Raw genomic sequence first — 443900 nt, 5'->3', positions numbered from 1 at the left:
CCTAAGGCCCAGGGGCTGGATGCGGCCCAATTGCCTTCTAAATCTGGCCCACGGACGGTCCAGGAATCAGCGTGTTTTTACATGAGTAGAATGCGTGCTTTTATTTAAAATGCATCTCTGCGTTATTTGTCGGGCATAGGAATTGGTTCATTCCCCCCCCCCCCAAAAAAAATATTGTCCGGCCCCCCACAAGGTCTGAGGCACAGTGGACTGGCTCACAGCTGAAAAAGGTCACTGGCCCCTGTCTTAGGATAACCTAGACACAGAGCTGAATACAGCACTCAAAAATGGTGCCTGCTTCTCTTCCCAAAATGCCCAGGCCAACAGAGGAACAAGACCTTTAAGTATACAGTGGTACCTCAGGTTAAGAACTTAATTCGTTCCGGAGGTCTGTTCTTAACCTGAAACTGTTCTTAACCTGAAGCACCACTTTAGCTAATGGGGCCTCCTGCTGCTGCCGCGCCACCAGAGCACAATTTCTGTTCTCATCCTGAAGCAAAGTTCTTAACCTGAAGCAATATTTCTGGGTTAGCGGCGTCTGTAACCTGAAGCGTCTGTAACCCGAGGTACCACTGTACAAGAATTTACTAAGGAATTCTAACAGCTTACCAAGAAGTCAACAGCCAAATGGGACAAAAATTTCTGAAACCTTTTGAGTAGGGGTGGCCTCTATCTGGTTTTCAACATTACAGTATATCACTAAGCTATATCACAAGTATATCACAATATCTGAAATAAGGATGGAGCTATGTAGAGGCATTGGCTGGTTTTACGGTTTTTGCCACATGGTGATTTGCATGCGAGTGCATCCACTCACATACCATGATTCACAATATATTGCCAGGTCAAAAATTATGAAAAGGATATCACAATATGGACTTCAAACCAGTTTTGGATCATATATTGCCTATCCCTACTTTCAAGGGCCAGTGTGGTGCAGTGGTTAAGAGCGGTGGATTCGTAATCTGGGGAACCAGGTTCGCGTCTCCGCTCCTCCACATGCAGCTGCTGGGTGACATTGGGCTGTTCACACTTCTCTGAAGTCTCTCAGCCCCACTCACCTCACAGAGTGTTTGTTGTGGGGGAGGAAGGGAAAGGAGAATGTTAGCTGCTTTGAGACTCCTTCGGGTAGTGATCAAGCGGGATATCAAATCCAAACTCTCCAAATTCCTTTTAAGTAGCAAATAGTTACTTGAAACACTAAAATAGAAAATATATTGCTACAATTGCTATTTATGCTACAGACTGGGACAGTATTAGATTAAAGCCTTGAAATGGTAGTGGGAATTTTTGACATAGCATGTGCACAGGGTTGTTCCCGAGTCACAAGATAAAACACTTGCTCCAGACGTAGTGATCAATTTTGCATGTTACGTGTAGAAAGGGGATATAATGTGGCACCTGTGAAGCATACATGAACTGTCAATGGTCAACCAGTGCTTGTTTTGCAAAACCTGTCACCTGAAACCCTGAAGCATCATCAAGAACTGAAACTAGTGGTCATCAAACTGGCGGAAAAATAAATCATTTACACCCCTTTAAATTGATGATCCAAAAAAGTGGCACACTGCATCAAATTTAAAGGAGCTACCTGAAAGTTGTAAGTTGAACAACAAAGACGGAGATCAGGAGGAAGAATGATTGGCGCACTGTGGACCCAGAGGTCACCTAACATTTTAGACCAGTGGAGAGCGCTCTGGGCACCACTCACAAAATGGCTGCCATGGGGCATGGGTGGTAGGCAGGAAATATTTGGGAATGCCTTGGTGGCTGAAATGAGGCAGAAATTACAGCCTCTGAGACTTAAAAGGAGACTGAGGAGGGTGAGGAGGATTTTAAATCTGATTTAACTGATAGCCTCCTTCTAGTGAAATTTAAATATGCCAAAGTTAAGGAAAAGAATGGGAAACACTTATTGTATATGTGTAAAATAATGTAAATAAATAGCACACTTGCAATCAGCAAAAAGTTGGATAACAGTAGAAGAAGAATTGATGAAGTATGTGTATGGAAATGCAGAAGGAGGAACCAGAAGAGGGAATGGAAGGAAGTCATGAGGTTTAAAGAACCTCAAAGATAAGGTTTTGAAATGTTTTTGTGAATGGGGATGGGGGTTGTTTTTTGTAAATTGTGGAAATTGTGGAAAAACCAATAAAAATTTAATTACATAAAAAAAAGATGATTCCCCCCTTCACTTCTCACTTTTCTCTGTAGCCCCCTAGCCGCATTCTGTGCCCCCCCATTTATGTGGTTTTTCACCTGGGGGCCCCTTGGAATATCCTGGGGGGCACCATGGGACCCCCGATTGGGAAACACTGATTTACTTGGTCACTAAGAACCTTCTGCATTCTGGGTGTAATCGATCAACATCTTCCAGGCACAACACACACAACCCTCAGAAACCTTACACGCCTGAGCAATAGGCCTAGCATCCATGAGGCTCTCCACCCACACAAGACAGATTTTTCTAAAGACTTTTAAAAAGTTTTTTTAACCAAGCATCTGGCTCTCCCTTCCATGCACTTGAACTGTTGTGTACCATGGAAGGCACTGGATGACTTGCTGCTATTAGCATTATCAATGTTCTCATCCTATTCTTTAGCCAAGACAGACTCCTACAGCAACTTACAAATAAATATTGACCTCTTAATCAATGTTACACAAAAGAATTTATTGCTATGTAAATTTGTGTAAGATTGCTGCTGAAGGACAGCCTTTTTGTGATGGCACACCAACACGTCATCAAAATCCCAAGCCCACCCATGTGTCCAAAGATAAGGAACCCTTGCAAAATCCCACCAGTGGGCCTTTTCCCCCTTTGGTCCTGTACCCACTGCAAAGGTTTGTTACCCACCACGCTGCTTGGTGTATATGTGCAGAAGGCAGAAGTTGGCCCAGAAAGAGGATGTGGAGAATCTAAAGAGTTGATTGAAAATATGTTCACATCAAGGCACTGATAGTTTCAAGTTGTTACTTTTTGAAAGTAATTAAACTAAGCACAACTATCAGTTGGTGAAAACTTTTAACTGACAGTTGGAAGCCAGTTGGACAAATTGATTTGGTTTTAAAGCACTGTTATCTTCTGGAAATAGGAACAATATCTGGAACAAAGATTCTAAGGACAAACAACTAATTGCTATTTAATGTAATATTTTATAGTGCACACTCTACTTTGCACTTTTTGACATTTAAAATAAAGTTTAGAGCGGTAGAAAAGATGTCACCCCTCTGATTTTCTTCTTTACCCCTTTGCAAGTAAGGGAGATTGCAGCATGATGGCGTTTCAGTACCTCCAGCCTTTCATTCAGCATTTCAGCAGCAGTTACCTTATCTTCAAAGTCCCTTAACAGCAGTGTATTCCCAAGTAAGCCGCACTTCTGGTAAAGCCTCTGATTGTCCATTCGCAATTTGTCCCTAGCCTGTTTAGTCTTTGTTAGAATCTCTCTCCTTTGGGCCACTAAAGCCTCAACTGCCATTAGTTGAGACCTTTGGCCATGATTCTCTGCTTCCACAAACTGCAGTTTTTCCTTCACTTGAGTAAGAACTTGCACTGTGTTGGTTATCTTTTTCCGGAGCTTCATAAGCTCCTCATTGCGCTCTTCAATCTTTTCATTGTAGGTTTGGTTCTCTATTTTCAGTTGCTCAAAATCTATTAAGTGCAGACCTTCTGCTAACTCTTCCATGGCTTTTAAACTTGCATCAAGCTTTTGGATCCTGTGTTTCAGCTTTATATTTTCCAGTCGAACCTAGCATGATAAAAACTGAAGTGAGTCTACAGATATCCTACCCAAGGGTGGTATTCAACTAAACAGTTGTGCAAATGCAAGGATCACCTCTACCACACGACTTCCCCCACCCCTGTCTCCTCCACATACAGCTCTCATTTTCCCCAAATCTGTTCCAGGGAATTTAAGGAAACCCCAGAGCAGGTAGGAGAGGCATGGTGGAAAGTTAAAATGTTAAAAATGGAAATTACAACATGCACAAATATACATTTCCTACAAAAAGAGAGAAAACCCTTGCTGGGATGGAACCATAGACTTAGTGCTACTTAGAGTACAACCCAAAGGATTTAACTCGAAGCAGATTTGAAGAACTCGAGGAATGGAATAGAAGCAGCCACAACTGTATGTGGAACAGTTGACTTGGGATGAAACTCTTCCAGGTGAGAAACTATTATGGGAGGTGATTGGGGTTGGAATAGGAACTGTCGGGAGCTTATGTGAACTCTGGATCAGTCTTTACCAGCCGTAACACCTATGAATAAACCTCAATAAAATTGACTTTTAAAATAGTTCAGACTACAAGATGCTCAGGAAGTTGCCTCTTACTTTTTTTATCACCATAAGTTTCTATCTATAATAAGCCTAAGCACATGTGATGGAAATAACTACATAGGCTTTCCTTGTTTACCCGTGGTCCTATTATTGACTACAATGGTACCTCGGTTTACGAACTTAATCTCTTCATGAAGTCCGTTCTTAAACCAAATCCATTCTTAAACCGAGGCGCGCTTTCCCTAATGAGGCCTCCTGCCGCCGGTGCCCTGCTACCGTTCGGCTTCTGTTTGTAGACCGAGGTAAAGTTTGCAAGCCGGAACACTACTTCTTGTTTTGCGGAGTTTGTAAACCAAATAGTTCATTAAAGGGCTGTTCATAAACCGAGGTACCACTGTACTATTACTATCAGGGTTTACAACTTGGTTTTGGTATTGTTGCTCTAACATGGGTAGCCAATGTTGTGCCGTCCACATGTTTGATGGACTACGAGTCCCATCAGCCCAAACCGTTGGTTATGCTGTCTGAGGCTGCTCAGAAGACACCATATTGCCTTATCCCTCCTCCACTGGAACAGGAATGCAGAAGCAGTTGTAAAGCATGGAATGGGAGAGCAAATATTAACTGTGCATCACACCTGAAATAATAAACTGCCTAAGCTGGTAAGACTGTAACTTCCAGGGGAGAATTAACTAGCTGCACCACAGTCTCCTGCCAGTGAGATGGCTGGAGGGGGCCGATGAGTTTGTTTGGGTGAGGGGGAGAAGCAGGTCTAATCCATCGCTGGACTGTCTGGGCAGACGTCTCCGGTCAGGTCTCACCTCCGTCATCTCCCTTTCCTTGCTCTGCTCCCTGGCCTGGATCTGGCCCACTCTGTCGATCGCGGCTTGCTTGCTCCCCAGCCGGCGCCCCACCGTGTACACGGCCACCTCCATCTTGAGCGCCTGGTGGGCCTTCCAGGCGCTCTCGACCTTGGCCAGCTTCTGGCTGCAGGAGAGGCGGGCGTCGTCGATCTGCTTCTGGAACCAGGCGGCCTCGTCGGCCTGCTGGCTGCGCAGCTCCTCCAGCATGGCCAGGTAGCGGCTGTAGCGCTGCTCCTTGTCCGAGATGTGCTGCTCCAGCTCCTGCCGGACGCGCTCCTTGCTCTTGGCCTTGTTCAGCAGCTCGCTCAGCTTGCTCTGCAGCTTGGCGTTGTAGTGCTGCAGGCGCGCCCGCTCCACCAGCAGCTGCCGGTACTGCTCGGCCAGCTCCTGCCGCCGGAGCTGCTCCTCGGCCTGCCGCTGCTCGCGCTGCTCCTCCGTCTCCGTCTCCGCCGCCGCCGCCGCCTCCTCGGCCTCCGAGCTCCCGGCGCTGCTGCTGCCCACCTCCAGCGACAGCCCGCTGGGGCGCCGCAGCTCCAGGTCCCGCAGGCTCAGGCTGATGCGGCGCCCCAGATCCACGCCCGTCTGCAGCGGAGGCGGCTCCAGCAGCTCTCCCGCCGCGAAGGTGGCCTCGCTGGGCAGCGCCGCCGGCACCGAGGGCGCCTGGCGCGGCTCCACGGCCTCCTCCATCTCCGGCGGGGGGGACCCTTCCTCCGCCGCCTCCGCCTCCTTCTCCCCCTCCAGCCCGCCTTCCACGGAGCCCGCCGCCTCGCTCGCTTCCTCCGGGCCGGGCGCCTCTTCGGAGACCGGCTCCTGCGGCTCTCCTTCGCCCGCCGGCTCAGCCTCCGCCGCCTCCTCAGCGCCCGGCTCGGCCTCGGCCTCGGCCCTGTCCGCCGGCGCAGGCTCCTCGGGGCCCCCGGAGGCGGGCGCTTCCTCCGGGCCCTCGGCCTCCGCGGGTTCAGGGGGCGCCTCCCCCGGGGGCTCCGGCGGGGGAAGCGGGGCTTCGGCAGCCGCCTCCCCGCCCGCCGCCTCCATGTTCTCCGTCTCCTCCATGGCTTCCCCGGCTCCGCGCAGCGGCGTCTCCGCGTCTCCACAGTAACCGCTCTGTGGGCGGGCACGGCGGTTGCCAGGGGAAACTCGATTCGCCGCTCTGGCCTGGGCCACGCCCACGGGCCTCTCGGAGCTGCTGATAGGCGAAGGGGAGAGCCGCTCAACCCGGCGGTGCGAGACGAAGCGCGACGCCGAGCCTCGAAGCTCGATTGGCCGCGCCGTCCTTGGGCGCCGATAGGCCAAGGGGGCCAGGCGGGGGCGGGGCCCGCCGAGCCTCTTCCCCGGCGCAGTCTCTCTCGCGTCATCTGTGCGCCGGTCTCCCTCCCCCCTCTCTATTTTCCTGAGGGCGGGGGGAAGCAAGATGGCGGAGCTGGGCAAGAAGTACTGCGTGTATTGCCTGGCCGAAGTCAGCTCCCTGCGCTTCCGCTGCACCGAGTGCGCCGACATCGAGCTGTGCCCGGAGTGCTTCTCGGCGGGCGCGGAGATCGGGCCTCACCGGCGCTGGCACGGCTACCAGCTGGTGGACGGCGGGCGCTTCACGCTCTGGGGCGCCGAGGCCGAGGGCGGCTGGAGCAGCCGCGAAGAGCAGCTCCTGCTGGACGCCATCGAGCAGTTCGGCTTCGGCAACTGGGTGAGGAGGGAGAGGGGGCTCCCCGCCTCGGGGCTTCGGGGCTCTGGCCCGCCCCACGCGGCGCGGGAGGGGCTCTTCTCGCCTTCCCTCATTCGCCTCCCGGGCTTTCTGGATGAACTGTGGCCAAGAATTAAAAAATTTCCAAAGATGGGTTAAATATCATTAGAAAATGCCATTACTTGTCATCTGTCACTATGTTATGACTGGTGGGCTGAGTAATTTTCAGCCATCTCAAGAGGGTCCTGGCGGCAGTTTGAGAACCCAAGAAAAAAGGCACCATTGGATACATTTAATACTGTTCTTTTTAGAGAGCTTCAGTTTAATGTGCATGTATCAAGATGTGAATTTGTGGGGAAAGGAGTGGATATAACAGCTCCAGTTAGGGACTACTTGATCTTTGTGTGTGCATTTAACAAACTATCATTGCTGTTTGGGGTAAATCCTTGGTATGAACAAGCCCTAGCATTCATTAACACTATTTATAAGTATTATAATGTGAAATATTACTCTCTAGTTTTATGAAGGAATGCCACTGCTCTTATCTAGAAATTGACATTTATTACATACTGTATAGGGATGTGGGTGGCACTGTGGGTTAAACCACAGAGCCTAGGACTTGCCGATCAGAAGGTCGGCGGTTCGAATCCCTGCAATGACGGGGTGAGCTCCCGCTGCTCCCTGCTCCTGCCAACCTAGCCGTTCGAAAGCACGTCAAAGTGCAAGTAGATCAATAGGTACCGCTCCGGCGGGAAGGCAAACAGCATTTCCATGCGCTGCTCTGGTTCGCCAGAAGCGGCTTAGTTCTGCTGGCCGCATGACCTGGAAGCTGTACGCCAGCTCCCTCGGCCAATAAAGCGAGATGAGCGTCGCAACCCCAGAGTTGGTCACGACTGGACCTAATGGTCAGGGGTCCCTTTACCTTTACCTTACATATTGTATATGGGATAATCTTATAATTTTAAAGGTCTTCATATATTTAATTTTAATTTTATTCTAGGAAGATATGGCTGCTCATGTTGGAGCATCACGAACGCCTCAGGAAGTGATGGAACACTATGTAAGCATGTATATACATGGTAACCTTGGGAAGGCCTGCATCCCTGATGTTATTCCCAACAGAGTGACTGATCACACCTGCCCAACTGGAGGCCCACTTTCACCTAGCCTGACCATGCCTCTGCCACCTCTAGATATATCAGTGGCTGAACAACAGCAGCTGGGATATATGCCACTTCGAGATGATTATGAGATTGAATATGACCAAGATGCAGAGACTCTAATCAGTGGCCTTTCAGTAAACTATGATGATGATGATGTCGAAATAGAATTAAAAAGAGCTCATGTGGACATGTATGTAAGAAAACTGAAGGAGAGACAGAGACGAAAGAACATTGCCCGTGACTACAACTTGGTCCCTGCTTTTTTAGGCAAAGACAGAAGAGATAAAGAAAAACCTTCAAAACGCAAAATCACAAAAGAAGAAAAAGAGCTGCGGTTAAAATTAAGGTCTCTCTATCAGTTTATGTCTTGCAAGGAGTTTGATGATTTCTTTGAAAACTTGCACAAAGAGAAAGTACTTCGAACCAAGATTAGGGAACTACAACGATATCGGCGGAATGGTATAACAAAAATGGAAGAATCTGCAGAATATGAAGCAGCTAGACACAAACGAGAGAAAAGGAAGGAAAATAAGAATATTGGTACTTCAAAGAGGGGGAAAGAAGATGGTAAAGATGGGGAATTTGCAGCAATTGAAAACTTACCTGGCTTTGAACTGTTATCTGACCGAGAGAAAGTGCTTTGTAGCTCTATTAATCTGAGTCCAGCACGTTACGTGACTGTTAAAACTATTATCATTAAGGATCATCTCCAAAAAAGGCAGGGCATTCCATCAAAAAGTCGCCTTCCTAGTTACCTGGATAAGGTACTAAAGAAAAGGATTTTGAACTTCTTAACTGAAAGTGGTTGGATATCCAGGGATGCCTCTTGAATCTTGTTCTTTCTCCCTTGAAATAGTATGAACTAATAGTCACTTCACTTGCTTATCCTTTTCTTAAAGCCTAGGATTCTCTTGTAAAAGCTTAAAATCCTAAACTGAACTGGATTCTTCTGTATTGAATCATGCAAATGCTAGATCGTACTTTGCGACCCAGACAGCTTCCTTGAGAGGAGGAAATTGCTTTTAAAATAATTGTGGGATATGTGACTCACTTATCTTTGACTAGTATAGCAAATGTGGCAGTAGTTACTGAGATCCACCTCTGCTGTAGAAGCTATTTGTGTGGAGAGGGGGAGACCTTCAGCTTCTTACGGACATAGTGCAGAGTGAAGCTGCAGTCCTCTGTACACTTACTTGGGGAGTAAATCTGACTGAATTCAGAGGAACTTGTTGTTGAGTAAACTTGAATAGGATTGGGGTGCATGTGTCTTTTACTAAATCTTGGGTACTAAACTTCAAAAGCACAGAGAAATTAAGATTTTTAGTGAAGATCCTTAGCTATAAGCTATGGTTCATTGCCAAAACAATATATTTTGCTGCAACAGTAGAAGAGCATAATGAACGCAATTCAAGAGGACATTAAAGGGTATCTGCTCACTTGCTTGAGTGTACACATGGCAATTTTAAGAGTAGACTGGCTCCACCAGCTAGCTGAATATAAACCCATGACTTGTCTTTGGCAAGTAACTGGCATTGTGAGTCTGAATGTAGTGGTTAGCCAGCAGCTCTACATGACTATTTCTGTGACTAAAGACACAGAGTGAAGAATCTTTGCATGCACAAAGGTTTTCTCTGGATTCATGTAGAAATCTCATACACACACATCTGTTACATGGCGGTAGGCACTACCTGGCTCAGTAGAATCCATTGTCACAATATGTGCTTATGGGAAGTTTGCACCACTTGAAACTATGACAGGTAGGTGGGATCTTAACAGGTTCCTTGGTTTTTCAGTCTTGGGCAAGAAGCAAAAATATTGAGGCTTTCTAAGCTGCTGCCTGGATTACAAATTATGCAGGCAGGCCTGATTTAGGCCAAATTGCCTCTTAATGCAGCAGGTAGCATAGTTATCAAAAGAGTAAGCTTGAAAAGGGTTGTGTCAAATGCAAATGCTCATTTATCAGCTGTTGGGACAAAGTATAACTTTGCTGTTACCACAATCCAGTCTGGGATAGCTCAGTCTGGAGAGCATGAAACTCTTCATTTGCCTCATGTTGGGCAAAAGATTCCTGCACTGCAGGGGGTTGAACTAGATGGACCTTCATGGTCTCTCTCAGTTCTCCAATTCTAGGGCAGTTGACTGTGTGCTCAGGGGCCTTGTCCTTTATACAAACTTATGAAGTGGGGCTGTGGCTAAAGAAGAGCTTCCTGTTTGGTGTAGATGGGAAAAGTTTTTTTAAAAGCGCTTCTGCAAGCTCTCCTGTCCACATCAAAGGCTTCATTGGCTTGTGGTGATAATGCATAGGGCTAAAGGGATGCTTCTGGCCTGCTAAACCGTCTCTGGGCCTTGAAAACACTGGTCTTCATGTGCAGCTCTACCATAAGTAGGTTTCACTACCAGCTTCCTTGATGACAGTTACAGAATCTTAACTATTCAGGATTACAGATTATTCCTCAAACTCCTGTGAATTCAGAGTTGATATACACCTTACACAAAATTCTGAATTCTCCCACTTTATAAACTACACCAGCTGGTGGATTCAATTTTAAATGTGTCACCTCCCCCTAGTGCAATGAATAACACATCAGAGGGAGGCATAGCACAAACCTGTCACTGATACGTGGCTCCTTACACATCCAGTGTTCAGAAAGGACATGGCATTTGCCATCTCATTCTACTGCACCTATAGATCCATTTATCTGCTGTTGCATGTGCTGGTGTTTAACCCCTACTCTTTTTCAGCTGTATACATGGGTAGCTCAGCAGCTCTTGCACATTCTACTTTCCGGCCACTAATGGACTAGAAAATAGCACAAAGGTCCCTGAGGAAACAATAGTGTTCTTTTTCAGTTTGTGTTCTCTTCTGATTGACAAAGCAAAGGTTTTCTCTCATTTTATATGTGACTTTAATTATGATACTTTGTTTTTGACAATAAGTCTACTCTGGTCAGAAACTATGCAGTGTTTTATGGTCAATGCACTGTTCCATCCAGAGGTCAGTCCAATAGGACTGAAGCACAACTAACCCTAAGTAATGACAGACATGTTTTGTTATTCCTGCCCTTCAAAAAACTGGTAAACTTTGTTAACATGAGTGCCACTATCTAAATGTATTTATTTAGCTCTAGTGCCATAACTGTAGTTTCCTGAATGTTAATCAATACATCTGCTAGACAAGGTTGATGTAAGCCTTATATTTCATTGGCAGCCCTTTTAATGTTGCTTAAGAGGAGCAACTGGTGCTAAATATAACTTATTTGATAATCTGAACAATTTTTAAATGTGTTAATATTTATTACACTTCTGCAAAGGTCTTTACAGTGTGGCATTTTCACATTCATGCAAAGCCTCTTAGCAAAACTATAGTGAATAAATACTTTAATATAACTAATGTTTCATTAAAATTATTTAAGGGTGACTGAAATCTAATAGAGAAATATGGGCATGTAAGGAACCACAGTGGCGCTGTGGTCTAAAACACAGAACCTAGGGCTTGCCAATCAGAAGGTTGGTGGTTTGAATCCCCGCGACAGAGTGAGCTCCCGTTGTTCGGTCCCAGCTCCTGCCCACCTAGTAGTTTGAAAGCACGTCGAAGTGCAAGTAGATAAATAGGTACCACTCTGGCAGGAAGGTAAACAGTGTTTCGGTGCGCTGCTCTGGTATGCCAGAAGCGGCTTAGTCATGCTGGCCACATGTCTGCGAACAAACACCGGCTCCCTCGGCCTATAGAACAAGATGAGCGTGCAACCCCAAAGTCAGGGGTACCTTTAAGGAACACATAATTATTTATTAGCTTTTAACAGTTAAAAGAAACATTGAGATTTTAATGCTTATTGTGGGTGGAAACCTCAGCTGCAGGGGCCAAATGCAACTCCAGACCTTCACATTCAGGTCTCAAGACTGCCCAGGCTACACCTCACCAAAATTATACTGCACACCCTTGTTCTTTTTTTCCTAGGTGGAATGTGTTTTTGAACTGGGAGGATGCCTCTTGCAAGCCAGAAGAGGTGGATGCTATATTCAGCAAAGTTATCCCATTAGCACAAGGACTTCCACCTATCCAATGAGATTTCCTTTCCCCATGGGCCTCCGAATCTGCTGAGGAGAGGAAGGAGTCCTATTCTGCAGACACAAGCCTTTAACTAATGGTACAACTTTGCAGGATAAAATCCCTGACCTTTTCATGGCTTAGAATGCAGCCTATAATACAAAGGCTGTTCTAATCATTTCTACCTCAGACTATACCTACATTTTGGCTCTGGATGTACCTACTATTTAGCATGTGCTTCCCTGAATATCACCCACAAGGGAATGGAACCCATGGAAAAAGTGCTCTGACAGAAATAGTTCAGGAAAGACATCAGACATACGTTTCACAGGCATGTGTCAAGTTAACACTCTTAGGCCAGTTCACAATTTGAAGGGAAAGGATGTTAAAATTGTCAATTCATTTCTTGCCGCTCTCTTTTCTAATCGGATGTAGCATAAAGTATCCATGCACATGAGAGGCAAATCATTTTAAAGCAATATATACTACTACACAGGTGCTATTACTCTATACTATATATTTCCTTTTCCATACATGATGTTGGCAGGACTCCATAATTTCATTCACCATGGGAACTGCTGAGCCAGTTTCTAGAGAGCACAATTCCCAGGCTTCTGACCAATGCAGGAGAAATGGTAATCTTCATGCTCCATATAGTTGAGAAGAAGCCTATATTCTGGCTGTGCAGTTGTGACTTGTGGGAAGGAGGGAGGTATGTCTACTTGTTTTTGCACTTGCTAGGAACTCCAAGCAGCTGGAAAAGCTAGAAGTCCATGCACATCTCCCTTCCTATATCATCATTTGGGGCTGTATGTTTTCATGTTTAAAAGTAGAGGCTATGCTCCATTATAGTTGCGGGTGATCTATCACATATTACAGCTAGCCCTACATGGGCATTGCCATTCATATACAAAGACACATTCAGTCTTTGTGATCATCAAAATGTGCAAAAGTTATAAAGAACAAGTAGCATATAATAATAGTGAGCAGCTTCAAGAGGGTTTCACAACAGTTTCAAGCATGGATTTGTATGCCTGGAGTTCAGCAGAACTTTGGAAACCACAGTTGGCTGTGAGGAGGAATTTTTGCAGGTGCATCTGGGAGTAGAGTATGACACGAGTGTCAACTAAAGGACAAATTAAAAGCATGGCAATATCTAATCTGACATTTAAAAGGCCTGTCTATGCACAAATCTGAGTTCCGTTTTTTTTTTAAAAAAAAAAAAAACAGCAGCTAATTAAGACAAGAGCCCTGCTGAGTCAGACCAAAGGCCCATCTAATTCAGCATGCTGTTTTCAGCAAGTCATACATTTTCCCGACTTTGTGGTTCCCAGCATACCAGTATAGAAGCATACCACGCCCAACGATGATCATACATAGCCATCAAGGCTAGTAGCAATTGATAGCTCCATCCTCCATGGATTTGTCTAGTCCTGTTTTAAAGCCATCCAAGTTGGTGACCATCACTATACAGTGGTGCCTCGCAAGACAAAAATAATCCGTTCCGCGAGTCTCTTCGTCTTGCGGTTTTTTCGTCTTGCAAAGCAACCCTATTAGCGGCTTAGAAAAAGGGAGAAAAAAGGCGAAAAAAATCGCAAGACTCGCAAGACGTTTTCGTCTTGCGAAGCAAGCCCATAGGGAAATTCGTCTTGCGAAGCGCCTCGAAAAACGGAAAACCCTTTCGTCTAGCGGGTTTTTCGTCTTGCGAGGCATTCGTCTTGCGGGGCACCACTGTATCTTGTGGCAGCAAACTGCAAATAACTAAGCTGTTGTGAAGAAGTACTTTTGTCTGCCCTGAATCTCTGATGTGTATGTCAGGTAAGCTTGACTTGGCTTTTAGTTTTGGCTAACTGTTTCAGCTTCATTATATGACCCTGGATCTAGAAAAAGGAAGAAAATCCTCTCCTGATCCACTTTCTCTGGGTGATGCACAATTTCACACACCTCTGTCATGCCCTCACCCTTACTTGCCTTTTCTTACTAAACAGCCTCAGATGTCATAACATTTCCTCAAAGGATGGGCAGTTGATCATTTTGGTTGCCCTTTTCTAGCTCTGCACTGTCCTTTTTTAGGTGAGGCAGTAAGAATTGCACACAGTACTCTAAATGTGGTCACCTCATAAATTATTATATTGGCACTCCCTTTCCTAAAGATGCCCAAGACTGAATTCAATTCACAGCTGCCATGAATTGAGTTCAATGAGCTATCTATTGCAACCCCTAGATCTCTTTCCTAGTTAGTCACTGCCAGTTCAGACCTCAACCTCATATATGCAAAATTAGGATTTTATTTTTGCCCCACTGTGCATCACTTTAAACTTGCTTACATTTAACTGGATTTGCCATATACCATAACTGTCTTTCACCTGGTTTCAGAGCTCCTCACAATCTCTTGTTGTTTTAGCCCTCTTGAACAATTCAGTATCATTAGTAAATTTGGCTTCCGCACTGCTCATCCCAACCTCCAGATCACATATGAACAAGTTAAAAAGCAAATGTCTCAACACTGATCTTTGGGGGCGGGGAGATTCCACTTTCTACATTCCTCCACTGGAAGAACTACCCACTGATTCCTAGCATGCTTCCTGTTTCTTAACTAGTTACTGAACCATAAAATAACCTTTCCTATTCCATGACTGCTAAACTTACTCAGGAATCCTTGGTGGGGAACTTTGGCAAAAGCTTTTAAAAGTCCGAAGTACACAATGTGAACTAGATCACCTGGTGATTTGTTTTTATTTTTCATTTGTTAATAAGGCTTAAAACGTAAGCATCTTGTAATCATTGTTTTCCTCAGTTTGTCTGCCCTACATCTCTCTGAAAACCGATGCAAATATTTCATTCAGCTTCTCTGTAGTCTCTTTTTTCTCCTTCAGCACACATTTTACTCTCTTGTTATCCAAAGGTCTAAACACCTCCCTAGCTGGTTTCTTGCTTCTGATGCATTTTTTAAAAGCTGTGGTTAGTTTTGCAAGTTTTTAGCAATATGATTACAGTGGTACCTCGGGTTACATATGCTTCAGGTTAGACTCTGCTAAGCCAGAAATAGTACCTCGGGTTAAGAACTTTGCTTCAGGATGAGAGCAGAAATCATGCTCCGGAGGCGCAGCAGCAGCGGGAGGCCCCATTAGTGGTGCTTCAGGTTAAGAACAGTTTCAGGTTAAGAACGGACCTCCGGAACAAATTAAGTACAAAAAAATGCACGCAGATAAGGGATGCAAAAAAGAATTCAATACAGTGGTGCCTCGGGTTGAATTCTTTTTTGCATCCCTTATCTGCGTGCATTTTTTTGGCCAAAGTTTGTGTTCCCTCTTGTTCCTTTTTGGACTAGACGTCCACTTTCTGAAGGAAACCGCCTTACTTCTAACAGTTTCCTTGACATCGCTCATTAATTACACTACATTTCTCTTAGCCCGGATAGTACCTTTCCTGATAAGCAGTATGCATTGTCACACTTGTGACACACTGGCTATCCCCCCACAACCCTGCTGGCTCTCCACTTGAATATCCGTTGCTGTTGTTTACTGAGGTAGTTTACTTGGGAGCTCGGGTTTTGTTAGGTCACTAAGGAGAGTGACAGAGCGATCTGTCATGACCTTTTCACTGTGTCAACCTCACACTGCTGCTTAACTTGCTTTGTTACTACAGTGGTACTTCAGGTTAAGTACTTAATTCGTTCCAGAGGTCCGTACTTAACCTGAAACTGTTCTTAACCTGAAGCACCACTTTAGCTAATGGGGCCTCCTGCTGCTGCCGCGCCGCCAGAGCACAATTTCTGTTTTCATCCTGAAGCAAAGTTCTTAACCTGAAGCAATATTTCTGGGTTAGCGGAGTCTGCATCCTGAAGCGTATGTAACCTGAAGCGAATGTAACCTGAGGTACCACTGTATAACTTGATGTTTCATCACTAGAGCTCCCTCTCACTTTTGGAGCACACTCCCTCATTAGATTGTTCCAAATTTATTGCCCTGGCTAAGCTTCCCCAGCTGTTGATGCAGCCAATTAGGTAAAGTAGACCTTACAGTGGTGCCTCGCAAGACGAAATTAATTCGTTCCACAAGTTTTTTCTTCTTGCGAGTTTTTCGTCTTGCGAAGCACGGTTTCCCATAGGAATGCATTGAAAATCAATCAATGCGTTCCTATGGAGACCGTCCGGGGACAGAGGGGAAGGCGTGCGCCTTCCCCTCTTTCCCCGGACCCCTTTTGAACCAAGGGGCGGCAACGGGGAGAAGCGATCTTCTCCCCGTTGCCGCCCCTTGCTTGAAAAGAGGTCCGGGGACAGCGGGGAAGACGCGCTGCGCTTCCCCGCTATCCCCGGAGCTTGCGGGGCAAGCTTTGTTTTGCGAAGCAAGCCCATAGGGAGATGCGTCTTGCAAAGCGGCTAAGAAAATGAAAAACTCCTTCGTCTAGCGAGTTTTTCGTCTTCCGAGGCGTTCGTCTTGCGGGGCACCACTGTATTTGGAAAAAAGCACAATAGAGAAAGAAATGTAGCTCAACTCGTGGGCTTAATCAATTCCAGTTAACAGGAAGAGATGAAACTAGATTATCTACAGACTTTCCATCCCTAGGATTAAGCTCCTATTAGTTTAAGATACTTGAATTAGTTTAAGATACTTGAATTAAACAAGTATGTGGTGGTACTTACCCTCTAGTTGCTTCATTGCTTAACTCACTTGTTTCCTTGGTTTGATACTTCAGCACTTCGGCTTGCTCACTCAAGAAGTGAACGATTAAAAAGGCCTGTCACCGTAAATCACCACCCAGTACTTACTAGTGACATTTTTCCTTTGCAAGTTTATCCACTACCCAAATCAAATTCATTAACTGGAAAACTACTCCCCTCCCCCAAAAAAGTATAGTTCAGGAGACTGATACAAGTCATCAACCTAAGTTAATAAAAAAGTTTTGTCACTAAAAACAGATAATAGGTCTTACCCATTTACCAAATCTGCAGCTTAAAAAAGTAAAACCAAAACAGGAATAAAAAATTGAGCGTGTTGTTCTCAGTGCTTTTTTTTAAGGGGGAGAGGTGCCAGTGCTGCCTACCCTTTAGTATCGCCAGAAAAAAGCAATGGTTGTTCTGGACGGTTTGTTTATAGGCAAGACCCCAAAAATGCAGAAGTAAAACTTTTAGGAAGCTTCTTTTCACCTGCTTGTTGAACATGGCCTGCAGGGATGGGGAGAGACAGCCTGTTGGGGCAAAATGTTCCCTATGCCTAGTCTAGGAGCAGGTGGTGCTACAAGGCTCAGGCCCAAAGACAAGCAAGCCTGGATGTAACCTGCCTACGTCAGATTATTTAAACATTTTTAAAAATAAGTTTGCCATTTTGTTTGCAAAGCCACAAAGCTTGCACCTTCCCAATTATCTGTTGATCAGTGTAAAAATATTTGTACATTACTCCTTGTTGGGATCAATCATCATCCCAATATTGGGATCAAATATTGCAACACTGATGACTTTGCATCTGGTGGAAATCAATGCAAATACAGAAAAGAAAACATTGTAAGAAATTAAGCATGAAGGAAGTGGAAATGTGATCATTGTATCATTTGCAGTATCTGTAACACTGGCACCAACTTTGATGGATTTAAAAGGATGGTTAGACCAATTCATGCACAATTAAGTACCAGTCACAATAGCTGTATGCAGGGGTAGGGAAGCCACAGACCACAGGCCTAATTAAGGCCACCAGTTTTCCTCATTTTGCCAGTGAGGTCACTTTGGCCACAATATGCCCACCTGCTCTACACCAGACATGCCTGATGTCAGGTACAGAACAAGTGCTGATGATCAGCTGGTCAGAAGCACTTTGCAGACTGTTTTGTCTGCAGTATCATTTAAAATCATGTGGGCAGAAACCGGACATTTGATGTCAGGTAACTGACAAGTGGGCAGCCCCACCTGTCAAACTCGGTCCACCAGCTGGATCCAGTTCTCCACCTCTGGGTATATGCTACTTCAAGGCTCAGAAGCACCAAATACCAGCCATTGGGGAACAACTGGAGTAGGAGACTGTCCTCACATCCCACTTCCTATAAGCATCTGGTATGCAACTTTGGGAAACAGGATGCTCAACTACATAGGCCTTGGGTTTGATCCAGTAGGGATCATTTGGCATTCTTAAAGTTAACTGGCAGGATTCAAAAAACAAAATCCCTAACAAGCTGTTCCCAATGTATCATAGAGAATTCAGAAGATGAAGTGCTCATATTTTATGTTGGTCAACTGCCTCAGACCTCCCATGCACTCTTCTATGTGCCAGAGGACTTCGATGAACCAGGCAGGGAATGGCAGGTATTAAAAAATCCTGGTTTCAATGAAAACTAGGCTGATGTCTGTGAACTCTTAAAACACTTAATTTGGTTGTGTGTCTGCAAGCAGTTACTAAATGAGCTTCCTATTCTTTTCTTTGTAATGGTCTCAATACATCTCTAGATCAATTGTCATTTCAAGGTCGTGCAATGTGATTCAATACTAAACTAAATATAGAAAAGACTAACAGCACTTATACCAAATACTTGTGTTATGTGAGATACAATTTGATGCTTTCCATGGGAACAGAAGCTATTTAAGTTAGTACTAGACTGGTGTCCAACTCTGTATTCATAAAAGAATAAGCAAAAATGCTAATTTGTACACAGAACACGACAATGAAAAGATCAGATTTTCATTCTGAACAATCTACATTGCATTATTGTTACTAAATTGCCTAATTACAATGCAGAATACCTTTCATTAATCACCATAATATTATTCACGGGACACAGATGACTCATGCTTGCAATTCATACCACTCACTTTGCATTCCCCCCATTATTGGTATTCATTTAAAAACACATTTCAACATTGCTTCATTGGTATTAAAGCTTCTTCCACCATTTAGTTTAGCCTCCCACTCTGTTTAGTGAGTCTTTATCTGGGCATCTATTGGTTCTGTGGCACTCTAAGATTAGACTGCTAAGGTTCCTTTACAACACCTACTAGAGCAGGCCTCAAAGTACGGCCATGCAACTTATAGCCCACCTTGGATACTAAGGCCACAGTGCCAGGTTCTTTCCCTTCCATGGGAACGTGGAATAATGCTTCGTGCTCATAGGGATCAAACTTGGCTCCAAGAGGATTCAGTTTCATCAAGCCATGTTTGGTGAACACTTTCTGTATTTGAACCTCAGTCATGACAAGACCTTCGTAAAGGTTTTTGAGATGTGGATTTTCATCCTTGAGTTCTTCTCTGGGAACACTCTCAGTTGCTTTTTCCAGAACATCAGCAACTTCCAGCAAATCTTTGCAGAAACTCTGAATTCCTAAAACAGGAAAAGCAAATAAAATTTCAGATAATCCTTAAAGATGCATCAACATTTCATCAGACAATGAAAGAAACCATTAATTTTATATTTTCTTCCAGGATTCAAAGCTTGGGCATGTATATGGTTAAAGATACATTATCAAGTAATACCAATACCAAAAATGACGTGTGACTGAATCTCCATTAAATTCAGATTTACCCTTATGTTAATGAAAATATATTTGGATACATTTGTAGAATTGGGGGCATAAAACTTATAGCTAGAAAATTATAAGTAACTTAACTCTTTTCACAACCACCCTCAAGCCTAAGTTTTAATAAGGTGCCAGTGTATATGATAAACATGTGCATTTTTTCTGCTCTGTACAATGACCCAATGTCATCTCTTGAAAATTTAACTAAAAGGGGTATTTGGCAAAGCAGTAAGCAATTCAAGCTGCAAAAATATCCACCTTGTGGAATTCTTTTTTCTATAGTTAAGATCAGTCGTGAATTTCCAGCCTGGCATCCCTATTATGGCTCAGCGGAGGTCCTAATTTTGCATCTGAGGCCAGCTTCCCCAAGTCACACACACCTGACATATATGACTTTGGAGTAGTGTGGGAGAAGTGAAACTGCAGTTTACCTGTGTGCTGTGAAGTATGACTTCAAATCACCCGGGCAATGGAAGCAGGGTTTCCAGGTGCCACCAATCAAATGATCATCAGCATTTGCAAACCCAAGCCTTTGCCTGCACTGTTTTTGACTTCAGACCACATGTGCAAAGGGAAATGCTTTACCTGGTGTCATGATGATGTCACATTGATCACAAAAACAGCCCACAGAGGTTTTTGCTCTCACTTGTATATTTTCTCTCATGCTTACTAACCAAACAAGAATCATGTTCACTGATTCAAAGTACCAGCTGAAAAAGTATGTATCTAGATCTCTTGAAGCAGCACAGCATATGAGCTGAGTGGAAGTACCATTTTGGAATTTCCAAGCTTAAGTTTTTATTTATGTTTAATGTGGTGTTCTAGTGCTAGTAACAACAAATACAGCCTATACCTACCATATAACTTTGCTTCTTCTACCAATTTCTGAGTTCTTTGTCGTAGATTTTCTGCATCTGCCAGGGCACGTTTATACTTGTCCTGGACAAGGGGGAAAGTAAACAGTGGAAATGTAAAACCAACTGCCTATGTAAAAAACTCCCAGGAAATGGAGACACAGAATGAATGAGTCCACCAAACACACCATCCTAACTGTGCTCCTGGATCAAAAGAGCTGTCTTTTCCTCCAAATGATACATTGATTTTGTGATGTGTCAGGTTTTTAACAGAACTTTATAAATGTTGTGACCCACAAGTGAGGGGATAATGGTTAAAAGCAAGACAGAAATATAAAGGGAGAGATATTACTTCAGCCATTTGCTATGCTGTTAAATCCTACAATTATCTGGCAATATTAAGAGCAACATCAGCAAACCATGAGACACTCCTATTTTTGTGGCACCAGGGCCCATTTAAGTAAACAAGATAAAAGTCCTATTCCTCTTTTTTATTAACTAGATATATGGTAAAAACCTAACCATTCCCTTTTTAGACCAAGATGAAATCCAACTTTAGTTCACCAGTGGGGGGAAATTAATGACATATACAGAGCTCAGGTAGTCTCAAGACATTTCAGTTATATATACATTCTCGCTTTTCTGATGCTAGCACTTTCAAGACCCAATTGCTAAAGGAAACTACTGAAAAGTAATATGTATATCCTATCTATCTGCTGTTTGAGGGCCATACAAATATATAAACCAAAAGGAGTCTTACAGTGATTTCTTTTAATTGTTCTTCTAGTTTGGCCTTTTCCTCTATTAACATCTTTTCAGCAGAGCCAGTAACAGATTTTTGTTCATGTTGAGTCTGGTTTGGCTCTTCTTCCAAGTTTGGTCCAGTGCCTTTCTCCTGTGTCACTATGCAAAGCAGCTGAGAAGTCCTGAAACAATACCAGGGTCAGTAAAACTCAAAGCAACTTTTTAAGACTGAGTACAAGAGGCCACCAGCACATTGCCACCTCTTATCCCTGTCTTCTCTGAAAATTTATTATATTTATATACCACCCTTCATCCAAAGATCTCAGGGCGGTTCACAAGATAAAAATAGAAGATAAAATACAGGATGAGAGACTTATACTGTCCCTCCTTTATGTTTCACCTGGGGTTGGTGAGCTCTGCTCTAAAGTAGCAGCATATTTAAGTGAACCAATACCCTCTATTGCCCACGTTGGTTTCAAAAACGTCCCGTTGGCACGTGCAAGGCAGACAATCCCTGCTCAAAAGGAATCAAGTCATTTGCTATTAAGGTGGATCGGGTATTGAAAAGCTTTTTAATACTGCCCCAAGCACCGGCCAAAGGAGAATCTGAAAGGATTCAACTGCCTAAAGAGAAAGAGAGAAAAGGGGGGGGGGCGGTAAATAGCAGAGAAACCCCGTCCGCGCAGAGAAACTAAACCGGGAAAGATACCTCCTCCTCCCGGAGTAAGACAGGCTGCGTGGCGTAATGGACTAGGGTCTGAGCGAGACCGCGGTTCAAATTCCGCCACTGGGCTGGTGAAGCTCCCTGGGGGGGGGACCTTGGGGGCCAGGAACTGCCTCCCTCTGCCCAGCCTGCCTCACAGGGGGGGGGGGGCGGGGAGAACTACCTTAAGCCCCTTGGAGGGAAACCAGGGATTAAATGCGACGAAGGGAAAATATGTAAAATAAATAGATTCCGGGACGGGGGGGGGATACGGGGGGGGACCGTGGGGCTGTGGGCCCGGCTTCCCGCCTCCCGCTGCTGCTGCCTCTTCGCCTCAGGCACGCGGAGCCCTCCCGGCCTTTCCCCCAGGGCGGCGGAGGGGGGGCGAAGTCCCGCCGCCTTACCGCTGCGGGCGCTGTGGAACGAGAAAGGCGCCTCGGCCCGGCAGCGCAGGCAGCCCCGCCAGCCGCCACACGGACCGCACGGCTCTCGCCGCCGCCGCCGCCATCTTGCCGCTCGGACTCCTCCCCTCCCCCACCCCAAACGCACCAACGGAAACCGCCTCCGCCCAATCAGCAGGCAGGTCGAGCGGGCCGACTGGGCCATGTAACCAATCAGCGATGACCTCAGCAACAGCCTCTGCCCAATCATCAGGCAGGTCGACCGGAGTGCTCCTCTTCCCTGACCAGGCAGCCAATCAGCCACGCCCTCGGAACCACGTGCGTGAGAGGGCGGGAATAAAAGGGTATGTCGACATCCGGGGCCTGCAGTTCGCCTTTTGAAAGCGAGCTAATTGCGAGTCAGGCGAGAGCCGAGCAAAGGCAGCTCTAGATCTAATAATTAGACTCACGCTGGCATTTAACTTCTGGGTTCAGTCAGACCCGTGCTTGCTCTCCCAACGCAGAAGCGTTAGGCAACAATTGAGAAATCTACGAATTTATTGCTAATTTTTTTTAGCGCACTGGCGCTTAGACGCCTCCAGATGCCTGCATTCCAAAATAAAGTGAAGTCGTAGAAAGAGTTTCTGTTCTTTCCCACTCAGGTCTTATTCGGGTTTTATTTTTTTCCAGCATTTTTAAATAGTGCCAGTGCAGTCCATTATCCCCAGATGTGGGTGGGGCATTATCGCTCTCACAATGTTAAATGTAGAAGTCAAATTAACCGAAAAGTAGACGGGGGTGCTTCTCAACATGCCGTCCCCTTCCAATTGGAAACCATTCTGGAAACCATACTAGGTTTGCAAATCTGCTAGCAGTTTTATTGCTGCACCTGTGAACTCCATGTGGCTGACACACGCAACTGTTTTTGCAGCGTTCACAGAATGACCACGGTCACATCAAAACACCATCTCATCCCACCACCTGCTTTAAAAACGGATTTACCGTTTTCAGCAAGCTCTCTCTCTGTGTGTGTGTGTGTTACTGGATTTTCTGTGGTAAATCCAGATTAAATTGTAAATAATATGTGATAGCATTCTGATTAAGACAATGTCATATGTGGGCACTGAACAAAATTTAGAATGGTAAAGTTGCAAGGGGTCCTAAGGATGCAATGCAGGAATCACAACCAAATCATGCCTGCCAGATGGCCACCCAACCTCTGCTTAAAAACCTCAAAGGAGAGTCCACCACCTTTCAAGGGACTCCAACAGGTCTTACCGACAGAAAGTTTTTACAGATGTTTAGTTGGAATCCATTGGTTTGGGTCCTACCCTCCAGAGCAGGAGAAAACAAGCTTGCTCCATCTTCAGTATCTCCTCTCAGTCTCCTCTTTACCAGGCAAAACACACCCAACTCCCTCAACCATTCTTCATAAGGCTTGTATGTATGAACAGCAAGTCCAGAAGAAACTACTGCCTAGAAGCACCATGTGCCATCATGGCTTGAAAGCTGAGTTTTCTCTGCACAAAGAGACACACTATGCACGCCATAGGCTTCAGAAAGCATAGCTCAGAAACACAGGCGTAGTCAGGCTTGGGTGTGTGTGGGCAAAACAGAGATATCTGCAACACGATTGGTCAGTTAGTGAAGTATTTTTATTCCTCCCTATAGAACACCCTCCCATTGGATGTTAAGGAGATAAAGAACTCTACAAGTTTTAGAAGACATCTGAAAAGAGCCCTGTATCAGGAAGTTTTTAATGTTCAACATTTTATTATGCTTTTATACTGTATGTGCTGGAAGTCGGCCAGGGTGGCTGGGGCAACCCAGTCAGATGGGCGGGGGTATAAATAAAATAAATAACAACAATAATATTGACGCCGTTTGGGCAGGGGCACACCATTTTCATGTATTGTTTACACAGTACATTTATTACTGGGACTGATACTTCTTGACTCAATTATATGTAACACTCAGGCCCAGATGAGACAATTTATCTACCGGTATATATATATTTCTTTTGTGACAGTGTGAATCATGTGACCTATATACAGTGGGGGGAGGTTCTTTTTCTGAAACATGAAGTAAACTCTGAGCATTTTCTTTTCTTTCATGTTTGATGCTGTTAGATTAAATATTTGCGATGGGGTGGACTGGATGACCTTTGGGGATCCCTTCCAAGTCTGTAAATCATATGATTCTATGGTTTTATGATGCAGGGTGGGAATCTTGATGTATATTTTGCTTTAGGAGTCTTAGTTTGGTCAAAATCGAGCATACACTTCCAGAGTTAATGCTAAATACATTACTGTACTTCTGGTAAATGAGCCACCATAGCCACTAGAGGGCTGTGAAACGTTGTGTCCGGGGCTTTTTAGACTTTTTAGACGCAGGTGGCACTGTGGTCTAAACCACAGAGCCTAGGGCCTGCCGATCAGAAGGTCAGTGGTTTGAAACCCCGCAATGGGGTGAGCTCCCGTTGCTCGGTCCCTGCTCCTGCCCACCTAGCAGTTCAAAAGCACACAAAATGTGCAAGTAGATAAATACCGTAGGTACCACTCCGGCAGGAAGGTAAATGGTGTTTCCATGCACTGCTCTGGTTCGCCAGAAGTGGCTTAGTCATGCTGGCCACATGACCCAGAAGCTGTATGCCGGCTCCCTCAGCCAGTAAAGCGAGATGAGTGCCGCAACCCCAGAGTCGTCAGCGACTGGACCTAAAGGACAGGGGTCCCTTTACCTTTACCCATCTGCAACCAAAGGGGAACATTGGTTGCCAGATGTGATTTTTTAAAAAGCTCCCACACCCCGCTACAGAGGCCATCCCAGTTTCTGATTTGATCCTGGAATGTCCCACTTTTCCTTAGGACATCCCAATTTTCTTCAGAGAAAAGTTGGAGGGTATGGAGTTATGCAATCCCCGAGACAAGGAGATAAGTAAGTATACAACCTTTAGAAGACATCTAAAGGCAGCCCTGTATAGGGAAGTTTTTTTAAATGTTTAATGTTTTATTATGTTTTTATATATGTGGTAAGCTGCCAACCCAGTCATATGGGTGGGGTATAAAGAATAAAGTTATTATTACGGAATAGGATGTCCCTATTTTCATCAGAGAAATGTTAGAGGGAATTACCAATGCATGGACCACTGTGGTCAGTAATGGTTGCAGCTGGTATACCAGCCCAAGTTGATAGAAGGCACTCCTTGTCCCAGAGGTCAACTGGGACTGTAGTGACAAAGATGGATCAAGGAGTTTCCCCAAGTTGCAGACTTTCTCCTTGAGGTCAGAACAGGCAACTGACCTATTTCCCGGAAAAGGCCGTTATCTTTCTAGAATGGAAGCTCAGTTTGCTGACCCTCATCCTTCTACAGACTAGATTCAGCTTCTGGTATGTTAGTGCAACCTGCTCAGCATTTGAAACTCCCATTGTTCTAGGCGCATTTTACGAGTGGGAATTTCATTCGCACAAGCATTTCTGAGCTCTGGGCGCAGGACTGCGCCTAAGATTTCACATTAAAACTGCCACTGCTGGCACTGAGGACTTCCAAGAGATTGCTGCAGCGTCAGGCAAGCTGACAGGTTCTACCTCTCAGCTGGCCTTACAGAAAAGCAGTGTTTTGAGGGACCCTCATAAGAATATTAGGGGGGCGGGCAGGGGAAGCATGGCTTCGTTTTCTGCAGTCTTCAGATGAAGGCTAGACCATGTGAAAAATGAACATAAGATTTTAGCTGCAGTTCATTCATTTTCAGCTTTGTATTATTCTTATAAAAAAGTGCACCTAGACATTCTGTTGTGGTGCCCATAAGCTACATAGGTTTAAGGTGCCATTTAGCTCCTAGCTTTCATATCTTAGTATCTAACACTGAACCCACTCTAAATGAGGATTAGTGGCAGTGATGTGCAAAAACCCAGTCTGGCATGTGGCAGCAGGATTCAGCAGTGTGTTCAACAAGTGATTGGTAGAAATGGATGGAAATCAGCTTGAGCTGCTGTTTTCTCATGGCCACCACACACAGACATTGTTGTGAGAAATGGCCCTAAGAGGATCAAATATAATATGTGCCAACATATATGGGGGTTGGGGTGGATAATGCACACAGCAGACATGTGGAAATAGTCTATTGTGTGGCATCCTCCTCCCTCCCTCCCTCCCTTCCTCCCTTCCTTCCTTTCTTCCCATGTAAAAAGTAAGATCCATCTAAATGACCAGAGGAATCAACTGAAAGATACTGAAACCCTACTAATTTAAAAACAAACATACACACTAGGCCTCAATAGACATAAAGTTACCCCTGAAAAGAACATAGTGTACGGCACCTTGGAGCTTATTTGTGGCAGTTCTTCCAGAATTCATTGTCAATAAGGATAATTTTTCACATAAGCCTTCTCATTGATTTCTCTCACATGGCATTTTACTCAGCGCCTGCCATTGATTTTCTTCTCAGAACCCATCATTCTCCTATCTGACTCTTTTGACAGCCTGCAACCCCACGGGAACTTCACTCATGAGCCCTGTGGGCATCATTATCACCTTGTGTTTGCTTCTGATCAGCCTAGAGGCCCTTGCTTATGAAGCCAAAAGGGTGTCCTGGCTCCCGTCCCAAAACACAACAGCAGATGGTCTTACTTGTAAGCAGGGATAGGATCCTCAAATCTGCAGATGACACCAAACTGGGAGGGGTGGCTAACACCACAGAGGACAGGATCACACTTCAAAACGACCTTGACAGATTAGAGAACTGAGCCAAAACAAACAAGATGAATTTTAACAGGGAGAAATGTAAAGTATTGCACTTGGGCAAAAAAAAGGAGAGGCACAAATACAAGATGGGTGACACCTGGCTTGAGAGCAGTACATGTGAAAAGGATCTAGGAGTCTTGGTTGACCACAAACTTGACATGAGCCAACAGTGTGACGCGGCAGCTAAAAAAGCCAATGCAATTCTGGGCTGCATCAATAGGAGTATAGCATCTAGATCAAGGGAAGTAATAGTGCCACTGTATTCTGCTCTGGTCAGACCTCACCTGGAGTACTGTGTCCAGTTCTGGGCACCACAGTTCAAGAAGGACACTGACAAACTGGAACGTGTCCAGAGGAGGGCAACCAAAATGGTCAAAGGCCTGGAAACGATGCCTTATGAGGAGCGGCTAAGGGAGCTGGGCATGTTTAGCCTGGAGAAGAGGAGGTTAAGGGGTGATATGATAGCCATGTTCAAATATATAAAAGGATGTCACATAGAGGAGGGAGAAATGTTGTTTTCTGCTGCTCCAGAGAAGCGGACACGGAGCAATGGTTCCAAACTACAAGAAAAAAGATTCCACCTAAACATTAGGAAGAACTTCCTGACAGTAAGAGCCGTTCGACAGTGGAATTTGCTGCCAAGGTGTGTGGTGGAGTCTCCTTCTTTGGAGGTCTTTAAGCAGAGGCTTGACAGCCATATGTCAGGAGTGCTCTGATGGTGTTTCCTGCTTGGCAGGGGGTTGGACTCAATGGCCCTTGTGGTCTCTTCCAACTCTACGATTCTACGATCTTTATTAAGACAGAGCAGCAGTACATTGTTGTGAGGTGGAAGGGTATGTCATGGGTATGTGAGCAAAATAGGTTCTCACCCTCATATTCCCATGGACTTAAGGGAGAGATGAAAAAAGCTAACCATCCTGGGGCATTTTAAACATTAGCCTATACAACATGGGGACTACGTCAACAGAGGTGCTCTCCATACATCCAAGGGGTGAACATGTACAGGCATGTACAGTGGTACCTTGCTTTAAGAACAGCTTAGTTTATGAACAACTTGGATTAAGAACGCTGCAAACGCGGAAGTAGGTGTTTTGGTTTGTGAACTTTGCCTTGGAAGCAGAACATGTTCTGCTTCCTATTGAGTGTGTTCCATTTGTAAATTGAGTCCCCTGCTGCTATGGGAAAGCACGCCTTGGTTTAAGAACGCTTTGGTTTAAGAATGGACTTCCGGAACGGATTAAGTTTGTAAACCAATTATTTGACTGGTGGCAAAGGCATTGGTTGTTTGGGTCTTCTGCGGGTTCTGCTGTTGGCACTCTGGCATCCTGAAGAAGGGGACCCTGCCAGATATCTGCCACAGCATCCAGCAAGGCAGCTGATAGAATGCTTCTTGGCATCCTTGTGTGCAAAAGAGGGGGGAATTATAATAAACACCATGGTTGCTCACACAATCACAGCAGGGCGGGCCCAGTCCTAATCCCCTTCAGGGAGCCCCCAGTGTGCTAGTTGGGGCCACCACAGTCACAAGGAGCAGACACAGCTGCCTCCAAGACACAAGGTGAGCAAGTGATCCCCTCAAGCTGGTCAGGCAGCTTCCACAGATGCTCCAGTGGCACAGAACCATCACCTCCGTTCTCTGTGCAAACCTCTGCTACCTCAGCCACAGGTAGGTCCCTGGCTCTGTTTTGGCTACTGCACACATCCTCCACAGGAGCTGAGAGTTCTGGCCTTGGGGAGAGAGGGGGAAAGGGTGGAGAATGGTTCAGACCACTTGCTTCAGCATCCACACCCACAGACCTATCACAACTGTAAAGTTATGTCCCATTGTGCATAACAAACTGTTTCACAGGGCACAATTGCTGCAAAGATCTTCTCTAAGGTTCTGTCTGGAGTTTCCTTGAAGCCCATGCTTGAATGGACAAGGTCCCAGCCTCACTTTCTGATGGTGGAGCCCCCTCACTTTCCATAGCACACAAACACTGTGGCTGCATACACCATATGTTCCAACATTTCTCTGATGAAAATGGACCTCCTATTCAATAATTAATAGTAGTAGTATTTATACCCCACCCATGTGACTGGGTTGCCCCAGCCATTCTGGGTGGCTTCCAACATAAATAAAAACATAATAAAACATTAAACATTTCAAAACTTCCCTATACAGGGCTGCCTTCAGATGTCTTCTAAAAGTTGTATTCTTACTTATCGCCTTGGTTTGGGGGTTTGCATAATGCCAAAAAGAAATACAATATGAAGATCCAAGCAGTACAGTGATCAAAGGAAAGGAACAAAGGTTTTTGGGGGAAATGGGGTGCCAGGTGCTTTGGCCATTTCCTCCACTCTTTTCCACCACTCCAACTCCCAGCACTTTCTTTGCTAGGTTCTTCTGTCTGCTAACACACAAAAATGGAAGGGCGGGGGGGGGGGCTTTCCCTGACATTACATGAGAGATGTGTATTTAACTTACATTCAATAATTTTGTTTAGAGGTACCCCAGGTGATTTGGATCATCTCCACACCAGCTCTCCAAATGCCCATTGGCCTTAGACAAAGAACTGAGAGAGCTCTCTCTTTCTTATCCTTAAATTTTTTTAAAAAAATTCCTTCCAGTAGCACCTTAAAGACCAACTAAGTTAGTTCTTGGTATGAGCTTTCGTGTGCATGCACACTTCTTCAGATACCTGAAGAAGTATCTGAAGAAGTGTGTATGCACACGAAAGCTCATACCAAGAACTAACTTAGTTGGTCTTTAAGGTGCTACTGGAAGGAATTCTTTTTTATTTTTTTTTTATTTTATTATTATTATTATTATTATTGACTATGGCAGACCAACACGGCTACCTATCTGTAACTTTCTTATCCTAGTTCGATCTAATATTGCAAAATGGAGTCCACTTAATTGCAATCAATGGCTAATGCACGAGGGTGGGCTGGGGATCCTGGCATTGAGCCACGCAGAGTATACGAGAAACCCAGAAAGCGGGGGGAGGAGGAGACGGGGAGGCAGAGAGAGAGAGAGAGACCCCCTCACGGAGTCTTTCCTCTAAGGAGCAGCCTTGGATTTGCCGGTGGATGAGCCCAATACCAATATTCACCTTGCAGGTGCACCACAGAATTAGGAAAAGGTTGAGAGTGATCCTTGCATGCATATATCCTGGCTCAGCTTGCAAAGCAAGTCTTTGTACAGAGAGCTGGGCATATCTATAGAGAAAGGAAAAAGGACAGAGTGATACTCTCATGCACACTTTCTGGCTCCGTTTCCAAAAACTCGGGCATTTTGGCAAATTCAAAAAATGCACCCGGACTAAAATCCCCTGAAGCAGAGGACTTGTATGGGAGATACCACGTCTGGCAACTTCCAGCGTGGAAGCCAAGTGCATTGTTAGTTGCATTCACATACCACTTTCTTCTGTGCTCCTTGACCAGGCTCCAGCCACAACCACAAAGGATCATCTCATGACCACCCACAACTAGCTGATATACAAAGGCCTTCTCAGCATGCCAAATCAACTCACGCTTGCGTCTGTCTGGAGGGGCCCTTTCCACCTGCCACCAACCATTCCACCAGGCTCCCTCAGTGGGAGAGATGGGAAGCAGGGCTCCTTCCACCAGCTCTGCTAAAAGGCCAGCTGCATCAGGGACCTTATGGCCCTGAGCTGGTTATACTCTAGGTGCTCATTATCAGAACCACTATCTAAGAACTGGTGCCTGTGTTTGCGATTTCCTTTGCCCTCCTTGCCCCTTTCCCCTTGCGTGTTGTTTTTGTAAGATGGTAAGCTTGTGGGCAGAGACTCTGCAAGTCTTTTTGGAAGATGATTAGGGTATAAATGCTCAAAATAAATTTTAAAGATGCAGTGTGTGGACATATTATTTTATTCTGAAATGCAAGATGCACTAGGCTGAAACCTATTTTTCAAGTTTGTTAGTACAGTGATACCTCAGGTTAAGTACTTAATTTGTTCGGAGGTCCGTTCTTAACCTGAAACTGTTCTTAACCTGAAGCACCACTTTACCTAATCGGGCCTCCTGCTGCCACTGCGCTGCCAGAGCACAATTTCTGTTCTCATCCTGAAGCAAAGTTCTTAACCCGAGGTACTATTTCTGGGTTAGCGGAGTCTGTAACCTGAAGTGTATGTAACCTGAAGCGCATGTAACCCGAGGTACCACTGTATAGCAGTCTGGTAGTATTTAAAAATAAAAATACAAGAGACAGCTATCCCTCCTTTTACAACTTTCTCCAGGGGACTTTGTACTGTACAATGAAATAATCTGTCTGCCAATCTCTCATACAAGGTATGAAAAACCCTGGGCTCTGCAGATGTCGATCTGCAACTCTGTGAACCGCCCCGAGACCTGCGGTTATAGGGTGGTATACAAATATAATAAATAATTATAGTAAAATAACTCCCATCAACCCCAGTAAGCATGGCCAGGGATTATGGGAGTTGTAGTTCAGCAACATCGAGAGAGAGAGAGAGAGAGAGAGAGAGCGCCAAATGTTTCCCACACCTGAATTACACCAATGATCTCTCCATTTTGGCATATAAGGGGTATATAAATTAAGAAAGATTCATGTGCCTGGCCTTTTCAATATGTCCTACTGGTGAGCAGGTCACCCACGGTCCACAGCTAAAGTACCTTCAGTTTTGGGGCAAAGGAGTTACCAATAAACATATGGACGTTATTCTGCTAGATGATGACAATGAGGGGTGCTTCTGGATGAGAGCAGCATAACTGAAAAATGAGACACCTTGATCAAGTGGAGCTATTTATTTCACTATTTCTTCACAAACATTTTCTAGTACTTTAACTGAATTTTACATTATCATCACTATGCTACAAATGGGGGCTTGAGGCTCTATTAAAACAATTTTCTTTAATGTAACCGCACACCTGAAGATATAAGATTCAAAGCAACTGAACAAGTTCATGCATCTATTCATAAAGGAAAAAGTATCTAGGCTCCATTTTCCCAAAGAGAAGCATTTTAGATTTTTTAAACTTTGTAGACAGTTATCCCTAATGGGATGAATGGAAAATGTGATTTATTTGCCTATTTGTAATGAGGTTTATTTGATGTAACATCTACTTTCACATACTTAATTACAAACACATGTAGAAAAGTGGCTGGTTCTTTAAAATGCTTTATTGATTGTCTTATTCACAGAGCAGCTGTTAAGGCTGGCATAAATTAATTTAGTTTGAAGTTGCAATCATTCTTTCCTCCAGTTAATATTGTGAAAAGCAGGTGATATAAAGGAAAAAGATTGAGTTGGGTTGGTCATTGCTGAAATCTGTTTAGCACTCAGATGGTAAGTGCTAATGGATTATAGTTATGTTGTAGCTTGATATTAAATGGAAATAATGCATTATAGGAATTATTTTTTGGAGATGGAAGTTGTAGCAGGAGGAATTACATTAGTTAAATGCAACTTGTGGACTTGGAAAATATATTGTACTGAACTGGAACTCTGTTGTTCAGGACTATTTCACACTTCTTTGCAATATCTATTAAGTGAGTTGTATATTTTATATGACATTAGTCTATCTTACTGTAACAACTGTACCGTATATGCTTATCATGTTTGAGAGTACAGCACCACAGAATATGTATTAGAGTCCTGTTTGTGTTGGGTTTGTTTGATCATAGATCTGACCTTGTTGTGGGCATCACACATGCCAACCCTTGCTGCTTTTGGTATAACCTACCTGGGAGGGCTGTTATGGTTAAAAACAGGTGGGACACGTATGCCGCTTTGAGCTCCATGATGGAAGGGTGGACAACAAATGAGATGTCTTCAGGCCCTGAATCTTTTAAAGATCTAGCAACACTCTTGTACTGTCTCTCAATGACAGAATAGGAAGTGCCTGGCTGCCAGATCGGCGGAAGTCCCAACTAGTACAGCACCGCATACAAACCAGATGCCTATGGAAAGTTTGCAGTGGATTAGAAGAACTAGCTGCATTCTGAACCGAGCAGGCGGTAACTAGTTTTAGAATCAGTCCGTCTGCTGACAGCCACTTCAATGGGGACCAGCGCTGGATTTAGCGGGGTGCAGGTGGTTCCTTTTGGGGACGTGTGTGGCGCTGTGGGTTAAACCACAGAGCCTAGGGCTTGCTGATCAGAAGGTTGGTGGCTCAAATCCCCGTGATGGGGTGAGCTCCTGTTGCTCGGTCCCTGCTCCTGCCAACCTAGCAGTTCGAAAGCACGTCAAAGTGCAAGTAGATAAATAGGTAACGCTCCGGCGGGAAGGCAAATGGCGTTTCCGTGCGCTGCTCTGGTTTGCCAGAAGCGGCTTAGTCATGCTGGCCACATGACCCGGAAGCTGTACGCTGGCTCCCTTGGCCAGTAAAGAGAGATGAGCACTGCAACCCCAGAGTCGACCATGACTGGACCTAATGGTCAGGGGTCCCTTTACCTTTACCTTAGGTGGCTCCTTGGGACAGGGTGCCAAGCCAAGGGGTCACAAAATTAAGAAAATCCATAATTGAGAATATTCATTTGAAGAAACCAAATTTTGGCCTCACACAGAGTGCCATATTATGACACATAGGAGATAACTCCTAGGGGCCGAGGTCCCTTTGCTCCCCCTAAAATATTTGAGCAGGCTGAGCCCCCTGAAGTTGATGGGCTTTGGCATTTAAATGGGGTCTGTGTGGCGTGTGATAAATTATGTGAGGTTCAAGCTGGTCTTTGACAGTAATAAATGATGATGATGATGATGTGAGGTGGGGCCTACCTGCCTCCACTCAATATTTTATTCAGGCTGACGCCCCTGTTAGGAAAGATTACTAAAGTCTGCCTCTGTGGTGATGTATCATAACACTCTGCAGCTCCAGTCTGAGGGCCAGAGTGCGATGGCACCTTTGCCCGACTGGGTCTTGTGGGCTTGCCTGCGCCTTCTCTTCCTTCTCCACCTGTTGCTGCCTCCTCCCTGTGCCCGGCGCTGGTGGGGGGCGGGGGGAGATGTGCTGGTTGCACCCCTGTTTCTGACGGGGGCCAATGCTGCTTGTTCCTCCCTCTGCTTTTCAGCATTGCAGTATATCACTACCGTATCACAACATCACTATCACAATGTTGAAAAGTTGGTATCACCCAGCGCTATGGGACGTCTGCTTTTAGGGGTTGAGGGGCTTACTCAGTAGGGACAGGGGCACTCCTAGGAATTTATTGGATTTCAAATCCCATTGAGGTGGGGGCAGGGACGGACTTGGGTAATATGGCCCCCACCCTGAGTGAGGACAAAATAGAATAAAGAGGCATCGTTATCATCATTTTGTGCTTCCTTGGCTCGGGACGGGTGAGGCGCCCGCACGGCTCCAGATCCGGTGCTGGTGGAGGGAGCGAATTTCCCCGACGGGCCGAGCTGCCCCTGTGGATCTTGCTGCCTGAGGCAGCCGCCTGCCCTTGTCCCGGGGCTCCCGTCCACTTGCCAGCCGCCGTCGGGGAAGGCGGGCGGCTGGGCTCCGGGTCTCGGTGGGGCGGGCCGGCCGGCAGAGGGCGGCGCTGCGCCTGGCCTGGGCGTGGAAGCCCCGCTGGCACGTTGTTTCCCACGCCGCGCGTCCGCGCCGCGCTCCCGCCTCCACCTCGGCTCGCTCCCTGCCGTCCTCCGCCTCCGCGCCAGACTCGCATCCCTGCCCGGCGGCGGCGGCGGCGGCGGCGGCGCAGCGGAGGCCGAGCATGGCGCCAGCAGCGGCGCGCGGAGGAGCGTCCGGCCGGGCAGCCCCGCTCCGCTGGCTGCTGCTGCTGCTCGCGCTGGGCGCCTCCTGGGCGGCGCGCCCGCCGGACCGGAGCGGGGGGCGCCAGAGACGCGGCAGCCCGCGGGACGAGGCGGGCGGGCGGCGGGGGGGCGCCGGCGGGGGAGCTCCGGAGGCGGCCTCGCTGCTCACCACCTCCTTCGTGCTGAAAGGCGACGCGGCGCACAACCAGGCGATGGTGCACTGGACGGGCCAGAACAGCAGCGTAAGTGCGGCTCCCCCGGCCGGGCGGCTCCCTCGCCCCGCAAAAGAAAAGAATTGGGGGGGGGGTTGTAGTCACGTGTCAGACTGGGGAGGCGGCAGGGGGGAACCCGACCCCGGGGCACGTCCCGGGCATGTCTCGGTGCGCGGCTCTGGGAGCGGAAGAGTTAACCCGAGGGCGACGGGTTGCCGATTCAGGCTTCTTCCGAGACTCCCCCCCCCCCCGCGCCGCCGCCAGCTGGGCGAGTGAGGAGCCCCCTTCGTCCATCGGACGGGGCGGAAAGGGCTTCACCTCCCAGGCTCCGCGCCGCCTCTCGCCTTCCGACGCCTGGTTGGCGAGGCGCGCGCGCCTTGGCTTCGGGATTGGACGGGGATTCCTGGGGATCCCGCGCGGCGGCGCCGGCTGGAAACACCGGGAGACCCAGAATAGGTTGCGGCGAAACAATGGGAGACGCCCCCGCTCTCTTCTCCCACTCAGTATTTTGGTGCTGTCAAACTCGCCTCTCGCGGAAATGTATTGTCTGTCTAAATGTCCCTGGCAACTAATCTAATCGTGTTTTACCGTTTTTCAGATTTTTTTTTGTTAACTTTGCTGCATTCAATGCACATTCTGTGGCAGACCTCCTTTGCAATGTCTTATTTTGAAATGTATAATATTTTAGTTTCCTGTTAATTTTTATGTATACTTTATATCTGACTTTCTTTGGTATTGCTTTATTTTGGATTGTTTTAATTGGTGTTTTAATGTAGGCTGTAAGCTACATTGAGGTTTTTTCCTTAACAATATAAGGCAGTATAGAAATTAGATTACTGGTGATTAGATTACTGGTGAGCCTTCCACATGGTCATAGAAAAATGATGCATGATCTGCCAAAGAGCTTCATGCTTGCCACAACACCTGTCCTCTACATCTTCTTAAGAATGCCATTTCCTTTCCCCGGTGCCTTGGGAGTTGTTTCAGAGGCATAGGACCACGTTGTCACACACATGGGAAAAGTGTCTTGCTGGTCACACACAAAGTTGCCCTGGGCAGGGAGACCACTGGGTCTTTGAGGGAAGCTAGTGTTTTTCTGTGGTTATTGGGAGCGAGTGAAGTTGACGTGTGCAGCTGCAAGATGCTTGAGTGGTAGATGTGCTTGGGTCCCTCTTGGGCCCAGTGAATGGTCTGGAGAACACATTGCTGGATCACGACTGAATTACTTGGGCATGTAATCCCCATGTAAGCTGGATGGTGGATATTTAAATTAAAACACACCCCAGACAATTTGCTTCCTTTGGCAGAGCAGCAAATGGCTCCTTCTCCCAGCCGAGACCAGCTGATTTGGGGTTTCATGAAAAGGCTGCAAATTGCCAGTTGTTTAATTCCTTATTGCATTTTTGTTCCCAGGGAGAAGTACTTGTAAGATTTTCTGCCTCATGTGCCAAAATAATTTGGGTTACCTTGACTTGGTTTGTTGGGGATGGAGCAAAGGGGTATCATTTTTTGTTCTGTATTAGCAAAAGTGAAGCTCTGCTTCCAGCCAAGAAAAGGGGCTTAGTCACAAAGTTATTTTTGTACCTGAGTAGGAAATCCCATCCCATGAAAACCCCTGTTTTTTTCTTCGCTGGCTGTAAAAATGACAATAGTTTGCTGTCTTTTTGGGACAGCCAAAGCCACCTGCCCAAGGTGGATGCACCTCTCTGCCTAATGCTATGGCTAGCTCTGACACACATGTGCACTTACATGCATCCTTAGAAATACAACATCCATTGCCTTTTTGAAAGCCATTTCTTACACTCTGAGGTAGCAAGAATACTTAATGTACTACAAATCTAATAAATAGTTTATGTATGCAAATGCTGTGGCCCCCTCACCACCTCCTGTGGTTCCCACTGAGTCCTGTGACTTCTCAAAGGGTTCTGGATGTTTCTGATAGTTGATTGGAGGACTGTCAACACATCTCAGTGCATATGGAAGGAGAATGGTGGAGCAGAGCGCTTGCAAGTTTCAAGGTTTCCACAAGTTCTTGGTGGTGGGAGGAACACATTGAGTTTCCCAGTGATTACAGTATATGATAGTATTATTAGCTAACCCACAACCTCTCTGGCAATTCTGGAGGACAACTCATTTCTGTGGAGGTTGAGGATTTGATGATGGTAGAAAACTCACTTAAGATACTCCTTAAAACTGTATTTCCTCTCCCTTTCTATGTCCAACTGAGTGGCAACGTATTTCTAAAGGGATGGTCTAGTGGTGGGGCTCAAGGAAACATAGCAATCCCAAGTGCTTTGAGGTAGGTCAACTGCAATTCTATAACTATTGGAAAGAAGAACATTTGTAGATCTTGAAACCAAGGCCAACATTGTCCATTTGGATCTATTAAGTGTATTCATTCATCTCTACATGGTTCTATCCTTATTTCAGACATCGTGATGTATCGATATATCGCCCAGCCCTATTCTACTTGACTGTTTGGTGCCACCCTTTTTCATAATCTTCCACCATAGAAGATATAAGTTCAGAAGTGATTGGAGCGTCAGATCTCCTTAACCAGTTTTCTGCTGGTGTGGACAGAAAGCAGTGAAAGGGAGGTCATACACACACAATGCTCTTTTCTGAAGAGCACTAGCATTGCATTTGGGGAGTGCGCTCTCAATGAGGGATTCTTCAGGAGTTACTTGAAGATTCCTCGTATGCCCACATGGGGGATTGGTGGTTCTTGGAGACTAAGAACATATTTGAACCATTGCCTCATGCTTGCCTTTTGATTGTTCCTCTTCGTTTCCATACTGTTCATTTTAAATCACCAAGGAAATGATGATTTTTAACTAAATTAATTTTCCCGTTTTGTAAACCATGTATTTCCTTCGCAGATCTGCACACTGATAATCACACATCAATTAAAACATAGTTGTTGTGAATAAATAAATAAAGTCTTTGTACTACCTAGGTCATGCAGCCAACAAGCCATTTGCCCTCTCACAGAATGATATCTGCTTACAGACAATAAGGACAAATCATGGAATTGCCGGATTTTTCTTTGGCATTATCTGAACATATGGAAGAACACTAAGGACAAGCTAGTGTCTTTAAATCCAGACTTAACCCAATCACAGGGCTAGGGCTGTGTAGGTGAAGATGAAGAATCACCATTCCTACCACACATGCCCCTGTTGTACTTCAAATTACACCCCCTCTTCCTGCTTTATTTGTGATTGGGGAAATTCAACATTTACTGTCACAAGTAGTTTGACCCTAAGCAAGATTATACCAGGTGTTTCTCATATATCCTTGTGCAGGGCCGGATTTGGGTTTGATGAGGCCCTAAGCTACTGAGGGTGATGGGGCCCTTTATATGTCTAGCTGTCCTTTGTCAACAACAAATTGTCGCTGTTTTTTGTGTTGAATATATGCTATATGGTAATTTATCGACCTAATAGGTATCTAAAGCCTGTTGCTGTATGTAGATTTTATTTTGTTTGTTTTTTATGTTATATTTTGGAAATGTACATCCAGGTTTCTCCCTTTAAATTTTTTTGGGGCCCCCAAGAGAGTGGGGCCCTAAGCTATATACGTTTAACTTATACGTAAATTCGGCACTGTCCTAGGGCATTCCTTGGGAAAACAACAGATGCATCCTCAATGATTATCCTTGCCTCCTTTTCCTAAAATCCCAGGTTGTGTTTTTTCTTTTATTTTCAAAATTCAGACATTTTGTTGTGAGCCATCCCCACCCCAATGTAGCCAGCTTACAAAAATGCTCTGGGAATATCCTTTGGTGGTATCCAGTCTTACAAGCAATTTAAGGAGCTGAAATGATGTTATACATCTGTGCCAGCAGCTTGTTCATTACCTTCAGTTTCTGCTTCGTCTTTGTGTGATGGAAGATTCAAAGGGATAGAAGTGGTGGTGCAATAAAATATTTATCTGACACATAGGCACATATGCATTAACCTTTCCACTCCTGTTAGTGCTTGCTGGCAATATGCTGTGAAACCGCAGAATTTGCTGATGGCAGAGAAGTGGTAGAACCACCAGCACCGATTTCAGGCAAGATCACACCAAAGTCAGCACCGATGGCAGACTGGGACATTGCCAAGCATGAACTCCAGGTGCTGCTTAGAATGACAGAATCATATAGTTTAAAATACAAAATAGAAATCTAAAATGAAATGTTGTTGTTGTTTAGTCATTTAGTCGTGTCCAATTCTTTGTGACCCCATGGACCAGAGCACGCCAGGCACTCCTGTCTTCCACTGCCTCCTGCAGTTTGGTCAAACTCATGCTGGTAGCTTCAAGAACACTGTCCAACCATCTCTTCCTCTGTCGTCCCCTTCTCCTTCTGCCCTCCATCTTTCCCTACATCAGGGTCTTGTCCAGGGAGTCTTCTCTTCTCATGAGGTGGCCAAAGTATTGGAGCCTCAGCTTCACGATCTGTCCTTCCAGTGAGCACTCAGGGCTGATTTCCTTCAGAATGGATACGTTTGATCTTCTTGCAGTCCATGGGACTCTCAAGAGTCTCCTCCAGCACCATAATTCAAAAGCATCAATTCTTTGGCGATCAGCCTTCTTTATGGTCCAGCTCTCACTTCCATACATCACTACTGGGAAAACCATGGCTTTAACTATACGGACCTTTGTTGGCAAGAGGATGTCTCTGCTTTTTAAGATGCTGTCTAGGTTTGTCATTGCTTTTCTCTCAAGAAGCAGGCGTCTTTTAATTTTGTGGCTGCTGTCACCATCTGCAGTGATCATGGAGCCCAAGAAAATAAAAACTCTCACTGCGTCCATTTCTTGCCCTTCTATTTGCCAGGAGGTGATGGGACCAGTGGCCATGATCTTGTTCCCCCCTCCCCCCAAAAAAACCTAAGATCAAAAAATGAATAGAACCATCGAATCTTAGAGCTGGAAGGTGTCCAAGTGTCATCTAGTCCAATCCCCCACAATGCAAGCATCTAGGCTAAAGCTTCCACAACAGACGGCCATCCAACCTCTGCTTCAAAACAAATCTCCAAGGAAGGAGAGTCCACCTCCTCTTGTGGGAATCTTCACCTGCCAGACAAGGAAGGAGCCAGTCTGCAGGGAGGGGGTTCCAAAATGAGGCACAGTAGAGACTATGGTGGTTTTTTAAATGATACTTGGTTTATTTACACATCTATACAACCTGAACCTAGATGGAGGGATTGCAGATTATTCACATCCTATTGGGGTCTGGCTTCCCCCCTCAGGGTAGCATTGCATTCAAAGGACAGCAAGAAGCCATCCTCTGTGTCTCTTTGTTCCAGCTAGTCCTGCCCAGCTCACTTGGACTTCTGTCCCATCTTCTCATTTTCTCTGCCAGCCAACTCCAAGGACCTCCCCAAGCCTACGGCATTCGAAGCTGAAACCCTAAACCTTGCAGTTTCCTCTTTCAACTAGCACCCAGCCATTCCCCTATGCTCTCCCGTGGTTTCCTGGATGGCCACCCCTGGCTTTTGTCCCCTGCTAATGGCCCAGCCAGCCAGCTCTACCTGGGCACCGTGACTCTTTAGCATAACTCAGCGGTCGGCAACGTGCGGCCCATGGGCCAGATGCAGCCCACAAAGACTGTTTTACCGGCCCATGAGCCGACTGCGCAGATACCGGAAATCGCATCTGTGCATGTCCAGACACTGAAAATTGCTTCTGTGCAGGCATGATTTTGGGTGTCTGGGTATGTGCAGAAGCGATTTCCGGTGCCACGGACATGTGCAGACGCAATTTCCAGCGTCACGCTGCACCAGTCTTGGCCACAGGCAACCTCCGTGGGAGTGATCCGGCCCATGGCAGGTAAACCTTGCCGACCCCTGGCATAACTAAATCCAGAGGGTTTCCCTGTCTGGCAAAGTTTAATCAAACCTTGATTAATTCTAACTTTTACTAAATCCAGGAGCTGTGGGGAGGAGTTGGCACATAGGAATTTAGGGGAATGAGGCCCCCTCCACAAACTCATAACAATATATATGTTAAGTAACTCTTAGGGGGATACCCCCCCCCCAAATGCCCAGTCTAGTGAGCATGCTTTGTTGCCATGGAACAAGGACTGACTGCTTAGGAAGGGAAAATGGAAGAGGAAATAGAATGAAGTGCCTGGAACCCTGAACAGAAGCACTTCGCCGCAACATTTTGTTGCAGGTGACACATGTATTCTTTAATCCTGTGATTTGTTAAACTAGAGGCTGATACTGGGTGTGCCCCCCTTCGTTTCAGAGATCAGGAAGCAGTTTGCAACAGGGATTGTTGTTTAACAATCCCGTTGTTAGACTAAAAAGAGGTGTTAAGGTTTCTGAACGTTTTCTTCTTTTTCCAGAAAATGCCGATGGTAAAGAGAGGAGACCATTTTTAAATCCACATAATAGACATTTCCTTTTGTTTATTACATTGCTGATGGTTTCTGTTTTCAACTTTTATTCTGTACCACCCCCATCCCATTTTCACAACTGGTAAAAACTAAGATAGGAGCCGTTGGATGAAGCAGCTCTGCCTAGTATGTGCTGTTATCATTTCAATAAAATGAAGACCATTTTACTCCTTTAGTCTATCATATAGTATGCTTTTATGTGCAAAGTTATACACAATGTTGTTTATGTTCTTAATGTCGTAAAGTAAGTTTGCATCTCATATGCAGTTACAGTGGTACCTCAGGTTAAATACGCTTCAGGTTACAGACGCTTCAGGTTACACACTCCGCTAACCCAGAAATAGTGCTGCAGGTTAAGAACTTTGCTTCAGGATGAGAACAGAAATCGTGCTCCGGTGGCGTGGCGGCAGTGGGAGGCCCATTAGCTAAAGTGGTGCTTCAGGTTAAGAACAGTTTCAGGTTAAGAACGGACCTCCGGAACAAATTAAGTACTTAACCCGAGGGACCACTGTATTTGTTTCTTATGTTTCAGTCTCTTCCAACATTTCCATTTTTTGTGCCTTCAACATTTCTGAAAATCTTACATCTGTGGCCAAGGAAGAGAAAGGATTTTCCTGTGCTGGAAATCCTTTTCCTTCCAACCTCTCTTCACCACCATTAACCTTTTTGCTCCCAGGTCCCCATTCTTTACCTGTGTTGACACTGGGAGGAGATCTAGATTGTGCCTTGAATCTTTAAAAATTTAATAAAAATAAAAATAGTTCCATGTTACAACTTCATAGTTTATGTTTGGTTTGATGCTTATTTGAATTTCTCTATCTATAATAAACATGTAATAAACATATTCCATATAGTCGTTGCTAATAAACACTGGGATTACCTAGTGCTCTACTTTATGAAGGTTTGATACAGAGTGAGCTCCACTTTTAAAAACCAGTCCCTTCTTTCATCTGTCTTCACAATAATTATCAGTTGTGAGTATTTTGGACATTGTTTCCATTTCTACAGAAGCAAATTCTGAGTACAACCGTTTCTGAAGACGGTTGTCCTACTTTTCATTTTTGCCAAGGGATGACGGAGGCATTGAGAGAAAGGTTTCAGAGTTAAAATTCTAAAGTGGTAGCTTTGTTATAGTGCAGTGCGAAGGAGGGGTTTTGGTGCTCTTCCTTTGGGGCGAGTGTAGGGTTGGGGAGAAAGCAATTATTGTCTCTTGCCCATGAGCCCATTGAAAAACCAACCTAGATTAGGTGTCTTTTAAAAAGATTCAACATCATCCCCTGTGGATTATACTATGTCTATCACTGTACCAGATTCCAAATGAAAAATTAATAACTTGGCCCTGCCTGCAGGCTTACAACTGAGAAAACTCAACACATGAGGGAAAAGGAAATGGGATAATGTGTCAAAAGTTAATTAGGAAAAACAGAGACTGCTGGCAGTGAAGGGGAGACTGATTCTTTACACCAGAGCTTTCCAAACTGTGTGACACATTAGTGTGTTGGCGTGTCACACGAATGCTCCCCGCTCTCCTCCCAGGGCTGAAAGGGGTACGTTTACCTCTGGTTTGCTAGTAAAACTGAATTACTGTGTCACGAAATGATGCATGTCTAAAAAGTTTGTCAACAACATGAAAAGTTTGGAAAGCTCTGGTCTAGATGGACCAAAGGTCTGATTTGATGTGGGGAGGCTTCTTATGTTCTCAGCTGGATATTCACAGTTTGAATTCTACACAGGAAAGGACAAAGGGACAGTGAAGCTTATTTTGATGCTGGGGAATTGTTATTTTTGTTTCTATATATTTATTAAATTTGCTAGTCACTTTATCCTGCCCAGGGCAGCCCAAAGCAACTTACAACCAACCAACCAACCAACCAACCAACCAACCAACCAACGAAACCAACAATAAATCCCACATAAATGCATTAAACTAAGAGGGCAGAGAAATACATTAGAAACACCCCACCCTCTTCTAAAAGGCCAAATGCCTGATTATAGGGGAAAGTTTTTGTAACGAAGGTGCCAGGCAAGCCTCCCTAGGAAGAGCATCCTACAGGCGAGGATCCACCCCAGAAAAGGCCTGTTCTCGTGTTGTCAACCTCCGAAACTCTCAAGGAGGGGGCACATGAAGAAGGAGCTCAGAAGATGATCACAGGACGCGGGTTCGTATGGGGAGAGATGGTCCTTGAGGTATTTTGGTTCTGAGCCATTTAAGGCTTTATAGATCAAAACCAGCATTTGAATTGGGCCCAAAAATTACGTAATTGGCAGCCAGTGCATAGTTCAGTTTAGGAAGCTCTAATGTAGTATTTCAGCACATAAAGAAAAAATGTGTGATAAAAATAGTATAAAATACTAAATATTAATGCAGCTCATTGAATAACCACTGCTACAGAGAAAGAACTTAGACTAAAGGTTATTGGTGACAGTGAATACCAAAAATGTACATTATCAGTATTTAGGATGTTTGATATAGGGAAGATTTAGGAAACTGAAACAAATAAATTGTATGTTCCCTCTTTAAACTGAGCTCCATGCCAAGTGTCAAGGAAAATTTAAATTGATTACTGGTATGGCTGCAGAAGGAAACTGTATCTATTGTATTTTATGCTTATAAATTGATAAGCTGGTAGCCTGTGGCTTTTCAATGCCCCTTGCCAAAACACAGCCATGAACGCAGGTGGTCTGCTACATAGATACCTGAGGTTTACAAAGGACTGTATATCTATGAACTCTGTATCAGCAGTTTTTCAGGTTTTACCACTCTTCTTGGTCGCAGGATTTCTACCTTCATGTCAATGGAGTCATTCCTTTGAGCACTAATATGATAGAAGCATTGTGAACTTAATTTTGGAGCATTTTGTTACCATTAGCATTTACTTTCATAATAATTTGCCAAACATGGCATATGACAGATATTTTTAAAAATTCTGGTGGGAGGTATTGGGGCAGAGGGCAAGAGCACGGGGGGTATTCAGAGGTGGAGAAGATTGCATTCGTTTTCTTGATTATAATGCTAGCACTTCTGTCCTGTTTTCTAATGATTCTTTCACACTGCAGTACCTGTTTGTACTTTTGTGGCTGTTTGTAAATTTGTGGCTTTTTAACCAATATACCGGCATGACATGTTGAATTTCATTCACACCCATGGCCATGGTGTGACACAACAATGAACAACCTTGGACAGTTTTCTATTCCCCCAGCCTTCTTCACACGCATGCTTCTGTTGCCCCCATGTCCCCCTCCCCCATGAAAACAGCAGGAAAGAACACTATGCTGACATACTGCCCAAAATTTCGTAACTTTGCCCCCCTTTATTTTTTTGGGTTAAGGGGATCAAATAACACAGAAATGAGTGCTAAACATGCACTATATCGCATTAGTTTTACAGAAGTGGGTTTTACGTCATATGAAAGCTATAATATGTTGCAGCAATTAAGGAATCCCCAGGGTAATTGAATAAACTGCAGTGTGAATGCAGCCTAGGTTGGGTTTCAGAGGTACCTCGGGTTAAATACGCTTCAGGTTACATACGCTTCAGGTTACAGACTCCGCTAACCCAGAAATAGTGCTTCAGGTTAAGAACTTTGCTTCAGGATGAGAACAGAAATCTTGCTCCGGCAGCGTGGCTGCAGCAGGAAGTCCCATTAGCTAAAGTGGTGCTTCAGGTTAAGAACAGTTTCAGGTTAAGTACGGACCTCCGGAACGAATTGAGTACTTAACCTGAGGTACCACTGTAATTTCTCCTGTTTCTGTCTCTCACGTGAGATCTGACCATTCTCAGGTCTAGTGAGGGGCTCTCTGTTCACAGATCACTCCTTCCAGAAGCTAAAGAAGCTCTTACATTAGAGGGAAATCTCCTGACACCAGCTACTGGTCTTGTCCAGGGCCTGTCACATATGGACTCTGTTGTACCTTCCTCTAAATTCTGGAGGGGGAGGAAATCCAGCTATCCCTGTTGTCTCTCCTGGTGATTACTTTTGGGGGGAACACAGATAGATCCACAGGAGGCAGTGTGTTTGTGGGTCCCTGGATTGAGTGGTGATTTCTTTTATTTTGACTGTTTGAAGCTGATGGCCGTCTTAACAAGAATTATTTAAAAGCAGCTTGCATTCCCAGTGGAATGCGTGTAGCCAGACAACTGATCACCCAGTTGCCAGCAGCCTGAGGAATAAGGTAGGATGAAAGCGGAGGCGGCACAGCTGCAGCGGCCTAATGAGGACTGGTGGCGGCAGCGAGTGTTGAGGCATGAGTATGACACCCAGAGCTGTGCTACGTGTCAGAGGAGATGGAAGCAGCTCCAGTTGGATTTTATTATTCTATGTAAGTTACCTTGAAGCAGAGCCAGCCCAAGGCATTTTGGCACCTGAGGCTATCCACAAGATGCGCACATACACACTGCCAGGGAAGAAGGGATGAGGGAAGATGTACATCAGAAACAAGGGTGGGAGGAGACCAGAAGCACCTTCTATTCACCATGAGGCTGCTGCAGAGGTGGCATTGTGGAGGCTGCCAGGAGGCAGCAGATCTGGCCTCCAAGGACTGTGTGGCAACTGTTGCTGCCACAGTGACAGCAGCAGGTGATGCATTTGGTGGGGGCTGAATCTGCTGTCCCCGCCAATCCTGTCACCTAAGGTGGTTGTCTCACCCTGTCCTGCCTTGAAGGTCCTTCTGGATTGAAAGGTGAAGAGAAACAACTAACTAAAATAGGCAGATGGTGGTGGCTGCTCTAATGGAGAGCTTCTGTGGTGTAGTGCGATGAAAGTGCCAGACTAGGACTGGAGAGACCTGAGTTCAAATCTTCAGTCAGCCATTAGCTCACTGAGTTACCTAGGGCCAGTCAGCCCTAAGCTCATGGAAAACATTGCGTTACACAGTTCCCTTTACTTTCTTTAACCTAGATATCCACTAGACTGCAGCATTAAACCCCAATCTAACCATATTTGCTGCTGAAAACCTGTGTTTGTCAACTGTGTTTTTAAACTGCTCAAGCCTGTTATTCTCTGTGTCAAGCAAGAGTCACTTTTGCTTAATTTGTTAATCATTGTATTAAATCAGAAAATGATTTATCTAGATAGGGCATTTGAATATGTGCATGTTGTTCTAGTCCTACACAATTCCTCTACTCGGTTCATTGTTCTGGTGAGGTTTTAGGGTGGAGGTTTCTGGCTTCAGCTTCCAGGCATAAGGGCAGTTAAAGAATCCATTTAGCCAAACAGATTAGGCATATTTTCCATAGTTGCCACTGGTATCTAATTCAAAGCTTCAAACTGTAACTCTTTATTAAGTGATTCTTGAGTTTTCCAGATACAGTGGTACCTCGGGTTACATATGCTTCAGGTTACAGACTCCGCTAACCCAGAAATAGTACCTCGGGTTAAGAACTTTGCTTCAGGATGAGAACAGAAATCGTGCTGTGGCAGTGCGGCGGCAGCGGGAGGCCCCATTAGCTAAAGTGGTGCTTCAGGTTAAGAACAGTTTCAGGTTAAGAATGGACCTCTGGAACGAATTAAGTTCTTAAACCGAGGTACCACTGTATTGCTAATAACAATTAATAGTCTCTTGTGTTGACTAGTGCCTGGCTGGAATATTTTCTGGGACTCTTTTATAAGCCGCTCTGAGGTTCTCACACCATACATTTGCAGTGCTTTTGTGTCACTTTAATAGTCACGTTTTCCTCCTAAGAATTCTGGGAACTATAGTTTGTTAAGGGCACTGAGAACTGTCAAGAGCTACAACTAATCCCTCTTCACAGGAAACTGGGGAAGTGTAGCTCTGTGAGGGGAATATGGGTCTCTCAATAGCTCTTGGCACCCTTAACAAACTACAGTTCCCAGGATTCTTTGGGGGAAGCCACTGTTAAAGTGATATAGTAATGCTTGGTGCAGATGTGGTCTTAATTGCTCCATAACTGCTTAAATGAAAAACCTTCCACTCAAAAGCTTTCATTATCAGTAAATAATACAGCTACTTTAAAAACAATGGTTTTCCCCCATAATACTGATTATCCTGTGGATGTTAGTACCTAATAAATGCAAATGAGGTCCAGCGCCGAGGGCCTTCTGGCGGTTCCCTCATTGCGAGAAGCAAAGCTACAGGGAACCAGGCAGAGGGCCTTCTCGGTAGTGGCGCCCGCCCTGTGGAATGCCCTTCCAGCAGATGTCAAAGTGATAAACAACTACCTGACATTCAGAAGACATCTTAAGGCAGCCCTGTTCAGGGAAGTTTTTAACGTGTGATATTTTACTGTATTTTTGGTTTTTATGTAAGCCGCCCAGAGTGGCTGGGGAGGCCCAGCCAGATGGGCAGGGTATAAATAATAAATTATTATTATTATTATTATTACTGGCGGAGGAACAGACACACGTTGCCACCATCCTGCACACCGGGCGCCATGCCCCCACAGGCATGCATCACACTCCCAGAACCCGTGCCATGCCCCTGGGATGCACGCCACGCCCCCGGGGGGCACCAGCCACACCCTGTCTGCTCTCCGCCCCTGGTAGCGAAGCATGCAGCTTCACCACTGAATATATGGCGCACATTTGATGGTGATAGTAAGTGAGAGCCCACTTGCCAAAATGGATTGTAAGGTTTTAAAATTCTAGTTTTGTAATATTATTGAATAGTATGAAGTAACCAATAAATTCATCTTTTCTTTCTTTGAGCATTATGCATTTCTGACCTTATTTCAATAATATAATTTATTTATTTATTGTAGACTCCCACAGAAGTTCAATTTAGCAGAGAAATAATTTATAATATTCAAAACAAAAATTGTGGAGTAGTGTGTTGCTTTTAGGCTGAAATCTGACACACACACACACACACACACACACACACACACACACACACACATATACTGACATGGGAGTACCTTCCATTAATTCTTATATATGTTAGCTATGTAAATATAAGGGGACGCGGGTGGTGCTGTGGGTTAAACCACAGAGCCTAGGGCTTGCCAATCAGAAGGTCGTGCCAACCTAGCAGTTCGAAAGCACCCTTAAGTGCAAGTAGATAAATAGGTACCGCTCTGGCGGGAAGGTAAACGGCGTTTCCATGCGCTGCTCTGGTTCCCCAGAAGCGGCTTAGTCATGCTGGCCACATGACCCAGAAAAACTGTCTGCGGACAAACGTCGGTTCCCTCGGCCAGTAAAGCGAGATGAGCACTGCAACCCCAGAGTTGTCTGTGACTGGACTTAACGGTCAGGGGTCACTTTCCCTTTACCTTTTTATGTAAATATAAGCTCGGAAATTAGTTCAATTGTAGCATGTGCATAGTTCTTGTGTTTGCTTGCGGTTTTATTCATTATTATTAAAAAAACACTTTTACCACCCAATCCTGATTTCAGTGGGACAGTCTTAGATGAGGGTAAACATAAAATAACTCTTAAGAACTCAAAGTCTTGACATTTATTTATTTAATTGCATGCTGCTGTTTATTATTTTTGTTGTCTGACATAAATACCTTAGTTCTCTTATTCATTTGTTTTCCTTTAGGTGATTCTGATCCTTACCAAGTATTACCACAGCGATATGGGCAAAGTATTGGAGAGCTCTTTGTGGAGGTATGTTACTGTCTCATGCACTCAGTATGTGGTCAGATAGAGTCACATCTTGCTGTTTATTTCTTTTGTTCTCTTCAAAGAGCAGCTTGAAAAACTTGGAAAGACATTTGAAGATTTGGAGCAATAGATACTGCTCTGATGTTACAATTTTAATAATAACTTGAGATTATAGGAGAGTATTTCTTTTTCAAGAGTGGAACCTATTTGTAAACTTCCAGAGCCTTAATTTTGTTCAGATCTCTTCTAGCCTTATTTTATCTTATTTATTTTAGTTGTGTAAATAAATGGGCAAGTAAATTAGCTCAGGATGTGGTATGTTCAATGTTGGGTGCGCTAGTTTGCTTTATAAACATTTTTACATGTGCAGTTATGCACATGTTTACTCAAAAGTAAACCATACAGAACTCAATACTTTTTAACAGTGTTAAACACTGCAACCTTAATGATGATTAACCTTTAAAACCTTGATTAAATGCATATATGCACACGCACACCCCACCTAATGCTTTTAGCTGTTCTTAAAGGATGTGATGAATTTCTTACTATATTCATGCACTTTTGTTAGTCTATATTTAAATCATCCACTGATTTTAATGGGGGGAAAGCTGCAAGAGATGACTGCAAGTTACTTAAGATTCCATTTACTTCAGTGTGATTCATACTGAGCGGCAGAGCATGCCTTCATGGCGCCCGGAGGGGGGTGCATTTGTTTGTGCACTGGGGGAAGTACACCATCTCAGGGCCCATTTATTTTATTTTGCTTTTTTCTAACTCTTATTTATTGGTTTTTCACACAGAAAGAAAAAACTTTACAAATTTTAAGATGTACTGTAAATTACTTTATCCTTTGACTTCCCATTCTCCCCTTCCATGGTTTCCATATTTACTCTTGAATGCTGCATATTTCACATATACTATTCAGTATATCAATTTTAACCTATTTATCTTAATAATTAATGCTGTTGCTTGCTCATATTTCAAGTCCTGCATGTGTTTTCATCTTGCTATAGTAGTTCTTTAAATACTCAATAAAAGGTCTCTAGACCTCAAGGAGTTTTTCGTCTTGATCTTTCGTTTTGATCTTTAATTTTTGCTGTTAATCTTGCCTGTTCCACATATTCTTCCTTTATTGGAACTTCTTTCCATCTTTGGGCATACAGTGTTGTGTATTGAGTCAAAGGATTTTATATCTGTATTATTATTGTCTATAATTGCATTAGGGTAAAGTAACTGCTTTTTGGTTCCAGAGGGTACAGCTACTATTGGTTCATTTAAGCTGCTGTATTTGGATCCTCTGTCTTATTGGTTTCCTCCAAAAGGCAGGACTGTGATTGCCTGATATTGTTCCCTCCAAAATGTATCCTTTCTAGCTAGTTCCCTGTCCCTATAAATGTAGCTCTCCCCTCCTCAAGTCTTAGTCTTGTTGCTTTAATAAAGAAGTGTTACTAGAGAGCTGTCTCCAGCATATTATGTCAAGAGAGCTGAAATCACAAACCCCACGTCACAACAACTGGCGACGAAGGTGGGATCCGGAATGCTGAGGAGCGGTTAAACGCAGCCCTGCCTCAGAGTCCGGATTGTAGCCAAGAACAAGACTCACTGGCCAGCTGAGAAGACGACCCTGCCCACAGGACAATGGAGAGTCCAAGGGTATTGGAGCCCTTCCAGCCATCAGAGCCCCACACGTGGGAAGACTACGTCGAACGCTTCAGGTTCTTCGCAGTGGCTCAAAAGAAGGGCCACATTCCTGAGCTACTGTGGGCCTGAGACCTTCAAGCTGGCCAAGGCATTGCTTGCCCCAGCGAAGCTAAGTGAGACATCTCTCAAAGATATTCTTGCCTGCCTAACAAGCCATTTAGAGCCTACTGAGACCAAGATGGCCCGGCGGATGGAGTTTCATAAGAGGCAGCAGCGTGCTGGGGAGTCTGTATCTGCATTTCTAGCTGAACTGTGGAAGCTCGCTCAGCACTGCGACTTCCAAGATCTGGAAGAGACTCTCCTGGATCGCTTTGTCGGTGGTCTGAGCAGCAAGAAAGCCAGAAGACGCATCGTGGCTAAATAAGAGGTTACCCTTGCTTCAGCCTTGAAGGAGGCCACCGCCACAGAGAATTATGAAAGAGAGGAGCTTGATGCCAGTCGCAGGGCCCCTAAGCCACAGATAGAAGTTGTGCATGCCATGGACGAGCTAGAGGCTACTCTGAGCCAGAGCCCAGTCCGTGGGGTCGAGTCAGTGCGTCAGGCCTGCACAGTGCACAAAGATCACCGAGGCAGGTGCCCTGGTTGTGGCGGAAACCATGAGCGGAAGAGTTATCGTTTCCGGGATGCTATGTGCCGGATGTGCGGAAAGACAGGTCACATCGCCAGGGTCTGTAGATCGGCGGCATTGGGAGCGACAGGAGCACCTAGACTGGAGCATCGCAGATCACCCACAGCAAACCATGTTCTAAAGGACTGCCACTACGTAACGGAGATCAACGGGAGGGTCGTGCAGTTTCCAGTGCAAGGCAAGGCACACGTCAAGGTGAAGATTGAGGGTCAGCTGTGTGACATGGAGGTGGACTCCGGATCTGGATTCACTATCGTGTCGGACCAGACCGCGAGGACATTCTTCCCCAGGGGTAAGTTGCCCCCTCTGGAGCCCTTCCCGGCAACTTTGCAGTCATACTCAGCGGCCCGCATCCATGTCATGGGAATGTGTGCCGTGAGAGTACAGTTCCGGGACAAACAGGCGGTACTCAAACTGGTGATTGCGAAGGGCAGTCGCCCCAGTCTCCTGGGCACTGACTGGTTCCCTGCCCTGGGACTGAGTATATCAGGGCTTAATTCAATCCAAACCTGCCCTGAGATGAGCGAGGCATTATGCAAAGAATTTGCTGGTCTCTTTAATGGAAAACTGGGTTGTTATAAAGGGCCCCCAGTTGACTTCGAATTGGACCCTGGGGTGGCCCCAATCTGACTCAAACCAAGGCGAGTGCCATTTGCACTGCAACCCAAGATCGAAGCAGAGCTGGATAAATTGGTCAAGCAGGGAGTTCTCTCACCCGTGGACTCCGCTAAGTGGGAGACTCCAATCGTCACGCCCCTTAAAGCAAATGGGGAAGTCAGGATCTGTGCTGATTACAAATGTACTATCAATAAGGCACTCAGGGGAAACTCATACCCCATTCCAGTCGTATCACATCTGTTGGCTAAACTGGCTGGGGGCAAGGTGTTTGCCAAACTTGACCTGGCACAAGCTTACCAACAGCTGCCAGTAACCCCACAATCAGCGGAAGCACAGACTATTGTCACACATAAAGGGGCGTTCAGAGTTAACAGATTACAATTTGGAGTTTGTGTGGCCCCAGGGATTTTTCAAGGGCTCATGGAACGCCTGTTAAGAGGTCTGCCGGGGGTCTTGCCATTTTTTGATGACGTTTTGATTGCTGGAAAAGACCCACAGGAACTGGTTGCATGTGTCCGTGCAGTGTTGCTCAAGCTCAAGGAGGCGGGGTTGCAACTCAAAAAGGAAAAATGCAGTTTTGGGGTGCCAACTGTGGAATTCTTGGGGTTTAAAATTGATGCATCAGGCATCCACCCCACAGATGCTAAGGTTAAGGCCATCATCGAGGCACCACGACCACAGAACAAGACGGAGTTGCAGTCATTCCTGGGACTTATTAACTTTTATCATTCGTTCTTACCCCAGAAAGCTTCGGTAGCTGAACCATTACATAGACTGTTGCAGAAAAAGAATGTGTGGCGATGGGGGCAGGAGCAGCAGAAGGCTTTTGACTCCTTGTGAGGAATGCTGAGCAGCAAGAGCGTCCTTGCTCATTATGATGAATCGAAGCCGCTGGTCCTGGCATGTGATGCCTCTCAATACGGCCTGGGGGCGGTGCTGAGTCATAGGGAACCGGATGGGTCAGAAAAGCCCATCTCTTTCTATTCCCGTACGTTGTCGCCCACGGAGTGCAACTATGCTCAAATTGACAAAGAGGCGCTTGCAATTGTGGCAGGAATCAAAAAGTTCCATGATTATGTGTACGGTCGTCATTTCTCCATTGAAACGGACCACAAACCACTGTTGGGGTTGTTCAACCCGAACAAACAAACGCCACAAATTCTCTCCCCCAGAATGTTGTGTTGGTCTATATTCCTGAACGGGTTCCAGTACACCTTGACCCATGTGCCGGGAAAACGGTTGTGCCACGCTGACGCGCTGAGTCGATTGCCCCTTCCTGGCGGGAGCAATGAGGATCTGATCCCAACCCTTGCTGTGAACTGAACTGCCTGATCCCAACCCTTGCTGTGCTCGCCCTACCCAGGCTGAAAGGCTGGAGGAAAAAAGAGGGGCTTAGATGTGTCATGTGGGCACATCTAATCCCCACCCCAAAAACATGGCCCTGTATGCCCTTTGTCCCCTCCTATCACACTTGGAGTACTTATGGCTCCGCTGGGCACTGGTGGCTTCCACAGTGGCAACAGATCTCTGCTCTGTCTGCAGATCTCCCTTTCCTCTCCTTCCCTCACCTGTGAGAGGGACAGCAGCAAGCTCCTGTGGCTCTCTTCCAAGGCCATAGGTGTACACCCTTAAGGATTTTGATGGGATTGCTGTTACTGTGCTGCAAATTTATTTTGTGATCTCATGGTTTTGTGCGTGCTGTTAGCATGCTATCAGAGCATTCTGCTACTGTTATTGGGGAGTGTTGTTTTGTGTACAAGAGTGCCAACTTGAATGAAATATTGTGGGGGCCCAGATAAATGCTGCCCTGCATAATCAATCACATAACACAGTGCACACACACCATTTGAGTGAGAATGCCCATCAACTTTGTGGGGACCCGGTCCCCTCAAATATTTTATTGTGGTGGCCAAAGCCCCCACCGTCCCTAGGAGTTGGGTCCTATGTTTGTGTATATGTCTCAGTGTATTTTTTAAAAATAATGTATGTGTTTTTGTGTAGTATTACAATGCATTTTTTTCTTGGGCTTAGGTTTTAAAATCTGCTGTAAGTCGGTCAGAGACATTTGTGCAATAAGCAACTAATAAATAATAACAATAATCTTAATGTTTTAATATCCTGTCTGGCTGCTGCAGTTTAATTGTTTTGTGACCGTGTGTTATTGGTTATAATTATAATGTTTCTATGTAGCTGCACATTTGTTTTGTGTATATGTTGCTGCCTAATTTAGAATATGATTTGTAAGCTGATTTTATTGTAAGAAAGTTTTCCTAAAAGGCAAGATACAAATTCATGAAGTCGATCAAATAATGGGCTTAGTCCAGAAACACTGGAGAAAATAAAAACATACTGTACTTCTTTTGGAACATGTGCTAAATGCTTATGCATCACTCACTGTCTCTGCTTTAGGCTTAACCCAGAACAGGTTAAATCAAACCTCCTAGTGCAGATGAGCCTCTTACCAACACTGCCTCTGTCTTACCTGGGCTGAGCATCAGTTGGTTGGCTCCCATCCAGTCTATTATGGATTACTGATTATCATGCATGAGCAACGCAGAAGTAACAAGATTTGCGGCAAAATACAACCTATGCTTCTGAAGGCATTTGCAGCATCTCTCTTAATTCTGTAATTTTATCAACATGGAAACACTGAGATTATGGTTGCTTGTTTTTAAAACCCCTGTGATTAAATTTTATAGGTATTATCAAAATGCCAGGCATGCTGAGAGGTTGTGGTTGAGGTTGGTGGAGTGTGTGGTGGGAGCCCATGAAGGGGTGCAAAGAGTCTTTCTGTGTGCTGTGGACAGAGGCCCAGTTCTACCACTGCAGGGTCCTTCTCCACAGAGGCCATGTCCAGTGTCAAGGGCATTTTGGACAAGCACTGCCACATGTGCCACACACCTTTTTTTGGACATACAAGTAAATGAACGCCATCCACCTACATGGTAGAAAGTAAAGGAATTGTTGGTGGGGGGACTTAATCACTGAACTGTGCTTCTTCTAACAGCTAGTCTACTTGCCCTTAGAATTCAGTGGGAACCATAAACTCATATTAAGAAAATAATGCACTTAGGACACAGTTGGAGTGGAGTCCCTGGGACCCAGTGAATTTGGCTGGAATTTAACCTCGTGCTAAGGAGCTAATTCTGTAATTTCATCTAATGGGATGATCTCCCCTTCCCCACGTGTGCTGTTCTGGGGGTTCTCATTGCTGTGGAAGGTGGGATGATTAAAATATCCCCTCACACCCAGTTTAATATTCCACCATTCTTCAGCAGAGTTTCTTTCTTTCAGCAAAGTAAGTGGCTCACGTTTATGTCAAGCAAAGCTTTAATAATAAATAAAATTGTAACACAATAACATACTATCTGAGGGAAACTAAAACGGCATCATAAGGCAGGAATGAGACAAGAATGAAGAATGATAGTTTGTCTCTCTTTAACTGAACTTAACTGAGCACACAAAAGGAGGGGCCAATTCTGGAGCAGAACACCAAAGCCACACCCACCAGATGCCAGACATTCTACTATTCGAATTAGGCCCCAGTGTTTTTCTAACACTCATGACCTTCCAGAGCAGATTTGGGGAGGCCTGGGGGTGGCACGAGGCAAGGAGAGAGAAAAGCCCCATTATGGGAGTCCTTGTGCTGGCTTTCACTAAAGGTACGAGGTAGTTGAATCCAGACCTTAATGTCGGAAAAGGGAGGCTGATTTGCTATTGCTTCAGGGTGTCTGTTATTAGGGCCCCAAGGGTCACATTACAGGGAGTTGTACAGGCATAAGACAATTGAATCCTTTTGTCTTTGTGTAGATGGCAATGACCTTTTCTGTGGCACTCCAGAGTTGTGCCTTGGCAGGGGCTTACACAAGAAAAAGATGTGGGGCGGGAGCTGGGACAGGAAAAATATTGCAGGGGAGGATGTGGTTTTGCCACTCCAGCCCCAAGGAAAGTCTGCTGGAAGGTAAGGCAAAGAGCTGCCCTATTTACTTCCACCATGGCTGGTGAGGGCTGGCAGACCTGGCTTCTCTAGTGGTGCCTCCTGCCTCTTTCCCTTCCTTATTTTTCCTCCTGCCAGCTGCTCCCCTCTGTTCCCCCCCCTATCCTGCCTGCAAGAGGGTTTTGTTCTTGAAGCTGCAGACTGGCTCTCCTTCTTTGATGAGTCGTCCTCCCAGCTGCCATCAGCTGCTCCTTGCCGCTTCATAATTGCAGTGCTGTGCAGCCGCCATGGGAGAAGCTCATTTTGTTTGCCAGCAAGGGTGCTGGCTTAAATACAACTTTCACCCTGTGTTCCTTGTTGCTGGGATGGAGCAGGCAGTGATATGTGACTGGAGCTGGCTGCGGTGTCCCTGAGATCAGGGCTCTCATTCTCCCCACCATCTTAAGTGAATGGATGCCATTCACCTTATTGGAGGGCAGGGGAATGAATGGCCACTGCCAGTGCTTTTTTTTTTTCTAAAAAAATGTTTAGGGGTACTCTCATTTTGGCTGCTCCCCCTCCCCCTCCCTCCCCCCAACCCCTGGATGAGGGACTCGAGGTGGCGGTGGTGCTGAGAGGACGGGAAGGCCCCTGGTGGCGGCAGCTTGAGCGAGGAGAGGCCAGTGCACGCTGGCTTACTCTAGCCCGGCAAGAGGAGGAGGAGGAGGAGCAGTGGTGGCGCCATTGTCTTCACCGTGGCTGCCCCAGACTCCCCTCTTTGGGCACAGGCGGGGAGAATGATGGAGCTCCAGTCTGCGCTGCTACTGTGGAGACAGCTGGCGTGTCAATCCGTCCGTTGGTTGGTCGGTTGGGGCAACACAAAATGTTTAGGGGTATGCATACCCCTGCGTCCTCCCAGAAAAAAAAGCACTGGTCACTGCCAAACATATCTTTTGGGGACTTAGCTATACAGCTGAAAGATAACATTTTAAGTGCACTTTAAGTGCATTATACAAATGTGACACTAGGTGGTGCAGGTGAGCTTATGGGCAATTCCATATATATTTAAAAATGTTTTTTTTAAAAAAAGCATTTTCATAGCTTTTTTATTTATGTGTAGATTCAGCCTTTGTGTATATTAAAACTGACCATGAAGGTGGCAGCTTCAGGAGCAGTGGGCAGGTTCTGCTCCCACCCTCGTGGCACTCCTGTGGTTTTACTTTCTCTCTATGGCAGGAAGTTGCAGGCTGCATGAGGCAGAAGCCTTGCCCTCTAGCTCTCCTGTGAGTGTGTGTGTGGGGGGATATCTCTCCCTTCCTTGCTCCTTTCCACACCTCATCCACAAGAGCAATTCTCAGGCAGTGGATGCTGCTGCCGCTGCTGGAGAGAGAGGCCAGGCAAGAAGACTTGGACTCACCAGGGAGTTGCTTCCTGCTTCCTCACCTCAGCCACGGCAACAGCCCTCCGACTGGGCTGCCCTCACTCCGTATTGTGGAGGGAGGCTGGTTGTGGGCAGCTTTGAGAAAGCAGCAGCGCATCTGGAAAACCTGCTCCCTCCCTTGCATTGTTCTGGTCTCAGTGGTTGATTTGCCTAAGGAAGAAAAAGAAGAAGCAACTTTTAACACATAATGCCTTCTGCTGACCTGTAACAGCATATAACAGGGTCCCGTAAGCAGATAGACTTTGTATTTGTGGGCAACCACAGGTGGAGAGTGTCCAACATTATTTATTACATTGCCCACTATACACAGAACCTAGGAGGCACTTTTCAAATCCCTTGTTTGTCCAGGAAAGCTGCCTCTCCCTGGTGGAGAGGGTTCTCTGGCTGCTCAGTGATGCTGATGCTCCAGTAACTTATAATCTGGCCCTCTTTGCACTGGCGGCAAGGAAGATCAAGAAGAAGACCTGGACAAAATTGCAGTAAACTGTAAGGGAGATTCAGAACTCAAAATAGGAAAACACTGTATGCTGTGTGGAGTCCCCATTCTATGTGTGAATCTTCATTTTATGATTTTGATTATTCAGGCAGTGGCTCTGCTTTTTATATACAGTTATATAGATATTTCTTTTCCTGAAAGTGTTTGTATGGTTTTGTCGTGACCTTTGGCTAGTGCAATAAAGCTTATTTACCCTAACTAGAAAAAATTAATCAAGAAAACTTTTAACACACAAAGTTTCCTTTTTAATATATTTGGTGGTTGGGAGACTCTCCTGGCCCTGCAATAATTATTGCTTTTTATTTTAGAAAAGTAGGGAAGACTTTAAAGGTTTGGGTTTCATTGCATCCTCCAAAATTCAAGGGTTCTTGGTTTATACAAGAATTTCCATGGTAGTTTCTAAAGTGCCAACAGATTTAAAAAGAAAGTGTTCTCAGGCTCTCAGTAGATGGCAGAATTGATATCAGGCCTATTCAGGGAGGTGCCATGGTGATAAACTGGTGTTGGAAGCTGAGAGGAAACAAAATGCCAGTGTTCTGTTAAGCTTCTGCAGATTTAGCCAGCTGCAACTAAGTGCTGTGGTGACAAACAAATTAAGAATGCCACAGATTAAAAACAAAGCATTGTCTATGTAAGGACCAAGGCCTGGTTAAATTGCTAAGGATGGTGCTCACTCCATTCATGTGTATGTGGTTTTTGAAAGCAACAGTAACCTAAAATGATATTTTCCTAGTAAGGTGCCCACCAATGTCCATCAGAATATGGCCACAATAGCTGAATGGGTAAACGAGTGGTCACCTCAGTGACCATTCCCTGTTGTTTTAACCGCCTCCTGCCTTGGCCTTGGCCTTGCTTATTGGAAGGGACAAGGTTCTACTCCTCTGACCTAAAGGATCATGTTTGCTGTCTGGGGACCCAGATAGATGTCACTGAAGGCCCAGAGACAGTTGTGACACAATGTGCCTTCCACCAACGGAGGCTGAAGTGCCAGCTGCTCCTCCTCCTAAGCGGAGGTAGCTCAGCCACAGTGATCCACACTTGGGTGTCTTCAGATTAATGACCGCCAATGCTAGTCGCCAAAGAGCACCTTAAACCTAGGTTACGGTCACCTCAAAGGAATGTCTGTTTTCAGGGGGTTGGACTGGATGACTTTTGGTACCACCCAGCACTACAATTCTATCATTCTATGATCTCAACTACATTGCTTGACTGGAGCTTACACTTACAACAATTCACTTGTCCTGGTATGCAAGAATGAGAAACACACACAGTAGAAATGGAAATGGTATTACGATTCACAGAGAGACTATGCTGCTGTGGACAGAGTCATAGAATCATAGAATTGTAAAGTCCGAAGGGACCCCTGGGGTCATCTAGTCCAACCCTCTGCAAGGCAGGAATCTCAGCTAAAGCATCCCTGACCGATGGCCATCCAAAATTTGCTTAAAGACCTCCAATGGAGAGTCCACCACCTCCTGAAGGAGACCATTCCACAGTCAAGCAGCTCTTACTGTACTGTCAGAAAGTTTTTTTCTGATGTTTAGTTGGAATCTACTGTCTTGTAACTTGAAGCCATTTGTTCAAGTCCCAGGAGCAGGAGAAAACAAGCTTGTTCCCTCTTCCATGTGACAGCCCTTGAGACATTTGAAGATTCATATAGAATCAGTTGTGCATGTTCTTTTGCACTGCCGCTTGTATCAGTCTAGCTCATTAATCATTTGGTTGTTAGCAGGGAATGGCAGTCAGATGTATGCAAGGTGACCTTCCTAATGTTTACTCAGGATGGGGATAAGATGGAGATGGTAGCCAGGTTGCTGCAAAACACAACAGTATTTTACTTGTTAGATGCAGATTCTGCTAATTGGTTTTATTGTACCGAACCTTTCAGAATCTTTTTTTTTTATACATATTTATTAAAGTTTTTGAATACAAATGCATAAATAATAAACAACATTACTTTTATCATAACATAATTTCGTCACTTCTTTGGACTCCCTCACGTCTCCCGCTCCCACTTACATCGTTACAAAAAAAATTTCCCAGCAAATTACCCACTTGTTTGCAATCTTATCTCCGCTCATTTAAATAAAATCTAACAATTCTCCAAAAAAATTATATTTTCCTTAATCTCACTTATCGTCAAATTCAGATCTAATTCAGTGGTAGGCAATTATTTATGATCTAGCATCCTTCTTAACATTCAACCAAATTACAATATTTTTGTAAATAAATCTTGAATTTCTTCCAGTCTTCTTCAACCCTCTCTTCTCCCAGGTCTCGGATTCTACCAGTCATCTCGGCCAGTTGCATATAGTCCATCAGCTGCATCTGCCACTCTTCCAGTGTGGGTAGATCTTGAGTTTTCCAGCTCTTAGCGATGAGTATCCTTGCTGCCGTTGTTGCATACATAAAAAATGTTCGGTCCTTCTTTAGCACCTTCTGGCCGACAATACCCAGAAGGAAGGCCTCTGGTTTCTTAGTGAAGGTATACTTAAATACCTTTTTCAACTCATTATATATCATTTCCCAGAAGGCCTTCACTTTAGGACAGGTCCACCAGAGGTGAAAGAATGTTCCTTCATGTTCTTTACATTTCCAACATTTATTATCAGACAAATGGTATTTTTTGGCAAGTTTAACTGGGGTCATGTACCATCTATATATCATTTTCATTACATTTTCCTTCAGAGCATTACATGCAGTGAAGTTCAGCCCAGTGGTCCACAACCTTTCCCAGTCCTCAAACATAATATTATGCCCAATATCCTGAGCCCACTTTATCATAACCGATTTGACCATTTCGTCTTGTGTATTCCATTTTAACAGCAGGTTATACATTCTTGATAATACCTTAGTCTTTGGTTCTAACAATTCTGTTTCCAACTTCGATTTCTCCACCTGGAACCCTACCTTTTTATCAATTTTGAAAACTTCTTTAATCTGAGCGTAATGTAACCAGTCTCGCACTTTATCCTTCATTTTCTCCAAACTCTGCAATTTCCAATTGTCTCCATCTTTTTCTAATATTTCCCAATATTTTGGCCATTTGGCCTCCATATTGGGTCTTTTTCGGGCCTTAGCTTCCAGAGGTGAAAGCCACCTCGGGGTTTTGTTTTCCAATAAGTCTTTGTATTTTGTCCAGACATTAAACACTGCTTTTCTGACAATATGGTTCTTAAAGGCCTTATTGATCTTAACCTTGTCATACCATAAATATGCATGCCAACCAAAAGCGTTGTTAAAACCTTCCAGGTCCAGTACATCAGTGTCTTCGAGAAGTAGCCAGTCTTTTAACCAGCAGAAAGCTGCGGCTTCATAGTACAGCTTTAAGTCTGGCAGGGCGAAGCCCCCTCTTTCTTTCGCATCAGTTAGTATCTTAAACTTAATTCTGGGCTTTTTGCCCTGCCAGACAAATTTAGATATATCTCTCTGCCACTTCCGGAAGCACTCCGTCTTGTCCACAATCTGCAATGTTTGGAACAGAAACAACATCTTTGGCAATACATTCATCTTAACAGCAGCAATTCGGCCTAACAAAGAAAGCTTCAATTTTGTCCAACTATCCAAGTCTCTCTTAATTTCAGACCAACATTTTTCATAATTATCCTTAAATAGACTCAGATTCTTTGCTGTTATATTTACCCCTAGGTACTTTACTTTTTTAACCACAGTTAGCTCTGTTTCTCTCTGAAACCATTCCGACTCTGTATCTGTCAGATTTTTTCCCAGCACCTTAGTTTTCTGTTTATTTAGTTTGAATCCCGCCACCCGACCAAAATCTTGAATCAATTGTAATACTCTTATTGTACTAGATTCTGGCTCCTGCAGGGTCAGAACTAGGTCATCTGCAAAAGCTTTAAGTTTATATTGTTTCGCTCCGACCTGAATCCCTTCCACCAACCGGTCCCCTCTAATCATATTCAAGAGCACCTCCAGAACCGATATAAATAGCAAAGGGGAAATCGGGCAGCCTTGTCGTGTTCCTTTTTCAATTTTAAACTCTTCTGTAACCACATTGTTTACTATCAATTTAGCCTTTTGTTCTGAATATATTGCATCAATCCCATTCTCAAAACCCCGACCCACTCCCATTTCTTTTAAATTTCCCTTCATAAATTTCCAAGAGATATTATCAAAGGCCTTCTCTGCATCTATGAAAATTAGCACTGCTTTTGTATTTATGTCTGTTTGCAAAAGTTCCAAGATGTCAATAATGTTCCTTGTATTAGCAAACATGTGTCTACCTGGGAGAAAGCCTGCCTGGTCTTTGTGAATTACTTCATTTAAAACTTTTTTAAGTCTACTTGCCAGAACATCTGCAAATATTTTGTAATCCACATTTAAAAGGGAGATGGGACGGTAGTTCTTGAGTTGTGTCTTTTCAGAATCCGATTTAGGTATCAATGTGATGAATGCTTCCTTCCACGAATCCGGCGCCTTCCTCCCCTCCATAATTTCATTGCTAACCTCCATCAATGGTTGTATCAAGTAGTCTTTTAATGTCTTATAATACTTGGAGGTTAGCCCATCTGGCCCTGGAGATTTGCCCAATTTCATGTTCTGAATGGCATTTTCAATCTCTTGGCGTGTTATTTTACTGTTCAGGAGTGATCTATTTTCTTGTGACAGTTTTTTAAGTCCATTTTTCTCCAAAAATTGTTTAATCTCAACCTCGTCCTGCGGCCCTTGAGTATATAATTTTTTGAAATATTTCTGGAAACACTTTCTGATCTCCGTGGGGTTCTGAATGTTTCTTCCTTCAATTTCCAAATTTGTAACTGTATTTAATTTTTGTCTCTTCTTCAACTGCCAAGCTAGCAGTTTCCCACATTTATTTGCCGATTCAAAAGTTTTTTGTTTCATTAATTTAATCTTCCACTCTATTTCCTGATTTATCAGTTTGGAATATTGTGCTTGATGGACGAACCTTTCAGAATCTTGTCCATATGCCAAAAAAGGTTTGAGATTGATTAAGATTGATTGATCGAAATGGTATTAACTATGGGCTAAGGCAGAAGTTCCATTTGGGAGGCCGGTGGAAAGGCAGAGTGAAATTTATCTGAACTCAGCTCCGCACTTACTTTCCTTGATATGATGATGGAGGACAGAATTATTAAAAGGTTAGCAAGGCCCTAGACCAGGCCTCATGATTCTCATAATGCATTGGATGATGATGGGGAAAGTGTTTTATTTTTCACATCCCTGTACGAGATAGGATTTTCATCACTTGTCACCCTCAAATCCAAATACAGAAATGGGAGGACTGCTGAGCCCAACCCAAGGCTAAAGCTGAAACAGATTACACCTGACGTTTGCTCACAAAAACCTCTGAGCTGCATGACCAAGGAAGTGCCACCACACTTGACGAAATGCTTCCCACCGGTTCCATCTGGTGCCAGGTGTGGATTGGGGCACAGGGCCACATGTGCAAAGTTGGGAGGAGGGGCACTCCTCGCCTTTCATTCTCTGAGAGGGAGAGGCGCTACCACTGTGCGCCCACCTCTCTGCCACCACCATGCAGCCTCTTCCCAGGCCCTGCCCACCCCCCACTGATGAGGTCCTGGGTTCAGACTCGGTCCTCCTGGCAGTGCCTCTGCGTGCCCTCGTGGCTCCTGCTTGCCTCTTCACCTAGTTTTTGGAACTCTTTGTTTTTCACTGCCTTAAAAAATTGGGGCCACCTCACTTTTCACCCTAAAAGCCAGTTCACTTATGAACCACTTTCAAGGCACCTGTAGAACCCTGGGGAGATTCTACTTCTTTATTCCATTGTGAGAACCATCCATATATTTCTACTCTTTGCATCCAGTTCTAATTAAACCAGCTACTAATCCATAAGTGGACCTTCCCTTTTATCGTATGATAAAGTGCAGTTTAGGAGCCTTCAATGAGGATTTTATCAAAAGCTTTTTAAAGGTCCAAGTACTCTGCCTGCTGAATCACCCCTCTCCACATTCTGTTTGATATTTTCAAAGAACTCTGAAAGGTTAGTCAGAAGCCACACTGAGTCTCCTTTAGCAAGGTTTGTTCTTTTATATCTGCCATTCTCCAAGCTGGGACCTTCCAGATATTTCTAGACTACCACTACACTGACCATTAGTTGGTTCAGGAGAACAATATATAGAAAGGAGAATACCTAAAAGCCAAGATCCAAGTTTGGGGCAAGTGCCCTTTGGTAAGAGAACCCTAGCAGAGATTTAAAATCACAAAATATGCAGCAAAGTAAAGCATAGAAACATAGGCATTTAAACCTTTAAAATATGTGCCCTTTAAAGTGAGTTCCAAAATGTCCCCTTAAAAAGGTCCCCCCCCCCCAAGTCTCCCTCTTCCCCCAGCATAGGAAAAGACATTTGGTAATTTTAAAAATATGTTACTTACAAGCTTTCCAAAGGACAGATTCATGTGCTTCAGAAAAGGTTGCACAGGCAGTAAAACTTCACTTAGTTACAAAGTTGTAGAAGTTCCTAAATTATTGATATAGGAACTCAAGAATGGCTGGTGAGAGCCATATAGCTGAGCTGGAACAACCATCTCTAACATCTTCAAACGTTGAGTTTCTCAGGTAGACTGGAGGTGAACAATAGACTTGATTACCTATTTCCTCCCAAGGTGAGGGAAAGTGACCTAGATTAAGCCTGGCAAGGTAGCTTACTCTATGGCAGGGGTGGCCAACTTGCAAGAGACTGCATTCTATACACAGATTCAGCTCAAAGTTGTTGAGCTTTTTTAGGTAGGTGGAAAGCCCCCAATTTTTGAGAATTTGAGCCTAAGATCAAGGGAGAAAGGGGAACAGCCACTCATCAACAGATCTGGGAAACAAACAGCCTCACTGAGTAAACTCCATCTTCCGTTCTGCAGATCCTGCATGCAACAATGGAGGGCGGGAGGAGGGGGCAGGGGCGGGTTCTGTTTTACCAATGCTAAGGCAAGGGACCCAGCGATCGACCGTGATCTACCAAAACCTCACTGGGTCTACCAGTGATCCCTCGTGATCAACCTGTTGGACATCCCTGCTCTATGGTATTAACCACATCATGCATTAATTCGACTTAAGCATGTTGGGATGCAGGTGGCGCTGTAGTCTAAACCACTGAGCCTAGGGCTTGCCGATCAGAAGGTTGGCGGTTCGAATCCCCACGACGGGGTGAGCTCCTGTTGCTCGGTCCCAGCTTCTGCCAACCTAGCAGTTCGAAAGCACGTCAAAAGTGCAAGTAGATAAATAGGTACCGCTCCGGCAGGAAGGTAAACGGCATTTCCATGCTCTGCTCTGGTTTCACCAGAAGTGGCTTAGTCATGCTGGCCACATGACCCAGAAAAACTGTCTGCGGACAAATGTCGGCTCCTTCAGCCAGTAAAGCGAGATGAGCGCCGCAACCCCAGAGTCGTTCGCGACTGGACTTAACTGTCAGGGGTCCTTTACCCTTACCTTTTTGTGTTGGTTTTAAGAGACTGGTTATCCAACACCATTGGCCATGTGGGCTGAAGTAGGGCTGATAGGAGTTGTAGTCCAAACATCTAGAAAGGCTGGAGAAGGCTGTTCTGTATGATTGCTAACTTTATATTTAACCATGCTTTCCTCCAATTTACAAGGATCAGAAGTTATGCTTATGGTCCTAGATCTTTCTTTTAAAATTGGTGGTATATGCACTACTTTGCAATCGTCTGGTATGGACAATTTAGGGACAGCTTACATATTTTTGTTACAAGATCAGCAATTTCTCAGCTTACCCAGGGAGTCTCACTTGGCATCTGTCATTACGTCTTTTTAGCACCATGCAACAAGATCTCTTAAAAGCCCAAGTGAATTGGTTTTATTCTTCCGCTACAATTTTATTTTTGCTTTTTCTAGTCTGCTGTTTTTATTGTTTGTATTTGTTTTTATTGTTTTTATCAGTTTTATCTGATTCATTAGTTGTCTTGGGAGTGATAATACTGAAAGGCAGTTTTCAAAACACCTGATAAATAATAAATAGCATTGACACCATCACCCCACAGGCTTCGATTTCCTGCAAGGAACTGTAAAGTGTGAGTTCGAGGGAGTGGGGGGCATAAGTGCTGGGGAAGACCACTATCAGCTGCAGTACCAATTGGGACAGAATTACTAACCTTTCCTGCCACAGCTCTATGCATCAGCATTGTGGTATGTAGCTGTTGGTGCATTTTTCCAGCCATCTATATATGAGAATATCTGTGAGTACATTAGAGCAAGGCTTTCATGCACATTTCTTTGACACAAATGTGGTTTGTTTTTGTTTGTTTGTTTATTTTAAATGCATTATGATATACAAAAAAGGGTGTACGATGGAAGGAAACTTTATTTAAGATGTGCAGTATACATCCTTTAACAGCTGTATACATGAAATAAGGCCTGGGGTCCAGAATTCCTGTGCTCATGTTCTGCATGGCCCCATTTACAGTAAATGCCCCCCCCCCCCGCATGTCCAAATGGTATGTATGGAATGTGTACCCCTTTCTCTTTTGCCTCATTGCCATAGAAATACCACGTTTCCTGTTTTTGGAATAGACAGATAAACACAGAGAATAAAGTGGTATTAATTGTGTGGAAAAGGATTGTGATATGTTTGATGGGATTATTTTCCATGATGATTTTAGTATATTGGAAGTTCCAGAGGAAATACGATACATGCTGGCTGGTTGTTTGCCTTTCCTATTTCTCTGCTTCAAGCTGGTAACTTGAAGCTTTTACAAATCAATTTTCATACTTGTGGAACAGCTTCCTGGTTGCCAGTTTCTCATCAAACATTTCTCTTGTTGGATGCTGACATATGTGGCCTGACCGTCCTATGAACTTTGTAAGAATTCAGTCATAATTATTCTGCTTCATTCAATGTCTACAGCAACAATTTGCCACAGTATAGTATGCTTGATGTCAGAAGTGCTCACAGATTTTCATTTTCTATTCACCTTTTTATTATATTTTTTTACAAAGCAAGTGCCATAAAGCAAGCACTGTCTCCTCAGTATTAGACATTTGAAATAGGGTTCTTGTTTAATAGCCAAGTGGGTAGCTTGCTGATTTGTGGCACCCCTGCTGTGGAACTCCCACCCAAGGAGGCCTTTGTTTTATTGTCTTTTAGGTGTCAAATGAAGAAGACATCTCATTCTCTTAGGCATTTTAATTGGTTTGATGTTGGATAGTATTGGGAAGTTGCTATATTTTAAAACACAAATTATTTGCATTTTTTAATAGATATTTTAAATGTATATCATGCTAATTCTGTTGTTTGTTTATTGCCTCTAAATAATTTACTGTATTTTATTATTGTCCTACTGTAGATTACACTGTAAAGCAATTTTGTACCATGGCGTAGAAATGCTCTTAAACAAACAAGGAAGCAAATGTGAACTCCCAGAAGGGAGGTTTGTGCTCAGAGGCCATCACCATGTGGGGCATTCCAGGGGCACACTGGGGGAGAACTTTGGACCCACCAGAACTGGAGCCCCCTCTTCCCCTGACACTCTCGGGCTGAAAAATGTATGCTTGCCTTGGAGCTGGTGCAGTTGTTTTCTTTCCCATTAGAGTCTATAAGGGGAGAATTTTCTTAGAGGGCTAACTGGTGGAGGGGGACACCTGGAAAATCCACCCCTGCCCCTCCCTTCCTAGCTGGTGTGAGTGGGCAGGGCCTAGGGAGTGGCAGTTTATCTTCCACATAATTCCAGCACCACCACCACTGCTGTAGGATTGCTCTGTCCATAAATAATTGTGAAGATAAAATATGTATCTGAGTGAAGAAAGGAGGCAGTTAAGGCACCATAGATGAAGAATTAAGACCTCAGTTAGCAATAACTTTCCACTCATTTCTGGCTTATCATAAATATAAAACCCAGTTTCATTTCTTGGCAACTTTGGACTTTCAGGGTGGCTAATAGAACAAAGTTGTAACACCTCCTTTTGTGGCATCTTTGAGTAGCTTCTCCAAGAGAAATTATACAGGACCATTCTCTACATGTTCTCTGTTAGTGATCTCAACAAAGCTTACAGCTTTCAACATTGGACATACACTTAATACCTAGCTCTTAAGCCCTGCCTCATAACTTTCTCCCTCTTCACCTGCCTGCTTGCTATTTCTTACAGGATCTAAAGGTGTGAACACATCCAGAGGTTACATTTGCTCTGCTTATTTCTGTATGGCATTGCTGAGCCGGAGTTAAGTGATCAGCCAATATGCCTAGAATATTTTTCTCTGTTGAACCCCTAGCCAGCAACAAAAAATGTGCTATTTTCTTTGTGTACATCTTATATTACTGAATTATTTAGTATTATTCCACAAATTTGAGATCAACCAATTCATCCTGTGCAATTTCCTAATAATCTGTATTAACAATGATTTGGGCTTGCTGTCATCTAACGGTTAGATTCTAACCAAAACATTTCTCCTCACCCCCAGGCTTCTGTAAAATATGCAAATATTTAATAAAGTGGGCCCCGTCACTGATTACATCCACTGCTTTCTTTTCTTCAACTGTACTGTTTGCTTTTAAGCAAAACCCTAACTAGTCCCTTTAATACACATTAGACATGCCTCTTTTAAAGCAGAAATAATAGCTTCTTACATCATATGTAACCAAATGTTCTGTGAAATTTTAAACTGATTCAATCTGCTGAATTTAATTTTATCTGGAAAACCATCTACCTTCTAAAAAAAGGATATCAGATTAGCTTTAGTAGCCCCTATAATGCCTTGCAGCTGTTTTCCTTCGCTTTCTCTGGCCCTAATTCAGAATTGCTAACAAGTAAAAGAATGAAATCCAGCCTCAGCAACATAAGAGGGTAGGATCTGATGTACTGTAAGCAGGGATCCACTCCTGCAGCAGGACTTCTCATTCCTCTTCCCCCCACAGCAAATCTGGATGGGGACCCTATGGATCAGATTTTGGGGCTGCATGAAAGGGTGGAGAAATGCAACCAGACTCACTATTTCTCCAGTGTCTACAGGTGGTTCCAGTCATTCCTGCATTGATGGATGGAGGGGATGTCTTCCTTTGTCTGAGTGGCAGCAGGGGAGTTGGGCATCTTCCACACAATCTCCTGGATCTGACTTTCACTATGCACTACCAGCAAACTTTATGGGATGAGGAAATACTTTGTTTTTGGCCTATCTCCCTTCTCAGTCAAATCTAACATGGGTTGGCATAGTGCATATGCATATACCTTATGTACTAAAATGATTAAAACTGTTGAGCATTTAAAGTACATCCACAGGTTCTTTCATCTTCACCTGGCCTTTTGAATGCATTCACCCCATTTGATCTCTTTCTTTCTGTTTCTGCTACATGACCCTTAAGTGGCTTTACTCAGTCAGGGTGTTATGCTAATGCAACAACTACATTGGCCAGAATAGTAATTTTGTATCACAAATATTTCTCTCCTGATTTTTTTTTTTTTTTTTTTGATATTAAGCAGCAAAGAGAAACCCCATGGATAAATACACTGAAAGATTATTACTTATCCAATTTGGTATGGGACCTGTGCTTCCTATGCAAATTGCTTATAATTATTGCACTGTTGATTGAAAGAAGTTCCACATGTTTTTCTGTATATACAGTATCACCTACCTCTATAATTGTTTTAGTTTCTCAACTTTGGTCCTGTTGAAATCAAATACCGTATTTTTCGCCCTATAGGACGCACTTTTCCCCCTCCAAAAATGAAGGGGAAATGTGTGTGCATCCTATGGGGTGAATGCAGGCTTTCACTGAAGCCTGGAGAGCGAGAGGGGTCAGTGCGCACCGACCCCTCTTGCTCTCCAGGCTTCGCGCAGCTCTCCGCAAGCTGTGGGAGCCCGGCGCTGGGCTCCCACGGCTTGCGGAGAGCTGCCGGTTCTGGGGGCTGGGGTCGGGGGAAGCTCGGGCTTCCCCCGCCCCTGCCCCGTGCCTGGGGGGGGGGAAATAATTCCCCCCTTTATTTCCCCCCAAAAAACTAGCTGCACCTTATGGGCCGGTGCGTCCTATGGGGCGAAAAATACTCTTCTAATTCCAGCCACCTACCCACCTAAATTTTGCTAGAAAATAGCGATATCCCTCTCTTACATTTTTAGAATATAATTGAAACTGTGCTGTTAAGAACAATTTGATTCCTCACTAGTGTTCCAATCTGGGTTGGGAGAGGAGCAAAGTTGCTCCGTTAACTCTCCCTCCTGATCACCCTTTTTACTACTACTACTACTACTAATGTATTATTTATTGTTTATACCCTACCTATCTGGCTGATATACAGTGGTACCTCGGGATGCGAATGGGATCTGTTCCGGAGCCCCGTTCGCATCCTGAATGGAACGTAAGATGCGACGGCGCGTTTGCATGTTTGCGGGTCACATTTCGCCACTTCTGCGCATGCACGTGATGTCATTTTGAGCGTCTGCGCATGTGCAGGTGGTGAAACCTGGAAGTAACGTGCTCCATTACTTCCGGGTTGCCGCAGAGCGCAACCCGAAAGCTCTCAACCTGAAGCACATTCAGCCCGAGGTATGACTGTATTGGTAGCACCATGTATACAGAACCAAACACCATCCATGGCATTCAGTTATATACATTTGAACATATATATGTGAATCTGAATTGAGTAAAGCAGGGCTAGGAACAGCCTGCAGTTACTTGGATTATTAATATCAATCCAAGGCACTGCTACATCTTTTCAGACGCAGGAATAACCTGTGGGAGTCATCCAGTAGCTCTGCAATTTAATAAGAGAAGCAGCCCATAGATTATCACTATTTTGGGGCTGTCAAAAGACGACATTGTCTTATCCCCCTCCCACTCTCTCTAGCTGTGGAAAGCTGAGGGCAGCGTTCTTGCATTTATTTTATTACCTAATAGAGGATGTAGATCTTCAGACACAAGACAGCTGTGGTGTTGTGCTTAATTTGTCTGGGAAAAATTTATGTTGAAGCTGAGGAACTGAGAGTTAACCACGCTGTTTCCCGCCCCGCCCCCCTAGGCCTGGCCTGGTGGTGGAGTTGTTGCAGCCAGGCACAAGGCGCACCGTGGCTGAGGAGGGTGCATGGCAGCATTGCCACCCATTCTCCTGACCCGAGGGCAGAGCTGCTGCTGCAGCCAGGCGCAAGCACCACAGCCAAAGCACAGCTCCTTCTTGTGTGGAGCCAGGCTCCAATGAAGGTGCCTGCTGTGGAGGTGCCTGTTTCTGCCCCCTCCCAAAATTGCGCCCTGGGACATGGCCCCCATGTGCCCCCCCCCACTAAGCCTCTGATGCCTTGCCCATCAGATCATTTTTTTATTAAAGGGCAGGTGAATGTTGAACAATGTTGCTCTCAGTTTTTCAATCAGTGGGGATGTCTTTTGAAGATTGTTCAGAAACAGCACTGGATTCAGAATATAACAATTGTTAACTGGAACTGACCTTTGAAGACACATAATGCCTGTTTTCAAAGAACGCTGGCTGTTAGTTTTTTGGGCCAAGTTCAAAGTTTTTGAGTTTGAACATCCACAGTGACTTGGATCAGGGCGCCTTACAGATCTGCTCTTGGATATACTGCCATGTGTATTACGGTGGTCCCATGTGTAGGAGGCAGTACTGCTGTCTTCTGAAAGTGAGCTGAGAACCCGTTGCCTCTTGGTGCTTGCCCCCTTATTGTGGAATTCATGCCTTAAAGAGCTGCTCTCAATATGTGGTTGCTTAGGTAGACATTTGCATCTGTATATGCTTCTAGATGTTGACTTTGATTTCTAAGAATTTTAGCTGGCTCCGAGTTTTCTTTTTATTTCAGTGTTCCTTTTAAAATTATTTTAAGACCACCTTGAGCATTTCTAGTTACTAAGTGAGATAAAAGTATTCAAATAAATACAAAAATAAATTCAGAAATGTTCCAGATTTTACTTTTTCTATGCCTGTAGCTTCAGGTGCACCACAATTTTGCTTTCAAATCATTCAGCTATTCATTAGTTGCTTGTCCGTTCCCCCTGCACCCACCCCCAAAAGTGGCCTGTTGGTTTGCAGGCAGGCTTTTCAAATGCCTTCACTGTTTTCAGTATCCAAGAATAAAGCTCAAGGTTGCACAACAGGAAGGGCAAAGGAGGAAGACTTGATGTGATTCAAACTGTGCGGGAAGAAATTAAAGCTCAACTGCTTTGAAAGATGGAAGCCTCTCAGTAGGAACTGAAAGAGGGATTACATGTAAGAACAGAAAATTGAGGTGGGTTGCTAGGAAACTGATAAATGAACTGGAAGATAGGTTGAGAGGAAAAATAGAACAACAGATGGAACCTGTCTTTAGTGTCACATAGACTGACAGTCATTCCCATGTAGTGAAGGAGTATGAAATGTCGCAACTAAGCAATGTGATAGTGAATTACCTCCTTCCCTACTGCTCTACATGCTGTCTAATTATATAATACATTGTCATTATTGCTGTTTATAAATAAACAAAAATAGAAAATGAAGCTATTGCCATTTCCGACTGAATTAGGGTAGCAAGACATAATTAGATCCCTTAATCTAGAATCCAAAGTCTCCAAGTTTAGAGCAGTCAGCAAGACTGCTTTGATGACAGATGACACTGTTCTACTCTCACTCTGCAATGCTGGAGAGGGTGCTTGGGGTGACTGTGTCAAAAACCCAATGATCCCCACTGTTACATAATGGAAAGGGCTTCAACAGGGTCCTCTGCCCTATGTGCTGGAAAGCCCCCAAGAGCATTCAGGAATCCATTGGATTCCATTAGTCTCTGAAAGTGACCCATCTGGATTGGTGGTGGTGCTTGGCCACTGAGATTTTTCTTACAGCTTTGACATTTTTTTTAAAATATTAAGTGGTTTATAAATGCTTTTATGAAGAAATAAGGAACCAGGAGAAACCAGGAGGGGGAAAAGTTCACATGCAAATGCATGTGCTTTAAATGTATGTCTGTGCAGCTTATTAAAGGACTCAGATGGGAGCAAATTTTTCTGTTGGAACAGGGACTTGTACCTCCACTGGACTCCGAGTTGTAACTGTGTGTCCTGTATCTTCTATTAGGCTCCTGTATCCTGTATCCTCTATTAGGCTCAGGGTGCCAGTGGGTATGACTAATTTCTTTGGTTCACTAGAACCCTCCTTAAGTGGTTTTATGACACTTGCTAGTATCTCTCAGGCTGCTGGAAAAGCCTGCTGTCTCTTATCCAACACTGTAATCAGAAGCAGGCAAACTTACTTGTCAGTAATTAATTTTATTGCTCAGCAACCAGGGAGTCAGCATACATCACATCCATCAGATAAGCAGGTCAGTTGCAGAAGCTAAAGTTCTGTCCTCTCTCTCCCTTATTTATACCTCCCTCCTTGCATTTTTTGCTGTGACTCAGCTTTTCTTAATTGTTCTAGCCTTTTCACAACACTTCATTCCTGCGCTGAAAGAGGGAGGAGAAGAAGCTGAATTGGGACTGTATTGCGAAACAGGAGACCCAGCTCCTTCTCCATCTCTCTCAGCGTCTGTGGCCACCTCAATTTTCTCCCCTTCCCCCTCACTCTCTGATGGTGATTCCTCCCTGTCCCACCACCCTGAAGCTGGTTCAAAGTCCCCTTCCCCCTTAGGTGTCTCCAGAACCACTAGCTGCCACCACTCTTCCTCATCCAGCCAGTCCCTGACAGTGTGTCTCTCCAGTCATAAAAAAATCTGGAAAAAGAAACCATAGTTAAAGGGCTGAAGTAGTAATGGTTACACAGAGGAGGAATCATGTTAATGCCTTCATGGGGGGGGGAGATTATGTTCTTCTTGATACAAACGTATCTAGAGGTCAGTCTCCTAAAAAATCAGAGGCAGAGAGCAATTTTGATGTTCTCAAACATCATCTCTTATACAGTGGTACCTTGGGTTACAAACACTTTGGGTTATAGATTCCGCTAACCCAGAAGTAGTACCTCGGGTTGAGAACTTTGCCCCAGAAATCGCGCCGCAGCGGGAGGCCCCATTAGCGAAAGCGCGCCTCAGGTTAAGAACGGTTTCAGATTAAGAACGGATCTCCGGAACGAATTCAGTTCGTAATCAGAGGTACCACTGTACAGTACACTGCTAATCTATTCATGTGAGTACAAAAGAACCAATCAAATAGTTACCACAATTGCAGCAATCTTCCCTATGACAGTTACACAATTGCAACACACTGTCATCATTCTTAAATCACTTGGAGATACTTGGATTCTTCTGACTAGCCAACCCTAACCGTCTCATAATGTGTGGATACATGTAACCATCTTTCAGTGTCTGCTTTCATTGTCTTCTATTAGTGGTGTGCCACCATCTGCTTTCAGTTACCTATGTTAATATTTTTGTTCTCTTCTCGACCTAGGACTTAGTGTAACTTCTATGCTTGACTGATCTTCTAGCGTTTAGTACACCATCATCATATTGTAGCTGTTTACATTCCATTCCTTCAGTCTTCTTTCGCTGTTATCAGTAGACAAGCTATGCACAGCTTCTACCTTTTCTGTTAGGCCAGGGGTGGGCAACCTAACACCCACTAGTGGGTGTTTCAGGATTCTAGGTGGGTGGTAGGAGTTCTACGGCAGCCTCCAAGGATTATGAGACACGTGTTTGTTGAGGAGCATGTGCCACCATCTCAAGATGCAGAGGCACCCTGGATGTAGCTTCATTGTAATACTGTACACATTCACATCCTGATACAGACAATACGGAGGCAATTACTCAGCTACCTGTGTTGCCATTATGATATGGTGTGGCATGTGTGCTTGAATTAGCAGAGCTCCTCAGTGTGCTAAAGTGTCTGGAGGCCGCGCGCACACAAATCAATTCCAAAAAAATATCTACAAAAGCCGCCTTGCAACAAAGTAGGAATATGAGCACCTGGAAACTTCTAGGATTGCTTTAAACATCCACTTCTATTAAAAAGGCAACACAAACAAATAGTATGCTGGTGTGCAACCTAAATGAAAAGCAACTGAAGATGATTTGCAATAAATGATTTCCACAAGAAGATATGCTTCGATAGTCTGAGGAAATGAAATGGAAACGGCAAGAATCATTTTGGCTCAGTCCTATTGCCCATCAGCACTGGACCGACTTTCTCTCTGTGCTGGCAGATCTGAGCCTCTCCACTGAGCACAGAGCCATCTGCTAGGGGCTGTGGGGGCTTTGGCCCCCACAACAAAATATTTTAGGCAGCTGGAACCTCACAAAGTTGATGGGCATTTCCATTCAAATTGTGTGTGTGCACTGCATCGTGTAATTGATTATGCAGGGTGGCGCTTACCTGGGCCCCCACAATATTTTATTCAAGTTTGCACCCCTGCCACTAAGCAGTATTTTATGGGCATTGTACCATTAACGGTCTGATACTTTTCCTGTTCCATGCTCTGAGGCCTAAAAAAACCCCAATAAGTGTGCAGGCAGACAAGTGAACTGACTAATTATACCAATTAGGTTGCCCCTTGGTTTCTTTTGGTTACATGTGACTGAGGAGAACAGCAATCAGTGTCATTTTGACTTAGTGTTTGGGAATATATAAGGAATCTGAAGGTGTTTTGAGAAGCTGTTGTAAAATGTACGTTAGGCATGCTGTCATGTCCAATTTTCCTTCACAAGTTCTAGTTTCTGTGCTGTTGAAAAATTGCTTAAAATTCTGTTATTGAATTCATTTATTTTTCAAACCCTTTAACCACTAAGGAGAGCCAAGTGAGAAGCAATTGAATGGTTAAAAAACCAAAACAATCTAGTTTCCTCTTGCATGTCAAGGGCTGTGAAATGAACAGATTATGCAGAATTTCAAATCTTCACAATCATAGATATTATAGATATTTCAGATGTTGATGTTAATGCATAATTATTTTTACAAGATTATTATTTCCATGGTGACTTTGCCGTCTTCCCCTGTGATCCTATTTATGAGATTTCTTACCTGCCCTTAACTGTAAGGTCCCAGGATGGGTTACACAAATGTAATATACAATCATAAAACCAGATAAACCAGCTATAATTATAAAAAAGTAAAACTTTTATAGTCAGAACAGAACAGTATAAATTCAGCAAAATAGGTAAGTCCCACAAAATAAAATATTTTAACTGACAGAAACCAAGGTAAAGAGAGATGTTTTGACATTTGGTGAAAGCTCAATGTACCACTGTGGGGAGGGGGGTTGCCAGAGAGAAAGCTTACAATACTGAGGGTGGCAGAACTAGCATGAGACCCCCCCTCAGTCTTAGCACCCAAGAGGGTCAGTAAGAATGGAGATTTATTTCAGATATTAAAATGCATTGAAACTTAGCATGGTTTGTGCATGTTTTGGTGCGCCTCACCTAGTGTCTTGTTCTTTGATCATGTAGATCATGTTCTCTCTTGTCCTTTCCCTTGAAGGGCCCCATTGAGGGCAGAACTCACCATTATTTGTACATCCACTATTGTTTCTATAAAAAGCATGTCAGAGTGCAAGTAGATAAATAGGTACCGCTCCAGTGGGAAGGTAAACAGCATTTCCGTGCACTGCTCTGGTTCGCCAGAAGTGGCTTAGTCATTCTGGCCACATGACACAGAAAAACTGTCTACGGACGTTTCCGCAACCCCAGAGTCGTTCATGACTGGACTTAACTGTCAAGGGTCCTTTACCATTTATTAATTTCTAGGGTTTAGCCCCCCATCTATAACAATATGTTGTATTTGAGCAGGGCCTTCAGAATTGGGCAGTTACTTTACCAAAATTTTTTGTTTATGACAGTTTTCAAATGTATAATATGTGAGCTATATATCAGCTCTATTTTGAAATGTAAAAATACTGGTTAATTACCACCATGCATTTAAAGTTCTGTTTTCCACCATACCAGGTCCTCAGATTTTGGAACATTATATACCAAGTTGAATCTACAGCCTGGAATTGCTACAGTCATTGAAAATTTCTACATCTGCCCCACTAACAAAAAAAAGGTAAGGGGGTACTCTTTACTATACAGCTCAATAGGTCAGTGCAGGAAATGGCTGTCTTTACCTTCTATTTGGCCGAATTTAGCTCCTGCTGGATTATGCCATCCATGTTTAGCTCATAAAGGAGCAGCTGTAAAATAGGGATTAATGGAATGCTGTAGAACTCTGTATCAACACCTAAATATCATGTTTGAAGGATGCTAGCAATAAATAGTTTTAGTATTAACAATAGTTTGGTTTATTTAACCTTACTCTTTGAGATATTCATGTACCTAGCAAGTGACATAAAGGGTGGGAAGAAAGAACAATAACATGCATGAAAAGGTAAAAATAGATAACCTTGCCTGCAGGATCATAAGGAAAGCTGGAAATGTGTGCTGACATGAGCAGGAAGTAGCTATAATTTATCTGAAAACATTGTATGGAACAATTGAAGAAATCTCATCTTTGTTGCCTGAAATGTTGTGTGACCTTTTGTGGATGCACACACAAACTTCCCATCTTTGCTCTTGGAACTCTGGAACAAGAGGCAATGCTAAATGTGAGTTTTAAATAACATAGCTGTGACTTCAAATGAACGTTATGAGAAGGTAACAGTTTTAAGAGCACTCAGGGTACATTCAGACGTGGAGATAATTGCATTAGAGTTCCTGGTCACTTCTGTTCTGGTGTCTGATGTTCCTTTTACACTGCATTCCCAGTTGAATTATGCATGGAATTGTGGCTTTTTGAGTGACACCTGAGTGAGACACCTGTGGGTCAGTTGCGACACAACAGCAGGCCTCATTAAACATGTTGCCACCACTCCCCACCCTTTATGTAAATGTGTGCTTCTGTTCCCCCATGATTCACCCATGAAAGCAGTGGGAAATAACTGTATGCTGGGCATAGGAGCAAACTCCTAGGGGCTGAGGGGTTTTCAGGCCCCCACTAAAATATTTGAGAGGCCTGCCCCCCAAAGGTTGATGGGCAATGCCATTCAAATGGTGTCTGCGCACCATGTCATGTGATCATTTATGCAGGGCAAGGCTTACTCCCCCCCCCCAATATTTTATTCCATTTGGCACCCCAAATGCTGGGATTCCGCTCCCAATTTTTTCATCCCACAGCTTTTCAGGTCAACAGAAATGAGTGCTAACCTTCTGCTAGATTCCACTATTATTTCCAGAAGTAGCTTTTACATTGTGTGGAAGATCACACAAAATGTGAAAATGATTAAGTAAGGAAATTTTGGGGAATTGAAATAATGCAGCTGTCTGAATGCAGCTTCAGAACTGAATAATTCTAAGGAGTGTGGCATGTACAAGAGAAGGGGCTTTAAAAAAGAGGAACAGACAAATAGAATTTGTATTGTCATCCACACTAAGAGCTGTTCTCCAGTTGTTGCTTCTAATATCCCAGGATTTGATGGATGCTCTGTAGGAAAGATCTTCAAGTGGGAGAGGTTGTGGCCATCAGAATTAAAGGGTTGTGAAACAGTATTTTAATTGTTTTGGTTAAGATGACTGATTTATGGTCTCTAAATCATATACAAAGCTGTTTTTTCAGTGTCCTGGATATGGTGTTCATGGTGTTTGTGTTCAGTAATGTATGTAACATTAGATTTTCAGGTGATTTTCAAATCTAACATTAGATTTTAACATTAGATTTTCAGGTTCTGCTTTATGAAATGGGCTTTATCAGTTGTCCTGCTTTAAAGGTAACCATTTTCCTATGGGAGGTCCAAGTGATACAACAACTCAATTTATCATGATATGACCCAGAATCGTTGATTGGTGGTTTTATTTCAGCACTCAGCTGTAAATTTAATAGATTTTGAGGTTGGCAGAAAGCAATTATGGAGGCTTGCTGCTTGCTTTTGCATGGTGTTGTGAATTGGCTGCTAATCGGGTTGGAGGAATATAGTAAATGCCCAGTTTTTGTTGATGTTCAGGGTATATCCACAGTGTACAAGGTGGGCATCTGTGGCCTATATTTTCCAGTGCATGTGGAATGGAGTAGACCTGAGTTTTCTGGTTCACACATTGAATTCCCCTAGGAAGACCCCTGGATTTATTCCAGCCTGTGACATTTTGTATTTCCATTCTTTTGATACTAATGAGCTGTAAAAACACCAAGTTCTCTCAGTTTAGTTAGCTTTGAAGCTGACAAAACCCCTGAAATCTTCACTTCTTGCTCTGAGCTTTTTAAAAAGTCTAGTTCCCATTTCCTCTTTTTAGCACACTGGTTGCTTTGTTAGGAGTGGAGTTGGGCATTTGTAAGATTGGAGGACTTCCTGGCTTTCTGTGTGTCACCCTTGTTTTAGTGCCCAAGACAGACAAGAATTGGTCTTGTTAGGATGGGGCCATCAGGCATGCTTGAAGGACTGGGATAAATTACAGGCTGCTGTTAAATGAGGTGACCCGAGCTGGAAGCATATTGATAATGCCTGGTAATTTGGCTTATTTGTCAATCACTTGCTTCAAAATGATGTTTGAAGGCCTGATCTCTGTTTTTCTGGAGCCAAAGATGTATAAAGCTGGAGTCTGGAATGTAATGAATACTGCTTAGTTCACATGACAGATGTCATTAATTATGGGTTGCCTTGGGACAAAAGAATTGTGCGTGCCTTTGTGGTTTGTTCATTGGTTGTAATGCTTTGTTACAGAAATATAATGAAAGCAATTATCATAATAGTCAAGACATGAGATGATAAGGATTTGATTATTCAAAGACTTGTCCAGTCATCAGTTGACATATTCGAGGGACATCACTGCAATTTTTGTGGGCCCCAATGGTGTCCCACGGGTGTTTTCTGTCACATGTGTGGAAGCAAAATATGTGCTTATATGCATCTTCTTTTAAAAAAACCATGTCTGATAAAAATGGGACAATTTATCTTTCCTGGATGTATGAACATGAGAGTGTAAAGACACATGGTTTTACACAAGTTGCACACCCATTGTGTACTGCTGCCCTTTGACAAATTACAAAGATACAGGTCTTGTTGACTGAGCTGGTTTGAAGATAAAAGAAAGGCAGGGATAAGACATGACTTTGAGCAGGAGAAGGATGGGCCACCAAATCAATACTAGTAAGAGAGTCTGGGAGAAACAGCCAATGAATTCTATTGATCTTGAAGGGGGCACTGGCATATCCAGAAAGAAATGGCAGAGAAAGACAGAGATACAAGGAAGACAGAGCTATTGATCAGTGCAGAGTCAGTCCAGATTAAATGACGCTATATGATCACACACAGAGAGAATTGTACTCAAAAGATGCCTTAATGAAAGAAGCTTGAGGAGATAAAGTGGGGAATATTCTTATGGGGAATCTTGAAACAGTGCACAAAAAGTATGATATCTAAGCACCAAGGACCAAGCCACATATGATGCGGGAGCTCTGTCACTGAGACTGTAATGCTCTGTATGTTTACCTGGGAGTAAGTCCTGTTGAAATCATTGGGATTTATTTATAAACATGATATGATTGCTACTTGAATCTCCCAGGTACAATACAAAGAAGTCATGGGGTTTGGGGCATCAGTGCTGGAGAAAGGAACGTAAAGGAACGTAAGAACAAAGATGACATCTTGACCTTTAACTCCAACAGACCATTTGACATGTTTTGTAAGGGAGGCCTTAGCAGAATAGTTTGAAAAGAAACCAGATTGCAGGGATTCAATAAGAGAAACAGGGAGTGGAGGGAGATTAAGACTGTAGGAATAGACTATAAGTAATAATAATTTATATGGAAAATATAGCAAAGCAGGAGCTTGGGTAAAAGTATAAAGATAAAAGGTATTTGCAAAGAGGAAGACTGTAGCCAGCTTGAAAGGTACTCATCATGAGTATCATAGTGGGGAGCGTGGGAAAATGACAAAGAGCCAGAGTTTCGGGCAACATGAGCACCAGAATCAGCTTGGGAGAGCCAAGTTTGACCATGAGCCAATATGTGGAGATGTTCCAACAAGAAGAGTTGCCGACAATTACAAATTTGTTAAACACTGAGCAGCAATTAAGAAGGCCACAGAAAAAGAGAAGCAAAGAAATAGGAACTTGTCAGTTTAAGACCGATCAGATATGAAGAAAGGAAACAGTGGCTGCCAAGGGATAAAGAATGAGAGAAGAGAAAAATCAGGACAGTGCATGCAGCAAGGTAGGAAGGCGAAAGCAAAGCACAGAGGCATACAAAGCTAAGCTAGTTCAAGGGCTTGTGAAGGCCAAATGCATCTGCAGGGTGGTCTGGTCCCATGCTGCTCTTGTAAGAACATGTGAGCAGGTGGATGGTGAGCTTACTTCCTATACCATTCTTGCTTATCAGGGCCAGAAGTACTAATGTAGAAGGTAGCCACGCCATCCTGCCCACAAAGATGGTAGCATGTTGCTGGAGCTGCATAGATTGGAAGGTGCAGCAACCACGCTCACACTGCCAATGTATCTTTTGAATTAGCCTTAGAAACAGCAGTTCACTGAATATATGGGTTGCACAAACAAGACTGGAGAGTGCAGATAAATTGTGTGTCATATTGTAACATCCAGATATCCACAAGACCTCATACTTTTCATTTTTTTGGAAACTGACAAACATTTCCTTAAATGGACCCACAAGAACACCTATTCTAAACATGCTGCAAAATCAGTGCCGTCTTTTTATGCATTTAACCAGTAGTGGCCAGTGGGGGGGGGGGCAACTCCAGAGCTGGCCGCCTAATCCTGGCATCGCTGCAGCTCCCATGGCAGAGCCAGCCTGGTGCTCCTGACCTCAACACCACTCTGTGATGCCAAGCTGAAGCAACATCAAGTGTTGGGAAGGAGGTCCCACAGCTCAGCCATGCCACACTGGCTGCTGCCACATTTCAGTAAAAAAGTTTGGTGGCTGTTTCCCGGCATGTGGCTGCTTTCACATGCTGACAGCTTCTAGAAGCCACAGGTGAGAGCTGAGTGCAGAAGTGGGGGAGCAAAGGTGGACAAACTACCCCAGAAGGAGCATGATGTGTCCCTCACCAGAGGTACTACCCCTCCTCTAAGACCCGAGACACCCCAAAAGATTGCAAAGATTGTTGTTGTTTAGTCATTTAGTCATGTCCGATTCTTCGTGACCCCATGGACCAGAGCATGCCAGGCACTGCTTCCCGCAGTTTGGTCAAACTCATGCTGGTAGCTTTGAGAACACTGTCCAACCATCCCGTCCTCTGTCGTCCCCTTCTCCTTGTGCCCTCAATCTTTCCCAACATCAGAGTCTTTTCCAGGGAGTCTTCTCTTCTCATGAGGTGGCCAAAATATTGGAGCCTCAGCTCCAGGATCTGTCCTTCCAGTGAGCACTCAGGGCTGATTTCCTTCAGAATGGAGAGGTTTGATCTTCTTGCAGTCCATGGGACTCTCAAGAGTCTCCTCCAGCACCATAATTCAAAAGCATCCATTCTTCGGCGATCAGCCTTCTTTATGGTCCAGCTCTCACTTCCATACATCACTACTGGGAAAACCATAGCTTTAACTATGGTTTTAACTTTAGGCTCTCAGTGGGTATGTTTTCTTTCAGCCTCAGATATTGTCTATGCCTTTGCCAGGAGAGCAGGAGGAACCAACACACAGCCAATAGGCAGAGAGGACCCTAGCTCCTCAGCTTGCACTGGCAGGGAAGAGTTTTGCCTCTGTACATTCCAAGAGGTGATGAGGCAGAGTGAACCATCACCTGACTCACTCCGCAGGTCCCCCTGCCAGTTCTCTTAGCCTGGTTGTCTGAGTTGAAGATCAGTGAAGACTAGCAGAGGTGAAATAAGCAGCTTCCATTCCCCTTGCTTCTTAACTCTTTCTTTCTGTGGTGATTAAACAATCCATAGTATGCAAATGTCTATCTTTCGATACTTATCAGAATCCAAAATGGATGGTAGCTGTGAAGCTGGATAAAGCTATGCAGCTAAAAAGGGGTGAATAGTTGCCACAAGGGAGAATTGTTTGACATCACAAAGGTCTTGCGTCTCTCCAGCTATTATACAGACAGTAATTTGCAGAAGTAAACAGCAGTTGCACATGTCTAATGTGTTTGCGCAGTAAACAGCTTTTGGTGACTCATGTGATGGAAACCAAGCCCCCCCCCCCCCCGTGATACATGAGTGCCATCATTTTTGCTGCCTCCCCTCACACAGTCGCCAGTGCAAAGGCATAAATGCAATATGTCTCCTCAATGCACTACATCACATACACACCTCAAAAACCCAAACAGATTCCCAAAAACCTAAGTAGATTTCTTTAATAAAGGCTCACACCTGTGAGGTCTTTAAAATTTTAAGTGTCAAATGGTCAAAACTTCTGCTGTCAAAGTTGTTGCACCACAGCGCCCCTAGTGGCCACTCCGTGGTAGAAGCAGGCAATGCCACAGGTTTCAATGAATGAAACACCCCACTGTGCAATTGTAGCAAGCAGCACCACGGGATAGGGGCCACTCTATCTATTTAAACTGAAGCAATTAATCAAGCTTGTTTTGCTAGGGAAAGCTTGTATATACGAATGTTTTGTAAATGATTTATTCTATATCATAAACCTCCAAAATTACCCCCCCCACACACACTTGTATTCTGGGAAACCTCTGCTGCCATAATCCCCTAAGTGTAAGATTCCCAGTACATTTCCAAGCACAATTCAAAGTGTTGGTGCCTACCTTTAAAGCCCTAAACAGCATCGACCCAGCAAACCTGAAGGACCATCTCCACCCCCATCATTCAGCCCAGACACTGAGTTCCACCTCCGAGGGTTTTCTGGTGGTTCCCTCACTGCAAGAAGGGAACCAGGCAGAGGGCCTTCTTGGCAGTGGCACCCTCCCTGTGGAAGACCCTTCCATCAGATGTCAAGGAGATAAAGAGCTACACAACTTTTAGAAGACCTTTGAAGACAGCCCTATATAGAGAAATTTTTAACATTTAATTTTTTTTAATGTTTTCATATGTACTGAAAGCTGCCCAGAGTGGCTGGGGAAACCCAGCCAGATGGGCGGGGTATCAATTGTTGTTGTTGTTTGTTGTTGTTGTTGTCATGTAGGCTGCAGCTTGTCAGGGGAAGGATCTGGGCGGGTTTCTCCAGCACAATGGTTCCTGACGGAGATGATTGAGGAGGTATATGGCAACGATTGCCCAGACTTTCCAATGAATAGGATGTACCAATCCTGTTGATTGCTCATGTTGTTATTTGAATGTAACTGTTTGAATGTTTCATGCAAATTCTGTCTGGAAAGGTGTAAGACTTATAATTCACAAAATGTTTGGTTTGACACATTGTGATATTGACCTGTCTGACCTGCTGTAACCCCTTCTAATTTTGTGATGCACCTTTGACGTTTTCTGTGCCACAGATGCTTTGCTTATTGTTTTGTGGGAAATGTAAACCTTCAAAAGGCAGAACACCCTTTGGGTTTTCCTTTCTTTGCTTTTAGAGAGGTTGAATCTTTGTCACGACTAATAAACGATCAAAGGCTTAGCAGCTCACTTTGCTTATGGATTTTTGCCTGGTTGTCTTTTCTGTTAGTCTTCTGCTCTGACCAGGGAGCCTAGCTTCTAGCAAAAACCTCAGAATAGCGAGCCCCAATTTCGTGTTGCAACAGAAAGCAAATTGATAGCACTCACAATGGCAATGCTAACTTTCATCATTATTTCTGACTGAGTTTACAGTAGATTGCTAAGAGCCAGGGACTCACTCGTTCATAAGATCCAGCCTGGCTCCACATGAAGCATCTCAGTTGTCCCCAGGGATGTCAGTTGAATTTGCAATATAATGGGCAACGTGGCTCTTCCATGACTGTAGCTCAAGCAGTGAATATATACAGATTGGGGGGTGGGGGTGGGAGAGAGCCCAGCAGTCTTAGCTGTTACTCAAGTGGACCAACTGAAATGAATGAATGTGACTAAGTTATGTCCATCAATTTCAATGGGTCTACTCTGAGTACAACTTAGCTGACTGCCATCCATTTCTAGGTGACTAGAAGTCACAGGTTTGGAGAAAGGCTGATCCACACATTGCATTTTCCATGTGTGACCACAGATAGCTTTGGACAGGTTGCATGGTGCAAATTTTGAATGTCTGAATAAGCACTTAGACATTTTCTGATCTCAGCAAGGTAAGAAAACATTGCTGAGAAGTTACCAAAAAGCATGTCTTACATATTTGAATACCAAATAGGTTGCAGTTCTCTTTGTGCATTGTTGCTGGAGATGTGATAGCTTTCTTTCAAGTTCTTTCTCCATATAGCTCTGGTACCAATGGGGGAGAAATTGGGTTCCATTTGCTTTTTAGTGTAAACTGTCTTATTTTCATTTTTCAAACCAATATATGAATATGAAATGCAACCACCTTTCAAAATCTAATTTCCTAGGTTTCATTAATTTTAAAATTTGGTAAAATTGAACACTACCGTGATGTCAGACGTGCCTGTGATTTTAGCCACATCTTGCCAGGCATGTGTGACACCATGAGAGTTTTCAGTTTTACCAAATTTTCCAAACTAGTGAAAAATTGGATATGAACTTGCTTCCAACTAAAATGTTGGAAAGTCGGTGTTGTTGAAAGGTCACTAGGCAGCACTGAAATCGGTAGCTAGACATGCTCCTTTTCTGTTGCCAGTGGTTTGCCCATCTATTGTATTTTTTTTATAGAAGTGAGACACTGTTCTTTTCCAGGGGGTTTGTGAGAAATGTGCTACTCCTGTGGGTTCAGCCTGTCAGCTGTGGTCATTCTCCCCCAAGCACATTTTCTGATTATTAAAAATGCATGATGTGCTAAGGCCCGCAGTTCCTTTTTTTTCTGCACCTAAAAGATCTGCTTCCCCAAAGTATTGAAAAATTTAACACTTTACTGGCAGAATGTGTTCAGAAGATCAGTTGGTGAGTCTGTGTTAGCACTTTCAGAGGTTTTGTGCCGTGAATATACTTAGTACAAAAGTCTTGTAGAGAAGGTTTCTGATCCTGATGCTTGTTATGCACTGTCTTTCTCAAAGCTGCACACCTGCAGTGCTGTGACTAGTAAGTTTCCTGGACAGACGTTGTCGGCTATACAACAGGTCATCTCTTGCTGTAAAAAGAAATATAAACCCCCAAATGTATCCTGTGCATTGCACTCTCTCATCTTGACCACAATGCTCTCTTCTCTGTTCACCTTTTTGTGTGTTGCCCTCCGTTTTCTTCCATGCCAAATTCACAGTATATTCTCATTTTTGTGTGAAGGAGAAAAGAATATGATTTCTCAAAAGGCAAATAATTATAGCAAATTGGACTCTGCTGCCTGTCAAGCCTATAATAGCTGGAGAGATGTAAGACTCTGCCAAGCAAAGGTGATGATCTGATTTACATTCCCAAATTCAATTCAGATCAATCCCCAAAGGCAATTTTGACTTAAGCAATACTTTAGAGGGATAAAGGGGGAGTTCCAATCCTACAACAAAGAGTATTGAGAGCTATGATATGCCACTTAGGATTTCAAAATGCTTATAATCCAGGGGAAGGAAACCTTAACATTTCCAAAATAGTATCATGGAACATGATATGGGTGACTTAATACAATTGTAGATGGAAAGCAAGTAGAACATTTAACTGAATTCCATATTATACTTCTCTGGAAGACAAGGATTTTATAGCCAAATTGGGATTTCTCCTCAGGGGTATGTACGGTAACTTTTAAAACCTCAGCTCTTGCATCAGTCAGGAAATTAATATGAACATAAAGCAATCCTCCAGCTCCCATAGTTTTGTCACTATAAACACACAAAGTTGGTATAAACAACCACATTTTGGGAGGGTGTGTGTGGAATCTATAAGGTCTCTCTCTCTCTCTCTCTCTCTCTCTCTCTCTCTCTCTCTCTCTCTCTTCCAAAATTCTCAAAGTAATCATCTGCCAAAGATTTATTACTTTGATAATATTTACTATATGCCGTATGCTGCTGGGGAACTAGTTGTCTCCAGCAAGGAAAGGGTTTAGCTGGGGAGAAAACTAGCTGAGGAATCCATTATTCAGAATGCTTGCCTGTGTTTAAGAATGAGTTGGCTGAACTGGAAATTGGTGGGTGGTGGTGGTTAAGTAGGTCATACGGTTCAAAATGGTTCAATGGATCAATTTGAAACTTGGCAGTATAGAAGAGGTAAGTTTGAGGATGCCAGATTTCAAGCAGAAAGGATGACAAAATTGGTTATTTTAAGAGATTAAGTTATTTACATGGTTTACATTGAGGGAAAGTAATTTCTGTCTGCCCAAGAGCCCCACTCTCCCCCAGTGCCAATTCTATCATGTAAAGAACTCAAGTTGGAGTAAAAACAAGAAAACATTTGGGCAATTTGATGATATGTTTTAAAATATATTAAAAACAAAAACCTGTAACAGGGTAAACATTTTCTGGTCTGGAAATACTATCGTGGGGACTGTAATGCTTAAGAGATATGGAAAAAAGGTCTAGAAATAAGTAAAAACTAATGGTGAGGATTTGCTGAACTAACAATTTGAATTGGAATACAAGAAAGGGAGGTATGAGGAGGTCTGGAAAATAGGTTAAAAGAAAATAAGTAATGGAAATTCTATGTGTTTTTAATTGTTTTTATTTTTGTATTTTTGCTATTTTTTATTTTTATTTTACATTGTATTATTTTTTGAAAACTTTAATAAATATTCTATTAGAAAAAAGGAAATACTATCGTGGGGAAAGCATCACGCTGATACTCTGTTTGTCAGACCTCTTGTTGCCTTTGATTTATTTTTGCATCCTTCACCTCCATTACAAAATGGCACAAATATCCACATAACAACATATATGCAAGTTTCATGCAAATTAGTGTGTTTTGTGAATGCAGCAGAAATCCCAGTTCACATAGGCACACAAAATCCTGATGGCACTCCTGTTCAAAAGTATATTGTAAAGTTGTTGCAAGTGCTTCATTTCGTATGGAAGGAAACCATCTGTTTCTTGTAAAACTAAACAACCGGTGGTGCAACTGCAGTGGAGTAAAGGGCAAAGACATTGGATATGTGCATTTGCCAAAGTGATTTTGGAAGCTGGGTATGTTTCGCCTGGAAAAGACAAGATTGAAAAGAGATACAATAGCCATATGGAAATATCTCAAGGGGCATCACATGGAAGAGGGAACAAGCTTGTTTTCTCCTGCTCTGGAGGGTAGGACTCAAACCAATGGCTTCAAATTACAAGAAAGGAGATTCCAACTAAATACTAGGGAAAACTTTATGACAGTAAGAGCTGCTTGACAGTGTAACGGTCTCCCTCAGGAACCTGTGGATTCTCCTTCCTTGGAGGTTTGTTTTGAAGCAGAGGTTGGATGGCCAATTGTCATGGACCGGGGAGGGGAGACGGAGGAAAGAAATTGGGAATTTAAAGTGTATATAAGGAATTTAAAAAAAAATAATTAATGAGAAATGGAAAAATCGTGGAATGAAATTTTTATGACCCTAGGGGAAATGTCTTAAGAGATTAAGTTCAATATATTAGTTTTAATGAGAAATAAGATTAAATAAAGTAAAAATGGATGATTAATTGGTGAAAGAAGAGAATGTTAAACTACAGTATATTAAAATAAATTATTAGGATAAAAACAAGGATGAAGGATTTGCTGGAATATCTAACTGAATCAGAATACAAAGAGGGGAGGTGTGAGGAGGTCAAGGAAATAAGTTAAAGAAGGAAAGTTATGTAAAGGTTTGATTTGTTCTTTTCTTTTTTTTCTTTTTCTTTTGATTCTATGTATTTTTTTGCTTGTTTTTTGTCTGTTTTCCATTTTTTATCTTTTTATTTTGATGTGACTTGTTTTTATGTATTGCTTTCTTTTTTGGTTTAATTGGGTGTTTTTGTTGTTGTTACTTATGTAACCTTTAAAATTTTAATAAAAATCTTTAAAAAAAAATTGTCATGGATGCTTTAGTTGAGATTCCCGCATTGTGTGGGGTTGGACTAGATGACCCTTGGGTACCTTCCAGCTCTAAGATTCTATGATTCTGTTAGGATCCCTTTTATAAAATACAGAATTTTAATGGCACTTGTGGGTGGTCCCAGGCATGCGAGAACAGAATCCCTGTGCTAGGAAACTGAACCCTGCAACATTCCTCAGCTGAAAATAGGAACTTTTCTCACTCAGCCCAACTCACCCAAATGATAAGCGTCGGCTCATCCTCAGCTTGGCAGCAGCAGCAGCAGCACCACTAACAGGGGAAATAGGGACATTCTGGGATCAATTCAGAGACCAGGATGGCTTTTGTAATTCCAGGACTGGCCCTGGAAAATCAGGACAAAAGATTCCAGACTTTGGGGTAATATAGGTCCAGTGTGGAATGGATCTTCAGTACATGATTTGTTCAGGCATTATGCCTTTCCAGTATATGAGCCATACCACTAAAAATGGTGAATTCGTACCAATTGGTGCTGGATAAAGTTGAATGTGTGTGGTTTTTTGTTATTGTTTTTTGCAAGATTTATACCTCAGTAGTTGGACGATAGGTGGTAATCTTGCAGTTTTCACTGTCTTACATATTTTCAGTGATGCTAAAGTTGGTGCCCAGTTCCTTATGAGACAAAGAGCCAAACTAATAGCCTCAATAGTTTATTTGATCCTACACCCGAAAATATGAATGATAATACCCCATATCGTACTTTGCAATCACTTCTCCCCTTCAAGATGCATTATTGTTTGCTGGGATAAAGATTGTTGTTCTTGAGCACTTCAGTGCTTGATGACCTCAGCCTGCTGCTTTGAATTAGAGAACTGTAGCTTTGCACCCCAAAAGAAGCACCAGGTCACCCCCAAACGATACTTCCACGGCACCAGGGGATTGTCTCCTATGACATTCCATAGAGTTTTATCTCACCCACTGCTTCCTTTTTCTGCAAGGCATAGTCATTGCCCAAGTCAGCCCAAGACATTTTGGCACCTAAGGTGAACCGCAAAATGGTGGCGCCACACCCACAAACACCCAATTGGCTTTGGAGGGTGCTGCTGAGGAGGAGGCAGATCTGGCCTCCAAGGAGTGCGCCACAGCCATCAGTGCTACTGCAGCAGCTGCAGCAGGCAATGCATTCCTTGGAGGTCCCTGTGATCCTGCTGCCTGAGGCGGTTGCCTCACTTTGCCTCATGGGTGGGCCAATCCTGGTCACTGCCCTCCATGACAGTAATGGCCACAGCTGCCACAAATGTTCAAGGGAACTGTAGCTTTGCTCCTCCAAATAAGCATGGGGCCACTTCCCAAAGACAGCCCTACATAGTGTGCATGTTTGCAAGGGAGCCCTGCAAGTGGAGAAACATCTGGCATGGGGGATTTGAAGCTGAGGAGCAGTGCAGTTCCCTGCAATTCCCTGTTCAAAATCCCATTCTCCAGTAGCCAGTTTTCTTGTCACAGCATTGTTGCACACTTGAGTGCTCCTGTGCCACCGAAAGGTCAGTTCCCCTTACTCTCAGTTGCCACAATGTACAGTTCATTCATTTCCACTGTGTAAATGCAAATAGGACCAACAATGTTTATTGTACTACTGCATTATAGGACTCAAAAAGTTGATTGCATTCTACCTAATATGGAAATTTTCATTTACTTCTAATAGGGCTCCCTCATTAACTATTCTTCTAAAATGTCAACCTGGCAGCCTTTCAAGTGGGAAATTGATTTCTTTTGTTTTCTGTTTTTTAAAATAGCAAAAGGCTGATCTTCAGGTTGGGCTATTTATCTGGAAGATGCTCCAGAGGTGAAAACTAGACTGTCACATTTATCTCACAGTTTCAGCAATACTCAGTTATTGCTACAGTCAGTTCCCTGGGCGTATATGTCTGAGAGTTAAAAACAAAAAACTGGAAAAGAGAATGAGAATGTTTCCTCTAATTTCCCTTTCCGTGCCTAAATAAAAAACACTATTTTTGTGTATAACACTCAGTCACTTGAAGTCACCCTAATATAGATAAGCACATTTATCCTTGCCCTTATAATAGAACCTGTTATTAAATTGATGGCAGCAGATGGCCGTATTGTTGCAACGTGAAGATGTTCCCATATGCTGTTATGATAAAATGGTGGTTTGTTGTTGTATCTCCACAAGCCATAATTCTTCCAGGGCTTATGGAAGAGTGGCAGTACTGTATTTCTCAAGCCTAGTGAAACACAGAAACCTTCTTTGTACCAAGACAGACTATTCCAGCTGAGTTTTGTCTACAGTGATGGGCAGGTGTCAGACTTGTAGGATCTACTTTGTTTTCTTCCCTAGAACCTTGAGGATCTATGCCCCACAAATAACCCAGAGATGCATTTTAAATAAAAGCACACAATCTACTCATGTAAAAACATGCTGAATTCCGGACCATCCGTGGGCCGGATTGAGAAGGCGATTGGGCCACATCCGGGTCCCCAGGCCTTAGGTTGCCTACCCCTGGTTTAAGCCTTTAAAGGCTGAAAGCAGCACTTTGCATTGGGCCCATTTTGTAAGCAGGGTTTCAGCATAATTTTTGAAGATGCTCTTTTATTAAGCTTATTTGTGATACTTCTTCTTTTTTCCAATATAAATAAGCTTGCTTCTTACTCTTCTATTAACTACAGTGGTACCTCTGGTTACGAACTTAATTCGTTCCAGAGGTCCGTTCTTAACCTGAAACCATTCTTAACCTGAGCTACCACTTTAGCTAATGGGGTCTCCCGCTGCCACCGCACAATTTCTGTTCTCATCCTGAGGTAAAGTTCTTAACCTGAGGTACTACTTCCGGGTTACCGGAGTCTGTAACCTGAAGTGTCTGTAACACAAGGTGTTTGTAACCCGAGGTACAACTGCATAAAGATTTTTCTAGCATCCATCTCTGTGTATTTTGTATGAAAAGGAAGCTACCAAATGTGACAATGTAACACACATTCTTTTTCTTACCTTCTGAATTTTTGCATTATTGTTTTCACTGACTGCTTTCTATGAACAAATGAACGAACAATTGATGTGAGTTGTCATGACATGATGGGCCTGGGGCACTTTGATCAGTCGTAATTTTGTAGACCAGCCGTGACCTTCCTACCCTGTTGTCATCTTCTTCTCCTTACAGAAATGATGTTCGATGCCACAGTGGCACATGCACCCGGGGCTATTACTTAGAGGCTGCCATAAGCATTGCTAATTACAGTGATTACTTTGGCCACAATCCAGCCAAAGTTAAGCACTTTTAAGTCCCATTGATTTCAAATCGAAACTAAGTGCCAACATTTAAATCAATGAGTTTGAATGTGATGTTTTCACACACAAAGTAACACCCGGAAGTGTCTAATCGAATCTGTCTGAGGTTACATGAAGGCAAGCAAATTACTCTATAAATGTTAGATTTACCTAGACTGTATGGAAATAACTTTTATAAAAAGACCAGGACAGCACAGAGAAACTACTGAAGTGACAGATGTGACTGGGGCACTTGATCTCCCGTATTTGGGCAGAAAACCAAATATTTAGACTCTGTTATACTGTATATACTATACGGCGTTTCCGTGCGCTGCTCTGGTTTCACCAGAAGCAGCTTAGTCTTGCTGGCCACATGACCTGGAAGCTGTACGCCGGCTCCCTTGGCCAATCAAGCAAGATGAGCACCGCAACCCCAGAGTCGGCCGTGACTGGACCCTAATGATCAGGGGTCCCTTTACCTTTACCTTATACTGCTCATTAGATTTTGGCTGTGTGGCTTTGTTTGAGACAGAAATATGTTACTATGTGGGGAAATGATTTTTTTCTCTTTTGTCTAGAACTTTTTAAATTTCCTAATCAGTAAAGAAGCTGTACTTTGCTGCTTTTAAACATATGTATAGGAGCGTGAACAGTGGGGGATCAGATAAAACATAGTTGATATAGCCAAGAATAATGCCATGTTACTTTTTTTTTTAATCATTTTGGGTGTATTCCGGAAGCACCCATTGCCTCATTCATTTCTGACATCTCTATGTACAAAAGTACATTACATCCACATCGTTCCCCAGCTTGTTCTACCAAGTTTGTAACTCTTATCAAAAAGAGACATGAGATTCATCTGGCATGGCTTGTTTGGGGAACTATAAAATAAGTAATTGCTTCCTCCTAACATTTTCTTGTCCCTGTTGCTTGCATTCTTCTAAAACGCAGACCTCACAATGGATTCTTTGTTCTGGTTCCATTCAGCTCCCCCTCCCCATAAGGCATGTCTGGTCCTTGAATAGTGCATTGTGCAAGGGAGGGGGCCCTTGATTTGCGATGTCCATGGTGAGGGGATGCGGAGGCCAGTCCCATTTGGTGGAGCAGGTGGGGATGGCGACTCTTTGCATTGCTCTCTTCTGCCCCCTTCCTTCTCACATCTGGCTTTCCTACTCCCACACCCACTAATGGTATGAGGCAAACAGACAAAACTTTTAGTCATTTTGGTATAGATCAGGCATGTCCAACAGGTAGATCTACTGGTACATCGTGTGGTGTTACTGGTAGATTCTGGTTGACCTCTGGCTCCTCAGCCTTACAAAATCTCCTTACAAAAAAGCAAAAAAAATCCCACCAACTTTGGCTTCCTAAAAAAAGCTCAAGCTCCACAACTTTGGCTTCCTAAAAAAAGCTCCACAACTTTGGGTAGATTGCTGCCAGTTTTTTTATACTGTGAGTAGATCGCAGTCTCTCGGGAGTTGGATGTCCCTGGTATAGATGAATACTGTTCACATGGAATCATACCTGCAGCATCTTATCCAAGGAGGCACACAAAATTAATATGCACGCAATGTGAATTTTCCAGTAGCCAAAAACTAGAAGGTGTAAATTCTGTTGCATTATGTTTTATGGTTTTTTATATTAAAAGACATTTCTACATACCACCTGCTACATAGAACATATGCTGACAGTGTACAAAAATAAGCTCATAATTTGGTAACGCTCCCAAATGAACAGCAGTTGCACGATATTTCTTTCACGTAGTAATTAAAAACCACAGCAGAGTACTTCTGGAATGTGAAATTGCATAATAGTATGGGATAGAGGCTAGAACAATACAGAGGGAAATTTAATGCTGCCATCTCCAGGTAGCACATAGAATAGCATATGTCAACTGAGATCAATTTACCTAAATTCATGTTTTTAATGAGTAATGGAATGAACAGACTCCTCCATACGATTATACACGGGTGCACTGCCATGTAGAGAGACTAGTGTACACTGGATGTGTATGCAGGAAGTCAACAGCCATTTCTGTGATTACAATGGCTGAGGTGAGTGTGGCAGGGATGAGGGCTGCATGTACAGACTCATCCCACCTCCGTTTTGCCTGCTGCTTTCCCCTGGGGAAACTCATGGTTTAGTGCTGAATCAGAACAAATGGCAACCAGGTTTGTCTCAGATTGCTGTTTGTTCCAATTTAGCACTAAAGAACAGGTTATCCAGGGGAAAGCGATAGGGCAAAGACAAAATCACAAGACAAGCGGAAGTGTGAATGAACTCTGACTCACCCTAGACTTTCTCCATGTACCTGTGACCTACTTACACAATCACATGGAGAAATCTGAAAGAAAAAACTGGCTACTAACATATGAAGAGCAGAATGCCACTGTATATTGGTACATTTCTTATCCCAGAAACCTGGTTAGCAGGAGAATTTTATATTATTACAAATCTGACAAGTTACTCCTCTTTCTGTTGTATTACAAATGTCCTTGGCAGTTTGTTGTATAGGTGCAAGCAAGGTTGGAATGTTTTTGGTGTGTCAAAAGGTTGTGGACAGGAATCTCTAAACATTATGGATTTCCTTCTTCATGTTTTGATATGCCGCATTTTCATTTCATGCACATTTCTTTTGGTGGTACATGGACATTTCATTGGAAAGCATCAAAGAACTGCTCTGGCTTTGCCGCCAGACTAAAGACTGTCAATGAGGCTCTGGAAATTTATCTGTGATTGGTTTTTCCAGGAGCAGTGGCCCACATGTCAGAATAGTTAGGAGCTGCTTGGTTGCAGGGGTGCCAACTTGAATAATAGGCCCAGGTAAGCCCTGCCCTGCATAATCAATCACATGATGTGGCATACACACACTATTTGAATGGCAATGCCCATCAACTTTTTTTTTTGGGGGGGTGGCCCCCTCAATTTTTTTTTGCGGTGGGCTGAAGACTACTCAGCCCCTAGGAGTTGGCTCCTGTGCTTGGTTGCCAGTTCCTCTTTTGTATAGCTTCTAAATGTACAGGGTGAGTCTTTTAAAAGAGGCCCCGTGGAACATGTATACTCTGTATCCACAGAGCCTCTTTTAAAGGACTCACCTTGTAGCATAGCTTCTTCTTTGCAGGGCTCGGTCCACTTCCACATGGAGTAGAGCACTGGAATGCATGCAGTCTGAATACCACCAGGCAGTGCTTATAGTCTTTCTATTTAAGCCTGTGTTGAGCAGACATGGGGTATAATTTAATTTCTGCATGATTTGCTTGTTAATTGAGTATTCTGCTTTCATTATATTTCCCTCCTAAACTGTTGTTACTAGGCTGCAGCTCTTGGGAATTGGTGGGATAGAAAATGAACTCAGTGAATAACTACAGTGGAACCTTGGTTCTTGAATGGCCTAGTTGACGGACAAATTGGCTCCCAAACGCGAAAACCCGGAAGTAAGAGTTCTGGTTTTTGAATGTTTTTTGGAAGCTGAATGTCCGATGCGGCTTATGCTTGAGTGCAGGAAACTCCTGCAGCCAATCGGAAGCCGTGCCTTGGTTTTGGAACATTTTGGAATTCAAATGGACTTCCGGAACAGATTATGATCGAGAACCAAGGTACCACTGTAATTGTCTTCTAGAGTGAGCCCAGTTTACTCTGTTCTTTGCTGCTACTGGAAATCTTTTCTCCCACTATCAGAGGCTGATGGAAGCACGCAAACTGAGGATCCCTCTGTGCAGCACATGAATTTGGAACAGAACACCACAGTTGTGTTGTTATGAATCGTGTTGGATCATGTGTAATTTGCACAGTGTTTTACAATCTTAATCTTACTGATTACTGCAACATTAGAGATAATGCAATATTCTAATTTTACAAATAATGAAAGGAAATTGAGAAATGGCAAATTGCCAGATAGTGAGCTCGTTATGGTAATTCATATTAGGATTCCACCCCCTCCCAAGTTGATCTCCTATTTAAGTCCAAAATCAATTTTAGTCTTTTCCTCTTAATATTGTAGTTCAGGCTCAAGGTAAGCCCTGATAATGAACACTAGGTATTTTCAGAGTATCCATTGCAGGTACCCTGAAGTTGTAGCACTAGCCGACTCTGGCCTGATTTCATTGTTGCTCTTATTGCTGCAGCATGAAGGGCAGCAAAACGCTTCTTTGCCATGCTCTTGGCCCCTTGCCGTATGTAGCGCTTAACATTCATAACATCTGACCGAAAAGGCATGATGTTGAATGTGTGAACGCATTTAACATGCCTGATTTTTTCTTATAACAATAGCAGCTCTCTCTTCCTGCAGCCCCAAGAGGGATTGGAACCTCAGCTTTGTGGTAATGGAGTTAACTCTTACCTCCCTCTGCAGTCCTGCCAAAAACCCTTTCTCCGGAAGCTTCTATTAGCTCAGGGGTCAGCAAGGTTTACCTCGCCTGGGCTGGTTCACTCCAGCAGAGATCCCTCCGTGCAGTGGCGTAGCGTGGGGGGTGCAGGGGGGGCCGGCCGCACCGGGCGCAACATCTGGGGGTTAGGGTTAGGGATAGGGTTAGGGGGCGCAAATCCACGGGTTAGGGGGCGCAAATTACTTGCCTTGCCCCGGGTGCTGACAACCCACGCTATGCCACTGCCTCCGTGGGCTGCATTGCGTGTGCACACACCCGCAATTTCCGGTGTCTGCATCTGCGCAGATGCAATTTCTAGCGCCGCAGAAGCGAGTCCCCATGCCACACAGGTTTAGTGCAGCATGTGGGGATTCGCCAAGCGGACGGCTCGGTTTGGGGACAGCTTGTGGGCCGGTTAAACGACCCCCATGGGCTGTTTGTGGCCCATGGGCCTTAGGTTGCCTACTCCTGTATTAGCTCCAGGAGGCAAGCATGTTGGGACTGTTGCGTGCGTGAAATGGTTAACCTGTCCCCCCTCTCTGTGTGCTGCAGTCCCGATCCTGATTGAATGTCCCTGCAGCTTGCTATTGCTAAAATAAACAACAGCCGCTGTGTGCATCTGCATGCTTACATCACACCTGTTTGGACCCACAGTCCACATGCCAGAGAACCACTTGGGGCATCTCTAAGCTCGTGCATTCAGTCATATGGGTTGCAGCCCTGGCTCCCTCCCCTCAAACAAGTATGGTTATTTTGCTCCATATGTTGCCATTTTGCTCCATATGTGCCAGTTGTGATATGATCACTGATAAAGCACAAGAATAATTCTGGTTCTAGGCTGCAACCCCACTAGGGAATAAGCACCGTAGAACAAAATGGAACTTTCTTTTGAGTTAACATTTATACGATTGTGCTATAAAAGTCCCTTCTCATCTTCAGGGGATCCTGGGAATTGTAGTTTTATGGAGAGTTAGCATAGGGGATCCTAAATACAGAATTCCTACATGATCATCCTACAAATCCTAGGTTGTTTTTTTTAGGAAAAGCCATGGGAGTTGAAGTGGCATAAAACCAATGGTTATAATTGTAGCTTATATGACCTGTCCTAAAGGGATTAGCATTAAATGGCTGATATAGTTCCTCTTTTGGTTTCTGGACCAGTTGGAAGGAAGATTGAGCTGAATCAGCTCAGTACATCTGTACCTATTTTCTGCTCCTACATTTCTTTGCCTTTTAATAAGATGAAAAAGATTCCTGTAGGTAGTACAAGAGTCTGGCTAATCTGCTGTTCTTTTCTTTTGTAGATAATTCTTGTAAGTTCTTCCCATAATGACCTGGATCAGAGTCTTTTTATTAGCACAGATGAAGGAGCAACTTTTCAAAAGCAGCCTATTAATTTCTTTGTGGAAACCCTGATTTTTCATCCAAAGCAGGAGGATAAAGTGCTTGCCTACACCAAGGAGGGGCAGGTAAGAAGGGTCAAGCGGTATTTTGACATTTCTGAAATGTTATACCAAAATAAGTTCTAACCAATTTAGAAGAATAGTATTCAGATAAGGTTGACATTATTTAGCAATGGAAAATTATTATTCAGGTCATTCCGTGTAGGCTGTACCCTACACACATCCATATCATACTATTCTTCAACAGTTAGTGTTTCACAGCTGAATAACTGAGCAGAGTCTATTGAACAGCATTGGGTTTGAGATGACACCAGCCAGTAAGGAAGTGATATTAGGTTTATGAAAGTCATGACGATGAATGTACATGTGTGAACCATTCTGTTATGCTATGATTATTTATATGAATCTGAATGTTGCTTCCTTTTTGGTCATGTTTTGTTGATATTTAAACAAATTGAAATGAACTAAGGGATGGCAGCCAGTAATTTGATCACCTGGACAGCTCACTCGCATATTACTTCCAGCCTTGAAAATTCATTTGCCTGTGCTTATTGTACTTTGTAAGAAGGATTAAATAAAAACTGTACTAACATGTTCTGCTTTTGTTATATTTTAAGCTTTATGCATCTCTTGACTTGGGGACAAAATGGACACTCCTGCAGGATCACGTGTCAAAAGACCATATATTTTGGTAAGAAACATAATGTTGGTCTCTCCAGAAATTAGAGTTAAGGCAGATCTTTTGTTGGTTTGTTAGTGTGGTTTGATGAAAATTATCCTTGGATGAAGGAATACACTACTCCAGGGCCGGGGAATCCTTGGCCCTCCATAGATTATTGGACTCCAGCTCCCATTAGCCCCAGCCAGCATGACCAGTTTTCAAGGATTCAGGGAACTGGCAGTCCAGCAACTTCTTGAGTGACCTGTGGTTTCTGTAGACATGGTAGAACAAACAGATACAACTAGTCCTGCTTCTTCAGTGGCCCACTCTTCAGTGGTGTCACCCTCATCCACTGATTTGGTAGCAGCATGTGAGCTCTGATTTAGACAAAGAACTTGCATATTCCAAAGGCTTTCCAATTCATTGCAACAAAGCGGAAAATTTTGCGCCTGCAGATCTGAGCCCTGTGTCAAAGGTAACTGAGAAACTTCCTCAGCTCCACTAAACACTAGATAATGGATAATTTACTTATATTTTATATATTTGATTCCACAATCTGATCCAGTTATTTCAGTATAATTCCTTGAATCACTACTTTTAAGTTTTATGTGACAAAACCCAATCAAACTACCATTCTTGTAAGGAGGATTCATATAGAAAATTAATTGATGAAAAATGAATGTGAGAAGTATAGAACACACAAAAACATATATCAGGGCACAGGTCACTTGGGGAAAATAATATTGTGTGCAAAGTTGGAGGTGACCACTGCTGGCTTTGTAAAAAAAAAAAAAAAGTGAGACTTCTATCACATGTGCCCTAAGGCAAAAGCTTTTGGTATATGGCAGAAGTGGGGATGCTCAGGCCCAATAACCCTCTTGACTTCTCTGTTTGGCCCTTGAGACTCTCCCCATGCCCCATCATGGGCCCTTCTTTCCACCCTGAGTGGTTTTGCCTGGCTGGAACAAACTCTGATGATGCTTCTTGCTTGCCAGGATGTAGGATGGAGAGCAGTGTATTAGTGTGTGTAGAAACTAACTGGTTTCCACTTCTGCCTCAACTGATGATGACGGATCGTTCCTGTCCTCCAGGGCTGAAGAGAGGCTTGGACAAAAAGGAGGAGGGTAAGGAGGCCATAAAGCCCCCTGAACCTCCTCAATAGGAATTGGGGAGACTAAGATACCTGCAGGTGCCTGTGGTGCCCAGGTTTGTCCCTGCGGGGGCAGGCAGGGGGAAGTGCTGGGTGAGAGCTTCTCCATTGTCTGCCTCAGTGCGTGGTAGAGCTCCTCTTTGAATTTTGGCTAACTTGAATAGAAGTTTAAACGGCGCTCTATGGGCAACATATTGAAGGGATTCCACAAGCAAATCAGCTGCCGGCTCAGAGGATTGGGACTATGAAGGTATTTATTTGAAATTTCAATGACTTGAAAGGACAACTCCTGCTGTTAACTGGAATTAGAGGCAGTGGGGCAGATTTTTTTGATGTTTTACTTGGAAATTGCCAAGGCTTTACTTTACTGCCCCCCCCCCCACAAAATGAGGATTAAAAAGTGAGGAAAGTGCTTGGAATGTGAAAGCAAAGCAAATAACAATGGCATATAATTTATCCATTAGAGAAATGGAGGAGAAGAGATCGCCTGTGTTGTGCTTGGTGACTTTGAGACTTGTTGAATTTGCAGTGGATCATCTTGACAAAAGACCTCAGAACAAAATTTGAATTTATGTTGGAAAGACTGGAACTGATCACTATGATCAAGGAATAGCCATGAGGGATTAAAGTAAATAGTAAGTCGGCCTGAAGAAGTGAATATATTGGTGTAGTGGTTCATTTGGAACTATAAGGGGCAAGATACATTTGCCCTCAGACAAAAAGGTGGCCAAGTCTTTTATGGTTGGAATTCTCCAGGAAATATGGTAATACTGTATGGCACATCTCCTTCCTAACGCAAAGGGTTGGTGGTAAAAGCTTTATCTCCAAAGGAATGTAACTGATGGCCTTGAAAGGTTGGAGCAAAGACTGAACATTAAAAGGAAAGAGTCTGGTTTAAGGATGAGTCTCCATTGGAAGGATCTGTGCAGAGATTGGAAGAAAATGAAACTACATGCAAGTTGGAAACATGAGAGATTTAAACTACTATAACCTCACTTGTTGTTATTTGATATAGTTTTGTTTTGTTTTTATGCAGGAGTTGGTAAAGGTACAGCTGAGGGATGAGGAATTTGCTTTAAAAATGGATGTTAATTGGTGATAAATTTGTAAAATAAGCAGCATGTAAAAGGGATGAATTAGAATACACTATATGTGAAAGAGTGGGAAACCAGTTTTGAAAAAACAGTATTAAATTTATTTTAATTTGGTTTTGATGTGTTATAAATTTGAATAGGAATAAAAATTAATTTGCAGAAAAAACCCTAGCTGACTACATTTGTTGCTCCACCCATTTTTGCTTCCATATGGGTCTCAGAAGGTTGTTGAGAAGGGAGTGTGGCCCTGGGCCGGAAAATGCCCCCCCCCCCTTATCAGGGCTGTCAGGCAGGCAGGATCATCTACAGGGCGGGTGCCTCCAGCCAGTCCCTGACACCCCTGGTGTATGATCACTGAGGTAGAGTAACTACTCTTGCAAATCCAAATGTCAATTAGCTCATTATGTAAAGTTCAATATATGTTAAATGTGGGAGAACAACAACAAAACCCACTGCTGAAATAGAACTCATTAGAAAACTTGGTGATAAATAGTAATTGGCAAGCTTGAAATTATTAGCTGTGAGGATATATTATCATCATCATCATCATCATCATACCCACCACTCTGGGTGGCTTATAGCATATATAAAAACACAATAAAACATCAAACACTGAAAACCTCCCAATACAGGGCTGCCTTCAGATGTCTTCTAAAAGTTGTGTAGTTTGTGTAGTTTTTTTTATCTCCTTGACATCTGAAGGGAGAACATTCCACAGGGAGGGCACCACTATGGAGAAGGCCCTCTGCCTGGTTCCCTGTAACTTCTCTTCTCGCAGTGAGGGAACCTGCAGAAGACCGAGGAGGACCTCAGTTGACCGGGCTGAGCGTGGGGGGTGGAGACGGTCCTTCAGGTATACTGGGCTGAGGCCATTTAGGGCTTTAAAGGTCAGCACCAACACTTCGAATTGTGCTCGGAAATGTACTGGGACCAGTGAAGATCCTTTAGGACCAATGTTATGTGGTCCTGGCAGCCACTCCCAGTCACCAGTCTAGCTGCCACATTCTGGATTAATTGCAGTTTCCGGGTCACCTTCAAAGCTAGCCCCACGTAGAGCACATTGTAGTAGTCTAAGCAGGAGATAACCAGGGCATGCACGACTCTGCCAAGACAGTCCACGGGCAGGTAGGGTCTCAGCCTGCATACCAGATGGAGCTGGTAGACAGCTGCCCTGGACACAGAATTGACCTGTGTGGACAGCTGTGAGTCCAAAATGACTCCAAGGCTGCAGACCTGATTCTTCAGGGTCACAGTTACCTGTTCAGGACCAGGGAGTCCCCCACACCCAACCACCCCCTTTCCCCCAAAAACAGTATTTATGTCTTTTCAGGATTGAACCTCAGTCTGTTAGCCACCATCAATCCTTCAACTGCCTCCAGACACTCACACAGGACATTCACTGCCTTCTGATTTAAAAGAGAGGTAGAGCTGGGTGTCATCCAAGTACTGCTGAACACCCAGCCCAAACCCCCTGATTATCTCTCTCAGCAACTTCACATAGATGTTGAAGAGCATCAGGGAGAAGACAGAGCCCTGAGGCACCCCACAAGTGAGAGCCCAGGGGTCTGAACACTCATCCCCCAACACCACTTTCTGGACACGGTCCAGGAGGAAGGAGCAGAACCATCTTCCATAGATGGTCGAGAAGGATACCATGGTCAGTGGTATCAAAAGCCACTAGGAGATTCAGCAGAACCACGAAACAGCTTCCCCCTTTGTCCCTAACCCACCAGAGATCATTGACCAGTGTGACCAAGACAGTTTCAGTCCCATGATGAGGTCTGAATCCTGATTGGAAGGGATCCAAATGGTTCACATCCTCCAGGCGTGCCTGGAGTTGTTCACCTGCTCAATTACCTTGCCCAAGAATGGAAGATTTGAGACTGGGCGATAGCTGGCCATATTGGCCGGGTCCAAAGATGTTTTTTAAAGAAGCGGTTTAATAACCACCTCTTTCAGCAGGTCTGAGAAGGCTCCCTCACAGAGGGAAACATTCACCACCCCGCAGAGCCCATAGCCCAGCCCTTCCCGGCTCGCTTTTATGAGCCAGGATGGACAAGGATCAAGGAGACAGGTGGTTGGTTTCACTTGTCCAAGCAGCCTGTCCACATCCTTGGAGGTAACAGATTGGAATTGAATTCTACATGTTTTTTTAGATATATTAAAATATTTGTTGTTGTAGTAAATTGTATTATTTTACCACTTTGGTGTTTGCTGCCCTGGAAGGGTAGGGGTAACATTGTAATAATTAAATGATAAAACCAACCGTGATACTAAAATGTTGAAGTATCAGGAAGCACTGATTGGTTGGAAGCCTGTGGCTACCTACATTAAGTGGCAATAAAGAATTATAGGAATAGAGTTTGATTTCATGATTCTATGAAAATATTAATGATATATATCTGAAAGAAAATTAGGCTGGAAGTCTTCAAATGATTAACTTTTTTGAAATGTAGTCTTTTAAATTACTCCACCTTTGTATTGACTTTGTATGTTCTTTGATGTACAGCTTTCAGTCTTTAATATTATTCAAAACATTGTACATCTGTATAGCTTTCTATTCTGCTTATACCTCATTTGCCTTTGTTCTTCTGTGTTCTTTATAGAGATAAATAATTAAAATAAAAGTAAAGAAAATGCACAGTGTGGAATGCAGGACAGAAATGTCATAAGCAAGCCTATTTAGTAAAAAAAACCCAGAGCCCATAAATTAAACATACACTGTTGTGAAGATCAAGTTATTTTCTTTCTCTTCAAGTAACTCAAAGTGCCAGAAGACATTAGCCTTTCATGCTAATTAGAGCAGACTGTTTATTCGGTACACTTTTTTTATATATAAAAATAATCCCCAGTAGAGCAGTATGTAGCAGCAGCAACAACATCTATTGAGCTAGTTGTTTTATTGTACTTATGAATAATGCTGTTTTGACTGGATGATCGAGCGGTGGTTTACTTGTCAATCAACACTGCGAATAATAAATCTTGACTCGGTTTATGTGTTTGGGTAAGCTCAACGTTAGCTTGGTGCAGAAGGACAAATGGGAGAAAATTCTCTAGGGCCATCTGTGATGTTAGTGAGGGTTTTAGGTTGTTATTCAAAGGATGACATTTCTGAAATCTCTTGGATCAGATACATAAGAGTGAATGCCCCGTGGGAGGGGGGTAATTAGAAAGTAATAATTACACAGATATGACAGATTCTGTCTGGTTAGAAAGCTTCATTTGTGCAGTTTAGAAGAGTTTACAAGAACTAAATCTGCGCAAGAACTGAATTTGCTCACACTGCTAGGAATCAAGTATTGACTAGAGGCAGGAAAAAGTTGGCCAGAATCTCTTAAGGGTTGTTTTGGGTATAATACAGCCTTGGTGGCTAAATGTGGGTTTTGGAGGCAACCCAATTATCCAACAAAGCCTGCTGCATGAAATGGGAACAAATGGTCCCGCCACAAAAGTGGTATTTTAGATTTTTCTTGACACATTATTCTCTGTGTTAGGAGTTAGTACTGAACCATAGAGTTGCAAATTTAACACCCTTAATTTCCTCAAGACTTTAGGGAGGATTGTATGTACACCTATTAATTTGATATGCTGTTGAGTTTGTTTGTTTCTTTATTAAAATTAGTTAACTTCCCATTAGAAATACCCACAATGGTATGCAAGAGTGAAAAAATAGGTATACAAAGAAATAAGAAAAGAGACAACCTACGAACACCCAGACAGGAATAACAAAAACAGAGCATCATAACTAAATGCAGGCTCACCATGTTCAAATAAGAACTCAAAAAATTGTAGAATAGAAACAATTGGTTTGTTTCCAATGCTGCCATTCTGCTCATGCACCAGTGCTTCCCCCTACTCTTCTTTCCCCCATAATGTCCTCAAAATCTGCTCCAGATGTTTTGCGAGGGAGGGGGAGCAGAGGAGAGAAAGGGCAAATCCTGTTGTAGAACTGAAATGCTTCTCATGAAGCACTGGATGCAACCTGCTGCCTGGCAGGCTTCTCTAGGAAAACTTCCTTGCTGCAGATCTACCCTGACAAAGAGAGCAGAAGCTTCCCAGACAATTCTCCATAAGGTGGACTGAGCCAAGGGCATTAAGAGCTTTAGACATCGCATTCAGCACATTGATTTGAATTTTGTAATGGTTACACTTTCTGAAAATAATCAGACATGACTATTAGAAATAACTATTAGAAATTTATTTCCTGCTTTTGTTATTTTGAAAACAAATACAATTACTTTTTAGAAAAGGAAGGATTATGTAGAAAGGAAAGGATAAGTGTCATGAAGGGAAGGCCACACACAGGCTGCATCAACAAGCTTTATTTCAGAGCCTATTTCTTTTCTGCTGTGGTTCAGCTTCCACTAACACCTACGTTGTTTGTCTTGCTATCTGCTATGATTGAAACCAACAGTTAATTATGTCATAGTGAAGGGATGGGGCTTGACTGCCCTGAACTGCCTGTGTATTATATGGGAATGCATATTTTTGCATGTGTGCACAATGGGAATGTATGTGTTGCTTGCATGTAACCTACAATGGAGTTTTAGGGATAATCTGGACTCCTATTTTTGTGTTTTTCACCTTTTACATTTTTGGAGATACAGTGGTACCTCGGGTTACATATGCTTCAGGTTACATACGCTTCAGGTTACACACTCCGCTAACCCAGAAATAGTGCTTCAGGTTAAGAACTTTGCTTCAGGATGAGAACAGAAATCGTGCTCCGGTGGCATGGTGGCAGCAGGAGGCCCCATGAGCTAAAGTGGTGCTTCAGGTTAAGAACAGTTTCAGGTTAAGAATGGACCTCCAGAACGAATTAAGTACTTAACCTGAGGTACCACTGTATTATACTTAAAAATCAGGAGGCAGAAAAAATGGTGTTTTGCTTCATGTTGTGAGCAGTTGCATATAAATCCTTCTGTTTACCTGCTGCCCTGAGCTCCTTGGGGAGGAAGGGCAGGGCATAAATATAAGTAAGTAAGTAAGTAAGTACCCAAGGTCTATAGCTGTCCTGCGATAAGTTTTGGTTTCATTATGCTCCCAGGGCAGTTGATGGAGTTGATGAAGACCCTAATTTGGTTCACATGGAAGTCCAAGATCCCAGAGGAGGTAGGCATTGGGGAGGTGATCCCCATTTCCTGCTTTGTTTTATTTAGAAACACACTTTTCATATATCATAAATTTGTTTTACTTATATGTATTCAGCAGGACTATTTTATCTCTGTTGCCTTGCTACTGCAATGGCTGGATGACCTGTCATTGTCATTGTGAACCTGTGTTGATGATTGTGGCTTTTCAGATGAGATAAGTCAAATCCTTGGCTGCAGACGTACTAGCTCACATGGCAAATATATATATATATATAGTGTGAGGCACAGAGTTCACAGTGCAGGCCTGCTTTGTACACAATTACAAGTGAGGATACGCAAATAAGAATTAGGTGGATGGAGGTTTCCACCAAGCAGTCCAGCCCAGGAAAGCTGAGCTCCGTTAAGTATGCTAACGTTGCCAGGCAACCAAGAGGTGTGTAAGACCTCTGTGTTAGGAAAGTTTCTACATTACTGTAATGTAGAACTATAGGATGAATTGGAAGTTCTTTTTGAGTTAAAGTCAAGCCACCATACTCTGCTTCATTGAAAGGGCTATAAAGATGGTGATCTGTTCTTGCTTTTTAATAATGAACATGTAATCCTAATTTTTAGGGACGCAGGTGGCGCTGTGGGTTAAAGCCTCAGCGCCTAGGACTTGCCGATCGAAAGGTCGGCGGTTCGAATCCCTGCGGCGGGGTGCGCTCCCGCTGCTCGGTCCCAGCGCCTGCCAACCTAGCAGTTCGAAAGCACCTCCGGGTGCAAGTAGATAAATAGGGACCGCTTACCAGCGGGAAGGTAAACGGCGTTTCCGTGTGCGGCTCTGGCTCGCCAGAGCAGCGATGTCACGCTGGCCACGTGACCCGGAAGTGTCTCCGGACAGCGCTGGCCCCTGGCCTCTTAAGTGAGATGGGCGCACAACCCCAGAGTCTGTCAAGACTGGCCCGTACGGGCAGGGGTACCTTTACCTTTACCTAATCCTAATTTTGATTGAATCCTGAGCTAAGGTCAAGTTCATGTGCTGAAATAATATGTGGATAGTGTCCTTCTTGGGCTATTTGGAGACCTGAGAAAGAGTTGCTTCCTTCTACCAGTGCTTAGAACAACGAGTTCAAGCAGAATATGCTTCAGGAGCTGACTGTCCCCTCACCCATTGCTCCAAGAAAGGAAGAGTGGCCTTCCACTGCTGCTACTCAGTACCAACCACCTCCAGAAGATGTAGGCCATACTACACATAATGCTAATCCAGGCTCAATACTACAACTGGGGAGGTAATTTTAACCTTTCTGGAGCTGCTGTGATCAGCAAAAATCCCCTGGCCACCAGGCTGCTATTTGCATTGTGAGGGAAGTCTTCATTGGTGGGAGATTCCCACCCTATGCAAATAGCAGCCATGGGGGTGTGTGGTTTCTCTAGTCTGCACAGCAGGGAAAGGGTTTAAGTCTACTGACCCTTTTAGTCCTGAGGACACACCACAGCTTCTACTTGCATTTGTAAAAAAGATCCACCCAGCTTAAAGTTATGTGATTCAGTGTCATGGGTAGTTTGCCTCACAACTGGCAAACTGCTTTAAAAGGAGAAAAGCAGCTGTCAAAGAAGTCAGGCACAGGGCAGCAAAGCAGTTCTAATGGGCTCCCATCCATCCCCCAGAATCCCTGACTTCTGAAGGAGGACCCCCGCCCACATTTATATATCATTAGCTACTGGGTGATAGATTTGTTGGGCAAACCTTTTGTGGCATGTGCATTTTCACAATAGGTCAACTTAAACTGCTTCAGGAAAAGAATGTTAGTAGTTTAAAATAGCGCATCTGTTATTTATTTGCATGGTACCTAAATGTTTCCTGCCCTCTCTAGGCTTTCGCTACATGGCTTGCCAAATTCAGAACTGTTCAGATAAAACACCGAGAGCCCTCTTCATTGATAGCATTGACAAAAACTCATTGACAGTGCAGGATGACTACATATTCCTTCAGGTAATGCCACTCATGGAAGGTAAGTTGCAAAAGTTTTAATGCAACCCTTAGCATATTTGCTCCCATAGCGTGGGGCTTACTGGCCAGAAAGTTTTGGTTTGTAGCCTACGTGACATAAGGACCATCAGAACCAAAACGGAAATTTATTACAAGGAACATCTTTTAAATGGCCACATAACCCATTATGTTTCTTTGAAGATCTATGACAGGCAAAAGTGCTAATACCTCAACATGCAGCTTCTTTTGCCCCTTTTATAAGGTCTTCAGTCAAGGGTCACTTGCAGTTGATGAGAGGTCCCTGCATTGCCTGTTGCGCCGCCCTCCAAAGGGTGGAAGACATGGGGGGGGGGACACACACACACGAGAGTAGCAGTTTGAGTCAGGCCAAGCTGGGATGGGGTTTGAACCAAGTTGACCTGGTGTCAGGGTTGGTTCAGATGCAGGTCAGCGCTCAAGATGCAGAGACAAGCAGAAGTGTTAGCTCTTTATTCAAGAAAACAGCATACCAGGCAGCAATGCCCACAAACAAGATTGGCCCCCATGAAACAGTTGCCAGGACTGTTGCCTTCTACTTCTCACTAAGTTTCCCCACCAGCTCATGTCTCCCAAACAGCCTTAACCTATGTCAGGGAAGGGCCACCTGTGCTCGTTGTTATGCAAACGCAAAGCTCTCCTTGACCTTGGAGATGGGGGGGACGGGAGCTTACTACAGTAGGAAAGACAAGCTCTGTGGATGTGACTGCAGCCTCTGGCCTCTCCTCCTCTGCTCCGTGTCCTGAGTCTGCATTGCTTTCTTTGCTCTCACTCAGGCCTGTTGCTTCTGCATCCTCCAACCCTTCTGCTCCGCTTCATCCTCTGACTTGTCCACCCTCTGGGTTCTAAGCCTTCCTTCTCAGATCCCTAGTGGGCCTCCCTAGTGGGCTCCCCAGCTGGTGCCTCCCACCATGCCTCTTCATCCAGCTATTCCCTGATATTTGAGGCCTCCTTCAAGTGGAGCAATTCACATTTCAAGTCCCCACTTTTGAAAAGTCACTGCCTCTCAGCAGGTCAAATTTCATATGGAAAGGAGAATTTGTCTTCAGGGAGTGAGAGTCTCTTTTGAGGCCACCAAATGAATTCATGGTGGAAGCAAGATTTGAACTGAGAGCTTCTTGATTTGTACCTCTACACTATACCAGCATTATGTTGAGATACTATATAGTGACATTGAAATTTCTAGTTTTAATCATCAGTAATGAGCTTTGTTTCTTTAATAATTAGAAACTGATGATACCCACTATAAAACGGTACCAACCTTTTCTCTTTCACAGACATCATCAGTAAATCAAACAAACTATTATGTGTCTCACCTTCGGAATGAATTTGTACAGATGAAATTGCCAAAGTATGCATTACCTAAGGTAATTATCCACAAAATTCCTGTTCCTTTTCTTAGCCCAAAGTAGACTTGTTCTGTGCTTTGCTAGATTTTCCCACTAATTATTCTGTGCAAATGTTTAAATACAAGTAGATAGCTCCCTGGTTGCATGCGTTCGGCACATGTGCGATCATTGACATGTGCTTTGTTTTCATCTCTGGAAGGGGGCAGAATGGGGCAGGGCGGGCTTGTACACACACACCCTTCTAAAAAATGTCCATTTTAGAGCCAGTTACCTGTCAAATCTCTGGCCAGCCTCATTAAGATTCTCTTTTACTGAGCTGCCTGGTTGGACGATACAACAGAGTGAAGACACTCTGTATATGTGGACAACCACAGGTGGAGGACATCTCACACTATTTACTATACTGCCCACCATACACTGGACCCTGGAGGCAGTTTCTCACACTACCACCCATACAGGAAAGATGTCTCTCCCCGGCAAAGAAGATCCTATGACTTCTTAGCAATGTAAACATTTCAATGACTCACAAAGTAGCCGTTTTTGCTCTAGCGGCCAAAAGAGATCAGAAAGACGACCCTGGACAAAATAGCATTGAACTGTAAGGGAAACACAGAGATCTAAATAGACACTATTATTTGTGGTGCAGCATCCCTTTACATATATTTATTTTTTATTCAGATTTGTCATGGCCAATGGCTGGTACAAAAGTTATTTACTTACACACCCCATCGAAGCACTCAGTGTATCAGAACACAACCACCACGCAAACAGGGAGTTACTTGTAGTTTACTTGCCCCAAACTGATAGTTGTTCCACTTCACCCACAGCCCAACACTGAAATACCCTTATATGAAATTGTGGGAAGTGTATCCCCACATTCTGCCTGTGTGTAATAGTCCCCTCAGAGCTTGAGGTCTAGATATCTGGAGGATCACCTACTTCAGTATCAGCATGTTGTCCATGCTTTGGGATCTTCTTTGGAAGCCCTTCTCCATGGGCCCCCACTTCCTGAGATGAAGTGGATATAATCTGCAAAGGGGGCCTCCTCAGGTTGCTGCCAGATAGCCTGTTTATCAAACATTCACCCTGCAGGGACATTTGACAACATTGACTATACATTGAGCATCCATTATTATTTGTATGTGGATGTGTCAGACAATGTTGTGTCAAGCGAGAGTGAGTGATGTTGATACCTGATAGGTTCCAGAGAGGATGCACTGAACTCAGGAACCTATCATGATCAACAGTGACCATGGGCTTAGCTAAGTCTGCCTTTCTCAGTCCTCAGAATTAGATATCATCAACCATGGCTACAAATTCCGTCTCAGTCCCATACACAAGTTTAGACCTCAGACTGGGCATCTGATGTGTGTGGCAACCATCTATTCTACCACTTCAACCCAAAAGAAGTAGATAGAGGACAGGCAGTTGTTGTTTGGAGCATAATTTCTTGGTGCTTGTTTCCTGATGAGAGGGGGTTACTACAGTTTAGGGAACCAGCCTTTCAGAGTATTCACTGCCTATGTTAACTGGTACAAGATTAAACTTCTCATTCATCAACGTGGATTGCCAGGGGCCCAACCTACTTCTGATTCCCTGCAGCTTCACAAGCACTTCTGCATCATTGATTGATGCATATGATCTTTCTGACAAGTCATACCCCCATTCAGTATCCAACATGGGTAACTTGCTGTATAATCACACAAGCAATCCCAGCTCCCCCTTTACAGAGGCTATCATTTCCGTTCTCCTCAGTCCATGTATCTTCCTCAGAGATGTTGTATCTTGTAATCATATGGAAACAACAGAGTCTTATCTATTTTGTATAGCAGATAATGTGCTAGCAGATAAAGCTACATATTCTTTACCCTTCAGTTTTTCTGTTCCAAATAATACATGTGAGATTGGTCTGCGGGGTGAGAATTATAATAGTTTTTTTTTTCCTGGCATCTGGCAAGCGTGAGTTGGTTGTAAATGCTGTCCTGTCTGGTACACATTTTATTTTGTATTGATCTTTTCCCCTTCAGGATTTACAAATTATCAGCACTGACGAGAGCCACGTGTTTGTGGCTATCCAGGAATGGTATCAGACAGATACTTACAACCTTTACCAGTCTGACCCACAGGGCGTCTCCTATTCCATTGTGCTAGAGAATGTCAGGAGCACCAAGCAGCCTGAGGAGAATGTGCTAATAGATATTCTGGAGGTAAAACGCTCTTCATTTATTAGGCCCTCGTTTTGCTGACTCTTCTTGTTCCTTGATCCTTCTCCTTTGACTACTTTTGAATCAGAACGATTGTTCCTCTTTTTGCTATAATGGAGCAGTCATGTTAGTATAAATACACCTTACCCCTTTTGTGAGGGTGCTGGTTGAACTTGTTGTCTCTGGCCGTGTGTGTGTGTGTGTGTGTGTGTGTGTGAGAGAGAGAGAGAGAGAGAGAGAGAGAGAGAGAGAGAGAGCACCTTTGGGGGTTCATGGAGCTCCTCCAACCTGTAGAGGGAGGATTGTTCAGTGTGCAGCCTCTATTTGCATTGGCCTCATACACGGAGTGCCAGACCTGTTAGTGTCTTTCTGCATGGTCTTTTCTAGACATCTGAAATCTTATATGTCTGTAACCCAAAGAATCTTATTTATTTAAAAAATTGGGCATTTGTACTACCCCCCCTTTCAAAATAAGGGACGTGACAAATGCCCCCAAATAGATAAGGGGCCTCCAGGAGGTCAGAATTTGGTATATAACTAGTCTGCTCTTGATTACTAGAACTGCATATTTCTGAGCTGCATATTTGACTCTCTCAGAATAAGAGGTAAGAATTGCCTCCCAAAGTATTTAAGGTATTTGCACATTATCTAAACAGCTAAAATTTAGTGCCCAATATATCCTGAGCACTGTTTAGCCATAGACAGAAGTCGGATCTCTAGACCTATCCTTTGTCCCTATGCTTAGCGGAATATTCAGTCTTAGGCATGTGAAATACTTATTCTGCATCTAGTACAGTTACCACATGCCCAGATTGGTCCTTGGATTGGATTACATTATTTAATCTAAAGAACTTTCAGTGATATAAAAATAAATGGTTATGCAGATAAGCAACTGGCATACTTACTTTTTTGTTATTCAGTAGCAAAAACTGCCATTAAATATATGTTAGAGAAGGCTATGAATACTGCTTATTAACCTTTCTACATTTTGTGTTTGTAATGTAGATTAGGGGAGTCAAAGGAGTGTTTTTGGCTAATCAAAAAATAGATGGAAAAGTTACCACTCTTATAACATTCAACAAAGGCCGTAACTGGGACTATCTTACACCTCCAGCTGTTGATATGAATGGTAAACCAGTTGACTGCAAACCGGTAAGCATCTCCACCCCTAATTTGTAATGGCAAAAATAGTTATAATATATTACAGGTGTTGGGGTTTTTCCCCACCCTAAAATGTTTGTTCAGATTTTAAGGAATTAATCTAAACATTCAGCATAACAATCCAATTTTCCTAGTACCTTTTCAAGCTCCAGATGAAGAATTTCACAGTTTAATGTTCCTCCATGAGACAATTCCCTGCTAGCAGTCCGTGAGAAGGCCAGCCTTGAACTCTTCTCCTGGACGTGCAACTTTTCTAGGCACAGATACATTCCTCAGCCCCCAGGGATGCCGTCTGAAAGGAATCCAGTACAGTAGGAGCTGCATGTTGTGGTTCTGCTGGATGTTCAGACTGAGTCTCCTGCTCTGGAATTTACCTGGATTTGGAACAAGTTTTGATTGATCAAATATACAAATCTGATTAGAATGAGAGAGAAAATAATATTCACTATCTTTCAAGCAAAACAGTATTTGTTCTTGCATAGTATGACCAGGAAATTTGAATATGAAATTTGGATGTGTCTTTCTTCTATAATCTCAGCGTCCCTTGAGACTATGCAGTTTTTCTTATTCTATTGCTGTTTCATAGAATTGATGAAAATAAATAAAATAAAAAACCGGATCCATGCTGTAACATAAAGCAGCAAAAGTTTAAGCTCAACAACCCCATTAATTTTGTTTAAATGGCCAGTCACATACAAATTTTCAGGTCCATTGAGAGCTGTGTTAAAATATTATATTAACTTAGATTTCTGAAAAGTAGCAGTCTCAAATAAAAGAAATCAAGATTTATGTGTTCTGCATCAATAATAATAATAATAATCATAATTTTATTATCTATACCCCTCCCATCTGGCTGGGTTTCCCAGCCACTCTGGGCAGCTCACCATTAGTTTTTCCCATTAGGCCAGACTAATTACTATACTATATGGGATTGAATTGTTTCTACTTCCTAATTTTCATTTAAAACAAAACAAAACTCCAAAGGGCATTGTCAGAGCTGCCTCTAGGTCCCAGCTCACAGAGGACCAACGCTAGGCTGTCGTAATGTACAAAAGTCTTTATTGAAGTTCAATTTCCATTTCAAAGCCGCAGCGCGCAGCCCTACGTCTTAAACCCTAGATCGGCGAAGTCCCGTCTGAATCTCCTCCCCTCTGACACCAGTTTAAGATCCTAGCCCTGCTCCACCTTTTCCGCTGCTCTCTCCTCCTCTGGGTCCTCCTGCCCGCTGGGGCATTGCCCTTTCTGGACTCTTCCGACGCTGAGTCGCTTAGCTCCTCCCCCTCCCTCCGGCGGGCTTTAGGACCCGGTTTCCAAATCCTCATTCTCTGCTGTCCCATGCTCCTGCACATTTGAACTTGCCTCTCGCGCCAACCCAGTGACCTTCCTCCTGACCGTTACACTACTTCTGTCACTGCTTCCCTCTTCCGGGATACTGGCCAGATCTGACCTCCCCTCCGTTGCCTGACTCTCCGATGGAGGCGTGGTCAGCCCTGACTCCTCTCCTCTCCCTGCTGGGGGAGACGCTACTCCCGACACCTGTGACTCTTCCCCCCCCACTATGCTCTGGTGGGGAAGCTGGTCCTGATTTCCAACTGCTGCTCTGGGAGTCCCCGCTGGCCCCTTGCTTCTGGGGTGTCCCCCTTGGGACCCCCCTTGCCCTGGCCACCGGCGCCCCCTTCTGTGAATCTTCCGATTCGCTGGAGAGGCTCATGGAATCTCTCGGTCCACTGCCATCTTCTCCTACGCTGCCCTCAGATTCTTCCCCTTCACTCTCCATCTCCCCTCTTCCCTGTGCTTCTGCTCCTGAACCCCTGACAGGCATGATTTGGTATTTGGGACAAAAGGCGGAACTTGATCACTAAACAGGAGGAAGTGGGGGCTGTAGTGACATGGGCTTCAACACCAGCCTCTCTTGTATAAGAAATGTATTGTAATGATTTTAGAATCATAGGATCATAGAACTGCAGAGTTGGAAGGAACCCAAGGGTCATCTAGTCCACCCCACTGCAGTGCAGGAATATCAGCTAAAGCATCCATGACAGAGAGCCATCCAACCTCTTGACAGTAGTCCATCCAACTTTCCTCCATCCTTTCATCTTCCCACAGGTCCTCTCCTCGCTTATATCACAGAATGCACGAGGAGGACTTTTTTTGCTTTATTTCCCACACTTTCCCCCCTATATGAGGATTGATTACTGTGTTTTTCTAAACTGTTCTGCATTAAGGGATTGTGTGTGTTTTGTGCTGAAGAGATGTCATGGAATACTATAAGTATTTTATCTATGGAGTCAGCTGTAGAATGTTTCCATCAGTCTGAGTTGATGCAAAACACCAGTTTGTTTGAAAAACAGGTTCACACAGACCTTAGAGCAGGGTTGGAGAACCTGAACTGCAGCTGCTATCATGCCTGATCTTATGGGGCTGTTAGGGCAGTCTCCCCTTCTTTTTTTCCTTTCGGATTTTTTGTACTTGTGTGTACCTTGGGATTATCCTAAATCTGCCACTCTTGGTGCAATTTAGCTACATAAATATAAGCACAGGAATTATTAGTACAGTCGTACCTCTGCTTATGTATCCCTCTGGATATGTAAACTTTGGGGTGCAAACATGGCAAACCCAGAAGTGTATACTTCCAGGTTTTGCCACATGCGCCTGCGCAGAAGCACGCCTCCGGTTACAGACTTTTCGGGATACGGCCAGGCCTCCGGAACGGATCCTGTCCGTAACCAGAGGTACCACTGTATATAGATAGAGTTATAATGTTGCAACACTATAGTGCAATATCATTATAACTTAATGTTATAGCACTATAATTTTTAAAAACAATTAGAATGATAGGATTATAGTGCTATAACACTCTTTCACATTAAGTAAGAAGTATAGCTAGAGAAGCATTTTAGCTCTGATTAAAATATTGATTAAGGTAGGCAAATAAAGGGACAATAAAATGCCAGTCACTGCATATATTATAATGAAGGTGTGCTGAACTGTGATGTGTTCACCTGCCCCAGACTGAACTGCCTATTTCAAACCTCACGCTTTAAAAAAAAAAGACAGTGTAGTGCTAAGGGCATGTACGTCAATGAGAATTGCACTGTTCTTCCATTCTTCAAAAAAAAGGTGGACTTCCTATGGTCTGAGAAAAGGCAGAAGAACCACAGGAAAGATACTGGGTGCCAGTGATTGGATGATACTGTTGTGTGGATGTCCCATAAAAAGTGAGTGACTGAAGCATGGCAATTCCACAGTTAATGTCTAGTGTGGAAGCACCCAAGAACAGGGGTAGCTGTGTGGAGGACATAGAATTGGGAAACCTGAGGAGATGGTTAACCAGGAGAAAGAGAAACTTGGAGTTAGGGAACCGAGATGGGACTGCTGGAGGACAAGGGGAGAGAGTAGTGAAGTAAAAGCAAGAATCATAAGGGAAGGAAGGAAGGAAGAGAGGGCAAAAGCGTTGGGAAGAAAAGAGGCAGGTTGCTGAGGAGAGATGGGGCCAAGGGTAAGAGCAGGAGGGAAATTTATCCTGTCCTTAGGGCAAGGCAGGCTGTATTGCCATTGACAGTAGAGGTGGTGGGGGCTGGGGGTCTAAGTGCTGAACAGGCAGGTGAGTCATGCTAAAATGCTTAAGGACCTTAGAACACAGAGAGGCAATGCATATGAAGAAGTAGGAACTTGTGGAAATGAAGGGTAGGGGCAGCATAGGAGCGAAGAAAGAGTGGCAAAAGAGGAAGTTGTTTGAAACTCAGCCTCAAGAGAGCCCAGGTCCAGGAGAGGCTGTGAGCGGCTTGAGAGGAAGTGGAAGCTGTTTTGTGGATTAGGGAGCCAAAAGGGGGTGAAGTACCCTAAAGCAACTTCTCAGAGTGTTGACTTTGGCAGGGGTGACCTGGGACGTTTTGCTACTGTAGGCAGAACACCCTGTCACACCCATCAGTGACCTCTGACACTCCTCCCCCAATTCCAGGCCCCTTCCCTGCTCCTGCCATTGTGCTCACGCTGCCACCAGCCCAGCACCACAACTGCCCCCTTGCCTGCAGCTGCACTCATTCTGCCACCACAATGCAATGGCGAGGGGACAACATTAGTGGTGGTGGCAAGAGGGTTGTGGCAGCAGTAGTGGTGACATGGGCAAAGCCATGGCAGGGCTGGCAGCAGAGCATGGGCAGGGCAGGGCAGAATCCGGCTCCTGGAGCAAATGGCTTTGCCTTCCCTCATGGAAGCTTGACCTTCAGGGTGGTGATTTGTTTCCTTTTGGTGCAGCCTTCTAAAATAATGATTAGAAGTGCTTGGGTCCTCCTGAGATCTGGTGTGAAACTGAATTTCATAAATTCATCTGAACTAAGCACGACAGAGAAAGACAAGAGAGACTGTCCCTCTACAGGCAGCCATTTCTAGTGAGAATTGAGAAACTGGAATAATGGGCAGCATTAGTAGCAGTGGGCTTCTCTTTGCTTCCTGCCTTCCTACCACATTGATGGTGCCCAGGAAACTTTGCCTTTAGCACTCCTGCGCCAGCCAAGGGTAAGTTGAAGAGAATCCCATGTCTGGCTCAAGCCCCACCCACTTGCTTCAAGCATATAGTCCAGAGGCTGGCAGATACTGGGGGCTGAGACTTCCATCATGTCAGCATTGTACCATTTTACTTCACCATTGCTTATTGTTGCTATCCCCCCCCGATAGTGTCCTAGACCAGGACACTACCAACTCCGATGATGCCAGAGCGACCCCCACTGACTGGAGGGGGGGCTGTGCAGGGGGAAGGCTGGCTGGCTGATGCCCCTTGCCTGGGGGCAACAGTACAGGACAAATCTGTGAGTTAGTTTAGCTCCTGGCCAAGGATGCAGCGGGTTGAGTGCTAAGGAACTGGCTCTGCACACACTTTAGGCACCTGTGGTCTTTCTGAGGGCAGGGGGAAAGAACCCAACATCATACTCTCTTTCTGGATCCCCAGTTGAGGCACAACACCCACCCTGGGCTTCCAAGTTAAGATACTGAAAGGTGCTGTGACTCATCTCCAGAGTCATTGGCATTTAGAGCCAGTATTTTGGAATCATGCCAGAGTACTCACAATGAGTTTAAAACTGGGCCTGAGGGTTGCACCCCCTCAAAATTGTGCACGCGGGGCCATAACCCCCTGACCCCCCCACTTAATTAGCACATTCTGAAACAATCCATTGAAATGCAGTCATCCTTTGAAATGCACGCTTTTGCAATTGATATTTTGCAATGCCATTCTACAGCCAAGTGGTATGTACAAAAATGCATTTACTGGGGGTAAAGTGTGCATATAAATGCATATATTAGTGAAAATAATGTATGCACTGTGTAGGGAGAAATTGCATACAGATATGTGTCTGTTAGGAGAGATTCTCTGATAAATTTTAATGGGAGCCTTTTTTAAAAAAAAGAGTTGTGAAAATCACAATATCTGGGCTCATCCACACTTCCTTTTGTCCAATTGCTTCCCCCCAGGGAAAACCAATCTTTAGTTCTCAGCTGGAACAAACTACAGGTTTTCTCCGGATTGATGTTTGCTCTGATTTAGAGTGGGGTTTCCCTTGGGAAAGGAGCAGGGCAAGGGGAAAGCTGCTGGGACCCAAACTTTCTAGACACAGGACAATCAGAAGTGTAGATGACCCCTCCCTTAATACATTTGTGAAGTCCCAGATCTAAGCTTGAAGTGACTCCAGCGAATGACTGAGAGGGTGATTCTTTGTTGGAAAAAAATGCAGAAAATATTTTTTTCGTCAGATCCTCTAATCATCAACTGTGGATCTTTCTTTTGGAAATGTAATGTTTCTATTACAGATTTTGATTATTATTGTTTTTTATTTCTATTGATGCACTCTTAGGGTGAAGAGCAGGATAGAAATATCAATGATAAATAAATTGTGAATAAGAATAAGCATAGTTTACAACTGATGACCACACATTATCATCTTTGGAAAAATGTGGTTGGTTAACCCTTGGTTTTTATTTTTATTTTTATGGAAGCAGAAGGGTGTGAGTAACAGGGATATTACTTTTGATTTTGCAATGAATCTTCTTTATTTACTTGTAATAATCGCAATCACTTCCAAACCTGGAGGAAGAAATTAGATACAGTAGAAAACCACGGGGTTGTCAGATATATATGGGAGATATGTCTTATCCCAGTGCAGAAAGAAGTATAAATGGAATTACCCTGAACTAGGAGAATTCTCTTTAAAATATATTTCTCAAAGTCACTATGGTGACTATGTAAAACATCCCTGTGACAACACATTTTTGCTGGTTAGTTAGTTGATTATGTCTTGATGTTTTTTCCTGCTACAATTTCAGTCTGATTAAGCAAAGGATGGGTGACTTTTTTAAAGACCACCAAAATCTAAGAGTGTAGAGATACAATAGGGTACTATCTCAGTACAGGGTCTGCTTCACTGTGCTGTTGGCATTAATGCACATTACATCAGCACAGGAGCAGTAGTCAAAGCAGAAATAGTAGCTGTACTAATAGTGTGTCTTCATGAAATAATTACCCTTGTCTCTAGAGAGAGCTGTCATTACATACCATTTACCCATAGTGTGTGGCTGTTTCAAAAATTAGAGGCATTCCTGCCATTCTGCTAAAAACAAAGACTTTTCTTTGTTATCTTTATAGCCTGATTGCCACCTTCACCTCCATCTCCGCTGGCCAGACAATCCATATGTGTCAGGAATGGTTCATACCAAGGATACAGCACCAGGACTCATAATGGGGGCAGGTAAAAAAAGAGAGTGCACTTTGTGTTTGGTGTTCATTGATCAAAAAGTTACATAATATTATATGACATTTAACCAATTCTCCATTGCATATTATCTATCCATATAAAGCAGTTAACTTACTTCACGTGTGCATATTATTTTCATTGTGCTTGAAGGATTAAGCAGCACAGAAATGACCAAGGATGGGGCTCTCTCCTCTGTCTTGCTTTTACCTTGCTGTACCTGTTGATGCCATCACCACAGATGCCACACCCTAGGTGGAGAGGAAAAGGCAGTGTATCTAATTCTTTTTATTCCTGACAAGGAAAAGAAGAGGTAGTGGCAGCAGCAAGCACTTAGTGGGAGGAAAGTGGGAGCCACTGGGTGCTGTGTGGAGTATTGTGTCCCCCTCTTTCTCCAGGCAAGTTGAGCACCAAGTGCACTGCACCCAGAGGGGGGGAGAGAGCCCAGGGGGAAGCCACATGACGCTGTGCAGTTCACAGACTCACAGCCCTTGCACTCTTGCCCTGAGTGCAGAACATCCAGTGGGAGCAAGAGAAACAACCCATGAGCAGAAGGGGAGATGGGACAGTGGGGTGGGAGCAGGGGTGGGAGGCAGAAGCTGGGGGTGAAGGACTGAATCTGTCTGTTCCTCCTCTTCACTACTGTAGTTCACGTATGAATTAACTGAAGTTTGAAGACAGACTGAGATATTGTGGAACATAATTAACCAAGTTCATGCAAATGCTTTTTGCCATAATAAATTTATCCATGATAAATTTCTGCTGCCCTAGCTTGGTGTAAGGCGATTCAGCTCCGTCTGAACAAACAACCTGGCTCTTTCCCTTAGTGCTCCACACCTGGAGTAACTGATTGCAGACACTTTCCCAAGGCCCTACCACTGTAGTGTTGCTTGCAGGGGGTGAACCAAAAGTGCCATTGATACAACATCAGAGCCACTGGGAAAAAATATTTGCCTATTCAGTGCACTACCTTTTTCTTGCCCTCTCTCTCAGTTGACTTCATTTCCCTTCAGTGATAGCACTTTGCCAAATATTATTGGCTATGTACTGTAGTGTAGTGATGTCAACCTGCTCCTGCTTAGCTTGGATCACACATGTGACTAAACCAGGAAAGAGACTGTAGCAACCACCTGGAGAAAAACAGGGAACACCAGCAACGCCAAACAGGATTAAAAATTACATTCTCACGATGGAAGTGTTTTTCACATAATTTTTCCAATCCTCCCTTCCTCTCAGTCAAAAAATTTAAATGAATGGATATTGAATGCAAATCTGTTCATTATTAATTACTTTGAAAGTGACTGAAGTTGCACTAGCACTGTATGAATTAAAAGGAAAAGGAAAAAAGAAACAAGTTAGCCTACAATTTAAAAACAAGACACAAAAGGCAAAGCCCTTTAGAGGTCACAGGGAACCCTGGACTTATCTACACTTCCTCTTCTCCTGCCGCTTTCCCCTAGGGAAAACCACTCTTTAGTGTTCAGTTGGAGCAAACGGCACTTCAGGTTTCCCCTGGATTGCCATTTGTTCAGATCTTTTGCTAAAGAGCAGGTATTCCTTTGGAAAGGAGCAGGGCAAGGGGAAAACCACTGGGACCCTTGCTTTCTAGGCACGGGTCAAACAGAAGCGTGGATGAGCTCTTTCCCTGATGATGATGATGATGATAATGATAATTTTATTTTATTTTATATTTTATATAACCACCCATCTGACTGGGTTCCCCAGCCTCTCTGAGCACTGCCTTCAGATGTCTTCTAAAAGTCAGGTAGTTGTTTATTTCCTTGACATCTGATAGGAGGGTGTTCCACAGAGCATCACATATAGCATTTTAGTGCAGAATGTGTATAATCACTTTATGCAGCAGGTGAGAGTAATAATCTTTTTGAATGCTCCCTGGACCCAAAATTAATTACTTTTTTTTTAAGTAGGTGTATCAAAAGCTAGCATATCAGAAGGCATAGCCCTCTCTTTAATATGCCTGAGTTTGTTCTGTTGGAGCATTCAAAGCAGTCTGGAGCAGTATAGTGCAGAATTCTAGCACCTCATTCTCTCCTCAGATTTTGCACAAAATAATTCTGAGAACCAGTTGAGGCCTTACTTCCACCCTCACTTCTGTGTGCAGGGAGATTGGGAACAGACCTTTGGCTCAAGCCCCCCCCCCCTCACCTGACCTCATGGCACATAGAAGGGAGGTCCTGCAACTGGAGAATCTTGCATGCATTTGTACCCTGGATCTTTCTTTACTTTGCTTCTTGGACTGGCTTTCAGTGTTTTTTTATGTTCCTGGTCTTACAAACTTAGAGGCATGTGCGTGATCAAGGCCAGAACACAATAAGTGTAGGACCACTGTCGAAGTGTAGGATGAAGATGCAAGCTCAGCAACTGATCAGAAAACACCAACTTTTGTGTTGATGCTTGTAGTAAATTGTGCAGCCCAGCAAGAGACAACTAGTGGCTTCCTGTTAGTCATATGTGTTGTTTTATACCAGTTCGAGGAGCAAACTAGAATTTAAAATGTGGTTCTTACTACTGAAGTGAAATGGGGTGTCTTTCATATCTGGAAAGTTACTCTTGAAGGCGTCGAGAGAGAGGCAGCAGCCTCTGCAAAAAGCCTTCTGTTCTCTGGTAGTCAGAAGAGGCAGCCAGAGGCTGTGCAATTAAAGTTCTGGGTTTGACCAATAGGAAGTCACTTTGGAGGAGACAGTCAACATAGGCATCAAGACAGAAGATGAAACAGCAAAAAAATATATTGAATTGTATTTCAGAAAGTGGATTTTTACAAGCACTGAAAGAAAGTAAATCCCTGTGGAATGAAGTGCTTCATTTTTGAAGTGTGATACCAGCGACACACACTAGTGAGGGGAAAGAATGGCAGAAAACTAAACTGGCCGCATAGGGACCTTCATAATTATATGAAAACTTACTGTTTGTTTGTATAGACTTACTGTCTATAGAATAAATTTCAAGGAAGTAGACACTGATGTAGCACAAGCTTGCCAGAACAGAATCGGAAAGTAAAGGCAGAGGATGGGTTGTTAGAAACAGGCGGAAGCCAACGCGATACAGTGGGACCATTGTTCAGCTCAGAAGAAGAGACTCGGGGCAAGCCTGAATTACTGAGACTGCTCAATTTCTGACTTCACAAAGAAGGAAAGTTGCGACATGATACTTAGCCACTTTGATCCAAACAATGATGAGGCCAACCAATGATGAGGCTCATGTATACATTGTTAATCCCAAATTAATTCAGATGAGCAGGACCTAGTAAGTGTCCAGGCCGGGTGAGTTTCCCTAGTTTCTTTTCTGTCATGGCAGAACTCCTGGGAAACCAGTTTCCTCCTAGAAGCCTGGAGAAAAACTAATTTTGTCCTTGATCTTAATAAGCCTGGGCATTCTTTTCAGAATGAATTAACAGTTAAATCAAATGGGATTCATTCAGTTCAATTTTAATTTGTTGAAACAGAATACACAGAGTATCAAAAGAATGTGAATGAAAATTGTTCTTGTTTCTCACATTTGTATCTATTTGTTCTTAATTGGTACCATTCAGAGTTGGGGGCTTACCTTCAGGAGTGGCAGTAGTGGTCGTGAGCTAACCTCAGAGACCCATCCTCATAGCTGTTATTCTCCCTCACCCTTAAGAAATGCTCTGAATTTTACATTGTCTTGGGGCATTCCAGTGAAAAAATGTTGTCTGCTATTTTAAATAACACAGCATCTCTGGGGGGGGGGGGGAGAGATGCGGGAATGGTAACCTCTAGAAGGACCAAAGTAAAACTCTCTTGCCATCTGAAAACTAAAATTAAGGGAAATAATGAAATGAAAGTTAAGGGTTTTTTTTTAAAAAAAAGGGCACCTCTGTAAGAAATGCACATCACTTGCATTAGTTGCAAATAGAAAAAGGATGACTAAGGAAATTTCTATTCCTGGAAAGGTCCCAGAGGAAATAACAAAAAAGCTCATTAGACTAGATTAAATATAGCAATTAATAGTGGTGAGTGTGGTTTTATACAAAGTTGCCATACAGCCCAGTCCTAGGCAAGTTTACTCAGTTTAATCAGAATTGCATCCTGCTATGTTCCATAAAAAATTGGGGTGAATTTGTAGAGTGCATTCCAGGATTGGGGTGCTGTGTTTGGGAGGGGCTTAGCATATTTGATAACTAATTATGGCAGCCCTTCGTCTTCCATACTGAGCCTGAACACTGTGGCCCTATTTGCATTATACAGTTATTCTATTTAACAAAATGTTGATTGAAATGAAACCTCTAAACGATTTACAAGAAATATTTTAAAAGTATCAGTAAAAAAAACAACAACAAAGTGATGAAGGGGGTGGAGCAACTCCCCTATGGAGAAAGGTTCCAGTGCTTGGGGCTTTTTAGTTTAGAGAAAAGGCAAGTAAGAGATGACATGGTAAAGTAAAGGTAAAGGTACCCCTGCCCGTACGGGCCAGTCTTGACAGACTCTGGGGTTGTGCACCCATCTCACTTAAGAGGCCAGGGGCCAGGGCTGTCCGGAGACACTTCCGGGTCACGTGGCCAGCGTGACATCGCTGCTCTGGCGAGCCAGAGCCGCACATGGAAACGCCGTTTACCTTCCCGCTGGTAAGCAGTCCCTATTTATCTACTTGCACCCGGAGGTGCTTTCGAACTGCTAGGTTGGCAGGCGCTGGGACCGAGCAGCGGGAGCGCACCCCGCCGCAGGGATTCGAACCGCCGACCTTTCGATCGGCAAGTCCTAGGCGCTGAGGCTTTAACCCACAGCGCCACCTGCGTCCCGAACTTAGATGGCTTTAAAAGAGAATTAGACTGTGGTGGTCCTGTGCTTCCAGCCATGGCAGAGCTTAGTCGGGGGAGAAGCCAGCCAACCAGCCAAGTCTCAGTGGGGTCCTTGCCCAAAGGCAGAGTCTGTATACAAGGTCCAGTCCCGTCCTAAGGTCAGGAGTATCACATAGTCAGATGGTCTGGGAGTCAAGAAAGCCGAGGGTCCAAGGTCACGAGAAGTAAGAAGCAGCAAGGTCTGGTCAGGAACGATGAATGTCCCCAGCCTCCCCAGTAGAGACACAGTCCCTCTCTGTGTTTCCGTTCCTTCAGGCTGCTGCTCAGCAGGTGAAGCAGACTCTTGGCCCATGACAGCCAAATTCAAGGAGGAGGGGGCTGTCAATGGCTACTGGCTAGGATGGCTATCCACAGTTAACAGTGGGTGGAAACCACTGGAGGAGAGAGGCTAATCCAGCAGGCTATTTTTATGTTCTTACGTTCTCATAAAGTACTTCTCTACATCAGCCAGTGTATGGGGTGTAACAGTGAGGAATATGCATATATGTGGAACCAGGCATGCTTAATCAACATAAATGATTAAAATGACTTTTTATGTGTTGGAAGCCGCCCAGTGTATGGGGAAACCCAGCCAGATGGGCAGGGTATAAATATTATTATTGCTATTGCTACTGCTATTAAAATGACATATGCAAATTTTTAAGAGGCTCTCATACAAGGAGAGGGAATAGTTAATGCAACTTAGCACTGAGACTATGCCAAGAAGGGATTACTTTAACATGAGAGAGAGAGAATAAGGGCAGCTCTCTGCAGCCAAAGTTGAGCAAGCCCCTGGCAGAGGAAATAAGATATTCTGCTTTGAGACAGAACTTGGACCACTAGTCATTCCATTTCAGTCATGCAGTTAAATGGTCTGGTAATTGTAAAGTCTTTAAATGTAATTCTTCAGAACTGCCTGACTCATTATTGGGTGTTGGGGTTGCTGTTGGGAACCTGGAAGACATAGGCAGCCTTTCACAGCTTTTGTGAGGCTAATTCTCATCATAAGATGAAAGCCCCTTGCTTATGGGGTTGGTGGGTTCTTGTGCTTATGGGGTAGGTGGGTTCTTGTGCTTCAGAACAAATAACCATGAGTAACCTTTGCCTATTTGGCCTTTGTTCCCAGGCAATCTGGGTGCCCAGCTTGTTGAATATAAAGAAGAAATGTATATAACATCTGACTGTGGCAAAACCTGGAGACAAGTAAGGAAAATGAATCTGTTATGTTGTGTTCGTGTGTAGATTGCTGTCTCCCTTTCCTTACTGGCGCAGGCGTCTCTTCTCATATTATTGCTGTAGAGCTCCCCTAGTCAGACTAACACTGCTATCCCTACCACTCTTCCTTGGGGGATTGCTTCTGGTAAAGTTGGAATATAAAGTGACCAGTGCAAACATTTGCCTCATGCAATTCACCCTACCGCAATCTGCTCTGAAAGATTGGGAGAGCCTCACATAGCTGCGAGCTGGGGGAGGATAGGGGAGATTGTTCCGAATAGAATGCTTGCTGTGATGGAATAAGCACCATAGACACAGAATTCCACCCCATATATTCAAACATTTCTTATGTATTTAAACAAGTCTAGCACAATATACAGTCAGTTCAAGGAAATGTGTAACCATTTCAGTGTTTTAAGGACTGGTCAACACATTTCATTAATAATTAAATATATAGCATGGGATACTTAGTAATACATTCCCCACCCCAGCCCAAAGCATGGTCATTTATTGGGTTTCCCCCCTGCTTTCTAGGTCTTTGAAGAGGAGCATCACATCTTGTATCTGGATCATGGTGGAGTGATTGTGGCCATCAAAGACACCTCTATTCCACTGAAAATACTCAAGTAATTCTACAGTAAACTTCCATTGCCGCATTTTCAGGAACAAGTCTATTCCATTGGTTGATATGAGTTTTTCCCTCCAGGAATTTACTAATCTAATATTTGCTCTGCAAAGATGATGGTTTGGTTATATTGATGCAGTAATAAACACTGGACCTCTCTGAATGATACAAAGATCATTCATAGATGAGGCAGGCTTTTTGTTGAGCATCCTTCCTCTGGGTTATCAGAGTCTGTTGCAGACAGAGGCAGGATGCTGAATGGGCAGTGCTTTGATCCCACTGAAACCTCCTTTAGGTAAGATATGAACTCTACTCACTAAGATGATCATCACACTTTTTGTAGGATACCCAGGCACATGTACAAAGCATACATGCATGCTGCACAGACCGTATTGTGAAGTTGAGTAGCTGAGGGGTGGAACATCACTACCATCCTACTCCCCTTCTATAAATATTCATTGTAGGCATGAGGATCACCTGAATAGTGTTACAGTGGGTAGGGGTTAAGCCTGTGAAGGACTGCCCCCCAGGTTAAAGCAGCTGAGTCATGTTTCTGTGCAGTGCTTGCTTTGTTTTCTTGCGTTGCTGGCAATATTTCCTTGAGTCATTCAAATTTTTAAAAATTAATTATTCCTTGAGTTATATGAGAAAATTTGTTTCAAGCTGGACTGGATAGCCTGGGTCACCCTGCATAGGGCTGGCACTTGGGGGACCTTGGAATAGGCTGCAGGTTTGGATGGGAACTAGAGACTCCTTTGCAGCCCTGTGCTTCTGTATTTAGTGTAGAGCCCTACACCAAGCTTTTGAGTTAGGCAGGATTCCAGAATGTACTAATTCTTCATGAATTCTGTTTTTTAAAGGTGGGGATGAAAGAGAAGCTACTGATAGATACTAGAGAATGCGAGGTCTGAGTACACACTTGGAGCCAAAAGAGACATTGCACTAAATCACTTGCTGCTGCATCTTTCAAAAAAACAATAACAGGTGCACAGTGTGATTTTCATCAGAACTGTATCACAATGAAAATCTCTCTCCCCTGTAGCAGTTGTTAGCTCCATGAGGAAAATGGAGCTCCCTTTCGCCTTAATAGAAGTTTCTCTCTCTGAACTTATCAGCAGTTGTGGAGAGTGGTATGTGAGATCGTACAGTTTCTGTCTACACTGTTCAGTTGGCCCCTCTCCCCAAGCCACAATCCCAATGAAAACGGCTCCCACACCTGCCCTTAATTGAAGTTTTTTAAACAACATACCGTCTAGTTTAGTGTCCTGTCTAGCAAGGCCCTTAAACTGTGGGTGGGGGGGGGAACCTCCTGCAGCTTCGGCCAGTGCATAAACCTGGGATTCTCCAGAATACTATAGGACTTGGAAAAATATAGAGCTTATCCACACTTACCTTTCCTCTGCTCTCTCCAGGCACAGTCCATGTGAAAATCTGCTCTTTAAAGCTCAATCAGAGCAAACAGCAGTCTGCAGAAAACCCGAATTGATGTTTGCTCTGGTTAAGCACTAAAGTGTGGGTTTTTGTGGGGAAAGCTTAGAGGCAAGAAAAAATCACATTTGAACATGGAGCTTTTAAATGCGGACCTGTGCCTGGAAAGAACAGAGCAAAAGGTAAGTGTGGATAAGCACATATATGAGAAAATTTGCAGACTCTGGACTAATATAAAACCCACCATGTTGATTTACTGGAGGAGAGGTGCTAACACCAACTTTTAAATTGCAGCTTACAGTGTAATGCTTCCATCTGTCTAGAGCAGCCTGTATCTTTGTTGTTGACCTCCATGCCTGGCACTCTGAATGGTGTCATAGATGTAAGGTAAATTAACAAATGCTAGGGTTTGGGTTATTTGTGATATGAAAGGAGAATACAAGTTGCAAAGGAATTCCTTGGTTGGCTTATGCAAACCAGCCTGGCTGGCTTAGTGAAGAACAAACCTAACATGGCAAAAAGTGTTGATGGGCCATTGAGGAGAGGAATCCTTTAGCCTGCGGGGGTGAGAGGTTGATGGGGTGCATGTTTGAGGGGACAGGAAAATGAAGTTTTCAAGCAAGGGGTTGCTGGGAGAGAGAAGGAGGAAGGATTGTGAAAATCCATCTTGGAGAGGGAGACGAAAGGTTGCCTGCACTGCTGTGGGCCATGCTGTAAGATCTGGACTTCCTCCATGCAGACTGAAGGTGTAAATAGGTGGGGAAAAAATATTTCGTAAAGCACAACAGTCTCCGCCATGTCTTCTACTTTCCAAAGGAACACAGAGAGAGGGGCAGGCACCTGACTTTTGTAACAATATGGACATCTTCATCATATGTGAAGCTGAACTTCCACAGCAGGTCACCAGAGTAGATGTTATAATGCTGGAAGAAATATTTACATGTATGTCTAAGAATCAAGACAGAAGTAAATCACAAACACTTTATTCTAAAACAAGTAGTGACATCCATAGCACAACTGAACACATATTCTTAGGTCTCACTATTCCCTATAGTTGAGTCTCATCTCTTTTTATAGGCTGAATCCCTTCAGCTGTTGTGACTCAGAGAGAAACCACCATAATTTGTCTATGCATGGCAAATTCTGTGTTCTTTCCTCTGGGGTGCTTATCAGTCATTGATTTACTGGTGCAGTGTGCAAGACATGCTATTCTACAATGGAATGTGAAGATTTCAAGTTTCTAATTTGGAGAACTGATATGGTTGTTTGAGGGAAATGTACTGGTGGAGAGATTTAGTTGACTGGGATAACAACCAAAATAGGCATCCACACATTGTGACCTTCTCCCTTCATTGCTGTCTTCCTCCTCCATGGCGGATGGATTCAGTACATTCAGTCTCAAACCTTTATTGGCATATAGACAAAACTCCAAAAGGTTCAGTACAATAAAATCACTCAGCAAAATCTGCACCTAAGAATTAAAATACATGCATCCTCCTTGCGTACATTCACAACTCACCTACTATGGGCTTTTAAAGTCCTATGGCTTAATTAATTATTTCTAATGGTGGTGATGATCAGTACCTATTTTCAAACCATTCTGTATAAATGACACCTGCAATAAATAAGAAACAATATGTTTTTCATTTACAGGTTTAGTGTCGATGAAGGCCAAACATGGAGCACTCATAACTTCACCAGTATCTCCGTTTTTGTTGATGGCCTACTCAGTGAGCCTGGAGATGAGACTTTAGTCATGACGTAAGTAGAATCTACTGCACCAGTACACAAACTGCATGGGGAAAGTTGGAAGTTGCCTTTAGAAGACATTCCTTGTTTGTGTGTGCGCGTGTGCGCATGCACACACCTGGGTATACATACATGTTACAAGAATCACATCAGCCTCCACAGGCAACACAGATTCTCACTTCTGAAAATTCTGAAGGTCCCCTAGAGATGGGCAGAGAAGGCTGTTGAGGATGACAAGGATACAGGCAGGGAAGGAGGAGACACTGGCCACCACTTGCCCCTGTATATCTTTCCTAGTGACAAGGACTCTCTGCCCAGAATGCATGAGTAAGAGCAGTTTCCCAAAACCCTGATTGCTGTTTGTTCTGATTCAGAGCTAAACCATGGAGACATCAGTGGGGCAAATGGAAGCGTGGATGAGCCCTGATTCTGCTCAGGCACTGTGAAGGGAGGGATAGGGACACAATTTGTCACTAATATGTAGAATTGTACACAAAATACTGTGACCACTAAAAGAGTCTGAAAATGCAACGTACGTTTTTACACCCAACAGCCAAAATAGAACTTATTGATTGGTGTTACTCTCCTGCATTTTATCCCCTGTTTAACTGAAATCTAATTCTGAAGCTTTTGATCTTTCTCTTAGAATCTTTGGACACATTAGTTTCCGCTCAGATTGGGAGTTAGTGAAGGTAGATTTCCGCCCTTCTTTTCCTCGAGAATGCACCGATGACGACTATGAATCATGGGACCTGACAAATCTACAGGTATAAAATAGTCGCTGCCACAACTGGTGACACTGGTCTGATTCAGTGTTACATGTACAAACCAGGGTGAACCCTCTCCTGCCTCCCACTTTGGTTTCTAAAGGGTGGATATGTAAAGCTTCCATTCATGGTCTAGATATAACAAGCTGCAGTTGCCTGTTTCATATAATTACAGAAAACTGTGGTGGTTTGCACAAACCATAGTTATTTAATAAGTCATGGTGTCATCCTGGTTTAATATCTTGGTTTCTTAACTAACTATGATCTGTAAAAACTACAGTTTTCTAATTTCAGACAAACTAAGAAACTGCAGTTTGTTATAAACATCAATTGAAAACTTTTTAATTTCCTCCTCTTGTAGAGGAAGGGAAGTAGGGAACATTTGATTCCAAGGCTCAAAGCAGCTTATGTATTTAACACTAAGGCGGCAGTCCTACCCTGCAGTTTAAGGAGTAAGTACCATTAAACTCAGCCTTTACTTCTGAGTAGACATGCCTCGGATTCAATAGGAAGTTTTTTCATGCCTAATTGTGTTGTGGGGAAATTTTCCACAGGGGTCACAGCACACATTAACCATTTCCTCCCTATCTGTGCCCCCCTCAAACAAAGCCAGCTTGCCACAGTAATTAGACAGACTCCTAGAGTAATTAGACTTTAAAAGCCACTTGTTGGTTCCAGTAAGATACTTTTTCTGAAGCCTCATTACTGTACTGTGGGGAGGGGAGGTTGCAGTCCAGATGGGGAAGCCTCATAAGCCACACCCAGCCTGTGGGCAGAATTTTCCCTACCTTTGGATGTTATTTGGGTTTCTAAATCTGTGTCTTGTTTATTCCCAGAAATTGTCAGGGACTGGGCAGAGGAGGAATGGTGGAGACGGCCTCCCCATCCCGACCCTCCCAGGGAGGAGGAAGAGAAGGACAGTTTAGATTTACAACAAGGGTTTAAGGGAGGTCACAGCTCAGAGGCAATGAGGGCGAAAGTTGGGAAATAATGGGAGAAGAGGAGGAGGAAGAGGAAGCATCTGGGGGGGGGGGACGGGACACAACTGATGGACACAGTGTCTTTAGAAAACATTCCAGACACTCCATCTCCCAGAATCCGGCAAGACTTGAAAGTAGAAGAGCAAAGAGCTCAAAGACAGAAGGCACTTGGAGAGATGATGCAAATGACGAATGAGAAAGTGGGGGAGGCGGGGTGGAGATTCACTTGGGACAGAGCCATTATCCAAGAGGCTGGCTTCTATAACCCCTCTCTGTAAATACTGAAGGCAAACCGTAAGAAACATTTCCGTGTCTTTGTACATTCCTGGGCAACCAGCCAGGGGCCACTGGAAGCAGCCTGACAGAAATTCAGGTTGGTAGCTGGCCATTAAGGAGTCACCAGCATTGATTAGTATAAATCAAATATTACCTCTACTAATGTCAACCATTTAAAAATCTATTTTTTTAAGTGCTAAAGAGAATTGGCTAGCTGTTAGCTAAGGTGAGAGAGTCTGCATTATTAAAAGCCATGTAGGCCAATTCAGATTGCTGGTTTTGACCTATAAAGCCTGAAATCCAGAAGGTGGTAATGTGAGAGCGGGCCTTTTCTGTGGTGGCTCCCCGCTTGTGGAATGCTCTCCTCAGGGAACCTTCTTTAGGCACCAGGCCTTCAGTTAAGTAAACAATCCTTTTAAACTGAATGTGTGTGGGTGTTTTCATGGTTTTCTTTGTTATTATGCTATGTATTTTAGTTTTTTATACTGTAAACCTTTCTGTGATCCTTGGATGAAGGGCGGTAGGTAAATAACAAACAAACAAACAACCTTTGTACGTTTAATCCTATCTGGTAGTTATGAGAGTTCACATTCTAATGTTCAGGGCGACCCCTGCATCATGGGTCAGCGGAGAAGTTTTCGGAAGAGGAAGAGTTCCTCGTGGTGCATTAAAGGAAGAAGCTTCACATCAGCACTCACTTCCACAGCTTGTGAGTGTAGCCCTTCTGATTTCTCATGGTGAGCTTTTCTATAGGTCTTTGTGATGGCTTAACTACATATTCTGTATTAATCTTATTGAAAACCCTAATATTTAACAGAAGTGGTAGTTATGCACTGGTTAGAAAGAGAAAATTATTTCTAGCTTTCCTTTGAGGATGTGGTGGTGGTAGAATCATAGAATCATAGAGTTGGAAGAGAGCACAAGGGCCATCGAGTCCAACCCCCTGCCAAGCAGGAAACACCATCAGAGCACTCCTGACATATGGTTGTCAAGCCTCTGCTTAAAGACCTCCAAAGAAGGAGACTCCACCACACTCCTTGGCAGCAAATTCCACTGTCAAACAGCTCTTACTGTCAGGAAGTTCTTCCTAATGTTTAGGTGGAATCTTCTTTCTTGTAGTTTGGAGGCATTGCTCCGTGTCCGCTTCTCTGGAGCTTCTCTGGTAATAGTAGTAGTAATAGTCAACACTTCATATCTCCAGCTGTTCTACCCCACCTATGCATTTGTCAGAGTTACCAGAGTTCATACCCCACCTTTCAGTTCTAAAGGACCCCCATGGTACCTTACAGATTTTGAAAACAATATAGGGCATTTGAAAATAAAGTATAAATACCGTATTTTGCGCCCCATAGGACGCACCGGCCCATAGGACGCACCTAGTTTTTTTGGGGGGAAATAAAGAAAAAAAATTTTTATTTCCCCCCCCAGGTGCGGAGCTGGAAGAACCAGGTCAGGGAACAGCGGGAAGGCGCGCTCCACCTCCCCGCTGTCCCCCGAGCTTGTGGGGCTGGCGATGGGGAGAAGTGTGCTGAGCCGGGGACTGCAGGCAGCTCTGCGCGGCCATCGGGAGCCGAGCAGGACTTCGCGCCCGGCTCCCGATGGCCGCGCAGAGCTGCGCTGAGCCCGGGACTGCAGGCAGCTCTGCGCAACCCTTGGAGCCAGTCTCCTGAGGGTTGCGCAGAGCTTCCTGAAGCCTGGAGAGCTAGAGGTGTCGGTGCGCACTGACCCCTCTTGCTCTCCAGGCTTCAGCGAAAGCCTGCATTGTTTTCTGCTGCTCCAGAGAAGCGGACACGGAGCAATGGTTCCAAACTACAAGAAAGAAGATTCCACCTAAACATTAGGAAGAACTTCCTGACAGTAAGAGCTGTTCGACAGTGGAATTTGCTGCCAAGGAGTGTGGTGGAGTCTCCTTCTTTGGAGGTCTTTAAGCAGAGGCTTGACAACCATATGTCAGGAGTGCTCTGATGGTGTTTCCTGCTTGGCAGGGGGTTGGACTCGATGGCCCTTGTGGTCTCTTCCAACTCTATGATTCTATGATTCTATGATTCCTTATAACAGCATTTCGTAACTGTGAGGACTTGACGGAAAAGGCAGTGTCTCAGTCACAACCCCAAGCAATTTCTGGTGCCCCCCCCCAGCCTCCCCCAGTTGGGCTGTTGTGTTTGTTTGTTTGATTGATTCAATTTATGAATTTCACAGTGATTCCACAGCAAACAATTGGAAACAAATTCCATATGTAAGAACAGTTAAAACCCAATACAGATACAGGCCAGGATAAAGAACAACACTTAAAAGGCTTGTTGAAAAGGATTGTGTTGTGTTTGGCTCCTAGCTGCTCTGGTCCTGTGTCAGTCAGAAAATGGACTGAGTAAGGACAGGAAGTAGCTAAATACTCAGCTCTGAACATTTCCTGCCTTGGATGCAGGGTGGCTATTGCAGCTCATGTGATGGCCTGAAACTCACTAAATCCATCTTTCAGCTGAGACCAATGGTCCTTTTACAAGCACAAATGATCAAGCTGGTGGCACCTGCATTTCGTCCACAAAAACTAGGGAGAAACCCAGGACACTGTGGCTTAGCCATGACCAGAATCCTATTGCCCAGGTCTGGACCAGCCCTTATATAAAGGTTGTTCCTGCGTGGAGTGTTGAAGGGCCAGCCCACGCTAATGGAAAGAGGCATTGCACACATTCTTTCCAGAGCCTTTTTACTCACCACACTGCCTGCTTGGGTTTGGGAAGGAGCTTGCAGGTGATAGGCAGTTTGTTTGCATTGAGTCCTCTGGGCCCTGTGGCTGCATTCCGGTTGCAGGGCTCAGTAGACTCCTGCCATACAAGAGACCCTGGGGTGGGGGCTGGCTGACCCTCACACACTTAGAATCATAGAATCATAGAGTTGGAAGAGACCACAAGGGCCATCGAGTCCAACTCCCTGCCAAGCAGGAAACACCATCAGAGCACTCCTGACATATGGTTGTCAAGCCTCTGCTTAAAGACCTCCAAAGAAGGAGACTCCACCACACACCTTGGCAGCAAATTCCACTGTCAAACAGCTCTTACTGTCAGGAAGTTCTTCCTAATGTTTAGGTGGAATCTTCTTTCTTGTAGTTTGGAACCATTGCTCCGTGTCCGCTTCTCTTGGCATGAGATGTCCTCCCAATGGCTACAAAAGATGCCAGTTGTGTACTTGTACTCTCCAGGCCATGTACACTACAAATAACACTTCACAAATTAATAGTAAAGACAAGTCAACTTCATGATTAATGCTTGTTTGTTGTTCTGTAGTGATTATGGGTTTGAGCGTTCAGCACTGCAAAAATCTGAGCCAAACACGTGCTTTGCTGACTTTTGGTTCAACCCTGAAACTCCTCCTGAAGACTGTGTCTTGGGGCAAGCCTACAGAAGCAGCACAGGGTAAGTACTTGGCGTGTGTTCTGCTGTGGAAAGCAGCCCCATAGCTTCCTTGCTTTCTTCAGTTAATCCATTGCCTTTCTAAATGGATATTGAAAGGTTGCTGTTAGCCATTCCCAGTTTGGTTTAACAGACAAACCTTTTTCTCAGGGAACTCTGAGAGTTGTGGCTTTGGGAAGAGAATAGGGGTCTCCTAAGACTCTCAGCACCCTTAACAAACTACAGTTCCCAGGATTCTTTGGGTGAAGCCATGACAGTTTGAAGGGGTATCTTATTGCTTTGAATGCATGTTGTGGATGTGGCTTTATGTGGAAGCCAGTCCCATTGACCTTGGTGGGACTAACATCCAAATAGAGCTATAGCCCAGTGCTTTGCCTGCAAAACGTCCCAGGTTCAATCCCTGGAATCTCCAGATAGGGGTCAAAATGCCCCCTGTCTGAAACCCTGGAGAGCCACTTCTGGTTAGTCTGAACAAAACTGAGCTAGATGGACCAACAGTCTGGCTCAGTATAACACAGCTTCCTGTGTTTCTGGATTGTGCTGTTGGTTACCTTGGTCTGGTTCTTTTTCTGTTTTCCTCCTGCCTCATCCATGGGGAGAGATCAGATCCCTCCAAGTTATGATGCATGCTGTGTTTGATGTACAGTACCATTGTGCACTTAGATATGCTCTCTATTTCCATTTTTTCTACAGGTATCGCAAAGTTATATCTAATATATGTGAGGGTGGTGTGGATTTGCAGCAAAATGTATCTCAGCATCTGTGCCCTCTGACTGCTCCCAGAGGACTGCAGATAAGCATCAAAGGGGAGAGCCTTGCAGTTAAGCCCGGAGAAGATGTCACCTTCATTGTCAAACAAGAACAGGTAACTGTAATTTCCTGCCTCTGTAGATATTTGTCTCCCATCTGCTTAGTGAATGGATAGAAGCTGGGAAATGGCTTGAGGCCCTCATATTTGTTAACCACAGAAGAAAAGGCATATTAATTCAGGTGCTGACGGTTCCAATAAAGGTAAAGGTAAAGGTACCCCTGCCCGTACGGGCCAGTCTTGACAGACTCTGGGGTTGTGCACCCATCTCACTTAAGAGGCCAGGGGCCAGCGCTGTCCGGAGACACTTCCGGGTCACGTGGCCAGCGTGACATCGCTGCTCTGGCCAGAGCCAGAGCCAGAGCCAGAGCCGCACACGGAAACGCCGTTTACCTTCCCGCTGGTAAGCGGTCCCTATTTATCTACTTGCACCCGGATGTGCTTTCGAACTGCTAGGTTGGCAGGCGCTGGGACCGAGCAGCGGGAGCGCACCCCGCCGCAGGGATTCGAACCGCCGACCTTTCGATCGGCAAGCCCTAGGCGCCGAGGCTTTAACCCACAGCGCCACCTGCTCAATTAAGGTTACTCAATGCCTAAACTGCTGAAGTTGTGATGATTGCTACGAGGCAGGCAAAACCTCCAAGTCATAGCCAGTTCTCCTACCCAGCCATGAAAATACAACAGCTACCGCAGCCATAGGAAGGTCAATTCAATGAGTAAATGCAAAATTACTAGAGTGGGTGGTGGTCTGATCCAACGAAGAAGAGCTGGGTGTCGGGGGCAGGCGTGGGCTGCTTTAAATCCCCAGGGAGCGGTCCTGAGGGTAGCCTGATTGTTCTCTCTAGCCCGCTCCTGGAGAGCCCAGCTCTGTGTGCCAGTCTGCCATTGGCCAATTTGGCAGGCTGACGCAGAGCAGGATTTCAAGCTGGGAGCACGAACCGAAGCTCACGCTTCAGCAGGGACCAGACCCTTCATTGTCAGTGTGGTGGAGGTGCTGGCCGTCCTGCAAAGCCACCGCACCCCTACCTAAAAGGGGGTAAGCGGACTTGCCCATGATCCTTGCAGCTGGGATCAACTTTCATTTGGAAGCAGGACATGTGTTTTAGTCTTTCAGGATAGAGTTTCCACTTGGGTGGGGGGTGGGAACCTTGGCCAATTCTTTCTGGGGAAAGATTCCTTTCAAACTCCTTGTCCTCCCAGATCCAGCCCTGCCAGTTAATGTGGAAGGAAGTTTGCTGCAGAGCTTTTCTTTGCTATTAATCCCCTCTGCTGTCTTCACATAACTTCTTCTTAACATGTTTTAGGAAGAAAATGTCTCTTTGTTTGGATTATCCAAATATCACTTCTTCCAGAAAGTACTCCCGGTTTATTTTTCTTCCCCCACGATGTTTCCCCCCTCAAGGCCATGCTGTTATGAACACTGCAGAGTCACTTCTCTTGAGATGGAGCAGGAGTGGCAAGCTACAGGCAGCCCTACTCTCTGTCCTCTCCTGATATCAAGGCTGGACAAGGGTTGCAAGACAACCCTAGCATTAATTAAAATGATGCAGCTGCCTCAGGTTGGGGAATGTTGGTGAGGGGGCAGGGAGGAGTAGCAGCAGACCCCTATAGCTACTCCTTCTGAGTCCTTCACCCATTCTCCTCTCTGTGTCTGTCCTGTCCTCTCCTGGGTTAGCCTGCTGCCCTCAGATGCAGTGGAGTCTGCTGTCTTGTGGCCAGTGTTGAAGTAAGAGCCAACTGCTAGTTGCCTTCTGTGTAAGGAATGTGGCGGTGGGGACATGCCTGTGTGAGATTGCATACCTTGCCCCGGAGTGAAATAAGCTAGGGAAAGTCAAAGATAGGGTGTGTAATCTAGGAACATCCTCATCCAGAAGACATCTGACCCTATATAAACCTCTGGGGAGATAGGGCAAACCCCAAATTCCTGGGCTTATATTTGTTGTGGAGCTTGTAACAAAGCTTTACAGAGTGCGTAAACTTGGGAAAGGGAACCCACATATTCACCAGTTCTGATCCAGTTCCCCATGCAGGGGAAGAGCTGCTAAAACCACTCCAGTTCCAAGTGGAGGGTGCGGGACTGCAGTTGTGCTTCCTCAGCCACTATTCTGGTACCAGAGTCTCATGATGCCTGCCCATTGCCATGTTGGTTGGGGCCAATGGGAGGTGGGATCCAACAACATCTGGAGTTCCACAGGGTTTCCCATCCCTGATCTAGAGCAATGCTGAATCACCCTCTGAAAAGAAACAGAAGGGGCTTCTTCCAAGGAACAAAAAGAAAAGAAATATTCCCTCCATAGGCAGTATTCTTTGATGGATCATTCCTCATCAAGATCCAGTATTTTAGTGGAATCAACACACAGTGGGAATGGTGAATTTCCATAGGAAGAGGAGGATTATGTATTTATTTATTGATTGATGGTGTACATCAAAAAGGGGTTAAATCTATGTTTTGAGAGAGTGACTGGGCTTGTTTCCCCTGGTGTAATGGGAGAGAGGGCCTTCTTGCTTCTGAGAGAATCTCTTTCTAGTGTTGTGCCCAGCTTATCAGATACCTTATCTGGGCTGCTGCATAATATTTTAGCGATCAGGAGCAGCTGAGCCACCCCCACCCCCCATGTGGGCTTTGTAGTTTGGAGGCTTTATTGGCTTAGATGTAGGTGTTTCAAAATATGACAGGTTGGTAGAGTTTGGAATAAGACTAGGATATATTGCCAGATATTCATTCTCACCATTGAAATTCATGTAACTCGGAATAAACTTTTCACTGTCCAGTTTTTTAGACCCTCAGGTTGGTTGGGGAACATTCCAAAGTGTCCTGAGCTGGGGACAACAATCAGAAAAATCTGAATCTGAGGGAGAGCCTTGGATGATTAATTTACTTCTGTTGTTCTGCATGACACTGTCCCAAACAGTGTCCCAAACTGAGCATGAAGAGGAAGTTTGAGGGTTGGAAGACTTGATTCCCATTTTGAGGAGGGTCCTCACTGACATTTGAATCCAAGCCAAGCATGGATAAATTCATAGGAACTCCCACATTCTGAATGCTGAACAGGCATTATTCCAGGGAATATTCTCACACATTTCATCTGGTTTATTTAATAATCTTCCAAATGTCTATGTATTAAAAGAGATGAAAGCAATCATCTTTTGCCCTATGAAAGAATTGGCAGTATTAATCCTCCTGATGACTAACTCTGTTTGTTTCCCAGTGTCAGTTTTTATGATGGAGCTGAATGCAAATGTGTGTGTGGCTTTGTTTTGGTTTTACCTGTCTCTTATTTTTGCTGTTCTTGGCTTTTCATAGGGAGATATTTTAAACACCAAGTATCAGCTGAACCTTGGCGATGGTGTTAAGGCCATCTATGTGAATCTCACATTGACAGGTGAACCCATACAACACCGCTATGCAAACCCTGGGATTTACCGAGTCTCAGTGATAGCTGAGAATGCTGCAGGCCGAGACGAAGCAGTTGTGTTTATTCAGGTTCAGTGTAAGTCTTGACCTCTTTTTCTTAATTCTTCTCTAGTCTTTTGTCATCAACATCCTTAGTAGCAGTAGAAGTAGTCATAGCCATACTACTATTGCCATAGTTCAGTCTTGGCAACCTGTGAAATGAATTCTTTTGTCACTTCAGAAAGAAGCAGGGACTCAGCTAAATTTGACCAGCTAAGTGCTCTTTTTGTTTATGAACCCAAGGTGTGTTGGTGTGTCAGGGACTGCCAGAAGTCCATCGTATGTGATCTCTGACACATTTATTCAGTACGCTGGATCCCTGAAAGCTGTTCAGCACCGAAGCCCACCTGCTAGAAATCAATGGAAGCATACACAGGTGGCGCATGAGCTCTGCTTTGCACAAATCCCTGTGCTACAACATTAGGTAAAGGGGAAAGGGACCCCTGACCATTAGGTCATACCATTAGGTGCTACAACATTACTATTTGTCAATGTTGTACCTCTTGTGCAGTCTGTTTTGTGGTGATATGCAAAACAGATAGTGTGGAAAGTCTTTCAGTAACACAAGTCCATCAGATGCTCTTGCTATTGAATCTTCGAACCAGTCTCTGTTTTGTTGCCCTAGCATCAAACTGGTGTGGGAACAGAGATTGTCTAGTCGGTCACCATGACTTAAGCTTTTAAAAGAGGAGGTGGATAAGGAAGCTAGTGGTAGGCAAATGATGGAGAGATATCACACCCTCACCCACTTAGCAGAGCTGCACCAAAGCAGTCTTCTTATACTTCCCCCCCCCCCTTTGCTCTCTTTATTAACCATATAAAGCACCCCCTGAAAGTTGGTCTATTTTTCATCCAAGTCTTGGACACAGAAGGATCTTTGCAAAAACCTCCTGAAAGCTGATTTTTCAGCCAGGGAACTGTGACGCTTCCTAGACTTGGCAGAAATTCAGATGTGCAATTCCTGAGGTTGTCTAGCCAAGATGGAGAAACTTTCCCCATCCCACTAAGCTGAAGCTGAAGCAAAATCTCTTTGTATACTCTCTGGTCCCACAGGGTGTTGAAAGTGACTCTGCCAATATTTTGGCTCAGTCTGGTTAGGGAGTTGCACTATAACTTGGTCTGTCAATTTTGGGGGTTGCACAGCTCCTTTTCTCGAAGCAGAAGGCTAAGCTACTTCATAGAGTCTCCATTCTCTGAAGCCTTAAAGGCCTTTCAAAGTTGGTGTGTTCAGTGCTGCTTAAACATGGATATGAGGGGCTTTGGAAATCTGCTTCCTACTTGTAAGCATAATAAAATCCACTTCTCTTTTTCTTGATGAAAATTTCAATGTGTCACAAATATTTCTTGGGTCCCTTAACGCTATGAGTGGACATGCTGAACTTTCAAGCAAGAGCACCTCAAATTTAATTCTGTATGAAAGTTAATTCAGTGACCATTTTCTTATATATTCTAGCATGCAAGAGAAAGTGCTGCCGGAAAGTGATTAACCACTTGGCTTTGGCCATTTACCTCAACTTGTTGGCAATGTGGGATTTGCTTGAAATGCATTGCTTATGTCTCTCAGCGCTTCAGTATGATATTGCTGATGAATTGTTTAAAGATTTCAGAACCTGAAGTGCTTGATAAATTAATAGTTTCTTAATTAATGATAGGGACTTTTTTTAGCTCCACTGCAGGCATTACAGCTAGAAGTAGTTCCTGTTACTGGCAAAAATCAGAAGGTGAACCTGACAGCCATCATCTTTCCCAGAAACGCTAACTTTACACTGTTTTATTGGTGGATTGGAAACAACATTCAGGTATCGACTAGTAATTAATTCTGACTTCTCCAATATTTAAAACAGGAGTTCCTAACCTGTGGCTCTCAAGATGTTGCTGGACCCCAACTCTCATTAGCCCCAGCCATCACTGCTAATAGGCAGATATAATGGGACTTGTAATCCAGCAACTTTTAGAGGTTTACCACCCTGTTTTAAAACTTTGCTTCTTATTCTTGTAGCACATATGAGAAACATCACAATCTTATGAGATACCATTCTGTTACACAAAAGTTTGTCTCCAGTATCCTTTGTACCTCCAGTACCTGAGCACTGCAACTCCTTTTTTTTCAAGAGTAATCACAATTATAAAGACCTTTTGGGTCTTTAGGATTTTAAACTATTATCATTTTCCAGAACTAAAGTTAGCATTAACCTTGGATAAGTGTCAACTAAGGAATTTGCTCTTCTGGATAGAATCTAGAAGGGACCTACAACTAATTAGAAACACCAATTTCCCCCTTGATATCCATTCCTGAGAACAGAGCATTTTAGAACTAGTTACCTGAACAAATTCTCACCAGTTTCCTTAAGAAATGCCTCTATTGAGCTGCATTTCCAAGTGATGCCCTGCAGTCTTGGATGGTCACTACAATAAGGTCCCATATGCAGACAGACCTCAGGTGGAAGACATCACTCGTGATCTGCCAGCCGGCCCCTTATGTAGAGACCCAAGAGATCATTTTCTGAAGCCTTTGTTCACACAAGCAAGCTAGCACACCCCAGCAGAAAATGTGATGTTTCTTTGGAGTGACAATAATAGTTTTGTAACACAGACAGTGGCCCTCTATACACGGGCTGAAAAAATCAGGGAAAGGGAGTTAGATAAAATTGCTATAAAATGTTGTGGAAATTCAGAGGTTTGATCTCAAATCAAATTGGATTTGAGTTTGTTGTGTCTGGTAACTTCTCTCTCTTAACATCATGGATGTTGGCTTATATTATGGATGTATGACCTGTATTATTTTAGTAATACTATTGCTACAAGTTTGTCATGGCCTTTGGCTAGAACAATAAATTTAGGAACAAACAAAGTATAGCAGTACGGAAGAGTGATAATCCTTTTATAAAGAGTAAATAATATTTTTATTAGGAATTCAGTGTATGAGAGGGTAAGAGGACACCTTAGATGCTCTGATAGAAATTGGCTTAATTTCTTACTTTGGCCAACTTAACCTGTCCAGCTTCTTAAAACTATGCCCATTCTCAAGCAACCTGTTTGATGTGGGTGTTCAATTTCCCGTGTACAAATCACAGAAGGGAGAATCGTTGTCACTTACGCACATACAGACAGACCTCATTTACATTAAGGTCACCTCCAGGAGTGGCGTGGTCCCGTTTCTCCACTGGAGATGAACAGGAAGTGCTGCTTTGCCCTGCTTTCATGGCTCCTGCCATCACTGACCTGCTCCCGCAGCTGCCACGCAACCTGCCCCATCTACCACTGGTGAAGGGCTGACACCATCAATGCCAATTTTGGGCACGTCAATTTTTGGTGAAATCTCACCCAAAATCACTGTGATATTGTCCCAAATCAGCCCTGAAGCACCTTGGGGCAGCAGCCTCACCTGCCTCATGGCTGCACCCGCTCTGGTCACATCCGCACCATCTTCTTGGCTTTGTCCAAAGAATCCTGGGAACTGTAATTTTTTGAGGTTGCTGGAAATTGTAGCTCTGTGGAGGGTAAACCACGGTTATCAGGATTCATTGGAGAAAGCTGTGTGCTTTAAATATGTTTTAAATGTATGATGTTGATGTGACCTAGGTTTCAAAAGCTTATTTGCCTACTTTTCTTAAGTTGGCTAGTTTTTTAGTCCTTTCCCTCATTGGCTAATGTTCTGTCTGCTCATTTCAATTGGGTAAGATTTTGAAACAACTGAAAGAATTTAGGAACCATATTTACTCGAGTCTAATGCACCACCAAAATTAATGCACATCTCAATTTTCAGAACGTTAAAACCAAAAAAATTGTTTGCTGGTAAATGTAAATGTGCCATTGAATCTAATGCACACCTTAATTTTCGCAACGTGATTTGGCCAAAAAAGGAGCACATTAGATTTGAGTAAATACGGTAATTCAAACAGCAATCTCTTGGCAGATCCAAAACTGGAACTGGTTTTGGCCATGATGTCAGCTGTCTGCTTTTGCTTGCATCTTTGTACTGGTGTTACATTTGCTTGGGAGCTCTGGAAACCAGCCCCATGTGCACTGTCACCCCCCCCCCCAAAAAAAAAAACCCCACTGGAAATGGCTGAAATCACAACGACTCATGAAACCAAGTGGAGTTGGGGGCCCTGCCCAGATACAACATCATGCCAGACAGTGAGGAAAGGCTTTTTTGTCTAAGGAAACTGGTATTTTGTAAGTTTTTATGCTTTTTTGCCAGCTCTAAAGTGTTCGTCTTCCTTCTTTATTCCGTTCAAATATACATTCTGATTTCCTTCATAATATAGTTAATATTTTTGCATTTTCCTTAAAATTTAGTGTCTCACATCTTTCATACTTCTACTCATGCTTGTTCTGGATAACATGCACCCGATGATTCATAGATAATTTTGATGTGTATGTATGTATGTAAAAAAAAAAATTAAAATTAAAAGCAGCACCAGGAGGCTGCAATTTTGAGGAAAGTAGCAGCAGGGGACGAGGGTAAGCTGCTTTATTTACTTTTTTCTGCTCAGAAGGGCCCCTCCCAAACTGCTTCCCCCGCCATGTGCTCTAGATGCATGTTTGCAGAATAAACATGTTCAGAATTGGAAAAGTCACCACAGGAGGATTTGGAGCCAGTTGAGAAAGGATTAAGCGCCTTTCATCCTCTGCTGTCCTTCCACTCAAAATTGCAGGTTCCTGAAGCTCTTCTTTTTTTCAAAAACTGATGGGGTTTTGTTATGCACATTTGCATGCAGCATCTAGCTTCCCATATGAATTTCTAAAAAAGAAGAAACAAGGATATGTAACGCATGCGCCTCTGAAAATAATTGTTGCCTGACCTTGGATCTTCTGCTGCTAATCCCTGATGCCTTGGAGCAGTCTGCTGCTACCCAGAGAATACCCAGGAGCGCTTTCCAGGGTTGAGCCTTGGCAGCAAATACAAGTTCCAGGGTAATGCCCTGGTGAATCCTCACACAAACAAACCCTGCTTAGACCAAATCAAACAGTTTGTTACCGTATGAAATATTTATGCTTCCACAGTTGCAATGTTGTCAGCATTTTTCTTCACCCTTCATTTATTCCTCACCCTCTGCTCTAGGACTGAAAGAAAATGGCCCCTATTCCACGTGCCATTTGCAGGCTTTTGTGAATTGGTGCTAGCAATGGCAGTCTTCTTTTTGGTTTTTTAAGACCTTTTTTGGTGCCCTTGCTCATAGGCATTGGAGCTGCTCTTGGCGGCTGCCACCTGTTGGCTTCTGTTTTTGTTTCATAATGTCCTGGAATGACGCTGCGTCCGAGACATTGCAGGGAACAAAAATGGCATCTGCCAGCTGGTAGTGATCAAGGGAAGCTCCTCTGCTGACAAATGTGGCGTGGACACACTTTTTTAATAAAAGGGTTAAAAGTGGGGAGAAAGATTAGCACCATCGCTGCCGCCAATGGGAAGTTCCCTCAGATGTTTCAAATAATTTTGCTTCCCCTGAAAATTGTCCCCAGGTTTGTTCCCCCCTTCAATTTGAAGATGAAAGCTCTTAGTTGAACATTTGGGCTTTGCTTATTTTTTCCTCTTTCTTTCTTTCTTTTTAGCCACTTCTGTCACTGGAGAATTTTTTGGTAACCAGTTTTGCAGAGGTGGGGGAAGTCAGAGTTACAGTTCAGGCTTCCTGTGGGAACTCCATGCTTCAGGATTCCAAGATTGTCCGGGTTTTGGGTGAGACACTTAACTTTCAAATATATATTTTAAACTATGCAAATTCTTTCACCTCCATCCTATTGTAGCTGAGACAGCTTGGGTTAAAGTTTGGGCTTTTCTGAATATTTACAAGTCTATGGATGCTTCAGTTGTGAACATGACAAATCCTGGCACACAATCAGCTTTGGGGAATTAATTCTACTCTTCCCGTGATTGTCATGGTTTTGTTACTCATGTGTGTTCATGTACTATGTAGTTCTGCCCTTATTTGCTTGTTTTCTGTTGTGGAAATTTTCAGATAAAGACTGTGGTTATAGAATATTTCTTTTGCATAATAGCTTTGTGCAGAGAAACTTTTGTGCAAATCCAGAATTGCTTTTTTATGTATACAAAATTTGTTTTTATCTGTTTCCAGATAATTTTCAAGTACTTCCTCTAAGGTTTTCTGAACACCTGGACTTATACAACCCAAACATACCTGCCTGGCGGGAAGATGTTGGCCGTGTTGTAACACAACAGATTGCAAAGGTGCTCTGATGGTTTGCAAATTTGTTTAGCGGAGATGGAACAGAGGGAATGTGGAGCCTTTGGATAAGCTTGTATATAGAGTTAGTGCAGCAGGATGACATAACTGGGTTTTGGTTTTACTTCTTGTTCCCTTTGTGTCTTTAAATGAAGTAGAGACATTTTTCAGGGAGAATGTGGTTTTACGTTATTTATTTATCAAGTTATCAAGGTTTTAAGAGTGATTGTAAATAAATGCTCTTGAATTACTTTTGTAGATACCGTATTTACTCAAATCTAATGCTCACCATTTTTGGCCAAATTGCGGTACAAAAATTTGATTCAATGGCACATTTACAATCACCAGCAAATACTTTTTTTGGTTTCAAGGTTCTGAAATTTGAGGTGCGCATTAGATTTGAAATTATGGCACATAATTTAGGGCTCAAGCAACAAAGAAAGGAAGTGAAAACAATGCTTTGATATACTGTACATCAGCGAGGATCCATAACAAGCACAAATTGACTTCTCTTGAGAGGAATATGATCAACTCATTATTCGGGAGTAATTTTCTTAAAATACTTGTCACTGGCTTGAGAGGATTGCCTATCGTAAAAATAATAGTGGAATACTTATAACCCAATAGAGGTTTGGGTTAATAACATCTGGAGCATTGCTCTATCAAAACGCCTCACATACCATCAGCGATTGGTATGTGATACATTTGACACGATCTGGTCTCCCTTTTTCTCTTTTATTGAAGAAGAACAGGATATTTTAATGTCATCATCATCATAGAGGGGATATATCGATTAAAAATGTCTAGCCAGATTGTTGGTTGGGTTCAAGCCAAAATGACAGTGATGTGGGACTGAGGATTAGAATGATCATTCTATGATACTATGGCAATGGACAAAGCTGTATTGCAACTTTTGAATAAATGTTTTAATTTTTTTTAAAAAAGAATATATACATATTTCACCACCTCCCGCCTCCAGTTTTGATGTAACTATGCAATGGGGTTTTGTTGGTTGTTCAGTTGGAAGTTGCCTTGAGCAAGATAAAATGACTAACTAAATAAATAAATAGATCTCCCACTTTGCCCTGCAAGGTGCACACAGACACACATATTGCTTACCATGTTAGAAGATGGAACTGCAATCTTTTGCATACTTAGCTAGGAAAGAGACTCACTGAATACGATGGGACTTAACATAGTGTAAATGCATAAGATCAGACCATAGCTGTCAACTTTTCCCTTTTCTTGCGAGGAATCCTATTCAGAATAAGGGAATTTCCCTTTAAAAAAGGGGGAAATTGACAGCTATGGGTCAGACTGCATAACCATCTGTTAAAATTGGGGTGGAAAAAAGGGAATCTTTGCCAACTTGAGTCCCATCAGGGGGAAAGGTGGGGTATAAATAATTAGATGATGATGATGATACAGCACGCAGCACTAAATCTGTCATTAGTGCAAGCAATAAGGCACTGGTGAAACTACAAGGCACTTGAACTTAATAAGTATTTTCCACTTTTTAAAACAAATTGCCTAAATCTTCCTATTATTATTTATTCTTTATTACATCCATTTTGTTGTTTGTTCTTCTCCAGTAGTTATTCCAAACCTTGACTACTTCATGTGAGGCAAGAAACAAATCAAATCAAATCACTTTAAAGGAGCTATAGTAGAGCAGTTTATTACAAAGGTAGCCATGCAGTCCAAGTCCATTTCTGAATGGTTTCTCTCCCCTCAGGAAACAGGTGTGCCTGAAGAAAGTCTTGTTACAGTAGTAAAACCTGGACTGCCCACAACTGCAGATTTACATGTGCTTCTATCCATGAACCACACCAAAAGCAAAATAAGTATGTCTAGCAATAAGGTAAGAAGACAGATGAAAATTAATTTAGAGCACAATACAGATTGACTGTCTCACTCCTTATTAAACTAAGAGCACTGTGTAATTTTGCAACACGTCTAGCAAAGCAGAGAATCACTCTTTGAAGGGCCTAAAAGTATTTAAGGAGGGAACTGTCACATGTTTCCTCTAACAGCTGATGCATCAGTATGACTACATCTCTTCTATGTGACTGGAGCCCCCAGGACACAGGTCATGTATGCACACTCCTAATATCTGGGGATGTGCAGCACTGGTATAGGAAGCAACCATCCAATTAGGCTGCAATAGTAAGGTATGAATTGGCCCTAGATTCACATTCCAATTTTCTTATTTCTCTTGGGTGCTCATCAATGGTTTTCTTGGGTGCTCATCAATGGTTCCTCTTCATCCTGGAGAAGAGTGACTAGTGGGGTGCCACAGGGTTCTGTCTTGGGCCCGGTCTTATTCAACATCTTTATCACGACTTGGATGATGGACTCAAGGGCATCCTGATCAAATCTGCAGATGACACCAAACTGGGAGGGGTGGCTAACACCCCAGAGGACAGGATCACACTTCAAAACGACCTTGACAGATTAGAGAACTGGGCCAAAACAAACAAGATGAATTTTAACAGGGAGAAATGTAAAGTATTGCACCTGGGCAAAAAAAATGAGAGGCACAAATACAAGATGGGTGACACCTGGCTTGAGAGCAGTACATGTGAAAAGGATCTAGGAGTCTTGGTTGACCACAAACTTGACATGAGCCAACAGTGTGACGCGGCAGCTAAAAAAGCCAATGCAATTCTGGGCTGCATCAATAGGAGTATAGCATCTAGATCAAGGGAAGTAATAGTGCCACTGTATTCTGCTCTGGTCAGACCTCATCTGGAGTACTGTGTCCAGTTCTGGGCACCACAGTTCAAGAAGGACACTGACAAACTGGAACGTGTCCAGAGGAGGGCAACCAAAATGGTCAAGGGCCTGGAAACGATGCCTTATGAGGAAGGGCTAAGGGAGCTGGGCATGTTTAGCCTGAAGAAGAGGAGGTTAAGGGGTGATATGATAGCCATGTTCAAATATATAAAAGGATGTCACCTAGAGGAGGGAGAAAGGTTGTTTTCTGCTGCTCCAGAGAAGCGGACACGGAGCAATGGTTCCAAACTACAAGAAAGAAGATTCCACCTAAACATTAGGAAGAACTTCCTGACAGTAAGAGCTGTTTGACAGTGGAATTTGCTGCCAAGGAGTGTGGTGGAGTCTCCTTCTTTGGAGGTCTTTAAGCAGAGGCTTGACAACCATATGTCAGGAGTGCTCTGATGGTGTTTCCTGCTTGGCAGGGGGTTGGACTCGATGGCCCTTGTGGTCTCTTCCAACTCTATGATTCTATGATTCTATGATTCTATGATTCTCCTCCTCCTCCTTGGAAAGAGTGCAAGGTATTAGCCTTGGAGAGGGTATCATGTTACATGAAAAAAAAACCTGTGCCCCAAATACTGTACATGCTGAATTAAGACAGATATCAGCCTGACAAACACTGATCAGTCTTGTCTTATCGTTTCTTTTTTTAATATGGGCAGTTACTGGATGCATAATCATGCCTCAGTGCTCTTGCAGCTGAAGCATGAAGTGAAAAGTCCTTGTGACTACCACGGAACAAAATCAATATTTCAGAAGTCACAGGGCCCCTATAGTATTAAAATATTCATCTTTTGCCATCAGCTTTAATAGCAATTATTTCAGATTCTGCAGCATCAGAATTCACTGCCATCTCATAGATGAATGTTTTACCTCAAAATTTGCTGTGGGTAACCCAGATTTGAGTACAGTGGTATCTTGGGTTACATACGCTTCAGGTTACAGACTCCGCTAACCCAGAAATAGTGCTTCATGTTAAGAACTTTATTTCATGATGAGAAAGAAATCGTGCAGCGCCGGCACAGCGGCAGCAGGAGGCGCCATTAGCTAAAGTGGTGCTTCAGGTTAAGAACAGTTTCAGGTTAAGTACGGACCTCCGGAATGAATTAAGTACTTAACCCGAGGTACCACTGTATAAGAAACCCCTACTTCATTTTGAATTTTACTTTTGGCTGAATTTTCATAGCAACTCAACAGTGAATAACTCCACACAAGCAATGACTTCCTTTTGGCGGTTGTGGAAGGTAGGACCTGCCTAATACAGTTTTTCTTATGTTTCCAGAGAATAGCTGCTATTAAGCAATCTTTGAATGCCCATAACATCAGTTTCTTCATGAGAGGAGGACACTGGGTCTTTGTGACCTTAGTTAGCTCTGATTCAGGTAAAATTTGTATCCTTTTTTGACAGTTAGTTGATGTTCCTCTCCTGTTTAAGTTAAAATAATATTGAAGCTCCATATTGGTTTGGAATTCATACACACACACACACACACACACCAGTCAGCCTATCATTACAATTAAAACAATCACTTTGAATAAAATTTAAATCTTGCTCTTAAATGTTATATGGAAAAAAATCTTATTGAAGTGAAGATTCCCTGCTTCCAGAAATGAGGTTAGGCCTGGGGAGTTAGATCTTTTCCACACCATACATAAAGCATATGGCCTCCCCAAAGAGTCCTGGGACTTCGTGAAGGGTGCTGGGAATTGCAGGTAAGTCAAGGGCTATACCGTTCCCAGGACCTTAGTCCCATTGTCTTTACTGCATTGTGGACAAGATGAGTGGATACAGTTTAGGGTCACTTTTTTAAAAAAGTATCTGCACTAATGCTAAATACAGAGGATGGTTGATTGTTTTCAGGATTGAATTTAACTGTGTGTGCCTTTGGTTTCAGATTCTCAGAGTATTGGAGGAGGAGGGTACTGGGCGATAATGGCCCTTTTTGTCATCTCTCTGGTGGCTGTAGGTGCTATCGTCCTCTACAAGTTTAAAAGGCAAGTGATTTTATATCTGGCATCATATGCAGAATAGGTTTATAAAGCAGAAGTTGTCTGGAAATCATAGGAAAAGCTTTTCTTTTTTAAAAAAAAATCTTCACCTTTTTTTCAACATCTTTTCGCTAACCCTATTATTATAAACTTCTCATGGTATGTTAATAGCTTCCAAAACAGATATAAAACAGATATAATAATAATAATTCTCCTTTTTAGGAAACAAAATATTATTCACAGTAGGGACAGATTTTTTAAAAATTAAACTGAAAGTAACTTTGCCTGTACAAAACGTTGTGAGTAAAGGCTGTGGGAAAATGATTTTTCCAGGATGTGTAGCAGCTTCAGAACCCCTGTGCCAGCAGGGCAGAAAAGTGCCCGTGGCTTTGCGTTCTGTTCCCTGCCCCCACCCACCCAGGCTGTGCTTGGCTCCTGCCCCACGTCCCAGGTGGAAGCCTTTTGGTTCAGAAATTAAAAAGTAAAAAATACCCCCTTGCCTAATCAAGTATTTGGGGGGCGAGTCCTGAATGACACTGTATGACTAGACTTCAAAATGGTTTGCAGTGGTTGATGTGACTGTTATTCACTCTGCTGCAACATGAGAAAAGTAACAGTATCTGGTGAGTTGGTGTCATTCCTCTCTACCAAAACTCAGCAGAGCAGAACCTGGTGCTTTCAAGCATCTTTCAGGGTTGCCTGGTGCTCAGCTTCCTAAGATCAGCATTGTAGAGTTAGGACAGTAGCATTCATTTCACTTTAATTATAGTCACAAGCATAATATACATAGAAATAACAACATAAAATGGGGGTGGGGAGATAAAAGTGGATGTCGTCCTGGGGGAATACTTTGAGAAAATGAGGATAACAAAAGTAACGGGGGATTTAAAACATCGAGTGACAGAGAATACAAAAACACGTTCGATTGTGCGGCATATCGACTACATCTGTGGTGTTAAAGAAGGAGTTGGTGCCGCTTTCCTCTTCATCACACTAAGCAGGAAATTAGCTGTCATCTCGGTAATCCAACAGTCAGAATCCTGCAGAAGAAGGGACACTATCCAGGGCTGGATTGGGAGATGCTAATGCAATAAAATCGATTGATTGATAGTCACAAGCTGTACCAATCTGAGTTACTAAAGATCTGTTGTTCATAATAATGAATAAGCAGGAAACGAGCAATCTGTTGTTCCAAGGTCAAAATTCAATTCCTTTAAGTGAGCAATGAGCAATCATAACACTGGAAATACAAATGAGAAGAGTACTTCGGGGCTAAACAAATAATTTTAATAGTCAGCTTATGTCACAAACACTAGGTTAGATCTGGGGATGCTTGAAGAATTCAATTTCTGATGCAAAACAACCTGATCTACACTTGCCAAATGGAAGGAGGAACATAACTGTCCTTCAAAAGTAGTTCTCAACTCAAGTAAAATACACAAAAATGTGTTAAACTTTTAAAAATAACATATTTTTATAAATGTGCACATTGAAATAATAATGAACAATCACAAATAAATGCAGAAATGGAATGGACCTATCAATGAAGACCTGAAAAATTGACACAGAATGGAAATAGACTGATCTATCCAGCCCTAGTTGGATACAAGAGTTCTGTGGAACTGAGGGTTGGGACGCTGAACTCTTCCTATTCTTTGGCTATACTGACACATAACAATCAACCATTGTTTCTGGTTTGTTGTGCACAATCAACACGCAGGTGCAGCCTGATGCTTTGCTTCTCCCCTGATGCAAATAGAGAAACAAACCTGGGAAAAACGAAACATGACTATGGGTTCAGATGTAACAGGAAGCCAAGCTTAATTGACAATCCCTGGTTTGTATCTCTGCTTGCGTCAGGGAGGAAGCAGAACATCAAGTCGTACCTGCATGTTGATTGTGCACAACCAAGTCATATAGAACTGTGTCAGGTGACGCAGAATGCCAGTGGTGTGCCCCATGTGCAGACTTCCCACAGGCATCTTGTGGCCACTGTGAGAACAAGATGCTGAACCGTGGCCCTGATCCAGCAGGCCTCTTTTTATGTTCGTAACCAGGGATTTGCCTCAATGCACCTTTTAAACATTCCTTTTGGAGGTAAAGATTTAGGCCAGGGGTCGGCAACCTTTTTTGAGGCTGGGGCGGCAGACCTCTCGATGGGCCGGAGTGTGTGCGCCCATGCGTGTGCTCAAGCTATTTCCGGCACTCTTCTGAGATGGAGGAGCGCCTGTGCGCATGCACACACGCTATTTCCGGCGCTCTTCTGACCTGGAAGTCAGTTCCCGTGGCGAGAAAAAAAATGGTGCCCCCCCCAAAGCACGGAATCCGCACGCCGATCCATGGAATGGACGTGGGCTGGTTCCAAGAAGCTCATGGGCCAGAACCAGTCCATGGGCCTTAGGTTGCCAACATCTGATTCAGGTCCTAGTCTGGCTATAGTAGCATGCAAAAAATAGGTGGTTCTAGGTTGGCAAGTACATTCCCATCAGCATGAAAAGGTGCTTCTAGCCAATTCAATTGAGTCTTAATGAGCTGGTACCATCCACACCCATTTGTGGATCAGGGCAGCACTGTACAACATTGCATTACAATCCTGTCTTGTACTCTTAAGGAAATTACCAGGCAGAAATGTCTATGCACAGATGCAAAATGAAAAAGAACAAGAGATGACCAACCCTGTAAACCGTAGAGAGGACACCCAAAATATCATCCAGGGGGAGGAGTTTATTGATGATGATCTTGATTGTCAAACACTGGGAAATGCAAGAGGTAAGTACACCTTCTCTTTCTTTACTGGCAAATTTCTGCTCGGCTCTCAAAAGGGTTCTCATAATCGATAATATTAACTGCTATATTATTGCAGCATCCAAAAAAATATGTTGTACACATGTCAGTCCATGGGAACAAATATTTATTTAGGACCCAAGTGCTGAATGAATAAAATAGGGGAAATTATAATGGCAGTGGTGGTGGGGGTAAATCACTGCTAACTGTATGCTTGACAAGCACTATACGGCAGCGACTCACTTTTTCTTTTTTAATTACATTGATTATGGAAGTATTTATTTGATTCAGTTCCATAACCGTTTGGAAATGCATTTCCAATGTACCAGCAACCTGAGTGGCGTTCTTCATTATATTGTGGTCATTGTGGACCACAGCAGCTGTATTATTCATATCTGAATTCTGATTTTCCAAAGGTCACATCCACACCATACTTCCTTCAGAGAATCCTCTGGACTGCAGTTTGTTAAAGGTGCTGGGAATTGTAACTGTGTGAGGGGTAAATTTTAGTTTCCAGGATTCTTTGGGGAAAGCCATGACTGTTAAAGTGCTATACAGTGGAACCTCAGGTTGCGGATGTAATCTGTGATGGAGGCACATCCGCAACCTGCAGTGTTCGCATCCTGAAGCGCCGCATCTGCGCCGGCATGATTCGGCGCTTATGCGCATGTGCGAGTGGCGAAACCTGGAAATAACCTGTTCCAGTACTTCCGGGTTTCCTGCAGTCCGTAACCCAAAAACACGTAACCTGAAGCGTCCATAACATGATGTATGACTGTAAATGTGCTTTAAAGGCAAGGTGTGGATGTGGCATTAAACATACATTCTGGATTCTTCAATCTATATATTTTATTAATTAATGGAAACATTTATTTTAAAAAGTATATGCTGAAGTAATCCAACATTTAATACTTTATAAAATATGTCAATTATGTTGACATTTATTAGTTCTTGTAAAAAGTGACTACAGCTAAATCTGTTAGCTTGACTGGGGTTACTTCCTATTCTAGTTACTCACTGCTGAGGGAAATTAAAATGAAATTAAAAGACGTCTGCTTCTTGGGAGAAGGGCAATGACAGGCCTAGACAGCATCTTGAGAAGTAGAGACATCACCTTGCCAACAAAGGTCCGTATAGTTAAAGCTATGGTTTTCCCAGTAGTGATGTATGGAAGTGAGAGCTGGACCATAAAGAAGGCTGATCGCCGAAGAATTGATGCTTTTGAATTATGGTGCTGGAGGAGACTCTTGAGAGTCCCATGGACTGCAAGAAGATCAAACCTCTCCATTCTGAAGGAAATCAGCCCTGAGTGCTCACTGGAAGGACAGATTGTGAAGCTGAGGCTCCAGTACTTTGGCCACCTCATGAGAAGAGAAGACTCCCTGGAGAAGACCCTGATGTTGGGAAAGATGGAGGGCACAAGGAGAAGGGGGCGACAGAGGACGAGATGGTTGGATAGTGTTTTCGAGGTTACCAGCATGAGTCTGACCAAGCTGCGGGGGGCAGTGGAGGACAGGAGTGCCTGGCGTTCTCTGGTCCATGGGGTCACGAAGAGTCGGACACGACTAAACGACTAAACAACAACAACAACTGCTGAGGGAGAGGTGAATCTGAAGGCCTAAGGACTAGAAAGTGAGCACCGTGGCACCAATTTTAAAAAGGGGATTGGGGCTACAGGGAGTGGCAAGAGAGCCTGGAAATTCCGGGCCAATTAGCTTAATGTTTGTCCTGGTAGAAATACTAGTTGCAGATAAAACAAGCAAGCATATAGAACAAGCCCCGCTGAAGCAAAATCAGCATGGCTTCTGCAAGGATACATCCCATCTCACTCCTTTTTAGAGTGTCAATACCATATAGATAGTGGTGATCCAGCTGAGAAACTACTTCACCAAAGACTCCTGAGTAAGCTTAGCAGTCATGGAATAAGAGGCAGGCTCCTCTTTTGTATCAGGTATTGTTTAAGTAAGAATAGATGGACAGATCTATCAACAGAAGGATGTAGAAAGTGGAGTCCCCCAAAAATCAGTATTAGGACCTATACTTTTTAACTTATTCTGAAATGATTTAAAGCTAGGGGTGAGCAGTGGGGTGGCCATGATTGCTAATGATGCAAAGTGGTTAAAACAAAAAGAGGTAGTGAAGAGCTCCAAAAAAGATGAGTGGTGAAATGGCGAATAGAATTCAATGTAAACAAGTGTAAAGTGGTGCATGTGAAGAGAAAAAAAACCCAATTTCACATATACCCTAATGAGGTCTGAACCATCTCTGACTGACCAGGAATGATACCTTGGGGTCATAGTGGATAGGTCAACAAAGATGTTGAGCTGTGAAAAAGGCAAATTTCCTGCTAGGGATAATTAGGAAAGGAAAATAAAACTTCTGATATAATGCCATTACACAAATCAATGGTTCAACTGCATTTGTAATACTGTGTGCAGTTCTAGTTGCCTCGTCTCAAAAGGAATATTGCAGAGTTGAAAAAGGGAAAGAGCAACCAGAATGATTGAGGAACTCCTTATGAGGAAAGGTAGCAGCATTTGGGGTGTTCAAGTTCAGAGAGTAGGCAAGTAAGAGGCAACATAATAGAAGTGTATGAAATGACGCCTGCCATTGAGAAAGTGGACAGAGAGGTATTTCCCCCCTTGCTCATAACACTAGAACTCAACGACATCCAATGAGACTCAATGAATTCCACAAATTCAGGACAGATAGATGAAAGCTCTTCCTCATGCAGTGCATAGTTAAAACTCACTCCTACACGAGGCAGGGATGGCTAGCAACTTGGATGGCTTAAAAGAGAATGACTGTATAGTTGTACCTCGGGTTACAGACGCTTCAGGTTACATATGCTTACAGACTCCACTAACCCAGAAATATTACCTCAGATTAAGAATTTTGCTTCAGGATGAGAACAGAAATTGTGCGGCGGCAGCAGGAGGCGCCATTAGCTAAAGTGGTGCTTCAGGTTAAGAACAGTTTCAGGTTAAGAACGGACCTCCAGAACAAATTAAGTACTTAACCTGAGGTACCACTGTATACAGATTCATGGAAGGAAAGACTAGCAATGGCTACTAGTCACAAGGGCTTTGTTCTGCCTCCACTGTCTCTTCCACTGTGAAGACGAACACAAAGAATTCATTCAACTTTTCTACAGTCTCCTTTTCTTCTTTTAGCCCACTTTTGACCTTGTCATTCTAGGGTCCCACCACTTCTCTAGCTAGCCTCCTGCCTCTGATGTATTTAAATAATTCATTGTTATTGTTTATGTTTTTTAGCAATTTGCGCCTCAAATTCATTTTAAGCACCTGCTATTGTCTGCTTGCATTTCTTTTCTCTTTTGTTCTCTTCATTTGGACCAAACTTCCATTTTCAAAAGGAAACCTTCTGCTTTAACCACAGAGGTTGTGGTGGTATATTTCTTGATCTGTGTTATATATTTTAGCTGAACTTCCCAAGCACATGGGTGTCTGCAGAAATAATTTCAGGGGCAGGGGCAAAGTAGATTTGTAAAAAGATTTTTAATTATAGGTTGTTGTTGATGATTTGCAGTCTTCATAGAACGTAATTCCACAAACCATTGCATTGTGCTAAAGAGAAGCAACGAGAAATCGTAGTGGATTGTGCCTGTTGGAAATTTACTGCATTTTATGGGATTATACATATCAGAACTAACTTCTTACAAATTCCTTTATTTGTCCATTTACCAATAACAGAGAAAACCATACAGCTTGAGTTTGTCCATTGAACATCAATACTTGGAATTCTAAACCAAATTAAAACCCCTAAGGCTGAATTTCCCCTACTTTTACACATATGTTTTATTCATTGTGGTGAATGCCAAACCCAAGGTCTGAAACCAGTCAGATTTTTTTGTTAATGCTTTTAAAATTATTATTAAATTTCTATACCAAGGGACGCGGGTGGCGCTGTGCTCTAAACCACAGAGCCTAGGGCTTGCCGATCAGAAGGTTGGCGGTTCGAATCCCCATGACGGGGTGAGCTCCCGTCGTTCAGTCCCAGCTCCTGCCAACCTAGCAGTTCGAAAGCATGTCAGAGTGCAAGTAGATAAATACCGTATTTTTTGCTCCATAACACTCACTTTTTTCCTCCTAGAAAGTAAGGGGAAATGTCTGTGCGTGTTATGGAGCGAATGCCAATGGATGGCGGGGGGATCTGCTGCAGTCGTGAGCAGAGGATCCATGGTTCCCCTTCCTTCCCTCCTCTGTGACTCGCTTTGCTCGCTTTGAAACAGCAAAGCGGGAGAAGAGCCACTGAGTGGGGAGAAGAGAGGGACAGAGAGCCTGGTTACAAAGCACAAATCCACATGGATCCTCAGGATTTTTGCACTGGGTCACCCCAAATTCACCATCAGATCACATAGCATGTCCATGGCTACAGCTTGCACCAAAAAAATCACGCACCCACTGTTGCCTGGGGCCGCAGTGGTGCAAAAACGTGGTTACAAAGCATGGATCCACATGGATCCTCAGGATTTTTGCATTGGGCTACCCCAAACTCACCGTCAGATCACATGTCTGTGGCCACAGCATGAACCACAAAAATCATACATCCACTGTTTCGTTTAGAATATTTTTTTTCTTGTTTTCCTCCTCTAAAAACTATGTGCGTGTTATGGTCGGGTGCGTGTTATGGAGCGAAAAATACAGTAGGTACCACTCCGGCAGGAAGGTAAACGGCGTTTCCGAGCGCTGCTCTTGTTCGCCAGAAGCGGCTTAGTCATGTTGGCCACATGACCCGGAAGCTGTACGCCGGCTCCCTCGGCCAATAAAGCGAGATAAGCGCCGCAACCCCAGAGTCAGTCATGACTGGACCTAATGGTCAGGGTTCCCTTTACCTTTAAATTTCTATACCACCCTTCGTCTGAGGATCACAGGGCAGTTTATAATATAAAAACACAAAAATATATAACATAGTAACAAACAAACAAATAACCGTCCCACCCCCCAGTTTTAAAAGCCATAGATTGTTTAATTACCTGGTGGCCTGGGATAAAAGGAATGGTTTTGCCTGGTATCTAAAGATATATAATGATGGTGCCAGGTGACCCTCCCTGGGGAGAGCATTCCACAAATGGGGAGCCACCACAGAAAAGGCCCATTCTTGTTTTGCTACCTTCAAGATATTTTGTGGGCCTCAGATGAGGGTTGCCGGGTCAGGGTTCGCTGATATGGGAAGAGGGTTGTCCGTCCTTGACACTAAAGAAAATACAGTACTAGGTGGATCATGCTGTAAACAAAAAGTGAAGTTGTCAACGGTCTTTTCTTTTATGAATTTATCCTTGGGATAGCTCTTCCATTTTTCTCTATGGACACTCAACAAACACAAGCCTGACTCATTGTCGATTTTAGCCCTGCCTTCACCCTCCACAATGTGCCAAAGGATTGTTTAGTTGTGCATTTTGTAACTAGGAGGGAAAGTGCTATGAGAATGACCATTTTAATAGCAGAACACATTTTGTTGTTGTCCAGTAGTTCAGTAAGGCTCATGTTAGAAACATCACCCAGTGACAGGTAGACTCACAGCTTGTGTGAGGGCAATGTTCCCAGGGTGTGGGGGGGGGGAGGGAGGGGTACGCATAAAACTGAAATCACATTTAGTCAGAAAACCCTTGGCACCAACAAGTTGTGTTTAATTTGTGCAATGTCAGCTGGTCAGCTGCAAAGCAGGTAAAACTGTGATCACACAAGTTAAATGTGCGCAAGTTGTGAGTCTTTTTGCCAACAATTCATACCATTTCCCCAAAGTTTTCAAATTTGTAAAGTTCTTGAATGGGATGAAAGTTTCTTCAATGAAAGAGGACATCAGTGAGATAATTAGCGAATCCAAAGACAAACAATGCAAGTTGTTGTCTATGATGCACACAACTGGAACAAAATGTATTCTCTTGGTTTTGCCTGGTCCTGCTAATTGCTTGAGTTGCATGATAATAAGGGGTAATTTTCTACAAACACACAGATACTCTTTCATTGTATTGGTGCTTTCCCATAGCGTTGGTATGTTGGGAATTAGTCTTTGGATGCTCTTAGGGAAATTTTTTATGATGCCTTTAATTGTGCCAACTGTGGGATTAGCAGTAGACAATGGTGGTCTAATATATTGCCCTGATTTGTGCTTGAACCCTATAGTTGAGCAACCCTTGTATACTTGTACAACTAACTTATGGAGATTCAGTCCAAAATCAGAACAGGCAGATGAGATGGCATTGACAATACCTACTGCAGTTTGGTCTGAGACTGAAATGAACCCAGTGAATTCTCACGTTCAGATGCATTCACATCACTTTCTGCCAGGCTGGAATAGTTTTACATGTTTTATCACTGCTTTCATGATATGTTGTAACCTGCCCTGTGCCCTTATGGTGAAATGCAGGTAAGAAAACTTATAAACAAACATAGGGCAGCCTTCCACCCAACCCCCATGGAAAATGCATGGAAAGTCAGCAGAAACAAGAGCTGCCATATTTCAAGAAGTGAAAATCCAAAAACACACAAATTGTGCCCCCCCCCTTTTTTAGAAAAACTATTTTTTGGTTATGTTGTAAAAAATCCAGAACGAACTGCCGCTTTTTGGAAATCCCCCCCCCAACGTCACTTCCACCATTGAAATCCGGGAAATTCTCCCCAGATGTATGGCAACCCTAGCACAAACAATGTTGTTTCCTTGTGTCCCACACCAGGGACATTTAGCCTCATAGTAATAACATCCCTACCCTATCTGAAACTGCATTTTTCTGGTGAATGGTCCATTCCAGAATTTTTATTTTTTTATTTTTGTTTCTATAGCCTCCATTTTGCTAATTAGCCGTAATAGTGGTTTGATGCACATTCCCTTTTTCGAGATCTAGTGACATGCTGTTCTTTTGAGAGAGATTCCTGTGATATACTCTGATTCAGCACAAGGACCTATAAACATGAGTGCAGCATCCCTAGGTGGATGAGGAACAGCTGCCAGGCTTGGTTCCCAGCACCCTCGTGGCATCTTGAGATGCAGGGCCAACCCTCCCACGAGGCAAGGGGAGGTGGCTGCCTCAGACGGCAGGATCCACAGGGGGCGCAGATTCGGCCTCCTTCTGCTGCCATGGTAGCAGCAAGAGCTGTGGCACACACCTTGGAGGCCTCCTCAGCAGTCGTCCCCCCACCCTACATGCTGCCTCTACCGCAGCATCTTGGCGAATAGGAGGCATTGCTGGTCTCCTCCCACCCTTGTTCCTGATGTAGATCTTCATTCATCCCTTCTTCCCTGACTGGGTGCAGGGACATTTTGTGGTTCGACTCAGGTGCCGAAGCGCCTTAGGCCAGCCCTGCTTAGATGATAGACCAGAACTACTATTCTACAGGGGGAAGCAGGATTTGGATTAAGCCTTCCCTGCCCCACCTCCCACTCCCAGCCAGGTGATTGGTACTCTTGTTGTTGATTGACTAGGGCTGCCTGCATGCCCCGCCCCCCCCCCCCCCCCCCCCCCGGTTTAGTGCAAATGTATCATCAGGTCAGGGCCATGGTGTAAGGAAACTTTTCAATTATTCCATTCATTCTTTTTGTTGTAGAATTTTCTTAGCTTAACTGCAGGGGATGCTTCCTCCGATTAGGATTTGAAATACATGTGACAAATGTTAGATTTGCCATGGGGATTCCCTTCTCATCTTTGAGACAGTTTGAACAGACCCTTCTCTGTTTTACAGCGTAGTGTGACTAAACAAATCCTAGCTTTCTGTTCTCTCTTCTCATAATTTTGGAATTTTTACAGTGGCATATTTCTAGACTCACCCATCCACTTCTTTTGTTTTTATATATTTTATGTTGCCTACTTTATCGCCACCCCCACCTTGGGACTTCTCCACACCATTACCTTGCAGTGACTCCTTCTGGGAGAGGTGGAAACTTGAACAGCTACAGAGTTCCCTTACTGCTGATGGCAGTCAGTGTCCAGTCCCAGGTCAGTGTCATCTTAAAAGGAAGCCTATGGTTCCATTCTTCTCCCTTGCCTCCTCCCCCAAAACCACTTTATGATGTCACTTGGCTCAACACTATAGGGATTCCCAATAGTTCATCGAAAGCCAACATTTTTAGCAACACAAAACTGCTGCACCACTCTCACCTGATGTGATTTTGATAAAACCCACCATCCCATTTGGTGGAATTGTTCCTGGAATAGATGGGGGTGGGGTTCCTGTCAAAATCCTGTAATTTGCTAATCAATGTGCTTTGTTTTTCTGTTCCATAGGCAATCTCTCAGGCATGGTTCTGAGCACTAATTCCAGGGAGAAGCACAGTTACCTGATTAGCTGATACTCACAAATGAACACATAGACTCTTCTGTTGGGTCCCTCCTTCTCCCTCTGAAGATATAACTACTGGTGGGATGGAGAAGTTGTCTTGAAGATAGGCACAGATGTGTAATACTTGGAGAGAAAGATAATATAATTTGTTTCCATGGCTGTGGACTTTTTTTACACCTCAAACTAAGATAGCAGATCTGTAGCCCTAGGCACACTTGCAACCACCTTTTCTGTCTCCCGTGTCTCTAGTTCTCAATGTTCATTTAATTGAATGCATACAGCACTTAGCTCACTGTGGCAGTATCAAGTAGGAGGCTGCAGTTCTTGAGCCATGAAGACTGGTTTTAAAAGCTGTTGGCTAGTTGAAGCAGAAATCTGGTGGAATGTTGGGAATAGTTTCCTTTTACAAGGAAGTGACTCCTGGGTCTGATGTGGCACAACCGAAGAATTCAGAGAGATACTGTCAAGAGACACGTTGATGACTCACTAGCATCCCTCTTCAGGCCCCGTGCAAGTCCTTCAGGCTACAGCAGCTGTGTGAAAACATCGTATAGGGTGATGCTGAAGTGGGAAGTCTCACAGCTTCTTGTACATCACCACTAAGAAACTCTCTGCTTTGTTTTGTTCCCAGACCAGGTTTCCTCCTTTTCAGACACCACCCACCCTTCCGTAAGTGGATACCACTAGACTGACTGGTAGTTTGCAACCTACATAATTATATAGTATACAGCTTGGGCTGCCTTACTGTCTTTTGGTCCCCATAACAGCAAGTGTAATTACTTTTTTTATTTCTGTAACCCTTTTTTGTATCTTTTTAAACTTTCTATTTTTATAGCTATACAAGCATTCCTGTCTCAGGATAGTACTGTCAAAGCAGCATACTTGGAACTTGCTATTTTAGTCTTTTTCCTTTTTCTACTGTGGGGCGGAACAAACTGGAAAAAAACACACTGCCTTGGATGTGTCTGACAATCTGGTGAATTAAATTTGAGAATTAATTCCATTGAAACGATTGCACTTTCTCAATCTTACCCCTAGGTGTCATGCTTCATTTCTGAGACCTGCGTTGAGCTTGACCTTATTTCTGTGCGCAGGACAATAACAGTCTCCTGTGATGGTTACTCTTGTTTTGAAGGTGTGCAAGTTAAATGCTGTGTTTGCTTATTCTACCCCAAGTAGCTTCATGGAGCAGGAACTGCAAGGCTGCAGCCAAACCTGCATCTAATTGTATTTGCTCTGAGAGTCTTGTGTAGGAAATGAACCACAACACTGCTTGGAACTAGGCACTGAGCATCTTTCTAATTGTCTCACTTTTTACAAAGAAGTAGCAGAGTTACCTTAGGTTTGCTGAATAGCAGTGGATAACCAAGCATAAATAAGAATGAGTTATGTCACACTTACTGGTATTGTATGTATTAGATTATTATGTCTCCAAGGTGCCAATGTTTATTTTTGCTGAAAGCACATTCCATTTTGTCATGTTCTATTTTGTCCTCTTGTGAGCACTAAATCCTGCAGAACTGTTAAGCACAATGCATTCAGGAACTGACTATCCAAATGGATGATAACATTGCTGTGAATGAATTGTGTCTTTTTGCCACTTGCTCAGGATCTCAGTCTGTCTTTGTTGATGCCGCAAGACCTACTAATGCCCCAGACATTTGCTTCTGAAGGAGCCATGCAGACTGCCGCTTTGCCTGCACAGTGCTTAACATGGGCATGAGGAGTCCCAAGGACTTTATTGCACTGTTCATAGTACTGCTGGCACTGTAAACAGCAAAACCTCTCCAGGTAGGATATAGGGTAGAATTCCTGTCCACCAGGCTGGACAACACTTTCCCGAAATCTTAGAAACCCTATGAGGAAGGCAAATCACCACAGGTCTATGGGGTACACCCAGATGGGTGTTTATGCTTCACATGTGTGCAAATTTTTCACAGCATTTCCATGACGATTGGTATCAAATGCCAACTCTTATTTCAAGGATAATCAGGATTTACCCTTTCTGGAAAAATCCAATAAATTATATATTTAAAAAACCTGTTTACAATATTAAGCCCCTGTTTAAAAGAACACAAGGTCCCTCCCATACCCACAGATCAATAACGGATTACTAAAAATGGGGGGGGGGGGAACTGGTCTGTGTTATGACTCCAGCAAAATTAAATCTTATGGCATTCAATAGTTTCTTGGAACACTTTCTGGAGAAGTGGATTATTAGAACAACTGTATTTAAAGTGCTAATAAGTCAGTTGATGTCCAGTGCTAACTCTTAATTCTAGATTTTTAGTATTGCCTCATGAAAAATATTGCTTCTCGTCCTTGGAATGGAAAATCTCCACCTTGAATCTACACACAGGAAATTCCAGTTCTGCTCCTCCCCTAATAATAATAATAATAATAATAATAATAATATATTATTTATACCCCGCCCATCTGGCTGAGTTTCCCCAGCCACTCTGGGCGGCTTCCAATCAAGTGTTAAAAACAATACAATATTAAATATTAAAAACTTCCCTAAACAGGGAATAGAAAGAAGATAAATGGTGTGTTTGTTTTGAGATGTTTTGGTTGTTGTGCTTTTGATTTGTTACTTGAGCACTATTTAACATTAGCATGCATTTACTGTAAACGCACACTTGTTTTCTCTACCTGCCTTAATGTTTTTATAAGGTGTACTGTTCATGCTGGGTATGAGTTACAGTCCATTATTCCAACCTATAGTTCCATGGGCATTGTTGCACAGACATGGAACTCCTGCTTCTTATATTCTTTAGTGAAGAGAGAAGCCTTGCACATACGAAAGAACATGTGCAAATATGCAATCCCCTTTACTGAAGTGGCTGAGCTTTCATTTCCATCACCTTCTATCTTTTCTTGCATGTGTGAAAAAACCTTGACTTTGGCTGATAAAGTGCAATGCAGAGTTAACATTTTTCTAACTTTGCTGTAAGTGCTCCTCCTTCCAAACATGGAGGGAGATTTTTTGGGAGGCGGAGGGACAAATTAAAAGGGTTGGACTCTTATTGCAAGAAAGTTCAGATTCTGACAATTTGAAGTCACATAATATTGATATAGCTTTTGCTGTGCTTTTTAATATATATATTTGCATAGCAGTCACAGCGAGATGTTTTCTCCATTGCCAGATAAACTGCTGGGAACTGTGGGTGAGTTTCTGCTTGAATGCCAGCAGGGAAATCTTGACACAATAGGGGTTTTCACATTGCATTCAAAGAGTGTACAATCTGTGTACCTGTGTACACAAATAGTTGAGCTGTACACTTGTACAGCTACTCACATGTAGCGTCCTAGGAGTGTGTAATCTGTGTGCACAATAGTTGAGGTGTACCAATCAATATGTGTACACTCTTTCACAGAAACGCTTGTACATATGTAAAGACAGCTTGTACCTATGTACAGTGTAACATGTGAGCAAGCTTTGTATCTTCTCCCTATATGAGAGTGGAGTGGAGCAGTACTGATTGCAAGGTTTTTTTCCCTGTGTAATAAAAAGTTTGGAATCTTTTAGCAGTTCTTTTATTGACAGATAAGGCTGCAATCCTAACGCCACTGCCTCCAAAGTAAGTCACATTTACTTCTGTGTAAGATGAGTGTGTTTGCAAAAAGAGGATGCCTGTTGCCCTTGCCTCCTTCCTCCATGTTGTGGGATGGGCTGAATAGATTTTTAAAGTCCCATCCTTAGCAGCAAAATTGAAGCACAGGAATTAGGCTGTATAGCCGCCTTTTGAGCAAATCCAGCTAACTAAGTAGGCAGGCTTTCCCCTTTCTTCCTTAACAAACAATCAGGCAACAACTTGGGAAGTAAGTTTAAAAATATAATTTACTTCCTTATAATCTTGCATTGGTTCAACAGCCAAACCTTTTCAGGCAAAATATTTATATTTACAGTATAGCCAGCTTCAGGCTGCAGCAAACAGAGACATGTCTGCATGCAAGACTGGTCAAAAAAAGCAAGAAAGAAAAGAAGGAAAATGTTTTTCAAAGGTCTGACTTTCTGCCTCTAAACAATACAGTTCTGTGGTATTAGCCCCTTCGAACTGGCAAGAATAGGCATTTGTTAGATTTGGCAGCTAGTCTCCCGCACGTGTCTAATATTAGATTGTAAACTCCTTGGTGCAGCAGTTTGTTTGTTTTTTACTCTGCAAAAGCATAATGCACACTGATGACATAATATAAATCCTAAGAAGATGCTACATGATCTGTTGCCTGGTGCAAAGCCCCACAGTGAGGGTGGCCGGAAGAAGCAAGGGTAGGGATACTAGCAATGTGAAAGCATGGCTCAGGCATAGATGCTTTGAGCAGTGGTGACCTGTCCTGGGCCAGCTGGGCATAAGACTCACGGAGGAATGACGAGAAGGGGGCAGCTCAGGTCCCAGCCCTTTCGAAAGGGTTGATGATTCCACTCATCAGTTGATAATCGGGACTCAATGTCCAGACTTTTAAGAGAAGGCATAAGGAAATTTTGAAGTCGCCTAGCAGGGAGCACCTCTTTTCATAAAGCAAGGTGGAGGCTTAAAAAAAAATAAACAGAAGAAGCACTGTCTCATTGGTTTTGTGGTGACCTGCAACTTTCACCTCTCCTAAGGTATGTACTGCAGTTTCATGTCTTTCATTTTGCATCCTGTTTCTCATAGCATTTGCATGCACACACCCCACTGTCTGCAGCTGCCAAAAGGCTTGTTAAGCTCTGAGATGCCTGGTTTGAATTCATGAACCACTTAAAATGGGAGCAGTATAAAGCAGAGACAGGTGACCAGTAGACACCAGTAGACCAGTGACAGCAAATGCAAAACTCAGCTACCTCAACTTCTGTCATCTTGTTTGTAGGTTGTAGGTGACAGCTCATGGTATTTGCTCCATGGATTAAATTGAGACAAAGGAAGTGGCTGACACCACCCACATCTCTCTTCACTGCCAGAATCATCTAAAAACACTGCCATCCCTATAACCATTCACTTTATCTCTGGGTGATGCTGTGGTGGAAGAAAATTTTCAGGAGAGCTGACACATTTTAGAGTTTGACAATATATCCAATATATATATATCCAAGAATTTCTTCTGATTTAAAGAGATGACTCAGGCATCTTGGGAGAGTTCATAATCTTTCTGTTCATAATTATGATGAAAATTGACATTTTGAAAGGGGAAACGAATCCATCTTAAATTAACTGACTGAAAAGCTTGTGGGAAGGCAATTAAGTACAATCAAATTAATATAATTGATCAAATTACTAATTGGTGCAAATTCAGTTGAAATTAATTATTTTAAAGTTCCACTGATTTCAGTGGGAGATATTAGCATATTAGTTCAGTCTTCTTTATGGAAAGCAATGGGAGTTAGAGATGCTTTGACTGGAATGTACCTTCTCTGATGACTAAGAGAAAATGGGTGGTTATTGCAGCAAGAATGAACTACACCTGGAGATTCTTTCCAGAACACTACCAATACAGAGAAAACATTATTGAAAGGGAGAAAGGGGGCATGTGTGTTGCCATGTGTCATGTATTTTGTACATTAAAATACATAACAAGAAGACAGGCTTTCAGATCACCCCCACTAGAAAACATATATATTTCCTGATAGTTTTGATTTTTATGGACAGGTGGACTTGGATGTCTGTGTTTCTATCAAGTTTCGTAGCCCTTTCTAAATCCTTCAGAGCAAGAACCAAGCTAAGTATTTATCCATCAACATGCTTTTGAAAAAAGCTGTGCACCAACAAACAAGACAGCCGTTGCTGCTTCAAAACATCTCTAAAATCTGCAAAACATCACCTGTGTGGTGTTCACTGCCTATTTCACCGATGTATCTACCGTACCTTCCAACATTCTTCAGCTCCAGATAGTGACATTTCTCACTCCACCCCCCCCAACCAACGGACCCTCCTTGACCCCCATTTTGTGCTCCCACCCACAGAGCATTTCCTATCAGAAGGGGACACAGCACACAAGCCCTCCACCATTCTGAGAAACCCTCTTAATCCCTATTTTATTTTATTCTTTGGTATGCTTACAAAAAGAAAAACGCACATCAATAAATACATTTGAGAAAGATTAGATGTGGATGCACAAAGCATTAAAAAAATAAAAAAAAAGCAAGACTCCATGCACTTTGCTCCTCTCCCTTTCCTGCTGTCCTGCGCGACCCTGCTCTCAGATGGGCCAGGCAGGCTGGGCCCCAGGGGCAGCCGCTCCTCCTCCTCTCCCACTTTCCTGCAGCCTCTACAAGCTGCCCAGGGAGGAGACTGGCAACAGCGGCCCTGGAGAGGCAACGGGATGCTCCCTCGCAGCTGCTGCTCAGGACAAGTGCCAGCTCCTCCTCTCCTTCAGCTTAGTGGTAGCAGTGCTGGGGGCGGGGAGATAGGGGCATTCCAGGATCAAATCAGAAGCGGGGATGGCTTTCGGAATGCCAGGACTGTCCCTGGAAAATTGGGACACTTGGAGGGTATGATCTACTCCTATTTGATATGTGATATCATATGTGTCAGGGCTGCCCGAGGTCCCAGCTCACAAAGGACCAACGCCAGTCCGTTGTTATATACAAAAGTCTTTATTGAAACGCAGTTTCGATTTCAAAGCCGCGGCGTGCAGCCCTACGTCTTAAACCCTAGACCGCTGAAGCTCCGTCTGAATCTCCACCCCCCAGACACCAGTTTAAGACTCTAGCCTTGCTCCACCTCCTCCTCTGCTCTTTCCTCCTCTGGGTCCGCCTGTCCGCTGGGGTGTTGCCCTTTCTGGACTCTTCTGATGCTGAGTCCCCGGATTCTTCCCCCTGCCTCCGGCGTGCTTTAGGACCTGGCCCCCAATCCGTGCTTCCTGCTGTCCCGCGCGCCTGTACATTTGAACTTGGCGCGCGCGCCCAGCCAGCAACCTTTCTCCTGACCGTTACACTGCTCCTGTCACTGCTTCCCCCCTCGGGGGGGCTAGCTGGACCTGACTTCCCCTCCGTTCCCTCACTCTGCGATGGAGGCGTGGCCAGCTCTGACTCATCTTCTCTCCCTACTGGAGGAGACGCTGGCCCTGATTCATGGGACTCTTCCCCCCCACTCCGCTCTGGTGGGGGAACTGGTCCTGATCTCCCGCTGCTGCTTTGGGAGTCCCCGCTGGCCCCTTGCTTCTGGTGTGTCCCCCCTGGGACCCCCCTTGCCCTGGCCATCGGCGCCCCCCTCTGGGAATCTTCTGAATCGCTGGAGAAGCTCATGGAATCTCTTGGGCCACTGTCATACTCCCCTACGCTGCCCTCAGATTCTTCCCCTTCGCTCTCCATTTCCTCTCTCCCCTGTGTCTCTGCTCCTGAACCCCTGACAATATGCATTTTTTGTTTTTGAAAAGTCTTCTGGGATAGCTCAGTCGGGAGAGCATAAGACTCTTTAAGGGTTGTGGATTCAAGCTCCATGTTTTACAAAAGGTTCCTGCATTGGATGATTCTCGTGGTCCCTTTCAACTCTACAGTTCTATGATTCTGTGAAATATAAGAGACACCCAGGAAGCCCCTGGCCTGAAGAGCGGGGCTATTAAATTATCAAAATTAAATGACCAAACCCATTAATTTGTGAACTGAGGTGCAAGTAAGACTGCTTAGGATTTGCCTCCTGCTACTTTTCTAGCCCAGTTTCAATTCTTATTACAAAAGAATTTCAGAAACAGACTTGAAAGAGAAGTTGCTGAATTACAACTTATCACTAAACTGAAAACTATGGCAAGACCTGGTCTTGATAGAGAGATTGGATTCCTGTCTCATTATATATGCTAATCATCTGCATACTATCCCTTGCTTTTTCCTTTAGGACTAATTGCAGTTGTTAACAGTTGTCAACAGGTTTACCATACCCATTGAGTCAATCACCCATCTCCTACTACCCTCCTGAGAAAAACCCCACCCCACCCTCCCACTATATATAAGGGTCTGGTGACTTCTGTTTCGGTGTATCTGAAGAAGTGTGCAGGCACACGAAAGCTTATACCAAGAACAAACTTAGTTGGTCTCTAAGGTGCTACTGGACAATTTTTTTATTTTTATATATATACTGACTGCATCAGACCAACACGGCTACCTACCTGAATCTAGCCGTTTCAATCATCGTTCACATGCAATGTGCAGCATGTACTTTGAGGGATGAGGGCCAACAGTGCATGTTATGGCTCCACATTCACTTGTAGTTGATGGCTTACTGTTAACTCACAGAAGGCTCAGACATCCCTCCTCCCCTCTCGGCCTATGATTGCAACACAAGGTGATTAGCATCACATCCAAACCATAGGTTGTGGTTCATTCTTGGCTTGCGAATTGTGGTTTTGCTCAGTCTGCATTTCAGACCCAACACTGAACTAGGGAGGGGTGTGCTTGGTTGCTCCCACTCAAACTAGGTGGTGAGTGAAAGAGCAGAGATCTCTCCATTCATTGTAAACCATTATGGTTTAACATGCTATGTAAACTGGCTCATTCAATCATTGTCAGTTAGTAACCTCCAATCTTTGAGCATGTAGGCACCAGGAACCTGGATTAAGGGGGTCACTCCTGTTAGCACCCTGTGAGTTTTCTTTCAGCCCTGCGTTACAACAATCTAGAGTGTATATTTTCAGTAGTTTGTGAGGTCCTGGTGATGTGCGTGTGGAACCTGGGTCCCAGAACTGCTATAAACAGTTGTAGTTCATTATTGGCAGGGAAGCAAAGGGTGGGTTTCTCCCCCAGGACTCCTGCCTCCCCATTTTAGTCTGCAATAACCCAAGATAAGGCGGGGGAGGGAAGGAGAGAGATTTGTCTTTCCCCTCACATACTAATGCTGGCCAAAAGCCTACACAGGGCCTCTTTAATGATCACACTCTTCATTCTTGCTGTGCTATTGTCTTTTCTCAAGAGGCATTTCTGTAAGAGATTCCATCTGTGCACTACCTACAAACATCAAGGAAAGAAAGAGAGGCAATAGCTGCTTCATGTTTATGGAATTTCCTACCCCAACCCCTGAAGGCTTGTCAGAAATCTGCCCTGAGAACATTTTTGGAACTGTGAAGCAATCCTGCCAAAGTAAGGTGTGGCTAAAGTGGAGATTTAACTGTCTTGTGTTTTCATTCTGATGGTTCCAATGGGACTGAGGCACACCTAGTGTACTCTGGATTTCATCCACTGTGTGTGTACACTTTGGGCTTTGGCAAGAGAGATGTGTGCATTGCAGTTGGCTTTATTTCGTTAATTCTTGCTGCCCACTGTCTTAGTTATAACTACAAGTGAGGAATTAATTTGATTTCTCCAAAATTATATGTATAAAACGATGAGCAGTCAGAATGGCTTGGCACCAGCCAATTTGCCTGCCCTGGCTGATATTCTAAATAGTTTTTCGTATGAGCATCTAACTACAAAACTCCATGGAACAAGCTTCTTCCATGACTTGCTCTTCACACCAGTATGAACAATGCCTCAGATAAGGGAATCTTCAATCTAAGTGCTGCAACTTTCCGTATAGTATTGCATCTATTATTAGGCTTTAGCATTTATGCCCTGTTAGAATTATTGCCCAGCTCATTCTGAATGCAGAACAATCCCATTAAGACAATCTTGCAATGCATCCAAAAAGTGCTGAGGCTTGGACTTCTGGGAGTCTTCAGGTAGGAGCTGCGGATCTGGGAGAAGGGTCAGCTACTAAGAAAAAGAAGTGAGAATGCTTTTCTAGACAGTTTGACCCTGGTGTTTCTCTCAAAGATCACAAGCCTTGAATTTGGATCCAGAAGGTAATGAGTACACATTGCGGAAGACTCTAAATGTTCTGGGGACTGATGCAATGCATTCTGCACTAGTTGACATGCCTGAATCTTCCCTGAAGGCAAACCGGTAAGTCTCTTTTAGTCCATTGATGTACGCTTGCTAGGTTCCTGATAAACGGAAGTGCCGCTCTTATTGGATAGCATTGGAGGAAGGTGGTCTTGGCCACTGTTACCGTCTGGGCACTTCTAAGACTACAGTCCTGAGTGATGAGAATATGACATCCTGCCCCTCAAATATGTGTTGAGAGCTCATGCATGACCATTTTATCAGTCTGGTCAAATTCAGTTTTCAGTCGCCCTCTTATCACAGCACCCTCACAGCAAGCCGCTATGCTTATAGTAACCATGACATTTGTTTATTAATGTGAACTAGACTTTAGGCTCATGAGAAATGCTTGCGGCTCTTTATATGGAAATACAGTAACACTAAAGGCTTTCAGCTCCTGCATGTAGATTTGAGTCAACTGTGATGCTTATTTATACAGGCCATGAAGGTGTAAGTTACCTTCCAAACGTCCAGGAGCATGAGGAATAATGTATAAATAGTGATTTGTACTCAGATTTCAGAAATATGTTTAATATGTTTATATGCTTTTATTTAGCATCACAAGTTTTCCGAACTTTTACTTCTGCCTCACCTAATTTTGATGTGATAATACCAGACACACTTTCCTATTACTATTTTAGATAACATTAGCCAGGTCTCTTGAGACATAAGGGGTGGGAAGAAAGAGGAGTCTTGATTGCCAGACTGGCTAGAGGGTGGGTAGGATGGAGAAGCCAGTATATTTTTGTATATTTGTAGTGGCAATTTTGTAGTGATGTGTTCTGGTTTTGAGCAGCAGCAACTAAAACATTTGAAGAGACTTTATGTTAACACTTAACTATGGTTCAATTGCACAATAAATAGTTCAATCTAAGTAGCTGAAGACTCTGAATGAGGAGCAGCCACTGATTTGATAAATAAGTATATAAGGTGCACAATGCAGCTTTATGCACATCTACATCAAAATATCTAAGCAGGTCATTGCTGTATCCCACAGCAAATTTGCATTTGTTCTGAGAAACTGTACCCCAAAATTTCCTTTATTAAAAGTTGTTTGACACCCTTGATTTTGTCTTTATTTTTGAGGGGGTAAAGTTAAGGCTCTGAGTCAGAGTACATGCAGAGGCCAGATGGGCAGGGTATAAATAATAAATTATTATAAATTTATTATTTATATTTTATTATTTATAAATTATTAAATCATTATTTATTTATAAATTATTAAATTATTATTTATTTATAAATTATTAAATAAATTATTATATAATTATTATAAATTATTAGAATCATAGAATCATAGAGTTGGAAGAGACCACAAGGGCCATCGAGTCCAACCCCCTGCCAAGCAGGAAACACCATCAGAGCACTCCTGACATATGGTTGTCAAGCCTCTGCTTAAAGACCTCCAAAGAAGGAGACTCCACCACACTCCTTGGCAGCAAATTCCACTGTCAAACAGCTCTTACTGTCAGGAAGTTCTTGACAACCATATGTCAGGAGTGCTCTGGTGGTGTTTCCTGCTTGGCAGGGGGTTGGACTCGATGGCCCTTGTGGTCTCTTCCAACTCTATGATTCTATGATTCTATGAAAGCAAGAAGAGTTGGAAGAAACACCTGGTTGGGCGCTTGTCATCTCTTTGGGTCAGCAAGATTTTTCTCCTATCTTTTGATTCTATAAAGGCATCTTTCAACGCCGCTTCTCCAAAAAGCTGACCTCCTGAAAAGGGTTCAGTGGAAAGGTTTAGCGGCAGCACCAGCATTCCAGGACTTCAGCCACAGAGTGCATCTACAGCTACCTGGATGTCATTGCTCTAGCTGCAAACTGCATGAAGTCTATGGAAGCATTTGCCATACTTGAGCTTTAAGGAGTTTGGCAAGAATCTGCTGCTGTTGAGCTGGATAGTGAGGAGGAGATTGCAACAGATCCTCAAACCAAGCAATATATGCTCGAGCACATGAGGATGCTATGCAGGCAGCTCTCATAGAGAGGGCCACTGCATCATGGGTCTTAGTAAGGCATATTCAATTCTCCTATCAGTAGTGTCCCAAAGTTGAGCATTTCCTTCTGGGAACCAGATGTTGCAAGGACAGATTTAAAACTGGTCTGTCTATAGAAGGAGAAGACTATATGCCATGAATTCAGGATTCAAGTCATACAGTTTGCTAGCTAAGGCAGAATTTTTTTTAGAGTGCATCAAGCTCAGATTTAACTACTGCCTTAAGCACTGAGGGAACCAACATGAAGCTGGATGGGATATGGCTATTAGTTAACAAATACACATCACTCTCTGGTTCAGTGACTGATTTGTCAGGTTGAGCAGTTAATTATTTTACGTTTCAGGGTGAGGGCACTAGCCTCCTGAAACAGCCTCATGGAAAAAGGTTCATCCTGCATAAATTCTTCCCTCCTATCATCATCCACCTCCTATTCCTGAAAAACGGTTGGGAAGGAAGGCAAGGGGAAATCCTCATTCTTATCATCACTTATGGAGATGAATGGGTTAGGGGCTCCATAATAGTCAGAGAAGCACAACACAGACAGAAAGACTAGAGAGCCACAGCCCTTGATTGCAAATTATAAGCTTTCAACTTCATTTGCTACACTGTGGACCAGGAGGAGGAATAGGCATAGTCCACCAGCTGCCTCAGTTACACGCAAGCAGCCATCTGGGGGATAAAATTAGAAATGTAGAGGCCCCACTCCATCTGCCATACCATGGACCAGGAGGGCAGAGTTGCCAATCAATGTAGAAAGGGCTAGCTAGTGGCTGTGGTGGCAGAAGGAAGGAGGAAACCATGGGGAAAGGGCTCCTCCCTTATCGCTTTTGTGATCTGAGGAAAAAAGGCGCACAGGCTTTCAGGGCCATTGTGCACCAAAGCAACACAGAAAGCAAAAAAGAAACAAACTGCCAGAAGTGAAAACAACCCCCTTAAATCCAAGCACTAAATAGGAAAAAAAGGACAAGAAGAAACCAAGGAGAAGAAAACAGTTTGGTGGCAAAAGCCACCAAAGCACTGCAGCAGTAAAGAGTGGTGCTGAGGTGCTGGTGAGAGAGGCTAGAAAAAGAAAGAAAAAGACGTTCACAGGAACTCTGGATTACCTAAAAACAGGGTAAAAGATAATAATGCAGCAAATGGAAGAAATGGGTTTTAGGGAGAGTTGGGGGGTTTTGGTTTTGGTTTCTAAAGACAGGAATCTAGAGAAAATGACAAGGAAGGAAATTAAACTGAAAATGAGAAGAAACGAAATAGACTTATCTGGTGAAAAAGGAGAGCCAGGAGGAATGAGCTGCTGCGCCAGGCAGGAGGAAAAAACTGGGGAAGCCTAGCCCACTTCACACAATTCTTTGCTCCTGCCTAGTGTCCCGTGAGGAGGACAAAGCCATCCCACTGGCTCCAGCATCCCACCAGGTGCCGGTCCTGCACACCCTTGAACACGCCAAGAAAAAAAGCTGCGTAGAATTGCCATTGGAGCACTGCCATCACATCCTGCGCCCCACCCTCTGCGGCCACAAGGAACATAGAGCAGGGTGGGGCATGGAAACTCGAGGGGGGGGGGTCCAGAGGTAATTACTTCTATGCCAAAGATGGTGAAAGCAAAACACACTCTTGACACTGAAGGTTTTCCACTCTTATCACCGGAACCCAACTTAACCTTGTAGGTGAAATGTGAGCTTCTGAACATATTTCTGCTTCTGCTTTCATTTCCCCAAGTGGCACCTGCCTTGGAGGTGGCCCAGATCAAACCAAAGTGTGATCTGGATGGCAGCTGCATGCTAGAGGTATGTTCCAGTAGTAGAGGAAGGCTATTGTGTTTCCCCCCACTATTCTAAACCAATCTAATGTTGGCAGTGTAACCCAGAGACAGAAATAACTTCCCAGCACCTTCAAGACATCACCAAAAAGCTGTCATGCAACAGATCAGAAAAGCAAACAGTTAAGATACAAAGGCTGAGTTTTCACAGGGTATTTTTATTAATAATGTCAATTAATGTGTTACACCAATTAGGTGCCTGTCATATTATTTTCTGGGAAAGAAAGGTAAAAAACTAAAACAAGTAAGGCCTGCATTTCGTGTGGCCCTTTTCTCCTTCCAATTTGGGCTTCTACAAACTTCTATTGTCTTTCTCAGAAGATAGTGATTGCTCTTGACCCAGCATTTGATAACTAACAGCAGCCACACCAACACTGAGAAATGAAATGTAAAAGACAATGAAATAAAACATAGGAGATATGAAAAAATAATAACAGCTCACAAAAAATCCCCTTGCTTTAGTGTTCCTTCTTCATGGAAAACTTTAAATACGATTTTGTCTTTGAAAATACAATCATAAAAATAATTACATTCTTAATACAAGAGTTTTCTTTTAAGTCAAACAACTCAGATCCATTGGTAGGTTTGGTAATAATGGAAGACTGATACAGAATTATTAATACATTAAAAAATTATTTTTTGCAAAGTCTTGCTCCCCAAATCATAACCTGATATTTAAAAAGTAGACCCACATCCCCTTCCAACGACATAAATTACAACTTCCATAACAAAAATAAAAAACAGTTCCTGATTCATACTTTATTTTGGAATACTAGATCAGTAAAATGTCCTCACAAACAGAAATGCAGTGTACAAAACCACTTTCTTAAAGCAATTCTTGATCATTAGTAAAACCTTTGCTAAAGGCCTGTGTGAAATGCATGATGGGAATGGGGGGGGGAGCAGGTGAGGAGTAGATCTCTCTCCAATCTGCAGATTTATCCTGGATTATGTTTTTCTAAATCGCAGCAGAGCATGACAGAATGCTTGTAGCTGGTTTATCTAGAAGGTTGCACAGGAACCCTTCTACCCAGGCTAAAAATCAATGAAACTGCTCACCTGGAAGCACATCCAGAGGCCTTTCTGGCCATTCAGAGCTCTGCCACAGCACTATACTGTGCATGCGCACACACAAACATACACACTGAGAAAGGGGTGGAGTATATTTCACAGCATTTAATATGGTCTATTTAGAGGTTCTTTCTGTTTTGGTTTGTTTCTGCTTTTTTATCTGTATAAATCCATACTGTACATTATTTGTATATACCTGGCACTTCCAAGACAAAAACCAAATAACAGCAGGGACATCAGAAGGAATCCCACTGGGCTGTGGGGAGGCATCACAATCCTTTTACAATGCCTTGTTTTTGAAAAGTACTAACTCTCGTGGAGAAGAAGTTCAATAATACAGTTACGAAAATGGTTCCTGCAAAGTCAGCATACCAAACAAACCCCCACCTTCTGCATTAAGGGCAATACACACAAACCCTCACTCTGCTGAAAGGTTTTCCTCAAATGGTGTAACTACACAGGGACTCATTTCCCTCTCAGGCCCAAGACGCCTCCATCTCTTCCTGTCCTCCCATTCACACCCTGCTATTTGGGAAGGCTTTTGTGTTTTCTTAAAAAGTCCTCTGCACGTCTTAAGAATTTTTAGATATGCATTCTTATGCCTTCTTAAAAATGCACCAATACATATATATTATTATTTTAACCAAAAAAAAAAAAAAGGGGGGGGGGACACCTGCTTTTTGATGGCCACACTAACCAGTCAATTAGTATTCTGCTAATTCAGATGAGGAGGTAACTTTGTGCTTGTCAAAAGGGTTAGCCAATCAGAACTCCATTGAGCCTACTTTTACTGGGAACAGGAGGTATACCTGATGTTCCTTCATTTCATTCATTCACTTATGCACCTGTCCTTAAAAGGCTGCAGAGGCAGAGCAGGCTCCCTCCTCAAGCTATGCACGTCTGTCTTGGGCCTGAGTTTAGTGAAATTTACCAACCAGGGGGGCGGATACGAAGATGCAGCAACTGAAATTTAGAATACACACTCTGCTCAAAGTAAGTTTCACAAGGGAAAAATAAAATTGCACATATCTGGTAATTTATTCTAGTTATTGTGCTCTGTGATCTGTTTAAAAGGGACAGCAACAGAAGCTGCTTCCTTATTAAACGTGCTGATCTAAGGTCTAGGATATATCATAAATATGTACATCTATAAATTAAACATTTAATGAAATATACAAATAAATTAGTTTAAAATAATTTGCCTAAATAAAATAAATTTTGTATACGCTTCCTTGCACGGGACATTTGTGGGATATAGATGACCTTTCTGCACACCACAGTCTGTAAAGCCCTGCCAAACCACCATACAGGCCAGAGAACTAAAGGAAAAAAGAACATGGAATGAGAGAGGTGGGCAGTGCTTGCCACAATTAACCTCTTCAGGGAGCATTTTATCCTCCCTACACGCTTCAGAAATTAACAAAAAGGTTATTATGTGACCAATTTGCAACAAGTGATGCATCTACAGGGTTTACTCAACTCCGTCCATGGGCTGCCCCATTCAGGACACCAGTGGAGGCTGACCTTATACAAATTCCTTTGCATGGGCAGAGCTGCCCTCATCACTTCCTCAATATGAAAGCAAAGCATGGGCTTTCTGGGGATATTTTGTTTGCTCCCCCTCCACAGGCAGACAATCCAAGCCAGCTGGTCAGTAGGGCACCAATGGACTATGACAGTAGATTGCCTTTCCAGTCCCAAATGCAGGAAACAAAGCCCTCTAATTCTTTGTATGCACAGTGGTACCCATTGGCACCAGCGGCAGATTCAATATACATGTAGCAAAACAAATGGTCCTGTACTCAAATCTGGCTCTAATCATTTTGAACAAAGACAGTGCCTCAAAGCTTCACAGTGTGGTCAGTGTGAATGATTAGATTAGGAACACAGGAGCACGAGGAACATGTTGGGAGTTTTCATGGGAATTTTAAACCTTCCTCTGGTGGAAATCATGCAGATGGAGGGCAGAACTGTGTAAAAGAGCCGCCTTTCATCACACCAGCCTGTCCAAGTTGAGGCCCTCCTCCATAAGCCCCGGCCAATTAAAGTTAGGCAGGTGGTGGCCAGCGGGGGGGGGGGAGATGACCCTTTAATTCATAGCACCCCATTTGTGGATTGTCGTCTCCAACTATGATGTCATTTTAGCACCAGAGGAAGGTCTGAGCATTTCAGCATATAATGTGAGCTGGTCTTGATTACAATTTTACACATTCTGCTGGATTGTATGAGTTTGCTTTAATTCCTGCTTCTACTATGCAATATATACCACATCTCAAGGCTTGGGTGGGGAAAACAAAGTCAGTTTATCCACCTTCTTCCATGTTCTGGAGGGATCCTGCCAACAGGGAGGGTGAAAGTAAGGGTGTCCCATCCCCCACCTCTGGCCTTGATTTTTAAACACAATTTCCCTCCCATTGGAAATTAAATGGAGTGAACTGATGGGCTGACGTAATTTTAATCCCTGGTTTGGGGACATCAGGGGAGCCGGGAGGCTGTGGATCCTTTGGCTACTGAAGTTGTCATGACAGCACAGAGGAGAACTCCAACGTCAGATCCCCCTTAGGATCAAAGATCTCTCTTTCCACCAACCAGGAGGATCTCGGGCATCCTATGGCCCATGGGGTGCCTTCATTGGATTTGTAAAGCACAGGAAATAAAACAGCATAAAACCAAACATAAAAATGTTCTGTAACACAGCACTCATCCAGAAGGTGCCATTTGCCTACGACCTGACCTTCCCTATCCTCAGTTTCTGGTGGTGGCTGAAACTTTCACTTTGGGCCTGATATTCCTTTCTGGAAAGTCCCTGGTGGGCCTACCTGATCTTATGTGGAAGAATACTGCTGGGACAGAAGACTCAAAAGAGGATTGCTGCAACCTCTCTTGAGTAGTTCCCCCTCCCCTACTTATCTTATTAAAATAAAATGCATACATACATAAAATTAAAACTCTGTTGCTTGTGTTCTGAACTGAGCTTTGTCTCCTCCTTGACATGGTGATGGGGTGCCCTGGACCCCTTGAGTTGCAGGGGAGGGCAGGATGGAAAACTTGTCATTTGGGGAGGGATTGTTCCTGCTCTGGCTCTTAGCTGAGCACCCCCAAAGTGGCAGGTAGGTCGGAAGAGCAGCCTGCTCAGTGTTGCAGCAGGGCGGGAGAGTGTCCTGCCTATCTTGTAGCTTGACTTGAACTCAGCTCCACAGAAGGGATAAAGAGACGCTCTCCCTGGAAGGCCTGCCTGCTTACAGAAAGAGGCAAAAAAGAATTCAGAGACACATCCCTTCTAACTAAGGCTGCAACCCTAACCCCACTTACTTGGGAGTAAGCCTACTGAATTCAATAGGGCTTACTTCTGAGTCAACATGGTTAGGATCACACCGTAAACCTCCCTATCGTGGTCTCTTCCGTCTGTTCTCAGGAAAGAAACAGAAGGAGCCAGAAGCACCTGCCAGTGGATGCTGCCTCCTAGCTGCCTTACACAATATGCCTGAAGAGGGAAAGTCGTTGGAGCAGCCCATACGCACAGCAGCTGTGTGCTTTCCTAAGATCACACAAAACTCTGGACTGAGGCAACAGATATACTAAGCAGTACCAGAGAAAATTTTTGTTACACTTATGAGACATTTCTTTGGGAGGTGCAGAATAATAAATGATCATTTATATCCCACTTTTCAAGCGTTTGAAGCATTTCACATACATTATTTGCCACAACCCTGCAAGATAGGCCAGTATCATTATCATTAATGATGATGATGATGATTATTACTACTATCCCCATATTGCAGATTGGGTGGTGAGGCAAAGCCCTTGGCCACCTAGCAAGTTCACAGCTGAAGTGGGTTTTCAGCTGCAAACTTCTTGGCTTACAACTCATGCTTTTAGCAGGAAAAAGAAACGTCATATAAACTTAGAAAAATAAACATTAAATTGTTTTCTTTAAAAAATACAGGGACACATACCATCTTCTAAGCAGAGATCACTGAAGAGAAGAGGTGCTTAAGGATAACAATTACAAATTGGTTTATTCTAAGCATTCATTGGAGGTTGAAAGAATTTTACCTTTTAGCATTGAGAGAAAAGTGGCATTATTTTAAAAAGGGGGGTGTAACATTTTTTAAAAATCAGATTTTTTTTTCCTTGGAATGTTTCTGAATGCAATGATACATTAATTGTTCTTTAGATTGTTCCTTATTTTCTTCCTATCTATCCTCCTCAAAACAACTTTAACTCTGGAGGGGAATTTGAAGTAGAGAGTTATTGATCCTGTTTACTTTGTGTGAAGTGGTATCCATTTCTATTGGCTTTTTGTGGGAGTGGGGAATCCATCTAAAACATTTGAAGAAAATAAAAACATCTTCAAAAATAACATTTAAAAACGATGGAAGCTCTTTCTAGTACAGCTGGGAGAAGCAGTTCTACACTAGTACCAAGGTAATATTTCAGTTGTGTTATCCTTCTTGGTCTCTCATCACCATGGAAAACAGCAGGTGCAGGACTTCCACAGCGGCTACAGTTTTTCAGTCTTCTGCTTTAAAAACCTTGTAAGAACTGAATGAATGCCACAGAGTTGAGAATCCCCACATTTATCCAGCAACTTCTACAGAGAGCCAACATCTGATTTTGTACCAAATGATTAAAGCTATCTAAAACTATTTCAAATGAGTACTGAAACATGCCAATCTCAAATTCCATCCAACACAATTGCTAGTTTAACCTGATCCATCTACGTAACCATTTAAAATGTTCCTTTTATATTATGTTATTTCCGGAAGAAGTGTCACAGTAACAAAAATGACACATTCAAGATGGCCCTCCTCTTGGCTGTATTAAACCTATATTGACCACTAACTGAACAGGATTGACAAACCCTTTACATCATGGTGCAGGTAAATCTTCAGTCCATCCTAAGCCATACGAAACAGGGCACTAGTGACGATCTTACTTCTTTATGTTCCATTTTTCATCTCCCATTCCTAGAGGGGGAGACATTATATCAAAGTCATGTAATACTTGACTCAAGTACATCTAAAATGCAAGAGCTGTTCAGTGGACTTTACTGTATTCCAGGCTGCCACAACCTATGCAGAAAAGGGGCCGAATTGCAATTTATGCAAGTTAAAATAATCTTTGTCAAATCTGTATTTACTTCACAGGAACTAGAACATGAGGTTAATACACAAAAGAGACATGCTGCCATTCCATTATCTGCAGCTTACTGGAAGGGAAGAAATCAGGCAAGTCCAGAAAGAAATTCTGGAACCTAAAATTCTTACTGACTTGAAAAAATAATTGTACTATTTAACATCCTGTGATTCTTTGTATATCCGACCCTGCTCACTGCTGGAATAAGGCCCCAAAGGCTTTCCACTGTGGTAATGTGGCCATACAATTTCAAGAAGTTACTGCAACTAAGGGCCTGTTGGAGGAGTATGTGTGAACTTCATAGAGCAGGACTGTAGTGGTGGAATCCAGCCCAGCTCCCTTCCTACCTCTGGGGTAGGAGACTGGGGCTCGGGACCTTTCAAAGCTTGGCTTCCAGCCAGAAGAATGGAAGTAACTGGACTGGATAGGACCAGATCACAAATGAGACTGCTAAAGCCTGCCCCGTCTCCTTAAGGAAGGGTGCAGCCTAAGGTGTAAGCAAAATTCCCCCCTTTTAAATCAAAACTGTGTATGGCTTTTATCTCATATATTAGGCTTGGTCCAAGACGTCCATTTCTCACATGACAGCATGCCATGCCTTCTACATGAAGATCTGCTTGCTTGAAAACACCCTGAAGTGAAAACTACACACCCTGATAAAACCACAGAAAAAGGCCTTCCCTCTGAGGCAGCATGTGGGACAAAATCCTCAGGCTTTTAAACCAGCAACTCCCCACAAGAAAAGTGTCCTAAGAAGACTGCATCATCTCTGCGACTGAGATAATGCCCCGCTTGTGTCTCCTGCACCCACCGCCAGCTACTGGGCAAAGCATTTCTTTGTAACAAAAATGTGAATCACAGCATCAGAAAAAAGATATACTGGAAACTGGACTGCAGTGCAGTACAAAACAGGCAACCAATGAAAAATGAGGCAGTCGGTTGTTATCCAGGCACAAGTCTTGATGTGAAGTTTGTTTCGGGGGGGGGTGGGGGAACCTACAACTGAAATTATCTGAGGCTGTTAAAAATGAGGAAAAGTGTGTTTGCCTCCTGTGAATAGTGGCAAGAATACAGACAGAGGAAGCAAAAACAGAACTCTGAGAATGGGACTGTTCCACTTGCTAGTGGTACAAGAGTTGGTAGAGATGATTGCTGCTAATTTTAAGTGCTAAATTTCTTTAAATCATGTTTAAAGTGAAGATGCATTTAACATATTTATTATGTAATTTGATTTTTTTAAATGGAAGTTTAATGGAAGTTTTTGCATGGTTAAAAGTGCCCTTTTTAAGTTATTTCCTTGCCAGTGTAAATTCCTTTTTTAAAAAACATAAACCCCTGGCTCGGGAAGTGAATTCTATACAATACCAAGCACAAGAGTCCAGTAAGAAAAATGCAGACCTTTGACAGGAACGAATGCTAATCCCAATTGTATAAAACCAAAGTAGAGCCAATTCTCAGTTTTGTTTCAGTTGAGTAATTTGACCTCATGTATATCAACATTAAAATAGTGAGGTCACAACACAGATAGATAAAATTTAGAAAGTACTTTTTTCACATCATCAAGGAAATGAAAAATATCTTAGAATAAACAGGGAAATGTATGCAATCAGTGACTGAGAACAACAAAGCATGTATGAGTAAGTATTTCAAAAACTTAGGGCTCATCAGCCCTTCTGCTTGGCCCAAGCCTAGAAAGCATGGGTTTGTGTGGATTTCTGCTTGTCCCACACCTCCTAAGCACAGGGCTGAGTTTTGCCCTTGCCCCGCTGCTTTCACCAGAAAAACCCACTCTGTAGCAATATATAGGAACAGACACCAATCTGTAGAAAACCAAACTGAAATTTGCTCCAATTCAGTAGCAAAGATCAGGTCTCCCTGGGGAAAGGGGCAGAGCAAGAGCAAGTCTGGATGAGTCCTCATTCTTGTAAGCCATGGGAAATACAATAATTTAACAAAGTTTCAGCTCTTAAAGCAAAATACAAGGAGTGTATAATAGGAAACTGAGGAGTCACTGAAAATGTTCAACTATTCTTCCTTTCAGTGTGACCTAAAAGAGCAATCACAGCCTTGTAAGACAAGATAGCCATTAACTTTTTCTTTTCTGAACAGTGGCAACCCTTTCAGAACCAAAGTGAGACAGAAAACTGGCTCCTCTAGTATGGGCAAAAAGCAAATAAGCCAAGCCTGTAAATATTGGCAGAGTATCTCACCTTTGCCTTCTGAAGCACATGGCCTCTGCAGGGAGAGGTGCTTGAGGAGGAGTGTCTTTTCAGGACTACAGCACTGTTCACAGGCACAGAACATTCAGTATCACTTGTATCACAGCTGGAGATAGGTGAATTCTCCAGAGTCTGATGCTTTAGAACTGGAGACTGTAAGAATACAAAACCATTTGAAATCATGACAGCTATCAAAACCTGCTCCTTGGTCTCAGGAACCATCGTGCAAATTTAGGATGCAATAGCTTAAGAGGTGTGCAAGTGGACCATGAGCAAACGACTTTCCAAAGCGTATAGATGGGACTACAGAGTGTGACTGATCTGAGATGGTTTACTAATTGCCTTTATCTGGTAACAAGATCAGTACTTTAATGCAGTGGTTCTCAATTAGCTAATTACTGAGGGGCCCTTATTTTTCAAAAGTCAAGCACTGACCCCCTACTTTCAAATTATTTGATACTGCAAAGCAATTTTTTGAACAAAATGTTGGCTAATAAGCAAAGAATTTTAGGTATGCTAAAAAACAAGACTAGGGCTAAGCGATATCTGGTTTTCAACATCGTGATACATCAGCAGCTAAACATCACAATATTCCGATATATAATAACGTCTGAAATTGGAGATCAGGCGTGGGGATGAGTGAAGGAGCAGCCATGGAGATCAGTTGGAGGTGGGAGGCGAGGAAGGGGAGGAAGGGGAGTCACTTCCACTGCATGGTTTGAGTGGGAGGAGATAGGGATGGGGGGCGCATCAAGTCACGATCAGCGGGGCAGCCAGGGAAGATGCACGTCCACCGTGGCTGCTGCTGCTTTCCTGCTGACTGAGAAAAGCCGCTCTGCCTCAGTGCCAGGGGAAGGTACTGCCACAGTGCCTTGAAGTGAGGGTGATCAGATGCCCTGTTCTCCATCAGCGTGAGGGAAGGCAGCTCAGATCAGCTCAGCAGTGTTATCGGCTGAGATCATCATGTGATATTGACAACACCTTGAAATTGGCTGCTCTGCTCTCTCTCACATGAGCAGCGTTTATATTGCTGTGTATTGCCGGGTCAAAATTGTTATTGCGGTGTGATTTCAAAACAGGTTTGGGCCAATACATTGAAAAAATGCACAGTGCTAGAACAGACCATAAAATTTGTGCTATTACCATGCAAAAATGCCAAAAATTCACTTGGAGGAGGCAAGGGATGGGGCCACGGACATCCTGGGTGTGTTCCACTGACCCCCAGGGGTCCCCGGATCCCTAACTGGGAACAACTGCTTTAATGGAAGTACCTGTGCAGTTGAGGTTCCTGATTTAGGCTCAATCGCCAGTCCCAATGTGATGCCACCAGCCAAAGCTTTCTTCAGGTTCTCTTTCACCTCTGTCAGCTCTAGTTCCAGAGTAACACGTTCAGACTCTTTCAACTTGCACTCCTCTTCCAACTTCTTTAGTTTATCTTCAAGGATAATTAGTGTTTTCCTACCTGAAATTCAGAGGCAAGGTAAGTGATATCTGAGGCAGGGGAAGATTTGTACATTCCCAGTTACTCAATGAGGCCACAACCCTGCAAGCAACTTCAAGACGAAGGCATAAGACTTATTGCAATTTGACTAGGTACAATCTTGGTTTCTTCCTCCTTTGTAATATTTGGTTGAGTTTACATCTCTGTCCTGGTGTCATTACCCCTATGACTTCTTTAATGATTATTTAGTAGTAGTAATAGGAAGAACCAATGATAATATTTCTGATTATGTTTAATGTGTTTTATGCATTTTTTCCCTATTTTATTTCCGCATATTGCTTTGGGGCATTCTGTTGTGGGAAAAGACTAACTAACTAGTCATATACCTTCTCCTGCTACTGGAAGTATCTTTCCTGAGATTCTGGTCATACAATGATCTAAGAAGATCAAACACCCAGCATACCAGCATTTGCTTCCAGGGCTGCCCTAAGGTCTTTTCTTTCCTTTCGAAGCTGAGCCAGGCGATTCCTCAGAGTTTCTCTTCTCCTCAACAGCTCCTCCTCTTTGGTCTGTAACCTCTTTGCATCTGCTTCAACACGGTTCTTTCCATATTTGTACTGTTCAGCACCTACACATAAAGGTTAACTATTAGACACCTGAGAGCAGGAATGCTATTAATCTTACCTTCTTATATGGCTCAGTGGTTAAGTATCTGCTTTGCATGTGGGAAAGCTAAGGGTCACTCCCCGGCACCTCCAGCTTATGCTGGGTTTCTCAAACTTGGGGTCTTCAGCTGCTGTTGAACTACAACGCCCATCAATCCTGACAACTGCTACTGCTGGGTAGGGATGGCAAGAGTTGCAGTCCAACAACAGCTGAAGGCCCAAGTTCGGGAAACACTGCCCTCGAGAGCCACTGCCACGTAGACAATACTGAGCTAAATGGATGAAGGGTCTTGACTCAGCATAAGGCAACTCCTCAGGTTCTTATTAATCAAAAAGCTAAGTCCCAACACAGACATTCTAACAGCCATCCAGCAGATGTGGCTGTTTTCCGAGGCATACAAATCCTTTCTCAAATGTAACCACCAAATCTCTGAACCGTATTCCAAGATTTCTGCTTGTGACATCTCTTTCCCAGTGTGGTTGCTGTACCCATGCCCACTGTGGTCCAGGGGTGTAAACCTTTCAGCACATTTGTTTTAGCTTCCCGGCATGTTTATGAACCACACATGACACCTGTAGCCTTGGGATGTCTGTCACTTGTGTGGTTTGTAAAACACACCAGGAATCAAACCCATGTGGGTTTAAATACTTGGACCAAAGCAAGAGCAGTCAGGAAGGCTGTGGCAAACATGCCAGTGAAGTTACATGTAAAGGAAATCCAGAATGGTTCCAAAATTCTTAAGTAATGAACAGGAAGACTGAGAAAAGAAGATGAGTGTTTAATTAAGTTCCCTAGTTGTTCAGTGATTAACTAGTAATTGGAAATCACCAAATTCATTACCAAATGCTAACTGGTAGGACTGTAACTTTCAGATGACCTGAGAGTTAAGAAGGGCATGTGTAAGAAATGGAAGAAAGGAAATCACAAAGGAGGAGTAGCCAACAGTTGCAGCAGGAAAGTCAGGCTGGCGAAAGCTCAGAATGAGCTCGGGCTCCCAAGAGAGGGTAAAAAAGATAAAAAAGGTTTCTTTGGCTATGTCCGAAGTAAGAGGAAAAACAAGCAAGTGGCAGGTCCTATGTGTGGGGAAGAAGAACTACTCAACACCTGCTTTGCCTCTGTCTTCACCAAAAGGAAAGCGATGCTCAACATTGTGATAACAGAATAAATGATGTAAGGAAGGAGCTGCAGCCCAAGATAGGAAAAGAGAAGGGAACAAGAAAGAAGATTCCACCTAAACATTAGGAAGAACTTCCTGACAGTAAGAGCCGTTCGACAGTGGAATTTGCTGCCAAGGAGTGTGGTGGAGTCTCCTTCTTTGGAGGTCTTTAAGCAGAGGCTTGACAACCATATGTCAGGAGTGCTCTGATGGTGTTTCCTGCTTGGCAGGGGGTTGGACTCGATGGCCCTTGTGGTCTCTTCCAACTCTATGATTCTATTCTATGAACACCTAGCTACTTTAAATGAATTCAGATCTCCAGGGCCTGATGAGCGACATCCAAGGGTAATAAAGGAGCTTGCGGATGTAATTTCAGAGCCTTTGTCTATTATATTTTAGAATTCTTGGAGAACAGATGAGGTCCCCACAGACTGGAGGCAGGGTAATGTCCCCATCTTCAAAAAGGGGAAAAAGGAAGACCCGGGTAACTACCAACCGCTGAGCTTAACATTGATATCAGGGAAGGTCCTAGAACAGAAAATTCAAGCCTCTGTCTGTGAGCATTTAGAAAAGAAAGCTGTGATTACTAAGACCCAGCACGGGATTCTCAAAATAAGTCATGCCAGACCCATCTGATTTCTTTTTTTGATCAAATTACAAACTTGGTGGATTAGGGAAATGCTGTGGACATAGCGTATCATGATTTCAGTAAGGCTTGTGACAAAGTCCCCCATGATATTCTCGCGATGAAAGTGGTAAAGTGTGGGTTGAACAAGGCAGCTGTCAGATGGATTTGTAGCTGGTCGACAGACCACACCCAAAGAGTACTCATTAATGGTTCCTCATCATCCTGGAAAAAAGTGACAAGTGGGGTGGCACAGGGTTCTGTCCTGGGCCCATTGTTCTTCAACGTCTTCATAAACGACTTGGATGAAAGAATTGACGGGATGCTCATCAAATTTGCAGATGACACCAAACTGGGAGGGGTAGCTAATGTCGCAGATGACAGAATCAGAATTCAACATGACCCTATCAGATTGGAGAACTGGGCACAAGCTAACAAAATGAATTTCAATAGGGACAAATGTAAGGTTCTGCACTTAGGCAGATGCATAAATATAAGCTGGGGGACATCTGGTTTACTAGCAGTAGATGTGAAAAGGATCTAGGGGTCTTGGTGGACCACAAGCTTAACATGAGTCAACAGTGTGATGCAGCAGCAAAAACACCATTTCAGGCTTCATCAAGAGAAGTCTAGTGTCCAGATCAAGGGAAGTAATAGAACCTCTCTATTCAGCCTTGGTCAGACCACACCTGGAATACTGTGTCCAATTCTGAGCACCACAATTTAAGCTGGATGTTGACAAGCCGGAATGTGTGCAGAGGAGGGCAACCAAGATGATCCAGGGTCTGGAAACTAAGCCTTATGAGGACCACTTGAAGGAGCTGGGTATGTTTAGTCTGGAAAAGAGGAGACTGAGAGGAGATACGATAGCCATCTTCAAATATCTTAAGGGCTGTCACATGGAGGAGGGAGCATGCTTGTTTTCTTCTGCTCTGGAGGGTAGGACGCGAACCAATGGCTTCAAGTTGCAAGACAGGAGATTCCGACTAAACATTTGGGAATAACTTTCAGACAGTAAGAGCTGTTTGGCAGTGGAACAGACTCCCACGAGAGGTGGTGGACTCTCCTTCCTTGGAGGTTTTTAAGCAGAGGTTGGATGGCCATCTGTCACGGATGCTTGAGCTGAGATTCCGGCATTAGCAGGGGGTGGGACTAGATGACCCTTGGGGTCCCTTCCAACTCTTAAGATTCTACAATTCTATGTAGCTGATTAATCAGTTAACTGATTAAAAATATTTTAACTGACTGAAAAAGTGGATTTTTCTTTCCTTAAATAGGAAGCACTCACTAGAATTGCTGCGTTTTACATTTGAAGCAGATTCTGATTTCTTTTGTGGGTTGTTTAATGTTCTTCCTTTCCCCATTATTCCATTTGTAGCAGCAGAAGCCTTCTTTCCTTTAAACTGATAGAAAAAAATATGTGTTTAGTAATTAAATATATATTCAGCAGTAATTATTCAATGACAGGGTTTACACTTTTCCTAGATCAAAGCTTCAAAACTGTCCCAAGCTGCCCAATTGAAAGGCAGGTTACAAGTTTAAAAAACTAGGTCAGCTGGGAAGGATGCGTCTTCCAAAGCAGCAAAGATAAAACAAAAAGCACCTGCAGTTTCTTACTGAGCAGCACACAACAGTGAGGCTGCACAAAGTCACAGGCTACAGGTGACTATTCAAAATTTTGAGGAACCATTCAGAATGTGCCACATGGTTTTGCAAGGATCTATGTTGCTAATTAATCGCAGTGCATGCTGCTCAAAAGACCACATTTTGTCCCTCTCTTCAGGAACCTGGGAAGGAAACAAACCACAAGTGCTGGCTTACTGTTTTGTATAAAGCAGCATTGGCTTACCATCATGGTTTGTTGGAAGAGAAACAAACAATGAGTGCTGGTTTACTCCCCAGCACATTGGAGAAAGAAGTCAGGGGAGGGAAGTTGGGGGGGGGGGTACGCTTGAGCAGACTTGCTTGCCCCCTTTTGCTATGGTTTGAAGTGAAGCATGAATCAGGTGAGTGTGAAACTTTACCCCCCCCCCAAAAAAAAGGAAGTCAATTTCAAATTTGCATACAAAAAGCAGAATTTCAACACTGACTTCAAAAGTAACTATACTGCCAGATTTTGACTTTTCTATCTCAAAGCTGTTTTACATATAACAATTTCAAACTTGGGGAACATGTACAGTTGCAATCAAAATTATTCAACCCCTATTGCAAATCAGGTTTACTATCAAAATTTACAGGCTTTCAGCTGTTTGCAATGAGCATTATTATTATTATTATTATTATTATTATTATTATTATTAATTGAATTTATATACCACCCTATACCCAGGGGTCAAAAACAAAGGCAATTGAAGTAGCTCAGGAAACACCTTGGGGTGGATTCATATGAGCAGCTTAGTTGATAAGCTACCAAAGCATTTTTTAAAAAAAAAAGATGCTCCACAGTTCAAATATATTCCAAGATAAAGTGGTGACCTTGCCACTAGGTTGTTACCAGCTTGCCAACAACAACATCCTGCCCAACTGCTTGTGAAGGTTTTCACCAGCTCATTTTTTAATCTGAAAATGCCCACCATGCACGGGGTTCACAGGCTGTTTTGAGCTTCTGAAAGAATAACACCCCAGAACGAATTTGAAAAGAGAATAGAGCATAGAATTGAGCACACATACAGATTCAAAATGTAACTTTTGTATTCAAGATTAGTGGATGTTTTCTTGTGGAACTGAAGGGTGCCTCCTATACAACAGAGTGGAAAGGCTCAGACAGTATGAATTACATGTGGTTTCTGCACTCTTAACTGTCAGTACAGTACTGCCAACACCTGTGTGTGAATGTGAATGTGTGTGTGCGTGTGCATGCTCTACTTTTAAAATCTAGCCCAGGCGTGAACAACCTATGGCCCTTCAGATCTTGTTAGATTCCAAATTCCCATCACCCCATGCCAGCGTGGTTAGTGGGACTTGTAGAACAAGGACACCTGGAGGGTCAGTGGTTGGTAGCTCTGACCTAGACTAACCCAATGAAGAGAATCCCCTGGGAGCATAGCATGGGTTGATGGGCTTGTGTTTTATTTCACTGATTCTTCCACCCTCCAAAAAATATTACGCATTTCTGTGACTATTAACAACACAATGGGCAATGCAGCATGCCGCCTTGTTTAAATTTCAAGCGTTTGGTGCCAGTGCATTATCTCAGAGATACACAAAAGAAAGTTGGATTAAGAGAAATAAGCAGCGCAGTACCTGTGACACAGATCCCCTCCCCACAGCAGAGGTATTAGTGACAGATTGAGCAGAAGACAGATTGGATGAGACAGGATATTTATAGTGGTTAGAGGATAGTTTGTCAGTAGATAACCTATTGGTTTTTCGGTCTGCTGGTGGGTAGCGTGCAAAGATTTTCGGAGACGGCAAGTTATCGTACAGGCCCATATTATCATAAAGCCCATCTTCTCTCATGTTTCTGCCACGAGAAGCAGGAAAGCCATCTTCCGGTTCCCACTGAAACACACATACTTAGTAAATTAACACAAACATCATGCATTGGGGGGAAAACCATGAAACCATTAGAGAGTTATCTCGGAGATCTTCTCAGCATGCATTGCCTCCATAAGGATCTGCTCTAATTTTAATTACCATAATTCTCTCAGTTCTTGAGTTACTTTTGGAGGCTGTAGTAAGGTTCATCAAGGCTCTACTGAAAGGGATATCATGGGGTTGCCATCTTGGGTCTATTCCCCACACGGCCATAATATGGGAGGAATTCAGCATCATGCTGTTAGGATTGTTCAGTCAGCACAAGTATTTTTGCTTGCCAGGTGGAATGATCTCCCCTCTTGTCCCCCGTGAACTGTTCTGGGGGATTCTCCTGACCCCCCCCCCAGAGCCAATTTGCGGGGGGGGGGGGAGAAAAAACGTTCTGCTGTGCTAATGGGACTCACTGCACTTGCTCCTGCCACCACAGCTATTTAGTTCAATTCAGCCCTGTGATTCCAGATGCAGCATTTATGCTATCTGTCCTTATTGAACCTTACAACACAAGTGCCAGTGACATAATAAAGATAATAAAGAAGTTGGCTGGTGGGTCAAAACCACAAGGAAAATGAGATAGCAAGCATCTGGCTATACCATACTAGGATGTGGCCTGGTTCATATGTAGAGAAGATGCTTAAGAAACCAGTTTGTTTTGGCAGAGACAACCTCAAACCAGTTTCCATGATGTCCAAAGCAGTTTAAGAGCTTCCCAGAAACCAGACTCACATCCTGGTTTGAACACAGAGCTTAAACCACAGTTTCCTAGTTTGAATATAATGGGGAAATGGTTTAACAAGTCAAGAAGTCTCCTTTGCAGCCAGTAGAAGAGAAAGGGGATGAAGGAGACAGCATCAGCAGCATCATTCTCATTTCATTCTTAGTTTGTGAGGTTCAGATCTGATCAAATCTTAACTTTAAACTTTTCTCTGGGAGTTGCATTAATGCTTTGGCTAATAGACGACTATTGAACTGTATATATTTATGCTAACTAACGTGGGCATGCAGAATTAAAACTATATGCCCTACTTTCAAAGAATCTGTACTTGAGACCTAGCAGTATGTTCGGACCATGCCCAGTGAAATTCTGACAAGTGACTTTGGGGGCTCAACACACGTAAATGATTTGACCTACACAAAAATCAATTCTTACTGATCCATTTATGCAAGGAACATCGTCATAATGAAGGGCCATCCCGCTGGGACACGCGTAGCCATTGGCAGCATTTCCTCGATAAGGATTAGTAGACAGAACCCGTCTGTTCATAAAACTAAAACAAAAGCAAAAACAGAACAGAGTTTATGCTGAAAGCACACACAGGGAGTAAGCATGATTCACCCTTCATCTCCCCTCCCCCCCCCTCAAATTCTTCCTTGCATTTCTCCCTGCCTACCAAAGGTTTTTTTCATTACAAACACACCCAAGTATGGTATCACAGGCTGAAGTGTAAGCCAGGAATCTATCATTTAGCAATGCACTGTGTGGGTGGCGGTGGGAGAGCAGTTCCTGTACACATTAATTGATTTTAAGGAAATAGAGCTATGTACTCCCCATAGCAATGGAAAGAAGGATTGTGAAGAAAAGGGCCAAAGATGACTACAAGATTTTAGGAACAAGGCTGAAGTTTTAAGAAATGAAATGATACTCTTAAATTTTCCTAGTGGTAGGATGTTTCTCAGGAAGGAGAACGTATTTTCTGGAAATGAAAGCATGTTGTTGCAAGTGGTGTCAGCAAATGGCTTCAGCTTTTTTCATCACAACTTATAGCTCCAAAATGACAAATAATGGGAAGAGATGGACTTCACACCTCACTAGAAAGAATCATTATAAACATGCTCTTGATTATACAAAGGTGGCTTTTTCCCTAGGGCCTGTCTGTAGCCAGATGATGATTGCTGCATCCCAATGCTGTTTTGGGCAAGTCTGGGGCCTAATGGATATACTGCATATACAAGTTGCTTTGATTAAATTAGTAACTTGAGACATCATTAGAAAAATGCCAATTATGAATTACTAATAAAAACTTGGTCCTAAGAGAAATGCAGGGTGGGTCCTTCCTCCCCAAACCATGTATTTTCTCTTTCAAGTATCTGGCAGTGGTTCAAGATTTCCAAAGCTTTCTCTGTTTTTGCAGGTTGGTCCTCCACATGGTAATACTGATAACACTTGAAAACTGCCATGGGGGACTGCTATCATCTATAATTATAGGTATGTTAGCCAACAGGGAAGAAGTACTTCATTTGATATTTAAAGGGGGTTTGAGTTGACAGCAGGTCTTCAACATCTAATTAATTGATTAGATTAATCTATTTCAACACTTTTAATTTACTTTAAACGATGTTAAAAAATCATGCAGAATATTTTAAAAATAATACACATACATTTATTAACAGTGCTTATAAAACTGCAGTTGGCAAGCACCATCTGAAAAAAAAACTTCCTCCTTTGCTTCTTGCTTCAGAAATACTGCTTTTAACCTTATGCAAATTTACTGGTTATTCAACATTATTAATCAATTAGAATTTATTTGATTGGGCTGCTGCCCTAATTCACAGCAGGTTTTTTGTGAAGCATTTTGAGTGAACACGAGTGTTTAACAATAACTTCACAATGCTGTGATACTTCATTCAGAAGTAAATCTCACTGGCTTCAATTGAATTTACTTTTTGGCAGATGTGTTTCGGACTGTAGCTTAAGTTGATTGATGGATTAGAAATGGATACCTTCAGCTTCTACTCACAACTTCAAGCTATCACAGACAAATCTGGTACCACTGGTCTAAATTAAGCCAGACTATGGCTGGCTGCGCGGCCTGTTCCTAGCAGAGGGAAAACAAGTCTTTAACCATTCTTTTTGCCAGTTGGTTGCCAGGTTGCATGACTGGGGAGGGGGCTAAGGAGCCTTCATCTCTGCTCCTGCCCCCCACACCCCTTTTTAAGGGTTTACATCAGCTTATTTTAGCCATCTGGGATGGAGGAAATACAGAGGTGCATCTCTGGCTGAGCAGAGGATGAGGGAGTTAAGCCGACACAGCCCAGTTCCGCGAGGAACTCCTTAAGGCCAGCCGGAGATCCACCGAACCCGAACCCACGCATCCAGGAGGATCTTCCTATGGGATTGCTCCTTACATCTTTTTGAGCATAGAGTCAAAACAATGAAGAACCTAGAGTTCCTGAAAATGTTCTTAACTGGTTTAGCTCCTCCTACCAGAAGGTCTGTTTTGCGGCTTGAATGACACTTGCCGTCACATCCACATCTATGTAGTCATAGTGCAGAGTGCCAGGATCTGCAGAGGAGCCACTTTCAGCCAGCAAAATACCAATCCACCTGCCCATGTCTTCTGAAGATGAAGCCTACACAAAGATGGGGAAATTTCAGGCAAACATGCACTCTCGTCACTTGAAAGGCATCGTTTTTCATTCAAGTGTACTTTTTTTTCTTTATCAAAAACAATGCATTCGAGTGAACTCATGCCTCGCTCTTCAACAGAAAAACATTTTCAGGACAGCTCACCAAAATCAAGCTAAAAACAAGAAGAAGAATGTACAAAAACAACAAGTAAGCAGGATCAAAGCAGCAATTAATACAATTACACAAACTTAAAAGCCTAAAGAAAGTGTAATTGGCAACAGAGGCACCTCTGTAGAGAAGAGCATTTCGTAAGTGGGACACCACAAAAGAGAGGTCTCTCTTCAGTTGCCACCTCCCTCACATCGGATGAATGGCACCCCCCCCCAGGTGACATGGGAGGTGGGAAGCCGCCAGTTAGCTCTATTGGTTAGAACTGTGTTTCCCAATTGGGGGCCATATGGCCCCCTGGGGCCGCTCAGGATATTCCATGGGGGGCAAGGTGAAAATCATGTAAATGGGAGGCCACAACATGAGGCTAGGGGGCCACGGAGGGAAGTGAGAAGTGAAGATTTTTATTCTTCTAATCCTGATTGGCTAATTATTATTAAATTATTATCCGCTTGGCTCCTTTCTGCCAACTGCATTTTCCTGGAGCAGTCCTGATTTGTTTCTGGCAGAAGAGGGTGATTGCTCAGGCTCCCATTTTGCCCAGTAGAGTCCGCGATCCAGACCCCCAGGTCAGGTAAGTGGGGTGGCAATGGGCAGGGCTGGGCGAGACTGAGCTGCTTGTTGCTGCCGGCAGGGCTGGACCCGTGGCATCATAGGCGCAGGGTGCAATCCACCCCAGTGCCTAGTGGATCGGAGCCACTGGATGTTGTCAAGGGGTGCAGGGCCCATCGGCAGAGTCAGTCTGGCTCTGCAAGGTGGGGGGGGGTTAAATCCACCCCAAAGTGTCTACTCAGAAGAAAGCAGGACTGAGTTCAGTGCACCTTACTCCCAGGTAAGGGTGTGTGAGTTTTATCTAGGTGGCCAGGGCTCCTCCGGATAACAACATCTTTTTGCATCAGGTCAGTGAGGATCACTTGCTTTTAAAAATTCTCCCACATATACAGAACTCCCTGTACACCTCGGTGTCAATTAACTTGGGTCAAATAAGTGTTGTTTACTTTTTGTAACACATGGGAGGTGGATCTCCCTCGGGAGGTTCTGGACTCTCCTTCCTTGGAGGTTTCTAAGCAGAGCTTGGGTGGTCGTCTGTCCTGGATGCTTTAGCTGAGATTCTACATTGCAAGGGAGTTTCACTAGAAAGAACCCTTGGGGTCTCTTCCAGCTCCATGATTCTATGTTTTTTCTGCTTCAACAATATTTCATTATGTTCCTATCATTTTATGCAATTATATTTTGTATAAAAATTGCAAAAATAAAAAATGTTCTATTTACAAACAAACAAAACATTTAAATAGCTATCTTTCTACCTGTAGGATGGGGGGGATGGGCGTAGCCAGTATTTTTGCTGGGGGGGGCAGACTTTCGTTAGGGTGGGAGAATATCCTATTTGTATTGATTTTTACTTATTTTGGGGGGCAGCTACCCCACCCCCCTTGGCTATGTCTGGGGAGGGGCACAGGAAGGAAACAAGGTCGTAAGGGGGCCGTGGTCTGAAAAAGGCTGGGAAACACTGGGTTAGAGCATGGTGTTGATAATGCCAAGGTCGCAGGTTAGATTCCCACTCAGGCCACCTGCATATTCCTGCACTGCAGGGGGTTGGACTAGATGACCCTTGGGTTTAACTCTACAAGTCTATGATTCTATGTTATAGTATAGCATAGGCAATAATGGCAGTATTGCCATTATACAATCATACAGAGAGGTTAATGAGAGAAGCACTACATTCAAATGTAAATATTATTTTGTTTTCCGATTATCTTCTCCTCAGGGACTTAGTGAGAAGTGGAAACTAAGAACTGAAGAGAGAATCCATCTAAGCCACTTTCTGGCCTGATATTATAGTTCAATAGTATAGTACACTGCCTTGCAACTTAGGGTAATCTTGAGACTGATGTGCCCTACAGATAAGATTTGGAAGAGAGATCAATTTCCCCCAAAATAGAAGCAATTATTAGACACTTTAAATATTGGAAGCACTATAATAAAGAAGTTTCAAAAGCTGTAAATTGATCCAACCATGAAAAGTGTGGGGCAAGAGTGGGAACAAAGGAAATCCTGCTTCCAACATATAATTGGAGACTTTCCTAGGTATGGCATACATTGTTTGGTCAGAGAATGGGATTTTGTTTATGTCACTATTGGCAAAGGATAAGCACACTAAACAACTTAACCTCTAATACGGCAACCTCTTGTGCATTTCGAAGCAGGCGGAATGTCAAGGGGTGTTTGGAGTCCAATCCTGGAATAACTTCACAGCCACGGAGAGGAATAGAGACAATATGGGTCTTTAGATCTGTTCTGTCTTTGTGGAAAATTAGCTTATTATCTTTCACTCTGCACCAGCGCTCACGCCACCGGTTATTTGACAGCACATTAAGATATCCTGCAAAACACAAAGACAGGCACTTTCCACTAAAAAAAAAAAAGTTCATTCAACCGGACCCACCACAAAGACCCCAAAATCAATGGCAAACTTGTGGTCGTACAAATGCCCTTCTCTCTCTGCAGTGGCAAAGGAGTGCCTGTGGTTGTGTCACCACAACACCATGGGCTCCTTTGAAATGATATATGCCCACAAGGCTGTATTACTGGTCAGCCTGTGTAAGGTGTATAAACCTCAGGACAGAGTCATAAGAATATGTAAATGATTTGACACACCAATGCTTATTAGGGTTGTTGTTCATCTCAGCTGTATCATAATTGTGTTTATCGGGGGGGGGGGGACAAAATCATTTTTTTAAAAAAAACAAGTCAACTCTGGTGCTCATCAAAATTAAGGATGTGAAACTGAAAAATAAATACTACAGCTGAGCTGAAACAGGGGGTGCTTTTAACTAAAGCTTTACTGAGCCACAGAAAAGACGTCTCTCTTTGGGCACTCTCCAGCTGGGGTGGTGGAGACAGCGCACGTATTTACCATGCAGCTGCACGACTGTCCAACGCACACACAAGACATGTGCTCTCTCCCCCAAGAAGCAGAAGCAGCAGCTTCCATCTTTCTTTTAAAGTAGAGCTCTCAATGGAAATGTCTGAAGGCGGTTTCCAGGTGTGCTTAGAATCTTCCCCACAACAGAAAACTAAGAACAGGAAGGAGGCTTCCAAGTGCATTGATTCAACTGCACTTAGAAGCCTCCTTCAGACCCACTCAGGGCTGGAAGCTGGGGGCTGGAGTAGGCAGGCCAGCACATTCAGGGACACTGAGGGTGGGGTAGCAGGACTGCCCCCACCACAAGTTGCTTAATCAAAATCAACACAAGTCTGCATTAGCATATTGTCTTTTTTTCAAAGACCTAAGGGAGAACCAGGGACACAGCCAAGCATCTCTGATGATTGCTACTGCATCAAGGTCGGCTGCCTCTGTAGAATGCCATGGAAACTTTAAAGAAAACTCTTTACCTTGGGGCATTTTTCTCTATTACTCTTGCTTGAAAGTGGATGAGGACCCACTTCTGGTGTGTTTGTTTGATTGTTGTGTTTATATCCCACCTTTTTCTCCAAGGTGGTGTGTGTGGTTCTTCCCCTCCTCATTTAATCCCCACAACCCCCCTGTGAGGTAGGCTAGGCTGAGAGGAAGTGGCTGGCCCAAGGGCGCCCAGTGAGCTTCATGGCCAAGTAGAGATTTGAATCCTGGTCTCCCAGGTCCTACGATGACACTTTAACCACTGCACCACACTTCTCAACACTGTAGAGATGGAAAAAGTACTAGAGAGCAATAAAAAGGGGCTGATTGTAATAGTAAACCATGTTTTAGCACTATGTACTTGCACAGCAAGATATAGCCACAAGCACATGGCGCTCTCTCTCTCTCTCTCTCTCTCTCTCTCTCTCTCTCTCTCTCTCAACAACTCCTATACAGCAACCAGGAGGAATTCAGCAGAGTTTAGTTGCACTTTCCACAAAACCTGGCTTGTCAATACCTGCAAATCAAAGATTCTGGTTAAAATGAAGAGTGTTTAAGCTTCATAACCCATACTTTGAAGCTGGATTGTTTAAAAACAGACCAGAATTTGTTTTAAATTATGATCTGTGGCCCATACAAAGCAAGCCAGGTCTTGTGGAAAGTGAACCTAAGCACTGCTTAAGTCCTCTCAACCACATTTGAAGTTGGGACACAGATGAGAGTGGAGATGCCATAATCTTTAAAGCTACTATTAAATCATCAGAGCCCACATTCAGTGGGTGAAAGAGGAACGTAACAGCAAACCTAGGAGATTGAAACACCACTAAATACTGAAGTTTGGTGGAGCTTTTTCTACCTGTTGCCCTTTCAAGTTTAATTGCAGGTAGCAACATGGGAAGTTACTCACCACAAGTTGGGATGTCTTCTTCAGCTGATGAGGTTTGTTCATCTGTGGAGGGCTTCTTCTTTCCTAGGCCAATTATCTTTGTTATCTTCTTCCCTGTTACTTTAGACACAGTGCCCTTGGAATCTGTCTTGGAGCTCTTTTTCCTCTTTACTATTAAGAAAAGCATGCATGTGTCAGTCTTGCAAGATTTCAAAATTTCACACCTGCATCTTTAACAGCAGCCCGGCATCTACTATATACTTTGGAAAGTTGTTGTCTATGCATTTGGAGACCTCTTAAAATATTGTAACCAAATTTTGTGTGGTGGTTCCTGAGCTTAAGGAACAGGTTTTCAGCTACGTTGCGATACAACTGGACATCGTTATGAATCAAGCTGGCAGAATGAACCTTTCCTCAGAGTGGATGTATATGAAAATTCCATTTTTCTTTTCACCTTTCCAGCACTTAAAATACTGTGAACATTTTATGGTGTGACTCAAACACTGTCAGTAGCATATTACCTTGCTCTTTTCCATTACAGATGGCAGCTATTCCATTTTCTACAATCCCCTCACCATCAGAACTTGGTCTTTCTGAAGATAGTTTCTGCAGGAGAAAAGAACTAGGTCATTAGTAATGGGGTCACATTGGAACTGATGTATTATGAATCAGAACGTGCCAACTATTTATCTGGCCATGGGACAAATTTGAGACAGTCAATAATTTATTTTCAAAAATTAACCTTTTCACAGAAGCATTAAATACATAATATTTGTCAAACCCACTCAATATTACATTATTCCTCCACTGTGGAATTATCTGTACAATACTTTTGTAAAAAATGATCAAAGTGCTTTGATTCTCTCTATATAAACCACAGTCCAGATTTACTTTCCTTCTGTAGTTATTTATAAATGACCCGGGGGAGTCATGTGGAGCTCAGTAACAAAATGTAAAGTATTGCATTTCCTAATAGAGACTATACCTCTGCCCTTATTTCCCATTACATTTCTGCCCATGGCCTTTACTTGACCGCCCTTGGATCATTCTCCTCCGTGTTCTTGCTATTCTCCTAACAGAAGAGGGAGTTCATTCTAGCCTTTATCTGACACCAGATCATTTGCATTGCGATTAAATGCCTCCTTAAAACCACTTTTTAAGCAACGTTTGGCTTCACCTCTAAATTCCCACCCAGCCACAACTATGACCCTTTTACTTGTGACTGGCCTGCCCCTGGACAGTCATGTGTCAGAGAAGATGCCTGCAGGAAAGGAGCCTAGCCACGAACAGCTGCTGCTGCTGCTGCTTCTGGGTAGACTTCCATCAACTCAGAACTCCCAGTCATGCAGAGGTCCCAACTGATAGCAGCCTTACTGCACAATGCTTTTTATATTTGTGGTGCTACGAAAAGATAACAGGAAGAAAATTAGCCTATCCACATGTACATCTGAAAAGAGCTGTTAAATCTTTTCACAGTACACCTTTTACCCTCTTTCCCTTCATTCCACCTCCCAGGGATTTCTATATTCATTTTCTTTATGAATATATTTAGTCCTTGATCTCACTATGCTCCAAAATTTAAGCATTCCTTCATTGTGCTGATGTTCCTGAAAATATCTGAATAATGGTGCTGGAATCCTGCCTGTCCTTATAACTTCTGTGCTCACAAACAGTCAGAGCTCTCTTTGGCAAACACTGTGCCAAAAACAACATTCACAGCAGTTGCAGAAGAAGATTGCTCTTATTCCTCTATGAGTGTGTTGCAGTTGTTTTGAGGGAAAGCATTTTTCCCATTTCCTTTTTGCAGTAACAGAAAATTACTTTTTTGTAATTCGTTTTCCTCCACACAGGCTGATGCCCCAGCACCCAAAGTACACATCTCCTCCTCATCTGTTCTGTTAACTTGCAGGCAGCAGCAGCAGGAACAGTGGCAGCAGGGGTGTGCAGTGAATGGAAACTAAGTTTTCCTTTCTCTCCTCCATCACCCTAATGCCCTGGGCAGCACAGCACATCAGGGCAGAACACCCAGAGGACTAAGCAAAGCAGCCCAGAGGAAAATTACTGTGCTTTTTTGTCTATAAGACACCCCCATGTATAAGATGCCCCCTATTTTGGGGGACTGAAATTTCAGAAAATGGGGGGAGATGGCAAAGCTTTTTTTTTGCGGAGGATTGCCCAGAGCTGTTGAGGTTTTTTTTTTGGGGGGGGGATTACCGAGGGTTGTTGAGCTTTTTAAGGGGGGGAATGCCAAAAACCGCTCACCTGCACACGCCTCTCAAAATCCGCCTCCCGTCTGTCCCCTCGCCGGCAGAAGCTGCCAATTGCCTGCCCAACTGCTGCAGCGTCGGACAATCACCACCACGCATTGACGCAGCAACCAATAACATGCACAGTAGCCGCTGACAGCAACCAATCAAACGTCCACCCTATGCACTACCCATGTATAAGACAATGCCCACTTTTTAGCATGGTTTTTAAGGGGGGAACCCTAGTCTTATGCACGGAAAAGTATGGTATGTCTCCAATGGTTCCCTGGACTTCATGCCCTGAAACAGGAGGGTATCATTTGTCTACCATGTTTGACTTTAAAGATCAGGCAGATCAGGAAACCAAAAATGAAAGGTCATTAACAAGAAAACTAAAAGGACAGCGATCTTCCAAATTTTTCAAAACAGACATGGGGAAGGGGGCTTGTTTTGCAAGTCTGTGTGCCTGAAATGATCAGCACACAACTAGCAAAAATGTATTACTTAAAAATGTAGAAACCCTTATTTGAGATAGTGACATATATGAAGAGACTCTCAACCAAACCATTATTCTCAGAAAAGGTTAACTACCCATATTTCATGGTGCAACACTCATACACTGCATTTTCCAGTAGTCTTATTGTACAATTACCTTTTCCAGTTCAGACTTGTGAACAGGAGAATTAGATGAAGGTCCATCTGAATCTGTAGCTCCAATATAGTTGCTGCAAACTTCCTTAATTACCTTCAAAGAAATGCAAAAAGAAAAGAGCCATCATTTTTTCTTGAAACTGAAGATATTGTACTGGAGGGGAGGAGAATATATAAGAGATTGGGATTTTAGTTAGCTGCTATCTTGAAAATATCATAAATATCAAAAAATATGAATTCCGATACTTCTCAAGGATGCCATCTTTTTATACTTCCCATTATGTTTAGTCAGCTTCTTTATGCATGTCTTGGAGGAGCCACAAGGTAAAGAGGTGGAAGGTTTCAACTTCCGTAATAGCTAAACCCAAATCTGAGCCAGAGAAAGGCTTGCATAAAAGGGCCCTGCAAACCAACATAACAGGACTGAGCCCTGAGGCAAATAATACTGTGTCAGACACATTAAATACAGGTTATCCAATGTAGGAGCCTCGAAACAGCAATGCAGCAGAGTAGGGACAGCCATGGATCCCAATATAGTCCATTCCCCTGAGAGGTGCATGAAAAAATGTTGAAATACACACACAAATGCCACTTTTGCCCTGGCTGGAACAAGCCAACAAGACTTCAGGTATGGGGTCGACCTTTAACTCAGCCTTGCTGCTCAGGACCAGGGCTTAGGATTGCTCAACCTATCTCGCTTTTTAGCCTTGTTGCACAACCACCATTTATAGAAATAGCTTACAACACTTGTCTGACCCTTCATAATTTTCTAAATTTCCATTGATGCTATTATTTTTTCAAGCATCATGTACCATATCGAAACAATTTTATAGCAAGTGTAAATTATGTAAGTTATGTTGTCATTGCATTATTCCACGCCAGGGGTCAGCAACTTTTTTCAGCAGGGGGCTGGTCCACTGTCCCTCAGACCTTGTGGGGGGCCGGACTATATTTTGGAAAGAAAAAAATGAACAAATTCCTATGCCACACAAATAACCCAGAGATGCATTTTAAATAAAAGGACACATTCTACTCACGCTGATTCCTGGACCGTCCACAGGCCGGATTGAGAAGGTGATTGGGCCGGATCTGGCCCCTGGGCCTTAGTTTGCCTACCCATGTTCCATGCCATTTATTTCAATGCAAAGAAACGCAATGGGGGGCACGGGGACGGCAATCCATCACATATCATTTGTGGAATGAAAACAGCAGCAACAGTAAATACAGATAGTGTTCACTTGATTGATTTCAGTTCTGGGTGTGAGACGAACAAGCATACATGGGAAATTTCCGCTCCCACTTCTGTTTTCACCAGTCATTCCTGACAGCAACAGAAGACAGGGCTGGAATGGAGACATGTCCTTGCATGAAACCTCCTTCCCAACATCACAATAGAATGAGTTCTTTTTTTCCTCTAGTGCCAGCCAGATCTTCCTACTTATTTTGGCATTATAGCCAGATGGGATACTGGGATTCTGTTCTGCCACTCTGGAATATATCTCGAGGGATTTTTCAGCAACACCACTATACTTAACAACTTTTACTTTTCTTCTGTATCACAGGCATCCCCACCAGACTAGTTAATAATTCTTTTCAAAGCGTCCTCTTTTTAAAAAATTGGTAGGAAAGTTGGAGTAACAAGGCTGATTTGTTGGACAAAGTGCTAAGCATTTTTATCCAAAAATGTGAATTCTAAAACAGATTTGGAAGTATTCAAAAAAGTATTCAAAAAAATTCAAATGGATGTACTTCCCTTTACTGCAAATGTACTGTATTTACACAAAAAAAGCTGCACTTCTGCTGCTGCCTCTTTCATGACCCTGACAAAATTGCTCATATTTTCAGCATCTGCTCATCCCACAGAGTCAATTAGTTTTGGCCACACACAATAATGGAAGTCAAAGAGAGGACACAAGAAATAACTTGGCAGTGATCATGGAGCTGTATCTGTGCAGTCATGCATTTTCTCAAAAGCCTTATTTCACCACCACAGCAGGAAGGGATCCGGAGCCCTCACAGTCATCAAGACAGCTGTTTCCATCCAAAAGAGATCGCTACAAAGGAAGCTTTGGTGGGTTGTGGGTAGAGACCTGCACACCCTCAATCCCACTGCAGGGGCAATTTTATTTGATTTAACCATGCTCTTCAAGCACAAATCAACAAATTAAAAACAATGAAATCATCAATGAACTGAAAATTATAAAACGGCAGAAGAGATTCTTCAGCATCCCGCTCGCTGTCTTGGCTTCTTTGCTCTTTGGGTCTGCGGGGGGGACCCTGGGCTTCCCCTGGCAGCCCCAGAAGCTCTGGAAGAAGCGCAGCCTGTCCACTGCTCTTTGGGGCTGGGGGGGGGGAAATAAGGTTTTTTTTTTCTTGATCCCCCCCAAAAAAAACTAGGTGCGCCTTATGGTCCGGTGCACCTTATAGAGCGAAAAATACGGTAAATAAAATGTTGAGATTTTACACTATAACCAAAATGACTTCTGCTTGTTATTTTTGAAATCAATATATTCTGTTTCTTATGAACACACATGGGATTATGATTATGTCTAAACAAATATTTTAAAGCACTTTGGACCAGATTCAACTAAGCAGATGCAGAATGCTAGCAGAATGAGACATTCCTCTCCTCCCCCATGTATATTCCTCTCCCCCCAATGACCTCTGAGGGGTCTGGAGACCCTCCCTGAACAGCCTGTGCAGGGGGAGAGGGGAGATCATTCTGCTGGGCAAGCTGAAATGCTTTCACTGATGGAACCATTGGAAAACCTTGATGATAAATTATTTCCCCAGCTACACACACAAAAAATTCGGAACAGCTACTGAAAAGTAAAAGGTGCAAAGTTTCCCCCAGGAATTTTATCAGAATAGATATATGGTTGATTATTTCACAATATGTGGCAGATGACTAAAGAAGAATTTTGGTGTATATTATGCAGTGGATATGTTAAATAACAAGACTTGACCAATTTTATCCAAAAGTAAAATCTGAAGAACAAGGTTTATTTTATTTCAAGTTACATAGGATTAAACATTTCCCCTGATTACTACTGAACAATGTGCAAAAAACACTTAGAATGAAGTCACTTAAAAGTGCTTTGAAAGACAACTATTAGAAATCTGGGATTCTTGGCTACATAATCCATCCTCAAGTATTGGAATGAAACAACACCATGTGCCTCACCTACTTATACTTAGGCAGACCTACCTCAGAGATTAAAGGAGAAAGGCAAAGGAAATAATATATTTTTAAAAAGAAGATTATCTTAAATTCCCCACAAATAAGCAGGGCATAGAGTAGGGAAAGCAAACAAACCTGCCTGATCCATCTGAACCTTCCTAGTGCTCCGGAGAATGAATATATATAGCCCATCAAACCAGAATTGAAAGACACAGGAAAAAAAGTAGGAAGGTAGGTAGGGATACTGATGTTTATGATACAGTAGTAGCTTTCCATATTGAGGCACACTCTGTGTCAAGAACCAGTTACCAATAGTTTAAGCAACCAGAGGAAGTCAGACAATATAGTTCAGAAACCCAAACAGAGCTCAGAGACCAACATCAGCACTTAGGCTAAGTTCTTATCAGGTAATTGGGCACAGAGAGACAAAAGAGGGAGGGAAACCTGTATCAGAAATTTTAACTAACAATTCCGTTTTTGAGATCAAAAGGCAAGGGAGAAATACTACAAATCAATGTTGTGAAAGAGACTTTCCTCCAACCCTTTTCTGGTTTAGACCAAAGAAGTAGACTTTATAACCTGATGAAAATCAGAGTTGAAGTAACATGCAAGGGGAAGGTTTTTTACGGATCTGGGAAAGGTGTTATGCAAGAATCCAGCACAAACAAGTAGGCACAGGACCTAGGCTCACACAAAGAAGCATATACAGTTAGAACCGAAAAGGTGCCGTCATGCAGGCAGGGCAGGAAGTTGGGAGCAGGAGCTGAGCTCAGGCTACAAGGCAGAACAGAGGGCAGACAGAGTAGGAAGGCTCCAGAATAGATCAAAGGGTCTCTGAAGCTTACCGCTACCAGGACAGCTCCAAAACACACTTATTCAAAAGAGGACTCCCAACTTGGAAAGGAGCATGGACACATAGGAGGAGATCCCATCAAAGGAGGATTCCAGACAGGACAAGACGGCACAAGACATGACAGACCTGAGGCAAAGAACAAGGGGCTGTACCAGCCAGCTGTGTGGAGAGTTAGTGGGGAACCTGCTGCTTCAAACACAAAACTTTAAAGGAGATATACAGTACACTCTACGATAGGGCAAGCAGGGGAAAGATGTGACTGTATTCACACTGCCATTTGCCACCAAGCGGCACACTGTTGACTAAACCACAACATTTTATAAAGCACTTAATGAAGATGTCCGGTTCTGGGAAGGTTCCTGTATTGCAAAACAGCTCATTTGCAAGGAAGGAGTGGAGTTAGAATGAGAGAAGGCTGCATGTGAGACAGGCTTCCACTCTAGCCAGTGCATCTGGTCTCTGAAGCAGAACAGGCAGTGTGAAAATAGCCCTTCAGTCCTTACAAGGTAGCTGCTCCCTTGTGCAAACAGGCATGAATCAGAATGCCAATTTGCAAACGAAACAGCATGTAAAAGCAAATGGGAAAGAATTCTTCATCAACTACTTTAATAAATTTCAAGAGCCACTGGAGAAAAGTTACTTTGCCTGAGAGTCCTTCTGAAATTAATTTAGGCTTCAACACTGCAAAGGAGGTGGAAGTATATGAAAAACTGAACTTTAGCAATTACAGGCAACTGCTTACTATGTGGCAAAAGTGCCTTGATAAGAGGAGTAGCATTGAGCTCATTCCATTTCTGAGGTCAAGGACAACTTTCTGCCAAAATTAATCATCTGCCTTTCTATTGTGCTTTGTCAGCATGCAGTTGGATTTCAAAATATGGATGCTTTAGAGCCCCCCTAAGGCCGGAAAATTTTAAGTGGCTACTACAGAATCCTAAATACAAATGTAACACTTTTTGCCTTAGCTTTTTTGAGAAACAATACTTTTTACCTGCAAAAAGATAGCCCTAACATTCTACAATGTGCAGTCATCAGCCAAGCTGCAATTGTTTGGAACAAAGTCCCAATGGAACAAGAGAAGTGAAATCTGGTGACTTTTAAGTGAACTGAATCAGGGCAAACTTTAGCTAAAAGTAGGGCCATTTATATTTCAACTACTTCGGATCGTTAGTGAAACCTGAATAATTATACTTTTTTAAATAACCAAACATATGAACAGAAAAAAGTAAAACAACAAAAAGTAGAAACTGGGAGTGAAAATTTGAGAAGGCAGAAGCAGATTAAAAGATGAATGAGTACTAGGTCACATCACCAGTTGATTGACTCCTCACAGGAGGACAACAGCAACAACACCACACTGAGCCATGTCATACAATGTTTGTGTATGGCTTAAGGATACTAGTGGGCTGAATTATCATGCCTCCAGTAGCAGCTGGCAGAATGCAAGGGGTGGAGCTGCATTGCTCTCCCAACTCCCCAACACCATGTGTGGCTGCTACTTACCAAGGGGCGTGGCATGAACAGCTCGGTGTGATGCTCAGTGTGATGTGCAGCGGCAGAGCCAATTTGACTCTCCTGCCACAGTGTGGGGGACCATGCTGCGCTGCCTGCACCTCACCCTCTCAGTAAGCAGCAGTCAAAACATGGCGTTGGGAAGCTGGGAGAACAATGTAGACCCACCTGCACCACACCATAGGCCAACGCTGCTGCATGCCCCAACGCCACGAGTAATGGAATAGTGCCAACACTTCACATTTCAAACATATCTTCAAGTTTACTCACATTCTTAAACACACTTTTATGGCACCAAGATCACTATAGGAAATGGGACTGGTTAAAATTGCAGTACATACCTTCAGCCATTGATCTGCCTGCTCCTTGCTCTGTACAGCAAGCACTAAAGCATCCTGCCCCTGGTGTGTGATTTTCAGCTCATGCTTCTTCTTTTTACTATCTTTGGGAATGTACGTAATACTGCAGCCACTCAACAAAAGTTCCATCTGAGGCTGTTGGTCCTTGGAACTCTTATAGCACTAAACACACAGTTAAGAATGGTATTAGGACAAAGCTTCATGGTGCGCAAAAAGCAGCTCCAATCCAAAGCTAAATAAAATTTGCTTCATCTTTCCACTAATCAAAGATAAACAGCATCAACATTATCACAACTATACTGAGACCATGTCATGGTTTCTAAAATAGCAATAAAATTTGTTATCAGAAAAACTAGTAATGAAACAGAGGCCCCAGCTGAATTCTAGTACTCTGATCCACAAAGCTTTTGCACTATGGCAATAAATTTTGCTGCTGTGGGATTTTGTGATAAGTGGGTTGTCCTGCTGGTTATGTTTTCACCAGGCTAATGGCAGCAGCAAGTCAGTCAGCACACTCAGGCAGGTGGCTCACAGCCTCATGGATAGTTTTCCCAGGCTTCAATACACTATAACTGGCATTATCACAAAAACCATAAATTTTAGTCACCAGTAGTTTGTTTTCTTTGATCACACAAAGCAGTTTAGTCCACTGCCCAAATCGCTTCTTTCTTAAAAGGAAGGCACAGATTTTAGCATCCTTAACAAGGTCCATCGATGCTTCTTCGGAAGGCCACTGGTGTCTCATTTTCTTCCCTTTCCCATCCTCATCCTCTTCATCATAAGACTCGTAAGAGCTGCTCATAGCATCAGAATCGTAATCTTAGGAAAGAAGTGGTGGGGTGGGGAGTTCTATTAAAATAAACTTAACCAAACAGCACATTCCAACAAAGCAACATTTGGAACAAAACAGTCTGCTCAGAATGATCTCATGTCTATTAAAACATTTTCTTAAGTGGTATCAGTAGAGTACAAGAGCAATAGATGTAACTCTACTGAGTAACTTTTTATAGAAGTCCAGTGGTACCTCTGGTTGCGAACGGGATCCGTTCCAGAGGCCCGTTTGCAACATGAAAAGAGTGCAACCCGCAGCGGCGCATCTGCGCACGTGCAGGTTGTGATTCGCCGCTCTGTGCATGCGTGTGACATCATTTTGCGCTTCTGCGCATGTGCGAGTGGCGAAACCCAGAAGTAACCCTTTCTGGTACTTCTGAGTTGCCACGGGACGTAACCTGAAAGAACGTAACATGAAGCGGACGTAACATGAGGTATGACTATATCACATTTACATTTTCACTAGCAAAGTTAGCTTACAAATGATAACCAAAGCCACAATAACTATAAAACAAAGGAAGAAACGCAGAATCCTAAACCTGTTTGTTTGGGAAGTTGGTTCAAATGTTTAAAGGCCTTGTTGTCCAGCCCTCTCTCATAATGTGAGAAGGAAAATGCTGATCTCAAAGACACCCAAATCCCAGGCCTGCCTCCTTGTACATAAAATAAGTTTTATATGCCCATGAAAGAGCAAATGTTTAATCAGTTTGTGCAGTCCCACAATGACTTCAATGCGACATTCTTAAGTGAGCCAACCAGATGTCTATGGGAAGCCCTCTCTCCCTCAGAACCCCCAGAAATTGGTGCTCAAAGGCATTCTGTTTCTAACACTGAAGCCACAGATATAGTGGCAGCACAATTCGAACTCAAGATCCACCAGGATGATAAGTAAGATTTCTCGCTGAGCCCTTATCCTGGCTTAGCCAGAGGCACAGCAGGGAAAGTCTCCTATCCCAGCTCAGGCTGAACTGAGTGTAATAAGGAGTGTGGCTGGGTGGGATAACACATGGGTGACTTGCACCTATTCCAAACCCCCTTCAGCTTGGTCATGGGACCTAACATTCTGGCAAGGGATTGGACTAGCTGACCCTCAGGATCCCTTCCAACTCTAGAATCCTATGGAACCTACACAGTCAAAAAAGGTGGTGTAAGTCAAACTCTATTTTAAAGGCTTGTTTTCCCTCTGCCAGACTCAGGCCAGCTCAGCCGGCAGTAGCCTTGTTCCTCAATGGAGTTTGGAAATAAGGGTAACTTATGCCAGCTTCATTTATGCCGGTTTAAATTACCCAGAGTAGATTCTGCTGGCTTCCTATAGTTAGAATTGCTTGGTATAAAAGTCAAGCGGATCATTATTTGAAAAGTACAAGACAGTCTTGAATGCTTGAGTAGCATACAGTGAGCAAAAATAATTCTTGGTAGGTAACCTAGAATACTGATCAAGTGCCACAGGCTCAACATTTAGCTTCTCAATCCTACCAACAAATGAAATGGAATCTAGTTTAGCTAAAACAGGTTTATCAGTTTTGTGCAGATATAATATATATTGTCTGCATTTTTTTCCTGTTTGCAGTTGACTTTACTCAGTTGTGTATCTTTTACTTACTGGATGTGATGTATTCTGGAGCCTTTCCTGGACTGAGTGGTACTGCTTCCTCATAGTAACCTTCAGGAAGGGATGAGGAAGGTAATGGTGGTGGACCATTATCTGGTGGCTAAATGGGGGAGGAAAGTTTATTTTAGTTATTATTTATTTAATATTTATATTATATTATATTAATATACCACTGTATCAAAAAACTATTATCGCAGCGGTTTACAACAATATAAAAACATAAAAGCAGGCAATAAAACAATAAAAAGTTAAAAGCAAGTTAAAAGCAAAAAACCAAAAACCAAGCATCAACAGGCCATTGTGGGGGGTGTACTCCCAAATGCCTACATAGGCCTGGCACAACAGAAAACTTTTCAGCAGGCATTTAGAAGTTGGCACAGAAGGCAGCCCCTGACTCTCTGTTGGCAGGGTGTTTCTCAGGACTGGGCCGATGACACTCAAAGCTCAATTTCTCATTGTTGTCAAACAAGCCTCACCAGCTTTGGGAATGACCAAAAACTCTCTTGCAGATGATCTCTGCGGCTGAGCTGGAATATAAGGGTCCAGGCAGTCCCTGAGGTATCCTGGCCCCAAGTTGTTCAGGGCTTTGTAAATCAATGCAAGAACCTTAAACATGGCTCATTAGCACATGGGACAGCTAATGCAGCTGTTTTAACAACACTGTCACATGTTCTCAACCAGAATCTCCCATCATCAATCTGGCCGTGGCATCCTGCACCATCTGGAGCTTCTGAACCAGACCCAAGGGCAGCTCCACAAAAGTGAAGCACATTGAATGGCCAAAAGAAAACATCAAGGTGTGGTGGTTGTTGTTTTACATTATGTTCAGATCTTGCAACTTAGGAATCCTGCATGGAAATTTAAACGTCCAAATGCAGCTTTTGTATAATCACAGCAGACCACTCAGCTAAGCTGCCTTTTCTTCTAAGGTAGGGAAATGTGATCTGAGTGTTCTACCAATTACTTAGTAGCACAGGACTGCGCCCAAAAGTCTTCCACATCAAGACGATGTGTAACAAAGTAGAGAGAGTGATTATGATGGACTCTGTATCGATGGAGAATTTATTGGCTACTGCAAGGCTGTAATCTTAAGGAAAGAAAGAGAACCAAATATACTTGAATGACCTGCTGGTCTTGTCAACAGGGTGGATCTCCATCCCTCCTTGTGTCCCTCCACCCTTTTCCTTTCCCCCACTTTAACTATTTGCCTTCTATTGAAATCAATGGAAGGGAAATAAAAGGGACCAGACTATGCCACCTCCAGGGCTGGCATCATTCATCAACTGGTTTGGGGACCTACCAGCAAGGACTTAGTCCCACACAATGCACTCAGGGCCAAAGGATGGCATGGCCTGACAAATTCAGCAAATCTGCTGGTTATAACGTAAATCAAGCAAAACCAAGCAACGGGTAGTCATTTAAAACAATAACACAAATGTTTGTAATTCTAAATGGAAAGACAGAGATGTTAAATATTCAAGAATAAAGTTATCAAAGTACTTGCCCAACAGTTAAAATATCACATGGGCCTAGGGCTAAGATGTGGCAGCATTTACAAAGATGGTCCACAGCAAAATGTGCCTAGATGAGTCAGATGCTTTCCATAAAAATGCAGGTTCAACCAAGTTGAAGAGACTGATTGGGAATAATAAAATCACTGAGTTGAGAAAGTCATTAGAAGGAGGGATGGAGATCCCTAAACATTATCATGTTGCTATTATAACAGCTGTGGTAGAATGAACAAATACAAGTAAAAATTACTCGTGCTGGGAATTGGAAGAAAGCAAGTGGGACCTGAAACAATATGTGGTGTGGATTAATTCTCTTCAGGACTCCAAGCAGCCATACCTGGAAGAATTTCACTATTAGTTATAGGATTGAACAGATATTTCTCTGGCAGCATATAAACATTATTAGTGGGCTAGAATGTGTTTTTTCTTTAAGGTGGAGAATGCAGACAGCCTGATATTAGGATAGCTTTGGTCCCTTAGGTGAGAGGTGAAGGGAGGGGTATTTAGATGGGGCATCATGTTTACAGAATTATTTTTCTTGGTGTAGTGTGATGCGTCACTGCACGGTTTGTGAGAAAGTTGGAGGAAGTATCTTCTATAACCTTCAGAACTACTGGAGATTCTGCCCACCTGCCCCTGCAGAGTGAGAGATGGAGAGGGCAAGTGCTTGGTATGAATGCTTTGTTCATGGGATGTTTATGGATTATTGCTTGTATGTCAGTATTTGTCCAGGTTTGTCTGGGTCTCACAGAGTAGGCATGCGAGTATGTTGTTGTTTGAGGATGGGAAGCTGAACTGTGGGAATAGTGTCAAGAGTGTGATCTGACAGTGTTCTAGAATAGTAATGAGCATATTAGTTTAGGGTGTTTTTGAGTTTCATTATTGTGAATGTGTTGTTCATGTATAGAATGTGCTTGGGTGGAACAGAATGTGATGTATTTTTAGCAGTGATTATGTTTTTGTTGTATAGGGGGCTGGGAATGCAATTGGATTGTGACTGCTTCTGCATATGTGGATGGGAAGAGCAACTTGATTTTTCTTTTGCCCAATTGTTGATCCTGATGTTTAAAATGTGGAAATTACACTTTTCATCTGTAATATTCTATTTTCTAGTCCTTAAAGGATTTTCGTTTGGCAGTTTGCTATGTTTTACAATGTTGAATTTTATGGTCAAAGGCCTGGAAACGATGCCTTATGAGGAACGGCTAAGGGAGCTGGGCATGTTTAGCCTGGAGAAGAGGAGGTTAAGGGGTGATATGATAGCCATGTTCAAATATATAAAAGGATGTCACATAGAGGAGGGAGAAAGGTTGTTTTCTGCTGCTCCAGAGAAGCGGACACGGAGCAATGGTTCCAAACTACAAGAAAAAAAATTCCACCTAAACATTAGGAAGAACTTCCTGACAGTAAGAGCTGTTCGACAGTGGAATTTGCTGCCAAGGAGTGCGGTGGAGTCTCCTTCTTTGGAGGTCTTTAAGCAGAGGCTTGACAACCATATGTCAGGAGTGCTCTGATGGTGTTTCCTGCTTGGCAGGGGGTTGGACTCGATGGCCCTTGTGGTCTCTTCCAACTCTATGATTCTATGATTCTATGATTTCCATTTTGAAGCTGATTTTTATGCATAATGGGCTAAGAAGATGCACTATTTAGTTGTTCATTGTGTCAAAATGGGAAATTAGTTGTATTTTTGTATTTGTTTTTAATTCTCCTAAATAAATAAATTATCAACAGTCAAAATACTAATTATCAACTTACGTTATCAAATAACAACTAAATATTAACAAATATAGTCTATCAAATACTTACGTTAAATACAATTATACACTAGCTGTCAAATACTGTCTAATATTAACTTCTATTGCATTCAAGTCATGAAATATAGTCATTTACATTGTAACAGGGATTTTCACACTATGTCCCAGGGCACCCTGAATTCTTTGGAGGAGTAGATTAAAGACAGCTTGTGCCCTTGGTCTGCAATGTGCAACCACAGGAATGTCTGGTGTTACAAGACCCAAGTGAGTACAAGACCCAAGAACACACTGCAGCATCTTGTACAATGTTCAGGGATTCTGTGGAGAACACAGATAAATTCCTTGGCATATGTCAGTAGAGCAATTATTCCCTGAAGATAGAAGTATGAAAACAACCGAGACTGATTAACATGTCAGCTATCCAATATCGCAAAATATTAATTGGCAGGCATCAAATACGGAAATCAATTAAAATTGGGTGAAAATTTGGTGTAGTATCTTCATTGAAAATGAAACACTGGGAATAGTCAATAAGCAAATTTGTTTCAATGATATTTAAGTATGAACAGGAAGACCTGGTGGATAATCTGTTAAGTATTAGCTCAAAGTGAAAGTCAAATTGCTCTACAAGTAGATGGTATGGCAAGAAAGGTTTGGCAAATCATCCTACTGGATATGCTGCTTTCACACTTTAAATAGATATGAGGGAACAGGATATACATTCAAATAAACAAATAGGTAAACGAATTTCAAAGCTGTACTATTTAAAAAAAAATTGAGAAAGATCTCTTCATTAGCAAACACTTAGAATATACTCACCAGCCATTGCTGAGGAATCTCTGGCAGAGGCATCTGAGGAGGAGCAGGTAAGTTACTGGTAACCTCTTGTTTCTGTGCATTTTCTTTTATTTCAAAATCTAATGTGAGGATGGGGAAAAGACTATGTAAAATTGACATTAATTAATGGAGTTGGTGATGCTTACCATGGCATCAACTCAAAGCTTACACATAGGACATGGGGTGGGAGAGAAGGAATAACACATTACAAGGGCAGTGACTTGCTAAATGAAAATAAAAACAAGAGGGGAGTTAAGAATCCTTACTTTAAGAAGCCACTAAAGTTTATCATGAGGGAACATCCTTGAAGCTGCAAAGAAAAGAATGGGAAGGCACTCTTGCCCCCACTTGAGGCATGAAGAGAATGATGCAAATCTTTCCTCTGGGAATGGGGCACTAGTGAGAGTTGTGGCCTATCCAGTGCAAAGACCCCCTCCTCCCTTGAAAACAGCCTTTAACTGAAACCAATGGCTGTTTTCAAGACAAAATGCCATGGGGTGGCAGTTTTAGAAGGGTCAGAAAGTAAGTGGTCAACCCTCCACTCTCCATGCCCTGTGACACCACCACCCCTTAAAAAAGAAGTCCCTCACACACAGGGAAATAAGACTTGAAAACAGCCTTTCATTGGGCTGAGTGAGAAGCTGCTTTCAAGCCTAACTGCTGTGCAAAGAAGAGTTAACCCTCCTGCTGCCTCCATAAAACACCCGTTCCCTGTTAGAGGCATGAACTGTTTGTGCCCAATTTGACCATAATCCCTGCCCTCAGCACTAATAAATAATTAATAATAATAATAATAATAATAATAATAATAATAATAATATATTATTATTATTTATATCCCGCACATCTGGCTGGGTTTCCCAGCCACTCTGGGCGGCTTCCATCCGAATATTAAAAACACAATACAGCATCAAACATTAAAAACTTCCCTAAACAGGGCCGCCTGTAGATGTCTTTTAAAAGTAAGACAGTTGTTTATTGCCTTGACATCTGCTGGGAGGGCGTTCCACAGGGCAGGCGCCACTACCGAGAAGGCCCTCTGCCTGGTTCCCTGTAACCTCACTTCTCGCAGTGAGGGAACCACCGGAAGGTTCACCCCTGCAAGACTGGCCACTTGGAAATGCTGTTCTACTCGGGTGCAGAACATGTAAGCCAGACTGCAACAAAATGAGGAGGGGGGAACTGGGTGAGGTTTTGTTTTCCTAGTGCTCTGGGTTAAACACAGTCTTGCCTCACCCCATACCATATGCTAATAACATAAACCTGGCATTAACCTTTTGATGATTGTATCCTCAGAAGAATGTTACTCAAAGCTGCCTTTTTCTCCCTGACTGTGGTTGTTAAGTATTCATGGTCCAGAAGCTGAAGAAACAGCTGTAGTTCAACTATTAATTCTTCCATGGCTGAAACAAAATAAAAACAATTTCGTATAATGAAAATAAGCATAAAAATGATATTTAGAACAGGCAGCCTAGCAGAACTGTAAAAGGAAGCTGCTGGTAGTGGTTTAAATTGTACATAGCAGCTTCCTGTCTATTGTTGTTTGAGACCATTTGAACAACAGTTCCCCCTTAGGTAGGAATGGTATTTATACCAAGGCAATCCAGTGACAAGCAACTGAAGGGAAAGCACACTTCTATGGATAGGGGTAAGATGGCCAACTGGTAAATCCACCACCCAAACCAATTTCATCTAACCCTTCGCTTGATGCCATTTTTCACATTTCTGTGCTGGATTTAGCGGGGTGCAGGTGGTTCCTTTTGGGGACGCGGGTGGTGCTGTGGGTTAAACCACAGGGCCTAGGACTTGCCAATCAGAAGGTCGGCAGTTCGAATCCCCGCGATGGGTTGAGCTCCCGTTGCTCGGTTCCTGCTCCTGCCAACCTAGCAGTTCTAAAGCACATCAACGTGCAAGTAGATAAATAGGTACCGCTCCGGCGGAAAGGTAAACGGTGTTTCCGTGCGCTGCTTTGGTTCACCAGAAGTGGCTTAGCCATGCTGGCCACATGACCTGAAAGCTGTCTGTGGACAAACACTGGCTCCCTCGGCCAATAAAGTGAGATGAGCGCCACAACCCCAGAGTCGGTCACGACTGGTCAGGGGTCCCTTTACCTTTACCTTACTTCTGGCCTCTAGAATACTGTCAGGAAAATGAGTGATCTTTGAGGATTCAGAAAGTGCTCATCTCTTGGACAGAGGGATAAACAGTTTGCAGCAAAGCCAGTTCAAGAATTACCTGCCTCCTTCATTAGACTAGAGCACATTCTTCCCTTTATTGATGCTCATCTACAAACATTAACATGTGGAAGCCAAGGGGTGGTATGGGTATAAAGTGCCCTACACTGCCAGATGACGATGATGGTGAAACAGGACACTGCACATATTTGGGTAAATGTGTGATGTAAACAGCTTTTAGATGTCTGAGGAACCATGAGGAAGAGCTTTGAGCTTTCTAGTAACATTTGAACCTGCCCTTCATATGCAAAGGCACAGAAAAAAAGAAGCAGAGCAGCTAAGATGATCCAGGCGATGGAATGTAGGGAGCCTTAATAGATTAGAACAAATCTTTCATGTACTGACAGTATAGCACAGAGTTAATATTGTCTGTTCTCTAGGAGAAAGCAAAACAGATTTATTGACCATAAAATTTCTGATGCCATGGAAAAATCAACTGCTAGATTTATTTATCAAACTACATCACTCTTTATTTAAGGCTATCCATAAAGATAACCAGGTAACTTTCTGAGAAGCAAGGTTTAATTAGATACAGTTATTGAAGATGTTGTTATGTTGCCTAGGGGAAAGCAGCACAACTGAGAGATCACAGGGGAAGGTCAATTCCCAGGTGGTATTTATTCATCCTCACCCTTGATCTGGCAGCACATTTCTTCTATGAAAAGTAAAAAAAAAAAAAGGACACAATGAGGGCAGAGACACAAATGGGACAGCCCTCCCATAATGAACAAGCCTAACTTTCAACAAGACTATAAAAAAATGAATGTAAAGATTAATTCGGCTGGCTGTTTCAGATGTTCTCAGAAACAAAATTTTGTATATGAACACTTAGATGTAAGTGTACAAACACCTGGATAACTATTAATCATGGCCGCAAGCCTAGATTGCTTTTAAAGGAATTAGAAATGTTTATATTTCATTTTTTTACGCCCATCATCTGAGTATCTTAGGGTGGTTCACAGCATAAAAATACAGAATAAACAAAACAAACCAATAACCTCCCTCCCAATGTTCATGGAGAAGTAGCCAGTCCCTGGCTGTGAGCTCCCAGAAGCTCCTGGCTGACTGTCTTGGAAGCAGAACGCTAAGTGAGGAGGAGCTCTGGTCTCTTCCACCAAGACAATTCTTGCGTTAAGAGAAGATGGAGCATGCATTTCCAATTATGAGACACACATTATGAGCAGCTCTACATATCTGCTGCATATTAAATGTTAAGTGTAAACAAAATATGGATAAATATGCTGATACGCCTATCCCCATACCATCTCAAAGGCAGGAGGAATGTTTGTCCTACACTGAGACTCTCATTAGTTGGCCATCAGGGCTGAACCCAGCTGAGTCCTCTGGCTCAGGCAATGACAACCACTAACCACACTACAACAGGGATGGATTTTCTCATCTTGCCAGCTGCTTCTGTTGCTCACTTGAAAATTAATAAGGCTAATATCAGAATTAAGAAGCTATTGCTGCCATCTGTCTTCCTTAAAACACCACCACACTGAATTATTAAACACTGCAAACAAACACACATTTCTAACTTTTATGTGATTTCAATTACTTCTGCACCAACAGAATCCTTTGCGAATAAAGAGCCAGAAGACTTTATTTGCCATTTCATTTTGTCAACCTGAAATTCCTGGTAGCACTTTTCATTTGATTTTATCCTTAGCCCTCCACAAAGAATTACACATTTGAATTCCCTCTTAAATATTTAGAAGTGTAACTGAAAGGTGTTTTTTTTTTTTTTTTGCTGGGGGGGGCATGTTTCTTGGCAAAGGAGGAAAAAGGAAAATCCTTCATTAAGTCTCCCCATTACCATCAGCGTTATCAAGCCTTCATCAACATATGGCTGAAAATGGTCATTATGGGACTTGGCATGGCCTGTCTGTCTGAGTGTGCAGCTGCCAACTGTCTGTAGAAAACAGCTGTGACACACACAAATGACTGGTAGAGGCAAATCTTACAGAGGTCTTGCTTCAGATATCACATTACAATGTATTTCATAATCCTCTCTCCACCCCATCCTCCATTAACACGAGGGAGGGTATGGATTAGGTATTTGAACTTCCAAGAGAGAGCTATGCCATAAATCAATTTCAGTGTGGTATATCAATGCTCAGAGATAATTCACATTACACTGTTGCTGGTTTTATTCTGTTGTGATTCAACTTCCATGTTGTATTCTTTTATCTTATGCTTTCAATCTTTTAATTGTAAACAACATACGTAAGTTTGAAGTTGACACAGTAACCAGAGTAAAACATAATTCTGTTCACATCACTTTTTTAGGTGTCTTTCGATACCATAGCAAAACGTTCCAAGTTTTCAAAAGACAGTATGTTGGATCTTGTTAGCCAAGTAATCCAGCAGAACACAGGCGAAATGTTTACAATTCTGCAAATTGTTTGAAATGCCATATGCCATTATACCTCTTTGTTCCTTTTCTACACTACTTCTCCACAAATGAAGTTCAGATGCCAGGAGTTTCTTTGACTTAACACTCCAGAACACGAGAACCACACCTAATTGGAGAAAGTTGAGCAGCTATATGCCAAATGCAGAGGGGCGTAGCTTAGAGAGACTACAAGTCTCTAAAAGAAACATTACATCAGGCATCAGTTTGCCAGAAGTGATCAAAACGAGCATACACACCCCATCTTCACCACAACAAAAATGTGCAAATATCGTTCTTTCTAGTGCTATTCACAATAAATAAAAAGTTAAGCTGTCATGTACACAGTGGACAACAGCCAAATAACAAAGTCATCTGTCAGCATTTCACCAGTCAATTGACAGGTCTACCACCTTAAGAGGGAAGATCCCAGTGTTTCCCAAAACACGCCTATGTTTGGGGGAGGGCACAACTGCTTACATTTAAGTGTGAACTGGTCCCCAGATCAAGGTGGCAGCTTTTTCAAGGAGATGCAGTTGCTCAGCACCAGCCTGCTAGGCTCCCCCTTGGTATGACTCCAGTTTCATTTACTTTTTTATAACCACAGAATCCAGGGGAAAGCATGGCAGACCAAACCAACCAACCAACCAAAGGCTCACCTTGGTAGGAAACACATCAGCAAATTTTAGTCTGATTTTATGGGCAACAATTGCAATCAATTCCTCTTTACATGTTCCAAACTTATCCTCACCTGCTTGTTGTCAGCCATCATATTAGTACATAGCACACATATTTCCAAGTGGTGAGGTGTTCCAAGACAGCACAACAAGGTTAAAATTCCTTTGAATGAGAAAGCACTGAAGATCAGACACACCAGTTCATCAAGATGATCAGAAGCGCCAGACACATCCTTTGAATACTGAGGGGCCTACTCCCCCCCAAAAATATTATGGGGGCCGAAACTGCTTTGGCCCCTAGGAGTCAGCACCTATGCTGGGGATTTAGGGCATTCTTACAATATTTCTTTAATTTACAAATATACTGTATAAGCAAAGTGGTCCTATAAGCAGAGAGAATCAATCCAACTCCTAGAGAGCAGCTATGGTAGGCTGCTCTAAAGCAGTGTTTCCCAACCTTGGGTCCCCAACTGTTTTCAGACTACAGTTCCCATCATCCCTGACCACTGGTCTTGCTGGCTAGGGATGATGGGAGTTGTAGTCCAAAACCAGCTAGAAACCCAAGGTTGTGAAACACTGCTCTAAAGTGGCACTCAGGTTCAGCTAACCCCTACTAAACTGTCTCTCTCTGCCTGCTTCTGAACCCCAGTTGCTGGAAACCACAGGAAGGGAGAGTGTTCTGGTGCTAAAATCCTGCTTGCAGGTTTCCCAGAGGCATCTGGCTGGCCACTGTGAGAAGAAGATGCTGGACCAGGTGGGCCACTGCCCTGATCCAGCAGGCTGCTCTTATGTTCTTCTACCCATTCATTTCCCAAAATCCGCACACACATATAAACACACCTTGTGGTGCACAGGTCCAAGCCCCTATTCATGCAGATGAATTGTCCATTCCAGAGAAAGGGGACACTAAGAAAATTGCATAGCTCAGTTGGTTTAGAGCATGGTGGTAATAATAGCAGAGTTGCAGGTTCTATCCCCATATGGAACAGCTGCATTGCAGAGGGTTGGACTAGATGATCCTCAGGGTCCCTACTGTTCTATGATTCTTTTTGTCAAGGCCATGACCATTCTTTCACAGTGAGTAACCCGGCCAACCATATCACAATTTGAATGATTGCCAACCCATACCACCTTGTGCATTCCTTCCAAAGAGGTCACTGACATATGAAATTTACGGCATGTAATGTCTTAAGAGAGAATATTATGAAAATGATGTACAAGTGGTACATGACCCCAGTCGAGCTTGCAAAAATCTATCATTTGCCCGATAATAAATGCTGGAAATGTAAAGAACCTGAAGGTACATTCTTTCACCTTTGGTGGACGTGCCCTAGGATTAAGGCTTTTTGGGAAATGATTTATAATGAAATGAAAAAGGTATTTAAATATACCTTCCTCAAGAAACCAGAGGCCTTTCTCCTGGGCATGGTCGGCCAATTGGTGCCAAAGAAGGACAGAATCTTTTTTATGTATGCTACAACAGCAGCAAGAATCCTGATTGCAAAATACTGGAAGACACAAGATTTACCCACTCTGAAAGAATGGCAGATGAAGATGATTGACTATATGGGATTAGCAGAAATGACCGGCAGAATCCGAGACCAGGGAAAAGAGTCAGCGGAAGAAGATTGGAAGAAATTTAAGGACTATTTGCAGAAATATTGCAAAATTAATGAATGCTAGATTGATGTTGGACAGAAATTAATTGGTTTCCAGCTGTAATGTGAAGATCGAGTAATAAGTTAAAATAAGCCACAATAAGTTATAATAAGGATTTGTTGAGTTAAGAATTTGAATTGGAATACAAAAGGGGGAGGTGAGGGGAGTTCCGGGAAATAAGATAATGGAGAAAGTAATGAAAATTATATTTGTTATTTGCTTTGCTTTTTTGTATTTTTGTTATCTTTTTTGTGCGTATCTGTTTTTGCTTTGTTGTTTGTTTGTATAAATATTCTTTAAAAAAAACAACTAAGAAGTCACTGACATATTATTATTATTATTATTATTATTATTATTATTATTCTGCTCTATACTCAGAGGACCCAGGGCGATTCACATAGTCTGGAAGTTAACGGCTGTGCAAGCATCTGTCAAGGAACTAGATGTAAATCATACATTCAAGATTCTAAAATAAGAGTTGATTTTAAAAGGCAACACCAGCAAAAAAAAGTGCAGGTTATAATTCATTCCACATCCTCCTTTTAATCTGTGCTTCATTCATTTCCTAGCTCTATTATCATCACCAACCCTCAAATCATCTGGGAGTAGCTTTCATTCTCTAAGATCCAACTGTTGTCTGTGGGTTTCGCAAGTAGCTTCAAAGAGAAATACTTGGTAACAAACAACCGCCACCTTATGAAATGCAACTACAACCAATATTGAAGCAAATGTGCTACACACTCAGGAGGTCATTGTCCAAAAGCCTACTTCAGTCCTCAACACCACTTCCTATGTACAAAGACCTAACTGTAGAAGACCTCAAAAAAACAAATTTTGGGTCCACTGTGCTCCATACTTCAGTCCCAAAACGCCTTTGAAAGGCAATAGTCCACGTAAAGTTATTTAAAAGCAGGAAAATATATTACCTCCCTTAGATTAAGCAATATTTAGCATATTTGTCATTAACCCGTTTATTGTTTTCAGACCTTGGAATTTTGTTGCTTCCAAATGCGTCTTCAAAATATATTGTGGACATAAGAGTCAATGACATTAATTTGAATAGACAGATAAGGTTGTATTCCTAAATTCCCCTGGTGGTACCAATGTTATCAATAAGATGGTCATATATAACTACAGCCTTTTCCAGATATTAGCAAGTTACAGTTTACATCAAAGTCAAATTTTGCTTACCAAAACAGCCAGGTCAAATCAAAGTCAAACAGAGAAGTTATCGAGTTTTACCTGCAGGTTAGGGAATTAAATAATTTAGAGAAGGGGAGGGTAACCCCAGTTTGGGGTCCTGATCTGAACTCCCCAATATTTTTTTCCTGCCCCTCAGACCCTACAGATTTTGGTTGGCACAGGCAAAATAAAGAAATGAAGAATTAAAACAGATATTGGGGTGAGCAGAGATAGAGCCCAGCACACTGATAGGGATGTAAATTGCCTCTACTCTGCTCATGAGATCGATTAGAGAGGTGGGTGGGAGCCCTTTGTGCTTGTCTGCCCATGCTTGCACATCCTAAAGCGCATATGTGAGCTTATGGCCACACCCACTTTTGCAAAGCCCCACCACTAGCATGAGGTCCCTGGAGAGTTGGCCAAGGACAAATCTGGCCCCCACTCCAAGAATATTAGTCATCTCCCATTTAGAGGAAATTGCTGAACTAAAATGCTTTTCTTCTTTGATCCTCCTGTTCTGCAGCTCTTAGTTGCTGGTTCTCTGCTCAATGTCACATAGAGGAGGGAGAAAGGTTGTTTTCTGCTGCTCCAGAGAAGCGGACACGGAGCAATGGTTCCAAACTACAAGAAAGAAGATTCCACCTAAACATTAGGAAGAACTTCCTGACAGTAAGAGCTGTTTGACAGTGGAATTTGCTGCCAAGGAGTGTGGTGGAGTCTCCTTCTTTGGAGGTCTTTAAGCAGAGGCTTGACAACCATATGTCAGGAGTGCTCTGATGGTGTTTCCTGCTTGGCAGGGGGTTGGACTCGATGGCCCTTGTGGTCTCTTCCAACTCTATGATTCTATGATTCAATCCTTTGCCTAAAGGAAAAGATAATAATGGGTCATACCCAACTAACTTATTGAGAAATTCAGTTCGGATCTTAATGCGAACCTGCCTAATATGTAAACCCAAAGACAGCTAGCCTTCTAAATCTGCACTTCTCCAAATTTTGTGATGCTGTTCTCCGTCCAAATGATGCATATAAAAATGTGCATAAGGATACACATATATTAGTTAAAATGGCATATCAAAATGCATTATATTTGCAAAAATGTGTAAATCAAACAAAATTACATGCAATTATTAGGAGACTGGCAATAAAATGTTGGAAAACTTTCACAATGATTTTTTAAGTTGCAAACTGAAATGGGAACGTGGAGAACTGAACTTGAATCTGGAATAAAAATGACAATTGGTCATTCTTGAGGCAGTGCATCATACAGGAGGAGATGCAGAGCAGATTAATGATGGAATTATTTAATTTGGTATAAAAACCACCCTAAAATTTTCCGAAAGACTACCTCAAATTAAAATTTTCATTTCTTCTCAAAAGCAAGCCCTGCCAAATATAATAGGATTGGTCTCAAATTAAGTATACAGAGGATTTTTTAATATTTTTTTTAATAGCAGAGAAATATAGCTATGGTTCTAACAAAGTACCTGAAAGTAATTTCTATACAGATGCACAAATCGCAGAAGGCTACCAATTTGTTCTCAGTCACCTGGGGAAAAGACAGCTTTCCCCTAAACCATACAACCAAAAATAAACAAAATAAAACCAAGCATAAATTATATTTTAATCGAGTAAAATTCTGTTCCTTCTCCAACCACACAGAAAGAAGGGAAACACATTTTTAAAAGACCAGAAAAAGGAACAGGGAACTGGTAGGAAGGGACTCTGATGAGATGGAAGAACACGGCAACCAGGAGGCATCAAAAGAGATGAGGGGCAGAATGCAGCCCCTGGACTGACAGTAGCTCACATGTGGTCTAATAAACTGGTAACAGCCCATTTGGGAGCATTCCAAACCCTTTGAGAACCAGTGGAACTTCTTCCCAGCTCTGAGCAGATTTTCTGCTCTGGTTAAATCCAGGCCAAGTTATACCTGAAATTAACTCTGCTAAGTGTTGCGCAATTGGCTTGTTTGGCCTACAGGCCATGATATTTTCCATTTTAGTGCAGGACCCTGCAGAAGAAACGAGGGCCACTGGGAGTCAGGGAGAGCCTCTGCCTTTCTTTGGAGCCCAAATAAGGGTGCAGTTTCTCTTTGAGCTTGTGCTGAGTTCAAAGACGCTTGGAAAGCACAAAGATGCCCCATTGTTTTCCAAGTGTTTTTAGGGTTCAGTGAGAGGATGGGAAGGAACCCTGCCCTCCTCTAGGTTCCATAGCAGATTGGGAGCACTTGCCAGATTCAAAAAGTATGATTGCCAATAGCGAGCACATTTGCAGATGCGGGTCAAACCTTTGAGGACTTGACCTGTATTGTTAATAACAAGGACTGATGGCCATCATTTTGAGTTTGTGTGGCAATGTGTCTTCTTCTGGCATCTTTCTACTGGACAATCTTACAATTAACTTTCAGATTTCACTTATGGTTACAAGAGCTCAGGGAGTTGAGTGAACAGGATCTCAATCCCATTTGGGTACTCTGGTTGGCTACTAAAATATCTCAGCAAAGTAGTCCTTAAGTGGACTACACTTCAATGGATGAATAACTTTCTTGCAAATCCTATGAGTCTATGGGTCCCAAATTTAGCATAATTGTTTTTAAATATGTCTTGGCCTGGACTGGACCAGAGCTGAACCTGAAAATCAGTCTCCATTTTTCTACAGTTCCTTATGACTGCTAAGACACGGACTTCCTTTTAAGATGCTAAAGCCAAACATTACAGCTACCCAGTACTCAGGCTCACATTCCTGGAAATCATCAGAATTAAAATATGTTGTTGGATTAAGGAGTTAGGGAACCAGAGTCACAGTATGTAAAGTTTTGAATCTTAACGATTGGTTCAACAGAATTAGAGTATGTGTTATGCTTTTTCTGTCATTTTTTATACTTATATGGAGAACAAAATTATTGAATTAACATGGGAGAACTAAAATTAATTTTCCAATGTGAAGGAGGAAACCCAGAGCCAAATAAATAAAAAATGAAGCTCAAGCATGGCATTTTTTTTGGTGCCATCCACAAAAAAATGTTTCTTTTCCTTCTTTTGGAAATACTGTATGCAATAAAAAAATAATTATGTCCTCATGACAGTTTGCTGGAATATATTTTTAACTGTATGATGAAGGAACCCATTAACTAATCTGTTAATTACAGGGAGATGGCATCTAAGAAGGAAGCATATGAAAAATATCTAAGTATGGAATACTCTGCTGACAGTGGCACTTACACAGCAATATTTAAAGTGAAGAAAGAAACCAGGCGTATTCTGTGGAATGTGGAACCAGTGTTTGAACTTTTAGAAATATAAAATATGGGTGAAATATATCTAGGGACATTCTACTTCATCATGAATTTTAACAGGGAGAAATGTAAAGTATTGCACTTGGGCAAAAAAAATGAGAGGCACAAATACAAGATGGGTGACACCTGGCTTGAGAGCAGTACATGTGAAAAGGATCTAGGAGTCTTGGTTGACCACAAACTTGACATGAGCCAACAGTGTGACGCGGCAGCTAAAGAAGCCAATGCAATTCTGGGCTGCATCAATAGGAGTATAGCATCTAGATCAAGGGAAGTAATAGTGCCACTGTATTCTGCTCTGGTCAGACCTCACCTGGAGTACTGTGTCCAGTTCTGGGCACCACACTTCAAGAAGGACACTGACAAACTGGAACGTGTCCAGAAGAGGGCAACCAAAATGGTCAAAGGCCTGGAAACGATGCCTTATGAGGAACAGCTAAGGAAGCTGGGCATGTTTAGCCTGGAGAAGAGGAGGTTAAGGGGTGATATGATAGCCATGTTCAAATATATAAAAGGATGTCACATAGAGGAGGGAGAAAGGTTGTTTTCTGCTGCTCCAGAGAAGCGGACACGGAGCAATGGCTCCAAACTACAAGAAAGAAGATTCCACCTAAACATTAGGAAGAACTTCCTGACAGTAAGAGCTGTTTGACAGTGGAATTTGCTGCCAAGGAGTGTGGTGGAGTCTCCTTCTTTGGAGGTCTTTAAGCAGAGGCTTGACAACTGTATGTCAGGAGTGCTCTGATGGTGTTTCCTGCTTGGCAGGGGGTTGGACTCGATCAGTGGCGTAGCGTGGGTTGTCAGCACCCGGGGCAAGGCAAGTAATTTGCGCCCCCTAACCCGTGGATTTGTGCCCCCTAACCCTACCGCTAACCCTAACCCCCAGATGTTGCGCCCGGTGCGGCCGGCCCCCCCTGCACCCCCCACGCTACGCCACTGGACTCAATGGCCCTTGTGGTCTCTTCCAACTCTATGATTCTATGATTCTCAGTTTGAAGCATATTTTTCTACAGATTTTTCTGTAGCTATAATTTTGTATTTTTAAATGGAAAACTTGAGAGTAGAAATTAAAACAATTTCTCAAAGAATGAAAAATAAATTGTAAGAATGACATTGCTCTGCATTTCTTACTGTAATATACTTTTAAGGATGGCAATTATTTTCATATCCATTATTCAATTATATGCTTTCCTTAATCCTCACAAATTTATTAATTGGAACTAACCTGACACATTCTGCAGTGTAGCTTAACTATTCCTTTAGACAGGTCGTCAGATTTTTATCAGGCTTTAGTAACAATGTGTTTGGTAGCATCCCGCTGCTACAAAAGTCCACAAAAGTTGCTACCTCAAAGATTTTTACTAACCTGCTTACAAATATGTATGTTAGCAATTTATAGCATACTGACAGGCTAATTTAGGAAGAAGAAAATGCAAACTAATAATAATAAACGTATCCCTGGTCACCTGGAAGCAACTCCCCTCAGCACCAGGCAAGTCCCTATTTAGATATGCAAAAGTCATTTGATCCTTGAGTGAGACACCAGCAACTTACTGGGGGTTGCACTTTTCAGTCTCCTTGCCAGAAGTCATCAGGAGCCAGACACACACAATGCGCACATTTACCTGGGAGTAAGCCCAACCGAATACACAGACTTGCATCTAGGCAGATATGCCCGGCTTCACTCGGCGTGACTTCGCTCCGTAATGACCCCGAGGCCCATTCCCCGGCCTCCAAGGGGTGGTGCCACTCACAACTAACTTTGGCCGGGTTTTGAAGAGTTCCCATTAGCGAGCGGCAGGCGGGCAGGCTGGCAGGCTCCTCGAGAGCCTTTCCAGGATCGTGGGACGAAACTGGCCGGGCAGCCGCGGCCCCGCTCCGCCGGGCAACGTGCCTCCGCTTCTGCCTTGCTCCCTGTGACAGGAATCCCCCAAAGCGCAGCAGCATCTGCCGCTCGCCCGGCGCCGGGAGCGAGGCGCGCGCAGACAGGCGCTGCCCGGCGGAGAGACGGCTCCTCCCGCGCGGCTGGCAGCGTCCGGGCAGGGCAGGGCAGGGCAGGGCAGGGCTGGCCTCCGCCGGCGGCGCCCTCGCCCCCCCCCCCCCCCGCGTAGCGCCCGAGCGCGCTCCGGCCTGGCAGCCCGAGAGGGAGGGAGGGAGGGAGGGAGCGGCCGGGGCTCCCCGAGGCCGCCTTTTGTCTCCGCGCTCGGGGCGCCGCCGGGCTCCCTCCTTCGCCTCGCCGGGAGCCGAGCGCGGGGCTGGCGAGCCCCCCCCCCCCGCCCGCCCGCCTGCCTTACCTGTCGCCCGCCTGGTCCCGCGGCGGCTGGCTGCAGACGCGGCCGAAGCAGCGCACGGAAGGAGACGCCCGCTCGGCCGCCCAGCCCAGCCCAGCCCCGCGCGCTCCCGCTCGCTCTCTCTCTCTCTCTTTCTCCCGGCCGGGGAGCGGGGCCAAAGCGGGCCCCCACCCGAGTGGCGGCGGCGCGAGCCAATGGGCGAGCTGGGGGAGAGGGGGAGGCGGGGCCCCAGAGAACAAAGGAGGGAGGGGGCGCCCGGGAGAAGGGGGGCGGGGGGGGGGCTGCGCCGGCCAGCCTGGCCCGGGGCGGGGCGGGAGGAGGAGCGGGGAGCGCGGCGCCCGGGACGCCCCAGTTCGTCCGCTGGGTTAGAAGCCGGAGGCCTACCCCTGCTGGCGGCGGAAGGCAGCCGGGTCTGGGTGGCGCCCCGAGAGCGGCGGGGTCCGGGAAGCGGCTCCTGGGGCTCCGCCCGAAGCCCCGCCGAGCCCTCCCGGCGCAGCTTGGCCGGGGCAAAAGGCGAAGCGGAGCCTCGGGAGGGAAAGGCGGCCGTTTCCCCCTCCTCGCCGGGTCCGGGCTTGGTGGCCCCGTTGGGAGAAGCCGAAATAAATAAGGGCCGTGCCATTCAAGTTCTCTCTTTTATAAAAGGGATCCTAATAGAATCAGAGAGGGATCCCCAGGGTCCCTGCAAGCAGGAATCCCCACTGAAGCAGCATCCATGGCAGACAGCCCTCCAACCTCGGAAAAACCTCCCAGAAGGAGAGACCGCAACCTCCCGAGGGAGACAATTCCCCTGTTGAACAGCCCTTTACCACCAGAAAGGTCTTTCCGATGTTTAGTCAAAATCTTTATTGTAACGTGAATCCACTGGTTCGAGTCCTGCCTTCGCTAATGGAAGAAGACAAGCTTGCTCCATTTCCCATGCAAAATGCCCTTTAGACATTTGAAGATGGCTGTCATCTCTCTTAGGGGACGCAGGTGGCGCTGTGGGTTAAAGCCTCAGCGCCTAGGGCTTGCCGATCGCATGGTCGGCGGTTCGAATCCCTGCGGCGGGATGCTTCTAAAAACTGTATTTTCTTCTTCTTTCATCACAATTATGAAACTGCTTCAATCTGCACATTTAACACTTCACATAAGTTACTTGTTTTTGTGTGCACAGTCAAGACTGCAATATGACCAGGTGTACATTTGCTTTGGGGGACGCAGGTGGCGCTGTGGGTTAAAGCCTCAGCGCCTAGGGCTTGCCGATCGAAAGGTCGGCGGTTCGAATCCCTGCGGCGGGGTGCGCTCCCGCTGCTCGGTCCCAGCGCCTGCCAACCTAGCAGTTCGAAAGCACCTCCGGGTGCAAGTAGATAAATAGGGACCGCTTACCAGCGGGAAGGTAAACGGCGTTTCCGTGTGCAGCTCTGGCTCGCCAGAGCAGCGATGTCACGCTGGCCACGTGACCCGGAAGTGTCTCCGGACAGCGCTGGCCCTCGGCCTCTTAAGTGAGATGGGCGCACAACCCCAGAGTCTGTCAAGACTGGCCCGTACGGGCAGGGGTACCTTTACCTTTACCTATCATCTCTCTTCTGGGTCTCCTGCCTTAGGCTGGTGGATGGGTGGACCTCCGATGGGAAGGTGGTCCAGAGGGAGCATGCCTGGACTAGGAACCCTTGACTGAATGCTGAAATCCTCACCACAGGCAGGAAACTCACTGCCATCAACAGAGGAATGGCAGCATTTCCTCCCCATGACCCTGCAGTAGCTGCTGCAATAGTATTTTGAAAGGCCTGTGACAGCCATATCTTTATCCCAACAGAAGTGCATGCTTTTAGTATTTTCAGGTGGGATCTGTCTTGGTGGTGCGTCCTGGAGGCTGCTCTTTAAAATGGAGGCTAGGGACCCTGTGAAGATTGAAGCACCCTGCCAGCTGACTATAAAAAAGCTGGCGCAACTGGGGGTTATGACCTGGCCTAAGGTGGTGCGAGTGCGTATTCTGTGTCACTCCCCTCTACACTTGAGGATCTGGAAGTGTAGTTGCATTCCCAGGTGCCAGAAATGGTGGCACCTCCCTGCTTCGCACTAGAGGAAAATGAAGTGAACGGACACAGGGATTTCTCAAAATGACATATAATAAAAATGTCCATAGTGTGGTGCTGATGGTGTAAGTCAGGATGGGGGGGGGGAGCTCCCTTAGTCTCCCTCAAGAGAGGTATATCTTTGCTGGACAACAAACAGGGTTCACTCATTTTTGAAGACACTGTTTATACGTCATATGAACAAGGCAGCAGTATGAAAGTGTTAAGATGTCTTATCCCTTCTTTGCTATTAATCTTGGAGGGTTTTTTTTTTTAAAAAAAAAAAAGACTAAAATCAGCCAAGATGGAACTGTGTCAGGATTGTCCTTCCTCGCTTCTTTGTCAGAGGCAGTGAGATCTGTGGGCAGAGACTTGTGATCAAAGTGCTTGGCATTATTGTTTTGTGTGGTAAGGACTATGCCAAGCACCCCATTTTTCATCTCAGATAAAATAGTTTAACTCAGGGGTCCTCAAACTTTTTAAACGGGGCCGGTTCACTGTCCCTCAGACACTGTTGGGGGCCAGACTATATTTTGAAAAAAATGTGAACAAATTCCTATGCACACTGCACATATTTTATTTGTAGTGCACAAAGAACAGGAAAAACAATACAATATTTAAAATGAACTATAGTGGTACCTCGGGTTAAGTACTTCATTCATTGCGGAGGTCCGTTCTTAACCTGAAATTGTTCTTAACCTGAAGCACCATTTTAGCTAATGGGGCCTCCTGCTGCTGTCCCGCCGCTGGAGCACGATTTCTGTTCTCATCCTGAAGCAAAGTTCTTAACCCGGGGTACTATTTCTGGGTTAGCGGAGTCTGTAACCTGAAGTGTATGTAACCTGAAGCATGTGTAACCTGAGGTACCACTTTATTTTAATCAGCATAAATTTATAAGCATTTCAATGGCTAGTATGGGCCTGCTTTCGGCTAATGAGATGGTCAGTATCGCTAATGCTCATCCCTACAACCCAGCCTGCACATGGATCTCCCTCACCCCCATGGCTCAGTCTACATGTGGGCCTTCCATGCCCCCATCCCCACAACCCAGCCTATACACGTGTCTGCCTGCACACACCCATCCCCACAACCCAGCTTATACACGGCTCCCTAACCCCCACGACCCAGCCTATGCATGTGCTTCCCTAACCCAGATCCCCATGACCCAGCCCACACCTGTGTCTCCCTAACCCCCCCCACCCCCCCCAGCTTGCATGCCTGTCTGCCAACCCCAAATCCCCACACGCCAACTTGCCCGTGCGTCTTCCTACGCCCAATCGTCACTGTCGCCTGGCACATCACAAACTCCACGTCACAGCCCTGCAGATGCATCAGAACCAACGGCACAGCTAGGGGCGAGGCGAGCACCCCGGGAGGTGGCATGAGGGCACGGTGTGCTGCAGCGCCAGCAAGGCCCTCGCACCGGGCCCCTCCTTGCCCACGGCGGCGTGGGGAGGCAGGCGGACGGGCAGGGAGAGGCCCAGGCGGTGCGCTTGCAGGGGCGCGTCTCTCCTCCGCAACCCCCTCCCTCCCTAACTGCCTCCTCCAAAGACACGAGAACTCATCTTCCTCTCCCAACCCTGGTTCAGGACCCTGGCAGGCTGGATCTGGTCCTCGGACCGTAGTTTGGGGACCCCTGGTTTAACGCACCAGGCTTATGAAACTAAACCCACTCAACAAGTTGTTCAGAAACATCATTTCACTGGGGTGCGGTGTCACATTGCCACATGTCCTGCCTGTCTCTAATTGTGGCTGCCATGTTCAGAGAAAGGGGGTGACCCACATGAGGATGTGGACATGAAGGTGCCATCCATTAACTTATGGGCTAGCAATTGACATGCCAGAATAAACACAGTTGAAAACCCTTCATAAATTTACCCAGTTCTGCCTTAAAACCAGCAAGGAGTAGCTTGGCTTCTCCAGCTGGGAAACACTGCATGTTCTACAATTTGCAGAATAAGCCAATACTCCAGGCAGATGTGGGCCCCATGGACACAGCTGCTGGCCTCCTCCCTTGGGCAGCTTGTAGCGGTTGCTGGAGAGCAGGGGGGGGGTCTGCTGCCGCCGTGGCCCAGCCCTATGGGACACACTGGCTCTGAGGGGCAGGCAGAGGGGCTGGGCCGCCTTTGGTGAGAAGAAAGGCAGAGCAGAAAGACACAAGGAGCCGTGATTTAAAAACTGTTTTGTGTGTCTAATCTTGCCCCTGTCTAAAATTTATTGGTGTGTGCTTTTCTTTCCGTAAATCTACTGAAGAATAAAATAAAATCGGGATTGGGGGTTTTCTCAGGACAGTGGAGGACATGTGCTGTGTGCCGTTGGTGTAGAAGTGGTGGCACTCACCCTTCCTCTGGTAGGAAATGTTCTGCAGGGAGGCTGAGGAGGGTCAGAGAAATGTCCCTGTTTTTACCTGAAGAATGTTGGAGGGTATGATACACACACTAACCACTTCTGCAAGTCTCCTTCTGAGATTCTATTGTTAGTTTTGTGCCCGGTTTGTCTTTTAAACTTGTTAAAAAGCCACACCCTTTTGGATATGAGGCCCCCAGAAAGTTGACCATAGATCCATGGCCCCAAGGGATTCGCCACCCCTGGTTGAAGGAAACCCCTGTGAATATTATTGTTGGTATGTAGTTGCTTAGAAGGAAAGCCCCGAAATATTAACTTTTATTTTAACCTGAAGCTTAATCAGCATTAAAAGGCTTATAGCATTCGTGTTAGCCCTCACAGGCTAACTCCCATTGGCCACCCATTCAGCAAAGGGGAAGGCTCTCTCTGCATGGAGTGACAGACATGTACTAAGTTCCTTTGCACAAGACGAGGCTGATTAGCACAGACTCTCTCTTCACAGGGAAGAGCGCTAGGCTTATGTACTGATATGTGCGTAACACCCCTTCACACATGCATCAAAGAATGAAGGTGGGGGCTTATCTACCTGGGAATGGGGCTGTCCCATGCAGCCCTGTGAGGGGGTTGCTCTGAACTCCATAGTGAGACAACTGAAATTTTAACCAGTCAATGGTGAAACAAAATGTAAACTTCACCTATATGCCAATTGAGGTCTAAACTGGCAGAGAGAGATGTGCTTTAGCAAAGAGTGAGGGAGAGATGTATATGCAGCTGTGTAGATGCTTAAAATGTTGAGGCAATTTTAATATGTTTTAGTATTTCAACTTTTGTATGTTTTAAAGTATGTGGTTAATTTTTCTCATATTTATTATTTTGTCCTTTTGTAAACTGCTTTGAGCATTTTTTTAAAAATTAAGTGGTGTATAAATTTTATGAAATAAATCAATAACATAAATAACATATGTAAAGTGTGTGTGTATGTGTGAATGAGAAGCATGTGTGGCTGTGGTGTGTATGTGTGCTGAATAGATGTAGTTGTGTGTGTGTGTGTGAGAGAGAGAGAGAGAGAGAGAGCACACGCACGAGTGTGGTATGGCCTCCTTAAATGTTTTTTGGGGGGCCTGCGCCTCAGCCCACAAACCCCACCTCAGCCCTCTCACAAAACGCCCTCACAAACCCCATAGTATATTGGGATTTGTGACAAAACTCCACCAGCCCTAGTAATGCAAGGCCAGCTAACATATGGCTGCTTATTAAAAGTGTCCCCCTGTAGGTTCCAATTCCCCCCGGAGCCCACTGTATGAGGGCTCTGGTCACCTTGTGAGCAGAGACTTATTTAGTCTTCTGTTTTAAACAGAAGGTATCTCTGCAGCCAAAGATGGAGAAACTCTATACAGTCAGCAAAAACAAGACCTGGAGCTGACTGTGGCTCAGATCATCAGCTTTTTATAGCAAAATTCAAGCTTAAACTGAAGAAAGTAGGAAAAACCACTGGGCCGGTAAGATACAATCTAAGTCAAATCCCTTATGAATACACAGTGGAAGTGAGGAACAGGTTTAAGGATTTAGATTTGGTGGACAGAGTGCCTGAAGAACTATGGATGGAGGCTCGTAACATTATACAGGAGGCAGCAACGAAAACCATCCCAATGAAAAGGAAATGCAAGAAAGCAAAGTGGCTGTCCAATGAGGCCTTACAAATAGCGGGGGAGAGAAGGCAAGCAAAATGCAAGGGAGATGGTGAAACATACAGGAAATTGAATGCAGATTTCCAAAGAATAGCAAGGAGAGACAAGAAGACCTTCTTAAACAAGCAATGCAAAGAAATAGAGGAAAGCAATAGAATGGGAAGAACCAGAGATCTGTTCAAGAAAATTGGAGATATGAAAGGAACATTTCGTACAAAGATTTCCATAATAAAGGACAAAAGTGGAAAGGACCTAACAGAAGCAGACGACATCAAGAAGAGGTGGCAAGAATACACAGAGGAATTATACCAGAAAGAAATGGATGTCTCGTATACCCCAGGTAGTGTGGTTGCTAACCTTGAGCCAGACATCCTGGAGAGTGAAGTCAAATGGGCCTTAGAAAGCACTGCAAATAACAAGGCCAGTGGAAGTGATGGTATTCCAGCTGAACTATTTAAAATTTTAAAAGATGATGCTGTTAAGGTGCTACACTCAATATGCCAGCAAGTTTGGAAAACTCAGCAGTGGCCAGAAGATTGGAGAAGATCAGTCTACATCCCAATCCCAAAGAAGGGCAGTGCCAAAGAATGCTCCAACTATCGCACAATTGCACTAATTTCTCACGCTAGCAAGGTTATGCTTAAAATTCTACAAGGAAGGCTCAAGCAGTATGTGGACCGAGAACTCCCAGAAGTGCAAGCTGGATTTAGAAGGGGCAGAGGAACCAGAGACCAAATTGCAAACATGCGCTGGATTATGGAGAAAGCTAGAGAGTTCCAGAAAGACATTTACTTCTGCTTCATTGACTATGCAAAAGCCTTTGACTGTGTCGACCATGGCAAACTATGGCAAGTTCTTAAAGAAATGGGAGTGCCTGATCACCTCATCTGTCTCCTGAGAAATCTCTATGTGGGACAAGAAGCTACAGTTAGAACTGGATATGGAACAACTGACTGGTTCAAAATTGGGAAAGGAGTACGACAAGGCTGCATTTTGTCTCCCTGCTTATTTAACTTATATGCAGAATTCATCATGCGAAAGGCTGGATGAATCCCTAGCCGGAATTAAGATTGCCGGAAGAAATATCAACAATCTCAGATATGCAGATGACACAACCTTGATGGCAGAAAGTGAGGAGGAATTAAAGAACCTTTTATTGAGGATGAAAGAGGAGAGTGCAAAATATGGTCTGAAGCTCAACATCAAAAAAACGAAGATCATGGCTACTGGTCCCATCACCTCCTGGCAAATAGAAGGGGAAGAAATGGAGGCAGTGAGAGATTTTACTTTCTTGGGCTCCATGATCACTGCAGATGGTGACAGCAGTCACGAAATTAAAAGACGCCTGCTTCTTGGGAGAAGGGCAATGACAGGCCTAGACAGCATCTTGAGAAGTAGAGACATCACCTTGCCAACAAAGGTCCGTATAGTTAAAGCTATGGTTTTCCCAGTAGTGATGTATGGAAGTGAGAGCTGGACCATAAAGAAGGCTGATCGCCGAAGAATTGATGCTTTTGAATTATGGTGTTGGAGGAGACTCTTGAGAGTCCCATGGACTGCAAGAAGATCAAACCTCTCCATTCTGAAGGAAATCAGCCCTGAGTGCTCACTGGAAGGACAGATTGTGAAGCTGAGGCTCCAGTACTTTGGCCACCTCATGAGAAGAGAAGACTCCCTGGAGAAGACCCTGATGTTGGGAAAGATGGAGGGCACAAGGAGAAGGGGGCGACAGAGGACGAGATGGTTGGATAGTGTTTTCGAGGTTACCAGCATGAGTCTGACCAAGCTGCGGGGGGCAGTGGAGGACAGGAGTGCCTGGCGTTCTCTGGTCCATGGGGTCACGAAGAGTCGGACACGACTAAACGACTAAACAACAACAATCTCTGCATGCTCTATAAACATCTTACCATTTTCATTCCAATGCGTTGTTTCTATTCCTAGGCGAATCTAACTATGGGAGGAGATTACTGGACGGCAAGGACAGGCTTCTCCAGCTCTGTTCTTTCCAACTGCATATTGCAAAGATGCAGAAGTCCTGGAAAACTACCAGCTTTCCCCAGAGGGGGAATATTTTGTAAAAAGTCCATTCTTTTGGGAGGAGTGGGTTTCTTGTTCAAGGCCTCCCAATCACCTTGACTGCACAACTGGGATTTACTGGGATGTGGCTGAATCCCACCCAAGACTAACGCTGGTCTGGAAGTCCTCTTTGCTTTGCTCCCAGTTTTCTCTCTCTCTTGGGTTGAGCCCAACTCTCTGCTGTGGCATTTCAATTAACTTCGCTTCTGGCTTTCCCCAGTTCCTACCTGGGCTTTCATTTTCAGGTCAGGGTCCTGGGCTTGAGCCCCTGCATTGCAGGATGTTGAACCAGATGACCCTCTATTTCATTCTGGCTCTATTATTCTTTGATTCTGTGACTTCGTCCATTCCTGTGTAAGGTCTTGACGAGAACCCGCTCGCCATCCGTAAATAATCAGTCTCACGCCAAGATCGGTTGAAGAAATCTGGCCGCAGCTCTCTCTAGAAGCTGCTGGAGCACAGCCTTTGTTGTGTAAAGTCAGAAAGATACAAAATACAAGGAATCCCACTTGTTCTCCGCCAGCAGATAAGGGCCATCGCACTAGACCACGTAGACCATCAGGCTATGTTACGTGGACCAATCATTAGATGGCATGAGCTCTCCACGCGTTGATCATGCTCCAAGCAATGCTTTCTGCTGTGAAATCATCCTTGCAATAATGAACTTTTGCCCATGCTCTTATGGACAAATGACCATATTCCCACAAGGTCTTCCTTGCCCTCTGCCTTCCTCTCTCTGCCCCAGATATTAATCTTCTGGTGGTTTTAGGTCCCATCTGCACCATACATTTAAAGCAATATCATACCTATTTACACAGTCATGAATTCCCCCTCCAAAATCCTGGGAGGGTGCTGGGAGGTTAGTTCCTCTTCCTAGGGAACTCTGGAGCTTGCAGCTCTGTGAAGGGAACACAGCTATTAGATTTTGGGCGTATACTGACGGATCACAAAGTTTATTTGAGTCTGCTACTTTTATTTTAATTTTTCCCCTATTTTGTTTTATGTTGCTGTTTGATTAGTCAGGACACACACACACACACACACACACACACACACACTTTTATTTATTTTGCATAGGACAGACAGCCACAGCAGCATAGAAAGCAGTAGGATAGATAAGGCACAACTTCAAAGGGGAAAGCTACGAGTGTGGCATGTCCTCCTTAAATGTTTTTTTGGGGACTGCGCACAAGTGCCAAGTTGCTCCCAAGCTTGTGGCATCACACATCTCCTAACACTAGGCAGGTCAGTGCAGCCTTCCACTAAGCCATGCTGGTCCCTGCAGTGTTGGAAGATGCTGTGCAGGCCAGTGGAACCTCACGCAGTGGAAGCACACTAGTCCCCACTGCTTTTCCGGACACCATGCAGGCTGGGGCAGCCTTCCACTAACTGCAGGAAGACCCAATGGGGCTGGCAGGCTGTGGGACATTGGAAATTTTGGAGAGGGGCCTTGGCCCCCAGCTCCCACTAGATGGCACCCCTGGTATTGGGAAATGTTCCTTGTAATATTAACGTTGGATTTTACAGGATTGTCACAAAATACAATCTTCCAACCCCTCTCCTAATAATAATAATAATAATAGCCCGCCTGTCTGGCTGGGTTTCCCCAGCCACTCTGGGTTGCTTACAGCACATATAAAACATAGTAAAACATCCCTATACAGGGCTGCCTTCAGATGTCTTGTAAAAGTTGTGTAGTTCTTTATCTTCTTGACATCTGATGGGAGGGCGTTCCACAGGGTGGGCGCCACCACCAAGAAGGCTCTCTGCCTGGTTCCCTGTAACCTCACTTCTCGCACGGAAGGCACTGCCAGAAGGCCCTCGGTGCTGGATCTCGGTGTCCGGGCTGAAAGATGTGGGTGGAGATGCTCCTTCACTTATTCTGGGCCGAGACCATTTGGGACTTTAAAGGTCAGCACCAATACTTTGATGGCACATGTGCCTGGAAGATTCTAGGACAGTCAAAGAAACAATTAAACATTTCAATGTAGTGTAGTGTAGTATAAAAAAAAATATTTGCAGAATATGGATAGATATCTTTTCAAAATGAGAGCAAGAGCATCAAGTGATACTGAGGACAATCCTTGTTTTGATTTGTTTTTAATTAGTTTTTATTAAAAAAATTCTTGTGTAACAAAGCAAACAAAGAAAGGAAATCCTGGACACATGTCCTCTTTTGGGGGGGGGGCTACATGCCCATCTGGGGGGATTTTTTATAAGTTATAGCAATTGCCTGAGTTTGGTGGGGGGTGGATTTTTAATTTTACTTTTTTGTGCTCAGGCGATTCTGAATTGTGCTCGGGCTCCGACAACTTTTTTTTGTCCAGATTCATGTTCTTATGCAGCTGCATTGTTTGATACTTTCTGGGTGTCCCATGATCACATAATAATGTAGTTGTGTTCTGTGCTATAAATCAAAGATTGCTATGAGTTGTTTCCTTTTGTTTTCCAGCCTATTTCTAATCAATAAAAAAGTCTGAGAACCACTGGGTTATAGCCCTCACACATCTCTGTGTGTGGAGGACAGAGGAGTTTTCATATATATATATATATATATATATATATATATATATATATGCAGAAATCTCATCCGGCTCCAAGGCATGTGCTGGCTGTTCACATTCAGACCTGCATCCTTCCCTCCGCATATTATGGCAGTGGCAAGTGACTGAGGAGACAGGCCTCTAAGGAACAGAATGCATACCATAACTTCATCTTGAATTTTAATTTATCTATTTACTTTACCCAAAGCTGTTGGGAATCACATATTACAGCCAACAGCCAATGTTATAAGAATGGCTATGTAAGGGGTACAAAAAGTGAACAAGGAAGGTTGTATGTTCTTCATTGTGACAATGAAACTTATTTTGTGGAGCAGTGTGTGTCTATGTGTTCATGCAACCTTTGTTCAGGGTACTTAAGCAATGCTGCATTGAATCAGAAGAAATGGGAACTGAGAATCAACTTCAGCCTTGTAGCTATGATTAAAGGGAAGGAATCTGCTATCAGTGATGTGAAGGAGACCCAACAATGCATGTGAATTTTCTGTTCATGCGAGCAAAGCAAATGTACACCTGGTCATATTGCAGTCTTGACTGTGCACACAAAAACAAGTAACATGTGAAGTGTTAAATGTGCAGATTGAAGCAGTTTCATAATTGTGATGAAAGAAGAAGAAAATACAGTTTTTAGAAGCATCCGCTTAAGTCTTCTTAACAGGCGCAAGGCAAGTCTCATCTGTCATTGTGTGTTCAATGTTGAAGAGGAAAGTCAGGTTAGAACTGAAGGATCTCAAAGAGCAACTAACATGATTACAGGACTGGGGAATCAGTACTCTGAACATAAGTTAAATGAATTTGGCCATTCTAGCTCTTTTCTAAAATGGGAGGATGATTGCACTTACACTTCTGAGCTGACACTTTAGCACTAAACCAGAAATGTGTTTAAAATTTCTCTAAAAATAGGGGTGAGATGTGATGTTGGGCAACCCTCTGGCTGCCTTGGCCTCACACTTTGCCTTGTCTGTGGTGCAGATGAGCAAAAGGACAGGAAGCAGAGGCAGGCAGCACTGAGGAGAATCAGAGGCACACGAGGTGTGTGCCCCTCAGCACCACCACCAACTCTCCCTCCAATATGTTGTGGAGTTTGGAACATATGTGCTTAAAGGAGGGGAATTGTGCTCAAACATACATCTGAGAAGTGAAGTATTTGGAAAATAGAAGCATACACATTTGCGTTTATAATGGTTAAATGGCTCTGATTCAAAAGGCAAGTCACAAATATGCGTCAACAGTATGTAAGGTCCTCCATGCTTCTACCCAAATATCTGTGTCATAACAATGGATTTCAGTGTCCTGTGCAGAGCAATCCTAAATGTGTTTAATCAGAAATAATCCCCACTCAAATTCAATGGGACTTATTTCCAGAGAAGTGCACACAGGATTGTAGTCTGGGTGTTTAACTCTGCGCAGGATTGTGGCCTTGGAATGATAAGCGCTTTATGCAGAGAACCTTTCACTAGCAAATATAAGCTTTTCTAATGTTTTTATCATTGAAATCCCTTACACAGGATATTTCTAGATGTTAAAAAATGTGAACCAGACCATATAGACTCACTTTAAATAAAGAGGATGGAAAGTGAATGTCAAGTTTCTAGCTCTCTCTTGTTTAAGGCTATTGTGTGAACGAAAAAGTGCTGGAATGCAGGAATTTCAAAAGCTGAACATAAACCGACTGCCCAGCCTTAATGCCATTGTTTGTACAGGTCTGGTTTTCGGGACAAAGTGCCTTCCTTCCCTCCTCCTAGTCCTGCCTAAAATGGGTTGGACGGAGGCTTCAGCTCATGCTGTTTCACAAAGGTGACAGTGACCAGCATGGGATAAAGAGCCGAGAGGGCAAGCGCACACCAGTACCAACCCACCAGGACAGGAAGCTGCTCTAGGGGTGGCGGCGGGGGGGGGGGGGGCTTGTGGGAAGCTGTGAGCTGTTTCAGAAATCATTGTCCCTGGATGTCTTCAGGGCTCCCAGCCTCCCTTGCAGACACTCCCTGGAGAAGAGTGGACAAGACAGAGAATAAATCCTTGTTCCAAAGCCCAGCAGAGTTGCCTACAGTGGAGGCCCCTTCATCCCTACCAGAGACCAAAATGGCTGGCTTCCCTCTGTCCCAGGAGACAATGGAGGAGTGCGCCTTTGGGGGTCAGATCAAGCTGTTGGAAGGTTACAGCATCTGTTGTGGCTGTAGAGACTGATACAGGACAGACATGTTTTGTTGCAGCTGGGGCAGATTAAGGCGTCCAGTTGTGCTGCTGCAGATGCACCGCAGCATTTCTTTGCTTTGCACTCCTCCCAGTGGTCCCCCCCATCACTGCTATGAACTTGACTGGTACCACGGTCGTCTGCAAAGGATTCCCACACAGTGATGCTGAAGTTGCCGGCCTTCATGTCACATTTGCGGACTTTTTTGTTAACACAGAGTTGATCTGCCAATTGGCCTGGTGCTGGAGGCCAGCTCTGCATAGAGGACGTCCTTGGGGATCCTGTCCAGTGGGTTGTTTAAGAGACAGGTCTCTTTTATTTCCTGAGAGGGGTATCCTTACTGAAGAGTGGTGGCCAAGGAAGCAGGGAGGAACTTGCTGGCACCAGGGCCAATCTGGACCCCTGGACCCCAATTTATATGTTTGTGAGTTGGTGGGGGTTAGCTTGCATGATGCCTGAGTCCCTTGGGGTCCTGGATCCAGCAAGGGTTAAAATCTCATGGAGGATTCAGTTGTTGAACTGACCAGGCAACCTTCTTCTGGAGAACCAAACCCTGGGCAAACCCCTGGAACCCCTGGAGTCTTGCACCGCTCCAAGACTGGGGTGGTATGCAACAATATTTTCATCCCAGCATTCTGGCCAATTAGCATAACATTCCAGCCCAGTTGCCTACTCTCTCCCAAAAGAGGTTCCTTTAGCTTTCTCCTCCTGCCCTTTTCAGCCCCAGAAGATGATCTTTCTTTTTCAAAAGGCCTTGGGCTTTGGGGCTCCGCTTGCCTTGGCTCTCTAGCCCGGCTGCTGCTTACTCCGGCAGTAATGTGCTTTGCCTGTTTCACAGGAAGCTGGGATGTTGTGGGTCTTGTGTCTTGGAAGGCTTGGCTGGGCTGGCTGGGCGCCTGACCCCGTTGGCTCGCCTTCCCTTCTCCGCGGCTTGGCGCCGACGTTTCGCGCCGATTCGCCGCTTCCCGCCTCCTGCCTGGCTGCCGCCTGCCCAGCCCAGCCCTGAGCTCCCTTTAGGACCCGGGGGGATCTTTGCGCCCCCCCCCCCGCCGAACCGAGTCTCGGTGCAGGGCTGTAAATTCCTCCTGTCAAGCCCCAGATGCGGCAGCAGCAGCAGCAGCAGCGGCGCCTGGCCGCGGTCGGCTCTCCCCGGGCGGCGGCGCTGCGCCCCGGCTTGCAGCCTTGGTGACATGCGGCAGCTCCACCTGCCGCCGCGACGCTTTCCCCGCCGGCTGCTGGCGATCCGCGGCGGGGCTGCCCTGCCCGGAGCCGCCGCTCTGCGCGCACCTCGGGGGCGCCGCCGCAGGGTGAGGCCGGCGGAGCGCCGGTCCCGCAAGCCGCAGCCCCGACGGAGGTCACCTTGCGGCCGCCGCTTGGCCCGGAGGTAAGTCCCGGGAGGGAACGGGGGGGGGGGCGGGGAGATGGAGTCTGCGCCCGTCCCGCCTCTGCCCCAGCCTAGACGGCGACGGAGCCTCGAGGGGGACGGACGCCTTTCCCTTCTCCCGCAGCGCTGCGGGGAAGGAGCCTCGACGAAAGGGCTCCGGCTGCTGCCGCGGGAGCGCAGGCTGAGTCGCCGCCTCCTCCTCCTCCTCCTCCGACGGCAGCGCCAAGTCGGCAGCCCCGCTCTTTCGGCAGGCGAGGCATGTGCGCCCCTCGCGCCCGCCCGGCCTCCGCCTGGTTTCGCCCGCGGAGCTCCCCCAATGCGCGGGGCATTGCTGCCTGGGAGACTCCGAGAAGGGGTCCCTTGGGACAAACCCAGTCCGCTAATTCCCCACCTGGTCGAGCTGGAAGGGACTGGGAGGGTCATCTAGTCCAGCCCCCTGCAATGCTCCGCCTGGGGCTCGAACCCGCGACCCTGCTCTGCCGACCGAGCTCTGTCCATAGCACAGGAGCGAGGCGCATCCGCGGGCTCCGGCCGGCAGAGAGGCGCCTCGGCGGAAGAGAGGCTGCCCGCTGGCCGGGCGCATCGGGCGGGGAACTGCCTGCCGCCCGCGCTCAGCTCCCCCACCGTTTCCAGTGATTTCTCCCCAAGGGAAGTTGCTCGGGAACGTGCTCTCTGCTTCCTCCCCAAAGGGTGAAGATTTATGGGGAGCTGCTAAAGGAAGTCCCTTTGGCTTAGAATGCAGAACAAACTTCTGTGAAAACGACGAACAACACATTCTTATGCAAGTCTACTCTGAAGTAAGTCCCAATGAATTCAGTGGGCCTTACTCCCAGGTTGCAACTTATTAGAGCAGCAATAATAATAATAATAATAATAATAATAATAATAATAATAATAATAAATACCACACCCTTCTGGCTGGGTTGCCCCAGCCACTCTGGGTGGCTTCCAACTCATATAAAAACATAATAAAACATCAAACATTAATAGCAACAATCTGATCCAATATAAAACAGTCACAACAATTAAAAAATAAACAACTTATATCAAATAAAGCAATATTCAATAATCCATTAGAATCTAATAGTAAACAGTAAAATTAAACATCAGCAAATAATAATTAAATTGTTTACACTTATCAATTACAATAATTACTAATCTATAATCAATAAAGGAGATCATGTATTTATTCTTCCAGTTCATCAATATAAATTTCTTGGCTACCATTAGAGCATGTAAAATCCATTTTCATTGTCCAGTGGTTAAGTTCCACACAGTAGGGATATAGTACAGCAGAATATTCTTTTTCTGAAAATTTTAGTTAAAGGCATAATCTCCTTTAATCAGTGGATTGATAATATGAACTTGCAATTTATGAATGGACTGCTTACAGACATAGACTCTGCTTGGATAAAGACAACAATATTTGGAACAAATTTATACAAAAACTAGTAGGCTATTTTTAAAAAATGTATAATCAATAAAAATAACAGCAAATCACAATGCATAAAATACCACAAAACATACAAAACCATATAAAATGATGAAATTGAGAAACAAGGACACACAAATTATTCTTAAAATTAAAAAAATATATCCTTGAACTCCTCTCTTCCCAGCTGCGCCTGCTGTTCTCAAAGTCGTGGTCTGAGGAAGACTCCCAGGCCTGGAGGGGGGCGCAAGGCAGGTGGAAAGAGCCATTGCCTGATGGCCATCAGAAAGTACCTCTCCCCTCACGTAAAAGTGCAGCTATTTGTAAGCTCCACTGAATTTTGGAAGTCCCACAAAATTCAATGGAACCTGGAAGTAAGTAGAGGTCTATAGGATTGTGTGGGTGAAACTGCTGTTTATTTCCAATTAAAAATGGATCCAATGCATTACTGCAGTAATTCTTCAGCTGTGGTCCATGGGCCACCAGTGCTGTATGGCGTTCCTTCAGGTGGTCCCCATAACCACAGCAACAGTAATTCAGAAAAGCTTCTAAACTGTATTTCCAGGACAAATGGTGATACCGTAAATGTCAAATTGTAACTCTTTCTTCTGCACTTTAATGCATCTACACTGAAAGTGCAGAGAAGGAAATGGAGAAACAAATAGATGCCAAAATGTCTTGACTGAAAAAAGACTCAGTGACACTGACCAAACTGTGGTTCACACCTGTTCTAGCATGGTAACCCACAACTCCAAATTTGCCTGATATAGTGACACTGATTTATTGTCACATGAATTCTGGACCTTGGGTCTCCAGCCACTGTCGGTTTCATGCATTTTCACTGCAGGTTTGCCTATTTTTTTTATAACTAATTCTTGAGATTCTTGAGACAACCAAGTAAAATTTTTACATAATGCTCCTGTTAATGTGGAATTTGTTGAAATATTTATAGTATTTACCAAAGTTATTCACAGTTTTTCTTAATGGAAATGGAAGAACACCAATTATCTGAATGCAAGATATTGCTTCATAAGGTTATAAATACTTTTCCTGAATACATACAGGTTACACAAGCAGTGTTCAATATAACAACCTGAATAATTTTAGTAGTTTTATTCGGGATGAAGCCCATTTTGGCAAGTATCAGTGGGATGTCAGAGTTTGTGGGGTGTGATGATTGTTACACATAGTCTCAGATCATTATTGTAGGGTTGCCATATTTCAAAAGGTAAAAACCAGGACACCCCAAAAATTGTTGAGATGTGTTGTTTTTACAATAATGCCAAAAAAATGCAGTTTTCCAATTGACTTGCCTAAGGACAAAGGGCCACACTTCAGAAATCCACCCCCCCCCCCCGGATGTCAATTCCACCTTTGTAATCCTGGTAAAGGGACGCAGGTGGCGCTGTGGGTTAAAGCCTCAGCGCCTAGGGCTTGCCGATCGAAAGGTCGGCGGTTCGAATCCCTGCGGCGGGGTGCGCTCCCGCTGCTCGGTCCCAGCGCCTGCCAACCTAGCAGCTCGAAAGCACCTCCGGGTGCAAGTAGATAAATAGGGACCGCTTACCAGCGGGAAGGTAAACGGCGTTTCCATGTGCGGCTCTGGCTCGCCAGAGCAGCGATGTCACGCTGGCCACGTGACCCGGAAGTGTCTCCGGACAGCGCTGGCCCCTGGCCTCTTAAGTGAGATGGGCGCACAACCCCAGAGTCTGTCAAGACTGGCCCGTACGGGCAGGGGTACCTTTACCTTTACCTTTAATCCTGGTAATGTCTGGTAAAATCCAAATGTATGGCAGCCCCACATTATTAATACATTGCTAAAAAACCTGTCTCAAAGACAAAAACCTGTCTCAAAAACCTGTCTCAAAGACAGGTTTTTGAAAAAACTCTCAGGCAGAGCCACAGGGGCTAACCAGAGGGGTGTCATTGAGGCTCCCAGCCTGTGTATGTATAGAAATGCATGGGGGCGGGGGGGGGAGTGCCAATCTGGGTTTTTGACCTGGGTGAAATAAAACCTACCGGTAGTTTCACCGCTGCACCTGAGCTTATATTGATTCATCAGCAAGCTCAGGATAGTACTAGAGTAATTTTAATGGCCTGAAGCCAAAATCTGAATAGCCTAACTTCCAAAAAATTATCTTCAAGGGTCCTGTCACATGACAATTCAATTAGCTGTTGTTCTTTTTGTGCAGACACATTGAGCAATAACATCCATTCAGTAGTGGATGCAGGCACCTTTGGGGGGGGGCTGTATACCCCCATGCCATCACTATTTGTCACTAAAGCACATTCTGCTGAAGCAGAAATAATCCACGTGATGCCAAAGTGCATTTCTCAGTTTAATTCTTATTAATTTTCCAAACAAATGTTCTATATAATTCGGAAGCCATTTCTGCTGCAACACACAGGAGGCATAATGTCAGAAAAACTGGAGGTCTGCAAATGAGCAAGCAAGAATACAACGAAGTTTAAGGTTTAAGTCTGAGCAAACCTCAAATCGATTGAGACTGACCTTTGCAGAGTTCACTACACATCTAGCCTTTCACCGCCACCACCTTCAGAGTGAGGTAATAATAAACCTATATGGATAGGAAGGATAGGAACTATTTATCATCACAAATGCCATATTAGTTTTATCAATCTTTAATTTGTGATAAAAGTGGGCATCTTCAGTTGCTTCAGGGCAAGGACACTTTCTATGCAGATAGCAACTTGATCAAGCGCATTGCTTCTTAGGTGGCATATTTGGGGTCATAATGCATCCTGTGATCTCTTTCCTCCCCTTAAACACCAGCTGAGGCCATGGCAAGGAGCTGCGAAGCCATAAAGTAGGTTTTCTTTGCATTTGCAATGCAGGTGGAAGCCCTTATAGCATGGCAGCAAATCAGAAAGCGCCCCTTCAAATCTTGCCTCTGCCATAATCATGCTGGACACCCTGAGGCAAATCCTCTCAGCCTCTGCTCCCCAGCCCCAGCTCAGTGGTGATGATAAGGGCTGGTAAGGATTGCCGTGAATTACTTTTTGAGAGCTAAAAAAAAAGTGTTGTATAGACTTCCGGAGGCGGCGCGAACGGCAATGGCGGTCCTCCTCGCGCTGTGAGGAGGAAGCTCCGCAGAAACGGGTCGTCCGCTACGGCGAAGCGGAGACCCGCACTGAAAAACCACAGGCAGCAAGAGCCTGTGGCCGTGGGACTCGGCGGGCGTCAGAAGCGTCCCCTGAAACCGAGAAGGGACCCCGTAAGGAGCCTCTGACCGTGGAGGGGGTATCGCGGCGCTGTGAGTCGATCGCTATTTCTGGGGAGTGAAGCCGCATAGCTGCTGTCGGTGAGCGCTGACCTTTTTTCCTGTGAATATTGGACTTTGAAAAAGCAACAACCCGTGAGTAAGAAAAAACAGTATGAATTGGAATTAAATTGTTATAAATTCGGCTAAAAGCGGGAGACGCAAAACAGGAAGTCCGTCTTCCGCTTCTGCTAAAGATCAAAAGCAAGGGACTTTGATGCGTGGAGCCTTTGAAGAGGCGTTTAAAACAACTAATCTGTGCATCCATTGAAGCTGCATTTGTATAAATTCAGGACTTAACTTCTTTTAAGTGACTTACTTTTTAAATGAACTGTGTTTTACCTCTTCCTTTGGAATTACAATTTACTGAGAAGCCCAGGTAGTCGGGCTGCCTGATCAACAGATCTGTCAGACTGCAGAATTTGACACTTTGTAATTTAGGACTGTTACAATCTGAGTTTTTGTGGATTTGCTATACTGAAACATCTTCTCTGGCACTTGTTAGAGAAACTGTAGTGCCTTTTAAACCAACTCTGTCAACTACAGGAAAATTGAAGGTTCCTTGGAAATTAACCGAATTTCAACAAATTAGTTTTTGCCCTCAAGATATATTCGAACTCCCTCTAGAGGACTTTGGTACAGTTGCAAGTGACTTTACTTTCTCTTTCCTTTCCTCCTATTTGACTGTTTATCTATTGGGCTGCTGGATTCCCATGGGAACAACTTAGCTTGACCTTGACTTATAGACAAAACTGGAATGAGTGGCGTTGGGAAAACAAGAGCGGCTAAAGCGAAAGCTAGACAAACAACTCTGACTTTAACTTCACAGCCGCGCAGATCATCTGTTCCTACTGTTTTGTTGACAGAGGAAGAAGAAGCTGAGCAACTACAGCAAGAAGATATGGCGGCAGGAGGATCTGGCTTAATATTAGAGAAAATTTTTGAAAAATTGGAAGCTTTGGACAAGAAAGTGGATGAACAGTCGGCTAAGCTTGATCAAAATACAGCCAGTGTAAATAAATTAACTGAACAAGTTGCCTTGAACACTCAATCAATTGGAAGGTTATTTGAGACCACTGCAGAAAACCGCAAACTGGCTGAGGAAGCCAGCCAAAAAGTTGAAGAATTAGAACAAGAGGTAAGACCACTGCACAAATTGGTTGGTGAACAGCAGGCGTACTTGTCTATGATTGAATTGCGGAATCAGGAAAATAATCTGAGACTGAGGTCGATACCAGAACTTGAACAAGGGAATTTAATTGAGTTCCTGACAAAAGAATTTTCCAAGTTTTGGCCTTTGGAGGAAGAAAAGGATTTTAAGATTGTGACTGCTTTTAGACTTGGAAGAGTAGCAAGGAAAGATAAGCCCAGAGACTGTTTGATTACTTTGAGATCGAAGGAGGAAAGAGACAAAGTACTAGGCCTACACTATGTAAAGTCACTGGATATTTCGGACAAAAGAGTTGAAATTTACAAAGACATTCCGAAACAACTTTTGGACCTTAGATTCACCTATACTGAATTAACAAAATTGTTGAGGAGTAACTCAATTGCTTTTAGGTGGGAATTTCCCCAAGGATTATCCTTTACCTTTAGAGGGAAGAAGGTTAAAATTAAAACAGCTGAGGACAAAGACAAATTTTTGAGGGCCTACGGAGAGGACCTTCAGAAAGGGATTGAAGTACCTCCAGGGTCTGGACCACCACCTGCACTAGCACCTTCGGGATCTGAAGAACCGGAAAAGATACCACCTCTAGAGGAATAACAGATTTGTTCAGGATGTCTCTGCAACTTCTGAGTTGGAACATTAATGGCTGTAATTCCCCGGAAAAGAGGAGGAGAATTTTTCACATATTGAGTAAAGAACAATTGGACATTATTTGCTTGCAAGAAACGCATGTGACTAGGCTCCATAGAAAAGTGTTAATAAACAAAAGACTAGGCCAAGAATTTATCTCTTCGGACCGAGTTAAGAAAAGAGGAGTGGTGATATATGCAAAGGAGAGCCTGTCACCAAAATTTCTATTTAAAGATGACCAAGGAAGAATTTTGGCTATTGAGATACAGAATCAGGGAGAAAAGTTTTTGATATTGGGAATTTATGCACCAAATGAGGGGAAATCGGAATTTTATAAGAAGCTGCACGAGATAATGCTGGACTATCTGGATTATGACAACATTATTATGATGGGAGATATGAACTGAGTGGCATCAACCAACATGGACAAGTCTCAAAGTTCTAATGTGACAAAAGATGGCAGACTACCTAAAACCTTTTTTGAACTGACTGACAACATGGACTTGATTGACATTTGGAGGACAAAGAACCCCCTGGGAAGAGAGGGAACATTCTTTTCTGAAGCCCAACTGACATGGACAAGAATCGACCAAATATGGATAACTAGAGGTCTGGCACCGAAGACAAGAAAGGTGGAAATCTGCCCAAAGACCTGCTCCGACCATAATGCTGTAAAGATGGACATGAGACTAACCCCAACCGGCTCCTTTAAATGGAAGATGAATGACAACTTGTTCAGAGACCAGGAGATTACCAAAAAGGCCCAAAGAGCTTTGAAGGACTACTTTGAGATAAACATGAACACTACGGTGGAAAAAAGAATCATCTGGGATGCAAGTAAGGCGGTTATGAGGGGGTTTCTGATACAACAGAACGCCGTAAAGAAGAGAGCTCAAAATGAGAAAAAAGATAAGATTTTGGAGAAAATTAAAGATTGTGAGAAGAAGTTAAGAGTGAAACCGAAGTCAAAGGAGATCTTGAAAGAAATTAAATTTCACCAAGCACAATACTCCAAATTGATAAATCAGGAAGTGGAGTGGAAAGTTAAGTTGATGAAACAAAGATCATTTGATTCGGCAAATAAATGTGGAAAACTGCTAGCATGGCAGCTGAAAAAGAGACAAAAACTAAACACAATTACTAATTTAGAGATCGAAGGAAGAAATATTCAGAACCCCGTGGATATCAGGAAGTGCTTCCAGAGATACTTTAAACAATTATATACCCAAGGGCCGCAAGATGAGACGGAGATAGAACAATTTTTGATAAAGAATGGACTACCAAGGTTGTCTCAAGAAAACAGATCAATCCTGAACTGTAAAATAACATCACAAGAGATTGAAGTTGCCATTCAGAACATGCAACTGGGCAAATCTCCAGGGCCTGACGGGCTTACCTCCAAATATTATAAGGCGCTGAAAGATTATTTGATACACCCACTAATGGAGGTTTGCAATGAGATTATGGAGGGGAAGAAAGCACCGGAAACGTGGAAAGAAGCTTTCATCACATTGATACCTAAATCAGAATTGGAAAAGACACAACTTAAGAACTACCGCCCCATTTCCCTTCTTAACGTGGATTACAAAATTTTTGCAGATATTCTAGCAAACAGATTTAAAAAGGTTCTAAGTGATGTGATCCATAAAGACCAGGCAGGCTTTCTCCCAGGAAGACATTTGTTTGCTAACACAAGGAATATTATTGATATTTTAGAACTTCTGCAAACAAATATTAATACAAGAGCAGTGTTAATATTTATAGACGCGGAGAAGGCCTTTGATAACATTTCTTGGAAGTTTATGAAGAAAAACTTGGAAGGGATGGGAGTGGGACGGGGATTTGAAAATGGGATAGATGCAATCTATTCAGAGCAAAAGGCTAAACTGATAGTTAACAATGTGGTGACAGAAGAGTTTAAAATTGAAAAAGGAACACGACAAGGTTGCCCTATTTCCCCTCTGTTATTTATCTCGGTCCTGGAGGTGCTCCTGAATATGATTAGAGGGGACCGGTTGGTGGAAGGAATTCAGGTCGGAGCGAAACAGTACAAACTTAAAGCATTTGCAGATGACCTAGTTTTGACCTTACAGGAGCCAGAATCTAGTACAAAAAGGGTATTACAATTGATTCAAGATTTTGGTCGGGTGGCGGGATTTAAACTAAATAAACAAAAAACTAAGGTGCTGGAAAAAAATTTGACAACTCCAGAGTCAGAGAGGTTTCAGAAAGAAACAGAGTTAAATGTGGTTAAAAAAGTAAAATATCTAGGGGTGAATATAACAGCAAAGAATCTGAGTCTATTTAAGGACAATTATGAAAAGTGCTGGTCAGAAATTAAGAGGGACTTAGAAAGCTGGTCAAGATTGAAACTTTCCTTGTTGGGCCGAATTGCTGCTATAAAAATGAATGTATTGCCAAAGATGCTGTTTCTTTTTCAGACATTGCAGATTGTGGACAAAATGGAGTGTTTCCGGAAGTGGCAAAGAGATATTTCTAAATTTATCTGGCAGGGCAAAAAGCCCAGAATTAAGTTTAAAATACTAACTGATGCTAAAGAAAGAGGGGGGTTTGCCCTGCCAGACTTAAGGTTGTACTATGAATCAGCAGCTTTTTGCTGGCTGAAAGATTGGCTGCTTTTTGAAAACACTGATGTTTTAGATTTGGAAGGATTTAATAATGCTTTTGGATGGCATGCATATTTGTGGTATGACAAGGTTAAGATTCATAAGAATTTCAAGAACCATATTGTAAGGAAAGCAGTGTTTAATGTCTGGACAAAATATAAAGACTTACTAGAAAATAAGACCCCGAGGTGGCTATCACCTATGGAAGCTAAAGCAGTGAAAAGACTCAATATGGAGGTCAAATGGCCAAAGTATTGGGAAATATTAGAAAGAGATGGAGATAACTGGAGATTGCAGAGTATGGAGAAACTAAAAGACAAAGTGTGAGATTGGTTACATTATGCTCAGATTAAAGAGGCTTTTAAATTGGATAAAAAGCTAGGATTCCAGGTGGAAAAATCGAAATTGGAAACAGAACTGTTAGAACCTAAGACTAAATTACTTTCAAGAATGTATAACTTGCTTCTGAGGTGGAATACACAGGATGAAACAGTTAAATCAGCTATGATAAAGTGGGCACAGGACATTGGGTATAATATTATGCTTGCTGACTGGGAAAAGTTATGGACCACCGGTATGAAGTTTACGGCATGTAATCCCTTGAAAGAAAACATTATGAAAATGATATATAGGTGGTACATGACCCCAGTCAAGCTAGCAAAAATATATCACTTGTCAGATAATAAGTGTTGGAAATGTAAGGAAACTGAAGGAACGTTCTTTCACCTCTGGTGGACTTGCCCTAAGGTTAAGGCCTTCTGGGAAATGATATATAATGAGCTGAAAAAGGTACTTAAGTACACCTTTCCCAAGAAACCAGAGGCCTTCCTTTTGGGTATTGCCGGCCAGAAGGTGTTAAAGAATGATCGAACTTTATTTATGTATGCAACAACAGCAGCAAGGATACTAGTTGCTAAGTATTGGAAAACTCAAGATTTGCCCACGCTGGAAGAATGGCAGATGCAACTGATGGACTACATGGAGCTCGCAGAAATGACCGGCAGAATCCGAGACCTGGGAGAGGAAGCTGTGGAAGAGGATTGGAAGAAATTCAAGGACTATCTACAAAAACGTTGTAAACTGTATGAGTGCTAAGAAGGATGAGAGATTTGAAAATAACAGGGCCCATAAAGTTAGTAGAGAAGATTATGAGAATGAGTGAATTTTATGAGAAAAACAAATTTTGAATGAACATCGTGTTAAAATTGGGTATGTAAGACCTAGATAAAAGTATTTAAAGTTAGGGACAAAACACTGGAAATGTGCACAATAAGAATTGAAACAAGGTGATAAGTTGCTTGTTAAGGTTTTATAATTTGGAAAGCAAGAGTGGGAGATGTGAGGAAGTCTAAAAGATGAAGAAAAGATGGGTATTATAAGATGTTAAATTTTATGTTTGTTCCTTTTTCTATCTGTTTGTTCTGTCTTTTCTCTATTGTATTAACAAAACTTTTAATAGAAATTTTTATAAAAAAAATAAAAAAGTGTTGTATAAATGCTTATTAATAGGTTGTAAGTAACCATGGCTGTGTGAGGACAAGTAGAGTCACACAAATATACCCGCATTTTTCGCTCTATAACACGCACCCGACCATAACACGCACATAGTTTTTAGAGGAGGAAAACAAGAAAAAAATATTCTAAATGAAACAGTGGATGTATGATTTTTGTGGTTCATGCTGTGGCCACAGACATGTGATCTGATGGTGAATTTGGGGTGACCCAGTGCAAAAATCCTGAGGATCCATGTGGATCCATGCTTTGAAACCACGTTTTAAGTGGGGAGGGAAGGAAAAGCACTCGAGGGACAAGGAACACACGTGGGGTGGGTGGAGAAGGATGCTGTTAATAATGCAGAAGAGGGGTATAAGAGGAGAAGCAAGCTTCTCTCCCTCCTCCCCGGCTCGCTGAAAAACTTTGCTGCTATTTAGCCAGCTGAGTGGGGAGGTGAGAGGGACAGAGAGCCTGCTTGCTTTAAAGGAGCCAACCGGACAGGAGCCACTTACACTCGTGTAAGCGGCTCCTCTCCTCTCCCGCTTTGCTCCTTTACAGCAAACAAGCTCTCTGTCCCTCTCTCCTCCCCACTCAGCGGCTCTTCTACCGCTTTGCTGTTTCAAAGTGAGCCACGGAGGAGGGAAGGAAGGGGAACCATGGATCCTCTGCTCACGACTGCAGCAGATCCCCCCCGCGACCCGTAGGCATTCGCTCCATAACACGCACAGACATTTCCCCTTACTTTCTAGGAGGAAAAAAGTGAGTGTTATGGTGCAAAAAATACAGTAATTCTCCACTGCAGTCTCTATCCCTGCACCCAAGAGCCTCTCCTAAGAGTTAGGAAAGGGGTGGGATGGAAAAACCAAGCAAGCAGATGCACAGAGAGGCATTCCAGGCCTTTCCTGAGCTCCCCACCCAGAGAAAGGTGTTGTTTTTGGGGAGCATGCAGGAGCTTGCAGTGTGGAGGTGGTGAGGAATTCCCCTTGAGTGACCGTTCTCCAGGAGTGTTGCATTAGATAAATCCATTACCTTAATTTATTGTGTGCCTTTGTAGCAAACAGCATTCTAATGCATTAATGATTGCAAACAGAGGCAAAGGCTGTTTTTTTAAATATAGATTTAATTAACATGAAGCATAAGAGCTTGATTTTGTGCCCACAGAGTTTGAGTGAGTCTGTCTGTGGAAACATGCAAAACTGCAGCTTCTGCTCATGGTGAACGTTTAGCCCAACCTGTTTGCCATATGGGGAGAGCTGTGTGGTGCTGAGCCTAAGCATCAGCGTTAACTCTAAGTAGTCTGTTTCTCAGGACAGAAGGTGACAGAGTAGATTCACACATTACTCTGCTAATGAGGATAATGCATGTATTTCAGACCTTGCTTTACTTGTTTTAGAATCCTGTGGAAGCTTAAACGTTGGCATGAAACTGTGGAGTTGTAATACTATCCATCAAGATTTCAGGGGATATCCAGCAAAGGATTTAAATTGGTTTACCACTGTCAGACTATCTGTGATATCAACAACAGTTTGCAAATTACGTAGTGTTAATTACATAAATATCACTGTCTGTACTTGACTGCATTTCATTGCCCTCTGGCCATAGCTTCATGCATCTGCTGAAATGTCCTGTAGTCCATAAAGCTTATGACGCAAGGCTCTGTCCTGTTTGCTGCAGCAGGCTAACTGTGCTACTCCTCTGTAAATCTTCCACCAGAGGCCAATAAAGAGATCAGGAATGAGATGCTCCCAAGATTGGTTTAAATTGTCACATGTTTTGAACAGCAAGTGAGAAACCTCTTCTTGTGATATGGAACCTAGCTTAAAAAAAAAAAGCTAATGAAGAGAAAATAGCTGATATACCCTGGTAAACGAAGTATGAATGGTTCCTATTCTGCTACTTAAGACATGAATGGGTTAGGTCTTCTTGTATCTCTGGGGTGCAACAGAGTTTGTTCCCTTCTACAGGCAAAACAAGTACGTGTTTCCTCACTCTGAAGGTTAACAGGCAAACCAGCTTTTGCATTGCAGTCTCAAAGCACACGGTGCATGCCGATAGCTGGGTGTGAACAATTTAGGGTTGCCACGTTTTCGGAAGCAGGATCCTGGACTAGATGAGCTAGATGATGCAGCAGAATCCTTACCTCTCCATTTGGGATACCCGTCCTCTTCCACTGAGCTCACTGCTTTGGGAGAGGAGGAGCACACTGAGTTGTGAGGAAGGCAGGGGACTCCTGGTAAGTCAGCCAGATTAACCCTGGCAATCAGTGGGGTAACCAATGTTGCAGCCAGTCACCCTCACTATCTTTGATAGGAATCAGTGGGGTAACCAATGTTGCAGCCAGTCACCCTCACTATCTTTGATAGGAGGAGCATAATGCATGTGACTGACTAGTGGTAGCTGTGTTCATCTGCACTGTTTTTGGTCATGTCTGCAGGTTCAGAAACCAGTTTAGAATTCAATGGCAATTTGCAAACTTAGCTTCTAATGTAGTAAAGTGTGACTACAAGACAGATTGTCATTTACATATTATAATTAGATGCTATGCTCTCATATGCTTATCTCAAGGAGGATTAAAAAATTAATTCAGAAGATAATTTTAAAACCTAAAACCAGGAATTATCATACATTAAAATTTGCTTTGGTATATTTGTTGTACTTTGTTTACACTGTGCTACTCAGCCAAAAGGTTCTTGTTGTGGCAGCTAACTCACAAGTTAAAACCCATCAAAAAATAAATAAAACAGAGAGTGGTCATTGGTGCACAATTGGACCGTGGTCGAATTACTCCAGTGCAGGGTACTTGGGCTTGCCTTGGGAGAAGAAACAGAAATTTCAGCTGCCCTCAAACACAGCTTCTTCTTCTTTAGCGATCACTCGTAGCCAAGTAAGCTTTTCTTCCATAAACACAGTCTTAACAGTGAGTCTGTAAGTGACTGTGGAGCCAATTCTGGATCCACATGACCTTCCACAATGGGGACATAGGTTTCCGGGTTGGAGTTGATCACGGTGAGGGTTTGCCAAGCGTGCCTTCCTCTTAGCATGTTTCTTGCTTTCATCCTGAGTTCAAGCGTCTTCAGAGTCCATGACACCTTTGGTAAAGGCTGTTCTCCAGTTGGAGCGCTCACAGGCCACTGTTTCCCAATTGTCAGTGTTTATACTACATTTTTTTAGATTTGCCTTGAGAGAGTCTTTAAACCTCTTTTGTTGACCACCAGCATTACGTTTTCCATTTTTAAGTTTGGAATAGATTAGTTGCCTTCAAAAACAAAAATCAGGCATCCAAACAACATGACCGGTCCAGCGAAGTTGATGTTCAAGAACCATTGCTTTAACACTGGTGATCTTTGCTTCTTCCAGTACACTGACATTAGTTCGCCTGCCTTCTCGAGTGATATAAAAAAAAAATCAGAGACACTGTTGATGGAATCTTTCGAGGAATTGGAGATGACATTTATAAGTGGTCCATGTTTCACAAGCAGACAGTAAGGTTGGCAGTACAATAGCTTTGTAAATAAGCATTTTGGTTTCCTTGCAAATGTTCCAATCCTCAAATACTCTGCACTTCAGTTGGGAGAAGGCTGCATTCATAGAGCTCAGGCAATGCTGGATTTCAGCATCAATGTAGCCCCTTGTGGAAAGATAACTGCCCAGGTAGGAGAAGTGATCAGCACTTTCTAACATTACACCATCAAGTTGGATTTGTGGCACTGCAGATGGGTTCTTTTGTGCTTGTTGGTACAGCACTTAGGTTTTTTGGATATTGAGCAATAGGTAATTTTTTCTGCAAGCATCTGCGAAGATATTTAGGATGGTTTGGAGGTTACCCTCTGAGTGTGCACACACTACATTTTCCGCAGCATACTGAAGCTCTATGACAGAAGTTATGGTAACCTTATTCTTTGCTTTCAGCCTGCTCAGATTAAAGAGCTTTTCATCTGTTCGATATATGATTTCTACTCTGGTGGGGAGTTTCCCTTCGTCAAAGTGTAGGATTATGGCAATGAAAAAAATAGAGGCAATAACACAACCCTGTTTAACACCTGATTCCACTGTGAATGGTCACTTTGAGAGCCATTGTTATCTGCAATTATTGCTGTCATATTATCATGGAGGAGCCGAAGGATGTTCACAAGTTTATCTGGGCAGCCAATTTTCAGAAGGGCAGTCCACAGGGCATTACGATTTATAGTGTCGAGAGCCTTAGTCAGGTCAATAAACACCATATACAAGGCTTGGTTTTGCTCTCTGCATTTTGCTTGAAGCTGTCGAGCGGTGAAAATCATGTCCACTGTTCCCCTATAAGGTCAAAACCATTTTGGGATTCAGGAAGGCTAGCCTTGGATATTGTTAAGAGACGGTTTGCTAAGATCTTTATAAGAATTTTACCAGCCTCAGCTAATAAAGAGATGCCTTGATAGTTTCCGTAACCCGCTTGATCATCTTTTTAAAAAAGATTGATAATTTTGACACCCCTAAAGTCTGCTAGGATTTCTGTCTCCAAGATTTTTTTGATGGGATTGTGAAGTTGTTGTGTAAGTTAAATTCCACCCACTTTGAAGACTTTGGCAGGTATCTCACCAGGTCTCTGGCTTTGTTGTTTTTCATTTGGTTAATAGCTGTACACAACTCTCCCAGATTTGGAGATACTGCAAGCTCATCTCTAATTTGTTTTTGCAGAATTTGTGAGAACACCTCAGCAGCTACGGGGGAGTTGCGGTTAAGGAGATGCTGGTAATGTTCTTTCCAGTGCAGTTCAATAGCTTCTTTATCTTTTAGAAATGTGGTACCATCTGTAGAGCATAGGAAGCTTATACCATAATTTAATGGCCCATAGATGGTCTTTGTGGCTTTAAAGAAACTCTGTACATCATGAATGTGGGCTCAGTGCTGGATCTCTTGAGCATTTTTTATCCAACATTTTTTATTCTCTGGTTCTTCTTTGAACCTCAGCCTTAGCGTTGGCATAGATATTTTTCTTAGTGGCACAGTTTCTATCTCTTTTCCAGATCTGAAAGGCCTTCCTTTTCTTGTCAGTCATTCATTCAATCCCACTGTCATTCTCATCAAACCAGTCCTGGTGTTTCTTGGTTTGGTATCCAATAGTTTGCTCACAGGCTGCAATAATAGATGTTTCTAGCTTGGTGAGCTCCCGTTGCTCAGTCCCTGCTCCTGCCCACCTAGCAGTTTGAAAGCACATCAAAGTGCAAGTAGATAAATAGGCGGGAAGGTAAATGGCGTTTCCGTGCGCTGCTCTGGTTTTCCAGAAGCGGCTTAGTCATGCTGGCCACATGACCCGGAAGCTGTACGTCGGGTCCCTCGGCCAGTAAAGCGAGATGAGCGCCGCAACCCCAGAGTCAGACACGACTGGACCTAACAGCCAGGGGTCCCTTTACCTAGTGTTCCTCAGTGTTATCAGGGAACTCCAAAAGCAGGTGGTCCTTAAGAGTCATTTGGAAGCAATCCTGCTTAATAGGACCTTGAAGGGCTTGAGTGTTCATTTTGCACCTTTGGGTCTGGTGCATAGACATGTAAGAACCCCAACAACCACTTTTTTTTTTGAAGTTTTTTAAGAGGGCAAGAGGGCAGAGGTGGAAAGCAGAATGGTGCTTCAAGAAAGCAAATGAATAATTTTAGAAAGTGAGATTAGCCTAGGAGTTCATGGCACAAACCTAGGGTTCTCTTCAAGCAATGCAGCATCTTGGATGGTCACGGGGGGGGGGGGGCATGAGGGACAAAGCAATATTGGCAGCTTGGGCTCTGATGGACAGGTGAATCACTGACAGTGGCGTAGCGTGGGTTGTCAGCACCCGGGGCAAGGCAAGTAATTTGCACCCCCTAACCCGTGGATTTGCGCCCCCTAACCCTAACCCCCAGATGTTGCGCCTGGTGCAGCCGGCCCCCCCTGCACCCCCCACGCTACGCCACTGCTCACTGAGGTTGCACATAGCATAGAAAATGCCCGGGGCTGGAGGAAGAAGCAAGCAAGATAGCAAAAGGAAGGAGATGGGAGCTGTCAAAATACCAGTTTGTGTATTGGAAGGGAGATGCAACCTCTTTACATGATGGAGGACTAGTGAAGCTGGGTCATATAAAGGGACTGGTTCTGGGTAGGCCAGAATCATGTCCCAGTGCCAGCGCTATCGTTAGGTGCCAGTTGCAGATCTGTTTCTTGCTTCAGATGTTTTCCACGCTGTGGAGGTGGTCTCTGGGGTAAAAAGGAAAGCCGACAGACAGTTGACATTTTATCTGATTTGATGAGTGGGTACAGGACTTTGTGGATTTGTATGTTTGTTGTTACCCTTCCTAGTGTCTTACCATGGAGGGCGGGGTGCAAATCTCACAAGTGAATGGATAGCTAAAGTACAGCAATCCCACCCCAGGAAGGGCCATAGGTGGTTTGTGCAGCAGGGAGAAGCTTGAGGTTGCCACTTCACCCTTCACTGCAGCACTGTGATAAGAGTAGCAAGTTCTACAGAATATTTTTGGCCTCATAGGTCATTGGGACACATTACCAGACATGGTATAAAAATCTTTATAGGAGTGTATACCCACCCACCCTGCACATTTAGAGAAGGGTGAAAAATACTGTCGCTGCAGAAATTAATGTCAAACATACATGGTTAAAACCTTTGTATTTCAGGACTCTGTAATGTTCCTGAGAATCCCTTTTTTATCTTGCTTGTGAAAGGAGATTTTAAGCATTAAGATTAATTCCTGTGTGAAATGCAGCCCTGATTTGCCTGATAAATCTGCATTCGTTTTATGTTCACAGCAGGTTATGCCATTGTAGTGCCAAATACAACATGAAAAGGTTCTGCTAAAAATAGTTTTTGCAATTCTGGCTTGACTTTCCCTTCCCATGTTAATACAAGTGTGTAAACATTTGTCAATCAAATGAAATTGGGTGTTAGAACATAGGAGACGGGGTGGGGGTAAAACAGCAGTCCCTCTTGACCAGGACTACTCAAAGTGGTGGTTCATGAATTGGGTAATGGTCCACAAGCCATTGGTTGTCATTCCTCAGGGACACCCAAGGTTGGGGGGGGGGGGTGCTTCAGGGACCAAATATGGTACTGGTCCCTGGCACATTGGCGTTGGCGGAATTGCTAGTCCACCACATCAGATAGTTTGAGAAACAGGGGTCTAGACCAGGGGTCAGCAAGGTTTATTTTGCCTGGGCTGGATCGGTCCCGCAGAGATCCCTCCGTGGGCCGGATCGCACGCTCACTCGCGATTTTCGGCATCTGCGCATGCGCAGATGCAATTTCTGGCACCATGGAAGCAAGTCCTCTGCCCCGCCGCGCTCTGCCGGTTTAGCGCAGCATGTGAGTGGGCAGCTCAGTTGGGGGGTGGTTCGTGGGCCTGTCAGTCGACCTCCGTGGGCTGCTTCTGGCCCCTGGGCCTTAGGTTGGTGACCCCTGGTCTAGACCATATTGTCATCTTGCAGACGGGGGAGCAGGTGCTGAGTTTGAGTGAACATTAACTTACCTAAGTCCATTTAGTGATAATTATGTAAACCTTTTCCTGTTGTAAGCCCCCTTGAGCATGTATGGAATAGATGGCATCATACAAATATAGTGATGGTGATGGTTAACAGCTCTGTCTCTTAGCCCTTTTACTACAGTATCTTTTCAATGCAGTGAGAATCCTCTGTGGTGAAATAATTTTTAGCCCTATCATTTCCACACAAGAAGCAAATTGCCCAGGAAAAGTGATTTGTAAGGCCTAGGGATGAATGGGGCTTTTGTGCTAATTTGTGGTTTATTCCCTTTCTCATGCCTCAGGATATAGGATCTCTTCATCCCATGTGATAATCGTCCACAAAGATTCCACTTCAGTGAGATGGTAGAGGAAAAGGAAAACAGGATGGATGGCTTGGCTGAGCAGAAGAGTGTCCTTAAACACACCAAAGCAGCTGATGCCAAGAAGAGGAATGGGCTGATTAACACCAGAAACTTGATGGCTGAGGGCAGGGAAGGTTTGGTGTCTGTGTACCCCACCCCCCAGTATCAGAGTCGGCAGATTGGTACTCTCTACTCTCCAGGCTACCCACGGAATGACCCGGTGCAACAACTCCTTGACCCCAATACACTACCACAGACAGTGGAGTCCCGCTACCACCCGAATATCATCCTCTATTCGGAAAGCATGCTGCGATCGTGGGGAGAGAGTGTGAGTGCGGAGTGCTGTGAAACCACCTTCATTGAAGACAGGTCACCCACCAAAGACAGCCTGGGATACTCTGATGGCAAATTTGTTAGCCTCTCCACGGATGAGATCAAGATCCATACCCTCTCCTATGAAGTGGAAGAAGAGGATGACTTCCAGGAAGTAGAGGTCAGGCAGGTCTTCTTGTCATTAGTTGCAGGAGTTTTTCTATGATGTGATCTGGTCCAATGGCATGCCTTTATTATTACACGATTAAAGACTACTTGGAGTCCAAAGGGACCACCCACAAAAGAGGTTGCCCGTTCCCTCTCTGCCTGAGTGGCTACTCTGGGCTACCACCCTTCCAGCTGGTCTCCATTGCAGGTGAGTAATTCTGCTACATCTCTCCATTAGGTGTGATAGGCTCGGTCACGTATTCCCAGTGCAGAGACATAGCAGAATTACACAGTCTGAGAATCCTTCCCTGCTCAAGTGGTGAGTTTGTTTTGAAAAATACTGTATATTTTAAAACAAACTTAAAATAAGTTTTGGTTTCTGTTTTTCAGATGACACCACTAAGATTCTAGTGTTTGTGTATTGCCATTTATGTGTTGCTGTTTATGTGTTTAATTATGACTAGTATGGGAGAATACGTATAGTTGAAACATGTTCAGTTTGCTCAGAGTGGTTGTCAGTCAACACATGTATTTAAATGAAGCTTGTACGATGCCAGTTCTTAAAATGGTGTGTGGCTTCAGTGTAAGTGAAAAGTCACAAGTAAAACCCCTCAAAACTACCATCATCTTCAGTTTGTGGATTTTTAGGCTACACTTGGGACTGTCCTGAAACATCAGGTGGGGGAGCAGGTAAATATTTGGCTCCCTGCTTGGTACTTGCAATATCCTCTGCCTTTGACCATGTGGTGTAGAGTAAAGGAAGATCCATTACTCTCTCTCTCTCTCTCTCTCTCTCTCTCTCTGTAAATTAGTCTGTGTTTTGCTACCCAAAGCTTAAATACATGATCTTACACACACCCTTTCAATTGAAACCATGCATTTGGAGAGGATCCCTAACTTGGCAGAGAGAGAGAGAGAGAGAGAGAGAGAGAGAGAGAGAGAATACATGAAATTCAGGACAGACTATCAGTACAGGACATAGCACTTTACATTGAAATACAGGAAAATCCTGTATTATACAGGACAGGTGACAACCCTATGAGATGTCCTAAAAGACTGAGGGAAAATAGACTGCTATTGTTTTGTGTCTTTCATTTTTAATTTTTTTATTTTGGAAGCAAATGAGACTCTTCCCTTGCAGAGTCCGATGCAGCAAAGTGAAACTGTTTTAATTTCAGTTGTTTTCAAGGGGAGACATTTAAGCACACGTGAAATCAATGAGACTCAAAGGTACTTTACTTCAGTTGTAGTCTCGTGTGCTGTCTCGATCTTTGTGGAAAGCAGTTAAAGCACTGCAATACAATTTGTGCTGGAATTAATATTCTTGCCTAGTTACCCGGCCATCCCTAATATCATTGCTCAGATGCAGGATCCCTGGCAGACAATTCTATTAGTTGCCTGACGTTGTTCCAAAGACTTGCTCCTATACATTAAATAGCACAAGCAATACATTCTTCAGCCAGCAAAAAGTCCCATGCCAATAAGGAAGCAAATTACAAAATGTGTATAGAATATATAATGAAATCATGCAGGTCAGGATGCTGGCGCAATTTCTTTTCCATTGCACAGTCATTAGATGTTCTTGATTTTTCTTTTTGCAGAAGCAGAAAAAAGTAAAATTGAATATCTGATTTATTTATTTTTTTACTAAGATTGGAGGAATCATAGCCCCCCTCCCTAAAGTCGTGCTGTCATTTTAATTGAAATGTAGCCCTCAAGAGAAATAGAGAAACCAGGGGTATTTCTCCACACAGCCAAAATTTTAAAAACAACAACAAAACCAAAATCTAGTTTCCTTTATCTCAGCAGCCAATGGCGCCATCAGGGCAGGACTTTAGGTAGAGGTTCAAAGCCCAACTCAGATGGATGAGCAGGGATTGGATTGCCATTTTTTGAAGTAAACAAAGTGGTAGCCATCAAAACAGGAATCCTCCATTAAGTCCAGAGCCTAAAATTATCCAAGTGCGCCACTGACACCAGTCCATGTGCACAAAAAACTCCAGCATTGCCCAGGTTTAAAACTTGGGTTCATTGATATTTAGTCTGCTGATTGGCTTAATTTAATTAAGACAGTCCATGAACGGCAATAATCTTGCTTTCCTCATTCTCTCAGCCAGGTAAAAAAAATCAATAAAGGGGGTGGGGGACCACAGTCTTAAATGGCTCAATTTCAAATCCCTTAAAATAAAGAAAGTCTTCCCAAGCCTTTTTCTTCGCTTGGCAAGCCTCTGAGTTGCTTCTTTGGCGATACTGTCACCAACTACACACTGGAGTTCAGATACTAATTCTCATAGGCAATATTCCTCTCTGTTGGCAGCTAATGCATTGCTTTGAGTGACTTTTCCTTGGAAATATGCTTTCTACCGTTACTCTCAGTGAAGTGCCTAAATTAGGGGGATGGGGGGAGCTTCAGGCCTGGTGGGCCCCCTCACCCAACCCTCAGGAATCTCCATGCCCTTCCCAAGTACTTTTGTCTTGCTGGAATGTGTCTTTGAAGTGTGATCATGCCACTTGCTTGCCAGCACAGAGAGCGAGGGTGAGGCATGTCGCCGACTGTACAAATGCACAGTCCTTTGCTCCATCCACTGTTGCCTCTGGCTCAACCCTTCTCTCGCACAAAGCCCCTGGGAAGTTGCTCTCAAACGAATGTGGCCCTCAGGTTGAAAAATCTTTCCCGCCCCTTGTCTTAAACAACGGTGTCCTTCCAAAACACAGTTCAGAATGCCTCCTAATTTGGATATTTATCCAAAGTGTCTCTCCTTACTTGGTTTCATGCCGGCTTCCAAAATTCTTTTGTGTTCTTATTTTTAGTGTTACTCAGATTGTCTTCAATTGCATCTTCAACTGTTCGCTCTTAAGAGGTTCTTGTTCACAGTACTGATCTACACAATGCAAAATGCTGATAAACTGGAGAGTTCTGTTTTCTCCAGGAAAATAATAATCTGTGCTTGCACTGAAACATGTAGAAATATTTTTAATTCAGCCTCAGCAGTAATCTTGAGATTAGTCTACAGATCTGAAGGCTTTTTACTAAACATTTGAATGAGAGCAAGTATTGGAATTGAGGGGAGAAGAAACTAAATGATTTAGCATGGTGCTGCATTTAGTTTGAGGAGCCCCAAATTCAGTCCCCCGCACAGTGTGAACTTGGACCAGCCATTATCACATTGCCTGATCCACCTCCTAGGACTGTTATGAGGATAAAGAGGCAGGCATGCCAACCAGAGTAGGAACTTGTTTCTGATACACACCTGGGCTATAAATTTCAGGTGTAGCCCTGATGCTAGCCATGGCTTTCTTGCCAGCCTACCTCCTTGTCTATTTCTGTCAGACACTTTCTTTTTCTGTGAACAAGCTGTCAGTCACCAGTTGGCATGACTGAGAAGAAATTCTCCCTAGATTCCTGGTTGGTAGCTAGGAGCTGGTGCTTTCACCAGGTAATTTCAATAGCAAATTATATATTTATTGGTATTGGTTCATCTGTTGTAGACTCAGCGCTCTATTCTATTCCCCTTCAGAAGAGCTGCTGATGTACTGAATCAGCGTGCAAGATGGAAGCAAGGGCGCACTGAGTGCCCACCCTCCACACTGCCAGCTTCCTCTGCCCCCAGCAGCCACACATACATGCATGAAGACTTTCACACAGTCCGGAGGCCCAGTTGTGTATGATTCTTAATTGTGCAGAAGTCTTCACACATGCAGATATACCCACAGATATAGACTTCTTTGCTGCTGGTCTTTGCACTGTATGCTCAGATGCCAAGGGATGAGCACATTTGTGGGGGCAGAGTGGTCACTTGATTGCTTTTCTTTTTGGAAGTGGGCTCCTCATGCTCACAGGGTCCATATTCAAGGGGTGGTGGTGAAATGTTTCTCAGATATCCCCACAGAAGGGTCACTTGAGACTGGCATGCTAGCTACAGTGGGCAGAAGGAGTGGCATATTGGCAGCCTCCCTAGACACATCAGCCAGCAGAAGGGCTGGAGATTCAACTGCTGGCAGATGAGCTGCTAGTTGAAGTCCCTGCCCTTGCTACACCAAACTTTCCTGGAAGTTAAAATCAGTAAACCTGTGGACTGATTTATGGCCGAGCAAAAATACTGCCACCATTCTAAATTCATCACGCTATGCACAGAAGGTGAATGAAAGAGGGTTTCGGTGATTTTTTCCAGCAGAGTGAAATTATTAGCAGTAGCAGTTCCCCCCTCCCCAGTTTCTTTGAAGAGTTGATGCCACAAATGGTGGGGCTCCTTTCAGCATCCACCAGTGGGCAGCTGCCATTTTTGTTTCCCAGAAAGTCCAGAATAATGTTATGTCTGAGGCATTCTGGGAAACAGAAATGGCAGGTGCCAGCTGATGGCTATTGAGAAGAGCTGCACCACCAATATCTTTTCTTTTTTGTTTTTATTTTAAAGAAATTGTTACTTTTGCATCTGTCACCCATGAGAAAACTGCTCGCACTGAACATTTCAAACAGTTTGGTTGCCCCTGAAATATTTCCCACTTTCATGAATTTCACCCCTCCTCAGGAACGCACTGTAGCTCCTCTCCAATTTAGTTGTGAAGGTTATCTATTGAGAACCTCTTCCTCAGCCTTAGTCACTGTGTCAAGTTCAGTCTTTTTTCTTGTTCCTCACTTGTTCCTGCTGAAGGCACAATCTTAACCCAGGCTGGCTTTGGAGTTATTCTAGAGAGCATGACAGAACCTTGAGATTTTGCACGTGTGTGAGATGCTTTTATATAATTGCCAAGTCACGTTCTTTCTCTGTCTCTCTCTCTCTGCCCCCTCTTCCTCTCTCTCACACACACATTCAATATTCAGGAAGGCTGGTGATGGGCTTGGGAAAGCTAGTGCAGACTACTGAGAACACAAAGATAAAAACACACATATCCAGACAAATGTCTTAGTCTGCAGTCTTATAACACTTACCTGGGAGAAGCCCCATTGAACTCTGAGACTTACTTCTAAATAGGCAGTACAGGATTGCACTGCAAATCAGGAAGGGGGGCTGAAGATTAACTTTATTCAGGCACTAAACTATTTATGGCCATTCTGAAGCTGCCATGCCTGAATAATGGCTGCAACCTCAAATGATTATGAATAAATTAGTATTCCTTTCAGCCATTTATTGCTGATTGATAGATGTTAAGATTTGAGAAATATTGAATACCAAAGTTCTGAATTATGAAAAGTTAGATTAACATTTCATGGGAGGTGTCAGTGCACTGAGCTTTTCACTTGAGCTGCCATGCTCTTTTATCCAAAAGTCTCTCTTTCCGCAGCAAATGTTTGTTGGGCCTGGGCCAATTGAATGTCTACAGAATTCACTCAGTATGGTGGTGGAATCTTATAGTATAGACGTCATTTAAAAAAACCCTCACGGTCTTTGTTGGCTTTACCTTTGCAAGAGATGAAATAGAACAAACCAGTCTTCATTTTCCAGACAGAGTCCAGAGCAGCAAATTAAATTCCTTCTCCAAGAACATACAAGGTGGCTATTGGTGCCCTGCACCTAAAGGCCTCTCCAGATGCAAAACATAACCTGACCTTCATGTGCCAAGGCCCCGAGACCACCCCATTCCCTAGGTGAAAAAACCAGTCGAAACGTGGTATAATGATTTATGGGGTAAATTAAGGCCACAGCTTTATTGGTTACAGATGTGAAGGTTTGGCAATAGGCATTGGGTGAAGCCACCACTAATCCACTCCAGCCCATCTGTTGGAGGTCTGATGGTAAACCCAACTGGGGGTGGGGGCACCCTATGACTTACATCAGATAGGGGTGCCCCCAAGAGGTCCCTGTTGAGGAGTGGTATTGCCCTAGCCCCTGTCTGAGCGTTGGACAGAAGCCACTCCTCCTGGATCCACAGCTGAGTCTCAAGGCAGGTCCTGATCCCTTGATCCACTGCTGCACAAAGTTCCAACAAAAGGAAGAGGTCAATTAGCCTGGCAGGCCACAGTTTATTCTGTCCAAGTGCCCCTTTTGGTCAGTTGGTCCCGCACCCAGGGCAATGTCCAAGACCTCCTGCCTGCTCTTCGTTGGTTCACTAGAGCAGCTCAGAGCCCGTCCACAAAACCGCCTGCCTAGGAGGGCAAAGAGACTTAATTCAACAGGGGAGAGGAGAAAGTGTACATAGAGTAGAATGTTAAGAGCATCTGTTCAGCTTTCTGCCATTGAGAAGCTACGACAACTAAAAAGAGCTTGGTTGTGGTTGTGATGCACCCCATTTTCTTTTTCCAAAAGCAGCCATGATTAATGTGCAAGTTCTAAATAATGCTAATCATAAAGATGAAGCCTGACTGCATTCCCCTTTTGGTCAAATGCTTTCTCATAGTCCCACATATAGCGGGCTAACCCTGGCTTCTTAGAATCATAGAATCTTAGCCTTAGAAGGGGCCCAAGGGTCATCTAGTCCAACCCCCTGGAATGTAGGAATCTCAGCTCAAGCATCCGTGACAGATGGCCACATGACCTGGAAAGCTGTCCCCTGGCCTGAAAGCGAGATGAGTTCCACACCCCATAGTCACCTCTGACTGGCCTTAACCGTCCGGGGGTCCTTTACTTTTAGCTTTTTTACCTTCCCCAGATAATGAAATGTATTCTAGAACTCTCTGGAATAGAAGTAAACGGTCATCAGCCCTCCCAGAATTTCCCTTGAAACATTAACATTGCCAATTGATTAGGGAAAAAATGACTGGCTGTTGGGTTTTTTTTGCTTTGGGGACAATTCCCAGAAATGAACGGAGCAAGCTTGTTTTTCTCAACACTTCTTCAAGCTGGCTAAGCGCACTAGGCTTCATCAGATGGATGTGCTTTGGGACCTGCCTTGTGACTCAGAAGCCTCCTTCCTACTGCAACCAAACCATCTCCCAGTGCTGTTGTTTTTCATTTCACAAAGTGGCAACCTTATGATCCATGTAGTCCTCTGCTGCTGCCATGTGTTGGTGACTCATCCGTGTGTTGGTGGGATGAGGGAAAAGGGAGGGCGTAACTTCCCTGGGAAGGACAACTGAACGCAGCCTGTGGGCTTCACACCACCTTCTCTAGGTTTAGGGGACTTTCTGTCTGAACTTGATGGCTTACTTAGGATGCTGCCCACCTCTGAAATTCAGGATCACCATGATCACTCACACAGGTCCCTTGGCTTACAGAGGGCCTGAGGCAGATGAAAGAGGAGAGACTCCTCAAGAGGTAGCCTTAACAAACCACCAGTCTCTGCCTTGCCTGCCCCAATTCATATTACATAATCATGATATTGACCTGCCTTTAACATTTGAAATGTGCTACACACTGTCTACAGCCAGTGTTTACTTTTCTTTGAACAAGAGCACACTGCAGACTTAGACAGATCCCAGCAAAAAATTACAAAGGCAGTCTATCTCGAGACACAATGGAGTGCACCTTGGCGGGGGGGGGGGGGCAGCCCCAGGGTGCAAGCCTGAAGGTCCTCACTGGTGTGATCCAAAGGAAAGCAGAGCAACACATTTGGCACCAGCTTGGCTTCAAGAGTTGCCAGAAGAAGGCGTACAAGACACCATCCAACTGCCTTAAGGACTCTTTATAATGTTAGCCTAGATATATAACTAGATACAGATAAATAAAGCAGAGCCTATAAGAAGCAAGCAGACTCTTAAAAACAGGCAGCAGATTCTCTGAGGGCAACTTGTGCAGCTTTCACAAAACCATATCCCCGGTTTCAGCTACAGACTCTCAGCTGTCTTTCTTCCAGGTCTGAGGCAAGCTGCCTGTTTCACTAATTCACCCCCTCCCACTGCAGAGCACCCACCTGAGACCCCACCCACGCTCATCTGAGAAAGCACCCAGTCGCCAGGAAAGAATACATTTTTGTCAAGGTTCCGATTGCTTATTCCCAGTGGTCAGGGCAGCCAAATTCACAACAGTATTATTAATAAGGTTTGCTAGTTTTTAAGAAGCTTTTGGCTAGGCAGTTCAATTTTCGTGAGTTATTTTAAAAAGATATCTTCTTAAGATATAGAATAGTAGAGTTGAAAGGGATCCTGAGGATCTTCTAATCTAGTTCCTAGCAGTGCAGGAATCTTTTGTGGGGCTCAAACCCACAGGCCTGAGATCAAGAGCCTCATCGTCTACCAGCTAAGCTATCCCGGCTATATAGCAAACTTTAAATAAATGACCGCAGATCCAAAAGGGGCAGGCAATAAGAACTTGCCTCTGATCAGTGTCCTCTTTACGTGCCCTTCCTCTTGCTGTTCCAGAGCGATTATTCAAGTGACACCGACAGTGAAGACCATTTCCTTATGATGCCGCCCAGGGACCATCTTGGACTCAGCGTGTTCTCCATGCTCTGCTGTTTCTGGCCACTGGGAATTGCTGCCTTCTATTTGTCACATGAGGTAATGTAGAATTCTGTTATCTCAATTAGCAGTGTGTGCAGGCATGCGCTGCCCTGTTTATGCTGAGGGCAGGATGAAACCATCCATGGACTGGGCAGACAGAGCTGAGTATGTAGGGGGCGGGATGACCTTGCACCTCCACTTTTATTTCTGTGTAGCAACTATTCCCCTCCCTGGTTTGATATTTCAAGCTTGCCTTATCGACTGTACTCAGGAGTTCTTTCCGTTTCATGAAATAGAGGAGATAAATTCTCAGCGCAGGTGCTTGGATGGCTTTAGTGCCACTGTATTCTGCTCTGGTCAGACCTCACCTGGAGTACTGTGTCCAGTTCTGGGCACCACAGTTCAAGAAGGACACTGACAAACTGGAACATGTCCAGAGGGGGGCAACCAGAATGGTCAAAGGCCTGGAAACGATGCCTTATGAGGAACGGCTAAGGGAGCTGGGCATGTTTAGCCTGGAGAAGAGGAGGTTAAGGGGTGATATGATAGCCATGTTCAAATATATAAAAGGATGTCACATAGAGGAGGGAGAAAGGTTGTTTTCTGCTGCTCCAGAGAAGTGGACACGGAGCAATTGCTCCAAACTACAAGAAAGAAGATTCCACCTAAACATTAGGAAGAACTTCCTGACAGTAAGAGCTGTTTGACAGTGGAATTTGCTGCCAAGGAGTGTGGTGGAGTCTCCTTCTTTGGAGGTCTTTAAGCAGAGGCTTGACAACCATATGTCAGGAGTGCTCTGATGGTGTTTCCTGCTTGGCAGGGGGTTGGACTCGATGGCCCTTGTGGTCTCTTCCAACTCTATGATTCTATGATTTACTTTAGGCTAAATATGCACAAGATTGTATTTAAGATAAGCTCATCATGCAAGAGGTTGGTTGACAGAAGTAATAATTTAGAATTCTAAAGCTTAGCTTATTAAAATTTGATATATCTCTGGAAGTTTCAACCCTTCAAAAGAAGAGAATTGAGACTGAAAGACCAACGGTAAATGTGGGTGCATGAAGCATAAGTTGAAAGCAAACACAATATTCAGGATGTGGTTATTGCTTACATGGGGCAGAAGTTAATGGGGGCACTTTAATGTATAATGTCTATACTTCTTGGTGCATTTGAATTTGTAAGTATCTTAATTTTTCTTTCAGACTGAAGGGCTTTTGATCCTAGAATGCATTCAAGACCATTTTTGATGAGAGATCAAAAAAGCATTGAGGCTCTTTAGTGCATTTCCCCCACCTGCCAACATTGTGAATGCAGGATAGAACTGAGAATCCACCTGCTATTTTTAAATGCCTGTGCAAGGCTATGATCTAGTCCCCGCTTACCTGGGAAGGAGCCACACTGAATTCAATGTCGCTTACTTCTCAGTACACATGTATAGATTGCACTATGAAACTCAAATTTTTGTTCTCTCACCTGACACCTTTATTATTTCCCACCTCTCTCCTTCCATTGAGTGTCTCTCATCTTACACTGACTTGTGTTTTATATAGAGCACCTACTTTGTTTCAGCACTCTAGAAATAAAATTAAAGGGTGGAAATGTGCATTCTTGCTACTGTGAATTTGACAGTCACTTTATAGACTGATTTAAGCAACTGGCTTCCTTCTGTTGCAAAATCCCTAAAAATATACCCATTTTCACAAGCACATGGCACATATGATCATATAAATGTCACCAGCCCCTATGAACTGCTGTCAGGCTTGCCATTCTGCCACTTGTACAGTGCTATTACAAATACATTACTGCAGAGAAAACTAAAATAGTGGAGACATCCTAGGCTAATGAGTGAGGATGCTCTTAATGAGTGAGGATGCTCTAGGCAATAGACATTTAAAGATGATCGGTGCTGAAGGATCCAAGACCTTTACAAGGAAGTCTGCACTGTTATCTTTAATTCTGTCTGCTCTTGAACAAGCTGGCTTGCCCTGTGCTGCTGCTGCTGAGCGGAATCCCCCAACTTAGAATTCCGTTTGTGTTTTGTGCCTGCTTTTTATTTATTAAAGCTTTTGGCCTGCTACTGAAAACATTTCAGCCTGAAGACTGTGTTAAATTGGCTCATCAGTCATCTTGATGCCAACCACAGTCTGGCCAAGTATTTTTTGTTTTTTTTCTCTCCAGAAAGGAAAGTGCTGGAACTCATAGCCGCTGCAGAGGTGTCCTGCAGGACAGCAAAGGAGGGTTGATTTTGGGGGGTGGCAGTGTCATTCTTCAAGGTCATGTGAGATAGATGTCTCTGGTGTCAGATATTCTTCTTCATCATCATTTAATTTGTATGCTGCCTTTCCATAGTTAAAACCATGCTCAAGACGGCTTACAACATGAAACGATTTACATAATTACAAATGTGACAAAAGCAATTCCCCAGCCCAAGTGTCTGTTCAGCAGGCTCAGCTTTTGTAGCTGGAGTCAGTCAGGGTCTTGCCCTCCCAGGCCAGGTGGAAAAGCCTGCAAGACAGGGGGTAGGTTTTCTAGGACTCACAGGCAAGATTTTGCCATTAACCATGGCAGAATGACCTACTCTAGTTACACTATGCTACAACATGTTTAAAATATTGATTTCTTCATTTTGGATTTAAAAAAATAGGGGTTGTCTTATACATGGGGGCATCCTTTACATGGAAAAATACGGGGGTGGGTGGGTGTGTATACCATTGAAGATTTGAAAGCTTAAACCTATGGCATTCTGTGTGCAAAGCAGGTGTTCTGTTATGACCTAGCATGGCACATAGAAAAGGGTTTCACCTGGCCTTTATTAGCCGAGCAATAATTTAACACACCATGTTTATTTAGACATGCTTGTCTCAATATTATAATAGTTTAAGTGTTATCATTTAGATGCTCAGTTATAATATCGCAAATTAACTCATCAGTAATTTTAAAACAGAACAGCTGCAGTGTAATTGCCTTTCACCATTTGTGTTCATTAAAATGCAGTTGACAGGAGTTGAAGAACCACCTAAAAAGAAAACAGACCCACTGAATCAAGCATCCAGGCAATGCAGGATAAAGCACATTATTGTAAAAGAGATGTCAAAATTATTTGACATTTAAGAAGTGGGGCTGCAGCTTAATGTGGCTCATCTGTTTATGCCAAAAATGGATGCCAGGTGGCAAAGACAACTAAATTACTAACTCAGAAAGTCCTATTCAATGCACCAGTTTGTCTGTGACGGGGCAATCCTTTATCCTCCTGTGCTTGATGGAATGGATCTGACTTTGTAGTGTTTGGCTATTTCTACCTTAGCAACAGCTTTAAAAGCCCAAACTATACAGGGGACGCAGGTGGCGCTGTGGGTTAAAGCCTCAGCGCCTAGGACTTGCCGATCGAAAGGTCGGCGGTTCGAATCCCTGCGGCGGGGTGCGCTCCCGCTGCTCGGTCCCAGCGCCTGCCAACCTAGCAGTTCGAAAGCACCTCCGGGTGCAAGTAGATAAATAGGGACCGCTTACCAGCGGGAAGGTAAACGGCGTTTCCGTGTGCGGCTCTGGCTCGCCAGAGCAGCGATGTCACGCTGGCCACGTGACCCGGAAGTGTCTCCGGACAGCGCTGGCCCCTGGCCTCTTAAGTGAGATGGGCGCACAACCCCAGAGTCTGTCAAGACTGGCCCGTACGGGCAGGGGTACCTTTACCTTTTACCTATACAGTATACTAAAAAAAAAAAAGTCTAAAAAAATCAATTTTCCTCTTTAAAGTTGAAGAGTGCACCATATCCAGGTTTACTAAAGTGAGCTTTTCATCCCCCTACAGACAAACAAAGCCATTGCTAAAGGGGACTTCCACCATGCAAGCGCCAGTTCACGACGAGCCCTCTTCCTGGCTGTGCTGTCCATCACCATTGGAACAGGCATCTATGTCGGGGTTGCTGTGGCGCTTATAGCGTACCTGTCCAAAAACAATCACATATGAAACTCAAAGAAGTGGACTGCTGTAGAAAGCCACAGGAGGCCATGACATTTCAAATATCACTTGTTTTGATGGTACGAAGGGCTGCTGTAATTTTGTACGATTTGAATTCTGAAGAAGAATGTTCAGGATCTATACACCCCCTCCAGCTCACTTTGAATGTTGGCAGTACAGTCATTGCAAGAAGCCAAGAAATGCAGGTTCTTTCCTGAGAGCCAGATATACGTCTTCAGAGCTCGTTGCTGTCCTGAGCTGGACCAAACCCAAAGGGAGCTCTGTCGCATATATACCCTTGAACATGAGGTTCATCTGTCAAAAGGTGAGAGGCATCTGAATGTAGAGACCTAAAGCTCTACACAGCTGACTGTTTCCTACATAAGAAAGGCGATTCCTCTCTCGGCTTTGGATGATTGAGAAGATGAAACAGCTGGTTCAGTGCATATTCATGACCATGGCTCAAATATTACCTGCAAAGTGAATGTCATATAGGAATAGCAGGAGCCCGATAGGAAAAGAACAAACTCAAAATGATACGTTCTTCTGGTCCATCACATCCAGAGGTGAGGCAAAATGAGGTGGCTGCCTGAGGGCAGCAGATTTGGGGTGCTGGACTTATGGAACAAAGCTGTTGTGAAAGCTTCCTGCGCAAGCTGCGTTGAAACCAAAATGAGGTGTGCAGAAGTACAGTCATGTTCTTGTGCAGCTCCTGTTCATTTCAGTGGAGCTTACATTGAGCTTCTTGGTGCATTGCTAACAAGAGGATCTGTCCCTCTCAGGTGCCAAAGTGTCTTGGGCTGGCCCTGATCCCACTCTGAAAACGACTGGCTTGCAAAGCATGCAGCTCTTTCTGGCAGCATCCCCTCTCTTAACAAAGGGGCCTCTCCTGCAACTAAATATAAGAAGCCTGTCCACAGATTTCAAGGCATGGAGTTCCACATCACAGCATGGACCAAGAGGTCTGGTTACAGGACCCTGGAGTGTCAGCCTGATGGCACAAACCTTCATTCTTGGTTTATGGACTTTCAGTCATGCTGTGATACATTCCCCATTCTCTAGTTGCGATGTTCGCCTAAAATAAACTCAAGTGGGCAATGGGCATATTGAAAAGAATTAATTAACATTAAAAATCAACTGAAAATAATATTTATTTTGTGTATTACTGTGCTTCTATTTCTTTGATGTTCTTCTGATCTCCTGAAGCAAATCTTACCTAGCATTTTGCAGATTTCTGTGAAACCACTCGTTGCAATGAACCATTGTATTTATCTCTATTTATTGCTTTTAATCAAGGCTGTTACTCTAAGGTCCTGTTAACACTGAATTTGTTTATTTTCCATTTTTTAAAAGTGCCGCTTCAAATTAAAGGGCATACAGATGTGGAACTATTTTTGTGCAAGTTTAGGAAGTTCATTAAAAATATAAGAAATGCAGATGTTGGTTCATGTAATTTGCCTGCTTGTTATAAGGGGAGCAGGTGGCTTTTACCTTTTACCTACTTGATAGATCTTGCACAGTCAGATAGCAAAATGGGAACAGACTCCTGTCAACTGTGACAAAAGTGATGAAAGACAGCCATTTTACAAGATATCCTGCAGGAAACTTTTGTCCATATATAAGGCACATACCAATATCAAGAGACTTTGTTATAAAATTCTGGGCCTTTACCACAACCTCCCTCACTAAATGACAGAGCATTTTATTTGGGGTATGTATATGTTTCTACACAGTATTTATTTTTTATAATATTACAGATACATTGCTCAGTATAAAACCAATCCCTGAAAAATCACTTGATGGAGTTGGAGGCAGAATTTTAATTTGAGCCTGCCAGTTACATTCCTAACCACCATGCCTTTGAGGGAAGCTTTCTATCTCTTCTGCTTGGAACTTTTAGTGGCTATGGGATGGCTGCTAGTAACACAGTTTACTGGGCTTTTGATTTGATGCTTTCACTGTGGTTTGCAAGATGGGTGGAAATGCTGTCCAGTTGTGATCATTCACACAGAAATTGTCAGTACCGGTTGTTTCCATTGTGTAATATGTGGGTGTGGTGACTGCTGGCTCAGTGTAATAAGAATGTAGCATGCACATGTAGGCTTGCCCCACTTGGGGTGCAGCAAACCATGCTGAAGTACAGTGGTCATCTTGCCCAGATCACACAGTCATTCCACAGCTACTTGCTGTTCCCACAATAATCCTATTATTTATTTTTTGCCTTGCCCTACAAAGTATATTCTCTCACATGGCCGTTTCCACATATCATACCTACCCTGCTTTACAAACAGGGTCCTAGAGCTGAGAATGCTACTTGTCCAAGTCCACATTAGAAATGGATTGTGAAGCCAGAACTCCCAAAGGAAAGCCACCAATCCACATGTTGATTCCACCACCACCACTCCCAAAAAATCTTTTGAGGATCATAATATTTTTTTCCTAATTACTCAAACTTAGTTCTGTAGTTTTGAAATATCACATGGATTTGTCTGCAGGAGAACCTCTGTCACGATAGAGGAGTCTCTGGGATATCTTCAGATCTGACTCTTGGTTCGCACCTGACAAAACCTGTTTGGTCTTGCTGGTTCACCATGCAAACTAACAGCACATCCTAGAAAGCACACAACCATCTCCCCACATTACCTGCACCCAGTGCTTTTTTCTAGAAAGAGAGGTACCCGCCATGAAGTTGTTACAATAAGTTCCACACTTTTTAATAACAAAAAAGAGGTGCTGCTACTGCATCCCCTTGAGTCCCCCCTGAGAAAAAGCACTGTCTGCACCCTTGTGGGACATCTTGGGAAGAAAAAAAACAAAGGAGCAAACCCTATACAAATCCAGAGTGGATTCCCTAAGACGGTTGGACAGTTGGTGTCTTGTACACTTCCTTCCAGCAACTCCTGTATTCAAACTGGTGCCAAACGTATTGCTCTGCTTTCCTTTGGACCATGCAAGGCCGAGAGCAGGGTCCTGTTGTCTGGGTGGTGGGAATGCAACAAAAACAATGCAGGAGGCAGCAGTTACGATTTACCTGTCTCTGCAGCCACAGCAGCCGCTGTGATTCTCTAGTGGTTTGACTTCACCTTTGGAGGTACCCTCCATTGTCTCTTGAGACAGACGGATGCCAACAACAACAGGAGAACATCATAAGTTACTTTTCAGGAAGCTGCCAGACATTGCCATATAAACTTTTGCATGCTAACTTAGAAGTAAATCCCACACGCCATGACAGCAACCCTATATAACCCTATATAAGCGGAATTTGAAACCAGAGATTCCTATTTTGATTTATTGTATTTTAATTCTTTAAAAACCCTGAAGCTAAAACAGAATTGTGTGCAATTTACTACTGCACAACGAAGCACATGAACTAACAGGAGATATTAATGCTTAAAAGCAGGACTAATTCATGCCCCCCTCTCGCCAGTATGGAAAAAGCAGTTTCAGGGATGGTGAAAACCACCTCAGAAAATACTACCAGCCTGGCATTAAGAAGGCTTTGGGTATCCCTGACAAGCAACAAAATTTGTCGTCGTGAGTAAGGAGCAGCCTTTGCCACTCCAGAAAGCTTCTTTGCAAGCATCTCAGGTGAAGAACATGAGTTGCCTTTCAAAAGAGAACAAGACATAAATCAGGGGCTCTCTTTTGAAAGATGGTAGAGAAGAAGAATGCAGTGCTCTGTATGGGAGCCGTAATTGCGCAGTTGTGTGTATGCAAGCAAAGGTTGCCATATGTGAGCTTTGATAGTGCCAGGAAAAACAAACAGAAAATAACTGAATTTTCTTAACTCAATAACGCCTTGATTGGCGGATAGGCATTGGGTAAGCCTAGTCTTGGCTGGAGGGGAAGTTGTAGCCTCCATTTGCCCTTCTCGGGTGAGCAGCTTTGCAGGTGGGTCCCAGCCTCCACTGTGAACCAGCTTATTGCAGGCTGGATTGTCCTGCTGCTGCCGAATTGGACAATGGTGGCAGGAATTTAGAGGGCGTTCCCCTGGGTGCAGGACCAACTGACCAATAGCAGCACTTGGCCTTGTGCCCAGAGCAAGGGTAAGTGCCCGGCCTGCTGGGCCTTTTGGCCTCTCATGTGTGCACTTAAATCTGAATTAAAAATCTGGATCAGATATGAAACAGATCAAGAATCTGCCTGCAAGTGGAGACATGCACAAAATTCTCTTCACAAAATTTTCCCTACATGTCATGCTGTGTGTGTGTGTGTGTGTGTGAGAGAGAGAGAGAGAGAGAGAGAAAGAAAGAAAGAAAGAAGGAAGGAAGGATGGTGTATTTCTACCCATCGCCCATCAAGCATGTCTGCTGTCAAGCTTTGAAACAGTGTATATGCACACAAAAGTCTGAAGCACCCAACCAGCATCCCATGTCTGGCAATTCATACAGCCATTTGGGGTTTACACCCTTGTCAAACATGACATTCACCTGTGTCTGGAGCAGGAAGGGGTATTGTCCTTCTGCCAGCATGCATAGAGTCAAGATTGTGAGATCTTATCAAATGATCCAAGGTATGGAAGGGGATTTCAGCAAGTGCCACATTATACAGGAATGGGGGGGGGGGACTGCTAAAATTCTCTATTTCAAATACAACAGCTAACGGAACAGGAACCAGCATGACCTTTGCATGTTGCTGTAAATAGCTATATATTCCCTACAAAGGAGCAGGGTAGATCTATCGTTCATTTGTGTCTCTAGCATACAAGATTGGATCTACAGATTAATGGGAGCAACAAGATTAAGAAGGTTTGTAAAGAGACAGATTTTCAAATGAGAAGTTCCCAGTGCTAACTCTACCTGAAAAGACTTTCCTTGGCTCAGTGGAAGGGGAAGGAAAATTTGATTTTTTTTCTGAAGAGGCACGGTGTTCCAGGCAGGCAGGCAGGCAGGCAGGCAGGCTCTTCAGTATTCAGACTTTGTATTACAGGCACAATGCCTCCTGCACTCAGGAAGAAAAATGCACTGTCTGAGCTGGATCTATCCACATACAACATCAATATATCACATATGTGCCCATTGTTCTTGTATTGCTCAGTGCTCAGTGACTATTATGCTGAATTAACAAACCCTGTATAAAAACACACCTCATTATAGCATTAATGGAACTAACTATTCCCATCGCGTGAATGCTCACAACAACTGCAAGCCCTGCAATCAGATAATCAACCACAGATTCCAAAATAAACTGGATAGTCAAGTTCTTTTGGAAACTTGACCCTCATTAGGATTCCTGTCCATTGATTATTCTTTCCTCTCACTCCCCCTCTTTTGCTTGCTGGTGACAATTAGGATTTTCGTTGTTATCCTGGAGGGGTGTTGTGACGGCCAGCAGAGCCAGACCAGAGTCTGGTGATGCAGTCCCCCTGAAATTCCACCAGAATGCTGGCACCTCTCTCTGATTGGCTAGAAAGTCAGCTGGTCACAGAAGGGGGAGGAGCAGCACTTTGGGAGGGAGAATAAAAGGAGCAGTTTCTGAGGGAGAGACTTAGATAAGGCTAAGGTTCAGGTTAAGACAGGCATACGCAAACTCGGCCCTCCAGATGTTTTGGGACTACAATTCCCATCATCCCTGACCACTGGCCCTGTTAGCTAGGGATGATGGGAGTTGTAGTCCCAAAACATCTGGAGGGCTGAGTTTGCCTATGCCTGGGTTAAGAGATAGGGCTGGATTTAAGAGGAGAGATAGGGAGTAGGATAGGATTTGATTGAAGGAGAACTGGTTCTCAGTTAAGGGAGACTGGGTTGAGAGTCTGGGAAAGGTATGCAGGCCGGAGTGTTCTGGGAGGGTTGTGACTGAACCGGGAGAGGTAGAACCTGTGAGAATACAGGCTCCCTGGGTCTCAGTATAGCCAGGATGGGAGGGTTTGTCTAGTCCAGAAGACTCCCAACCCAGTCACAAGGGGTAAGGGGATCCCCTGGGTCTGTTATACCGTTTAGAATACCTCAGGTGCAGGATTGCTGAGAGAGTGGGCAACTGAGGAAAAGTGCCCCTCACTCATGAACCAAAGTATTAATCGGTGAAGGAAACTGTATGAAGTTAAAAGTATTTAACTGTCATAATTAAGTAACAGAAACTGAAGTATAATAACTGATTTTGAGTAAAGAGAGGTTAAGAGAAACTCTGATTGTAACACTGTGTTACAGTGAGACATCTTATAGTTAATTAAAGTACCGTAAATAAGTTAACATCTACCTGAAAGACCACATTTCCTGACCCACTTTGTTTCAAAACCTTCATTTTGTTTAATAAAATTTTCTTGTTTGTTTGATCATTTTATGCCCGAGGCTCTAATCATAAAGTTTTCCCTCCCACAAGTCCCCCACTAGACATCCTGTGGTAAATTTGTAAAGCTTTGTATTAACTGGTGTACAGTGAGGTGTGTGCATTATATTTAATAGGGGACAGTTAGCAAGGTGAGTCTGCCACATTATTAACTGGTGATAAGCAGTTGGATCCAAGTGTTGACTCATGTTCTCACCTCAAAACCAGAGAACCTAGAACTCCTATTTGGACTCTCCATTTTGGAGTCTGTAACTCCATTAAAGTCTCTCTCCACTACTGATGAACCTTCTGCAAACCTTTTCACCTTTCATAACAAGCACAAGTTTGCCTGTGCATATACTGTCAGAGAGGCGGCCAGCAATAACTCACACAGAGTATGTGGAGCTAACTCTTAATTAGAAGAAACACCTTGGCTTCTTCACCAGCGTGCCTCATCTCTGCCTTTCCACTCCCCTCCTCTCCTGCTTCTTTCTCTACTTCTGATTCTGGACTGTTCTCTTCCACAGCCTCTCCCTGCTCATTAAACCTCCTAAACTACCTTCTCAGCTTCCTCTCTCCCTCTGTCCACCCATCCTCACCACCAGTCCCCGGGCTCTGAACCTTCTTCCTTTGGAGGTTCTCCAGATGGTGCCTCCTACCATTTTTCTGTGTCCACCCAGTCCATGACAATGCTCACTGAATTGTATTTTTTCTCAAACAATAGCCTTGTGTATCCCAATAACATTTTAGCTTACTTTTTGAGGAGATGAACAGATGATTTTATGTTTTGTGTATATCAAAATCTGAGAAATGGTGGGGGAAAGTGAGGTGTTATGGACACTGGAAGCGCTGGAGCAACACAGCATGGCAGCCACAGCACTTAAACTGCTAACAGACTTTATTAATGAAAGTAGGAAAGAAAAACAAAATATTACCAGTTTGTATTACAAACAAATCCTAAAGTGACCAAGTCACTGGGAAAAATTGAAACCTCTGATGGACAGATATAGAGACAAGGGGAGCTTGCTGCTGGATGCAACATCGTCCCTGGAGGCTTGGGTAATTTTGGTGGCTAGGAGTGTCTTTTCCCCACTACTTGCCCAAGTCCACGTTAGACGTGCTGCAGTCATAAGCACAGTAACATGGAAACACACCCTGTTAACTTACTTTTGAGTAAGCATGCTTAGGATTGGTTAAAACATTCAATACATTGTGTGTGACATTTCAAAGTATAATTTATTTGGGCCCAAAAAAAGAGTGTTGCCTGCTTCACACATTAGGTGTGCACACCTAAGATTTTTAAAGATGCATCTTTAAAAATATCTTTGCAAACAAATATATTATACACAAGTGCTCAGCAGGAAAGTGTGATTAGAATGGTGGAAAAGCGGGCAAGACTTTTGTATCTTTAATAGGTGTGTAGAAGAGGGGAAGTTCAGCATGTAAGGTACACCTGTTGGAGTACCCTCTTCTACATTCCTATCGAAAGCACAAGAGTGCTATCCTTTTCCTCACCTGCCCCTTCTACTTGTGATTTGCTGCACCTGCCTGTACAGTGTATTTATTACTCAGTGGCAAATATGTGTCTCTGCTTAGTGTGTGAAGTGGCCCAAGCAGGAAGATTGTAAATGGATTTCTGTGTGCATCTGAATGGGTGTATGACTCTGAACAGTGAGGTAGCCAAGTTTAAATGGACAAAAAGGGAGGGGGCTCTCAAAGCAGAAAGTGGCAAAAAGGCCCCAAAACTTTTAATATGGCCCTGCACAAAGGGATCTGGAATGAATGTAGGACTGACAAAGGTTAGTTTAAGAGCACAGCTTTCTTCTTGAAAGTTTTGAATGCTCCAGAAGAATAACAGGAAAGTCGCTTTAAGATATTAGTGTCTACATTTACTGCAAATGAGTGGATGTGAATATGCCAAACTACCTTCAACAGTTTAAGGTTTAGCTGGGTGTATGAACCCCACATCGATCCTTTCCTAAAAGAGCTGTTCTATTGTTGCTTCATAGACTTTATGTAAGGCATAATATCTATTAATAAATAGCCTGGCGGCTTGCTTATCGCAAATAACTCTGCTGGCTGGAAGGCTCCTTTCGCATTAGAATCTGCTGTCCTGGGGGTGTTGAGTGGGGTGTAAGAATTCCACCACTCAGCTTTTGCCGCTTTGCAAGGGCTGGCAGATTTGCGAGGGCTCCTACAGCAGATCTGTCTGGATCTGTGGAGCCCTCCCTGACTGCAAATCCAATATTCCCCATGTTCATAATGCCTGAGCAGACAGTGTATTGAACTTCACAGGGAAAGTTAGTGCCTCAGCACATTTCTGCACATTGTTTAATCAAGCACCAATTAAGAAGAAGTCTGCCAAAAGGATGCTCTTTCACAGTCTGTTTGTTAACACTCTACAGACTCTTGTTCCTCAGCATATGGAAAGTCATTTATTCCCAAAGAAATGTGGCGATGGGAAATAAATTCTGCACTGAGCTTTTGGGAAGCTGGCTGTTGTGCTGCACCATGCAAATTTTTAAACTGCATGTTTACAAGTGTGAATTTGTTTTCTAAAATAGTGAAATCAGTCACTCTTAGGAGCAATAGGCTTAGTGCACAAATGAACACAGCACAGACAGTAATCCTTTACAGGAAAAATATATTAAATTAAAACAGACCTTAAGCTGGGAACTTGTTTACAAAATTAGTTTTCTTTTATCTCTTTGGAGAGCAAGTGGCCCAAATCATTGGTGGCAAAAACTTTCCTACAACCTTTGAATCAACCCTACCCTCTGGAATCAAGCATTGCTAGAGAACTGGTACATGTAAACCTCAAAAGAGGCACTGTGGGCTCCTGCCCCATTTTATGGCTGAAGGCGAATGAAAGCGTGTTAAGACGCTGCACTGTCAATGTTGGTGTCATAGTACAACCATAGCGTCACAGGGCTGAGATGGGCAACTTCAGAATTCCTCAGGAGCCTCTGTATACAAATCTGAAACCCACACTGCTGGTAATGGTTTTCCAAAAGTGCTCAGCCATGGCTGAGGGATGGTAAACAGAAACCCAAGAAGAGAGATAACATTCAAGTGTGGAATATCTACCACTCAACCTCTTTGTAAACATGTTCTTTTCTTAAAAATGAAACAGTGGGACATCCTCATCCCCACTCCAAAACCTTATTTAAATGCCTCTTAAATTTCTTGGTGGACTAGAGTTATACTATCTGCCTCCAGATATACTATCCCTTCCTTGTCTGTATCACTTTATGTCAAGGGATTCTAAATACTTTCCACTCTGCCACTTATACAGCAGCACTAGCTCAAACCTTTGTAAAATGCTCCTGCGATGCATCTGGTGGATGCTAATTATAGGGCCACCTACCAAAGCAATGTTCTGAACAATAAGATTGGAGCATTACTCATCTTTCCTTTAGGATGTCAGTTATTATGTTAAAAGATGGTGAGGTGTTTTAAATAAGAAGAAACAATCTGGAACCGAGTTTTTTATGTAGGGCTTATCCACACCAGAGTTTACTGTGGGTTTCAAGATGATTGTGTTCCCATTTAATTTTTGTAGTCCACATGATGCTACACCAAAAAACCCACTAGTATTTATGTTCCGCCCCCCCGTAAATTTGGGTTTACCTGATATGGGGCTAATCCACTAACTTGGGTAGAAATGGACTCCAAATTAGTCCAGTGTTTTGGGGTGAATGGATCAACAGTCACTTTCTTCTATTCTTATTTCCATGCCCACTCCTTCCTCAGTGCATATATATTTTCTTCCTGGCATGCTACTGAACAGAAGAGAGAGAGAGAGAAGATTCCTCAGATTTGCATAAAACCAGTAAACTGCAGAAGCAAACCAGATTAAAAAAATATCCACCAGATATTGCACAGGAATCTGAAAAGTGTATTTTTATTAGTTTTAAAATTATTACAAATCAAACCAAATTACTTTAATTTTATATAATTTCTTTTAAAAAATCAGGTTTCCTGCTCCTGTTGCAAACATATGTCCATCATTTCAAACAATTGTGACACATGAGGGGGGCGGGGCTTCTGAGTCAAGCACCTCTGGTTTGGGTGTCCTCAAGGCCGAGTTTCTGGGCTTCCTCACTGATGCTGACGGCATCCACCCATCTCCATCCAAGGTAGCCAGCATCTGGAACACTCCACCATCACATTCTAAGCAGGAGCTGCAGGCATTTTGGGGACCCTTGAACTTTTATCATTCCATCCTGCCACACAAGCTGTGGTGGAGCCCCTGTACCAGCTCATGGACAAGAAGTCCCCTTGGGCCTGGGGCCACACACCCGGCGACACCTTCTCTGCTACAAAGGGCCTCCCTTCCTCAGTCAGTGTGCTCGCCCACTTCAGTGAGTCCCTGCTCGTGGTACTCACCTGTGATGCTTCCCCATAGGGCTTCAGCGCTGTGCTCAGCAACTGCTCGCTGGCTGGCCAGGAGGCTTTGGTTGCCTATTGCTTGTGGACCTTGTCAGCAGCTGAGTGGAACTGTGCCCAAATTGACAAGGAGGTTGTGGCGGTCGTGGCTGGAGTAAAGAGGTTTCACTGTTATGTACTGAGCTGAAACCTAGAACAATAGGATCCAGAATGCAGCTATCTGATTGGTCCGCAGGAGCCACCCAATCCAGCTCCAGGTGGAAGTGAATCAGCGACCTGATTGGCCTGCAGGAGCAGCCAATCAGGCTTCTGAGGAAGTGAATCCGCAACCTGATTGGCCTACAGGAACAGCCCGGAATTAGCCAATCATGTGGGGCCCATTGTGTAAATAATGTATATATAGCTAGACGTTTTGGGGAAAGTTTCATTCATTGCTACTATGAGCTGAATAAAGAGCATGAAATTCACACTTGACTCTGAGTATATTTCATTCATGATTACCTCTATGGCCACCACTTCACAATAATCACAGGCCACAAGCCTCTGCTGGGCCTCTTTGCACCAGACCCCACAGATCTTGTCCCCTGCACGCTCTGGTGGTTCATCTTCATGGCCCCCTATGACTACTTGCTGCAGCAGCACCCCAGCAAGCCCACTGGCCACACACAGCTGAACCTTGCCCTTGGGTCATGCTTGAACATTTCAACACTACATTTCAACACCCATGTTCATTAGGCTCCAACCATAGCAAAACCTTGCTTTTTTTTTTTAAAAAAAATATTTATTACTTTTCCAACAATTTAAACACTACAAAAAACAAGAACAATACAATACAATACACAAACACTACATAACACTGACACATTAAACTAACAAAACAAAACAAAAACAATTTAAAGCACATGAAATAATTTCAATATCTTATTTCCATGACCTCCTCACACCTCCCTTTTTGTATTCCACTTCTGTTAATTGTTTCAGCAATTCCTTTCCATCTTCCTGTTTTCTATCCTGTAATTATCTTAGCACATTCTAACCTTATTTTCCCTTTAATACTCTATTAATCTGTTTATACTTAATTCCTTATAACATTTCTACTAAAGCCATATAACATTCCAACATTTTTCTAACATTCATTAAATTTACAGTATTTCCGTAAATAATCTTTAAACCTTTTCCAGTCTTCTTCCGCCGAATCTTCTCCCTGGTCTCGGATTCTGCCAGTCATTTCCGCCAGTTCCGTATAGTCCGTATAGTCCATCAACTTCATCCTGGTGATCTTCTATCCGATGCTCTTGGCTCTTTTCCAAGTCCCTTCTGCAGATCTTCTTCATATTTATACAAAAACTTTACTTTATCTTCTACTGATCTTATTTTTATTTTCCTTTCTTTGAAACTGAAGGATAGACCTTGGGGAAACTCCCACCTAAAGATGATTTTGTTCCTTCTCAGCAGAGCAACAATATCTCCATAGTTAGGCCTAAAATCCAAAAGATATTTCGGGACGTCTTTAAAAATGTCCACTCTTGACTGTTGTACTTCTAGGTTCTTCTGGTAATGCCAACCCAAGATTCTATCTCTCTCTTCTTTAATTCGAAGGGTGATCAAGCAGTCTCTTAATCTATTCTTCTCTTTTTTCCCTCCTCTTCCAAGTCTGAAGGCCCTCACAATTCTAAACTCTTCTTGGCCCAAGTCCAAGTCCCAAAAGTCAGCAGATTCCTGTATGAGAAAATCTGTCAAGCTTTCCTTCTCCAATTCAGGTAGGGCTCTGATCCTCAAATTCGTCTGTTTTTCTTTAAGTTCAGTCATAACAAGCGTCAACTTATGTTCATCAAGTTGCCTCTGTAGGGCTGGGACTCTCTCTCTCTCAAGTTGTGTTACTTTACATTCAGCAGCAATGGCTTTCTCCCTGGCTTCCTCCGCAGTCTGCCATATCAAAGTAGATTCCTGTATCAATTTCTGGATAGTTTCTGTATTGGTATTCACATTTTGTCCCAAATTATTTATACTTTCTGTATTTAAGTCAATTTTAGTAGTTGCAACATCCACTTTTACATTTATCGCGTCTGTTTTCTTGTTAAGCTGTTCCAGTGAATCATTTATTTTATTTAATGTAGCCGCTAAGGCTTCTTCTGTCGACATTCCTCTTGATTTTGAGTGTACTGATGCAAAAGCAGCAGCAGAAGAGGCAGAGGGGCCTGATGTTGAGCCTCTCCTGGATTGATGCCAAGTCCTCCCAGACCTTGATGTTTTTTTCAGCAATTGACTGGTCTGTTTTTTCCTTTCCATTTGCCATAACACTTAAAAAATTCAAGGTCAGTCCCAGAGTCTCACAGTTCTTTATCTTGCAGCTGGAAATTCCCCTAACCCAGCTCTTGTAAAGCAACCAGTTTCAAAGGCTTCCACTAGGGGGAAACAGTTTCTATTTATATTAATCAGTAATGTCCTCTTTTAAACACAGTTTCCAACAATCCAAAGTTAGTTTCAATTTTCAGTTACTTTTACTCCTTTTTAAAAGCAGCTGGAGACAATAGAAACAATGTATTTCTCTTATTTAGCTAGCTGTCAATGAACGTTCTAAACACTGTCAATAAGCATTCCAAAAGACGTCAGTCCTGCTAGCAGCCCATTTCCAGAGTCAGAGCGGCAGTATTTTAGCTCTCTTCGGTCTCTCCTGCAGGCATACTCAATCCACAACTTTTCCCCCTCTTCTCCTGCCTCCAAGGGGGGGTTTAATGTTCTTTACCAGTGGAAATTTAGTCCTTTACAGTAGGCTTTCCAAGACTTCAGCTTGCAGCCTCATTGCTTCAGTCTATTTACAAAAGGGGAAGGCGGACTCCTGTATTGAACCTCCCCGTTACGATGCCAAATTCAACTTTTTAAAAATCCAATTCCCCCGCTTCAGCTCTACTCACGGGTAATTACTTTAAAATCAAAAGTCAGCGCTCTCCGGCAGCAGCTATGCGGCTTCGCTCCGTGGAAGAAGCAGACGATTCGAAGCACTGCGCTGCTCACCCCACGTCGCTCCGGACCCCTGAAACTGGGTTTCCCCGCGAGTAGGGGAGGCGCAAAAGGTACCCGCCGAATCCCACGCTCACAGGCTTCTCCCGCCTGTGATTTTTTACGGGTCTCCGCCTTCGCCGTGGCGGCCAGACCCAGATTCCCACGGGGCAAATTCCTCCCGATCAGAGGAATTCCGCCATTACTGGGGGCACCAACCCGGAAGTCCCCATAGCAAAACCTTGCTGTCCCACCAGGTGCCATCCTTTTGTGCTTCCTCCATCTCACCAGGCTCTGCTTCCTATAACTAGAACATGGTATTGTTAAATCTGTTTTTAATATGTCTATGCAAATTTTATCACTGTAATATTTTTTTTACTACGTTGTGACTTGCTTTGGGACTTTTTAGTGGGAAGTGTTTTACCAAACCTAATTTCTATACTAGAGCCTATACAGTGGTACCTCAGGTTACATACGCTTCAGGTTATATATGCTTCAGGTTACAGACTCCGCTAACCCAGAAATAGTGCTTCAGGTTAAGAACTTTGCTTCAGGATGAGAACAGAAATCGTGTTCTGGCGGTGCAGCGGCAGCAGGAGGCCCCATTATCTAAAGTGGTGCTTCAGGTTAAGAACAGTTTCAGGATAAGAACGGACCTCCGGAACGAATTAAGTACTTAACCCGAGGTACCACTGTACAGGATAATTGATAGAGATCCACATACAGGAAATATTCTTTTGTGTTCATTCCTTCCACAACTTTACTGAGGTCTGCTCTGGGTGGCGGCAATCACCCCAAAAATCTCACCCACCATGAGTGGCATTTAGATCAGCCCTTGTCTTTCACTTCCAATAGATGATTATCTGAGCCAGAGATACATTATCACTCCTTTGTCATTTTACAATTACCTGATTGTTACCTGACATTGTTCAAAAATATAATAATCACCTCAAGTGTTGCTATGACTACATCCTAAATGAATGTTCTGCAGTGCTCAGAGCGAGGACTTTTGTTGGACTGGCGCTGCCTAAAGAAAAGTTGCTAAAGAAATAACTAGCAGCTTTCAGACAGGGTTGCCCAGTCTGAGTATGACCTGGAGTTTTCCATATTTTCCCACTTTCCGCAGTGTCTTCAAGGGAAGTGCATGACCCTTTTCCCCCACCAGGCCATACTCATTCCACCTCACTAGACTCCCCTCTCTAACCAACAGTAACCAATCCTTAACAGCCAGGGCTATGTGGAGAAGGAAAATGGGAGGATACTAGCTGCAAAAAATTAAAAATGAAGAGATCTCAGAAATAAGCAGATGATGTAGCCCAAACTTTTCCAACCTGGTGCCCTCCTGATATTTTGGACTACAGCTCCCATAATTACCAATAATTTGCATGCTTTCTAGGAGTGATAGAGCTGTAGTCCTAAACATCTGGAGGACACTAGGCTGAGGAAGGTTGAGGCAGCCCAGGGCAGGCGCTTGCCACAAGCATTATACTTGTCTGAAATGCCGAAATTGACAAACAAAATTAGTGTAGAAAAGATGAAGAAAAGCAACCTCCTAAGTAGGGAAATAAAATCATGTTGTTCAGTAAAATCTGTGGGTGTTATAATTGTGCAAACTCAAACTACAACACACTTCCTTCTTTAATAACAGCTCAGTGTTGTGTTTGTTCAGCTTGTCTATTACCAAAGAAGAAAATGATATTATTATGGTCCAAAAACATTCCCTGAGAGGCTCCAGCTTATTATTATAGATTTATATTATATTATATTATATTATATTATATTATATTATATTATATTATATTATATTATAATGTTTTCCTTTGTACATTTCTCAAAAGCTCTTGTAATTTGACCAAGGTATGATTTCCTGCAAGGGCATTTGATAGCATATATTGTACCAATAAGTGCTGCAGCTACATAGGATGTATTTTTGGGGCTTGTATGTCCTTTAATCCACAGGGACAGAAAATGAGTTTTCTTAATTGCATACTTCTGATATATGCAGTGACCAGACTGGCACTATCCTTTCCACAGTCGAAAGTGCAGTGTTCTCAACACTGATGTTCTCTTGCGCTCTCAGTCAGACTGAGTTTCCCCAAACCTAAGATTGTAAGTGACCCTTATTCAAACCTTGTGCATCTTTGGCTGGACTTTATTTATAGTGTAACTTAAAGACATGTCTAGATCTTGTCATATCTTAAAGACAAACAGATTTATTATGGCAAAAGCTTTTGTGGATTTGAGTCCACTTCATAAGCTATATGAAGAGTTACTATTTTCTTATGCAAATGGTTGCCATATGTCCTCTTTTTCCAGGACAAGTCCTCTTTTTCATGATGACAGTTGCCATAGAGATCCATAGTTAAAAGTAGAAGTCGGCAAATGTGTCCTCTTTTTTGCTCTTCAAAACATGGCAACCTTATTTTTTTATGTTAACACAGACATTTTAACATTGTTAAGTGGAATGAGACCCCATTATCTAAATTTAGGCCACTGGTAGTAGGACTGAACTTCTTAGCCCTCGTTATACATTATTCAAGTGAAGGCATAACAGGTACAAAGGGCTGCATCCCTGTCCCCAGTGATGTGCAGCTGGCCTTGATGCTGCTATTCACACATTAGGGTGAACATCTTAATTGGGGAAGCCTGTGTGTATTTTTACCCAAGTCCTGGAACCTAGAACAACTACGGAAGTCCACAGAAGGAGACTTGCACCTCAAGGATCCACACTAATGTGAGGCAAATTCTACCTGAATTGCCCATTCACACGAATAACATGTGAAGTCTGGAATAAGGGACTGTCCCTTCAAATAAGGGACGCTTGACAGCTATGGTGAAGGGAGCTGTTTGATGTTCCTTTTTTCTAAGAATTATCACTTTAAGGACAGTTGCATAGTGGTGGGTTGAAATGTTCTCCCACTGGTTTCTGAAAACTGCTTTTTCCAATATTGGAGTCCTATCCCTTTATCCTGTTGCCTAAATCAGTGGTTTTCAACATTTTTGAGTCCACAGCTCTCTTGACCATCCACATTTTTTTGCAGCTCCCCTGTGGAAGCCACTTACACTGAGGTTCTGTTACAGGACATGCATAAGTGGGGATTTTCCCATTCCACAACACCACTTTTCGGTGCTATTTTTGGCACGTGATTAAGTGGGAATGCATGTGGGAGCCCATGCAGCGTCACTGCTCCGCAGGGCCGAACTGACACTCTCCACATGGGAGACCCAGCCGGCCTTTCCTGAAATTAGTGGGCACATGGTGGGCGAGGCAGGAGTAGAGGGGAAAAACAAGGTTAAGATCAGAAGCAGAAATATTTTGTTATTGTGAGGAAGGAAAGCTTTTCACATCATTGGATGGGTAGTGTAGGAGTCTGAGAAATTAATGACATAAAACCTTAGGTTGCAAGTCTAAGAATAAGTCAGAAAATAAGCATTATGGAGCTTGGCTGTTGAATGACCTGGGCCTAACTGAGCAAGGCACTTCCTATGTTCTTGCCAAACCAAACACGATGTGGAGATGTGAGAATAAGGTATCACAAGTTTAAAAAGTAATAGCAGGTGCAAAGGCTCCATTTGGATTTGGGTTGTATTTCTGGAGGAAGAGTGGTTAACCTGTTCCCCTCCTGCCATCATCCTGAGACAAATCCTTTCCCAAGCCACTGCTTGCCCCACACGAGCAACTGGGGGGGCAGGGCTTGACTATTGTTAGTGTTTTGCAAACCCCCCCCCATCTTGTAGGACATCTTGTTTTAGTGCTCAAGTATAATTTCTTCATGCCCAGAATAAACTTGCAAGACAACTCTACGGGACTGCCCCTCCCCCAAGAGGTGGGCTGCAGGGAGACTCTGGTCTGGTAAATTTCTTGCTGGTGAGCTAACCTACAGGCAATGTAAATAATTTTTGCTCATAAACAGAAAATGAGAAGGATGATTAGTAATAAAAATCAAACAATTAGAAGTCCCATCACCAGTGCAAGCATATTTCTAGATACATGGCGCACAGCTCAAAGAGACTGAAAAACCAACCCTCTGGCTTGGCTGAAGGACAGCACTGCAGGTCAAATGCTTTAGGATTGACAGGTGGCTTCCTTCCAGGGTAGAGGGCATTTTGCATCTGCAGACAGATGCAGCTGCAGGATTATTGATTCTGAGTGAAGCAGTACATGAACTTCTGTAAACAAGCAGAATTGCCTCATGGAGGCCCTTCTCTGTCCTTGACCTCTCACATGCCAATATTCAAGCAGTTCCATATTATCTTTTATTTTCACAGTGTGCAGTGTTTCCTGGGCTGGAGTTCTTCTAGTGCAGCTGGTAGCACAGTTAGCAGATTTGCATATTTGAATCAGTAGGTGGTTCAGTGGTGGGTGGCAAATATTCAGATATGAGTTGAAATCCCCCCCTTTCAATCCCACATAAAGAGTTTAAGCTATTTAAAACACCATTGTACACTCCTGCACCAATGTAGAAACTATTCATTGGTAAAGATTACTCTTAATACTGCAAATATTCATTGTAAAAAATAACTTGAAATGTTACTAGAATATAATTTAATAATGAGCTTATGTTCTGCATAAAGAGCACTAAGATCAAAAGTGGTGTTCTGTTTAAAAAAAAGTTTCCAAACTGCAATCATCTTGACTCACAAAGCAACAAAGGCTCCTGCTATGTTCACTGGCTGACATTTAAATTTTGTGTCTTCTGGGGAAATAAGCATATTAACTTAAAAGAAGAATTGAAGCAGTATTTCCATGGTCTTGGCCCACATTATATGGTTGCCACAAGCGTCCGTCTTCGAGTGCCACCTGGTACGACCGAGGTCCAGTGACTCCCACTACTGTGGCTGGCACCCAAGGAATGTCCCCCACATAGTTCCGGGCAAAGACCTGGTTTCCTGGGACAAATGACCGTGGCGCGTTGGCACAGCCTGGGGGTTCAGCCACGGCAAAGTCCGGGTGTAGCCGGTCGAGCGGTGACCTGAGGCGGCGGCCCATAAGCAGTTCAGCAGGACTCCTCCCTGTGGCTGCATGAGGGGTGATGTGTTGCACGAACAAGTATTCGGTGACCCGCTCATGCCAGTCTCCCCGGTCCAGGCGCGCCAGTGCCTCTTTTGCCGAGCGCACCATTCTTTCCGCTTGCCCGTTGCTGGATGGATGAAAGGGTGCCGTTAGGGCATGGCTGATGCCCAGTCCCAAAAGATACCGCTCAAACGTGCCTGACGTGAACTGCGGTCCGTTGTCAGAGACAAGGACATCAGGACAACCATGCGTTGCAAACAGGCCTCGCAGCACCCGGATGACAGCTTCGGTAGTGGTGGAGGGCATCAGGGCGACCTCCAGCCATTTGGAATAGGCGTCCACCACTACCATAAAGGTCCGGCCGTGAAAGGGGCCAGCCAGATCGATGTGCACCCTCGACCAGGGTGTCTTTGGCGTCTCCCAGGTGTGTCCCTTAGCTGCCGGTGGTGCAGGCCTCGACTCTTGGCACGCTTGACAGGCGGACACCCAGGCAGTGATGGCATCGTCCATATTAGGCCACCAGACGTAACACCGAGCCAACGCCTTCATTTTGACAATTCCCGGGTGGCCAACGTGCAGAGCCTCCAGGACGCGCTGACGGAGTCCCTGGGGAATCACGACGCGGTCTCCCCACAGCAGACAGCCGCGATGAGCTGAGAGTTCATGTTGTCTGGTTGCGAAGGGCTGGAACTCCAATGCAAAAGGCCCTTGTGGCCACCCCCTCCACACCCAGTTGAGCACCCGGCTGATGGTGCGATCCTGGGCAGACGCGGAGGCCACAGTGGCAGCCGATACAGGCGCTGCCGGAAGATCCTCAATCAGAAGGAGCGATGAAGCTGGAGCCGGGTCTTCCACAAATGCTGGAAGAGGGCAACAGCTGAGGGCGTCGGCATGGCCCATCGATTTCCCCGGGCGATGGATGAGCCGGTAGTGGTAGGCAGCCAGGAAAACAGTCCATCGCAGCATGCGTGGCGAGAGGACCGGTGGAGTTGGACGATCACCGGCGAGGAGGCCCAGGAGCGGCTTGTGGTCAGTGATGAGGTCAAAAGTCCTGCCATAGAGGTATTCATGGAACCTCTTCACTCCAGCCACAAGTGCCAGTGCCTCCTTGTCGAGCTGGCTGTAATTCCGTTCCGTCGGAGATAGCGTCCTAGAAAAGTAGGCGAGCGGTGCTTCTCTTCCGTCTGGAAAACGGTGACTAAGGACAGCACCGATGCCAAAAGGTGAGGCGTTGCAGGCAAGGACCAGCGGCCTGGATTCACTGTACTGTACCAGCACACTGTCTGATGAAAGGAGAGCCTTGACCGCGTTGAAGGCCGCCGTCTCCCGATGACCCCAGGCCCAAGGCGTCTTAGTGCTAAGGAGTCGGTGAAGAGGCTCAGCCACTGTGGCTTTGTGGGGCAGGAACATGTTATAAAAGTTCAGCAGCCCCAGGAACGCCTGCAACTCCGTCTTGTTCTTTGGGGTGGGGGCCTGCTGGATAGCGTGGATCTTGGATGTGGTCGGGTGAAGGCCGGAGGCATCGATAAGATAGCCCAGGAACTCTACCTGTGGAACGGCGATCTGGCACTTCTCCCTCTTTACCTTGAGCCCGGCCTCTTGGAACCTGGTCAGCACGGCACGGAGGCGCTCGAACAGCTGCTGGTGTGAGTCTGCAGACACCAAGACGTCATCAAAATATGGTACCACGCCCGGAAGCCCTTGCAGGAGACGCTCCATAAGGCTTTGGAAGATGCCAGGAGCCACACTCACCCCGAACTGCAACCGGCGGCAACGGAATGCCCCCCGGTGGGTGATGATTGTCTGGGCTTCAGCAGTGGCATCATCGACTGGCAGTTGTTGATAGGCTTGGGCAAGGTCCAGCTTAGCGAAGACCTTACCCTCACCCAGGGAATGCAGCAGGTGTTGGACAACAGGAACCGGATAAGCGTGCTGCTGAAGTGCCTTGTTGATCGTGCACTTGTAGTCAGCGCAGATTCTCACCGACCCATCTGGCTTGACAGGCGTGACGATGGGGGTTTCCCACTTGGCGTGGTCAACCGGCTCCAAAACTCCTTGGGCGATCAGTTTGTCCAGTTGTTCGTCCACCTTAGCCTTGAGAGCAAAGGGAACCCGGCGTGGCTTTAGCTTGATGGGGGCGACTTGTGGATCAAGGCTAAAGGAGATGGGCGTACCTGCATATTGCCCCAAGGTGCCGTCAAAAACCTCGGCAAAGTCTTTGACCAGACCCTCAGTCTCTGCGTTAGAGATGCAGTTGATGCCGGTGACTTCCAGGCCGAGGGCATCAAACCAGTCTAGCCCTAGGAGGCTTGGCCGCTGACCTTCGACCACCACCAACCGGAGCAGGCCCGAAAAATCCTTGAAGGCGATCCAGAACCGGCCAACGCCTACCACGGGAATGTCGTTTCCCTGGTAGTCTCTCAGGTGTACGCGGTGAGAGTCGAGTTGCCTTTTGGACACTCTGGGTACCAGTCTTTTGATGGTGCTCCATGACACGATGGACAGGGCAGACCCGGTGTCGATCTCCATGTCACATGGAGCTCCTTCAATGAGCACTGTGACGTTCAGCTTGCGTCGCGTAGGCGAGTCGGTTTGGCCAATCATGGTTCCAGACGGGCACCGGCAGTTGGTGAGAGCGAAACAACTTTCCTTGGCAGACTAGAGTGAAGACTTGGACTTGCGAGTCGATGAAGGGGGGGGGTGTCAGACGGAGCCGATCGGCAGACCTTAGCGATGTGGCCCCTTCTGGAACACTTCCTACAGATGGCATCTCTGAATCGACACTTGGCACGGGAATGGTTGCCTCCGCAGCCGGCACATTCCGGTTGGCCCTTGGACTTCTGTTGGAACTTCCTGCGCTCCCGCTTTGTCTGGTGCACGTCATCGTCTTCACTGGAGGATGCCTCATCACTGCTGGCCTCTTCATGATGCACCGGAACTGGCTCCCTAGCAAGACGCGGGCTGCTGGACTTGCGGATCTCCTGGGCGGAGCGTTCAGCAGCTTCTGAGGCCACAGCCTCCTCAATGGCTTTCTGTAGCGTGAGGTCTGGCTTGGCAAGGAGACGCCGTTGCAGATGGATGTCCCGGACCCCGCAGACGATTCGATCCATCAGGGCATCGTCTAAGTCTTGGAACTCACAGTGCATTGCAGCCTGTCGCAGGGCGGTGGTGTAGTTGTTGATTGACTCCCCTTCTGCCTGGTTCCGGTGGTAGAACGCATGGCGGGCAGCAATCTTGGACGGCTTTGGTGCGTAGTGGTTGCGGAGCTTCTCTTGGATCGTGTCCCATGGTGTTGCCTGGACTGCTTCAGGCGCAACCAATGCTCGGGCCGTCTCAAACACCTCAGGCCCACAGAGGCTGAGGAATAGGCCCCGCTTCCGATCCTTTGATACTGCTGTCAGCTCGTTGGCTTGGAGGTAGCAGTCGAACCGAGCGAGGTAGGAGTCCCATGATTCAGAGGCTGGCGCAAACGGCGGTAGAGGCACAAGTGAAGCCATGATTCTGATGCCGGCGTGAAGGGCGATGGATGGAACACAGTGCTCTTAGCCAGAACAGTCAGCTCTGAATTGGTTCTGTCCTGTGATTTCGCTCAGTGATTTCGCTCTGTGATTCAGATCAGTGATTCAGCTCAGTTCAGAGGCTGGCCGCATCTGGCTGTGCTCTGATGTCCATCGATCCCATCCTCGTCGCCAGTGTTAAGTTGATTTCTCCAAGTAGCTCTTTATTTTGTAAGCTGGAATAGAACTGACTGCAAACAGCTCAGCCGGCCTGCTTTTATAGGCAGCCGGTTGTCAACATTGTAGCAACAACAGCCCAGAGTTCCCGCCTAAAATAACTGACGTGGACCTGAGTGAAAACTATCTACAGACCTGAGTAAAAACTATATACAGTATCCCCCTGCTGGCCCAGGGTGAAACTTCACTACATAACAGTTGCACCTTCTCCCCTCACCTCACGAACCTTTAATAGTGGCCCAAACACACAAAAAAGTAGCTGGTGAAGTTTTCCCAAGGATGGAGGTAAGAGCCAGACGTGGTAGGTATGCTTAACAGTCTCTTCATAACCTTTTTTAAAAAGATTAGAAGCAGCCATGAGAGGCAAATGCAAGGAAACCAAACCCTGGGAAAGTGCTGGAACCTCTAGAGTATCTGGTCACTTGGAGATTGGGATGCAAGCAACAATAACTCTATCTCTTTGAGATTATCAGATTAGTATTTCTCACCAGGGAAGCAAATTAATAAAGAGGTGGTAGCAGTAACTTGAGGTGTTGCAGGCTGGTCTTGTTTCAAGACAGCTGGGCATGTCCACAGTCAGTCTCATACCAGTCATGAGTGGCTCACCCATGAGGCAAGGTGAGGTGACCACCTCAGGCGGCAGGATCCACAAGGACAACAGATCCAACCTCCAGGAAATGCATTGCTGCCTGCTGCTGCCGCCTCCGCCTCTGCCTCCACAGTTGCCACGATGACTGTGGCATCCTTCTTGGAGGCTAGATCTGCAGCCTCCTCAGAAGCCCCTTCCCCCCATGCCACCTCTTCAGCGGCCTCTTGCTGAACAGGAGGTGCTGCTGGTCTCCCAGGGCTGGGAAGAAAATAGCAGGGGCTGCCTTCTGGGGTCTCCTGGGGTCTGCACCACCCCAGCGTGACACAGAGCAAGCCGCTCCCCAGCAGGCTTTAATTCCCACTTCAACCATCAGGTAAGGTTGATTTGATTCCCCCTACTCCATTCCTGAGGTAAATCATCACTCAGCCCTTCTTTCCAGACAGGGGTGGGAGCAGTTTGTGGTTTGCCTCAGGTGCCAACATGTCTTGGGCCAGCCCTGATACCCATTCTATGACAAGAACTGTGGCACTAAGCATATATTTTTAAAAATCCAAGTAATTAGCTTCTCTATTTCATCACCTTGTACTTTAGGAGTAAAGCTTCTGATGTAGATTGACTGTGCTGGTATGATGGCATTGTATGTTCACAAACATCCCAATCATTCAGGGAACAAACCTGTCTGCCAAAAGGGTTACTTCTTATTACAGGTAGGTAGCTGTGTTGGTCTGCAATAGTTGAAACAATTAAAAAAGAAATTCCTTCCAGTAGCACCTTAGAGACCAACTAAGTTTGTTATTGGTATGAGCTTTCATCTGAAGAAGTGTGCATGCACACAAAAGCTCATACCAATAACAAACTTAGTTGGTCTCTAAGGTGCTACTGGAAGGAATTTTGTTGTTGTTGTTTCGGTTACTTCTCAGTTTGGTTAGGGTTAAAACCTCAAAGGTTTTAAATCTGATAAAATCCTTATACGGAGGGGTGTTTGATCTGATAATGCTCAGGGGGCAATAAGAGCAAAGTTATAATGGGTTATGGTACTGGACGTCATATACGGTAAAAGGTAAAGGTAAAGGTACCCCTGCCCGTACGGGCCAGTCTTGACAGACTCTGGGGTTGTGCGCCCATCTCACTTAAGAGGCCAGGGGCCAGCGCTGTCCGAGGACACTTCCGGGTCACGTGGCCAGCGTGACATCGCTGCTCTGGCGAGCCAGAGCCGCACACGGAAACGCCGTTTACCTTCCCGCTGGTAAGCGGTCCCTATTTATCTACTTGCACCCGGAGGTGCTTTCGAACTGCTAGGTGGGCAGGAGCTGGGACCGAAAGATGGGAGCTCACCCCGCCGCGGGGATTCGAACCGCCGACCATACGATCGGCAAGTCCTAGGCACTGAGGTTTTACCCACAGCGCCACCTGCATCCCGTCATATACAGTAGATTTGAACTAAACAACCTATCATTTCATAGAATTGTAGAGTTGGAAGGGACCAAGAGGGTCATCTCGTTCAACCTCCTGCAATGCAGGAATTTTTTGCCCAATGTGGGGCTCGGACCCATGATGCCAAGATTAAGTCTCATACTCTACTGACTGAGCATCCCAGAATATTTGACTACAGGTTTCTACTTTCCATTTTTTAAAAAAATATTTTTATTAAATTTTCCAACATACATTTATAATATCCAATCTGAATTTATCACATATTTTCTCTTTTAGACTTCCTTCAACCTTTCTGACAATCATCCATTATTCAAATTTTTAAATACGCATTTCCTAATTTTATATTGCATTTTATAGACCTTCACCCTCTTAGTTTTCATCAATACAATAGTCCTCTAACATTCACAGAGCTTCTTGAAATCCCACTAACGTTATTTGCTCATCACATACACATTTCGGGATAATTTGAAAATTTTCCCCAGTCCTCGATGAACTTTTGATCTCGAAGATATCTGATCTTTCCTGTTAGTTTGTCTAGTTCTGCATAATCCATCAGTTTCATTCTCCATTCTTCGAGCATCGGCAATTGTTCCTGTTTCCATTTTTGGGCCAGTAGTATTCTCGCTGCTGTTACTGCGTATTGGAAAAGTTTACAGTCCTTTCTATTTATTTCATTTCCTACTATTCCTAAAAGAAAAGCCTCTGGTTTCTTAACAAACGTATATTTCAACATCTTTATCATCTCATTATATATCATTTCCCAGAAGCCCTTCACCTTTTTACAATCCCACCACATATGATAAAATGTTCCTTCTTTTTCTTTACATTTCAAACACATTACATGTTTTATACATTTTTGCAAATTTTACAGGTGTGATGTACCATCTATAAATCATTTTCATAACATTTTCCTTTAACGCAGTACATGCTGTAGATTTTATATTTTCATTCCACAGTTTTATCCAGTCCTTAAACTGTATATTATAACCCATATCTCTGGCCCAGTGTATCATAACCGATTTAACTTCCTCATCTTTTGTATACCATTCTAGCAAAATTTTATACATCTTGGACAAAAATTTATTCTCATTATTTATTATTTCTGTTTGAAATTTAGATTCTTTTTCCTCATAACCTCTTTCTTTTAGGTCCTTTTTAAACATTTCATTAACCTGGTAATAATGCAACCAATCATACACATACACTTTCACTTCTTCATAGGGTTTCATTTTCCATTTTCCTCCCTTTCTTATAAGACTCATAACTTCTAACGGAGATAGCCAGTGGGGAGTTCTTGATTCTAATAAACTTCTATATCTCTCCCATATTTCTATGAGAGATCTTCTGAAGATGTGGTTTTCAAAACCTTTGTGAATCTTTCTTTTTTCACACCATAAATAAGCGTGCCAGCCAAATCTATTATCAAAACCTTCCAAATCCAATAACTCAGTATTTTTTAACTTTATCCATTCTTTCAACCAACAGAGACATGAAGCTTCATAATATAATTTCAAGTCTGGCAGGGCAAAGCCTCCTCTTTCTTTCGCATCCGTTAATAACTGATACATAATTCTTGGCTTCTTACCCTGCCAGATATATCTTGAAATTGCTCTTTGCCACTCTTTAAAAATCACTGTCCCCTTAATTATTGGAATTGTCTGAAATAAAAATAACATCTTTGGCAGCACACTCATCTTAATCGTTGAAATTCTCCCCCAAAAGGATAACTTTATTCGACCCCACGCCTCTAGATCTTTCTTTATTCCCTTCCACACTGGCACATAATTATTCTGAAACAAATCAATACTCTTGGGGGTTAACCAGATTCCCAAGTATTTAACTTTTTTCACCACTTCTATCCCTCTTTGTTGTTGCATTATTTCTTGATCCATATTTTTCGCAAACATTTTAGTTTTTTTCTTGTTCAATGTAAACCCTGCTACTTGTCCAAATTGTTCAACTTCCTCCAGAACGACTTTTGTACTTTCCGACAGTTCTTCCACTGTTATTACCAGATCATCAGCAAAGGCTTTTACTTTATATTCATTCTGGCCTACTGCCACACCTTTTATTGCTTCATTTCTCCTTATTGAATTTAGGAAAATTTCCAGAACCATTATGAATAACAATGGTAAGAGAGGACATCCTTGTCTTGTACCTTTTGATATTTTTAATTCTTCCGTAGTCATATTGTTTATAATCAACTTTGCTCTTTGTTCGGTATATATCACTTTTATTCCATTAAAAAATTCTTTCCCCACCTCCATGTGTTCTAAATTTTTTTAACATAAGGTCCCAAGATATATTATCAAAGGCCTTTTCTGCATCCACGAATATTAACACTGCTTGTTTCTCATTCCTGGCTGTCAGATATTCTAACAAATTAACTATATTCCTTATATTATCCTTCATCTGTCTGCCAGGAAGGAAACCCACTTGATCTTTATGTATAACTTCTTGTAGCACCTTTTTCAACCTCCTTGCTAAAATACTCTCAAAGATTTTATAGTCCGTATTTAACAATGATATAGGCCTGTAATTTTTAACTTGAGTCAAATCTGAGTCTTGTTTTGGAATAAGTGTAATAAAAGCTTCTTTCCACGTCTCTGGCATTTGTCTGTCCTTAAGAATATTATTCATAACTTCTCTCAGTGGTATAGACAGGATGTGTCTCATTTCTTTATAATAATTTGCTGTAAATCCATCTGGTCCTGGAGCTTTCCCCTTTTTCAACTCTTTTATGACTTCTTTGACCTCTTCCAATTCTATAGGGGCATTCAGCCTTTCTTTCTTTTCTGTCGGGATCTTCTGCACCTTTTTTTCTTTTAAAAATCTTTCTATTTTCCTCATATTATTTTTTTCTTTATTATTATACAAATGACTATAAAAATCCAAGAATCCTTTCCTAATACCTTTTGGATTGACTATCTCTTCACCTTCCATAATGATTTTATTTATTGTATTCTGTTCCTTTCTTTTCTTAATTTGCCACGCCAGCCATTTTCCTGATAGGTTTCTACTTTCCAGGCAAGAGCAATACTTGGACTATTCAGCTTAATATTTTTAACTAGCAAGTGCTGTACAAGATGCATGCAGCAAATGACTTCTCTCCCACATGCCTTCTCCTTCTGACAGCTACAAGACCTCGCAGTATGAATCATTTTCTTAGCATCTAAAATGAAATCAGCTGAAGGAAAGAATCTGTGAATGGCTGGGAAAGGGGAACTTTCTGCCTGCAGTGCTGCTAGCTCTATTTTCAGTTTGTGCCCTTCCTTTCTGACATGAATCCGCACAACTGATTAAACGGGATCTGTTTTAAAGCAGTTCACACTCCTTGCCCTACTTCATTTGAGAGAACAGCAAATTATCCACAGGGTGTTCTGACTTGCCACAGACCCACTTGAAAACATTCAGTTGTTGAGGGGGGAGATGAAAAGCACTCTGGGATGCTGAATACCTGGCAGCTGCCGCTGTGTTCTGTGTATCGTGCCTTGCTCATTAATCATAACTTCTGCTTCAAAGGATCCCTGACAAAGCACAACAGCAAGAGTCGGGCAATTATCCCTCTGCAGGTTTCTGGGGACGAGTCTCCAAGGTGATGTATGTGCCATACTGATACTCCATCCTTGGAACATCCAACAGAAAGGAGACCCTTCTCTGCCAACGCTGTCACTACAGAACAAGGTGTAGCCAATGTGGTCCCCTCCAGATGTTCCTGGATGCCAGCACTCATAATCCCTGACTGTTGGCCATGCTGGTTGGACTGGGAGCGGATGGAAGTTGTAACTCACCAACATCTGGGAGGGAGCCACATCAGGAACAATGGGGCAATCACTGACAAACTAACCACATAGCAGCACCTGTGGTGGTGTAGACCCTCCAAATGTATTTCAGGAATTGGTCACGTGTTCAGTGCGATAATGTGACACAAGTTTTGGGCTATCCTCCTTCCTCCATCATCACTCTCTCTACAGTGTTCAAACTGTTTCTACCATGTTTATCTACATGAGAGATCTTCTTACCCCACAATCCACCTATATTTCCCACCCATTTCATGAGCGGGATCAGGAACATATATACAAAAGTGGAGTGTCTGACTACTAGGCCCTCTGAGTGGCTGTGGAAGACGGCGTAGTATTGGGGGTTAACCCACATGGCCACTGAGTAGAAAGTGGTCAGCTCTTAACAGGCTACTCTATTGTGTGCCTCAAGCTCATAATAATCTACCATATTATTTTCCCTCTTTTGGAGCCATCCCATGAAATCAGTTGACCCTTCATATTTAAATTGATTGACACCCCATAAATTTGTAGCAAGCACTGCACACAAGAGCACAGACAGATGCAAAAAACAAAACAAAAATCTGGAACAAATGGTGGGAAATTTTAGATTCAGGAATGAAGCGAATGAATAGTTTTAAATATTTGGTTTGAAAATGTAGCCATTTTTGAGAGATGTGGTGGAAAACTACCACCAGTGTCCCTCTGGATATTGTTGCTCCTCGGGAGAATAATCATTTTAACAGCATTGCTACTACAGATTGCTGCCTTTCTTAATTCAAGCAATACAGTCTCCAGCAGCCTCTTTAGAAAGAGACTCCACATTTAACCTCCAACCCACAGCATGGGATTTTTAAAATTAACCATAAAAGTCCATCTTTCTCCTCTCTTTCCCTCTTTTGTTTGATTTAGGAAATTGCTTTTTCTGTTGTCAAAAGTGGTACTGTTGCTTATTATAAATACTCATCTCATTTTCATCTTTGATTAACAAAATGTCCAAAGTTCATATGCACACAATAAAATAATAAGGTGAACAAGAATACCACATAAAGTAACAATTTCCAACATATCAGCAAGATCCAACAGTCACAATACAGTAAAAGCAACAGCAAACAACTATAAAACATGCTAAAATACCTGGGCAAATACCACCTCACCTGACACTGAAGACTTATGAAGGTGAGTGCCAAACAAACCACAAGCTATAGAAACCTCTCCATGGTCACCACTTACCTAACCTCAGATAGTGAAAAGAGCTGAAAGAGTTCTGATAAATATCATTTTGTACTCATGTGGCAGAAAATGGATCTTTCGATACAATTTTAAAAAAACACTCAGAAACAGCCTCAGTCTTCTGCATAGTAGAAATTCAGATGACACATTTTGTTTCATCACCACATTTTTATAATTTGCTTATACAATGGAAATTGTAAGAGAGAGAGAAAAAATGAATGTGTAGAAAGAAAGAAAAAATTCTGAAGAGAGCAGGGGAAATAAACAGCAATAAACAGCAATATTAAGGAGAAAGAGCCTATATGGGGAAATGTTGTCTGTTATTTGTTCATTCCAGAACTGGATAAACAAAGCCTATATCTCAGTGAATTAGTCCTATTGGCTACTACTTAAAGCTTTTCTTTTGGACGTTTGTTTTGTCATTAATGCTATCTCCCATAATTTTCTCAATTAGTCTGTTATAGCCAAAGGATCCCCCCCCCCAATTGGTAGGTAATGCAAAGTTTAACACCAGCCAATAAGCATGCCAACTGAAGATCTGTGCTTCTAACTCCTGACCGTATCATGCACAGAAGACTTGTTCTCGGAATTTCAAAATTCATATCCTATTGTTTCTTGTATTATATTCAGTGGCCCAGAATGTTTTTATTTTAATGTACTTCCTACAAAGCAAGTGCTGGCAATATATTTTATTCATTCTATATGGGGGAAAGTACCATTGCCGTGGCCTAAACCACAGAGCCTAGGGCTTGCCGATTAGAAGGTTAGCGGTTCAAATCCCTGCGACGGGGTGAGCTCCCGTTGTTTAGTCCCTGCTCCTGCCAACCTAGCAGTTCAAAAGCACGTCAAAGTGCAAGTAGATCAATAGGTACCGCTCTGGCGGGAAGGTAAACGGCATTTCCATGCGCTGCTCTGGTTTGCCAGAAGCAACTTAGTCATGCTGGTCACGTGACCCGGAAGTTGTACGCCGGCTCCCTCGGCCAGTAAAGCGAGATGAGCGCCGCAACCCCAGAGTTGTCCGCGACTGGACTTAACTATCAGGGGTCCTTTACCTTTACCATTGGCCAGTTGTTCTGAAATTATTTTTCCTTCTTGCTGGTACTAATTAGAGTTACTTGTATGAATTTGAACAACCATTCCCATTCAGTTTGTTGCACTATAATATTAGGTTTTCAATAGACTCTTTCCCCATTTTTTCCTGTATGTCAGCTGCTCTCTCTTTAATTCAGATAGAATTAAAATTATTTTCTCTGATGAGTTGCAGCAATATATTTTCAAATGGAGTTTAAAGTAATGGTGTCCGGGGCAGATTTATAATCTGCAAGACCCTGTGCAAAACATTTTTGGGTGACCCTATTCATTTACCTTAATTAATGCAACTATGTGAAAATATGGGGTGCATGAGGAGATGACAGTAGTAATATTTCTGTCTTTGCATGTATTTCCCCCTGCCCCTTGGGAACAAATCCTGCTGTGCTGTTTATAATAACAGCACCTCTGAAACTGGTGAACCAACCTCCACTGACTTTAATTGGGAAGCAGGAGAAATGAAGAGTGCAAACAACGCTAAAGATTCAAATACTATAATTCAGCAATGGCAATGCATTGTAATTATGCTTCAGATGTATTCTCTCAGTTAACAATGTATATTAATAACTTGTGCGGCCCTCAGCTTCAGGGGGCCCTAAAACTGCATTTTGCGCATACCTATGAATCCACCACTGCATGGTATTCCATGTTGTGTTAATAGTTGTCCTAAGAAAAAGATTTAGCACCTTCTGCAGAGTTTTCTTCAACGGGAACAGGAGTGCTCTAATAGCTAAGCCAGCTCCATCAAAACACCACAGATACCCAATCCACCCTATAATTACTCCGTATGATCAGAATCAATTGAGATTGCATGCATCTTCATAAAACCAGGTTGCCTAAGCCTCTTGCTGGGGGCAGGATAGCTAGGATAAATAACAGATGTGATAGTGAACACCCCTGCTGTGTTCCCTGTGGGAAGGTTTACTTTAGCAGAGTTAAACAATCCCCTTTATAAGTTTATGCAGTGGTCTGAGTTCTACTAATAAAGATGCCTTCCTGGTTAAAAATCTCTTTAAACCCCTTTTAAAGAATACACACACAAATCTGATTCATGTTAATATAAAACTATTTCACTCTCAGATTCATTCAGGTTTACAGAACTGTACCTGAAGGCAGGCTTAGGTTACATAACAAGCAAATAAACTAAACCAGGGGGAAGTTGGTCCTGAGGTGACTGCAAGTGAGCAGCTACCTTTCAAAACTACCAGCAACCGACAAACTGGTTGTCACAGCAACTGGTTAGAACATGGAGGCCGGTAGTCCTCTGTCAGAATGTTGCACTTGACTGCACCTTTACATTCCACATTCCATATAAAAGTGCAAACAGCATCAAGTCCACCAAAGTTCAAACTTGCTCGTGCTTCAGAGTCAGTTAGTCAGATAACTTTCATAAGTTTACCTCCAAATTGCATAACTTCAAAAACTTTCTAGAGAGACATCCATTCAAGACAGTTGGAACTTCTTGAACAAATCTAATGAGATTCAAGTGATTGGTATCTTTAAAGACTTACTGTTGTGCATCATATTTAGAGCTCTGTGCACAGAATCCAATATGTGCCTCTAAGGAACAAAGCCCTGATGATTGCTATGAACATAGTATCCCACCACTCTGTTCAACCTGGGCATTAGAAGGTTTGTGTCTTGGTTAATCAGGGCAATGGGACGATATAGTCCCAGCTGAGTGGGATCTCTGTTTGGTTTGGCAATCACAGTTGGATGAGACTCTCTCCAAGAGTCTGGTAAGCCCCCACCCCAATTATGTTGTTAAACAAGACAGCAATATAAGAGGCTGATTTTTCTCCAAATATAAAAATTGTTTCCAAATCTGTTCCAAAGGGATTTAGCCATGTTATTGATTACTCTTGAATCTTGCTGCTTGGACTCATGAACTATTTGGGAAAAGTCTCCTGGAGGAGAGCGGGGAGTGTTCGCGTGACACATCTACACACTGCAGCCAACACACTAATGTGTCGCAACACACGGTTTGGAAAGCTCTGATATAAAGGTGTCATGAGTTCGTTATGTGGTGGTCAGACCCTCTTTTTGAGCAGCATGAGCTAAGGTCTGCCCATCCAGTACTGGATTAAGAAAGCTTTTTGAACCTATACACTTGTGTCTGCTTCCCTTTCTTTGGGATTTTTGGGCATTCCCCCAGGGAAAGAACTTGGCATAATTTTATGCAACATTATTCTATATTTCCATGCTGCCACAAGCCAAGGTCTCATGTCTGAGCCCCTCTATTAGCAATCCTGCACTTCCAACTCATCCTGCACTTCCAACACTTGCTGCCTTCCAGTTACTTGCAAGCTCCCTGCCCAACATTTTGAACTACAAAGCCATATTGCCATCCCTTGACATCCATTCCAGCCTTTTCCATGCCTAAGCCTGCCACGGACCATGTTGTCTACGTCTGACAGCTCCAATTTCTTGGAAGCCTCTAACTTCAGTAAATCTAATCATGTAGATTTAACTTGTCTCCTTATGGATCTTGTCAATTTTGTGCCCCCTTGGCTTGGCATACTATGCAATGGAAATGCCCACACTGCCCTAAATTTGATTGTAGATAAATAATCAGTTATGTAGGATATTGCAGTGCAGAGAGCTGCAACCGTCAGCCTAGCAATATATCATGATTTTCTTCTAAACTTATAATAAAGACACTTAAAAAAACCTTTTGCTTCCCAGATCTTTAAGGTGATTTCCAGGGCTTTTTTTTTCGGGGGGGGGGGCGCAGAACATTTTGTGAATCTAAGTTTGGCCTCATTGAGAGACACTATTTCAATATGAGTAGGAAAATGAGAGTACCCCTAAATATTTTTTAAGAAAAAAAGCACTGATGATTCTTTATTTCCTTCCCTTTAACCAGGTGCTTGATCTGAAGGAGAGACAGAGGTCTCTGTTTGGTCCTGTTGCCTTATTCATCACGGTATTGATCTCATTAGAGGGACTGTGGCAATGGAATCCTTATTATCTGGAGAATCAGTGGTTGACAGAAAAAAAATGTGTACTGGTATTCTTATGAAATTCCTCCTTCCCTGTGCTTCTTATTCCATCTATTTTTGAAGCTGGCCTCATGAGCAGGAAGGTCCCAAAGGACTAGGAGAGGAGGAGAGGGAGGTTTTGAAAAGCTTGATGAATACAATTACTTCCAATTGGAGAGGTCAGTTAAACGAGGGACTTAGATAAATGAGCTTTTGTGAAATGTTTATGAGCTGCTATTTACAGTGAATAACCTCCTCTCATTCAGGTAGGTCTGACACAGTCGAAATAAATAAATAAAATGTCCAGTAGCACCTTAGAGAGTTGGTCTCTAGTGCTACCTGTTAAGTTGTGGGTGAACATATCAGACGACACAGCGATTCTTCAAACAGCTCTTGTTTATTCAGAGGCAGAACAGAACTGAACTGAAGGGCTCAGTCAGCCTGCTTATATAGAGCTCCAGAACAACACTTACTGTAGCAACTTTCTAAAACTATCCAATCACTGAACGTCACTTTCGATCCTTCATTTGCATAAAAACTATCCAATCACTGAACATCACTTTTGATCCTTCATTTGCATAACTATCTACAGTATCCCCCTGCTAGCCCAGGGTGAGAACTTCAATACATAACACTACCGGACAATTTTTTTATTCTCATGTTTATCTTGCATTTTTTCTGTTTTAAAACACCCAGTTGCTACAGTGCCGCTGCAGGACATATTTGTTCACGTAGAGACAAACTAGGAGCCATGTCAAATACTTCTTTGTCCATGGCATGTTTGTCCCTGATATATATCTCTTGAATGTAAAAAAATAAAAAAATAAAAATTGCAAGACAATTGCTATTTCTTCCTCTTGTCTGAAGTCAGTTTCATGCAGTTTCATGTGTATTGCTGTTCTAAGGGTACCATCACCCAGGCTGCCAGGAACTGTATTCCTAAAATGCTTCAATAGTGCTGAACCAATCATAAGTAGTTAATTGCTCGTCCTATTATTTTGAACCATTGGGATATGTTTGCTTAAAGTATTTGTACTGTGACCTTGATCAGTGAAGTTACGTTTTTGCCAATAAAGACTGAAAAGGTGGGCTTTGTTAGAGTCATGATTGGAGCGCTGTAGTAAGGGACTATCAGACTCTGGTATGTGATCAGGGTAGAGGGGGGTTGTCTTTTGTGAACTGAATCACACAGGTGCCTTCTGCCCCCCCCCCCCCGCATGGCAGAATAAAACGCTCTTTCTCTGGATTAACCCCTTGGTGTTGTTTGACTCCTTTTGTCTCTGCTCGGGTGCAACCATTATTCCTATCCATGGATTAAAAAGGCTACAGTATCAGAAGACTTAGGGTAGTCCTGAGGTTTGAAAATGGCAACAAATCTGCCAGCGGGGTGGGGGGAACCGAGGGAACCAATAAACCTCAAAACAGCACCAAAACAACTCAACAGCAGGGGATATCATGTGGCTGGAAGGTGAAGATGAGCAGTGGGTGAAACGGAATGGCTGGAACCGGACAGAGAGCGCATAGGTACATAAAGGGAAAGAACCTTGTGTGGCTGAGAAACAAGTCCTAAATGTCCCTGGGGATGCAAGTGAGAACTGCCCGAAGGAATCAATGGAGAAATTCATTTCTTTCCATGGAGTTGTGACTGGGCAACAGTCTGCACCTTCCTCAAAACACAAATTTCCTGCTACGTCTAACAGTCCTTATTTAGTGTGAACATTTAAAAAACAACCATGCTAATGCACATTCGAAAGCAGATGTAGCTCATTGTCCTCAAATTCATAGAATCACAGAAAACTAGAGTTGGAAGGGATGCCAAGGGTCATGTAGTCCAACCCCTGCAATGCAGTTATCTCAGCACGGAGTCCCTCATCCGATTTTGGTTGCGGGGTGTGAGGGGAGGGAGAGAGAATCTGCCGCCGGTTCCCCGCCCCAAATCACGGCTTTCACTTTTCCCTCTTTCTATGCACAACTATTTCCCCGACCATGAGCAGGCGGAGCATGCAGGGGGCGGGTAAATGTAGTCACAAACAGCATCCACATCGAAGGGATGGTCACTCTGCTTTCCCCACCTCTCCTGAGTCTATGGCCCAGCTAGCACCCGCTTACTCAACTCAGGGGAAAGCTCGCCTGCCATTTTGAAAGCGGGCAGTTCCCCAGGGGCGGAGTCGCGGGCGAGGATGACGCAAGCCCCGTGGGTGACGCATCCGCCAATGGCTAAGCGGCAATGGAATAGAGACCATAGATATAGGAAGGGGGAGAAGCCTGAAAGAAATAGTCAAACAGCAGGACCTTAGAACCAGCTCTCAGCTTTGCTTTGTTTCTGGAGAAAGACACCCCTCTGCCTGTTCGCCTGTACACCTAAGTCCAGTGTCTTTTATAGGCGGCAGGGCTTTTGTTTTTTAAAAAACCTCAGCTTCAGACGTGGCTCTCCAAGTGGGCGCCGAGCAGAGCTCTGACGACGTCTCTGGTGTGCGCCGCCTCCGCCTCCGCCATCTTAATTGCGGGCAGCCTGCCGCTGAGGTGTCCTTTCAGCGGTTCCGCCAAACGGGCTGCAAGCGGCGGAAGGGAGAGACGCGAGGCTGGCGCTGCCAGGTGGGGCGCCGGGGCGAGGGCTGACCCCTCGGGGGCTGGGGTGGGGGCACGGCGGGCGCTCCTAGCTGCGGGGTCCCTGGGCTCTCGGGGCGGGGAGGGACCGGGCAGCGCCGGGCCTTGGGGGCCTACGTGCCCTCCTCCCAGGCGGGCAGCCCCTCCGTGGCCCCTTCTCCCCGCGCCTAGAAAACTAGCGGGCCAGTGCCGCTTTCTCCTTTCCATGCTAGCTTTCTACGTGCAGAGGGGGTTGCGGGTGGAAGAAAGATGATTTACTCTTGTAAAACACATACTGTACCTGCTCTCTCAGCTAGTAAAGGTAAAAGAACTAGTACATTTAGGGTATATTGAATATTCCAGCTTTCAGATTCTAAAAATGAGGGGTGCCAGAAAGTTGTAGCGGGACTTGGGAATTCAAAAGCTATTTTGGTTAAATTATTATAATTTGGTTTTGCTTGCTAAGCGAAATGTGTATAAGCAGTAGTATTTTCTGGGGGAAAAGAGGCCAGAACTCGCTGTGAATGCCTCCCGTGTTTTCTTAGAATGGCAATGGCACCCACCTGAGAGGGGCCGGAACTGAGCTTTGGTGAGTTCCAACTGAACCCCCCCCCCCGTGTGTAAGATTGCATAAAAATCATTAAAAATGACACTGAAGTACTTTCAGTTATATATTCCACATTCTCTGACATTTTCAGAAAGTAATATTAAGTTTCTGTGGTTTTTCCTGAGCACTTTGTGTTTTTTTTAATCAAAGATAGACTTACCAAGTTAAATGTTGTCCAGTCACAAAAATAACAGTAGATTCAAATTCATCACACCCAAAAGTTCTGTCCTAGGCCCGTTGTTGTTCAAATGTCTTTATAAATGATTTAGATGAAGTAATTGAGGGGATGCTCATCAAATTTGCAGATGACACCAAACTGGGAGGGGTAGCTAATACTGCAGAAGACAGAATCAGAATTCAACATGACCCTATCAGATTGGAGAACTGGACACAAGCTAACAAAATGAATTTCAATAGGGACAAATGTAAGGTTCTGCACTTAGGCAGATGCATAAATATAAGCTGGGGGACATCTGGTTTACTAGCAGTAGATGTGAAAAGGATCTAGGGGTCATGGTGGACCACAAGCTTAACATGAGTCAATAGTGTGATGCAGCAGCAAAAACACTATTCTAGGCTGCATCAAGAGAAGTCTAGTGTCCAGATCAAGGGAAGTAATAGAACCTCTCTATTCAGCCTTGGTGAGACCACACCTGGAATACTGTGTCCAATTCTGAGCACCACAATTTAAGCTGGATGTTGACAAGCTGGAACGTGTGCAGAGGAGGGCAACCAAGATGATCCAGGGTCTGGAAAGTAAGCCTTATGAGGAATGGTTGAAGGAGCTGAGTATGTTTAGTCTGGAAAAGAGGAGACTGAGAGGAGATATGATAGCAATCTTCGAATATCTTAAGGGCTGTCACATGGAGCATGCTTGTTTTCGAATATCTTAAGGGCTGTCACATGGAGCATGCTTGTTTTCGAATATCTTAAGGGCTGTCACATGGCGCATGCTTGTTTTCTTCTGCTCTGGAGGGTAGGACGCGAACCAATGGCTTCAAGTTGCAAGAAAGGAGATTCCGACTAAACATTCGGGAATAAGAGTAAGAGCTGTTTGGCAGTGGAACAGACTCCTACAAGAGGTGGTGGACTCTCCTTCCTTGGAGGTTTTTAAGCAGAGGTTGGATAGCCATCTGTCACGGATGCTTTAGCTGAGATTCCTGCATTGGCAGGGGCTGGGACTAGATGACCCTTGGGGTCCCTTCCAACTATAAGATTCTACAGTTCTATGAAAAACATATTTTAAAGAAATTTGCCAAAATTAAGTTTCACCCCCCCCCCCTAAAATGGCATGCCCTACTGGTTTGGACACCAGCTGAAAAGTAAGCCTTGCTGATTTCAATGGGATCTATTTCCAGGTGAGTCTGATTAAGATTGCAATCTTAAGCACCTGTCAAATTGCTACTATGGATCTATGGCTCCGAATAGTTGTGAACAAATTTGTTGTCTGTCTTTGCAGAAACATTGCTATTCTATGGCGACTTACCTGGAGTTTATTCAGCAAAATGAAGAGCGTGATGGGGTGCGTTTCAGCTGGAACATATGGCCCTCCAGCCGACTGGAGGCCACAAGAATGGTTGTCCCACTGGCCTGTCTACTGACTCCTTTGAAAGAAAGATTAGACCTGCCGCCTGTCCAGTATGAGCCAGTATTATGCAGCAGACCAACTTGCAAAACTGTACTTAATCCACTTTGGTATGACTTTCTTTAACATCTGTTGTTTCAGTGGAGCCATATTTTGTTAGTGACCTTATTCTGCAAAGCTCAAGACTGCACATTTTTCTTAGAGTAAAGAAAGCCCTAAATTGGAGTTTTGTAATTTAAACATACAGTATAGCAGATTCTTCCATGTCCTATCGGCAAGCCTGTGTGATACATTAAGATTGTATCATGATCCATTAATGTTAAAACTGGGTTGGCATACCCAAAGTATATTAAGAGAAGGGAGAATATTATTTTGGGTCAGAGGCACCGTATTGCTCCCAGTATTGAGGGGACCTAGCGTCGCACACCTGTGAAGTCACAGGTGTGGCGCACATTGCGTACATGTGACATCATACAACGTGTGTGCATCATCGGGAGGATGTTGAGCATGGAGCCCAGAGCCTTGTGGCTTCAGTGGCTGGTGGCTCCTCCTGAGTGGTGGACACTGATTCTGCTCCACGCTCGGCCTCTCCCGCTCCTCAACATTTGGGGGCTCAGACCCCTGCCAACAAATATTGAGGGGGCCGAAGACAGCTCTGTGTCTAGGAGTTGGTGCCTCTGTTTCCGATGCAAACCTTAATCATTCAAGCAAGTAAGCCCTGCAGTATGCATGAGAAGTGTCAAAACTTAGAAACCAGACACACTATCTTAGGCAACACAATTGCACCAGGTAGATATTTGGGCCATTGTGTTGTAGTTAGAGCTCCAGATTGAAAAGTAAGCTTGGAACCTCAGTAATTTTTATATAAATTTAATAAGCCTAATACAGATACACAGTTAGCTGTGGTTTCATAATTGGATTATAGGACTGAGTGTGTTTTTTCTCTGTCCTTTTCTTGTTTGCAAATTGCTTCCCCGCAAAAAGTCTGGCTTTTGCGTTATGTGTGAAGTAAACCTGGGTATTCTCTTTAAATGTAATTGGAGAACCCTGATCACAAGTAACACTGAATCTAGCTAGAGAGGATTGGGAAAGAATCCATGCATGGTAGGCAAGAGAAGCAGAAGCACAATCCTGTCACACACACACACACAACCTAAACACTGACTGATTGTATGTATGGCATTGGAGTCACAAGGATACTATTTATTTTCTAAGACAAAGCAAATGTAAGGAAACAGGCCTGGCAGTACTTACTCTTGTCCAAAGGCTAACAGGTTAAATGAAAGGGCAAACAGCAAGCCTGAAAAAGTGTCCCACTCCAGGGAGGGACACACAGATGCCTTGATACTTGCCAGTCAAAATAGCTCTCCTTGTTGAGGAACCACTTGCTGAAAAAATGTACATTTGCCTAATTGGCACTAATTGAAAGTACTCTTATTGGCTACTAGCAACTGAAATGAAGAGATTAAAGTTGGCTTTTATGAGGTAATGCCAGTAGTAGGAATTTTCTCTTAATATCATTAGTTTTGTTATGTCATATGTTTACCTTGAGGCTATGTATCAAAGACCTAATACCAATTATTTGAGAGAGAAATGGAGCACCCTGACATATATTCCCTTAAAGCGCAAGTTTGATATATCACAAGGATTTTAACAACTTTATTTCTCTTTTACAGTCAAGTTGATTATCGAGCGAAGCTTTGGGCTTGTAACTTCTGCTTTCAGCGAAACCAGGTGGGTTACATCTTCACTAACTTAACTCTCCCATTTGCCCAGATCAGTACACCTTTTTAATGTGTACTGCGAATGTAAAACTTTGACCAGTGACATTGACAAAAATGCTGCATAAAAACTTAGTTTCTGTTATTGAGCTGTCATCAGTATTTGCCATGCATTTGGTTGTTTTTATGAACCAGGTGCATCATTATATGTTGCCTTTATTAGTCAAATGACAGTGGCTCAATTTAGACATAGCACCAAATTCTGGTTCATAGTTTAGAATCATAGTTTAGAACCTTAACTGAAGCTTGAGCTTCTAAACCTACAATAGGAAAACTGTGTTTTAGAGGTGCTTGACTACTTTCATTCCAGCTGCTCAGCACACTGGGCTCAAGAAGCGTTGATCTCCAATAGTCAATTCATACATCATGCCAGACCAGGAGTTTGCACAAACCATAATTTGCAAACACATTCCAAATCATGTCAGTCAGCTGTCCTGTTAAACCATACATACGTTTGGTGTTAATAATGATTTGGTGTGATGTCTGAATTGAGTTTGTAAGTTACCTTGACCAACCACTTGAGCTAGTTTGCAAATCCTGTAGCCTGATTTCCAGTTTAATCAGAAATTCATCCCAAATTGGCAGCTGTCATTTTTATAGAATGTGTAATTAAATTCTCATTTTTTATTGAAATATAATTGCTTGTATATAGATAGATAGATTCTTTATTGTCATTACACAAGTGCAACATTGCACAGTGCAACGAAATTGGATGTCATCCCTTAAAAAAACAACAAAAGCAAAACAGCAACAACAACCAAACAAACCACATTCCAGCCACACCCACACCCACACCCATCAAACTCCCAGGTCACACTATCGAGTTACAGCATTCAAAAAGGCCACAGCTCTTGGATAGAAACTATTTTTCAGTCTATTTGTCCTTGACTTGATGTTTCTATATCTCCTGCCAGAAGGCAGTAGTGCAAACAGACTGTATCCCGGGTGAGATGCATCCTGCAGGATGTTGTTTGCTTTCCTAAGACAACGGGAACCGTACAGTTCTTCCAAAGATGGGAGAGGATGACCAATAATCCTTTGAGCTGTGGTTATGACCTTCTGGAGCACCTTCTTCTCCCTAGCTGTACAACTGGAGAACCAAGCACAAATACAGTATGTGAGAATGCTCTCTATGGAGCCTCGGTAGAAGGACACCAGCAGTTTCTCACTCAGATTGTTCTTCTTTAAAAGTCTGAGGAAATAAATTCTCTGCTGAGCCTTCTTCACCAGAGCAGTGGTATTTGCGCTCCAAGTCATGCCCTGATCGATAGTCACTCCCAAAAACCTGAATTCCGCCACCCTCTCCACCCGTTCCCCGTTGATATACAAGGGCTGAATGACCGCCTTTTTTGTCCTGTAATCCATCACCAATTCCTTGGTCTTAGCTGTATTAAGAGCCAGATTGTTCTCTCCACACCAAACACAGAGCCGCTCCACCTCGTCCCGATAGGCGGACTCATCCCCTCCTGAAATGAGCCCCACCACCGTAGTGTCATCAGCAAACTTGATGATTTTGTTGCTGGAATAGATGGCTGTACAGTCATACGTATAGAGAGTAAAGAGCAGGGGACTCAACACACAACCCTGTGGTGAGCCGGTGTTAAGGCTAAGGGCTTTGGACATATGTGACCCTACTCTAACCCTCTGAGAACGTTCTGACAAAAAATCCAAAACCCAGAGACAGGTGGAGTTGGAGAGTCCAATCGCCTCTAGCTTGGACACCAGTCTATGGGGGAGGATAGTGTTAAAAGCAGAGCTAAAATCCACAAACAGCAGCCTCACATAACTCCCCGGCTGCTCCAGATGGGACAGAGCAGCATGGAGAGTGGTGGTGATAGCGTCTTCTGTGGATCTATTTGCCCTGTATGCAAACTGGTAGTTGTCAAAAATTGGTGGAAGACAGGAAATAATGTGACGGCGCACCAGTTTCTCAAAGCACTTCATGATGATTGGAGTCAGTGCAACTGGTCTGTAGTCATTCAAACTACTGATTGTGGGTTTTTTAGGCAGAGGAACAATAGTTGACGACTTCAGGCAGGGTGGGACAATAGACTGGTGTAAGGACTTGTTGAAGATCTTAGTAAAGACCCTCGCCAGCTGATCCGCACAGCCCTTCAACACCTTTCCAGTGATGCCATCAGGTCCAGCAGCCTTACTCAGAACAAGTAAAAATAATAAAAAACAAAACAAAACGCTGAAAAACAAGGGAGAGTACTAAGCCGCAGCGTTTACAAGTGAGCTTTGACATATTTTGATGTATGTCCTAATCTTTGGTGTGTTTCTCCAGTTTCCTCCAGCATATGCAGGGATATCTGAAGTGAATCAACCAGCAGAGCTTATGCCACAGTTTTCCACAATTGAATATATAGTTCAGGTAATCCTTTGTATGCTGTGTTTGAAACTCCACTGTGTTTACTTTAGTATCTCTTTGACAGTAATCTTAAAGTGTTTAGACTATGGTTTTCTGTAAGGAAAAAAGGAAGTATTCTATTGTATATACTTCTATGTGGTAAATAAATGTTTTTCCTCCCACACAAGCGTGGTCCTCAGACACCCCTGATCTTTCTTTATGTGGTGGACACATGTTTGGAAGAGGAGGACTTGCAAGCTTTGAAGGAGTCCCTACAGATGTCTCTGAGTTTGCTGCCTCCTGATGCTCTTGTAGGGTTGATAACTTTCGGCAGAATGGTACAGGTTCATGAACTGAGCTGTGAAGGCATTTCCAAAAGTTATGTTTTCAGAGGCACTAAGGATCTAACTTCAAAACAAATACAGGTATGCTTTGCTTTAACTTTTATATAAAAACCCCTAACCCAACCTTGTCTGCCCCTCAAAAATTATTTTAAAGTGCAGTCTTCTGGGTTCCTCCAATTCTGATATGTGTTTTAATTGTCAGGATATGTTGGGTCTTACAAGGCCTGCAGCACCTGTTCAACAAGGAAGACCTCATCAGCCTCAGGAACAACCTCTTATTTCAAGCAGGTATATAGTTTTGCAAAGCAAACTGTATTTAAAAGGATGTACCGTATTTTTCGCTCTATAACACGCACCTGACCATAACACGCACATCGTTTTTAGAGGAGGAAAACAAGGGAAAAAACATTCTGAATGAAACAGTGGATGTATCATTTTTGGGCTTCATGCTGTGGCCACAGACATGTGATCTGATGGTGAATTTGGGGTGATCCAATGCAAAAATCCTGAGAATTCCTGTGGATCCATGCTTTGTAACCACGTTTTTGCACCATTGCAGCCCCAGGCAACAGTGGGTGCGTGATTTTTTTGGTGCAGGCTGTAGCCATGGACATGCTTTGTGATCTGATGGTGAATTTGGGGTGACCCAATGCAAAGATCCTGAGGATCCATGTGGATCCATGCTTTTTAACCACGTTTTTGCACCATTGCAGCCCCAGGCAACAGTGGGTGCGTGATTTTGGGGGGGCAGGCTGTAGCCATGGACATGCTATGTGATCTGATGGTGAATTTGGGGTGACCCAATGCAAAGATCCTGAGGATCCATGTGGATCTATGCTTTGTAACCACATTTTAAGTGGGGAGCGAAGGAAAAACAAAGAAGGGACATGAGAGGGGTGTGCAGAGAAGCAGCTGGCTAAGAATGCAGGAGAGGGATTTAACGGGAGGGAGGAAAGAAAGGCAAATGTTTCCCCCCACCCAAGCCAGCCATCTCTCTCTCTCTCTCTCTCTCCCTCCCTCCCTCCCTCCCTCCCTCCCCCTCTCTCTCTCCCTCCCCCCTCTCTCTCTCCCTCCCCCCTCTCTCTCCCTCTCCCCCAGCAGCACCGGAGCACAGAGAGGAATTCCCCTCTGCTTGCCTGGAGGGGAGGGGCTTTCCCTGCTCTTTGTTCCGTTTCAGCAAACACAGCAACGAAACAGAGGAGGGTGGGCAGTAAGACCCTGAGGCAGAATGCAGGAAAGCAGCCGCTTCCTCTTTTCAGATTTCCCTTCTCCGTGAAGCGCCGCGATTTGATTTTTGCCTGATTTTTCGGCTCCAGGGACCACACATTCGCTCTATAACACGCACAGACATTTCCCCTTCCTTTTTAGGAGAAAAAATCTGCGTGTTATAGAGGGAAAAATACGGTAGTTCATTGGCTTGCATGGAACTTCTAAAGATCCTTGTCTCTATAGATTCCTTTGCACGGATCAAATTTGTCTATTTTTGGCTATTTTGAAGCAGCTGCTTTTCTTATATATTTAGGAGAGAAGTGGCATTTACAGAATCTTAGAATTGTAGAGTTGGGAGGTCTATGATGGTCATCTAGTCCAGTCCCCTGCAGTGCCCAATGTGGGGCTCAAACCCACAACCCAGAGATTGAGAGTCTTATGCTCCACTGACTGAGCTATGATGGGCAAAGCTATGGTCGAAATAGCTTTTAGCAATTTTATCCAATTTGCATCTTCAGTTTGAAAAGATGGGAAATCATATGAAATGTTATATTAAAGTACGATCAATAATTTAACACTTTGAGGGCATATGGATTCATTTGAAAATGATACCTGATTCATATATTGTGGTGCAGTTGGGTGTGTCTCTCCCCCCCCCCCCAAATCATGTGGAATTTTATATGCTGTTATATGCTGTTGTGTTCTCATGCTGATCCCCTTGGGGTCCTCCAGCAAACAGATGGGCATGAGCTTTCATAGGCTAGAGCAGGTGTGGATGTAAGAGTGATCTTGTATGTTCTGTCTGGATTGATATGCACAGTTTGTATCCTGTAGTGCCCAGCTTGCTTCTGCTTGTATTTACTGATATTTGAGTAGTAAGATAGGAATGCAAGTAGCCTGAGAACTTTACACATCAAGTTTGTTCTCTGTAAAATAAAACACAGTGTACTTTTATTCTGAACTTCTGTAGATTTTTGCAGCCCGTTCACAAAATTGACATGAACCTGACAGATCTCCTAGGGCAACTGCAAAGGGACCCATGGCCAGTAACTCAGGGAAAGCGACCCCTGCGATCCACTGGAGTAGCTTTGTCGATTGCTGTTGGATTACTGGAGGTATCTTTGTTATACTGGTGGAGGAAGGAAGTGAAAATTATTTACTGCATTCAGTATCTGAAACTTGCATTGTTGAACATGCCTAAATTTAAAAAAAATGCCGTATGGTGTTCCTTCAATACTGCTTTGGAAATGAGATATTTTAGAATTGCTTATAGTGATATATGAAAAGTAATAACTTGCGATTGATTGCTATCTGACAATGATGTGTTGAAAGTGCATCCTTTCTGTATGCAATACTTTCTCCACCATTTTAATATAAGGCTGGAAAAGTGATAAAAGAGCATGAGCAGTCCTTATTCTTCCTAATAAAAATGTCAGGCTCAATTGATTTCTTTTTTTCTTAATAAAATATCTAAAATCCCCAGTGTGGTTGATATATACTGTACTGCCTTTGCAGACTACATTGCCTGCTGATATTTCATGTGTGTTTTCTTCTCTTCTCATCTCCAAGGGAACATTTCCAAATACTGGGGCCAGAATAATGTTGTTTACAGGAGGTCCACCAACTCAAGGGCCAGGCATGGTGGTGGGAGATGAGCTGAAAACTCCCATCCGTTCCTGGCATGATATAGAGAAAGACAATGCCCGGTTTATGAAAAAAGCTATGAAGGTAAGAGTTGGTCTCTGCTTTAAACTCTCTCTGTGTTAGGGGTCTGCTGGATTCTGGCTTTCCAGCAAAATATGTAGTTTCAGGAGCTTTTCTGAATGGAATGGAATGAACATTCTGAACAGAATGGAAATGTTCACCTGTCAGATGCCTGCTTCTTGAATAATCTTCTAAATCGTTTTTAATGCAAGCTGAAGTGGCTAAAATCTCTAATAAAGGTCCTGGATGAAAAATTTTCATATGTCTGTTGTACCAGCTGCTCCTTTTTAGACCATGATTTTTGCTGCTTTCTCTTCCCCCTAGTTGTTTTTGCTAAGACTGTAGTTTTCAGTCCTGCCTCAATGGTTGTTTCACAAATTTTAGTACTTGGGAGTAATCAGTTGCACTCAAACAAAAGTAATTAGGGGTAACTGACCTCCAGGTTTGCTATGCCACATGCAGCTCACTTGGTTAGAGTGTGGTGTTGCAGGTTTGATCTCCATAAGGGACAGCTGCATATTCCTGCATTGCAGGGGTTGGACTAGATTCCTGCATTGCATGAATCTATGTACTAACATATGCATGCTCATATTCATGTAGAGCTTTGGAACTCAGTAGTTGTTACATTTCAGTTTGACACCCATGGTTTAATGGGCTTGGCACTCTGAATCCCATAGTTTCCCATGCTATTGTTTACCTGTTGAATTTGGACAACTTTTTGTTGGACTGCATATTCCATCAAATTCCCGATGGGAGTTGTGGTCCAGCAACAGCTGGAGGACACCCTGTTGCTCTAGGATTATAATATTTAATCATATTGGTAATAAAATATATCTTCAAAATGTTTGTTATGTTTTCTTAGCACTATGAGACATTGGCTAATCGCGCAGCTACCAATGGACACTGCATTGATATTTATGCCTGTGCTCTTGATCAGACTGGACTTCTGGAGATGAAATGTTGTGCAAATCTTACTGGGTATGTTCTCAGTCCTCAACGGGAGGGTGTGCCTTGCTCTGTTTTCACATCATAGAGAAGGGATAGATTTCTGGATTGGTCCACAGTCTCTTTAGATGACTAGGAGGGACAGGTTTTCAATCTAGGGTTTTTTGAGTGGGAGAACGGAAATAATTGCAGTTATTTACTTCAGCCATTATCATGTATATAAATCCAATTTCTGGGTTCCTCTTCTTTTGCATACTATAGTATTACACTCAATACTATAGTATTACACTCAATCGTAACTATATATATATATATATACTTAAGTTTGAATTCAGTAGGAGAGTGAGAAGGATGGTTGGTTTATGTTTTGTAACCCAGCAGCAGTATTTTACTGTAACACATTCTTTTCTCAGGGGTCATATGGCGATGGGTGACTCCTTCAACACCTCTCTTTTCAAGCAGACTTTCCAGAGAGTGTTTAACAAAGATCCCAGTGGAGCATTCCAAATGGCTTTTGGGGCCTCTTTAGAAGTGAAGGTGAGTGTGGCAGACACCAACTGTATTTTGAAGTTGCAGGACAGTTTGTTAGGTATTACTGCTACACTCTCCTAACTTTGGAGGAATTGATAATACAGTTGCCAACTTCAGTCAAGATCCCTTATTCACAGTGGGGTGGTGTGCAACATTTTCACATAATAGTGGGTAATGGCCCTACATAAGACAGAGGTTCTCCGTATCTTGACATTGTCTTGTTTTATTCAATTTTTTCCTCAAAATTCCACTTTCTCATTCTGTACTTGGCAGAATTCACAATTTGAAAACAAGGAGTGTTGTGGGGAGGATTTATCCGGCTGTGGTCAGGGTGGCTGCTCAGGGGACTTCAAGGGACCCAGTGGACAATTGTTATTACTTTAGGATTACTTCAACCTTCATTTCACTTTAGACCTCTAGGGAGCTGAAGATTGGTGGAGCAATTGGACCATGTGTATCCCTAAACGCAAAAGGGCCATGCGTTTCTGAAAATGTAAGTGTGTGTATGGTTACTGTTTGTTTAAGTTACTTAGATGGTATGTCAATGACACAAATGCTATCATACATAACATAAAATGGAGTTTAGCATCTCAGTTTTTAGTGAGTGGTTATCTTATAGGTACAACAGAAAGTGATGTAGAGAGTTGGGGATTTGTCCGCCTTTTTGTTGCTGTGAGTAGCAGAGTTGAAATCAGGGCTGCCATGTGGTTTGATCTTGTTCCATATGAAGAAGGCTTTCATTGAAAGGATGTAGGATGTTCAGCTGCTAAGCAGGTTCTTGGCATCCATTTCTGGGGGTGGGAGAATCCCCCCCCCCAAACTGCAGCCTGCCACATTACACCTTGGATTTTTGCTTCAGGGAGGAGAATAATAGTAATAATAATAATAATAATAATAATAATAATAATAATAATAATAATAATAATAATAATATTAATTAATTATACCCTGCCCTCTCCTGTCAAGACCGGGCTCAGGGTGGCTAACAACCAATAATAAAAACAAGTTGATTGAAATACAACTTAAAAAACAAGATTAAAATACAACATTAAAACATTAAAATGCAGCCTCATCACAGGAAGAGAAAGGAAAAAGGAAAGAGGGGGAGGGAATAAAATTGATTCCAAGCCAAAGGCCAGGCGGAACAACTCTGTCTTACAGGCCCTGCGGAAAGAAATCAGATCCTGCAGGGCCCTGGTCTCATGAGACAAAGCATTCCACCAGGCTGGAGCCAGTGTTGAAAAGGCCCTGGCTCTGGTTGAGGCTAATCTGACTTCCTTAGGGCCCGGGACCTCTAGGGTGTTGCTATTTATCGACCTTAAGGTCCTCCGTGGGGCATACCAGGAGAGGCGGTCCCGTAGGTACGAGGGTCCTAGGAGCATGTGGGTGATACCTACTTTTGCTTTTTTTCAGGAATGTGCTCTGTGTGTGTGTGTGTGTGTGTGTGTGTGTGTGTGTGTGTTGTTCCTCTTTTCCAGAAGGGAAAAGTATGTTTATGTTGCCTCAGATTTGAGAGCTGAGGAGTTCCCTTATAAAATTAGGTGTATTGACTGGTTTTTTGCATAAGTTCATTGAAAAGATTTGGCTGATTTCTTTATCAGTTTTTTTATTATTTTGCACTTTCCTTCATGTGGTGTTTTAATACTACATTGTGTGTTTGTTGCCAATACTCTACATTTGTTACCCAGTATGATTTATCTTATTCTTTAGGACAGGGATGGAGAGCCTCCGGCCTGCAGGTCTTCCCATTTGGCCCACAGGTTCATTTCAGCCAAGCCATACCCACCAGTCCTACATCTGACATCATATGTGAAGTCAGGTGTGGAGCAGGTAGATGGCCTGTCTCAGCCAATGAGGACATTCAGGCACTTACAATCAGTTGATTATTGGATCTTGAGAAGCTCTTTTCAAAGTACTGGGCAAGCTAGTGCTTTGAAACGGGCTTCTGAAGGCCCCTCTGGGAAAAACAGGTCACCTGACATCATGTTCCACCTACCTGTTAGATGGGAGCCGCTGACTGATCTTACCCAGTTTTGCACTGCTGCTTTTGGAGGTCAGGCAGGAAATGGAGACTGTTGAATGCAGTGCCACAATTTGTCAGCTTTCAAGGTTTTTAGCTGGGGCAATTGGAATAAGATCCACTATTTGACTATTGATTCAAAACCCTAAAATGTACCGTATTTTTCACCCCATAAGGCGCACTGGCCCATAGGACACACCTAGTTTTTTTGGGGGGAGAAATAAAGGAAAAAAAATTATTCCCCCCCCCCCAGGGCTGTCCCCCGAGCTTGCGGGGCTGGCGATGAGGAGGAGCAAGCTTCTCCCTGCCGCCAGCCTTCTAACCAAGTCGGGGGACAGCGGGAAAGGCGCGCTGCGCCTCTCCCGCTGTCCCCCGAGCTTGCGGGGCTGGCGACGGGGAGGAGCAGGCTTCTCCCCGCCGCCAGCCTCCAAACCAGGTCGGGGGACAGCGGGATGGTGGCGTTCCGCCTCCCCGCTGTCCCCCGAGTTTGTGGGGCTGGCTGTGGGACTCTCCAGGCTTCAGCGAAAGCTTGCATTCGCCCCATAGGGCGCACACACATTTTCCCTTCATTTTTGGAGGGGAAAAAGTGCGTCCTATAGGGCGAAAAATACGGTATTTTATATAATTGACTTTTTATTTCTATTCTTTGTATATCGTACTGTTGTTATATTACTATGGCCAATGGCTGACGCAAATAATGATTCATTCATTCATTCACTCACTCACTCACTCACTCACTCACTCACTCACTCACTCATTCATTCTAAGGGACAGCCTTCTCCTTGCCTCCGGCTTGTGCAAGGTGGAAATGGGGCTGGGACTCCCTTAGACTTCTCTGTTGAGAGGTGTGGGTGTGCGCCCCTCAATAGAGAAGTTTAAAGGTGCCCCCAACTCACCTCCGTCGCAAGCCAGAGATAGGGTGGGGGTTCTGTTAGACACACACACCCCTGCCACCTTGCCAGGGCAGCAGCAGTTTAGCGTGCTTGCCTCACCTGCCACCACCTTGGCACAGGAGTCGGGCAGACTACCACTTTCTCCCTGGAGAAAGTGCCTGTGCAAGGTGAAGGCAGCCTCTCAGAGGGAGCCTGGCAGGCTCCAGAACCCTCCCTCCCAGTGAAGTCAGCTAGGTGGTGCAGAGTCTTCTTAATGCTGCTGCCGGGCCCAGCACTCATCAGCAGCCTCAGGCAGCCCAGCTCCGCAAGGCACGGATAAGGTGGCTTGCCCACTGGCTGAGAAGCACACAGAAGCGCCACATCCCTCTGTCTCATGTGTCAACAGGAGGGCTGTGGGGCTTGCTCAGCAACACGCAGTCAGCCAGGCAGAGGGAGTCTCTCACATCTGCCTGGCTGGCTGCTTGTTTGCCTCCACGCAAGCAAGTTGGATGGGCAGCAGGTCTCTTTTCTCCTGAATGATCCACTGGGAGGAAAGAGATTGGCCACCCCTCTTGCTTGCGAGGAGGCAAACACACAAGCCAGAGAAGCATTGGGGCTCCCTCAGCTGGAGGGCTTTGGGGGGGAGCCTTCTGTAAGTGGAGAGAAGATGATTTAGCAGGCTGTCTTATGCTGAAATGGGAAGTTGGTACTATGTGAGAATGATGGGGGGGGGGCGGGTTTGCGGGTAAACAGTCCAAGCAAATGCATGTCTACTCATAAGCAAGCCCTACTGAATTCATTGGGGTTAAATTGGCATATGAATCTGCAAGATCAAAGATGAGCTATGGTTCATATTTGTAGCCATAATGTAAACAGATGTTTCGGGTTTCAGAGTAGATCTGAGTATTTTGGATTCTCTTATAGGAACTTGGGATTGGTGGCACATGCCAGTGGAAGATTTGTAGCCTTGACCCCACCACAACTCTAGCCATTTATTTTGAAGTAGTAAACCAGGTGAGCCCGCCTATTTATTTATTTGCCTTTAATGTTGTATGTACATTATGAAACATTTTTTACTGTGCTATTCAAGTCAAGCAAATTTTCCATCCAGAAATTATAGCTGCTCTTTTTGAGCAATGCTTCAAGTTTAAGAAAGTATGATTCCAAGCTGCATCCTTATTTCCTTTGAGTGGGGGTTGCCACCACCCTGTTCTAACTATTTCTCATAATGTAATTAATTAGACTTGATTAAGCTGCAATCCTAAGCACTTATTAGAAGTAAGTTTCATTGAGCTCAGTGAGTCTTACTTCTGAATAAACATTCATAAGATTACACTGGCAGTCTATTTCTCATTAGTTTGGCCTGCACAATAATGTTGTTGTTTTTTGGTGGCTCTAAGAAACTGTTGATTTTGAGTATGCCATACTGCTTTTATTTTGTTTTCATTTTGTAACTGCATGATGTTTTCTACCTGCCCTTAAAATATCCTAAAGGAAACTTCTGTTTGTCTGGTTTTCAGCACAATGCACCAATACCTCAGGGTGGCAGAGGGGCTGTCCAGTTTGTTACACATTATCAGCATTCCAGCACACAGAGGCGCATTCGTGTGACTACAGTTGCTAGAAAGTGAGAACAACTTGGTGATATTTGGCTGTGTATTGGCTTCATGTTTATATTGTGTTGCTGCTTCATACAGGGTGTATACTTTTTCAGGAATTTGGGAGGGAGTTTGGTGTGTCCTTTAATCTTCAAAAATCTATGTGTACCAGTTGTTGCTGTTTTTAGTTGGGCAGATGCACAGAGTCAGCTGCAGCACATAGAAGCTGCATTTGACCAAGAAGCAGCTGCTGTCCTGATGGCTCGACTCGGTGTCTATAGAGCTGAATCAGAGGAAGGGCCTGATGTCCTACGATGGCTGGATAGGCAGCTAATCAGACTTGTGAGTATAATTAATTGTAAGCCTGTGTAATCTTAGGACTCAATTATTGTTTAAGCTGATTGGACTGCATTCTGGTGGAAATGTTTCAGATTGTGGGGTTTTTTAAAGCCCAGCTGGTATGAAACAAAATTTGAATAATCCATTCCAAATCCATTGGCTAAATCTAAAACATTGGGCTAGTTCAAACAAGTCTGAACTCTATTTTAACATTACAAGAACAAGCCTACACAACTCACAGGCTTGCATATTCCCCTCACCTCTTTTCCTCTGGCATGGCCACAAAGAGAGCAAAAGAAATGGCCTTCCCCTTTAAACTATTCAGCATTTCCTATTACATCTGAACTCAGTGATAAATCGGTACGCGTAAAGTAAACTTTGATCAATGAATAAGCCAGGATTTTAAACCATGGTATGGTCTTGGCTTATATGAACTAATCATAATTTAAACTAACCCAAGTTCCCCCAACTTCTGATCTTAACAAGCTTCAAACCATTGTTTAACATCCTGGCTTGTCGAAAACTAGTAACCATAATTTTCTGATTCAAAGGAAACAAGAAAGTGTGGTTAACTGGAGATTTCTTGACTTAATTGTGGCTCTCACAAAGGGAAGAGCAAAGGGGCACTGAGTACAGTCAAAATGCTTGTTCATATCTTGCCTTGCTAGCTGAGATGGTAGTTCAAAGCCAGGCCACTAAGTAAAATTCTCAGGTGTCTAAATTGAGCTTGTGTGTTTTGTTATTGTAGAATGAGTGACAGTTTCCAGGAGTGAGCAGAAAAGCATGGATGGGGAACCTGTGGCCCTCCAGATGTTATTGGATTCTAGCTATCACCAGTCCCAGCAACATCTGGAGGGCCACAGGTTTCCCACTCCTGATGTTATGCAGTTGATGTGATATAAACACTTGATTATCTAAGGATCAGTTTCTCCATTAGTAATTTTAAACTAAACTGCTTTACTAAATCCATCTGTGACAAATTTTATTCTATTATGTGATGAAATAAACATGCTTTTTCAAATTTCTTGGTAATATGATGTGATCTATTTCTTTTCTTGTTATGTTATGTTACATTATAATGTTTAAAACATTTAAGGTTTTATTACTATATATCTCCAACAGTGTCAGAAGTTTGGCCAATACAACAAAGATGATCCAAATTCTTTCAGATTGTCTGATTCATTCTCTTTGTATCCCCAGGTAAGAGGATATTTTTTGGAACTTTAAAAAAATTAGAACAATTGATAGGAGATAACAGTGGGATTCCAAGACTCTTATGATGATTAAACAAATTCTTAAAACAATGATGTGTTTGTGTGACATTCACTGACTTAATTCAGAGAGTTGAATGCAAACAAAGAGGAGGAAATGTTATGGTAGTAATTTTGATTGGTATTCTACTGAAAATCTCTACCATTTTCTGTGTCCCATGTAGTTCATGTTCCATTTGCGGCGATCTCCATTTCTTCAAGTGTTCAATAACAGCCCAGATGAATCTTCCTATTACCGTCATAACTTTGCCAGACAGGATCTGACTCAGTCTCTCATCATGATCCAGCCTATACTCTATTCTTATTCATTTTATGGACCACCTGAGGTGATTTGCTTTTGTTCAGTCCAAAGTTATAGTAGATACTTCTGTATATTTTGGGACACATGTTAAGCTAGGAGTAATGACCCCAAAATATCAAAATGTTTGTTTTTAGAATCTTACTGTGTGTATATTTTGGTGAAAATGTGCATCCTGAATTGTTAGAAGATCTAAAATATTTGTTCTCTGTTCTTAGTTACTGAAGAATAAAAACTCTAATGAAATGAAATCTGTGTTATAGTATTTAAAAGGCAGGGTGAGGAATTTGCGCCCCTCAAATAGTGGGGTCCAGAGGTTTTGATATCTACTAACAGTTGATAAGTGTGCTGAAGCTATATATCTTGATTTGAGTAGAAGATACCAGCATAATATTGAGAAGTACCGTATTTTTCGCTCCATAAAACACACTTTTTCCCTCCTAAAAAGTAAGGGGAAATGTTTGTGCATCTTATGGAGCGAATGCAGGCGGGAGGCTCTGCTCAGCGCTCCCTTTAAAGAGCCGTGTGGAGCATGTGTGTGGCTCCTGGGGGCTTTTCCCCTCCTCGGGGAAAAGCCTGCAAGTGCCGCACATACGCTCCACGCAGCTCGTGAAAGGGAGCGCTGAGCAGAGCCTGGGATGCATACAGGCTGTGCTCAGCACTCCCTTTAAAGAATATTTTTTTCTTGCATTCCTTCTCTAAAAACTATGTGCGTATTATGGTCAGGTGCGTCTTATGGAGCGAAAAATATGGTAGCTATTAATATTTGGTAGAAGTAAAAGATGCTATGTTAAAAAATATGTAATTGATTTCCTCTTTGGGTGGAGGGAAGTTGTTTGAGAATCTGCCTATTTTCTGTTTAGTTTGGTTGTTTGAAAGTTGAGGTTTTACAAAAGCTATATTCCACTTCACTTTTGTAATAAGATTAATGTGATTATTTTTTTCCTTTTCTTCTGCTTCTAGCCTGTACTTTTGGACAGCAGCAGCATTCTTGCCGATAGGATCCTCCTGATGGATTCTTTTTTCCAGATTGTTATCTACCTTGGTGAGGTAATGTCTGATAACCTTTTGTTGAAACTGAATGCTTCCTGTGAGGTTCTAAAAAGTTTAACAAGCTCCTGAAAATATATTGTCTATTTTATTATCTTTTATGTACAGTCGTACCTTGGTTTTTGAACAGCTTAGTTCTCGAACGTTCTGGCTCCTGAATGCCGCAAACCCAGAAGTGACTATTCTGGTTTGCGAACTATTTTTGAAAGCTGAACATCCAACGGGGCTTCTGCAGCTTCCAATTGGCTGCAGGAGCTTCCTGCAGCCAATCAGAAGCCACACTTTGGTTTCTGAATGTTTTGGAAGTTGAATAGACTTTCAGAATGGATTTCATTTCATTTCCAAGGTACGACTTTATTGGATAATTATTCTGGGATCCATATTCTTGTTTGTTTTCCCAGATGCTCTTGCCTTGTGCCTTTATAATTTGGTGAGTGGGGTGTGTGTTTAATCAATGTTTTTGGCTTAGGCATAGTGCCAAACCACAGTTAAAGCAGGCCTTTATGAAAAGGAAATATGTTCTATAGCAGTGGTTAGCCAAGTACTGTGGACCTCCTGTTTTTCTTTTTTCTTTTTAAAATTTTTAAATTAATTTTTCATTAATAACAGTCCATTGGAGGCCACATTAATACAATACCAAATCATACTAAATCATAATGCAATCAAAAGAGCCAATTAATCAGTCCTGAATTCAATGTTTTTGGATGACTTCCTGTGTTCCAGCTATCAGGAGCTGATGTTATTCCTTGGTCCTGCTCCAATTCTCTTATAGTCCAAATACCACAATTCCGATCTTAATCCGTTGTTTTAGCAGCCACTAGTATGATGATTTTTGTTCACATTTAACAAATCCATATCCATTAAGTTGCAGAGGGAATTTATATCTTGTATTTTTGTGTGTGAAATATTTGTTTACATTCTTCTTTTCCTTTGTGTTGTAATCAATCCTCTTCAACATTGCCCCTCCTTTGAGGACTTATTTCTTATTACGCCACAGTTTCTCCATTTTGCCTCTCCAAAACTGAAAGCACTCCAGCGTCCAGCCGTGACTCCTGGCTTACTTCCAGCATTTGTCTCCTTTGAACTGTTCCAACCTTCTAACAAGCTGGTGTCTTGCCAAAACCATAATAAATCAAAATTAGAGCCCTCTTTAGTAGGCAATGTCACAAGTCATCACAGTATTTCACACAGTCTATTCTTTCAAGTACTCCGTAAAGAAAATTATAAGTTCTTGTTGAATCCCTCTTGCATTCCATATATAGTTATAATCCATTAATAATTTCATTCCATTAGTAATTAATTGATTCTTCTTCAGTGAAGCCTTGTCGAATTATAGCCCAGCAAATATAATGTAAATATAATGTAAAAAGAGAAGAAAGGCTCCCCTTCACTTACATAGCATTCCAATTACGATGAGAGTCCTCTCCAGATCAAAACCTTGGCACTCAGTAGCTGATTCATTTAGCAAGTTATCTTTCTCCTTCACCCAGAACACATCTGTTTAAGTCCAAATTCAGATCCATCTTAAAAGAAACAGAAGTACCTCTGCTCATGGCGACTGCATTGGGGAGTTTCCAATACGTGCAGTGCTATGTACTCTGCATCCGTGCCCCCACATTCCATCGGAGCAAGAGGCAGTTATTGGATGATCCGCGAGTGAAAGCTCCCCCCCCGACCCTGGTGTGGGGCTTGCAAGGATAATTACTCCCAGATTATCCTTAATTAACTGCACGGCTGGCATCCACTATTGTGGGATCCACTGTTCGCCATGGCGGCTGCACCGGAAGTGGACCTCCTGTTTTTCAAAAGCCAAGCCATGGACCCCCTACTTTTGCAAATGTTGATATCTTTGTGGTAGTTTTTGTTACGTGAATGGTGCCACCATACTCTCCAACATGTCCCATCGCAAAACTGGGATGTGCCACTTCTGGATCGTGCTCCCATGTGAATCATGTGGGCCCGGGACTGCACAGGGCCCATTCCAAACATCTTGCTTCTCCTTTATGTCTGAACAAGGTGAGATGAAGATTCTGCACTAACACAAACCATAGATTATGAAGCAAAAACAGGCTTGTCCGTCAGTACCTAATAATAAAAGTTGAAATACTTTAATCCCTCATTCTCTTTCCTTTCAGACTATTGCCCAGTGGCGTAAAGCTGGCTATCAAGATATGCCTGAATATGAAAACTTCAAGCACTTACTGCAAGCTCCACTGGATGATGCTCAAGAAATTCTGCAGACAAGATTCCCAATGCCACGTTACATTAACACGGAGCATGGAAGCAGTCAGGTAAGGCAGAGCATTACAAAGGTGTGTGATGACACTTAACAGAAATATATGTAGAAGTGGATTTTGAACAGGTCCCGATACCTAGTGTTTATTTAGAGTCCGAAAGGATTTTGTTTTATCTTCAGCCATATTAATAAGTGTGTACCACAGCCACGCTATAAAATGTATGTTTCTTTCTTGCACTAAAGGTTACTGTACTGGTCATACTGTACTGTACTTAGGATGTCAACTCCTGGGAGTTACTTGTTTTGATACAGTTTGTACCTCTTGCTCATCTGTTTATTCTCTCAGGCTGTTCTGTTGATTATTTTAAGATTCCTCCAGGAACCTTAGAACACTGATTCTATACAGCTATCCTGTAGTGTAGGCTAGTACAGTGGTATCTCTGGTTGCGAACGGGATCCGTTCGGAGGCCCGTTCGCAATATGAAAAGAGTGCAACCTGCAGCGGCGCATCTGCGCACGCGCAGGTTGCGATTTGCTGCTTCTACGCATTCGCATGGTGTCATTTTTGCGCTTCTGCGCATGCGCGAGTGGTGAAACCTGGAAGTAACCCTTTCCGGTACTTCCGGGTTGCCGCGGGACATAACCTGAAAGAACGTAACATGAAGCGGATGTAACATGAGGTATGACTGTATCAAAGCTGAAGACCTGCCCAAGGCCACCCAGTCTGCTTCATAGCTTAATAAGGAATTGACTATGCATTCCCCACTGCTTAAATAGAGCCTCTGCATCTTCATTTAGTACCAGACGTTTACATTCTACTATCTTATAGTTGGGCTTTCCTCCCCACATAAAATCATAGAGTTTGAAGGGCCCATGGGGGTCATATAGTCCAACCCTCTGCGATGCAGGAATCTTTATTATTATTTAGTTTTTTATTCATACTTTTCAAATTTATACATTTCATTAGTTTTACAATCAATTTAACATTCCAAAATTTGACTTCCCCCTCTTTCTGTGGTTCCTTAAATGTATTTTTTAATATCTTCTGTGTATCCAAATTCATTTAACTTACTCTTTTAATTATCTACCATAAATATATACTCTTATAAATCTGCAGGTTATTACAGTAATCCTGCTAATGTCTTTATCTGTCTACAATTTATCTGTAAATATTCAATAAACCATTTCCATTCTTTTATAAAAAGTTTGTTATCTTGATTTCTTATTCTTCTGGTAAGTTTCACCATTTCTGTATATTCCATAAGTTTTTGTAGCCATTCTTCCTTTACTGGGGCTTCTGCATTTTTGGGCAAGTAACATTCTTGCTGCTGTAGTAGCATACATAAATAAATTTCTATACAATTTAGGTAGTTCTGTCCCTATAATTCCCAAAAGAAAAGCTTCTGGTTTTTTTTAATAAAAGTTATTTTGAACATCTTTTTCAATTCACTATATATCATTCCCCAGTAAGCTTTAACCTTACTACAATACCACCACATATGATAAAAAGAACCTTCTTTCTCTTTAAATTTCCAACATTTGTTTGATTTAAATTTATACATTCTTGCCATTTTGGTATTAGATATCAACGATATATAATTTTCACATAATTTTCTCTTAAACCATAGCATGCTGTAAATTTTATATCCAAATTCCACAATTGTTCCCATGCTTCTATATCTATGACCAATATCTGTGCGCAGTGTATCTTTGAGGATTTTGCTTGCTCATCCTTTGTCTCCCATTCCAATGTTTTATACATTTTAGACAACATTTTTACATTACACTCCAATCTTTTTTAAAATACTTTATTCAGATGATGACATTGTAACCGTGTTGTTAATTTCCCAGATAATTCTTTAAATTCATTTAATTTATACTCTCCTCGCTCGTTTTAATAAATTTCTATAAGTTGTCCACACTTCTACCATATTCTTTTTCTTTACCGCTATAGCTTCCAGAAGTGAGAGCCAAAATGGTGTTCTTACCTCTAATAAACTTTATCCCATACTCTGTACAAATTTTTCATAATTATATGGCTTGTAAATCCTTTGTGAACTTTCACCTTTTAGTACCATAAACAAGGGTGCTACCCAAAAATATTATCATGACCTTCTAAGTCTAAAATATGTGACTTCTCTAATGTCATCCATTCCTTCAACCAACAAAGGCAAGATGCCTCATAATATAATCTCATATGCCAGATATGCAATGCAGGAATCTTTGCCCAATGTGGGACTCGAATCCACAACCTTGAGATCAAGAGTCTCATGTCCTACCTGACTGAGCTATCCAGTGTTGAGGTTAAATAAAATAACAGGTATTCTTATCCTGTGAACTTCTACATTTTTCATTGGGATATACCGGTAATTTATTTTAAGGTTTCTGTCCAAACATGGGTGTACAGAGCCCTCAATGTAGCACACAATCAATCAATCAATCAATCAATCAACCAACCAACCAACCAACCAACATAAATATCTATTGGACGATCCAAAAACACAAGCTCATCAGTAAGTTGTATCCTGCCCACTGCAACAGGGAATCTCAGAGTAAACAGCTGGGCTGGCTTGGTGTGCTGCTTTGTCATGTGCGTAAGATGCTTGGGAGTTTCTCTTAGCTCAAAAGGCAGCCATTAGCTTGCTTTTTCAGTAAGCAGACTGCTGCCTTTTGAACTAAGAGAAACTCCCAAACATCTTGAGCACATTACAGTCCTCTATAGTTGAAGGCATGTATCATTTTAACTGATTTCATACTTGAGAGATGTCATCGCCCAAACAAATGTGTATTACTTCTTTCTAATCATTTACTTGAAATATGCCAGTAACCATTTGAACTATTAAAATCAGCAGACTAGTTTTTTGTAGTGGCAGAATTCTTCCTTCCTTCCAAGTTCCTCTTCTGTGAAAGTTCCCTGTTTTTTATTTATCTTGAGCTGAGAAGAGCAGTATACAGTGGTACCTTGGGTTACATAAGCTTCAGGTTACATACGCTTCAGGTTACAGACTCCGCTAACCCAGAAATAGTACCTTGGGTTAAGAACTTTGCTTTAGGATGAGAACAGAAATCGCGCGGCTGCGGCGCAGCAGCAGTGGGAGGCTCCATTAGCTAAAGTGGTGCTTCAGGTTAAGAACAGTTTCAGGTCAAGAACGAACCTCCGGAACGAATTAAGTATGTAACCAGAGGTACCATTGTACATGCAATCACTTGACAAATTCACATGGACATTTAGGATATAGTGATAAGCTTGATATTTCATTTAGTATTATGTCTAACCAACTTTCTCATTTTGGCTTTTATAGGCACGCTTTCTCTTGTCTAAAGTGAATCCTTCGCAGACTCATAATAATCTCTATGCATGGGGACAAGTAAGTAATGAAATACCTACTCCTGTGTTTAAAGTGTATATTTTTATTCTGTATATGTATTCACAGTTTAATTTACTACATCAAAATTAGGGAGTAGGGATGTGGGCATTGTTTTTGGTATTCAGGAGGCTTGGTTTTCATCCCCTTTCATCCAGTCTTCCAGTTGCTGTGGGACAGCCAATACAGTATGCTGTAAGAAGTGTGACATAAAAATACACAAATTGGAACTAGGATATTCTGCAGTGTTTTGAGGGGGCGGGAATCAAATATAGTGTACATCAGTCATGAGGAACCTGTGGTCCTCTAGATCAGTGTTTCCCAACCTTTTTTGGGCAAAGGCACACTTGTTTCATGAAAAAAATCTCGAGGCACACCACCATTAGAAAATGTTTAAAAAATTAACTCTGTGCCTATATTGACTATATTATAAAGTAACTCTCTTTAATAGGAATCAAATAAACACAAAGAAAGTATTTTATAATTACTTTATTATGAAATAGTAAGTAAACAGAAATATGAAAAATTATAAAATACTTTATTCAGTGCGCCTTTTGTCCCTCTCCTCGAAATGCTCCAACTCAATGTTCCTCCGCGGGCTGGCCATTGGAGAGCCGTGTCGCCCACACCGCAGCCCAATACAATATGAACCCTCCCCTCGCAAGCGGCAACCCCTCCACACTCCCCACCTTAAGCCTCCACAGGCGCCCTGCCCAAAGAGATGCCCGCCCGCGCGCGAGGGGATCCTTTACCTCAGCATCCCGCCAAAAAAAAAAAAAAAAGAGGGCGGGAGACTGCGGTCCCTCAGAGGCTGGGCGTTAGGAAGAAGCAGCCGCCTTCATCCAAGCAGGAGCAGCAGCAGCTGTAGCTGTAGTAGCGCCAAGCTGTGCCGGGGACTCCGTGCCCATGAGGGGAGGGAGGGGAGAGAGAGGAGAGGCAGCAGGTCGCCCTCTTAAGTCACACGCGCGCAGGCACCACCACGCATCCCTCGCGCCCTCTCGCAGAGCCCCTGCTCAGCACCTCCCGCCTCGGGGACGCCCGTCATGAGCTGCTGAGAGGCCGCCAAGCCTCCAGGCTGCTCCCATTCAGCCTTAGGCGCGCGCCCGCCTCGGGAAAAGCGGTGCTGGGAGGCGGAGAGAGAGAGAGAGAGGACGCCGCTGGCCGCGTCCCACCCTCAGTCAGTCAGCTCGGAGCTACTGAGGAGAGGGAGGTGGGGACGACGGCGCGTCTGTTCCGCTCGGGGCCCGCGCGCCCCCGCCCCCCTCTCCAGAATCCCCAACTAAATACGATGCGCTAAGGGAGGGGGGAGAACCCACCCACAAAGAGGACGCCTTTCTGCAGGGCGCCTAAGGCCTCTCTCCGCCCGACTCGCCCGCCTCCCTCCCACGGCACACCAGGCAACGTCTCGCGGCACACTAGTGTGCCGTGGAACACCGGTTGGGAAACACTGCTCTAGATGATAACGGACTCCAGCTTAAATCATCATTGGCTATTGGACATACATCATTGATTTTTATCCATCCTGGTGCATTCATACCATCCATTCTGCATACCATCAGTGTGTACATACTTGCAACAGAATTACATTGAATACATCTGCAGTGGATTCTAGTTGACAAAAGCTTACGCCGTAATTAATGTAGTCTTTAAGTTGCTGCAAAATTTAGTCTGTGTTGTAGCAAAACAGCAAACATAGCTAACCTTCCAGAAAAATTTAGTTAAGTCTGTCTAGTATAAGGCCTGTGAGAAATTAGAATAAAAATTGTAACATAGATTAGTAGAGCTAAATTAGATAGCTTTGTATTCTATGATTAATTGCACTTAATCTGTCCAGTTACCCCCCCCCCCCCCGGCCGCCCACTGGTTACATTAGCTTTGGTTTTGGTGTTAAAATGTAACTTCTTTTTCCAGGAATCTGGTGCTCCAATCCTAACAGATGATGTTAGTCTGCAGGTATTCATGGATCATCTGAAGAAACTGGCTGTTTCAAGTGCATCATAATTTTGACCTGCTGAAGAAATCTCAAAAAATCATTGAACTAAGTGAATCATGCTACTGATTACAACCTGCCAAGAAACTGATAACATTCCTACCCCTCTCTTCAATTGATTTTTCTTATTGATTCCACATAACAAAGATGTGAGGGAGTTTTTTATTTTAGAGTTAACTTATTTGTATTCCTTTTGTTTGTGTTCTGCCAATTCTACCTTTTCCTTCATGTCATTATTACAAAATGATGAATTATCTCACCTGTTGTCTCCTATAACTCACCTTTTTTTACTTGTACTTAAAAATAGTAATAACAATAATTGAGGAAGGTATTGATGCTTGGCGCTGTCACTAGCTAACTTCTTAATTGCCTGGTTTGCATAAATGCAGTTAAACTTTGGCATGAGCATGTTAAAAGGAACTGAATAGAAGTTCTAAACAGTTTTATTTAAGAAACACCCAACATTTCCAAATTGGTATTAAGATTTTTTTTCTGCTTTTATGAGCTGTTTAGTGTAGCTGTAAATTTCAAATCTGGGCACATACTCTGGATATTGTATAAGGGGCCAATAGCTTCTGGGGAAAAGCCCCTGTTCTTACTTTACCTTTGAAAATATATCTTACCGACAAGAGTATTGCCTACAATTAAGTAGGCAATGCAGTGAATTAGGAGGCTATAAGGGGAAGGAAGGGCTACCCGGAGCTGCTTTAGACTTGAGAAATCATTAATCCATCTAGTTTGAAACTGTCTACTAGAACTGGCAACAGCCCTCAAGCCTTGTGGTCATGCCACGAAGGATGTCAGGCATTGACTCATGTGTACAATCCCTGAGTTGTGCCCCCAGAATCAAAGGGAATTCACCTGTGCCATTCTATAGTTGTGGATGTAGTCTTTACCTTTTCTAACTGGTGGAGTGGGCTGAGGTGCTACTGAAACCCTGGCTTGAGAGGCTGATGATGTTAGCTGTTGGCTGGTGAGGGAGAAAAGAGGAAGAGTTGTTTCATTATGAACATTTAGCTGTTCAGCCTTCTTATTCTCTTGATCTTTCAGTGTGAATCAACATAGTATTTCTTGAGACAATGTGACAGCTCCTGATATTTTTAACCTTTTTCTATTGTGAACCACAGTAATAATACTAAATCTATTAAATCCCTGATAAATTGCTTATTTCTTTCTGTAAGGTGTCATTTTTATTTGTGTGTTCAGCGTATTTAGTTACATGATATATCTGAATCAACTATAATAAGGCACAGAGTTTTCCATGGGGAGCTAAGAAAGCTTAGTTGTATGAACAGGAAGATAAAGAATGTGAGTATTATGTGCCAAAAATAGCAGTAAATTTACAGGCGGCATCTGACTTTGCTATTGGTCTGTTTTCACAGGATAGAAGAAAAAAATGCCATTGAGCTTTTCTTGCTATATTTTGGGTCAAATGTGTAGTGCAGGACAGAACACAAACAGGAAGATGAATATGCATTTTTGCTATTGTAGTTTTGTGATTTAAGTATGCACTTGCCTGTTCGTTACCAGAATGGAAGCTGCACCTCCTATTTTAAAATGGTGCTTCACATCCATCTACCATATCTCCACTAGAAAAGCCAATAGCAGTCTGTAATTCAGTGATCTATGGAAAGTGTGCAGGGCTTGCTTGCTTTCCCTTTTTGAGGGGGAGGGGTGTTCTGACTATGCTCCAATGAATTCTGGGCTTCCTTGATGAAAAGTTTAGTAATAGCAAGGAAAGCAACTGACAACTATTTTCTCTACAGCTACCAGTTTCCCCCTGAAATATACAATTAGAGAGTGTTAGGTCCTGTAAGTCTGGCTGACTAGCACCCCATACAAACTGTATTGTTTAGAATGGCCCCTGGATTCCTCCATAGAATCTATTGGCTGACAAATCAGTATGAAAAGATTCCCCTAAATGTAGGAACTTTGAAAACCTGGTACAGGGGCAAGGCTAGTCCTACAGTTACGCAATGTGAAACACCTTCCGCAGTCAAAAGATTTTCAGATACTAGTAAAGGGCAGCAAATTGTCTACAATTATCACCCACTAAAACTGACATGTTCCTACTGGACTTTCTGCATAAGGCAGTAAATTACTCAGTGGATGGGAAGGGTGGAACTGATGATACTTTTCCTTCTGTGTTCCAACCCTTCGTCAAGAGTCACTACTGAGTGCAAAATTGTCATTCCTGAGCTCCTATGTGGTGAGGTTTTTTATGTTAGTTTTGTTCAGTATCATATTTAATCAGTTTTCTTATAATTGTTCAAGCATTCATACTTAAGGCATGTCTGAACTTTAATGGGAATATTGGGAGGAATTAGGCTCAGATATTCCAAATAATTTCTCCTTAAGTCTGAACTTTCAGGACAGGTGTCAGGGACTGGCAGGGCTCTGAAGTGTGTGTGGCAAAGGCAGGGGACCAGGGAAGTGACCCAGGAGAGAGGACCAGTGATTTATGGGTTGTCATGCCACCCACAAGGCAGGAGCCAGGGCTTGGGAGGAGGGAGAGTCCGGGCACTCTGAAAAGAAGAAGAGGAGGAGGAGGAGGAGGAGTAGTAGTAGTTTGGATTTGATATCCTGCTTTATCACTACCTGAAGGAGTCTCAAAGCGGCTAACATTCTCCTTTCCCTTCCTCACAACAAACACTCTGAGGTGAGTGGGGCTGAGAGACTTCAAAGAAGTGTGACTAGCCCAAGGTCACCTAGCAGCTGCAGGTGGAGGAGCGGAGATGCGAACCCGGTTCCCCAGATAACGAAACTACCGCTCTTAACCACTACACCACACTGGCTGTTGTGCAGGATGCAGCGGAAAGAGAGGCTGCTCAGGCAACAGACGTGTCAGTAGACTCTAACCTTCTCCTGCCCCACTTTCTCCTAGAACTGCTGCCAGAATATGACAATGTGAGGGAGTGATTAGGGATTACTTAACAACCCTAAAGTTCAAACTGCATCACTGTGTATGTATTTTAAGGGAGTGGGGGAGAATAGACCTGTCCTTGAAAGTTGTTGTTGTGCAACCCAACTGCACAATCTTGTGCAACCCAACTGATTTCCTACTTGGGAGTGAAAGAAGAAAAAAAGGGGGGTGGGCACGGGCATAGCCAGGATTTATTTTAGGGGAGCAGGACCGGGTTATCTTCAACACAATTGATGTCTGTTGAATATTTTTATTTATTTACTTGATTGGGAGGCAGCTGCTTGTTAGCATTTCAATCCCAAAACTGGCTACACAAAGAAGCAACTTGAGTTAGGATTGCTGCCTTAAGAGAAACCCCATTGACCTATTTCTGAATAGACTGGTTAAGATTGCACTGTTGTTAATCCTCTCTCCTCAGTGGCTTTCACAGTCCTCTGACACTGACTCCACCGTTTGCTGCAAAACACTTTCCTCCACTGTAAGTTTGTTTGAGCTGTCTTGACCCCAGTGCACACCTGTAATACGGCCAGCCTGTCCATGAGGCAGACTGAGGCAGCTGCCTTGGGCGGCAAAATTCCAGGGGCAACACCCCATGGGTGCCCCACCTGCTCCCACCTTACCTCAACAGAAGCAAGAAGCAACAGCTGTGGCTTCCAGTGAGATCTTGTAGAGCCCCACAAGATGCTGCTTCTCACTTCTCCAGCAGCGGGGTGGGTGGACAGCACCTGCAGCAGGAGCACCAGAGAAGTAAGATGTGGCAGCAGCTAGCAAATTCTTGCAAGAGCCCTGTGAGGGCCCACCCTAACCCAGATGTTTTTGCATGAGCAAAAGTGGGGTGGAAAACAACAGTGGGGTGGAAACAACAGAGTGTTGACATTTAGGTGCGGACATTTGGGTTAGTTTTCTTAGAAATGCTTTTAGAACTTTTATTCCCTGACAACTATATTCTCCCCAGGAAACGAGACCCTTATCTGCAGTTTTCTTTTCTTTTTGCTTCTACCATTTGGGGCCAGGCGCGGTGCTGCTTAACCGCAGCTGCCATTAAAACATTCGGCGCCGAAGTTTATTACTACTATTAAATTCGTTGGCCGCTTTTTATCTTGCCCAAGGCAACACAAAACGGCTTACAACCCAAAATTCCCCCGCGCAGCCCCGTCAATAGGCTTATTTAGAAGACAACGAGCCTTCCGAGGCGCCGCTGTGTCCTCTCAAGTGTATTTGCAGGAGGAGGAGTTCTTGGTTTGGTTTGTGTTTTTATCATGTACTTTGCGGTTTCATTCTGTATTTTATGCTGGGAACCGCCTTGAAATTTTCGGATAAAGGGCGATCTAAAAGAAGAAGAAAAATTATGATTGCTGGTGATGAAAGAACCATCAGACCATCATCTCGGCCGCGTCCGGGTCGCAGGGAAAGGCGAGCGATTGGCTCCAGGCGCGGCCAATGGGAATGAAGCATTTCGCCCGGCACGCGAAGGGGCGGAGTCAAGTCCGAGGGACCAACGAGCGAGGGAGGCCAGAGGGGCGAATAAAAGGGCAGGAAGTGGGCGCGGAAGTGCGTAGCGGGGAGCGCGGGCCTGGTCCTCCCCCCTGCCCCCTTCCCCGTCTCCCAAGTTCCGGACACTGGAAGGAGCCCTTCCAAGAAAGAGAGGCGGCGCGGGATGAATCTGTGGCAGGCCTGGAAGGCCGTGAGCAGCCGGCCCGCCATGGTGTACACCTTCGGCGTGTGGACGATCCTGGGCTCCATCTACATCTACACGTATTCCCGCGTGGCGAAGGAGAAGGCGGCGAAGGAGGAGAGGGAGAAGACCGAGGAGGAGCGGCTGCTCGGTAGGAGACGGGGGCCGCTTGCCTCTGAGCGTGGGGAGAAGGGGCCTTGCTTGCTTCGAATATTGATGCTGTAAATGGCCTCATGCTTTCTTCTGTGACAGGAGAAGCAGCTTCCCGAAGCTGCTTGACCGGGGCAGGGGGCGGGGTACGCCTGAAGGGAAAGGTCTGCAAGCTCTGAAGTTGTGCAGACCACCTGCCCATTGCCACACTAGCTAATGGGTGTCAAATTAAATGCGCTTGAATTATTAATTTTTGAATTGTTTATTGTCTGGGACCAACTTAGTGATAACTCCCTATATTTCAAAGTAAGGTTTTTGTGCAGAACTTGATGGCAGCAATCGTTAGTGCTTTGGCAATGCACTTGGAAGTGTCCTTGTGTAAGTTAAATATGTGTAAAATAATTCATTCGTTTTTTAAATATATTGTCTCATCCATCACGATGCTTCAAAAAACGATGAATAGCAAAAAACAAATAGTTTTTTCTCTTAGGAACTCTTATGAAGTGGGACTTTTGCCTTTTCTTTTCTTTTTTCTGCATTTAGAGAATGCAACTGGATTGACCAAATATGTTTCAGAAGATGGACGGAGGAAAATTGTTATGTTTAGAACAGCAGAGAAAGGCTTTACTTTCAACGTGACGACAACTTATAAACCAAACTTTGTGCCGCTGTCAACTCGCCTGCATAATTACATACAGTCATATTTTGATGATAGTACTAGATCAGAAAAATAAATGATTCTGAGCAAAAATTATCAAGATACATAAAATGTCAGTATGTTTTATATTTTCTAAACTCACATGAAACCCAGTCTGAAATAACAGATATGTTATCAGCAGTTGCTTTGAAAAATCAATGGGTTTTCTAGACTGCCTCACTGAATTTGAGTTTTTTGTGACCTATTAAAATTTGATATCTATTGGAACATTATTATTATGGGGTTTTTATATACTGTGCTGCTTTTCAGCTCAAATCTCCCCCAAAACACCTGTTAATAGAAGAAAATGTACAAAATAATCAAAACAACATAACATACCAAAATCTCAATAAAAGAGGAACAGAAGTGTTCCTAAGCTTTCATCACCCCTATATCCCACATTGTTAGCACCTCAATTGGGCGTGGGGAGGGGAGTTACTAGTGTGTTTTGTTGATGTTTTTATTATGTATTTTTGGTTTTATCATGTGTTTTTATGCTGTGAACTGCCCTGAGATCCATGTATGAAGGGCTGTATATAGATTAAGCTAAGGAGGCAGTGAAGGAATCCTAGCATGCATCACCAAGGAGTTGGCTAGGCAGAGTTGTTGCAAGTGGTCTGGAAATGATGGGCACCAGGAACACAGGGTGATGATTTGCAAGCAGCTTGCAAGGCATTCTGAGGACAGTTGCTTGACCTCATAGTGTCTTAAGATGCTGCTATTACAGTAAATCCAGCCAAGGTGTCTAATGCAGTGCGTGGTCCAGTGTTATGGGGCCGTTTCTAGTTAATGCAGCCTGATGATGTGGACAGGATACTTGTACAAATGTATTCAACCACATTGCCTGGAACTTTGCCTTTCCTGGCTGGTGAAACGTAACTGAAGAGAAGTTGGACCAAGAGTGGTGAACCCATCATCACATGGACAGGTGCCAGCCGTCTTTAAAGAGGGACACCCCCCACCTCCAGCCTTCTGGATGGTCTGCTCATAGAAACCAGGGCAAACTGGATGTGACTGGGCAGCAGCTAGGGTGGCCAGGTATCCTGTTTTGCAGAGGACAGAGCTCTGTTTTGAGGGAATTCTTCCCCCCCCCAAAGATTTTTATTAGTTTTCACAATACAATAAAATAGTATCTAGAACAAATAGAATCAAAGAGATGAGAGAGAAGAACAAGAAAAGATACATAATAAAGCACAGAATTATGTGTATATAGTCCTCTATCATAATTATAGCTGAATCTTCAATCCACAGATAAAGAAGTGAGTTTTCCCAGCTCTCAGCAGGGAGCGCTTCCCCCTTCCTTAGCCTCACACCCTGAGGAAATTTTATTCTGGCCTGTCTCTCACACAGGTCCCTCTCTTCGATCCATCACCTCTCTGTATGTATATCTTCATTTATCCCAAATATAAATCTTCAGAAATCAAAACATATAAGAACCAAGTTAATGGAGTGCTATCAAATATTAACAATCGTAAAAGAAAGTAAAGGAGAGGGAGGGAGGAAATTAAAAGAAAAAAATAGGCTTCCACTTTTCCATCTGCCAATTATTTGTTTATCAATTATTCAAAATATTTAACATATGCACTCTAGAAATATCCAGCTTTTTTCCATTCTGCTAATCCCAAATTTTCAAACGAGTATGAGGAAATAAAAGATCATTTTCAGAGTTGGTTACATTATAGGCAATTACATGAGATGTATAAAGAAGATAACAAGAAAGGATTTAGTTACACCACTTCTAGATTTCAGGAAGTCATAGAAGGGAAAGTGAAATTGCTGAAGGGTGCATATAGTATTCCGCTAGAATGGGAACGCGGGTGGCGCTGTGGGTAAAAGCCTCAGCGCCTAGGACTTGCCGATCGATCGAAAGGTCGGCGGTTCGAATCCCCGCGGCGGGGTGCGCTCGGTCCCAGCGCCTGCCAATCTAGCAGTTCGAAAGCACCCCCGGGTGCAAGTAGATAAATAGGGACCGCTTACCAGCGGGAAGGTAAACGGCGTTCCGTGTGCTGCGCTGGCTCGCCAGATGCAGCTTGTCACGCTGGCCACGTGAGCCGGAAGTGTCTGCGGACAGCGCTGGCTCCTGGCCTATAGAGTGAGATGAGTCTGGCAAGACTGGCCCGTATGGGCAGGGGTACCTTTACCTTTACCTTTTAGAATGGGAAACAAAAGATGAGGAGTTGATATCGGTCATGATCAAATGGGCACAAGATATAGGACATAACATACAATTTGAAGATTGGGAAAAACTGTGGAAAACAGATTTAAAATTTACAGATTGTTCTCTTCTGAAAGAAAATCATATGAAAATGATGTATAGATGGTATATAACACCAGTACAGATAGCAAAAATGTATAAAACTGGGTCAAACATATGTTGGAAATGTAAAGAAAAGGAAGGGACCTTCTACTATATGTGGAGGAAATGCAGAGAAATTTAAAAAAATTGGGAAATGATATACAATGAGTTGAAGAAAATGTTTAAAATGACATTTATAAAAAAAAAAACCCAGAAGCATTTCTGTTAGGGATTGTAGGACAAGAACTGCCAAGGAAAAAAAATATTTATGTATGCTACAACAGCGGCAAGAGTTTTGATTGCACAAGGATGAAAGAATGAGGAACCCCGACAAAAGAACAGTGGCATGAGAAATTGATGAACTATGCAGAAATGGCGAAATTGACATGCAAATTGCAACACAAGGACAACTGTGACTTTAAAAAAGAATGGGAGCCTTTTATAAATTATTTAAGAAGACAACAAAATGAACTGGACTCCTTGGCAGGTTTTGAATAAACACACAAATTTATTGAGGGTTATCATAGTAGACATATATTATAAGGATGTATACAGTTTTACAATATGCAGAGGTTAACGTATTTAGAAATCGGAGAGGAGCTGAGGGAAGTCTTAGGCGGGAGGGAGGGTTTGCTGGGGAGGTGGAAAGGGGGGGAATAATGAAGATTATTTGTTTTGATAATTTGTTATGTTGAAGTTGTTAATAATTTTTTTTAAAAAAAAGATGGTAGTCCCAAATTTTCTTCCCAGGCACCCATAATTCTTTTCTCAATGTAGCTCTTCATTAACTACTGTTACCTTCAAATGTCCAAAATAATATTTTTCCAGTTCACTGTGGCGAGTTTCTCTTCATTGGTTCCAACAAAGCTCAGAAACATAGTAATCCATATTTGTTTGCCTGTAAAATTATTAAATCATTGTCATTTTTCTTTTTCAATCTTTTGATCATTTTAGTCTCTAGCAGATGGGGGACTTTTTTCTGTTTGTATATTCATTATTCCACAAATCTTATCAGACACAGCTTTGAAAGCACATTCAATGTAAAAAACAACTATGCTTTGATCTGGCTTGTGCTCTTCTTGCTGCAGATTCCATCATAAGCTCCCACCTTTCCAGCAGCCATAAATGTGTTTCCTCAGCTAGTTCCTGTTCACCGTCTGCAGGTTCTACATCTCCCATTCTTATCTGTAGCCCAGTCTCCTTAACCATCTTTTAACTGCATTTTAAACAGGTCTTGGGTCTTGCATGAGTTCAAAGATCAGATATGTTTTCCGTGTAGCCATGATTTAAGGCTGTCTTCGCGTCCCTGCATCATGTGAGACAGTAAGAAATTCCCACTTCCGTTTTTCATCAGCTCAGCACAAGGAAACAAAGATTTACAAAAGACGTAAAAAATAAGTTATATGCAATTCCAGGCTCCAGTCCATTTTAATCTTTCCAGGCAATAAATTATTTAAAGCTTGAAAGGGCTCTACCTGTTATCTGATACTGCTTTTAACCACCTGCAGCCTTTTCGCCTCTCTGTGTTATTTAACTGGCAACTAGAAAACCCCTTTCTTTCCAGTTGGTGCTCGAGCCAGTATATTTGCCACGCTGTAGACGTTCTCTCCTCACCAGAGATTTTTCTCCCTCCCCATGATGATGATTGTCTTCTTCAGAACATCTGAGGCTGTGCCCTTCAACACCCCATTTAGTTCAAAGGGGACTTATCTCCTGACCACCTCTCATTACTACTTAATTATCTCTGCTAGCGGGAGCGCTAGCAGATGATATCTCAATTTGGCATATTTCCAATTGGAATTTTGTTTTTGTTTTGAGGGAATTCTTGCTTCAAAAGAAGGAACTGTAAGAAAGGGAGAGCAGGGGCCTTGTTGCTGGTTTGGAGTTTATCTGCTAAAGTGGCTACTCATGCATCACCAAAAGGGGCAAGGTTTATATGTGCTAATTTTTATATATTTAGAAATAATTTACTGTTAATAAAACTGGAAATTCGTCTCAAACCAGTTGTTGGCATAAGACTGTCCTGAGAGACAATGGAGTGTGCCTCCAGGGGTGAGGTGAGCTGGAGAATCACGGCGCCTGCTGTAGCTGCAGAGACCAAGAACTCTAACTGCTGCCTCCCGCGTTGTTTTTGCTGTGTCAGCAGTAGCAAAAAGTACCAATTATGAACCTCTTGTAAATTAGATTAGAGGCTGGACTGAAGCAGGTGTCCATCCACCCTGTCCCCATACAAAAAAATTCTGTTTCAGAGTTCAATCTGCTGAAACTGCCCCCTGCATACAGAAGCCTTCTACACCATTCACATGCCGCAGACCTGCCACACTTTTTTAGTGTTTCAGTTTTGAAATGTTGTATCCCCCCTCTATGAAATAAGATATAAGTTAGAAAAAGCAGGAAAACATGCTGCTCACTTTCTTCCCCTTTTCCTTTGGGGTCGGGTTAGAGACTGCTAGGATTATTTATTAATTTATTATTTTTTCTCTGATGGGGACCCAGTGCAGTTTACAAATAAAAATAAGGAAAATGAGAGAACAAATGCAAGTAAATATTGAAATAATATTTCATATATTCCTATATTTCATACATACACATACACATAAATATATCATACAATCACAGAGTTCCAGTTACAGATAGGTAGCCGTGTTGGTCTGCCATAGTCAAAACAAAATAAAAAAATTCCTTCTAGCAGCACCTTAAAGACCAACTAAGTTAGTTCTTGGTATGAGCTTTCGTGTGCATGCACAGTGTATCTGAATCATAGAATCATAGAGTGTGCATGGACACGAAAGCTCATACCAATCACAGAGTTGTAAGGGGACCCAAGGATCATCTAGTCCAACCCACACAATGCAGCAGCAATCTCCACCTGCAGTCCCTGCTCCGGTTTGAAACTCCTGTCCTTCCAAGCCGCTCTTCTTCCGCCTGGCGACGCCTCCCGGGCCTCCTATAGTCCGCTCCTTCCCTCCGAGGCGACCCGGAAGTTGGCGAGGCTGCCTCCCTCTGCACTTTGCCGTCGCTCGCAGCTCTGCCAAGGGCGCTTCCTGCCTCTCCCGGAAGTGGCCTGACGCCACTTCCTGCTCCGCCGGCCGGGGTGCCGGCCGACTCTCCTGAGGGCCCGGAGCCATGAAGGCCATCGTCCAGCGCGTCGCCCGGGCCAGCGTGACAGGTGCTCCGCGCGGGCAGAGCCGGCCCTCGGGCTGGCGGGGGAGCGGCCGTGGAAGAGCCTGGGCTCGGCCTCCAGGGGCCTCTCCGGACGGGGCGGGGCAGAGTCCCTGCCTGAAACCCTCCCGGGCTGCTGGCACTCAGGGCAGACAAGCCTTTCTCAGCCCGATGCTGTTGAACTACAACTCCCAGCATCCCTAGCTAGCAGGGCCAGTGGTCAGGGATGATGGGAGTTGTAGTCCCACAACATCTGGGGAACCAAGGTTGAGAAAGGCTGAGGTACGCAATACTAAGCTCAGACTCAGCATCATGCAGCTTTCCATGTTAATAAGAAGTTTAATTTTGTTCATTTGGGCCTTAGTAGAGTTTCCTCTGCCACAGATGTTAGAATATTTAGTTTAGCTGTTGCAGTGATCACTTGCCACTGTAGTCTTGAAGGGCTACTGTGCTCTCTACATTTCATTTCCCGCTGACCTCGGTATAAGGCAGCTTCCCATCTGTGCTCCTAATAGTGTAGGAAGTTCCTTGAGGACCATGCCGTGCCTTTTAATCCCTGTGGTTGTGTCTGCATTGCTTTGGCAACAGGAAGCTGGCATGGAAGGGTTAATTAATTAATTAATTAATTGCATTTGTATATTGCCCTTCATCCGTAGATCTCAGAGTGGTTCACGACATAAAATTACAATATATAAAAAAAGACAAAATCAAACCAATAACAAGCCACCCACTCTCAATTTTCTCCTGTTTTTCCCCTTGTGTGAATAGGGCAAGCTGCTGGATAGCAGTTATAGAGACTTGATAAGCACAGGGTTGCATCCATATCATCTAAGCAGACGATGTCCTAGAAGTTGTGTGAAGAGCATTCCAAGGTGTCATAACGTTTAAGGAAGCAATCTTTAAATCCCAGCTTGGGCTTGGTGGGCCTGAACTGAGTGGTGGAGCTGCTGCCACTTGCAAAACACTCCTGCTCACAGTAGCCATGGTTGAAGCTGGGAGGAAGGCAATAAAGCTGCCAATTTATTTATTTATTTTTTGCTGTGTGAGCTACAGGCTGCTGCAGCAGAATGGCCAGAATTTGCCCAGTAGCTGGACTGGCTTAGGATTCCATGGGTTCTTGGCCCAGCTCCCACCCTGGGGGTACTGGTGTACCCCACCTTTTAGGACAAGCCCTCATAACACATTTGAGCATATTGACAACTAAATGCATCAAACTAAAAAAAATCCCTTCCAACTCTATGATCCTGTTATCTTTTTGCCCATACCTGTACTGACCTCAGAAGTTGTAGTTTTGTTTATATTATGTTTTTATGCTATGTTTTACTGCATACTACATACTGTTAGGCCTACAGACAATTTTAAAATAAATAAAACATAGCAGGCTAACACCAAAAAAGCTATAAAGTCTCTAAGGCCTCTTAGGAAGTCAAGAGTTATAATCATGAAATTGATTAATTTGTTGTACAGTGGGGCTCACCCACAGCATTGCTTATGAGCCTGTAAGGTTAGGCAGGGTGTAAATGTAAGAGAATAAATAAATATGCACTATGTATTGTTGCCAGATTGATTAAGTATGAATCCTGTACATAAAATACCTCATGCAGAAGGATAATTTTGATAGATGTATTTTTTCTTGCCATTCTAAGCACTGTGAGAACTTTATTAGTAAAATGTCTCCCTTTGTTTAGCTGTAAGAGTATTCTGCTTCTGTATTGAATGAGGCAAAACCCCCCACAAGAATGTGCACGAAAAGAATGATTCATAAATTGAATTATATATGTGAATTATATATTCAGCATAAAATGCTAATAAGCAAAAAGCAGACAGAGTAGCTAGCATAAAGCACCCATTTCCAAATACACCCTTCATCAGTGTATATACATATTGCTGTAAAGCCAAACACATAAAACAAGAATTAATATCTGTTCAATATACCATCTATAAACATTTTAAAACCATAGGGATATGCTGATATAAATAAAGCATCTATTACATACCAATCTTGGGCCAGATCACATAGCCATTTGGCAAAGTAAAAAAAAAGTGTTTCCAATAGCGTATGTATGCTTGTTCTTTGGGTCTTGGGGAGGAACACAATGACTGTTTTCTACTTACACTGTCAGACACAGTATGGCTCTGAATAGCAGTTGCTGGGAATCAAAACTGGGCAGAATGCTGATGTGCTCAGGTTTGGTTGGCATAATTCCTATAAGCATTTCGTTGGTCACTGTGAGAGCATGATCCTGGACTAGATGGGTCTTTCACTAGTACTTAAGGGACAACAAACCACTGGCAATAAGTTGGTTTCTTAGAATCAGAAACTTTTAAAACTCCCTATAGTTTGCTAGGATATATAATTGCATGTGACAAGTTTAACCTATTTTTAAAAATTCCCCTGCAGTTGGTGGGGAGCAAATAAGCTCCATTGGACAAGGCATTTGTGTCCTGCTGGGTATCTCAGTGGAAGACACTCAGAAAGAGCTTGAGCACATGTAAGTCAATCTAAAGTATAAAACTTTTTCTTTGTATTGTGCTTATATAAATTTTACTTAATTTTTAACAATTTGGCATACAAATGCTAATTTTCTTTGTTCACTCATATGAAATATTCAGTCTGGCTTCTAGTCAGGCTTCTGAATTAACTAGCAGTACGCTTCCTGATGATGTTAGTTACTGAGCTAGGATATAAGGGCTCAGGCAGTCCTTAGGACAGTCTTTCTCAACTTTGTATCCCTAGCTATTGTTGGACTACAACTCCCATCATCCCTGGTCACTGATCCTGCTAGCTAGGGATGATGTGAGTTGTAGTCTGACAGCATCTGGGGACCCAAGGTTCAGAAAGACTTCCTTAGGGTACCCTGGACCCAAGTTGTTCAGAGCTTTGTATATTAATACAAGGACTTTGAATTTGGCCTGGTAACGCGTGTGCAGTCAGTGCAGATGTTTTAGTAGAGGTGCATGCTGTCAGCTATTTGTTTCTCATCAATCTAGCTGCTGCATTCTACATGACCTCGAGCTTCCGGACCAGGCCCAAAGGCAACCCCACATAGAGCACATTGCCGTAATCTAGTCTTCAGTTTACTAATGCATGGACTGCAGTGGCCAGGCTATCCCAATATGACTAGCTGGCAAACCGGATGAAGCTGGTAAAAGATACTACAGGTCACACAGATCACTTGGGTTTCTAATTACACAGGAATACCCTCTTGCTATATATCTGCCCCTTCAGCAGGAATGCAATGTTGGCTAGTCCCTGCATTAAGGCACCTAGTCCATGATTTTCACAGCCGTTCCCAGTTCAGCTGGTAAGGAGAAATAGAACTGCGTGTCATTGGCATATTTACCACATCATGCTCCAGCCTAATAACCACTCACAATGGCTCATGTAGGGGTTAAATATTACTGGGAACGAAAGAATGTCTGTGAAACTCCATAGTAGAAGTGCTGGGGGATGAAGAGCAGTCCTTGAATGCTACTCTCTGGACCCAACCATGCAGGTAGGAACAAAGCCACTGTAATACGGTACAGTGATTCCCAAACCCATTCTGCACAGTTGGTCTAGGACAATGCCATGGTCAATGGTACCAAATGCTGTTAGTCACTGAGAGTAGCAGGGTCACACTCCCCCCCACATCACTCTCTTGAGTCATCCATCAGGCAACCAAGGCTGATTTCATTTCTGAAACCAGGCCTGAACTCAGGTTGAAATGGATCCAGATAAACCTTTGATTTTCTGGATATGATGACAAAATATGGAATCTTCAAGGTCTATGAATATTTTCTTTATTCCATATTTTAAGGCTGTAGTTCCCCAACCCCGCTTCATATTTATGTGGAATTGTAAGAATGATCTGATTTTGAGACAGGGACCTTTCTTTTTTTTTATAGAATATTTATTAAAGTTTTCAGAAAATAATACAATGTAAAAGGAAAAAAGGAAAAAAGAAAAAATAACAACAAAAATACAAAAAAGAAAAGTACAGAAATACAAAAGTACAAAAATAATTAAAAACACATAAGATTTCCATTACTTATTTTCTTTTAACTTATTTTCCAGACCTCCTCTTACCTCCCTTTCTTGTATTCCAATTCAACTTGTTAGTTCAACAAATCCTCACCATTAATTTATACTTATTTCTGGACCTTATTTTTCATATCTCTTAAGCATTACAGCTGGAAACCACTTAATTTCTGTCCAACATCATCCTAACATTCATTAATTTTACAATATTTCTGCAAGTAGTCTTTGAACTTCTTCCAGTCTTCTTCCGCCGACTCTTTTCCCTGGTCTCGGATTCTGCCAGTCATTTCTGCCAGTCCCATATAGTCCATCATCTTCATCTGCCATTCTTCCAAAGTGGGTAGATCTTGTGTCTTCCAATATTTTGCAATAAGTATTCTTGCTGCTGTTGTCGCATACATTAAAAAAGTTCTGTCCTTCTTTGGCACCAATTGGCTGACCATGCCCAGGAGAAAGGCCTCTGGTTTCTTCAGGAAGGTGTACTTAAACACCTTTGTCATTTCATTATAAATCATTTCCCAGAAAGCCTTGATCCTTGGGCACGTCCACCAAAGGTGAAAGAATGTACCTTCAGTTTCTTTACATTTCCAACATTTATTATCGGGCAAGTGATAAATTTTTGCAAGCTTGACTGGGGTCATGTACCACTTGTACATCATTTTCATAATATTCTCTCTTAAGACATTACATGCCGTAAATTTCATACCAGTGGTCCATAACTGTTCCCAGTCAGCAAACATAATATTGTGTCCAACATCCTGTGCCCATTTAATCATAACAGACTTCACCATTTCGTCCTGAGTGTTCCATTTCAGCAGCAAGTTATACATCTTTGACAAATTCTTAGTTTTAGGTTCTAACAATTCTGTTTCTAATTTTGATTTTTTCCACCTGGAATCCATTTTTTTTGTCCAATTTGTATACCTCCATTATCTGATAGTAATGAAGCCAGTCTCGCACTTTATCTTTTAGTTTCTCAAAGCTCTGCAATTTCAGCTTGTCTCCCTCTTGTTCCAAAATTTCCCAATATTTTGGCCATTTGGCCTCCATATTGAGCCTTTTAAAAGCTTTCGCTTCCATTGGTGACAACCACCTTGGGGTTTTATTTTCCAATAAGTCTTTGTATTTTATCCAGACATTAAACAATGCTTTCCTGACAATATGATTTTTAAATGCTTTATGTACTTTAACCTTGTCGTACCACAAATATGCATGCCACCCAAACACATTATTAAATCCTTCTAGATCCAAAATGTCTGTGTTCTCAAGAAGCAGCCAATCTTTCAACCAGCAGAATGCTGCTGATTCATAATAGAGTTTAAGGTCTGGCAGGGCAAATCCACCCCTTTCCTTTGCGTTAGTTAATATCTTAAATTTTATTCTGGGCTTCTTGCCCTGCCAGACAAATCTTGAAATATCTTTCTGCCACTTCTTGAAACAGTCCATCTTGTCCACAATTTGCAATGTTTGAAACAAAAACAACATTCTAGGCAATACATTCATCTTTATAACTGCAATTCGACCCAACAAGGAAAGCTTCAAATTTGACCAAGTTTCTAAATCTTTTTTCACTTCCATCCAACATTTTTCATAATTGTCTTTAAATAGATTCCCATTTTTAGCTGTCATATTTATCCCCAAATATTTGACTTTCTTAACCACAGTCAAACCTGTCTCATTCTGAAAGCTCTCTTTTTCAATTGCTGTCATATTTTTCTCTAGAACCTTAGTTTTTAACTTGTTCAGTTTAAATCCTGCCACTTGACCAAATTCTTGGATTAGTTCTCAAACCCTTTTAGTACTAGATTCTGGCTCCTATAACGTCAATACTAAGTCATCTGCAAATGCTCTCAATTTGTACTGTTTAGCTCCGACCTGTATACCTTCAACCAACCGGTCTCTTCTAATCATGTTCAGCAAAACCTCCAGGACCGATATAAAAAGCAATGGGGAGATTGGGCACCCCTGTTGTGTCCCTTTTTCTATCCCCTTTTTCTATACTCTGAACAAAAAGCCAAACTAATTGTAAATAATGTAGTGACGGAAGAATTTAGGATAGAAAAAGGGACCTTTCTTGTCTTTTGGTTTTCAACTTAGGGTTAGAAAGATTTTAAACCTGTGTGTGTTTGAAGATCAAAGTGGCAAACACTGGTCTAAAAGTTTAATGGACCTTTCATGTCTTTTGATTTTCAACTTAGGGTTAGAAAGATTTTAAACCTGCGTGTGTTTGAAGATGAAAGTGGCAAACACTGGTCTAAAAGTGTAATGGACAAGCAGTACGAAGTGCTCTGTGTCAGCCAGTTTACTCTTCAGTGTATCCTGAAAGGAAACAAGCCAGACTATCATATGGCAATGCCTACAGATCAAGCAGAGTCTTTCTACAACAGTTTCCTAGAACACCTTCGCAAATCATACAAGCCAGAGCTTATTAAAGGTAAGGCCAAATTAAAGAGTTGGATAAATGGGAAAAGCTTCCTACAGCACAATCCTATACATGTCTATTCAGAAGTAAGTCCCATGGAGTTCAATGAGTCTTACTCCGAGGTGAATATGTGAAGAATCTAAATATACAGTAAAACATGTTTTCCTTTTGGTAGCTGCTACTTTTATTTTGCCTTTTCCTATCAGTTAATGGGATCATTATTTCCTTAAATATGTGGATAAGGACCAGGAAAAGTACAATGGCTCCAGAACAAAAACGAAAACAAATAGCCTTTTTGGACTGTTAAAACAAAATTCACAGGGACACTTGAATAAGATTGCTTTGTTAATAAAGTGGAGTATCTGCATATAGATGTGCTGGATGGGAAAATGAGTGGAGAGACAAAACAGAAGCGAGTCACTGCAGATTGCAAGAGGGAGAGGTCAGAAAAGTGCGCAGGGAAAACTGAACTTGTGAAATGACAAGGCTCCCTCTCCTTTCTGCCCCTCTAAAGCTTGCTAGAATTGAGAGCTGGGTGTGTGCTCTGCCATAATATTGCCTTGGAACCCTGGCGCCTGAGAGCAACACACAGGCATGAACTCTTAGCAGAATAGGGCTGGCAGTAAGGCTGAAGGAAAGTAACTAAACTGTTACTTGATTTCCATCAGCTTCACATATGTCATCTGCACCCAATTCCTCTCCCTCACAGAGTAAAGGACTGGTGTGTATGTATGAGCTTGGCTCCAGAGAATGTGCTTCCTGAGGCAATTCCTTGCTTTAGCTATGACCTCCCCCCACCTCGATCCTCTGGTCTTCATGAGAACCACCAATGTTTGCAATAACTTTTAGGTTACTTAAAGAGAGAGCCAGTGTGGTGTAGTGGTTAAGAGTGGTAGTCACGTAATCTGGGGAACCAGGTTCACGTCTCCGCTCCTCCACATGCAGCTTCTGGGTGACCTTGGGCCAGTCCCACTTCTCTGAAGTCTCTCTGCCCCACTCACCTCACATAGTGTTTGTTGTGGGGGAGGAAGGGAAAGGAGAATGTTAGCTGCTTTGAGACTCCTTAAAGGGAGTGAAAGGCGGGATATCAAATGCAAACTACTCTTCTTCTTAAAATTTTCAGGCTTTGTGTTCTCTCTCTCTCCTTCTCTCTCTCTCTTTTTGCAATTAAAATATGAGAAAAAGTTGTTTCCAGGTCCAAGCCCAGTGTTAGCTTAGTCGTTTTGGTCTTAAAATGGTAATGGAAGGAAGCTTTTGTGTTGTTTAGAATGGTGCCCCCAGATTATACAGAGGTCCACTGGAACACAAGACAAGATTCAGTCTTGCACCAGTGGCTGTGATGGACCTTCCTCTCCCTCTCCAGCAGCCCTGTGTCACCCAGTCTGCATCAGAGGGAGGCTGCTGTGATGGAGAAGAGCAAAGGACATTCCTGTTTGTGTGTGCAGTAGTCTGTTGCATAAGTGGGACGTAACAGTTGGATATCACTCAGCAAAACAAAGATACTGCCTTAGATATACTAAAAACAAAAGTTATCCATGCGGTTAATTAATTAATTTATTGATTAATTAAAAGAATTTACATATACAGTATTGTCTTTCATTTCATAATTAATCAGTTCATGTAGTTATCTGGAAATTTATGTATGTATCTTTGTACTAGATTCTTTGCAATTTTGGAAGTGTTTTCTCCAACCCTTCTGCACTCTTGTCTATGACAGAATGTGAGGTGGCTCAGAGGTAGATCAGATCAACACTAACCAATACTGTTTGCTTTCTTTTAATGGACTAACAACTGGTTATATATCTTCAGAAAATTCTGGCACTTGATTGTATGTTCAGTCCTGTTCCTGAAAAACTAACTTCCAAATTAATTTGCTAATAGATATTGGAGGGAAAGCAAATGTTGAAAGAATCCCTCTATCTCTTCCCCACCTCATTAGAAAAGAAGCAGTTAAAGATTTGGAATGGCGGTTGGCTGGCTGGGGAAGCTTCAAGTCACAAGAAAACATTGCTCAAAAGTTGGGAAAAGGGGATAGCTCAGTCGGTAAAGCATGAGACTCTTCATCTCAGGGTTTAGGGTTCAAGCCTCACGTTGGGCAAACGATTCCTGCAATGCGGGGGGTTGGACTAGATGGCCCTCATGGTGATTTCCAACTCTGCAGTTCTATGAAACATGTAGCTTGGCCCTCACTAGAGATCTCTTGTGCATTTTGGAGACTTCTGCCTTATAAAAAAGGCATCACTTCATCCCTTGACAATGCTCTATACCTTTCTTTAGAAGTAGCATATTACCACCATGTCATTCTGTTTAATCTGTTTAATATTGTCCTGTTTTATAGGAAGCATTTGTGCTTGAATGGGAGGAAATAAAACAGTAGATAGAGAAAAATGTTATGATTCAAAATCCTGATTGGCTGTGCAAAGATATAATAACTTACCAAAATTTTTCTTGTGACCTACTTTGTATTCAATGCAATGTAGTTATAAAGGAGATAATGATCTGCTGAATATGTGGATTGAAGCTTTTAGACATAAACATGTTAAAATAAAAGTTCTTGTAAACTGTCAAGTCTGAAAACTAAAGCATCAAATGGAACTCTTCTTATTCACTTCAGATTCTGTTATGATTAAGAACCAGTCTTTAAAAAGTATCACCAGGTAGTTGTGGAGGAATTATATTCTTAGTTTACTTACTAAAATCTTTTCCAAGACACCAGCATCTTCAGCTTTTTTATTACTCTTAAAAGATTTGTAGCTCTTAAAGTCCAAAAGAAAGGGGGAGTAGTAGTATATGAGAAATATAAATACAATGCATAAACTTTTAATTGAAGGAGCAATATTGTCAGTTTGGCAGAAGGAAAACTGTACTGCCACCTAGTGGTCACTAGGCCAACAGCCCAGCATCTTAAGCTAAGTGAAAAAATATTTCCTTGGAACGAAACCTCAGCCTGCAACTTTACTGTTTTATCAGTGGTTACATTAGACAAGGCTTCAAGGGCTATGGATGTATTCAGGCAAAAACTGGCAAGAAGATGGCTATCCCTGTAGTTCTTTGCCACCCCTACGGATGGGGAAAATGCTATTCCAAACAGCATCCCATACCTACAAAAAATGTAAAGAAAAAGAAGGTACCTTTTATCATATGTGGTGGTCATGTAAGGCAATAAAGGCTTTCTGGGAAATTATATATAACGAACTGAAAAAAATGTTTAAAATAACTTTTGTTTTAAAAAAACAGAAGCCTTTTTATTCAGAATTGTAGGTACCGAAATTCCAAAGGAACAGAAAAGACTTTTTATGTATGCAACAACAGCAGCATGGATGTTACTAGCCCAGATAAGGAAAGAAGAAAGAGTCCCTATCAGAGAGGAATGGCAAACCAAGCTGTTAGACTATGCTGAAATGGCAAAACTGACCGGAAAGCTCAGGGACCAAGAAGACAAAGACTTCAAGAAAGAACAGGAAAAAAATTATAATTTATTTAGGAGACTATTGTAAGCAGATGAAAACATTAGCAGGATTTAATCTCACTTGTAGTGTAACAAATACTATGAACAATATGGATAGATATAAAATATAGATTATGAAATAATATGCACTTGAAAATGATGGTGGAAGTCTCAAGATTCAGAGAAATCTCTTTATATGGCTATGTATTTGGCATTGTTATAAAGTTATATTTGTAAAATCAAATAAACATGATTTTTTAAAAAAGGGAAGGAAGGGAAACTGAAAGGGAAGGAGGCAGGTATTTGAAGCTGCTATTGCAAAGGCAGACACCACTGTTACAGAGAAGCTAGAGGAGGGAGTGTTCTGCTATTGGAGGGGAAACTGAAAGGGAAGGCATGCAGGCAGCAATGTTATTGTCCCTCGCAGTTTGAAGGCTGTGACTTGCCCGCTCAATTTAATTGAAACTGTTATCACGAGGTGGATTTAATATTGATTTTGGATTATATATAGCCGCCCAGAGTGGCTGGGGAAACCCAGCCAAATCGGTGGGGTATAAATAATAAATTATTATTATATATATCAATATTTCACCCAGCCCAACTGCTATAATCTTAGGCTAAGAGGATATAGAAAAGATAGTTACAAAACAGGTCCTTTGGCACAATCTTCCAACCGCGGGAGATCACTCTGATTCTTTAGGCTGGTAGGTGGCTGCCTGGGCTCCCATGCCCACAACACATCCAGATGGTAAACGACCCTTTCCTTTGAAGTCTGTTTTTTTATACAGTCCCAGGCAGCGAAATGCCAGTCTCTAGCCCTCAGTGTGCCTCCCTTCTCTATGTTCTCAGCAGTGAGCCAAAGTCTATGCCCCGGTGCCGGCTCCATGCCTGGGTCAAGGCAGATCTGTTCCTCCCGTTGACTCCATTATCAAGGCCACCTGGCAGAACCCCTGTCTTTTGCCACACCTTATAATGGGGCTAAATATATAGCAAAGAAGCATTGGAAGCAGGTGCACCATGCCGTGACGGCCACTATAAAAACCAAAGGTAGTTCTTAGGTAAATGTCCTCTTCTTCCCACTCAACTCTAATTTGATTTTTCAGATGGCAAATTCGGTGAATATATGCAGGTACATATTCAGAACGATGGACCTGTGACTATAGAACTGGAGTCTCCTGCCCCTCCCATTGACCCTAAGCAGGTAAGTTACATTGATGCTTTTCTGCATCTGACGTGTATCTTCTTCTAAAAACAAGACTATGATCTTGTGTATATATTACTGGTGTCATTTTCCAGTTTTTGTTTTATATGCTAATATAGAAAATCATAGATTCCCACCCACTCATACTTATGTATCAATACAGTTTCTGATATGTTTGTAAGTGGGTCCATATGTGAAATGCCCTTGATAGAACCTGAGTTGCGTATGAAGATAATTGGAAAGAAAATGCCATGAGAAAGTGCTTTTAAATTGAGAAGATCAAACTATTAAATTGTTGTTTATTGGTAATAGTTGTTGTAGTAATGGACCTGGTCTTTAATGGATGCCCATAACATCTACAGTGTGGATTTAGGATTGTTTCTAAAAATTAGCACTACTTTTGTTTTTATTAGTACTCCTTTTGTGGCATCTGAGAACAGAAATATTTGACATGTAGCCATATATTTCAAAAGAGATGCAGTTCATCAGCTTCAGATTTTATAAAACTTTCCCAAAGCTGTTAATCATATTTTTTGAAATTAAAATATTTATCCAGTAGATCCAAAGACAGCAGGTGTCATTATGTTTCATTTCATTGGTTCACCCACTTTTACCTCATTTTTTTTTTACATGCAGTAAAAAGAAATGCTTGTGTGGTCTCTGTATCTAAGTCTCTCTGTCACCATATGCTTCTTTTTGTTCTATTTTTATTTCTCATTACTGCTTTATGTTCCTGTTATACTGTTTGCATATCTGTAACACATTGCACACAAATCAGTACTCTTTTCCTGTAGGAAAAGAGAACAAATAAGGGAATAATATACAGGTCTCACAAGCAAGCTGAGCGTTTTTACTCAGATTTTCTTGAAATGGCATATTGTCCCCTATCCTTTTGAAAGTGACTACATTCCTTGTAAAAGAGAACTGACTTAGTGTGGCAAGATGAGCCAGGAAGTTCAATTGAAATCTCAGGTCAGCTGTGGTTTCACTGAGTAGTTTGCCCAAGGTTACTTGGCAAAATGAAAATAATGGCTTGCCTTACAGGGGTTGGGGCTTTGGGTATAGGTTACTGACATAATGTGTGCAAAGCAATTAAGAACACTATATGCATACAAAGGCTGTAAATCTACAGTTACCGTATTTTTCGCCCCATAGGACGCACCGGCCCATAGGACGCACCTAGTTTTTTTTTGGGGGGAAATAAAGAAAAAAAAAATCATTTCCCCCCCCAGGTGTGGGTCTGGGGCAGGGGAAGCTCGAGCTTCCCCCGACCCCAGCCCCCAGAACAGGTTGCTATCCGCTAGCCGTGGGAGAGCGCTGCGCGAAGCCCAAAGCTTGGGGCATGCTGAGTTCAGCGCACCCCAAGCTTCTGGGTGCAGGCAAGGTCTCCGCTAACCGTGGGAGAGCTCAGCACACCCCAAGCTTCTGGGTGCAGGCAAGCTCTCCGCTAACCGTGGGAGACCTGCGTCTCCCACGGCTAGCGGATAGCTTCCTGAAGCCTGGAGAGCGAGAGGGGTCAGTGCACACCGACCCCCCTCGCTCTCCAGGCTTCAGCGAAAGCCTGCATTCGCCCCATAGGACGCACACACATTTCCCCTTCATTTTTGGAGGGGTAAAATTGCGTCCTATAGGGCGAAAAATACGGTAGTTCTGTTGAATTTGTTGGCACTTACTTCCAAGTAAACATGCTTAGTATCAGTGTGTAAGTATTAAAGCCAGAAGTGGACCCTTTCAGAATTGTAGATGATGATACAGTGGTGCCCCGCAAGACGAATGCCTCGCAAGACGAAAAACTCACTAGACGAAAGAGTTTTCCGTTTTTTGAGTCGTTCCGCAAGACGAATTTCCCTATGGGCTTGCTTCGCAAGAGGAAACGTCTTGCGAGTTCTTGCGAGTTTGTTTCCTTTTTCTTAAAGCCGCTAAGCCGTTAATAGCCGCTAAGCCGCTAATAGCCGTGCTTCGCAAGATGAAAAAACCGCAAGATGAAGAGACTCGCGGAACGGATTAATTTCGTCTTGCGAGGCACCACTGTAGTATATAGGGATACCAATTGGCTTTCTTAGGACTAAAGATTCCTGACCCAAGCCTTCCATTATGCAATCTTTATTAAAACAGATACAGGAGCAGTTAAGATATAACATCAAACAGTGGTTTGAAGTTGCATGAATAAGCAGTTCAGAACATTCAGGCTCTCCTAGTCCCCCTCCTTCTTCCATTGCATGCAGTAATTCTCTTCCTCCTATCCTGGTGTAAGGGGGAAACCATGCCTTGCTGTTTGATGTGAACTGGTAATCTGTGATCTGCTTCAAAGGCAGTGGACATCTGTTTGTCAGGTTGAAGAGGGAGTTTGTGAATCTAAAGTTCCCAGCTGGCCTGATCTGCCCTGCTGTACATAGACACAGCAACAAGGAGCCTCTTAGCATAGGTGTGTGATCCATATAGGCACAGGTAATTGCCACCCTCAGTAGGACCTACTAAATTAAAATTAAAAGGTAAGGTCCAAGCTATCCATATTGATACTCTGCTGCTAGGGGCCCATAGAGCTGCTAGGAGCTCATGGATACATTTGCAACCTGGAAAAACTAGTGGGCACCACAGTTTTGTATGCACTCACACCACTGCTCTTTCACCAGCAATAAGGCTTGGAGAAATATCATTTTTCAAGCCTAATGTGGGGAGGAATTCTCCTGGAGAATGTAGCACTAGTATTCCTTCCCAGTGGCAATATCCAGGAATGGCGCCTCCCCCTACAATCACAGAGTTAGGCTAGAAAAAAGCCTTAATTGGATCCAATTATTGGAACCAATAAAAAGGCTTTTTTCAACTCTTAACTGCAGCAATAAGGGCAATTCTAGATGGGAGTTGTAGCTGGGGAAAGAAAGAGTAATCCTTTACTTCCTAGCTCTCCACCTGAAAGTATCCTCCTCAGATGTACGTTGGCTTCAAACAAGCCTTGTGTTGGCTAATTGCAGCAGTAGCTGTTTTCAGTGAGGTTGGGGGTCACAGAATTGTAGAGTTGGAAGCAACCCCCAGGGTCATCTAGTCCAACCCCCTGCAATCCAGGAATCTCAACTAGATCATACTTGACAGATGGCCCTCCTCCTATCTCTGCTGTAAAAACTCCAAGGAAGGAGAGCCCATCACCTCCTGAGGGTGTCTGTTCCACCGTCGAACAACTCTTGCCATCAGAAACCTCTTCCTGATGTTGAGTCAGAATCCCATTTCTTGTGACTTGAAGCCTTTGGTTCAGGTCCTGGCTTCCAGAGCAGGAAAAACATGCTTGCTTCATCTTCCATGTGACAGCCCTTTAGATATTTGAATTTGGCTCTCACACCTCCTCTCAGTCTCCTCTTTACCAGGCTAAACATACCCAGTTCCCTCAGTTGTTCCTTATAAGGTTTCCAGACCCTGGATCATCTTGGTTGCCCTCCTCTGCATGCGTTCAAGCTTGTCAACACCCTTCTTAAATTGTGGTGCCCAGAACTAGACACAACATTCCAGGTGTGGTCTGACCAAGGCAGAATAGAGTGGGAGTTGTATTTTTATTTAAATTGTAGTAATTGGGCAGGATTCAACATTGTGCTATGGTGAACACAATGAAATTTAGTGTGAAAATTGCAGCTTGCCAGACAGAATGATCCCCCCTCCCTCCCCCCATGCACTGTTCTGGAGGTTCTTCTCACTCCCCACAAGCCAATTTTGGGGAGCTCCTGGGATGAAAGGGGGCAAAAACCTCGTTGTGCATCATCCTCATGCAGATGATTTTGTTCTATAGCCACTTAAATGGCTCTATGTTCTTTTTGTAAAGTGTTTTGACTTTGAGGTGTTTTACAATCAAGTGGGATATAAATTGTTTGAAATAAAATAACTAAAATTCAATTTAGTTCATGCTTTCTGATTCTGCTTTGTTGGCTAATTGAAAACTATGGTTTAACAATTCAAATATACCATACCACAAGTTTCCTTAACCATGGTTCATTGCAATGCGAGAATGAGCGCAAGTATTTTTTCTTTACTTTACAACTTAGTATGATGGCACTGAGCACACGATTGATTTTACAGCATATTGAGAAGGGGTGATGTTGTGGCAAAGCCTTGGCATTGTTGGCTGCTAGAGTGAGCGAAATTGTGGACACGGTGGCAGTCATTGGTCATATCCAGTGAATGCATCTGACTTGATTTAAGAACATTAACCAGCACCACATTCTCACTCATACTTGGGAGGAAGCCCCCTTGAACAATACATCTGAGCGCAAGGGTGTGGTTTAGAGGGTGGAGTGTTGGACTCGGATCTGGGAGGCCAGGGTTTGAATCCCCACTCAGCCATGAAGTTCACTGGGCGCCCTTGGGCCACTCACTTCTTCTCAGCCTAACCTACCTCACAGGGTTGTTGTGGGGATTAAATGGGGGGCGGAACCATGTACGTCACCCAGAGTTCCTTGGAGAAAAAGGTGGGATATAAATGCAACGAAGAAACAAATAATCCTAGGCTTGAATCATCCTGCAATGGTAGGGAAATACTCTTCAAGTCCACCCAAAGAAATTAGATTGGGGGGGGGGGGGAGAGAGAGAGAGGTTGGTCTGCTGCTTTTAAGAGATCCATCATGAATGAACATTTTGATCTCATTGAAGCTTATGTGATTTACATTCTCTGTGACTGGGCCTTACCTTGGTAACTGTTGCCAGGGGAGCCATGTACACAAAGAACAGTCATTCTCCATGACAGTGCTAAAAGTTTTAGGGGCTCGTTTAATTTTTCTCTTTTCAAAGCAACCCAAACTCTCTTATTCTGATGAGATTCTTTTAATGTATTCTACTGTGTTTCAAAGACATAATTTACTTCCCTGTGAAGTTCACACCAATTGAAATAGATTTGAAACAAAAAACTCTTCATGGTCCTCCTGAAGGACTTTATATCTAACTGGAAATGCTTCATTGTGACAAAGAGTGATGTTCTAGGACTTAAATGATGATACCTGGGGGCAGAGGAACCTCAAGGAGGACTGCATGTACTGAAAATGTACCACACTCACTTAATACTCCTAGAAGAGGAATATTAGTTTGAATTTTTAATGCCCATTCTGCAATAGAAGTCTTAGAATCATAGAATCATAGAATCATAGAGTTGGAAGAGACCACAAGGGCCATCGAGTCCAACCCCCTGCCAAGCAGGAAACACCATGAAGCAGGAAGTCTTAAACTGATCCTGTTTGTTCTTATTGTCCATAAGGAAATCTACTATTTCTGACCCATATTTTGGATGCGCAGCCTGAGATAAGGAAACAGGGAGGTGCTGAATTGTCAATGAGTCTGTTGTGCTTTTAAACATCACACATCGTTATGCAGCTAAATAGGTGGTAATAACATCATTTTAATTAGGTGTGAACGTTGCCAGTTAATTTGTGTTTTGAGTAGGGGTTTATGTTATCAGTTCACAGGAACATCTTGCCTGGAGTAAATTTTGAAGTTAGTATAAATCATTTTTAGTTTCTTGACAGGGCACCTGGGGATGGATTTGTCCACTGAGAACATAGATAGGCAAATAATGTCTTGGTGTATTGACTCCATGGTAGTGTCAGCTGCCTGTTAGACTAACTGAAATCCTTTTGCATGGTGATGTCTTAATATATTCAAGGACAAGGTAAACTCAGGAGAGAAGGGAATTCATACTTTCCTTATGTCTCTGTATTGGTATCCTGACACCCTTCACAGTCATCTCAAGCTTCCAGTCTCTGCTAGCTATTAAACTTCTTTGCTTCCTACCTGACTGTAGCTCCTTGCTTGTCTATTGTTGCACACCTTTTTGCATTTATTTTTTTACAAAAACAGAAACCTTTTACTCTGGTACCCTGATATAGGCAAAATGTGAAGTTACTTTCTCTGTCTTATTTTGAGTAGTCTCTGGGGATAAAGTGGACCTCAGCACAGATGTTTGGTAGTTTCAGTGTTCATTTCAGCAAAAGTAAATTGCACCCTTGTAGCTAAGTAAGTAAAGCATAACTTTTTAGAAAATTGAAAAGGTGGGGCGGAGGAAGGAAACATCACAGGACAACTGGCCCCTTAATTGTTGAGGAATACAAAGAGTATGATGTAACTCAAGTTTGCTTTAAAAAAAAAGTTAATAAAGTTTTACAAATATTTCAAACAGATGCCGGAAGGGTTAACAACTGTTACTTAAGATAAATGTCTATGTTACTAAAGAAGGCTTATACTATTGGAATACTGTACACATGGTAATTTCATTATATCATGCTGTAATTTGTGTTTGTAATTCATTTTTTAAAAGACAAAATATCTGTCGTTTGCACAAATCCCAAGGTTCCGTAGCAGTAGGTGATTCTCGGCAGAAAATTAGATTTGGTGCATAATCTTCCTAAGAGATGCCAAAGTTTAAAGTTTTTTGTTTTTTTAATGCAGTGGTCTGTTCAAAATATTTTCAGTGCTGCTGAGCTGCTTCAGTCTCTAGTGTGCATTTATGAAACTTCTTGTTTTGTTTTTCAGCTGGCAAAACTTGAGAAACAGCAGCAGAGGAAAGAGAAGACCCGGATGAAGGCACCCTCTGAATCAAGCAGAGAGAGAAATGTTCCCAGAAGTAAAAATGATCCTAGTGCAAGCAGTGGGGCTGAGGGGGATGTGTCTTCGGAAAGGGAACCATAACTTATGAAAAGCAGGTTCAGGTATGGACTCTTGTTTCCCAGCTAATATCTTGAACTCACTCTTTGCATGCTTCAGTTCAGGGTGAAGGGGAATTCATAGGAATGCATAGTTCCTAATATTTTCAATTATTTCCTTGGTGTTTAAAAACACTGAGCTACATCATGATCAACTCTCATATAATCCAGGGATGAGAAGAGGGTAAGTTGGTCTTCTGCAGGGATGTGGGATCTGTAGCTCTCCAGATGTTGCTGGTCTACAACTTCCACCCTCCCCGACCACTGGCCATTTTCACTGTAGTTGATGGGAGTCTGTCAATATTTGGGGGAAAATAAAACGAATGTTGGACACCGGTTAAACCTACATCTACCCAATCTTCCCCTTTATTTTTTCTCTTTTCTCTTTCTTGCCTACCCCCTCCTTCTACCCTTTCTTTTGTATAAGGTTGGTAACCTCCTAATTGACCCTATTATAGGGCTTATACCCTTACATCTCTAATAAGCGTTAATTTCACTTATGCCCTTGAAATGCATTGGCTGTTAATGATCTAAGTGGATATAGAACTTAAAGAGTTTAAATAACACTTGAAATCAAAGTTTTGGACTTGAAAAATCTATAATTGTAAAGTGTAAATAATACTTGTATATATTAAGAGAAATTTAAAAATTAGGGGAAATCTGACTGATTGAATTTGTAAAAGTGTTTCAATTAGCAAAATCTCGATCTAATAGATTAAGTGGAAACTTACATATTTACCCTCTGATAACCGGAATTTGTTAAGATTGTGCGCCCTCTAGGGGAGAGTATAAACAATTCAAGAAATTAAATTTGTGTTAAATTTGTGTTGAAAATTAAGGATAAAACAGGAGAGAAGTAGAAACGGAGAAAATGGCTGGAAAGAATGGAAAAAAGATAGGAGGAACACCATCAGAGAGGAAAACATCTCGACAAGAAGAGATTAAAGACTTAGATATCCTATGGTTGAAAATAAAGGAGGAATTTAAACAGAATGAAATCCACATGGAAAGAAAGCTAGGAGAGATGCATGAATTGATTGATAAGAAGATAGAGGGAGCGGTAGGCGAATTGTCAAATAAAATAAAAGATCTAACGGTTCGATCCAAAACTTTAGAAGACTCAAACAAAAAAACACAAAGAGAGATGAAAGAACAGAGGAAGGAGACAGATAGATTAAGAGAGAATTTTGGAGAATTGAGTAGGAGCCAAGACCAGGTTTTGGACAATTTAGCAATGACGGAAATGAAACAAAAACAGTTAAACTTAAAGTTCAGAGGAGTAGGAGAAAAAACTAATGAGAACATTAAAGAAAAAATGATTAAAGAATTGGCGAAATGGTTAGAACTGAAGGAAGAAGAAATTGCACAAACGATAGACAATGCCTTTAGAATAAAAGTAAGGTCTAATCAAGCAAAATCGAAAAAGGTGATAGGTGACTGTTTAGTGATATTCAAGTCGATAGAGATGAGAAACACAATCTTAAGAGAAAGTTACCAAAGGAAGTTAATAATTGAAGGTAGACCAATTATTATCTTTAAAGAAATACCAACCAGGCTTCTACGCAAAAGAGAGGGTTACAAACAGTTAGTAAACGCTTTGAAAAAGAATGGCATACAACATAGATGGGAATTCCCTGAAGGGATTTCCTTTTTTTATAAAGATAAAAGATTCAAGATTACGGAAAGCCAGGAAGTGGGTAAATTTCTCTGTAGATATGAAAGAGAGCTTGGGAGGATGGAGGAGAGATATAGAGGGAGAAATGGAGATCCAGAGGAAAGAGGAGATATAAGAGAGAAAAGAAGGGAACAGGAAGAAAAAAGAGGGGAGGGAGAAGAAGAGGAAGAAGAAGGAGAGGGGGAGGTAGAGGAAGAAGAAGCAGAAGAAGAAGAACCAGAAAGTAAAACCACTAGAATCTAAAGTGATAATTTATTGGTCTATAAGAAAGTAAGCGTAATAATGAACTTGAAAGTTTTATCATGGAATGTAAATGGTATGAATGAAAAAACCAAAAGGAATAAAATTATAAGTGTCCTGAAAAGGAAAACACTTGATTTAATTTGCATACAAGAGACACACGTGATCAAAAAGCATAAACATATTTTGCTAAATAAAAAATTGGGAATAGAATTCATAAACTCCACGGTGGGGAAAAAAAGAGGAGTAGCAACATATGTCAGTGGAAAATGGGAACCTAAACTGATTTATAGAGATGATGAAGGAAGGATACTGGGAGTACAAATTGACTTCCAGGGGGAAAAACTCAATGTGGTAAACATATATGCCCCAAACTCAAACAAATTAGAATTTTATAAGAAGTTAGAGCAGGTCCTACTAGAGTTAGAAAGCAACAGGACGATATTATTGGGAGACTTCAATGCCGTGCCGGTGCCAGAAGTTGATAGACAAACAGAAAAGAAAAAGCGCAACCAAGGGAAACTACCAAGATCATTTGAAGATTTGGAAGAAAATTTCGATCTAATAGACATCTGGAGACATAAACATCCATTAGAGAAACAATTCACTTTCTTCTCAGAAGCACATAAAAGTTGGGGCAGAATTGACCAAATCTGGATCTCAAGAGAACTTACTTTAAGAACTGTAAAATGTGAAATTCAACCGAGAACCCTCTCTGATCATAATTCGATAAGGTTGGAGATAAAAGGTGTATCACAGGAGGGGTTCAGATGGAGATTGAATGAATATTTATTAGACAGTGAAGAAATTACTGAAAAGGCCAAAGCAACCCTAAAAGATTACTTCGACCTGAATCTTAACACAGAAACAAATATAGAGGTAGTTTGGGATGCCAGTAAGGCCGTTTTAAGAGGGTTCTTCATCCAACAAAACAATTATAAGAGGAAGATAAGAGAACATAAGAAAGAGGAGATACTTAATCAGCTAAGAGTTTGTGAGAAAAAACTAATAGAAAATCCGAGAGATGAACAAAACGTACAAATGATAAAAATATTACAAACACAATACTCAATGTTAACAAATCAAGAAATCGAATGGAAAATCAAGCTAATGAAACAAAAATACTTTGAATCAGCTAATAAAACGGGTAAACTATTGGCCTGGCAATTGAGAAGAAGGCAAAAACAAAATGTGATAAATAAGATAAAAATAGAGGAAGAATTGATAGAAGATCCAAAAAGAATAAAAGAAAATTTTCTCAAATTCTACGAGAAACTGTACAAAAAAGAAGATGAAGATTTAGTTCAAATAGAAAAATATTTAGAAGATTGCAGTGGGAAGACCATAACAGAAGAAGAAAGAATTCAATTAAATAAACCTATAAAAATAGAAGAGATCCAGAATGCAATAAGAAAAATGAAATTAGGGAAGGCCCCGGGACCGGATGGGCTGTCTGCCAAATACTATAAGGTTTTGGAGAGTCAACTAACACCAGTGCTTTGTGACACTATGAATAATATCCTTAGAGGAGGAAGAATACCAGAATCCTGGAGAGAGGCCCATATTACGCTAATCCCTAAACCGGTTACGGATAAATTGAATATTAAGAATTACAGGCCGATATCATTATTAAATAATGATTATAAAATCTTTGCAGAGGTCATGGCGAATAGATTGAAAAAATGTTTAATAAATTTAATCCACAAAGATCAAGCAGGATTCCTCCCAAATAGGTTTTTGAAAGATAATGTAAGACATGCTATAAACATAATTGAATATTTGGAAACTAAAAATGAAGTACCTGCGGTGTTGATATTCATAGACGCAGAGAAGGCATTTGATAATGTTTCTTGGTCGTTCTTACTAAAAAGTATGGAAAAAGCTGGGATAGAGGGCGAGTTCTTGAAAGGTATAGAGGCAATATATTCGAACCAATCCGCCAAATTGATTATAAATAACAACTTTACAAACACATTTAGAATTGGAAAAGGGACAAGACAGGGATGCCCCCTCTCCCCGCTTCTGTTTATTATGGTATTAGAGGTGATTGCGAATAAAATAAGAACAGTACCAGAGATTCAAGGGATTAAAGTAGGAATAAAAGAATATAAACTAAAAGCCTATGCAGATGATCTGATGCTATCCTTGGAAGAGCCGCAAAAAAGTATTAGCAAAGCGCTGGAAGTATTGGAAGAATATGGCAAACTATCCGGCTTTAAATTGAACAAATCAAAGACAAAAATGATGATTAAGAATCTGGGAAAAGACGAAAGAGAAAAATTAGAGACAAAACATGGAATTAAGGTGACCAAAAAAATAAAATATCTAGGAATATGGCTTACACCAAAAAACATAAATCTAATTCAAGACAATTATTTAACAACGTGGAAAGAAATAAAAAAAGATCTAGACGTCTGGAACAGAATTAAACTTTCGTGGATAGGTAGGATGGAGGCAATAAAAATGAATGTACTCCCAAGAATGTTGTTCCTGTTTCAAAACATACCAGTTATTAGAGGTTCCAAAATATTTAAGGATTGGCAGAAAACTCTTTCGAAATTTATATGGCAAGGGAAAAGGCCAAGAATTAGATTCAAATTACTTACAGATCGAAAAGAAAGAGGGGGTTTCTCGGTCCCGAATTTAAAATTATATTTTGAGGCCGCCTGCCTTTGTTGGGTTAAAGATTGGATAACTTTGGAAAACACTGACCTATTAGATTTGGAAGGATTCAACAATAGGTTCGGCTGGCACGCCTACTTATGGTCAAACAAAGAAAAGGTACACAAAGGGTTTTCAAGCCATATTATTAGAGGACCATTATATGAAGTTTGGGAGAAAAACAAAAAAATTCTAGAATGGAAAACACCGTGGTGGTTGTCACCAACAGATATCCTAATAATTAAAAAAACAAATATGGAAGGGCAAAGATTGACTTACGAGGACCTACTGATAAGATCTGAAAGCGGCTGGATATTAAGACCATACGAAGATCTGAAAGGAAAACTAACAGGCTGGCTACAATATCATCAAATAAATGCAAGATGGACGGAAGATAAAAAAGTAGGAATAAATGAAAAGAAATCCAAATTTCAAATAGAAATAATTGAAAGCAAAATTAAGTTACTATCTAAAATGTATGACATATTATTGGAATGGGACACTAAAGATGAGGAAGTTAAGGATGTTATGATAAAATGGGCGATGGACCTGGGATATAATATAGAATATGAAAAATGGTCAAAATTATGGAATAATGGGATAAAATTTACGGCGAGTGTTGCAATTAGAGAAAATTTAGAAAAGATGATATATAGGTGGTATATAACGCCAGTAAAATTAGGAAAGATGTACAAAACAGGAAACAAGGCCTGCTGGAAATGTAGAATAAAAGAGGGTAACTTCCTTCATATGTGGTGGACGTGTGAGGAAGTGAAGAAATTTTGGGACTTAATTTATAATGAGTTAAAAAAAATATTTAAATACACCTTTCCTAAAAGACCAGAAGCCTTTCTATTAGGAATTATTGGGGATGAAATCAGAAAAGAAGACAAAACCTTGTTTCAATATTCGACAGCAGCGGCCAGAATACTAATTGCACAAAATTGGAAAAGTACAAATATTCCAACGGTGAGGGAGTGGCAATCTAAATTATTTGAATTTGTTGAATTAGCAAAAATGACACAAAAAATTAGAAACCAAAAAAATACAAAGTTTATTGGCGACTGGAATAAATTTATGGCATATATAGAAGGAAATCATAGAAACTTAACAACTATAGCAGGTCTGTTATAAAACTTACGATGTTTAACCCAGTAACAATACCAGCTGCAGAAAATGGAGTTTTTTAATTAAGAAAACCGAATCCAGCAGGGAAGGAAGTCAGCTTGTATGTTCGAAATGGTTTTTGTCATGCATATCTGTTTTTCTGTCTTTTTTGTTTTGTCTTTTCTTTATTTTTGGTGCCTTTTTAATTTTTTCGCTCTCTATGTATGGGTTTTGATATTCTTGTTGGTTGTAAAGGAAATTCAATAAAAAAGAATTTAAAAAAAAAATGAATGGGATGCATCATGATGCACAAAAGATTTATTGGGGCAGAAGGTGAAAACAATGAACCCTTATGATATGCAGGGCGCGATCCCACTGGTCAGTTATACCACAAACAGCTCATGCTCAATAGTGACAAAGGATGCATCATTTAGGTTGCAATTATCCCAATCCATCTCTAGGTGGAGTTGGTCAACCAAGGCCACGGTAACGTTGTTTTTGCCATGCAGAGGCTGAAAGCCAGACTGGCAGGAATCCAGAAAGCTGATAGAGTCCAGGTGTGCCCGAAGTGATCAGGCTACTCCTCACTCAGAAACCTTCCCCAAAAAGGGAAAGTTCAAAACAAGGTAGTAGCTGTTTGGAGAATCTGCATCCTGGTTTGTGTTTGTTTTTCTTCAGAGCAGAAACTAAGCAACCACAGATTTGATGCCATAAAATAGTATCTAACAAATCCTTCTCCCTTTTTGTGGCTGGATTTTATTAACTTTGAGTGGACATTGGCCCCATTTTAAAGTGATTACTTGGGAAGAATGAAGTTGAAGGAGATTTAAAAGTTGTAACAGTTACTTGGAAAATGGGGGGTGGGGGTGGAATAAGGTAATAAAATGAAGGGTCCCCACTGTTATGTTGAACAGGTTTCTGTTTAACTAACATTAAATTTATCTGACACAATCTCTTTCACCCACTTTCACATGCCACCTCCCTTAATCCTTTCCCCCTTAGGCTGATGAGATGGCTACTCTACTCTGACCACTCCACATGTCCCTTGACCTCCTGACTCCCAGTTGCCTTCTCCCCCATTTTTATTGCCTTTCAGCCACTATGTCATCAGCCAATTTTTCTCTGTCCCTTTCCTTATTGAACACAAACATGCCATCACCTTTCCTATTCTAAAAAACAACAACCCACAACTGAGAATGGGTTTTACTTTGCTAACCAGCAACCAATTTCATCTGTGAAAGAAGTTGATATTTCAGATATCCTTTTCTACCACTTCATTTGCAAATCCAAAGGTTGGTACTCTGGCATTCATCCATGTGCCAGAAGTGGTTTAGTCCTGCTGGCCACATGACCTGGAAAAGCTGTCTGCGGACAAACGCCGGCTCCCTCGGCCTGAAGCAAGATGAGTGCCACACCCCATAGTCAAATTTGACTGGACTTAACCATTCAGGGGTCCTTTACCTGGGCTACCTTTGATACAGTTGATCATCCTCTTCAGCTTGACTTCATCTGTGTTGTAGATATCTATGACTATTCTTAACTGTTTCTTCCCCTTCCAGTCTGATCACTGATTTGTTCCCACTGGGCGAAGCTCCTCTTTAGCCTTTCCCTTCTCTGATTGATTCCTCAAGGTTCTTTTCTTGGTTTTCTTCTATTCCTATTGCACTCTTTTCTTTGTGGGGGGGACAAATTATTTCCAGTATCCTATGACAACATCTAGCTATATATCACCATTTCCTCCCCTCTGTCTCGTGCCCCTCTCTCTGCCTGCTCGTTGTATGTTTCCTCTCACTTGTTATGACTAAATCTCTTGTTCATGCCTTGGTCTTTCTTACCCCTCCAGATATCATTCTTATTTCTATCCCAAACTCTTCTGTGAGAATCTATCACTTCTGTCTCCCATACTTTTCTGTTTAATTTTGTATAGCAAAATTAACCTTTTGTAAAAGGTAAGAGTGGTGGGGATAAATGGGCCAATTTCAGATTGGAAAGAAGTAGAAGCCGGTGATAGTTTGGCTGTGTGCTGTTCATGCCTTGGATTAAGGATGAGGTGTGGCTTGGCACGGTTGCACACTTTACGCAAAATGTGGACCATTAGACATTGGTGTGCTTTGAGAGGGACTGAAATCGTGAAAAATCAAGCTACTGTGTTGGGTGCATCCTCAGTTCCCTCTCTTTCTGCCAGTATATGGGTTGTGACATCCTGGTAGAACGAATAAGAAACCGCCAAGTATTTCTTGCTGCTGCCCATGTGACAGCTGATAGTCATGCAGGAATCCTGGAAGCATCACAGTTGCTAGAAAGTACAGTTTTAATCAAGGAAAACTTTGCCCCAGGTATCAGAAGTGTGGGAAATCCTGCTAATGAGTAATATATAAATAATATTTCAAAAGATTAACAGTTTTCAAACTGATGTTTAAAGTGAAGCTGTCTCCTTGTTTATTAAGGTGAGGAAAAGCAATGGCAATATAAAATAATACTGTGTGTTTGGTGAATATCAGCTCTCCCTCCATGTCTTGTGATACTCCACTTCTTGCTTTGACAGAAAAACTCCATCAGAAGTTTCTGGCAACCTTTTCTATTCATTAGCTGACAGCACTCAATTCCGACACGAACAAATTGGGACAGAAAGAGCATTTGGAACAGAGAAGATGTTACGGACCTGCACCATTCAGGAACAACTAAAGGGATGTTACCTGTCTCCATTGCTAAAATGCTTAAAAGTGGGGGTAGTAGAGGACATTTTTCTGGTTTTCTAGTTCTTATGTTGTTGTTACTGAAGTGTGCCTGCCATATCTGTCTGGTTGGTTCCCATGTAAATGGGAAGTGATCAGATATTCCACATGGTTCTTGGCACACATCTACAAATGCTTTTGTCATGGCAAGTGTCTCTACCTACTTCTTGCAGTGAATATGGCAAGCCCACTTGTAGTGGGGGAGGGGGGTTGGAAGATTGGGGGCAGAGGATGACCCTGCAGCTGTCCTGTGTTCTGGATAGGCTCCTAGCACATTGGAAAAATAGTTTCCCTCCCCCAATCTCAATTATTGGAGGGAACCTGGCTCTTCAGTGTTGCGCTGCACTTAGTGTGGCCTTCTCCAGGCCACTTCTTGAACTTGGAACTGGGGAAGGGAACAGGGGCTTGTCTGTAACCTCATGTTGAGCTCCAGAGGCACTTGGAACCCCTTCCAAACTCAGAATGATGTTAGAGCCATCTGACATTATTCTGGTGGTGTGGGTAGTGGACTCCTTTCCATGCCACCAGGAACTATGAGAAGATGCAGGCCATGCAGAAGGGGCCTCCACTGCAACTCCTCCCAATCCCTTCCAGAAACCGGAACAATGTTGTTATGAGAGGGTCTGCAGCACAGGCTCCTCCTATGTGGCATAAGGTTTTTCCTGCTGCCTTGGTGATAGAGGGAGGAACTCTCTGCAGCAGCTCTTTCATCAGCATCATGTAAGAAGAGGGCCATTGTTACTGAATGAGGAATGGTGGTTTTTTCTGTGCAGGTTGTAGCAGTTCTGCTTGTATGAGCTATTGATCATATGCTTCGGTTTTATAAAATCAGGTTTTTTTCCTTACATTTTCACTTGGAATCTAAAGAGTAAGCTTATATTTTGATTCTGTTGGTGTGATGTCACTCGTGTCTCTTTTCATAGCCCTGTATATGCCTGTTGTATTGTCTATGTGTGTCTGGCTGTACAATTTGTGGGAAATAATTGAATTTAAATGAGACTGATTAGCCTGTTATTTATTTATTGTGAACAGTGTGTGTCTCTGTGTGTGTGTCTTTTAAACTTTTTGACAGAGAGAAAACCTTTAATAAAGTGTGCCTCCTGAGTACTTCTTCTGCAGGATGTCTGTTCTTTTAGGAAATTCAGTGAGGCTTATCCATGCCAACGGCATGGCGTATCAAAAGTACCTCTTAAATCGGTATTTATACATAAGTGTGTCACAATCAGCCTTCTCAAAAAAGCTTTGCCACATTTCTTTCATGGGGTACATTCAGTATGTCACATTGTTCTGGCCACTGACTGCCAAATTACACATTGAATGCAGACATACGTAACTGTAGCTCTTAGACCTCCTCCGCCCCACAGTATTTCTGCACTTGAAACCCAGTGGGGAGGAAAGCTGCAGTGGGGGTGGATTTGGAACAGGAGAAAGGTTGAACACTCCTTTACCACCTGCTACTTCTGCACTCCCAGAAGCCTTTTTCTCCTCAAAAAGGGCAGTTGAATTATGATTATTTGTGTTTGTGTTCTGTGTCTGATGGCATTTCTACCTGAGCCAGCAAAGGCAGTCTGGCCTTGCCAAGCAGCATTGTGCAAAGAGAGCAGAGACAGCAGATTGCAAATTGCTGTTGTTTGTGCTGGTAAGTCAGGGAATTTCAGCCCCCTCTAATCCACAGCTTGGCGGATGCCATCTGCTTGGCCAAATATGCCATTCTGTATCTTTGTTTTTATACCAGAGTCTGTGGCACAGGACTTCTAGGAAAGAACAGCAATTTAAAATTCTATTGTAGTCAGATAGCTTGTCAGGTCAAGCAGCTCTGCTATATATGTGCTTTTAGGGGTTCTATGTGTTTGGATTCATTATATATAACTATAGATTTGATCTTCATTCCAGTTGTTACTTGCCTTGACCTTTCAGGCTATGTTAGGCTGCAGATCTGAATAGTCAACATACTGAAGCATTGAAGACCCTGGAACTTGGTTTTTAGGCTTATTGGTAAGGAATGTTCAAACATGTAGCGTTGATACATGTCTGGAAACCTACATTTCAGATACACATGTCAGTGAACATATCTGAAGCTACCTGGTGAGTGTATACTTGGTGGCACATAGAGATTTCCTGGCCAGTAGTGTATGGAATGGCCTAAAGTTCAAAAAGAATTCAAGCTTCCCAAAGTTCTTTTCGCTTTCTGAGTGACTCAAAGGAGCCCATATCCCAACACTGATGTAGACTCTCTCTTTCAATATCATGGGATCAGCCACCTGTATTTTTTCCAGTGTTATTATGGAAGTTATTATTCGCATTCAAATCTATTTACTCCGTATTATTTATGGAGAAGATTTAGGGGAAGGGTCTACCCACCTGAAATTGTATTGGACAGAGGTGACAGTTGTTCCATTGCAGGCTAACAAAGCTATTGTTATAAGTTGTGGTGGCTCAGCGCTTGTCTTGAGGACCAGATTCAAATATGGTCAACCAGAGTTGGCCAGGGCAAAAGACAATGGAAATTTCCCTCCAGTGTAATAAACCAAAACACAAATAAAAAACATCCACCCAAGCAGCTTCTCTCTCCATTAATTGTTATCAAAACACCTTTCTTCCAAAACAAAGTATCATCTGTCTCCCCAAAAGAGTGGTTTTCACACACATCTCATTTGCACTTTGATGCATGAAGTAAGACTGATTGAGAAGTAAATAACAACAGAGGGGCAGCAATGTTATCCAGGCACTAAAGCAAAGTGTCCTCAAACGCACCCGTGAAAACTCATGGTAGGAGCAGTTGAGAACCCGGTTTGCAAAGCGCTTTTAGCTCCCAGCAGTCCAAGTAGCTTCCTCTGAAAGGGAGTGGGCAACATTCTGCTGTGAGCCAGGACCTCTCTAGAGCAACCACTGAGCTGCTAGTAAAATGCACCACATTCAGGCTCTGCATTTCAGGAGGAGAAAGGAGGGACAGGGTTGCACTACAGTGTACCAGCAAAAGTAGGAAGGCACAAAAGGTGCAAAGTTCACGCAGTGCATCAGCAGCTGACCTGTGGAAGCAAGTGGCAGTTTGCAATAGTGCTGCGGAGCATCAGTAGCAACCTCTGGCCCATTCCCGCTGATTGCGGTGGGCGGGGACCCGGACTGACTCCAGCTATGAAAACTGAGGCTGCTGAACAAACTCTTGGGCTGGGGTAGAATCATAGAATCATAGAGGTGGAAGAGACCACAAGGGCCATCGAGTCCAACCCCCTGCCAAGCAGGAAACACCATCAGAGCACTCCTGACGTATGGTTGTCAAGCCTCTGCTTAAAGACCTCCAAAGAAGGAGACTCCACCACACTCCTTGGCAGCAAATTCCACTGTCGAACAGCTCTTACTGTCAGGAACTTCTTCCTAATGTTTAGGAAGTATTGTTTGAGGAATTTTGTTGCTGTCATTAATACTTATTTTTTGCATCTTTATTTTTAAATCTTATGGAAACTCTTTTTGTGTACTTTTTGGTGTATTTTTCATGTTTATGACTACTTTTGTAATTACGTAAATCTTTTCATGTTGTGAGCCGCCTTGAGCCTGGTTTTAACTACAGCATACAAATAAAATGGCTGTGGTGATGTTTAAAGATGCCCCTCTAGATTAATGGAAGCTGCAGCAAAGAATTCTCAGCTGAGGCCCCCAAGGAAAACATGGAAATAAAGCTATGGAGCGTGCAGTAACTGACATATTGACAAGTGAGCAGGAAGTGGCCTAATGGGCAACTTTAGATCTACGAACTGGAAGCTCTGCACTGCTGGTATAAACCGTGATGTTTCGTGTTCAAAAGTAAGCGCTGTGGAGCATATTCACCAATGAGATAACAGCATTCAAATTAACCAAAATTTGATGCTGACTGGCATCACCTAACAGGCTAATGATGCCTGTGAAACCCAAACCCTACTCAGCCAGACATACATGTAACACAGGTAACACAGCTGTTGTGTCCGCACTGAGGTAAATCTGAAAGGTACCCTACTATCTGGAATCCTACTGTTACCCTACTATCTGGGTAATAATTGGTAATTCTAACACACACACACAGTTGTGGAAGGGGAAAGAAAGAAAAATTTCTTCAGATGAAAATCAACACATCTGAGGAAGCTGCTGTCTCAGAGGTGTACATGTCTGGTATCAGCCTCCAAAAATTCTTTGGCAAAAGCCACCAGGCTTCAAAGTGGCCTAGTCTTTGAAGAATTTGACCGCCACATCAAAGAGATTGACAGTACCTTGTGATAAAGGTGAATGCCATCTTTCAGTGGGACGTCATGAATGGAGGGAAGATGGCGGCACAGTGGACTCTAGACCTGAAGACTGGCTTTGGCGAGGTCTACCGTGGTGCTTCCTGCAAGCCTGCAAACACTCTTCATTCTCTCTGACCAAGACTTCATGGAGCTTGCACTGGGCAAGATAAAGCCACAGAGAGCTTTCCTGGTTGGGAAGGTGAAGATAAGGGGCAATATTCTGCTCAGTCATAACCTGGAGGCTAATCTCGGCTCATCAGCAAGAAAACTGATCAAATCCCTTATTCTCTTTAGTCAATATCTTGAATGAAATTAAAATGCAGAGTATTTTAATGGAAAGGGGTACTGTTCAAATTTGTTTTTTTATTCATGGTTGCTGTTAGAATGTTTTATTGTGTCAGATTCATTAATATCCATTAGCTACCATGCCTTTGTTATCTATTCACTTTGTCATGGATTTGTGCCATCACAATCATGATTTGAGTAATCATGATTTGTTGAAGCTGAAGCTCCAAATAGGTTCTCTATTCTATTGTTCCCATACCTGTGTGCACTCTGTGTGCACTCATAGTAGTCTGTGGTGCATGTACAGATACCCAGTTACTGAACATACATGCATTACATTTATTGTGAAACATAAGGTAAAGGTAAAGGTACCCCTGCCCGTACGGGCCAGTCTTGCCAGACTCTGGGGTTGGTGCGCCCATCTCACTCAAGAGGCCGGGGGCCAGCGCTGTCCGGAGACACTTCCGGGTCACGTGGCCAGCGTGACATCGCTGCTCTGGCCAGAGCCGGAGCCGCACACGGAAATGCCGTTTACCTTCCCGCTAGTAAGCGGTCCCTATTTATCTACTTGCACCCAGGGGTGCTTTCGAACTGCTAGGTTGGCAGGCGCTGGGACCGAACGACGGGAGCGCACCCCGCCGCAGGGATTCGAACCGCCGACCTTTCGATCGGCAAGCCCTAGGCGCTGAGGCTTTTACCCACAGCGCCACCTGCGTTCATGTATGTGAAACATACATGTATATTATTTGACAGTTATTCATTTGAAACACGTGGAAGCCCTAGTGCTTTCCTGTACACAGTTTCTGGGACAAGCAGAAAATAATGCAAATGCATTCCCTTCACAACAGGCATGCCTCATACATATCAGCTATATTTGTATCCAAAAAACAAAATGTATGCAAAGCCATCCTGAATTTCCAAGGTACTTTGGGAACTTGGCTGTTATTTTTATCATGGAGCAATGGTGGGGTGCAGGGAGCAAAGCACTCTTCTGGCCTTGTTAGAAAAATGTCTGTCTTTTAACAACAGCCTGATGTGCAGAAGTCAACCAGTGAACCTTTTAAAAGCATGGAGAAAAGCACTATCACCTGCTAATATCTGTACATAAAGCTCTGCTCTTCGCGGCAAAGCTATGGTGGCTAGTTAAAAAGTGTTTAACCTTCTAAATGCTCTGCCCAGTCAGTAACTGCCAAATTAAATGGAAGTATAACATCCTGAACATGGAAACTGCAGCTCAACACAGAATTGGATTTCAGTGGATTTAAACACCCCTAGCTCTGCAGCTTGGCAATTCTGCTCTTCAGTTGCCTGTTTTAAGTTTTGCCTTTACTTTTTAAGGAATAAGCTAAATAAATAGTGAATTCAGTTTAAATCATATATCATTGCCTTGACGTCTGCCTCCAATCTTAGTTCTTTTCAGTGGTTCCAGGATCAGTATGGGTTAGAATCACAGGACACTGGCAAAAAGGTCATAGGAACCTATGACACTCGCATGTACAGATCCCTGTCTGCACTGACTAGCTATAGCTTTCCAAAGTCATGTGCAGAGACCTTTCCAATCCTCTCGTATAGCAGTGAGAGATTGCAGGGACTGAACCGGGGACAGAGGTGGTTTTAGGGTGGCACAACAAGTTCAGTGGCACTGGGCACCGTGCTGCAGGGGGCGCCACAACAATGCTGTAGATTGCAGCGGGGGGGGGGGGGTCACCAAATTTTAGTGTCGCAAAGGTCACCACTGAAATTTGAGAGCCCAAAGTCCTGCCACTGCCTGAGAGCTTCTGGACTTAAAGGCAAGTGAGGAAAGAGAGGTTCCCTGTTGTTCACCTGTTCATATATATGATTTTCTTAGTTTACAAAAGTACGTGCATTGTCTCATTTTTTAGGTTGTGTTTTCTACAGATCAGTTAAATTTGCTGTGAGACATGCTGTATAAGGTTGGGAAGAAAAGAGGTGGGAGAAGGTGGTCGTTGTCACTTGTGTTGCTTCTCTTTCTATTCACTCGTTATATTTCCTTGCTAGTGAGAGAGGGTGGAGGTGGCCTAGGGCATGGTTTGTTGTATTTGGTTAGCTGCAATGAGATTTGGGGTTTTTTTGGGGGGGGGTTGTTGGATCAGGTTAGCCATATTGATTTCTATGTTGTCGATGGATTCTTATTGTCTTGTTGGGCTGTGTATGTGATAAAGGGGAGCCACACCAGAGTGAAGGCATCATCTTCAATTTCTCCTGTGTTTCAGTCTATTGGTTAGCTTTTCTAGTAAGGCTGTTTCCCATACAATTTGATACAGTGGTCCATGTTTACTCCTGACAGGTCTCCAATGTCTGGCTATGATGCCTCTGGCTGCTGAGAGTAGGTGGGTTATGAGCTCTTTATATAGTGTGAGTGGGCATTATTATCTTGGAAGATGTTCAGTAGGGCCAGTTCTAGGCTGAATTGTAATACAGTGGTATCTTGGGTTACATACGCTTCAGGTTACATACGCTTCAGGTTACAGACTCCTCTAACCCAGAAATAGTGCCTCAGGTTAAGAACTTTGCTTCAGGATGAGAACAGAAATCGTGCAGCGGCGGCGCAGCAGCAGCAGGAGGCCCCATTAGCTAAAGTGGTGCCTCAGGTTAAGAACAGTTTCAGGTTAAGAACAGACCTCTAGAACGAATTAAGTTATTAACCCGAGGTACCACTGTACTTGTTTAGTTATTTTGAATATTTCTGGTATGACTGTTGTCCAGAAGGGTTGGACTTTGGGACATTCCCACCAAATGTGGAAGCATGTGCCTGTGGTGAGGTTCCTGGGCGTATCAGCTCTAGTTTCTGCAGGTCCATGTGTAAGTGAGTTTCAGAGTGAGTGCTTTTCTTTTGGCAGAGATGGATTTAAAGGGAGGTTTAGACCACATTCTAGTCCATTGGGTGGGGTTAATTTTGTAGCACATGTCATCCTCCCACTGTTTTTTTATTGCGTCAAGGGGGTTTGTGGAGTTCACATGTTCTTTCTAAGCTTCAAACACTTTTCTGAAAAAGTGGAAAAACTGGAACACCGTTTTGCTAAAGTCAAACAGTTTGGAAGGAATTCTTTAAAGAGATGTTTCATATTACAGCTCAGGCAATCCCAATAACCCCAGCATTAGTCTTACTTAATTTATATATTTCAGATATAGACCAATTAAGAAGTAGGGAATTAACACATTAATTAACAGCAGCTAGAACGGTAATAGCCAGAAATTCTAAAACCTTGCAAATAATGAATATTGACCATTTGTATAATTTAGTCTGACCAACAGTTTTCACAAAAATTGATGGTGGCAAGGGGGGAGAGGAAAAAATTTCACTATATGCTATGATTTTATTAAACATTCAAATGAAAACACATGGATGAGAAGTACCTACAACATATAATGCAATATTACAATAAATACAACATTGCAATATATAGCTCATTCCTATTCAGTTTTCTAAGTTGATTTACTGAATAATCTATTGAACTGCTATTCTGTAATCATCTCATTATTATGTCTTGTAAAATAATGTTTAGTATTTTACCCCGGGACCTATATATATATATATATTTATAAATAATATTTATTAAAATTTTAAAGGTTACAAAAAGAAAAAGTAAAAACACCATATCAAACAAGAACAAAACAATGCATCACAATAAGAAAGAAGAAGAAGAAAAAGAAAAGAAAAACACAGCTAATCTTCCCATAACTTGTCTTTCATTTGCTTGTTTCCTTGACCTCCTCACACCTCCCTTTTTTGTATTCTAGTTCAGTTAACTATTTCAGCAAATCCTTTCCATCTTTTCCACTTTTTGTTCTGTAATTTATCTTAATATAATGTAACTTTACTTTCCCTCCTTTCACCAATTAACAGTCTATTTTTTCCTAAACCCTTATAACATTTCTGCTAAAACCACATAACTTCATTCCAACATCCTTCTAACATTCATTAATTTTACAATGTTTCTGTAGATAGTCTTTAAATTTCTTCCAATCTTCCTCCACCGACTCTTCTCCCTGGTCTCGGATTCTGCCAGTCATTTCTGCCAGTTCCATGTAGTCCATCACCTTCATCTGCCCACCCCGGGACCTATGTTTTGCCAGTCATGTCATGTTTTATGATTTTATGTTTTATGTTATGTTTGTACAATTTTGTAACAAAAAAATAAAGAGAGAAAGGGGGGGGCAGAGAAGGAGAAGGAAAAGATAACAAAAACAAACCAGGTGGTTCTTCCCCCTCAATTCTATCATCACAACAACCCTGTGAGGAAGTTAGACTGGGAGATAGTGACCAGCTTGAGGTGACCAAATGGGGAATTGATCTTGACTCTAGTCCTGATGTAACCATGGACGCTAACTCTTGGGGGACCAAAAAATTCAAACCCAGTGTAAAATAACATTTTGTACGCTGTCTGTATTATTTTCCTACTATGTCACTGTCAGGGGCTCAGGAGCAGAGGCACAGGGGAGAGAGGAAACGGAGAGCGAAGGGGAAGAATCTGAGGGGAGCGTAGGGGAGTATGACAGTGGCCCGAGAGATTCCATGAGCTTCTCCAGCGATTCAGGAGATTCCCAGAAGGGGGCGCCGATGGCCAGGGCAAGGGGGGTCCCAGGGGGGACGCACCAGAAGCAAGGGGCAAGCGGGGACTCCCAAAGCAGCAGCGGGAGATCGGGACCAGCTCCTCCACCAGAGCGTAGCGGGGGGGAAGAGTCCCATGAATCAGGGCCAGCGTCCCCTCCAGTAGGGAGAGAAGATGAGTCAGGGCTGGCCACGCCTCTATCGCTGAGTGAGGGAACGGAGGGGAAGTCAGGTCCAGCTAGCCCCCCCGAAGGGGGAAGCAGTGACAGGAGCAGTGTAACGGTCAGGAGAAAGGTGGCCGGCTGGGCGCGCGCGCCAAGTTCGAATGTACAGGCGCGCGGGACAGCAGAAAGCCAGAATTGGGAGCCAGGTTCTAAAGCCCGCCGGAGGCAGGGGGAAGACTCAGGGGACTCAGCGTCAGAAGAGTCTAGAAAGGACAAGACCCCAGTGGACAGGCGGACCCAGAGGAGGAAAGAGCAAAGGAAGAGGTGGAGCAAGGCTAGAGTCTTAAACTGGTGTCTGGGGGGAGGAGACTCAGACGGAGCTTCAGCGGTCTAGGGTTTAAGACGTAGGGCTCCAGCCGCGGCTTTGAAACGAAACTGCGTTTCAATAAAGACTTTTGTACATAACAACGGACTGGCGTTGGTCCTTTGTGAGCTGGGACCTCGGGCAGCTCTGACAGTCACGTTTTCAAAGGCACCAGATGGTGTCTTGGCTTTTTGTGCAATTCAAAGCTAATAATATTTCATAGAAAAGGCAAACACCAGTGGTTTAAGTGTTCCTGGTTTCACACAGTATTAGAGATTTTCAGGAAAACGCTTGATGAGTTTGTTTCTCTAAATACAGAACTTGAGCATATGGTACATCAAAACCAGAAGGCTTAGTAATATGAGGCAGGCAGATGAACAGTTTGGCGGGCAGGATGCATGCGACTGCAATCACAAATGAAGGGAAATGGTGAATGAAGGGAAATAAGCCTGATGTTGCCATGGAACTCATTTGCTCCAACAGCTTCAGCATGGGTGGTTTCTTATTGGTGATATTAAAAATTGAATTAATTCCTCAAAACCCTACCTTCCTGATTCCTATAGCTCTCTCACACGAGATTAGACATTCCCCAAGTGTGGGTCTGGACACAATAATGCACCACATAAATTAACTGAAGGAAATAGTACCCTGAGACCAAAGTATGTATCTACGGAGGAAGCTGCCCAGTGCATCTCTAGGGCCTACCCTTGGTGCCTTTCAATTGGTTTTTGCTGGTTGTGGGTGCATCATTCAATCAGTTCTGATACTGAAAAGTTGTAGAATTACAACCCTCCTTTAGAGGAGGGTGCCTGTTGCATTTTGTTATACAACACCCCAATCTACGAACCATGTGAGATTCCAGAGGTTCCAGGCGCTTATCCAGGGTTCATGTTTCCTTTGGGAAATGAGGCCCAGCAGAGACTGGTTTCGATATGATAAATGGTGACTTGAGCTGGAGGGGCTCACAGCATTACCCACCAAGCGGTTATTGCTTCTCCATGACTTTAGTTTCATGACTTACTGATCCAGACCTTCCCCTCCGCTACTTGACCACTGTGTCCAGAACAATGATGCACACAAGCACAGAGGTCAACTGTTCTGAAGTGTAATTCTTGCTCTTACGTACTCTAAAACTTTGGGAGCAGGAGTGTACCAGTCAACTGCATTGAATTTTAATTCAGAAAAAAATATTGGTTGCCTTGGTTATCAGGAAGCTGAGAAAAACAGGTGAGTGCTAGCGGATTCTAAGGCCAGCTAAAGTAAAATATACTGGAAAAGAAGTACAATAGGAAGATGCGAAGATTCTTCTAACAGCATGCACATTGGAGATGGACCATAGCTCAGTGGCAGAGGGTCCCAGGTTTAGTTCTTGGCATAGGCAAGTTGGGCTGAAAAAGAACCCCAATATTCGACAGCCACTGAGAGCCAGTTTTAAAAATGGACTATATTTAGGTAGGGTTAGCGTTAGCGTTGATGTTAGATTTAGGTTAGGACTGGGTAAGCGTTGAATTACAGTTAGGGTTAGCGTTAGTGTTAGTGTTGGGCTAGGGTTAGGGTTAAGGCTGAATTAGGAATAGGGCAAGGGCAACGGTTATGGTTGGTTTAGGGTTGAAGTAGGGTTAGGGAAGGGATTAGAGTTAGTGTTATGGTTGGACTAGGGTTAGGGATTGGGGTTGGGGTTAGGGTTGATTTAGGGTTAGGGTTAGGGTTGGGGATGGGATTAGAGTTGGGGTTGGGTTAGGATTAGGGTTAGGTAAGGTTTGGTTTAGGGTTAGGGATGGGGTTAGGATTAGGGTTGAGTTAGGGTTGGTTAAGGATAGGTTTGGATTAGGGTTAAGGTTGGTTTAGGGTTAAGGTTAGGGTTGGGGTTGGGTAAGGGTTGGTTTAGGGTTAGGGATATGGTTAGGGATTGAGTTAAGGATGAATTAGGGTTTGGATTAGGGTTAGGGTTAGGGTTGGTTTCAGGGTTAGCATTAGTGTTTGGGATAGGATTGGATTAGGGTTTGGGTTGGGTAAAGGTTGGGTTAGCATTAGGGTTCAGGTTTGGGTTGAATTAGGGTTGCGGTTGGGTTAGGATTAGGATTAGGGTTGGGTAAGGGTTGGGTTGGGTTAGGGATAGGGTTAGAGAAAGGGTTAGGGTTGATTAGGGTTAGGGTTGGGGATGGGATTAGAGTTGGGGTTGGGTTAGGGTTAGGGTTAGGTAATGTTTGGTTTAGGGTTAGGGATGGTGTTAGGGTTAGGGTTGGGGTTGAGTTAGGGTTAGGGTTAGGGTTGGGGATGGGATTAGAGTTGGGGTTGGGTTAGCATTAGGGTTCAGGTTGGGTTGAATTAGGGTTGGGGTTGGGTTAGGGTTAGGATTAGGATTAGGGTTGAGTAAGGGTTGGGTTAGGGATAGGGTTAGGGTTAGGGTTAGTGTTGGTTAGGGTTAGTGTTGGTTAGGATTAGGGTTGGGTTAGGGTTGGGTTAGGGTTAGGGTTAAGGTTAGGGTTAGTTAGGGTTAGGGTTACGGTTAAGGTTGGGGAAACGATTAGAGTTGGGTTGGGTTAGTATTAGGGTTAGATAAGGTTTCGTTTAGGGTTAGGGATGGGGTTAGGGTTGGGGTTGGGGTTGATTTAGGGTTGGGGTTAGGTTCATTTAGGGTTAGAGTTAGGGATGGGGTTAGGATTAGGGTTGAGTTAGGGTTGCTTAAGGTTAGGGTTAGGGTTGGGGTTGGGTAAGGGTTGGTTTGGGGTTAGGGATACCGTTAGGGTTTGAGTTAAGGATGAATTAGGGTTTGGATAGGGTTAGGATTGTGGATGGTTTTAGGGTTAGCGTTAGCAGTAGTGTTTGGGATAGGTTTGGGCTCTTATACCCAAGGTCCAAGCAGTGGGGAGGGAGGAATCATAGGAAATATTGCTGCGGTTGAATCTGACTGCTTAATTCATTTTTCATATCCTCAAGTTGTTATATTTAATAAATATAACCTTGTTATCTACATTGGGTTATCTTGACTTGGCTTCCTGCTGTGCTGACAACTGCTTCATTTGTGGGGCACGGCAAGACACATGGTTTTCGCTGCAAAACTTTTGGCAGACTTTGGGACTTCCGGGTTGGCGCCTCCAACAATGGCAGAATTCCCCTGATCGGGAGGAATTTGCTCCGTGGAAATCAGGGTCTGGCCGCCACGGTGAAGGCGGAGACCCACTAAAAATCACAGGCAGGAGAAGCCTGTGAATGTGGGATTCGGCTGGCACCTTTTGCGCCTCCCCTACTCACGGGGAGACCCGGTTTCGGGGATCCGGAGCGAGGTGGGGTGAGCGGCGCGGTGCTTCGAATTGACTGCTTCTTTCTTGGAGTGAAGCCGCACTGCTGTTGCCGGAGAGCGCTGACTTTTTCCTGTGGACAATTTGATCCTAAACAACTACCCGTGAGTAGAAGGGAAAACTGGATTTTTAAACGTCTTAATTTGGCACCGAAACAGGGAGGTTTCAAACAGGAAGTCCACCTCCCCCTTTTGTAAATAGATTGAAGCAAAGAGCTTGCAAGCTAAAGTCTTGGAAAGTCCTCTGTAAAGGATTAAATTTCCATTGGCTAAAATCTTTAAACCCCCCTTGGAAGCAGGAGAAGAGGGGGGGAAATTTGGGATTGCGTAAGCCTGCAGGAGAGAGTGAAGAAAGTTAAATTACCACCGCTCTGAACCTGGAAACGGGCTGCTAGTAAGACTGACGTTTTGGGAAAGTTCATTGCCAATGCAATTCTGGGCTGCATCAATAGGAGTATAGCATCTAGATCAAGGGAAGTAATAGTGCCACTGTATTCTGCTCTGGTCAGACCTCACCTGGAGTACTGTGTCCAGTTCTGGGCACCACAGTTCAAGAAGGACACTGACAAACTGGAACGTGTCCAGAGGAGGGCAACCAAAATGGTCAAAGGCCTGGAAACGATGCCTTATGAGGAACGGCTAAGGGAGCTGGGCATGTTTAGCCTGGAGAAGAGGAGGTTAAGGGGTGATATGATAGCCATGTTCAAATATATAAAAGGATGTCACATAGAGGAGGGAGAAAGGTTGTTTTCTGCTGCTCCAGAGAAGCGGACACGGAGCAATGGTTCCAAACTACAAGAAAGAAGATTCCACCTAAACATTAGGAAGAACTTCCTGACAGTAAGAGCTGTTTGACAGTGGAATTTGCTGCCAAGGAGTGTGGTGGAGTCTCCTTCTTTGGAGGTCTTTAAGCAGAGGCTTGACAACCATATGTCAGGAGTGCTCTGATGGTGTTTCCTGCTTGGCAGGGGGTTGGACTCGATGGCCCTTGTGGTCTCTTCCAACTCTATGATTCTATGATTCTATGATTCTATGACTGTGAATAAAACGTATCTTGACAGCTAGTTAAATAAGAGAAATACATTGTTTCCATTGTCTCCTTCTGTGTTTAAAAAGGAGTAAAAGTAACTGAAAATTGAAACTAATTTTATTGCTTGAACTGTGCTTAAAAGGATTGATACAAATAGAAATTGTTTCCCTCTAGAGGGAGCCTTTGAAACTGTTACAAGAGTTGAGCTGGTGGAATCTCCAGCTGCAAGATAAAAAACCGTGAGAACCAGGGATTGACCTTGGATAGGTTAAGAATGTCGACAGAAGAAGCCTTAGTGACTGCATTTTGTAAGATAAGTGATTCATTGGAACAGCTCCACAAGAAGACAGATTTGATCACTGTCAGAGCCACCCTGGGTCCCAGCTCACAAGAGACCAAAGTCCAGTCCAAGTTATATATAAAAGGTTTTATTGAAGATCATTGTCGTCATTACATCCAAACTCCGTGGCTCCACATCTGTTACCCTTAGATGTTAGAAGTCCCCTCTGAGTCCGTCCCTCCCCTGCACCAATTTAAGAGGCTTGTGCTGCTCCACCTTTTCCTCTCCTTCCTTTTCCGCAGGGTCTTCCTGCCCCCCTGTGTTCCCTCTTTGCGGGACTCCCCAGAGGCTGAGTCTTCTCCTGCCTGCTGCCCCCTCCTTCGTGCTTTAGCACCAGGCTCCTCCCCAGAGCTCTCCCCACTTCCGCGCGCCTCCACATTTGAACTTGGCGCGCGTACGTTGCTCCTGACCTTCCTTTCAACAGCCACACTGCTCCCGGTACTGCTTTCCGCCCCTTCCGGCAGGACGTCTTGCCCCGATCTCCTTCCCCCCTCTGCTCCTTGTTCTGTTCCTCCCGACACACTGGTAACTCCACCCTCTTCACTCCGTTCCGGTGGAGAAGCAGGTCTCGATCTCCAACTCCCACTGGCGGTTCCCCCTACGTTTCCCTGCTCCTGACTGCTTCCCCCTTGGGCTCCCCTTGGCTTGACCAGGGGGGCTCCCTTTTGGGAATCCTCCGATTCACTGGACGGACTCATGGACCATCTCGGGTCATTGTCGTCCTCTTCCTCGTCAGGCTGGAATCCTTCTCCCTCACTCTCGGTCTCCTCCCTCCTCTGCGCCTCTCTCCCTGAACCCCTGACATCCATCCCCCCCTCGAAGCCCCCCCTTCCCCCCTCCCCCCCATCGGGTGCGGGTTGTGGGAACTGCAGCTCCTCGGAGGTAGATGCAGGATACAGTTCGGCTACGTCCATGACCTCTGCTGGCAGCTCGGTGTACGTGTGTTCGAATTCGGGTTCTTCACCCAAAATGTTCGCAGTTCCCTCTTCCATTGCTACTTCGTCTGGTGCTGCCGGCCAAGGCCCCTTCAGCCATTTCTTGCGCCAGGCTTCCTCTGGTTGCTCATCCCACCAATAAGAGGGCTCTGTGTCCACCCCCGAACACGATCCCCTGGGCGAGTTTGAGTTCGGCGTTCTTTCCTCGGCTGAAGAAAAGCCGTGGAAAGTGCTGCCTGAACATGTGGGGGTAAAGAGCCAGTCATCGAAGTACTCGGCTGGCATGGGTCTATGTGGGAAAAGGGCATGGAACTCGTCCTTTAAAAGAGGTTCGTCTAAAGCGTAGTCCGGCACCCACCCACTGGCACTGACTGGTGCACCCTCTCTGACTAGAAAGTATTCTATTCCCTCTTCCCCCCATCTCGAGTCCAGGATCTCTGTGACCTCGTTGAGTGGTTCGACCCTAGGCGATCCCTCCCTCCTAGGTGACTCTGTGCGTGGCTGCGGTACTGTTTCAGACTCCTGAAACCTGTGCGGGGCCTTGTAGGGAGTGAGCACCGACCTATGAAAAACCGGGTGGACTCTGGAACCTTCGGGGAGGGCCAGTCGAAAAGCCACGGGGTTGATCTTAGCCTCCACCTGGTATGGTCCTAGCTGCCTGTGCCCTAGCTTCTTCTTGGCCAACGACTTGGTTGGCATCGCCTGGGCCGCTAACCACACCCAGTCCCCCACCTGGATGTCCTCTCCCACTCTTCTGCCTTTGTCTGCCTGCACCTTATATGCTTGTTTGGCTAGCTCCAAATGTCTCCGCAGCTCCTCGTGCACCTCTTGTAGTTCTGCAGCGAACTGGTCGGCCTCTTGCGGCTCCCCCTCTCTTGGTGCTACGAACCCCGGGAAGGTCCTGGGATGACGTCCATTGTTCGCGAAGAACGGCGTCACCCCCGTCGACGCATGCTTCGTGTTGTTGTAGGCAAACTCCGCCATCGGTAGGTAGTCCACCCAAGCTGTGGGTCGCTGATTTGCATAACATCTCAGGTACTGCTGCATGATCGCGTTGACCCTCTCGGCCTGGCCGTTGGTTTGTGGATGTCTTGCCGACGCTAGGTTGATCTTGACGCGCAGGATACCTAGGAGCTTCTGCCAAAAATTGGAAATAAACTGGCGCCCCCTGTCGGACAGGATGGCCCGCGGCAGCCCATGCGCCCGGAACACGTGGTCGATGAAGAGCTTGGCGGTCTGTTCCGCCGTCGCCACCTTCGCGCAGGGAATGAAGTGCGCCATCTTGGTGAACAAGTCCACCACCACCAGTACCGCCGTCTTGCCTCTGGAACTGGGCAGGTCAGTGACGAAGTCCAGCGCCACCCTCTCCCACGGTTGCTGTGGTGTTTCCAGTGGTTCCAGCAAGCCCGCCGGCTTCTGGTGTACTGGCTTGGACCTCTGACAAGTGTCACATCTGGCGACGTACTCCGCTACTTCTCCTCGCATCTGGGGCCACCAAAAGTCCCTGGCCACCAGTTCTATTGTCTTCTCCCTGCCGAAATGGCCCGCACTGGGAGCGTCGTGCAACTGCTGCAGAACCTTTGCTCGGAGCTCGTCGCTCGGCACGTAGAGGGCACCCTTGTGAGTTAACAGTCCGTCGCGTAACTGGAACTCATCGTCTCTCAGCGAACCCCTACGCAGCTCCTCTATTTTGGATTGTGCAAACTGATCTACCTGCAACGCGCGTCGCACTGCGTCCAGGTCGACAGCGATGGCAGCGCACGCCCACGCCTGCGGTGCAAAAATGTGCCTGGCTGCTATTGGCGCCGCTTCCTCAAGATATTGCGGTTTCCTGGAGAGCGCATCGGCTATAACGTTGGAGTCCCCTGGGACGTACTCTATCCTGAAGTCGAAATCCGCGAAGAACTCTGCCCAGCGCATGTGTCTTTGGCTCTGGAGTTTCGCCGTGCGCCAATACTCTAAATTCTTGTGATCCGTGCGGACCTGCACTGTGTGCTTGGCTCCAATGAGGAAATGTCGCCACGCTTTGAACGCTGCGTGAATGGCTAACAGCTCCCTGTCCCATATGGTGTAGTTTTGCTCCGCTTTGCTGAGCTTTCTGGAGTAAAAGGCACCGGGTCTCCAGTTTCCATGTGGATCTTCTTGCAGGAGTACGGCTCCAACCGCTCTGTCTGACGCGTCGGTCTCTACTCGTATGGGCTTGCCTGGATTCACGTGCAGCAGCTGCTCCTCGGAGGCGAAAAGGCTTTTAAGCTTCTGAAAAGAGCGCTCCGCCTGTTCCGTCCACACGAACCTCTTTTTCTTGGAACTGAGAGTGTCCGTGATCGCTGCCGTCTCCTTTGCAAAACCTCTGATGAATTTGCGGTAGAAGTTGGCGAAGCCGATGAATCTTTGGACTTCCTTCCGATTGCGAGGGCTCTTCCAGTCCAACACCGCGCGGACCTTGGCGCTGTCCATGGCCAGCCCCTTGTCGGACAGCTTGTAGCCTAGGAAATCCACGTCCGTCACATCAAACTGGCACTTCTCTAACTTGGCGTAGAGCTTGTTCTCCCGTAGTCTCTGCAGGACTTCCTTTACGTCCTTCTCATGGGCCTCCTCCGTTTCCGAAAAGATCAGGATGTCGTCGAGGAAACACACGCATTTCTTGTATAGAAGTCCCGCTAGCACGTGATGCATAAATGCTTGAAAGACGTGAGATCCATTTTGGAGACCAAATGGCATCACTCTGTATTCGTACGTGCCCAGAGGCGTGAACATGGCCGTCTTCCACTCATCGCCCTCCCGGATGCGTATGAGGTTATACGCTCCACGCAGATCCAATTTGGTGAAGATCTTCCCCTTCCTTACGGTTGCCAGGAGATCATCTATCTTGGGCATGGGGAAGGCCTTGGGTTTGGTCTTACTGTTTATGAATCGATAGTCCACAATGAGTCTTTTTTGGGGCGTGTCCTTTTTCTTTACAAAGAAAACAGGACTGCCCCCCACCGCTTTCGATTCTCGGATGAATCCGCGCTTCAAATTGTGCTCTATGAACTCCCTGAGTTCTTGCATCTCGTCCTCAGACATGGAATACAGCTTTGCAGTCGGCAACTGCGCCCCTGGCACCAGGTCGATGGCACAATCATAAGGCCTGTGGGGCGGCAACTGGTCAGCTTCCTTCTCGCAGAAAACCTCCAGGAACCCCTCGTACTTGCGGGGTACTGCCTGCACCATGCCAAGTTGCAACTGCTGCTCAGCTCCCTCCTCCTGGCTGGACTGGATGCAATGTTGAGCACAGTACGATGAGCAAAAGGTGATCTGCCGTTGGTACCACGCTACAGCAGGACTGTGTCTCTCCAGCCAACTCATGCCTAATACTATAGGCGTGTCTGAAAGGCGGGTGACATTGAAGCTGATGACTTCTCGATGATTTCCAATCCTCATCACCATGGGAGGCGTCTGTTGCACAACTTGTCCTCCTAGCAATTTCCTGCCATCCACCGTGACTACGTTCAGAGGTGTTGTCGCTGGCAGAAGCGCTATGCGATGCTGCTTGACAAAGTGCGTCCCCACAAAATCTGCGTTGCTCCCAGAATCAATTGTGATGGGGACTTCCAGGGTGGTTCCATTCGGCAACTGAAGTGTTGCAGTGAGCTGCACCGCTGGCTTGGGTGGTAAAGGGTCTGTGCGTTGCAAAAGCGCTGGGGACTGCTCTACAGATTCGCCTGGCTGAGCCCCAGCAGCTCTGCTTCCAGCCAGGCACTGTCGTTTCCCTGAGGTTGCTCTGCTTGCATCATTTCTGCTGCAACAGTTGCTAAAGCTGCAGTGTGTTTCTGCAGCCTCTGGGGACACTCTTTCGCCATGTGCTGTGCACTGTCGCAAATGTAACACTTCCTGGTCCCTCTAGGAGGCTGTGCCTTTACTGCACCGGAAGCTGGGGCTCTGGCTGTTGCTTGAGCCTTAGCACCACCAAGTTCCATGGGCTCCTCCCCCTGCCTTCCCAGTGGCGAAGGATGTGACTGACTGAACTCCCTGGGGATGAAAGAAGACGTCCTCGCTGGTGGACGCACCTGACGTTCTTCCTCAGTGTGCCAAGGACGTCCCTCGTGCCTTATCCCAATCGCCAAAGCCCTCTGCACAAGCTCCTCCAGGGTCTGGGGTCTGTCTCCCCTGGCAAGTTCATCCTTAATGGGACCGCTGAGCCCCTCCCAGAACAAATCCCTCACAGGTGCACAATCCTTCTCCCAGCTTAGCGCAGTCAGTAAAGCAAAAAATCTGGAATGGTACTGACGCACAGTGGCTTTGCCTTGCCGCCATCCAAAAATTTCCCTGCGTGCAAGATCCACATCTACAGTTGACTGGAAGCAGGCATCCATTGCTTTAATGAATTCATCTGCATCGCGGCGGGCAGGGCCATCTTCACGCCACAAATTGCGCAACCAGTCTCTGGCCGGCCCATGCAAGTGAGAAACAATAAACCCCACTTTCTCCTCCTCATCTTTAAAGTCATGACGAAGCAAGTGCAATGCATACAAAACGTCTGCTCTGAAACTGGGGTAGTGCTTCAGGTTCCCATCGAAGTGGGTGACTAGGCTGCCCCCCCGCCGTCCAAGTCCAATCCCTTCTGATCTGGACCCTGGGAACCCTTCCCTGCTTGCACGTTCCCACCTGGTTTGCAGGTCCTGGCAGCGCTTCTCCATTTCGTCATGCTTCTTCTGAGACGCAAGGACTGCAGCAGTGAGTTCGGAAACTGTAGTTCGCAGAGCTGTCAACTGCTCCTCCGCACTCATGGCTGTCACCGTTCGTGAGCTTTGCAAAAAAAAAATTTTTGCGTTCTTTGGAGGGGACTTACTGTCAGAGCCACCCTGGGTCCCAGCTCACAAGAGACCAAAGTCCAGTCCAAGTTATATATAAAAGGTTTTATTGAAGATCATTGTCGTCATTACATCCAAACTCCGTGGCTCCACATCTGTTACCCTTAGATGTTAGAAGTCCCCTCTGAGTCCGTCCCTCCCCTGCACCAATTTAAGAGGCTTGTGCTGCTCCACCTTTTCCTCTCCTTCCTTTTCCGCAGGGTCTTCCTGCCCCCCTGTGTTCCCTCTTTGCGGGACTCCCCAGAGGCTGAGTCTTCTCCTGCCTGCTGCCCCCTCCTTCGTGCTTTAGCACCAGGCTCCTCCCCAGAGCTCTCCCCACTTCCGCGCGCCTCCACATTTGAACTTGGCGCGCGTACGTTGCTCCTGACCTTCCTTTCAACAGCCACACTGCTCCCGGTACTGCTTTCCGCCCCTTCCGGCAGGACGTCTTGCCCCGATCTCCTTCCCCCCTCTGCTCCTTGTTCTGTTCCTCCCGACACACTGGTAACTCCACCCTCTTCACTCCGTTCCGGTGGAGAAGCAGGTCTCGATCTCCAACTCCCACTGGCGGTTCCCCCTACGTTTCCCTGCTCCTGACTGCTTCCCCCTTGGGCTCCCCTTGGCTTGACCAGGGGGGCTCCCTTTTGGGAATCCTCCGATTCACTGGACGGACTCATGGACCATCTCGGGTCATTGTCGTCCTCTTCCTCGTCAGGCTGGAATCCTTCTCCCTCACTCTCGGTCTCCTCCCTCCTCTGCGCCTCTCTCCCTGAACCCCTGACAATCACTATTAAAATTGATAACTTGGGACAAAAAGTGACTAATTTGGGACAAAGAGTGAACATCTATACAGAAGCCGTTCAGGAATCGATGCAGGAATCTACTTTGGCATGGCAGGCTGTGGAGAAGGCGAGGGAGAAAGTTGTTGTTGTTGAACCTAAAGTAATACGGCTGGAGAGGGAGAGAGCCCCAGCCTTACAGAGGCAATTTGATGACTATAAGTTGTTGCCTTCTATGACTGAATTCAGAGAAGGTCAGATTTTGAGGATTGGAGCCCTGCTTGGACTGGAGAAGGAAAGTTGGATAGATCACCTCATGCAGGGATTTACTGACCCTTGGGACCTGGACATGGGTCAGGAGGAGATTGGAGTTGTGGGGACTTTCAGATTTGGAGGGATTTTGAAACACGTCCTGAAATATCTTTTGGATTTTAGTTTTAATTATGGAGATTTGGCTGACCTGTCGAGAAGGAATAAAAACATTGCTAGGTTGGAGCTTCCCTGAGATCTACTCTTCAGCATCAAAGGAAGGAAATTAAGAACAAGATCAGCAGAAGACAAAGTAAAGTGCATGTATAAATATGAAGAAGACCTGCAGAAGGGACTTGGAAAAGAGTTAAGAGCCTCGGACAGAAGATCACCAGGTTGATGAACTATATGGAATTGATGGAAATGACTGGCAGAATCCGAGACCAGGGAGAAGAGACGGTGGAAGAAGATTGGAAAAAGTTTAAAGTTTATTTATAGAAATACGGTAAAATTAATGAGTGTCAGAAAAATGTTGGAATGAAATTATAAGGCTTTAGTAGAAATGTTATAAGGAGTTAAGCATAAATAAATATTATAGTATTAATGGAAAATAAGGTTAAAATAAGTTAAGATAATTATATGACAGAAAATATAGAAAGATGGAAAGGAATTGCTGAAACAATTAATAGAAGTGGAATACAAAAAGGGAGGTGAGAGGAGGTCGATGATATAAAGGAATGAAAGTTAGAATATGGAAAAGGTATGAAGTATGTTTTTAAATTGTTTTTGCTTTGTTTTGTTTAGTCTAATGTGTTAATGTTGCGTTATGTACTGTTTATATATTGTATCGTATTGTTTTTCTTTCTTTCTTTTGCTTCTTCTTTTTTCCCTTTTTCTTCTTTATTGTAAGGTTTAAAAGTAATAAATATTATTTTTTAAAAAAAACTTTTGGCAGACTTTGGCACCAATTTGGAGTGAATTGGACATTGGGTTTTGGATGTTAATTACGAACCCCGCTTTGATATATCCATTACTCTATTTGTGGGGTGCTGCAAAACGTGGGGTTTTCGCTGCAAAATGCTGCAAATGTTTGTCAAACTTTGTCACCAGTTTCAATGCCCTGGAGGAATCAGAAGAACCCCCAGAATAGTGTGCAGGGGAGGAGAGGGGGAGGGTCCCAATAGAAGTGCTTGGGCCAATGGAGCCAGCTCCTTAGGACTACGGTGGATGCTCAGGTTGTGAACGTAATCTGTGCGGGAAGCATGTTTGCAACCCACAGCGCTGCATGTGCGGGTCGCGATTTGGCACTTCTGCACATGTGCAAGCGCCAAAACCCGGAAGTAACCAGTTCCGGTATTTCCGGGTTCGGCGTGGTGCGCAACCTGAAATCTCGCAACCTGAAGCTTCTGTAACCCAAGGAATGACTGTACTTTGAATCCCACCTTCTGGCTTCTGGCAATGCTAGCAGCACTGGGACAGCCCCTTCTCCCTCCCCTTCTTGGTGCTACTTTGACCTGGGATGATAACAACAAAAACAAAAATGTTGCCTGCCCAGAACTGGAAAGAGGGGAAGGTATCAACAAAAGAAGAATAGATAACTAAGATGCTGGACTATGCCGAAATGGCAAAGATGACCGCAAAGATCAGAGATCAAGATGAGAAAAAGTTTGAGCAGGAATGGAAGAAATTTATAGACTATTTAAAAGACGACTGTAAATATATTAAAATGTTGGCAGGTTTGATATAACATATATGTGACTATATAATCAGAAATCAAGATAAATAAGAGGGAAAACAATGAGTTTGGAGATGAAGTGCAATGCAATAAATTATGGGGGGGGGGGAAAGATTGGAATCTAGGGGAGGGGGAAGTCTATATTGCATCTTTTGGAAAAGTATTGAATTTATGAATTATTGTGACTATAAAAATTTGAAAATAAAATATATATTTTTTAAATACACACTTGCCTGGCGCCTATAGTGAGCAAGAGGAAACCAGCTGAAGAAGCTGGCCAAGACCTCCTCCCCTCCCCCCATTCCAGGCCCTTCCTGATGGGCCACAGGGGAGTGAGTGAGTGAGGAAGGCATTCATGAGCAGGTAGGGTAGTCAAAATGTGGCCTTACTTGCCAGGCTGCTTTAAACCGTAAAAGCACTGTGTGTGCATCTCTGTGTGCATGCATGTACCTGAGAGAGTTGCGGATGAGCGTATGGGACTGTGGTATGATTGCTAATGCTCATGCATATGTCTCTGTGCCCATCTCTGAAATAAAAAAATGAAAACCAAGAGGAAGAACAAGGAGAATAGTATGCCAGGCAGTTTTACAGATGTTTGTAACTCTGTGCAACAAGACTTTGACTAGTCAAAGCAGGTGGAGGCTTGGTCCAGCAGCAGCGTGTAGGGACTAGACGCAGCATCTCAGCAAAAGAGCCCCCTCCCTCCACCCTTTTTGTCAGATGCTTGAAGAGGCAGTTTGTAAATGCAAATATTGGCCCCTCAGCCTTCCTCTATTGCTTGTCCTTAGCTTCTCTGCCACTGGGCTCTCCAAGGGTCAGCATCCTAAGCATTAAAGAGTAAAGAAGCTGTCAACTGGGGCTGGATCTACACTGATCTAAAAAAATATGCAGTATTCCATTGACTGCTGTACAGCGCCCCCTGGTGTCACATTTTAATAACACATTTATAATGTTATAACTCACCAGTCCCTCTGCCTGCTTTTGACTTGGCAGCTTGCCTCTGACTCTTGCCTGGGACTAATTTAGAGGCAAGCTGCCTAGTCAAAAGCAGGCAGAGGGACACAATCCAGGGAGGAGTGAGTAAGGAGGATTTTCCTACACATGGGGTGCAGATGTGTGAGCAAATGTGTGGTCCATGTGGTAAAATAATATGCTTCCAATATGTAAGAGGGATTGATTGATAGATTTCTAATCCATTCTTCAAGGAAATTCTTCACAAAAGCAGCTTACAAAATGAACCCAAAATGCAACAGATAAAATCTGATTTGGCACAATTTAACACATCTACTCTACCTTACCTTTCACTGTTTCCCTTCTCCATAATTTTCACACGTTTATAATAAACATATAATGTCCCCTCTTAAAGTGTATTTCTTCTGTTCAAAATGTGCATTTTGATGCAACTAACAAAACCACCCAAAACATAATCAAAATCAACCATGATATAATAGAAGATTCATATTACTTAATAGTTTATTGGGAGAGCAAATAATTGTGATATTCAGTAACTAAGGCTGGTTGGTAGGTCCAGAGGGAGGAATCAAGTATTTTTATTTGTAGAGGGAACATGCAATCTTCATATTCAAAAATGCAAAAACATTTTAACAAGTTTTACACATGGAGGTTCATTAAGTTTAAAATTAAGTTTATTTCAATACAGGAGCTAAACATATGCTTAAATCTTGCCCATTGAAATCAATGGGACTTAAAATGCTTACATTTAGTTGGACACTGTTCTGTGTAGTTTGCTTTTTGGGGAAGCTGAATCCCATGTATGTTTATTTGGAAGCCAATCGTATGGAATGCAGTGGTGACTTACTCCTAAGTAAATGTGTGTTGTAACCCAACCTTAATCTCTTGAGTTGGAGGAATGCGGCTTGTTACATTTACACTCTCCTTCCAAACCATATCACTTTAATCTCCTCCATAGACTTTTCCAGTAATGCCTACTGGCAATGGAAAAACAAATTAGCTGAAGTTCATTTATTTTCTCCATAACACTTTAACTCTTGGGGAACTTAACACCAAAAGCAAATCAATGGGGGTCAGTCACTGCAGCATATTTACAAAGGCTACAGTCTTCTGGGAATGGAGGTGTTAACAGCAAGGTTTAGTTGCAGTCACTGCTAAAATACAGAAGCAAAAGTTGTCACTGGCCCAGGCATTAATCTTGCTATTACTGGGCCATTGAAAGGTTGTAGCTAGGAGGGCATGTTTTAGGATAGGAGAATAAAAACATTTCTCCAAGCATGTAGACAGTTTGTGTTATTTTCAAGCTACTTTTTTAATGCTTTCAAACTTCAGGGTTAGTTCTGCTGCAGGAGTGAGAACTTTTAGAACTCCTGAACTGCTCAATGCTCAATGTGTTCCTCCCAATCTTGTTGCAGCCCCCCCCCTCCCCGAACGATGCAAGATTCCAGGGGCTTCAAGGGCTTTCCCAGGGTTTGTGCTTCCTTTGGAACAAGAGACAGTGGTGCTTTTATGATATATGGTTTATTTACACATATATACAACCTGAGCCTATGATGGAGGGGTTCACAGCATTAGCACCCCATGAGGGTCTTGCTTCTCCCATAGTCGCAGCCTTGGATTCAAACAGAAACCAGGCATATCTCTCTCTCTCTCTGGCTTCCCAGTCTGCTGCTTTTTCAGCTTCTAGCCTGTAGCTCGTATCACCCAACCCTCTGTGCTCAGCTCTGCCATTGTCCTTCTAACTACCCACGAGTTGAGGAAGGGGCCACACACAAATTTGTCCTCCTGCACAGATCCACTTCCTTTGTTCCCTTTAATGACTTGCCACTTCTCCAGGAAGCTAGCTTGGCTATTCCAAGAATTGGAAGGGAATTCAGGCATTGAGTCTACCTTCCTACCTCCCCCCTCAAAAACCCCCACAAGTAATAATATTTTGGAGTCATTGGAAAGTGAATATCACGTCATTTCAGAGATAATATTTCAAATTGTGGCTCAATAGATTTGGATAGCTGAGCAATTCCAAAATATATGTAAAAAATCTACAGCGTACCTACTGCATCTCCTACCCTGAGCTACTGAATATAGGCAACTCTCAGCTTATGTGGGGGATACATTCCGGGAATAGAAAATAAAGCCAAAATCGTGTATAGTCAAAACACACAGGGTTCAATGGGGGTGGGATAGCCAAAATCTTCCTGGATGCCAAATTTCACCTCCTTTTAAATTGTTTTAAAAATGTTTTGCCATGTGCATAAAGCTAAATGCATGCAAGTTAATGTATGTAAGTTGCACGTTACCCATGTATCTTAGTGAATGGGGTCAAATACAACTGATATCCAATCATTTTTTTAAAAAACCCTTTAACTCTATTGACATAATTTGTGGTGCAATTTTAGGCCAAATCTATTTCCACTCTGCTTTATTCACATCCTGTTGTAACTCTGTATCTCATTTCATCATAAGCCTTTCAATTTTATTATCCAGATTTGTGATTGAAGAATAATTTTTGCCAATTAAACTCTTTTTGTTTTCTAATACCAATAAGATTTCAAATTCAGATTCATCCCCAAGAACTCCTGGTTTCTTTATTAAATGTAATAGTGCGCCTCTTACTTGAGAACAGTGACACAATTGTTGGCCAAAGCCTAATGTGACACTCAGAAAGTGGTGCTTAAAGTGATAATCAAATGTTCTTGTTTTCACATGTACAATTTTGCAGGGCATACCCTTTCGTTTATTATTATATTTGCCACCATGGTGAGAATTATTTGTATTTTTTGCCCTGTGCATTTATTTTATTTATTTTGACAGATTTATAAACTGCTTAAGCAAAGAGTGGTCTCTAAGTGGTGTACATAATAAAACTGTAGATAAAGCACTACTAAAACCTACACAACCATTACAAAACAAATATACATGAAATGATTATCATTAAAATTCATATCAAATCAGAAAACAGTTTAAAACGAATATAGGTAACTATTATATGCCAAAGTGGGCATATAATATTTATCAGTTGAGTTTTCATCACTTGCCTAAAATCTGAGAGACCTTGGCAGCTGTGTGTGAAAGAAAAACTATTCTGAAGTAAAATCTACTTTAAAAAGGCACCTGGTTTCATAGCCTTATGCATAGGTTGTTCTCTATATATTAATGGAAGCGAGAAAGAGAAAGAGTTTGCACTGCTGCTGCAACCAACTTCAAAGCTCTCTCATTGCATTTCAGAACCTCTCCTGTGGTCACCCAGGCTATGAACCTTCTTCACCATCAAAGCTGAAGAGAGGCTCATGAGATCATTCAAACATCACAAAACAAATGGTCCCTGTCCCAACACAAAGAGTGATGTTTCTGCTGCAAAATTTATTATGTGAAATGGCCTGAAGCTGACCTGATTTCTTTGGGTATATGTACCTGCATATTTAGCTAGAACTGGATTCCCCCAGATCTTTAGAGAACTGCAGAACTGAATAGCCAAGCTGCTTCAGTGATAGCTTCATAGTTCCCTTAGGTGGCCCGTAGGTGGCGCTATGGTCTAAACCAGGGGTAGGCAACCTAAGGCCCAGGGGCCAGATGCGGCCCAACCGCCTTCTCAATCCAGCCCACAGATGGTCTGGGAATCAGCGTGTTTTTACATGAGTAGAATGTGTACTTTTATTTAAGATGCATCTCTGGGTTATTTGTGGGGCATAGGAATTCGTTCATTTCCCCCCTCCAAACATAGTCCGCCCCCCCCCACATGGTCTGAGGGACGGTGGACTGGCCCACAGCTGAAAAAGGTTGCTGGCTCCTGGTCTAAACCACTGAGCCTCTTGGGCAGAGGTCAGAAACCTAAGGCCCATGGGCCACGGAGGTCGTTTAACCGGCCCATGAGCCGCCCCCCAACTGAGCCACCCGCTCAGTGAGTCCCCGCACACTGCACTAAACCAGTGCAGCGCAGTGCTGGGACTTCCTTCCGCGCCGCTGGAAGTCGCGTCTGCGCAGACGCAGGCGCCAGAAATCATGTGCGTGATCCAGCCAACCGAGGGATCTCCGCTGGAGTGAACTGGCACAGGCGAGGTAAACCTGCTCTTGGGCTTGCTGATCAGAAGGTTGGCAGTTCAAATCCGCATGATGGGGTGAGTTCCTGTTGCTCTGTCCCAGCTTCTGCCAACCTAGCAGTTCAAAAGCATACCAGTGCAAGTAGATAAATACTTGCTGCAGCGGGAAGGTAAACGGCCTTTCCGTGCGCTCTGGCACTCGTCATGGCCCTCCGTGCACCAGAAGCAGTTTAGTCCTGCTGGCCACATGACCCCCAGAAAGCTGTCTGTGGACAAATGCCGGCTCCCTCGACCTTAAAAGCGAGATGAGCATCGCACCCTGTAGTCATCTTTGACTGGACTTAACCACCCAGGGGTCCTTTATGTTAAGTTGTGGGTTGACATAGCAGACGACACAGCGATTTCTCCAAAGCAGCTCTTTATTTTGTAAGCTGGAATAGAACTGACTAGCAAACAGCTCAGCCGGCCTGCTTTTATAGGCAGCCGGCTGTCAACATTGTAACAACAACCCAGAGTTTCCCGCCTAAAATAACTGACGTGGACCTGAGTGAAAACTATCTACAGACCTGAGTGAAAACTATCTACAGTATCCCCCTGCTGGCCCAGGGTGAAACTTCACTACATAACACTTTACCTTTACCGTATTACCTATTTCCCTTAAATATCTTCTTTGAGGTGGGTTGTCTTCCCTTGCTAACATTGACTAGAAATCTAAGTGTGTGGTTGGTTGGTCAAGATGGAGTTGTGGTGCTGTACAGAAAATACAGTTTACATTCTGAAAATCAGAAAAGGAATTCACCAGTGACCAATTCACCAATGACCATGAGCTTCTTAGCTACTCACGAGTAACCTGAAGGGTGATGGATCTTTATGACATTTCTGGTTAACCTGACCCAGAGAATGCTGCTGCTAATGTCACTAGCTGTTCTGTCAAAGCCATTGTGACTTTCCAGCTTGTATGCATTTTCTTTCACTTACCAGAGCTCAGGCATCTCCCTGGTTTACAGGGAGGCTGTTTGGACAACAGCTAGAGAACAAGTAGAAGAACATACCCATTTTGGCCAAATATCATCATTTGGTGATATTGCAGAGCCATTGTGAACCTTTCTGTAATCTCGGTTTTATCTCTAATCCTACATTAGGCAGGGACTTGGGCCTACATTCCCCTCTTCCTCTAAGAGTTATATCGCTTGACTGTAAAAAAAACAAAACAATTGGATAAAACAATAAATTTAGGAAAAAATCACAACCATACTTAAAAACATAGGAAGATTTAAATTACCTAAATGACCTCCAAAGTCCTTTCCAAGTTCGGTAGTTCCACGAGAAGAGGGAGATACCCCAGGGCTAGGGCGCCTCACATGTGTGTGCATATTGCTCACTGATTGTAATTAATGTCAATAAGCAATGTTTTTGTGTGTGTGAATGAGCTGATACAGATGAATGACCATAGGCAGAGTTTTCATATTTTCCACTGTCACTTCAAACCACATTTTTTCTGCCCCAAGGGAGTCTGTTAACACGTTCCTTTTTTCAGACATTCTAAGACTGTGTTGAATCAATGTGTTAGCTGATACTAATTGTGCTTTTTTGTAAAAAAAACAACAACACAAAAAACCTGCATGTAAGATTCAAAGACCCAGTTTACCTTTATGACTAGTTTGACCCCAAATTACCTCAAAGTAAGAAATTCTATACTGTAAATGTTGCCTGTAAGAGTTAGCTGACAGCAGTATAGTTACTTGAGTACAGGACACAGAACAGTATGCTTTCCACTTGCTCAGTGTGATCTGCTTTCGGATTAATTTGTTGCTAAAAAAGAGGGCCCTTTGCAGGTAACCAGAGGGTTGGTTGGTGAGTGCATTAAAATGGTGCTCCAAAAGAATAGGCCTTGTTCTCTTCCCAACCAAAGTACCCATAACTGATTTTATTTGATGAATGAGTGAAAATGTACACATGAGTCTGCAATCCCTGTGACAAGCCTAATTTTTCTGGTTGTAAAAATAGCCACCTTGGCTTTATGAGGCTCTACAAATCTGTGCTCTCTTCTCCCCATCAACATTACCCTGAGAGATCTGGGTTGTTCAACTATTTGGTTCCTGTCCACACTCAGCACCATAGCTGTCAACTTACAGATTTGAAAATAAGGGACCAGCAGCCTTGAAAATAAGGGACCAGCAGCCAAAATAAGGGACCTGCAGCCTCACCTGTTCCAGGCACTTCAGTCTTCCTGTCCTCCTGCAGTCTGGTCAAACTCATGCTGGTAGCTTTGAGAACACTGTCCAACCAACTTTGTAACCAGAGGTTCAACTGAATAGAATCTGAATCACATGCACCACAAGGCCTATGCAGCCACAACTTAAGATGGCTTCCCAGCCTGGCTTTGCACTGCAAAGTTTGCAGTAGCACGTGCAATAAAATGGCGTCCAGCATTCAAAAACCTCTTCAGCTTGCATTAACTAGCCACACACACACACAGCCTCCCCCCTTGCCACGAGATCGCCAGTCACCCACCATTTTAGTCAACCAGCTCCTTTCTTTTCCCCCATAAGTCAATCGAAGGAGCCTCCAAAACATATTCAAAAGCCCCCCCTCCCACGAGATCTCCTTTCCTTTCCCCTCACCATGTGCCCCCGCTCCAGACAGACCTTTTCGCCGGCAAGGGTGAGTGGGCTGTCGATGACGTATCCATCCGATTCCAATCCGAGCACTCAGCACAGGTATGTTCAACTTCTGAGCCCCTCTGAACCAAAGGCAGAAAGCCCAGCCAGCAGCCAAACGAAGACTCAAGGAAAACCACCGTCACCTCTCCGCTGGGAAGCGCTGAGCAAAGGCTAGTCCCCAGGCAACACGGCCGATTTGATCAGCACAAGGCATGCAAGCTCCACCCCCCGGTCATTCTTAGACTCCTTATTGGGTGAGCAACACACCCAAGCAACACAGTTGGAGCCTCCCTCCTCCCTGGCCGGCAAGGAGGGAGGGAGAGGAGCTGCTTCCTTTGAAATTTAAGGGACATCATTTAAGGGACATTTAAGGGACATCCATCAATAAGGGACAGCAGCGGGACATGGCGCTGGAACAAGGGACCATCCCTTCAAATAAGGGACGCTTGACAGCTATGCTCAGCACTCAAAAGTTCTGCACATCCACAATCTTACAAGGCAAAGGAGCTGCCTCAGGCATCAGATTTTGGATTTGTGTAGATTTGATCCTGAAAAAAATAATCTAGTAAAATATTCTTTAGGGCTATGCAGGACAATGTCTTACTGTTTCCTGTGTTAAAATATGGGAGGGGAAGACACTGTTTTTATTTAATTTTTTACTTCAGGCACAACTGTGTTCTAGGCCAGCTGGCCTTGGCTTCACGTTGGCACCTATATAATTTTCAGTGAAATCTTCATGTTCCCATTTTTCTTGAAACAGTTTGGTGCTTTTAAAGAGTTTTTAATAGCTTTTAATTCATTGGTTCATAATGTGCAAAGTCTTTGATTACAACACCCATCGTGATCAAAACCAACTTGGTTTTATGTCATTTATTTTAAACTGCATCTGGGTAAAATGTGAGAACAACAAGAATTGTATTTGAAAGAACTAAAGAAAGAGAAAACAACCAGTGCTGTTTATTAGCGAGAAGGACTGCATTCTGAGCCTAAACAGTTTCCCCATCATGCTTGCTACTATTCATAATGTATTTAGGCCATTAAACTGTTAAAGATGCACCACACTTATCCTACTCAGCTGTTGGTTTAAACTGAAGCAGGCAAATGCAAACATGCAAGAAATCATAGAAATTTCTGTACAACTTGGGGCAGCGGTGGGCGGGCACATTAGACCGGTTCATGCAATGCATGTTAATGACTCAACATCAAGTGTTTTGTTTTACATTTTAGTCTCACCCTTTCTCCAAGGTCAGAGTAGCATGCAAGGTTCTTCTCATACCCATGTTATCCCCACAAGAATCCTGTGAGGTAAGTTAGGCTAGGAGATGGTGGCCAAGATTACCCAGTAAAATTGACATCTGTGTGGGGATTTGAACCTGAGTCTCCCCAGTCCTCGGAATGGAACCCTACAGGAGGGATAGATGGACCTGCTTACTTACACCTGGGCTGCACTGATTGGCCGTTAAGTCAAACCCTTAAAAAACCCACACCCAAACACATCAGTGTTCCTCAACCCAAGTGCTTAGCTTGAAAACTTGAGCAGTCCCACCACCTTTCTCAAACCCACACTATGTCCTCCTCTGTCCACCTGGTCAGTTTCCCTGTTCCTCAAGACAAAGGAAACAGGACCTGCAGCAGGGGCAAGAGAGGAAAGCAGGCGAGGAAAGGCCTGTGGGAGCTTTTTCCAGTGGCAAATGATGTTGTCTGCTGCCAAAAATCAGGGGCCTGCAGTCAAATTCTATGGTTGGTAGGAAGTAATACCTGGAGCATGCCACTTGCTGCCAGTGAGAGGCCCTTTGGAGATCCTCTGGACTAATTTTACGCCCTCCACAGCCTACTCCCCCCCTCCCATATAAGGAATACTTTTCCCTTGGATATGCCGAGATTTGTGGAGCAGGTGAGGTGGGGTGTGAGGCTATTTTCAGTGTGGCTCAGCTCAAAGGTAAAAGACTGGGCTAAACTCAAAAAGGGGTTGTGCCTTTGCTTAAAGGGGGAATTGCAGTTTTGAGGCCCCTTCCTTTTCAAATATGTTAAAAGTCACCCAATATAAATATTAAATCCATTACAAACGGATTCATACAAAGGGAAGACTGTTGCTGCTTTGAAAGTGGTTTCAAAAATGCATAATTAGAGAAGTCGGCCTGAAAGCAAAGTAGTGCAGATACAGCAGCAATTTTCATTTTAATAGATATGTATAATGTAAATAAGATATCTTCTCCATAAAGTCAATGGAAGCACAGTCCATCATTTTGGAAGAGCATTGTTAGCAGCAATAATTCACAAGGCTTAATGGCATAGTAATGAGTTGTGTGGACAATCGTTCATAATGATACACTCCTAAGAGTACAAAGAACAGTTAATCAGTCACAATACATTTATCCATTCATTTGCCTTGAAATGAGTACAAATCTATAAACCTGAGCAGTGCATGTCCAGATGTTGCCCCAATGTCAGAGCAGCTGAAAACCCAGTAAATTACGGAGACATTTTGCATGCTTTCATGTACACTAATAATTGCAAATCTTTTTACTCTAAAGGATAAATTTAAGAAGGGCTTAATTCTGTTTCTCTTTTGGCAGATGCCACAATCCAGTGGAAAAATCTCTCATGGAAGCTCCACCAAAATGAATGGGAGAAATGCAAGAGAACTTGCTATAGACAGCATATTGGTCACTATTGCTGTCATCACTTGTCAAACCACGTGAGACACAGGCGGTCAGTTTCATTTGGTGTACATACATGCTGTTGATAATTAGCTGTGGCTAATGGATTTTGATGATGCTCATTATGTACTAGGAAACACCTTCTGATTTGATATAAAGAGAATGGGGCCTAATGTTTCCTATTACTTTCCATAGTCACAAAAAGAACAGCTCAGCGTACCCTTTCAGGCACTGTTGTCCTAACTACAGAGTTTTGGCCTTTTAAATTAAAAGTTGAGTGTACCTGTGGGTGGTAGTTGGAGAATGATAGCAATCTTTGTGGCTGTTTGAAGGTAGTTAAAAGTGGTATCTGTTGTTCATCTGATTACATCCCCCCTCTTGCTCTAGGGCGTATATGTACATGCTAGGTTAGATCTGGATGTTACTATCTACGCGTTTTTCTGCACACAAAGCATGCTTATCAGGTAGGAAATTGCTAATTATGAAGGAGTGCTTATTTTAATATGGCAGCCCTGTTTAGGGAAGCTTTTAATGTTTAATGCATTACGGTATTAATATTTTGTTGAAAGCCGCCCAGAGTGGCTGGGGAAGCCCAGCCAGATGGGCGGGGTATAAATGTTGTTGTTGTTTAGTCGTTTAGTCATGTCCGACTCTTTGTGACTCCATGGGCCAGAGCACGCCAGGCACTCCTGTCTTCCACTGCCTCCCGCAGTTTGGTCATACTCATTCATGTTTGTAGCTTCGAGAACACTGTCCAACCATCTCGCCCTCTGTCGTCCCCTTCTCCTTGTGCCCTCCATCTTTCCCAGCATCAGGGTCTTTTCCAGGGAGTCTTCTCTTCTCATTAGGTGGCCAAAGTATTGGAGCCTCAGCTTCACGATCTGTCCTTCCAGTGAGCACTCAGGGCTGATTTCCTTAAGAATGGATACGTTTGATCTTCTTGCAGTCCATGGGACTCTCAAGAGTCTCCTCCAGCACCATAATTCAAAAGCATCCATTCTTTGGCGATCAGCCTTCTTTATGGTCCAGCTCTCACTTCCATACATCACTACTGGGAAAATCATGGCTTTAACTATACGGACCTTTGTTGGTAAGGTGATGTCTCTGCTTTTTAAGATGCTGTCTAGGTTTGCCTTCGCCTTTCTCCCAAGGAGCAGGCGTCTTTTAATTTCATGACTGCTGTCACCATCTGCAGTGATCATGGAGCCCAAGAAAGTAAAATCTCTCACTGCCTCCATTTCTTCCCCTTCTATTTGCCAGGAGGTGATGGGACCAGTGGTCATGATCTTCGTTTTTTTGATGTTGAGCTTCAGACCATATTTTGCACTCTCCTCTTTCACCCTCATTAAAAGGTTCTTTAATTCCTCCTCACTTTCTGCCATCAAGGTTGTGTCATCTGCATATCTGAGGTTGTTGATATTTCTTCCGGCGATCTTAATTCCGGCTTGGGATTCATCCAGCCCAGCCTTTCGCATGATGAATTCTGCATATAAGTTAAATAAGCAGGGAGACAATATACAGCCTTGCCGTACTCCTTTCCCAATTTTGAACTAATCAGTTGTTCCATATCCAGTTCTAACTGTAGCTTCTTGTCCCACATAGAGATTTCTCAGAAGACAGATGAGATGATCAGGCACTCCCATTTCTTTAAGAACTTGCCATAGTTTGCTGTGGTCGACACAGTCAAAGGCTTTTGCATAGTCAATGAAGCAGAAGTAGATGTCTTTCTGGAACTCTCTAGCTTTCTCCATAATCGAGCACATGTTTGTAATTTGGTCTCCAGTTCCTCTGCCTCTTCTAAATCCAGCTTGCACTTCTGGGAGTTCTCGGTCTACATGCTGCTTAAGCCTGCCTTGTATAATTTTAAGCATAATCTTGCTAGCATGTGAAATGAGTGCAATTGTATGGTAGTTGGAGCATTCTTTGGCACTGCCCTTCTTTGGGATTGGGATGTAGACTGATCTTCTCCAATCCTCTGGCCACTGCTGAGTTTTCCAAATTTGCTGGCATATTGAGTGTAGCACCTTAACAGCATCATCTTTTAAAATTTTAAATAGTTCAGCTGGAATATCATCACTTCCACTGGCCTTGTTATTTGCAGTGCTTTCTAAGGCCCATTTGACTTCACTCTCCAGGATGTCTGGCTCAAGGTCAGCAACCACACTACCTGGGGTATACAAGACATCCATTTCTTTCTGGTATAGTTCCTCTGTGTATTCTTGCCACCTCTTCTTGATGTCTTCTGCTTCTGTTAGGTCCTTTCCACTTTTGTCTTTTATTATGGAAATCTTTGTACGAAATGTTCCTTTCATATCTCCAATTTTCTTGAACAGATCTCTGGTTTTTCCCATTCTATTGTTTTCCTCTATTTCTTTGCATTGCTCATTTAAGAAGGCCTTCTTGTCTCTCCTTGCTATTTTTTTGGAAATCTGCATTCAATTTCCTGTATCTTTCACTATCTCCCTCGCATTTTGCTTGCCTTCTCTCCCCTGCTATTTGTAAGGCCTCGTTGGACAACCACTTTACTTTCTTGCATTTTCTTTTCATTGGGATGGTTTTAGTTGCTGCCTCTTGTATAATGTTACGAGCCTCCATCCATAGTTCTTCAGGCACTCTGTCCACCAAATCTAAATCCTTAAACCTGTTCCTCACTTCCACTGTGTATTCATAAGGGATTTGACTTAGATTGTATCTTACCGGCCCAGTGGTTTTTCCTACTTGCTTCAGTTTAAGCTTGAATTTTGCTGTAAGCTGATGATCTGAGCCACAGTCCGCTCCAGGTCTTGTTTTTGCTGACTGTATAGAGCTTCTCCATCTTTGGCTGCAGAGAATATAATCAATCTGATTTCGATACTGACCATCTGGTGATGTCCATGTGTACAGTCGTCTTTTGTGTTGTTGGAAAAGAGTGTTTGTGATGACCAGCTTGTTCTCTTGGCAGAACTCTATTAGCCTTTGACCTGTTTCGTTTTGAACTCCAAGGCCAAACTTGCCAGTTGTTCCTTTTATCTCTTGACTCCCTACTTTAGCATTCCAATCCCCTTTAATGAGAAGAATATCCTTCTTTGGTGTCATTTCTATAAGGTGTTGTAAGTCTTCATAGAATTGGTCAATTTCAGTTTCTTCAGCACCAGTGGTTGGTGCATAAACTTGGATTACTGTGATGTTAAAAGGTCTGCCTTGGATTCGTATCGAGATCATTCTATCATTTTTGAGATTGCACCCCAGTACAGCTTTTGCCACTATTTTGTTGACTATGAGGGCCACTGCATTTCTTTTACGGTATTCTTGCCCACAGTAGTAGATGTGATGGTCATCTGAACTGAATTCGCCCATTCCCGTCCATTTTAGTTCACTGATGCCCAGGATGTCAATATTTATTCTTGCCATCTCATTTTTGACCACATCCAACTTACCCAGGTTCATGGTTCTTACATTCCAGGTTCCTATGCAATATTTTTCTTTACAGCATTGGACTTTCCTTTTGCTTCCAGGCATATCCGCAACTGAGCGTCCTTTCGGCTTTGGCCCAGCATCATCAGCTCTGAATCTACTTGTACTTGTCCTCCGCTCTTCCCCAGTAGCATGTTGGACGCCTTCCGACCTGAGGGGCTCATCTTCCAGCGTCATAACTTTTATATGCCTGTTGTCTTTGTCCATGGAGTTTTCTTGGCAGGGATACTGGAGTGGCTTGCCAGTTCCTGCTCCAGGTGGATCACATTTGGTCAAAACTCTCCACTATGACCTGTCCATCTTGGGTGCCCTGCACGGCATAGCTCATAGCTTCTCTGAGTTATTCAAGCCCCTTCGCCACGGCAAGGCAGTGATCCATGAAGGGGGGGTATAAATATATTATTATTATTATTATTATTATTATTATTATTATTATTATTATTATTACTCTTCTGGTGTAGTTCCATCTGTGATGGGACTGCAGTAAGAATATGTGAAGGAAATGGATGTGTGGTATCATTTTAGGGGGAAGAGAGGAAGCTGCATTATACTGAGTCGGTTCATGTTGCACTGAGCTTAGTCTGGGCTGTCCTGAGAGACAGGCTTTCCCCAGGCTTTCAGACTCCTCCCAGCCATGTCTGCAGATGTCAGAGACTGGACATGCATGCTGAATATGTATTCATATTCAATTTTTTTCTTACGTGCACTGATGATAGTCATTGTTTGGATGGTGTGTTTTTTTTAATCCATTCCTGCAGTCACACCATCAATCAGCAGCTGAACTGGGTTCCACACAGTCACAAAAACAAGTCACAAAAACAAAGTCACAGTCACAAAAACGAAAAAGCCACACAAACAAAAACGCAAAAAATAGCAAAAACAAAAGCTCCAAATATCACCTCTGTGTTGCCTGGGTGCTCGGGACTCAGGACTCAGCCTCTGATTAGCAGTGGGGGACTCAATTTGCAAATGAATATATTCGACAGGAAGCTGAACAAGGCAAAGCTCACAAAAAGGAACACCTACTTCCGGGTTTGCAGCGTTCTATTTCCAAGTTGTTCATAAACTAAGCTGTTCTAAAACCAAGGTACCACTGTACTCTCCTTCCTGTTAAAACCCATCTCACACAGTGGCATGATCCTGAAACTTTGGGAAGTTCTCTTTAAAATGATCTGCAACATGTTTAGGAACGATTAGCCTGTAGGTTGACATTTTAATGGAATGACCCTGGGATTTCAAGTTGTGATGTGCAAGCAGTCTTAGAGTTAAGAGAATGGAGGCATGGAAAGGTCATATGGTTCAACCTTGTAACTAACCAGATATTCACAACAGAAAATATAATCTGGGGACCACAGCTGAGGACCTGCCAAGCTGTCAACATCTGTGGACAAGTCAAGCAAGGGAACCAAGCCACATGCACCAGTGACAGGTGACGCTAGTAATTATTATTTCCATGCCCCTCATCTCCTCTGGGCCTTGCAGCTCCTCCTGCCTTCAGAGTTCCTTTTCATCATAACTGTTGGGCACATTTGGCTCAGCAAGTCTCTCACCATCATCTGACAGGCATCCCTCTTGCAGGCCACTATAAGGCTTGCTTGCAAAGCAGCACTTTGTGACATCAGCTGGCAAACAAGGGCCAGGCTGCTGGGTTGCCAGGCAGCCGAATTCAGAAAAAAATAATCCGGGTGTGTGTGTGTGTGTGTGTGTGTGTCAAAGTGTGCTGTGATGAGGCCACCACTGTGAGTCAGGCCAGAGGGTGCTGTTAGGGTATGTGGTTGTGCCTCCCCTTGTTCTGCATCTTGCTCCCCCACCCATTCCTTTAGCTGCTTGATAGAATCATAGCATGGTAGAGTTGGAAGGGATGCCAAGGGTCATCTAGTCAGCATTGCCAGGATCCTGCCCACAGCCAGCACTGGCTGGGCTCCAAACTCTGGCCATCTTCTTACCAGCCAGATGCACTGACCCCCCCTTGCAATTCTGCATGGGGTGAGAAAGGGGAGAGGATTTTTTTTTTTGCTTTCTCTCTCAGGACATTGATATGAGAGCTACACCATGCAGCCCTGTCAATAGCTCAAGGGCCGTCACATGGAAGATGGAGCAAGCTTGTTTTCTCCTTCTCCAGAGGCCCTCAGTATCTGAGGCCATGGCTTCAAGTTACAAGAAAGGAGATTCCAACTAAACTTCAGGAAGAACTTTCTGACAGTAAACGCTGTTTGACAGTGGGAAGGAATCGCTCGGAAAGTGGTAGACTCTCCTTCCTTGGAGGTTTTCCAGCAGAGCAGGGCCATCTTACCCATAGGCTGAAGGGGTCCGGGGCACCTGGGTGCCAGGTTCTCAGGGGTGCCAGCCCAAGAGTCTGGGGCCCGAGAGTTGAGCCCAGGGAAGAGCCTGCCCATCAGTTGGAGCGCGGTGGTGGGTTCTTCTGCTGCGGGCGGCTCTGTGGCGCGAGTTTGGGGGCGAGCAAGACAGCAAGGCGCTGAGGCAGCCTGCCAGCTCTGTGCATCTTAACGGCCTGCCCAGAGTGCGCTGCCCACCTGACGAGGTGCCCGGCCCACTGCCACCACCACCTTGCGCTCCTCTGTGCCCTGCGCACCCAGGGCTGATTGGGGAGGTAAGTAATGAGTATTTTTTGTTTATGTTTCCTGTTTTCTTTTTCTGAGCAGAGATGAGCATGGTTTCAGCTTCCTAAAAAAAGGTCAACAACTCTGCATATGCTTAAGACTGCCCTGCAGCAGAGGTTGGCTGGCCATCTGCCATGGATGCTTTAGCTGAGATTCCTGTATCAGAGGGGGTTGGACTAGATGACCCTCGGGGTTCCTCCTAATTCTGCAATTGTATGATCCTATGATTTAAAGTGCACCCAATGAGCATTTAAGGCACATGATGTCCCCCAAATGATCCTGGGCATTGCAGCTTCCATCTCACAGACCTACAATTCCCAGAACCCCCAACAAACTACAATTCCCAGGATCATTTAGGGGAAGACACCTGCTTTTTAGAGCAGGGAGGAGAACCTGCAGCTCACTTTATCCAATTTCCTAGGAATCAGGAACACGAAGCTCAAGTGCTTCTACCAGGGTGACGTCAGGGAGCCAGCTTATAAAATATTGTTCCAAAGGTTGAGTGCTGAGCAGTGCAAGAGCCCATGGGGTTCCAGGCTCTCATCTTTGGAAAACTGAGACATGGCAGAGACTGTCGTAGCTTTAAGAAATACGGTTTGTTCACCTATCCAGATCTTACAGCAGGGTCCTTTTAAGAGGGACTTGTCCCCCCCAGCAGGGTAGCCAGCCTCCCCAATTTGGATTCCAGACTCTCTTCCTTCTTCTTCTTCCCAGCACCCCTTGCTCCAAGCCTCTCTTTTCCTGCCCCCTAAGCACCCAGTTATCCTGGCCCCCTTTCAAATCCTTCGTCTCTGTTCATGCCGCAGGGCAAGGGTGAAAGACTTCTCTTGCATTTCCAGTTAGTCTCTCAGGGGCCTTGAGTTGTTTCTTATTGGCCCTTGCAGCTTGTATTTTTCCCTTCAAAACTCAAATAATCCCAAATCCTACCATTTTCAATTTCCAGGGTATAGTGGGATTCCCCCCCCAAAAAATCTATAAAAATATTATGTGTAATAGGATAATTGAGGCGATGCTATTAGAATTCCCAAGGGAATGTCAAGCAGGGAGGGAGGGGGGAGAGAGAGAGTGGAATTCTGGGGGAGAGAGACGATTGGAGGAGGCTTGGAAAGGGAGAGTGAATGTTGTGGGGGGAGGCAGTTGAGTGTCGGTTGACAGTGGAGGGTTCTAGAAGGGGGCACTTGGTGGGGGACCTGAAGCTGGGCTGGGCAGCTATTCAGTTAAGGATCAGTATGACAGTCACCATCGCCCTTGTTTGACGGTGGCCAAAAAGGATCAGATATACAGAGAGAGACTGTAAGTCACCTATGGTGGCCAGGGAATGTGTCAGTCCCATGCCCAGCGAAGAGGGGCTCTGCCAGCTGCACAGGAAATAGAATTCCCTTGGTTTAGGTGGGCCATGGAGCCAGGGCATGGCGAGCATTGCTAATGCTCAGATGCCTCACATCAGCCCCTCCAATTACCTGGAAAGTAGTTCTACAGACCTGGGCTATGCCTGATTATCGTCTTCCCAAGCAACATAAAAATGTAATGCTGGTGGTCAACAAAAGAGGTTTAAAGACTCTCTCAAGGCAAAGAAATGTAGTATAAACAATCGGGAAATGCTGGCCTGCGAACGCTCCAGTTGGAGAACAGCCTTTACTGAAGATGTCATGGACTTTGAAGACACTCAGACTCAGAATGAAAGGGGGAAACAAGCTAAGAGGAGGGCATGTTTGGCAAACCCTCATCATGATCAACTCACACTTGAAAACCTATGTCCCCACTGTGGAAGGTTGGGTGGATCCAGAATTGGCTTTCACAGTCACTTATGGACTCACTGTTAAGACCGTGTTCATGGAGGACAATCTTACTCAACTGCAAGTGATTGCCAAAGAAGAAGATAGATTTGGGGTCTACGGCCAATTTCATGGACATGGACTTCATGGAACACTCTTGGGAAGATGTCTCACATGTCCATACTCCCCCTCCATCTGGTTGGTCCGTCATGCTCCCCAAAAGCCGGCACACACCTGGCAGGTGGAGGTGCACCTTGGGGAAAGGGCTAGAAGTCAACTTTGCCTGCTGAACAGCAGTCTGAAGGAGGAGTGACTCCACCTGCAGATGATCAGTGAAATATACTCGGAGTCGAGAGTGGATCTCATGCTCTTTATTCAGCTCATAGAGGTGAGGAGGAATGGGAGTTCCCCCAGAATGTCTACTTTATATACATTATTTACACTATGGGCTCCACATGACTGGCTAATTCCGGGCTTCTCCTGTAGGCCAATCAGGTTGCAGATTCACTTCTACCTGGAGCTGGATTCGGTGGCTCCTGTGGACCAATCAGACTGCTGCATTCTGAATCCTATTGTTCTAGGACCAATCAGACTGCTGCATTCTCAATCCTGTTGTTCTAGGACCAGACTGCTGCATTTTGGATTCTATTCAACTCAATACATAACACCCCTCCCCTCTAAGTTCCAGTCCTGCCCAGGAGGTTGCATTCATAGTCCTCAAGGTACGCTGGCCGCCTACGTGTGCATTGCGGCCTGGGGTGTTCCCTGGTCAGGGGTTTGGGTTCTGGCTCGTGTTCCGAGGATGCTGGCTGCGATGGGGGCATTTGGTCTGGCACAACCGGCTCGCTCAGTCGTGGCTCTGGTTCCGGTGTCCTTTCGACCTCGCGGGTCCTCTCTGTATTTACTGATTCTGCCTCCCCTGCTGGCCACTCCTGCTCTACGGGCCTCACTGCCCCACTGTTCCCTTGGGACTCCTCTGACTTGTCCTCCTCCTGGTTTTCTCCCAGGAATCGTCGTCGTAGCTGGTCACAGTGGCAGCGCCAGCATTGCCCCCCTCCGTTAGCACCTCGTACAACACAGGGCCAGTGACTCTGGTGACTGTGGTGGGTACCCATGCCGGGCCTGCCCCAAAATTCTTTGCATACACTGGGTCCTGGGCCATGAAGGTCCGGGGGTTCCTACCTTCCCCCACCACTACCTCATCCTAAGCTCTGTCGGGGTGAAGGCGGTCCAGTCTGATTGTGAGGTGCCGGCCCATTAGTAGTTCAGCGGGGCTCCGGCCAGTCGTTGAGCTGGGGGTGCTGTGCTAGAAAGAATGTGGCAAGGTGGTACTCCCAATCCCTTTGTGTCATGCAGTGGAGGGTGTCCTTGGTGGTCCGCACCATGTGCTCTGCTTGGCCATTGGTGGCAGGGTGGAATGGCGCTGAGCGGATGTGGCAGATGGCGTTCTGCGCTGTGAAGGTCTGGAATTCTCCTGACGTAAATGCAGTTCCGTTTTCTGAGACGAGAGTGTCAGGGAGCCCATGGGTTGCAAACAGCCTGTGTAGTATCTGGATGGCTGCGGACGTAGAAGTGGACAGTACCAGTTCAACTTCCAGCCATTTGGTGTAGGAGTCCACTATGAAAAATGTTTTCCCCTAAAAGGGGCCAGCGAAGTCCATGTGCAGGCATGACCATGGTGCTCGGGTGGACTCCCAGGACTGGACTGGGGCCCTTGGGGGATCTGGGCGGGATTCTTGGCAGGCCTGGCAGTGTTTGACCCAGGCCTCTATCTCTCCGTTGATCTCCGGCCACCACACATAACTCCTAGCAAGGGCCTTCATTCTCACCACCCCTGGGTGTGTCTCATGTAGTGCTGTGAGGACCCTTTTGCGGAGGGGCTGGGGAACAATGACCCTGCTTCCCCATAACAGGCACCCCTTGTGGGCCGACAGTTCATGTTTGCGGGTTGAGTAGCCCGCGAATTCTGGCCTGGGGCTGCTGCTCTTCTGGACACCCAGTCCAGGACCCGGGAGATGACCCTATCTTTCTTGGAATGGTGTGCAACTTCTTGTGCCTGAATGGGGCGGTCAGGAAGCAGCTCCAGGCTCATAACCTCTTGCGCGGGTGCTGGGTCGGGGCCTGTTTCCGGTAGTGGTAGCCTGCTGAGGGCGTCCACATGGCCCATCGCCTTCCCAGGGCGGTGAATCAGTGCATACTGGTAGCTGGCAAGGAAAATTGACCACCTGAGGACGCGAGGAGACAGCACTTGGGGGGTCTGCTTTTCGGGGGCAAACAAGCCAAGCAACGGTTTGTGGTCAGTCACCATGGTAAAGGGCCGCCCGTACAAGAAATCATGGAATTTTTTTACTCCTTCACGATTTCCAGACCCTCCTTGTTGATTTGTGAGTAGTTCTGCTCGGTTTCGTTGAGTGTCTGGGAAAAGTATGCCACTGGCACCTCTCTTCCATCTGGGAGTTGGTATCCCAGGACAGCGCAGATGCCATAGGGCGAGGCGTCGCATGCTAGCACCACCGGCAGCCTCTCGTCAAAGTGTGCCAAGACCGAGTTTGAGACGCGCAAGTCCTTGACTTACTGGAATGCGGCCTCCTGGCGCTGGCCCCACACCCAAGGGGCCCGCTTGTCCAGGAGTCTGTGTAGGGGCTCCGCTACCGCCGCCTTGTGGGGAAGGAAGGAATGGTAAAAGTTTAATAGTCCCAAGAAGGCCTGAAGTTCAGTCTTGCCCTTGGGTGCTGGGACATCACAAATGGCCCGTACCTTGTCCCCAGTCAGGTGGACCCCTTCTGCGTCCACCACAAATCCCAGAAAGTCCACCTGAGGCACTACTAGTAGACACTTTTCCTGCTTCACCTTGAGACCCGCCGTCTGGAAACGGTGCAGAATGGTGCGGAGGCAAACTCTGACATGGACCCGGCAATCAACACATCATCGAAGAAAGGAGTGACACCAGGAATCCCTTTAAGGAGAGAGTCCATTAGATTCTGGAATATGTCTGGTGCCATGCTGACACTGAATTGCAGCCGCTTTACCTCTGTGCGTCACAATTGTCTGTGCCTCTGCTGTGGCCTCATCCACTGGCAGCTGTTGATAGGCTTGGGCCAAGTCCAGCTTGCCAAAATTTTTTGACCCAGCCAGGGTGGCAAGGACATGGCTGACCACTAGCACTGGGTATGCATGAGCCATGAGGGCCTTGTTTATGGTACATTTGTAGTCTGCGCAGATGCAGACTGAACCATTAGGCTTGATGGGTGTGACAATCGGGGTTTCCCAGGGGGCATTAGGCACAGGCTCCAGCACTCCTTGCTCGATGAGCCGGTCCAATTCCTTGTCTATACGGGGTTTCAGGGCGAACGGGACCCGGTGGGCCTTGAGCCTGACAGGTCGTACTGCGGGGTCCAGCTGTAGGGCAATGGGGGCCCTGTATACTGTCCCAATTTCCCATTGAAAACCCCCAGAAATTCCTTGCATATGGCATCCACGTCCATTTGTAAGCTAGATTTTTCACCCCGGTGACAGCTAGCACCAGTGGTCCAAACTATGCCAATCCCAGTAAGCTAACATAGGGGCCCTTGACCACAAGCAAGTCCAGTTGCTGCGTCCACCCTCGGTATTGCACCCTGAAGGTCCCCACCCCCATTGTGGGGACCTTACGTTTCTGGAAGTCCCGGAGGGTGAATGGGGCCAGCCTGAACTTGGGACCCCCACTAGGGCACAGTTTCCTTAAGGTCCTTGCTGAGATTATGGATAGAGTTGAACCTGTGTCAAGCTCCATGCGGCACGGGCCCCCCTCTATCTGTACCTCTACATTAATTTTCTGTATGTTGGGTTGGGGCAACTGGTATACCTGGCAGTCTGTGATCTCCGTTGAGTTGCCTTGGTTCGTTGGGCCCCGGGACCTGGTGCTCTTGGATTGGTCATCTGATGCCTGGCGTCGGGTGGGCTGAGCCTGACACACCTGGGTGATGTGTCCCGATTTTCTGCACTGGCTGCACTCTGCATTGCGAAAATGGCAGGTCCTCCTCTCGTGACTCTCCCCGCAGCTTGCGCAGTTCCCTCCTTCTCATCGAGGCAGCTGTGGTCTGTGCGCTGCTTGAGTACGCCACTGAACTCGGTGCACCTCCTCCCTGTCAGATCCTGAGTCGTCGGCGAGGTCTTCGTGATGGACCCTTGGTTGTGACGGCAGGCCGTGCCTCTCACGTCGACCTCTCAGCAGATTCCGTTGCCAGGGCCTCCGCCAGAGCGACCTGGAACGTTAGGTCCTTCTTGGCGTAGAGGCGTTGTTGCAGTTTCTCATCTTTCAGGCCACCAACGAGGCGGTCACAAAGCATGTTGTGATGGCCTGGGAATCTGATTCAGAGGCTGAACCTACCTGAAGAATCCCAGCCTGCACAGGAGTCCCCGCCTCCAGGGCCGGCTGAGCCAGGGCAGGGGCTTGAATCTGAAGGGCCCGCACCTGTGCCGGCTCCTCGGAAGCAGACACCAGATGAATCCACTCTGGCTCCGGAGGTGATTGAGGACCCGTTGCCTGTAGGTGCTCCTCTCCCAGCCCTGTCAGGGGAAGGTGAGTCTCCCCCTGGGTCCAGTAACCCTCCAGCCTCTCCTGAGCTGCAGAGGCGGCTTGGCGAAGAGAGGTCACAAACCGGGCGGCTTGGCGGAGAGAGGTCACAAACCCAGTTGTGGTTTCCCCAGGGGCTTGCTGCTTTGCGTAGAAGGCATTTCGACAAGCCACCACTGAGGGCTGCAGCGAAAAGTGCCCCTTCAGCTGTTCCATTATTGTTTTGTAAGGAACAGTAGCGATATCTTCAGGTGCAAGGAGAGCCCGGGCAATTTCGAACGTCTCCTCTCCATAGACGCTGAAGAATATTGCCCTCTTCTTGGCGTCTTCTTCTTCGGTGACCCCTTTGGCTTCCAGGAGGAAGGTGAAATGGGAGGCGTACGCTTCCCAGTCTCCAGATGCTGGGTTGAATGGCGAGAAGCTGCTGTCAGTTGCCATTCTGAGTTCCTTGGGGCCCGGAGCTGAAGCCTGGATACACGGTGTGAGGCAGCAGTGCGGCAGTTGGCGGTGCTGCGGTGCTGTGTGTGGCGGTCAGCTCAGCGGGATCCCATCCTCGTCGCCAGTGAAATATACTCGGAGTCGAGAGTGGATTTCATGCTCTTTATACAGCTCCTGGTGAGGAGGAATGGGAGCTCCCCCAGAATGTCTGCTTTATATACATTATTTACACAATGGGCCCCACGTGATTGGCTAATCCCTGCTTCTCCTGTAGGCCAATCAGGTTGCGGATTCACTTCCACCTGGAGCTGGATTGGGTGGCTCCTGTGGACCAATCAGACTGCTGCATTCTGAATCCTATTGTTCTAGGATCAATCAGACTGCTGCATTCTCAATCCTGTTGTCCTAGGACCAATCAGACTGCTGCATTTTGGATCCTATTCAACTCAGTACATAACAATCAGGCTTCAAGAACTCTGAGGAGAAGGCGTTGATGAGAACCAGTTGGCTTCAGCCTTCTTAAGCAGAGCTCCCAACAGCAGTCAGAGAAGGCAGAGAAGAAAGAAAACAGCTTATTTATTCTTTTTAACATTGTTTATTAAGAAATATTATTTGATTCTTGGCATATCAAAAGCAACCAGTTCCTCCAATTTATTTATTGAGCTTTAACATATGCCAGTGATGCCATTCTCCTCGTCAGGGACTGGCAGATTCAGGCAGCAAGTGTGGCAGCCCAGAAGACATGCAATGCGCCGAGCAGCATGGATGCCTTCAATGACTTGGAAGGACTTTACAATCCAGAAAGGCCAGACTGGAACGCCACAGATGACAGAGTTTGGCTCTTGTCCATCAGCTTGGGGAGTGGCAACAGAGACCTTTCTCTGGAAGCGTGGCCAGAGAAGGACTTGGTATCCTCCTGGCAGACGTGGGGAATGAATGCCCAATGCCCCTGCCCTGACATTGCTCCTAAAGAAAGCTTGGCCAACCCACTTCAAAATGAGAGCACCTCCTTTCTACTCTCATGCAGGAAGGTTCTTTAACCTCTGTGAGAACACAGAACCTCCACCACCACTGGCTATTCCCAGTTTCAGCTCGCATGCAGCGCTACAGTTCCCAGATGGATGCAGAGTACAACTGCGAAGATTACAAAACTCAGGAGCCACCAGTGATTTTATGCCCTGCGAGTTTGCTCAGCAGCATGGTGTGACAATGTAATAACTGGGGAATCTGCGGACAGCGAGAGCCCATACAATATCCTGCTTCCTCCACAGAATCATGCCTCCAGGGATCAGGCTCCAGCTCCAGCTCCCGGGATGAAGAACCAGAGGATGTCCTGGTGATTCCTGGCTGCCACCCCATGCGCCTCTTCCCCACTGCCCCTTCTCCATGCGAGTATGGCTCCTTCCTGGCCCTGTTAGCACAGAAGCAGCAGCCAAAGTTTCCTCCGATTAAGACCACATCTCAGCTAATTTCTGAGAAAGTGGCAAAGTGGGGAAAGGCTCAGAGTTCAGGTAGGTGGAAATGGCACTTGAGTACCCTATATGATAGGAATGCTTCCTTCCTGTGTCCCCCCCATCCCCATGGGTTAGCATGGCTGGGAGCCAGGCGCCTGCGGATGTTTCCATTTTCTTTGCAAGGACAGAGCCTTTCCCCAGTGTTTAACTTGTTCTGGCCAAATCCCCGGAGAGACGTGACAAGCCTCAAGTACCGGGGCAGAAGGAAGGAAGGGGTCCTAGAATCATAGAATCATAGAGTTGGAAGAGACCACAAGGGCCACCGAGTCCAACCCCCTGCCAAGCAGGAAACACCATCAGAGCACTCCTGACATATGGTTGTCAAGCCTCTGCTTAAAGACCTCCAAAGAAGGAGACTCCACCACACTCCTTGGCAGCAAATTCCACTGTCAAACAGCTCTTACTGTCAGGAAGTTCTTCCTAATGTTTAGGTGGAATCTTCTTTCTTAACAACACACAAGAAGGGTCTGCAGGATCAGGCCAAGGGCCCACTTGGTCCAGCCTCCTCTTCTCCCAGGGGCCACCCAGATGCCTGTGGGAAAGCCGCAAGCAGAATTTGAGCCCAAGAGCCCTCTGCCCACCTGGGACTTCCTGCAAGTGCTTTTCTGAAGCATTGTTTCCTCCATCAGAACTAGTAGCCTTTGACTGCCCTCTCCTCCGTTCCGTTGCCTGTGCAGTCAGAGATGCTCTTCTGCTGCATCTCATGGTCATCTGTTGGCTCCTTCAAAAAGGTGGCTCTTGTGCGCTCAGCAGTGGGCTCTGCTTTAAGTCCCTGGGGTGGGTGTGACAGATGAATGGGCATCTGAGGGGATGTACTATTATTGTGTCCTGAGACCTTCCAGAGCAATTGCTGCGCTCTCTCTCTCTCTCTCTCTCTCTCTCACACACACACACACACACAGAGTAATGTGTAAGGTAGATTTCATGCTGCTGTCTTGTAAAACACAAGCATTCATCAGAGTTCAATGTCAGTGTTTTGCTTAAAATAGCATTCAGTGTAGTCTGAGGAGTAATTTTGATGTTGCAGTTATCTAATATTAATATTTAACATTAAAACATTGAGATATTTTCTAATGAGCTGGTTGTATGCCCTCTCCAGAGTCTTTAGCCTATGTCTAAGATAGAAGCCTGGAAAGATTTCCCTGCCAAACGTGGCCTGCAAAGGCTGGGGGAGATAACAATCTGAGCCACAGAGCCAAGAAGGCTTCCCACCCTTGTGATAGGAAAGCAAGCCACCAAAATACTTAGGTCATGTCAGGCATCCATTGTGGAAAAGAAGATTTCCGTTTGGGGAGTTAATTTTTGCTGACACAGAAGGTGAAAGGGCCTGTGGCTCAAAGATAGCTGTTGCTGAATCACTTGTTTCTTGCAATATAAGGCATTAATATATATATCGGCATGTACACAAAAAGAGAGAAACCCCAAGAATGAAGGAAACAAGCTGAAGGAAATCTTGAGGATACAGCTGAAGAACCTCTAGGATTCTCTGGCAGGACAATTAGTTCCAGTTGCTTTATTATTGCTGCCATTTGCTGGAGCCTCTAGAGCAGGATGGTTCAACTTTTCATACCAAGTGGGCCACGCGACTACTTTGACACAGAACCTATGGGCCACACACTGCCTTCCTGCACGGGATGTGAGGAGCAAGCCCAAAATTTGACACCCCACCCTCCAGCTTTGGTGCTGCCTTCCCAAGCCTGGCTAAGTAACATGCTGGGCTTTGGGAAGGTGTGAGAGCTCTGACAGGGTCCTAGAGTCCACCCTTCTTCCCAAAGTCTAGTTAGCACTTTCCCAGCTTTGGGAAGGAGGAAGGAGGGCTCAAGGACCATGCCAGAGCCCTTACGCCTCCTTCCTAAAGCGCAGTGCTTTGCTTACTCAGCTTCGGGAAGGCAGGGTGAGGCCTGGGGGGGGTGTCAAATGTTGCTGAGAGTTGCCCAAAAAAGGCATTGAGGGTAGCATGCGGCTCTTGAGCTGCACTTTGGACCAACCTGCCCTAGAGCATCTGTTTCTCTCTAGGTGTTGTTAAACCCCAACTTCCATCACTCCTTAACCAGCAATACCAATGGTCAGGGATGATGGCAATTGGAGTCCAGGTACATTGGAGGGTAACAGGTTCCCCATCCCTGCTCTGGAAAAACAGGGTTTTGAGTCTATCATTAGTAGGGAGCAGATAAAGGGACTGTGATGGAAGACTGGGAGTTCAGATAGGAGACAGACCAAGGAAGAGACCGGCCTCATTTGCTGTGGGGCTAGCAAAGGAGGTCAAAGGGGTGCTACATACCTACCCAAGGGTTGGTCCTTTTGCTGCACTTGTTTGTTCTACTTTTTCCTTGGGGAATCTGCAATTGCTGTCTCTTTCCCTCTCTGCTTTGGGATACCTTGCGCAGTCCTGGTGCAATGTGTTTCCGAAAAGAGATCAAGTATATGGGTGTCAGGCTTCAGGGACTCGGCTTACTCCCCCACTCCCTTTAGCAGCAGAAAAGCACCAGAAAAGCAAAAGGAGTCTCTTACCATTTAGAGATTTTAATGAGCACAACGAGTGAACAAATAATCCATTCCTAGGATGAAGGTGCTCCCAATTAAGGATTCCACCCACTTCCCCCTTCATCATCCACGTCACTTCCGTGTCTTGCAATCTGATCTTGCAACCACTTTGCTTTCTGTGCTGCCGCCTTATCTACTCTCCTTGACCTTGGGCTGAGCGGATGGACACTTTCCAGCACAAGAGAATCTGTTAACTCTCTCTCTCAGTTCTTCTTATCCTAGCTGTTCACCACCCAGTTCTTACCAACTTCTGTCTTCTGAACTATGTCTCTCTGCAGTCTCCTGTTCCAAATCTATACTGTCCCACTGCTCCTGAGAAGATTCAGGATCCTGGTCAGGAACAGGGGGAGAGGGAGACTCCTACCATTCCTCCTCAGTGCAGCCCTTCTCAGCATGATCCCTGACATCACTCCCCAAGGCTCTCCTCCTCCTCCCACCCTGCTGGCTTGGGTCTGGGGGGGTTGGCTTGCATGAAATGCCCTTTGCAATTCTGGTGCATGTACACGCTCTGCATACTCCCACGATCTTTCTGCTGGCCCATACCCCTTCCACCCAATTAGGTACTGCAACTTCTTCCGTCACCATCGAGAGTATAGGATTTGCTCTACGTCGTATTCCTCCTCTCCTTCCACTATGACAGGAGGCAGAGAAGCTTCCTTATGAGTCTGGTACAGGTGTGCAGGCACCACTGGTGACAACAATGATCTGTGGAACACGGGGTGAATCTTCATGGATACAGGCAACTGGAGTCTAAAAGTCACAGGATTAATCTGGTCTATCACTTCAAACGGACCCACTCTCTGACTATCTAATTTCTTGCATCTGCCTTTTTGGGGCAAATCGCGTGTTGTCAACAACACTTGATCCCCCACCTTGATCTCACTGCCAGGCTGCTGGTGAGCATCTGCTTCCTGTTTTATAGGCCTCCTTTGCACAGTCCAGACTCTCCTATAGTAACTCCTGGGTGGTTGCCAACTCTTCTACGAATTCTTCTGTGGATGGCACTGACAAGGTGTTGGTTGGTGATGGAAAGGAGCGAGGATTGTATCCATAGCTAGTGAAGAAGGGGACCTGCTGAGTTGAAATATGAAGGGCGTTATTGTACACGAATTCTGCTAAAGGGAGCTTGGTTACCCAATCGTCTTGCTAGTAGTTTACTGTCAGGTGCTGGCGTGGTTGCTCAAGAGTAAACAGGCAACTCAAACCTGTCTTTTCCAGGCTTTATTCTTGGTGCAAACTCTTTACAGTGAAGAGCATTGTAAGTTCATGTCTGGCTCAATCGCTAGCAGAATCTGGGAGTGGTCGGTCTTTGTACCTCCCCCAGCATAAAAGTTGCGTCACCCCCAGCCTTTTCCACCCCTCCCTGCACCGAAGCCTACTGCGCAGAATGGGCGCTGGCAGGGGCGTACTTCCCGCCTCTCCAGTTTGCTCAGGCTCGGTGTTGAGGCTCTCCCTAGCATTCCCTGGTACCTGCACCTCTTCCCCACTGGAGGTGGGGCTTTCCTCCTTGCCGGAGGAGGAACTGCTTTGCAAGATTTTCGGAGGCTCCCTGTAACACAACTGCCCTTCCATCTCTCGCCTCTGAGTTGACGGCAGTTCCCTGACATTTATGTAACAACGAAGGTATTTCTGCAACGTGGCATTAGTCCTCTCCAACTCTTCATTAGTCTTGGGATGTCTGGCAGAGGAAAGGCACAACTCCACCTTGAGTAACTGCATGAGTTTCTTCCAGAACTGCGAGGTGAATTGGGTTCCACAATCTGAAATCACTCGGGGTGGGAGCCCTTGCAACTTGAACATGTGGTCTACAAAGAGCTGTGCTGTTTCTTGGACTGTTGGGAGTCCCTTACATGGCACAAGTGCACCATTTTGGTGAACAAGTCCACTACTACCAGATTACTGTCTGCTGCTGCAACTTTGGTAGATCCATTATGAAGTCCATAGGAATGGTTTCCCAAGACCCTTGCGGGGTAGTTATATTGTTTCTATAGAGTACTTACATTATGATGGTTATTTGGTACGAGCAATGATCACCTTTCAAGATCAAAATTTGGCCAAACTTAACCACATATCAAGACATCTATTCTTAAAGGAAAGGATAGCAATACTAAGATTCTTCGAAAATAGGGTACCATTGATGCCAAACGTGATAAGCCAATGGTAGAAGAGGATCAGGAAAAATCCAAAAAGGAAAACCAACCCCAAAAGGTCTGGTCTGATAATCACAAACAAGAGACCCCAAAATTAAAAAGGAAAAGCACACCCTTACATGATTTGCAATGCCCTGTGAGCGAGCAAAAGGACAATTTCTTTACAGAAGAAAACACTCTAAATAGTCAATTCTGGTCATTTCCGTCCTCAGTCCAAGCTGAAATTTTAGAAAGACTAGAAACATTAAGTGGGTGAACCTGTGACACACTGACAGATGCCAGCCATGCCAGCAGAAAACTCCTTCAGTGAAATCTGAACACCATTTAGATGCACGAGTCTTCAGTACAAGCTACAACTCTAAATCTCAGCACCCACAGGTCTTCAAGCAATTGTCCAGCAGAAAATGCCGGGTCCAAAGTGTGACATGCAATTTATTTTAGGCTGATCATATGCTGGCATAGTCCTGTGGTTGCCATGGTGCCCATGATGTTCTGAGTGGCTTCTGCTGAGCTTCCCTTAACATGGATGTTGGTCTTTCAGAACCAACAGCCCATGGGGGCTCCTTAACATCTCCACCACTCAGGCAGGGTGATAGTTGGCCAGGCAGCAGCATAGTTGGTACATCTGCAGAGTCCGCATCTTGTCCCCTGCACTCAAAGCTAGGTACAAGAACACAAGACCAGGGCTGTTCTGGGTAGAACCGTGGAGAAGGAAACTGAACTGCTCTTCCTAGCCATTAAGTCTGTATTGCTGCTGCACCAATAATCTAGGATTGCAGAACTGGGACAGGCAGAGTCCCCATCCCCAGCTCATCCACCAAATTATTGATGATGCAAGCCAGCTTGGCTCCTCCCCACATCAGCTGTCACCTGGCAGCAGCCATTCTATTGGCTTACAGCAAAGGGAGAGGTGGGAGGCAAAGCTACTCCACCAGTTCTGTTGAGACAACAGCAATTCTTTGATCCTCCTTTCCTCAAACTGTTTCCATTCCAGCTGATCATATTTAGCTAAAAACCAATGCATGTCTGTTTTTTCCTCTTCCCTCCCAATCCCTTTTCCCTTTGTGTCATGCACTCTAGATATAAGCCTGAGGCAGGGACTGTCATCCCAGATGGGGTTTGCAAAGTCAAACAAACAATAATCCCGTATTAGAGTTGTTTTAACCTTGTATCAGCCTGGCATTTAGCAGCAGCGCCTCAAGATTTGGCAGCTTGTTGATAAAACAGCAAGGGTAATTGTGGATCAAAAGGGACCAGAAGCTGCAATCAGGCTTTATTTACATAATAAAGGCAAAAACACACCTCTCCCTTCCCTAGGTTCATAATAAGCCAATTTTTGCAATCCTCTCTCTTACCAGTGATGGAATGGTCCCTCTTCCTTCCTCATCTGTCAGGCTGGGGCAGACTTCTACTATCTATTTCCTGCACAGTTAGATCCATTCTCATACTAGACCACACGTTTGTTAATGCCATAGGAATGGCCACTCCCATATTCCTTTTGCTCTGAAGGCACACATTGGGAAGCTGAAGGTTGTCAAAACACACATTCGGAGGTCATGAAAAATGACAAATTTAATTCTTGATGAGGAAGAAATGAAAGTATGAAAGAAATGAAGTATGAAAGTGTAGTGTGGAAATAATTGTCCCTTAGCCAATAAAACTTTCCTCTCTCCTGTGGACAGTAGTCTATACCGACACCTTGTCTCTCACATGCCATGGTGGTTTCTTGCTGCTGTCACTGTCTGCCATTTCCCATCACTGTTTCCTCTCAGCAGCCCACGCAGAAGCGAAGGGGCACAAGAGAAATTGACACAAGGATGCCTGGTGCTCCCTGTTGGGCAGCTGGGCTCTTGAGATGTGGCTCAGAGTGCAGGGTCCCCCTCCTGTGCTGGCACTCTGGCGGGCTTGCCGTCTTGTGGACTGGTACATTTCTCTGGGAATCTAACTTAAGGGGAAAGGGAACTGTCACATCTTGCTCTGTGAAGAAACCTAATTAGACAGCTCTGTGGGGGCCTGAGAAGCAGAAGACAGTGTGTGGGGAAGGCAGACTTGTATCAAGAGGCCAGGGAGCCTTGTGGCGGACTGTTCAGCATAGGGTGAATAAAACAGTCTAAACTCTTCCCAAACAAACTTGTAATAGAACTTCCATCAATGCAGGTTTGGAATTAAGTGGACAGTCGTCAAGCAATTATTTGTTGGTGGGCTGTTTTGATACCAACTCTGGCACACTCTACTGCATGCTTCCCTCAATGTCTCTGCTGCTCACCAGCCTTCTCAGTTCAGATGCTCAATATGTAAAAGGCTGGTTTGTAAATGGAAACGTGGCAGTTGACATTGGTGTCCATTGTAAGAGGTGAAGGACAAGCATGATCCCTTTCAGGCTTAGGCCCAGAAAACTGAGGGAGCGCAAGGAGGGTGTGAAGGAGGCTGGTGGGCAATCAGATTGTGGGGTCTTGTGTGTGTGTGTGTGTGTGTGTGTGTGTGTGTTCCACTACCATTTCTTGCCAGAGTCTTCCGCAAGGTCTTCCTGACTTAGTGGGCTGATTCACTCTATGCAAGTGACCCCTAGATGATTCACTGCTGATAATTTGAACAGACCCAACGGAAAAGCATGGCCTTGACCTCTTGTGGACTGCTCTCATTAATGGTCTTCTTTGATCAGTGAGGGTCCATTCACAGTTGGAAAGTGCCCTCCAAACCTTCAGTCCTGAAGTGATGTCCCTGCCTCAGTTATCTCCAGTGAAACTGAAAATCTCCAGTGAAATGCAAGGCCTAGAGAGGGAGCCATCTGGCAGTGACACTAGCTGTGCATTGTGAACCAGTTCAAGGTCCCAGGAGGCTTAAAGTAGGTGAGTGACAAACCTAACTAATTGGCAGGACAGTTGCTATTGCCCATTTTTGTTTTTTCTCTCAGAAGAGATACCCCCCACATTTCTTTCCTCCTCTTCTGCCCTGTAGCGTTGTGTGTGAAATTTGCAACCCCTTGGGATCCATTTCCATATTTGCTGTGCCAATTACTCCTATAGCAGGAAATGCCCCTCTAACAGAAAGCCTGGCCAGGTTGACTCTCCAGTGCTTTGTCAACAAACTCATGCATGTAAGCTAATTAAATTACATGCCGTGCCAAATACTAAATCATGTGTCTGTCTGTTGGGGCGGGGGGAGTGTCTGCCACAGAACTAGCAGTTGTAGATGATTTTCAGAAGAAAAATAGAGAACTGAAAACCTGACGTGTCACTAGGCCAAACAAGGCAGTCTGTGGGAAATACACACAGATGTTGTTTGTGTGGGTCTGTGCCCGTTGTGTATTTTTAATATGGAAGGGAGCTGCCAATTAGATCAAAGCTGTGTGTGTGTGTGTGATTACCCTGTAAACAATTTGCCCACTCAAAATTGCCCTGCATAAGCTGCTTTTCTTCCCATAATGACAGGGACTGGCAGGACGCTGAGCAGTGTGCACTGGGGGAAGGGGGACTGGAGCTTGACTCGTGAGAGCAGGCCAGTGATTTGTGGGACCTGTACTGGCCAGAAGGCAAGTGTTGGAGGCAGGGGAGGCTTCAGAGCTGGAGGATGGAGGACAGGATGGGTTGGAAGAAGGGCTGGAAGAGGCAGGTCAGGCAAATGAAGGGCTGGCTGCTCCCCCACCCTCCCCCACCCTCTCCTGCACCCCTATGTCATGGACCGGTTGGACGCAGAGGAATGGTGGGAGAAACCAGCTGGGGAATCACCAAGGGAAGAAGGTTCAGAGCCCAGGGCCTGGTGATGGTACAATGATGAGTGGTCAGAGGGAGAAAACTTGGAAGAGGAGGTGTCAGAAGCTGAAGAGGTAACAGGGAGCCAGGGAGTATATGGCAGAGAGATGTCTGGAATCAGAGGCAGAAGCTGAAGCAGGGGAGGAGGAAGACCAAGAGGCAGAGATGGGTCAGGTTGGTGAAGAATCACAGGTGTCTCCCTCTCCTGCTGTGACAAGCTCCACTCCGCACTTATCTCCCAGAACCAGAAGAAGCATAAAAAGAGTGGAGGAGAGGTTGGCTTCATGGAGGCACAGTCTCTGATTGCTTGGAAAAGGCCCTGGAGAGGAGGGGACTTAGACGGCTGTGAGTAGGAGGGGATCCCTGGGACAAGACCTACCGGGAATTAGTTGCTGTTCTCATTGGGCCTGACACTCTGCCAAGTCTGTGTTCTTGCTAATAAAGAGTTAACTCCAATGTGCATGGTGTGATTTGCTGTTGGCTCGCTCCTGAGGAGGGTATTGAAGAGATAGCTTCCACACAGGCATAGTCTCTGGCTGTGTGTGCGCAGCCCATCAGGGGAAGGTACATAAACTAGCGGAGGGGGAGTGGCCTCCTGTTACTGCAACTGCTTCCTAGAGAGCAGACCTGGGAATAGCTGCACAGATTCTAGACTCCTGTGTGTGGGTATTTGGAGCCAGAGAAACTACTGTAAGTGTCTGCTTTTGACAATTATGAGTTAACTATGTGCCATGTGCCTTTCTTTGGCTGGGAAGCACCCGTGACACATAAGGACAGGATGAGAAACTCTCGCCATCTCTGACTCGGTCTGATGAGAGTTGGAAGTCCAACAGCATCTAGAGAGGCACAGGCCCCCAGCCCTTCCGTATGGGGGTGGGAAAGGTGCAGCATAACCTTCTCCCTGCCATGCTACTTAACTGCATGTAAGAGCTAGTTTCTTCCATGCGGCAGCATTCAAAATTATGATCCCCCTCAATCTGTATTCTGATGTAGTGAAGGCAGCAAAACCCTGCCTAGGTGCTCAACTTTCCCTCCTCCACTCTGCTGCCTCAGGCTGTTTTCTCCCAGCCCAACTCCAACACCGATGTGAGGAAACCTGGGGAGATGAGGGGATGGGTTATAGCAGGGGTGGGTACAGTATGGGTCCCAGTTTGGCTGGTGAGGCCATTTGCCTGATACCATCCCCACCTGCCCCACACATGATCAGGTGCAGGGCAGGTAGAGTAGTGCTGCATTGACTGTGTGACTGCACTCCTCATGGTCTAACGGGCAACGAGTTCAAGCCTGCTGTATAATCCTCACAGTGAGGTGGGTGTTTGGCTCCTCTCACCCACACCTCCCTTTTCATGTGAAATTCAGACCTCCTCATCTCCACTTGAGACATGAATGATGCTGATAGAGAAATAAGCAACATCACTGCCTCTTCCATCTCTAGTTTGGCTTTGAATGCTTACATAATTGTCATGGACATTAACCCCCCACATTATCTAACCCTGTCCTGGCAGCTGACTCTCAAGCATCTTATGTGCTTTCACGTAAGTGTGGGCCCTGTGTCATGAATTCTGATGTGAATGGCAGAGCAGATAGTGATGTCCCAGCCTCAAGGTCCATGCACACTTTCTGCATTCCATTAGGAAAGCAGGACTTTTCATGAATTAGAATCCATTCCATCCGAAACACACTTTCCTAATAACCTATTAAATGAAACAATGTCAATTCTATGCAATCTAATTATAAATGTAGAGCAGCACACTGCAAATTTCCTATCCCATTCCAGCAAGTTGCCAAACACAGGCATAATCTCACATTTCCATTTGGTTGTGGTTTCTAATGTTTGTTTGTTTTGTTTAGTGTGCATTTTTTCAAATATTGGAGCAATTAAGTTGGCTAAATGTACAGAGCTTTGCAAATGTAACTTGGTTTCATTTCCACAAGAAATGAGAAGTCAGGAACATTTCTTTAGGAAGACTGAGAACTCTGTTGACTTTATGCACTTTTTTGGAGGGAGGGGGAAATGTCACAGAATTGTAGAGTTTGAAGGTACTCCCAACGATCATCTACTCCAATGCCCTGCAATGAAGGAATCTCAAATAGATCATAAGTGACAGAGGACCATCCAACATCTGCTTAAAAACCTCCAAGGAAGGAGAGTCCACAACCTTGCAAGGGAGTCAGTTCCCCTGGAACAGCTGTTACCATCAGAAAGTTCTTTCTGGTGGAGTCTGAATCTCCTTTCTTGTAACGTGAAAACATTGGTTTTGGTCCTGGCCTCCAAAGCAGGAGAAAACAAGTTTGCTCCATCGTCCAGCCCTTTAGATATTTGAAGATGGCTATCATCTCCCCTCGGGTTCCTCTACGAGGCTAAACATACCCAACTCCCTCAACCATCCCTAATAAGACTTGGTTTCCAGACCTTTTATCATCTTGGTCACCCTCCTTTGCACACATTCCAGTTTGTCAGTATATTTCCTTGTATCATTTACAGGATGATACAGATGGCTCACCCTGGCATAGTTCAGTCGTGTAGATGGGTTGGTATCATCCTGACAAGCAGAGGCTTCTACACCTGATCAGAATTCTGGGGACACAGAGGAGAAGTCAAATTCTTTTTGGCTGGACAATACAGATGACTGAAATATACTGTCCACTTTCAGTATACTGTAGTGGTTTACTTAGTAGAGAATTGCCTTTAATCACCTTTGGTCATTTGCATCTTTACTTTGTGGCTAAGATGGAAGTTGAACCCAGATCTCCACAGCTGAAGTTCATGACCACGCACAGATTAGGAGAGGATGCCCTGAACAACTCATTTCATATGGATGATTTGAGGAGTGGCAGGACCTCAAACTCTGTAGCAATTGCTTCAACAAAAAAGCACTGCATAGCCACCTCCACAATCCTAGGCAGCCACGCCTGAAATGTGACAAGCACTACAGGCTCTAAAAGCTATATAATGACTTCCGGGTCGGCGCCATCGCCGAATGGCGGACTCCCTCCGAGCTCCGGAGGGAGTCGGCTGGGTAGGGGTCGAGTCCTGCCGTGCCGGCGACGCGGGGACCCTCAAAAACCATGGGCGGAGATGCCCATGGACTTGGTGACTCGGCGGGCACCGTTTGCGCCCCCCGACCCGCGAAGGAGCCTTTTTAAAGGCTGCAGAGCGGGTGACGGGGGGGGGTGTGGTGCTGTGAGTCCAATGCTTCCCCTGCCCAGCGAAGCCGCATGCCATTCGGCGGAGAGCAACGACTTCTTCTTTGAAAATTTCGGATTTGGACTAAAAGGAACAACCCGTGAGTAAATTGATTGGACTTAAAAGGGAAATTTGATCTTTGAATTTGGAGCGAGCGGGGGGAGTGCAAAAAGGAAGTCCGCCCCCCCCCCCGTTGTAGATGGCTCAACGCAAGGATTTGACAACTAAGATCGAGAGATGAACTTGTTTACCTGAGAAAAAAAATTAACTTCACGAAGGGAAATTACAATAATTGTGCTGGAGGAGAAGACTGATTTGTGGGAACTAAAATGCAACCCCCCCGGGAACCGGGAACGATCCGCTATGAGAGACTGGTGAAGAGACACAGAAACTTTGACAGCTGTCAAAGTAGCTGTCAAAGCAGGAAAATAAAAGAGAACTTTGTTACGATGGCTTTGCTGGTTAGATTTGTTACAATTTGGACATAAATTATTGGAAATAAAGGCAACAAGTTATTTGACTTTTGGGTCTGATTTTGAAAGAAATTAAGTTACCATATTCCCTCTAGAGGGAGGCTGGGACATTGCAACAGTAGCAGCAAGTGGAAAAATACTATGAATTTGAGCAGGATCTGTTATCTCTTGGGAAAGCTGCAAAAACGAAGCATTATTTTGTCTACAGAGGTTTCTATACTAAAGGAGACAATGGATTTATCTATTGAAGAAAGGAAGGGACTTGACGCAAGTTATGTTCCTGAATAACAAAAGCCTCTGTGGAGAACAAGAAGTTTCTGAATTAGAAGGTTTCTGCAGCAGAACAGGAAAAAGCAACCTGAGGAATAAGAGCTGGACCAAATTTGAAGCCGGAGTATTTGGAACATCCAGACTTTAAAAGGACCAAGAAATAGAATTTAAGTTAGACTCTTAAACATAGAGGTCTGGATGGAAGAACAATAACTTTTTCTGAGAGTTTTTTCGAGATTGGAATTTCTGAAATTAAAAGCTATCAAAAGACGGCAAAGTGGAGTTGAGATATAGACGTGGATACACCAGGCTGGCAGTAGACAATGGATGAACTTTGGGGATTGGAACCGGGGAATGGGGGGGGGGGGAGATTTGGAATCCAAAGGCTGTAAAATTATATATTATTTCTTTCTTTTCTTTTTTCATGTTTGTTGTTTGAAAATAGGGGAATTCGTGGAAGGGAAATGGGGTCGATCTTAGGGAATTATATAAAATATAAGGAGAAATGGTTCATTAAGATAAATAAGATAAATTAATTTGGAATAAATGGGTTATTTAAAATTACAAATAAGGTTTTAAAATTTGGGGTAAGAATCTGTGGAATCAATTTAAGGGAAATGGAATACAAGAGGGGGAGGGGGGGGAAGTCCGGGAAAGATGCCACTGAAACCAAGTGTAAATCATATTTGTTTTTTGTTTTTTTCTTGCTATCTTTCCTTTTTATTCTGGAAAATTTTTAATAAATATTATTAAAAAAATAAAATAAAAATAAAAGCTATATAATGACGTGACTCAAAGGATTATAGACCAGGAGGTCACAAAGTCCTTTCAACGCCAAAAAGCAGGTTCCTCTACACCAGTAACCTAGAAATTAGTCTGCACAGCTCAAGCCCTTAGCGTGGAACAGGCAGAGGCACTGCCCCAAGGAGCCTACACAGTAGTTAGCTCCTCATGACTAAAACAAATATTTGCATGTGAATGTGCTTAGTTTACCTTTTGGTTTCTGTTTTGTTGATGCTGTTAATATTGTTTTATATATTATAAATGGTGTATTGATTTGTTAATCATATAATATGACTTTTGCTTTAATTGTGATTCTTAGCTTATTTTTAGTTGTTGCTTTGTTAACAGTGTTTTATAGATTGTATATACTTTTTATGTTATATTTGTGATGTATGTTCATCATGTTATTGTTATTTATTGTTTGGAAGCCACTTTGGGATTTATTTAAATGAAAGGTGCTTGCATTCATCCCCAGTATCTCCTGGCCCCATTCTTGTTTTATTCCTTTTGCCTCTACCCTCTTCCCCCTCCTCCTCCCTAAATTGAAATGTGGATTAAAAGCTTATTGAGTCAGTCCTGTCTTTTGTTGCATTGCATTACTCTGTAAAGCATCCTGTACTGATGGTACAGGATTGGGCCAAAGATACACAGGTGTCCACCAGTATGCCCCTGCCTGCCCAATTTGCAGGAGACTCCCAGATGCTTGCTGGTCGCTGGATTTTATTATATTTTATTTTAAAAAAGAACATGTCCAAGGTGGGTTTTGTTTCTTGTAAGGCATTTATTATATGTCTAAGCAAGAGAGCATGTTCAGGATCACTGAACATGGATTAGTTTATGCCTAAATTGTTAAGAGATCCTGGAAAACAACTCTTGTTTTGTAAAGTCAAAATACATTGTTGAAACACAGTGATTCTAGACTGGGACCATTCTGATCTTCAGGAAAAGGAGAATCAAAATGAGTGAAATTTTTCTCACATTTAGTGGCTTGCAATCTTTCGCTTATTTATCTGGGGGGGGGGGGGGGAATACATTAAAGCCATAGATGCATAATTGTTTCCAGGGCAGCACACACAATTATATTAAAAACAATATAAATAAGTATAACAGTAAGAAAAGACTGGAGAAAGAGTGGGCCCCGTCCAATCCATTACTGATCCCAATTTTAACACAAGCCAGAAACCAGACTGAAGTGGATCCAGGTAACTGGTCTCATCCAAGAACGACTGGAGTTTCACTGCAATTATTTGCATATTTGTTGGTTTTTACCTTCCTGCTCTGATACATGCTCTCAGGGTGGCTTATAGCAGTTTCCCCTAAGTTTTAACAGTACCATCTCTATGGGGCTCCCAATCTATAAAACCTAATTGCTTGAGCGTTTTGCCCAAGAAGGGGATGTCTGTAACTGGGAAGGAGATGCCCTGGGGCCTAAGGAGAATTTATTCAGGAACATTGACACAACTACCTGTCTCAAGGTGATTGGGAATGTCCCTTCCTATGTGAAGCATTACCGGCAGGAGTCAGCTGCAAGTGGGGGAAGAGTCAATCAAGCATGCAGCAGGCGTTAGTCCTCCAAGCACCTTGTCCACTTCCTCATATTGCAATAACTGAAATCCATTCAATAAAATAAGCCTGAATGGTGCTCTGAATGGTGTTCTGGATGTATACCTTAACTGAACCGCAGAACTAGTGATGTCCAGGTTAACACACACAAATTTGTTCTGGCAGTGCTTAGCAAACACGTCATAGGATGCTTCAGAAAGCTCCTTCACATCATCATTTGGGCCAAGTTGGCGAACACTGTGAATTACCTAGTAAAATACCGTACTGCAACCACTCCTACAGAGTAGGCTGCATAATGAGCTTTTATCCATTTTCTCCCACTTGCATTCTAGCCATTTTCCTGTCTATCTCGTTTTTCTCAGCTCTCTCTGCTAAAGCAAAGTTTTAGTTAAGTAAGACCATCTGACCTTGTCTTTTTTGCGCTGACTAGTAATAGGTATATACCTCACATCAAACTCAGTTTGACAGCTGATGTCATGTGATGTCATAGGAAGTCCCTACTCACTGGACATTTTTGACTCTACAATGCTCATTCAGAATCGCTTCCATGACTTTACCCCCATCCCAGTTATGTTTATATTTTATAGCTGTTATGTATCCAGCATCTAACTCCCTCAACCAGTCTATGATATACTTGGGGCACTTGCCACAAATTCTGCCTGTGCCTAAGACAGAGCCTTGGCTATGAGGAAGAACCAGATTACTGATGGTGCTGTTGCCATGGTTTCCATGAAAGCAACACATGACCCAAATGTTTTGATCAAGGGATCCTGTGGAAAGCAGGATCTGATACACTGGCAGCTTTAGAAAATTGTTCAGCTGAATTCATTTTCAAAAGGGTTTAAAAACAAAACAAAAACCCCCATATTTATTGTTCTGTGATTATAGGACTCACACTTCATTTTGATGACAAAGGTAAAGGACTCCTAGATGGTTAAGTCCAGTCAAACTTGACTATGGGGTGTGGTGCTCATCTTGCTTCAGATCGAGGGAGCTGGCGTTTGTTCAGAGACAACTTGCTGGGTCATGTGCCCAGCAAGACTAAACCACTTTTGGTGCAACAGGACACTGTGGTGGAAACTAGAACACATGGAAACACTGTTTACCTTCCTGCTGCAGTGGTACCTATTTATCTACTTGCACTGGTGGGCTTTTGAACTGCTAGGTTGGCAGGAGCTGGGACAGAGCAATGGGAGCTCAGCCCATTGTGGGGATTCAAACCACCAACCTTCCAATTGGAAAGCCCAAGAGACTCAGTGGTTTAGACCACAGCACCACCTACTCCCTCTATGGCAGACTAATGCAAGTTGAGGAAAAAAGCTTTTAAATAAGACAATATTCACCTATTTCCTTTTACTGCAATCTACTGTATGCCTTCTTGAGAATTATTCAATCAAACAGTGGGATACATAACATTTCAAAATGAATTAATTAAAATATTACTATAATTGTTACTATTCATGTGCTTAAAAAGAAGAGATTATTTTATTTTTTAAAATTGTTTTTATTCAAATATTTTCAATACATATAGAGTACATATAGAGTCTTTGTTTTCAGTTCATAGAGTCCTGTCTACAGGTCTGTTAAATTTGGTGTGATGCACTGTTTTCATGGGCACTGTGAGAGGAGAAGGATGTGGCGAGAGAGAGGTTGGAGAAAGAGGGGGGGGGTAGAAGATGACCGTATTTTCAACACATAACATGACAAGTTCTGCACAATCTAATTGAGATAGAATTGTAAAAACCAAAAATAAAATAGACTAAAAACTGGAAAAGACCAAGAACAATATGTTTTATGATGCAATTGTATGCACCTCAACTCAGAAATATAAATGAATCATGGTTGTTTTAAATTGACAGGTTATTGTACTGTGCTCTGCCCTTAGATTTGCTTGTTTCATGAAATTGTCAAGGTACAAAGAGCCTGAAAAACACAGAAACCAAGGAGGAGAAATGTAGAGAGGTCAGAGCTCAAATACTAGTAAAAGCTAAAGAGAATGAATACATTTGAAGGTAAGTCACTGATTCTTACATAGGAAAAGTAACCAGTAGAGTGAATTTGTTTTGAAACATGCAGAAACACCCCCACATCTGCATGCAGAAGACAATCAGGTGAGTGGTACAATTCAAAGCAAAAACAAGAAACTTAAGCTGGAAATAGGGGAGACTGACTAAGACTGTAATCCAGTGCACATTTACCTGGGAGCAAGTCCCACTGAATTTACGTCTATGTTAACATGTATAGGATTATACTGTAGAGAGATTACAGTAATCCTTTCAGGACAAAATTAGGGAGGAACTAAAATATAAGCAGAAACAACAGCAAGGGGATTTTTTTTTATTTTTTAGCATTATTTGATCACTGAAAAAGATAAGTAAGTAAAGGTGAGATCTGATATGATCAAAAATAATACCAAGCTCTCTAGCCCCAAGAAAAATAAACAAAAAGAAAAGGAAAGGAAGAGTCTGAATGATAAAACAATGAAATCCTCTCTTTGAAAGAAGTGCAGAGCAATTATTCATAAGTTTTAACTAGAAGTAGAAGTCCTGGATTTTCACACATTTCACATGCTAGCAAGGTTATGCTTAAAATTCTACAAGGCAGGCTTAAGCAGTATGTGGACCGAGAACTCCCAGAAGTGCAAGCTGGATTTAGAAGAGGCAGAGGAACCAGAGACCAAATTGCAAACATGCGCTGGATTATGGAGAAAGCTAGAGAGTTCCAGAAAGTCATTTACTTCTGCTTCATTGACTATGCAAAAGCCTTTGACTGTGTCGACCACAGCAAACTATAAAGGTAAAGGTAAAGGTACCCCTGCCCGTACAGGCCAGTCTTGACAGACTCTGGGGTTGTGCGCCCATCTCACTTAAGAGGCCAGGGGCCAGCGCTGTCCGAAGACACTTCCGGGTCACGTGGGCAGCGTGACATCGCTGCTCTGGCCAGAGCCAGAGCCAGAGCCAGAGCCGCACACGGAAACGCCGTTTACATTCCCGCTGATAAGCGGTCCCTATTTATCTACTTGCACCCGGAGGTGCTTTCGAACTGCTAGGTTGGCAGGCGCTGGGACCGAGCAGCGGGAGCGCACCCCGCCGCAGGGATTCGAACCGCCGACCTTTCGATCGGCAAGCCCTAGGCGCTGAGGCTTTAATCCACAGCGCCACCTGCGTCCCGCCACAGCAAACTATAGCAAGTTCTTAAAGAAATGGGAGTGCCTGATCACCTCATCTGTCTCCTGAGAAATCTCTATGTGGGACAAGAAGCTACAGTTAGAACTGGATGTGGAACAACTGACTGGTTCAAAATTGGGAAAGGAGTACGGCAAGGCTGTATATTGTCTCCCTGCTTATTTAACTTATATGCAGAATTCATCATGCGAAAGGCTGGGCTGGATGAATCCCAAGCCGGAATTAAGATCGCCGGAAGAAATATCAACAACCTCAGATATGCAGATGACACAACCTTGATGGCAGAAAGTGAGGAGGAATTAAAGAACCTTTTATTGAGGGTGAAAGAGGAGAGCACAACATCAAAAAAACGAAGATCATGGCCACTGGTCCCATCACCTCCTGGCAAATAGAAGGGGAAGAAATGGAGGCAGTGAGAGATTTTACTTTCTTGGGCTCCGTGATCACTGCAGATGGTGACAGCAGTCACGAAATTAAAAGACGCCAGCTCCTTGGGAGAAAGGTGATGACAAACCTAAAAAGCATCTTAAAAAGCAGAGACATCACTTTGCCAACAAAGGTTCGTATAGTTAAAGCCATGGTTTTCCCAGTCATGATGTATGGAAGTGAGAGCTGGACCATAAAGAAGGCTGATCGCCAAAGAATGGATGCTTTTGAATTATGGTGCTGGAGGAGACTCTTGAGAGTCCCATGGACTGCAAGAAGATCAAACCTCTCCATTCTTAAGGAAATCAGCCCTGAGTGCTCACTGGAAGGACAGATCCTGAAGCTGAGGCTCCAATACTTTGGCCACCTCATGAGAAGAGAAGACTCCCTGGAAAAGACCCTGGTGTTGGGAAAGATGGAGGGCACAAGGAGAAGGGGACGACAGAGGATGAGATGGTGGGACAGTGTTCTCGAAGCTACCAGCATGAGCTTGACTCAACTGCGGGAGGCAGTGGAAGACAGGAGTGCCTGGTGTGCTCTGGTCCAGGGGGTCATAAAGAGTCGGACACAACTAAATGACTAAACAACAAGAAGTCCTGGAGCACCTCCAGACTGTCACTATTTTTCATAGAATCAAAGAATTGCAGAGTTAGAAGGAACCCCTAGGATCATCTAGTCCAACCCCTGCAATGCAGGAATCTCAACTAGTCCATACATAACAGATGGCCACCCAACCTCTGCTTAAAAACCTCCAAGGAAGGAGAGCCCACCACCTCCCAAGGGAGTCCATTCCACTGTTGAACAGCTCTTACTGCCAGAAAGTTCTTCTTGGTGTTTAGTTGGAATCTCCTTTCTTTAACTTGAAGCCATTGATTTGGGTCCTGCCCTCTGGAGCAGGAGAAAGCAATCTTGCTCCATCCTCCATGGGACAGTCTTTTGGATATTTGAAGGTGGCCATATATCTCCTCTCAGTCTCCTCTCTCCCACACTAAACATACCCAGCTCTTTCAACTGTTCCTTGCAAGGCTTGGTTTCCAGGTCCTTGACCATCTTGGTTGCCCTCCTCTATACGTGTTCCAGGTTGTCAATATTGTTCTTAAATGGTGGCACCCAGAACTGGACACTGCACTCCAGGTGTGGTCTGAACAAAGAGGCTATGACTGTCTCTTTTCCATAGGTCAGTTTCATTTGTTGAGACATTAGGGTTACATTAGGAAGAAAAGGAGAGAAGAGGTGGAGGGGGCCATGGTGGGTGGGAGTGGGGGTCAGGAGGCGATGTTTCTATTTTGCTTAATGTATGTGTGGGGTTTTGTGTCAGCATCGTTTGTGCAGGTTCTTTTTGCTATTCGCTTGTGTTCCTTTGGTGGTAGCTATGCTGGAAGAGCACTCCAGCAGGGCTGTTCTGCCCACAAAGATACACCAGCACAATGGCTAAAAGCAGGCAGAGTCAAGGGCAGGATGGGGTTGGAACAAAGCAGGAGCACATTGATGCCCTAACCTACATTCCTCCAAATTGCAGACATGACTCCATCAGTGGTGCAACTTTACATCAGCCCTAGATCTGGTGCAAGAAAATCCCCACCCGTAGACTTAAGTGGGAGGGGGAAATGTAAATGGCCAGCCCTGCATCGATAGCTGCCCTGCCCACACCACCACAACAGAATGTAAAATATGGTGTAACTCAGACCCAGTGCCCTCCCACACCCTCCACACCACAGAGGATTTATACTGGACCACGCACCATTACACTTCTTTATGGTTGCATTTTTGCCACATTATTGCCATCTGGAGCTGCACAGTTGCCATTTCACACAACAAAAGTGGAGCCCTCACCCCGAAGAACACTTGTAGAATGAAAAGCTGCAGGATTTCAGCAGGAAGCTATAGGACACGCTGGCGCTTGGGATGGCGCAAGTGTTGCACCCTCCTGGTGGACTGGGCAGCGGTCAGTCCCTTCGCTGGCCAGCATCTATTCAAGGGAGTCTCTCTTTGCAAACTAGCCCCAACTTGGGAGCAGAGATAAGGCAGAGGAACATGAAGCAGGAGCACCACTGCGTCCCTTCACCCTCCTGTCCTTGCAGCGAGACCGTCTGGCCAACCCGTGTGGCTCTAGCAGTGCTTTCCCACCTTCCTCGTCCTCCCTCCCTCCCTCCCTCCCTCCCTCCCTCAATGGTGGGTTGTGGCGGCAGCACCCTCCCCCTCTTGGCCTGCCTCCCTTCACTGGCCATGAGAAGAAGGCACCACCACCTCAGCCCCAAAGGCCCAGGCTGGGCAAGTCTTGCCTCCCTGCGGCTCTGGCCTTGATGTGGGAGCCTGTCACGAAGGTGCCTGGTTGCGCCCCCTCATAAATTTGTATCCATGCTACACTACTTCTAAGGGCCCAGATCCTTGAGGGATTGCTGGCTCCCTAGAATGCCTGCCCAAACATTAAGGTCCAGTAGGGACACCCTCTTAATGGAGGGTTTGATATGGGAAATGTGACATTCTCAGAAAATTCAACTGGCACAAACCCTGATAGGTTTCAAACATCAGTTAAAAACGTTTGTCCAAGCTTTTGATTAAGGTGGCTGTGGAGGTGGGTAGCTCCTCTCACAGGATCTGTTGATTTAAACTGCTTCTTTTATGTGACTGATAGATGTATTATGCATTATTTTTGCATATTGCACCCCTCACTGGGGTAGTTTTAATGAAGTGCAGACCATATATTGCCTAGATAAGGAACAATAAAATAACTGCCTTCCCTACACAGGTTTCTGCATGCTTACATGCTCCATGGAAGACGATTATTGGGTAGATGAGACACTGTCAAGCAACTCCATACAAAGGTGCAAAAGCCCTACTGGGCTGACCAGCTGGCACCCCCACATATGTTTCAGAATCTCCTCCATCCTGGATGCTACCGTTGCCTCAAGTTGTTCCTTTGTTGCTGGAGGTTGGGAGATGGGATCCTTTGTCCCCATCATAACACAGTCTGGCTTCAGTTGGCTTCATGATGCAATGCTGCATGGGAAGGTGTCAGGGACTGGACTGAGGAGGAATGATGGAGACTGCCCTCCCCCCTCCTGAAACTTCCAGAGAAGAGGGAGACAATATAGATTTAGAAGAGTGGTTTGCAGAAGGTCACGACTCCGAGACAGAAGAGATAAAAAAGCTGGGAGATAATGGGAGAAGAGGAGGGGGAGGGAGCAGAGCTAGAAAGCATTCCAGACCTTCCTTCTCCTAGAACCCGGCGAGCAGTGAAAGTGGGAGAGCAGAGAGCTAAGAGGCAAATGGCCTTAAGCAGCCACCATAAAGGGGGTAGTGCTGTTGATGACTGCAAAGATTACTCTGAGCAACACCATTAACCTGGGAGGCAATGTTTCTAAGCTGCTCTCTGTGGACATGGAATAAAATACATTGGTAAGAACTTCTTGTCTATCTATTACTGGCAGCCTGCCGTGAGGGAGAGGGATCGGATTCCCTGTAGCCTGACAGTAACCCAGCCAGATGGACAGGGCATTATTATTATTATTATTATTATTATTATTATTATTATTATTATTATTAATGCTGGGGTGTGTGTGCATGGAGCTTGATGCATGCAAGAGCAGCAGTCCTTCTGTGGCTGGCTTGTTCAGATTCTCTGAACTGTGGGGGGACAGGCCTCTCAGAGCACACAAGCGGGATGGTTGCTGCTGCAAGGGTGTATGAGACAGTCTGAGGAAAGGGATGGGCTGCCAGGTGTGCTGGAACACTCACGGGCAAGGCTGGGCGGAGATGGGAGGGAGGGCTGGTCAGATGGGTTGCCAGTGGAAGGAGTGTGTCATGCAGGGTGGATATCCCTTGCAGCAGCCAAGCCATTGATCCTGATGGACTCAGCAGTATTGGGGGGGGGGCATTTCCTGGTGTGGGGCTGCATTCTGCATCTGCACATGCTGCATGCACAATGGGAGACGTTCCACTTTGCTATAGATCTACATACAGCCCCTCTAACTGTTGTATCAATGACTGTGTCTTGGAGTTCAGTGGAATGGGAACTTCCTTTTTTTGGAATAAATGTTACTAGATTTTATAAAGAGATACAGGCTGTTCAGTGGAGTTTGCCATGTGGGGTTGAGTCCACAGGGGCGCCATCTAATTTGCACCCACCCACCCAACTCAAACTCCCACATTCTGCTTCACAGATTCTGGTCTTTTGAGTCTGGGGCAGGTACAAAAATATTTTGGAGAGGAAAACTCCACTATGGTTATCCCCCTTAGAGGACTGCGCTGAAAAAGAATATGAAGGTGGGTTGGGGTACCTATAGAGATTAACTAAGTCGCACTCGAAGTGGGTGGAAAGTTAAAAAGCAGGAGAAATACAATGATGGGTGACCGGTTGGGTTCCACTATCATCAGATACATGAGCTATATTAAAAAGATGTGTTGATTGGCTTTTAATGAACAAAGGTTGGATTTTGAAATGAGATTGTTGGAGGGTAAAGAGAAATTAATTTCTAAAATGTATACAGTGGTACCTTGGGTTACATTCGCTTCAGGTTACATATGCTTCAGGTTACAGACTCCACTAACCCAGAAATAGTACCTCGGGTTAAGAACTTTGCTTCAGGATGAGAACAGAAATCGTGCTCCGGCGGCGCGGCGGCAGCAGGAGGCCCCAATAGCTAAAGTGGTGCTTCAGGTTAAGAACAGTTTCAGGTTAAGAACGGACCTCTGGAATGAATTAAGTACTTAACCCGAGGTACCACTGTAAATTGTTATTAGAATGAGAAACAAAAGATGAACTGGTGAAGTCAGTGATGACATATTGGACTAAAGATTTAGGATATAATATTATGACTGCATGGGAGAAACTATGGAGAGTGGATTTGAAATTCACTATGTGCTACACTGTGAAAGAAAATTATATGAAAATGATGTATAGGTAGTATTTAATGTATAAAACAGCATCAAGTACTTGTTGGAAGTGTAAGTGGTCTGAGGGGTCATTTTATCATATATGGTGGACTTGTGGCAAAGTTAAAGGTTTTTGGGACATGATATACAATGAATTGAAAAAGATGTTTACACTGACCATTCTAAAAAAACTGAAGCCTTTTTGTTGGGGATAATAGGGACGGTAAATGCCCAAAAGCTGAAAACCGTTTTATGGATGCAGCAACTGAAGCTAGAACTTTATATGCACAAAAATGGAAAGATGAAGTCAAAGAGACTCCGAACTAAGGATGAATGGCTTATAAAACTGATGGACTATGCAGAAATGGTGAAACTGACTGCTGAAATAAGAGAACAAAATGATATTTTCAAAGAAGAATGGAGGCCATTGATGGACAACCTATTGAATTATCATTCTTATATGAAATCACGTGCAGGATTTGAGATATGAGCAATGGAAGAATGTAGAGAATGGATTTTGGGGGCTTAGAAAATAAACATAGATGTGTTTTAATGCAGCTATTAAGGTTCTGAATATAATCTCTTGGATTGTTAATATTTAAATAGCAAGAGGGCTATAAAAAGCTTCTATGAATATAGATGTTATGCTGAATATTTTAAAGACAGGCTTTAACCATGTGTTGGAAAGCACTGCTTACTATGGTGTCTTTTTAAATTGTGGTGGATCCCGGAGGAAGAAATGCTGCTTGAAACACGTTGGGGGAAGGTGTTTAGAAAAACTTTGAAGAAAAAGGAAACTATAACAAACAACAACTTTGATTTACTGCCTTCTCAGTGTGTTTCTGAGCACAATTCAAAGTGTTGGTGCTGATCTTGAAAGCCCCAAACAGTCTCAGCCCAGTATACCTCAAGGAGCGTCTCCACCCCATCACTCAGCCCAGACACTAAGGTCCTCCCCCAATGGCCTTCTGGCAGTTCCCTCCCTGGGAGAAGTGAGGTTACAGGGAACCAGGCAAAGGGTAGCAGTAGCCCACCCTGTAGAATGCCCTCCCATCAGATGTCAAGGAAATAAACAACTATCTGACTTTTAGAAGACATCTGAAAGCAGCCCTGTTTAGGGAAGCTTTAATGTTTGATGCTTTATTATGTTTTATATATTTTGTAAGCTCCCCAGAGTGGCTAGGGAAACCCAGCCAGATGGGTGGGGAATCAGAATCATCATCACCATCATCATCCTCTACTCAAGTTGCTGATGTCAATGAATCCATATTGATAAATTCTCATGTTTTATTCATATCAAAATCCAGTTTCAAGGTGTCAGTATTCCATCTTTGTGTCTGAGGCTTCCTTATCCACCCTATTTTTCCAAGAGGAAAACCCATGCCCGCCCTGTGGAGACAGGCTGGTCCGAGCCATTAGGTTGCTCCAGGAACCTGCTGCACCGTGTGACTGCAGCTGCAGGACCCCCTGGGACAGCATGGAGGATGCTAAGGAGCAAGCGTCAGCTCTGTGAGAGTTGACACCCCACATCCTCTTTGCCACTGCAAGGCAATCCAGCCAT

General features: G+C 43.8%; 9 protein-coding genes and 2 long non-coding RNA genes across 19 annotated transcripts; 7 read left to right on the top strand and 4 right to left on the bottom strand.

Moving 5' to 3' along the window:
• Window positions 1-3133: 3133 nt before the first annotated feature.
• CFAP184 (cilia and flagella associated protein 184) lies at window positions 3134-5852 on the bottom strand. Its single transcript, XM_079983618.1, has 2 exons — window positions 5099-5852; window positions 3134-3746 (listed from the first exon to the last, which is right to left on the bottom strand). Exons 1-2 carry the CDS (start codon window positions 5825-5827, stop codon window positions 3201-3203), a joined length of 1275 nt encoding a protein of 424 aa, XP_079839744.1. The 5' UTR covers window positions 5828-5852; the 3' UTR covers window positions 3134-3200.
• A 648-nt stretch (window positions 5853-6500) lies between these two features.
• Window positions 6501-13236, top strand: TADA2B (transcriptional adaptor 2B). Its single transcript, XM_079983619.1, has 2 exons — window positions 6501-6818; window positions 7816-13236. Exons 1-2 carry the CDS (start codon window positions 6549-6551, stop codon window positions 8806-8808), a joined length of 1263 nt encoding a protein of 420 aa, XP_079839745.1. The 5' UTR covers window positions 6501-6548; the 3' UTR covers window positions 8809-13236.
• Window positions 13237-18612: 5376 nt separating this feature from the next.
• On the bottom strand, window positions 18613-22377 carry GRPEL1 (GrpE like 1, mitochondrial). The gene is made up of 4 exons (XM_079983687.1): window positions 22233-22377; window positions 21142-21307; window positions 20385-20466; window positions 18613-19331 (listed from the first exon to the last, which is right to left on the bottom strand). The coding sequence occupies exons 1-4, from the start codon at window positions 22334-22336 to the stop codon at window positions 18985-18987; spliced, it is 699 nt and encodes a 232-aa protein (XP_079839813.1). The 5' UTR covers window positions 22337-22377; the 3' UTR covers window positions 18613-18984.
• Window positions 22378-34778: 12401 nt separating this feature from the next.
• Window positions 34779-163956, top strand: SORCS2 (sortilin related VPS10 domain containing receptor 2). 2 transcript variants are annotated; one of them, XM_079983492.1, is made up of 28 exons: window positions 34779-34912; window positions 48768-48835; window positions 76415-76514; window positions 97309-97473; window positions 98025-98098; window positions 105360-105424; window positions 107259-107377; window positions 108688-108777; window positions 110787-110966; window positions 111969-112115; window positions 118762-118864; window positions 124813-124889; window positions 125436-125527; window positions 128608-128715; window positions 129350-129470; window positions 131330-131463; window positions 134011-134139; window positions 134830-135001; window positions 138249-138435; window positions 140064-140197; window positions 143955-144078; window positions 144476-144588; window positions 146319-146444; window positions 148644-148743; window positions 149257-149356; window positions 151962-152119; window positions 160009-160088; window positions 160377-163956. In XM_079983492.1, exons 1-28 carry the CDS (start codon window positions 34883-34885, stop codon window positions 160398-160400), a joined length of 3120 nt encoding a protein of 1039 aa, XP_079839618.1. In that variant the 5' UTR covers window positions 34779-34882; the 3' UTR covers window positions 160401-163956. The 2 variants fall into 2 exon arrangements, with proteins under 2 accessions (XP_079839618.1, XP_079839617.1); XM_079983491.1 differs by lacking the exons at window positions 34779-34912; window positions 48768-48835; window positions 76415-76514 and adding an exon at window positions 77029-77052.
• A 10252-nt stretch (window positions 163957-174208) lies between these two features.
• AFAP1 (actin filament associated protein 1) lies at window positions 174209-226890 on the bottom strand. Of its 5 annotated transcripts, none has more exons than XM_079983523.1 (18): window positions 226805-226890; window positions 214346-214474; window positions 213054-213151; window positions 208961-209069; window positions 207134-207345; window positions 206509-206688; window positions 200623-200715; window positions 198246-198330; window positions 197746-197895; window positions 195610-195821; window positions 193127-193272; window positions 191054-191189; window positions 189631-189888; window positions 187676-187790; window positions 184404-184568; window positions 183771-183961; window positions 182491-182652; window positions 174209-180111 (listed from the first exon to the last, which is right to left on the bottom strand). In XM_079983523.1, exons 2-18 carry the CDS (start codon window positions 214470-214472, stop codon window positions 180085-180087), a joined length of 2466 nt encoding a protein of 821 aa, XP_079839649.1. In that variant the 5' UTR covers window positions 214473-214474; window positions 226805-226890; the 3' UTR covers window positions 174209-180084. The 5 variants fall into 5 exon arrangements, with proteins under 5 accessions (XP_079839649.1, XP_079839651.1, XP_079839650.1 ...); XM_079983525.1 differs by having other exon boundaries at window positions 191072-191189; XM_079983524.1 differs by lacking the exon at window positions 226805-226890 and adding an exon at window positions 226136-226157.
• Window positions 226891-241032: 14142 nt separating this feature from the next.
• Window positions 241033-273765, top strand: SYNDIG1 (synapse differentiation inducing 1). 3 transcript variants are annotated; one of them, XM_079983681.1, is made up of 4 exons: window positions 241033-241104; window positions 259518-260070; window positions 268294-268431; window positions 272180-273765. In XM_079983681.1, the coding sequence occupies exons 2-4, from the start codon at window positions 259576-259578 to the stop codon at window positions 272336-272338; spliced, it is 792 nt and encodes a 263-aa protein (XP_079839807.1). In that variant the 5' UTR covers window positions 241033-241104; window positions 259518-259575; the 3' UTR covers window positions 272339-273765. The 3 variants fall into 3 exon arrangements, with proteins under 3 accessions (XP_079839807.1, XP_079839809.1, XP_079839808.1); XM_079983683.1 differs by lacking the exon at window positions 241033-241104 and adding an exon at window positions 242782-242910; XM_079983682.1 differs by lacking the exon at window positions 241033-241104 and adding an exon at window positions 255283-255384.
• On the bottom strand, window positions 264846-310319 carry LOC307220077. Its single transcript, XR_013840692.1, has 3 exons — window positions 309189-310319; window positions 282224-282375; window positions 264846-266142 (listed from the first exon to the last, which is right to left on the bottom strand). It is a non-coding gene; the product is annotated as an uncharacterized lncRNA (long non-coding RNA).
• On the top strand, window positions 308333-335683 carry SEC23B (SEC23 homolog B, COPII coat complex component). Of its 2 annotated transcripts, none has more exons than XM_079983542.1 (20): window positions 308333-308430; window positions 310488-310723; window positions 312290-312347; window positions 314682-314768; window positions 314933-315169; window positions 315291-315376; window positions 317268-317412; window positions 317867-318025; window positions 318864-318979; window positions 319360-319483; window positions 319890-319970; window positions 323294-323383; window positions 323890-323996; window positions 324156-324309; window positions 325429-325506; window positions 325742-325903; window positions 326839-326925; window positions 329061-329216; window positions 332464-332529; window positions 334438-335683. In XM_079983542.1, exons 2-20 carry the CDS (start codon window positions 310503-310505, stop codon window positions 334525-334527), a joined length of 2304 nt encoding a protein of 767 aa, XP_079839668.1. In that variant the 5' UTR covers window positions 308333-308430; window positions 310488-310502; the 3' UTR covers window positions 334528-335683. The 2 variants fall into 2 exon arrangements, with proteins under 2 accessions (XP_079839668.1, XP_079839669.1); XM_079983543.1 differs by lacking the exon at window positions 308333-308430 and adding an exon at window positions 308601-308743.
• Window positions 335684-339043: 3360 nt separating this feature from the next.
• On the top strand, window positions 339044-340033 carry SMIM26 (small integral membrane protein 26). The gene is made up of 2 exons (XM_079983705.1): window positions 339044-339265; window positions 339808-340033. Exons 1-2 carry the CDS (start codon window positions 339097-339099, stop codon window positions 339996-339998), a joined length of 360 nt encoding a protein of 119 aa, XP_079839831.1. The 5' UTR covers window positions 339044-339096; the 3' UTR covers window positions 339999-340033.
• Window positions 340034-345289: 5256 nt separating this feature from the next.
• Window positions 345290-372707, top strand: DTD1 (D-aminoacyl-tRNA deacylase 1). Its single transcript, XM_079983692.1, has 6 exons — window positions 345290-345426; window positions 347821-347911; window positions 351639-351874; window positions 356414-356511; window positions 363013-363188; window positions 371411-372707. The coding sequence occupies exons 1-5, from the start codon at window positions 345384-345386 to the stop codon at window positions 363166-363168; spliced, it is 624 nt and encodes a 207-aa protein (XP_079839818.1). The 5' UTR covers window positions 345290-345383; the 3' UTR covers window positions 363169-363188; window positions 371411-372707.
• Window positions 372708-440661: 67954 nt separating this feature from the next.
• LOC307220092 lies at window positions 440662-442906 on the top strand. Its single transcript, XR_013840708.1, has 2 exons — window positions 440662-440863; window positions 442558-442906. It is a non-coding gene; the product is annotated as an uncharacterized lncRNA (long non-coding RNA).
• Window positions 442907-443900: the final 994 nt, after the last annotated feature.

Source organism: Podarcis cretensis (assembly GCF_951804945.1).
Source record: "Podarcis cretensis genome assembly, chromosome: 7".
Classification (NCBI taxonomy): Eukaryota; Metazoa; Chordata; class Lepidosauria; order Squamata; family Lacertidae; genus Podarcis; species Podarcis cretensis.
The sequence above is the reverse complement of the archived record's forward strand: the minus strand, read 5'-3'. Positions and strand labels throughout refer to the sequence as shown.

Bases quoted from the DNA above. Each gene is read 5' to 3' on its own strand.
- CFAP184 (XM_079983618.1), bottom strand. From the start codon at position 5,827: ATGGAGGAGGCCGTGGAGCCGCGCCAGGCGCCCTCGGTGCCGGCGGCG. The intron at 3,747-5,098 runs GTGAGACCTGAC...TTATCATGCTAG, and splicing joins AGGAAAGGGAGATGACGGAG to GTTCGACTGGAAAATATAAA.
- TADA2B (XM_079983619.1), top strand. From the start codon at position 6,549: ATGGCGGAGCTGGGCAAGAAGTACTGCGTGTATTGCCTGGCCGAAGTC. The intron at 6,819-7,815 runs GTGAGGAGGGAG...ATTTTATTCTAG, and splicing joins AGTTCGGCTTCGGCAACTGG to GAAGATATGGCTGCTCATGT.
- GRPEL1 (XM_079983687.1), bottom strand. From the start codon at position 22,336: ATGGCGGCGGCGGCGGCGAGAGCCGTGCGGTCCGTGTGGCGGCTGGCG. The intron at 20,467-21,141 runs GTAAGACTCCTT...CCCCTTGTCCAG, and splicing joins AACAATTAAAAGAAATCACT to GACAAGTATAAACGTGCCCT. The intron at 19,332-20,384 runs GTAGGTATAGGC...TTCCTGTTTTAG, and splicing joins AGAAGAAGCAAAGTTATATG to GAATTCAGAGTTTCTGCAAA.
- SORCS2 (XM_079983492.1), top strand. From the start codon at position 34,883: ATGGTGCACTGGACGGGCCAGAACAGCAGC. The intron at 48,836-76,414 runs GTATGTTACTGT...CCACCATACCAG, and splicing joins TTGGAGAGCTCTTTGTGGAG to GTCCTCAGATTTTGGAACAT. The intron at 128,716-129,349 runs GTAAGTAGAATC...TCTTTCTCTTAG, and splicing joins GATGAGACTTTAGTCATGAC to AATCTTTGGACACATTAGTT.
- AFAP1 (XM_079983523.1), bottom strand. From the start codon at position 214,472: ATGGAAGAATTAATAGTTGAACTACAGCTGTTTCTTCAGCTTCTGGAC. The intron at 200,716-206,508 runs GTATGTACTGCA...ATTTCTTTGAAG, and splicing joins AGGCAGATCAATGGCTGAAG to GTAATTAAGGAAGTTTGCAG. The intron at 197,896-198,245 runs GTAATATGCTAC...TTTTCTTAATAG, and splicing joins CTGTAATGGAAAAGAGCAAG to TAAAGAGGAAAAAGAGCTCC.
- SYNDIG1 (XM_079983681.1), top strand. From the start codon at position 259,576: ATGGTAGAGGAAAAGGAAAACAGGATGGATGGCTTGGCTGAGCAGAAG. The intron at 260,071-268,293 runs GTCAGGCAGGTC...TTGCTGTTCCAG, and splicing joins ATGACTTCCAGGAAGTAGAG to AGCGATTATTCAAGTGACAC. The intron at 268,432-272,179 runs GTAATGTAGAAT...ATCCCCCTACAG, and splicing joins CCTTCTATTTGTCACATGAG to ACAAACAAAGCCATTGCTAA.
- SEC23B (XM_079983542.1), top strand. From the start codon at position 310,503: ATGGCGACTTACCTGGAGTTTATTCAGCAAAATGAAGAGCGTGATGGG. The intron at 315,170-315,290 runs GTATGCTTTGCT...TTTAATTGTCAG, and splicing joins TAACTTCAAAACAAATACAG to GATATGTTGGGTCTTACAAG. The intron at 318,026-318,863 runs GTAAGAGTTGGT...ATGTTTTCTTAG, and splicing joins TTATGAAAAAAGCTATGAAG to CACTATGAGACATTGGCTAA.
- SMIM26 (XM_079983705.1), top strand. From the start codon at position 339,097: ATGAATCTGTGGCAGGCCTGGAAGGCCGTGAGCAGCCGGCCCGCCATG. The intron at 339,266-339,807 runs GTAGGAGACGGG...TTCTGCATTTAG, and splicing joins CGAGGAGGAGCGGCTGCTCG to AGAATGCAACTGGATTGACC.
- DTD1 (XM_079983692.1), top strand. From the start codon at position 345,384: ATGAAGGCCATCGTCCAGCGCGTCGCCCGGGCCAGCGTGACAG. The intron at 347,912-351,638 runs GTAAGTCAATCT...TTTTCAACTTAG, and splicing joins CAGAAAGAGCTTGAGCACAT to GGTTAGAAAGATTTTAAACC. The intron at 351,875-356,413 runs GTAAGGCCAAAT...TTGATTTTTCAG, and splicing joins CAAGCCAGAGCTTATTAAAG to ATGGCAAATTCGGTGAATAT.